This window comes from Platalea leucorodia (genome assembly GCF_965183815.1).
Source record: "Platalea leucorodia genome assembly, chromosome: 3".
Classification (NCBI taxonomy): Eukaryota; Metazoa; Chordata; class Aves; order Pelecaniformes; family Threskiornithidae; genus Platalea; species Platalea leucorodia.
The window spans coordinates 67,955,594-68,530,052 of record NC_138825.1 but is presented as its reverse complement, the minus strand read 5'-3'; the positions used below and the strand labels follow the sequence as shown (position 1 = coordinate 68,530,052).

The following is a 574,459-nucleotide window of genomic DNA, read 5'->3' as shown; positions in this document are numbered from 1 at the left end:
GGCTGCTCCCGAGCCCGGCCCCACCGCCCGCCGGCGCCTGCGGGCAGAGCGGCGGCCGGGTGAAGCCGGCCGAGGCTGACGCCGCGCTGGACCCGGAGCGAGGGGCTCGCGGAAGGGGTCCGCACTGCGCGGCCGAGATCGCTTCCCACGCCGCCTGCACCTAGGGGCGTTTTCCCCCCTGCTGCCGAAGCCTTCCCCCTGCGGGCCGCCACACCACAGCGACATTTCCACCCCCGCACAACCTCCCCTCTCGCTCGTCCTCGCCGCCAAGCCGAGTACCGGTCTGGGTTGCCGCTGCACCTGCCTGCCTCCTCAGAGGCCTCTTCCAGGTGCCTGTCACAGCCGAGCGGCGAGAGGCTGCTGTACAAAGGGCTGCACACGTGGAAGGAACAACAGATTTCCCTTCAGCTTGGACAGGGGCTCTTCCAGGACAAGGTTAGGCCTCCGAAACTCGGGAATCGAGCGCCATAAAGGAAAAGGTCCCTTAAGTCGGCTTCTAAACCCAGATTTGTCCCAGTTTGTTTTCCAGAGGCATTGTCAGGGCTTAAGACTGATTCAGGTTTGTTACTGGTTATGCTGACATAGGACTGAGGCATAATGACTCCAGCAGGTTTTCCAAACAGAGGAAGCAAGGAATACACCCTCACCCAGCAGGAGATGTTATGTGGTATTCGCATACACATGGGTGCTCACATGGCAATTTTCCCCCACAGTGACAAAACTGGAGTTTTCATGGCCACAACAGATTATTAAAAAGGGCTGTTAAAAGCCATATCATGCTGCTAATGTTCCTTAGTATATTCTGAAAATAACGGCTACGATCCACAAACTGGTTCACATAGCCTTTATTCAACTGTCCTTAAAGGGAAAACGTGGGCAACAGCAGGAACAGCAGCATTTCTAATGCGGCCTACCGATTCCCTCCTAGAACACGGCTTAACCATTCCCTACTAGAACAGAGAATAAAGAAAGAAACACGACTGGGCAAAGTCAGTGCAGACATTATACCGTACCCTGACAATTGGTTTACTCCCTGGAACATACTAGACAATGAGACTGTGTTTGGTCTGCTCTCACTGGCAGGAGCACAGGGTTTCCTCTCAAATGCACTGTCATTATCGCCCTGATTTTAACCAATACACTGGAAATTAATGCTCAAAAGAACACAATTTGGCAGAAACTTCCCAGGCATTAATTAGTGAAAAGGGAGCATGGGAGTGTAAACCTATCAAAACTTACACTTGTATCACAGCACTGTATGAAAGATTTGCTTGGCATCTCTATCAGCCACCACTGACAGCATTCCCACACTACTGTTGTTCAGAGCTACACAGATACAAAATGTCACTCTTGACATCCAAACCTAAAGAAACCGCAAAAAGCCAGGACTCGGCTTAGATCCTGTATCTTACTCATCACTCTGCCTTCTACCTACTGTTCAAATTGAAATTAAAAATAAGAACCGGGAACCCTACACTATACCTGGATCTTTTCGGGAAGTTTCACTGCAGCGAAGTCACCAGGCTCGGCCGGGATCTGCCGGGACCACAGCCCGCACCCTGCGTGCCCCCAATTCCAGGACCGGCTACCGCCTACGGTCCAGCTGGCCGATATTCCCCCCCCCCTTTTAACTGGCACAACGAAAGCCCCGTTTGAGCCCAAGTCCGAAATCTCCGTCCTCACGAAACGCCGGGACACGGCCTCCTCCCCAGGGGCAAACCCACGTGGCGCCGGGACGCGGCGCTCCGCCGGTTTTCCTGCCGGGAGCCGCTGCCCCGGCGGAAAAACGCGTAAATAAACGGGAGCGACAAAAGGGGACGCTCCGGTGGCTCCGCCCGCCGGCCTGGGGATCGCCCCTGCCCGGGGGGCTCGGGCAGGGCTCCCCCCGGCACCGGCCCTCCTCCCCTCCGAGATCCTAATTCGCAACCGCCGCTTAAGGTTTGGGAGCGCTTCTGCCTTTTGTCCGGGTTTTAAAGGCGCCGGAGGATTTTCGCAGGTCCCCCTTTATAGCTGGCGGGTTTGTTGCATCTGAATCCCGAGTGACATTCCCTTTTTGGAGGAAAAAAAATAAAAATAAAAATAAAGGCTTGGATCTAAAGCAGCCGCATTACTCACCACCACTTTGTCTGCTGCCGGGCTGGCGAAATGCATGCACAGAGAGACGGGCACCCGCACACGAGGTACCCGGCGCTGCCAGAGCCTCTCAGGAAAATGAAGCAATATTCATGAGCTGACCTCACTGGGCCTGGGAGACGGAGGGGGGGAGGGAGGAAAGCAGCGGAGGGAAGAGAAAAGAAAAGATTAAACGTCAAGAACCCCGCCCAGGCCTGAAGGCTGAGTTGCGTCCCCTTATCTAACTGCACATGGTGGAAGAGGATTACAGCGCCAGTGCGGGAAGGAGCAGGCTGCATGCAAGGGATGCGCCCGGTTTCCCTTCCCAATGCATCCCAGCAATCGATTCTGATCAATTATTTAGTGTCCTCTCCAGGGGAGCCTGCTCTGACCAGGCAGGGATGCCGGGTGCCTTCTGCACCAGCAGCGGGACGACCCCAGGATTTTCCTTTGTTCGCTGGCTTCCTCGGCGCTGGGAGCTTGGCGGGCCCTGGCTGCATCCCACTGACAGCAGCCCCCTGCCACCGGGAAGGGCAGAAACAAAGGCAGCCTGCTCTGCTCTACCGAAGGTCATCCCCTGGTGTTATTTATTCGGGTGAATACAGGGACTAACGTGCCATTGGCCGTTCACTCGTATCGTGGGCAAACCTCAGAGATGGTCATCTGTTTCACCTGTTTATTTTATCATGAGGTGAATTTACCTTTGCTCTGAAGCACCTTAGATGGCTCTTAAGACTTTGCGCTTGAAGTCTTTCACAAATAGAGACAAAGAAAAGCAGAAAAAAGGGCTTCCTTTTCCTTTCCTTTCCTTTCCTTTCCTTTCCTTTCCTTTCCTTTCCTTTCCTTTCCTTTCCTTTCCTTTCCTTTCCTTTCCTTTCCTTTCCTTTCCTTTCCTTTCCTTTCCTTTCCTTTCCTTTCCTTTCCTTTCCTTTCCTTTCCTTTCCTTTCCTTCCCTTCCCTTCCCTTCCCTTCCCTTCCCTTCCCTTCCCTTCCCTTCCCTTCCCTTCCCTTCCCTTCCCTTCCCTTCCCTTCCCTTCCCTTCCCTTCCCTTCCCTTCCCTTCCCTTCCCTTCCCTTCCCTTCCCTTCCCTTCCCTTCCCTTCCCTTCCCTTCCCTTCCCTTCCCTTCCCTTCCCTTCCCTTCCCTTCCCTTCCCTTCCCTTCCCTTCCCTTCCCTTCCCCATGGCCCAGCACAGCACTTTGCCCCAGCCAGGGGGAGACTGGGTTACCAGGCTGGAAATTCCTCCCCAGGGATAATTAACTGAGGATTTCATGCCCATAGGTATACCAGCATATACATACATGCATACATCTATGTACAAAATATATATACACAAATACACTGTACATACATAGATATGTAAATGTGTGTGCATACACACATGTGAACACACATATAAAATATACATATGTATGCGTGGTTTTATATATTGTGTGTACATGTATCTACATATCTGTGAGGTCCTCGTGCAGCTCTTGGGGAGAGCAAGCTGCCCCCTTTCCAGCTGCCCCTGCCCCACAGTCCTCTCCACCTCTTCTGATATGACAAGCAGGACTCAACACATCTGAAGCAGCCTATCCTGGGATGTGGAAAGGTACTCCTTCCCAGTCCAGATGCATGTCCTCCAGCCTTGAGCCCAGGGACTGCATGAACTGGATATATATAGAAGTGATGAGTTAAGGACAATCAGAAAATAGGAAATGGAACATTTATGCTAAAGAACAAAAACACCGGGATGATGAAAAGCTGCTTTTTAAATGCATAATATTTAATGATTTGTTATGCCTTTGAAACTCATAAGCATTGACTGACTGTAGTCGTACCAACTAAGCAGAATAGTTGATTGAAAACATGAGGAATGAAAATACAAAATATTTCTGGCGCTGGAGCTGAGAAATCCTATGAAAGTGGTGGATAGATTTTGCTAGAACACCTAGGTTCCTTGTCTCAGTGAATATACAGAATAGCGGGCATGAGGTCACCACAATAACATAGCATTTTGTCTACACAATATCCTCCAGAAGGACAAGCACAGCAGTCCCTACCTTTAAGAGCTGGACAGCAAATAGCATCCTTTCTGCTTCCTCGGTGGATGAGATCCCTGGATGGACTTTCCACAGTAAAACAAAAATGGGATGTAATGACATCTCATACCACCTACAACAAGTTTTAATGTGCTTTTGGAAAAATACAGATCCTTATTTTCTCACAGTAGTGTCCAAATGAAAACCAGGTCATCAGATTATCTTCCTTCACATTGTCAGGCCGTACGTCTGATAGTAGAGACCAATCTTATGGTAGAAAAATTCATCCATCTCTCAGTGTTGTTTGGGATTGTTGACTTTATTCTCAAAATTCCTATTCTGGCTAAAACTTCAGTGCTGACACAGTTATAAAAATTGACATGGGCACAAAAATGCTTCTACTCATATCATTTACTCTTCTGGGGGAATGGGTATAATCAACACAAGCTAAAGCACTCTTTTGTTAATAAAAGCTGTATTTCCATTAGGAAATTTGCTGCTAGATCTCTATAGGCATTTTACATCACCAGCAGGTCATGATGTAATGGATACAGTAATCATATCTACCCTAGAATAAGTCCAGTATGAAGAGACCTAAACAGAAAAGTTAATACTGTAAAAGTCCCATTTATGATCAGGTTTTGTTGTACAGTCTCTAAAAACCTGTGGATGGAAATAATACACAGAAAGAAAGATCTTAACTTCACATAGCAAAACAGGGGTTCTCAGCTGACTATTACCATTCAGGAATGAAGCACTGACATGGTGCTGAACAGCTGTAGAAATACATTGGCTCCAATGTCCATGGCAGGCAAAACAATGGCAATCAAATATAAGAAATTATTTAGGGAGAAGTAGAGAACAAACCAGAAAACATCATTATTGCCCCAGTATAATTCGATGGTAGAGACAGATTTTAATTACCAAGAGCAGTTCTGGTCCCCCATTCAAACCAGGCATGGTGGAACGGGGTGAGGTACAGCCAGGGGTGGCCAGGGTCTGCAGTGGTTCTGCTCAAGGAATGACCAGCTATGGTAGGAGTCTTCAGGCTGCAAACGGGTGACTGAGAAGAAAAATGATGCAGGTCCCTACAGCCTTTAGTAAGGAAGGTAAACAAGGGTAAAAGATTCACTGTTACTTACAGTCTCTTCCCATACAAGTAGTGCAAAGATGCAAATGTGAATGAAAGAAACAAGCAGGTGATGGATTCCAAAAAAACATAAAAGAGTCCTTGTGGTTAAGCTATTCAACTCCCTGCCACAGGGTGTTGTGAATATAAGGGTCTACATGGATTTAAAAAGTGATTGAACAAAATCATGGAAGAAAAATCAGTTGAGGACAACAAAGGCAAAACATGAAGCTCAAAAAAAATCTCCACTGGCAATTTTTTTTTGATCTGGGAGTGTCTGGGAGAGATATCTGTATGTGTTTTTGTGTTCTCTTCTAGCATCCACTATTGACCACAGTCAGACACCTGTGAGTAAGCTAAAAGAGCTTTGATCTGGCTCCATATGAAAATTCTTAACCTGTTAGTATCACCCTCTAGCTTTGCCTCTCTCTCTTTCCCACCTTCTTTTATTTTCTTCATTTCTTTTTCATTCTTCCTCCTTAGATTTCTTGTCATGCAGAACATTGGTAACCTGCTGCAGCCTGGTAGAGCATACCTGTGACTTTTTCAGTACTTTTTTGCCTTCAATAGCTAGAAGTTTTTCAACTCGAATTACAACTGTGAATACCTTGTTTTCTAGTCACCATTATTGCTTGCTCACGTAGAGGCATATTTTTTTACTCAGCCTACGATTGCATTTAGATGTATGTAGTTGTGCAAGACATGAAAGGACACTAGACTGAAAGAGGAGGAGAAGAAGAGAAAGGAGAGGAAGAATTTCTCCTCCAAACAGAGTTTCAGTTTAAGTCATATAGATTTCTTTTCCTAAGTTAAGATGAGAATCCCTTTACATAACGCCCTGAAAGCATGACCCAAGCATGACCTCCTAGCTTTCAGTAGAGAATACGTTAATAACAGATTTCAGAAGCAGGTTGGAGAGGACGCTTTGCCAGGAGGATGCCTGGGTGGCACGCACTTGCTGTACTTCTACCACTTTGCTTACTCACCTCCTCTGCCCTCTTGGGAATATGCTGGGTTACGCTGGGGCAGAAAGAGGAGCTGCTGGATCGTACTGTGCTAGTTCATGGTACTGGCACTGCCCCAGCTGGCACAGGCTGCAGCTTATCTCCCTGCTCAAGGAGATGTGCCGGACACGACTAATTATACACCAGACCAGAGCCCTTTTTCTCTGTCCATGGAAAATTGAAAGTTTGAGACTTTAACTCACCATTTTCTAATGTGTTGACTAAATGGCCCTGATGTCTATTGTACCAAGCAGTAATTTAAGAATAAACAATGAATACTTTGTAACTGTTCTCCTTTCTTATTTACTTGGAAATGGAAGAGCTTTCCAGACATGCTGTGTAGAAGAATTGCACAGCACCAAATCATGATATTTCAAAAAGAAGAAAGCTTTATGTTAAAGAGTAATAACACTTGGGTGAAAAAGCAAAGCTAAGAAACAAATAACATTTTAAGTTCATATAACTCATCAGATGATAGAAACATGTTAACAGCACCAAATAGTTTGTTAAAACAGGCATATTTTGGCATATGTGTTTGACCAGATCATTATATAAAATCATGGTGGTCCTGGTTGTCATATCTCTCTCATTTTTCCTCCTCCTCCTCTCTAGTGGCTGCTTCTCAGCCAGAGACAGCTATAGCATGGCACATTGAGGCTGCACCTTCTGTTCATCTATGTCCTCATACCCACAGACTGCACCAAGGGGACCGGATGCCCCGCCAATGGGACAGCAATACCATCTGCATCCACCCTGACGATTCATCCCCATAGGAGAAGTAGGTTGTGCTACATTTCACTGCTATGTAAAGGAAAGAGCTTCACCCTTCATATTTGTAAGGGATCTCCTGTATCCCAGTTCAGGAAGTCTGGCTGTCGTGCACTCTGTCATACCTGACTTGGTTTAACCCTTGCGTTCCCTGGTTTCTTAGCCTCGCAGGGGGTGACAAGGCACAAAAAATGAAATAGTAATGAAAATTAGAGGAATCTTTAGCTCTGTCAGTGGAGAATAAAACTAGGTGAAATTTGATCTGTTGCTTATTAGAACTCAATCCTTATAGTTATAAAATAAAGGCTTGGTTCTATTTTTGCTGTCAGACATTTCATTCAGCCTTTCTGAAGGTTTCAGGAAGTTTTATACTCCAGCTTTTTATTCCTACAGCAATCAATTGTACCTATTGTTCAGAAATGATGACAAAACTGAGCGTGCCCTGAAATAGGCCAGTGTTGCTCAACCATTTCTAATGTAAAAATGACTTCTACCAGTCTCTTGTCTCTCTGGACTTGCTATAACTTCCGTTACTAGCATGATTTAAAAAAAAATACATTAATTTGGAACTTAAGACATTATTTACACTAAAAAAACAGATATCTGTATCACCGTGTTTCCTTCAACTCTGCTTTTTCATATTCAGAGGATAGGATTATACCAAACATGCATAAATCCTAACATGCAGGCATAGTCTATATGTCGCATTAGTATCTAAAGCTCATTGATTATTTAATGATGCTAATGGGAGAGGAATGGTGCAGAAAATTTTATAGCTAAGACTGTAGGAATGAAAGCCAAAGTACAGAATTTCTCTGGGTTAATCAGTCTTGTACCTTGTCTCATTGCATTTGATAAAACATGCTCACTGGTTCCTGAAGAAAAACAATATTCCTGTTTGGGCACTAACACAGTAGCGATATGTTCAAACAGCCATTTCCAGGGAGGGATTTCAAATATAAAGGACAATGATTGCAGGTAACCTCAGAGCTCTTCTGTAGCACTAAATGGATGATCTTAAAAGAAGTTACTCACGAACAGGCTGTACTCCGGGGTCTGTCTGCTTCCTCCCAAGAGGGAGGCTGTGCCACAACCTGTGCGTCGCACCGAGTGGTGGTCCACGGTCAGTGTGAGGGTTTTGTTGCTCATCTTATCTTTAAAGTCCTCATCATGACTTGCTCAAGCAGGTTGCAGAGATTCTTACCCCATCGTGCTCCACCATAGCTTAAAGTAAGTGACGACAGCGGTGCCTGCATCTGAGTGGGTTTACAGACCCTAAGTGTTCTCTGTGCCTAAAGAGAGTTTGGGAGAAGCAGGGTCACCCCAGTCTCATATACCTGGTGACTAATGAGGTAAAGTCCTTTCTAAAGGTCTCCACAGTAGGTGACTTTTCTTTGTTAATCCATTACAGCCCAGCAGTTGGCCATTGCATTAGTCAGGCAAGTGTAAAATGAAGCTGCACAACTTTAAAGGCCCTAAAGTGCCCAGTTCCTTTAATTGCTAGGAGACTTAGGCCCTTACCTTGAAAAAGCAGGGGTTGAAGTGAGGAAACAGGTGATGAAACAGTCTGCATTTTGTTAGTTGAGAGGCTTGAGAGTGGGTTTTTTTTATTTAATGCTAATTTAATTTTCATTTCCTCCTTGTTAATTTGGGATGCTTGTTTTGATAACTTATGGGTGTGTATAAATGTTTAGGCTGGAACTGTATCTTGCTACTTTGACTTCCAGGTAGCATCACATTACCATACACATACGCTTCCAGATGCAAAACTCAACACAGATTCTCCAAGAGCTGGTGTTACGCAATTGGTTGCCTTTCCACTTGTGGTGCCTCCTGAATTACCCTCTGCTTCATTGTCATCTTCTTAGTGATAATCTGTCTTTTTATTTTGTCTTTAGTGTCTCTGGTAATTATTCACTATAACTTGTATTTCAGGATCAGTGGATTTTTGTACATATCTCAGTCATTTTCGAGCTTAATGCCATTTTCAGAGATAACTCTTGGACTAGGAGCTTTTGAAAATGTTGGCAGATTTATCTCTGTTCTTTATTCTCCTAAACACCTGAAAGCTTAACATAAGTAATTTTAAAAATAAGTTTTTTCATTCCTATGTCTTAATGGATTTTGAATATGATGAGTTGACATTTTATTTGTTAATTTACACTTGCAAAGGCTAGGGAAAAATCACTGTACTTACGCAAGCTGAAAATTAATAAATCAATAGTGAATCAGATCCTTTGTTCACCAATTTGTTGGGTTTTCTGTCGTGCCTGTTATGCTGTTATCTACATCCTGGATCATATCCAAGCTTCTTACATAATGCCCTAGTGCTTTTGGAGAAATTAGAGGACTTCTGGCAGATATCAGAATAGTAAAATCAGGATATCGGGTTTTCTGCCTGGTACACGTGCATGGAAAAAGCTCTGCAGGTGTATCGAGAAGTACATATAACAGGTTCGTTGCATAGCTTTTGATTCAGGGGTCGCATATGAGAAGAGCAATTGAGAAAATGATTTGCCTATAAATATCCTTCCTTGTGTACACTGATAGTGCTTTACATGGTTTTGAACGACAGGCAGCGTCGATCAGCTGTGATTATACCTACAATAGCTTCTGTGCTCTCCCTGGGCTGCCAGGGAGCAGCTCGGTGTGCGAATGAGGCCAGAGTCCCCGTTTCTATGGTGACTTCACCCGTACGTCACCCCATCAAGCAGCCCCTCTTCAATGCCATCGTGCTGGCGGGGGGGAGGAGGGGAGAGGAGGTGGGGGTGAGGAAAGAGCATCTCCAAGGAGGAGCCTGGGAAATCAGAGTTGGCGCGTTACCTTTGTAGCCTTTATAGTAGTCTCAGAGGGTCGGAGAATGGAAATAGGAGAGATCTGGTTCCTGCAGGGCAAACTCCGGGGGGATGCTGTGCTCCTCCACCCTAACTCCCTCCTGCGTGCTTTGCATCTCGCAGAAGCACAGCAGAGACAAGGTGCTGATAGCCTGATCTTGTTTGGAGTCCCAGTGGAGTAGTGTTATTCAGCACAGCACATCTACTCTGGAGTAATTCTATTACAAGTGAAATAACAATCAGGCGGGGTGGAGTAAGGGCAGGGCAGGTGAGATCAGAGTCCAGCCGTGAGTCTCCGGTTCAGGTTGACATAGTAAAATGTAAACCCTGGACAGCTGATGCTGCTGCCCACAGAGAATCAGAACATTGCAGAACACATCTGAGATAATCCTTTATTGATCTGAGGTGCTAGAGACCATGATTAAAGGGTACCCTTAAGCTTAAGGTAATGCCTTTGGGTTGGAAAGAGTGCTGCTGATTGAACCTTTCTCTGTCCCTTTCCTCTGAGCCTGAGCTGTGGGGTTAACTTGCTATCTGTCCCAAAGTCATCAAATAAATCCAAGTGCTTCTGTTTGGTCTAACTAATCTGTTATTAATGAAATATATATACAGCAGAGGATGCCCCACAGGTTTCATTATTACTGGGGGAGAAAGTCCAAGGAAGGCACATAAACTCACCCTGCTGTAAACTCGTACTTGCTCAAAAGAGCTGTCATCCTCTCTTTCCAAACTCACCCTCTTTTCCCATACTCCAAGTTGTTTTGTAATTGTGGAATAGGCATGTGTAGAAAGCAACAAAACCTCATATTACAGGGATATCCCTTAAAATCTTCTGGGACTAAGTTTTGGCTCCACTCAGGTCAATAGCAAATCTCAGAATGTCATTAAAATGGCCAGCCCTGAACATTAGGATTCCTTGGCCATTTTATACTCAATGTCTCTTCTAAGCCGGCACAGGATTGTTCGCAGTGATTTGAGTACTGACAGATTTAATTTAGAAGCTTTACTAAATAAACTGCTGTAAAGCAAATACATCTTTTCAAATCACTGATTATTTCTGCCACGATTAGAAAAAAACAATATCTTGTTCACTTGAAATACTTCATATAACCTGAGAAATTCTCTGAATTGTAATAACAAATTGTACTACAAAGAGATTTTAGGAATGGACTTTATTAAAACAGCAGTTGTCTTTGCTGTCTTTGTGTTTAACAAATTTTTGTATGACAGAAAAAAAAGTAAGCAAAATAAGACTTACTTAATGCATTAAAGTAGATGTTCCCAGTTTTATAATGAAGCTTTTCTTTTGAGAGGAAGTACTGTGGTTACTGGAAACGAAGGGTCTCTGTGCCCAGCTGGGACTGCCAAGGCTCAGGCCCAGAGCGGAGCAGTGCAGTCCGGTCTCCTGTCTGATGACGGCCATGGGTACAGTGTCACAGTCTCCTAAAGTCATGATAATATTCGCTGCCATCTCTTCCCCTCCTACCCTTCAGATCTAATCCTGGAATGAGCTATGAAAACCAGATTAACTCAGGGAAGTTAAGCCCCTTCTCTCACAGAGGATTGAGTTCAGTTTTTTGAGGGGAAAAAAAAAAGGCATTTTTACCCACTTTTTGTTTGCATGCACCTTACATTAATCCATAATAATTTTTAAAAATGCCTAACGGAGTTGAAGCACGATTCCAACTTTCTTTTTGTTTACCATACTTTTAATAGCTTGAAATACTGAAAACTCCAGTGCTGAAGGCTTCACTACCATTAAAGCCCACAGAATGACATACGTGGAAACTTTTTTTGAGCCCAGAATATCCCTCTTTCAGCAAGAATAAATGGCTTCTTCAGCGACTGCTGCAGTGATGTTCTCCCTTGTTGCAGGATGTTTTGTGAGCCATTGGGAGTCTGAGCACTGAAGTATGAACCTGACTTGATTATGTTTATTTTTATAGCCTGTCAGCCCCATTTTCGAGGCCGTGAGAATTTCATAACTATAATAAAGCAGTTAGATTGGATTGCACGTTGGGTACTGTCTGTATAATGCAACAGAGACTTGTACCCCAAAAAAATGTTGTGCTCCTGCAAAGATGAGAAATTGAGAAGCTGTGAAACAGTCTCATTTTACCACTTCTCAGAGTAAGGAATGTTCCTGCTAGCATCCTTGTCGGCATACCAGAAAGATCGAATAGTTTCCCCACATGCACAAAGGAGGATGTTGATCTGTCCATAAAGCACTTGGAGACATATAGAGGAAACTGTAAGATAGGTGTTTGATGTATACTGCTGTTGAAGTAATACTGATGAAAGAGAAAACGATGGGCCCAAGTTCAGGGAAACCTTCTTTCCTATCCTAGGAAGCTGAAGGTGCATACGGGGAGTAAGTACAAAAATTCAGTTGTATATTAAAATATTCTTGATGAGGGCATGAGCTTAATATACCACAGGTAGAAAAGTCTTGCTGAGAATGAAAGCGACGTCAGAACTTCTCTAGCTTGTAAGAAAGGGGTAGCAGCTTCTGTTCCCCAGTTACACTCTTATTGTCATGCTTGCAATCATACTCACTTGGCAGGGACTAGAGTTGCTCTCAGGCTCAAGCAGAGCATTACAAAACCCTGTGCTCTAGTTCTGATAATGCTAAAATTCAAGTATGCTAAACTCTTATGACTATAGATCTCTTTTTCTTCTCTTCTACAACACCAGCAACAGCCTTCACAGCTGCTCTGCTGTGTCTTATCTGAGAACATACAGTGCTACAGTGGTAATTGCCTTGGACGGGATTTCTCAGTGATGGTTTGCTGGGTCCACTCAATGATTTCCCTGAAACCCACTCATTTTTGCAGAAGCCTGCTGGGTAAATTTAACCTCCTTTTATCTGCACGCTACTGAGTCATCTTGCCACAGTCTGCTCTGTGCCTGTTGGGACACTGAGAAGCCAGACACCTTCACACGCAGAAGCGCGACACTTCGGAGGCCCTGCAGGCAAGGGCCAGGCAAAGTGTCCCACAACGGAAATTGGAATTGGATTCTGTCATATGAGCAACCGTGACACTGAGAATCCAACAGTGGAGGATTACTAAATCCAGTGCTGTGTCTTATGTTTTTCATATGCATTTTCATGTCTTTTCTTCTTCAACATAGACAGTAAATGAAAAGGAACTGCAAGAAGAACAGGGTATAAATAGGGACAGAAATGACATCTTAGAAGAGATGGGTAAGTTGCATACAAGTGGAATTGCTGTACCTTTTTCTCCCCTGTATTCATTACAGGGAGTGTTCAATAATATATATATTTTCTCAGACACTACAAATACTCGCTGCATTTTGTTTCTTTCTTGATTTTAGATCAGAATTAAGTGAACACTATGATTACTAGGTCTCGAATTGGTGAAATGCCATAAGACTTTTATCATATGCAAAAGACAGGCACAATGGTTTTCCCACATATAAAGCAACAGAAAAATGCAGATAGATATTTCAATGTCTTAATGACTAGGCGGTGGAAACACCTTCTGTCATTTCACTGTAAAATATCAGTGGTGTTAATGAATGTTTTTATTAACATTATGTTGTAATTAATAGTATTACTACATGGGTGGGTTTTTCTTTTAATACAGCAACAGAAGAGTCAAGACATTTGTCAGATGACATTGTTATCTAGGAATGGAGGACACCTGGCTGTTATTTAGCACCATCCCTCTTTTCTTTGCCAAGTCAACAACTAAGCGCAGTCACCCGATTCCCCAATGTATCTTGGTGGGCAAACCTCACAAAGCAAAGCCGGAGCAGCGATGGTGAGCCAGAGCCTGCCAGAGCCAGGGGAAGAAATGCACGCCTTGCAGGGGCGAGGCAAAGCCCAGCACAGCTCTTCACTGTCCCGTGTGTGTCCCTCAGTTCTTGTGGGAATTTAGGATCTGAATTCTTCCTGAACCTCCCTCTGTTCCAGGCTGGGGAGTAAAGAGCATGAGAAGCAGGAGACACTAGAGAGGTGTTGTTTCTTGCCTCTGTCACATAGGGGCAACAATGAACAGTGGCAGGGGGGGCTGTCAGAAGCAGACTCCCCCCAGATCGCCTTTGAGGAAGGGGAGGAAGAGCAGGGGGACGGAGCAGGTCATTCTAGGAACGGCGTGTGACAGGCAGGATGTAGGGATGCCGCTAACCTTGACATGTTATCTGGTGTCACTTGAGATCATGATAAATGCAGGATAAATTATGCCAAGCAAAACAAATGTAATCCAAGTGCATTAGTACATTTCAACCTTAAGCAAATGAGCAGATTGACAATATATTTATGTATGAAGTAACAGGTAATTTTGTCCACTAAGACCTCTAACACTTAAGCAGTGGCTTACATGACTTGTTGGCTCAGTCACATTCCTGAAAATTAGGAATTTATTGTGCATCCATCTAGTGGATAGACTTTGTCTCTGAGTAATGGCTTGTAAATTCCAGAAGACTTGACAAAAGTATGAGACTGCTTTTCACCACTGCAACACCAAAAAAAAAAAAAAGACCAAAAAGAAGAAAAGCAATTAGATTTAGCCAGACAACTCACCTTTTGGAAGTGTTTTGCAGCTTTTGGTGAAGAACCTTTTAAAGCTACATCTTGTAATTGTTACCAAAGCTTTGGCAAAAGATCAAACTAATTCTTCAAGCAAGTTTAAAGCATAACTCAAGCCCATGTGCCCTCATCAATTACCCTTTCAATTAGTCTGATTCAGGCCATTGACATAATGGTGACCTGCACCAATGATATGAAATGGGCACATCTATGATGGCAGAGTTATTTCCATGACTGCCTGGTGAGCACATTAGTGCATAGGCAGTGTCCCCTGACCAGGGAATTCTGGAAACCACGTAGATTGCTAAGTCCCTGAGGCAAGAGCAACTGCTTGTCTGCTTCCCAGACAGCAAAATTTGGGCTTCTCCCCTTCAGTATTTCTGAAAATGATGAAAAACTCATGAATATGTGGACAGGGACCTGTCTGCATCTATAGCTATATCCATCCTGAGACTCAGATTCACTGATGGGTGAGTGGTTGAACGGTGACACAACGATGTGAAATATATAAAATATATATCGCACATACAAGGGTCATAGAGATCAGAGGAGCTATTTCTTATAGGAAAAATAGAAGTCAGAATGACTTCAAAGCCTTTTTCTGAGACACAGCTTTTTTCTGTACACTACCACATTACCTGGCAGCACAAGTTTCAACTGGATCAAACCCAAGCTGACTTAGTTCAAGCATGGCATGTGATGTTTTTGCCAGCTTAAGGCGTTATCCTGGCTGCAGGAAAAGAGCTAATACCTGATACAGCATACAAACTGATGGGCAAAGTTACTTTTTACCAGTTTTTGAAAGCACCTTTGCTGTCAAAGTTTTGTTTAACACCATTCTGTAGCACATTGCCACAATATTTTTGATCTAGCACAAGGAGCCCTAAAATCAGATGTACCCTCTCATTACATCCATCTGCCAACAGTTGCTGACTGAGAGAGGAATATGGATTTTTTACTTAAGTGCTGAGATTTGGCTTATCTGCATATTTGCCAGTGTATTAAACCCAAGTTCTAGTCCAATCTTCTGATTTTTTTTTTTTCAGTAACGTGAAGGTAATAGAAAGATTGAAAGGTTTTATAGCATCATCTAGTGGTCGTATACAACTTTACAGGAGCCTGCAGTTTCACCATCCTTACTCAGATTACCTGGCACCAGTTCTGACTCCAAAGGAAAATGTGTGTTATTTCCAGCTGTCAGCCTGTGGACTCTAAGGAAAAAAAAAAAAAAAGATCTTTGGGTTAGAAGCTGTGTTATGCCCACACTGTTAACATTCACAGTTGTGGAACAAGAATATCAAATATCTTATTGCATGTTTTTTTGCAGATGAGGTTGAGCCAAAGAATTTTGGTGTGGGATTTTAGTATAAGGATGGTAAAAGCCCAGGATCAGTGCCTATCTTTCATTCTGATGGACTCATTCAGAGTTGACAAAATAAACTATAATACTTTACTTTTTAATTACTTGTTCAAAGGCAGAGAATTGGAACAAGAACCCAAATCTTCTGGCTCCAAGGCTGAGCTTTTTTAATTAGATTAATTGGAAGAAAATGCAACGGAAATCCAGGAGGAAGTCACAGACTGCAGAAACCTGCCTTCTGTAAAGCTTGGCTGTTTACGTTCACTGTTCTGGAGGATTTTTGTCTTCTGCCTTCTTCTTGAAAGCTTAAGATTTCAAGGTTTCAAGATTTTAAGATTGGTTGTGCTTAACGGTATACTACATTAGTATGTATAAATTAGCCTGTAGCGAGGTCTATGCTAAGGCAAAAAAATTACCCCTGGTCTTTCATTTAAATATAGGCTATAATGTAAGGCTTTCTTATACCTGTGTCAATGACACTCCTAGTCATCTCTAACAGGTCTCAATGCTCTCCAGGAAAGGCAATCTTTATTCCTAGGGAGAACAACAGCTCCCTTCACCACCCGAATGGCAGAAAAAATTCAGATCATAGCTCCCCAGCCTCTTCTGCTGGGCGGTTTCCCATGGTCTGCCATCCACTGTGAGTAAGCACTGTGTTGTGGCTCCCTGTAAAAACCACAGAGCATGACCCAAGCACTGGTGCAGGCAGGGAGAGGATGAAGGCAGGTTATATTGGAAATCAAGGTGGCAACAGGACAGAGAGCGGGATGGGAGACTGAAGAAGACATACTTTTTTTCAACAAAGCCTATTCTCATCTTCCCAATGAGAATAAAATAAGACAAATATGACTCGAGCTGAGTAAGGTCATGTGCCACATTCATTTGAAGAAATGGGTCTTTGGAGAAGGCAGGAATACTTGGGGATCTGGACATTTTTTCCAGTGAAATCAGCGAGCCCTCAGAGGTTCTCATTTGGTAGGAATTTCTGGTGACTAAAATGAATTCCTTTCAAACACATTTAAACCAAAACGTCTGTTTCTCTTGCATCCCTTTGATAATCCAAGGCCTAATTTTTTGGCAACATGGGGCAATGGACTAGAAAGCCCTGTCCCACAACAGTTGCCTTGTTGTGCGCTGCAGGGTTTTCATTATGACCCCAAGCTCGGGAGCCTTTGTGGCACTTAGTCATGTTTATGTTTGCTGTGTAATATCAGCAGATAGCTGTCAGCTACAGGAAATATATTTCACATGAATCTTTATGCATTGGACACTTGTATTATGGAATTGATATTGGTGCGTATGAAATCTTGTCATGTGAGAAATCTGAGAAGCGGGGTCCTTGGGAGCATACAGGTATTGGAGTTTGGGGTGTGATCTAAAAAGAAATAAAAGTGAAGTGAAACAAAAGCGTGAAAAAATGGACAATGGAAATACTTATGGTGTGTTCCAGAAAAATATTCTGTTTTAAAAAACCATGTTTTCTCTCATGTCTCAATTTGGTGATGTGACATCTCTCCATATACTATCATTGAGCCTCATTTCAAAATAATGCTAGCTTTGTCATGCAAGTATCTGTCAATACCCAGTCACTCTTTTTTAATATCTGTCCATGCATATGTTTGTGCCTTACATACCTTTCCTAGGCCTATAGTACCATGATTATATTTCAGAAATGACATCTTAATTTAATCAAATAGGTTTGGAATTTGTTTCTAGCAAGTTATTCACACTTCTCTAAACATGACTGAAATCTATTTTTCTTGAAAATAACCCTTCTTTCCTCTGTCATTGCAAATGAAACAGCAGAACAAAATCACTGTGTTGTATACCAACACAGAATATCAATTAGAGACAACAAGAGTGTTATTCTTTCCCACGACAGAAGCAAAATTAGGCAATAAATGTAAGGATGATTTATACCTCCTGTCTTTTATTTTACTACATTTCTTTTGAGTTGCCTTGTACCAAAATTTATTTTTTCCTGCTTACACAATAAAGACTAATTTATTTCTTTGAGAAACACATTTGCTAGCTCTCCTTTCCTTTCTTGCAAGCAAGCTTCTCCCCTCCCCCTCCCTTTTATTTTTTCAGTTTAAGGAAAATGGCTGCAGCTGGAAGAAGATGGATCACAGTCCTCTGAAAATTTTCTCTGCAGTCTCTGAGTTTCAAGAGGTGAAAATAGCTCCTGATTTAAATTTCTGAATTAATTGTTTACTCCTTCCAAATGGCAAAAAAATCTGTTTTGGTCCAAGTTTCTAATTGATGCTGTCATTTTGCATACTTCACATCAGTTAATGTGGGCGCTAGCATCTAAATACAGATTTACTGCTTTGGATGTTTGTGCCTTTCTTTTAATGAATCTTTGCCATTATGCTGATTTTTTTCTAATTAGTTATTCCCACTTATTATCATTTTCAACTAATTAAAATGCCATGCTAAAAATATAAGTGAAGATTCAGTTAATTTGTCTTATAAATGGATGCATAATTAATGAAAGATTGAAAAAAAGCCAACTCACAATGTGGTTCTGGTACTTTTTTCTGCAGTTTGCTCTTTCCCTAGTGATATACAAACAAACAGCCAAAAGATTTCCTTGCATTTATTTGCAGACTTAGGGCTGTATTTGAGTAACTATCTCTGAGACAAAATAGACATATTATATTAAAAATGTACTGTCATCTTCCTACATTAGACAATTCTTTACAACCCTGATGCTCTCAGGAATATATCTATCTATTCTGGTTTCACTAAATTTTAAATATGTGTTTCAGTGAGCGGGGGTTTTGTGTGGTCTGCCTCAAAGGAATGATATCCATCACGTTATGAAAATAAGGCTGATGTCTTTTATGATAAGTGTTGTGGAAGAGGTGATGATGAAGACCATACATCTGTAGGTGCTAAGTGCTACAGATATCTAACTCCATGATCAGTTTAACCTTCACCTTCTGGGCTGAAGATAACAAAAAGACGTGAAGGTTATAGTACCATCTGAACTAACCTATAAGGTAAATACACCTCCATAATATCCATATGAAAATGAAAAACATAGGTTGATTCAAATTTTCCTGTTTCAGGTCTGATGCAGGGGGTTTTGTTAGGTTGTTTTTTTTTATGTAAACGCCTTAACGTTGGTCCTGCAAGCAGGCAAGCTCAGGAAATTTGAGTATTGCCTGTACTCCTCCTCTGGAGCACTCTGATCTGAAAGGGTGCATCTGGGACAGCATCAAGTACCCATTACACATCTTGTGTACAGGCTTGATCCTAAATCAATATTTTTACCTTGCCGGTAGTTCACCTTCTCTTAATATTAGGAATTGGAACTCTGGAAACATTGGATTTACACTTGTCTTTGTAGCCATTTATCCAGCCAGATGTTCACCCAGCCAGCCTCACAGAAAAATGACTGCTTCATCTGGGAAAGAAAAACTGCATGTGGTAAATATCCCACCACAGCTATGAATCTGGTATTTCCTAAAATAGGAGCAATTGGGTTTGATTTGGAACATTATTCATTATCAGTTTATTTAAATTTAATTTTTTTTTTGTGCTACTGTATATGCCCAATTCAGTAGATTGCTTCTGTTAAAAAAAAAAAAAAGACAAAGTGGATATTTGATTATTACCATCCTTCATCAACAGGATTTATCAGCACAATTTAAAGCCTGAATTGTCAGATCTGCAGCACAGGTCACTCTTTCTGGTGAGGCAAGATCAGCAGATAGCATGGGAAAGCTTTTGCAGAGGGGAGTACAGGATTAATAGATAACTAGAGAATGATGTTTTCCAAAGAAGGAGAAATTTTAGGTCTAAGGATGTATGGAGGAGCCAGGATATGAGGATACAGCACCTCTTGCTAGCTCCACCACACACACAATGTAACTTCCCCTCAGATGCCTGATGCTCTTACCATAACGTGTGTTGCTGCATTAGTGGTAGAGTCCACTCATGTGGCCAGGGGCTTTGGCTGATGACCTTTACTCACAACCACGCCTAAGACAAGTGAAGCAGCAATTTAAAATCCCTTTTATAGCCCTGTCATGGGGTTTTGCTGGAGGACACAGAAGCCAGAGAGATCCTCCCTGCCAAATAGCAAAGGCCTGTGACAAAAAGAAATAGCAAGTCTGTTCAAAGCAATAGCTGCAGACAATAGCAACAGAGATTGTTAAGCAACCTAAATATATTCACTGCTACAAGTTCATCCAGTGAAATACATGAAGAATACCTTTAGCTACAGTGTGGTCTTGTTTTCCCTGGAACGGCTTACAGTCAAGCAGCCCTCACAATCACTGGTGGAAGAGTCAGGGGATGAAAAAAGGGTGACAGGTGACAGGGAGGCTCATCCAGACCAATATCCCATCTAAATGAAAACTCATTCTTCTTCCCCTTAGGAAATTTACCCTAAAAGAAAGTGGGTGAACCCTTCCTTTCAGTGCTGTTTTATGTGACTGAAGGATAGTGACATCCCCAGGTTACCTGAAGGTTTTCTCACCTGCAAAGCTCTGCGTCAGTTCTGAGTTCATTCCAGTGATGGCACGGATGCCTCTTCCTCACTGGCTTGCCAGTTCCTTCCTCAGCGCGTCCCATCAGGACTAAGGAACTTTATGTTTTGATAGTTTTGGGACTTAAACATGGGCTGCCGTTTCTTCTTATAGTCACCTCAACTAATCTAATTGATGCTTATCAGCTTTTCTGCAGTTATCTTGAAGCAAACTTTGCAGCCCAGCTCAAAACTATAGTGTTCTCTCTTGAAACTTGACAACAATTACATATCAGACCCAAATGCACCATCTACCACTATCTACAGTCTTTTCCAGGACTTGCTTCTGTTGCAATGTCTGTAAGAGCACACCTGTACTGAGTAACTGGTAGAGTACTTATTAAGACAGTGGTGAATAGAATAGTGATGCTGATATTACTAATAGTCTTCCTTAATCTTCCACTTATTTAAAATGCTGACATCCCTGAAGGGAAGGTATGACTCAAGATCCGATACCAACACCACTCACATCCCTTTGGTGTCACATGAATACTCCCCTCTTCCCTCTCAGGGCAGCAAACCAACAGGACAGGATTCCAAGCTGGAAACAGCAATGCAGAGACTTCTCAAAGGAAAGCTGTTGTCCTTAAAGTCTTACAAAAATTTCAGCAACTTATTTGCCTACACAGATAAGTGGAAAAGGGTGTAAGAGCTATAAAATGAATTATAAAATTTTCCAGGAAGAATATTTTTATTATATTAATTTAAAAATTATTTTTGACACTTTAAAGATTAACTGGGTTGTTGAAGTCCTTTGTCACCATAATAAGGCAAAAGCCTCAAACTTCAAGAAATGAAGGAATTCAGCAAAGTCTGTCTAGTAGGTGTATTCTTGTTTTACATTATTTACCATTTAGTGTATAGCACAGACCTTTTTTATCAAATAGCTCAAAATTTGACATAAGGCAAGCATTATGTTATTAATTTATCTTAATTATTTATTATAAGTATTTTGAGAAAGTATGTTTTTGTATCCAGAGTAGTAATTCATATTTGTGTGCCAGTTTAGACTCCCAAACTGGACACTTTCAGTGGTGGTAAAAATAACTCCTCACTCCTTCATGTTTCCAACTAGAACTTCTGCCCTAGTGCTATTGTGACCTTTGTGCCTTTTATTTCATAGAATTACAGGTTTCCTCCATATATCTTGTGCCCTAGCTAATGCCTTTCAGGATCCTTGCTTTTCAGGTGAGTCTCACTGCCCATTACCTCAATTAGAGCCTTATATGTATATATATATATATATAAAAACAACACAGTTCTTGACATTTATCCTCAGCATTATTTTGTAGAATGTCATCTTTCAAGAAAAAACAAATACCTTTGAAAACATTTCTGAAACTATTATGTGAAAGTAGGTAAAAACAATATTGATTTTATTTAATCTAGAAGTCTTTTTCTATGTCTAAAGCTAAACCTGTAATTTCAACTACCTCTACAGTCAGTCAAGAGCAATACATCTCTCAGTGATGTATTTTAAACGAGCTACATTCTGGACATACCTGATCCTCTGCTTTGGGTATGGAGGGAATCTACATAGCTAGGTTAATGTTTAAATGTCCACAGTTAGGTTAGATAAATCCCATCCATAGAAACGTGATGAAAGAACAACTTGGTTATTTGAAACCTCTGTCAGGCAGCATGATTAGGAAAAGTGTTCTCAGATCTGTGCTAATCTCTATTGAACACTGATTGTTTTTCAAAAGCCTTTGGGTTTCTTTCTCAGTAGTGGAGCCAAAAATAAAAAGTGACCATTGAAAAATTATGCTATTTACTAAAAAGTCTCCTTAATAAATAGAGAAGATGGAAAATTTTTGAATTGAACTGATACATTTCTTTTAAATTTACTGTCAAAAGTTTGCAGCCAGTTTTGACTTGCTCTCATCCGGGGTTTAAGGTACTTAAACACATGAAGCCCAACCAAAACTCACAGAATTACTTCAAAGAAATTAGGCATTTGCAATTTTTCTCATGTGAAAGAAAGGCTACACAGATAAGAAATTATGTGTTTGTTTGCTGAGTGCTCTTTTGTAACCATTGCTTGTCTGAGAAAAAGCAGCTGGAGATTATAAAGTCCTAGAAGTAGGTGAGGTGAACGTAGCTGGACAGTTCCATTTTTGTTGGAGCATAACTTAGTCAGACACTGATTTTATCAGTGGAGGGGTGGCCTTTGTATTGCCTTTGGAGTCTACAAGATCATGGAGGTTTAGTAGGAGACTTTAGGTCTTCATAATAACTATTTCCACACAAGACAAACAAACACTAAACATACAGCTAGCCAGGTGCTGTGCGGCCTGCAACCAGGCTGATTTGGCTGCCTTCAATGCTTTTAGGATCTGAATGCTGCAGGCAGTTGTCCCAAGGCCAAAAGACTAAGGTGCCAACGGCAGCACCTGCCTTATGTCACTGCTACTCCTTGGTCGGCGCCTGGAGCCCTCCTCAGAGCACCTCAGCCCTAACCTAACCCTGCCTGTGCCTGTTTTGGGGTGAGCTCTGTGGCATTGCTGTCCCTTCTTTACCTGAAGGAATTAGGCAGGGAAAGAGAAGGTGACAGCTAGTAACAAACACAGGGACAAAAAGGTTGATAACGCAACCGTACAATCAGTACTGTAGCACCTCAGCCTTTTGGGAGGGTGGGTATATTCCACGGGCAGCACAGATTTGGACATTTTCTGGTCTTACTGAACCCTCTTAAACATCTGCTGCTGCTCCCCAGATGCCACAGGGAGGACAGAGCGTTACTCACAGCTTGCTAATCTGGCAACTCCATGTCAAGGTCACAGGAAAGAGGGAAGGGAGCTGGAAACCTCTGCATCTGAGTCACCCTTTTTTGTCCAACCCTCACCTTTCTTGATAAAAACCCTGCAGCTACAGACACCTGGGTCACAAACCTTCACAATGCAGCCTTACTTTGGCATACATGCTCTTCTTATAGTGACTGTTACCCTGAGTCCAGTGACTGCCACCGCACAAAGTGAAAAAGATACCACTGGAGAAGATGTCTATCCCCCTCTGTGGGACCTTGCCCCTGAAAACCTGCTGGATTTCCTAGTAAAGGATAACAAAATTGTCATCAATGCTTGGAACTATCAAGAACGACTGGGAGTGTACAAGAACTTGCTAAATTCTTCAGCCAAATATTTTACTGCCTTTGGATCCCAAAATTTTGGCAATATTCTCTGGGGATTACCGTTGCAGCATGGGTGGCAATTTCGTACAGGTATGAGTTATGTCCTTAAGCTACTGGAACAGCTAAGTGTTTACCAGACCCACTTTGGATCATCCTTTCCAAGGTTTCTGCATCACAAGCCCCGTATAGCCTCAGACAGTGTAAATTTTGACATACTGAGCTAAGCTGCCGTTTTGAAAGAGAAATACTGAATGACGGGAACACCCTTGCCTTGTTGAGCAATAGCTGTTAAACCTCCTAATAGAAAAAGGTATTGCTAAACACGGGACTGGTCAGAATCCAGAAGATCTGTGGTTTAGATGGGTAATATTTCAGTTAGCTGAAAATCTTTGAAAAGATATTCTCAGTTGTTCCAATTTACAGTAGGTATATTTTAAGTCCTGCACTCTGCAGTGCGGTTCTTAAATCATTAACTGATAGGGGTTTTTGGGTTGTTAATGTTATGATCCTTTATCAGTGATTTGAGTTTCATTTCTAATACAGATAATTGAAAGTCCACCTCTCCATCTGAGAATTTGTTACCATTTGCCATTTTTGATCAGTTTAGTAGTAGCCTCATTATTTTCTAAATATGTTCTTTACAAAATTAAGGTTTGTTCTGTTTGTTGGGTTTTTTTTGGTTGGTTGGTTAGTTGGTTTTGTTTTATTTTTTAAATTATGTCCAAATTCTAATAGCTCATCCCCCAAAAGCTGGTTGTTATCTGGGGCGGTCATTCTTGTTTGCTTATTGGCCATGCCAGGGAAGCAGACACAGAAACGTGTGTGAAAGGCCCTTTGAGGCTAAGGCTGCAGTATCTTATCGAGGGCTTTATCAGAGAACGTGTTCTCCCACACACTGCCTCACACACAGCTTGCAGTGAAGCTTTCTGTTCAAAGCTGGAGTTGACTTGCCTTGTTCTACCAACCAGGAGAGGTGGGAAGGAAGGAATAAAAGTCAATGACGTTTTCAGGAACTTGTGCCTGCTGGTAACCAGGTGTAAGCAAATGCTTCTGTCTGCCTGTTATTTTCTTTATTGGTTGCAATCTGTAGTTTTGTGAGGTGGTGGTTTGGCTGAAGTTGTATGTTTGGAAGAAGCAGAGGCGCTGCAGCTGGTGCTGAAGGAAGGCTGCCAGCATTTAGTCACACCTAATGGAAAATTAACTGCTAAGTGAAAATGAGGAAAAGGAGGAAAAGGAGGTAGAGTAAGCAAAATCCAAGCAGGCAACTAGCTGGCCAACAGACAGCAGCAAGAAGAATTTGGCTGGAGTTCAGGCAAGCTTTCTCCTCTTTCCCTTCTTTGGCCATCCCCATGTGCCAAAAGACAAGCCTGTGGGGAAGAAGACCGGCCTGGCTGAACAGAGAGCTTTGACTGGAACTCAGGAATAAAAGGAGAGTTTACGACCTTTGTAAGGAGGAGAAGGCAACTCAGGAGGACTACAAGGATGTTATGAGGTGGTGCAGGGAGAAAAATAGAAGGGCCAAAGCCCAGCTAGAACTTAATCTGGCTACTGCTGTAAAAGACAACAAAAAATGTTTCTATAAATACATTAGCAACAAAAGGAGGGCTAAGGAGAATCTCCATCCTTTATTGGATGGGGGGGGAAACATAGTGACAGAGGACAAGGAAAAAGGCTGAGGTACTTAATGCCGCCTTTGCCTCAGTCTGTAAGAGTCAGACCAGTTGTTCTCGGGGTGCCCAGCCCCCTGAGCTGGAATGCAGGAATGGGGAGCAGAATGAAGCCCCCATACTCCAAGGGAAATGGTTAGCGACCTGCTACATGACGTAGACACACACAAGCCTATGGGGCCAGATGGGATCCACCCAAGGGTACTGAGGGAGCTGGCAGAAGTGCTCACCAAGCCACTTTAAATCATCTAGCAGCAGTCCTGGCTAAATGGGGAGATCCCAGTCGACTACAGGTTAGCAAATGTGACGCCCATCTACAAGAAGGGCCGGAAGAAGGATCCGGGAAACTATAGGCCTGTCAGCCTGACCTCAGTGCTGGGAAAGGTTATGAAGCAGATCATCCTGAGTGCCATCACGCAGCACGTACAGGACAACCAGGTGATCAGGCCCAGTCAGCATGGGTTTATGAAAGGCAGGTCCTGCTTGACTAACCTGATCTCCTTCTATGACAAAGTGACTCGCTTAGTGGATGAGGGAAAGGCTGTGGATGTTGTCTACCGGGACTGTAGTAAAGCCTTTGACACTGTTTTCCACAGCATTCTCCGAGGGAAGCTGTCTGCTCATGGCTTGGACAAGTGTACGCTTCACTGGGTGAAAAACTGGCTGGATGGCCGGGCCCAAAGAGTTGTGGTGAATGGAGTTAAATCCAGGTGGCAGCTGGTCACAAGTGGTGTTTCTCAGGGCTCAGTACTGGGGCCAGTTCTGTTTAATATCTTTATCAATGATCTGGACAAGGGGATCGAGTGCACCCTCAGTAAGTTTGCAGACGACACCAAGTTGGGTGGGAGTGTTGATCTGCTGGAGGGCAGGAAGGCCCTGCAGAGGGACCTGGACAGGCTGGACTGATGGGCCAAGGCCAATTGTATGAGGTTCAACCAGGCCAAGTGCCAGGTCCTGCATTTGGGTCACAACAACCCCATGCAATGCTACAGGCTGGGGAAGCGTGGCGGGAATCATAGAATCATAGAATCCTTAAGGTTGAAAAAGACCCTTAAGATTATCGAGTCCAACCGTTAACCTGTCACTGTCAAAGCTGCCTAGTGGAGAAAGACCTGGGGGTGTTGGTTGACAGCTGGCTGAATATGAGCTGGAAGCGTGCCCAGGTGGCCAAGAAGGCCAATAACATCCTGGCTTGTATCAGGAACAGTGTGGCCAGCAGGACTAGGGAAGTGATCGTCCCCTGTACTCGGCACTGGTGAGGCCACAGCTCGAATGCTGTGTTCAGTTTTGGGTCCCTCACTACAAAAAAGACATCGAGGTGCTGGAGCGTGTCCAAAGAAGGGCAACAAAGCTGGTGAAGGATCTAGAGCACAAGTCTCATAAAAAGCAGCTGAAGGAACTGGGGTTGTTTAGCCTGGAGGAAAGGAGGCTGAGGGGAGACCTTATTGCTCCCTACAACTACCTGAAAGGAGGTTGTAACGAGGTGGGGGTCGGTCTCTTCTCCCAAGTAACAAGTGATAGGACAAGAGGAAACGGCCTCAAGTTGCACGAGGGGAGGTTTAGATTGGATATTATGAAAAATTTCTTCACCGAAAGGGTAGTCAGGACTGGAACTGGCTGTCCAGGGAAGTGGTGGAGTCTCCATCCCTGGAGGTATTTAAAAAACATGTAGATGTGGTGCTTAGGGACATGGTCTAGTGGTGGACTTGGCAGCGCTAGGTTAACAGTTGGACTTGATGATCTTAAAGGTCTTTTCTAACCTAAACGATTCTATGATTCCATGATTCTATGAAAGTTTTTAATGACATTTTACAAAATAGGAATGAAAAGGGGAATTTCAAATCTGGTAAGGGAACACCTAAAAGAGAGTTTAGTGACAAGTGTTGCTAAGGGAAGTTTACAGCTAAATGGAGGATATGCTCAGAGTTCTTCAATTATCATTCTTGAGAATAACTGCATTTAGCTTTTTCATTAACAGCCTTGCCACAAAAAATAGCAGAGAAACCTTGCTGATGAGGTTGCACATATTTGCTAAAGACAAAAATTGGGAGGCACTGTCAATACAGAGAAAGACTGAGATAGCTTGGGTAGACCTGAAGACTGACATAACAATCATGTTAAGCGCAGGGAACAGGAGGGAGCAAAGAGGACAAACCTGGAGTGTAGACCTGGAAGTAGGGTTACTGCTTCCAGCTCCAAGTAATTTATACATATCTTATAATTACCACCAATATTGTCCAGCACTCTTCATCTTCCCAAAACACCTCGGCTAACAATCTTTGGTAAATCTCATGTGCAATTCTTCTCCAGCATTTTGTCTTCTTTTTCTTCTTTTCCTTCATCCTTCACATTCATCCCCTTTGCACACCAGTGAACTACTCTTGCCTATTTCTGTTGCCCTGTGTCAAAACAGAATCTTGGAAAAAAAATTTTTTTCTGTATATTAAAAAGTATCATTTTTCTTTAAAAAAAAATCCTGTTGAACTGCATTCCTCACCACTGCAAGTTCATGCTCTCAGTGCTCTGCTACTGAAAGATACAGGCTTGAGCAGGCAGCATGCCCCAAAGCACAAGCTCTGTCCAGTCAGCTGGAGAGGATAATTAGGATAATCTGTATGTACATGGTTCATGATCATCTCTCCTTCTCAGGTAAAAAGTATCAGAAAATTTGGTTTGGTTTTTAAAGAATGTGATGAGGTTTAGTTCTAAACTGACAGAAATGACAATGTTGGCATTCAGCTGACTCGTCAGAGAGTAAGTGCTCTGCAGGGCAGAGTTTGGGAGCTTCTGGAATAGCTCAAGTCATTGGACCTGACCATGGTGATTTCACATCATACACTCAAAGCAGACTTCCTGACTCACTACATGACTAATTACCACATAATGTACATGTACATTATGCTGTCAGGAATTAGGCTATTTTTCCACATCACGTGCTTAAAGTAAAATATGCCTTACATGCTGTCACAAATAATTGTGAAATGTCTTGCACGTTTGCTACAGCACAGATGCTTGAAAACCCTGCTAATGAGGTACAACAATGTTTGCATGCTTAGCTCCACAGTAAGGCCATGTTTGCATGCATCATTAAACTGGAAGGGATTCTGTATCACACAACCCAATTAGGTGAGACAATTACTAGTGCATTTAATTTGTGCTATTCTGCTTGTTAAGCAGCTCTCCTACACTAGCAGCCCTGCATCTATTGAAAATGATGCATCAGCTATGCGTGTGTTTATGCCTGTATGTGCACGTGTATTTATATCTCCATAAAAATATCACTGCGATGTCCTACTTTCAGACAGTTCCATAAATTCTCAGAATACATTTACAGTGAGGAATAAATTGAACTGTAAAACACAATCAAATTACTATGCACAGCATGAAGTATTGACTGAGAAATTCAACTACTCAAGGAACACTAGTTTATGAAGCAAAACAACAGTAATTGTTCTGCTTCTCTGAGCAAAATTCTGCATGCTTTACTCCTATATATTTTTTTCATCTCAGTGGGATTTCATGTGTGAAAAAGACTGAGAAGTATTTGGTGTATTATCTCATTTGATTCAGGCAGATTAGCAGATCCTTCCAGTGTGACTTCCTGTGGCGATGAAGATGGAGACCTCCTGTGCATATCTGTAAGAAGCTGGTGGTCCTGTAAGTATACGCTATTACACTGTTCTTCTCCGAAATATGGTTAGTGTCCTAGAAGGCAATTTAGAATCTTTCTTGCCCTTAAACTTCTGTATTACAAAGTAATTCCAGTGCTATATGGTTCTCCATCGAAAACTTGCAGCAAGACACCTAAGTGTGAGTGAGTAAATGAAAGCTAATTGACTTTGATAACTTATTTGAGGAAGGAAAAAAATGCAAATTTGCAGCCTTAACAATGTTTAGACTGCAAAAATGCATGCAAGAACACGTGAGAAACACCATGATGGGTATCTATATTGGTGGACATTTGTAGAAATTACAGTTTTCAATTACTCCAGAGCAGATTTGTTCAGTTTAGATGCTAGCACTTCAAATTAAAACTTTGCGTGAGAATGTCAAGCAGGATCTTTGTGGTTCTTGCATCACTCTCAGTAATACAAATCTGACAGGACTTTTCTGCCTTCAGTTGCACCTCCACAACTTCACTGTGGTCAGTAGAATGAAATAAAGGGAGACTTTGTGCCCACAATATCCAAATAACTTCATTACCTTCATCGCACTGGCAACATTTATCCAGCAGGCTTTTAAGTACCCAGCTGAAACTCAGTTAATACTTTGACCTGGTATACATGAGCTATCAGACAATTTCTGTTCTCTTTAATATTGGCTTTGGAGTTCTAGTAGGCTGAAATTCTGTTTGGGTTTTTTTTGGTTTTTTGGGGTTTTTTTCCTCATTATTCCAATAAGTAGCAACAAACTGAAGACAGAGAGAAGTGTAAAGGTCTGAATTTCCAATGTCAATGCCACTGACATTTTCAGTGTTTTCCTCAATATCTCTAAAAATACACATCCAGATAATTCAGTCTTCCCAAAAATGGAAATGTCCAAAGTTCCTGGTTACTTTTAATAATTCAGGCCATTCATATGTTGCCCTGTTGAACTGGAGGGATCAAGTTAAAACGTGGTTTCTCTTAGCCTGAGAGAAACAAGAATTTCATTTGTAGAAATGTATATCATAGATGTAGCAGGAGAATGGGTCTATCCATTACACCTAAGCAAATATGCATTGCAGGAAGCAGTGTCATCTCAATGATGGTGGTATCAAATTTGGAACCCCCTTTGCACTAGGCAGTGCAGGGAAAAGGCAAAGTGACAAACTCTACTGAAGGACCACCTGTGAGCTAACTCAGCCATATGTGCTGTTGGCATCACTCCTGGTAGATGTGGCAGGGCACCTTATCTTCCTGTGGGACATAAGGGTAGGTCCACTGCCAGGATCATGGGAGAAATAATAGTGTGTGAGACAGGATACTATAACCAGATTTTTACATAGAAAGGAAAATAACGTTGTATCCATTTCTAGCTAAGAGCTTTGCAGAAGAGGAAAGGAAGTGATCTGGAATGCCACCTGCAACTCAAGGGTATCCGTTTATTGTTGCACAGGGCAGCCCAAGGAATAACACTTGTAGCATCAATAGAGAAAGCACCGATATTACAGTGCTCACTGTCTCAAGTGCAAGAGCATGTGTAGCCTGTTTCCCTCTGGTATTTTTACAATCAGTGTCTATATGGAAAAAGAATCCTCAAACAAAAATGCATACCTAGATTTCCAGAGTTCATCTTACAAGGCAAATTTTTTCTGACCCCATGAAAAAACATAAACAACAGTTAAATTTTTTTCATTTGATAAATCAAAAATATTTAATTAATTTGCCTACACCCAAACTGAGTAACATATTCCAACCAGTCCAATAGAATCCCCCAAAAGATGTTTTTGTTTCCATTATGCAAAAGCTGAATGAACATATTATTTTAAAAAACCTAAAATTTATTTTTTATCTGATCTAGGTCAAAGTCAATATTTTTAGACTCCCATTTTTCTTCAGAAACTGGAACTCTGACTCTTTTGGAAAGTTTATCTTCTATTTTTTCAGAAACAGAACTGACAGATAGGATGGGGGGTGGGAACAAGCCTGACCTATTGGTTACAATCACTACTTGTATCTAAAGGAAATAAAATGATTGAAATATTTTTTGTTTTTAAGGAGGTAAAAGGCCTTGTAAGTCCTCCAGTTTAAATATTCTTTCCCTTCCTAGGGAAGGGAAAGCCTCACGTTCTTTTTCCTGTAGCACATTTTCCCTCCATCACTTCTGTCCCTCACTCCCTCAGCTTCTCTGCTGTCCTGTCACAAGTCCCCTTTCCACCAAACCTGCTGGCGGACTGCAGTGAGCAGCTCTGTCTCTTCCCTGCCACATGAGCGCTTTCTTGTAGGGGCCCTTGGAACAAAGCTTCTGGCTGTAAGCCAGAAGTTAAATGCTTATATCTTCAAGTGATCAAAGACATAAGCATAGAGTAAATTTAAAATGTAAATTTAGACTAAAACCAAAGCTCACTGTGATACTCACTCCAGCTACTAAGTTCAGTTTCCCATCTCTGTGGGTGACTAGCACTAGGTGCTCTGTGGGAAGGTGTCCCATGCAGTGACAAGTAAGAAGGGCCATTGCATAGCTCTGTGCAAGCAGGGGACCTTCCTGAAACAGAAACCACTACCTTTACTTTCTCAGTGTTTGCGTTCCTGCTCTTCACTTCTAAACACTGCACATTTGCATCATACCAATTTTGTTGCCTCCAGAAAATGAATAAACTCAGCCTTGATTTACCCTGTTGCAGCAGGAACATGCAAAAAAGTCTTTCAGACTTCACAGAAACGTCTCTTACGTCTTACATCTGAGGATGTAAGTGGTTTGGCTGGCCTTCAGGGCAGCCCTCTCTGGCATGAGTAGTCATACAAAGCCAGCAATGAGCTTAAACTGGAAACTCCCATTTAATATGCCCCAAGATGTATGAGACGCTCCCTGCTCAAGAAGTTCAGTCCTTTTTGCCTAGAATAATATTCAGTATGGTCCTTTCCTGCATTGTCTTCTGCCCTCTGAGTCCCCCACGCAGGTATAAATATGTAATATATGCAAGCCCATTTAAAAGACTGTAAGTACTTTCTGATGTGAAATCCAGGTTTCAACAATTCTCATGAAAACAGTGAATAAGAAGCAAGGTCCAGCTCAACAATGACTCCCAGTGTGACACTGTCTTCTCACCACTTGGGACTTTTCCTTTGCTCTTCTGACTGGCTATACATTTCCTCCTGAATTCCCAGCCAGGCCCACATACAGGAGGTGGAACACCAGTTTCCCATGAGTAGGACAGGGATACATGGAAGGTGGTCAGGTTTTGACGATTTTGGTCCTCACTGCTGGGACTGTGTACAAAACACCTAGGCAGTCCGTGGCCCTGAGACCCAGCACGAGCAAATGACTTCTCAGCGCAACGGCTCAGGACTACCCACCCAAGAGGGACAACAGCTGGTCTTCAGGCTCCTTCTTCACTGAAAGTTATTAAACTTTATTTCTACAAAAAGGACACAATTAAGAGGAGAATTTAAAATCCTCCTTTCAAATGAGGAATACCAAATAGCCCTATGGGCACTCTCACTGGAGATGGGGTCTGGCACAGGTGAGAACTGAACCTGGTTTTCCTATGTGCTGGGTCTGACTGCTCCAACTTATGGATCAGACCAAAGGAAACCATTATCCTAAAATAAGTCTAAAACAAACTGAGGTAATTTCCAAGAAGTTTTCAGTGAGCAAAATCTTTTTTAAAAGCAAAATTAGTATTTTCCAGTAAAATATCACTAGTATTTGCCTTTTCCTTTCTTATACCTAGCATGCATAGAAGAGATTTTTAATGAAAACAATATTCATGGAGTACCACTTAGTCTTTCTCTACTTAGTTTCCAACTAATATTTGAGAGACTTTTGATGACCTGTCCATGACAACCTATAAAGATTAAACTTTTTTCAGTTGTTTGTCCTTTCCTGCGAAGTATAGCACACTAAGCTCATACAAGGCTATTAAAGGACAATATATAAATGAATATTACAAATCATATCTAAATCAATACAGATATCATCATCAGTGCATTTCGGTATATACGTCCCACTGCTGAACACAGTTGTATCAGTGGCAATTTGAAATGGTTGCATTTGGTATGGGAGAGTTTTCATTTTTCTATGCAGGAATATTTCATTTGCATGTAGTTAACACATCCACCTTTTAAATGATTGTTACAGGTATGAACTACTACCTGGCTGTGATACCCTTTCTGGGGGCAGTGGAGGCTGGCCTCTTTGGGCAGCTGCAGTACGAGATAGAAATATTGCCACCAGAGGAGCGAAGAGCTGATTTCTGTTACAGTGTTGCCGACTGCCGGTCTCGCATTCCCAAGCTCATGGATAAGTGGAAGGCCTATTTTGAAGTAAATAATTTTACTTTTTTAAATATTTTGTAGGAAATGATATCAGGATATTACTTTTTAAAAATATTATTACTGTTATTTGTAAGACTCAGAGAGCTTGGTTTGCTTTCAATAACAGCTTGATATAAAAGTAACAAGCAAAAAAAATGAAAAACATGACATAACGTGAGTCAGAGTTAAGAAGGGCAGGATTTTTACGGGTTATGGATTTTTTCCCTTACTTTAAGATAATTCTGTATTTTGGAGTCTGTCCCAAGAGACTGTTTTGTTAATAGCTATATTTGTATTCTTGCTATTCTGCTTATGTTAGCAATGCAAAATAAGCACGCAAGATAGAATGTTACCCTTGAGAAATGGCCTTGTGTTGGTTTTATAGGGTTCATTTATTCCTTTGAACATCTGAAAAACTGAAAATGCTGAAAATTCATTCAGAAGGACACTTACTTGTGCAAGTAGATATTCTCTTCCCTCCTAATTCAGCTGTTCCCTAATCCCAAAGATGACAATATTTCTTACTTCATAGATTCAATAACTATTTTTATAGATAGACTTCTATATTCAACATTTTTGTTAGTAGTCAAATAATTGATAATGATCAGAAAATTCAAACCGTAAGTCCCTCTTGGCAACTGTGAGTGAAGGTAGAGGTTTTAGGAGCAAGACCAGATTTGTTTTCTTAAGATTATTTTTCCTAAGCAGTGTGTTTCAGAAGTTATTATAAAAGATCTGATCCTCAAATAGCCATAATGATAACCATTAAGATTTATTTTCTTCTTTTCTGAAAATCTCCAGAAAGTTGTGGCCAAAAGAGTATAAACAGGTTTTCAAGGAATCCAATATTTCAGCACAGAAACTTCCATGGCACTCAGATACAAAAATCCACTGAATTATTGTGATAGAATACCTAGATTATGTAGGTAAACCCCTCACTCTGTTGAAGCCAAAGAACTGGCGACTCCAGTTAGCTTCAGTGGGGATACGTATTCACTTTATGAATCTGTATTAATGATCTTTTTCTCCCTGTGTCAGACATCATAGTTACTTACAAAGCAGCATATTCTAACTACTCAAAAGCAATTTCCCTTAGCTTGCAAACTTACTATTTTGTGAGGTATGTGCGTAAGTCTGAAAAATTCAGCCGGCTTAAACCACCACCCCGTTTCTCTGCCTTTTTTCCTCCCTGTTACTGCAGTATCTGTTGTCTGCAGAACACAAAGCCATGAGCCCTGCAACCTTCTCCTCCTTCAAACTGGATGATGCCCTCCATCTCATGTGGAGGGCGCACGTCGCCTCCATTGCTTATGCGCTGCCCAGGTTCCAGGACAGGTACGGGGACGAGAGAGGTGGCCAAGGGGGATCTTCCCACCTGCATGCTTCTTTGGAAGGACAGTATCTGAACAAAGTCCACATGAGCTTTCCTACTTTAGGCCTCTACTCTTTAGGCTCTGCTCTTACTTCTGCTCTCTGGGAGCATGTGATGACCAGCAAGAGATGGCTGCCCAGGTTGCAATGGGTGGGCAGGCCGTGGGCTTAACATGAGATGCTGAATCCTCTCTGGGAGCCAGGGCCTGAGTCAGGAGCTGTGTCATCTGGCCAGAGGCAGTGATGTCAGGAGAAATTATGGGTAAAGTGCTGAAGGTGGCTTTAAGTCACTGTGGCACTGAGACTGCTCAGGATTTTACACTGAACAAAACATCTTTGGGATAAATGATAGACTGATGTGTTCTACAGTGGATTTCAATTATCTATTATATTTTTATTTTAATGTCTTTCAGCTTAAAATATCTCTCTGATCCAGAAGCAAATTTCGGTGAAGACTGGGCTAATGCTGTAGATTTCATTGCAGCCACACACTTCTCTACAGATTTACAGACCACAAACAACTTCCAGGCTTTCCTGCCCCCGAGGATGCTGGTGGAAGGGGATGTCCTCCCATCCATTAGTGACTTCAGTCCACAGCAAAATAGAGTCTTGCTTTCACTGAGAGTTCTTCACAAAGCAAATCAATTAACAGGTACGAGCCCAACATACAAATGTCCGTAATCCATGCATATTTAATATCTTGTTCCCTGCTTCTACACATTTCTCCACGTGAACACACTGATTTTTGATTTACGATAGTATAAACACTTCCTAGAGACTAACAATAAAACGGTACAGCTAAAAATACAACCAGAAGTAAACAACACACCAGAGAGCAAATGCAGCAATGGGATACTGATGACACGCAGTGAGGATTTCACATGAGACAAATGCATCGTTTGCTGGAGCAAACTGGATCTTACTTTTTTTTCTCCAGTTTTCACAGGAACTTCAGAAACACGGACACTAGTTTGTGTTTCGCCAGTTAAACCTGAAACTGTTCAAGCTGTAAATGAAGTTATTAGATCAGTTGAGGTCATTACAAAATAATGGGCAAATGATCAGGAACAACAGTTTGTGCATCCACAAGTGTTCTGGTTTGGGGTTTTTTTGGTTTTGTCTCAATCTTTGGTTTAACAGAGAATATAATCTGTCCCAGCAAAACTGTATCCTTAGACAATGCTGGCTTCATCACGTTCGCTAAAATCAGTTGTGCATCACCATCCAGCGGTGAGACACAGAATTACACCCTCTCGAGGTTTCAGTTCGTTCCTAGGTATTGCTGGGTTGGATATTTTTGCTTGCCCTTTGTGAAGAAAAGCTATTTTGAATCCTTAAATGAAAGCACAATATAAAAATACACTGGAAAACTAATATCCAGAGCTATGGCATTGTTTTGTGAGCTGGTTCTTCTGTCTATTCATTTCAGTGAAAATTCTCTCACTAGCTGTGTTTATAGCTGAAAAAGGCCGTTCATTAATGAAGCTATTCAGTGTTACAAAAGAGCATCCTCACATCACAGAGTGCTGCCTGCGCACCTTCCACATAGCACGAGGGGTGCTCGTAGTCTTAATAGGGACCTTAACCGCTCTGTCCCACGCCTGGTAGCCTGTGACACAGTTCAGGGTTTCCTGACCTACCTCCCGCAGGGCAGGGGGCCCAGCAAGGCAAAGCTGCGCCAGCAGGGCAGCAAGGAGGGAGCCGAGCACCAGGGCAGCAGAGCAGATGAGGGCAGCACTGGAGGGAGAGAGGAGAAGAGGCACGGATGCCGAACACGGTAGAGGGAAGGAAAGGGAGGGATGAAGAAGTTTCATGCAGGTGCAGCCATAATGAAATCTGCAGCTGAAATCCCTTGCTTTTGCAGGTGAGAGATTTCCCTGACTCCGCTTTGAAGGGATGGGCTTTGCATTCAGCTGAGATTTAAATGCCTGCTAACTCAACCTGGCGACTCCTTTGCAGACCAGAAAAGGAGCTTTAAACTAAATTTTACTTGGGTCTGGATCCACAGCCTCAGCAGGGACCTGAAACACTAGATCTTATTGCTACAAACTCAGATGACAAAATGTCAATACTGTTTTTGTAGAGTTAAATTCCTCAAACTTTTAAATACATCCTGTGAGATGTGGAGTCCTCTTCTGGTGCTGCAAACTTCAGCTGCAGATAGAGGGTCTCAGTACCTCTTAGAATGGGACCCTGTGCAACCCAGAGTGAGATTTGATTTCTTGATTCAGAGTTTGATTACTCTTTATTTTCCTCTAGCTGCCTCTGCCAGTCCCGCAGGAACCTGTATTGAGAGAGTGCTGTGCTACCTCTAAGGCTTCTTGACTCACAGACAGTCAGAAGCTTTACTTTTTACGCTCTGCCCCTCACTGATATCTGAAGGCAGAACAGCAGATGCCTTGTTATTTGAGACCTTTCCTGCTGTCCTCACCTTTCCTGCCGTCCTCCTATGCAAGAGGACCATTAGCTGCCTTCTCTTATTAACTCCTCATCTCCCTTGTACAATACTGTGCAAATTCAGTTCTTCGCTGTTGCCAGTTTTATACAAAAGCAGGTTTTGCAGGAGAATAAACTCGTCTTGGTTTTCTAGTAGACTTTTTTTACCTTTGGATTTCCTCTGTGAACCCTTTATTCACCATAAACCTTTGTGAACCTTTATTCACCATAAACCTCTGTGAACCTTTATTCACCATTCAGCACTGAGAGGACTGGGGAGCAGGCAATGACTATCCTGCAAACTGGTGCTAATGCTGGACTGTTCAGGCACGCTTCCTAGAGAGCTGCTGCTCATTGCCTGGATGAAAGTATTAGGATCATTTGCTTCTTTAACTTGAGGCCTTAGCTGGCAGAAGTGCGAATTCTTGGTTGATTTAGAGTATAAACAAAGACGTACATGATTATAACTACCAGGCTACTGCTTCATAAGCCATAAAGCTACGTGCAATTGCAGAACAAGACCTTAACAAGCATCTTCAATCATTTTGACTTGTAACACTGGTGACAAGGGAACAAGCCCAGTTGCCTATCAATACAAAGGATCCTGAGCTGAATGAATGGCCTGTGTGTCCCTACACAGTTGTAGGCAATTATTACCCCATCAGCACGCTCCAGCTTTGTCTACATTTCACTGTCCACAGGAGAGTGGTGGGTGTTTGTTGCCAGACGTGTGCTTCATCCCTTGCGTGCCGCAAGCTGCGTGTGCTCCATGTTAATTTGACAATGTCATGTTGTGTTTCTTTCCAAGGAGGATTGCTGCTGAAGCTCTGGCAAAAGGCTATGTCTACTGAAGCAGGAAGAAAAATAGGACGAAAACTGATTGAAGACTTGGCTTCGAGCCAGAAGTTTGACCCAGTGGGAATATATAATGATTTGAAAGGAGTGGATTTGACAGCACCTAGTTTCTTGACAAAAAGCAGTTCCAACATTGATTGATTTAATCTTTTAGCAGATATGTGTCTGGTAATCTGGCCTTGGTAATTTCTTACAGCAGGATTTCCTGAGTAGCCATGTGTGCATCTCTCTCATATTGAATCAACATTTTTATCCGTAATTTTTCTAATTAGCTCATTTGTTTAACTCATTTCCTTATAAATAAAACACCTCACAGAAAATCTTACTTTATTGGTTTTTTGGACTTTATAAATAATGTATCATTATTGGAGACAAAAATTAAATACAGGCAAATTATATTATGTTTCAGACTGTTCTTTTCCCTGTATACAGGGATCCCACCAGATATGTAATTACTCAGGTCCTTGATGGTCTAACAGATGATCATCCGAAACTTTTCTTTGAAGTTCTGATCCAAAACCAATGCCTCAACTGTTTCCCACCAAAGTCATTATTTTGCAGACCAGCTGCAATCAAATTTGAAGCTTTCAGGTTTATGGGATTAAATACTTGAGTACAGATGGATCCCCTCGGTATGCTGCCTTGCAACAAGTAAGTGTCTCGTGTGGTACTGTGGAGCCAGTCCTGAGAAGTCCTGAAGTAAATGAGCTTATTCTGTAGCAGCTCTTACATGACCAACAGAGATTTCTGGTATTTGATTAATTTCATTTACCTCAAGAAAACATTGATCTATCTATCGATTTATGTGATTATGTAGGCTGTACAGCCACAGGTTGTTTTTCCATTCCCCCATGTCTAACCCTTCTTATTGCAGCATGTCAGATGTTAGATTTGGTTACTGAGGGAGAGATGTGTTTGCACTGTGTGTCCTCCCAGCGCCTGGCACACTCAGACCCAAGTGCTGATCCCGGTCTTCTGGGTGATAACACATATTGGGAATTAATTATAACAGCTGGCATCAGAGGTTGTGGGCAAGAGGGACAAGGCACCCGCAGGCAGCCGGAGGTTGAAGTTTCTTAGGAAATCTCCTGACTTTGATCCTCCATCCTTATGAAAACTTCCCCCAGAGAATATGCACGGCTGGAGCTCCCTTTCCATGGTGGAGAGCAGAGGACAGCAATAGAGCCAGTGCCTGCTGCGTCCTATCAGATTATAGCTTGCACTACAGCATAGTTAAGAATAACACAAGCCTTTTAGACTCATAAGTAAAAATAAGGGAAAGCAGCTTTGCTTTGCCACCATTTTAGGTCTGCCGCACAGTTTCGGTTGTACCTAGCATCTCGGTTGGTAACTCTGTCCCATCCCCCTCACTTGGAAGGAGAGATGCATGCGCCACCCGCTCTTCTGCTGGAGCACACAGTTTCACTCTGATGCACTCACATACATTTCATTTGTAGCCATTGTAGCAACAGCCTTCCTGACACACGTACAACACTCACAGTTTTTCCATGGATGTTAGGGGTGAGATTTGGACTCCCAGCTTTTCCCCCAGGACCAGAGTGCCTGAAAGAAGCTCTCGCTGCCTCAGTAGCAGCTGAGCAAGGACCTTTCCAGAAGGCACCTTGCAAGGCTGCCCTGAACAGCCTGCCCTCCCACCCACGCAGGAGAGTGGTGCTGGGAAGCAGTGTCTCCACACCTGCAGGACCAGTGTGAGGGAGCCCATCCACAGCCTGAAAGGTGATGCTACACCCGGCAGCGCTTTCCATACGAAATGGCCAGCGACTGCGTGCCTGCTGGGCACAAGCCCTTGCATCTCTTTGTGCTGCTAGTCCAGCTCCAGGCAGCGGGAGAAATATCAGCTCCTCGGGAGTCTCCACACCTCCTGAATTATTAACCAGATACCAAGTAAATGAAGGAAAAGAAAATTATTTGTGTCTTTCCGTGCCACTTTCCCAGTTTGATTGGTCCTTTCTCCCCAAAACTTGCACGATATTCGCACTGCGAATTAAGAAATAACTATCAAGACATTGAGCAGTTAAACATTGTTCTGTCCTTTAATGTCCTGGGACAAAGTTTTTAATTATTCATTGTTGTTTCATGGATAAACATTAATGTACCGTCATTAGCTAACAATTTTCAAAGGAAATACATTAATGAGGTCTAACAAAATGTGGGAGTTTTTACCTTAATTACCTGGTTCATAGATCAGAGTAATTAGATTCCAACAGACTTTAGGTATAATCTAAAAGTAATTACCACAGCTGCCAGCTGTTAAAATATTAAGTTTATTGTGCTCCAGAAAAGTTTGGAAAAAAATCTGACCTTTTTTGTGGTTAACTTAGATTTAACCTAAGGTGTGCTTTGAGAAAACAAAAAGAGCCATTAATACAAACAAGGAAAACAAAGTTGCAAACTGCTGCACTTCAGGGGATATTTGTAAAACTCATTTTTAAAAAGCAAATATCTCCTTACCTGAATTTATGATAACATTAGGAAATACTTCGGTATTTTGAAAAAGAGCAACATTTCTTAATACAGCATTGGGCATTTATGTATTTATTTCAGGCATTTTTTCCTAATCCAGCGTGCCAACCAGTCAGGTAAAGGCCAGCAACTGCACTTTGGATGTTGAAGCACATGTAAGAGTTTAGACAAAACACGGGATGGTGGATTCTTACAAGTAAAGCAGAGCCAGGGATCTTGAAACAGAATAGGTGCATCCTAGTAAGAAAACATACGGGTGTCAGAAAATAAGCAGAGAGGAAAGTATCAAAAGAAGGCAGTACAGGTATGGTAGGATGTCTTTGGAGAAGGATGGGAGAGCACTGGAGGTGTCTGATTGCTAGTTAGGGCCAGCAAAAGCTGACAACTACCAAAGCAGGGGTTTGCCCAGCAAGGACGATTCGCAAAACAGATGGGGGTTTCTTATTCAGCATTAGTCTGGGGTTTGCAGCCCTGTTTTCATGCCTGTTACATGTATAATCTTTTTACTGAGGACTGCTTGGCATTTAGCAGGGCCAGTTTCTATTTCACAGAGGTGCTCTTAGAAGAAAGCATAAACACAAGTGGCTGCAGATCCGGACAGCCAGGAAGCTAAACTTCGGTACACGTTTGCCAATGATGAGCTTAAGGGGATTGAAACAAACAACGTTCAGGAGGGAAGGTTAGAAATGGATACATGATAAAGAAAGAACTTAGGAGAATAAAAATCCCCCAGGGAAGATCCTGACCATCCTCAAAGCTTAGGCAATAGTGGTGAACCCTGCAGCCCTCCCACAGCTCTGTGGGGCTGATGAGGAGCCCCCGCCTTCCTCTCCTGAGTCTACTTTATGCTCTGTGATCCCTAATCTGTGCAGAATTATTTGGGCTCTCTTCCTTTCCAGCCTGTGCTCTCTAATGCATAATTATGTGCTTTTTGCTGGTGGAAAAAAGCACTCTCCTCTACACCTACCAGGTATGGAGGGAGAGCAAAGACATTCTTGTCCAGGGCAGCCTTTAACTTGGCAGCTAGGAGGTTTTGCTGGGAAGCAGAAGATGTAGATTTGGACCCTTCCAGATATAGAAAACAAAACTGAACCTAGTATAAGTACTTTAACTGTTGGTACACAACATTAAAAAACCCCTGCGTTTCCCAAAACCAAACTGCTTAGTTACTTTTTCAGCCCAGGGCATGCTGCCTGCCCCCCTCGGCAGGGTGTTTTGAGCTGTGGACCTCCAGTTCCCACTATTGGTGGGAAGGCGGTGAGATTCAAGATGATACACTGTTTTTACAACATTTCCCTCACCCTAACCTTGGTGGCTCCAGGAGGAGCATATTGCCTTTTTCAGATCTCATGTTAAGCCTTCATATACAGAGTGCAAAGAGCTGGCACCTGTAAAAGGTCTGATATTTCCTTCAGTTTAATTTTTGAAGAAAAATCTCAGTTTGATACCACCTCTCCCACTGCTATTTCATTTTTGCGGTGATGCTGGACATCAGAGCACTTGCTGGGCTCTGTTCTATTTAAGTTTGAAGTGCTTACAGCCCATATCCACAGAGGTATTTGGGCTCCTAACACCCAGTAGGATGTGTTTGATACAATTTAAGAACTTGAATATGCTTGTAGATCTGAACCTAAACTCATTTTGTATCTAATCTTCTGTACTACAGATGAGACAAAATGGGCCATGAGGCATCTTAAGAACAACTTGCGTGGCATGAAGTGCAGAGCTGCCCCAGGCAGGGGCTGGTAGGGATCTCTAGGAGAGCCCAGGGGAGCCTGGGGCTGCAGACCTGCCAGACTGCATCGGCTGAAAAGGGCTGCTCCAGCTGGGAAGCACAGATAGTCACTCAAAATGGGGTTCAGAGGATGAGGAATGGAGGCAGAATCACATAAAGATTTGTTACAAGGCATCTATACCTACTTAAAAAATGACTCTATTTATGTAACATGTTTATCTAGGAAAAACATGATAATTTTTTAACGTTTTTTAACTGATTCATGCCTAACCAAACTCTCCAGGACAGAAAATGCAATGAAATAAAATCCTTAATGTCTCTCAATTCCTTCTGCAAACCATTTGTAGCTGTGGGGAAGAGCTGCACGAACTGATTGTGCATATGTTTGCAGGAAAGGACTGCAGCAGGTATGGCGGGACAGATAGAGGCAGTATAAACCAGCCTTGTGGACTAGAGAAAAGAGTCATTTTAGAAAGAAAGACTGTTTCTACCTCTCCTTTCATGCGATGTTAGGCCCCAAAATACTAACAGATGTAATCACTGAACCTAAGGAGAACAGGCAGCTGGAATAAGGTGGAAAAAGGAGAAGAGTCTTTTTGCTGACAATGTAGCTGCAGGACCTTGTGGGGCAACCCCCTGAGCCCCGCTTTGTCTGTGCTGTGGGGACCAGGGGGATTACGAAGGAGCCAGTGTATTTGCAAGAAAGAAAGATCATAACTCCTGAGGCCACCCTAGGAAGAGCTAAGCAAGCCCTGCGCTTTTCAAGGCTGGCCTGAGCCGCTGGCTGCTGGCACTGCTGCTCCCAGAGCCTCAGGGACAGTGTCACGGAGAGCGTGGGAATAAGACACTTGTACGTACAGGCATTTCTTAAATCCTGGTGGGATCAGGCCCTCGAGACACCGTGTAGCCATTTCCACATGCTCCCAAATCTTAACACACATGAGGAATTTAAAGTTACCTGAGAACATAAAAATGGCCGGACTGAGCTATCCATCCCGGTACCCCCTCTCTGGCGGTGGCCAGCAGCAGCGGGCTGGGGCAAGAGCAACAGCAGCAAGGCAAAGGCAGGGTAATCCCTCCTCCTGCGCAGCCTGCCAGCGGCTGACACTTAGTTCAGACCCATAGGATTTATCAGTCCCAGAGAAGGAGCTGTAAAAGGCTATCCTAGAAAATACAAAAACCCGAGAGAAGAGACAGGAAGCTCGTCAAAGAGATACATTATCGCAAAGCGCAAGAACACTCCCAGCACACAGGTGCATTAAAAAAAGGAGGGAGGAAAATTTAAAAAAAATAGCAGCAACAACCTGCCACTTATACATGAAGTATAAGCAAGAAAACTCTTTCTCTTCAGAGGCTATCAGTTTTAATATGGTGTCAAGGAGTTGAAAGGTAACACGGTACAGGCACATCAAAGTGAAACAATGTTGGGAAAACACTTGGGCAGTCTTAGGAGAGGTAGGAAAAGTATCAAACGTGTTAAGTGAAGAGATAGCAAGAATAAATAGTGGTTTCTTATTGGGAAAAGTGTGGTAGAAAAGCATTTGCTTGACACGTCGTATTTAAACAAAAGCGCTTTTGGCATTTAAAGAAGAATGCAGGGAGAAGATTCTTCTTATCTTCCCAGGCACAAAGGCTGGATATATAAAAAATGTGCATGTTGATCATCCAAACAGAAAATGCCATCTCACTAAGGGCTTATGCACACATGGAGTGCTGCGGAAGCAGCTGCTCCTGAGCAGGCCTTCAGTGAGAACACACTGGAAATACTTCTTAGCATTAAAAGAGATAAGCCTTTAAGCTAACAGGTCTGTGCAAAAGCTTATGACAATCTTTTGCAAAGCAAATATCTTATTATTTAAATACACTTGTATTCTCTTCAGGCATAGTGATCGTGGTCTGTGTTCAGCTGAAAATGGCTTTCCCCTCTCAAATGCAGTCTTCTTGAGCAGTAATGTCTGGGAATGATAACCAGGTCGGTCCCTCAAGGATCACGGTGACATTATAGCTTTGTCAAACATGTATTAGCAAACCGTATTAAATCACTGTGGTCATCTGTACAGCACAAGGAAATCACAATACTTATTAAGTCTTGAACATTGAACACAGGCCTTTTACTAGGATCTTACTTCACGCCTCCTCCCTACCCTCTGCTTTCCCCAGCAAGACTGAGTGTCCTTTCCCCGCAGCACAGCACCACAGCCTCTCTTCCATGCCAAGAATTGAACACAAATGCCACCGTCCCTCTGCATCATGTAAACTCAACAGCCAGGCTAGTTCTCATTTCTGTGATAGGATACGATGTTGGCTCATGTGCCTGAGGAAAAGATACTGGAGACATCTCTGCTACTAATATATTTGCAAGGTTCATAAAATCTGCCACCTTTACTCAGATGAATAAAACTCATTGAACTCAATGAGGCTGAATATACATGACAGGATTGTTGCATGTGACAAGGGTGGCAGAACCAGACTCCTTACATGACACGATCTATGCAAAGAAATGAAATTGCTTCTATGGAAGCATTTTAAAGGGAAGAAGTTGCAAAAAGGGCTGATAAGTCTCGGTTTTGTTCCCAGACTAGTTCCAAAATGCTTTTATAGAATGCCTGAAAGAAGCTTAGGTTTGTTGGGAAAGTTACTGCATACCATCCTGTTCACACTCATCCTAACACCCAGGGCAACTAGTGAGAGCCTTGTTTTTTCTAGGCTCTCTCAGCCTCTCCTTGCATGTCAGATGCTCCAAGTCCTCCATAATCTTCATAGCCTTTTGTTGGACTCGCTCCAGTATGTCCACGTCGTTCTTGTACTGGGAAGCCCAGAACTGGACACAGTGGTCCAGATGTAGCCTCACCAGTGCTGAGCAGAGGGGAAGGGTCACCTCCCTTGACCTGCTGGCACTGCTCTAATGCAGCCCAGGAGGCTGTTGGCTTTCCTCTCTTCCTTTCTAGATGCAGAAGTCAGGCTTCCAGTATTTTAGCGAAGGAAAATTGTGGTAGTAACATATATCTTTCAGATATCCAGCAGAGGACAACATCACATTCAGCAGAAAAAAGGAAAAAAAAGTCAGTAAAATACACAACAAATTCCTTTTATTTAAATACCAGGCTGCGTTTGCTGGCATAACAAACTGCGCTGTTTTGAGCTGCTACAAAGAGAAATACAGACTTTTGTGAAAAATGCTTGAAATGTATTTCAAATGTGGACAAGTGATGTGTCAGCCAGTTACAAGTTTTGTACACACCTGCAAGCCTCCATATTAAGTGGTGATATGCAAAACGCTGTATGCTACATATGCATGGAATCAAAGCACTCTGAGCGATATTCTTAATACTTGTAACTTAATAATTGTAACTGATTTTAATGAGGATGAACATTTATCTTGAATAAATTAATGTGAGACAATATTGAGAAATTCTAAATTAATTTGCATTAGTGAAAATTAATCATTCAGTAGAATTTTAATAGGCAAGTCTGAAGATACTATACTCTCTGCTTGAAAAGACTTTTTCTTTAAAGTATATTAAGGCATTTTTGTGAGCATTTGCTTTTTAACTCCTCAGTAGGACTAAAAATATGGTATGTCTAGGTTTTCTAAACATGTTCCCTTTCTCCACCCTGCTGTCTGGGATTTCTGGATATGCCACTCCGATCAAGCTGCTGTTGAGTCTGGAAACCCTTGGCACATCAACTGTGTATTTACACATCAGCTTTCAATAATTTTCCCTGAGAGTCAAAGCACTGCCAGAGGGATATGCACTTGCCCTAGATCTAGCACTTGTAGACACACAGCACTCGCTATGCATGTGCTGCCCAGTTCTTATTCTTATATGCCATAAATGATGGGTATCAGACTCACTCTGCCAGAACACAAGGACTAGGTCCAGTGCCGCCCAAAGACGTTAAGCACACTCTACCCGTGCAGCTCGTGTGATTGCACACAGTGATCCCAGCAGGAATGCGGCAGCTCTAATATCAGCACTGATGACGTGCTCACTGCCAAACCCACTGAGATGCTCGTCTCTGTAAGCAGAGGATCTCCCTGCCACTGCTCAGCACACACAGGGTAGGGGCAGGGCACAAAGGGAGGTCCCTCCTTCTGGGACAAGGAGGTCTTGTATCCTTTCAAATACCATGTAACCATTTGGCTCTTATTTTTCATTTTCAGAAGGATAAAGTAAAAGGAAATCCTTCAAAGCAAACACTTGTTTTGTTGAAAAAAGGAGAAGAGGTTGTGCTGCTCTTCCAGTGCGGCAGTGTTGGCCATTCACACATGAAGCAGAGAGGCACCTGGGGCTGCCTCTTCCCCCAGACACTTGTGTGGAAATACAAGGTACCACAAGGTGCAGGAGAAGCTCTTCAGCACTGCTTTTCCCAGGCCTCTTAAAGAGGGCAGCATGCGCCTTTTTCTCAGTAGGGAGGGCTGGCCTGAACACTACTCTTTCAGCTCCAGCTTCTGTCCTTCCTTCCTGGCTGTGTTTTCAGCAAATTGATGAACAAAATAGCAAAATCTACAGCTCTAGTGTGAATTCAGATAACTTAAGCTGTGCAAGGAGTTATGGAGATGGCAATGCTATCTAATTTAGGCACTCCCAGTCCTTCTCAGTAGCACTTCCCTCTAGGAGCGGTGGCATTGCTTTCCACAGTGAATTACTTGTGGTGCAACAGTACTACTTGTGCAATAAAGCATTGCTCATCGTCTGAAAGAGTGGCAGAATCTGGTCATTTGCAGTTTTGAGCCTTAACCTGAAACATACGCGACTGGTTTAAGAAATGGACCTTCACCTTAGACAACCCTTCATTCCCCTCTCTACCCTTCCCTCCTCCAAAAACCAAAAGAAAAAACCATGCAGCTGTTTCAATAAGGGATATTCCTTTTGCATATGCCCTACAGTAGTTCAGAAAATCAACTGATATTTCAGGTGCAATAAGAATGAAGGATTGGACTTGGCATCATTATCTGAATTCATGAATAAATATGTACAAAAGAACTTTGTCCCCTCAAAGGGTCATGAGACATTAGCTGGATTGACTTCTTATTTAGGACAAGTAAGCAGTTTAGTTTCTCAGGGGATTATTATAGTTAAATTACAGCCTCATATGCTCTTCATGAGACAAGGAGGACACTTTCATGAGCAGCTTTTTCTTACAGTTGCAGTCGATCTTAATGTGTGAAGGACACGGCTTCCTATTTTTTTCCAGTTAATTTCAGAATTATTTTGCTTCAGATGTCTCTGAAAACAAACAAAACAAAATGACAGGGTGAAATGGGAAACCTTTACATTTGGATTTAAAAATTACACAGAGAGTGCAGGTGAATGAGCTCTTGAGTCAAATTAATGGCTGCAAGTTAGGGCTCGTCTGTGCTGTAAAATGGTTTGTCAGTACAATTATACCAGCTATCCCAAGACTACAGCAAAAATAAAGCTAATATATGACTCAGACACAACTATGCCAGCAACTTTGCCTTAGTGTGTAAAACTCATACCAGTAAATTTTTCTTTTACTGGTACAGCTTATGCAGTTTAGGGAAATGTTTGACCTATACGGGGAGAAAGAGCTCACTTAGTGCAAGCTGTGACCCCAGCAGAAAGTTTTCCTGGTGTTTCTCCAGTGTGACTATACCCATGACACCTGTGTCATGTTGCTGGTCCGGCAGACATGGAAGAAGAGATACCCCCCTCTTGGAGAGAGGCTTCCAATGGGTGTGCCCTGGGGCTGGGGTAACAGAGATGCAGGCCTGGAGGGAAGTTAGCTTATAACTTAATTAATATTTAATGGAAATATGCCAGTGGGCTAAGACTTCACCAGTGGGCTCTGTTCCCAGCTCTGCCACACTACAAAAACGCATGTTTTAATCTGCCCTCTAGGGGAATGGCAAGATCTGTGCATGTAGGAAGAACATCTAAATAATCATGGTAGTCTGGCAGTCTTCCCTGCCTTTAGGGTCTCTGGTCCTACAACTGCTTTGAGACACGCTGCTTGAAGTCCTGCCTGTGTCAAAGCTAAGAACTGAGTTGCAGCTCTCGGACCAGCACATTATTTATTTGCTCCCTCTTGACTCTTCCTTCCTTCTGTAATCACCATTGATTGCACCCTGGAAAAAAAGCTTCAGTTTGCACATTAGGGAAAACTAAAAACACCAGGCAGTAGAAAAACTACCTAACAATGAAAAGAGCAAAGTAGGTGATGCCCCTAAATGTGCATTGAAAACTACTTAAGAGGAGGGACTTTCAAAAGTGCTGAGAACATATAACTCCAGTCACGGATTTGGGTTCCTCACTTCAATATCCCCGAGGCTGCAAAGTTTGCCTCAGCCTTTCAGCCAAAGGCAAGGGGAGCTATGAAAGAAACAGCTAGCTTAGAGGGTCAGTGGTAGTAAAGCTCCGGAGAAATGTCATAGAAAAACAGTACAAAAGGATTAATGAAGATGCGGTGGGGTCAGAAAAGTTGGGTTTCATTTATAGCACTGTCTGTAGCCTTCTGTTATGGAAGAGCCTCCATCTCAGCACAACCAAAGTAAAAAAAAAAAAAAGTTCCATCTCAGTCTGTTTCATACAATTACTTTTAAAAAAATCAGTACAAATTGAAAATACAGAAAAGTGCTTTGTTCAAACAAAACAGCCTCAACTGTTGAGTTCACAACAAGAGAAAAACACAGCTGCGTAGTTTTTTCATTCCCTATTGCATTTCTCTCTCTTTTCTACTTTTCCTTTTTTGGCTCCTATTTAATAAGCACCCAGGCTTAGGCAGCTGAGACTTTTCCAGTGCTTGTGTGCAGTTCAAGTCCAGAAAGCAATGTCCTGAAGCAGCCTGACACCAGTACTCGTTTTCAGCTCTCCAGGTGGCCAGACCATGCAGTTTCTGTCCTTTTCCAGCTATGAGGTTACAAGCAGCTATCAGCACTGGAGACAGAAGCTGCTTTCTCTGGTTTTGCTGTTGTTGTTTGGTGGTGTTGCTGCTCCTGCATGCCTCCATCTCATTTTAGTTTGCAGGCACATGGGATGAGACATTATAGCAGCACCAGAGCTATTCCAGTTCATTGCAATGAACTTTCTCTCCATTTTTCTCATACCCAAGAAAAAACACTATTGACAGTTCTAAAAGGCTGTGAAACTGAGGGCTCTCCTCATTAAAAAAAAAAAAAAAAATCCCCCAAAAAACAAGTCATGGCAGTAAAAGGAAAGAAACTTACATTGTTAAGAAGAAAGCCACACATTTTAAATGCTTTCAGGGTTTTTTTCCTACTTTCTCTTGAATCTTTAATGAAAGGTTAAAATACATTGATGATGGTTGTTGCTATAGCAAGCTCAGGCATGTGTGGTCAAGTCCCTTGTTTAATTGCTTATTGTTCTGGAGTGATGAGGTCATGTTAACATCATTGACCCTCTGGGCACATTTATTCTATCAAATTTAACATAGCAATGACCTGAGGCAAATCTCTGTTCTTTCTTTCTCCCTCCTACTTGGGGTGAGGACTAGCTCTTAATAATATCATCCTGGCATGCTTTGGCTCTGATTGTGGAAAGATTTTTTTGGACTGCTAATGAAACACTGCAAATAATAAATACTGATTTTCTCAAAGTACACCTGGCTGTTGAGGTTTACTTCTGTATTTCATTAAAACAATTTCCCCCCCACCAATGACTCCATTTAAAAGTAATCTGGGTCAATAGATTTAATCTTAATAGAATATATATACCAAATAATTAAAAGTGGATATTCATAAATAGTATAAATGTCCTGAGCAAAGGAGGGACCACGGGTGGGAAATGGGTGACTGATGAATTCTTGAAGTAGAGCTAACATGATCGAATGTTAGGCATTTGGCACAGGTGCAAGAGACAACTCATTTTTGTGCATTATTTGCCTGTAAGTGAGCCTAAAACAGCTAATTTGGTTATTTTTAATAGCCCCTTCAACCATCTGTGTAGCATACATGTTCAAAAGCTGATTTTCTAAGCTCCATCAATCATTTTACCTGGCTAGATACTTTATAGGGCTTTTGTCCACATTAAAGGTTAATTTCATATGCCCACATCAAATCCATATTTCTCAAAATGCTCACAAGTGCAAGTGTGGCAGCTTGATAGAAATTTTAAGTGCTAGATAAAAGCCATAATGGAGGATTTCTGATAGTCGGGGGGAGACCAGCAGGCTGGAGGAGCTACGTGCTCCTTGGCTAGCTAATGATTTCAGAGGGTGGATACTTCTGTCATCTACCAAGGATGATAATTTATGGGATTGCTTCATAATCCAAGACAGGTAGTGATCTCCCTCAAGGCGGCAAAGGTCCTTTCTTTCGTGTTCTGCTAGAGCCCTCAAAGAAGACAACCAGTAAAGTGAAACCTTGCCTCTGTTGATAGGGAGTTTAAAGGGCAGGTAGATAAAGTCTTAAAGGATCTGATGCCACGACAGTAAGTAGTATAATTAGAGGCTGATCCTCTAGGTTGGCATTGCTTCTTGAAACTGTGCTTTTTCCCTTAATGCCTATAGTCAAAAGGACTATTTTAGTCAAAAGAGAGTTTCATTCTCTCTTTCTCAACTTTTTTACATGATAAGGCGTGGACTGAGGAAGTAATGCATTATGTGAAACGTCCTACTTTGTTTCATTTTTCAGTCTTTCCTGTAACTTTGGAGTTTCCGTGGCTGCGAGCAGGGGAAGAGATGGCCACACAGATACCACACACTGCCCTGGATGTCATGTTTCTGAGGGGTTTGAGCATTTCAGAAAAAAATAAGATCTTATTTCAGATTCAGTACGCTGCTCAACTCAAATAGAATAGAAACATTGCATGCCATTTTAAAATAAATACAAAGTACATTTTGAAAGAAAAATACCACTTCATAATAAAATAATTTTTTAAATCTCAAACACAATGTTTCAAGTTTTGCCTGGTTTTCAGGGATTTCTCTTAACAAGAGAAGCAATTCGGCCAAATCAAGTGAAGTCCATAGAAGGTTCAGCTGTGAATGGAAAAAGCTGGGACCACACAGTTTCACTCAGATCTAGAAAAAAAGTCTAATCTGTGTTTAGTTGGAAATGATGCTTGGAGCTTTCCAGAAGCAAAGGCCCCCTTCACTAGCACTTCAAGTCTCTGCAGACTGCCAGAGCAGAACCTCAAGGATTTAATGAAAACACAGATAATTCCTGAAAGCTTTTTAAGAGGCAAACCTTAGTCATGCACAACAAGGCACCCACTTCTAAAAGGAGGAAAAGAATTGCAGTTAGAGTACTATAATTTGTTACAGCAAACTGGCACAAATCAGAAAAATTAGACAGGTTTTCAGATACAAAGGCTTTCTATGGGTTTCTGTGTGTTTTTGTAAGGGTAACTGTTGGTCTAATTAAGGTTTCGTCTCTATCTGTAAACCTGGTCTTGCCTGTGCACTTCTATCACCAGAATGACAAGAGGTACTGCATTGACAAAGGTGACATCGCTAAGAGTGACAGGGTGTCACAGGCAGCAGCTCAGAGGTGCCCTTCTTGCTTTACTCACAGAACACTGGGGGCAAGAGCAGCAGCTCCCAGGGGAAACCCTCCCTCATTTGGGGGAGTGAAGGTTATCAGCCAGCCTGAAAAATCACTCTGCCCGCACTTGTTTGCATCCATAAGTGATCATAGGTCACACTCACCTTCTTCCTTCAGGGAGTGCATGCTTATTTCTAACGGTGGTGTCTTGAAATACTTTTCTTATATTTTCAATTATATTTTCATCCACATAGTCGTAGTTGTGCTCTTCCTCCTCCTCCTTTTCTGCCTCACACTTTCCAAGTGCCTTATTTGTTAGACCTGAGCAATCAGCAAAAAAAAAACAGTAAGGAGACAGAAGACTCTGCCCTTGCCCTGAAAAAATGTGCAATTCATACAGACAACCACAAAAGCAAAAAACAAAGCAAGCAACATTTTCCTCACTTTTCTCATTTTCACAGAGATCTTAAATGACTTGTTCAAGTTCCTGAACAATACCTGTGGCAGATCAAGAATGAAAACCAGCTGAGACTTTTATAAGAGAGTCTTCACTCTTAAGAATTCCTATTTCAGTTTTTGCATAATACTTGTACCTCGAAGTCTGTAGGCAAACAGGATAATCTGTTGTCCACTCCCTGCTAGCTGTCCACAGATAACTCTAAGGTTTATTAAAATGGTTAAAAAGTGTGATCACTGACATCGCAAAAGCAGGCAGATAAAATTGCCTGACCATATCAAGAGAAGAGCAGTTCACTTGCCATGTGCAGCACGCAGCATCCCTATTGCAGATGTGCTCCCATGCTCTTGTGTTTCATTGCCTGAAGAGATGAGCCTCTGCAGCTGGGAAACTGTGGTGTTACTCTGGGATTTCCTAGAGCCAAAACCCTGAGTTCTTCTTATTCAGAAGGCAATATAACAAACAAAGATGCGGGCTTGAAAGCAGCTTGAGGTTAAAATGAAAAGTTGCAGTACATTTCTTTACATCCACCTAGACCAGCCTGGGGCAATATTGAGCACAAACCTTCCAAAAAAGCAGTGGCCTTTTCCCACAAGGGCAGAGACCCTCACAGGAAGCCTTTTTGCAGCTCCAGTGCTGGGGCCGGCTCTGCTCTGAATCTTGGCACAGCAACAGCTTCACATTGCAGCTCACACCAGTGAGCTACAGGCTGCTGCCAGAAGGCCCCAGGGTCTCCTCCCCTTCCCCAGGCACTCCTACTGCTTCCCTGGGGCTAAAGGTAGCTGTGCAAGACTCATGGGACCACTGGTCACATGGAGCAGGACCCCACAAGGATCAGTCACTAAGTGCCCCACTTCCCTCCCTCCAGAGCCACCACGTCCCTTGGCCCAGGGTGGTGGGCAAGAGTCAGGCGGCGGCAGCAGCAGCGGCGGCGGCGGTGGCAGCGGCAGTGGCAGCAGCAGCAGCGGCAGCAGCAGCAGGCCCAGCCAGGGGAGCAGCACAGGAGTTCCCCTGCCAGGAGCAGCTCACCCTTGGGGCTTGTTAGGAAGCCTCACATTTAAGAGAGCTGAGAGGATACTGTGTCTCTAAAGCAAAAAGTTTCACCTGAAATGGCAATGCAGTGTGAAACACGGCTTTTGGTACAGCTGTTCCTGTTTGGTTAGTTTGCTACGACATAACCTGAAACAACCTGCAAATGTGCACAAGGCCTCACAGCCTATCAGACCTTGCAGCAAGGCCATGCTTGTCAAACAGGTCCTTCTTTATGGGACTGAGCTGCTCAAACAAGAATCCTCCCAAGCTTATCCTTGCAAGCACTGTGTTCCCTCCCCTTCGTCAAGAAAACATTCTCTTGTTGGTCTCCAAACCCCACTTGTGTTCCTCCTGAGACTCTCCATGGCAGAGGTGTCTCTCCCTGGAAAACTGGGCAGGATTAATTTCTTTCTGAAGTTGTGATCCTCTCCTTTACAGAATTTTTAAGGCCAGAAATAACCATTAAGTTAATCAAGCAGCTGTCTGGCCACACCAGCACAGAGTTTATCATAGAACAATTTACTCACAAGTCCCCCTGCTACTTTTTAGGAATGAGTACATTGGCAAAGGATTTCCAGATCTAGGGATCAAAAGGAAAAAAAAAAACCAAAAACCTATGATGAGAAATTTAATTAAGATCTCACTCACACAGGTGGCCACTATCTTGTTAATAAGCATTTCCAGGTTTGTAGTTCATTTGCAAGTTGGCTGTGTTTGATATCAGTAAAAGTAAACTAATGAATAAAACAGGCACTGAAAGAATAAGCTAATCCCTGTGATTCAGCAAGGGAAATATTGTTTGTGCGCTTAGACTTGCTAATACGCATATAAAGTACAGATTGCTCACGGATGGCATAGCTAGATTTTCTTCTTTCGAAAATACACGCAAACAAAATGATACGTTTCTAAGCAAGACAGCTCAAGGAGAAAGCAAATTAATGTCATTAAGCCAGACTAAATGACAGCTGTCCCCAGTCCCAAACCTGTGTAGGATGCCTTCTGAAATGTATATATTTACACTTCTATAAAGCATTAAGCAATGAATGGGACAAGCTGAACTATCCCAAGGGAATTCTGAACAGTGAAATCAATGCAATTTGCTTCCTTGTTTGAAAAAAATCTATTAGCCTCAGCACTGAATTACTGAATCAGATATGCCATCTCAGCCTGCTAAGAAAACAGGGATTATGTCATCATGCTGTCTATCCATCTGTCAATCTCTTCAGTACTTTTAAAAGTTTTTTTGCCAATTTCAGTCAGATTTGAAAAGGGGGCAGAAGTCTCAACGTGGTTACAAAAGCAAGAGTTGAATTAGTTCCTCTATTGAAAGAAAAGCGTGCAGAACACAACCGTTATACAGTCCATTTGGCAGCAGACAGCAGGATAAATCAGCATGTGGATATTGGCTGGCCACTCAACACACACATAGCTCCAGACTTGCTCTTTTTCATTTGATAGGGGTGCCATCAGGAGAGTTTTGGTTATTATCAGGGAAGGGGGAGAGGAGCAGTAGGGGACAACAGACCTGACTACTTATTAAACCAAATTTCATTAATTCTGCTCTTCCTGGAACAATTTGTAGAATTACGTTTGCCTTTATAGTAGAAGGCTAGTGCTCTGCAGACTAAAAATTTCCATTTCTCTCACTTGTATCCTTGAGTGGGTAGGATTTGGTTTGTTTTTTGTTTTTTTTTTCCCTTGGAATATATTTGCTGTTTTTTCACAAATTCCTAGGTGACAAACAGTTGTCATAACTCTCCATTCTGCCCTCCTTCAAAACGTAGGCAACAGAAGTAACCCAACCCATCAGGACCCTTGTTTGAACGCAACCAGTGCTAGAAACCCCAACCCATGTACATGCAAGGCTGCACACCTAAACGCCCCTGGCCGTAACCATACACAGTTTTATAGCTGTGGTAAATATCTCAGTTCAGGATTTATGCTGCATAAATCAACGTTCAACCACATAATAACATTTAGTGCTTATTTATGCCTAACTTGAAAACAATAGTTGCGAATTATTATGTGCAATAATATTGTGAACTAAACATGGTAGAACCAAATCCTTATTTCTGCACATCACTTAAGTGAATATATACAGAACTGAAGGCATTTGCATAAGCCAAATCTATGAACAGTGGCATTTTATTTGCTGTGGGCCTGGTTCTGGTGCTCCTCAGTGCTAATGAGAACTAATTCCTTAGGGAGTGTGTCGCGAACAGATGATTTAGAACGCTTAAGGAATCACTGATAAAGGTATTAGCAAAAGTGGTTTTAATATGATGTACTACTGAAAGCTATTGAGTGATAGCAGAATCAGAGCCCATAAAACTAATGGACTGTTCCTTGAGCTGGTATCCATCAACCATTCCTTCATGTGATGATGTAGCATATCTTTAAAAACTGTTAAGTGCCACAATCAAAATATTTCATATGCACTGTAGGGTTGCAATTTGTATATGTTCATCTCCATCTGGACTCTACTAACCTGTTTGGGAAAGTTTAATCTTAAATTTAATTTCTTAAAAAATCTTAAATTTCCTGAAAGATACATCAGTTGACCTCTTTCACTGTCCTTTTATTTTTTAATTATCGTCTTTGTTACTATCTTACTGGTTTTACTGAATTCTTAGAGACATTAATTGCCACTGTTGCACTACTGCCTCTTTGTAAAACAAATCCTTAGTGTATCTACAGCTCTTGCAGAGGAGAAATGGTTGCCACAAGTTTTAAACAACTGCATATTTCAGGCCTCATCATACCTTCCTGCAAGAGGGTAAGAAGAAGGGCCAGGGCACCATCACGCACCCCACCAGGCTCCCAGGTGCGGCTCTGCACAAGGCTGGTGGAGCAGAGCCAGGCAGCACTGCCAGAGAGCAGGAGAGGTGACTCATGTGAAGTCCCCTTTAGTTACCCTACACGTAACACTGCGATACCTCTTCCTTGCAACCACTTCTACAAGCTCCTCTGCATATTACTGCAATTCAAATCAGTCATATCTAGTAAACGAGGGAAATATGTAAGGATTCAGAGCCTATGCTTGCTTTCCCCTGCTGTACAAGTTAGAGTTTAGTTAAGAAGAAAGCTGATTGAAAATGTTTAAATATATTTCATTAAAGTATACTCACCATCCTATGAAATGTTGTGATCACCTTATTGTAAGTCATTTTCTTACCTTTTTTTAAACTTATCTCAGAAGATGTGTCAGCCAAGAACAAGTTCTGTGTTTGCAGCCCAAAAATCAGGAAAAGGAGTCCAATTATTTTTTTTTAAGATAGTTACAGGACCATAGGAGCCAAAGGATCTAATAACAGTTTTGCCCTAATCAAAGACGGAGTTAAAGTGTGGAAGCTGGAGAGAGTTGTTATACATGCATTCAGTAAAGGTTTCCTAATTCATATTGCTTATCCCTATGTGCCTAATTCAGAATGCTAGTATGAAATCCCTGTGACAACACCAAAGAAAGAAAAGCTTTTTTCAAAATAATTCAGAATTCTATGTTTTGCTTTAAGTTTTTTGGAGATATTATGTTTAATTCACTTTAATATTTGGTTTAGAGCACAGCCCCATAACCAAATGTATTGTCCTAACTGATGGGACAGCAAGCCACAGCACTGGTGCAGAAATTTCTTAAACCATCTTTGTTGCCAAATTTAGTAGATGTTAGATGTGCATCCTAAACTGCAAATAGAAGGCCCCTTCCTTTTTTTCTTTCTCCAGCCTACTGGCCTCCTAAATCAAGTGCCTAAAGTCAGAATATATAAATATCTATCTTCCCTAAGATGTCCTGACACCAATAAACAAAATCAACATAAACACTTTTTTATTGCTGACTGTAACAATTCCAGAAACCTAAGCCATGAGCAAGAAGATTAGGTAATGTTTCAGAAACTCCACTTAGAATAAATTTCAAGGTTAAAGAAAAACTAATACAGCAGATTTCTGATGAGAGTTATTATCCTGCAGATATTGTTACTATTTCTAATGAATTCAAACTCAGTCAAATCTAAGAAAATAAGATAATATCTTTAGTGGCCAATTCAGGTTTAATTGAAACAGAGGAAAAGGTTCAATTTCTTAGAAACAAAGATAATAAATCCTATCTTTATTAACATGAACTCTGCAAGGAAAGACAATAGAGGCCTTAAAAATGAAAGAAAAACATGTTGCTTTTCTTTGCAGAACTATCTGGCCTTTGGTAAGAAATAGTAATTGTCTTTGTAACTGGGTTTTTTTGAGAGCACAGATTCAACATCCTTATTAGGAATTTGAAACAGGTTGGTGCTTTGGAGAGGGTGGCTTAACATTCACCAGTAGAAGTTTAAAGATTAGTCAGTGAATGGTGCATTTCCTCCCACTCAAAACCCACAGGAGTGTGTCTGTGTTATTAGTCTTGACATATTTTCTAATCCATTATCCTGTGAATTAGCAGAGCAGAGTACACTCTCTGGAACAGGCAAGCTTGCTGCACGCAACAGTGGACTCATGGGGATCCCTTGGCTGGCCAGGAAGAACTGCTATATCATCTAATCCAATCTCCTGTATAATTCTGCAGTTATCTTTGAATTAAGCCCAATAATTTTGGGCTATACTAACACACATCTTTCAGAAAAAACTTTAGCTTTGATTTGGGTATGTCGGCGTATAATCCATCACTGCTCTTTGGTCTAGGTTAAATCTGCCAAGCTCAAACTCACACTATACTCAAATTTAGACAAAGTTTGTACAGGGATATACTCCAAGACAATTAAACAAGAAGCAATTTCCTAGCCTTGCAAAAGAAGAAACATTATGATACTACCACTCAATTTTCTATGTGTGTACTAAACAGAGGTACTAAGAGTTTGTTTGAAAACCCTCAGTAACAAAGGCTATTCTTTATCTGATCTTCTGTGAATAGTCTAAGCTAATACAGTACATAGGATGAACTTAAAATGAACTAATTGCAGCTTTCATGAGGAATGAGGCAGCATACATACGATCGATGAGCTTTGAAATCAGAAACGCTGCTAAGAACTGGGCCAGCTGAGAAGAGTTAGTGCTGTGAATCTTGGCAGGACCAGAGGCAAGCAAGACTTCAGCAGCCCTAACACCATTTTTTCTCTAATACTCTTGGCCGTACACCTAGGGCTACTTGCAAAGCACAGGTCTCTAGCCATAAACTCAGGGAAATAGGTAGGAAAAAAATGAACCTGATTGATACCTGAAGTTTAAAAGAAATGCGTGTACTGGAAGCAGGAAGAAATAAGTCAGTAATCTACCGTTACGATTGATGCGTGGGTCACAACCAGCAGATAAGAAACCCCTGCTTTCATGGAAGGGATACCACAACAAAGGCTGGGATTTTAATGGAATGAAGGCCAAAGGAAATAGAGCAAGAACAGCTAAGAGAAGATCATTTCAAACTTGAAAAAGTCCCTAGAAAAAACTTTCTTCTCAATTAGAGTGTTCTGGAATTAAAAACAAATGAAGAATTAGCTAAGAAAAATAGACATGTGCTAGAACATGAAAAATAGTAAATAAAAAATCAAGTGCTCTTGGAGGTTCTGAAAAAGATTTATCAAGGAAATCATATAAATAAGGCTCAATGGGATGGACAAAAGACTAATGCTACTGCCCCAGAATGAATAGAGAGAAGGCAGGCAGACTCCAACCAGGGCAGATGAGACAGTCAGCAACATTGCCTTGTTTCACTGCAGTGCTGAAACATGTTCAGTAGAAGGTACAAATCAAGAACATTTGCAAAAAGTCCAAGTCTGTTTTCTAGTGTCCGACACCACAAACTGCGTGAACTAACAAGAAGAGTGAGCAGCATGAAGAAGGTGGCAGAAATTTTGCTGGTAGCATGGCTGACAGGCAGCACTCTGCCTAGGGACAGGTGAAGAGCCTGCTGAGAGCTTCTGGGTCAGGATTAGCAGACAGACCAACATGGGCAACGTTGCTATGGGTGTCTGCTACAGAACTGTGATTCATTAATGACGTGGATGATGGGAGAGAGTGTATCCTCATTAAGTTTGACGTTGATAGAAAACTGGGAGGAGTGGCCGAGATAGTTGTGCTGCTATTCAGAGGGACCTGAACAGACTGGAGGAGTGGACAGAGAGGAATCTCATGAAGTTCAGTGAAGGAAAATGGAAGGTCCTGCACTTGGGGAAGAATAATGCCATGCACCAGTACAGACTGGGGCTGACTGGCTGGAAAGCAGCTTTGCAGAGAAAAACATGGGGGTCCTGGTAGATAAACTGACCATGAGCCAGCAATGTGCCCTTGTGGCAAAGAAGTCCAACAACTTCCTAGGCTGCATTAGGCCAGGAGGTGCCAGCAGAGATCCTTACCCCTCTGCTCAGCACTGGTGAGAGCACACCTGGAGTTCTGGGTCCAGGTCTGGGCTCCCCAGTACAAGAGGGACATGGACATTCTGGAGAGAGTCCAGCAAAGGGCCATGAAGATGATTAAGGGACCTGAGCATCTGAAATAGAAGGGGAGGCTGAGAGGGTTGGGACTGTTCAGTCTGAGGAGAAGGCTCAGGGAGGATCTTATCACTGGGTATAAATGCCTGATGGGAAGATGTGAGGAAGGTGGAACCAGACTCTTCTCAGTGGTGCCCAGTGACAAAAGAAACACAAATGGTAACAAATACTCTCACAGTAGGAACATAGTTCCAATACAAAGTATGGAAAGACTTGTCCACCTCCCAGTCCTGTTATTGAGCTGAAGCCTTAGTAACAGTAGCTCCAAGCTTCTCTCAGCCAAGGGATCTGTTTCAAAACTACTGCAGAGTTCCTGTAAGAGGCACCGGAAGTGACTGTATGACACTGCTTCTCGCTGCATGAACTGCGTGGCTGCATTGAGAAAAATCTTTGAAAAATCTTGACTGTAAAACCATTACGTGACCTTAGCCTGTGTGGCTTTCCCTGTCTGTGAGGAGTCTAAACCCATCAAGTAAAGCACCTACATGAGCACTGAATCCTGTGCTTGTTAATAAGCCAGTCCTCAGCATAAACTTTAAGCCTGGCTTACTTCAGTAAGGATGCTTTGGTCATGTTTTCTTCAGGTATGTCCCCCCTGTTTCCCATGCCTGCCTCACCCCACAGAGACTAACCCATGCACATGATCCCACTGACCCCTGTAGCATGGACAGCGGTTTTCAAAGTCAAGCCGCAGTGATTTGCAGGTAATTCCCTTGGCACAAAAGAGTACAACATTAATCCATCTTGGTATTCATTTTTGGTTTGTTTTTGGTTTTTTTTTTTCTGGGGTTTAAACAGATGATACTGTCCTTTGTAGCTGCCAATAGGAAGCTTCACCATTTATTCCTACAAAATCTAATCAAATCATTAAGCAGTGACAAAATGGATCCTGCAGGGAGATGTTTGAAAGCCACAAAATAACAAATTTGGGATTATCTTTCAAAGCAGCCAGATACCAAAATACCTTTCAAAAAACAGTCCCCAAATAGTCAACTTGCACAGCAATAAGGATTAGTGAATAGTCAACATGCCACAGCAACTCTTCACTATAAAAGTTGTTTATGTTGCATTTGGAAGTTTCAACATGTGTAGTTCCAAATAGGCAGTCCTTTTTAGGAGTCTCACACGCTGAATGACAAAACAATAAAGAGAAACTTTATGGGAAGCTCTTACATTGATATCAATTATCAGGGAACAAATGCTGTGAAGATGGGTATTTATGCTTTAGTCTTCCAAATGTTCTAGTGTTGTCGTTAATGTGATGTGTTCATATTTCAGATATAACCTGTGACTGACAGATTAATGAAATCAATTGAATTTTTTATATTAAGTGCGAAGTCTTTTGGATTTTTCCTCTTAGCTTCTCAACTTCACTACATTTCCTTTCTGAAAAAGGAAAAACTTGAAAGATCAGTAGAAAAACTAACCAGCTATCAAAAATGCTTGGGAAATCCAAGCCAATGGTGACCTTAAAACCAATTATCAGTCAAGTAACTTGCTCAATATTGGTTTTTTCTTCAAAATACAAAAATGTGAGTTGAAGACATTTTCATATCTTTAATGTATATTGCTTGCTTGTCTTCAACACCTGTTGGAATCAGCGTTTTTTATAAGAGATGATGTGTAAGCATCATCCTAAAGCAAAAGGATAGTGCATCTTTTGCACACGCCTGTTCCTAAAAGCTATTGAATATTCATGCTGCAGTGTCAAACAGAGTTTAATACCATGAGGCTGTTGAGAGCTTGGATGAATTTGCCTTACGGCATTTACGGACGAAGAACAGAAATGTTCACTTTTCATCTCTTTTCACTAAGCCACAGATTCCAAGTGAAATCACGCAAGATAATCCTGTATGTAAATTATTTATGAGGGCTGGGGTTAAGCTTAGTTATATTAATAACTCAAACCATAAAGCTTAACTGACCTTTAATCACACTGGTTTCCACTAATGTAGCTTTCCCAGTCACGTCCTTCTTATTCTCACGATGCACCAAATCATTTTGGCAACTAACTTGTAATTCCAACACATCAGCAGCCTGATTTGAGCACAATTTCCTGGTGGTGTCTACACAGAAATTCTGAAATTACACAGAAAAACACATTGAATTTACATGTCAATTGTCACTCCAAACTGGATGCTTTCAGAGATGTGACACGTAAGAGCAACAGCCTTTAGGTTACTTCTGTGAATTTTAACCACAAATCTTCTGTTTGTCAAAGTAATATCAGTCACGTTTACCATAATGCTTGTCTGAGACACGTACATCACAAAATACCACGACCAGAAAACATGCTAGGTGAAGAAATTACCTTTAAAACATATGTCCAGTCTTTCTTTTCTTTTTTTTTGGGGTGTATGGAATCATGCAAACACAAGGAGGGAGATTTATGTATCCCTTTTGGTTGATACAGGTTTCCTTCTGATTAACTATTTTTATTGTATTGATTGTTCATTTAGTGAGTTCTGTTACATATTACATCACAAATTCATATAAAGTCTGACATTTCAATTACATTTATCCATTAGCATTCATAGCATAGTGAGTATAGTTAGATGATAGGAACAGGTAATTATCGAGTAATTAATTATAGTGTTATTACATTGCAGAAAGTAAAAGTTATATGGCTGCAATACTTGTACCCCTTGAAATTCAGGCTTGATACATACATTTCTATAATTCTGTTTGGTTTGGTTTTGTTTTTTAATTCTGAGGTATTTATGTCATAAATACTTTCAGTCAAATACATATTTTTCATCTGTGTAAATAAGAGTCAATTAAAAGTGTCAAAAAGTATATCTTCAGTGAAGCTCTACAGTAGCTGCTATGTAGGCACAGTACAATTGCAATCATTGTACCAGAGAATATATATTTTAAAAAATCAGTATAGATTTTCCATTCAAAATCAAAGTTAGATTTTCCTCAGCAATGAAAAAAACCATCCTATTCAGAGGGAGAAGGTCATGTTGGTAAAACTGACAGTAGTTACACAGTAATAGTGTCTGATCTTTTCAGAATGAACCCACAATTTGCAAAAGCACAACACGAGCCTACATTTTATGACAATCTGTCCCTTTTGAAAAAAGGTATCAGCTAGTGATAAGAAAGTCACTGGTAATTGAAACAGAAAATTTGAGAGATTGTATTAAGAATAGATGAGAATGAGATCTGTAAAACGTATGGACAATTTTCCTCAGTCAGTGGGTCACGATGTGACATAAGTGGAAGATCCTCATTTTTCAGTTAGAGGAATCTATGGTAGTTTTCTCAATTTTCTAAAATAAACAGTGCAAGCTCGATCTGCAGGGATTGACTGAGTTACAGTATTCAATGCAAGGTTGTGCAGTACAGACTGTACAATGCTAGCTCGTGCTCTCCTTGATTGCAAAAGAGCCTCTGAGGTCAAGCAAAGCTTTAAGCACTGGTGTAATTCACAAAAAACTCAGGGATTTGTACAAAAAGAAATACAGCTTTTGCAAAGAGGACGTAAATGTCAGAAGTTCTTCACAGCAGAGAATTAAAATAACCCAGTGGAAAAGACACCGTTCAAACTAGGACGATGCTCGGCTGGTGTATTGTGGAATAGCTTCACTGAGGTTACAGGACCTTTGTCTTTCTTTCACCAACAGAGCATGGCCTTTCTTTGATCTCTACTTCTTTTCTCAATATCATCTGCAGGTAGTTATTGAGAAATGCCCATCTTCTGCTCGCTTAAATAACAATTTTTCAAAGCTGTCCCTAAACTTGTCCTGTCCTCAGTATCAGTCATACCTGTTTATCACAAATGAAAGGTCTTGGGAAGGGCAGGGAAACATTATTATTCATAGGCAGATTCTTCCTCTGTTCAAGTTATTTGGCATACTTAGCATACAGAAATCTTTCACTTAAAAGTCAGCTTTCAGGTAACTCGGGAACCTTAATTTAAATAGTAGACATTGAAAGAAATATTTTTTTTAAATCATAAATTCTCTTATTTTCTAGTCAGCTCCTTATTTAACATATTAATTCTAGCAATCAATATAATGAATGAATATGTTCAGATTATTTATTTTTGCATTGCCTTAACTAGCTAAAAACAAGCCTTGGTATCAAAACAGAAAGATCCCCTCATTAAGAAGAATGTAATTGAAGTTTGTGCTAATCTTATCAGTCACCAGCAAAACCACACACTGTGATACAATGGTTACCTGGGGCACCCTGCAAATAAATTAAAATACGCAGAACTCAAACATTTAAAAACAAACAGGATTACACAAACTGGATTGTCACTTCACTATATGCTGAAATCTGATATCTCTTTAACATTCTTAATAGCACTATAGATAACAATTATACTAGAGACCAACAGAGATAAGATGCTTTTTTAAACTATGCAAGAGTGAAGTCTTACAGTTGTCTTTCAAATACTAAGCAGGCTTAACAGCACAGGGTTTCCATCTACGTGGAGTCATTGTTCCACTAATTTAAAGAAGTCTGGATATCAGCCATGGTTTTCAGTACTGTTACTGCCAGAAGGAACACTAATTCAGTTAAAAACTCATGATCTGAATCACAGTCATTTGCCAAATAACAGCCTACTCGTGAGGAAACCCTGAATCTCAGCATTTGGAAAATCCAACCAACAGCTACAGGTGCATGAACTAAAAACTTTACCCCAATAGCTAAGCATTGCCCATTACATCTCTAGGTTTGCTCATTGTCCAGAAATAACTCAGAAGCCAAAGCACAAAGCCATAAAGGTAAGGTAGCATAAGACTGCGCAGTCCATCTCAGGAAATAGGAGGTGGTGTATCAAACAGAATACAAAAAAGTGTGAGAGCTAAGGTGAGAACTAAAGGGTTGGAGATGCATCACTTTAGTAAGAACAGAAGTTTCAGCATTCAGCAGAAGTTGTAAGTGAGTGCAGAGTTTATCTGAGATGCACGAACTGAAAACACTGCAGTCGCAAACTGGGTTTCAGCGTGAATGGTTTGAATTAATTTCCCTTGCTTACCTGAAGAGCTTAAAGCACTGCATTGGTGTGCTTGTGTGCATGAGCTCACTTCGACAAGCAAGGCTTCCCTCTGCTTGCCGCACCAGAAGCAGTGAAATCTGACAGCAGTTCTTATTCTTACGAATGGCACTGCACAAATAGTAATGCTTTGCCTGTCTACAGCCCCAGTCACACAAAACCTGTTCCAAAAATGCCAATTTTCCCTGCAATTTAAGCATATGTTAGCATCCTCTTCTCACAGCTCCAAGGTGCATTCTACTCTGGCTTAAAAAATTTGGGCTGTTAACAGTTGTCTCCCTGTGAATATTTCTTTCATTACTGTGTCTAATTGCTTTTTGAACTAATTTACATTTTTTTATATCAACATCATGTGGCAATGAGTTCCAGAGTTTACTTCTGCATTGTGTAAAATTTCCTTTAGGTAGTTTTTTTTTACTTTTTTTTTTTTTTAATAATTTCATGCTGCTGCTGTAATCCCTCTTTGTTCATTTTCTCTCTGCATTCAGGTTTTTACTCTTTTTCCTGAGTCACCTCTTCTTCAGGCTGAAGAGTTTCTAGTCTATTTAATCTTTCCTCTTACAGGAGCCAAATTTCACCATGATGCACCAGCTCCTGAAATTCTTCCTTCTTTGCAAGATACAATCCAAAACTACTGAAGGCAGTCTATATACCACACATACTTCAGACAGCAGTATTTGATCACAACTACTCAGCAGAGAAAATAGCACAGGAGTTCTTACAATTAAAAAAAAAGAAAAAAACAAACAACTTTGGAGGGGCCCAGCAAAACTAGAGTAACCTCTGAGATAGAATAGCAGAAAGAGAAGTTCTTAAAGCAAGTAAGGGGAAAAAAAAAAGGCTATTAAATCTGTTTACACAAAAAGACAATAATACATGTGTTCATAAGACACATTATTGTTTTGGTTGCTTTTCTTCTTTTTTTTTTTTTTGTTTTTTTGTTTTTTTGAAGGAAAGAAAGCCTCAACAGCATTTAGAGCATTCAGAGTAAAGAAAGAGAAACAACATTTGTTTAAAGTACAGAAAAATGTGGGAGTAAATATGAAACAAACAGCTGTCATAGTCTCTGAAAATGCTGTAAGAGATGTAGTGGCATAAACCAATCTGACAAAACTATGCTTTTCCGGACAGAAAGTCAAGCTGTTATATGATTACAAATGACTCTAGTGAAGAGGAGTACTCATTTGTCGGAGCAATCACTGCTGGACATGGCACTACACCTTTGGAGTACATTTATTATGAGTCACCCATGCTAGTAGATACAGATCATAAACCTTTTACTGCAGTCTTTAAAGACAGCTTGGAGTGGCACTCTTTGCTGCCTTCAGAAACTCAAGCCAAAGCTCTAGAGATATATCTTTGCTTTGGCATATACTTCATGGGTATATTTATCTGTAAAATGCTTAATTGCTGCATGCACCTTTCCACCAGAAAAAAAGCTGTATACATAGAATGCAAGTGTGATGAATGATTTTGCAGCCTAAACACGTTTCACTCTTTCCAGACAAAAAAGACAATTTATCCCCACAAGCTACAAATGAAGATTCTGTAAGAGTCACACAGCACTGTATTCATGGAGAAGACCAAACCAGGCTGAACGAAGCTTTAGCTTTTAATATTTTGGAGAATATTTTAAGGAAGTTATGAGACAGGGGTAGAGAGAGACATATCAGTCTAAGTGAGACAGGGTATTCATAGTTGCTGATTTATAGAGAAGGCTTCATGAGTTTCAGAGCAACCTACAGAACGACAACCTACCTATATAATTTTGCTCCAACCTTCATTATATCTGCATAACTTTCTGCAAGGACAGTTTGGAACTGCAGTGAATCAGACAAGAATCACAGGTTTTGATTCCCGTATTGCATCAATACAGAAGCAGGGTAAGTGCTATCACAATCAGAGCCTTAGACCATCCTGAAACACAGATCTGAATTATTTTGTGGTTTGCAAGAGCATAAGCAGGAGTAACTACATTCTGGACATAATTACATCGTTCAGATTTAGACCAATGTTAGTCAAAATAAAATTTCACCCACTGCATGACTAGAAGTGGGAATGGATACTTCCACCTAACAGATGGGAAACACAAATTCAAATAATGGGAATACACACATGGAAACTGCTGACAACTGTCAGGAAATTTGCATTATTATGGCAGACAGTTAGGACTGATTTATTCCACTTGAAAGGAAACAATTACCTTTAGATTATAACTCATTCGTATCCCAAGGTAGCCTTCTTGCATGATCTATTGGCAAGCCAACTTATCTTGCACATAGAGGTAATTTTTGCAAGGGCACAGTGTACCCACAGTTAAGGGTACTGACAAGGGTCTATGATTTTTTACTAAAGAATTTTAACAGTCTTCCCCATTGCACTGATTCCAGTGCATGATATCAAACCTTCATTTTCCACAGTCCACTGGAGTGTGGAAAAGGAGAAGAGCTAGTTAGAAGATGCTTCAGAAAGGCCATAGGCAATAACGAGGATCCTCGTTTAGCCTCATTAACATACAGGACAGGAGCACTTTGGAGAATTATTATTTGCCTGCAGAACTCATAAGGTACTATAAACTACAGATGAACTATTTTTGCCAAAGAAGGGGTCAAGGTTATATCATTTCAAAGACAGGAACAAAATTACATTAGTGCGTGAGTTCTTCTCTGCCTAAAAGGGACAAGAAACATCTGATCAAATTAAGTTTTTTTGAGCAGGGTTCGAGCTCTTAACAGGTTTCTCCCTTACAAGGTACTTTCTGTACATGCCTACACTATCACAATTAATTTGACTTTCATTGTCAGCAGTCTGGGTTTTCCCAAGGGTTAAAAAGGGGGAGGCTATGTAATAGTCATGATAGATTGCAGGCAGGTGCCACTGTAGGCTCATTCTTAGGGTTCAAACAATGTATTTAAAGAGTGGTATTTTCCTAGCAGTAGGGACAGAATTAGTTAATCCTTGTTCAGAGCTTGAATAAGAACATTTGGATTTAAAAAACAAAACAGAGCAGAAAGTCACGTTCTACCTACGTCAATTTCTACAAAAATAAAAGCAAATAACATATCACACCGAAAGGTCTTAGAGAAACCAACGGTGCCTGGAGCATTCTGAGTTTTGCCCGCCACGCAGTTTATCTGTGAGCTTGAACAAACACGCCGACGGCATACCGACTAAAAAAACACTGACTTTAGCATGCTGACTGAAAAAAAAAAAGAACAAACGGGGAAGGAAACGACGCCTCCGTAAGCCCAGAGCAAGCTCTTCTGCTCCGGGGGGTCCTGCCGGGGCTGGTTTCTGGCAGGAGCGGGGCGCGGCGGCGGCGGGCGGGCCGCGGGCAGCGGTAGGTGGCCGCGTCCCCCGCCTCATCCCCGCTCCTCCCGAGCCCGCCCGCGGAGCGCTCGGTTGCGAGGGCTTGCAAGTCAAGGGTAAAACAATGGGTAAAAAGTTCGTCTGGCAAAGGTTTCTCCTGCGGGTCCACCCCTTTCGCCCCGTTTGAAACCGCAAGCACAACAAATTTCTCAGTGGTATCTGGGACTGGGCAGAAAGAAGCTATTCTTGATCAGACTCGATGATTTCTTGGGGCAATGATATGTGGTGAAATGTTAAAATCTGATAATTAAACAGGCTGAGGTTTAATAATCTGGGGGGAGTAGCAAACGAGGGGGGAGGCATCCAGCCAACAGGATGACCTTTGAAGGAGGGTTGTTGTACGTGCAAGGAACACGCTTTTCAAGGAAAATTCATGAGGGCTTTAAGGAGGTAATTAAATACTGCCACTCTTCACTGACAGTTCCCACAGTTCAGGTAAATATTCTACAGCTGACTGAGACAAAATAAGTTGCATTATGTTATCAATAAAAACCATGCAAGGGTGTACTGCTATTACATTCTGCTAAAATTCTTCTCTTGCTCCAGAATTTCAGACCCCCAAGCTTTTTGTTCTTAATCCAATGACTTTCATGTACTCATTCACTGCTCACAGTACTCATTTAATCATTTATTGTTGAATGAGATCTTTTTCTTTTCCAAAATGTGTCCCAGAATAGTACAGAGTACATCTCAAGAGACCTAAAATGAAGTTTTGCTACCAAAGGATCTTTTATGTCAATGGGTAACTAGAGCTGTCAGCCTCTTTTCCCAGATATTTTTCTCCTGCTGTCTGTGTATACAAGCAAAAGAGCACAGAAAATGGTGCTGGGCACCCGTCAGTGGCCTGGGACAAGACAATGCTGAATTAGCCAGCATAAAATCACCAGGCTTACACCTTCAGCTGTTAGTGTTACAAATCAAAAAGGGTATTTTAAAATCATTTTTAGCAATAGTCCAAATGCAAAATACAGACATGCATAATGCCCTCCCAGCTCCATCTCTTCCCTCTCCTTTCCCTGCTAAATACATAAAGGGGGAGCACTTGTTCCCCAGAGCCTTAGAGCAGAGAAGTTTTTTCATCTTTACTGTAACGTATATGATGTTAGCATTACATTGATTTTTGCAGATATGTCATTATCTTAAGGCCTGTTTTTTTCTGAGTACTTAGTCTTAAACAGCACTTTCTTTATTCAACACACTGTGCAGTGAAAGGTAAGTATTGTTTTCTGCATTTTACATGCTGGCAAATTGAAATGCGGTCTTTTCCAAGTAGCTTCAAAAAGTAGGTAGGAATCAGTGAGGTCCCCCCCAGCTGTCACCTTTCCATACACCCTGACTCCTCACCCTGCCTCCACTGCCAGCGATGCTGCCTGCCCGCCCAGCTCAGCGACTGCAGCCACTCTCCTGAGCACTCAGCTACAGAAATTAGGCCTGGGCTGTCTCAGATTGGGCAATGAAATGCAGTCAGTAGCCACCTGTGAAAATCCTGGTTTCCATGGCACTCATGGCGTGAGAAGGCAACCGTGAACTGAAGCAACAAGAGGACCCTGTTGTTCGATGCCTTAACCCCAAGGCAGGGTTTGCTCTTCTCCTGAGCTACTCACCTACTAAGCACTGAAGTTCTTGGGAGAAAAAAAAAAGTGTTCTAAAGATGTAAATTATTAAGATCTGCTTCTGTATTACAAATACATCTCACCTCGGCAAATGGAAGTGCTTGTTTGTTCAAAGACTATGAAATGTTGTACTCTGTGAAATCACCGCTTAAGCAGAAGATGCGAATTCTTCTCATTTATCTTAATGGGACATTAACTGGAAATTTAATTACCAGGGAGAGCTAATTATCTGCAGGTTTGCCAAACTGCAGATGGAATCTACTCAGCAGAATGAAATCTGGATGCTGAAGCCGATGTGAACATAAGTGCAGTTTAGCGTGGGGAAAATTTGAACTGAAACCAAATGAAAAGAAGAACGAAATTTCCTGTAACTCCTGACACAGAAGCTCAAACGAGGCACCCCTCGCTGCACTGTTCCGCCAGCTGTCTCTCCCCCAGTCCTCAGATCTTCTCTGCTCCTAAAAAATGAAATAACAGCCACCCTGGTTCAGGGCAAAATACGTCTCACTCAGTTTATTTGCCGTTGCTCTAAGCAGACACCAAGGAAGAGTAAGGACAGAGCAAGGCGATCTGCTACCTTCAAATACACTCTCAGCCTCTCACTATTTTCAGCTCAGGGAATTTCCTGAGTTTGACGTGGTTTGTCTGTTAGTAACCCTCAAAGGGTCTCTCTTCCAAATATTTGTCCGGTCTCCCCTTGAACTCCTGATCCACTTCCAGCCTTGTTCTGGCTCCCCTTGGTCCAAATGTATCCTGCCCCATTTCCTCTAATTGTGGCCCTGCAGAGAGTGGGGAGGGGGAGGAGAAGGGGAGGGCAAGATTTTTAAAATAAATTGTTTTCAGGTTCTTACTGCTGTGCTGCCCTTCCTAGCATGAGTCTGCAAGTCCAGCTGCAGAGCTCACACTGTGCTTCCTCTTACTGCATGACAGAAAAGGCTGTGCGTGGCAGACAGCAGCCTCAGGAAAGCAGCAGGACACCGCGTTGGTGGGAATTAAATACTTCAGACCAGATTCGGATCTCAGAAACCGGGTGTAAATCTGGAGTCACTCCCTGCAGTTCGGAAGCATTATTCTAGATTTACTCAGTCATGGCTGAATTCAGCATCAGGCTTCTTGTTTTTCAAAATCATCTGGTTTCCAGGCCACAGTGGGGAATGTAACAGCAGGAGCAAAAGGAAAAATGGGTTATTTTATTAGTAAAATGCATTCCTATTCTAACAGGTATTTCTGCCACGTTTTGAACCCTTCAAGAATTTTGCCTTCTCGCACGCGTATACACATATAAATGTACACAGAGGTATGAGTATATAAATATTTCAGCTTGCCCACTAGAAGTTAGTCTGTTTTGGCAGAAAGAAACTATTCTGCCCCATTTTTCACTTCCCTCTTTGTTCTTTATTCTCTGACATAATTTCGAAGCTCTGACACAGAATTAACTTGCAGCTGTGTTAAACGGCACACTGGTGGTTAGCAAACCTGGCCAAGTCACAGGGGGTTTTGGTTTGTTGTCAGTACTGAAAAATGCCCTGGGGAGGAGCTGGATTCTTCCTCATCAGAAAGGACATTCGCATCCTGGAACTTCTGGCAAATTGGGAAGTGCCTACCCCCCAGAAAAGATTCACATCTAATGACAAGTACTTATCAAAACTATTAAAAGGGGACTTCTAGGTCTGTTTCTATCTGTTGGCATTTTGGATTTTGAATTTCCTCAATTCAGTGCAGGGAACAAAAAGTAAGGGGAGGGAAGGCTTGCAAGGGCATTTGCACCCTGGTATCAAAATGAAACTGTGTCATACAATGTGCCCACTTCTGCCTCCTGTCCCACTCCCTGAACCACTCTCCCTCCTGGGCGCTGGAGCTGGCTGGAGCTATGGGAGGTCTGAGAGCTCTCCCCGGCTTATCTCCATGACAAATGGCGGGCCCTGGTCACCAGCCCACTTCAGAGCTGGGCTGTAGATTCAAACCCCAAGCTGCCTCAATACCAAGCTGTGAGGATGAGAATTAAATGTCCTCATCTGCTCTAACTGTTTACCAGCGCTTTCATTATATCCATTCCATTTCTAGGTTCTCTCCAGAGAGTTGGGTTTGTAGGACAGACTTGGCACTCCAGCGGTCTTCAGAACTATGCCTCTGTGGCATTTATAAGGCCTTTTAAGCCCATTCAAAATGAGAGAGATGAGAAGAGACGATCTGTGCAAATCCCAACCTGTTATTTCTTGGATCAGTGTTAAAAATTGGCTTGCAGAAAAAGAACTAGAAAGTCATCCTAGTAAGCAGCATAGAAAATAGTGATGGTGGTACCTCACTCATACACTAAGAAATGTTGAATAGCAGAGAAAGGTTCATATTCAGTCATTTTGCATTGTGTTGTGGAAGTCAAGGCCTGTAATGCACATGTTCATATTAATGCATAATGGGTTCGTTCATAGGACACAGATGGATGTGCCATACCAAAGGCTTCTTCCAACAAAACACCACTGTGCTTTGCCTCCTATATCTTCTTCCCAGTGGTTATGTGGCAATTATGTGTTTTCTTCCCTTGCGGTGACTGTGATGGTGTCCTTGACATTCATTTCTGTTGCTCCTAAAGGAACTATTCTGGAAACAGTAGTTACTCATATTCTGTTTATTTAGGATACTATTAAAAAGATGAGCATAAAAATGTACCCACAATCTGTACTGCAGAACTATGGCTTAAGTTATAGCTAAAGTAAAATACAGGTAAACTAAAATTCTCCCAATATTGCCTCTTAAAATTATACTGGCTTTCACACTGAAACTTGAGCTAAATCAGATGAGAAAGGATTAAGCACGATCTAAATCTAAAATTGTTTCACAATTACAGAACACACAAAACAACAGAAAAACTGTATATGGGAGAGAAGAAAGAGGAAGTCAGTTAGGAAAGAGAAGTTTTTTTCCTTTACACAATTCTTCAAAGTTATTTCAACTGGGAAATAAATCACATATTTTTGTGAACATGAATGCTCTTGTGTAAACCAAACACACATATATTCCATGTTTGGAATAGAACATTTCAGAAAGGGAGTGGAAAACAGACCTCCAAACTGTTCATCACCTCCTCCTCCTCCTCCCTCCATCCCTTGCAAATGCTACATATTTGTAGCACGCCTAACAAGGAAACAACATGGAGTCTTGTCAGATACACCACGCTCCCTCCCCCAGCTCATGGAGAAAAATGAAGGCTGTGTTCCCTGCGAGGGACTGCCAAGACGGGATCTCACAGCGAACAAGATGTCTTCAGCAGGTCTGTGAGGACACACGCCAGCAACTCAGGCGGACTGGCTAAAGCTGTTTATGTGTTGTCATTTTTTAGCCTGTTACTCCAAGCCATTGTATATTGTTCTTGAGGAGGATCAGGGACCTATGGTTTAAGCTCTTAGGGGAGCTATCAGAACCGGGCTGTGGAAGCATCCGATCTTGAATGTTGGGCAATGCTACCTTGGGCCTTCATGGCTACTGCTACTGCTGACCCTCAGCTCAAACTCCCTCTGCAGGAGTTTGGAGGGGATCGGTAACAGCACAGTCCTTTGCAAGAAGGTAACGAACCCTCTGAGGAGTTTTGAGCTGTAACCAGTCTTCAGCCTGGATCACTTGATTTTTCAAGACTGCCTGGCTCAAGATAGCAAGGCCAGGGGTGAGACATGAGGGGGTACACCTGACTGGTCAGTTGAAACAAGTCAGCTCCTACAGACCACCCAGGAAGTTAAGACAAACTTGAAAGTATAAGCAATTCGTCTTCATTTCTCTGATCTTTTGGATGTATCATACAGGGCAGACAAGTACTTCCAGTTGAAACAAAAGGCCTGGGTGAATCACATGGCAAATATAAGGTCTATATTTGATGATCTTGTTAATGTTCTCACACAGACCTTGGGGAATATCAGTCTTCAAGCTTACAAGAAGGACCAAAACATCTCTTTCATTCTCAGTCCCTGGGGCAATCTCTTGCTTGTGTCCTCAGTGCATGGCATTATCAGGATCCACGTTGTCTCCTGGTGAACTCCCCTGGCACTGATGATGAAGCTGACAAAACTGTGTTCAAATCAAACAGATTTCAGCAAACTGGTTGCCACTGCCTGTTTTACATGCACAGTCATGTTGCCAGTCACCTGTCTTGAGCAGGAGGTTTCTTTGTAGTCCACCTACCAGTGACAATGTTCTTACCACAGCTATGGTAAATTGGACGTGAACAGTACATTAAGTAAATATTGATGCTTTGCAAATATAATTAAGACAATTGTGCTTTTACAGGAGCCAACACCTGTGGTTTATTTTTGTCGGACACAGAAAGGTCTGTGATAAAATCTTTTAAGATATTTAAATACTTAGGTAATTTTTAGACCTTTAAGGAAGATTTTATTCTCAGTCAGAAAGCTTGACAAATAGGTCTCCTTTCACCGCTTGTCTCTTTCTAATATGGGACAATTTCTTCATTAGAGAATGATACTTCAGCTATAATAATGGTTGGCCTGCTTGGGTTAAAAATAGGAGAATTGGGATTTCATTAATCTCACTGAAGGTTTTTTCTCACATCTGTTCATTCAGTGTAGTAGCTCAAAAGGTGAGCATGAAATTTCAGCCATATTAAGTATGCATTTGTCTTAAAAACTAATGATACCCCAATAAAACCTCAGTTGTTAGTTCCGCCATTCTGCAGATGACACTAATGATTACGCAGCCCTGAAAGTGGGTGTTCCTTCTCCCCAGTTCACATTCATTTGTGTTCAGAATATGTCCAACTTCATGAAATATTGTCTGAACTTTGCATATAGTCTCAATGTACTAACCCAGGCCTTTTAAACCACTTGTTTAATATTTTTCTGGAAGACTCTATGTGCAGAAGACATTCTAAATGATAAGTACCCACATTTCATAGCCAAAATAATGAAGTAAATAATTCCCATATGTTGTGATTTAACCCAGCACTGTACCAGCTACTAGGAAGAAAATTAACTATCCCAGCTGAAACCAGGACACCATACTACATTTACAAAGCCCAAGAAGACATCCACATTGGTGGGTTTTTAAGCACCGTTGCAGCTGCCTGATGCATTAAAGAGCTGTTGGCATGGATAACCCTGCTGTGTCCCGTGTCTAGACACCAACACAGTTGTTAAATTCTCAGCTGTCAGGGCAACCACATACATCTTCAGAGGGCTTTGCCACAATGACCACAGATATACATGAGATGATAGAAGATTCTTTGAGCAAATAAACCATTGCTTGGTGGGCAATGCTTCAAGCTATTGACAAGAAAGCACTTTTAAGTTTGCTCTGAGGACAAGGAGCTGTGTAACTCGCATGAGTTTGATCACATAGGACTGCTTTGGTTTCCTCAGTCTGCTGAATTACCTTGGGAATTTAGAAAAGGTTTTATTTCTGCAGCCTAGAATTTGATCTCGTTCAGTCTTTGAACCAAGCTTAATCGTTTATTTGCTTTTCAGTTCAGCAACCAGCCTTTAAAAATATAATACTCTCTTCTCCTGAGGCTTCATGCTCAACATTCAGATGGTCAGCCAGGTCTTTTTTTCTGGTGTGAATACTTTCTTCTCAGGAGATGGAAATTGAGATGACCCCAAGCAAGCTCTCAGAAGGTTTTAAAAGAGGTTATTATGACATCAATCTTGTGCCAGTCTTGAGAGGTAATATTTGTAGTCCTATTACCTGCACAAGAAAGACAACTTTCTCACTCTTACCAATAGCAAATAGTTCGAACATGCAGGCTAGACCTCCCCTCAATGGTATGTGTCACATGTCAGATTTGCAGAGGAGCTTGTAAGCAGTGTTGCAGGCTGGTCTCCTAGTTCTACCAACTCAGCTCTTGTGCTTCGGCTCCAGGAGCAAAAAGCAGAGTGTGTCTGATCAAACTGGCAGCGTTGTCAGCAGCAGGACTTTTTTTCTCAGCTGAAATGACTGCTGATCTCCAGCCTCCCCTCATTTCCTTTGTCTGGTTTGCAAAATGGTGGCAGGCAGCAGAGGAGGAGGCTGAACTGGCAGGAGTTAGTTGGTGATGCCTCAGGAAACTTCCCGGCACAGCCAGCCAGAAACATGGGGCTTGGGGAAGAAAGACTCACCACAGCCAGCTGTGAGAAGACGTTTCTCTCTCCAGAGCTGTTCTCTTCTGTATCTTTCACCAAAAACACAGATTGTGGAAGTACAGTGCTGTAGAGGGCCACAGCATTGAGCAGATGCAAAAATGTTCCAGCGGTGGAGAGACTGGGCTGTCTCCCAGCCGTGCCTTCGGCCAGCTGCCATGAGCAGATCAGGACTGCTGTAGATCATGCAAACAAAGAGGCATGTGGCAGAAGTGAAGTCATCTGAGGTGAAACAAAATGGCAAACCTGAAATGACCCCGGCCAAGTCACAGAAAGATGAGGTGGCCGGTGCTTGTTTCAAGCTGGTTGAAAAACATCTTGCTGAGAGTTTAATGAAAGCAACACAAATTCTCAAAAGCATTTGGCTGGTTTTGGCTATTGTCGTCTTCTTGACCCAGTGAGAAACAGATTAATGCAAGAAAAACACCTAATCAGCTGGAGCAAATTAGTCTATTAAAATCAGTGTGCATCCTCGTATAAGTACAGCTATGCACATGCGTAAGTGTTTACAGGAGCAGAGCCTTAGAGGCTTTAACTCTGCCAACATGTTCACAGATACTTAAGTTTGCTATGGTGAACAATCCCATTTGGCAAATGGAAAATCTCACTGTGGTATTGTACAAGCCTAACAGTTGGCAAGATCAGGACCTTGGACTCAATGCTTTCTACAGCAAAGCATATTTTTGGCACTAATGAAATGATAGAATGTAGCCAAATAATCTATCAGATACACAAATCCTGTACATCTTAAACCAAAAAGTATTCAGGGAAGGAACTATATTTTTCCACACATGAGGTCAGTGTTTAACATACTGTGAGTGCTACTAAAATTCAAATAATAACTAGATAAAATAACTTGGCATCATTTATTTATTTGCTTCCTTGTGGATTTATGAGAAGGCTAACAAGAATAAAAGAAGAATGTACAGCTTGTTATAATTAATTCTGTGGTTTAATAGTCTTTTATTTACTTAGGTGTAGAAAACTTCAAAACTAACAAATCCATCTATGTGTTCTGGGTGCCTGGTGACATTTAAAAGCTTATATAAATAATGCAGATCTCAGGTTAGCCTCACCCTCCAACACTTATTTCAGCTTCTTGGATAACTAATAAGATCAACAGCAGGTGACACTGCATGTGACAATGGCTTTTGGGAGAAAATACTCTAGTCTACCTGGAGCTGGACTAAAATCTCTCATTAATTTCTCATGGATCATCAGAGAGCATCTGTGAGGTAGCAACAGTTTGTGGATGACACAACCCCGCCTGCCAGCAGAAGCCTTCCCTTAAGCACTACTCATTTCCTAAGACATACAGTCCCAAATTCTGCATTCTTGACTGAAATCATGGAAACAAAATGCTGTGAATTAAAAAGCTGTGTCATAGGCAACCTGAGGATACCCCCCATGCCTCCTTCTGAGCCAGAATTTATTGGACCAGCAACTTCTGACTCCTCCTAGCCCATTTGCCCACCTCTGTAGCCAGCATGTTAGCAACAGGGAAACATACTCCTCTGTGACAGTAACTGGCTCCCTTTTGAGGCCCCATTTTACATTGGCATAGCAAAAACAGGCTTCAATGCAAGCGAGAGCTAGACCCAGGGTGGAGTAAGGAGCCACATTTGCTGTGCAGAGCTCTTTGAAGCCAGTGAGTTTCATCATGCTCTGTTTTCTAGCCCAAAGTAGGATTTCACTGGAATTTTCCAGTAAAATTTCTCAGAGCTTGAGTTTTGATCCCTCGTACCTATGTTTGAAACTAAAAAAAGGCAGAAAAAAAAGACCTTGTATTTTAAACCAGTTTATTTCAATATTTTTAGTAGTTTACCATTTTTGCAGATTAATTTAGTAAATGTTGCATAAACTTTTTCTAATGTCTTAGAACTTAATATTAGTAAGACTGTAGTTACAAAGTTTCCCTTTTTTTTTTTTTTTTTCAGAAAAAAAATGGTTTGCAACATTCATATAGTGACAGGAAGAAAGCAGAGGCTATAAAATACTCTGCTGATAAAAGCAGTATTACTGATAGAAATTTCTAGGTTTAAGTAGTCCTCATCACATTTCTCTTACAAACTTAAGAATATTCTTTATAGCATTTTCATAATGTAGCTATCTATCCAGAACTTCTATATTAAGCCCTGGATTCAAGCAGGTATTCATTTTTTGTGACTTTACAGGTACAATTGGTACATTGCTCTTGGCAGACTGGCAAGATAGCACACAGGAATTATCTCATTTAACTGTAGATCAATGCCATGACTGCAACTGTAAAATTGTAGGCAAATTGTACAGTAACTACAAGGTTACTATCAATCACTTTTAGCTCTGCAGTGTCACAGAAGAGAGGACAGATACCATAATAGGCTCTCTGCTGAGTACATTTCATTAATATACTCTGTTTTCTTCCAGAGTCTTGCACATCTCTTGCTCCTGATGGCTACTTTTGTCTTGCTAGTGATAAAACTAGGGAAATCAACACAGGTTCAAGTAAATACATCAGGATCAGTGATGTTTTTCTTCTTAAGGATGAAAAGGTTGATTTAGTTATTTATTACTTGTTAGAAATGTATCACATGGACATTTAATAAAATCAATCAGTATCTTTCTCCTTTCCCTTGGTAATTATTAGGTCACAGCCATAAGTGGAAGACAAAGCAAAATCAAAGGTCCATAGCAGATTTCCAGTGTAGGCACGTGTTACTTTACTGAACATGGTAGCATTACAGAGGCATAAAATCAAGAGGCTGGTCAAGCCCCAGTACTGTTCTTCAACAACTGATCAGATTTTAACAGATAACGCATAGAGGCAGGAATGGAGCCACACGCTTTCTCACTGCTGCTCATTATCAATGGCTGCAAAGTCATTTAAGCATTTAAAGCAGTAGTACGGGACAGTAGACTTTACCCTTTGTTAAAATAACCTTTTTTGCCCATCTCAAATATTTCCTTCTAAAATTACCCTTTTAAAAGCATTTATTTCATTCCTGACCAAAATCCTCCATTTCAGGCCATCCTCTGACTTCAGCTTTTTCATGGCCATGGTGGAATTTAATGTTCTGGGCCAGGGAAACGGTTGTAGCACACATCATTGTCACAAAAGGATCTCCTGAGGATTTTACTCCACAGAAGAACTGCATACAGTAGTAACTTCCTCCAGGATTTCTTCTTACCTGCCTATATTTCATCTTTCCACCATAAAGAGAGGAAGAGGAGGGGCTTCCAGGAGAACAAGGTGGCAAATTTATTCCTGCTATCAGTACAAAAGTGAGCGTCATTCAAGAAAGAGCCATCTGGTGATGATCTCCAACTACTTCAGAATCATTTTGCAAATATAACACCTAATAGTATTTCACAAGGCTATTCTAACACACAATTCCTCACTTGGCTTTGATGTAGATGTATAGGGACAAATTACACCCTCGTGACAAGTGCATGCTTCCAAGGACAGCATTAATTCAACCTGAACAACAAACTGTTGACTTAAAAAATACAACAGTTTTTGTGAATGCATTTTGTAGGCTGATGGTCTGATAAACTTTTTATCTGGGATCTCAGTCTATTTTTCTCCCCAAAAACTGAAGAGAAAAATTCCTGTCCAGAGATTTAGTTCAGGACAAAACAGGTCTGCTAGCCAAGAAACCTAGCCACTAACCTGCTGAGTGACTGCAGGCAAGTCATCTGCTGTCTGTTCCCTCTGCCATCCGTTCTCCATCTCTTTAGAGCATAAGGATGTCTACTGGGACTGCCACTCACTGCGTGTTTCTGCAGGGCTCAGAGACCCCAAGACCCTCCCTCCACATGGGCCTGTAGGTGATACAATGACTGTAAATATCCATGCAAGGGATCTTTACCATTACACTATTTCCTAGTGGAATTCAATTTCATCCAGATATCCCACTCTTATTTTCCAGTGATTGGCCAAGGCAAGTCCCCAGGTGTGAGAAGCCCTCCAGCTGCCTAGTAACTGAAGCTACAGACAGCTGCAATAGTATTAAATACCTCCCCAGGATTCTTAGAGCTAGCAGTAGTCTTTTGTTCTCATCTCTTTTCATATTACCCTTATACAGTCCCCTTGTATAGCCAATACTAACATGAAAAATGTGAAAAAATAATCAAGCTTGCCTTAGTTCATTTGTCTTGACAAAATAGACACATGCACAAACAAATATTTATATATTTATAAACTATACATATTTTGAATACAGAATGCTGGAAACCTTCTAAATGAAGCAGAGGTCTGAGGTCAGAAAACTTCCACTAAGTTATGGTTGAGGGTGCAAAGATGAGTTGATTTAAATATAGTCTGCCAATAAAGAAAACTGTTTTCATCTCTGTACATACTATTGAAAGAATCCTGTCTCCAGCAACTGACTTGTCTATTATCAAAAAACCGTGTCCTTGCAGAAGTGTGTCTGAACCCCAATATATTAAAACCTCTGAGAAAACATAAAACTGATCCCTTAAGACAGAGTTGCCTTTTGTGAGGGTTCACTGTATATTCTGGTCACCATGACAATAATTACCAACCGGCTCACAGTGTTATCTGAGACACCGTGGGGACCTGACTTACACAAAATAAAAAGCAGAATGCAGTACACTGTATTCCACTGGGCTATAAGGCAGGTAAGCATTGATGAATATCGAGATTAAATGACAGGCACAGAATTAAATACTAGTAAGCAATAGGATCAGTTCATAGCTTCCCCCACTGCCCATAATGTCTTTACAGGCCACATACGCTTTCCATTTCAGTTGCATCAACTATAACACCAGCCTTAACCTTGATACAGTTTTTTTCTGCAGATTTTTTTTTTTTTCAGATGGCAAGCTCTTTCAGCAAGGATCATCTCTTCTTCACTGTTTGCAAACAAGGCAGCCCTCCCTCATGATTAGCAGCATTTACTTATGTACATGGCTGTCCTGTTGACTCCAAATTAATTTTGTCAGAAGGAAAGGTTAATGTGCAAGAATGGCAGCATCAGAGCTGGACCAGGGCTACATGGAAGCATGCCTCAGGTACCACGAAGGCAAATACTCCAGCAATTAATGCAGACAAGAAAACTGACCGCCAAAAACAGAACACAGCCTTTACGAAATTACTAACGTGAGACTTGACTTGAAAAGTAGAAGCACGTCAGCTGTCTTAATTGCATGGTTCCTCTGAAATTAAGTGCCCCGTTAATGGTTACATGTCCAGTGTGCAGGTGAGACTGTTGTCAAATTTGTTACTATTCAGCCAAAAACCCTAGGGCGAAATTCTGTGCTGTGCAACAAAAAATTTACAGCTGAGAAAGAGGGAGCTTTGATAGCTTAAAACAGTCTTCTTATCATCCAACTTTTAGCTGCCCCAGGAGCTATAGCTGACATCGACCACTTTTATGCCCTACTACCTCATTTTTTACCAAGGCCCTTCAGAACAGAGGGAACACTGCAATGAAGTACAAGAGCTACCATCCAAGGATGTATTTATTTCAGTCAGATGTAGTGAAGAAGGCATGCTTAGCAGAGGAGAGGTGGGAGATAGGAGAGAGAACAAAATTAGGGAAGCGAAGAGGAGCTGTTCAAATTAGCTCATTGCATCTGTCTTAAGTCATACAAAAAGATATAATTTCACCCAAGAGCAAGCCTTCTAAACGGCAATTTATTTTCTAGAAATAATTTAATGACACACCACTACTTGAGTGCCTGGTACTTTACATACAAATAAAAATGGCTAGTCCTTGCACTTCGGTGTTGTCATCTAAATTAGACTTTTGAGATCGAGTCCTCTGTGTGTATAAATTAACATAGCTCCACTAATGCTAGAGGAATTATTTATGCACCAGAAGGGTTTCCCCTTAGTATTAGTATGGGGAAAAGACATTTTTTGACTGTAAAACACCAACTCAGTCCTGATTGTTTTTATTTAAATTATTAATCCTCTGAGCATTTCCAGTGACTCCATGATTTTACAATATTAGTAGATCTGGAGAATCCATATATAGATTCATAAAGTGATAGGAACAGGCCTTTCAGCTCTCAAGAAGAGGAAAAACAGGGATGAGCCACGTAGAACAAGGGAATTCTATAATCAAGGCTTCTAGGCTGCTTACATAAAACTCCTGCAATTTTGGCTTTAAAGGCCACAAAAACCAGCAGGGAAAATGGTCATAAAAATTAGATATGTTCACATTTAAAGCAAAAAAATTCCTTGACTATTAATTATGGTCAGAGCCAGTGTATTCTCTGAGTTTTCAGGTCCCTTGGTAGAGAACTTAAATCTTTCTATAGAGGAATAACAAGCAGTAGAGTAGGCATGAGCACGCTCCTCACGCCACTGGTATGTGCTGTTAGTATCCACACATGGGGTGTAACCTCCTGCCTGAATGCATATCAGTCACAAAAGAGTGGTAAAAAATTAATTTTTGCTGTAATGGAATTTAAAGCCTTGTCCAAAAAAAAATTAAAGTGGTACAAATTATAGCCAGAAGGAATCGTGCCTCTAAACTCTTAGAGAAGAGAATCCGAGACACTATCCATCAACATCACTGGACTCAACGACATGGCTGCATTCAGCACTGCCTTGGAGCCAAAACATTTGTACTTTATTGCAACCGGTTATGATCCCTTCAAACAGAGGGACTACAACTGGGCTATTCATATTTCAGTGATACATTGATGGTCCTTCAAAGGTGATACAATATTGCTTTTTTTTTTTTCTTCTCGGGAGACATTAGGTAATGGTACTTTTACCTGCTGACGTGCATCAGGACAGTTCACTTGTGAAATGTTCCTTGGGAATGCCAGGAAGCCAACAACTATGCTCCTGTTTTCTCATGGTTAATTCCATTTATTTCGAAATCTGCTGATGCATTCTCCCTTCTCAAAGAATATATCCAAATGGGCCCACAAAAAGTAAATCAAAAAAGCAAGAAGTATATATATATATATATACACATTTAATTTGCTTTATATATATATATATATACACATTTAATTTGCTTTTAAATATACATTTAATTATATAATGAGAAAAAGGGTTGTGGTAATAGGACACTAGGTAGTGCTCTGAACAGAGGCATTAGCAAGTGCTTCATCGTCTGAACTTCTACTGAATACGCTTCACTAGGAACATTTTACTCATCATCAGTCATGTTCTGCAAGTTGAATGACAGTGGTGTTTTCCCAGACTGATCAATTTATTAAATGGGGATTTTATATCACCTCATTTATTGTAAAGTGTAGAGCACAGGCTAAGCAGCCAAAAAACTTTTTTACAGATGAATATTGCATTTATTATTAGACTAGGCAGAAGTGAATCAAATTCTAACATATAAAAGTGTGCTTTTTCTGGGTTTGATTTCTTTCTCCACAAGTGTTGTTTGAAACTGTAGAGATGGCACCTTTCCTTAACCGAACAAGCTTTTAAATGTAATGCAATGATAGGTGCACAAAAATGTTCTTAGTGGTTGTATATCAGCAGATAATCCACTCAGAACTTTAAAAAAGTTTTGTCCAAGGTTATCTCAGTCTGTAAGCTATAACCATTTCAGGTAAGTTAATAGAAAAGCCTAACTTACTAGGCTTTAGGTGAGGGTTCACAATATGGTGTGGTGTTTTGTAAATCATAATTCTGTATAAATTAAATCTATTCACATATGTCTTCCAGATGAAAAATAAATGTTAGTGAAATAGTCATCAGAAAGTAACATGAAAGAGAAATAAATTTACTTTATTACACCTATTAATGAAAATATGGACCCTGTGCTATTAGTAGCTGGGGACACATTTATTAAATACTGAAGAAAAAAAGAATTTCAGTACAAAATTGTTCTGTAGATGATTTCTTTTATCTGCCATTGAAAATTATCTAGGACAGAAGTTCAATACAGTGAGATGCTTGTGTAATAAGCATGAATGAAATGGATTGATAATATTCAAAAAGAAAAGGAAAGCTTAAAAATTTTTTACTTCTGTCATGCTACATTTGGCAATATCCAGTGAGGAAGGAGAGGGAGAGAGAGAGGGAGAGGGAAAAGGAGAGGGAGAGGACCTATCCATTTATACATCCCTATATGTGTTGAGCAGAATTTTAGCAAATTTTTATTGTTTATGTACCAATGAGGAATGGAAAACCGCGACAGATGGATACTCTTTTATACCTGAAATAGAAGCTGAACAGACACATTGAGATGCAATATTTCAGTATATAGGAATCAAAATTTATGGCAGGAGTACAAATGATACACATTTCTTCCAATGTAAATGAATTTTTCAAATGTAAATTCATGTAATCAAAGTTTTCTTTGCCACAACAAAGGTATTAAAAACTTACTGGAATTGTTTTTGTAATTCAAGCTGGTACTTTACATCTGCACCGGCAGTGAAGATAAAGTCTTCAGAAATCCCTATTATTCATATTGTTGTAAGAAAAGCATGGGGCATGCTATAGGCTTAGACTGTCAAAATAAACACTTTTCATCTTTTCTGACTTATTGTATGTGTGCATGTTTGCAGAGAGCTAAGGACACTCTTCAAGAATTTCAAAACTTCAAACAAAGATTTGACGACTAAGCAAACACAACATGTTTTAAATAAGATTTTGAAGGGAAAAAGCCACAACTGCCACTTCTGAGTGGTCAGTGTTTCTTATGCCTTTGAAACATGTGTGGATCTTCTCATTTCTGCCCTAGTTGCTGTTATAAAAATGCTACAAAAGCAAAGTGGTGGATGAAAACAAGGACCTGTTAGACATCCTACAATCCAGTGTGCCCTTCAATTACTGGCATTGCAAGAGCTGTGGAAACAGGAGGACTAGCTTACATTTGAATTCTTATTTTATCTCTTTGTCCAGAGAGAATTGGCATGACAATATTTAGTTTTATTTAAGGAAAACAAATCTGAGAAACACAATTTTTTTCCAGCCCTACTAAGTATTTCCATTAAATGCTTACTTCTACATTTTTCCTGAACACCTTCTCACTTCAGTAGGAATGAAATGTGTACAACAGGAAAGCATGGATCCTCAAACCTTTATTTTGAGGATCTACTTGTAAATTAAATTATGTTTATGCCTGTTTCTGTGCAGGAATGAACTTCATCCTCAATATGCATATGGCCAAACTTCCAGACCCCAGGAGACTCCTGAACAAAGCTGAGAGACTAAGACACATGCCACATAACTGGGAGAGCCAAAAGGGCAAGCCACTAGAGCAGCTCATAGGCTGGGGATGAAAACAGCCCTCTGAGAATGTGATTTTTCCTCTACAAATGGGTGTGTTGTAGGTTCCTGAGTGACACAGGGACACCTAAGCCTCATCCTTCTCTGCCGAAGCACTTCCTTCTGAACCAGGGTTGCACTTCATCCCTCAGACCTTGTACCCTCACAGCCCTGCAGTGTCCAAGTCAACACAGCCATGGCATCAGGGCTTTGCCTGAACTGCTGATGGGCCTCATGCATACCAGCAGCCATAATGTGGTGATCCTTTCCCTATGCAAATGCACTAATCATAGCTCTATTGTGAAAAAGAGATGCTTATCATTCAGTTTGGGTTAATTACTACGCCATGGCTGTATTTCAACTCCAAATCAAGGCACAAAAATGTACATAGCTACATGTACCTATCTACATGCTCCACATGTCCTTGCTCTGACTACAGTCAGGAAACCTCATCAATACAGTTAAAAAGTGATTCAGCTAACCGCAAAGTGTCTACTTGGCTTTCTAGGTGCCACTGACCATACAGGCCATAACGGGAGCTTAGAGACGTAGCACGCATATGGCCACCTAAGCAAAGGCACATTTCTCTGGAGCTGGGCTGTCCCAGCCCATCAGTCAGTGCAGCATGCTGGCACAGCTCTGAAGAAACACGTGTGCCATCTTCCTCTCCCAAAACAAAATCTTCCAAATTCGCACTTCTTGGAAGAAGTTTCAATTCCATTACAGCGAATAGAGCTGTATTTCCTTAAACCAAGTCTACATGTGTCCCGTAAGATCCATCTATCCAAGCACAGACAGCCTAAGACTGAACATAGGTGTCAAAATGCAGTCACAGCTGAGCAGCGAGACAAACAGTAGAGCAGTCGAAAGAGCACTCGTAGTATGGGTTTCAGAAAGGAAACCATTTGGCACTGCCTAATGAACAGCGTCAGCTAGAAAAACCAGATGCTCTGACAGGCATTTTCATACCGGAGGAGAGGTTTCTTTGTGGTTACATCTGAACGACACTACATGTTGAGAGAAACCCAAGCACGACATTTTTGTTAGGGGTGCATATAATGTATAACCACGTAAAACATTTCCAAAGGATTTTTTTAAATCAACAACTTAGTGTTGCGGACTGTCATGTTATTGCAACTCTGCTGTACTCGCAATCAGGGTGAAAAGTTGCATTTACATTTGAAAATTTTAAATACGAATTACATTTGTATATTTGAAAATGTATTTACATTTGAAAAATTTATGAAAAATATGATGGCAGTGCTTGGCAATGTGTCTTTTGAAATAAGCTGGAAGTTCCCATTAACTTGAAATTGTTAGCATAATGTTTTATGCTGTTAGGTATCAAATCTCTTTTTGTAATTACATAAGAGATCACAACCAACAATTAAAGAAAATGTGTTTAGGTGTTCAGGAAAAACAAATTAGTTTAATCTACAGTCTGTAGAAATTTGAGAGTCATATATTATTGTTGCTGTTGTTATTTTTGAAAGCTGCTATGATTTATTGCTCTAAACATATAGCCACAAATTGAAAACATGGATTAAAATGTCTCCTACTTGACCTTTTCACAGATATCCCATGAATATAAATATTAATTTTATGCATTCAACAGCTGTTGATAAAGTTCTATATTGTGAAAAGTACTGTTTGAAATGTTATTCCACCGTACAAATTACATAGTTCCATGGCAAATTTTATGGTTTTTTTATGCTAATAGGCACTTTGCAAACTGTTGCATAACCTCCACAAATTTACACTGCGTGAGTGGTTGTAGAGGCATATGATGATTTCTGGTCTATGACTGGATGATCTTCGCACTTTAACGATACAAGAAATCCCCTTTGATATCAACCCTTCATCTGAAACAAATCTTGACTTTTATTTATTCATTCAGAGATGAGAAATCAGTCAGCTACTCATGCATAAAACTTCAAAAATGAATGCACAACAACAAAAACAAAACAAGCACTTTTCACTTTGTCTTGGAATTTTATTCCTGTTCACATTTGCAGCACTTTCACTCTTAGCTTTGTCCTTATTTCTCTCAGGCACTGTAATCTCAGTGAAGACTAAGTTGTCTCTGCTTGGCACAAAGCAAACTAAAAGATAGTGCTGAGCTGCAATGATTGAAGACAAATAATAGAAGAAGGCGTATTGTCTCAGCAGGGCTACTAAATTCTGGTATGGGTTGCAGCCTGTTCTCCCTTCTGTGCTTCATCTGACTGAGCCACCGAGGGAGAAAAGATTGCTTACTCTCTTCTTCCCAGTGTGTATATCTGCCATAGGGTCAAGCACACAAACAGTAAGCCGTTACACGCATGCAAAGAATGCCATTAAATTAAACTTACACAAGCCTTACAAGAATAGATATCTCATCTATCACTGCACATGAAGCTCCAAGAATGGCATATTAATTCGCATAATACTAGAGATTTCTACATTTTGGCTAGGTTTTGGGTGAAAACTGAGAATTAAATGATTAAATTAATTTTATGATTTTCACACACAAAGCCTACTAGATGTTAACAGCATTATTGAATATTTAGTTTACCACAAAATCATTCTAATTCTGCATCAGAATATTACTTCTTCCTATAATTTCATTTCTTAGGAAGACCTTTCTCAAGAAATATATTGAGGAAGACTGGCTTTGTTGCAGTTAGGACTACTTGCCTTCTAGCCCCACTACATTTGTAGGTCATGTCATGAATAAAAAGCTCTTGGGACATAATAAGAAAGCATTCACTGCCATTACTACAAATACTCATGGCTCTGATATCCCAGCACGCTGGTGAGCCTAAGCTCTGTGTTTTGAAGGAGGGCTGGGGGCTGCTTGAAGTTGACATAAATTTGCTTGCCCATCAGCTAATCAATCAGGCACATGCATTCCCAAAATGAGAGCTGCAAAAGGACTTGCCATACTCTTTACACCACCTGCAACAGCTTCCCATCAGCTTCTTTGCCTCTCTTTATTTTCTGCCAGAGCAAATTGGTGATTTTTTCCAACTTCTGTGTTCCTCAAAACAAGTTGCATCAAAAATTACCTCTTCAGGCCCCTCTATGACTTATTGTAGGGAGTGCTTACTATTCATATCTATAAACGACAGGTTTCTTTCCTAGTTCACAACCATTTTCTGATCTGTACCTAGGCCTGATGTTGCCAGATTATTTGCTACTTGTCCTGCAAGGCAGTAAAAACAATTTGGTGTCTCTATGTTTGCTGGCATTCTACTACTCATTAGAAAGCTACTTTAAGTTCCCATTTATTGTAACCACATTGGTTTAGCAGTGAACAAGAACACTTTCTGGGAATTATCATTTCAGCTGCCCTAGAAAAGTGCTTTCTGTACAACCTTTTTTTTTAAGTTGAGTCTAAGTCATACTTACCCTGTGGCTTCTGTGTCCTTAACAAACTGTGGCCTTCATGGAAATGTACCACCTCCCTCTGTTACACCTATGGAATTGGGGCCTCCAATATGGAATTTATAGATTTTGGCCACAGAGTCCCTTCTAAATGACATTTATTTGAGATGCTTTTCCAACTGCTTTCAGTCTCAGCCTGAATATTCGTCTGCCTTTATAACCTTCTCAGTTGCTTGTCCTGTCACTGGCCTTGTTTATAAAGCTAGCATGCAGTAAGTTAGGGTATGAATTTATGGTTCCTTGCCACTAACTCTCTTTGTAAACACTCCTACAGCACACTAAATTGCCTTGGTTTGAAGCAACTTAATCCTCTCTCAACACCACGTGAAATAGCTAATACTTTCTGCATACTGAGTGACCACAAAAGAGGCCATGCGGAAAACCAAACTAGCTGTAAATTCACAGCCTACCACACTTCTCTATGTAGACAAGCCACCTATTTCAGTTAATTCTTTGCAACTAGGTCGTAGTGATGATATACCAGCATCCCCGAGAAGTTTCGTTTACTCTTCCCGCTTTCACTTTCACTGTCATGACTCTAGAGCTGGTGTCTAGTCAGTGAGAGAATCTTATTATAGCAACGTCCAAATGTGACACACAGCAAGGATTAAAGTGTTATCCAACTTGCACATGCATAAGCAGGCTCCCTGGAAACAGAATTCAGACTGATATTTTCATTTTCAAACCTGTATTTTCCTCCATCTGAGCAGTCAATGGAGCATCTTTCCTTCTAAGTAAGATCCAATTATAATGAGAGCTTGGATTGACAGGAAACATTATTATAACTGAATGAGCTGTCAAATCCATGATTAATAAGGTTTTTCATTTAGGTTCAACAATAGCAGCATCAGACCACTGGCATATTATTATTCAATAACTCATAACATTCATAAGAAGGTTTACTTTCCATTTTGGAGGGTAGAGGGAGATCTCTCACATTCAGATGTTCATATGGGGCAGAAATGGTTTCAATATTTAATGAGAAGATTTTATCTCTGTGTTTTCTGAAGATGCAAACTAATGAAAAGCCTTATGCAAAATCTAAGCCTGCTGTTTAAGGACTTAGTTTCTGTTTTCCTCCTAGCTTCCATATTTTTGCATCCACACTTTTATTTCTTGAACCATAAGAACAGAGAAGGAATATCAGTAGTGTAGGAGGTTTATAACCTGGGTGTCCACATCGTCAGAGGCTGATGATACGGAGTATAAGTAGGAGGCAAACCAAGACCTCTGCTGTCCATCTCTGTCCAGTGAGGTGCAAAGCAGCAGATAAACAGCAGATATTTCATGTTAACCACTATGTATGTACACATTTTAAAATCATTTTGTGTGTTTCAAGCAGAGCAGATTTCTTTTACAGTATGCTACTATTCATTTTCATGTGAGAGACAATGAGGGCAAGATAGTTATGAATTAGGATACTCATAAGGGGATAGGAACATATTTAGAAAGAAAAATCTTCCCCCTCAAAAAAGCCTATTTATAACAAAAATGCAATTCCCTCCATCCTACATAAACTCTGCTTTCCCTTCCCATTTCACAGTTTGATAGAACATAACCAGATATCCCATTTTTCTGTTTCACTAGTTCTCAATTTCAGTTTCCTAGCCTACCACCTTAATCTGCTCTTCCATCCAAATGGTGGTGCTGCTCCATCACTGCAAGTAGTATAAATGATTTGGCTGTAAAAGCTGTGTGCTGGGGTTGACTTCAAAAAATGGCTTTTCAGTCCAGCATTCATTTATACATCATCAGTTACATCCCACTGCTTTTTATCCAAATATGTTCTATCAATAAAAAAAATACATAACCCATACTGTAGCAGTTTCTTGTCTCATTTTTTCCCCTTGCTGACACTTTGCATGCTTGCACAAACTAACCTTTAACACTCAACTTTTAGTTTAATGTTGTCATCTGTCGAAGTCCCACAAACTGGGGAAATTTATGGAGGCATTCTGAGAAGTGTCTGAGTTTCCACCCATAACCTTTCATGTCTGGAAACTAACTGGTACCTTCTGTAAGCCGCCAGGTGAAGACAAGGCTTGAGACACTGGGTATACCACAGCAGACGCTGAAGGCAAGCACAAAGGCTGATGTCTAGTCTAAGAATAAACTATGAAGTTGTTAACAAAAGACCAAGCTTTCAAGGTGTTAGTGAGCCTCCAGGTTAACACCTTGCAATGTTAAATGGGGCAAGTTCACACTTCTTTCTTGTTTCTTCCTCTTTCAGATATCAGCACTTCAGAAACCAGCTGTCCTAGACAAGAGTAACTTGCTTTTTGCATCTCTTCTGTAAATTAACAGTAATTTGAAAATTTTTAAACAAAGTTAAAATGTACTACTGTCCAGGAATTTCATTGTTGTTCTTTTTATGTTGTTACTGTTGTTCCTATTGTGGTAGCCAATGCACAAAATGCTGCATACATGCAAAAATGATGCTTGTCTCTATAAATATCCAAGATGGGAAAATGAAGCATTGTGTCCCATTTCATAGACAGAAGAGACAGCTACATGAACAAGTTGCCACCAAGTAAATGAGCGTGGATTTACAGCTCATTAACTACTCCATGGCAACTGTCTGTGTGGTTATTGCTCCAGAGTAAATGTGAGGTAGCTCTGACCCTTACTGAAAGCAAGGTAATGTATCTTGCATTTACCTGAGATTTAAGCATCCATATAAAGTAACTAATGAGCTGTAAATCCACACGGTCTCTTCACACACGGCAACTTCTTCATATATCTTGAGGCAATGATATTTGTGTGATTTGTCTGGTGTCACTGAAGCAGCATGTGACAGAAGTGGGAATATAAACCAGACCTACTGAGCTCCTGCAAACCCCACTCCTCGCATGGCCAGAATTTTCTTGTAAAGCTGTTGTTCAGTTGCTTGGCACGTCTCCCTTCAAATGAGAGCAATTCACAAGCACACTCAGCCACTCTTTTCCTCATTAATACTGCAGAACATGCATATTCCACTTATGTAAAACAGATGGATTGGTAAAAGTAGCTTCCAGATAGTTTCTTCATTTCACACATAAAATATTATTTTCTTTTTCAAAGACTCCTAAATTTAAAGTTTTTTTAAAAAAGTGATACATTGGGAATAGACTTGTTCTGTTTTATTAATCAGATTTCAACTCTAGCTAATCTAGAGCCCAGTTTACTGCAGGGTCTGTGTGGTCTTTAGCCACAATGTTGTCCATCAGGGTGGTGCATGGCATGCCACAAACTAGCAAAGAGGCTTCTTTCTTTTCCTTTTTTTCTCCAGAGACTCCTACCAAGTGATACTCTACTAGACTCCATCACAGTCTTTCTGGTGGACCATCGATACAAGCCACTGCCTACAGTCATTGCAAGCCTGAGATTCTTGCTCTGCTTTTTCAGTGGCACCACGGAAATCACAACAGAATGAAATACCCCGTGCCTCCTCAAACCCCTTGTTACTTTCTATTAAAAAAAGAAAAGAGAAAAAGAAACCCATGGGAGGAAAATCTGAGCCACAGCATCACAACATAATGCTATTTAAAGTATTTACCAGTAAAATTTTTTCATGTCCTGAGGTAGAACAAGAACATAATGCTGTTAAATACCTTGACAAAGTAAGTTCAGTGTAAATTATACACCTCTATCCATAAAGGAGGGAAATTAATTTTCTCAGTACAGACATTAAATACATTGTTTTTCAGCCTTTAAAAGCTCCCTCATATAATAATTGATAAACCTCACTATTCATTTTATTATCACCATGCTATTTATGTCATGTCTATGAACTAATAAATTCAAAAAGCAGAGAGGGAAAGCCCAGGACTTGGACTGTCTTTACAAATTTTAATGGATTTGCTGAGTCTCTCTGCAGCACTCTGATCCCTGATAATCACTCAATTCCTCACTGCAAGGACTATCCGGAAAATGTGAGTCATGCCTACAGGTCCTTTGGGATCTGACTCTGCTGTCCCACTGAGAGCAACTGCCTCATTTCATTTCATGGAGCAACATATTTCAAAGCATAATCCCAACCTTCTGGGATGCTTTCAGTTCTGGGATGCCCAGCTCTGACAGTACTGCAAAAGTGTGAATTTCATGAAGGAAGGCATAATGTAAATGGGAAATGCAAGTGCTTTCTTTTACATTGACCACATATAACACTTTAGTGACCCTGATGATCATCCTTGTTTTCTTTTTTTTTCTTTTTTAGCAGAGGTTACGTCAACACTGGTTGATTAAACAGTGCCTGTAAACATCCCTGGGCTCAGTTTCAACCTGTGCCAACTAGCGCTTTCCCAAACAGTTCCTGGGTGTGATTTCAGGGCTAGAGCACTCCAAGGCCCACTCCCAGTATGCAGTTTGCAAACAGCCCCACAGATCTGAAGACTGAAGGAGTTACTAGCAGAGTCATCAGCCACCTCCTGTCGGTTAGCCTTCAGAGCCCAGAAAAGTCCCTCAAGGTGTTTAAGCAGGGATGGAGTCAGAGAGCCTGGCAACTGCCTGGAGTTCCAGCAGCTGGCTCTGCAGGAGCCTCGGGAGCTCCAGGCAGGTCGCGGCTGGTCCTGCAGGCTGGCATCGCAGGAGTACAGGAATTGTGGAAATTCACTGTGGTGTAGATTATCTCTGGCCAGTTTAAACCATAAAACTCTTTGGTGACTTCTGAACAGACCAAAATACAGGCCATAATAGGTAGCACTTTATTAACCAGCTATCCACGAATTTAATTTTCCAACCTTCTTGCTGTGAGAAGAAGGGCAAATGATAGAGTGCAGTCTGGAGAACAGAGTTGTGGGAAGTCAGGCTGCTTGGAACCCCAGTTGAAAAGAAAACCATTTCAGATCCCCCCTCAAATTATATTTTTGGAGAGCTATTCTGCCTCAGTACTTCCTAGAATTTTGGATATTTTTTTTTTAACTTTTTTGTCCTGCTTCATAATTATATGTAATTATGTGATTTTGTTATGTTATGCATTTTGTTATGTTATGTGCATTCTGCAAGAGAGAAAAAAATGTGCCAGCCAATTCTTCCCTAACTGACATCAATGGCTGTTGGCTCAAATACTCTGTGCAGGATTTTTCTTCTTCTTATCAAAGGTTCCATATTTTCATGTGGTCCAATTTTTTATTTCTTCTGGGCATCCATTTTATTTTTATATTTCTTTTCTCTTTGTTCTCCAAGTAATTCATTTTTACCTCCAAATTAAGCAATTTGCTTTTAACCAGTTGGCATTTTCATCAGTCAGCATATCCAAATGTTCATCTGTACCTTCCTTAATTTCATGTACTGTATCAGCATTTCCTGTAGCAGTAATGGCTTTCTGCAATGAGACTTACACCTCAGATTGCCCTGCTAGTTTTTCAGGCAATTATCCACTGCCTGTCCTTCTGGCAGGCACACTGCTATCTTCCCCATTGTATTTTGGTTTTGAGAGTAACATCAATCCAGAGTAAGTGCCTACTACAGACTTGATGATCCTCTGTGGAAATTTTAAGCTTTTAGCATTGCTTAAAAGAGAATGAGGTCTTAATGCCAGCTCTCCATACTGAGAATATCAGGAAAACTCCAGTTATATATTAGCTGGGGCTTTAGGGTTTCCTGCTCCTCTAACTCCTTCCTGTTGCTTCATACAGAGCCCATAGGGTACCTGGCAGTCCTGTCCCCTATCATCCAGATTAGACTGCTTCCCCAGGCAGCATTGCTTGGTTTCTTTTAAAGAAAAACCCAGGACATGAGGTGGGATGGTACACATGCAAGCTTCAGTCCAGCATGGTATCAGGATGCATATAGTGTTCCCAGAAAATGGTCACGGGGCACCAGGTATGGACATAGCTATAAGGATCTCTGCAACAGAGCACCAATACAAGGTCCTTCAGCTTCGACTGTCCAACCTACAAGAGAATTAAGTGGCTTGACACTTGTCAGCACCTACAGCCTGCTCCAAAAACATGGATGAAAACCCACGTGTAACTTGGGATGTCCCTGCAGCTCCTACCTGATGATGCCTGTGGTCTTGGTTTCAGCTCACTGCATGAGAGAAGAGCAAGCGGGAGGGATGTGTTGGGAAGAAACAAGGAAGAGGTAAAGACAAGCCTGTCTGAAAGTCATAGACAGGGCCGGGAAACCAAGGTCATATAAGCTGGGGGGGCTGAAGGGCACGTGACAAGTGCGGTGCTGGGGGACCTGAGACCTGTGGGTCTGGGTGAAATCAGGCGCATGTGGCAGAGGATGGGTGGGTGCTAGGAGAAAACAGACCCTGTGGCACAGTGTGAACATGGTGCTCGGAGGAGCGAGAAGCTGCAACGCGAGGAACTGGAGGGATTTGGGGCCTGACTCACCAGGCGAGGCTGCGGTAGGGATGAGATTTTGAGAGACTTCAAGAACTTGGCCACAGTGACAATGTGGGGTGGTCATTAAGCTGTAAGGGCTGCGCTTCCAGCCTTCCCATGCTATTTACTGGGGACTTACAAAGCTATTGGAAAGTGACGGGGAGAAACAGTACATTGGATGTGGAGGAGGGGAGAGAGGTGAGACTCCAGGGAGAGAGAAACCTCCTCTTCAGTGGGGACAGAGAAAAAGAGAGGAGGAGGAAGCACAGCTGCAGCCTCAGCAGCCACAATGCTGCACCTGTCAGAGAAACTCTCTTTCTTACATTTGCATATGCACATTTTTGCATCTGCTAATGAACCACACTTTCGTCCCTCGTTTCCAATGCCAAAGGATTATTAAATCCTGAAGTGTGTTCTTACCTGTTCCTTGCTGGCTGTCCTGCATGTACTTTCTAATACATATTTATTTAAGGAGGTTAGTTTCTTGCTACACAGCAGAAATATTTGTGTTAAATCTATTCTATAAAGGCCCTAAAAACATGAAAAATGCTCTGGAAGCAGAAAAGAAATAGTTAGGAGGAAGGAAAGGAGGCGCTGCAGGAAAACTCATTTGCTGAAAAATGCAGCTTATGTCTTATCAATTTAATTCCAGATAAGTCTTCATTTTGCTGTGAAGACAGATGCGATAAACATGTTAATGGCAGATTTCGATAGTTCAGTTTGTAGAACTGCAAAGCCAGATGGAAGTGATAATTTTTCTTTCATTTTAATTTTGAAATAAAAAGCAAGAAAGCAAGGAAGTTCGTGATATCGTAACACTGTAATGACTTTTTGAAGGATAATGGACCACAGCACAGAATGACGATTAACTATCATGCCCTGATACTTACTATTTTATTAAATTCCAGTTTCCTCAGCTGGAATTCTCTCAGCTTTCTTGCCAGAGGTGAGCAGATTACTGCCTGTGACTCACTTTTCCAGTTCCACATTCATAAAGGTATTTAGCAGCAATCCTAACTTGAAGCTGGTGAGTATTTTACTGATTCTACTGTTGCTCAGGCTAGGTACATGCCTAAGCAGACCACTGAAAATAGCATTGGATGGAGCTAACCTCTCTTAGTGTTTATTAGGAGCCAAATACTACCTTTTTTAATTCCTTAAGCACTTAGTGCCCTCAGGGTATTAGGATTATTGGAACTAGACTGTGGCCTTCCATGCCTTGATTACGGTCCCCCCAGTATTAACATGCACTTAACAATATTTGGTGTGGGCTCTTCTTCGATTGTTTCAATTTAAAACAAAGCCATTGAGGCACACATATTAACACCTTCTTAAATCTGTAGGATATTTACTGGCCGAACTGATAGGCAAAAAGAAAGCTAGAGAACTTTTGCTGCTTGAATCCCCTTGAAGGGGAGGAAACAGTAGGTAGCAGGTAAAAAGCCTAAGGAAATCTTAGGAAAAAATTTTCAAGCCTCTTTTGTTCAGAGCCCCACCTGAAACCTTACTCTGGAGTTACTAAGTGAAAACTTGGTTTGTTATATTCACCGTGGTGGTTGTAACTGTGGAAAGAACAGGCACATCTGGCTTGTTCTTTTTAAAAGAATTTTAATTTCAAGAAGGTGAGGTCCTGACTGGTTCCTCCCATGAGAACTTCTCTCCAGGAACAACTTGGCAAGAGAGTGAGGTGCTCCATTCTCAAATCAGCAACATTAACTTCTAGGGTTTTATTAGGTCATTCTCATTTTCTAGAGAAGCTCACAAATCAGAAACTGAGTGGCTTAAACTATTTAATTCAACATGGCAGTTAGAGCTCCCTGAGGACTTTATTCCAATGATTCCAGTGAGGAAAATGTGGATTTCTTGTGAATGACTGTTTGTACCCTACATTTTACTATCAGGCAAAGAGTACAACCATCATTTTGTCATCACTGTCCTCAGCTGGGGGTGTTTGTGGGTAGAGGTGATATTGGTTATTAGATAGATATCTGCTATTTGATATTGATATTAGATAGATATCTGATATCTGAAATATCAGATTAATTTCGTCATTCGATACATGCCATTTTGTTTCATTTGTTTAGTTTGCATGTATTTTCTTGGGGTTTGTCTTTGTTTATTCAATTAGCAAATAACACAAAATTGCAAACATATGTGGTCTCGATGTTTCTTACCCAAACAAAATGATCAGATGAGAGGGAAAGGGAAAGCCTGCACTGTAATGTGGAGGGGAGAGGAGAGATCCCTAGGCTCAGGAAGTGAAAGCTGTGTCAGCAGGAGCCAAGTCAACTTAATAAGCCCTGTGAAGAGACTGGGAAGACTGCTTGGTTAATGCAGCTATATTATGTTTGAGAATTCATCTGTTGCCTCTGGACTTTGCTGAACTGTGCAAACATCCATGTCTCTGCAGCAAGCAGAGGCAGTTCTTGCACTCATCTGAGGTTCCAGTCCATTCTGGCTGCTAATCTCGCACAATTCAGTGACTAACATGACCAAAATACAGTGGAACATACACTGTATAGTCCTGCTCCTGGCCCTAGCATTCCCTTACCAAGGTCAGGGAACAGCAGACAGAGACAGCTGGAGCCTTTCTGCCCTCACAGCCTTACTGTGAGCTAAGAGGCGATGAAAGCACAAGCCGTAGCTAGAGGTGACCCACCCTTGCAGAGCATCCTCAGGTATTGGCATAAAACAGCTGGATCTTACTTCTCTGTGGACTCATGCAGCAGCAGCATTTAATCCTGGAGCACCAAGCCAAGCAGAGCTTCTCAACTGGTGGGCAAGGAAGCCATTCACCACCCTCCAGCAAGCAGCCAGAGCTCCCTAAGCACCAAGCAGGGAGCTGCCTGCAGGAGGAGCATGGCAATTCATGCAGCAATAAAGCTTATTCCAGGCTGCCACCTTGTCAAGCTTAAGTTCAGCTCATTAGGATGTTCGTCTGTTACTTATGCAAATAAGTCTATGCATAGTCACAAAATATGCAAAGAGGGCCATTTATCAGTTTGGCACAATCTCCAGCTTTCTGAACCCTCAGACATCCCTGATACATGTAGAAGAAAATGCAGTCTCCCCTATTGCCATCGCTGGCAGAGAGGCCGAGGCAGAGCCCGTCCGCTACAATCCATGTCCTCTCAGAGGATTCGCAGTGCTCGGGATAGAAGAGATAATGCATTCTGTGCAACTTTAAGCCTATTATGTTACAGCTCAGGATGTTTAATCTTATGAATAAGGGATCTCTACTTGTTTCACCTTTCCAGGAAGGAGATTTACGCATCTGCATAATTCTAAGCATTCTGACTGCAGTTTGTTATTTATTTATAACAAGCATGTGACAAAAAATGTCCTCTGGAACAGTCTACTTAAATGTGGTTCTTTGTCTGGACAGCTGCAGTCTAAGGTCACTCTCAGTCATGAATGTGCAAAGGAAAAAAAAAGCTCATGCCTCTCCTGTGCTTATTGCTCTCTCCTCACTTCAGGAAAATATTATCTTCTGCACGAGTCTAGTCTAGAGTCAGCATCTACCTGTTGCTCTCCACACACAGCCATCAGTAACTGCAGGAGGTCTGAGTCCTCCTGACAAAGGTACGGGTCTACCAGAAACACAACTTCAGGGAATTCTTCCCCAGTTCTGTACCCCAGGCCAGTACCAGGCTGACAGCTTGCCTGTTAGCTCCAGGGACCAGTTTCTCAGGTATCCTCCCTAGCCTGGGAGGATGGCTTATTTAAGGTGCTGCAAGGGTCACTGTACAAACTAGCAGAGAAGAAGTTTTCGCAGTACAAGTAAAGACAGAAGAAAATGACACAGCTTTTTGCTCTGTTACCCTTATCTGAGGGACCCACCTTATCCATTCACTTCTCCTATTGTCTGTTGTAACCATCTTCCAGGACCTATGTGGAGCTGTGGACCTGTGTATGGTCTTGGAATTGGCACTGAGGGGAGGAACACCTCCAGCAGGCAAGGAGAGGTACTCACAATGGCTCCCCTTCCAGGGTGGCTACAACTGGCTACAACTGGCTACAAAAATTTGATAGCGACACAAAAAATAACTTTCCCTGAACCCCTCAAAATATAATTCCATGAGTTACATTTCATTTAAAGTGCAGCACAATCACAATGCAGAGGCCTGAAAGTATTTCCAAAGTTTTTTCCTTCTTCTCCTGTGGGGAATTCGTATTTGCACATAAGAGGAACTGCAACCTAAGCTAAATACCTCCTGGACAGTCTCTCTTGTTAAAGTCCATCAAGGCGCCTTTCTTTGATTCTTTCAATATATGCAAGAAAATTGTGGTGGGTTGACCCCAGCCAGCAACTAAGCACCCACCCAGCTGCTCGCTCACTCCACCCCTGACGTCAGCATGATGACCTCATCAGGAGAGAGGATAGTAAGAGCAAAAGTAAGAAGACTCATGGGTTGAGATAAAGACAGTTTAATAAGTGAAGGAAAGAGGAAAAAAAACCCAGTGATGCAAAGGCAGTCACTTACAACCTCCCACAAGCAGACTGATGTCCAAACAGTCTCTGAGCTATGGCTACCTTCCCAGACCGACCACCCCCTCAGTTTTTATTGCTGAGTATGGCATTGTGTGTCATGGAATATCCTGTTGGTCAGTTGGGGTTAGCTCTCCTGGCTGTGTCCCCTCCCAACTCCTTGCCCATCCCCAGCCTACTTGCTGGGGGGGCAGCCTGGGAAAAAGAGAAGGCCTTGACACTGTGGGTGCACTGCTCTGCAACAGCCAAAACACTGGGGTGTTATCAATCAACACTGTTCTAGTCACAAATCCAAAACAGAGTATCTTACGGGCTGCTGTGAAGAAAATTAACTCCAACTCAGCCAGACCCAACACAAAAATTAATGAACAAATGCATTGCCTTAGGTTAACCATGAAGAAAATTGTCCTGGAAGGAGCATGTTTTCTTAACATCAAGAGCTATTCTAAAATGACTGCCCTTTTTATTTCAAATCTATTTGCCACTTGGGTAAGTGCAAAATCATGCAGTCAAAAATATCTATACAACTTGACTTTCTGTGAATTTAATTCTGCTGTTTCCAGCTGAGCAAAATTATCTTTACATCATGAAAACATATGCTTGCCCTTAATAAAGATTTAAATACAGCCACTTCAAGTCTCTCCCTTCATTTTTTCAGTGGTGCAGTAAAGGATTATCCATGCAAAATTATACAGCCAAGCTTTCTGCTGTGAGTCGGCATGGTTCCGTTGTTTTTCATGGATCAATTAACACACACTGGAGATTTTAGCCATTGTTGTCTATAATGGCTAATTTGCCTGTTACAGGGAACTGAGAGCCATCTGTGTGCATGCCATAAGGATACACCAACGAAACGGAGACTGTAAACCAACAGAACACGGCCTATGATTGTAAGAGATTCAAAGACAAGATGTGATACCTTACCTTCGGAGCCTGTAGTACATCAGACACACCTTGCTTAGGTACTGCAAAACCAGGTTTTGGTGCAAGTATTGTTGGCTTTTTGGGAGGCCTGGGTGGTGGATGAAGGGTTTGGTTTTCATATCTTCGCACCATATAGTATTGCTCTTCGCTGATCTCTTCCACTGTTGTCTTAGTTGCAGGAGGTACAACTGTCTGGACATCTCTGCTGAGCAAATGGACCAACATGTTTAAGCGATATACAGGAATCTCCCAGCTCTCCACTGGACTGCTGGTGCTACTGATCAGCAAATAGGAGTCTGTGATTTCTTCTTCAAACTGCAGACCAGGCACGGCAGCCAAGACATCTTCCTCAACGGAAAGGTCCCTCACAGACACTTTGACATTAAAAGGCAAACGAAATTCTTTGCAAATCTCAGAAAGCTGGTATTGTTTCTTGTCATGAATCACTTCCACAAAGCTACCTTCCATGTACATAGGAAGGAGCACTTTCTTATATGTATCACTTAGTATTTGTTCACAAGCTAAAACGTCTATGACTTTCTTTCTTCCCTCATACAGAACTTCACTAGTCTGGCATTGCTGAACTAGAAACTGGTCTCCGACTGAAACAGTAAAAAGCTCTTTATGAGGGGAATCAAAGGCTTTAGTTGCTACAACGTGAAGCTGTTCCTTTTCACTTCTTGCTATCTCTAAGTCATAGGCAGTTGGAAACTCCCGAGGTCTTCTCTTGAATTTTCCTTTGTAGCTCATAGGGATTAAAAAATGTCTTTTGGGGGAATCACTTCTGATCTCAGAGGCTAGGACTCTTGTTGCCTGGTACTTTTTGTAGATGATGATCTCTTTCCCTGTATGCAATAAGTTATAAGGTTTTTGGCTTCCTGAAGGCCCTTCCATTATCTCAGCAACCATAGGAAATTCCTTGCTTGTTCTCTCAAATACATCTTCCAAAGACAGCGGCTGAAGGAAAGAGCTAATATCATAACAGTCTGTTACATCCTTGACCTCGACATCTAGATCTGAGAGGATATGAACTATGTCCTTTCGAACTGAAAAGAAAAAGAAATACATTGATTTTTGTTTTCAGACTGACATTGGAATAAAATATACATGTCCTGTTGGCCAGATACTAAAAGTACCTTCCCTGAAGTGTGCACCTGCATATGTTAACATGCACAATTAATGGGGCCAGTCAAAGTCTAACTGTTTTAACTTCAAGGTGTATGGCTATCAGATATGCAGGAGACCTCACAAAGGAAGAAAGAAACAAAAGGAGATGAGAATAAGGTACCCAAGTGAACACAAGTTTAGGAAGAAGGAAAGGGAAAAAAAAAAAAATATTGTTCACTATATTTCTCACAGCACCTCCAATTTTATTCAGCTACTTATCAAACTCTTTTTCTTGAGTACAAGATGTATTTCTATTCTTTTCTTTCATAGTAACTTATGGTTTCTCTGAAGAAATGGGTTGGGGAACATTTTTAATGAATAAACAGCATTTGAACCCATTAACACATGCTGTTGCTGTGGCCGGTCTGGGAGAAATAAGATATGATATTTATAAGCATAATGAAACCATCTATAATTATCAGAAAATAATACAACTTTAAAAAAAGGGCAAAAACCTTTGTATAACAAAGTCTAAGTTTATTGTTAATGAATGAATATCTACTACAGTGGTCCTCTGTGGAACTCTTGTGTCTTTTTCTGCAGCATCTGGTTTTATTCACTATCAGAACCGAGCCATTGCGTTTAACAGTCTGACAGGGAACAGCAACTCTTTTATCACAACTGAACTCACAAAATTTTGGATGCAAAACTTCCAAGCAGAAAGCTGACTGTGCAATTAAGGCTTGTTTAAGAAATTGGCTCCAGATCAGTGACACCACAGATCACTGACCAGGGCAGTAAAATTTAACAAGCAAATAATATTTAATAACTCTCTTCAATAAGACTTATTCTGCGTAAACCTGAACACAAGGATAGTGTACCCTGGATTCACACTTCCTTATACCAGGACATACCAATATTTTATACTTAAAAGTCAGTATCAGATGTATTTTATATGATAGAGTTTTATGACAGTGATTCAGGATCTGTTTACTCCAACTCTCCTTTTGTCACATTGATGCCTTCAAGAGACAAACATCCTAAGCACCACAAGGGAAAGTCAATGAAGGGGGAATGACTAATGAAATTGGCAGTTTTCTATGAGATTTCGGGGAGTTCCACACATATAATTTGTTCATTATTAAGAATGAGAAGTATAGAGGATTCCTGCCCACAGCCTGTGAAAATGTAATCTGCTATCCCTCTTATCAGGAATCTTTTTTTATTGAATTGCGGATAGTATTTCTCATACTTTATCTTGTGTCTATTTATAGTTCTTCTGAAAATAGTGAAAATCCATTTTTCATGGTCCACAAGAAAGTAGTTAATCATGTACCATGAAGCCTACTTTTCAAGTTTGTATTAAATAGTTATTTATGACATATTTAATGCTTCTTAAACGTTGAGCACACTATGAAACATAAATGGGCATGAAATAAAATCAACAAATACACTCTCACTGGAATATCTGATTGGAAGACAAGTGAATACCAAACATTTCTGAATCTTTTGAAAGCTTTTTAGAAGCATTAAATTCTTATTGATTCTGCACATATACCTAAGTGGGTATAGGTATACACCTAAGTGAATCCAGCTTCAGGAGATGGGCTAGATTCCTGAATCTAGCTTGAGTTGTAGAAAATGAAGTATTTTATCTCATGAAGATATACTTTCCAAACTCAGACATTGAATCACATAGCAAGCATAGTTGAATATCTCATGATAAGCATTTAACAACTGCAGTATATTATGCTAACAGTCTCTGCCCACTTCTATTTCTTTCTCTTTTAGCCATTTACTTACATCATTCATCAGAGAAATTTCAATTGTGAAAAGGTTTCCTGCTTAATATCCACATGAATGACGTATTTCTGTTAGGATTTCATTTCTATGAAGCCCACTGGTGTGCTTCTATTAAAGGCAACAGGCAGCAAAACCTTCCCAAAAGCTAAGCTCCTATCCTGCAAACTGTAACAGGATGGGTGCAGCAACAAGTAGAATTGCAGCGAGTTTCCATTTACTGCCTGGGCTGTCCTCAAGCAAGGTCAAACATTTTAGCTTAAGCTGGTTTTTTGCTTAGGTAGGTATCTCAGTTCTGAGAGGGTACGCTGTGCACGCACACATGGGTCATTACTGCAGCTCGGCTATTCAAGTCACCATAACTCAGGAGAATTTAACTGTGTGCTTATAACCTTGCACACCTTCTAATTTTATTCCCGTAACTAATTTCACTAACAAGTTTAAAGTAAGACATAGATATGGACACCGGTAAGAACAGAACCTAGCAGTTTCAATGTTTTGGTGGAATAACTACAGCAGCGATAATGTGCCATGGACAAAATATTCTTTTTTTTTAATAAAAACTCATAACACAAATTACAGCTTTTAAAGATATTGGTTTTCTAACATCTTCCTGTGTCCTCAAACCTCAAGGTTTCAGAAATTGTCTGTGAGTCTTTTCTATTTATATTTCATTGATATTTGTTTCTGCAATAGGGTAAAATAATATGGTTTTGCTTTCTGCAGCATCCTCATTCTGAAAAATAAATGGTAGCTAAGTGTGTTACAACATGTATGTCTATATTCCTTTTCTACCTCCTAGCCATAGCCATAAGTGATCAAGTGGCTTCTCCATGGTTAAAGTCTGAGACACAAAGAAAGAGAATCTGAGAACTGAACAGAATTGCTAAGCTCCGCTTTTTCACTATGCAATATATTTTCTTTTCAACAATGATTTAATTGTAGTGATCAATAAAATGGCAACAGAAAGAAATACAAGGTAACTATCTGAATTAACAGCTGATAAAGGAATAAAAAAAGCAATAGTATTTTTATCTTTCTTCATCTGAAAACTATCATCAGTGGCAAATATGAGTCAGGAATTCTTGACCAACCTGAATCCTTCCTGCCTATATTAAGCAAATTTTGTGTATTTAAGAGTACCTTGCTATACCAATATGAACAGAACATTGACTTTGATTCCTACTTACATTTCATTACTGCCTGCACTTCATAGACAGGCGTGAGAATCAAGCAGCCATCAAAATTCTCAGGAAGTGGATTAGAGGAGTCCCACATATGTAGAGTATTGGAAAGTTTGACGATCCGGTTTCTGCACTTAGGGATTTTCCATTCTGCAATCTCTTTTAGGGTATATATCTGGTCATCTTCACACTCATAGAATTTTCCTTCTTGTGAAAGGGGCAAAGTAAAGGAATGAGACTGGTTATTTCTGACCACGCCACAGTTCACAGCCATCGTTCCGTTGACCTCTTCCACTGAGTTGAAGGTGATCTGCTCACCATGTTTGACAGTGAGGTTTGCCAATTTTATATCCTCAGGGCTATAGAAACACGGATGGCCAAATCTTGTTGGTCCAATAGAGACTTTTCTTGTAATTTCTTCAATGCTGATGTATGGAGTTTTATCTGCCACAACCTTATAAAGACCTAAGAACAGAAAACTTGCATTATCAAAAGGGAAATATATAAAGAAATCCATGCCAAATTTTAGACTGTGAATGCAATAAAAATGGAGGGCAAAGCACATCAAACAATTCATAGCTGATAGTTTGGTTGCTAGAAACGTGACTCTATAAAGATAATATCAACTACATGATACAAATCATAGGTGGCTGGAATTAGCCCTTTCTACTCTGCAGGTAATTTTTGACATGCAACATTTTTACGTCCATGGTAAAAAGAGAAAAAAGTTGTTTTCTTTGCTACAGAAAAAAGAAAAATGATCTTAAATTCTTATCTGTCTTCTCAGGAAACAAACCATTAAGAAAAAAATGCAGACGTGGTATGAGGAAGAGCAACACTAATGCGATCAGTGAAATGCAGGATAAAGTTTCTGGCTAAACATTGTACTATGTATTCTTCCACACACAGACTGGGGATTCCTAGACCAAGTATGTTTAAAGACACGTCACAAATGAAAATGTAGCACCTACAGATAAGAATGAGCAAAGGAAATTGATTTTAACATATCTGATTGCCCAGACCACCAGATGGAGTAACTCAAAGTTTGGCCGTCGTAGCACTGCGGCCATCACAAGGCAATTAAACTGCTGAAGTACTGCAAGGCAGAAGATGCATCTGAGCTTCCCTATCCCCTAGGGACATTATTATTTCATGTTAATCCTGCCCCTTGGAGCTGTCTCATTAAGAGTCCACATCACAAGAAAAATATGTACGTTTCTATATTTGCGTGAGTGTTTTTATAGAGGAAGATGAAGTGGACAGTTTAGAGGACTAAACAGTAGAGTTTAGCTGAACTGTGTGATTCTTCCCGAGGCATGGCAGTGTGAATGCTGCCTTGTGGAATTACATTGCAGCTTCCTAGGACAGGCTCTCTTCCAAGTGAATACAACAGAATGTAGAGGTTATTTCCAGGCCAAGTTTGCAAGCCAGGGGACCTACACAAATTAACTGGTAGCTACAGGTACAGTGACAAATCAGCCAAGCTCCCTGGGAGATTCAGTGGTCTTTTTCCTTCCTTCCCCCAAAGCCAACTAGCAGAAACCCTATGGCCCCCACTGCTCCACGCTTTTGCCTCCTCTGGACCACGCAAAAGGCACTGTATCTTTGTGGTAAAGGAATACTCCCACCTTGACAGTTATGGAGCATGGGATGAGGACTCGAGGATTGCTGCTTGGCACCACTAGAGACTATTTCATGGCAGCTCCACATCTCATGAGTGGTTTCTGCCATGTCTACAAAGGTTTAAGTGTCCCATCCACCTGCCCTCAGTTGTCTAGTGTGGGAACTGGGTCCACACTGGCTATGACTCCCTTCTCATGGGAAACAGAGTGTGAGAAAAGGACAGGATGCCCCAGCAGATACCTGGGTCTCAGCAGGGTGGGATGCTGCCAGAACACAGTTCATGTTGGATGTTGGGAAGACGCTCACTCCCTTCTAGACATCCTCTGATAGTGGGATTGTTTAACAAATTAGGTTGGGGGATTGCTTCAGTTAAAAATAACCTCCAAACTGCTTATTTTCTCCCAGACATTTTCCCTTACTGAGTTTCACCCACTGACCACAATGAACATAACTAAGGGGCCTGCATGTCAGCAGGGGCTCCTTAAGACTGTATACTTTAAAAAGGATATGTCAAACCATACTCTCCACCACAACATTTTTTTTTTTTTTTTGCCACAGAATTGCTGTGATTCCTGTTTCAATGTAACAAAACCTGCTACTTTTGCTTCATAGCTTTAGCACCCTTCTTGTTAAAGGAGATGTTATTAAGATTCTCTCTGCTGAGTAGGATTTAACTGAATTTATCACCAGATTGGGCATGTTTGGTTCAGGTATCCCATGAGACTACTAGGATCTGTGGCAACTAACAGCTCTGAGGGCTTGTGAGCAGCCTAAACAGTAATAGCCTATTTGATCTACTGCAAAGATAGTCACTAGTTGTGCCTATGTAACTGCTTTCAGCAATTCTGTGCCTTCACAGATGTCTGTATGACAGCTAGCTTTTCCTGTGTGAAATTAGTAGCCTTGTGCAAATACATCTTCTACATATATGTCCTCACTGCAGCACTACGGGAAAGCCTTCAGGCCTTTTTCCGGGCTGCAAGGAAGCCACACCCGTGAATCTAGCTGCACAAGTACAAAGTACAGCTTCAATACATTTTTCTTTCTCACTAGTATTTTTGATGTTTCTCAAAGCCATTCTTAACGCAATTATTAACAAGCAAGTTAGCTACCCCAGTCCTAATCACTACTGGAGCTGTCAGTGCAGATCAAGACAAACTGGTTCATCAGTATTTAGAAAATATCACAGTGACAAGGCACCAACAACAAACCGAAATTGTGGAAAAGACATCATCCCCCAAACAGTGTTCCAGTGTCATGCTTTGCAAGCACAAGATGGGCATCATCTCCTGGCAGTGCTCGGAGAAGCAAATAGGAAAATTCTTCATTAAAAAATGTATTCAAAGTACATATGATGTATCCCCAAGGCAATAACTATGTTTACCCATCTGTGATACAGGAGCATGCGCATTGCCCCTAGAAAACCTCCAGAACTGCATTAAAAAGCGTGTATAAACTATGTTAAAAAAACATTCCCAGTTGAAAATATTTAGCAATGTACAGGTATGAGAAACAATCTTCTCCTCTATGAGTTTGCCAGTAGACTCAGGCTCTACTGATTTTGCTGGGACTACAGAGCTATTTGGAAGCCAGCTATTTCAGCAACAAACTGATGAGCATCCTGGGTTGGAAAACAGGTTTCATATGGAAGCATAATTACCAGATCTCATACAAAACTAGACAACTGATTATCCCCTCGGGCCCAGGCAGACTGACTTTGTCGGGGTTGGGAGCAGAAAAATCTTCACCTTCCGTTCTGTTGGTTTTCTTAATTTTGGTAACAGAATGCTTGCATAGGCAGCTAAAGAGCCATGTGGCCTTGCATACTTAGCTTCTGTATTGATGAGACCCAGAAGCGGAGGCACCTAATAGCCACCTGTTTATGCTTATGAGTATGTAAAGTTCCATATGTTTCTCTCTATATATAGAAGAGGTGAATATATAAAAAGTTATTTTGGTATGGTGGGTGAAAGCCACCGTGGTTCCTACCTAACTGCCATAATCTGCCATGGTATCTTCTCATAAATGCTTTCCTTGCTACGATATGTATTTAAAAAAAAAAAATAAAAAACCAAAAAACAAAAACCAAACCAACACAAAACACAAACAACGTTATCTGGAACCATTCAGAACCTTATTAAAATCATTATGAATCAAATTACAAAACCAAATGTTTTTCCAAACCTAAGACAACAAGGAAATCTCCAGAGTAGGAGACATATGGTATGTTTGAGATGCTAAAGTTTGGACATTTTGAGGTCAAACATAAATATTTTTGTACTTTTTAATAAATCATAAAATGGCTGAATCAAATTCACTTAGACTTTCCTAAGAGAGCTTGGTGGACTATTGGGGGGAATGACAGATGGAAATAACAAACCTGGAAAAAAGTCCAGCTGGTTTATCGAGAGCTGTCATTATTGCTCCTACAGATCTACTTTCTAAATGTGATCTGGTCTACAACCAAAGTGCACTGATGCCCAAGAGTTTTGGGGAAAATTACAGATAGAGACAAGAATAACTACACACAGATAATAACTACAGGAATGTATAACCATTGTCACACTCCATTAATCCTCTGCACCTAGTGGCATTTCACTAGGTGAAGTGCCTGCCTACCCATAATATGATCACTAGTAAGCCCCAAACCTAATCAGCCCATCATTTTCAAAAAAAGTTTTAGGTATTGCTGTACACTTCGGTAGAGAGACAGGGTTTGGGAATCTGAAAAAGTTATTTTCACTGGTATGGGAGAGAAAACATAGCCCAAGGATCACCCATTTAGTCCTGTTGGAAAGCATGTTTTGATAGAAGGATGTTTTTACCACCTTTTTACAGAACAGTATACGCAGCTCTCTTTCACTGGTTATAGAGTGATAAAGTGTACCTCCCCATAGCTTTATAGACTTTCCTTTTTCAGTCTTAATTAGAGTCCTGAAGGAAAGGAGTATGCTTTTTATTCTCTCTTTTTCTTCTTTTCCCCACAGAAAACTGAGAAAACCAGCAGTTAGGCTTACCTAGTAGAGCAGCAAGTAACATTCAAGGAAAAAAAAAAAAATAGCAGAAAGACCTTCTGTCCCAGACTAGCAGTTTTTTTTCCCCAAGGTAACGCAGAAGACCAAGAAGACCTCAGCTTCCAACTTCTCTGGAGCTGACTTGACTGCTCTTTCTTTTTTCCCTCACCTCCGCCACCCACTCTGCTACCTCCTCTGCTCCATCTGCAGCAGCATCCTCCCCTCCCCATCCTGCCCCAAAGGCCATCTCTCCTATCTCTCCATCAACTCCTATCAAGATGAGCCTTCTAGTGCCTAGCCTCTGTTCTTCCACGCATGTGCTGTGTGGGCACAGACAAGTCCGCTGTCTTGTGGCTCGCAGAGGCTGACAGCTCAAAAGGACAGTTGTGCTCAGCTGCGTGTCTGTCAGACCACGTAGGAATGAGCAGCAACTGTCAGGGACCTCCCGAGAACAGAGGCAGCCCAGCAATATTTTTGCAGAAGAAGGAATATAACAGAACAAAATGAAATCATTTGTGTTGGCACATAGTTCAGGTGGTGTGCAAATTACCTGTCTCTGCTAACTTGTTAGTAGTGAAAATTGTATTTCAAAATGCTGTTAGATGTAGCCATCGAAGTGTCTAGAGTAACAGCAGATTTTTTTTTTTACCCAGTGTATGAGCATAGAAAGAATAGCCTGGCCTTCTGAGGCATGAAAAAGAACAAATTAGAATGAGGATAAAATGACGTAACACAGATAGTGAACTTGCGGTTGCAGTGGTTTCTCTAATGCAAAGGGCAGATTACGCCTTTATCAAGGATCTGATTTGCCAGAGCAGAAAAAAGGAATTCTGTAGACTGTGAATACATTCAGAAAGACAAAGAGTAAGCCTCGTTCAAAGCCAATGAGCTCAGTTCTTCACTCACAGAGACGCTATCCCCAGAGTAACCTAAATAGAAGCGGCGCTTGTTTATGCCAGCATGCACCTGGTGAAAGGATACACGAGACCATCACATGCAAATGATAACTCACGACAGAGGAAATGGAAAATAACATCAAAGCAAAAGATTTCTTTGCATCAAGACTAGCAAGAGAGCGCTGTAAATACAGTGCCAGACTCCTAGAGACCTGAGGATATTTTTACTGAAGTAAGTCAATGGCAGTGTGAAAAAGATCATCTGCAGTTTGGTTCTGTGCTTTGTTCTGGGGACAGGGGCAAGCCAACAATGCTCTAATACAATGTTTCATTTGGAGCATAGCATGTGTATGTAATAAAGTGAAAAGGAAAAAGGTCAAGAAAAAGAAGAGACTGGGACATCTTGACTTTGTAAAGCTGAATCATTCTCCAGCTAAGAATTAAATTAGACAAATGACAAATGTACATCTTACCAAAAAGCTCTTGAATGCATAAGAGTACATATACAGAGAGAAACAAGAGAGCGGTGCTCCCTGTTGGGCTAACAAGAAGTGTCATTATGCCCCTCTTCAGTGCTGCTGTTCAGCAGTACCCACTACGTGGAGGACAATAATGATACATTTCAGAAAAATGAACTCTAAATTTATTTTTCTAGTGAAATAACCCAGTTTTCTAGAACACTGCTTGGGAGAGTTCATAAGTATGCATGTAAATTGTAGTGATTAGACCGAATTTGAAAATGTGCTCAATAGGGCAACAACATCCAAATGCCAAGCTGCAAAATTGATCACTTGAATGCAAACAAATCCCGATTCACTAGGTTCAAGCATTTGAAATTACAAGTCATTCTGTTCTAAAAATCAGGAGATTCAACATTAATAAATGTAGGATTACATTTATCACTCCATTGTGTTGGATATTTTAGGATTCGAATGTTCAAACCCATGTGCCAATCAAGATTTAGAATATGACTTCCTATATATATATATATTTTAGAGACAGAAGAAATTTTAATAATAGCAAAGAAGCCTGGATTTCAAGAAAAATACCAAGTATCTGGAGAGTTCACAGTACAGCAGTACTTCAATATCTTAGATAGCCACAGATAATTAAAATGTCTTTGATCACTACATTTGGGCCCTACCAGTGCTTGAAAATGGCATTCCATAAAAGTCTTTTAATGAGTGGTCATACAAATGGTTCTGATTCACTGAGTAAGAAAAACATGAAAGTAAATTGATGTTCTACTGGGGAAAAGAAAATGATACATAGGACTATTTCAGAGAAAAATCTGTATTTTAGAGATGGAAAATGAAGGCATGGCAGAAGATATTTTCTTGTGGAATTCAGATGAAACATTGCATTCCCATGCACTTTTACATTTTATTTGCTTCAAGAAGTGTGTCTTGTCTTCCTCTGCAGAAAAAGCACATACCAGTTTGGGTACTGGCATAACCTAAACCATATATATGCATGTGCACACATTCTCACATGCTCGGCAATACATTAGAAGAACATCAATGAGGTTACTAAGTCAAGCACTCAAACACTAGAAAACACCCATATTATGTTTCCTCGTGCAGCATCAATTTAACCTCCTATATGCTTGCAGTACAACAGAGTGTTAATTAAATATTTACAATATATTTTTTTTTCTATAAAACTGTAGTCTCATTCAGTGAGACTAGACTGCTGGCCAAAGTGAGTCCTGGACATGATCTCCGTCTCTCAAGGTCTGCTCTGTCCTTGTGTGTGCTCTATCCCAGTGTTTCCTACCTGCAGATGTCCTGTAACTTCTCTCCCAGACCTATACAGGCTCCCTCCCACATCCCACTGGCCTCCTCGTGCTGTTCTCCAGCCCGCTCATCTCCTCTCCCTGAGGGGCTCCCATTACCTTTGCTGCCTGCAAGACTCCCAGCATAGGAAATGCCCTATATATATATTTCTGTGTGGGTGCAGTCCTCCTCTGGTGCCGGTAACCACCTCCACTGCTGTCTCCAGTCCTTGATCTTTGCATATCAAGTCTTCATCCATCTGCCCTGCTCCAAGGTCCAACCTTTTTCTATCAGTTTCCTAATGATGTAGTTTGCCTCCTCCGCTTCCCACACACGGATACTCACAGTCCAGCACTTCTCCCTCTGCACTCCATATCACTTCCCTATTTACCACAGCTGGGCCCTAACAGTAGAGGAATTGAGATGAGAGCAGAATGGAAAAATTAATAAATATGACATGTGATGAACTAGGTACCCTGGGTACAGTACTTGGCCAGCTCTCCCTAACAAGGCCACATGAACAGAAGAAGATAGATATTTTTCAAATAACAGGTCAGTACCACACGCCAAATTTCAAGTCCATCCTCCAAAATACGGATATTTGGGGACTTCTCTATAGAACAGTTAAAGTGTTTTTTAAGCAGGAAAACACATCCGTTTTCCTCTAATCCTATTTCTAGGCATGGAGCAGCCACTTTGGCCACTGGAATTAAAATAAATCATTAAAATAAAACCAAAACATAACAAAGTATTCAAAATATTTTACATCCAAAATAATAAAATAAAAATATAGTAGTAGTAAATAAATTAGTCTGAGCACACAGCAAGGAAGATTTCAGCTCAAAGTTTAGCAAAGTCATAAATAACTGAAAAGAAGACTTTTGTAATAATTCTTACACTGAGTGACCTCAAGTATAGAAAGCATTACTACCACATAACATTAATAATTTCTATCCAAGCTTGAAAGAGAACTCATTTAAAAATGAGTTGATTGTATCTTGTGCCATCTGATAAAATTGTATCCTTGACAGCTGAGTTGTAACCTCAAACAAATATCAATCAAGACAGCGAATCAATAAAATGAACAAAGGTGATAACTCAGGGTTATAATTCCTCAAAAATGTGTATTCATGAAATACTGTACCAGGAAAATCTAGTGGTAATTCCACTTTGGCTGAAGATTGGCTGACTTCATTATTCTCACAGATACTTGCTATGAGCTTATTAATTTTGAAGCCAATAATTTTAATGACATCTCCTGTTGAAAGGCAGCATTCATTTCCAAACATTTCATAGATGGAGCCTGAAAAGAAATATAAAAGGAAAGAAAAGTGTTATTCAGCTTTTTCTCACTTTGTCAAGTGTCTTTACCTCTTTGAATGAAAGCAGAAATACTTAAAATAAGTTATAGGAAATAATACTTATCCTGCGATAACTAACCTAATTTTTATTTTCTTCCTTAGTGTAATGAGAAAATTCATCTTGCAACTTCAGTGATCTCTAGATCAGCTCTATGTGTACACTGTTTTTAGACCCATGTAAGGAGAATAAGGTCTGAAGAACTTGCATTTCTAAGTTATGAGACCAAAATGGAACGAGGTAAAACATAGGATCGCCTGGGTCATCAGGAATTGCCTCCCAAAATCAGCAGGCAGTGGAGCAACCAGCATTTGAGCTTTCTGTAGTAACAGAAAACCTGAAGAAAGTGCAAGAAATTGGAAAACTGGCAAATTAACAGCAGTAATCCCTGCCCCATGCTGAAATGAGCCTACTGATTCCTGGCAGGAAAAAATTCCTTTTTTGTCTGTGATGTTCAGAAGCTTGAGTGCAGGAAGAAGGCAATCCAACCAAGCATTTCAGAGCTTCCTCAGCAAAACCTGGAACTGCAGCTTGCCCTGCCAAAAAGACCCTTCCTTCTCCATTCTTGCTGTGGTCAATCTCTGCTGTTTCAGAAGCAGGCTCAACAGGGAAGAATAAAGCAAAGCCGAAACAAAAGCCAAATTATGCAGAAGAAGGAAAATTCTTCCTAGTCCCTGCAGGAGATTAGTAGAAGCCCCAAAGAGGCATGGGATTAATTAATTATATACAAAGGCAATGCAGCAAACACACGCAAATTGTCTTCTATCAGTTCCATTTGTAGACAGAATTACATTGAGCACAGAACATCAGAAATGTTGACTTGAATGCTAGCTTCTGTTCTTCTGATGCTGTGCAGTTCCTTCCAAGAGCTTACCAAGCTCTGTCCTGAAGTGATGTGGAAGTACCCTTTCTGGAATCCCATCTCAGAATTTCATTTCCCTTGTGGTGAGAAACCTTATTCTCATTTCCACTCCCAATGCATTGGTGAGTGTATTCATTTGCTCTGCTACCGACATTGCTCTGCTATTTAAAATACTTTTTTTTCTTCATTTCCATTTCTTCCTTCCCCGTAGGGTTTGCAAGGTTAGTTCTGCCCTTCTCTGGTCACATTTTTGACAAAAATCTAGAAGAAACGAATTGTCTTAATCTTCTCTGAGAAGACAGATTTTACTTCCCACAATCCCTGTAATAGCCCTTTCTTGCATCTTGTTCAGTTTAAAGTCTTGTCTTTTTTTTTCCCTTTTAACCTAGGTAACCAGAATGGTCTCAGGCAATGAGAGATATTTAAAACCTGACCTCTGGCTATATAGTAGCAATCAATAAATGATGGCCTGTACCGAAATATTGCCATTGCCTGCAGAACTCACTTCCCACATAAAGTAACATTCTTTACTCCACAGCTCTCCTTGTAGTTGGTGGGGAGAATAAAAAAAGCTGTTGTTGGTTTTTTTGGTTTTTTTTTTTTTTTTTGCCAGGTGTCATATCAGAAATGCGACTATTATCCAAGTGATTTTCCTAATGCTCATTCAAGATCGGTTCCAGTCATGACCATAGCCTGGGCTAATAAGCATCTCTTACTGAGTCTGGGATATATTTATCTACTCTGCTGCAGCACTTGCAGGTGACAAGCATTTGGTTACCACCTTGGCCTCACTGAAAGTCACTGGGAGATCAATCTGAACAAAAGTTGCTCTGGTTTTAGCCTAAACCCAAAGCCTCAGTAGAGCACCACAGAACAACAGGTTTGTGTCAGGACAGTACAATGAACGAGAGTAACACTGAGCAACGGGTTAAGTTTAGCCTGTTGTGAAGACATGTCCAAGCAAACCTGCTGTTGCTTGTGCAATGCTCTCACAACTGAGATGGACACCAGGAAATCCCCAGCTGCTCCCCTGAAGAAGACAGGTACTGATGTACATTTTTAACCCTATGTAGAAGAATCTATGTCAAAAAAAAAAAAAAAAAAAAAAAAATTCTGTGGCAGATGCTTTGGGCAGGCTGGATGTGACAACATTACCTGGTTTCCCTTGCTGAGAATCCTACACAGGATCAAGGGGACTGTTGTACTCTAGTCTCTAAGCTCCCCCAGCAGGCTACCGCCTTTCTGCTGCACACCAGGATGATCATTAGCACAGAGATATTCTGGATTATAGTGCCACACAAATATCGAGCACAGTCAGGTGAAAGAACATGCTGTTTATGCACCCTTTCAACCAATCTGGTACTAAGCAGAAGACCAAGAGAGCTGCTGCCCTTTAACTAAAAAAGAACAATTTGGTTTTCTTATTGTAAAGATAGTGCATCATTGTTTGCCCTCCATTTCATCCCCAAGCAATTCAACATTGACTAACTCAGATGTCTCCACTGGATATTGCTACAGCTCCCATCAGTAGGCTGGCTGCTGCTCTAATAATCACATGAGGAATTATCATAGCTCTCATTGCTTTATCTGAGCTCCATAGGATATTTTATGGCAGTCAGAAAAGTGTACATGCAATATTTATTTCATATTAGAGTGAGAGGGAGAGAAAGATTGAGCAGCCGTGAAGAGGGTAATATTCCTTTTGTGCTGAACCACCTCACTCCTCACATCAGACATAGCAGAGATCACAAGCAACCGTGATATTATTAGATACAGGGAATCCCAGAGGACCCAGCGTGATGAGCTCTGCATTATAGAAACATGGAAAGATGAGCAAAGAATTCCAATGATGTTCTCACCCTCGAACAAACATTTGTGAAAACCTGCTCAAAATGGGAGCTCATTGCTTCTAGAGACTTTTTTTCTTCAGCACAGATTTAGATCCAGCTTCTCCAGATTACCTGACTTGAAAATAGACCCCTAGAAACCATTTAACATATCAAAGTAACTACACTGACTAATTATGGGCTTTGGGCACATTTGCTTTCATCTCTGCTAGACAGCCTTTGCAAGCATGCCCCTCCATGCAGCCGGGCCCCGCCATGCACCCACACGCGGGCAGTGCTGCTCCATAGGAGCACAGGCACCGAGCCACGCAGGTTCGGTGGCCTCGCTGGCTGGGGCCGATTTCCAAATAACATGATAGCTGGAGTAGAGCAAACCAAGCAACGGCCCTGAGGGGAAGAATGGAGCAGTTAAGAGGCTGAAACTCTCAAAAAAATGGTGTGATTGAAGAAGATTTAACCACTCCTTCAGTCTATAGTCTATAGCCACAGCAGAGTGGTGCCACCAAGAAATAAAGAGGGGAGTCAGAGGAGGGCCCTGTTTCTGATCATGGCTGGTTCTGAAGGAATTACTACTTTTAACAGGTTTGCTTTTCCTCGGGCACAATAGCTTAACTACAAATTGTATGGCAGAGAGTTTGAGAAGTCCTGCCCTTCATCACAAAATAAAAAGTATAAACGGAGCTTGCACAAAAGTGAAAACACTGATCAGTTAGTGATGGGTCCATGGCTGAATATCCAATCTGGCAATAGCCACGAGAAGAGACTAACTCTGCCAAACACTCAAAAATAGATGAATGGATGACACAAAAAATTAGCCTTTGACAAAGCAATCAAAATTTGCAAAACATGAGAAATACAGATAACAACCTACGCAGGGTAAACAGTGGCCTGGCATTGTAGAGATGGCAGAGAATCTAAAACACTACAAGAAAAGGGTAAAATACACAAGAAAAGAAAATCTGTGCTTATAAAAAAGAGAAAGTACCTGAGGCAGACAAGCATATGGAGTTCAAGCTGGAGTCTACAAAAAGCATTACATGGAGCTGCAGGCTCTGTTTGAAACATCAAGGGCCAAGATAATGCATTCAGAAAAAAGATGGATTATAAATGCCAGACTGCAAGCCACAAAAGAGTGTGCAAAGAATAGACACACAGGGCTGTCACAGCACCTTAACTCTCAGGGTCTTTTATCAGAAGAAAACATAACATTGTTATGGAAAACAAATGGATCATTCATCTAAAAGCATCAGTTCTAGGACAAAGTGAGATGAAAATTAAAATTCAAAAAAAAAGTAATGTATTTAATTAAAATAATTAAAAAAAAAAAGAAAATCAGGGGAGCTGGTTGTCCTACCATCAAAGAAATAAACTATTACATGGGTACACAATCCTCTGGCAAAGATAACGCTTTGTAATATTACCAAGGAAAATTAACCCCTTCTTGAATTAAAAAGGAGGAAGAAAGAAAAGATGTATTTTTTGGCATCGTCAAGGAGGGAAAAGGTATTAAGCAGTTAGGAAGGATGCTTTAAGTCTTCTAGAAGAGAGGAAAGCTCTTAGCAAAGCAGAAGTGGAGAGTGCCCAAGTATCCCAGGACTCGCGGCCATAGGTCGATACCTTTCATCCCAGAAGAGGAGTTGGATAAATTGCTCATATAACCACTGAGTAACAGAGGTATGCGACCACATTTTCCACCCAATTAAGGAAGTCAGAGACCAGTCTTCAACAGCTTATCAGTAGCAAAACTTACATATATGAGTGGATAGACAGATAGATAGATATGTGTATATATATATGTAGATAGGTATCTACCTAAATGACCATTTTCATGGGCAACTTGTAGGACTTTAATTACCTCCTCCTTTATCAGATCCATTTGAAAGAGACCAAGAGGTTGAAAGATTATGAGGGTGAGAGGCTGGGAGGAGGATGGCTAACAGACTGAGACCGTGATTGCAGAAGCCTCATTTTTAACGATACCAGGATAAAAAAATCATTAAAAAATGAAACTGACAGCCATACAAGAACAGATTCGTTTTTGGGGGTTCAATTGCACATACAGTATTGATTGTAATTACATATTTGTCGGCAACTAGATTGCCTTAGCCCTGATTTTAGCCCTTGCTTGGCGGTTTGCCTGGAATAGTACAATGAAGATTACATTCAGACAAGAAAAATGTTACCTGTGTGATTTGTCATCTAGGCATTTGCAGCAAATATTTGTGCTGATAAAAGGGAGGGAGGGAAACTGCATGGTTTTCAAAAGGGACAATAAAAATTCTTTTTCCTTTAAAAGCCATGTTAATTAGTCTTAAAACATTGTGAAAATACCCGCTATGTGACCCTGAAAGATTTTACTTCAGCTGTGTGATGCGGACCCACACACAAAATATACTGAAAAATAAAATTAAAATTAAAATGGACCTTTTAGTACATTTATTTGTTGTTGCACAATAGCAACTGTGTTTTTCCCACTCAAGCCACAAAGAAAGTGTAAGATGTTGAAAATGTAAATCAAGTAACCTTAAGGACTGAATCTTTTTGATTTGAGAAAGGTGTATGCAATATAATGCAAAAAATATTTCAGCAGAACCCAGAAAAAAGCAGCTTATTTACAGTGATCAAACAATGCCCCTGAAGGCTGTAATTAAAGAGCTTGTTGCCTTTGAATCCACCTTTTCTGGATTGTTACTTTGTTCAATAAAAAACACATTTATATCCTTTCATAAGCTCATCTCTAGTTTGACAATCCATATTAGCAACTGCTGTGATCACATCAAAGGAACCATAACAATTGGTTCAATATCTTTTTCCTCCATCTTTCCTAAAATGCTAAGCAGCCACACCACCGTTCTCCCTAACATGAGCCCTTTATTTGATTTATTTCTCATTACAGGTACAAGAAGAGTCTTTTTGTATTAAAAACAACAATATAAAATATAAATACAGTGAATGCCTGAGATGGAGAATGTCATTCTTCATGTCAGACCATATGACAGTACCACTGAGAGAAATACTTTATAATACGAGGTAGAATAGCAAATATCTCAGTAATATTTCCTTTTTTCTTCCCAGCAGCTTAGAGCCCTGTTCAGTGACTGCTCTCGGAGTGAACGCTTCGCTGATGCTGATAGGAAGTACGGCTCAAAATCAGGTCCATGACTAAACAGCAGTAATACATCACTCATATGTAACTCCCTTTTGTCGCACGCTTCTGGGCAGTTTAGCAAGGAGAGCTAGGGAGAGCAATGTGAACACAACAAAAGGCTTGACTAAGGCGACACAGAGGACCATTCAGCAGGGCTGGAGCTCAAGCCCAGGCTGGCTGACTCCCAGTCTAACCGTCTGTCTGCTACAGGGTGCTGCTAAGCACTTTCAAATATCCCCCATTCTTTTTTTTTTTTTTTTAACAGAGACCAAGCTTTTCTCCTAACAAAACCAAATGACTTTGCAGGCCAAACACTAGGCATTGACTCCCTAGCCCCATGAGTTTGAATCCTTGAAGGAAAAAAATTCTCCCTTTCATCTCTCAGTAGCACCCACTGAATTCATTGCAGCTGGCAGGCTGAGCCGTCTTTGAAAGAAGATCCAAAGAACCGGGAACCTGGCTGCTTTGCAGGGAGATGAAAGATGTCCCAACGTGTCCTGAAAGAGTAGAACTTTGTCCCAACGTCCTTTTCCCAGTGCTTCTTTCTCCGCTATTATGTTGTCATCAGTTGCCCATATGGGTGCTGTCTTCCCAGATCAGAGGTGACTCTGTTTCAGGGGCTGGTGAAATGATTCTGCTTTCACATAAAGGCATGACCCCCTGGTGCATCCATTCAGCCAGAATTACAATAGCCTGCTTTCCCCTACGACATAGCTCAGCTGAAATCACAGGTTTATTAAGGCTGCTGCAGGCTCCCAAAGTAATATGAAGGGCATAATGTATCTATAATTAGTGTCAATAAAAAAGATATCATTCTTTATGGGCATTATTTGGGGGTTAGCCAATTGTTCAGAGTTTATGCTTTTTGGCAAGAAGAGAGATCTATTTTAAAACTGAGGGGAGGAGAGTTTTGCTTAATAACTTTAATCATATTATACTCTGATTAAGCAGTAAGAAAAAGAAACCAATTTCTGATGGTAAGAAGTTGCGTGTCTCTTTTTTTTTTTTTCAGTCAAATACCTCCTGAGCACTGAAGATGCTAATCAGCATGCTGTTTTTCACCGCTGAACTCAAATAAACTTAACATCTTGTGGGGAAGATACAAAGAGGCTGAAAATCATATGCACAATGGCAGGCAAAGAAGGAAATATGCCCCAGCTTCTCTCTCCAACCCCAGGCTGTGAGAGTGGCTGCAAATAGTATAAAGCACCTGTATGGCTTTTATTCACCCCTTGCTTCCTACCCCTAGAAGGTGCACCCACCAAGAGTGGGAAATCCCAGCTCCCCCGTGCCTACACGGTGCTCCAGAGGCCCAGAGGTAGCAATGATCATGAAGGCGTCATGAGTTTGTGTAGAAGATCCTCTATCAAGTGACAGGGCAACTTACTGGGCTTTGTAACAGCTCTTCTCTCTTTAGTATGTCCTAAGCAACAAAAGTCTGCAGGTTTGGTCAGTCTGGGACACAAACCCTCCAAGGAGTTCAGCTGCTGAATTGCCACGGAGGTAAACTCCTGTCAAAAGGCCCTGTGCAAAGAGGGCATCTTATCTTGATCACACCTAATTAGGCTGCAGAGGGTCTAACTTTTGCCAGCACAAAACCATCAAAAAACAAAAGCTGTAAGATTTATCTTTCGACGTATAAAGTCAAACTTTAAATGTCAAGTGCTTTAAGCCATTTCAATCATAATGGAATTTTTAAAAAAAATACTTCTGCAGTTTCTGATTTATTCCTTTCTTGATAGGTTTATAGCCTTTTTTTTTTTTAATACTTTCTTCTGATTCTCATCTATCCAGAGGGCTCACGCTCTGCATGTGGCAGCAGTGTGTGTGCAGCACCCACTATAGTGGAAAGAGCAAGTGAAACCACAGCTCCAAATGCAACATCTTTGACCTTTTGTTTGGGTTTACCCACATGAGTCGGAATTACTGCAGAAATGAAGAGAATGCCAAAATCTGCTTTTGAACAGCATAAGTCACTGTTTTAGCTGTTCATGATTTATTTAGTTTTATTCTTCTTCTTTGTAGTGTTAATTACTTTGACTTAAGGTATGTTTTATTGAAGTGTATGTTTAACAGTAAATCCGTGCTTTGTTGGACTGGGTTTAAGAAGGCTGTTTAAATTAAGTTGCAGGATCAGGCCAGAGTGTTGAGCACTTCACAGGCAAAGCCCAGAACTGGAAGCATGTTTAACCATCTTCCCCTACTGAGATCACAGCACGCTGCCCCTTGTGCCATTACTGTGTGTCCAATGGAGCTAACCAGAAAAAATGAACCTAGACTAATGCCATGTTTCCTCATGTATAGATCACCAGTTACTGGAAGAAAAAAATGCTCCACAAAAGCCTTGTAACTCAGCAATGAAGCATAGTCATGGGCTTGTGTATTATGAGAAATCTATCTCAGGATCTTCTTTCCCCTCTCGTTTGCTATTGTTGCCCTCATATCTCCCTAGAGCCAAAGTTTGTGAAAATTGTCTTGGTATTTTTATAGGATGGCAGGTTCATGTGTAGGGAAGCAGAGCTCCTCCTACTGCAGACCTCCTCCTCACATCCCTGCAGGCCCAAATGCAACAACAGCTGGGGACCCCTCTCCACTGCAGGAAACCAGCACGTCAAGGGCAGCTTCAGCAAGCCAAGGCAGGGGGTTGACCCTTGAGTTGAGACAAGCCAGGCAATTTGGGTATTCTGCCCACCTCCTATGCCATCCAGAGAGGCTTGGAGCTGAATGTCATGGAAAGAAAATCCCCACAAGGAGATCCTCGAAACAGCTTTGCCCTCAGCGCCAGCCACCCATTTTTCTCACTGTGTCTGGATGAGTCATCCCATCAAGGGCAGTGGCATGAATAAAATGAGCAATATTTGAACCATAAAAGTCAAGTTTTGTTCTCATATTGCATTCACTGAAGGGCACTTTCCTTCTTGTTCAGAATAAAACATGTTTTTGAAGCAGCCTGAATAAGTACAGGAGAGTTTCAGTGGTACATATTAATAGAGAAAATTTACTAACATGCTCTGACTACTGACCACAAAAGAGAATCCAAACTATCTGTTATTCCTGCTGTACCTAGGGCTCTTGCTCCTAACTGCTCAATCAAGAGGAAGGGAAACAGCTATGTTCAAGGGGAAAAACTCTTCCATTTTTACAGACAGATTTGGCTTCTATCACTGTAAAAAATGAGACAAATTAGCAAGTGCAAACCTGTACTACAAATTTCACCAGTTTCATGTGCAATGCCCCCTTTGGCATGCACTCAAATGAGACTCTAGCCAGTAAATGCACAGGTCATTTTTATTGATCTTCCACCTCTAAGAAATACAACCCTAATGGTTTTCATCAAAGCTGTTCAAAGCTGTCCATGCTTTACCCTCTGTTTAAATTGTCTTATTGCTTTTTATGAGAAAAAGTGCCTTTATTAATCCTGAAGAGGTAGCTTGCTTGTTTTATTCATACGTATTACAGACCACATATCCTAGCTTTTGTTGTCTCATTGGCTTTTCACACTCACAAGGAAGAAGAATTTGTTCCCTCTAGGTTGGCTTAAAACCAGTAAAAAATCATTCCATCCTACATGATCTTTTTCTAACTATTAGTGTCGATAGCGATTTCTTGTCTAAATTAGGACTTGGGGCAGCTGAGAAGATGTGCAAGGATTCCTCTTCTATTCAGTTTGCTTAGCTGCAGTTATGGGGTTAACAGGACTTTTTGTAAGTGGTTCCAGCGCTCTGCTGCTGCTCTGCCGAACCCATTGCTCCCCTGAAAGGCTCACAGAAGTGCACACTGAAAAGATGCTCTTTCCTAGTAACAGAAGCAGAAAGGGTGAAATTGAAGCAGATGCACAGCCAGCAAATGAGAGCCAAGAGGAACCGTGAGCCTAAGCACGTTCATGTTCTTTATGGTTCACCAAAGAGAGTTTTGCAATGGAGCTGTGCGCATTCACCAAAGAAGGAGCAAATCCCAAAGGGCTTTGTTTGGCATCACCCCTCAGGCATCTGTCAGAGAGCACCAAAAAGCCACCCAGAGAGGGCATTCCCGCCTGGCAATACTGACCATCTTTGACTCCCTCAGGTCTGGAAGGACATTAACCAGGGATGTATGTGTGACCCCACTGTTGCCTCTTCCCACCATTTTCTCCTTGCGTGGAGAGACCTGGCATTTTCCAGAGCCTTGGGAGAGGGAGCAGAGAGTGGAGCACTGCATTTACAGCGTGCTGCTTCGCTGCACTCCCAACTTGCCGAGGTGGAGGCTGCTGACTTACAGATCCCTTCTCCCCAGAGAAAGAGCACACAGCATAAATTTTCCCGATGAGTTTCACAGGTCCGTCATAAAAAGGAGATATCCTGGTGCTACGATTTGCACAACACACATGCTGCTTTCAAACAGCTGATCTGCAGAGAGGAGCTACCAACTCTCCCTGTAATCTGGCAAGTCCCAGTCCTTGGGGTCCTAATGCCACCGCTGATGTGTGCATTTAGCTTTAGGGGAATAAAAAAAAGGCAATGTGGGATTTCATTTTAGGCAGAGTAAAAATGGGAAGGCTGCGAGTAGGGAACATGGCTAAGTGGCGAGAAACACCAACAGAATAGGTGCCTTGAGCAGTTCTACATTTTTCGCAATTAAAGTTTGACACTTTTTACTGTCCTGCCACTGGTTAAATTAAGCCTGCAGAATATTAAATTCAATTACCCATAAAACAATTATATCAGTATTAAAACAGACATAATTTTTGCAACATAAAGATGAAAGCCCGTACTTGCATGCTATCTGTAAAAATCAGCGGTCATAGGGTACTTAGCTCACTAAGCATCAATATTTACTAAAATGTTCAAAGAAAAATATTCAATTCATCAAATCAGTTTCCAATGGAGTTTCAGCAGTTTAATTTTTTAATAACGTATTTTAATGAGCTATTAAATTGTCATGTACTTTAGTCTGCACTGTAGTTCCTTTCTAATCAGTGCTGATTACCAAGATATTTGTATCTGGCAAACTTGCTCTCATTTTATAATCAGCCTTCCTATTCCCTTCAGAGATTCAGCAGTCCAGTTTCTGTAGCAATGATATTATGACTGCAGAGTCCCAAACAACTGCCCTGAGTGGCGTCCCTGGGGTTTGCAGAACCACCCTCTCCTTTCAGCTGTGTTTCTATTTTTAGACCAGGGATAACAACAATTTCTCTACTTTTGTGTAGTCCTTTGAGTGTGATGAATGAAAAGCACTTTAGAAGAACTCGGGGCTATTACTGACCCCCCGTGTTCCTGACGTTGCATGGTGTCGGACAGTCATTGATGGTGACTGCAGGCTGGGGCTCTGACTATGCAGCCACACACTGCTGGAGGGAAAGGGGACTGGGAACATGGGAGTATGAACAAGCTTCTCAAACCTTAGCTCTCCTGCCTGAGGCAAACTGGATAAGGTTTCAATGAACCCCATAGTCCAGGTGTAGCATGCAAAACACTGATATGATCCCAGGGAAACCCTTCCCTCTGCTTCAGGCCAGGAACAGAGAGGTGAACAAGAGCATAGCTTCCTCAGAAAGGTGACTAGATCATAGTATTCACTCCCAACAGCAAAAGTTCAATTGCCCGTAGCTTCTCTAGCTGAAAGTATTCTTAATGGAAAGAGGGTCTATAAAGTCCTGCCCATTTACAGTTTGGGGAGCTACAGTTAAATACATCATAATTCCATTAATTGCAGCAGGAACATAATTTTTTATAGGCCAGTAGAGAGACTAATGGTGGAATGGGTGCACACAGCATATGTTTTCAACTTACTCTCTACCAGGAACTGCAGCAGGCAGGCTTGGGTCTGAAAACAGAAACCTAGATTGCATTTGGTGCTACATGGGTATGAAGGCAGAGTGGGATCTTTTAGAGCTTGTACCTCACCCAAGGGCAAGCAAATTCCCACTCTTTCCCTGGAGCTTTACTTTGCAGTTTTTAATAAAAATACCTTACCACATGGAAAAAAATACATCCATCCTTACAAAGACTTACAGCATTATGCTATCCTTATGCTTCCAGAGGTACTGAAATGCTGTCAAGAGCAGTGAGGCTAATTTGCAAGTCACATATTTACTTGTAAAATCATCTAGACCTAAGTGCAGTGTGCGCAAAATTTTGCTTCCAGATAGAGTGAATTAAGAGTTCCGTCCCGACAGCACGTAGTGCACCACAGAAGACCAGTAAATGAATTAGCTCCATCGTCTCCTTACCACCTAGATAGCTATAGCCTTCATGGGTTGGCTGCTGCAGCTTTGATGTGACAGCTCTAATGGATTTAATAGATCATTATTTACTCCAGTAGCCATTCTATGTACCTGATTAAGCTGACATTAAGAAACCTTGCACTTTTTTCCAGGGTTGTGGAGAAGGGAATATACATAGAATGTACATAAGTACAAATTCTCGCTATTTTATATTCTTACACCAGAAAATTAATCGTCCCTTGTGATTGACCGGTTTCAAACAATTCCATGTAATGCTTTAAAAATAAATGTTCTCCCTTACTATCTCCATGTTGTGCTGAGAATGGTTAAAGATTCCTATGAAATCCAACTCCATGAAACTGCTAGTCCAAGTAGGACTTGGCTGACCAGGCTGACTTTGTAGCTGGTTGGGAGCTACTACAATCAGTGCACGAATGCTCTGATTTGGTCCCTGCAACCAGAGCAATAAACCCATGTTCCCTGCCAATAGACCTGCCATTAGCCACAATGTGATTGCTGGTGTCCTGCATGTGGTAAGAGAAATCAAAAGGGTTTTTGGAGGGGCGGGGGGATCTGGCTGAGGAAGGACTAAAAAATGGTTGTCCTAATGGAAATTCGAAGTGCACAAAGTGGTCCACTTTCCTGTTTAGCAATATAACAAGAGTTACTTCAGACTCTCTCTGAAGCACTACTCTTGCTTCAGAAAATGCAACAGAAATCATAATGCAATCACAGAACAGCGTGTTCACCCCTGCTGCCAGGTACGAAGGGAAGCAAAATGTTCGGGAGAGATCTGACACAGCCAGAGAGTTCAGGGAGGGAGGGAGGCAGTGGAAGGGAAAGTCTGGTCCAAGAAGAGCTTTTGTAGCCCTAGATCCTGCAAACCTCTCAGGCACAGTGTCTTGAGTGTCTCTAGCCTCCTCTGAAGCAAGGAAGAAGAAGAGACAGTAACCAACACAAGCCTGCTAGTGGACATCAGTGTTTCTAGGTACCTGCAAGTAGACTGTGAGGAGAAGGAGCCAAGTAGCACATCTGTATCAGCCTTACTCATTGTATAAGCAAGAAACACCTGCATGCACGTTAGCGCTGCATCTAGCTTGCTGGTGGGAGCATGTATGAGTACAGTTGAGAGGAAGCCACCGGGAGCAGAGGACAGGAAGAGGTGGTGCTGCTGAAGACTGAAGAAGCATCAGAGCAGCACAAGAGCTCTCGCTTTTAGCGCAAACATTCCCAGGTCTCTACAGCACATACCACCCCCTCCCAAGGCTGTGCAGGCTCTTGTATTATAGACAGTCATCAGCTAATAGCTTTTTTCTCTCACGTGTGAGGACATTGCTGCAGAATGGTCTGTGGGTTAAGTCTTCATGGGTTTTTTCTCCTCGTGTGGAAGGGTTTATACAGTAAATGGAAGAACAAGCTGAAACACCCTGGCTCCAAAGATGTGCTGGTATGAGTTTTATCATCCACTAGCAGCAGGATGCAGACTGCAGGAACTCAGAAACCTGCTGACAGCTGGGCTACCATAATTTTATCATAGTATTTTGTATATACATATATCTCTTAGAGTACTTTGTGTACACAAATATATTACATATACATGTACATACATGTAAATATACATACAACTCGCATTAATATTGTCTCTGCTTCCTAGGTGTGTGGAAAGAGACAAATATGGTGGCTACTCCAACTTAGGGAGGTGATCTTCCCATTTTTAGTTTAAATTCCACTCTTGACTTAGGTAGTAGCCCCCTTATCAAGAACTTAATTCAGTTCAAGTTCTTGGGCCGTTTAAAATGTAAAACTTGAACAGGCCACATGTTAAAGGTCAGAAAAAAGCACATTTTCAAAATTTTCTGGTAATTTTGGCCAAGTTTGTTTCCCAGAATGCCTTTTTGTGTACCAGTACTATTCATGTGTCCTAGGCAGTTTCCAGAGCAGCTAGAATGGGCAATCAGGAGAACATGGACAGTACACCACCATCAGAGCTTAAGTATGCCCTTTCCCATTTTCTTTCCTCCTCAAGAGGCTGTTCTTGCGGAGGGAAGAATCACCCACTCCGGCCACAGTGCTGAGATCGCAGCTTAGACTTTCCACGGCCACAGCTAATGGCGGCTACCGCCTCTCTCCTCCGACTATGGAGCAGCATGGGGGTTTTCAGATTAATGTAAAGATAGATATTGTGGATTCTGAAGCAGGTATTAGGCTGAAGGTGAAGCAGGCTTCCACTCATTTCATAAAGCCCCTTCTGTTTTACCTAGTGTGACTCCTTTTTCGCTTGCAGTGGCAGGGAGATGAGATAACTTTCTTTTCCTAGACTAATACATGGGTCTGACATGGCGTTTTCACTGTCATTGAAGTCCATACCTTGTCAAGCACATAACTTTTCCCTCCAGTGCAAGTGCCTTTACTATCCTTCCGCTGTGTTTTGTGCACAAGCAGAGCCTAGCAGTAAAAACACCATAAAAAGATCTGCTGCAGGAAAACCCAGCAAAATATTGCCCCTGTGATGCTCCTGTCTGGCTCATACTCATCCCTTCGTGTTGCAGCACGCCTGAAGTACCCCCAAATGCAGGGCAGAACTTCAGGAAAACCTTATGGTCCCTCACAGTCACTTTCCAGATGCTCTGGTTCTTTATTTCTGAGACAGAGAGCACCTCGCCGTGCCAACCCCAGAAGAGCAGAGCTAGGTTTAATCAATTAACCTCTGTGAGTTGATTTGCAATTGCTGGATTGATGGTGCTGTGTGAGTGCAAAGCAAATTCATGACTCATTCCAGTACTCTTTCCAGGATACAACGAGTAACTACAGCTCCTTCCTCACTGCCTGTGAGAAGACCAGATACACACCATAACAAAGACATCTCTAAGGCCATTGATCATTACGCTGGTTCTTCAAAGCAAAAATTGCAGCTGGTGGGAAACTGCTGGGAGACAACTCTGTCAGCATCCTCCCTCTGCCTCCCCCACATCTCAGTCCCAAGGGGGACCCTATGCCAGAGAGGGACTTGCAAAGCCCTGCCAGAAAACACCCGATGCTCACCTTGGAAATAGATGCCTGACTGGATTTGGAGGACCCTGGGAAGGGCTCTGGGATCCAGAGAATGAATGAACTTCTCCAGGGTAGATGCCATGGTCCGCAGCAAGGCAGCATGTGGGTTTGGCACGTAAAGACCAGTGAAAAGCTTTCGAGGCAGCAACACCTGCAGCCTGGTGCATGCTGTGCCCAGAAGAGCCGTGGGGCTCTGCGGCGGAGGGGAGGAGCGGCACGGGGAGGTACTTCTGCTTCCTCCCCTCCGTGGCCGCTTCCTCCCATGGCTGCAGCTGGAGTGGGGTGAGGCAGGGGGATGCTGAGCCGGCAGTCCTGCCACTGGCCTGGGGTACCCGGGCCCACTGAGGGTCCGCACCAGACTGGGAGAAGTGCAAGGGTGCTGTGGGTACTGGGCTTCGGAGGTGCGGGAGGATCTGCCACAAAACTCCATCTCGTTGGTGATGGTTATTGACCCTGTGAAGAGAAGATGATAGATACTGAATATAAGCCCTGCCTAAAGTGGGCAAAAAACATCATGGCTGGGTGTCTTTTTTTTTTTTTTTTTTTTCTTGGAGCACAGCAAAATAGTTTGGTGTTTGTTCTCTTCAAAACCACTAACAGCCTTTGAAGAAAAGAAATGAAACCATTTTGTTCTGGTGCTTTTTGCTGCCTTAAATATTGTATCTGGATTTAAGACATACAAATAGAATACAAATGACGTCATCATGTAAATGGACATTAAAACACAATGTTGTTATGCAAAATGGCCAAGATTTTTTAACGTCACCAGTGACTTGTGGGGCTTTCAATTTGAGATGCTGCAACTGGAAATGAATTTTAAGAGGCTACTGCCCAGTACCATGTGAAAATTAGACTGCATTGAGGGCTAACCCGCTGTGCTGGTCCCAGGTCTGCTGTTCTGAGCCTGATCAAGCACTGTTATTGCAGCAGCACTCTTCTGAAGACCAAGATCATGTAGCAAATAAGCGGCAGACTCAGATCACCAGGAAAACTGTGTTTTTTCATGTTCCCTTACACCACTCTCCTGTCTCCCTGAGGTCTTAGGGAAAGTAGGAAGCATGATGTTGTGACAAAACAGTGAGCGAGTGAACCAAATGTTTATTTTCAAAAAGCTCTGTAGCTGCATTTCATCTATATATAATAATTTACAGGAGACAATATTACTTACATATTTAAAACCTCACATATTAAACCCCAAAATGCTTCTAGTGCTTGCCCAGGCCTTTGAGGTGCCAGGCTAACTATGGGGTTTGAAGAGTTCGTTAACTTGGTCTTAACAAATACTGTTCCAGAGAGTGTGAAATAGGTTTTATAAGCAGGGAGTCTGCAGGTGCAGAGCTCACTATTGCCAGTTGCTAACGCTGCAGGTGCTGCAGGCAAGATGAATAACAGGACTTTGGGTCTAGGAGTGACAGGTATTAGTAAAAGCCAAACTAGAGAACATGCACAGCCAACCACTCATCAACTATTTTAACACAAAAGATCCCTCATTTTCCCCTCCCAACAACACACACTTGAAATTAAGCAAATATAATTGATCTGGGAGAGAGCTGGGGAAATCACACTCATTCGGTGGTAAGCAAAAGACTCATATTGTAAAAATCTGATTCTTACAGGGTACAGAGCACTGAAATGTGTGAGTGGTTTCAGCTTTTTCAGTGGGACATCTTTATATGTTTAAAAATTATGTGTACAACTCTAGCAAATCAAAGCCAATTTTCTTGATGTACCAGCTCCCAAGGTTGTCAGGTATTGTGTCAGTGCCAGCAGCTGGGCTTTACCTGTCCACATTGTTTTGGTCTATGGATAAAGAGCCCCTGAGGCCATTGCTACTGTTTCTGAATTGGCTTGTATTTGGCTCTTCACTTTGATAAGATTGCCAGGAACACTACCACAAAAAACATTTAACACGGACTGCAAACACACATAAAAATTAATAACTGACTTCAAAATCACTTGAATCAAACAAAGCAAATGTACAAACAGGCATGGATTTTGTACAAGAAAAATCAGAACAAAACCTGTTCTATGTTACTGAATCGAGCAGCCCGACAGCAGGGAGGAGGAGGCTGCAGCTCTGTGCTCCCAGGGCCGACCAACATTATGTGCTCCCAATAGGCACGTACATGCACGTATGTATACAGCACCTATACCCATAAATACACTGCCAGCCACACAGATCAACTTAGACAGAAACCACAGCACACACACAAGCACCAATGGCCTCATCCTGTTCCCCTCTCTGGCTGATCCAGATAAAGGTCTGTTACTGGGAAATATATATGTATATATGCAGTGTGGATCCCTCTGGTAGCTGGGCTTAGGCACAGTCCACCCAGTAACTGGCCTCTGATCCTGCTGGCATATGGGCATGCAAGGAGCCCTTGAGATGCAGAGCCCCATGCCAGTGGCTGGTACATACCCCTCTAATGCACAGAAGCACAGGGACACACATACCTCCCACTGGCTCCCAAGCCACTTGACCTGCTGGCACCCACAGGGCCCTGTGACCTGTGGTCCCGCTCCAGCTGCTGGCACTTAGACCTCCATACACACACACACACATGCACAGACAGGAAAATAATCAGAAATGGAGCTGAATGAAGGGCTGCGCTGAAGCGGTGCAGGGCATGGCCAGACAAGCATACTGACCAGCAGCCTGCTTGTGTGTGACCAGCCTCTTTTATCCCCTGAAGCCCTGTATTTTCCCACCCTTGTTCCTTCCAAAAACCACCTTGATCTCACCCTTTCCCCACCTTTGGTTCCTTCCCTAAACATCACACAGTAAGTTTTGGACTTGGTTATTGCCCTGCACCCCATAGTGAGTCCCATACCTCTAAGTATAGCCCCCTTCGGTCTGTGCTCCGGAGACTGAGGTGCTCCAGAGACCCTCTCCCCTCCACTCATGTGGTGGGTGTCATGCCCAGCTCATGGGGCTGATCACCATCCTGTGATGCCCTGGGGGGCTCTGGGAAGGGCCCCATTCCTCTGATGCGTTACTGGGGTGCTCTGCTGGTACCGTGCCTCTGTGCTTCCTCAGAGGGGACATGAGCTGTTAATGGGCTGATGGCTCTCCTGTAATGTGCCTGGAAATACCCTGGGCAGGGTACCTCTGGCGTTCCCCCACCTGCTGTTGTTCCTCTGTGCTCCTCTGTGTGTGCAGAGACCAGCTTTTTATCACACAACCTAACAAAACGAGCCATCTTAGGTGTGATGAAGGAACTACATACACGCTCGTCTGGAATTGCAATCCAAATCAAGAATGCTGTCCACTGCTCACATGTTATCAGAGCAGTCCTCATCTCTGCTAGCACCTAGTCTGGTAAATGAGAACCACTGATCTGTTCTCCCAAATGCACTGCAGGAGCTTTTTCCAGTTTGATGTGCAATGCCAAGTGCAGAGAAAAATAATTTGCCATCTCCAAACCATCTTTGATCTCAGAGGGGAAGATTATCACACCATCATCATGGACTGCTGGCAATAAGGGACCATTTTGGGGGGTTATCCTATTGGAGATTAAATCCTCAGGAGGATATTGACTTGGAAAAATTCCTTTCGCTTGGTCCAAGTTTCAATATTGAAGATTAAGACAAGCTGCTGACAAATGCACGTATACTGTACCGAGAGGAGGCAAAATCCAAGCCCCTTCTTCCCATGCTGAAAGAACAGAGGTCACAAACCTCTCCTTACCACAGCTCCATTTCTGGTTTATTATGTTCTTCACAAAGAGCTTATCAGGACCTCCTATGGCCTGCGGCAGTCTGCAGGTAGCATTCGGTTTGGCCACTGTGTCCCCTCCTGCCAACAACGGGATGAAGGTCAAGCCAAGCATGGAAGTCTGTAAGATCCAAAGCAGCCACAAGTCCTCGTGCAGCCACGGTGTCGGCAGCTCTGGCTGCTCTGCAAGGCACGAATAAACAGGGACCCACCTGGGGGGAATGTGGAAAAGGCTCTGCTCATTCCCCCAGGGCAGTGGCCAGGAACCAGCTGTAGGGGAAATCACCTGAAAAGTAGCGGTTAGCTAATTAGACGAATGGGCAAATGGGCAAAACACAGAATTTTGGAAGCTATTTCCAAGAATATTTTTCTACCATGCTGATGAACACTCATTTGTTTTACTTGCTGGTTTTCAGGAAGCCAATAAAGTGTTTCAAGTTTCCAAATAGAACCAGTTCCGAGCCTGTGAAGGTTTGTGATACTTTTTTTTAAGCTCAGACCATTCTCCAGATAAATGCAGCCATAAGTTGAGCTGGTTGAAGGGAATCTTTAAAACGATCCCATAAATATGAAACCAGGCATTACGTCTACAGGAAGATATGCCCCATTTATTGAGCTTATAAACACAAGGGAAATGTATTTGATACTTGACCTGGCAGAACTGTAATTCCAAAGAAGAGGATGCTTTAGGGAAACGGGGAACCGCCAAGCCCCGTGAGGCAGGTGTGAGTGAGGTTTATATTGAATGGTTATGCTATCTTTTGAATCAAACTCGAGGTAGTGCAGGAAGTTAACTACACTTACGTATTTTTTCCAGTGTAAGGTGGAAACTCCACCTGTCATCATTAAAAATAGAGTCAGACTAAATTGTAGGGAATCCTACCTGACAGAGATGCATTGGGCTATGAAATAATCTCCTAAGGAAACAACCTGGGATGTTTAGGCCTTGAATAAATATAGAACCAGAGGACACCATGAAGAACAATTCTGATAAAGAAAGGGAGATAGGTCATCTATTCCTATAGGTGATCAGCTGTAATGCCACCCTTCATTTATGGGAGTCTACTGGCCCAATCAAGTCAGGTGAACAGCGTTATACTGAAACTGCTCCAGAGGTGAACACAGCATGAAAAGAAGCCACAGAGACTTCAGGAGCTGGGATCTTCCTCTCCCAGTCAGCACCAGTTCTGGTAGGATTACTCAGGTTTTGTACAGCCCACCCAAGAAGCACCTGACGCTCAACTGACAACTATGCCTTTTTAATGGCCGCTGTGATCTAAACTGATGGTATCAGCAGCTTAAACAAGCTGTCCCTACGATAAGCAAAAAATCCAACCCCTACAATGGTACCCCTGGATTTGTCCCAGAGAGGCAGGGACTGAATTGGCTAAAGACCTAATTTAGAAAACAACATGAGTTGTTGTAACATGAGTTACAATATGGTGGATGGATCTTTGTGTACAAGCTTTTTCTGCTGCTTCTGTATGCATAGGTGGATGGGATCAATTGCCCAGTAAAGCCAAAATGATCACCTCTTAAACACTGAAATCATTCCTTCCAAAGTAACCTAGCCTTGTTAGCCTAACATTTACATAACTTATCCTCCAGCACCTGCAACAATTGCTTCTAATTTCACCTTAAAATATAAAGCACTTATTGCACAGCATATTTCAGTGACCCCAAAAAGATGTGTTTTTTAAACATACCTACTTCCACAAGCAGCCTCTGCTCATACTTTCTCTAGGATGAGTCAATTTGGGTAGAGGACTTTTTAATCCTGCAGACAAAGGCATAGCAAGATCCTGTGGAAATTTAAAATAAGGAGCCATATTAAAAAGCAAGGATGATTACCCACAGAAATTTGTACTATTTCACCACCAACTGAAGCCCATAGATAAAGATAAAATCTGCCCTTCTAAAGATATTACCTTGATATTCTCCAAGTTTTTGGACTTGGTACAAAAATGATTGGATTTAAAATCCCAACACCTTCACAAAGCAGGCGGTCACCCCAATGAATTTGATAGCTCCTGGCTTTAAAATGCCCTGTGATTGTATTGTGAACTTTCCTTTATGTTTTCAGGAACTACGTTTTGGATTCTTTGACATTTCCTTACAGCTCAGCAGAGAGATCTTAGATGTGCTGTTCATATGAAATTTAAATGGCTTAGCAGGTGTGAACAAAAGGCTGTCAGTAAAAGCGCCTGAGCCCAGAGGGTTGTTTGCCAGTGTTTGACTCCAGTGAACAGTCTATTGAAGAACCAGGGTCCCCCAGCATTTTTAAAAGAACTGAAGCACATGTACACACATTACATTTTGAAAAATAGTAAGTTTTTGGCTGACTGGTTTTATGGACTGAACAATAATAACCTGTGGGTATTTTCTACATTTTATTGAGCAATTCTGTACCTACTGGAGTCAGAAAGGTCTTTCCATTGATTTTAATAGGGGTTGGAGTAGATTCTTAATAAGGAAGAGTTATGACTTTCAGTTGGTCATAGCTTCCCATAGAAACACCTTGCTGATAATGGCATTTTAAGTTAGAGTCTTGCAAAGAATAGTGACGTGCCTTTTTCCGAAGTTTCTTCAACAAAGAGTAATTGCTTTGCACACATCAGTAAACTATAGGAAATATATATCTCCAGAACTCTCTCTCCATCTGTTGGTAAGTGTGATTAGCATCGTGGTCTTAATAAATACATTTGAACTTTCACCACTGTGCATGAATTGGACACTCAAACCCCTGAAAAGTTCAAGTGCCCCATAGGCAGGCAGCTCTGCTAATGTTTTTTTCAACCATGGAGAGAAGGACATGATCCGAGGTTTCTAAGCTCTGCACTAGTACGGACTCAAAATCTCAAGCTAAACATTCCCCCATGTATTGACAGTTATTAATTAATGCTACCTGTTTTTGTAAATATATTAAGCTGATTGACTCTTAAGTGTTTATAAAGTATTTTGAAGATCAAGTAGAATGCAAATGTTTAATACAGTGGGAGTTTGGGGCCTTTCCAATACAAAAAGAAACCTGCCAAAATGGGTGTTTATACAAAATCGGCCACACAGGTGACCCCCAACTAGTGTTACCACTTTTTATTTAACATCACAAAACATGAACTCAGTATTCCCATGGGAATATTAATATCTCTGTATGTGGCGTCACACCCTAAAATCTGTCTGGGCACTTGACTGACCCTCACCATTCCAATAGCTAGGCAAATATTAAGCATTTTTGGTCTCTATCTTCCATACTCATTTTGAGGCATCATTTTGCAGAAGTAGAGCTAAAGCAGACAACTTTTACAACACAGGGCTACATGGAAAATCTATGGCAGAGCCATGGCTTGTGTCCAGATCTCCAAAGACCGATCTGAGCACTGTTACCACAGAACTAGTTTTCTACTCTCTCAAAAAAACCCCAAAACCCAAAGAAAAAGAAAAAAAGTCAAACCCAACCACCTCTGTGGATTTCATTAAATATCTGGTTTCTGTGGGTGGTTGTTTTTTGGGGAGAAAGAGAAAGGAAGGGAGGGATCTAAAAAAAAAAAAAAAACATCCCACAGTTTTAGGGAGACGTACAGGTCCATTAAAGATTTACTTTGGGAGGAAAAATTACTTGAGATACCTTCAAATTACAAAAAGTGTTTTGAAATATGTTTGGCATATCTTCAATGCATTTTTGACAGCTGGAGACATGTTGGAGAAATTTTTTGAATTAATTTTAAATATCAGTCTCTCCCTTTGTGATTTCTTGAGTGGGGTGTGCTGTAATTTATTTTTAAAGAGGCAATGTAGGTTTCCAGATGCTGTTAAAGGAATCCAAAATAATTTTTTTGCACCCTGCCACTGTTCAAAGAAAAGGACACTGAATTCATTTAAATATATTTGTGAAAGACTGATTCCCCCAATGGAATTTACACATCTACTTTCACTAATTATTCCTGAAGTTTCACCTATCAACTGACAATTTTCTACAGAAGGGAAGCAAAACAGTTTGACTTTCCCTGACAGCAAAGAGCTTTAACAGAACTAGAATGAAAATTGGCATCTCACACTCCTTACCTCTCTAATGTCTACATTACCAGAAGGAAGAGCACTAATAACCCCTTTTTATGAGAGTATTAGAATGCAGAGTTTAATTTAAGCAGCTGGGGAAAAAAAATCAACAAAACATTTATTTTAATAATGGTTACCTTGAATTTTTTTGTCATACTGTCCTGGTTTCATCTGGGATAGAGTTAATTTTCTTCCTAGTAGCTGGTATAGTGCTGTGTTTTGGATTTAGTATGAGACTAATGTTGATAAGACGCTGATGTTTTAGTTGTTGCTGAGCAGTGCTTACACTAAGTCAAGGCCTTTTCTGCTTCTCACACTGCCCTGCCAGCGAGCAGGCTGGAGGTCCACAAGAAGCTGGGAGGGGACACAGCCGGGACGGCTGACCTCAACTGGCCAAAGGCCTATTCCACACCATATGACATCGTGCTCAGCACATAAAGCTGGGGGAAGAAGAAGGAAGGGGGGGACGTTCGGAGTGATGGTGTTTGTCTTCCCAAGTAACCGTTATGCATGATGGAGCCCTGCTTTCTGCATGATGGCTGAACACCTGCCTGCCGATGGGAAGTAGTGAGTGAATTCCTTATTTTGCTTTGCTTGCATGCACGGCTTTTGCTTTACTTATTAAACTGTCTTTATCTCAACCCACGAGTTTTCTCACTTTTCCCCTTCTGATTCTCTCCCGCATCCCACTGTGGGGGAGTGAGTGAGTGGCTGTGTAGTGCTTAGGTGCTGGCTAGGGTTAAACCACAACACATCCTTAATATTTGTCTTAAATGACACACTTGTCTGACTTTCAAATTAATGATGAAGTAGTGGCACTGAATATGTTGCCCTGTTTTTATTGGAACTGAAATATCAGCTGTCATTTTAAAATACATACAAACCCAAGCATTTATCTTTTTCTTTTTTTTTTTTTTTTAACCATTAACGGTTAAAAAAAAGGTACACAGAAAGATACAGCCTGTCAAGCACACAATTTTGTTGGCCTGATTTTGGAAACAGCTTCAGAAAGTCGGAGAACAAACTTAATTGCAATTACTTCCACTCTGTGTATGAAGCTAAATCTAAAAGCAAATTGTTTCTGCAGCAAAATTGGTGGTTCATCAAAGAATAAAGGCTCCATATACAATGCAGTTAACACTTGCCAATATATCAGTTACATTGATTCTAATTTCCTACCTTTTCCAAGGCATTGATATTACCGTGCTGCAAGGCATTTTGGTTATCATTATTATATTACTGTATGAAAGCTTAGATGCATTTGCTGCTTAAGTGATCTGCATCTATGGCCTTGTTCCAGGTATCCCTTGCTCTTTCTGAAGGAGAAGCAGTATAAAGATTTCAGTAATTGGTGGACGTCTCTCTTGGAGGTTTGGTTTTTTTCTTTTTTTGAAATACACAGGAGAATTGAACATAGATGAAGGGATTTGAAAAAGCCTAAGCAAGCTGTGGGAAAACCAAGATCTGAAATAAAGAAAGGTTAAAGGGTCGCTTTATTGGAACAGGCAGCCAGACTCTTGGGCTGGCACCCGCCAGAGTTTCAGCCCATCGGAGAAGAGGACACCCAGGGAGGTCTCAGTCTGCCCTCGCGACTCCTTATCCCTAGGGATGGTGGGGTTGGAGGCCAGGACCTGTCTGCATTTTGTCACAGGCACAGATACAACTAGCGCTCTATTCCGTTGTTTGTGTCGAATGGGATTTTTACTTATCATCAACCATAAAGTTATTTGGTTTCAGGAAAGGGTCCCAATGTAATTAAATAGAGATTCGTTTTTAAATTAATGCAGAATCCACTACATTTGGCCATAGAAAAATCTGGGAGCAGCGTAAGCAATGTACATTTTCTTCATATCAAGCAAAGGTAAGCATCCCCTGCTTTTCCTCTTCCAGCACTATTTCTCCCTTTCTGAGAGCAGAGCGTTGCCTTTTCCTCCATGTCTGGTACCATCAACCTAATCAGGGTGGTCACCAAAATCCCTCTAATGTCCTCAGTGGAGGCACACATCCCATCCTCTACCTCACACAAGAGAGAAAAACATAGTATTTGCAATGGCTGCTGGCCAACATCTTTTTCCAATCCTATACAGCCTTCACCATCTTTGTGGCAGATTACAGCAAACAGGGAGATCACTAACAGCATGCAGCATACTTTCCACTGTGAGGAGATAAGCCTTTAGAGATTCATTTGCAAAAAGTGCTGGAAAACAAATGTATTTCCTTATCGAATTGGTCAATAAGCCTGTCTTCCCAGCTGCGGAGGAAGAAAGAGCACAGGGGTTTTTCTCCAGAACAACCTATAAAAAGACTGCAATTTTTTTTTTTTTTTCTTGAAGAATCCATAGGTAGCATTTATCCTAACTTTTCTAGTGTGTATTTTAGCCCTTGCCTATTAAAATACTCAAGTCAGAAGCTTCACCATGTGTTTTCTTACCTATTTTGTCTGCTTTTCCAAAGCTAAATAAATCTCATTATTTCTCACGTAGAGTGATAACTTACTGAGCAGCATACACTGCATCCATTTCCTCTCGTAGGCAGCCTTGCAATATGGAACATATGTTATGATCCAGCCAAGGCTCCTTCACCTTGTCCTTCTCCAAAAACTTCATTTAAATTATCTAAGATTTCAGTCTGTAAGGAAACATCCTGGGGCTCTCACTTTGGAGTTTAAGTCTTTCTGCCAGCCTTTCATCTTGTTTTCAGTTTGTTGCATCTGCATTTATTTGACATCCAAGAGCATTTGTGACCCTTGGGCATCTCCTTCAATGTGTTCCTAGCACATGTTCTTCTGGGTGAAACATACAGCGCAGCAGTTGGACCCTTCTTCTTCCTACTCCTCACCATACTGCTAGAGACCCCAAGCCAGGGGGTGCTCAGAGCCTGTGGGGCACTACAGCATCCTGGACCTTCTGGTGCTGAGCACGTTGCGAGATCTAATAAACAGCCGGCATGAAGAGATGGATACATTTTGAAAAATGAAAGGCTACAGCTCCCTTCACATCTCTCTGAGGAATGTATTTATAAGTGTTCTCGTAGAATTATGTCAACAAATTAATTCAAACAGACTTCCCATGGCTAGAGGATGAAATCTGAAATCTGCAAAGCCATCACTTACACCAAAGTCCATTTTACAAACAACGTCTTTCGCTCATTTCTTTTTCTGCATTCCGCTCACCTACAAAACCCACCAACACAGTATGGCTGAAGACAAGCTTGCCAAGGAAGATTTAATACATCACATAAGAGAAGGTACTTAAAAAAGGGGAAAAAAGCATCCGATCCAAACACTCAAGCTCTTCATAGAAGAGAGAATAAAATAAAATCAAAAGCAAGCAGAGTTACAGCAAAAACCAGCCCAAAGGTTGAACAAAAATGCTGAAGAAAATTTGCCAGTTCTTGTTTTAACATGCAGTCGAGGATGATGTACAGCTTCCTAAAACTAGCAGATAACCAGAGCCCCTTGCTCATCCAAGCCTGTCCTGTGACAGGCACTCCTCACTATGCTGCTCCCTGGAGTTGTCCTTTCTCCTTGCTTGGACAGTAGGGAAAAAGCAATTGACTCAAGAGATGTTTGCAATGTGGGGTGCCTCACCTCATTTTGGACAGTTATGGTCTTCCCAGAACATTGTATTTCTGTCCCTGGGCCGTGTGTTTTAACCCAGAACCAAGGCAAAGAGACAAGAGCATGCCTCCCCACTCCCACATGGACACTAGCTATGGTAACGGTATTGGAAACTGGGTGTGGGAACATTAATTTTTGCCACTGTCCCTTTACTAGTTAATGTTTAAGTCTTATTTCAGAATCACTTCACTCTAGCACATTTCAGGAACTGCCATGACAGAAAGTCAGTTACATCATACGCACCAGAGTACATACACCCAGATATTCCTATTCCCCTTCCCTTAACACCTAGGATCTTCTATTGAGTTAACCAGCCCCTCCCATACATTGTTGGGTTTATCTTTTTCAAATCAAACACACCTAAACACATCACTAACCAAACCTCTTCCTGTGCTGTTTCACACCGCTTTTAAAGCCCACAGACCTTTAAAGAACGGGAAAGGAGAGACTTTTAAAATATTGGAAGAGCAGTTGCAGTTTTTTCACTTTGTAATTAAGTGATTGTCATCCTGCTTACCATGCTCACGAGACTTTGAATGACAAACAGCAAGAAGCTTGCTTTCAGAGATGCTGGCTGATCCTGGCTTCAGATCAGAGGGTGGGATGTGTTGGTCCAGCCATTTAGTCTAAATTTGAAACTACTCCTTGAAATCTTTTCTGCTGAAAAGCTGAAATGTGTTATGGAGATAACACTATGTCCCATCCCTGCTTGCTTAGCTTCAACCTGTGCCAAGATGTAGAAGATAAAGAAAGTGTCAAGGAGGAAAAAAACATCAGTGAAAACAAGAATTAAAAAAATCCAAGCAAACAAAAAACAACAAAATTGAGCAACCTAAATTATATTTTGGAAAGAGCAGTATACAATGTCCATTTGTTGGATCTCAGTCATGTACAAAGACCACTTAAAGAAGAGGAAAAACAATCAGCTAGGATTACAGAGTCTAGCCTGAAAAACACACAGTCTTGAAAAGAGATGAGTATGTGTTCTCCTTAAATGTTTGTGTGGTCTTTGGTTAAGTTCAGAATAGACACCTCCCTGTCAAACTCAAAGTAATGAGCAAGACCAGGACATCACGATACTGTGATGAGCCTTTGCATGACCACTTGGTCAGGTGTGTTACTTAAAGTCTTAAAAGTGAAGATGTGGAAAATGCAGGCTTGTATGTGTGTATCATCAAAGTAATTGTCAGGTTTTATCCTCTTCTTTTCCCAGGGCCGTCTGCTTATTCAATTTTTATTTTGGCATGCTGGATTGTAAACACAGATAACAACTTGCAGGGCACGTGCCCCTCCCCACCCAAAATTTGCAGTTTTCACCAAAGGCTAAATGGCGCAGGACTCTGAAACTATTTCATTTTTCAAGCTGGCTTCTGTTTTTAAGACACTCAGAATTCTTCTCAGTCTTCGAAATCTTCCTTTACAGTGGCTCCCCTGAGGCCACAGTCAAGCAGCTGCCTCTCAGACTGCTCTCCCAAAATGCTTCCCCTCTCACTCCCTAGTCTCTAATTTTGCTTTTCTCAGTACAGATTTTCTTCTTCTAAGAAAGGAAAAACAGAACCAAACCATAATTACGTTAAAAAACAGGCATCGGAAACAAGCCTGCGAAGTAGCATTTGGCTCTTGACTAACAGCAGAGTAGGGGCTGAGATCATGCCTGTGAAATCATGCCTGAGCTATAAGTTACTATATCACATTTACTTTACTTCTCATTTGTTGCTTGTCCTCAAAACTAAGATAAGGGCTATCTGAATGATCATGTCCAGCATCGCACCAGTGTTGTTCTTTTCCTTTTCTTGATCAGCGATGACAAATACAGTATCACGAAAATTGTACCTTCTGGGCTTCAAGGCAGCTAACTGCCTGGGTCCAAAAATCAAGTGGAGATCATAGGTCATAAAATGAGGTATGTGAACTGATCCTCACTGCTGTTGCCTGTGCTAAGCCTGGTTTTGGGGGATTATTTTTTTCTCTTTCATGATACGTACTCAGATCTGTCCTCTCTCCTTTATTGAAGACATAAACTGCTCAGATAAACTGCCCATTTCTTCCCTTGACATTGTCCCTTGCTCAGCATCTTTCATCCTCAGTGGCCTAAACCTTGCTTGACCATAAGCACAACATACACTCAATATTTGAAACTTTTTCACTGACTGGGGCATTCAAGATTTCTTATCTTTCTCCCATATATTTCATGACTGCATGCTTTTTGGGAAGTCCCCACCTGGTCTAGGTTTTTTGTTACGCTCTCCATCCTGCCTATGCTTACATTGAAAGCCAGTACTTTCTATGTTGTCGCCCAAAAAAACGGAGAACAAGATTCCTATCTACATGCCGGTCCCAAGCAGTTCACTGGCTATTTTATTCTCTTTCTCTTGCACGGTTTATAAATCCCCCTGTGCAAAAGCAAAAGGCCCATTCCTTGGGCCTCTGCCCCTTGCAGTTCCCCCCTGAATGCACTATAGCATCCATCATACCTGTACCTGCTACCTTTAATCCACATACCAACAGTTTACTTGTATTTGAGGACGGAGACTGGTACAGGGTGTGACTCTGACTGCTTAAAGGACTATCATCTTAGAAAGGGTCTGTGTTAGGCAAGGCTATTATTTGAAGTAAACAAGCGCCTGAAAGGAAGGCACACTGAAGTAGAAACAAAGCCTACACTTCTTCCCTGGTATTTCAAAAAAAACTTTTAAAAGCCTTTGCCAGAGACAAAACCACACAGCTATTTTCTCACAGCTGTAATTACAGCTTACTGTCACACTAGCTGAACCAGCTCATCTCGCTGGAGGAGAAATATTAGAAGAACCTATACTATGCCTAGTGCTTTTATACTCCATTTTTATCCTCATCCCTGAGGTTGTCTGACCTGTGAGAACCACTGCTTAAACACTGCTGTATTTCTTAATGCAAGGTAAGCTGGAAGCCTTCATCATTTCAGAAGACGAAACTAAGCAGCACCCTATTTATACAGCTTAAACTGCATCAACCGAAGCTTCAATGATATGATTTTGTGCAACAGAAAATCTTGCAGATTTTTACCTAACCCAAAATGAATGCATACACCCCTTCAGCAGGTGGTTTCAAGCATTTTCAGTAAATAGTGGCAATTTTGAGTTGCTAATCTGTATCATCAGCAAGTTTCATAACAACTTCATTCTGAAACTGAGGAAAAAGGCGACAGCACCAGGTTCGGTGCTGAAGATAGTTAGGACTGTGGGTCCAGATGGGCTATTTATTGTGCCCACCCATGGATATGGCAAGTGGATCAGAAAGACTAATAAAACATGAGTAACGAGACTTAATGTCCTTGACCACAAATGAACTGGGATTTCACCTGCTGGGACTTAAGTGTGCCCCCCCCCCCCCCCCGCAATTTGTAGCAAAACAAATGTCTTTCAAAAAAAGGTTCTGAAACTTATCATAGTTTGGCTTTATGGCCTCTACAAAAACCAGCTCACTCTGGTTACCTCGAGAGAGAAACTCTAAAGATACTATAATGTCTGGTTTCACGTTTGCTATCGGAGTGCAAAAAAAGGGTACCTTTCTTCAAAATTTCAGGACTCGGCACAATACTGTGTTGTTTCAGTTACTATTCTGCAAAAGAGTAGATACACAAAAGAAAGACAAAAGTTTGCCACCGTGAAATGGAAAGAGCTCACACTGGTTTGCACCTGGCAGGAAAATACCCACAAATTATCACAATCTGGAGGTACTGTGTTTTGCCAGATGCCATTTTGTGCTCATTACCAAAAGGCTCCAGGGTATTCCAAGGCTTGCAGAAAGATCATGTTTTGGTTCCAGGTCCAGAAGAGGGGGTTTTGTTGCTGTTTTTTTAACATAGTCTTCATTTTTTTCTGCTTGCTTAGTGAGGATGTGAAAAATCTCTGAGCATATGGGGATTTCAAATTTATGTTGATATAATTTGTGAAGTCAGGACTATTTTCAGATCCAGATGGAAGCTAGAAGGGTTACAAAAGACTATTGAAATCAAGCTTTTGTATCTCAACAAGGCACAAAAACATCTGTTCTTTGTTGGCCAAGACACAGTTAATAAACATTATTATTAGGTAAGCATCCTGTTGTGCCTGTCATCATACATGTCAATCTCTGCATAAATTAGGAGTCTAAACCCAACAGCAGGGAAAATTAATTTCTGAGAAGCATGGGCCAAAATAACATTTATGCCTGTCAACCACCAACACCATCTCACATCATTCTTTTATTCAAGCTTAAAGAAAAGGCATCCAGCAAGCTTAAAATAATTTAGAAACATTTCTTCTATATTGTCAGCATCTCAAATTTTGTTCAAACAGTGCCTCTAGTTTAAAAAATAACAAAGACAAGGTTTTGCTGCATAAAGTTGAAGCAAAATTTATAGGACTAAACCTCTGCCTATTCTGTAAGTAAGTCTCATCCTTGGTACACATAATCTTGTTACTAGCAGGTTATTCAACCTCAGAATGTAAAGACATACGTGAATATTCACAGATACCCCTGACTATCCTGGATCTGCAGAGGTTACAAGACCTTTGACTGTTTAACAAAGGAAGAGCACTAGCAATAAACCGCCACAAAGGTTCTTTGTGAGATTAGGATCACTTAACTCAATTCAGACCTCTACGTGACACAGGAAAGTACAGCAGAAAATGAGTTACTTTTCTTTTCAGTACAGAGCAGGGCACTATAAAAGCAGCTTTTACATTTATTTCGAGATCTCAGGGTTTCTTCTGACACAGCAGCAGAATGAAGCTTAAAAGAGGCCATTTATACAGTCATTTGTCCGTCCAGGTGGCCTGGCCACGCAATGATTTTGCAACGTTTTTTCTCAGGCTGCCCCTTCCTTGTCCTTTAACATTTCAGTTCACGTTGGAGGCTCAATGACATAGCCCTTGCCTACCATTGCCTCCCCAGTCTGCCTTTTTAGACCTTCGATTTTGGAAATTAACCCATTTGAAATAGCACACTCCTGCAGTAGCATTTGCTTTCTTGTTTCTCTAAAGAATGTTGTTTCTTAATGTAGTACCTTGGGCAAGGCAAGGACGTACCATACACTACATAATTCTGTTATCTGAGCAACTTCTAGAATTAAATAAATCCCAGTAACTGCTTGCATATACTGACGATACTAAGCTTCAAGCTTCCAACTTAGGCCTGTGACCATTTTCCAGGAAGGCAAAGCCTATTTCAAAGCTGTGGTTTCTTGATGGCAGCATTTACCCAGGAAGCAGGAAATGTAAATTCTAGGATCTCATCAACCAGCTGGGGTCTGGTCTCTCAGGACTCGGATAAAAGTTCAAAAACTGGGTCTCTTCACACCCGCTTGCTGGAGCTGGGTCACTATGGACAGGGAAGGCAGATTCAGAGTGCTAAAAAGAAAAAAAAGAAAAAAAAGACAAGTCTCTCTCCATACAGTGTGCTGAGGTTTAGTAGCTCTTGTTTTAGCAAACTTCAATCTCCATGACACTGCTTTAGACACTTCCAAGGATTTAAGGTGCTCAGGGCCTGATACGGTCCTTCAGTGCTGGATCCTACGATCTGGTTATTTAGGGAAAATTCAGGTAGTTTGAACACATTCCTAAGTTACCTCTGGTTACTGTTCTATAGAAAATGAACCAAAGCCATCAAGGCAACACTCAGAACTCCTTCCATTAGCAACTACTGAGTCTAGGACGCTGGAGTCATCACTGCTCAGTTTTAGAGCAAAGAATACCTTCTTGCACAGAGCAATCCTGTTTTGGGGAACTTGTACACTCCTTTGGTTCCTTTTGTTATGTGACATTAGATCAGTTTCAACTTCGTTATTTCAAATTTGAATCATCTTACACTCCTCCATGGATGAAGTCTTTCGTGCCTCTTCTTTGTATTCTGACTTGATGCCCATTTGCTCTCTCCGTATTTACTGCTGGTGTTGGTCCTGCCTTCATTTCATGCTGCTGAGGAAAGCAGAGCCTGTGTACCTTGCAGGCCGTAGCCGCTTGTTGGAGTCTGTGCTAATATTTCAGCAAGGGCAGTAGCCAGCAGAAAAGATTTTGAGAAGGAGTCTTGAAACCTACAGACTTCTCCAGGGCAGGAGCTGCTGACACATTGCAATAGTGGTGCTGGTGGCTTTTCACTGCCTCAGGGAGTAAAATATTTCCCTCTTCAAGTGTCCAAGGTTGGGAATATTTCTCTCCCTCCACTGCACACTGCCTTTATAAGCAATACCTGTTCTCCCTCTGGGGCAGGTTCTCATAGTCCCCCCCCTTCTCTTTCTTCTGTCTTGCACAGGTGTAAGAAAAGGATACTGGAGCAAGCAGCGACCCGGGGGCACAGAGCTGCCACAACGAAAGCAAACTGTCTCTTCCTGATTTTATACTAAAAAGCCGATTCTGCTACTGTCTTTTGCCTAAGAGACCCCCAAGCTATACCATTACTGAAGAATGATATTTCTGAGCTGCTTCTCACACACCATATTCCCTCTGCATACTTTCCCCTGGCCTTGCAAGGAAGAACTTCCCACAAGTTTTTCAATCATGAGCTATTGCAAAAGTTCATTAGGTCACCACAGTCAGCTACAGTTACAGAAACTACGTGACTCTCAGAGTACTTGAACAACACAGGCAGAGCTCCCGTTTGCAGAATAACCACTGGCAGCTAGAATACCTTCTAGTTGAGGGGGATGCTCCCACGGAGGACTCCCATGCAGGCACAGTGCGCTGTGACGCCAGGATTCATACTGCCACTTGTACCAGCCATGCTTAATGTACAGGGGAAACCGGACACAAAGATTTTACCAAGGATTATGAAGTACTGGTGGGGATGCACCCCACTGTTGCCAACACAGCAGCTCTCCCTGAAAATAACTATTCATTCAGCCTAATGGCAATGCTATATTTTTGGTCAGGAAAGAAAAAAAAAAAAATCACTGGTCAGTACAGAACCTGGCTTTTGCATTCCACAACCCGAAGAGCTACTCATGTCATCTGTCAAAAACATTAATCTAGACTTCTAGACTAATCTAATCTTCTCAAGACCCTTTATGGAGAACAAAGGAAGGTTCTTCTAGAGTGCAATTCATTTAATCCCAGACACATGTCTAACAGGCAGGATGAATCAGTCGGTGGAGATGCTGCATTGTCTCCACAAAATGTGGTGACCAGACAGCTAGCTTTAGATGATACATCCAGCACTCTGACTGCCAAAGTTAGCTGAATGCCATGGCCTCACAGAGAAAGCTGGGAATGTTGCAATTCTACTGCATGCATCTTATAATCCCCTTTCCAATGTGGCAAAAGAAAAAAAGAGCAATTTTGAGTATTAAGAACCCAGACCCAGTGAACGTTTTCAAACCTGTTTACCTTGCTGTTCATAGGTAGGAACAAACAACGGATGACAAAAGACTTTTTTTTTCCATCTGGAAGAGGTGGAGCTATGCAATACAGATGAGGGCACTGAAAAAAATCTGAGAAGTAGAATTTCTCTAAACATTTCTCTGCCATTTATAGTGTTGGATGGGTAATTTCATGTGTCTGAAGTATAAGGAAGAAACTTAGGGCATACAGATGACAGGGAGTCTTCTCAAATACTCCCTGAAACACTGAGGTGAAAAATAATATAATTTTCCTTATCCAGATATATCGGTCTTCTGGACAAGAATGACTCCTTAACAAGGACAGTAAGTGAGAGGGTATCAAAATAGGAAATAATATAAAATAATCTTTAAATAAAAGTTTAATTCACTCTTACTTTACAGAATATTTAAAAGCACCTTATCATTTTACTGTCAGTTCTAAAAAAGACCAACACGAGACTGGAATGACTTTAGCTGGTAAAATATAGGAAACCTTGTGAACAAATGGATACAAGCTAAGCAAAAGCACAGTAATATTTTGTACACCACAACTATAATCAGAATCTGGCATTGGTTTATTCAAATTTTGCTTTCTTGGAAGCAAAGCTTACATGTTCGTAAACATCAAAATAAACATTGCTTAATTTTACAATTTGCTGAACAAATACTTTTTTACCCTCAAGGGCTTATGCAGAGCCATCTATTTGTCTGGCAGTTCTCCTGTTGACCTGTGCTTCAATATTTTTTTAAACAATTGGTTCCCTTACAATTTTAATGGTGCTTAAAAATTTCTTCCAATATTGTGCAAGCCATAGGCAAGGCCATTTTGATGTGTGCCCTTCCTTACATAGTTTTTTGATCAGTACTTAACTAACACAACTGTGAAAAACTATACATTTTCAGGAAAATGTTTTGATTTTGGTCCTGTAGTTAAAGACCTTCTATAGCCGAGTTGTTTACATGGATTTGAATCACAAGCATGTACACAACAAAACCACTATACCAATGTTTCTTGGTCTATGCATAAAAAGTATGTCTTCTACTTACACTAAAACATACAAAAAATAAACTACAAAAATTGTTTACACTTGATTTCAGCAAAAAAAGCTTTCTTCAAGAAAAATGATTCTTCTTTTTTCAGCCATCAAAAAAGGAATGCAAGTAAACAATAAATACATGTGCTTTCTCCATATAGACATATTTACACTTGAGTCTTTGGCTTATATTTAAGTTTCTTTATAAAGATCTTTACGTGATCCAGCCATCATTGCACATTAAAACAAAATAAGCCAGTTTTTTTTTTACTATATATAATATATATATGCAACACTTGAAACGTATAAAGAATGAACCTTACTATCAATCTGCACTGTTATTGTACTTTAACAATGTATCAAAAGAAAAAAAAGAAAAATTAATACCATATAGGAAATATTGATACATGCAACAGATGGTCGCTCTACTGGAATTGAGAGACGGCTGCATATACAAACACTGAAAAGTCCTAATTTGCGCTTCTGACTCTGGTTTTCATTAAATAGTATTTATGTGGCACTAAATGTTGATACTGTATACAAGCATAGAAACAGATTGAGTTCTTTTATTAAGATACACAACTTCATAAGAAAAATACTTTGCATTTAAAATTTAAAATCCCTCCCACCCCCCCTCTTCCCCTAAAATCTTTCTTCACAGGATCAAGAACTGTTGTCAAAACAGCTTATTGAGATTCATGTATTTGGTGACTTTGTCACATCCATTCCAACTAAGAGGATTCCAAGTACTCCAGCGCAACATCGTAGCAGAAGCGATATTGCTCCTTTAAAGGGAAAGAGGAAAAAAAAAAAAAGAAGAGAAGTTAAATTAAGATTCTAAAGTATTAGCAGCAATATCTACAAACAAGAATAGTCTTTGCTAACTATTATGCAATTTTAACTCCAAGCCTGACATGCTTGGGTCCGCCCCCGCCCCTACACAAGTATATTACCAGCTCTGATTTAAAAACTCACCCTAACCAACGAACTGGAAAAAAAAACTGACCACGAAATGCAATGATTTGCTTCCCTGATTTTTTCAGCTTCTGAACTGGTTTATCAAACATGAAAAGTTCTCCTATGAGTCACAGCATTCTTGCAGTGAAAGCACCTCGACTCTGATACACCATTTGTATTTAAGTGAGCTGATACTGAGCAGTTAACCAGCGCCTGCTGCGTGGGCTGCCAGGGAACGGCTAGGGAATACTGCGCTGTGACACAAAGCTGCTCTGCGCCCACAGCCCACGTGTAGTCGTGTCGATGTAACGTCCAAGAGATCAGATGCACATTTAAAAGAGAAGTTAAAGCTCAAAATTTCATCATGGTTAGTATTTCTCCTTAGCAAGGCTGCTGTTCAGAGCTGATACTGGGGGAGAGGGAGGAGGAAGGAGAGGGTGAGAAGGAGAAGAAAAACCAAGGAAATGAATTCAATCTCTATTGTCCTTGCGACCTAACAAAATGAATCTGCTTTTGTGATTTATTTTTGTTTGCAAAGGAAGCCAGTGTGATCCATTAGCAGGAAGTGGTGGGGATATCTTAAAGGCTTTATTGTGCTGCTCATTTTTGTTATCTGATCATGCCGCTGAATGTAGGGCACATGACAGTGTTAGATATTGGTTTTCCTGGTTTGTTTTCTAACTAACGACTCAACAGCTGCTGCTGTTCAAGAGTTCTGAATAAAAACCCCCACAACAGAAACACGTAACTATGGAAATTCAGTAACTGCAGATTAAAGCTACAATGGAATGCAGGACTATTTTAAAACGAAATAAAAGTTTTCAGACCATTTATCAGAAATACACGCAATCTACCTTGGCCTCCCTTTACAGTGATACAAGTAATTTTCCATGTGATCTGACCTGTTTTCTTCATAGCAATGAACTGAAATCCAGGCAGCAATTCAGTATGTTGTGTCTCAGATGTCTACGGCACAGTAGACTGCAAAGTATTTCTGACAAAACCAGCAATACCTAGCCCAATGTCACTGCTGCTACAAGATGCTCTACCTGTTAACATTTTAACCATCTTCTTAATTTATGTGGTGGCAAAGGATGGAAGTGATGCACAATAATTAAACAAATCATGCCACAGAAGCTACTTGATGCCAAGCAAGCAGTGACACCTGGAAAAAAGGGCAATATGGGGAGAGGCAGCTACAGCCATTTTGCTCAATATGCAAGTTCAGAAGGTCAGAAGCAATTTTCACTATGCATAAACTGCAAAACGGTTTTCATTTCAATTGGCATCCCTAATTTTTATGCTGTAGGCAGCCATCTGGCTGAAAAGTGACACTGGCTGCTGGTAGTGTGAGAGTCAAATGGCAGAAACTCCCAAACACTGTCTAACCTGCTTTCACATTCACCTACAGGAAGGAAAAAAAAACCCCACTTGGGAGAATTCTTTTCAGGACTTTCCACTATGTTCAGTTTTCATGACTGAGGTGATCACACAGATGGATATGTCCTCATACTGTACGCATAAAGATTGACCAAAAGAGTGAAGGTTATTTTGAGTTCTGGCAATGTACATGCAAATATTTAGTGTTGTGGTTTTGCTAATTCAGCTCATATTGTTTATATTAGTTAACCTAAATAATAAACACTATAAACAATAAACTGTTGGACTCAATGATCTTAAGGGTCTTTTCCAACCCAAATGATTCTGTGATTCTATATATTCATTTCCAACATATTAGATCCAAGTCTTTGATTTTAAAGTCCTGAGGTATCATTTTGACTGCTAGAAATCTGAGTAACAAACATTATCATTACTCTATTCAGCTTCCAAAGCAGCAGTTGTTATTAAGAGCAAAATATTCACATCTCCAGCTCCTAATCTGGACTTTAGAGCTTATTCCTACCAAGAAGAAATGCCGTGCTCTGTAAGATTTCAAGATGGTTTGTGTGAACACAACCCGCTGCAACTTCTCTTCAAATAGACCAGGTTATTTTGGGAGATAAAAGTGCATTCTGTTAACTCAGAATGTTTTCTGTGAAAAGCACAGTACCACTACAAGAAAAGTAGCATAAAATGCTTAGCCTGGCCTCTCATGGTGTTGGCTTGTGTGTACAATCAAGAAATTTCCAACACAGAATGTAACGTTTCCCAACCTTACGCTCCTACCAAGACTCAGAACAGCCTCTGCTCAGTCTATACTACAAGGGGAGCCCAAGACCCCAAAACCATGTCCCTTTCTTCTTGTGGACCAACATAAGTTTGCTCTGTTTTGTGGGCACAGGACTGAGAACGCAGCTCACACAACAAGAGCGCCTCTGGCTCCCAGGCTGTTTGCAATAACGCTGATGGGCTGCTGCTTACCGGAGTTTCTACCATGTTGGGCTTACTGTTCCGCAAAGTCTTCACTGCGTGGAAAACATCCACAACGTTCTGCCTTTTTACCATCTCAACCACAATGCCAATGGCACAGAACATCCCGCTCCGGCCACCGCCGTTTCTGTACACAAGGAAAAGAGCTGGTTAAATGTCACCGCGGCATAAGAGAGTATGCAAAACGCACGTCTGTTCTTTCACTCTGTAAGCATGAGTGATTCGTGATCCTCACAGGGAGACCAGGCTTTAGCAATCTCCTTGCAGCTCCAGTGGGTTTGGTCTGAGACATTTGCTGTTTCTGACCTTCCTTTCAATTACTTCTTTTGAATTCTACCCTTACAGCCCACCATGCTGCCCAGCTATGCTATAGCCTAATTTACATAGGCATTAGAAATAAAAAAGTAAGTTCAATGGCAAGTACGACATTAGAAATTAAAAACCAAGTTCAATGGCAAGTACAACATTTTCCATTTAGTTCCGGAAAGAGACTCACTTAAATTATCCTATGGCATGAGGATTATCTAGCCAGAGTAATGCCAAGGCATCACTGATTTGATATCTTGTTGACCTTTGGGGACCTTCTGAACTATTTTAATCTTAATTTCAAAGAAATTAAGGTAGGTACTTCTTAAGTTTAAATTAGCCAGAAGTTTCCACGGATAACGAGGAGAGGTGGGCAGAAAGGGGCCACAAGTTAATTCTGAACATTTAAACAGAAACCTTCTTGTAAAAGTAGGGAGAAATGCGTAATTCAATTTCTAAGTTTTAAACTTTATATTTAAATAAGGTAGGAGAGAGACTGGTCATTCTCTGCTTAGGGAGAAAAAGATGCTGCCTTTTCAAAACTCCCAAAACAGCTCTCATTCGATACTTAAAGGCTCAGATAAGCAGCCAGCTGTCATTTACCAACAACAGTTTTAGTACAACGTACTGTGTTATAGAACTTTTCTCTGGTTTCATATATCCATAGCTTTCAGTCTAAAACCCTCAAAATAAGTAGGCCTTCCGGAAAAAATGCAACACACGATATGCAAGAGAGACACAAAGAAATAACCATTTGGCATTCAGCATAAAAGACTTCCTTACTGAAACCGTATAGAAGAAATTGATCTGCACACGTTTTGTACCTGAAAAACACGCCATTACGTACAGAAGGAAACAATACACAGTATTACTGTAGCATCATGTCCAAAATACTCATTCCCATGGTACCTTGACCTGACACAAGAGAAATCTGAAAGTTCATGAAAAGCCAACCTACAGTACCAGTGTGTGATTTTGTTTTTTTTTTTTTTTTTTTTTTAATAAAGAAACAAGGGCATGTGCAAAAGAATGTAGCCATGAGAATACTGCTTGAACTTAAAACAAGAACTAATTTATAAGCATTTATTTGAAGAGCAGCAATTTGACTTTCTCCCAATTACTCACAGGCAATGGATGATGGTCCGGCCCTCCCCTTCTTCACATTCCTCTTGCCATTTTTCAACCTGGAGAATTAACTTCAAGAAGGATCTCTTGGAAGCTGGTACATCTCTGTGAGAAGCCCATCCCAAATACTGGAATTGCTGCACCATCAGATAGCCCTCTTGTGGCTGAGGGAAACCAAAGAGCTTTAGGTCAATATGGCACCTTTACATCTTGGTTTAGAAAACGAAAATACAAAACTAACATGAAACCTAAGTGTTTATATTATGGACAGATTCAAACATGTACATACATTACATGGTATTATGTAATGTATATACATTATATACATTAGGGTCTCCTTTAGGGGGTGTGTGTATATATATATACACACACAGTGGATATACATACACACACACACACACAGTAGGGTCGCCATTAATTCGTATCACTTGAGCTCAAGGAAGACGTCAAAAAAGGAAAAAAGGGAACTACTTTGAAGACAGCATCACAGTTTATCAATCCACAGTTTATCAATCACTAATGTAACCTATCCTGACTTTTTCTAATGAACAAATCCCCTAGATTCTACGTGTGCAGGATTTTTATCCTTAACATCAATAATCAATTAAAAACATCACTGTTAAATTCTTAGACCTACAGAAATGAAGAGACATACCTTTTGCTCCCATGCATGAACTGACCCCATTATAAATAAACAACAAGTAATATTGGTGCACAAATACAACTATTTTCCTTGAAGTCTTCCCTTTTTGCCAGACTATGATAATCATGACAGCCTTGCTGCCAGTCTCTTGAGCCTTCCATGTGCTAGATGCTACGCAGGGAGAGCTTTGAATAGAATTAGACTGTCACAAGAAAGGCCTCAATAATTGGAAGAATAAATAGTCTATTCAGTTTCTTGGAGCTGAAGACGACAAAAAGGGGTAGGAATGTGGATTTCAGAAAAGGAAAAACAGAGCAGAAGGATACTGAAAAGCAAGACGTAAAGGCAAAAAGGCATGGGAGACAAAGAGAAGTAGAGGAGTAGAAAATCAAAACATTGTAAAAAAGAAGAAATGGAAAAAGTGAAAATAAGAAATAAGCCAAAAAAAAAAGAGGAAGTCTCAAAATACAACAAAAAAAGCACTATGGCGTAATATTTGCCAGTGTGCCTACATCTTAGCTTCCTGTAGTTTCCAAACAAGGTATGAAGAGCTCAAAATGTTTTTCTTCGCTCTGAATATAAGCAAAATAAAGGTTTAGATAAAATACTGGCCACACACAAACCAATCTCTACACTTTGAAAAATGAAAATGTGACCAAAATCAAAAGAAAAAAAAAAAATCTTCGTATACACAGTAATCAGTTTTCCCCACAGCTATTCTCAACATGAATGAAAGCTAAACGTATACTCCAAGTGGCAGTTGGTGCTGTGTAAGTTCAGTATTGGATGAAAGGTACAAAGTAGTAATGGTAAATAAAATAGCGATTGCTGGTGAACTGTACATAATAACAGTGGCACAAGCATCTGTAACTCCTTACCTGTAGGCAACATAAATAAGTGATTTATAGCGGTGAGCTAAAGGAGGAGCCACTGTGTGGCAAACAGGGTTTAAGAAGATGCTGTGTAGTGCGAAACACTACGGGACAGCAAAAAGAAAAGATGGTGCAAGGTGTGAGAAAGCCGACAAGAATGCAAGACTGGCACTGCTACTGAAGTTGAGAAAAAGATGATAACTGTAGGTTGAGGCAGAGTGGTGCAGAACCCTTCACAGGCAGAGGAGCTTTCAGAGTTTTTTCACACCCCTTCTTTGCAGGGCGCCACAATCCTCCTTTTATGTTGTGGTTCTCATATTTTAGGCTGAGAAGGTGCTGGTTGCATAACCAGCCTCAGCACTCCTGTTCCTGATTCACCACAGAAGATGTCTTACGGAAGCTATGAATTAAATACCTGTCACTACATGTTCATCACAGGGATACTTCTTTCACTGCACACCGAACAAGCAGAATACTTCTCGTACATCTTCTACCCATCAGGGAGAATGCCACAGAACAACAGTCATTCACCTTACTGCTCTCTCTGCTTAGCATGCAGCTATAGAAAAGTACTAGAAATTAGTATTAGATATCGATGCTTGACTGACTCTTTTCAGGGTAATATCTTAAGAACGTTAGTATTTTACTATTTTTCAAAATTAAAACCCACAAGAGCCTAGAGAGTGTTAAAAATGTCATATTTTTATGTTACATATTGTTATGATAATGCTTACTCTTGTTAGATTGCATATCCTGAAAATTCGGTTTATGACATCGCAGTCCATTGAACACGACATGCATTCCACTTGGATGGGACCGTACCGCAGTATCCCTTCCTCGGGCCAGTATTGCGGGCAGCCCTGCGCCAGAGCAAAATGGGCATAATTAAATGGTAAAGTTACAACTTGTGCATTGCCTTATTCCACTGCAGACATCTCACCTAACCTTTACTGAGCAACTAGTGTTAATTAGTTGCTGTAAAGCAGAGAATAACTGTGAAGTCATTGCACTGCTCTACATTTTGATCATGTAGTGGATCCAGAGTGATTAAAGCATGCGACGGTACATGGAAAACTCGAGCCCCAAACTAACCTGTGCTAAGTCGACTTCATTTAACATAACAAGAGAAGTACAGCCGTAGTCATACACTAATCTCCAGAAATCTTTCACAGTGTTTGGTAAAGGATGTTGTGTGACAATAAAAGCTGCTGGCTGCCTGTAGCTCTGTAAAGGCAAACAATTTTATTAGCACCGGTAGAGGAAGTACTCGATAACTTCCACTCAAACACTGCAACAGAAAACACACATAAATAGAACAAAGCTGCGACATCAATTACACCAGATTTCACCAAAGCTGATGTTAAAAATACATTGTCGTCTCCGGTAAGAACAAAGAGGTTACTCTGCTCAGGTCTGCCTTCTGCTTTGTTACAGGCCAAGCCCTGTTTCAGTTCAGATATGCACAGGGCACTGAAGATTCTCTTCAGGGCTCTGCAGAGATGAGGCTCAGGCAACTCCACTCCAGGCACTGCGTCCAGGAGAGCAAGGAGGAAACCTCCCCGTGTTGCAGAGAGAGGTGCAGAGGTCTCAGAAGGTCACCCCATCTGCGGCAGGTTACACGTGAGCTCTGTGACTGAACTGGGGACTAAGCTCAATCCCAAATTCTGTTTCAGTGCCACAGCCACAGGGTCACCCACGGAACTGACCTTCAGGACTACAGGGGCCCATTTCCAGCAGAAAGTAGAAGTTAAACAGGAAAATACTGTTTCCTGTCATGACAGCAGATTCCGTTTTCTGTATACGGCGTTACATGCAACAGCAAATAGGGATTTCCAGTCTTGCATAGGTTAGCTGAGATGCAACTAATAGCAGAGGGCCTAAGTCCCTGCAGCACATGTATTACAAGCAGCAAGCAGAAGAGGAGAGATCAGAATTTTTCTTGCAGGCAATCTGCAACTATGCATGGGAAGAGTTCTGCAGTGAAGGAATACAGATATGAACTGGCAAGGAAGCACTGACGGGTTAATCTGAGAAACAGAGTAAGATGGTGAATATTCTTGTAGGCGGATGGGACTGTAAGTCACCAGTTTGAAGATGAAGTGCTGCAACTGCTGTATGCAATGCCGAGACCCCCATGTTTAGCACCTCTGCTGGTACCAAAAGCAGTTTGGCCGTTTTTTTACTGAATTAAGTAGAGTAAATTAACCTAGGAGAAAGATCTGGTAGGGTGGCTAAACCTCTTCCGGTATGGAAGCTCGCTTGTCTGAAGATTGATATGAGGGATCTTCACATGCAATATATCAACATACCCTCAAAGAGCATAGTGTGAGGCCCAGAAGGAAAAAATACAATTCTTTTCACCCTTCTGCTTGCTGTAAATTGTGAAGATAACAAATTAATGTCTTTGGCATCAGTACTTGTTTGACAACAGAATAAGGAGGGTGACGATTTTTTTGTCTATGTTTGCTATCCTTGTCTAATGCAGAAAGCATATTGGGGTAGTAGCACCTTGTGTTCCACTTCCTAGATCTGCCCAGGGAGCAAAGAGGAACAACCAATATCGAGTCTTCCTTTGTATTTTTAAGAAATAAAACACGTACTCGCTGATGTTTTCCTAGCCCTCTTCCCCATCATTTCTGGTCTTTCCTGAGATGAGAGAATGTACTGAGTCTGAGATGATCGGGTGTTCAAAAAGAACAGGCAGGAGATCTGCTGTCACACTGGGAAGCAGACACCTTCTTGTGGGAACACAGGGACAAGTACATTGCAGAAAGGGGAAAGTTTCCATTTCTGTTTTGCTATCAAAAGTCCCCTTTCCTTGCCCAGCAGTGGGGTCCCTCTCTCTGAATAAATCAGTCTTGAAAAAGAGAGAAGAGAAAGGGCAATAAAAAGCTTTTATTACCCAAAGTTTTAACCCTGTACTTATAGCCTTGTTATATGCCTTCATTGTAATATATTACTTTTTTTCTGCTCCTTTTATTACTACCATTTCTGTCTTTCCTTACTCGCCTCTGATTGCTTATCCATTACTACATTGCCTGGTTCCTGTCCCTGCCTGCCACACACTGTTACACACTGAGAGCCCTCCTGCCACCCAGCCGGTCGGCCTGCGTTGTCTTCCTTTCTCCCCAAACCACACTCCTCTATGCAGCTGTGTTGTTTGGTCCATAGCACATCAATTTTATCCAGGTGCTTAATGTAATTTTAACTGCAATCCTAAACAATTTTGGTTGCTACCAAAATTCTGCTCACTGCTCTAGCTCGTCCATTCAGCACCAGTGACTCCCTAATAGATTGGTCTCACACGTGCTACTCCTCTATTTTTCTGGCACAATAGCTAACTGTAAGATCAGGGACTGCATTTTGCTAGCAGTTCAAATGTTTCTTGCACTAGCTCAGGTAGAACTCCAGGATGAATACTATTCAGTCCTGATGATTTCTGCTGCTATTTGCCCTTTTATTCCCGCATCTCTTCTTGACACAGCAGTTTCTGACAGCACTTCATTTTTGAGGAAAGGGAGATGCTCCTGGAAATCAGGACACTTTTTAAAGTATGTATTGTAAAGGCGACTTTAGGGGCCTAACTTTGGAAATGCTAACGGCAGGCACAGGCAGGTATCTGACAACACATGTGATGAACTGTTTTATGCATCAGACATCTATAAGCAGGTTCACCTCCATTCTTCCCATTAATTCACCTTTCCCCCGATAATACTTCTGTTGCTCAGACTTCAAGGGTCTTTAAAGAGTCGCAACTCAAAATATGAACAAAACCAATCCTATCCCCAAACATGCTAAAGAAACGTTTGGTTTTGTTTTTTTTTTTCCTTCTCCCTCTGTCTCTCCTGCCTCAATATATGTAGCCTTTCTGCTAAAACAGTGATAGTAACCTCATGCTCAGGCAGCTAATATTTACTTCCCAAACAGCAAATTTTTGAGATCCTGCTGAGATTTGAGAATTGGAGTGCTGGAGACTAGAGCTTTATACAGTGCTGTGGAAAAGGGGAGATTGCCAGTGGGTCCCATGAGGATGTGTAAGACTGAAGATAAAAAACCTTATGAAGAAGCAACACAAGCTGGTGGAGTTTCTTACCCATTCCCCCCACCCTTCTTTGTTAGGATCGTTTCACGGGGTACTGGAGTAAGAAAGAATTACCCTTTTTTAAACCAGCAAGTGCTCTCTCTCATATTACACAGCTTTTCACGGCACACTACGCAGACAAAGAAGATAGTCTCTTACATCCATAAGAGCAGCATTGATGTAGTTGCTGCTCTCCCCATCAATAGTAATTAAGAAAGGCAGACATCTGTCAGGTGGCAGCATATCCATGAAGCGGTTCTTGTCGTGGTTCCTTGGCAAGCAGGCTATGCTGCAGTCCTCCGCTTGCAGGCGAGGGGTGACAGAATTCAGGGTCTAAGGGAGAGAGGACGCTCACTTTAGCACGCTGAACTAACAGACAACGGACTCAAGATTCCCCAAGTTTTAATTTAAAATATTGCAATATGGGAAAACGTGAGGCATTAGCAAGAAGACATTAGCAAATAAGAGCTCCTATCTGTTTGATGGACATGCTGGGACTTTTCAAGGGGGGTTAAGCTGCCCGTGTACACCTGTACACAGGTGCTCTGTGTGCCACTGAACAGATTCCTCCTGACACCATCCCCTCCAAAAGGAATAAAACAAAGAGGATCCTTTGGAGCCCTAAAGAGCTATGCCTTAGCTGTGCAAATGCAAGCCAAAACTCTCTGTCGTTCCTAGTCAGTGCTCTTTATTCCAGACAGATATTTACTGCAATTTTATTCACAGGAGGATATTCCATTTTTAAAACAGCTTTGCAAAGCACATAAACACGGGTGCTTTATATTGTGGACCCAAAGCAAGGCACCAAATGCTATAAACGTGATATGAAAACCCTTTCCCTTAAAATAAATGTATCTAGAGGCAAAAAAATTATTGTCACATGAAGAGTTAGTAGGAACTGCAAATACCTGAAACTCATCTTTGAGATGCGAAGAGTTTGTCTGAGAGTCTATTCTAATCATATCAAAATAAGCAGCTTTGAATTCGCAGACAGGAATGGCAGTTTCTCCACACAGGCAAGCTTCTAGAATGGCATCATGAATAAAGATGTACTGCTCCTACCAAATTAGGCAAAGAAACAGAAATTATAGCCATTTAAAAACAACAGATCTTTCTTTCTTTCAGGATAAACTGATCTTCTGCACACTGTAAAACTCATTCAAGGTAGTGTTCATCAATCCATTAAATAACACTTTAGTACAAACACAATCTTGTCCTAATTGGGATGCAGTTAACAAGGATGTTTTCTTCAGAACCAATTTAAATTCAGTAAAACTTAACAGAACAGGCATAGCAATTTATTTAATGGGAAGTTTTCAGTTTTCTTGCGATGCTTGTGGGTTTCTGCATATATGCCAGTGACTTATCGGCTTTACTCATTTTGTTTTTTTAAAAATAGCTTTCAGTCTTACAATACTAGCAGAAAGTGTAAATTGCTTCAAGCACTACTAGTGTGATTAGCAACTATTTGGCACGCTGCATTCTCCTTATATGTGTGCAAGCGAATTGTCCAATAGCTGGCTCTAGGCCAGTAATAAACTCAAGTGTGTCCCAACAGAAACAGCATTTCTTCTCGTTTTTTTTTTCTGACTTGCCTTGAGATATCCTGAGTCCGAGACAACTGCATTACTATTTTAATCGGACTTCCTGTCAATTTTTACACAACGCCTTTTATATTTACTTATCCCGAGAATAATATACGTAAATCACGTCTAGACTGCTGTGCCAGCCTCACCTAGGTATTGTGGATACTGATGAGGTTATTAACAGCACAAACTTTAACATGTGCCTGTAACAAGAGCCATGGTCATATTCTGGCTCTACAGCCAGATGGTTTTACTGTGGAGTTGCTGTAGGTACGACAAAAAACAAGAAGGGTAGAAAAGGAAAAAGGCTTGGCAATGAGGTTAAGAAAGCAAATAAAAACAGAGTTGAAAAGGGAGACTGAAATCACATAAAATTCCACAGGTAGGTCAAATCATGGATAAAGTGGTCGGAAATAGTCTAAAACCTAAAGTTTAAAAGTCTAACTTAAAAGTCTAAATAGTCAGCAACCTGCTGAAAGTCCAACTTTGGATTCCTGGAATTGCTGATACCAGAGCTGGGGAGAGACGTGCCAGACAGGCCTACTGTAGGGTATTCCCTAAAAAATCCTCCTTGCTCTCCTTTTGTTACAAAGTTAGGTGGCCACTTCTTTGTGTGAAGACTGAAAGAGCTGGCAGGTTTTTTTGCACCATCCTGGTTCTGGGTGCTGTTTGCATTGAGCAACGGTCCCCAATGGAGGTAACCCCACAACAGGGCCACTGGCTGCTCTTTGCAGAGGGACAGTGAAATTCTGACCTAGCACGTTTCAGAAAGCACCAGGTGCTTTGAAGGTAAACCGCCGTACCTCTGTCTGTACCATGTTGATGCGACGGGACCGTAAGGCTTTGACACAGTTGTAGATATCCACAACACCTTCTCTTTCTGCCATATCTAACATGATATCAATCACAATATAGCAACCTGTTCGTCCAGCACCAGCACTAAAAAAAAAATCAGTAAATATTGTTAGGAATAGCCCTGTGAAAACACCTACAAACTTTATAAACGCATTACTTACAGCATTTTTATAATGTCATTCAATTCTTTCATCACAACCACTATCTAATTTTTATCTTCCCTCCTTCTCTTCACAAGGTCCTTTAAATCTTTTGATGTGCCCAAAACAACGATTTTCTATCAGGTTTGATCCACTAAGTAACAGCAAAAAAACCCCTGTTTTCCTCCTTTTATCACCCAGATCAATACTTGAAGTAAAAAAGAAAGGATAGTTAAACTGAAATCTGGGGGATGACTAAGCTCATGCACTTCAAAATATGACAGATCTTATTTTTGTTTAATAAGACTAAGGATGATTTTTAAGTGATACATTACAATAGGAAACTCAAGTGTAGGTTTTACCAGCCAAGCTCTAAGCTGGTTCAGGCAGCACATTTAACAGTATCCAGAAGAATCTCTCTCGGTTTATTTTGGTTTTATATAAACCTATGGACAGTTTTTGCACAGTGAATTCTTAAAATCTGTAAAGGCTGAGTGACTCTATCTCCAGAATGTAATTAAACATTTAACGGTGCTGAAAGAAAATTCTGTTTGTCAAAAGACTGTGTCCCAACAACACAAACCTTGCAAAACTTGTACAGGAAAACCAACATTCTGTATTTGTTGCCATTAACCTCATTCTATCTTCCTTCGTCTACTTGCTTACTTCGATTTAAATTAATAATCTGTTCAGACATTGTATGCAACACTGAGCTATTAAAGCAGCTATATCTACACTTATTCTTGAATGCTGTCACAAAATTGTTGTAGGCTACATAAAATGATAGCCTGAAGTATCATATGATTTAGCTGGTGCAGCTCTTGCAGGAAAAAGACAATCTCTGGCTATTCTATTTAAGAAAAGTGTACTAGAATCCAGTTATTTCCAAATGTTGCTGTAGACAGCCAAATCCTACTGCCGCATGAATTAGTCAATTCAAAAAGGGAACAACAAAAACAAAACACTTCAAAATGATGGATACTTCACAAAAGACTACTGTAAATGCTCACATACACAGTTGTGGGGGAAAAAAATCAATCTACCTCTTCTGTACACACCTGCAATGGACAACAATAGGCCCTGCACTAGGAGGGTTAGATAATTTGACTCTCCGTATAAAGGAAAGCAGGCCTGTGGCGTTATAAGGAACTCCATGATCTGGCCAGCCAGTGAAATGAAACTGTTTAACTTCACGGATTTCATTGTAGCCCCTCTGTAAAAGGCAAAAAAAAAAAAGGGTTATGAAATTCAAAGTATTTCATAGACTAGATATTCTCTGACTCAAATAATGATAACACACACACTGATAGAAACTACATGCTGTTTTCATTGTTTCACCAATTATTTAAAGCAAAGACCATATGAAGCTTAAAGATGTCATTTGTTTTGTTGTTTTTTTTTTTTTTTTTTACATTTTGAAGTTCGCAATTTTTACTTTTGCCATTAAGTACACTAGTTTTGCTTCATTAGATTTTTTTTTTTTTAATAGACTTAGATGCAATTCACATCGATTTTCAGAAGTTTTGCTAATTAAGACAATGGCCTGCTACGTTTACAGGCAAGTATAAAGATTTACCAGAAGACCACAACTGTATCACACATCTCACATTCACAGTTTGTTTTTGATTAAGTGAGATTGACTCAGCGGCATTCGGGGCAGAGTGAATGGAGATGAATGACAGGCATGACTCATAACCCGGTACTTGCACTCAGCTCGGAAGTGTGACTACAGAGAAGAGGTGACTGTCAGAGAGGGAGGGTAGCAGTCAACATTTCTGGGGAAATTTGAAATCCCACAGTGAGACGCGTGTTTGAATAGCCCGATGCAAAGCCTTACTCCCACAGTGAGGTAAGGCTGCCTACGCTGTGGACCTGTTAAGCAAACAGAGGGATTTGGTATTGTACAGCAACACGCCCAAGCACAGCCTCCTCCATACTTCTTGCTACCAGGGAATGGTATTTTGCAAGCCTCTTCCAAATGTGCTCACCCTTCCCAGAGTGAAGGTCCTGACGACGTACTCCGCAAGGGGCTCCATCTCTATACAAGTCACTTTGAAGTCACCATAAACTTCTGTGTCGTCAGGCCAATACTTGTAGCACTTGACCTAAATACAAAACGGGTATGCATTTTACACCAAAGGAAAAGAAAAGCTTGAGGATACGTTACTGCATGTACTGCATTACACCGCATTTATTTCCAAAATGACCATGCACTCATGTGGCTTGTCACGGCTAATGGCTGTTCTGTCAGGTTAAGCACTAGCTACAAGGAGTTTCCACTGCTTTACACAGCTGTACTTAGATGCCAAATTCATTTCTAAATGAGCATTTATCTTTTTTTTTAGTGCTGAGCTATGGAATACATTTCCACTTATGTTAAACTGGGATGCATTTCATATCAGTAATCGAACTGTTGCAAATAACCCCAGATACTTTATATTACTCCTTGAGGGATGTGTTACTGTTAAACTGTAAATAATTTGCTGATTTCTAGCCACTGATATAGAAGCACATTTGCTCACTAGTCCACACATTCTGCTCATTTGAGTGACAATACACAAATCTCTTTTGCTGAAATATGAATTTTGGATTCAGACAATTTTTCACTACTTATGAAAGCGATACAGCATCAGCGTTCTTCAGAAGTTAGCTTTGATTTTACACACTACCGTAACTGCAACAATGTCTGGACTCTCCCCCTTCCCCTCCTCTCAGGATGCAGGGTTGTCCTTCACAAGACTCTTCTGCATTCTGCTGACAGGGTGTCTTGTCAGCAGGTTTTTCTTTAGGCTTGTAGCATTAAAAGAAAAACAAACAAAAAACTTACTCTCCCAACTTCCACCAAATTTGTGACCATCACAACGCAAGCTGATTGCTCCTGCCATATCATTCTCCAAAAGTCATACACAGTCTCATGAACCGGACCTGTAAGAAAAAATTCCAGGTAATACTCTGCAAAAAAATAACAGTCAAAGCAAATGCTAAAAATAAAATCAAGTGCTTTTCAGAGCTGATAAACATGAACACACTTGCTCAAAGATGAAAGCTTCATGAAACCGCATCATCATACCAGTTTCCAGACTACATTGTTATTTCTAACCCACGCTGAATCTTCTCAGTTTAACTGAATTACCACTTGAAAGAAATTAATAGCAGGTGTTTCACGTAGCGAAATGCCAGAAGTTGCTTGAAAACTACAAGGACACAGCAGTGTGTGACTACATCTATAGTCACACGTCTAGATTTGTTTTACATTTGTTAAATATAATGTGTTGAGCGTGAGTTTCTTCAGATGTTCACCGAGGAGATGCCCACACCGGAGCGCAGTATCAGTCAGGAGGGCTGGTGGTACAGATCCTGTGCACTTACCATCTAGCTCCCGGCAAAGGGCGCAAGCACGAGTAGGCACTGAGGCAGAAACTTCCCACTGAAGGGTGTTTAAACTAACTTAACTACTTTTCTGTGAAGCAAACAAGGAGCACTTGTTTAAGCTTTGCCTCCTGCTCTGCTGCAGAGACAAGACACGTTCAGTTGAGCTGAAAAAAAGTTGAAGCTTTTACCTTGTTACAATCATCTCAGAAACAGCTCCCTGACCACAGTCCAGCAGTAGTATAAATATTACTGTATATAACACACATCTGAAGACTCAACCACATTCCTTCATATGCTAGATCGAAGGCTGCATACTAAAGCAGCCATAATTTTTGTGTCCTTTACACACTATTATGTGCAATGATTTACATAGTAAAACAGAAATAAAATACAAATGTAGACTTAATTGCCATAGAGAGACCCGTTTAGACAGCACTTACACAAAAATAAAAAAAAACGGGGACAGAAATTCGAGCATCCTGCTTTAAAACAAACCTTTAGTTTGTCTTTCCTGCGTGCAGCTACAATCAACCGAGGGCACAAATAACAGGGTATTTCCAGCCAGCTATCTGATTATACTTACAGATCAAGTAATGACACATCTAAATCTAATTATTTTTACTTTAATTCATAGCCTCTGATATTTCAGTGCAATCTTAGACTAATCTATTTGGTTTTTCTCATTGTGAAGAGTTTTATCAGAAATAAAGAAATAATTTCCATAGAAATGCAATTTTTTTCCTCTAACTCCCCTTTTTATTAGCAGGGTGTTATACAATAAAAATTTCCCTCACCTCTTCCTACAAAGAGGCTTTATCCTTCTCTGGCCTTACTTTTCCCACATTTTCTGAGATAGCATTTAATTTATCATTACTATCTTCACCATCTCCATCCTGGACTAAATCCTAGACAGTAAAATAATACATCGTAATATGAAAAGAAGAATGCCTGAAGGCAGGTTGAAACTGTTGTCTTCTCTGTCCACATGCCTCTTTTCTCTAGTCATCTTCATAATTGGAAATCATGGTAGCAGCTTCTGACTTTATCAGCTGAATTTATCACTCAATATCTAATTAACGTGACAAATTAGTGCAATTTTTGCATTTATTCACATTCCACCTGAACATGCTATGTTAATTTACCATAACAAAAGATGGCATTTCAGAATATTGGATATACTTTAGTTTCATATACTTCAGTTTTACCAAAACGCTGCTGGACACACACTACAGAGAACACTTGTTTGGTTTGATTAATGCTGGCAGATTCTTACCTTGGGTTGCAATATAGTGACTTGGTCTCTGGTACCCCTAAAACAGCAATATAAGTTGGTTTGAGTACCATATGAGTAACAGAGAGGGGAAAATAAAAGCACAAGGTTACTACAGAATTCTTATCTCTAGACAACGTTTTCAGAACAAACCAATATTTAAGAGCAGCATGAGGCTCAAAACCTAAAAAAACAGTTAATACTGAAAAGGTTTGAATGACAACAGATAAAATGGAAATAAGAACATCTGACTTGAACAGACATTGTAGTGTACGGGAAGGAGTATTCTAGATGGGTCCCTTGGGCCTAAAAACTAGTCTTCTATTGACATTGTCTCCCCAGCCAAATACACTGGGGCGTTAATTTAAAATTTAGTAAAAATTGTCTTTGCCACCAGATTATCTCAATAGTTGATCTGTGTTCCCAGCTCATCCAGTATGAAAAAATACACAGCTTTTGTCTTCTTCCAAATAGAGAATTACTGTAAGACACAACAAGGTATGTACCCGAGCCATAACTAACGGGGACAGATCTGAACACTGTGGTGTGTGCACAGAATCAAGGTCCTACTGTAGTGGAAGCTTCTGCAAAATATTTTGTGCTACTGCACAAACCATGCATCAATTATACTGGACATGATGCGCACAAGTATATACACATACATATAGATAGATGACGCTACACGACTAAGCCTTTCCCATTAGCCGCGTCTATGCCAATGCTAGTGGTACTGTACAGCATTAATCGTCTGCATAAAAACTACAAGACAGATATTCTGCTCTTGAGGAAATCATTCAGAATATGTTTTGACCAGTGCCAGCAACATTAGCTACAAAGAGGAAGGAAACTTTAGTACTGCTGGAGAAGACACTACAGAATTTCACAACGTGCAAATGTTAAAGAAATAGCTCCAATTATTTTCTAGGTTACAGTTCTATCAGGCCACTTGATTCAAGTATTGCATTACAAGGGAGCACAAGTCCTTGTATTCCTGGTATTCACAAGATGCTACTAAAGTGAAGGACTTCAATGTACCCAAGGAGTTTATATCTTTTTCCACAGACTGCTTCATTATCCTGTCTAGAGTGAGAGCACCTTCTTCTGGGGCTTATGAAAAAGCTTCTGAGTATCTTACTCCTGGCTTTACAAGAGCCCAAGATTGCATCAAATGACTAAAAACTTTTTCCTGGAGTCCTTAATATCAAGCCCCAGCTTCAAACTATGAAAGTGGAACCTCTGCTACACTGTTTTACACTCAGTAATGCTTTCCAGAAGAGGGTAGAAGTGTCACTTTAAAATTGCAAAGTGCCAGTTTTAACTTGTAGCTTTCCTATGTGGTTATAATGAGATTCAATTTACTCCTAAATAAGAGAAACAACATCCTCAAGGAACTGGAATTATTGCAAATCTGGGAGAGTTTTGTTGTTTAAGGCCCCAGGCAAAATATCACAGGCCTAACACTTTACAGAGATTGCTGTATAAAAATATCAAAATACAGAGACAGTGATATACCTGGAGCTAAATCTTTATATCCTGGAGAGTCAAGAGGATCTTAAATAATTTATCAACTAACAGTGGACAGGAAAAAATTAGTAAGGTGCAATTATAAAGAATTATAAAGAAAATTAACCAAAGCCATGTATTTTAAAAACACTGGTACTAGCGATTCCAGTATCTTTCATATTACATTGGAATTACTTTGAACACAACAACTTGTTTATTCCTAAGGTTTTAACTGGATAAAAGTTATATTTTGTTAATCAAAACACCTGGCAGAATTTAAGTTTCCTGTTTTTATCAGGTTATTTTTTAAATTTATAATTTATTTTGTATTTTAACCAAAGCATGGAATTTCAAACTTTAGAAGTTTTCTGCAGAAGCAAGGAAATTTCTACTATGTTGAAGTATTTTTTTTTTATATATATATATATGTTTGTGTATATACTTTGTAATACCTGAATTAGCACTTTAAGACAAATGTCAGCTAAATATTGTTTGTCTAAATCATTGTTAAAAACACCTCCGCCCCCGCCAAAGGCCATCATCCCTCCCTTTTTGCCAAGCATATATTACAACTACTTCACAGGTATGTTTTCAGATGACTACAATACAGTATACTATCCAGTTTCTCACATATAAATGGGAAGGGGAAAAGAAAAGCTAGTGGCCAAAACCATATCATCAAAAAAAAAAAAAAGTGAACAGCAAATTCTCTTTAACAGACAGGTTCACCTGAGTTATCTAACAATATCTAACAATATTCAGAGCTATATTAAAAGGCTAAATTATCTTTTCAAAACAGGTACAAAAAATATTCACACAAAAGGAAATTTTTTAAAGGAACAATGAGACAAATTAGATGTGGCATGCATAGTTATCTAGTGATAAAAATAGAATAGGAAAGCAATTAATAACAATATCTATATTAAATATTTACAATAGGATGCCGTTATTCACATATAGTGGTACTTACATCCCTGTACAGCCAAATCTACAGCCCAAACCAAAGTCAGATGTGAAAGAAAGCACAACAATGTCAGTGAGTACTAGGACATAGAACAAGGAAAGTGTACATTTTGTTCTTAATAAAAGAAAGCTTTCAATAAATTTGTAGGCATAACATGCAATAGTTTCACATAGAGAAGCTGGCAAATTGAGAGGGAGAAAGCTGTACAATCCACTCACATCTATGTAGTTGGCATTAATGTAATCTGAAGATGGATCATCTTCAACAGGTTGCAAAATCACCCTGGAGTGGTCATCTGTAAAAACCAAGTGGTTATGGTGCCTTTTTGAAGTGTGATTTTTAAGTAAGATATTACGGTAAGTCATCTAGAAAACCAAAATCAGCTGGCAGAAGCGCCTCACAATTTACAACCCTTAAATAGTAAGTGTTTATACAGAATTACAAAGAGCCATTTTGTCTGAGGTCTCCAATTACTTCAAAAACATTCACTAAACTTCATTAAGTGTAGCTGAAAGGTATCACACCATTACATGTGGTTAAAAAGACACAAAGAAACCAGGTTACTTGCTCAAAGTCCCTTTCAAAATCAGCTCCACTGATGGTAATCTAGGAAACCAAAAATCCTGATTACTGTTTCCTTACTTCCGACCCCAACCTGCTTAAGTTCATATTGAGACATTAAAAAAGCAAGTTAGCAACGGTTAGCAATGCACTCTGGATTTGATGAAGAGGTAACGCTACCCATTCAGGGACTTCTCAGATAGCTTCATTCCTGCATGTTTGATCGCGTTTGTAAACGAGTAACAAATTGTGTTATCCCAGGGGATGAATCTAAACTATTGAAACTTTATGCCTAAAGACAAGAGACAGAACCCTCTGATTTTAGTCATGTCTTTTAATCATCAGTTTTACACAACTGCTATTCAGGTGTATCGGCTATAAATCACATAAAGCAGGAAAGTTTTGAAGCTGTCAGATTTACCTGAAATAAATTATAACTGTAGAAAACTGCCACAGAATTAACATCCAAATGCGCGCTAGCTTGTCGCTGTTATATGCTTACCCCAGCTTGCACAAGAGAGATGCAAACGCGAAATTCAGCCTGAGTTATAAAAGGAAGAAAGGTGAACTGTGACGAACAAAAAAAAGTGCTGGAAAAGGCACTGTCTTCCTTCTCCGCTTGGGGTATTAAGCAGCTATGCCGCTGGAGACTTGTAAAGAAAGAGAGAACAGGGCACCAGTAACACATGACTACGGCTACCGCTCAAACCAAGCACACCGATACTCACATGCTATAATGTTTCCATAGCGGTTCTTTGTTCTGTTTTGATCCTTCTTAGCGACATCCCAAGAAGCTGACTGCCCCTCAAAGAAACTCTATAAATAAAAATGTTCCGAAAGAAAACATTCTGACCATTAATTTATCTCCAAAAATAACAGTTTAAAAGAACTGTCCTACCATAAAGTAAGTTCAGCTTTGCTCATCCGCTCTGGTCACCTGGACGGCACCATGGTATAGAAATATATCTAGAGAAGAAGGGAGGCTCTCTCCCTCTGAGTGCTACGGGTCAACGGGTAAGTCACTGAGGGACTCCAGAGGGATTTCAAATCCTGGAATCGCTGGAAGGCTAAACTTGCTCAGACATCCTTGCTATGGAGGAACAACAGTAAGCTGAGAAAGCACAGGGAGGCCGATCACCCTTCTTACAAGACACTATAATATGCGGCCTGTTTACTACAGCATTACATTGCTTTTCTCTTATTGCTTAGTAAAATGGCTTTTCTTCCTACAGAGCCATCAGGAAGCCTCCGCTGCCAATGGTTATTGTTCATGTTGTTTTTCCTCATATTCCTCCCTCTAGCCATTAGCAGAATTATTCTCCATTTTTGAACTCTTCTTAAGAGTCTGATATCTCAGTAGTGATAGAAGCAGCTTTTATTGCTCCTTGGCTTTTTCTTCATTGCCCATAGATATTTTACAGCTGTTGCAGGCCTATGCTATTCTTTCCTTCCAGTTGTTCTCTTATCCTGACCTGGGTAAGTTACCTCCAGAAAGTACACAGAAGCCTCGGAAACAAAACTTTAATACACACTCAGAAGCCCAAGCCAGGGCAAAGATGTCATGTATGGTCATAGAAGTAGCAACAAGTAGGAAAACACCTGATGTGGCACCAGGGACCACCTTCCCCCTGCTCCCCCCCCCCCCCCCCCCCCCCAGCAGTGGTTGACACTTGGGTTTAGCCCTGAAGTTAGGCAGAGCATAACAAAGTGTATTTAAGTAAAAGAGAGGAAAAGAGAATAATGTTCTTTTAAAAACCACAGATTTATTTATTCCAGTTCTTATGTTACAGTAGAGACAGCTGCAGAAAGGAGAGAAGGTTGAAAACTGAGTCAGAAGAGATTACTTACTCAGAGAAAACTCATTTTAAACCTAGCTGTATTGCATGCAACCTTGGCAATACCATTCCCATCTTTACTGTGTGTCCTGCCTGATATTCTAATCCCAAAGAATCACAACAGATTCAGAGATCAGAAGTGAAATTAATCTGTACTCATCGTCTACCTCCAGTGCTGGGAATTTTTCGCTTGCATTTTAACATTAAAGTTGTAAGTAGACATGCTCAGGCAGGTCTAATTAGAACTTCAAGAAGTTACTATCCTCAGCACGTCTTTAGTGCTTCTCAGCTGGAGTTTAGTCCCAGTATTGCCCTACTGAGATGCTATAATAAACCATGAGAGTGCTTCCAGTCAGTGCTTCTCACAAAACTGGCGAGGTTAAATCTTCATTTTAACCTAATCCAGGAGATCTGCACTGAAGATGGCTTGGAAAACTCACATAACTAGTTAACAGCATTTCAACTAAGAAGCAGCGACAAAAGGGTGGCGCTTCTTACAATATGCCAAGAAGATTCAGCAGGGCATGTCTTCTTATGTCCTAGAGGATGCAGATAGTGTTTTTCCAGGCACTTTTAATGGCTCAAACCACGGGACTCCACTCACTATTTCACTTTTGGGTTACATATATAGGAATCTTATGCCTGCTTATCTTTATCTGTTTTTCACTTAAACCCATGACGTCTAGTTGCATCTGTTTGCAATGCAATGCAAACAAAAGGCTGCCCCTTTCCAAAGGGATTTTTCCTAGCAAAAACCCACCACTGAAGATCTCACCTCATACTCCTCTTTAAATCCATAGCTGTCAGAGGTCTTCATTAGGTTAATATGCTGCAGCAGATCAGCCACCCTGATGGCAGGGTGCAGCTGCCCAGTCTGGTAGGGGGATTCTGTGCCTTCGCAGAGGTAACGAGGGACATCCAGGAGCCGGCTGGACTCTGCTGTTGCACTGTGATTTTCATCTGTATTCACAAGAAATCAATGCGTTAGGTACCTGCGGGGCAGTAACACCTGCTGCTATACATATCAACATCTATTTTCAACCTCTTCCTTCAAAAACATGTCTAATTTCTGAGAATGCAAAGCACTTACTCTCCAGCACATAAATGCTGTGAAGTACATAAAGGAATTTAACTGCCAACACATACAAAAGTTTGCAATCCTTCATCCCGCAATAAAGATGTCTGAAGGGCATTTTATTTGAAGCTACAAAACTTTATAACGTTAATGTACTTGGAAACTCCAGCCTCTATCACCCAAAGTAACTTTTTTAATGGCTAATATGTATCAACTACACCTTAAACAATAAATTAGAATAACTCTGTGGTAGTATCAGCACATCATTTGTCTAAAGCAAACAAACAGTAAATTGAGATCCCAGTAAAAAAAGAGAAGCAATTATGCTACCGCTTCAGAACACTACCTCCATTTGGGAAGATGAATCGGCACTTCAGAGTGGTCATTTTAACTGAGATATTTTAGCAGAGAAACGAAACTGTTGAGTGTGCTGATTTCAGCCACACTTTTTGCTCTGTATAAACAAAGAAGTCTCCTCTGATGCCCTACGTTACACCAATTCTCTTATCAAAACCAAATGTCAAAGCTGTGTGAAGTGATCACATTTAGTGAATCCCTTCTGTGAAATATTTTTTTTAAATTAGCAATCAGCAGTTCAAATGAATTTGGAGAGGAACAAAAATTCTAATTGAAACCTTTTTGGAAAGTAGCTACTGAAATGAGAAGTGGGTAGCCAACCCCTCCTACACTTCTTTGAAATCACTTTACCATTTTCCTTGCAAAGGCTCCAGATTAGGAAGTAAAACACTCTACGAAAAAAATGAACACCCCAAGGGCTGGATTTGCTACAATTCCACCAAAAGCAAAGCCCATTAATGCCTTCTGAAATGAGATCTCCTAGTAAGAAACCAGATTCTTTGAACTGTCACAGAAGTTGCTAATTTCACTACGTTTATGCCTCACTAAACTGCCTAATAATGTGAGTGACATGCAGCAGTCACTTTTTATTGTAGTGTTACCCATATTAAATCATACACATTTCAAACCACCTCAGGATTTGCAGTTCTCCCCATTCCTCGCAGTATACTTACCAGTAATAGGCACTTTAACCCATTGAAGCAGCAAAAAACAATGAGTGAACAGAACATAAGAAATTTATTTCAGGACTATATTAGAAAATGACTAAAAGAAAATGACATTAAAAGTTGTTAAAGCTTCACAATAGGTAACAATGAAAGCCGTTTTAAAAATATAAGGGCTACATTATTATGCCATCAATGTAATGATAGGGACTTGAGAAAAGCAAAATTGTCATACTAACTTAGTGCTAATGTACACAGAATGGAGAGCAGCATTAATAACCTATACATGAAGAAAAAGAAACCTAGTACAGCTACAAAGTAATAACAGCTTCCTATAAAATAACGTGTTCTAGAATTTAGAGCCCATAAAACTTCGCTCATCTCTAAATAAAACAGAGGAAAACTGTTTTGTGATGCTGGGCCAAGCAAGGGCTACATGGAGATGGAGTAGGCCAAATGATCTAGTTCCAAAGGAACAAGCTCATGGGTACCCAACCCCTTCTACATAGTGTGCCCAAAAGCTTGTCTACTTCACTCCACTATTTCAGTCCACGCATGCAATGAAAAACATTACCTCTTCCAACTAGCATTGCTTTGCTTTTACCAGGAGAGTACCATGCCCAAAACAGCATTACCAGTAGATGGAAATGCAGACAGGAACTATTAAACTGTTCTTCAATTAATCCCTTGCCCTCGCTGTTTGCAGCTGTTCGTGTCTGTGTCTGCCACAATGTAGTGGCAACACATTGACCTTTCGAATATGCTTATAGCTTAAATGAGCTATTAGGAATAGCTTGACAAGTATCACCAGGCAGTATCTGGGTAGCTTGTAAGTGCCTGAAATAAAGCTAAAAGATACAAGAAGATCTTAGAAGAATTTCAGGAAAAGACTCATTTGCTGTAAGTCCATTGATCTAATTTTGGGAAGTATTCAGAATTACTAGGTCTACCCTTTTGCTCTTTCCAGCAACGGTGCTATTTTACCACCCCTCATAAACTTCTTAAACCACCTGGTTAGGTTTCCTTGGGCCCAAAGCAGAAGGCTCCAGCATCTAACTGCTCTGAGGGTTATAAACTTTCTAAGACAGTACTGTAGTCAAGAGAATGCCATTTGCAACATTATCAAAAAGAAACGGGCAGAATATGTCTTGATAAATCTTGATAAATGGTAAGTACACACCAGCTTGACAAAGACCAAAGACTGCTCACAAATAGTGATTTGCTGTCTGTCTCAAAGGACACTTTACAAGAAGATCTGGAAAGGCTCCCCCTGGGTATACCCTCTACTAACATTTTTACCCACAACTTGCATAATGGGATAGAAAATACCCTGACAGTATGGGCAGAGGGCACTGAGCAGTAAGGCACCACAAGCACTTCACAAGTACAGGATCAGATTTCAAAGTTATCTTGATTATTTGGGAGACAATGCAAAAATCAACAAAGTGAATTAAACAGTGAATGCAACATACTCTGTGTATGAAAGGGAAGTCAAATATATAACTACAAAATGGATTAATGGACTAGGTAATGGTAACTGGGATTTTAGCAGGTAACTCAATACAAGTCAGCAACATGAATGCAATAAAAAGGACAAAATACAGTTCAGGTAGCGGGAACACTACAAGTAGGGCATGGGGGTACCTATTCCACTCAGCTCAGCATTGAGACTTCTTCTAAGAAGTGCACCTGATTTGGGGCACTACAATTTAAAAATACGACCTATGAATTGGAAAGTGTTCAGAGGAAAACAATGAGAACAAGTTTAGAAAATATCAGGTACAAGATGAGTGAAAGAACTGGGTTTAACTCAACTAGAAGAGCGACAATTGAGGACACGTCAGCCTTTCAATGGGTAGAAGACTGTTTTAAAAGGACGGGAGTGTGTCAGTTCTCCATATTTTCTAGGAGTCTGTCAAAAGGAAATGGCTCAATTCACAGCAATGAGGATGTAGTGTAGATTAGTCTAGTTAGGAAAAATTAGGAGTGAGCAGTAATAATACTCAGTAGTAACACCCAGTTAGTAGTAACTAATACTCAGATAGAAAATTGAGCTTTGGGTCCCAAATAATGCCAATATGGATCTGAACTTTGTTTTTATTTAAGAGTAGCGAGGCACTGGAACATGCCACTGCAAAAGTGAAATTCTCTTCACTATGGATTTTTAAAATAGACACTAGACAATCAATTGCCAGAAACAGTCTATACTATAGGTATAATACCCCATCTCAAAACAGAGGAGGGATTAAATTGTCTCCAGGTTCCTTTAAGCTTTACCTCTAGAAATCTAATTTTCAACCTCAGTTTATATTTATGCCTACTTCCTGGTATTTGTCTTTTATCCTAAAATAACTGACTGAAACTCAATGCTGCACATCATGTTTATCAAACCAAGAACTTGGGTACAAATTATACTTTTATTTCTGTATTTTTAAAAAAAAAAACAAAAAACAAACAAACCCTAAAATGTGCATTCAGTGTCAGATGCAACACAGAAATAAGTAGCCTGGCCACTCCCAACATCTGTTCTTCTTTTTAAAGTAAGTACAAAGTTGAAAAACTTACTAGCTATGGTCAATTGAAAAATGTAATTAATATAGGTATACAGGAATATTTGTACAGAACCTACAAACAAAGTTGTTTGATCTTGGATATTTCGAAAGTTCTTCCCTTTTCTATTTTGCTTTTCATTCTTGTTACTTACTTAGAAAATCAAGCTTTGGGTACGAAATAAAACTAATATGGACCTGAATTTTATTTTTGTGTATCTCTTAAGAGAGATCTAGTTTCACATGTCAGTTCACAGGAACTCAGTTGGAATGCTCTGGGGAGAAAAGTTTTAGTATTTTCCATTTACCTATTTCCTCATTTACTTTTCAGTTGGCACTAATTAGGAATAACTTCTTAAGGAGAACATAAAATAATTTTTATTCTAAAAGCAGTGCCAGTTTAATTCTGAATTGATCAACTGAGCGTAGAGTTATTTTCTGATAACAGCATAGCTATCTTTTACACAAAACAAGCTGTTCCAACGTTCAACCACACAAGGAGACAAAACTCATGCAGGAATGGATAACGAAGGACTAGGGTCCTCACCTAACACAGCTGTCGGCACAAGTGGATCATTGGGCACTGTAGGAAAACAAAGCTCATGAAGAAATACATTACCCTCAATTTGTGTATTTTTAAAAATAAAAAAAATATACTTCAGAGTATAACCAAGTGATAACTAAACCCCATTAATTTTGTTACAACAGAAAAACAGAATGAATACACAGTTCCAGAAAGCATCCTGAATAAAAGAGGAATGAAAGGCAGTGATTTTGGATTTCAGAAATGTAATGATAAAGGCAAAGAGATTCTTACTGAAATGAAATAAAGAAGACATTACATGCAATTTAGTTTTTGAAAGGGCTCCTCCTTCACTATTGTTCTTTTGCTTCACAATAAAGGTTCACTTTCATAGCATCAACTCTATTCCTTTTAAGCCCATCCTCTCATGTAATACTTGAATAGCTTATCTCAAAATAAAATGGTATTTCTTTAAAGTCTTCCAGGTAATTTAAAAAATTATATACATATTTACAGTTAATAGCTTTTTTTATGTGCAGTGCAAAGATATTGCTCTTAATGAGTATAGGAAAAATCACAGATACACAGGTGCAGATGTTTGAATAAAATTCATAGAATTTTATCATTTGTTATCACAGCTAGAACCACGCAGAGACAAATGTGCTGTTTCGGACAGAAATGGCAGAATCCAGAATTTGGGTTTGCTCCAATCTGGAACAAAAGTTTAAAATATCAACAGCTCCGTGACAAAACTGAGCTCCAGTTCTCAAGTAATCTGCCTAAAAGTTTGTTGCACAGCAGAAAACCTCAGAAGCTTGGAACGTTCTTTGCCTCAGCACAGACGGTGGTCAGGAGAACTGAATCCTCCAACACCCAAAAAATCACATACCTAGGATGCTGGAAAACAGTGATGTCAACCTTCTTTGCCAACCAACCAGGACAGCTGTGGTGGCTGGGGCTCGCTCTTGGCATCACGTCAGTCCATCTGGAAGGCTGCCTGGCAGCCCCGGCCCACTAATAGCCATGTAGGTTCCTGATGGATACTTTCCCTGGGATCCACCATAACTTAGTCCAAATCAAACTGTCTTTGCAACCCTGCCTCCACAAATTTCAATGCCAATAAGACATCAAACTTTGGACAATTTTCAAACTGTTCCAGCCAAAATTGTGTAGAAAAGCTCACAGGCTGATACTAAACTCCCATTTATAATCGGTCATGAGACACTTAAAATGTTAGCACTCTGCAGTCTGGTAAGCTTCAATAAACTGAGCAATAAAACCTCCTCCAAAATCCATTTCCCTTACAACAATCAGGAAAGAACTTAAGAGCCTTAAGGGATGTATTTTGCTCAAGCATGGTAAGCAGTATGGGAGGCAGGAGATGAGAGATGGAGAGCCATTCCCAAAAGATGGCAATTCAGAAGCAGCTCACGCTGCTCAGATCCATTTAAAGCCAAGCCACAAGTCCATGGGGCTGTGAGAAGGTCAGGTTCCTGCCAGCTCCATGGCAGAATTGTATCCCTTCGGTAACTTTCACGCTAGTTTTGAGGTATTCAGAGTCTGCCAGTGGAGTATCTTGCTTTTGTGCAAGGCATAGCGCAGATGCTGGGAGGCAGGTGTGCTGGACAGGGGTAGCTATAACCCAGATACTTAACAGTCAGAAACCCAAACTGCCAAACTTTGTCAAAACCAGACAGTTGGCAAGTCTACAGAAAAGGAATACAAATATAGAGCAAATTTGCAGATATATTAACAAGCTTGTTCCTAAACTTCACAAACAGCAATGAAAATTGTCAATGTTTCCTTCTGTTATAACATCCTTACTGCCAAAAGGAAGAAATTAATTTGGACTTCATATTATTATTCATTACAGACATGGTGTTACGCAGTAATATTTAACTTGCTGGTATTAAATATCCTCATGAGGGAAAACTCAGTTTCAGATTTTAATTGAGATATTCTAGAAGTCTAATATTTTCCCTAGAACAAGTATCAACGCATATTGAAAGTACATGTAAATATTTAAATAATTGGACACATACCAAGAAGTATAATGTATGAACAGCCCTACTAAACCTCTGGGTTTACCAGTGTTCCTAGAAAACCTGGAGCTTACAACAATTTTCCTTAAAAAGTAGAATTGTTTTCTGTGTTTCTGTATTCACCTACACTCCAGAGTATCTATCACTCTCATACTTACATCTGGGGCTGAAGTTATGAGAGTCCATAAATGTGATTGAAAGGGGATCCTCTGCATGCAGGGTGCTCTGGTCAGCGTAACTCCTATCCATCGCATTCACCATGTGTGTCATCTCCTGGCGGGTGGTCCCCATGGCATCCTTGCGCTTCTTTGCAAGTTTGCTGCCCAGCCAAAAAAAAAAACCCAAACCACCTTAATATTTGATGAACATCAATGTCTACAGTAATCATTATCTATAATCCTGAGTGACGGAAAAGTTTGGCTGATTTTCGTGCGTACAACTTTTCCAGCATGAAATTGATAAAACTATGCACCCTGCTACGAAAGAGTCACGACCGTGTGTTTTCTGTACACACATAAATGCTGTAATGGAAGTGCTAACTTCTGTACCCTGGTAATATTTCTTTTTTTTTTCCTGTGGAGTAATTACACTAATATAAACAAATTAGAGAATATAATTACATTTTAACTGAAATGATAAATAAGAAGCATCTGTGCATGCAGTTTTATCAACCATCTCCATTTAAATCTGTGTTTTGATTTTATAAATGGATAATTCATTCCCCTTGCTTGCCTTATTAGGAAGAAATCATTTAACCTTCTAAATTACTTTGTTAGTCAAAAAACCTATGAAATAACAAAAGAAACGTAATTATTCAATATGGATTCATATTACCTTTTACGTTAAAAGTTGTTCTTCCCATTCAGTACACAAGATACAACATGATACCACACTTTGTTCCTGACACTGAACTTTGGTTCTTTAATAAACAAACAAATCCCCCCTCTCATCACTCTTCCCTTTCATGCAGTTTGAGAACATCTTAAATTTTGACATTAACAGTCTTACAGTCTGAATGTATCACAGTTAAACAGCAACCTAATCTGTACAACTAAACTCCCCAAATTAACAGCCAATGCCCTTGAAGTGCACACTTGCGAAATATCTCTCAATTCTTTCCTTTTGATGAAGAACTGGAAATGATTTTTACTGTCTCCAGAACTCAGATGGAGGCAGACAATATATTTTGATTATCACTGAAAGCCTACTAATCTTAAAGCATATATCTCAAGTAGTAGGAAGCATGCAGAGCAGCATGAAGTGCACCTCGGTTCTGCAGGAACCTGTGACATACATTAGGCTGTTCTGAAATCTCCGTTTTCATCTGAAGCTGTGACTGCAATACAATAGATAGCCAACCTGCTTATTTGGGTAAATCTGACACCACGTGGGAGAGAGACAATCATCACTGAAAATACTGGGTTCTTGAAAATGTATGTTTAAAACACAGCTTCGCTTCACAAGCTTTTTCTGCATAAAATATCATCCCAGATCCTGTTAACTGTTTAGACAGTGTTTACCTTACATTTCTTTGACTAAAAGGATTGCTTGCTCTTCCTCTGTTCTCCGATAACTTTTAATATTCTGTGGCACACTCTTAACAGTAGACAAACAGAACATTAGTATAAATGATCCATCAATTTACTTGTCAAGTCCTGGGAACATCCACCAGAAAGAAGCTACACCACTCCCTAGGGCAGGAGCACTTCTTGTTTTTGCATATTTAAGAAAATGCTAGAGGATTGTTTCTTAAATTGATAGCCTTGGTTGACAATAAGGGGCCATAAGGTAGGATACAGATGGACAAAGCACTCCTGAGAACGACAAAGATTCTTTCACCAGACTCTTCTCCTGATTTTGTCCGCCCCCTCCTTTCTTTTCCCCATTTACAGACAGATTAGTTGGAAAATTGCTACTCAATAACCTCCTTGCTACAAAAATCCCAAAGGTGGTCTCTAAACCATCATTTTTTCATCAAACCCTTGTGCTGTAGATGAGGGTTCTGCGTGTATCAGTTTTTCAATGAAAACTAAAAAGCCAGTGACAGCTGGATGCTCCCCTAAAATGCTTTATTATAATTTATACATTTACTCCACACATCCCTATTTACTTCAGAAAAGTTGGTTTAAATGATACTCTGGTCGAACAAGTAAAGACCATCAGAACTTCCAGAAGTGAAACTCCTTGAGCTTTATAACTGGTTCCCAATACTATCAAAGCTTACACAAAACTGGCATTTCTAGTTCAGGCTGGTTTTTTAAATTTCAAAGCCTTTCAGATAGTCTCTGTACACTGAAGCTTGTCTTTTTCTAACGCCACCTCAGAAATGAAGCAAAAGGACTATTACATCTCATCGCTCGACTATGTTAAGCCCTTCTTTGAAGCATCACTTTGTAACAAAACTTGCTAGCTACGCTAAATAAATCAGCAGCTATTAAGGCTTTCAAGTTATTAGCTTATTACAGTAGCTACTTTCTAATTCTTATGCTCTGCTTCAACTCCTAAAAAGGCCCATTGTGTTGCAGCACCGCAACCCAAAGCTGCTGGGAAATGGGAAGACAGCTTTATTGTTCAACAGCTCCTGGCTCCCGCGGGGTCTGACGACTTCTTTTTCCTTTCCTTTTTCCTCCCCTCCCTAGGCTAAAGGCACACGCAATCTATGCTTCAGGAAAGTTAAGCAAATCGGTAGGTTAAAGTACTTGAGGCTGACAGAAAGTGTAAATGATTCTTATTATCTGCTAAAGGATCCAGTTGGGTGAACCTGCGCAGGTGGGTGTTTCAGTGGGGGCTGGAGGGGAAAAGTGCTCCATCACAGGATGAAACTGTGCGGTTAATTATCTCGAGCTGAAGCAATTGTTATTTAACAAGGAAATTATAATTTGTCACAATAAACCGGAGAATGGCAGTTAGCTAAGCCAGCTTAGCTTTTTTTTTTTTAATTTTAAAGTTTGTTTAAAGAACTCGACTAATCTGCTTAAGAATGTGGAAGAGCATCATTATCAGACACCACTGGTTCATCAAAGCACTTGAGTGCGTTCTTAGATCCCCCCTGAAGTCAAGGCTTTATGCATTTATTTAAAATTAAGAATGTGTGTAACTGCTTTGTTCAATCACAGCCAAAACTGCTGCAGCCCTCACAAAAATTCATTTGGTCAACACGTATAAAAAAAGTCAATTTTGCTTCAATGAAGCAAAATTTTATGCAAACCAATGTCATGAAGTAAGACCCACACTTTAAAATGTGTATGCAAAGCACCTTACAAGCAACAGATGCAAACCACTTCACAAAACACTTTCTGTTAAAAAAAAAAAAAAAAAAAAAAAAAAAAAGGTTGGTACCACAGAAGCAGATGTGTTGCTCTGCCACTGGCAGGGCACAGACCTATTTATAAAGGTCTGGCATCTGCCTACGATCTGCATAGCCAAAGTGGTGCACAGGATCACGCCTGAACTGATACGCTAAGAAAGAACAATTTGTGATTTACAAGCAGAGTTCTCTAGCTAGGAAATGGGAAAAGAGTTTTTTTCCTTAGTGTGATGTGTCACTGTGTATCATAATGCAAATTAAATTATGATTACAATAAACCAAAATGATAGTTATGGGAAGAACTGTAGCAGAAAGCAGAAGTCTCAATATACAGTTAGAAATACAATATCCCTTTAAAAAAAACAGGGTAAGAATAACAGGAACAATGATACAAGCAATATTTCAAGCCTGAGAATAAAGAAAGGTAACTATCAATAAAACTTTAGGAGAATTACAGAGACTGTTTGTCTTTTTTAAAAAGGGATACTGCATCTTTAAAACATGTAAAATAGTAAGTCACCCGTATTCTACTTACAGATAGTAGGAGTAAGAATAGTAGCTCCTCCTGGCAAGCAAATCACAGACAGTGGAAAAAGAGAAGCAATGGTGAATGAAAAGCGTGACTCTGTCACATTCAATAAAGCAGAGAAATGTGCGTTTAAAAAAAAAAAATTGAAAAATTCATGTTTCTTTGGTTAGCATTTCAACTTGCTCATGCACAAACTAGCCTTACTTTGCCATGCAATTAAAAAAAAAAAATACACTAGCATATAAAAATGATTTGTTTTTTAGACAGATCACTTGAGAAAATTACATGCTGAGATTTCATTTATTGCCAAAAAATTTGAAAATTAAATGGATTGTGTATTTTCAACATGCAGTTTAGCATAATATAATGATTACCACCTAGATGTCATGACAAATGAACAGCTGTGTACAAATCTTGTGCAGTAAATATGCTTTTTACTTTTCAGTTACAAAAACTAAAGATTGCATTAATAAATACATTTAATCAGAAAACAAATTTCATGTCATTCATTTGAACAGCTTTATCAGTACACAGGTGTATACGTATATGTTTGTATGCATACTATATGTAGCTATATGAGTACACACATTTTAAAGAATACGCGTTTACAACAGATATGTGTGTACTGACATATATACCACACATTTCCTGAATGCAAACATATGTTTTCTATTTTAAAATCTTACAATTGGAAATGCTGATGTAGTCATGCTAAGCATTAAAAATATGGAAGGTAAACAAATGGAAGAAAATGAAGGACATTTGGAAATAGTCCAACAATGACTTAGAAAATAAAAATGGCATTGCTTGTTAAAGATGCAGTATCCCTTTTCTTAACTGGTTTGATTACTGCAGTAAAACTCTGTAAGAGCTGTTAAGAGCTTCATTCGGAGAAACTTCAAACCAATTTGTACAAAATGATCAGGCAAAGCCTAAAACATCTCAAGCTCGTGAAGAAAACTGCTTAGTACTCCATTTTTCAATAAAATGTAATGCTGCATTTAATCAGATCGAGATAGTGATGGCTGTGCATACGACTTAATAAACCAATGAAAATGCAGAAACCATTTTTAATTGACTTTTCCATGTAATCAGCTGCGGTCAATTCAGGTACCAAAAGGGATACTACATAATGGACCACTGAATATGTACACTACAGAAGGTGATTCAAACGGATCGGTTTTCAGTCCCACCACAACTAAGTGAAGTGTGTTCACATATGTGTGAATGTGTCAGGGTTTTTACAGCTGTTCCTGGCTTCATTATATGAATTGCCCTGATTCACTAGATGGACTGAATTAACTCAGGTATACAAAGGTTTTCTATGCTTTTTGTAAGAGACCTTGACTAAAGGTGGTATTAAAAAAAACCTGCCCACTTTCCCTAGGGAGGGGCGGGGGGACGACGGGAATGGCACACCTATAACATACGCGATAGACAACCAATTAAACTCTCATGATGAAAAATTGCCAACATTAAAGATTCATTAAACAGGTTAATTTCTCACCTATTTTGAATACAAAATAGTACAGGAGTTTAGAAATGTTATGTGCTTTAGAATGATGATCAAGTATCACTCCTAAGAGGGTACTGCCTTCACAGGTTCGGAGAAGGGAAGGGGGAAAAAGGGGAAATTTTAAAATATCATTTCACGGACATAGTTAACTTACTTTCAATAAACAATTCAACAGTGAAAGTACGAGTCTAAAAGGACTCTGAAGGCAAGAGGTAAAAAGGATAGGAAAAATGAACACATTGAATTTTAAGCCTTTTTTTTTTTTTTTTTGCTACCTGCAAAACTAGTCAATCCCATCTGGAAGTGACTGACATTATATAGTGGTAGACAGCCTCTCTCTCGCACACACGCACACACTTGCACACACACAGAGTCTTCTGTTAAATATAAGGGGACCACTGCAACACGCACTGAGAAGATGATACTCCCCAGCACATACCTTGCAATAAAGCTATAAAATAGATTTCTTCCCGAAAGCTGAAAAACAACTTTTTTTTTGTTTTTCAAAAGTTGGGTAAATAAAGAAAATTGGCTGACTGTATGTCTTTTTTGCATATGATGAGTTGGACCTTTTGCATATGTGTTAATTCTCAACCACAGAGGTAAACAACAGAGAAAAGTAAAAGCACTTTTGGGAAAATCACATATGTAGCTAACTAACACAGAACACTATAAGCATACCTAATGTTTCTAATGCAGACGTTTCTTCTCCAAGTTATATATCTCCAGGGATAATTGTAAAGAGGCAATAAATTAAAAAAATCTAATGCAAACCAGTAATTACAACATATAGAATGATCTTAGGTACAATTTTCAATTTTTTTTCTTAATCTTTAAAAATAATAGCAAGCTGTATTTCAGAGGAACATTCGCAACATTTACAAATATACTTTTCATTAAGACTTCTGCAAAAGGCAAGGGAATGCAATGCCCACACCGCTGGAAGACAAAGGTCTCGTTCTACCCAAGAGAAATGAGCTTGTGCCCTGGGAAGGGGACCCGCCGGGGAGGGGGTGCAGAGAAAAAGAGGAATTCGCTTCGATGCCATAACTATGAATTTATAGAGCCACATTATGAACTTTTAAGCCAGGTTAAAAGAGTTGTAACCACTGGGAAGCTGAGACTTTTAAAAAGCGACCGAGCAATAGGGTAGCACAATTTACTGTAGGTAGGAGCGTTTGGATGCAGAGTTAGCGTTGTACAATGCCAGAAGATGGCGATATTGCTTACTGTCTAAGAAAGCACTAACAAAATTAAAATTCATTCAAATTAATACACTTTTAAACAATTTCATGCACTAAGGACTCGCTAGATAATTTTACAGTGATGTGTTATGACTTTTAAGAAAAAAATCCAGGTTTACAAGAGCATAAATAGAGGTATGAAATTACATTATTTTGCAAGTTGGATAATGTACAGATACAAATAACTCATTAGAGCTGCATATAGAAAATCAAATTCATTAGGTGATTACAACATGAGAAGTGCAGTAAGTTATTATTTTTTTTGTTTTAAAAAAAAGGCTCCATGAATTTCAAATCCACCCATTTTAATATTCCGTACATTAACTGCAACTTAAAACTACTTGGAAATAAGTATGAGAAAATATATAGCTATTGGATCCCAAATATAAAGTAATCCTCTCTTTAAATCCATCATAAGAATCACAGCGAAAACAACAGGAAACACAAAACTCATCCAAAAGCTGATGTGAGCTACTGGTCCTGAAACATTTTTTTTTTAAAATGACCTGTAAAAAATACCCATTTAGTTATTGTTGTTTGAAACGAAAAAAAAAAAAGAGAGATCAGCACAGATCATTTTCTTACCTTTTTTTGACGATCAATATGACAACAAGGAGAAGCAGGATGAATACCAGAATTCCAGCACTTATTCCTGCTATTTTCACCACTCGATCTGTTTGTTTAGCTGGATCTGGAATCACCTCAGGTTCTTCTGTTGCTGCTGCTAAACAAATCAAAAAAGAAGTTGCTCAAATGTGTAAGCACTAGAGACATGAAAATCATCATTGGTGATCATTTCCAGATATGTGTGTGTGTTAATACAGTAGCCAAAAATAGAGATACGCGCATTGTGTTTATACACCCACACATATGTATATAGATACACTTAGATACACTGTAAGTTTCAATCTATATGCCATACACATTTGCAACACCAAGTATATGACTATATATGTGTGTATGCAGGTACATACATATTTGTAATTTCATGTGTACAGAAGCAGCGCATATGTATCTGGATTTTCAAACAACTTACTGCATTACAAAGCAGAAGTATGTTTTCAAAGAGACAATCTATCAACTAAATCACCGTTACTTCCTTTGCTGTTATTTTTTCAGATATTAAATAGGGAATATTCAAGATGGATTAGTGAGATTACATAACTCACAAACAGTAAATTAAACTCTCTTTTTCCAAGCCGCAGCCAGCACCCTAAACTCTAGTCCTTCTCTCCTTCCGCCAATTTCCATCCACCTTTGTATATTAATTCATCTTATAGCATCTGGCCTGAGGTCTGCGTTCTACTGGGAATTTTGATTCTCTAAATAAGGCCATCCACAAAGCCAAGCCTAAAGTCAGCAGTAGTTTTATTTCTGTTTATAGGCCCTGAATAACAAAAAAAAAAAATTGCTGTTCTACACAGAGATGAAACCACCCCGTAACACAGCTGAGTGGGCTGAGGCCACAGGTTACAGCAGAGAGGAAAACGAAATACACATGAAAGCGCACCGCCATTCAGCCTGCACCTCTTTGCATCACAGCTTGGCGTACAAAGGATCAGGAACATGGGGGTTTTCAGCCTGGCAAAAGTATCAAAAAATATAAATAGGTTTCAGCCAGGGGTAAAATCCCATGAGGTGTCTATGCGTAAAATAGGAAAAGGCTCTTCAGTGCTCTAGTTCTCACTTTCTGAGCCTGTGGCTTAGCATTGTGCCGTTCCCCTGCTCGCAGGCATGGGTGGGTATGCGTGCCTGCTTTCTCTCTCTCTGACCCTCCTTCTCTCACTCGCCACCCAGTATGCAGCAGGTGCCACTTAACCTCTCCCCCCTCACAGCAGCTGCACGCGGAGTCGTTACAAGCTGTTGGTATCATCATGCCTATATCGTTACACAGAAAATGTCCTTTGCTCTGAAACTAGGATGTTTCTCAACAGACCACCAAAACAAGCAGAACAAAAAATGAGGTGAAGCCACACCAGAGAAAGACTACTGCTCCCCTGAAAATCTGCTGCACAGGCCTTTCAGAAAGCCAGTGTAGTCAGTACCAGCGATAATTGGTATCTAATACTTTCTGGTTTTAACCATGTTGCTCAGACCATTTCTATTCAGGTTCCATGTGCAGGAATGCATATTATCTTTTGAAGGAAGGATCATGCTGTTTAAAATCACTCTTTATTACCTGTTTCTGTAACTTCCATCTCAGCAGTATCTGAACCACTTACTAACAACTTACCCTCAGAACAACCTTCTGAGTTAGGAACGTGCTCTCTTCCAGACACCCATGCAAGCACCAGGCAGACAGTGAGATCTGGCAGTGCTTTAATCATAAAACTTAATCATCATCATAAGACTTCATCATCATAATCATCTCTCTCCCCTACAGCTTGAACTCTCTCTGCTGAGAAATACTAAATGTGTCCTCCTTTGTGTAAATACATGCCTGCACGCACGCTTGCACACATAACCTGCGTGGACTCAATACTATATATTTTGTTTGTAATGTGTGTGTTGAGGTGTCTAGGGGTAAGAGTCAGGATCAGGTAAGTGGTGTGTGTATGTGTAGCTGCGTACACACAACACATACTCACACACAAGCTAGAAGTAATGCTGGATACACATATGATGCTGTCTAGCAGAGGAAACGAGGGGGATGACTTTTGAAGTGGAACTGGAAGAAGAAGGTGTTCAAGATTCTCAGTGCTTAAAACGAATCAACTCCCAAATACAAATGAACGTTTGATAAGCAGTAGAGACAAAAGGCCAATCAGTAGAGTCAAAAGACCAATCAAAGCTAAAACGTAAATGGCTTTATATGCCAATGGGAAAAAAATCTCATGTTTGCTGTATGGGGTACTGAGAAACAGCAAGGACATGGGAAGGGTAGAGAGGGGAGCAAGCAGGAATGGGATAGTTGCTGTGTCTGGAATTGCCACGAGCACAACATGAGTGCAGCTGGGTAGCTCTGACCTAGCAAAGGTAAGAACTACTCAAGCTGCAAAATAACTAAGGCTTGAGCAAGAGATTTAGTTGTGTGGATAGGGATTTAAGGCCAGGTCTGAGTGATTTCAAAATATGAATCACAAGGATTGGATGTGACCTGTGGATGCACCTCAGAAGTTGAAGGCTCAAAAACACATCCAAAAGTACAGGCTTTGAGCCTTGATCAGGATGGTGGTATTTTCACAGGAGTATTAGTGAGAGATGAGAGAGTAGAGGGGAAGGAATGAAAGACCTGTCTTACACTTCCCTGGAGAAAGACAGGACCCTTATTGCTTGATAGAGCAAGCTGCAATATAGGTGCTTCTCAGAGTCATGTTTAAAATTATTGCCTGGCCACTCACAATGTTATTTCATTCAGAAAAGTTACCTTAGAGAAACAACTATACACTTCTTAGAAAATCTGAAGGAAAGGTTACTGAGGGAGTTTACTTATTTGCTTAACTTAGGTGCTGGTGTTTTAGTATATATTCTGTAAGAAATGATTGCGTTTGGATCATCAGTAACTGTTCAAAATGCAGCTCTCTGTCCAAGTTTTTAGAACAACAGTGGAAAGCCAGGAGGATATCAACGGCTTGTCCATTTATTCTGGTTTCCTTACACTAAGGGGTTTGAAGTAAGAGACAGTAACTCATTCCATGAACTTTAATGCTGCTTATGAGATAAAGCTGATGCCCACTAGAAATGTACCGCAGAGTCCTAAATTAGTGGAGAAAATTTATATTGAATAGTCATAGACCAAGCAAGCGTATAACCAGTGGCTGAGCCTCCTATATCCAAAATGCTAAAATCTATGGGCAAAACGCTACCCCTCTCCCCAGTATCAACAGAAAAATTGCTTTTGACTTAAATGAAGCCAGGATTATTACATGTACGTTTCCAGCAACAGATAATATATGTATTCTCTAGACTAAATGTTACATTTGGGGACTATATGAAAGCAGTTATAGATATAAATCACACTGTAATCTATTATTTATGTGTATGTGCATTGTATGCAATAAAGTATATTATTTTGAGGAAGCCATTGAATGTAGCATAGAATCACTTAATGAAACTTATGAATTTGAAAGTATTTCGTATTACTTGTGTTCTAATTCTGATAGTTCAAAGTGTATTGTAATAAGCTTGTGTGAGCTTACACATACACAACCAAAGGACAAAAACATAGAAAACTTGTGCCTATGTGTTAAACTTAAGGGTACAAGTCAGTGTTTTCCGGTTGTTGATTGCACAAGGACGACAGCAGCAAGAGAAATTCTGCTTACTCTGAGAATTTGCTTTCTCTATCCTCTAGACAACAAGACTGGCAGGATTTTTCTTTTTCTGAAGTGGCTCTTCCATAGGCTGAACTGCTGGTTTTGCCAAACAAAGCAACTCAACTAACCAAGGCTTCACCAGGGGCAAATCTTGCCTAACCAACCCAGTGGCCTTCTATGATTAAGTGACTACATCAGTGGACAAGCAAAGAGCTATTGATGTCATCTGTCTGGACTTCTGTAAGCCTTTGACATGGTCCCCAACAACATCCTTCTCTCTAAATTGGAGAGATACAGTAGTTAAAAATTGAATTATTTTGATAATTGGGGTTAACTACTGTATATTTCTAAACAAGGTAAAAATGATCTAAAAGTTATAAAAACACCTGCTTTACTAATTCCTAACACTAGTAATCTAGTCCTGCAATCCTTTCTTATATCTTGAACGGCAGACTGTATTAAAAGGTAATTTATCGATTTCAAAAAGAACCTTGTGTGGTAACAGAATGATGATCATATGAAAATGGACTCTCTATTGGCTATTAATTCCTTTGGCCAGCCTCACTCTAATAGACCTTCAATTAAGTGTTAATTTTCACAATATCCTTGCATATTACTATATTTTTCACAACTTGACCCTGTAAGTCTAAGAGATAATCCTACAGTTTTCAACCAGTGCAAAGTCATCTTCAATAAAATTTGGAAGAAGTGTTTCTGATCTGAAACAGAGTTAACTACATTGTTGCCCCCCCCGCCAAGAATAGCTGCCTAGACAGAAGATTTATGAGCTAGATTGGGAGAACACTGGATTTAGCAACTTATCCACTTGCCTTTCTTCTGAACTAATGAACAGTAACAGCAATCATATTCCACAGTCCCATTCACAACGTTCATAAAATAACTCAATCCAGTGATTCTGGCTCTGCACATTGCCAATAATAGTCAACATATAAGAAGTAGCTTTCCTTGTTTTCATAGATACTTAAGGGCTATATTCAATCAGTTGACTTCCATGATCAACAGCATGAAGTTCAACTGTGAACAGCACTAAATTAGACTAGGATTGCGAATGCTCTCAGGGGCAGCAAAATTCTAAACAGTTGGTGAGGCAGAGTCCATCTTATTCTCACAATTTCCTGATGTATTTAATTCCTCTAAATTTTTCTTAGCTTGTTTTTAATCAAACACACCTAAAAATCCAACACCCACTTCTAAAATTGAGTGCATGCATAATATTCTTAAATCTTAAAGTATACCGTGGCATAAGGAATCCAGTCACGGCACATATTGCTTTCCAGTCTTCTTCCTTCTGTGGCTCAGAATTTACACACAGCCTTGCAAAATTGTCAGAGAATTTATGAGACTCAGCACAAAATCTATTCACCTACACCTTCCTAAGGAGATGGTGTTGGAATCAAGATAATGATATTCTCCTCACTCATCCAAACAAAATTATTCAAGCAGAAAATTCTGGTAGGATTTTGCAGGGCTGCTTGTATGGTACCACTCAGAGAACAGCCAGCCTCCTAAAAGACAGCCTTTAAATCAGAGGTTTTGAACAAGATTTTATATGTAACCTTCTCACCATACCATTTGACTCTCTTAACATTCACAGCATTTTATGCTGGGTTTCCTTTGTGTGAGCAAGGAAAGAAACTCTGTTTTATGCATGATTAAAGCTGCTATTTTATTACACTGCATTTTCTTTGAATGCTAATTTCTGTTTGTGGCAGATCTTTGAATTCTCACAAACTGGTGTTATTGCTACATAGCTTGATACTCAAAATAGCTCTGCTCGAGATAATCTGTTCTGCACCTTTGTTATATGGCATTCAAGAACTTTTAATTAAAACCAGGAATGACGTCTAAATGAGTTCAACAAGGTAACATCAGGATAACATCAAATGAAAATGGAGTTCCAGCCAGCTCTGGCAATATGTCAGTCTACCACCTGAGAAAAGGGCTCTTTGAGAAACTAAGCGAGATTCTCTGATGAATATTTTGTTTCAGATTGGTCTGCCCTGTGTTTTAATCATCTGCCCAGAAAGATCGTTCTGTATCCATCAGTTTTGTTTTGTTACTGCTTTGCTAGAATGATAATCATTGTGCAATTAAGGAAATTTTTAGAAGTCTGAAAGTTAATTAATAAATTCAAGTTCAGAGAGAGAAGATCCGTAACCCCTTTTAGCTTAATTACATTTAAAAAAAGTCTCAGATTATTCTATTTGATGAAAACACTTGAATGTGCTTTTGCAGGAATGGGGGAGATGGGATGTGCAACTTGTTCCAGCAAACTACGCACACGATACATGAGGTCTTACAGATTTCCTCATGCGAGTCAGTTTGGTACACTGTTGGCCTCTCTTTAAGATTTTTCTTTTTCAGGTTGAAAGCTGGAGATACGTTTACTGGGAAAGGAATCCCCACAATTCTCCCTTCTCTACATCTTCCAAAGAGCTTCTCTTCTGGAGTACAGCTTCTGGGGGATGAAGGCATGCCAGAAATTCACTAGAGTTTGGGTACATCTAAGCTGTTGCTTCCAGGACTCTAAATTACAGCTTTGTAGGACAGCATTATTAAAAAGAAAAATTCTATTTGATTATGAACCGAAAACGTGATTCCCTGAGCTGTGCTTTGAAGTGTCAGGTTCATCCCTGTCACCATGGTAACATGGTCCATGGCTGCCCCAAGGAAAAGAGCTTAACAGGCTCTGCCGGTGAAAAGGAGGATGCCCAGCACCGCCAGCCTCTTCTCCGTACCCATCCTGAAAGAGGAGGGTAGTGAGGTGATGCTTAGATAAAATCTGCTGCATCATTTTGCGTTGCAACATACTGCGCCCGTCTTTGTCCTTACCTGTGTCCCTGGCCAAGGGAAAGGGGAAGGCATTACAGAAGCTACCAGCTATGCCTAACAGAGGGGGTTCTCAAGGCCCCAAAGCTTTGTGATATTATAAATTAAGCCCTCGTGCGAAAAAAATTAGATACCGCTGTCCTCTACATAAAAGGTCACTGCTGCAAAAACGGAGACACTGTTTCACAGGCCCCTATAGCTCCTTCTGAAAGAGCTTTTTGATCCCTCTCAAAGGATGGCTTATGTGCAAAAATGAAATAAATACAGCTTCAGGCTAACCTCTAGTCAGATTTGGGATTGTATAAGATGCTGTAGAAGTTAAGCACAGAAAGTCCCACGGGTGGCTCTGCATACAAATATGGTGCCAGGTAAACAGGTGACCACCTGCTTACATATCCTGCTTCCAGATAATGCAGAAAAATATCCTGAGCTTATGTTATTGGATGCTTTTTAAATGACGAACATACAGCTTATAAATACTTATCTGCATTTTAATTAATTAAACAAACTAGCACAGCATATCTTGCCATACAATAATGAGAATGCTACCTGGAAATTCCAGTATATTATACACATTTGTATACAAAAGACTGGTTCCTGACTGGTATCGTTAAGCCCTCACAAGTGTAGATATATATTGTTTTGATAAGTCATATATAATAAAAAAATCAATCCCATCTTTACTACTCTCCAGGACTTTCAGATCAGTCCATTGACTGGTACTACTTTGGTAGGAAAGGAAAACAGAATCAGGTGAACCAAGTGACTGCTGCTACTAGGGACTGAAACTAAAATTAATGAGGACTTACTCTTGCAATGTTCCACTGAGAAGCAATTTAAATTCACAATGGCTACTCTGAAAACAGTAACGTCCATGAATTTATAACCAATTATGAAAGAGTTGACCTTAAAAGATTCAGAAGTATCAAGTGAAGAAAGTGCTGAATCCATTTGCCTCGCTAACTGTGAAACCTGGGACACGTGCAGATGAAGAGAGCCAAAGCAGGAACAACGCTGAGGAGACAATGTTCCAGCAGCGCTCTGCCCTGCTGTCCGCCGGTCACACTGGAAGAGCAGATTGGCGCCTTCAATGCATTTCTACTACATCTGCCACTAAGACATACTACTTGTGCATCTACTTCGTAAGCACTTTACTATCTTTCAAAATACTGCAAGGATAGGATTCGGTGACAGGGAAAGATGACGTTCAGTGCAGCTTGTAATCTATGGGTTGTACAGCTTTTGATTCGCAAGTTATTATCCTCATGCAAGAGACAGCTGTTTATGTAGAGATAACTAAGCTAGCTTTAAGCAATCTGGCTCAGTGACGCAACCGTGTCCCCAGGACACAAACAGCTCTGGGTGAACGCAGATGGCAACTGTGACAAGGTATTTTACACAGAGGTGTAAGTTGAAGTTACACTGTCAGCTTCTAGTTCAGTTGTTTTAACCGGGACAGGACACAAGACAAAAATGTGGGCTAAGGCTTTTGAAATGGCACCTCTCAAAGCAAAGGGCAAACTCCAGGGGCAGAGGAACAGGGCCCTTTCCTGTGTTGCAGCAGCATTGCCCAAGAGAGGGGAGACTCCTGGTTGCAGCACGTCACTAAGTCCAGGCAGAGCTGTGCTTGCCTCTGGAACCATCAGCTCCGAAACATACAGAACAAATGATGTTGTTGGGTTTACACAATGGAAATATATCCCATGGATAAATTAAGAGTGTATTCATTAGCCTGTTGGACACCTGAAAATCCACGAGACAACCTTTTTTCTCCCCTCCCCTTCTGGCCTGTCTTACCTTCAAACCAAATGAGAACAAATCTTTAAAAGCAACCAGAATACCATATTCTGGGGGTCTGGTACTGTGTTTTTTTGATTTTCCAAGTTCCCTCTCAGGTCATCATTTCAAAATTGTCACCAACCGCGCAAAGGCTAGAGCGTTACCATGAAAAAATCCTAATCTGTGCCAGAACTCAGGTTGTAGAAAGCTACAGGATCTCCTAATACACAAATTGTAGACAATACTAAGTGCTTGTTTCAAAATACCAGGCCTCATCCCGCAACAGCTGCCTGTTGGAAATGTGGGGAAATTAAGAGAAATACCTAATGCCATTTTCTTTTATTTTGAAATCTGGTTCATTTTCTCTGTCTTGGAAAATACCAGTTTTTAGAATGAGGCTTTCTTGAGCCACTTGATGACGTTCTTTCAGCAACCAATATGGAAGTAGAGGTCTAAAGACTCATACACGTTTTTTCACTGCATGAGTACTAACAGACCTTGAAAAGGACACATAAAAAAAAAGTTCTAGAAATACATAACATGCATGCTGTAAAGTATCAGACTGACACAATGAAATCTAAACCACTATTTCTCCCTGATTTTCTGGAAAGGGGTATTGGTCAAGAATGGTCCCCTAACACTCTGATCCACCTGACCACAATCATTTAGCAGCGACTCGTTGGATGGACTGTTACCATTTCTTAAGGTCACTGTGATTACTTCCTATGCACAACGGGTCTGTTGTTAGACCCCTTGTAGCATTTTTTTCTGAGAACATATAAAGGCAGCCCGCCTTTTGGTAATGGGGACATGTATTAACTATTTTCTGGGGAAAAAAAAAAAGTGTTAGTGTTTGGCCACATTACAAATTAAAAAACTTTCAAGTTTTAGTCTGAACAGCCTGCTTTCAAAAACATGTGTTTTTAAAAATAAATTATCACTTGATGTTAGTTATAAAATTTCAACTATCCAAAACACTGCATTAAGAAATTATCTGGTTTTGACAATGACTCCTATATGGCTTGTTAGCTCAGAATTAAACTGAAAAGAAAATTACTATAAAAGCAATGTTTGGTAACAAATATACAAAATACCTCATCTTTATGTGCCTTTCCACCAGGTAACATTTAAGAAGTTTAGTAGAGAAAGTACATTATAATGACCGTTATCATTTATATATGCAAACAACATGGTTTATGGGGAAAAATATTACTCTCAAATGTCTGAAGTTCCATTTTGCTATATTTATTGAAAATAACATTCTGTGAATAACTTCTGCTAATTTAAGCAACTATAAAATTGTAAGTGAGAATTTACTGATAGTGTAGGAGTTGCAGAGTTATTGCAGACCTGTGCAATTACACTGAAGGAAGCAAGGACAGCTTAACTCTCCTCCACCACAAAACTGCAAACTCTCAACCCAAACTATACTCACACTGGCTCAAAATACAGACATTCCCAAGATGAAAAATCATCTTAGATCAAATGCAGTGCTAATAACATTGAGGATGAAATCAAAAGACAAAGGCAATGAGGAGGAACAGAAATAGTGTTTCCTTCATCCTTGCAAAAAACCAAGCCCACACACATAAAGTTTGTACAGGGCTAAAACTAGTCTTTAATAGCACCCATCAGTTATTAGTATCCCAGATTCTTACTGTCATGACTGCCAGCTGTCAGTATTTTGTTTCCTGTAAAATTTGGTACTTTTTCAAATAAAGTGAAAGAGTAAATTTAAGTACCCTGAAAGAATCAAAGATGCTTTCTTTCACATGAATTCTATTCTTCCATCTAGAGAAATTTTTTGCAACTTCTTCAGTTATACAATACTTTCCTGACATGATTCAGTGTCTATAGGAGTCCACTGGGCTAGCTGGGAAACAACACAGGATGCACTGGTGTGCAACACCCATGGCAGAGAACTTTGCTTCTCTTTAAAATTTTCCCATCTGAAGAGCATCCACTCTCAGAATGTTACATGGGTCAAAACTCTTAAGGTTCTCCTGAACTCCTTAGCACTAACAGGTGTCCAGGCAGCTGGAGGTCTGGGACCACGAGGGAAAGGCAAATATCCTCTTCCAAACCATCTGCGTATCACCCAGCTGCACATCACAGTGGGCTGCAAGTACTGTCTCAGCCATTAGCCTAATTGTAAAGTTGCTCCCAAATCTGCTTATCCCAATATATCTGAAAAGTCTTATGCCAGCACTTTAAGCTAGGCCACCTGAATTTGCACTGAAACATCAAAGCAGTGGTGCTTACCCACACTAGTCTAACCAGCTGCAACATGAGGGCAACAGCCTTTAGCTGACTGAAAGCTTTGACATCTTCCGCTACACCAACCATTTGTAAACAAACATGTTACCTAAGCCTTAAACCCTGTGTAAGAAGTCACAAGCCTGTTTATAGGCTTGTTTACTGCATTTGACATCTAGAAACGCAGCCGTAATAGCACTGCAACAACACGCAGCTAATGCAATGACAACTGTATGAAAAAAACCCACGTTGACGTTCACAGCTCTGGGCCGATTGCCATTGACTAGTGAGTTCAGATTAGGACCTGTAATGAATTAAAAGCCTTTCGTATTGTGTCATTGCCTCTCTTTCCACGTATCCCTATATTACTAATATTTCAAAGAAACTTTCAAGCAGGAGGAAGAGGTGGCAGTCCTGCAGACTACAGGACAAAACACTCCTGCAGAAAGACGACTTTACGTGTATTGCCACTTTCTGAACTTTTCGCTTTACTTTTTCACATTTTTTCTTTTCATACAGAAGTCTTGATGCCTTCAGACCTCAAACTCTAACCAATTTTTCCCTTCTTAAAGAAATAAGACACTTTTTGTCATTTCCATTATTCAAGTAAATACTCACACAAAACTGCAATGGGGAAACCAGACACAATAAAGAGCCTCCATAATTAAAGTTTGATGAAATTTTCATAGCTGGTATTACACTAGTTCATAAAAAGTAAAGATGAATCAGTTTTTCACGGCACAGAGCTTACTCTGACAGAAGACAGCGAGGCCGTATGAAAAGCAGTACTGGGTTGTGCAGTATTTAGAACTAAAAGGTATCAGTTTGAAAGTGGATTTGTGGCCCCCTCGGCTGCATGTTTTGTGGGTAGTGGAGCATTAGTTGTTTTTATCCAGAGGATGAAATTAGCTGCTCTGTATTGGATATGCCTTGGGCTGTTGCTTTCCCAGCTAGATTCTCCAGGAAAATACAACTGTATCAAAGGAACAAAAGAATATATCTAACAAAAGCTTCAAATCCACCAGGACGTCAAAATAAATGAAGCCAACTATAACATGCAAATATTGTATTATGATTTATGTAATGGGTTGCTGGCAAAGAAGATTACTGTACTGGTATTTATGCTTTAAATCTGGTTTTAGGGTTTTCAGTCAGTTGTGATCTGATTAAAATGTGACTGATTTGGAGGAGAAAATCACCTTAAACTGTAGGAGTGCCAAAAACATTTGCAGATGAGGAGGCAAAAATATCTATACTGAGGCACTGAGCTTTGCCTAACAATGAGCAAAACCAAATTTACATTTTAAAATAGGAGCAAAAAGTTGAATTAAACAAGGACTGACATGAAGATAATGTGCTCTAGTTTTCAGAGACACAGGCTAAGATACACCTCTATGTAACTCATTTAAATTGTCCCTTGGGCAAAACGTGACTTGTGATTTGAAACACACAAGCCGCTCCACAGTGTAAGCTCCCATTTACAAGTGGGTATTCCTGACCATCCACAGCGAAAATGGCCTTTTTTCTCTTCAAGGAAGTGAAAAATGGCTTTACTCAGTGATGGACTTGATATGACTTTAATGAATGACTCACTTCAGCTTCTTATTTGTTGAAAAGCACGCAACATTATCTATCAGCTTTCTTAGAGACAGTTGGCCAGAATTTTCGAACTTGGGTAGAAGAAGTCACCCTGACATATTCAGACAGCACCAACACAGGAGACGACTTTCAGATGGCTCGAGCACCTCTCATAAATCAGATCTACTGTCATATCTTAAGTATCCGTGATTGAACAGAAACGTACACCTGGGGTAACATATTACCCAACCAATGCAATGACAATCTCCAGATAAGACCTCCTCTTGCCTGACTCTGGTGTAATAACAAGACTAGTAAGTATTACATGAAAACATAGTGCAATCCTATACAATCATGTCTGCTACTTACAGAATATCCCAAAAGTCAAATTAAATACAAAACTGTTTGCATACCTCAAGCATTCAAGAAATGGAAAGTGGAGAATAATAACGTATTTCTGAACCAAGCATTAAACAACTTGGTACTACATTAAACTTCGTAAGAAAACTATAAAAGCATTTTTTTGATTACTAGAACACTTCGAAGGTAAACGTTTATCAAACAGTTTTTTCAGCAGGACAAAATGCTGAAAAGGAAAAGCAAGAAATAAAAATGTAATTTGATCTAAAATCACATATAACACTAACTTGTTTTCACCATGCAATAAATACAAATCTTAGAAATATAGTATTAAAGGTCAACTGTCTTTGTTACCTCACTGATTATTTAGGGCTAAATACACCTATCATTACCCCACTGAGAAAGGAGAGGGGACCTAATAATCTTGGTGTAACTGGGAAAAATAAATGTTTGATTCTGTGCTCCCAAACTTGCACCAGGGCTGATATATTTCCACTCAGCTACACGCAATATTCTGCGTGGAAAATAATTCCACCTTCTTTCACCTACAAAGACAAATGCAAAGCCCTGTACTTGGGATGGTAACACCACACCATGGCACAGCCTGAGGTCAGAAAGCAGCTTTGCAGAAAATACGGAAGGAGAGAATTGATCTTGTTGCCATCTCCAGCTGCCTCGTGGGTGGATCGATGTAGAGAAGACGCAGCCAGACTCTGTTCTGAGACATGCACGGCAAAACGACTAGGGGCAACAGACATGACTTGCAACAAGGGAAATCCCAAAGTAGATAGCATGGGGGGAAAAAAATCACAATGAGGGTGGTAAAACACTGGGGCGAGTGCCCAACGAGGAATCTCCATCCTTGGAGACATTAAAAACTCAGCTTGACAAGGCCATCAGCAACCTAATTTAACTTCCAATTTAGATCCAATTAAGCTGAACCTGCTCTGAGCAAGGGTTTGACCAGATGACCTCCAGAGGCCCCTTCCAACCTGTATTATTCCAAGATTCCTACTTTATATTTGAAGACATCAACTGCCACTCTGTTCATCTCATTGCTCTAAGTAGTCATTATTGCATTGTTTTCAGAAATAAATAAATGAATGTGTGAAGCAGTATTCTCTGAAATGCAGGGAATCCAGTTTTAACTTTGTATTTCTTCCGGTTTCAGTATTTCACTTAGATTCATGTTTGAGGCTTTTTTTCTAAGGCTGTCGCAGTTTCAAAAGAAGTCCTCTAAGATTCAATCAGAGCTGGCTCCTGGGCACTTTTTAAAGTTGACTGTAGCTTTAAGCATCTGGCCCTGAATATTTAAGAAAAAAAACTTCATGCTTTGGTTTGCTAAAGGATTCTCAGTGGCCACTGATTGCCTATAAAGATGAAGACTGCTCTTCAGGTCCTGCCTCTCAAAGCAAAGAAGTGCAAAAAGCCAGGGGAGAAGGGACATTAGATGAGTTAGTCCTTGCATACCAGAAAGCATCTTGATCAGCTGAAGTTTCATTAACTGGGACAGGGGATAGAAAGCACCCTTTCAAGCTGCTATTAATATGGCTACATACTGGGTAAAAGAACTTACTGCCTACAGCATGTGATTGCTTTCCTCCCTGAAGCGCTCTCCTCATTTGCTTGTGGACCTCTCTCCAGGGCCCCCCACGGCTGGAGAAACCCTGCCGTAAGAAAGTGTGGAGATAAAAGAGGTATGATTCAGGGTTTAACAGCAGAAAGACAGCTTGTGGTTAAAGGAGCTGCCCTAGGTCTGACAGGAGAATGAAAATACAGAGACGTGGCAAGGGAAATCAGAAATGAAAAGAAGAAGAGTCTGGAAAACAGATATGCAGAACAAGGAAAACACAATGAAAAAAGAATTGGACTATTAGGAAAACAGAAAAAACCCAGCAAAAAGGAAAATAGCAAAAGAAAGAAAGCATAAAATAGAAAAAAGAATAAAGGGTAATAGTTGATATAGAAAATGTTTAAAATTCTTTAGTAACAAATATAAATTATTTTTTATGAAATCCATGATTTTTGGTTGTAAATGTCAATTTAAATTGGACTTGAATTGTATTTCCTTGCTACATGAATCTGAGCGATTTGTGCCAATGAAAAGAGAGGCAAACTCAAATGTGGATCTCTGTGACCAAAAGAAGTGGCTTCTTTCTTTCCTTCTTTCAGAAGGCACCATCCCAGACCTTCTGCAAACATTACTTTGTGCACTCTAGAAAGGCCATCCCATGTGCTGGTTAGCAATGGGAACTCCGGATGCTGCTACGCGTGCTGCCACAACACAAAACTACCATGTAACTCTGCATAAATTGTGTGCCTTTTTGTGAGACAGGCAGAACAAGAATGTAAATAGCATTACAAATCATGTCCGAAATGCACTGTCAGATTTGTGTGGAGTGATTTACAGATCAACCTCCCTGTGATATACATTACCTCAGGTCACTGATACTGTCTTCAGCTTTAGTTGTAGCAAATACGCTCCTTTCTCCTTCTTACCATGCAGTTAAAAACAAACCAACCAACCAAAGTCACTGAAATGAGGGAAGTGGTGTTAACTTCTACTTAACGGAAAAATATCAATGCAGACCTTGTCATTTAACTTCCCCCCCCCCCCCCCAGTCAAACAACTCCTGCCTCAAACTAGTGCACTGCTTTTACTTTTGATGCTTCTTATAAGGTTTTTAAGCCTGTATATTTTTTTCTAAGCATAAAGAAATTATTTCTCAAAGTAATGTTTACTGACCAAATGAATGAATCAAAACGAGATTAAGCCTAAATATAAGCAAAGCAAGGACCAAATTTCAGAGTTCATTTACTCTTTTAAAATTTTTTTGTATTTGTATTGTAAACACAGGCATTTTTTTAAAAAAAAAACAGTTCACACTTTTTAAACTCAAAATGTTCCAGTTTGCTTCAATTATTTTCTACATTCAGCTACTCTCTTGAGACCTGGGAAATCAAACAACTCCATATGCATCTGAGAGCGGACCTTCAGTTGAAATCAGCAGGGCTATGCCAGTAGGGACAAACAGAGGAGTGGTTCATCCACTCTTAATACATAACTACTAAAAGAAAAGCCTTATTTCAGGTCTCTCTGTCTTCTGCTTCATCAAATGTAGTGAATAAAGACGACAGTTTAAGGACTTTCGGTTTACATAAAAGCAATACCTACCGCAAGATTTTTCAATAATTTGTTAGATGTATTGGCTCTAAGCTCCCAGCAGAATCATACACAAAAAATCTTATTTTCATTCATTTACAGCAAAATGTATTTATGCCCACTAACCAAAAAGTACTTTATTAAACATTCATAGGTATTGCAGGTATTTATTAAATCAGTTTCATCACCAGAAGATGTTTTTTATATAATATCAATTTTCTATCTGTTTACTGAGCGCTTGTAAAGCCCTTTTCAAGAAACAGTAAAATACCTGAAATGTTTTACTGCATAGCAATACACTAACTAAATTTCATTCTCACTCAGCTCATTGACTTAACAATGTTTACGTAGTGAACCTGAATTGAAAACATGTTTCATTGCATTGAACCATCTTACACTGATCTTGATTTTTGGCAAGGGTAAAAAGTACCATTAATATTTAAGAAACTTTAATTACAATTGCTGATTGAAAACCCAGTGACAGCAACCGCCAAATTCAAACAATTTTTTTTGAAGAAGCCAAATATTCCTCATCCTGTAGCCCTAGAAGAATTAGCTTTTTATACTGGCAGGTAATCCCTCATTAAACCAAATATCCTTCTCCCGTAGCATTGCCACCATGCTTGCGCTACTGCAGGTGGGTAACAAGTATAAAAGACTCTGCTCGGGGTTTTGCAAAGACCTTTCTTGCATGTCTGGCCCATCAAATACTCTAGTAAAAACAGATTTCAGCTTGGATTTCATTCCTGTCTTTAACATTGGATGAAGGAAGATTACAGCTGAGATTAGGGCGAGGTAGGTTCGAAGCTGGGTTATCCCTTCCTTTTCAGACAGGGCTCCTTGTGCACAAGGATCTGTTCCAGCCATGACAAAATAAACAGGAATGGTTTGAAAATCACTTCTAAGGTTAAAACAAGTCTTTTCACCTTAGCTAATAGCTTAAAAATTTCAAGAGGGATGTGGGCAAAACAGTAAGAGAGTAGTGAACAGAGGCTTTCCAGGGAGGTTGAACTTAAGGAATTTGGGGGAAATGCAAATGTACAGTAGTAGATCTGGAAATTCTTTTTTTTCTCCTTCAAAGGCTCTGTTCATAAACTCCAGTTAGTTTCAGATACCTGACAGGGAAAAATAAACAGCTCATCCCCCTGGTATTTGGTATTTTTTTCCAAATTTAGAGCTCACGTAGGTTTTCACTAACATGAAACTTTCAGAATAACAAATTTGAATCATCCCTGTAGGCAGACATAGTGGAAGGAATTTTGCCCAAACTTTCCCCAACCTTCTCCTGGGAAAGACAGTATGCTGAAAAACACGACCATAAAATGTAAGCATTCTTAGAGAATGTACTGGCTCTGGCTGGGATGGAGTATAACTGTCCTCATCACAGTCTGTACAGTGCTGTGTTTTGGATTTGTAACCAAAACTGTTGATAACACAGGGATGTTTTAGCTATTGCTGAGCAGTGCTTGCACAGCATCAAAGCTTCCTCTGTTTTTCACGCTGCCTCCCAGCGAGCAGGCTGGGGGTGGGCAAGAGCTTGGGAGGGGGCACAACCAGGACAGCTGACCCCAACTGACCCAAGGGATATTCCCTACCATATGAGACCATGCTCAGCAATAAAAGCTGGAAGTTTCGATTCTCCAAAGTAACCGTAGCTCAGAGACTGGCTGGGCATTGGGCTGTCTGTGGGAGGTGGTGAGTGACTGCTTTGCATCACTTTTTAAAAAACAAATAAATCTTTCCTCACTTACTAAACCATCTTTATCTCAGCCCACAAGTTTTCTTACTTCTGCTCTTCTGATTCTCTTCCCCATTCTGCTGGTGGGCAGAGTGAGTGAGCAGCTGGGTGGGTGCTCAGTTGCTGGCCAGCCTCAACCACCCCACCCCTCTCCCCCTGAAAAGTATAGAGAGAGGGGAAAAAAGAGCAACAATGAAAATTGTTTGAAATCTTAGAAAACAAAACCAAAAACCAACTTATACCATTGGCCATTTATGTTCAGGTTGGTTGTCTAAAAACAAAAAGTTATTTCTTGTCCATTTAGCAAAACCTATTTATGCTGCTCCAGTCAGTTAATTACTACATTGTAATTCACATGCCACCTCTCCTTCTAGCTGAACCTTTAAAAGTCTTTTCAGGTATTAACTTGAGACAGAATACTTGATTTAACAGCTGAGAAAGCTGAAACAGAAAATAAACAAGCCTGGGGGTAACAAGGGTCTCACACTCAGGCTATAAATGTTTGCAGATAAAGGTAATATTTGGCATAACTCATACTTTCCTCAGTGTTCCCCCCTGCCCCCACTCTGCTGTTTTTACAACAAGATAAGATAAGGTCACACCAGGTTTAGTAACCTAAAAAAAGCTACCTACACTTGCTGCGCTTCTTCACACATTTCTTTTTGCTATACCTGTCCTTCCTCCTTTTTTTTTTTTTTTTTTTCCTCCTCGATTTTTTACACAATATTTCAGGCAGCTTCAGATTAAATGATTTGAATGACAGACTTGAAAGGTAAAGCACTCCAGTTTACCACTACTTTTTTTTTTTTTCTCTCTATAGCAACAGTGGATGAATGAAAAGGGAATAAATGACACAGTAGTCCTTTCATACCCCCTTCTTTTTCCAAAAGCGTTCTTTTTTTATTCCCCTCGCTTTCAATTCAACCCATTCACAAAGGATTAGCATAACACATCTTTTTATGCTTGTAAGGGTTACAGCTGTAATCGCTTCACCTCATCACTTTACTTAGAAATCCTGTCTCCAGAGGAGTAATTCGATTACTCACGACAATCCAACTTTTGCCTAACCAAATAGAAATTCATTATAATGCTGTGCTGGTGCATCAGTTTACTCTGAGTGGATGGGAAAATAAAACCCAGCAACGTGAATAGTTGGCGTGAAAGGAAGAAAGCAATTGTCACCTAACAAAAGGATACCAACAAAAGATAGGATGACTAGCAAAAATTTTTAGTCCCATGGGCAGGGTAGCCTCCAAACTAGTACTGATCCTTAGCTTCTAAAAGTCTTGGGTTTCAAATGGGCATGGAAAGTCTATAAATTGATGAGAGCATCCATTCGTGTCCATCAGACTAGTCTTTAGAGGGTACTGGGCAAGTGTATGTAAAAGCCTGAGAGAGAGCTTTTACACAAGCTCAGGAATCAACACCATCTTCTGTTGGTGGAAAATACCTCTATATGCACACATGCTAGTCCTTGTAATGGCTTCTCTTGGTCTCTGCTTCTGAAATTCAAAAATGTACATGAAGCAATCTGACTGCATACTGCTTTGGAGTAAAACTAGTACCATCCTTAGCAACTGACAGTGGATAAGGATAAAAGAAAAAAAATGAGGACAACTGACGTCTCCAAATGACTTCCAGTTGTCCATATGCCCACAAGCATAAATCTAAGAAAAGCTCATGCTGATTGTGGCACAGAAGGACAGCACTTGGGGCAGAAGCACAGATGCCAGGATCATGCCTTCTATTTAGAAGTAGAGCATTTTATTTTATTTTATATTATTTCTGTAGAGTGATTTAAGATGCCCAGATATAATGGGATAAGTTCTCAACGGCAACATTTGTTATGCCAAAGGTTTAGGAGCATTAGGATCCAGCTGACAAATCTTCAGCTGTTAGACTGGCTTAGGTCTGTTTTCAGCTTTTGGAGCCCATAACTATCTTCTTGATTTTTATTTTTACAGATTCCTAAGGATTTCAGCATAACATTTCAGCAGCATTAAGGGCATTAAGGATTTATAAATTCATATCATCATTATAAAAACATACAAAGTCTGAAATATATTTGGGGTTAAATGCAATACATATACTACTTGTGGTCAAATTAAATATTGATGTGTTCATGTCTGCATTAAGAAGAAAAACAGAAAACATCCTGTTTACAGTAGCCGTATGAAGAAAACATTCCAGACTTACCCGTAAAGAAAGCAGTTCACTGCATTTACTTTAGTCTGATTTCTTTTTAATCTGGAATTTCTTTTTACTTAAAGTAGCTGCTCTTTTACATTCTTCTAGGCACTTAACCTTTATTGTGATGTGTGTGTACTTTACAGTGACTGGAAATCAATAATAATTCCGATACCAAGTCCTTTTTGTCTTGAAAAACTTAAAGTATCCCTAAGACAGCATCTTTCTTCAATACTACTCATGGGAATTCACTAATAATCACATTGTTGGATGTGAGTGGAGAAATCGAGTATGTGGAATAAAAGCCAGACTTTAAAATGAAAGAAAGTCCTCAGAGCATAGAAAAAACAGTTGCTTATTGTTATTTTGCAAGTTACTGTTCAACATATACACAGAGCTGCAATAACTATGCTCACTCTATACGGGCCAAGTATCTTTATTTTTTCCCTTTACTCCACGGTTAAAAACCGGCAGAGAGCAATCCTCCAAGCAAAATCTCATGCTCTGATCCTAACGAGATGTCCAGTTCCAAGAGAGAAATCTACAGCTACACAGAGAAATGGGGTAAGATCCAGCATCCAGCCTTGAATCCATAACATATCTCAAGAAATGCAACAAATCATTCACATACAAGAACATATATTCTCTTTTGCCTCCTGACACTTGTTGATTTGCCATTGCTTGTTTGCTGAAAATGAAGTTACAAAATTCTTTTTTATACAAGTGTGCTGTTAAAGAAACAAGCTATTCTGTTTGCAGAAAAGCAGCTCTGATACACTGTGCAGAGAGCACAGGCACGGCTAGGAAAGGCAACGCTGTATATCACAATGGAAACAAGACCTTATCACCTCCGTGGGCTGGCGGGTGGCAGATGAGGCAGTACGCACTTGCTGTAGGCTCAGGCAAAACTGTACCCAGGTGGCTGCTCCTCTTCTCCAAGCTATAGGCATTAGTTCATACAAGTCTATCAGATTCAGGTCCAACAGCCGGGTCAGCCGTCAACCCTTAGATCTAGAAGTCCCACATCCTCAGACTATACTCGAAATACAATGCAGCTGTGCTATCTCTAAAGCACAAGGGCTCTGCTGAGCTTTTCTAATCACAAACACAAGACGACTCAGGAGGCCTGCCATGAACAACTGAACAGGCCCTCCCGCAGCTGAGCTTCTGCAAGTCAACCCACTGTCCTCCAAAGATGGCCGTCCTGCGTGCCTTCCATCTGTCAGGTTACATTATGATCTATCCAAGCACCACAGACCTCCTCCTCCAGCAAGCCAAATTGTTTTACATAAGTAATTGTTTGCATTCATCCAAAACAGTTCCTTGAATGGGTTACTCAAAAATAAAGTATGAGAGAGGTGTACTTCCCGAAATGATTTGGAAAAACACTTTCAGCTGGTTCTGTTCCATGGGTATAAAGTTTCACTGTCTAAATTTCACCAATATTACTCAAAAAAGGACATCCAGGAAGGCAGGATTTCTGCTGCTTGATTCTCTGCATGCACAAATTGATTTCACTTTCTGAGTCTGACAAAAGTCTTCAGTTCAGTTTGAATTCAATCTATATTAGTAAAGCTATTTGATTTGGCTAAATAACATCATGCTTCAGAGCTTATGCTAAGTAAGCAGTATCTTTTTATACAAAGGCAACCAGATTACCAGCTTTCATATTTGGACAAGCATATAATGAGATTCAGTTTGCCATCTCTCAGTCCCTAAACTGCCAACTACTTACGCAGAATGAGGCTTTCTAAATTCGGTTCAAAACCAAAATAAGAACTTGGTAGATTTACAAACAGGTAGTGACTGCTGCAAATAGCCACCATCCTTTTTCATCTTAGTATGTGGCATGATCTAGGCTGAAACATGTAAGTGGCTGGTAACAGCAATGGCACATTCCACAGTTCAAGTTACTGATCAAAAATCCAGTGTAACCCTGATGGTTAATATCTGACGGCTATCTATGGGGACTTGTGACACATATTCCTCAATAGACAGAGTAATCTGAAAAATCAGCCTTCCTATCTGATACGTATAACAGAATTTTCTGTAAATGTGTGAGAAGAAAATGAAATGTACATACAGCAACCGTCAAATTACATACAGCAATCGTCATCTTTGATCACATTTGAGATACAGAGGACAGAGGCTCCTTCTAGATGTTTCACTCAGCAGATGAAGCACCCAGTGCCCAGGTTTCACAGTCCAGTATCTTAAAAACCTTTATACCAGGGCAAGGAATGGTAACCCTTTCCATTAGGTGTACAAAAAGAAGTGCTATGAAAGATGAACACATAGATGTAAATCCCTATGATTTCAAACAGAATGGGAACTAGCTGACAACCTTTCCAAATTTTGGAATAATATCAGATACTAAATCCTTCAGGATTAAATCTTTATGAACAACCAAAAGTGAGAAACACTAAAGAACTATGAGAAAATCTGTTTATATGTGCAGAAAATAATGACAGTGTGTTGAATTACCAGTCCTTATAAAATTTGTCACAAAATTCTAGGGGTTGTGGCACCGTCATTTCAAAACAGGAATGATAATGTCAATTCAAAAAAATCTGAGAAATTAGAAACAGATCAAGGATTAATTTGAGATATGCTTGACTACATATTTTTCCACTGTAATAGGTCAACAAAACAGACAATTCAGATAATCTGGATGGTGTTAGTGTACATAAAAATTAAGGTTCACATTAAAAAAAGTCTGTACTTGTGCAAAGCAACTGCCTTTCCTATGTTGAGGCAATCTGAATGCCAGTTACAGCAATTGTAGAATCCTACCCTCTCCCTCTCTCATATGGAAAAAGTCATCCTTTCACTATTGTTAAAAACATGGGTATAACAGCAAAAACTCCTTCAACAGTTCCAGCAAACAGCCAACAATTTGGTTTTCCTTTCATTATCTAATGGTCCGAACAATAGGATTTACAGAAAATGTTTTAAAAATGTATCTTCATATCACAGAATCCTAGAACGGTTTGGGTTGGAAGGGACCTTTAAAGGTCATTTACTCCAACCCCCCTGCAATGAGCAGGGACATCTTCAGCTAGATCAGGTTGCTCAGAGCCCTGTCCAACCTCACCTTGAACGTTTCGAGGGATGGGGCACCCACCACCTCTCTGGGCAACCCGTTCCAGTGTTTACAAAAAATGTGATGTACATCTTCTATAAACAGCCTGTTGAAATGGCCAAGTCTGGCAATACAGTAGCACCAGGGATGGAAAGAAAGTGATTATGATGCCCGTTTTCCATCAGTACATAAGGACTTGCTTTTGTTGTCCCAGAAAGAGGCCCATTTTCATGATACTGTGAAGTCTACAGACATAATCTGTTTTGCTACCATATTCACTTATACCATAGAGCGCCATTCTGATTTTATTTGCATGTTATGATGGCGTAAGTACCTATTTTTTGCCAGAGCAGAAAATCTTCAGACGTAATTTCCCACACTGTGAAACTGATGACACATAACTGAGGACTTGCCTTAAACTTGGCATTAACCACCTCATTATGCAACCTCTGAGCTTTTCTCTGCATTTCAACTGCCCATAGAAACCAGCTTTGGGCAATCTGTTGTCCAATATGAGAACTAGGTCTGGCATAACTGGACGTCCTGTAATCTTGCTGCAGCGCTGACAATGCGACAGCAATTCAGGAGTGCAGCATTCAAGGTAACACCCTGCAGTTTTATGGCAGCAAGGGCAGGAAAGCAGTGCATTGGAAATGGTTTGGATGCTTGACGTGGAGACCACAAATGGTCCAAGTTTTGTAGCCATACAAAGTCTGGCAACAACTAATGCACAATAGATGTTTCCTTTTGAGGGAAGCCAGATGTCTCTTATTTCAGACATGCTGCTTTAATGTCCTAAATACTATATTGGCTTTTGCTATTCCCTGCATGACTTTGCTATTAACTGTGGTGTTTTGAAAGAAGTATGCTGCTGAAGTAGCATTGCTGTTCTCACAAATTTCACTAGTGTATTGTCAGCACAGACTACTGCCTCAGGATATTTTCCACCACAGCAAGGTTAGAGCAGGACCTCTTTTTCCCCTGTGCTAATGGTCTGGCCAAACCACTTGGCAGAGGGGCTGAAACAGTCAATAATATGTAGTCTGCTTACATATGTGTGAATAACTAATACTCAGTCATCAGCAAAGAGCAAGTAACACAAGTCAGCAGATATGGGACCTCTGATTTAATGTTCAGGTTAAATATTCTGGCATCTATATGGTATTGAATGTGGTTACCTTTCCTGTTGACTCAACAAAGCAAATGTTAATCAGAAGTGGCAAAGGATGCAATCTGTTTCGTGACCTCTCTGACAGTAAAGGGGTCTGGAAGTCCATCCTGATCGAGAACCTTTATCACCACGTCACCGTGAAGCACAGCGAATATTCACAGTCCTTTCCAGGCTGCTGAATTTGCACAAAAGCCTCCACATACTACCAAAGCCGACAGCACTGAAAACCACACACAGGGTTGTAATTCTGTTCCCTATGCTTTGAATTTACCTGGCTACAAAAATCGCTTTAACAGTGCCTGTAACGGCCTCCTGCTCTGATAGACAGATGTGCCATAACCACATGATTTCTAGAAAGATCATCCCTCCTGCGAGGTCCATCTGCATACGTTTCTGGTCAGGATCCTTCCAGAAGTTGTGCGGTTAGCACACAACTTCCCATCAGAGCAGAAAGCAGTTTGCACTCCTGAACTTCAGAACCATCGTCTCCTTACACAGCTGACAAAGCATCAATCTCTGTATTCGAGTAATTTGGCAGCAGTGCCAATCAACCATACTGACTTGCTCTGCAACACATTTGACAGTGTTTAGGAAGTGCTACTATGCTTGGCAATGCTGCTCCTTGTTTCTAGATGACTAGCTGTAGAACTTCACTTAGCACTCTGTCAGAGATGACAAGCAAATAGTTTAATAAACCCTTGTAACGTTCATGACAACGAGGTGGAACTTCTTTTCATTCAGTTAAAAGTGTTTGATTAGATACAGAGAAACACAGCGATGCTGATTTTAGGGCCATAAACAGTTTTCACAAAAATCACTAAGCATATTTCTGATTTAGACGTTGCTGAAGTTCTTCTGCGTTCTTTGGGCATCGTTCTTTTCTGAGACAAAGTCCTGCTGGCATTTCCTGACCAGCTGCACAGTAAGAAGCTTTACTGCTCAAAAATATTTTGTCTTCTATTCAAAATATCTGTGTTAGCTGTTAATACAAGGTAGCTGTTAATACAGGGATGGATAATTGCAAAGGTTATCACCTCTGCGCTAAGATGTCGCATATTGATATAACATTTTATGTTTTGGTTTTTTTTGGTGTTTTTTGTTGTTGTTGTTGTTTGTTTGTTTGTTTTTTGTAGCTGGACTGAAGCAGCTTTAACCTTGAGGTTCCATTTCTTCTAGCAGTCTTAAACATGACCTCAAGACCTTTTGGCTGCACCTGAAGATTGTGAAGACTACCTCCCCTTGACTTTCGCCACTGCTTCTCTCCAGCACGTACTGTCGTTTCTACCCTGCTTTCAGAACTGCTTGTGCAATTGTTCTAACCTAGGAAACATCTAAAATTATTTTGACTGACTATGTTAAGATTGTTAATTCTGGCTAATCTCAGTGAGATCAGTCATTTGTTACAGGGATAGCAATGAACTGCTGATGGGCACTTTTTCCACCAGATCTATGGCCACCAGCCATACATACTCTCTAAGAATTTGATTTTCTACCTGTGTTGGCTTAGGTGTGATCTATTGAAATCAGCTCCTCATTATTAATGATCATATCATCAATCTGCCACATACATGATTTTTACTTCACCAGTGCTAAGTTTTAGCATAGTAAGGAAGCTGCTACTCTTTCAACATTGAATGTTTCCATGATGTCTTCTGTAATGACAGCACATCAGAGCTACAGGACAGTGATGACCAGCTAGGGCTCAGAGCACACTATCACTGCTGGAGCGCCATTTGAGTTTTCGTTACCACTTCCGAAACAATCTAGGACTTTGCTACAAACTTCCAAATCCAATAAATGTGTGCATATTAAAAATTCCCAAACTAATGCACCATTTCCTGCAACCAGTTTCAAACACGACTGATTTTGACCTTATCCAGCTTAAACTGTGATTTCTGTACTGGCACTAACAATTAAACATTTCAAAATCAAGGAAAGCTAATATTTATTATATCTTTGAACTAAAAATTTCTTCATTCTAGTGGTTCATCTAGTGGTTCACTGAGATCTATCAGGAGTGTTTCCTCTTACAAGCTAACTTTCAAAACCAAAATAAATTTAATAAAATAACATTTGCATGTAATACACTTATCCACTTTGCAATGTATTTAAAAATAAAGTTCTCTAGTAAAGCAATTAGATTTATCAATTGTATTTACTAGACTTACTCATCCATGAAACTTTTCTGACCAACAGCAGACAACTACTCTTTCAAAACATAGTAATAAACCCATATTCCTGAAGGCTTAGGAAAGAGGCCAGAAACTGGAAAATACTTCCGATCATAATTATTCCAAATACAGTTAAAATAAATAGTTCAGCTCAGGCAATGTCATAAGCATAAAAAACATTGGGTAATTTAGAGGTTTTTTTGCTGTTACCCTCAGAAGGAACCCTTATTTCTTAGAGATGTCAAGCAACAAACAGAAAAGGGTACTTATCTTCAGTGCCTTATTACAAAGAACGAGAAACACATTCTCTGAAAATTGTTGTCCCATCCATATCAATCAGGTAGCTTCACCTAATAAATGCCGTTTTTACATTACATTCCTTTTTACTCAAATCAAATTTTGGTAATTGAATTCCATGATTTTGTTACTCTCTGCACATATATGAAAATACCCACATTATAGGTTTTGTGTCTGGAAATCTGGAGGTGTCCCTCAGTTAACTGCCTTTTTTTTAATAACCATCATCAAATACTCCAAAAGATCATTCAATTTTTTATTTACAACCAAAGGTATCACTTATCAGAACTGGCAGATATGGTTGCTCGGTGAGCTACTGCCATTTCACATACAAAAGAGGAAAATAAGCCATGCTAATATTCTGTTCCCATCTGTGGAAAGCTCAGCAAGTCAGTTAAAATCTCCTCTTTGTGAGATAAAAGATATTATGCAAAAGACCACTTAAGTTTAAACATATTAATAGCTTTTTCCTACAAATGACCAAAAAGAAAGATGTGACTTAGGCAACATCTGCATTCTTCTCTACATTTATATTGTCACTTAGGTCTCCAGTGCCTATTATGATGGTACAGCTGAACGTCATTGTAGAAGCATTGATCCAAACATAAAAACAACAGTGAGAGAAGCTCTGCTTCATATACATTTAGCATCTAACATCTTCTCACATTTGTGCATTAATCAGTAACAGACATATCTGAGCATCCTGCTACAGGAGGTGATTTGACTTTCACAAATTTCCCTAAGAGCAGAAACATCATCAGGAACAATTTCAAGGAAGTAATTACGGTCTAGACAGATTTATGACTTCTAAAGACCTAATCCAAAGCACATTAATGTCAGTGGAAGGACTCCCATTGACATCAAAGGCCCTTGGATCAATCCCCAACTGCTGTGGGAATGAATTCAGAGCAATAACGATGGTGGACTAAATGCACACTTGCAGTTGAAATGTTACCACCCAGACCTTTTTATTCCTCAAATCAGATTAAAAAGTCATTTTCTGCTATTTCACAATTACTTCCAGATGCGCATCATCTCAAATGGCATTTTCATCCATCTGTATGAACCAAACGTGCATAGAGATAGAGAAGTTCTACACTGCCTGAACTAATAATACAAATGAAAACCACAAGGGAAAATAATTTTGGAGGTGATGAAGTTCATGTTTTAAACATGGAGTGAGAAACCTTGGACTCCATTTATTCCTTCTAACTACTTTGGGACAGAGCTGCCAGGCCCACCACTTCTTTATTTACTGCCACAGTAGATTTCTTCTAATTAAATTTTCAATATTTTTCTCTAGTTCCCTAAACAAAACAAAAGAATACATGTAAATCAGTGTTAGCCTCAAACTTGGCAGCCAAAAAACTGTCAGAAATGTCAGCTTCATATACCCTCTGCTTAATAACAGCTCTGCTGTCCCTTCTGTCCTCTTAAATGTCTATTTACATGCTAAATAATTTGAAGCATCGCTCTTCTCTGACCATGTTAATCTAGTTTCATTCCCTTAGCAGTCGATAACATTTTAGATTGTAAAATGAAATGCCAATGTTATGTGTTAGTGGAAACTCATTCAAATTTTTACACAAACTCAACTCCAAGATGTGACTGATCAGTCATCAACATCGTGTGTTACTCTGAAGTGCATGCTATGGGAATCACGCATCTTTTATTCACTCCTCTAGCAATATTCTGGTTAGGCAGGTTCAGTTATCACATATTCATTGTGGTATGAGCACGTTATGGACTGGTTGAACTCTGCCTTACCAAATTAGTTTTAGTAAGTTTGAGAACTTTCCATAGGAAATTATATGTGACACTTTTTTATCAAATAACGCACATTTCCTAGCATAACTCCATCTTTCAGTTCCTAATGAATACCTGACCTATTACCTAAGTCTCTGTACCCTTCTCTGCACATCAGAAAACAATTTTCTTTTTCTCCTTCTTCAGTTACTATACATGTGGGAAACTAGATTATTAGTGACTGGGTAATGTTACTACCTCAATTCAAAAAATAATGAGGCAGAGAACATTTAACTGTTTAGGTTTTGTTTGTTTGTTTGTTTGTTTTTAAAAAACAAAAAAAAACCCCAAACCCAAAAAAAACAAATTGATGCTGATCACTGGTTACTAAGAGCATCTGAATGGGAAAGGAATTCAGGTCAACAGAGGAAGGCAGAATTGGCTTAAAGTATCCAAGGAATTAAAATGGTTCAGGTTGTACATTTTCTGGGCTATACTTGTAATGGAAATGGTGCTTTAGGTATGTCCTACCCACCACCAGTGTCACAAGGAGTTATTTTTAACCTTGTTTCCTCAAGAATCAAAGCTTATGTGAACAGACTATGTAGGCGTGCAACTTTCATACCCTCTCACCACATCTGATGACTTAGGACTCTCTTGGCCAATTCAGTCCAATCTGCAGAAGGGCAAAAGTCACAAAGTCATTAAATTCTTCCAAGCTTTGTGGAAATAGATGTCCAGATAAAGGGGGAATCCTGTTATTACCCTAAATCAGGGCCAACCAAGACTCACTCTGGCATTCATCCTTCAGCTGCAAGTACACAGGAACTGCTCAGAGTGCTGTTCCAATATTTTCTTCCATGAAAAACTAACTGTATTTTAATACACCAGACACTAGTAAGCCTCTCAGCTTACTCTAAAAACATTTTTTTCAAGACACACCAAAAGCAGCAACATACTTTAGTCATTATTTGGCACTATCTTTTAGATGAGTTCACACTTCAGTGCATTTTGTTATCAGAAGTGCATGAGAACACTGCACCTAGAATATACGGACTGAAAAAGTATGAGCACTTCAATTTAAATTTGCTGACTTTCATTAGTTTGACACCAATAAACAAACTAATCCATCAATTCTCAAAGGTAGAAGGCAACCCATGGGAATGATACATGCAAAACCCTTATGCATTAAAATACCTGTAAATTATGCTAATAGGGAACTGCCCAAGCGAAAAAAAATAGTCAGGGAAATAACACATTTAAGAGAGTTAAATTACCAAGATTATAATTTCAGGGACATGAACTTCTCCAGCATCAAACCATGACATTACTACCATATTTTTTTCCATCTTTACATCTTATTGGAGTGAATATACACAGTAGATAACACCAGATCCCTGAGCGAGGTAAAAATGAGAAAGTACCTTTGCTAGTAATACTGAACTTCACTACCAGGGAAATTTTGTCTTGCCTTTACATGCACCTTTAATGTCATTCCTCTCTGCCCCCTTCCACCCCAGCTCTCTCCGATTTTTAATGCCTGTTCAACACGTTGAAGGCAAAATTCAGTTTTGCCAGCTGCAGGCTGCTTCAAGTCGCAGGAGATGACACAGAACTACACACTACTTTTATAACTGAATATAGTTTAGACGATTTGCTGGATTTTAAAAGGGCACATTAGCTTTACCGGGGTGCATTAGGTAAGGTGAGGCAGTCCTCTTTTCCTTATGAATATGTTACAAACGTAACCAGACAACTCCTAGGTCAGTGATTCAAAGCAAACTTACACACTACAAAAAAATCAGCATAACCAGATGAACATATACATAAACCAATATATTAAGTGTACTTCTCTTCAAGGACAACAAATCGTGGCATTATTTTTATGATGAATACATGGGAAAAAAATTCAGTATCAGCTTTTTAAAAACAATTTAGAATAACTCCTTTAGAGTAACTCATTTGACAGGTATGAACGTACGTGACTTTGAAGCGGTGATTCCCTATTAAATGCATTCCTTCAGAGCAAGAGAACGCATTTGCTCCTAATGTTGCCTCCCCCCACATTTCACATATATCAATTAAAATAAAGTCAGAGAAAACATTTTGGTTTTTAGTTCCACACACAAGGAGTTTAGTACTGACATATCAGGCAATGCAGTTACTTCATGAAAACATGTCTTTAGCCAGAGTGGCAAAGCCAAGATTTATAGCACAATGGTAAGAAACATGTTACTCGTTTCCCCTTTCCTTCAGGCTACAGCCATTGGGGTGCAGGTGACTGTTACAGCAGAGGAAGCCATACAAGCAACTGCCAGGACTATTGCTCCTGTGAACATTGCTTTGACATCGCTGGACTGAATAGGGTTAAGTAAAAAATAATTTCCTCATAAGCCAGCTGAACTCCTTCCCCATTTTGTTATTACTATCCAGAAAATTTATGATGAGAGAGACCACTTCTCTCCTCTTCCTCATTCCATATTTCTGCACTATTTCAGGATATTTCTAAGCCTTTCAAGACTCTCCCTTGACTCAAATCCTAGCAATACATGCTTGTGGTACATAAATATTTGTTTATGCAAATACATTTTAATTCAAACATTTAATCTTGCCAGGTAAACATAAGAAAGATAACGCTGATGTACTTTTCACAGAAGACAGCTCATGGTTTTAATTTCCTGTTTTTATTAGCTTACCTCACTTAACGAAAATATTAACACATCTTGAGAAGTACATTTTATTTTCTGGTTTCTCAAGAAAACGCTTTGTTGCTACCACCTCATTAGAGGCATCAGCTTTTAATTGGAACAAGTTTTAAATTGAAAGAAGCGATTGAGAAAACGGTGCTGATGTGCCACCACAGTACTTTAAATGCTCGCTTGCTCCTATCTAAAGCTGTTTTTATGCTGAATATCAATATGCAATTAGAAAGAGACAATATAAGTAGTGCTGGGCCTCTGCAGAGTACTCTTTCAGCATTTGTAAGCTCCTTTCTTGTTTATGCTGCTGGAGTCTATCAAACAACTCTCATGTTGACACAATCAAGCAACCAAAATGAATGGCTATAAATACAGTCAAAGCAAGAGATAACAATAAGTAGAACAACTAAGTCCTCATTTGAAGATGAAACAGCATTTCTGAGTGAGCAGTATGTGATTAACCCGCCATATATGGGGTCAATATGATTTATTCTCACAGCTATGCAGCCAGTCTTAGCCCTGGGCCTCACTTGCTGCCTTCCTCAAATCAACCCTCCCCTATGCCTAGCTAACACTCCCAACTCTTACTTAGGAAAATTAACTATCATGTCCTTTGTTTAAACTGTTTCCATCCCTGCTTGGAAATAACTGTTAGCATAAGAGACAGTTTACCAAGAGTGCTTTCTAGTCTCCAGTTCATCTGTCTGCTGCCTGCAATGCTCCAGCAGCCTAAGAGCAGATCTTGAAAACCACAGGCAGGGAAAACAAGGGCGTACTTATTTTGTCTAAATTCTGAGTATTGCTAGAACAGTACTCTCTTGGCTCAATACCAAAGAATAAAAAGCAGTAGCCCATTACATTTTAAGACAATCAAGTGGTTCAAAATAGAGGGACAGTACTGACTTTGGTTCAAACATTTAACAGAAACTCCACATTTCATTAAAAAAAGCTACTTTGCTTGGAGGGACGAACCTCTTACCTTTTGTAGCTATTCGAACACACTGAGTTTTGGTTTCCTGTTGAGGAGGAAAAAGTAAAGAGTCAGATCAGGTTGTTTTTTCTTGCCCTCCCTGATCCATACATTCATCTGAGATCTGCTGATCAGCTGGGGTAACCAACAAGGTGACTCAGGGCTCTGGACTTAGAAGGAGAGAAGAGGGTGAGTGATTTTGCCTTTACAAAAGCTGGATGAAATCTAAGCATTGATCTGTACTATCCAGGACAACGATGGGGAGAAAAGGTACAGGACAGCCCAGATGTAGCCAGCTTTCAGATTATTCAAATCAAATGGAAATCATGCCATAAGAATACAGAGAGAGGGTGCAGTGGAAGAAAAGGGGAGGACTGGTGCTCCTGTTTATTTCATGGCACAGAAATCCCGAGCCAGTGTTGACCTCCAACAGCACCATGCAGCAAAGGAGGTACATTTGTTCGGCACTGTGTCCAAACTAACTTGTCTGGCTGCATCCTGATGGTCTTGAATAGAGTCACCTGAAGCATGTCAGCAACATGCTCGCTCATGCTTCTGAGTGTGGAATTAGCATAGAAGCAGCCCAGGTATCCCTTCACAGATGACACAGTTAATCTACAACCTATATAATCTGCCCAGAAAATACAGTGATTTGACAGTGATGTGCTTCAGAAGAAGTTCCGCATGCAAAGACCATTTTTATGTTTTTACATTTCCCCCCCCCTTCAGAAGTTTGGTCAGCAATTGAAACAAATGAACAGAGAAATTACTCAGTTATGCACAGTTTGGACAACTTGAACAGATGAGGGTCAGTCATAAATGGGTTTTCTGACCTTTTTGTACAATGTGCAGTCATTTTAAAGGCAAACAGACTGAAATAGCATAAAGTTGCATGAGAGGATGCAGCTGCTGCTGTATTAGATCACTCTAAACAATATTAGCATGCAATTAGAAAACATAATAACGACAGTTTCATTCTATAAAATATGCTCCCTCTAGTCCTGCACCCCCCAGCACTCCATCCCCGAATACATCCCCTGGGATCTCTCTCTTGAAGGTTCCCAAGCAACAGGTAAAATATGTTGATGCTGTTTTGTAAACACAGCTTGTAAAGAATGAGCAAAGCTGTGAGTTGAGGCTTCCCATAAGTGTTCCATAAAGACAATTTTTCAATCTAAATAAAAGCTCCACAAAGTTTATTGATACAATCTTACCTAATTAGCATTCTCCCCAATTACTGGATTTACTTGCCCGCTTTTGTTCAAAATGTCTGTGAGGGTCACAGAGTAACCCTCATCCCAACCCTACAGTGTATTTCAGAGCATACTTTACTTCCCTTTAACTATTTTGGTGAGCCCACTGCTTTACAGTAAAGCACCTGTTTAAATATTCTGCAGCTCAGAGGTTATCTTACAATCACTAGATCTCTGTCCTGGCAGAATGCAGTGCAGTCCCACCCAAAACCTCCCCTCAAATCCCTCTAGGAACAGAAATCTGATCCACAGTTTTAAATCATACCAGAGAAAACCATTTTAAGATTAAACTCTCTCACAAGCTGAAATCAAGTTAAAGTGAAAAATAATGTGTTCTTCCCTCATCTTCTACTTATCTGTCAAAATGTAAAAACCAAAATAAAGATTTATTTTTGTTTTCAATATTTTTGGTTTACTTTTCCCTCCCATTTATTTCTTGGGGAATGAAACAAATTTCCTTACAATTTAGTCAGCTGGAAGCCAACAAAAGCAAAGGGAATATATGTAGCAGGTGAGGGAAATAGGAATGAGTGACTAGCAGTTACCTTTTATTTTGCTTTGTTTGCTTCATACAGGTCTATAGATAAGAACTAGCAAGAGGGAATGGTCTCTTCATTAAGAAAAAGCCTCCAGTTCTCAAGCAGCTCCAGTACAGTTTCATTAGCTCCTGCTTTTTCCCCATTCTGACTTGATGTGTATGCAATTTTCATAACCATAGGTAGAAGGTGAGATTTTCTTAAAAGGCTCGAAGGCAAGGCCGCCTGTTAGCTGGGATTTGTTTAGTCACCGCAGAGACCCAAACACAAGGAAGAGTAAACACAGCTTGTGTTCTTTTCCGAAGGCTCTGGTGAGTCTCAGTGGCTACCAATCTGGCTGTTCTTTCTAGCTCCTTCCTGACCTGCCTGGACACTTCCTATGGAGACACTTACGGACATATTACTGCAATTTCCTTCAGATTTCTAAACTATAAATAAAAATTTTAAATTTTTAAATATCTGAAGTTTCTGTGCCTACCATCTTTTCCCTCCTCACTGATCATTTCTCCCTCCCCCATTTTTCTTTTATGAGAGGAAAAACCATTCAAGAGTAACACCAGGGGGCTTGCAGAGCCACAGTCGTTCTTCCCACCTGGAACCTCCCTCCCTGGCACTTTTCCCCCTTCCCATACACATTGAGAGCCAGCAGCAGCACTCAGTGACAGAGTTAAAAATGAAACGCCAAGGAGGTAATGAAGGTGAGCAACAGCCATACTCTTACTATGGCACAGCAGTGGAGCAAGCCTCCAGTAAACCTTGCCAGAAAGGCTCTTGAAAACACACTGTGGGCCTGGGGTTACTTTTGCTGAAGCAAATTTTTACTTTTTGCTTGCTGTTCAGTGCGAGAGTCTCAAGAAGTTTCTAATGTTTTTATTAGGCTGCTGAGCATCCCATGTTCTGTTTATCCTGCAGTATTTTAATTTTCTGAAGTGCACAAATACTGAGAATTGGGGAAAAGGCTGCAGATGTTATTTACTGAGGAGGCAGAGTAACAGCACTGAAATTACTTCGCTGAGACGATTACTACAAGATGTATTAAACTCTCATCTAGTAGCAGTTACTATGATAGAAGGGTGGTGTGAAATGTGAATGGCACACTGCCACGCTGTCACAGTATGGAAGGGATTACAGCCGTGCCACTGCCAACACCTAACTACGTTCAACTTCGACAGTCCTAATTGTCACCACGGGCATGTCTTTTGACTCGTCCAGGAGAAAGGTGTCGTTGGCACTTACCTTCTCAACACTGCTCATGGCCTGGAAATAGATGTTGTAGCCTTTCCGAGGAGCCAGTGGCGGGTTCCAGAAACCCTGGTAAGTCCTGTTGTCACCCACGGTAAAGGGGGCTGGCTCCGGCAGGTTTCCTGGGGGCAGCTCAGCAGCAAAGTAATACGGCGACCCTCCGCTAAGAGCGGTCTGATAGGTGACGGGGATTTGGTAGCACTCCATGGCACCCGTTTCTCGCTTGGTTCGGTGCGGGTGCAGCTCCTCAACAACGATCTGGTAGGCACTAGTGAAACAGAGGAAGACCAGCATACCTTTAAGGTCACCTGCTAGGGTCAACTCTCTAGTCTCATAAAAATATTAACCCAGTTGCTTTGTGTAAACTTAAAAACAAAAAAAAAAAAAAGAAAAAAGGAAAAGACAGCAGATGCATGGATGCAGAGAAGGAACAAAGGCTTGAAATGTAGCAAAGCTGTCTAATTTAGCCATTGGAAAGAAGAAGCATCCATTTTTTTCAGGAAAAACAAGAATACAAATCTATACACAACCTCCTAACAATTTTTTTTTTAGGCTTTTTTGTTTAGAAGAAACACAGGAATGAATCTGACTTGAAACTACAATAGATTAAACTCTTGGCTAATCGGCAGCATCTGAAGTTAGCATTTTCCTTTGAAATGATATTAGAGAAAGCTGAGCGTCAAGGCCCAACATAATGACTGCCTCCAGGCTGTGCTTGAAGCACCAATTTGCAGTTGTCATATCATTTGAGACAGAACGTGCTGACAGGCTTCTCCACCTCTTGACCTTGCTGTGGCTTCTATCTTGGCTCAGAGCTATGCAGATCTAAAGTACAAGTGACATGCTGTAATACAAGCACAGATGGACAGAAATCTGTCCATTCCACCAAAATAGACTGCCTCATTCCTCTACAGTTGTCAATGATAAAACGTTACAAATTGCTGAAGCAGATGGCATTCGGCCTATTAAAACGCCATCCCAAGCTCCCAATACCTCTCTTGAAATGGTCCATGGCTTGGTCACTTTTCAAAATCACCTGCTCAAAATAGGACAGGTAATTATCATTCTTCTTTCTCCTTTAGGGGAACTACCTAACTGCAGGATGTTACCAACTTACTATCAGCTTCCTCCGCTCTGCAGCAGTACAGAACTTACATACTGAGAGCAGGAGGCAATTCTTCAGTTTGTAAGAAAAAAAGAAAAGAAAAAAAGAGTTTTTTTGATTTGAAGAACTATATGTACGCATATGCACACATACACACACGTGTATACACGCACACAATTTCTCATTTATATGCAGATACATTTGAGGACCTTATGAAAGATTAGTAAGAAAATATGCCTAAGCATGTAGACGAGACCTGAAGCTATTCAATTAAACTGTCGGAATTGCCTGTCTTGGTTTTGTTTTACAGATTTCTGAAGTAAAAATTAAAGAAAACGTAAAATTGAAGAGAGTTCTGGAAGCGTCACTGCATTGCTGCAGGGACTCTGAAAGGCAAAGGCAAAGACAATCTTCCTCATTTCAGAGCTTATGGGGCAGCATTAAATTATTTTGTCAATTTTCTCTGCTACTACTGCCCAGAAACCCCAATAACTGTAGTGGCAGAGATGAAGTATGATACTGGGGAATGGAAGAAAGGAGAGAAGAAAAAATAAGAAATGAGTTTCACATCTTTCTTGAGCTGAAAGAAGTTAGCATCCCCTTTTCCTAGTACCTAAAAAATTAAGGAGGAAAGCCTCTTCCCTTTCAAAGTGACCAAGAGGAATATAAAAAGTCACCTAATTTTTGAAACTCTAGGTAGGAAGAAGAACATAAATGAAAAAATGATGAGTTAGTTCCAGGGATCTCTGTTTCTCATAAACTGTCTGTGAACTGAGCTTGGTTATAAATCATCTTCTGTGGTAAGCTCTCTGTATTAACCATGTCCAGTTAATGCAGCCTGCACCAACAAATCGCTTCCACAAGACCCCTGCGCACCCAGAATCTTTCTTTACGCTTCAAAATCAATGTACTAGCAAAAAAACCCTAAAAGTACTGATATTTTACAAACTTGACAGGATGTAAAATATTAAAAATAATTAATGACTACTGGTGTTCATCTCCTCCCTGGCCTGGCCCTGGACCCAGGCAGGGTTAAAACCACTGCTTCTGAACTGGGCAGCCAACCAACTGGAGAGTACTGGGAATGCAGACACCGTGTCTCTGCTCCCTCCATTCTGCAGTCTTTGTCTTGTGAGCTGCCAAAGGACTGGGATGGACACAAATTCTGCTCTCTGAAGTGCCAGGAGAGCGGGAAACTTGTCATCTGTGACAGCCTGCCAACTTAGGAGGAGAAAGCCAGCAGGGAGAGCGGAAGGACAGTGCAACGTTTGCACGTGACGGAGGCAACCGTCCCCTGAACAGCCTGGTTTGTCATGCAGCTCGGAAGCTGAGATCTACCAGTTTCCGAATTAAATCCTTTTTTTACCCCACTTTAAAGACTAAGGGGCAAATGAGGCACCTTTTTTTAAGATGCATATCCTTTTTAAAGGGCAAGTCTCTTTGGAGATGAAAACAAACCAAAAAAATCAAAGAGGAAGGGCATGAGAGTTAAATATTAGGTAATTCCCTTTTAATAGCATTCTTTAAAAATATGCAGTAATTTTTGAATCTGACATGAAAGGTATGGCAAAATTTTAAGCATGAGATCACAATAAAATGTGACTGTTCTGAAAAATTTTCAAATAATTTACATAAAATATGCTCTCATTTAAATAAAATATGTTTCCAAAAGTAATGCTTTTTGGGTCCCTACATCTGAAAAGCTACCAAATGTGGAAAATAAGAAATAGATATACACATTGTAGCCAGCTGCACCTACACAATTTTAGTTAAAGAAAGAATAGCAAATGACAGAAAAGTCTTTAATGTCTCCAACGAGGTGTTTTTTGGTTTGGTGGTTTTTATTTTTTGGTTTGTTGGGGTTTTTTTGTTTGTTTGTTTGTTTGTTTGTTTTTTTTAATTTCAGAAAGTATTTTTTAAATAAAAGATGTGCCTATCTTTTTTGGAAAGGGGATCTAGCAGTATTTTTCATGCAACAATATAGGCTAACAAGACATGGAGGAATACAGTCATTTACCTCTGGGCCCTTTGTGATACCATCTGTTTAAACCCATTTACTACCACTACGGTGTCTCCAAAGCAGCACTGTTACTCTATGTACACATAGCAGTGTTCGGAAAGGACACCCTGCTGTAAGATGTTAAGAAAGAAGACAAAGTTAAATTTGCAATTTGAAAAGCAGGGTGTTCACTGGCTGCAAATGTGGTCTGATATCAGGCTATAAAGTTTAAAGGCTATGTACTCTGCTTATCCTTGCATTTTTATGTATTACTAATCTTAGTTTTAATTATCTTACATTTTCTGCACATTTTTTGTGTAACGGTGGGAATTCAACTATTGAGAGAGCTTTCTTGTGACTGGAGCTGAGGGAATTCCTACAACTGCTATTTTTTTCCAGTCTTCCCATACAGCAAATGAGGAATAAAAGAGAGAAAGAAAGAGGGAGGGGTGGAAAACCTAGATGACAATACTCCTTCTCCCTGATGACTAAAATAAATTCTGAGCTATTCTGAAGAGTAATACAAGTTTCAGAGGCTTCTACATAAGTTGCTGGGATCATAAAGGCCAAAGAGCTGTCTGAAACAGCTAGGTAAGCGGAGAAAGTGTTGAAGATATAACAGGTGAAGAGCTCCTCTGCTGAGATTTTGCATGAGGAAATTATTTTTGATGTCAAAAAACTTTTTCGTTTACTTAAGAAAACCTGCACAGAACTTCCCTACTGACCAAAATGATTACAAACAGCCTAAGGAGGCCCCTGCCAACAGATCTTCCTTTTCACCCCTCCCTAAAAACTCAGGCTCTCAAACAGGTACTGCAGTGGTGAACACGTTGTTCATACTTCAGCCCTATTCTGACTGGGCTTTAATATCAGCTAGAGATTTCCTTCCACACATCTAGTGGAGACACAGCACCCTCTCCTTTGACAGGTGCCAGACTGACTGACAGCCCAAGTTGCAACCTGAGTTCTTGGGAGTCCGACGGACAACTAAGTTTTAGCTGCCACAGTCCACTTAACTAGTCTTTTTGCAAACTGAAAACAACCTGATTTTGCACATGGAGGTATAGGAAAAACACTTTACCAATCAAATAAAATAAAATAAGTATCATCGTTAAAATGTTGTCTGTGCTGATTCTGATATATGCACTTCGTAATCCTCATCTGCAGTAGGATTTGAAAACAAGATTGTTTTGCTGGTGCTCAGTTAGGAAAAACTACAGAAAAAGAACTTCAGAAAAACTACAGTGACAAATCACGTCTTCAAATGAATCACTGAAACACCATTGATGCTACTGACTGAGATCTCATCCACAAGATTGACGGTGAAATGGTACCCGCTTCACAGTGAGCCTGAGCCATCCAGCCCTGTCTCCCTTTGTATTTCTAGTTTGTAATTTGGTTTAAAACTTCAGGAGGCCATAAAGAATGCTAGAGATTACACAGCAACACTTGACAGGGAAGTTATGATTAGAGTCATGTTTAAACCGTGACGACTGTGGCATGTAGTATCTTAAAGAAATGACTGACAGCCACAAATAGATTACACTTGAGTTAAGGAACATCTGTTTCCTGGGGGGCTTTGCTGATGGAGAGGCTGAGGTACAACAAAATCTGATCATAGCATAATTCTGTTTGTAAAATCAAAAGAGTATCAGACTAAGCTTTTTTTTTTTCTTTTCTATTTTTTTTTTTTTAAACATGGACCTACTGCCATTAAATAAATTAAATAAAATGATCTTTTGACTACCTACAGCTCCAGGGATTAAAGGACTGGGTGCAAACAAACCTTTTCAAAAAGCCAACTGTATTCTTCAGTGTCAGGCTAAAGACCAGCATTTGAGTCCCTTCTACTCAATCACAGCTGCAGGCACAGCAATGCATTTTTTTTTCCACCTACCTAGTAACACTCATTATGGCAGCAAGCCAGCTTGTAGTGGAAACACAACCGCAGTATGGATGGAGTGAAGCTTCACTAAAACACATCATAAAGTATAGCAAAATGCATTGAATCAATTCAGAATTACAGTGTGCTACATTTATCTCCCCTATTAAGAAGCTGCTGAAAAATACCTGTTGGCAGTATGCACAACTTTGGGAAAGGGAATGGGACCATGTATTCTCCATTCCCCTGGAGAATGCTCCTCGTTCAGAGTAAGGAATAAAACAGCTGCTTTGTTTTAAAAATAAAGCCCAGCTCTCTGGTTATGGTGGAGGACTTACTTCCTTGGCCTCCTGATGTTAGAAATTTAGTGTACTTTCTTAGGTTTTAGAAATTACTTGAAGTAGAGACGGAAGATCGGAGACAGGAAGAAAGATGTATGCTTTTTTGAGAACATAACCAACCAACAGTTCTTAATAATCTATCAAACTATCGCTATCAAACTATCTATTAACGTTTAGTAGATAGATCCTTTTTGCCACCTTCATAGGCCACAGTGACAAGCTCATGCCATAGGACTGAGCAGGCTGTAAGGAAAAGCGAGAGACTAAATGTGATGTGGTGTGCTGCAGGTTTACTCTGCGGTGAGTTACTTGCCTGCCAGTAGAGTGCAGAGAAACCAGAGCTCCCCTGAGCCAGCTACGAGTAATCCCCTAGCCACATCCCATCATGCTACCAGTTTCCAAAAGAAAACCCCCAGAGAGAAAGCCGGGATGCAGGCCTGACCCCCCTCAGGGTGAGGGCGGGACGGAAGGCAGGAGCCCGCTGCTCTCTGCACAAATGTGCCACAGAGCAGCTGGTGTAGAGAAGATGAGCACCACCGCCAGGAGATCCCAGTGGTGTCTGGCAGGCATGCCCTTGGACGAGCCTACGCACCAGCCCCCTCGGGGGAGCAGGCGCAAGACTGAAAGGATTTGGCATGGATTTCATGAGAGAGAGATATCACATTTCTCAGACAGGGACAGCTTTGGATATGGCCAGCAGCAGGACACCTGGAAGGCTTTAAAAGCACTTACTAAGGCGTACAGTGAGTTTAAGCACCTGCGTAACTTGGGAGCATTTTCAGATCACAGGTCTGGTTTCTACTGTATCAATTCAACAAAACGCCTATTTTAGATATCCAAGTTCTGTGCTGAATGTAGTCCTGTACATTTTATCATTCTTCACACCCAAAAAAATCCTAGGTTTGCTCCAGGGCAATCTTTCCGAAACTAACGATGTATGGGGTTACAATTTTATTTATGAATATAACACATCAATATCTCCTATAAAGGGGATGAATATGGATTATCTTCTATGACAGAATATAAATAACTAACTTGATCATATCAATCATAAGGGTGACTATATGATAAGCATATAAAAATGCTTATAGTATGTAACGCATCCGCACAACATCCAAGTAAAACATACATTCCTCTTAATGGAAACAGACTTAAGAAACAGTTAATTTTCCTCTACTTTTAGGGCTCAGGCACATTACTCAACATCAGCTGAGCCACGGGAACCGACTTAATGTATCACAGAGTGAAACGCATTAGCCTGTATTTGTCTAAAATGTCACAAGGGTAAGAGCATGAAAAGGTTCTGATGCTCAGTAGCTAATTAACCCCCGATTAGTCAGCTCTGTCCCTGAATACTGCTGATGCAGCCACATCAGTAAAACACAAATGGAATCAAATAATATCACAAAATTTTTGCACTAACAAGTAGAAGTAAAGAGCGGGATGTGGACTAATCTTTGCAAACAGAATTAAATTATCTCTCAGTAGAGAGCAGAAAGGCAAAGACCCCTCAAAGTTAACATAAATGAAACATTTTAATATGATTATGGGACACGCCAAATAAAATTTAATAGCTTGCTACATGATTTCTAGTAAGAAGCACTCTGAGAGGAGTAAGGTCAAATAGTTTGTATTCATCACTATTATTCTCCCATTTCCTCTGAGCTTCCAATTTTCCAATCAAACATATATGCTATAGAACAGCTGATTTGAAGCACTGGAAAAGAAGTGTTATTTTCAAATCCACTTTCTGACAAACACCTTTCAACCTCATGTTTCAGAGAGACTGTGAGAAAGTAAAATGAAATGATAATGGATAGGAGGTGGTCCCAGGGACCCTAAATCAAACAGGACAGACAGCTGGATGATTCAGGTCATGACTACCTTTAAAAAAAAAAAAAAAAAAAAAAAAGAGAGAGAATTTTTTTCTTATTAATTACAGATCTATTGGTAAGCTCAGTCTAGCTAAGAAAAACAATAGCAATGTCAAATGAGTATCGCTTGGAAATTAACAGCTTTATGAGCTGCAAGACAGCATATACCCAACTGAAAAACCTCTTCCTGATTTTTTTTTAAATTTTATTTTATTTTTTAGATTTTTTTTTTTACCTGATAGGTGCGCCTTTGGCCTGCGCCGGTCTCAGGAGTACAGTTATTGTAGTAGCAGTTTCATTGAGAGATGCATCGACTCCTTCATAGTCCGGTAAAGTGGGAGCTGATTAATGTTGAGTGGGAAGGAAAAGAATGAGAAACAAATCAGTGAAAACATTTTGAATTTTCATGAGATTGTGGCTGTTCGCAATATTGTACAAAGCCACAACCTTCATCAGCTACGTGATGCGTATCCTTTTTAATAATTTTCCAATCAGGCACAATCTTTTACTAGAGCATAAACGGGACTTCACCAACAATTGATAATCCCATCCCTAACTGCTCACCATCAAATCATTATACCTATCTAGTTAAACAGGTTTATCCAAGAAAGACAGAAATAGAGGGAGGAGGTGACTGCCAAGAAACGCTACGACTACAAAACCCCATTTTGGCCTTGCTTTTTCTACCTTACAAACAACTATATTCACCATCTTGAAGACCCTCCTCTACCACCCCTCTTTTTCCTCCTCCAACAATTTAGGAGCCTTTCACATTTCCTCTTAAACATCATGGGAGACCACACCAATACCAACCAGGCTGCAGGAAAATTCAGCTTGGACAGACATGCATCTGTGGACTAGAACTGGATGGGGGAGTCTATTCCCATGCCCATTTCTCCTTCTAACAGTGGATGGCTAAGCTGTTCATGGATCAGTTTCTGAATCACTGCAGTTTTCAGCCCAGGGTATTAAGAAAAAACAAAGCCAAAACTAGAGGCAGTTCAGGAACTGATTCACTGACGGACAGGCTGCTAGGCCTTTGAGGCAGTAACATTTGTTGTGGGTTGGATGGCTGATGTTGATGATCACTTCAACCATCCAGCTTTAATCTTCTGCACAAACCTGTCACAGCCCCCACTGGTAATACTGTTGCTGACTTCAACTCTAGGGCAAGGAAAGAAACAGGATTTTCTGTGATTCAGAAAATAATAGATTTCTATTAATTACCGATCTTTAACAAGCTTGAAAACTATCTGCATGTTTTTTTCAAATATGTGGCTGTACCTTTATAAAATTGTTAATGATGCCTGTATAATGAACCTTCACAAAAAAGATGCTTCCTAGCAGGATGTCAATCATTTAAGTCATAATAATTTTACGATAATATATCAATAGACAGAAAAGCACCGAAAGATTAAAAGCCTTGCTTCATTAGTCCTAGATCCTAGATGAACACAAAAATTTATTTCATGAAATATTATTTTATAGAAATAATGTTCACTTAATGTTCATTTATAAATTACTATTTACATCATGTTCACTAGGATCACGGCAACCACTCGTAAACTCAGTTAAAAGGAATAATTTCACTCCTCATTAAAACAAAGCTAGCACTTCCGGAAACATATGCGTTGCTTCATAAAACTTATCAGCTATGCAGAGTGAAACTAGACAGCATTTCAGCATAAAGCAAGATGAAAAAAAACCAGACTGAAATTCAGATACAATGGGTGTCACAGCCTGCCTTTAAGCTTTCCTAGTATTAACCATGTTTTGCCGACTAACAGACCCATTACCGTGTCTCGAAAGCACGGTAGACTGGATTCTGAACAAAATTCCCAAAATTTTTGGGTGGAAAAAGAGTGCACATTTGAAGAAGCCTGAACACATTGTAGTCCTATATAATCCAAACACGTTGAGGTGCTTACTTCTCAAAATACTGAAACGTTTTGGGGACAGAAAGGGTAGCAAGGTATTACATAGTTACACCTTTTTTTTTTTTTTTTTTTGGTCCTACAAAGAGAAGACAAGTATGCAAGTACTACACCACCATTATCCCTGAAAATTTATGAACTAGAATTTATTGTGAAGAAACACAAGGACCTTAAAAGAACCTGAGTAAAATACTAGACTTCAAAACAACCTAATAGCTAGATAAACAGAAACGAACATGTTGCTTGGGTTTTTTTTGGTGGTTTGGTTGGTTGGGTTTTTTTGAAGGGGATGGGGTATGAGGAGTGCTAGTACTTACATGCTGGGACAGAATTTAACAAATTGTTGTAGTTAACTACGACTACAGCATTTCACTTGCTACATAATTCAAGGAGCTCTGCCTTGAATTTTCTCACATTTTGATTTATGTGCGTGTTTCTGGGAACTGGGTGAGGAGGCCATGTGAGCAGTATCCCACAGAAATGGTAGGTGCATTCCAATACGTTATTAACCTCCCTTTACAGGACAATATAAGTTTCATTATGGCAGATAATAAGGAAAATAGCCTGCTTTGTGCTGTTTACATTTCTAAATGACTGACTGACTTTGATCTCTGCCAAGCTCTGAAGTTGCCATGTCATAAAATCAACAGTCTCTCTACATACAGCACTGACTTATCTTCTGCTATCACCTGCATAAGCTACTATCTTATTTTTTGAGAATAATACTGAAATTTAAGAAAATAAAAATACTAAAGCATTCCATTTGGCGTTACTTTCTTCTGGAGTTCGCAGTGCGTTATTAAGATGAATAGCGTCAATCTTGGTGCACTGTGGTAAGTGAATGGAGGCACGAGGAAGCAGACCTGTATGAATCTGGCGAAAGAAATTCACACTTCCTCCCAACCACCCCGACTCTGTTATAGCTGTGTGCTGCTAAGTGGTGTCACCTTGAGTAAGTCAGTTAATTTTCTGCATCTGACTTTACTAATCTGCAAAACAAATATAGTACTTAGTGACCTATGGAGTGCTGAAAGGCTTAATTAGTTAAGGTTTATACAGCACTTCAAAATCTTTAGATGAAAGTACGAGATTACACAAAATCAAACGGTTGACAATTACAGGTGTGCAATTTCCACCTCATGCAAGGATTTATCCCTGAACTTGTACTACTGTTTGGCAAATGTGCTCAAAAACATTTTCAGTAAGAGAGTTTCACAATATGATAGCATTTTTGGGGGGTTTTCTTTCACATTTCCCGATTTTTCAAGTCTTACAAAAAACAATCCCCAAAGCCAAAAAAATCCCAAAAACCAGTGAACATTCACACACACACTTTTTTTTTTTTTTTTCACCTGAGATGTTGGTTGTTACATTGATTGTGGTTGCTGGTCCAAACCCTTTGACCGTGCTTGCACGTATAAAGAACTGGTAAGTAGTACCAGGATGCAAGTGTGAGAAGACATGATGTGTGCTGTTCCACAGCTTCGACACGGTTTGCGGAGGTCCTGCGACTGGAACTGCAGGATCAAACGACCGTATGCTGCTATAGCTGACCTGTGAAAACAATTATTTTTGTAACAATGGTTACAGTTTTTGGCACAAGGAGATTAGGTTAGCTTGGCTGGAAAGGAAACAAAAGACACGTGCTCATCTAGCTACCCAGCTATCTTGGGGATACCGCGAGGACTTGGTGTGTATTATTGTAAAGTCTGCTTCACTTGAAAGGCTATGCAGGTGCCCTTGATCTCTCTTTCTTTGTGATTTTAGTTCATGTATGGAAAATTTCACTGTTACATTTAAGTTAGGACACCCCCACCATCCTCCCCATCTCCACCAAAACCCTTTATTTTTCACTTCCTGTAATACATTTCCCTCTCCTATTCCAATAATCATATCTAAATGCTGTCCAAACCAAGCTAATATGTTTAAAGCCAGCAATGATATCTTAATGTACTGGTTTTGACTGGGATGGAGGTAATTTTCTTTATAGCAGCACATATGGTGCTGTGTTTTGGATTTGTCATTAGAACCCAAAAGCTCACACTTTTGCCCTCCGATTCTCCCCCCGTCCCACTGTGGAGGAGCGAACGAGCGGCTGAGTGGGGCTGAGCTGCCCACCAGGGTTAACCCACACTATTTAAAGAACTTTGTTAGCATTAAATAGATAAACAAACAGATTTAAGGGGTTTTGTTTGGTTAGTTGGATTGTCTTCCTCCTATAATTCACCAGTACACAAAATTACATCCTCTGTTCCTTTAAAAAAGGAGTGCTGGAGAGGATGGTGTTCCTCAAACCAGCTGCTTCCTGCCAACCTCCTGTGGAGGTTCCAGAAGGCTCATATATTAAATACACTTTAAACAGAATATATATGGAGGTTTCCTTGAAGAGTGATATCTAAAGATCTGAGAGAGCTAAAAAACATTGCTCGAAATTTAATAACCATCTTACTTTTTATGTAACCTTCTTTTCCAACAAAGATTTTGCACATCATGGCTGTCATGGCTTTGGAAGGATGCATAGTAATGATGCAAGATTTTTAAAACTAGCACCTCCCACATGGATTGTAATGTTTGTACACTCACATGCCAAAGCCACTTGACAGGGCCGGCCGGCCAACAACATATGCACTATAATTATGATTTTTGAATATCTAATCACTACACAAAATTCAGTATTCTGTAAATGAAAGCAGCATATAATTGAATAGCTGTCTACAGAGCATAAACACCTACCATCAGCCACCCCTCTTGCCGCACTTTCCTAGCCCCATCCTCTGCTTGTTAGCTGTTTAATGATTACCTCATACTGAGTAATGATGCCATTTGGATCCACAGGTTCCTTCCAGTTGAGGAAGATCTTATCTTCAAAAGGAGTTCCTTTCACCGACTTGGCAGGTATAGGGCCTGGCACTACAAACAAAACAAAACTTTTAAAAATAGAAGATTTAAGAGAAAGACAAATGAAAGAGATTACAGAACATCCTATTAAAACCAAAAGTGAGCGCAGGTCTATTTTTATTAATATTCATTCATGTGCAAAAGGCAGCAGTACAGAGCATGAAAAAGCACTTCAAAGTGTATTTTGTCATTCGCAGTGCAGAGAGAGCATGAAGTTGAAACGTTATCCCCACATATGGTTTTCAAAACTTCATGCAAAGTCAAATTGTCTCGTAGTATAGCCAGGGGAAACAGTTCAAGCTAGATTACGACTTCAGGGAACATCACTGAACTCTGTAATAAGCGTATCTTAGGACAAGGACTACATGGTTTTAAAATCCTTTTAAAAAGAAAGATCAAAGGCAAGGAAAAGCCTATGTTATACCCCATCTTCCAAACGAGAGAAATGCTTACAAAATAGTTTCCAGTCACCCCCTTCTTATGATTTGTTGTTTTAAAAGAAATCCTCGTTTAAAGAGGGGGCTGGGCACAGGCCAGCTCAGCTGCCACTTCTTTCAGCCACTGACGTGCTTGTGCTGCAGAAGGATCAAAACTGCTTACTTCAAATCTTTCCAATAAGAGACATTTTCAAAGCTTTGAACTGAACCACACTAGAGATGACCCTACTTTCTTATTTTAAATGGAACCAATATCCCTGGTGTAATAACAAGTCTGAAGTGTCACCTCAGGCCTCTTCGCCTGAGTGATGCACAGTACCTGTAATCCCATCAACACCAGGCAGGAGCACTTAGTTATCTTCCATTTCAGCTTACGAGATATTTTTGCCTACCTATACGGTTCCTTTTTAACCACAGCAACTCATCTAGACTTGAACACATACATGCTGAAAGAAGGGGATGAGGATAAGAGAGCGCCTGAAGAAACCCTGAACCCAAAGAAACACCCTCCCCCCTCAAAAAGCCAAAGTTGGCCAAATTTCCAGTCTTTCAAGCTGAAATGTTCCTTCTATTTGACATATTGACATATATTTCTCTCCCCTTCTTAACCAGCCTATTTTCTTCAATGCAACTTTCAGTGAGCCTCATGCATGACATTTCTCGAGTATTAATTATCAAAGCAGACTGAAGTTTTACAAAGAGTAAAAATAAATTAAAACCCGCTGGATCAAAGGAGGCACCGGGCACTGTGCTAGCAGCACCAAGGAGTGAGTGGTCCGTCTCAATCATAGGATTTATTTCAGTCTACACGGAAGCTATTAAATGATGATCTGACCCTTGGTACAAAAAACATAATTTGGCACGTTGATAATAAATTCATGGAGTCAAAAAAGCCCACAAGTAAACAGATGAGAGCTTCACAGAAACTGTTCATCCATCTGTCAAGCAAAGACTTAGGAGAAGTTAACTAAAATCATACGCTGCTGCTTCGCTTCAGTGTCCTGACACAGACTGGGCAGTGGGTGAAGGCTGGTACGCCATGACAGCCCCTGTCCGCTCTTTGTGGCATTCGGAGACTTGCTGTAGGCACTGCTTTGCTTTTCATGGGAATGCTCTACTGTTTTTCTTCTCTGCATGTCAAATGAGGTATGAATATACCCTGATGCACACAACATTACCACTGGAAGATGAGTGCACGTGTGTACGTGTGTGCACGTACATCTGTGGGAGAGAACATAGGAATGCACTGGGGCATGCACACAGAATATGAAATTTGACATTAAAGCATGTTAAAGCATGCAAGGTAAAAAGAAAACAGACACAATTGCTCAAAAATCTGAAAAATACTTTTTGCGTGGTACTTTTAAAAAACGTTTCATATTCAATTGAAACTGGGTGCAGGACGCTCAGTTGTAGGGCTGCATAAAGCCTTCTACATTTTCTGTTTAAACACCGAAGTGGGAGAAGCCTCCCGGCTCATCACATCGCACGCCTGTGTCTTCTTCTCCTGCAGTATAAAATTCGTTGCTCGTGGCAGCAGCAGGAATGTTAAACTGACTGGAACTACACGATCCCAGTTAGTTTCATGCTTCTCTTCCCACTGGCACGAGAAGGGCACAAGAACAGAAGCTAGCACGGTGATGAGCAGCTTGCTGGGAAACCCAGTAAAAATAAGGTCAGAACGTAGAAGAGAGCAAAAGTGTCTACAAAAAGAGAACAGTAATTCCCACAAACCTCACCCACCCCTGTAAATTCACCAAAAATGAAGCTTGGGATCAGCTCAAATTACTCGAGAGCTCAACTGGAATTAAAACAAAGAAACAAATAAAAGTTCAAATGCCTAGAAAAAGGAATATAAACTAATTTTAGTTTGAACGACATGTTTTGGTGGGTTTAAAGTTTTTTCTTCCCTTCCATTTTTTCAGCTCAACCACAGTAAAAACTTCTTTTATTTGCACAGCTTTACCAAAGGGGAAAAGTGAAGCGTGGAAAAAGAAAAGCAGGAGCAAGAATTTGCTTAAAGAACAGAATATCTGTGAGCAGGCCCACAGTTTCATTGGCCAGGTTAGTCAAAATAATGCCTAAATTTCCACATTTGTATTTTTATGTCTTCGTCCTCAGGTGAGTTATTAGTTAAAAACAAAAATTTCAAAAAGCCTGAAAGTAGTAAAAAAACCCAAACAAAGAAACAAAAAAACAACAACAGAAGAACAACAGCAAGGTAACCTGTTGATAACAGTATTTTGAAGACTCAAACTGCATCTTTTCATGTAGGCAGCCATTGCTGTCTATTGCCTACAACTCCCAGCAGGACCCTAAGGACTTAAGAAATACCTTAAACTTCACCTTTCCAAAGCAATGTTCCCTTTTATATAATATTTAGCAAGGACTCTGGTGAGAAACAGCCAGGTAAATATCAGCCTTGTGCTGATAACAGCTTTCGGAAGCCTCCTCACAAACAGCCCAAAAGGCTTTCTTCAGGCTTGCGTGTGCATCTCCAGAAGCCCCAGCGCTCACCACAGCGCCTCTTCGCTGCCTTCTCAACTCCCATTCTTCTTCCTACGTGAGCTCTTGCTCTTCCCCTTGGACTCAGGGATAGTCTATACTGAATCAAAACACTTAAGACTATTACGAGTGTACATTAAGGTGAAGCACATTACTTAAGATTCCCTATCAATGGCCAAGTATCTGAATAATTCAAAAAATGTAAGTAGCTGCTAGAGGAGTTGGATTCGGACCTTTTGGCCTCTGCACTCTCTCTTTAAAAAGATTCTGGTCCCATTGATTTTCTTTCCATCTGCTGACCTTGTGAAGTGTGACCCCACCATCTCTCAGTGACAACAACAGTAAACACTCTTTCTTTCACATGCATTATTCTTATGCTAAACTTCCAACAAGTCAAGATTTACACTTATCTGAAGAAGTGGAATCATTTAGGTGGGTTTAATTGTATGGGTTTCAGAAGAGATTTTGAACTTAAACAAAAAAAATCTCCTTTTTCCTACAGAAAGTATACAAACATAAAACACACATGTATATAAAAGTAACATAAAACAAATTCAAAGGGAATTTCACCAAGGTTTTATAGTGGAAACATCACAAGCTCTTCTTTCATGATTTACATGCATCTCCAGAGCCCTTTTAATGAAGCTATATATTCGTATAGTGAATAGCTGATAATCTTTTCTTCTATATACATGTGGGATGGTGGACTTTTATAAATACTATGCATAACAGAAGTACAAACCATCAATCTGACATCAGACCAATTCATTTTAGAGCAATATATTTGCATTAAATTATGCCACAGTCACAAATAAATTGTTATTCACAAATAGTGTCACTTAAGCCTTGTTCTACACTAACTTAACGGGAAATTTATATTACAATACATTACTCCTGGAAGAACAACGTATTAACTGACACCAACCACTATAAAAATGAATTTATATTGCTTCAGTTTTCCTGCTACAAAATAATGAAAGTGCATGTAAACAGAGTATTTTTAGTATTATTATTATACTCCGTGAAAGCCGTGCAGAGTATTATCATGTTATATAGAATCATAGAATCGTTAAGGTTGGAAAAGACCCTTAAGATCATCGAGTCCAACCGTTAACCCAACACTGCCAAGTCCACCACTAGACCATGTCCCTAAGCACCACGTCTACCCTTCTTTTAAATACCTCCAGGGATGGGGACTCAACCACTTCCCTGGGCAGCCTGTTCCAATGCTTGACCACCCTTTCGGTGAAGAAGTTTTTCCTAATATCCAACCTAAACCTCCCCTGGCGCAGCTTGAGGCCATTTCCTCTCATCCTACAGCTTGTTACTAGGGAGAAGAGGCCAACCCCCACCTCGCTACAACCTCCTTTCAGGTAGTTGTAGAAAGCAATAAGGTCTCCCCTCAGCCTCTAAAGGCTATGTGCAGATATATGCACGGTTATACTGGGAAAAAATCCTTTGTGGTACTGAAAAAGTAAAGTGTATCAGCAACAAACAGCCTTTCCCTGAAGGCAGATGCTAATTTTCAGGAGATGGTGACAGTCAATCTCTTGTACTGTTTAAGTGTTGCAAGCTATTAAAATGGCCCACCTTTCCATTTGCTTTTTCTGAGGGTTTTACCATTTTAACTTTATGCTTTGTTACAACTCAGGACTGAGGCTTAAACAGAAGCAAATTTTATATAATGAAAAGGAAAAAAAATCAGAATTGCTATTACTAGTCTTAAACATAAGAGTATTTACACCAAAGGTGGTGACAAAAATGACTTATTTGGAAATCGCTCAAGTTGCACCATTTGCAGTGAAGAAGAAAATGCTATTGAGTGCTATTGGGAAGAAAACTGATTGCATGTTAATAGTCTCCTTCGGTGCACATACTCTTTGGTTAATGATCTCTCCTCCTGGAGGAGCAGGGCTGGCGCGGGTGCCCTGGGAGGCGGCAGGGGTGCTGCCGTCCCCAGGCAGTGGGCAGTGGCGGGGGGGGGGGCACTGGGCCATGCTCCCCGGGACTTGGCAAAAGCCCACAGCCCTGCACGGGTCTGTGTCACCCACCCGGGGCCACTGCTGGGCTGCGTGGGCACTGACCCACTCACGCCAGCGACAACTCCCTGTACCTCCCAGCCCATATAAAATTACTGACGCAAAAAATGTAGATGCTTACAGTCAAGCTACTAAACAAGCTGACACAGGCTGATCTGTCTCAGCGGTGGTGGCACTCAAAGTAGATATTGGTGCAAATATCAAATGGGGTTAAAGCCACGAGTTGTGGATTTGCTGAATTCGGGGGCTCAGGCACCTAACACAGTATTTTGTTGAAAGCCTTTTTACACCAAATGCTGACTTCAGTACTCCTCACATCTGGGATTTGGAAACGTTTCTCCATGTCAGGGTGAAATAACCTCACATACTCACATATCTTACAACTTTCTAAAAAGTTGCAAATCGATATTCGGAGAGTGCTTTCAGCTAGCACATGGCTTGGCAATAACGGGAACTCGTGGGCCCAGGTGTATGCCCTCATTCCACTGCAAACCGCTGAAATAGCCGCTAATTCTGGCCTATTTGCAGACATCATTATATCAAACTCACCGTTTCAACAAAGAATCTCATATGCAATATCACTTTTTCAGCTATAAAGCTTCTAATATAGGTATCTAAAGGAAATGAAAGTAGGAAGTTGTTTCAGCCAGGGTAAATAATTCTGTGTTTCAGGGCCAATTTTTCCTGAGCTATTAATATAGAACCTAGCTTGTATTTCTAGTCTCTGCAATACCTTAAAACAGCTTACTTCATTTGTCATTTGTTCAGTGTGAGCTTAAAATAAATCTCTGCTAATAATTTCAATATTTTTCTTAGTTTCTCACAAATCAACTTTTCTGACGTCTTTAATAAAAAGTGCTCACATGTCTTTCTACAACCACTTTTTCTCTCTCTCGATGATATGCCAACAGCAAATCGTACCTACCATCTGAAAAAAAGAATTGGGGTTATTTTCACAAGCTGAAGGACAAATAGGTTATGCCAGGCTCCTTTTATCAATGGCAGTAGGTTGGTTACAATCAGTTTCAGTTCACTGCTGCTAAAGACATATGACTTCCTCCCTTATTTGACTATATTGACACTAAATTTTGCCACTGCTCACACATAGGTCACTAGTCTCCCTTTGGTCAAGGACTGAGGTCAATACCTTTAGCAGCGGCATTTACGGACAACTTCACATTTAAACTTTTATCTCTTAGTCATGGGTTTCTCTTTATTAACTGCAATCAATTGCCCATTTTTTCCCAATAGGATTAGTATACCGGGTTCACTTGACATCCATGCATGTGTCACTCGGCTAGATAAGTTACACATTTTTCGAGACAGTTTGCCATTTCAAGCAATCTTTGCAGCCCTGCTTTGCAGCATCGGACATACCGCCCGCTCATCTCGCTGCATTAACTCTTCTCCCAGGTGGGCTATTTTTGTTACTTTTACAATGCTACTGGTAGAGTTTTATATCTATGTTTTTCCAAAGCTCCTTGAAGCATCGTTTGTTTGTTTCCTTTGATCGAAGTGTATTTTCTACCTCCTCTTTTTTTTCCCCCAATAATTTCCTAGGGCGCCGGAACAACTTGAAAAGCACAAAGGAAAAGTGCTTCTCATATCAAATAGTGAATGAAGAAAAAAAAAAAAAAAATTTTTTTTTTTTTTTTAAAGGTAACTTACAGTCCTACTATCAAACACAAAAAATACTAAAGGTCAACTATTTCCATAGAACCCTCCCTCGAAGTTGGTGGAAGGTACTTCCTCTTTACACATTTAGGAAGTACACCAAATATTTAACTTTTTAAATTTTTTTGTCCTTTAATGATAACATTTGTCCCTTTCTCTGCTGTTTTCCAGAGTGGTGAGCCTGCTGGAGTTTTCCCAGGAGCATGAGTTGGACAATGAGTTGGACAGTTGGTGTCTTAACCCTGCATTGCAGCTCTAGATGTCTCTGCACAGAGCTGAATGAGCCACAGACTCTGAAAGATCAGGGGGCCTCTTTTGTGTCCCATGAGCATGTCCTTTGGCTCAGACCAAAGCTTTGGTATACTTTAAGCCCCAAAATGGGTACTTATCCTATTCCAAGTGATCTTTTTCAATTAGTTGTTTGCCTGCTGTTAGCTGACACACTCCCTTACTAGTTATAAAATCACCATTGAACGCTTTGAGCTTCAGGATTTGCTTTCTCCATAGCTGCTCTCTCAGAGCTAATGTCACTACTCCTGTTAATCCACTGCCTTTTGCATCTGTTTCCAATTAAAAATTAAGGAAGCATTTATCTGCTTTTCATCCCATTCACCATCCGCTGCTCTTAAAAGGGTCCGTCTGAGTTTGCAGCACCCTTGTGAACAGGCAGCTCCGAGAACGCGTGCACGCTGCCGATTCGTGCTAAGTGACAAATTCACTGCTGGTTCTTGCACTTTGTTCAAAATGCCAAACATCATCTCTGCCCAGCATGTATGCATCCCCAGACTGTGCAGGTCTTCCTCTTTTTCCTTTATCACATCCTTCAAACACTGTCCATCTCCTCTACAAGCCAGGTGAAGCAGTGAGTCCCTGCCATGGCACAGATAATGCCGAGCGCCTGGGTACTTAGAAGAGCTTTCTCCCAAATCTTAGTGATGGTGTGGTCTCTCCCCAAAGTGAAAGACGGTGTTTCACCCATAAAGCACTGACAAATCTCCTTGTTTTCATCTTCTTCTTGAAAAACTTGTTTAACAGTGTATTGCTCAAGGGCTTAATTTTTATGTGGAATACAGCTCTTTGCAAATTACTATAATATACTTTAAAGATTGATCCCATCTACCCGAGTTAAATAGAAATACTTAAAACCACCAAGTATTCAGATCTAGCTCTGGTCAGAAAGGAGGCTATTTTTGGACTGATATTCCTGGATTTGCTTTCTTGCAGATACTGAATTACAAGCTATTAAAACCTTCTTCATTTGTCAGTCACAGCTCCAAAGGTCTGAAGCCCAGCTTCTGAATCTTACCCTGTTCTTCTGCTAATTGTTTCCTGAGTTAATTCTGCTCCTGGTACCGTACACTGCTCAGTCATTACTCACCACTCCAGGAGGTCTGGCCCAGCTATGCAGCCTTATATAGATGTGAACCTTTGTGAAAGACAACCAGAGATCCTCACTGTCTCACACCAGAGCCCTGTAAAAGTCCGAGATCCTCCGCATTTAGGGAATCCCAGAAGTTCAAGTATGTGTAAAGCTCCTAGCAGAAGGGAGGACGTGAAATGATAGAAGAAGAGAGATGAAGGGCAAGATTAAAATGAAACAACAACAAGAGAAGAAAGGAACAGAGAGCTGGCAGCATGGGGAAGATGGACAAAGCAACGGGAGATGAGGGCAAAATGGTAAAGATGCAGAGACAAGAAAATGTGGGGTAGACACCTTGAAGTCCAACAGCCTACAAGGTTTTTACTTGATTAGCAGATCCTTATAAGAAAGAATGCAATTGGAAAGGATACTGCATAACAGAAAAGCTAACAAAAAGTTAATTATCTGTTGTTGTCATCTGGAGTTTTCGAAATTTCTATTTATGAAAAATACACAACGTAAGTGCACATTTTCAGATAACCATGTAATCAGTGGCTATTTCTAATTAATGTTATTTGCAAAAATGTACGAAAATACTCTGATCTCTCTATCTTCCTTCTCATAAATGAATCACTGATAACGCCCCCGCTATGTAATTAACATCATGCTCATTCTACAAAATGTGCAAAAATCATCATGACATTGAAGCTACTTCTGACCACATGTGAAATACGTTGTCGGTCTCTTCTCCCAAGTAACAAGCGATAGGACAAGAGGAAATGGGCTCAAGTTGTGCCAGGGGAGATTTAGAGTAGATATTAGGAAAAATTTCTTCATGGAGAGAGTGGTTAGGCATTGGAACAGACTGCCCAGGGAAGTGGTGCAATCACAGTCCCTGGCAGTATTCAAAAAATGTGTGGATGTGGTGCTTAGGGACATGGTTTAGAGGTGGACCAGGCAGTTAGGTTAACGGTTGGACTTGATCTCAGAGGTCCATTCCAACCTTAACGATTTTATGATTCTATGTGGGGCACAGACTCATGTATCTTCCTGTAGCACTCATCATCTTAGTCTGAGTCCTGCTTTAGGCTGCAAACTGTGTTTAAAAACAGTTTCAGACAGATACTTGATCACTTGGACATGGGACTAAACTAGCAGCATACACACAGACAGTCAACTACAGAACTCAGTTTACTATTGCTATGAGAGCTCAAGGAGACATGCAGTTGTGAATACAACTTTGATCCTCTGGGATGGTTGAAAGCCCTCCATACTGCACATTGCTTGCACACTCTGTACTTTGAAATACATGACAAAACGGACATCGACTTCCAAGTCAATCAGTAACCTGCAATTAAAAATCTGCATTTCATTTCCAATAGTATTACTGAGTAGACCTCACAAGAGGCAATTTTCAGGTTACAAGCATTATTACCAACAGTGCATCTAAATATAGGTACCTTTTAAAATGTATTAATTCCTCCTTGAAAACAACATCTGCTTGAAATAGTTTACCTTAGCAACTTCTGTTCACTGAGTGAGGCTTCTTCTACACTATGGTACCTCTGACACCAAAGCTGAGCCTAAAGAAGTTCACTGATAGCACACTGGCGTGCTAGCTTGAGACCAAAACCTACCTTGTGTGCATCATTTTCCAAGAATAATCCGCAACAAAACCAGAAGACAAAATGTATGTACTTAACTCTACTCTTGATAAGCACTGCTATAGTGACCAGCCACCATCTCCGCACATCTAACTAGATAAAGGCTATCAGAAACCCTAACCTTTCTTGAAAGCTCAGTTAAAAAGAAATCCGTTTTCCATATTACTACTACTTTTTTTTTTAACCTCCAGAAAAATAGTGACCACAAATATCTATAATGTAAGCACAGATACAGAAATAATTCATCATGGATTATATTTATAATTAACTTTAAAAAAAAAGTAATGCTAAATTCTGAATTGCATGAAATATTCTAATTCTGTACTTGGCAATACATCTTCCTGTGATGCATCTATGTCTCTACAGTTCTCTACAGCTCCTCATATTCTACCTATTTAATAAGCTGTTCTCTCTTCTTTATTGCAACAGTAAACATATTCCTCTTCTATTTCTTGTAAAATTGAAAATACATGGCAAAAAAGTGCTACCAGATTCTAACCTTGATTGCTATCCATATATAAAGCTATACTCTCTCCTCCATTTTATAGACAACACACTACCTTTTTCAATTTTATCTTCTTACGTGTCTACACTCTTATATTAGTTCAAGTATTCTTTTTTTTGTTACTGATGGCAGTATCTATTTTCATTTTTTTGTTGTCAATATTTTAATGAAATCTAAAGCTAAGAAAGGGAAACTAAAAGTGCTCTCTACTACCACATTTTAAATATTATTAAGGAAAAATATCTATTTTTATTTTAATCTCTTTCATACCAAGATTCATAGCCTAACCACTGACTGTCACCGTTAACATCTACACCTACTCTTTATTTCTTTCCAACTAAGGTAAGTTCAACTGTCTTGTCAATGAAACTTCATCAAGGGCATTTTAAAGAGGAATCACAGAATATCTCGAGTTGGAAGGGATCCAGAAGGATCATTGAGCCCAACTCCCAAGTTGTCAAAATAATACTTTAATCTGATGGGTGGCTTTCAAACAGTTAACAGATACTATATAACGTAACCTGCAACATAAATTATTGCTCAAATATATTTGCCGAAGAGGTTTTAAATCTTGAATAGGGTCTTTAAGCACTGAACTCGATAATTAAATATAAATTTAAATTAATTTTCAAATGCTACACCTAATACTGTGAAGAAGCCTTCACCTAACCCCACCACGTGTTTCTTGTCACCTGTGTTAGCACATTGTTGGAATGACTGGGAAGCTGCCCTCCTTTTTCCTGCAAGAGAGAGATTGAGTTTGACTTGTGCTATATGGACAGTTTGGGCTATATATGCAGGGTGACAGCTCTAATACTTTCAAAGCTACTGTTTTAGGGCTAATTAGTATACTAATAGAAGAGAATTTCCATCCTTCGGGACACATATTGTAACACACAAAGTCATTTCCTTCCACCTGTCTAGACTGGACTTGGATGTAATTTCCATAATAGCGTTTATGCATACCGTCTTCGTCTGTCTGGATAATGGTCTCCTCGCTCTCCTTCCTCCCTTCTGGGTTGGTTAAGATCATTTTGAGGCTGACATTCGTGTAGGGAGGCAGGTGATCCACAACGTGCTGGGGTGCTTTGGGGTCCATGTCCAAGCAGTCCGCCTTGCTCTCGTTGTGTCCGCAGAAGTAGTGGTAGCATATAGTGACATTGAAAGTGTGGCAACGAGTGATATTGTAACCCAGAGATTCCCAATCCACAGCAATGTGTCTGGCCTGGATCTCAGCAATCTTCAATGTTTTCGGCGTTCTCATAGGTTCTAGAAAATAGAATATAATAAAGAAAAACTTCATTAACGTTCATCCTTGCACTGAACTGTAACTGGTAGATGATGCCTCCAGAAATGTGAAAGCAAAGGAGATACCCAACAAACACAGACTTATTACTGGAAGAAGTATCATCCTTTGTACCAGTACCCTGAAGGGAAAAAACCTGCCAGTCTCTATTTTTTTGCTTCATTTTTTTCCATCCCTCTCTGCAGGTTTCAATCAGTGATTAAGACCTAGCAACAGTGAGAAAAAGAATTGTTAATTAACAGTGCAGCAATTTAAAGCAATTGAGAATACAGGCAGCAGATGCAAGAAGAGTGACCAAAAGGCCACCCAGCTGTCACTACTGGCTTTCCTTCTTGATTTCCCCCTTACCTTTTTTTTACCTGCGTAAATTAGATAATATATCATAGTGGTAAAGAGTCAACATTCACTACACTATGATTTATCATGCCACCAAGCAATGCTGTATACTAATTATACTAATTACCTTACTAAGCTAGCAGTTACAAAAATGATGTAGATATTAATTAATGTTTATTATTTTAGTAATGAAGCTATTCATTCAAGCAAAACCCCTCAGAAATATTAGCACAAATGCTTTTGGATATTCCCACTGTATCCCACTTCTTTCAGATCCCCAGAACTCTGCCTGGACATTGCTCTGAGCTGGTAATCTCTGACCTGCTACCCAAGCTCAGCTGCTCTCCACACATGCATTTCCACCAGCAGAGTACGTGATGCTCCCCAAGCTGTCATCAATCTTTCATTGTCTCTCTAGTGCATTCATTCCTCATGCAAGACTAACTTTTATCATTGAACTTAATTAAAATGATTACACAATGAAAATCATGACCATGACTATATATACACTAGAGTTTCACTGGAAATACACCAAGGCGATCTTTATACCCTGCTAATACATCTGTCTTCATCAGAGAAAATAAAGTCTGCTGTAGGTACAGCTTCAGCCTCATGTCCTCACTGGTCTAAGGTCAAAACAGGCAAGATTATTCGAGGAAGTGAAATACAGGATTCCTCTTTCTGGGCATAACAGTTCTTTGTACCTTGCATTTATGAAACCAGAGTTCCATCCAGGCTAACAATCAGCCAAAAGCACAGATGGTATATTGAAAGAAGGAAATGTGAATCAGTGTGATCTATTCAGCATGCAGTTTGCCAGACAAACTGCAAACATTTAGTTTCAGACACCAAAACAACCAAGTTCTAAATATAACATAAAGGTATTCCTAGTAACATGATGAGTGCTAAGGATTAAAAATTGTGCCTATTCGTTTCCATGATCTATCCTTCCCTTTCTGGATTTTGAACAAGCATGTTCCCTCTGCCCTTAAGTACCGATTTATCACACATGTGGTGAAGAATACAAATGAATAAGTAGACTTCCTGGGCAGTAGCTTTCTGAACATATTGTATACTGTAACAATAGAGATCTGAAGCTGAAAGATAGCACTGAAAAGGTCCTTGAGAGATAAGAGACTTGAAGAGAAGGAGGAAAAAAAGAGGTTTTATAGAGTAAACTATATATGGCTGGTGGTGCTTTAGCAAGTACAGACAGGTGCGAGGCATTCATTTAAAAAAAAAAAAAAAAAAGTAGCAACACAGTAGATCTACTGAAGGAGCTGGTAAGAGTCTTCAAAGAATCAGTATTTCCTTGGCTACTGCAACCACTTAGAAAAAACCCGAACACACTCAGGTGTCACAGAGGAAGAGAACCACTAGAAGAGGAAAAAAAAGACTTATCATCCCTTTTTCTTATATGAATCACAGGAAAAAAACTAGTTACACATACTCTGATTTAGAGTTTGAGGCCTAAAAGCGTAAACATATTCTTCACCAAGGAAGTTTTGTATTATAGGCTTATTTTTCCTTCTAAAATGGATTCATTCTTTTCATTTGAATAATTTCCTCTTCATTCTACTAATCCGGGTTGTGCCTTCAACCACGCACACCAGAGACAGAATTCAAACCTGAATTTAAAATTTATTGGAACCTCTAAAATAAACACAACATAATACATGTTGTCTGGCCATGAAAGTTGAAACTATTAATGTCTGAAGCCGACTAATCAGTAACAGAAAATGCACTCCATTTTCATCTTGCTTCTTTCATGACAAGACTTAAACTGCATTTACACTGTGCTGTATGGCACTTTCAAAAGAGAAGAAAAAAAAAAAAAGAAAAGCTTTGTTAATCTTAAAGAAAAATTATTTTACAATTCTATGCAAATTTTACAAATCTGTCACAGTATCAGAGGAGATATTGAAAAGCATCCTTTATTCACGTGTCAAAAAGGAAAGAATGAAAGACAGAGTGTGATCTCGCTTTCTCACAACTACTCCCTCCTTTGGCAGAAATTAAACAACTTCTGCAATATTGAGATGGTAATTAAAGTCTGCAGAGTCTCTCAACAGCTTTGGTAAACTCTGCCAACTGTCCCACTGCTCCTAAAATGATGCTTTAAAAACACAATTTTACTCTCGTTTCTGGGCAACATTCGTCTCAGGGATCTCTAGAGGTAAAGACCAATTGTTTTAAACTACCACACCACAAAGCCTCCATCTGTAACATCTCAGTAGAAAGCAATCTTTGAATAATTATTTTTCTCAGATAAAACACTATTGAATTTTTGAGTAGGCTTCCCAAAAATCTCAGCATCTCATTAAGAATAACTTTGTTCTCAATGGGGGCAAAAAGAAGTGCTCATCTGCCGGTTTTCCCTTTCCCCATCACACTTTAGGGTTTGCATTTTACTGAAACATTTTCTTAATCGTACTGGGATTTGATTTCAATTTATGCATTCTCTTCTGATCTCTGGATACTTTTTCAGTACTACTAATCCCAGTAAATCAATTTACATCTTGTCTTGCCAGTTGTTGTTTTCTTACCTTTCCTTTCAGTCACATCCAGAACTTTTATCCAAAATACATGGACATTCAAGCCCATGACTTCTCACTTCTTCGTTGAATTACTCATGTCAATCAGCACCCTATGCCAAAGAGGGAAGGAATAAGACACTCCCCAAGTCTCTGTTCATTTCTTAACCTATCAGCTGGAGTTTCAATAATAGTAGCAGAAAGCACTTAATATTTTCCAAACATTAATCTACCAATTACCCCTGTGAGACAGGTAAGTGGTGTTAATCCTTTCCAGCGAGGAGAAAGAGACACAAAAAGGTTAATAGCTTGTTCAAAGCTACAAGGTAATTTACTGCCAGGGCCATAAGAAAACTAAACGGTACCCAGCTCCCAGGTCACGGGTGCTCTGACCACTGGACAGCATCAGCTAGCAGCAGCAATTCAGAGAGCTCATTTACACCTTGTTTGCTAGTGCTTCCACTGAAATGCTAACTCCATTCTTCAACTCCAGTTCTTTGTTAAAAGAGGTTTTTTGCAGATTTTCTTAGAATAAATTTGAAAAAGCCTAACTGTGCCCAGACACTAAGTGAATATCTGAGCATAAGGACAAGTTATTTGAAAAACAATAGTTTGGCTTATTCGTTTTAAAAGATTTCTTGATTGAAAGCCTGGAATTTGAGTGAAACAACATCTTTTTTGCATTAAATCTTGTATTTAAAATTAAAATTTTGGGGAGAGGGTATTCGTAATTTATTTTTTCAAGCCTCTTTCTCCAGTAGAAAATATACTTAACACTGGAGGCAGTTCCTTATGGTGACAGCAGAAAGTACTTAGGGCTTCTGCAGTTGCAGGAAATTCAATATCCTGTGACTGTATCAAGCTCTTAAATATTAACAACCTGATAGAGTCACGTCTTCCAACAGAAATATGGCAAAAAGGCACATGGACGATTTGGTGGTTGTGGTGATGGGAGGGTTGACCTTTATATCCTCCCGAGTCCCTCTGCTGAGGGCAGGCTCCCTTCTGCCAGACCCCTCCTGCCCATGGGCTGCTGCCATGACCTCCACCCCATTCTCACCTCTGCTTACGGCCAGCTTCTCTCTCTGCCCTTTGCTCTCAATGCCTGGCAATACCCAACTCCATTATCTTCCTCCTCATCACCCTCGCTTTATCTCTTGGCAAACGAATACTACCAAGTTGACTCAGACCCATCATCTGTTTTGACTGTTTTCACTCTCACTGAACCAATTAAAACCAGAGGCACTAGAAGAACATCAAAAGAACAGAAAAAACAGAATAATAAGAGAGACCTCTACACTTATACAGATTACTAAATCCTCATTTCTTATCCAGAAACTGCATTAAGTAAAAGAATTACATGCACATGGCACTCACTCGCAACAATTTATGGATCAAGAAGATTTAACCTAACTTTATGGGATAAAATAACGAACAGCTTTAGTAATTCTCCAAAGGTTAATAATCCAGGGGTAGATGGCAAAAGAGACTCAACCTGTTGACCCCATACCACCTCTCAACTGCAGGATGATTTAATAAGACATTCCAGATAACAGAATGAAATTCAATTTCTTTAGTGCTTGATAAGCAACACGTGATACAACAGGTCAATATCAGAGCCTCTTTGTAGAGATTATCTTCATAGAGATGGCAGTGAAAACAAAAGCCTTCACAGTTGCAGAAGCAGAAAGGTGAGAGCATGCATTTCCTTAGAACCTATTTTTAATGATAATACATATTATCCTGCTGTTAGAGAAAAAAAGATGTCCCGAAGTTGTGACAAAAATCCCATAAAATGAGGCTAGTAAAGCATGACAAGTCCTTTGCTTTTCCTGCCTTTCCTCAGAAATCCTACATGTTGATTGCAAGACACAGTTTCATTTCCATTTCCAGGGGAGGGGGAATTAGATCTTCTGACCAGCAGACAGAACACACATTTGTTCGCATGAAATGGAAAACAATCAGACAAATTTTAAAGCACAAACACTTCAGATAAAGACGGTGCTTCTTTAACACCACCATATACTGTCTATATACTGTCTGTGTATACAATTCTTTAATTAGGGTTGGCTTTCAGATCTTCCCCCCTCCTTGAACGCTTTCTGGTATGGCATTACACTGAGGAACTGACTTCAAATTTCTGCTTTAATCACACTGACTGAAATTCATATCAAGTTTAAGAGTGACCCAGGTCTCCTTCATTGGTGACACGGGAGGCGAAAACTAACTGGACTTGGAGGGTGAGATAAGGCATAAATTTACATAAGGTTTGAGGGAACTGTGGAGAGATGTGGGGCTTATATTAAATAAAACCCCTGACATAGAAAAGCAAATGTATGACAATTATTAAAGAATTAGAGTACATTTGGCTTAAGATGGCAACCCTGTAATTTAAAACACAGTGCTTCTGACAGAGGCTCCTTTAATTATCTTGCCCTTACATTTTAAAACAAAAATGACATAGGAAAAAAAAAAAAAAGTCCTCGTTTTTGTTCTAATATTCTCCATCTGAACTGCCACTGGAATTCCCCAGACTTTTCTTTATGAAACCATGAGCCTCTCTGTCCTGTGGCTTCTCCTGACCTTTCCAGGATAGGTCTCTCCTTGGCATGTGGGAAATAAAAGAGGATTATTCTAAGATGTCACTCTGGCTCCTGCTGCTTCCTCGGTTCATGCAAGGTCCTACAAAAACAAAATGTTCCCAAAACTCAAAAGAAATATGTTACAGTCCTGCTGCTGTAAAGAATTCTTCTAAAAAGACCCCTGACAAGAGCACGGAAGAATGGTATGAGTGAAAACCACTGGAGGAAGTACAACCCAAACCAGAACAGCTGTCAAAAGTGCAGCAAGAAAACAATAAACAAAGGCTCCTCACTTGCTCATTTCAGTTGCATTACTGTCAATTATTACTTTAGTTATTAGCAAGCAATGAATCACGTAGAAAGGTTTTATATAGATACCACATTCCCTCACATCAGAAACTCGGTTAAGACTGCTGTATATAAAAGTGTATCACTCATTGAAAAGGACTGGACTAGAGTTACTCATTTCAACGGAGAACCAAACTCTGAGCAGGAAGGCACATCGACTATGATCGCTTCTGCATTTCCGTGGGTGATCTGCTGCCTCTCCTATAATTAAGTTATGAACAAAGCTAACAAAAATCCCTAGGTAAGGTGAGCTGTCCTAGAATATCTATAATGAACCCCCTGTGTTTCAAGGATTACTAACCTACAAATCCAAAAGAATTTAGTTCAGACTATCTCCCAATAACTCCATTATTTAACAATCTGATGATAATACAGGAAGATCCAATTTATTCAGACATCCCAAGAATGCCATGCATTTCAGTCTGATTTCCTTGAACCAACCTGTCTTTTATGACAGAATAATTCTTGTAAATCCTATTCAAGTTTCTTACCAGTAACTCTGGCAGATTTTTGACCATTTCTAAGTAGAGTTAAAGGCCAGCTTAGAGTTAAAGGCAAAAATCAATTAACAGTGCTGGCCTCAACCCTTTAACAACTACTTAATGATAGTTCATGAACTGCTTAACTTCAGCCAGGGGCTCTTTCCTACCTGTTTATGTGTATTCTAAGCCAAATCCACACAAAATCATATTACTAATTGGATCAATATAGACTTTTCATAACTTAATGAAATATGTTACTTTTCCAGATATTCCAGTGTTGGAGTATCTGCAGTCCCTCATACTTAGAACATAAAAAGCAAGGACACCTGCCGTGTATGTAAATACAGGTTGGAAAGTCTAACTGAGGTACTAATTTTATTTTTTTTTTCCAAATTTTGTTCCATGTCAGCAGTTTAGAGGCCTGACTAGGCAACCAAATTTGAAAACTCAGGCCTTCAATCTGTTTAAACTTAGAAGCATTAAGAAAGAGTGAACATCAAAGAAAGAGAATTCAAATGAAGTTGAAAAGTCACACAATTTGATGTAATTTCAGCTCAGACAGTAAATAACAAATTAACAGGTACGTATGCCCACAATAACAATCGAAGGGATTACTGGGCGTCTCCTTTCTCAGATGTGTAACACATAAGGGATACAAAACAAATATGGATACAAATGGAAAAAGAACCCACTTTGTGTACGTTAGTATGTCCATCTATTTGTCATGTGAACTGTGAGCCCAGAATAAATTAAACAATGGCATTTATACTGTACGAGGCCTACAGATTTATTTTGTTGCAAACGAAGGTTATAATGCAATTGCATGAAAATCTATGAGCTTTTTCTCTTTTCACTTCATCTAGCAACTGACTTATTAAGCCAGCTTACAAATTTCTTATTGACCACATACCTCAGGGAGCTGAAGAAAATATCTGAATTATTACATAGATAATCAGCTGTACTACACTCGTTTCAGTAGCAATGAGGGGATATTCAACGTATTTTAGGACGTATCTTTTTGGATGCAAAATATAGCTGTCCCTGCTTCAGAGGTATAGTAAAGAGATGAAATATAACTGCACCACTGACAATTATTTGCCCATTCCCTCTTGATAGTATGTTTATTCTATTGCCTCCATGCATGATTAACAGTTTGTGCATCCTTAGTATGTAATCAATAGCTGTGAAGTCTTCTATTAGCTTTAGAGATTAGACATCCCTTGATAATAAATTCCACTGATTCCTCCAGTTTAGCTTAGCTGCAGAAATCCCCCTTTTTTTTTTTTTTTTCATTTTTCTCCTCCAAGTTGAAATTAAAAGCAGATACATAGTCTAGGAGGAGAGAGGAAAAGCTGGCATGACCTCTTTAAGCTCATTCCTCCAGATGAACAAAACCTATCTGGTGGTGTAAAAAAGAATCAGCATGTCAACAAGCATCAGACTGCAAGAGTAAACACAGGGAAAGCCTGACATTACAAAATTCCTAGGAAATCTGTCCAAGACTGCCATGGTGAAGATTAATTGCGTAAAGTCAATTACAAAATTAATAGTGATGGGGAAAAAATGAACCTTTGACTTAAATATTAGTGTCATGGATATATTAAATCAGAATGGAAGACTCATCATCTAAGACAATAACAATTCTATTATAAAGAATATATAATATGTATTTACATACACGCACACACACTATTTACCCACCTTAACAGTGAACCTAACCATTCAACACTATGAAGAAAGCTTTTACAAACATTTATTTGAATATAAATCACCAGTTTGCTTAGATGATACATTTTTCATTTCTCTCCAATGCACATTCATAAACATCTTTTTATGGTTTTGTTTACAAACAATATATTTGGGAGCTTAGGGTGTTATGAGTATAATGCAAAATGCCTAAGTTGGAGTAGTGTGAATAAGCAAAACCAGAGCTTTCTATGGATATCATTAAAGCTTCAGTTCCTTTCTCCTGTATATAAAAATTTCAGTCCTTCAAGTCAGGAAGCATAAATATCACCGTATGAAATAAAGTGACCAAATGTGGAACACGGTCTATAATAAATAAACAGTAAGCACAGAAGAGAGACTCAGACTGTGAATAAAGTTAGTCACATTCACCTCTGATGACTAAAAATTGAAAACTGCAAGCAGTAATTACAATACCCACTTAAACCTTTTACATATATATGTGCATGTGCATGTACACACATAGATATTTGTGCACATGTGTGCATTTCCCCCCATGCAAATAAAACACCCATCAAAATGCATTCTCTCTGTCTGTACACTTACTGAAATGTCAGATTTGCCCCCATTCCCATTTCACCCCCTCTGGTTCCTGTAGCCCCTGGGGCCCTGGCTGAAACCACCTTATCCTCCAACCCCACTCCCTGCAACCAGCAAAGCCTTGAATGTCAGTCTGGGTTGCAGCCCACAAACTTGCCCTTCCAATGCTGTGTTTGTAGGGTCAAAAGGAGTAATAACTGTATGTTGCACCTTGCTCTGGCTCTGCATCTTTCACAAAATCAATATATACCATTATATATCATACAATGTATATCTCGTATAATGATATATATCAGTTATATAATGTATAGGATAAACCTTGGCTGAAACAAAAATTCATGAAGTGGCTTAAAAACAGAAATGACACTGTATCATACAAGGAATCTGCTGTATGTCTCTTGTCCTGCCGGTGAAACAATCTTGGTATTTAGTTGTTTTTTTTTTTTTTTTTTTTAAAACTCCAAATGACCAAACCTGTCACTTCTATTGTACAGAAAAGTTTTCCTTAAGTACTTGGGAAATTTTTTTTAGCAAATTGTCTTCATTTTCTTCATTGTTTCATGCAAAGTTAAGATCGCAAGTTGAAAATATAAGCAAGCTTGTTTACTTCATAAATGCAGACAAAAATTACACAGGTGGGCAAAGAAGAATTCCTCTGATATTAAAATCTTGAAAAAAATCAGAAACCATTTTCAAAGGTACTTAGAACTCTAAAAGTGCTGGTAAGGTGCCAACAGGCAAATTCTTTTTTAAGCTAGATACCTGATTACCATGCATTTTTACCACCTTGTAATTTTGATGAAATTTTGTTACTTAAGTCACTCAGCCACCTGCAAAAACCTGACTAAATATGACTAAAAGAACTTCTCAATCTATTGGTAAATGACCGATGTCAAGTAACTACCAAAATGTAATACTTGTCCCAGTATAAAGAATCCTTTTTCCTTATGCCCCCAGCACACCTTAAGGTGGTACTTCTTGACAGATATTTTATACAACAAAAAACTTTCTGTCCATTTTAAGCAACCCAATTTCAATTCAACTGTCCCTTGATGTAACTATGAGAAAAAAATGTATTCTTGAGTAAATAAGCAAAGCACTGTTTACGATTTGCTAGTGAAACAGTCGTGAAATTTTCATTGGAAAATACAGTCCAAAGTTATTAATTTCCAGAGAGGAGTTTTCTTCCAAAAAGTTCTTTAAAATGTCTGTTTTCAGAAAGGAAAAGGATGATAAAGAATATTGGCTTTTTATGTCGACTTGCTCTGTCTGGGCAGAATTCACATGGTATCACTTCTCTTTCCTACCATCATCTGGCTACAAAGGTTTGCAAAGCCATTTTGGGAACTGGGACCTAATCCTGCAAATCTTTTGTTCCTGGAGCTGCCTTTGCTCAAAAGGAGCCGGGCTCTGTGGAAGTGAGCTCACGAGCACCTCTTCTCTACCGTGAAACAGGGTCCTTGCGACAAAGAATGCAAAAGCAACAAAAAAGCCTTGCTTGCAAACAGAGGCACTGGCAAGCTGGGGAACTACTTTCTAAGATATACCATGAAATCTAAATAATGTATTCCCATTTAACATTTAGCTGCACAAAATACTCTAAAGGAATTGCCCTGCTGCTTTACTTTCAGCCAGCTCGTGTTTCTCAAAGCTACTGTTTCCTGCCTAAGCAGAAACTTGGAAAACATAAAATAACTCATCCTACAGTAAAACAAGGTAATTTATTTTAGAAATAATTTTCTCTTTGCAGACTTCCTCTGAACACTTCTGGTTTATTCCATGATCCCAAGACACAAAAATGCTCCTGAAAAATGATCCCAGAATATTTTCAGTCGACAGTAAAGCTGGATGAGTGATAACCCAGCAGCTTACTGGAAGCAGCAAAAGAAAAATAATTTTAGATGCTGTTGATAGTAACTTCTTCTCCTTTTAAAATGAGGTGTTTTTTCTAAAACGTGATTAATTAATGAGCAATTGATCTTGCTTTATACAGAACAGATGGTGCAAACCCAACAAACTTAGTTTTCATTCACATGCAAACGTAAAGGATTATTTCTTCACTTGCAGTAGGAGTCACCACTCTTACTATGTGTTTTCTTATTCTAGATACCCATCTAGAGATCTATCTAGTTCAAGCTGTCAACCATATTCAATAATTTTACCACATTTTGACTTTCAAGAAGATATTGTACTAGCACAGTTGTCTTGGCTTCACTGTTACTGCAAAGCAACTGCTGACGTGCTACTCTGACCAGCACTACTGTAAGTCACCCAAGAGAGTGTCAATCACGCCTGCTGAGTAAGTGGAGCATTAAATTATTTTTTTATGCCTATGTGGTACATGCTGAATCACTGTCATCATACAATCACAACAGAATACAAAAAGGAAAAAGCAGCCAATTAGTCAAGTCAAGGCCATACATGCGAAAGCAGTATTAATTTGGAAGTGCAGGCTAATTGCTGGACACCAGCATTATGTCACTTAAACCAGATTTATTGCTGAGTGTAATACATGCTTAAGAATAAAAAGAACAACAATCCCTTCCTCCCAACTTCTTACTGAAAAGCTTTAAAATTCTCCTGAGTGTCTGTTAGGCAAGAGCTAGCGTCTCTCTTCTATAATTTTTTTTTTTTTTTTTACATCTCATCTAACTGTTAACCTTTTGGAGACTGGCATAATGAGCACACATGCAAGCTACTACCATCCCCTCTTGTCACCACAATCAACCCACTAGCTCATAACCTTTATTGACAACCATGATAATTTGAAGGAATAAGAATCTGCTGTAGAATGTCTAGAAATATAAAATTCCTCAGAGTTGGCTTGAAGACTGCTATGACTGGTCATGAAATTATTTTTTTACTTGCATTCCAAATACAACTGATTCTTGACAGCTTTTGCATTCCCTTTTGTGGTCATTCTATTCATATTCATACCCATTCCTACCAGCTACTGATGCCAGCCTTAATCTCCCTCTGGCCATGTTCTCCATAATCATCTTCTCCCTTTCTCCTTGATTTGAACCTTAATGTTATGGCAGCTCTTGCCTTCCCAAGTTCACCTGCTACTTCAATATTTAGGCAAAATTATAATATTATTGTTAATTTGAGCTGTAACAAGGACATGTGCCAACAGGAAAAAAAACAACAACCAAAAAACCCAAGCATATGTTTGCCTTTCCCAGCAGCCCTTCACCTGTTGCTTTTGACCTGGATATCTGGAAGACAGACTGAATCACAGCATCATAGAACAATTCAGCTTGGAAGGAACCTCTGGAGGTCATGTAACCCAACCTCCTGCTCAAAGCGATTATATCAGGTTGCTCAGGAACTTGTCCAGGCTATTTCTGAATATCTCCAAGGAGGGAGATTCTACATCCTCTCAGGACAGCGGGCACAGAAGATATATGGGAGGTATAAATGCAACCTCAAGGCTTGAGCTGATTTGCTAACTATCTTTCTATTTGGTGTTTGCAACAAAACAGAAGAGCAGAGAATTCCACAATTCCCTAAAAAATCTCAGAATTTTTTGAATCTTGATTCACGGCGTCTGGCACTGACCTCTGTTAGATGGCAAGACTGCAAGAACTTCACTTAAAATTCACCTTGCTTCACCTTGTTTGACATAAAACTTCGCAGTTTTAGGAATACCAGAAGCATTGCTTCCTATAAAAAACATTATTTTTAACTGCAGTATTTAAGTTAAATGTGCAAAAAAAAAAGTTGAACAGAAGAATTCAGCTCTCCTCTTTGCAAACCACCTGGTGCTAGAGAACAGAACCGATCAATCTACTGTACTCTACTCTGCATATTTTCCACCGTTATTTAGAGATGCTTGGCAAGGGGCAGCTGTCTAAAACAAAATGGGTGGGGGTTATCTTGTTTAATAACCCTTAGTTACTGTACATATCTACTAGATATCTGTTGCTGGGTGTTTTGTTTGTTTTGTTTAGAAGGATTGGGTTGGATTTTATTTCTCCTGGACATTATAATAGAACCCAAGAACAGAACTCAATCATCTCAAGTATGCAGTGATGTATCTAAATACATTGCCTTTGCTTCTTAATGAAATTAAAAGAAAGATGAGAAAGGCCAACAGTTTAAATCTGAAGGTACTGGGCATGGAAGCCAGTGCTTTGACATCTAGACAAAATCATGCATATTGGAGTCTTGTAAGAAACTGGCTAATATCCTTACACTTTTCTCATCTGTACTGCCATTGTAATCACCAGTGTGATTAATGAAATGTATGCTTTCAGTCTCTATTCTAACTGCTATAGTATCATGGTAGTGCAGTGCTCTTTTCAGCATTACAACAAAATGAGTAATCTGTATTAACTGGTTTTGAGCGAAGGCTTTATACAGCAACTGAAGAGGCTGATAAAATACATGATTTTCACAGCTAAGCATTTAAATCAAGCCAGTTACTGAGAGGGTGAAGTAGTTTATTTAATAATGAGGTCTACCATCAGATATTTTTGCCAGGGCTGCAGCACTGGCTTATCTAAGTGACACACAGTCTGCAGGAAAGGAGGCATATACTCTGAAAAGAGAGAGCACAGGTTGTGTTTCAAGCATAACTCCTAAATGATTTCAGAGGAAAAGTCACCACAGCTACAGAAATTGCTAAGCAAATAACGTAATCCATGTTCTACTTGCAGTTTGGCTCCCAAGGAATGTGTCCCTCAAGAAACACGTCCAGTAGGCATTCATCCCAAAGAGACAACAGGCTGCTTGTCTTCTTGTGGATACAAATGCTACTGCCTAATTGAAGCAGGGTGTACAAAATGAAGTTTCCTTCATTTGCTGAGGAGTTTGGTGGGTTTTTTTTAAGCTACTCTCCATTTAAATTCAGATTTTTTTTTCCTAGACACAAAAATCCTTAAGGAAATCTATTTGAAATGTCTGGTTGGTTTCTTTGCTGTTGCTGGCTCTGAACTTTCATTCTCACCTAGCTATCGTGATCAGGCCATGACTGAGTACCGTGCTAGGAAAACTGCTATCTATCTTAGAAAGGATCCAAAATACTCTGAGTTGGTTTTAATTATTTTTATTGTGATTAGTAGATCCTACATCAATTCAAATTTATCTAAATATAAAATACTGGAAAAGGAAGTTATCCATAGACTTGTAAGAAGTTAATTTGAATTAAATAGCCCACAAATGAGACAGCTTTAACAGAACTGGTTGGAAACAGTGTTTTACACAGCCTGCTGTTTACACAGTGGTTTAAAAGCCCAATTATAAAAATCAGCATTTTGCATTTGAGAATCATAGAATCATAGAAACGTCAAGGTTGGAAAAGACCCTTAAGATCATCGAGTGCAACCATTAACCTAACACTGCCAAGTCCATCTATACCATGTCCTCGAGCACCACATCTATCCGTTCTTTAAATACCTCCAGGGATGGAGACTCAACCACTTCCCTGGGCAGCCTGTTCCAATGCTTGACCACCCTTTCGGTGAAGAAGTTTTTCCTAATGTCTAACCTAAACCTTCCCTAGCACAGCTTGAGGCCGAGAAGGACACGTAATAAAGCCAAAAGATACCACATTATATTGACAACAAAATGATACTGACTCCTTGCAAAGGTAAGTGAAGTTGTAAAATTTGTTTTACCCTCATCTCCATTTGAGTATGAAAATCCAACAACTTTCATTTCCTTAACATTCCTTGGAGAAAGACAAGAGGATGAGAAATCATTTTAATGATACCTTTATGAAGTAGAAACAAATGATGGAGCTGTAGCTACGATAACAATTATGACTATGCTTCGGTACTGCACAGCTGATAATATCCTACCGTTATGTGGCTTGTGCTACTGCTTGAGTTCAATTTCCTTCAGATAATGTATTTGGATTCTGTAATATGCCTCTTTGGTGAAACCAATAACTGAATCCAGTGGTAATTCCTCAGGGAGTTATAATTTATGGCAATTGCCTGTTCCCACCACTTTTCTCAGTAATTTGTTCCAATGATTAATAGCCTCACTGTTAAAGATAAATAAGTGTGCCTTACTTTTAATCTGAATGAGCCTGACCTCAGCACGTAGCCGTCTGAGGTTCTTATCTTTTTCTTCCTCTAGAGGAAAGAGGCCTTTTGTACCCAGTATTATTTTTCCTCTATATACAAACTGTATAATCACGTCCTATCTTCTCTCTGATAGACCTAAATGATTGAGATCTTAAAGTCATCTACTGTAAGACTACATCTTAAGCCATGACTCTTTTTGTGGCACTTTTCTCCATTCCTCCCAAATCTTCATCAGTGTGCTGAAAGCACGGACACCAGATGTGCATGCAGCGTATCAATATTGGTCATACCCACAAAAATCACATCTTTTCTCCTAGCTATGACCCTTTTTTTTTGTCATAGCACTACACAAAGAACTATTGCTGACTGCTGACCTACGTCCCCTGAAATTCATGTTTCTGTACTACTTCTTCCAAAAACATGCATTTATTTACATTTGTGTGTAGACAGTAAGCCATATTATCTACACTATCTCTACTTTAAACTATCAGAGGGAAAAAAGCAAAAATCAAACCCCAAATTTAGATCTCAAAGGAAGTACAAAATTCTAACAAGTGTAATGTCATAACTTACATAGTGAGCTATCTCACCTTTGCAGAGTCTCACTTCACAGCTCAAAATGCAATCAAAAGATGCAAAAGATAAAGGTAAATACAACAGGCTAAAGTGAAGGGCAGTAAACCTTATCTGCAAACATCTTTACTAATTTACTTTGCTTGTCGCCCAAAATGAAGACTATGTATACACACATTTGTCTGAATTAAAATATGACAATTATTTCATATTATCAACTGCAGGGAAAAATAAAACAAAACCAGGAAAGAATGCCAATGCAGCGGGAAAGGGGGTTACACCATCTCCCTATATAAACAACACAAAAAAAGAAGTCATGCTTGACTGCAAAAAACAATCATACAATTTTTTTCTTAAAGTCTAGTGTCTCACTGAAAGTCACTGAAGCTTCCCCAAGGACAACCTGAATTAGAGTCAGAGGCCAAACGTAAAGACACCTCTCTGAAACCTAATCCTCTTGCCCATTTAAAATGCTCCTGCAGCTTCTGGTCAGGAAAACACACCACTGAGATTGCACTGGCAGTTTTGCTTGTTTCTCTTCAGTGTTTTCAAAACCAAATAACTCAAATATCTGAACAAGTATCAACACAACTAAAATAAAAGCAGATGGGTTCAGCTAATCTTCTCCTTTTGCCACTTTATATCAGATTTTTTCCCTTCCAAAATACTGTCTTCTGGCATTATCAACATAACAGTGTTAAAAAGACAAAAATGCATTAGAAATTTAAGTGTTACTTCTGCAGGTTTATACCAAAGGGGATTTCCTAGTTGCTTGCTTTTCCACTATCCTTCTGAGATACTCCTGTCCAGGCTTGGATTTAGGTATAAGAATGAGCGCTGTGTCTTTTCAGACTTAGGCTGAGCATGAAAGCATAGCATACTTGTTGACACCAGTACCCCATAAGAAACAGCCAAATTTGTTCATAAATTAGCTCTACAGAAAAATTTAAGCAGTAAGTAATTAGAGCAAGGCAAGCATTTATATGTCATCAGGATAAAACCCAAAAAAGTCTTCATTTACAAAACCATTTTAGAATCATAGAATAGTTTGGGTTGGAAGGGGCCTTTAAAGGTCATCTAGTCCAACCCCCTTGCAGTTAGCAGGGACATCTTCAACTGGATCAGGTTGCTCAGAGCCCCCTCCAATCTCACCTTGAATGTCTCCACGGGTGGGGCATCTACCACCTCTCTGGGCAACCCGTTGCAGTGTTTCACCACCCCCACTGTAAAAAATTTCTTCCTTATATCTAGTCTCAATTTACCCTCTTTTAGTTTAAAACCATTAGCCCTTGTCTTATCGCTACTGGCCCTGCTAAGAAGTTTGTCCTCATCTTTCTTATAAGCCCCCTCTAAGTACTGGAAGGCTGCAATAAGGTCTCCCCGCAGCCTTCTCTTCTCCAGGCTGAACAACCCCAGCTCTTTCAGCCTTTCCTCATAGCAGAGGTGTTCCAGCCCTCTGATCATTTTTGTGGCCCTCCTCTGGACCCTCTCCAACAGGTCCATGTCCTTCTTATGTTGAGGGCTCCAGAGCTGGATGCAGTACTCCAGGTGGGGTCTCACCAGAGCAGAGCAGAGGGGCAGAATCACCTCCCTCGGCCTGCTGGCCCTGCTTCTTCTAATGCAGCCCAGGATACAGTCGGCCTTCTGGGCTGCGAGAGCACATTGTTGGCTCATGTCCAGCTTTTCATCCACCAGCACCCCCAAGTCCTTCTTGGCAGGGCTGGTCTCAATCCCTTCATCCCCCAGTCTGTATTGATACCAGGGGTTGCCCCGACCCAGGTGCAGGACGTTGCACTTGGCCTCGTTGAACCTCATGAGGTTCACGTTGGCCCACTTCTGGAGCTTGTCCAGGTCCCTCTGGATGGCATCCCATCCCTCAGGCATGTCAACTGCACCACTCAGCTTGGTGCCATATGGAAACTTGCCGAGGGTGCGCACAATCCCACTATGTCATTGATGAAGATATTAACCAGTACTAGTCCCAGTACGGACCCCCTAAGGGACACCACTCGTCACTGTTCTCCATCTGGACATCGAGCCATTGACCACTACCCTCTGGATGCGACCATCCAACCAATTCTTCATCCACTGAACAGTACACCCATCAAATCCATACCTCTCCAATTCAGAAAGAAGGATGTTGTCCTTCCATGTCAGAGGCCTTACAGAAGTCCAGATAGACAACATCCATAGCTCTTCCCTTATCCACTGACGTAGCCACTCCATCATAGAAAGCCACTAGGTTGGTCAGGCAGGACTTGCCCTTGGTGAAGCCATGCTGTCTGTCTCGAATCACCTCCCTGTCCTCCATGTGCCTTAGCACAGCTTCTAGAAAGATCTGTTCCATGATCTTCCCAGGCACAGAGGTGAGGATGACAGGTTGGTAGTTCTTAGGGTCCTCCTTTCTATGCTTTTTAAAAATGGCTGCAATGTTTCCCTTTTTCCAGTCACCAGGGACTTCATCTGACTGCCATGACTTTTCAAATATCACGGAGAATGGCTTGGCAACTACATTAGCCAGTTCCCTCAGGACTATGGGATGCATCTCGTCAGGTCCCATAGACTTATGTATGTATTTTACTGGAGTCTTTGTCTGTCACAGAACAAGAACGGCTCAGGGTCTTTTTGGATGTGTCCGATAGCTTGCTGGGGTCTCAATCAGACTCCACGCACCCACTGCCTCTTCGCTTTCTCCTTAAACACTCCCCCTCCCCCTGCCCCATCTGGCTCCCTTAATCCCTACGCTCCAAAAATGCTCCATCTTAAAGACTCAAGTGTGTTGGGTTCTCCTACCACAGCTGAAAAAGTATTTCCCTGCTCTTGATTTGATCTAACAATGTTGTCAGCAACTCCAAATACAGATACAGCAATTCCAGATACTTGTGTGCCACACCAAGGCAAAAATCTAAGGTACTTTGCATTTTATTACTTGCAAACAAGAGATACAGAACTGAGGCACTCACTGTGAGCATAAAAATGTCACAAAATGTGTTTATAGGCTTCACAACAATCAGAAAAGCATTTTAAAAAATAGGATTAATATACTTCAGACTCTCTACCTTCTCTCCACCAGTGCCAGGACCTCTTCTACCTTCTCTGTGTTTCCTGGGCTTCAACTTGAATGGGGCATCTCTGAAGAGCTCATGTCTTGTACGGACAAAAACAGACGGGACGCAACACCACCCAAAATTACAACTGGGACACCGGTCTCCCATTCCCCTCTGCCCACCTCCCTTCCACATCAAAATGAGACATGCTAACAGGGAGGAAACATCTCAGGTCCAGACAGTCTTAGGCCTATGCTGTGTGAAGTAGTGGATTGCCTCCTCATCCATTTTCCTTTAGTCTTGCAATCGAATACTATAAATCAATAAACAAGCTAATAAATTGATTTTTTTTCTCCAAGACATTAGACGCTGAATTAACTAAGCCTTAAATAAAACAGAATTCCAGCAGAGAAAATTTCACAGTCTGAACTGAATTAACACAGTCACAAAATTCCCCAAGTTTTCACCTTCTTCTACTTTACAATAGGAGCTGAAGTCCGGGTAAATCAAGACAAAATCTCTAATAACGGCACACTACAAACTTTCCAAACACCTCAAGGAAAATCCTATGAGTTAGGGTTACAGCTAATTCATAACACAGTATACAAGTACTTTAAATTATTCTTTGTACTTTGATTCTCCCTGACCTTTGAACTTCATCTTTGATATACTGATAAACAACTAACCTTTCAAAAGCAGCTTTTGTAATTCATCTGTAGATAATCAGTATATTGAACACTTATTATCACATTTATTAATTATCACATTTCAGAATCAACTTCTTGCCATATGAAGGTGAGGTATGTATTTCCATCTGTATCTTTCAGCTGTTTAACAGATGTATCTCATGTCACAGTTATCAGATGTCCTGGAAAGCCTCCTTCAACACACTTCTGTATGTGTCACTGGCAATATCAACCCGCAGTTTTGTGTACAAATATTGAGCAGTTTGCTTCCTTCTCAGGTGTGCTATACACAGGGTAACTCAGTAAATAAGGAAAACATCAGAATTACTTCTCTTTTTCCCCCCAAACACACAGAACAAGATAATACTTTGTAAAAAGAATGTTTTGATAAGAAAAATCTAAAGATTTGTTCACAAATGCAAGCAGGTTAGAAGTTTCGTAATAGCAACAATGCACAGCATAGACATAGCAATCCATATTAAATAATCATTACAGAAAATTCATTAATTCCCTGTAATAGTGCCAGAATTAATAAATCACTGTTAAAGCCCTGATATTGTATTTCTAAAACTGGTTATGTTTTGCTAGCCAATTCTCTCTCTGAATACCAGCCCAATAAACTCAAACAAGTAAAAGGCTGAATGCTATTTTCTATTGCAAGGAATCTCTACCTAAACTATTTTTTTTTTTTCAAATAATTAGTGGAATTATAAGAGAAGTAAAAACTACAATCCATATAAGACAAATACTCCAGTTCAGGGTACACAGCACTCAAAATTAGTAAAGTGCTTCCTAGCCGTGAAAGTGGGTTCAGCAGGCCGACTCCATGCTAAAACAGGAGGAAACAATTGTCACTTAGCACTGAATTACACAGCGATCCAAGATGCTTAAACCAAGCTTTAATTGGTTAGTTCTACTATGTACCCACCGCATAATGAACCAGCTGCCCTCAACAGTTTATTATCACTTAAGATAATAAATGAATAAATTAAAAAATAAATCCAAATATTTAATGTGATACTCTATTGACAGAAAACAGAAAAAAAGGGGAAAAAGTTGTATACATATTTTTTTTTCCTGGACTTTGGAATGCACCTAGCTTATTTTGTTTTAAACAAATTTCTTCATTTTTTCCTTTTATTTCATATTGCCTTATAATTTCAGGCTTTGTAGTACATAACACAGAATTCTTTCCCTTCCCTCAACCATATGGGATCAAGTCCACAGCATTATTTTATTTTCACATATATGACACTTCTGTAAGAAAATAGCAAACTATCAACAATCCTGTTTGCCTCTTGCCTTTTAAGTCAAGCAGCATTTGTCAAAACTGTTCCAAGATGATCTAATTCTGTATGCTGAGGACAGCCTTTCAGTTTGGAAGTATGTCATGTTATAAAACCACGTCAGTATAGACTTTTTTGCTGAAATGGTACACTTCCATGTTCTTAAGTCAGAATAAAAATTGAAAAAAAAAATTTTTTGAAGGTTATAAAAGAAAGAAATTGAGATATAATCAGCTCACACGTTCAGAGATTTCGAAACTGTTAAAAATACATAATCAGAGATGGAAGAGATGAAACATCTGCTGTGGCGATAGAGGGACTCAAAATGATTGAGCGAGCAAGAGCAACAAACCCACAAAGTGAAAAAAATAAACTTTTTACATTCCTTTTGCATAGCATTTGTTTTGCATTTGATATTTACTTCCCAGCTACTCCACGTGAACTATTATTAAATAAAAGCCTTCACATTTGATATGCCATGAAGCTGCTACAATTACTCTCTGATAATCTTGACAGCTACTGTTGACCTTTTGCCATTTGCTGCGATGTTGCATAACAAGAATAATGCATGTGACATTTTTACTACAGGAAAACTTATGAAAGAGATAAACATTTTAATGATTAGGAAGGTTTCTTTACGCTCCAGGTCTTGAGATTCGAGCACCCATCGAGACAGACATGACTATGGCTGTGCAACCCATGCTGTGCCCAGCGCAGACGGCGAGCCCGTAGCTTGAGTGCTGCACAGCACCCAGGCCCTCCCAGTTCTTACTAGCATCGTAGCAGGCTTTTATACTGCACAAATGTATGTAACCTGTGCTACAGTATTCAGCTGGTAGTGCCTACAAACATTAAGATTTCCCACTCTATCTCAGTTTATATCAGAGATAAAAGTTCCCAGACTTGGTTCCTTCCTCCCGTTCAATACCATTTCTGCTCCCTCTCCTCTAACGTGCATCTTCTGGCACCTTGAAGAGAACCACTGCTGTGTCCCCTGACAAACAAAGCTGAAAACCATGACCAGCGTCAACACAAGATGTAACACTGTGTATAAATATATTACTTTCAATTTGGACATATTAAGTGGAATCTTGTAAGCTAGTGTTTAAGCTGCCTAAATTGTTTAAAAAATAGCAATCTTTAATGCCAAACAGAAATAAACTAGGCTACAAACCTAATTGTCTGAATAAAAATCATGCAATGCTGAAATGATAATATTGAAATACATCTTGGGTTTTGATAGTTCTAGGTGCCAAATATCAAGAAAGGTGAAAATTAACGATCAACCCTTGCTCTTCATTGTATATCCTATCTCCTCCGTCTGTGGAAATGGTAAAATTGTATTAACTTCCTATTTATCTGCCAATGAAAAGTATTTCATTTCCCATGGACTCTTTTAGTTCTTTTTGTTTGATGCAAATGTTAAATGTAAGGCATGAAACAAAGAACCTTCAAAAAATACAATTTATCGCTTCTGTAATTGTTCTGTGTAAGCAACTTATCATCTTTGGCAAATTTTATTATTTAACGCTCACAGTGAATAAATACTTTTTAGTTCTATTAAAAAAATAAACCAGTTACAAAATGAGCATAAACTTACAACCTACTTATTCATTTTTGCTCTTCTGACCACAAGTCATAACAATCTGTACTAGAATCCAATCCAAATTACATGCAATTTACTCTTCTACATATGGAAAAAAAAAGTAATTTTGAAAAAAATCAAAGGAGTTCTTCCTACCAGCTGTCTCTTCCTCCCTGAATGCCTGCCTATTTGGACTTTGCATCTCTCAAACGTCAAAGTGAATTTTAAACCCATTGTAATGTTCGGTGGCTTTTTCCAGAAATCAGATTATACGAACACCTGCTCATCTCTTTCACTCCACTTTCTTAGATTTGGTATCAGACCGAGGAACTGAATTTAGCTTTCCAACATCACATGCAAAAGGAGAGCTGTTAACCTCCTTGTAAGTTTATAACCACAAGTCACTTTGCAGAGTACCTCTAGTGTTTAGAGACACCTTGTTTCACGATAAAGGGCAGTTAACACCTGTAAAGTAATTATATCTACCAAATGTTGTTGGCCTGAAATATGAATATATAATTGTTCCTGCCATCTGTTAATTATACTAGTTGAATCACTTATTTAATCATATACATTTACTTAACATCTACAAACTTTTTAATAGCTTTCACAAATGCTAGCCTGGTGCTCAGGCAGAACTAAGTCACCGTTTATGTGTCCCACAAGGAAACGACAGGAGGCCAGATTTTGCAGCAGCTCGACAAGATGGGAAGGCAGTTAGTGCCAGGCATCTCCCCAGCCTGTCCGTGCTGGCTAACAGCCACAGGGACCAACGGGGAGTTACCAGCAGAGGCGGGGGCATCGTTTGTCAGCAACAAGACCGGCTGGAGCAAAGACCCATGGCAAAAGGGGAAAGCTGGTGGGCTGGGATGTGGAGGGAGTGACAGGACAACCTGACTTACTATGAAAGCCACCCAAGTGTTCCTCGGGTCAATGGTTGCTGCTTCTGAGCATCTAAAGATAAGGAACCCATGCAAAACATGGAGCAGTATGTCCACAATTTACAAACCGCATCACAGCTTTGGCACTGAGCTCTTTGTCCTCTCTAGTCCATCTAAAGCACCTACCAGTGTTGTCCAGCTGAGACCGCTTTAAAACATTGCAGAACTGCAGGCAAAATTGAATTTTGCTGTTTTCCAAGGACAAGAGGAGATAAAACTTGCATGGCCCTTGCTGTAGTGGTGGAGGGGGGGTTTGGAGGGGATGAGAACACTTCCCTCACACCTCAGAGCTAGCTCCCTTACCCCTCCCAGGGCTTACTGACTCGACACATGCATCCCAGCCCAAACAAGATCCATTCTGCCTCCCTCTCACTCCCAGTGGTACTAAAAGCATGAGCAAGCTGGAAGAAAGGAAAAGTAGACCATGACCTGTCTCCCTCTGCTCTCAGTCTAGGAGGGAGAAAGGACAAGAGCTGGAGGCAAGTCAAGATTCCCCTTCATTGACACAACTCATGCTCTCAGCCTTGGATAGTAGCTGCAGCAGAAGTGGGAATGAAGACAGTAAATCCACAACTACACCAGGTTTTCAGACATTTTACACAGCTTCCTACTCCATTTGCATCTGCAGCCACCTTGTTGCTAGCAAACTGCGGCCAGCTACAGTGAATCTAGGAAAAATGAAATAAGGAATCTAAACCAACTTACTGGAACATGTAGCACGATTTCCCTGATATTGCTTTAATATCAGGGACAGGAGAAAATGGTGCTGTGCATGCATATTTTGGAGATCAGCAACCTAAAATACTCTGAAACTATTGACACAAATTTCAATGTCTCTAAGATTACCTCTCTGAGTTTCTGTTGCAAATGCAGAGCCTTTACAATGCAAACCAAAGCACTGCTGCTAACACAGCACTGCAGGAAAAGGTGTTCCCAGGTTTAAAAAAAAAAAAAATTAAAAAGATCAAAATTTAAGGCAGGTTCTTATAATTTGTGCATTTAATTAATTATTTTTACCAGCAGTATTTGCATGCATATGGACATATCCTCACTTCTCTCCATCTTGGAGAAAAAACCCTGAACTTTAATTAAGGGAAATGTAACATTAAAAAAAAAAAAAAAACCCTTTTGTATCAGTATATCATTAAAACTAACAGTAGGTAAGAAACACACATAAAAATTCATGCAAGTGTGAGGATAGCTGTCATCTCACAGAAATCAATTTATAACCTGGTAGCATAAAGTGAGCCCCATCTTATCTCTCCATCTTCACAGCTGGTTATATTCCACGCTGCTCAAAACTGCTGACCTTTCCTAAAGCTGCCTAAAAATTTCCTCTGCTGCTTGAACAGTAATCCAGAACTCGCAGTTGAACTCTGCTGGTAATCAAGTTCAAACAGCCAGAACAATGTTTCCAGCCCGGTGTGGTGGTGGTGGGATAGCAGCTGCACAGGCACAGGGAATGTAACCTGGTCGGCCCCAGAAGCCCGGGAAACACTAGGACAGATACAACTTGTGATCATTGCTACCCTACAAGACAGCAGCTCTGCCTATCAGGCAAATATTAGCATTTTTGATGTGACAAACGCAAGTAGAGCTTACAGAAAATCAGCAGCACCCTTATGCTGGACACAAGTTGAGATGTTCTTATAACACACAAGTAGCTTTTTCTAACAATTCAATTCAAAAGCCAAAGAAATGAATTCAGAGAAATATACTTACTCTAATTTGCAGCTACTTTGCATATCCCCTAGTTGATGAATAATATCAATTGAATCCTCTAGATAGAAACTGCAGTGAGTTATTTTCGAGTCCATAATACCCAGAAATGGGCTACAAAAACCAGAACCTTGCTTAGCTCAGGACTACAAATGCATTTTTTGCACGGAAAGGCAAAAGGCATGTGGTGTCTCCTTCATTTCTAGTGGAGATCCTGTATTTCTCAAGCTTCCCCACTTCTCCTGGGAAGCAGCTGCAATACACCATCGCACCTTCCAGGCAGAAAGGCAACGCATGGGGCTGGAGCCAAGGGTCGGTTGAAACGCAGATCCATCCTCCTTCTTCCAGGAAGAGGAAAGGGACTAGAAAAGGCAGGATGGGGGACGTTGTCTTTGAAAAAAGTCAATGAAAAGCTACCAGCAGTCACATCAGTGTGTTAGGGGATCTGGGGGCTCCCTGGGGCCTGGGAGCAGTGGGGAGGCCCTGGGGATGGCTGGGCAGGGCCTTGCAGCTTGGGGCCCTAAGTATGCTGATGCTATCTTTCTGAGCATACCATAGAGACCTCGGATACCTTCAAAAACTTCTTTTGATATGCAAATGATGTCTCCATAGAAATCAGGAGAAAATTAAGTACACTTTCTTTGGATCAATTATGATTGACTCAAATGTTGCAATTAATAAAGAGGCCAGGAAGTAACTTAAAATATATTAAAGGGGTGCCTGGGTATACCAACAAAGCCCTAGACCATAATTGTCTCTCTCCATTGCTCAGAGGTTTCCTACGTAAAGACAACTTGCTAAAACATCAAACTTTCTCTAGAGAAATGAGAAATAAATTGAAGTCCCACACTGTGTCTTTTTCAGCAAGGATTTAAAAAATTAAGAGGATTTCATCAGGTATCACAAATATATCACCAAGATCTAACATTCTAGCTATGCCTGTATTGATCTTACCACTTCTTTTGATAATAGTTTTCCCTTTTTCTCAAGCAAGTGTCACTTTAAAAGCATGCGAATGCTATTTGGTGAGGACAAGCACCGCCAGGCACTCTGCCAAGGACTATGAATGCTCAAAGGCAGCTGAGAAAGAGAAAAAGGCAATGGTCTCAACACCGATTCAGAAGGAGAAAAAAGAAAACTAGCCTGAAACTAGAGATTCAGGGAAGACATTGGCAAAAATCAGTGTGGCATGGATAGAGCCAAAGGATCCGTTTAAATACACTTACAGTTTATGCATCTAGCTCAAGTGAAAGCAGACAAGTTTTCATCACCAATCACCGCAAGAATTTTTTGTATTGTTAAAGACAATAAAACTGTAAATGAATTCAGGAAAAGTTATGGAGCTTAGAATTGAACTACATTCTCTACTGAGGCATCTTAGTAATTAATAGCTGAATTTGATGCTAAACTGCTTATTTCCTATTATTTCCTTCCATATGCCAAAGCAGATAACTATGCATTATTTTCACACTTGCAAGTCACGCATGCAAATAACTAAACATATCAATAGTGTATTAAACACACTGGAGCGAAATTCTTTGTTTTCTACATTGAGAACTCCTTTTTCCCCAGCACACACCTCCCTCACCCCTCGTGCAGGCTGCCCGGCCTGGCGAGCTGCACACAGTCCAAGAGCTGTTCTGCAGACAGAGCTGTTCATTCTCAGCACGGGCTTGTATGCCCTGAAGTTTGCTTGCTTTTTTTTTCAGGTGTACCATTGGGTCTAATAAATTATATCGTTTCCCCCATAAAGCTACCTCCCTATATCATTGGCCGTCACAAATACAGCAGTGCTACTATTCCTAAATATTTTGCAGGGTAAAATTCTCATTGACCGCAGTTGTAGCTGACAAAAATGAGCAGTTCTGTAGGTCACTCCCTGGGACCCCAGCGCGGGGGCCCAGATTAAATTCTATCAAAGGCCACTTGTGAAATATCTGGTTTAATAAGACCTACCTAGAATCACTCCCAAATTTCCAGAGAATCCAGGGTTTTGACAGTAGAGCTCAATTTCTTTCATCAGAAAGGGATTCTTTCTCTTTCCAAACTCTTTTGCCTTGTTTGCCAATGAGTCTCAACTTTCTACAAATTCAGTAAGGGTCTTACTGCCAAGAGACCCCTTTATTAAATAACTGATTCTTTACGAGACACCCCAGAGCACAATCATCCTCTTCACTGAATGAGCTAAAGATTACTGCTAATGACACAATTGCACATTATCTCAGCGCGTACCCTGAAGAGGAGCAAATAAGAGATTGCACTGGCAATCAAAACCTGGCTTTTCCTAACTAATGAAGGCTTGACTTTGACACCTGTGTACAACTTCTTTTCCTTCACAGAACAATTTGTGGTATTATGCAGATATCCACCAGAATCATCAACGACTTTTGAGCTTTCCAAGTCCCCAGCAGAGACAACTGCAGCTTTGAGGTAATGGGGCAACAGGGAGGGATTGACAACCTGGTGCAGATACCTGGAACATCACTTCGGAGGGATGACATACTTTGTTGTCAGTTTTGTGGTTTTATGCTGGCATTTAAAAAATAGTGACACGCAGTGATCCTGGACTACGTTTCAGGCTCACTTCTCAGCTTTGTCTAAATCTGATCCCTTCTTATCTATCCTCTAGGCTGTCCATGACCCACATTTAATTTCCCCCTGACTTCACTTCTCTTGCCAGTATTACTTCTCCCACATAGACTCTTTTGTTTTGACTCCAGGCTTCTCATCACAGTGCTCGCTTTCCAGTCTGTCCTACTTGCAGAATCACACAACGGCTGAGGTCAGAAGGCACCTCTGGAGATTGTTTAGACCAACCCCTCTAGCTAAAGTGGGGTCAACCGGAGCAGGCTGTTCAGGGCACTGTCCAGTCAGGTGTTGAGTATTTCCATGGATGGGGACTCCAGAGCCCCTCCAGGCAACCTTATCCAGTGTTCAACCACCGTCGCAGTAAAAAAGTTTCTTCTTATGTATTTCCTCTATTGCAGTTTGTGCCCACTACCTCTTGCACCTTCAATACATATCACTGAAAAGAGCCTGGCTCCATCTTCTTTATCTCCCCATCAAGTATTTGTACATATGGGTAAGATCCCCCTGAACCTTCTCTTTTCCAGTTTAAACGGTGCCAGTTCTCAGCCTCTCCTCTTATGGCAGACACTCCAGTCTTCGTGGCCCTAGTCATCTCACCAGCTTCCTCTTTCTAGTCCCATCTTTGCTGCCTGCCCCAGGTCTCTAACCATTTTTCTCTCAGCAGACCTTGCTCCCCTTGGCTCTTACCCAGCGATTTCCAGCCCCTACCCTCAGCTCCTCTGCATTGCTGCTTTGCAGATTCAACCAACACTCTGTTGAACTGACCTTCAGTCTCCATTCTCTCCCTCATACAGACTTTCTGCCAAGTTTTTTCCCATTTTGCAGGTTCATCTCTTTTTCCTTTTTTCAATCCCTTCCCATGATGCCAGGAAACTACCAGACTATGAAGAGCACTGGAGGACATACGTGTGCCCTACCCTGCTCCAGTGTCTAGACGGAAATTGGGTTTAACAGTCCAGAATGACAGCAATAAAGATCTGTTCAGTCTCTTCCAGTACTGGTTAGCAATAGACAGAATCTATGGGGAATCAGACTTCGAGTTCTTAACAAGTCCCTGCTGAGATGTGATATTTCAAAGGCTTACAACTCCAATGGGATTCTCATAGGGACAGAAAAAGCCACTCCCTTGACACAAATGCCTTGCAAAGAGTCAAGTCCTTGCTTGAAAGCTTAGGGACATCCTACTGTTTCTGTATTTTTGATGCAGACAAAACATATATCCCTTAGTTGTTGCTTTCAGAAATCTCTAAAATCTTTTGGCTGTTTTTTTCCCCATGTAAAAGACAATTAAAACGCTAAACACCTGGCACTGAAAATTTCAACCCAATGTTATACACTATTGAGAACAGGGCAAGCAATAAACATTTCTGTAGCTAATGAGAAGTGGCAGCCAGCTTTGTAAACACAGCCAATCCCACAGAATAATTCCTGCACACTTTTACTCTTAGTCTTGTTAGAGAAACGGTTTCCATTTATAAAACTGAGTTTTATCAAGTTCAGTCAAGACCTATAGACTTCTCAAGCACAGAGATTACCAAATACAATCCTAAATTAAATTTCATGATCTTCAGTAAAAGCCAAGAATGCTAGGAAAAGTCTCTATTTTTTTAGGATCTCTTACACCTCTTTTGCCCACACCTATCTTCCCTTTAGTCTTTGTATTTTCTGATGTAAGACAAGGTAGTTGAGTACATTAATCATGTTCACACTCTGAAAGAAGAAAAAATCCCACAATCCAAGGGAACCAATGAAGCATTTCTCTGTATCTTTTTATGTGTAATGGTTTACTGAGCGTCATCAGATAATGCCACATCCAGACAATTGTCTTGCCAATCCTGAATACACAGCTCGGCACCAACTGCACTGAAGGAGGTTATAACAATTCAGTACTTCTTTTTCAACACAGTGCCGTTTTTACCTTAACTTCACATAATAAGTTTCTCGAGTATATTTAGGAGAATAGGAATCTTTTTCGTCTGTCTTTCATCACCACAGAGGATCCATTTCTAACTAACTCACATCATAGCCCAGAACACTGCTTTTTGTGAGTATAATTTCATCAGTGGAAAGATACTTTCCAACATCACCATTAAAAAAAAGGTGCAGAATGGGTTATCCGACAAGTTACTTTCTTAATTTAGTGTTGGAATAAACTGCAAGAAGCAAGGGAAAGGAAGAAATTTAGAAGTATGAGAATATACACCTAAGAAATAACAAAGTGTTTATTAATATTTGCCCTCATATAATCTTACAGATTCATAAATCAGTGTTATTCATGGGACTGCAGGTGGAAGCAGTATTTAGGAACAGATGTTGCACTAACTTTCAGTTTTCAGCTTCCTTCAAACTTGCCTAAATAAATCCACTTATACTTTTCACTAAAATGGACCTCAGTAGAATCTTACTCACTCAAGCTACATTTTGGGAGATTCAGTCCTAAAATTAATGAAACAGCAGGGGTAATGCATCATAAAATATACTGTTCTCACTGGACAAATATAGCATAGCTTTAAATTCCTAAGACAGTTTGTAGCATATTCTGGAAGAGCCAGGAAATCTTGCAATAATGGCAACTTTCATGTCAGTCATCCACCGTTAAATCTTTGCTCAGAGGTAAGGACAGATTGCTAACTGCATGGATAAATTAGGCAATACAGTGATGAGTAAGACCTCCTCCTCTTTGGAGAAAGTCCATGCTGCTTTAAAGGAGAAATCTACAATGGATATGCTATGCAAAAGATCAAGTAATCACAGCAGCCTTTGTATAATTAAAAGCAGTTCTAATTCTGGCATTCTTTCAAGCACTAGAAGACAAGCGAGTGTCTGTAATTATGGCAGTTTTCCAAATCCAAGATGTGCCTGACAGGAATAACTCCTTGCCTTGGTAACTAAACATGAACTGCTAATGGTGAGGGTTTGAAAGGAAACCTGACCTAATGGGGATCAATAGGAAACTTTGGCAGATCAGGTCTGCATTGTGCTCTCTCTGTGTACAGGATGGAGAGCCATTTAGATGCACATAATCAATTAATTAGGCGTCACTGTTGAAATTCACTGGTTTTCTCTGAAAGCTTCTCTCAACACCGACCTCTGTAATAGATAACAGCACTCCTATCTCATCGAAGCTACAGCTGAAGAGCTTCCAGTTACTGAGGGATAAAAAAAAAAAAAAAAAAGAAAAGAAAAAAAGGAATTTGACAGGAAGCACAATGTCATCCCTTAAGTGCCACAGCACAATTTTCTGATAAGACCCCCCCCGTATAGTCTATACATAAGCAATATGCATGCAAGTAACTGAGTTTTGTAAAAAGGAGACAATTTCCTTCCTCTTCTCTTACAAAGTATATTTAACCATTTAAACACAAAGAATAGATCTCTACCACTTCTTAGTTATGTCAAATTAGCAGTAAACTAATGCTGCGATGCTTCACAATAGGATCCAGAAGTTGTAAGTGGTGTTATTAGCTGCTCTATTTTACTCTGATCTTTTCCCCAAAATAGACAATTACCCTGTGTAGTTCGTACACAAAACATTTAAATAAATTACACATTTATGCACATGCATCCTTTCTTTAAAGATAAAAATAGGGCTTTTCTTCATTCAAAAATGATAAAGCACTTCCGTTGTTATAATTTACTATGGTAATTTAAGACAATGCCAAAAAAACCCCACCAAAACCCCACAACAGAAACTGTGCACAGTTAAAGGACAATGCTACAGACGTTTAAAATCCTACAGTCTTAAAGTGTATTTTTCAGAGGTATATTTCCCCATAGAACTTGAAAAACTGAGGAAAAATAAATCATGACTGCATGATTTTGGACAGAGGTAAGGAAGGACAGAGGGGAATGCTGGTTAATATTTAAGTTCACCCACCGATTAAACATGTGGTTTTCCTGAAAGTTAATGTTTGACACTACACTGCTCTAAGTTCTAACATGGATTTATTTTCAAGTGTCATTGCATGACTAATGAAGAAGAAACAGGTCTATAACCAGATGCAGAGTCAACACGACAAGAGTGCAGACAGAAATAACTGAAAAACTCTTTGCTGACATTTACAGTGCAAGTATAATGAGTCTTGAGTTGATAGATATGTACAAATAATATTTGTAATTATTCTGACCAAAGCAGACTTTCTACTTCATTCCCTCAACGTTCTTGAGAAAAAAGGCAGGATTTTTTAAAAGGGCCATTTAATTTTTCACCTCAGAGTCCCACCAAGCAGCCAACAAACAGCCTTATTGCTAAAATAACAAAGAGCTACGAAACAGTGATACTAAACAAAGGTCCATAAGAAAGAAGATGATGATAAGATTTGACCCCTTCCCTTGGCCTGCTGTTTAAGAGGCAAGTGTAGCATGTGACATTTGAAGTGCCTGTGGAGTTTTCCCTGCTGACAGAAAACATCAATAAACTACATAGCTCTACCACATTTTGAACAAGTGAAATGCTGCCTTCAAAGGTCTTGTTACAAAATGATACAAATATAGCTCTTTTTAATGAAAATGTGACCTACAGAAAGACAGAAACAGTGTTTCCTTTATTAACTTTCTCCTCACTTTCTACTCACCAGGCAGGAAAAACTCTTCCAATACAAAACTGACTTATCACAAGGCCAACTACAAAATCTAGATAACTGCTAGGCTTCTAAAGAAGAAGCTAATGCCATGTAGTCCAAGAGATTCCCACAGTTGTTCATATCAGCACCTCCACCACAGCAGGCCCTAGTAGCTACCAAGAGAGACTGAGTCCTTTTTATTCAAATATTCCCCATGTAAGGACGTTTGCGTTCCTCATGCAAAATGTGTGCATCTCTTCAGGGGATAAACATGAGTGCACTGGTAGGAGCAGAAATCAGACTTATCCTTCTCTTCACCTTCAAAGAATATGCATGTGGTTGTACACATGCTTGTACAGCAGGCAGCAGGGTGGACAACCTATGATCAGGATTCCCAAAAGCCATGGCTGTGCAAATGATATATATCTGCTTGCAACTGCTATCTAGCATTGGCTAATCTAACCTAGTTTTACTGATCTTAAGTTCACTCTCTCAAAAGCTTTGTATTCCCCAAAAGGCTGCTCACGATTTCACTTGAAGGCCTCCAGTATTTTAGATTCCCTTTCAGTCTAGAAGAAAAAGTCTGAGACATCGTACTTGCAACCTGTGTCACACACTATTTCTTTTACCAATAGCTGTGGAATTATTTGTTCTTCAAGTTCTACAGATCTGCTATGAGAAGGTGCAAGTCACAGGGCTTGGAAATTAAGGGCATAAAAAGGGGAGTGACATTGGAAATGATCAAAAACTAACACATCATCTTCCTACTAATGAGCGGCACAGAAAGCAACTGGTAGCCAGCAGCCAAAAGGAAAGTAGAAGGGAAAGGAAGGTATCAATGAAAGCAGACCATGACTGTGGACAGCTGGGAAGGTCACAATGCTGCCCACTTGATGTATTTAAACTTTGGAGAGCGTTTTCTTTTAAAACCTTGTGTCAATGCGGAGTGCATAGCTATAAGCACATTCCTATAATCTCTCTGCTTTTCTTTCAGGCATGCTACAGTTCTGTCTAATCAGGATAAACAATTCGCTCTAATGAAACTTAAATATATTAGTGACAGTTGAACATGCTTTGCATTATATAGCCAGGAAAATTACATATCTCTCCCATATAGAAATTAACTTCAGTAACCCCATGAACAATAATTACAATCAACTAACATGAAAACACAACATGACAAAACGCACCCTGCAATTTATCTCCTCAACAAAATTACGCTGTACAGAAGGGAAGGTATTCCATCACTTAACTCGGTACCGGTGCACCGACAGGCTAATGAAGTTCCTTCACTTACTACAGATTCCTTCAAGTTATTAGACACTTAAGATGAAGCAGATGCCATACATAGGCTCTTTTAGGCATTAGCATGAACATAATGTAACTGATCTCTATGCTATGAGTTTGCATCTTTTTATTTTCTGTAATGTAAAAGAGCAACCCAGAACAAGATAGCTATTACTTGCAGCTCAAATAGAATGGTGTGGGTTTCAAATGTGAAGGAAAAAAAAAATATCCAACCCCACCTTCGATCACATTAATGGGATTAGTATTAAAACAATAAGAAATATAAAGAAACTTTCAAGAAGTGAAGTTTAAAAGGGCACCATCAAATGAGTTAACATTTCATTAATATTGCTTGCTTTCATCTTGACATGACAAAAAAAGGAAGAACATCACTGGTTATCATATGCAAGTGCATCTATGGCTGTAAACACAGTTAAATCACTGTAAGAGACATTGTTTGAGCACCAAGATGAAAAAGAAGGAAAACATATGAAATTAAGATGAAAAACCCAAAACTATTTCTATAGTAGATAAAATCTGGGGTAAGAACAAAAGCAGCATGTCTGTATAAGAAAGAATTGATAAAAATTGTCAAGAAATGTCTTCTTTCTTCCATCTCTTCTGCAAGTACAGGTAAGGAAATTAGTTGTATTAATTCCATTAATTCCAATGAAGACATAATTAAGTTACCCTTCATGATAAGCAGTTTAAATCATAGTCAGATCTGTATTTCACACAGCTTTAGATGTGTTAAAGAATAAATATGGAGAACATAAAATAAAAATATATTTCAAAATAACGGATATACTATTTGAGAAAACTGGAAATAGAAAGCCATGAGTTTTACAGTGTCAAAACATATTGGACAGAATATTTGAAGATAAAATCACTTCTAGTTAAACAAAAAAGCAATTATCTCTAACTGTATTTCATCAAGATATCATAATTTTCTGTGAAAAGAACTGGATGCTAATTATGGATGTTTCATTCTCATGGTCTCATCTTCTCCCTGTTTCTCTCTGCCCATCATTTTATAGTGTCCCCTAAGAGTTGATAAAAGTGTCTTTTTTGACCGGAGAAATCAAAATAAGGGACTAAAGAAAATTTTCTACTTCAACACCATCCTCCTTTACATTGCTTAAAATTTCTGTAGGAAGAAAGGCAACCTCTAGTCCACAGAAGGAGCAACAGTTTGCAAATACCTCTTTCAGTATTGAAAGGGTTGTGAGGCACTGGAACAGGTTGCCCAGAGAAGTTGTGGATGCCCCATCCTGGGAAGTGTTCAAGGTCGGGTTGGATGGGGCTTTGAGCAACCTGATGTCATGGAAGGTGTCCCTGCTCATGGGGGGGGGGGGGTTGGACTACGACGATCTTTAGAGCTCCTTTCCAACCCAAACCATTCTGTGACTCTATATTCACAGAAGAGGATGACTAAAGTAGATGGCACTATTTGACTGACAATCACTCAGTGAGGATCAGTGTTACAGAAAACCAGGCACTGAAGATAACGCTTGTGGTTTAGTTATTAGATTGTAGATGTTGAAGAATAGCAAAAATTGTTTTGTAGCAGACTTATCTCTCCCTTGCTTAGTACACATTGACTGGAGTGGGAAACCCCTTCCCAGGCACGAGGAAGCCCATCACAGTAGAAAAGGAAGTACCAGTATTTCAGTTCATCAAGGACACAAATCCAAGTTCTGGACAACTAGCTAGCAAGTTAGACACCCTTGGAACAGACAAAAAAAGCCACCCCAACGCCAAACCCCCAAAACCACCATCAAGACCTCAAGAACAAGCACCTGCCTTCTATTGCCGTCTTTGTAGCCTTAACTTAGGGAATGAAAGGTCAGGACAAATTAGTAGCGTTTTCTTAGGAAAAAAATATATATTAAAAAACCAACCCAACTCCTTAATAAGGACAGTGTAACATGGATATTATTGTCAGGACAAAGAACAAATGTCTTATGAGTCCAACTAAGTCTTATACTTTACATACAATAAGGTTAGGTAGAGAAAATCATCATACTAAGGAATTGTACATACTGGTTTGATTAATTATTTCTTTCTTGAAACAGCTAATTTATCAGGAAAGGTACTTCTCCACTATATGCTGTAGAATGCTAGAATATATACAATCCCTAAGATGTTTCAATCATGATTAGCTTGAGTGGATTACGGTACACTGATAAGTTAAAAAAAAATGTAATGCATTCATAAATTGAATTTGACTTGATTTTAATATCTGATGTTATCATGACTTCAGATGTGCCTCATAAAGAAGGTGCAGAAACTTAGGCTAGCAATAAGAAATTCCAATGATGTTCAGCAACTTCTTAAACACATACCTGACTTGGAAGCCAAGTGTGAGTTAACATTTGTCTTACAGGCTGATGAAGTGAATGACTTACATGAACGTTGTTTGTACACTTGGGCCTGGACTTTGATTCTGTCTAAAATTAAAAGTACCAACTGCTCTTGTTCTTCCTGATGTCTTTATCCTAGCCAACAAATCTCAGACTTTCTCGTAAGGGAAAAGAGGTGGGAGAGTGCAGAAAAAATAATAGTAGAAGTAGCTGCTGATCAGAATGAGATCATAAACCCTTCAGCCAAAATCAACAACAACCTGCAAGCTTGATATCCTCCAGTTATCACACCAATAGGAGGGTGCAAGAGTAGCTCTGTGCAGAAGCTCAAGAAGCAGCACAAATTCATTCATTTTCAGTTTTAAAATTCAAATTGAGCTGCCTGCAGAGAAGCTGATAAGCTCTCTAGTAGAGTATAAAGTGTACACAGACCTTAAGGTCTAGCACAGGTGGATTATGTGTAATGAAGTAAAAGGAATAAATATCATCTAGGGTGAACGAATCCATCACAACTCTTACCCATGCAAGCAAAACAAAGCACAAAATGCAGCCAGAGTTATGAATATAAATATCTCAAAGAGTATATAAATATTACATTTACAAGAATGTGCCTTAGAATTCTGAGTAAAAGGGAGTTCTATGGTATGCATTGTATTTTTAGGAGAACTTAAAGCAGAAGGTAAGGAGTTTTCTTCTTCAACTGTTGGGTTAACACAGAGTGACCAGAAGCAAGAAGGAAATTTTTAAAAGTATGTAAGTTGAGGAGCATAGATTTCACAATTGTCAATATTTTTTTAAGGAAGAAAACCAAAAACCCAAACATGGGAAAGAGGCGGTCATCCTGCCTTGTTCTACGAAAGGTGTGTTAGCCAATCAGCCATAACACTAAGCACTCCTATAACTTCTGCACAGCATTTATCTTCAGACCTGTCACCAAGATAATTCAGTCACACTTATTTATTTCAAAACAGTGGATTTCTTCATAATTAGTGTTTACATTCACACTTTATACATGACCTAGCTGAAAAACGAAATAAAAATGTGTTTGGGTTTTTTGGGTGTTTTGTTTGTTGTTTTTTTTTTCTTTTTTTTTTCTTTTTTAATTACAGCTAATAGGCTAGCCCACAGCAGTCAACAAAGAAGAAACATCAGTATTCATTCTATACAGTTGCCAGGTTGCACACACGATAACCTGACAATGTCCTAAACTTCTTTGCTCCATGAAAAAATGAATGTTGAACCAGAGCTTAGACCAGAAAAAGACCCAGCATCCCAGGCACATGTATCCTACTGCATATATATATATATATGAATATATATATGAAATTCTTTTATATATATATAAATATAAAAAAATATATATATGAAATTCTTTTAATCTGGACAATCTGCTTCAGCATTTGTATTTCCATGTATTTATTTTCAGTAATTGATTACAGTTTGACAATAGGAAAATATGTAATGTCCATGGTATAAGCTGCAAAAATGCTGGGGATATTCTGATTTATCCAGTAATGTCAAGAACATATTACAGGTTGTAACCAGCACTGTCAAAGCCAAATCCAAGAGTGTCTTGCATGACGTTTTTCAAGACAAAAATAGTAGTTTTAATGACAAATTTCTTACTTTAAATCAGCAAATATCATAATAAACACCATTTTTTGGTCATTTGTTGTAGCATGGCAAGAAAACTAAATGTTAACAAATCCAAGTTTTTCTAATATTAAAACAATGCTATATTTTGCAATATTTATTGATCTTGTTTTTCATCTATCAACACTGGAGTGAAATGTACTACAGCAAGCTGCTAAGACACCAAAGTGTAATGGAATCAAGGAATGAACACTCATACCCCCCTCCTCTTCCACAAAACTGGTGGGAATTCATAAAAAGCCCTCTGAAATTACGCCATGTAGCGGTGCTGCTTTGTCTGATGAACACTGATTATACTGCAAGAGCTTTGGGAGCCGGCAACAAAAGCACAGTAATTATAACTCTAAGGAGATGGTCCAGTCTAATCTGTCAGAAGGACTGGATTGGTGTTTTATGAAGGTGTATTTCCCTTCGCATCTTCCCTTCTCATCTCATCCTGCGCCCCTCCCAATGGCAGTTTGTCCTCTCCAATCCTTTAACCTTTAACCTCCAGTCCTTTAATCCTTTAGCCTACCCTCACCGCACACACACCAACCACAGCTACCCGCCCTAACCCAGCACCACTGCGCTTACTAAGGCCCAGGAGGTATAAAACAGGAGGGGAAGAGGCAGCTGAGGCTTATCCCAAACAGTGAAGTTGCTGTTGCTGCTGTTGAAGGTGGAAGGGGACCAGGAAGACTGCTGGGGCTAGAGGAGGCTGCCCTGATGGCCCCACTTTGGCTGCAGAAGCCCAGTCTTGGTGGTTGTTGGTCTGCACCTCTTCTCCTAAGACAACTCCTTCAAACTAACAAAAGATTCCATCCCACTCCGGCCTGCTTGAATAAATGCTTATGTATTGCAACTCACGTACACATTCAAGGTTGTCATGCACTATCTTTCATGTAACACCTCCATCCCTGACGGAGCCACAGTTGTGAAGCAGGTAATAGTGTTATCCAAGTTCCTGGGTGCTTTGTCCCATTAGCTTTAGTCCAGTTCCCCCTGAAGAAATATAAGGCTCTTCATTCCTTATCTAAAACCTTTCCTGATCCCACTGCCTCAAAAAGACTACCATTAAGCTAAGGTGGCTAAGCCAACAATGCCCCATGTTTCCTTGTATTTTGACCTCTACCTCTGTCAGTCCCTCCTTTTAATCTTAGCTTCTAAATTATTTACAGCAAGGACTGGCTTTTTCCGCCCCCCTCACACTTGCACTGGGTACAGCAGAGAGGAGTCCTGTGCTATTTCAGAGGAAAACTGATGATTTTCTGCAACACGGAGGAGATAATTTGTAAATCTCCTAAGACTGGAAGCAAATGAGTTAAAAAGGAAGAAAAAACATGTATAATTATTTGGAATAAACATTAGTGAATGTTGTTCACTGTGATAATTCAAAGCATATTAGCAAATATTCTAAAGTATTTTGATACTCTTAAACCATTTCAAAAATAGGAATACATTTCAGGAAAAAATTATATGGTAAGTGAGCCGGAGTGTAAATTAGCATTGGCTGTAATTCTGTTCCATTAAATTTGTTATTTTGGGCTCACTACATATGGGCAAATTCTCAGAAAGCTAGTGCTTCTTTACTGCTGCATTTGCAAATGTGTACTGGGGCAATGACAAGTTGTAGAATTAATACTTTAATATTCTTTCTTGAGTGGCGAAACTAGTTTCATATCTTGTTTGCAAAATCTACGCGCAATGTGCAATTGCTTCAAACGTGAACATTTTTCAATACAAATGAACAGCCTAAAAAACATCCACCGGAGGGGCAAAATGGAAACATTCTCCCTGTTTTGTTATAATTAGCAAATAATTTACTTTAGTTCAGTACCATTGTTATCTTTTGAGATATAGCTTCTATGTTCCTTCAATCTAAGCTGAATTTTAACTCTTGCATACAAATGAGCAAACACGCCAGAAGTTCACCGGAAGAGCAGATTTGGCTTCCAGATTCTCAGCTCTGAAGCAATGCTGTTTTAGCATATATTCACAATTTTCATTCCCCTCATCAATCACCCTTCCACTCCCCAAACGAGACATAATTTAGCAGCAAGGTATTGGAGATACTTAAAAACACCTGTTCTAACATTAAAGTCACTACATTAAGAACAGCTGATTTTAAAATCCAGAATGGCCAAATAGTAAATAGGTGCAAACCCCCTCCCCCCCCCAAAACCCCAAACAAAAAAACCAAAAAACCAACAAAACCCAAAAAACGAAAAGGAGTAGTAATCACCAAGACAGTTCTTGCGCTGGAAAGCAAAATGTTGCTGATTGAGATAGAAAAAACACTTCAGGATTTGAAGTTGTGGATGGAAGATTAAGATCGTGAAATTTCTTTTAGGGCCTCCAGTCATCTTACAAGTTTTCATATAAAGCATTAATAAAAGCTCATTTTTCATTTGAAAGCTCAGATGATATCCATGCCACAGTAAAACATGTGATGCTGCTCGGCTACATCGTATTTTTATGCTAGCAGCACAGGTACTTACATAGGACCAGAGGTGAGGCAGCACTATGCTCAGTGCAGCCAGGGACCCCCTGACATTGCCCAGGTACCTAGGTAGGTTTTTCAGCTTTTGCAGAGCTCTCTGCCTCTTTAGCAATACTCCTACCAGGTGGCTAGTTTAAAACCTGCCTAGGTTTACACAAGTTTCAACAAGATTACGTATGTCTGCCAGGCAGATATAACCTGAGGAGGAAGTTGGAGAGAAATCCCTGAAGGGATGGCAATCATACTTAAGTATGTATATTACTGAATCATACTTAAGTAAAACAGTCATTTTAGCGTGTTATAGTTTCCTTTAATATGAAGGTTAAGAACTTCTGTCTTCTTAACAGTCAATACTTCTAAGCATTCCCAAACCTCCTGACCTTCTTCAGTTATCCTGAAATATGGTGTGGTTGGTAGGGGCACATACCATCTTTATGCCTTGGATCCAGCCTTATCCTTTCTCTTCTGTCCCAGTGAGTTTGGTGTCATACTTTTTTTGCACAGCATTTTGGCTTAACTAACAGCTCTAATCATGCTGAATACAGCTCTGTAGCTCAATCAGCAAGTGCATCCATCCCCTTTGGCGAAGCAAATTACTTGCAGGTGCCTGTATTCTGCAGAGGGGCACAGGGGTCGTGACGACAACCTCACAGCATTTCCCCCCGATTTCCTGATTTTTGAGAACAGAGAACTATCATGACCTTTCCTTGCAGGACATCTCCGGAATCCTACCTCCACATCCTACATGGGGCCAGGATATCCAAAATACTACTCAAAGACATAAGCTCCACTTAGCGCCAGTTGCCCGCATATGTGCTATGGTACGAGAAAGCTCGTTCTCCCTGAAGTGGCCTCAGACTTTGTTTCTGCTTTCCCTTGATAATCCAGGTCAGAAGATATTGGTAAATTAACTTAAAATGTAAACTCGAGAAGTAGGTGACACAAAACTAGGGTAGTCACCAGCCCTGGCTGTGACGGTGAGGCAAGACATAGGTATTTCAGAGACTAACGAGATCAGAAAACCTGTGTTGGCCCACAGCAACAGACTGTGGGAGGTTTGGCCAAAGTTGGGCTGGGTGGTGGTCTGATCTGCCACACATAACTAGCTGAGGTTAGCTATGCACAACCATATAGAAAACTGTTACTTATAATATATGAAGGAAAAAGGAAGAATGCTAGACATAATGAAGCCATTTAGTGGCTCCTCAAATGTTATAAAATTAACAAAATAGAAGGACAAAGGCCACAGTGGAAAGGGTGTATTTTGCAAGGGATAATGAGGCAAAAAAGGAGACCCTACCCTGCCTCAGATCTTTTTGTAGCTGTAGTAATCATCGTGAAAACCATCAACATTTCTGAACAAAGACTATGCCCGATTCCTCCCTGTGGACCTGTTTGCAACTATACAGCCCAAAGCATGATCATAAACCATATTCCAAAATAACAAAAAGTGCAGGAGGGAAAATGGGCTCAAATTACAGATCTCTGATTAAGACGGAGAAAATTCTCAGCAGTCAACCAACAGAATAGGTTAAATAGCCTAAATATTCATTAAGTTCCATATTTCTTTCCCTATTTTCATTATTTTTGCTCTTTAAGCAGACAAATTGGGACACTCAATGTAAAACATAATGTTAAAATCCTTCGTATAATGTCTTCTTCTGTGCCCACTGGTATTTGAATTTACCCAAATGCCATACTCAGTAACAACTGTACAGATTAAGAAGGTTGTTCAGGTTTTATGTCTGGAAAAGTATAATTCTATCCTTTATGGATCATCCAACCTCTGTAACACAAAATTTCATTCCGTTTTCAAACTCTACTGGACCAGAAACTATGCAGCCTGCTGAACCTTAAGCCTGATCTACAGGACTGTTAAACTAAAACGTGTAATCCAAGTCAGGCATGCCTCCAGCGCAGGAAGCTTAGCCTTCCCTTGGGTCTCATTGCCTCCTCTCTTGCCACAGCAGAAGCAGCTTGCTCATTCTCCCGACTCTCACTTCGCACACTCATTAGCCTATTAACCAGCTGGATCTGATAAGCAGGCTCCAAAACCACAAAAAAGCCAAGGGCACTCTGAAGTGGTGAGGCATGTTTTGCCATGTCCCTGGCAGGAGCCCCACAGCACAGCTTTTCCCAATATCCAGTGGAAAGGACAAGGGGTGCTGTGTAAAGGATGCTGGGCAGGCAGGGCAGACCAGAGGGGAGTTTCCCTACCAACCCCACACTCCGTACAGCCCTGCCAAAGTCTGACATTGATGCTTCAAGTTTACCTGGGCTACTTCAACCGATTTAGGAATAACAGTTCAAAAGACATTTGAAATCAACAATGAGCTGTGCAATTTGGGGCAGAGGGGAAAGAAGTAGTAAGCATGTTCTAGATGTTCATTTCTGACAAGCTAGACATAATGTCATTTTACTTCTCATCTTTTATACTTTCATAACTGTATTTTATCCCTTTGAGGGTTGAAAGAAAATACTGAAATACCACAAAAATAAAATGACATGAAAACCATGAAAATATTGGCAAATCCAGAGAAGACCACCCACCTCCTCCTTTTCCCACGAAAACCTCAGTACAGATGTTCTGTTCTCTGGTAGTAGCAGCACGGGAGAAAAAGCAAGCAAAGAATCCCGTGGGCTTCTCCTGACCCCCTGGGGCAGGCTGCGCGTGCTCTTTCCTGTATTACAAATACCGCCCACTGTCTTCAAAAAGTAATGACCGTTAGGATATTTTAAGAAAGTAATGTTACAAAATACAGATCTCATGGAAGATGCTACTGATTAGTCACCATTTTAGGTAACTTTAGTCACCGTTTCATGCGCAAAGTAAAACTAACTGTAATAAAACTGGCAACAGTTTGGCATGTTAGGATGGCCAAGGACCAGAACAAAGTCAGTGCTGCAGCATGAAAGCCAGATTAGGAACTAGTATAGTATTAGTATCTACCTTTTCCTCTTTTGTTTTGTTAACTGTTCTGTTTTGCTTTGTTTTGTTAACCATGTTTTCTTCTTTATCCATGTTGTCATTCAGACAACCCTGCCAGGATCCTAAATGAAGGCTTACCCTTTCAGAATCCGTTTCTCAGTCCATAAAATACTGTCTTCAACATGGCTAACATCATCTTCGGTCTCTTTGGTCTTAACCTTGCATACAAACACAGCTCAGCTGAATTGCTGTAATTCTGCTGGGACTACTCAAATGAATAGTTACAGACATTTTTATTTGCAGGGCTGGGATGTACTGATAATGCCACCTGAATTTTTAGAATGGTCAGAGCCAATGCTAGAGAAATTCTGACAAACGTGAAAAAATATTTCAAAAGCAGTTCAGACACTTGGGGCTTCGGAGTCACTAAGGTGCTTTTTCAGCTATCCTACAGCTTTTGTATTAACTTCTACACTTTTGTTTTATACGACAAAGACCACATCAAAGTCGCCTGTGCCATGAAAATCAGGATCAGTTAGTGAAGGCTGAGATATTCAATAACAACTAACACAAAAGAGAAGTCATATCCCTGTAGTCCGTACCACATTCAAACAGGGGCTTTGGAATGACTTTTTTGCAATATTCTTCTGAAGGTTGTCAAAACTACAGCCCACTCCAGCTAACCGTTCATAATTAAGAAACATGAAGAAAATAGCCTGTGGAACATATCAGCTAGCCTAGTTATGTTTCTCTAGCATTAGCAAATACTCAAGCCACACTGTTGGTAGCCTTAGAAGTAGCCTACAAGAGCCAAATAAATGACTAAGAAGCTACTAAACCCTATTCAAAATCCTGCTAATGGCATTATGACTCTTGACACTCAAGTAAAAGTTTTTTTGGTTTTCTTTTTTTTTTTTTTTGGTTGGGTTCTGGGGTTTTTTGTTTGTTGGGTTTTTTTGTTTTGTTAGTTGGTTGGTTTGGGGTTTTTTTTGTTGTTGTTGTCGTTTTTTTAAACAGAAACTGTTTATGTATTCCGCCTTAACATCATAGTTTTTCAAAGTCTCCTCAAAAGATTCAGCAGAGAAGGGGTTACACATTTTTGCACCTCTAAGAGTCTGACTGCTCAGCCAGAGGGGGAGCAAGAAGCAAGGAACTACAGGGCAATCACCCTTAATAAAGTTACAGATGGAAAGATAACAGAAGCATGTTGGAAATGAACAGTCATAGAAAGATTTGTAACTAAATTTGTTCGGGGATTTTAAGGGTTTGAAATAGCTGACAACCTGACAGAGGAAGATCTACCATTAGAACCAGACTAAAAAAACCAAACAAACAAACAAAAAACAAACCAAAAAAACCCCAAACAAACCAAAACTTTTTAATTTTTACAAGGGCAAACTGAAGAGACTGAAAGCAGCCCATACGTACATTCTAACCAAATCCAAAGATTTAATAAGGATGAAGAACACATTATAATTTTGAAACACCATTGCCTTCCCGGATCAGGTTGTGTGTATTGTAAATTACCCAACAGGATATAATTAAGCAATAACACATGCCAGGCATTAGTTTCTAAGCAGTTAGAAAACACTATAGATTTCAGTAAAACAAAACAAAACAAAAAACCCCACAGTTTACTTGTTACTTATCACAGTTTGTACAGCTTTCCTACCGCTACACTCAGCAAGCACAATATATATTCACTCTGCTGTAGAGTTATATAAAACTATGTCCAATCGTATCCTATAAATCCTTAATTACTTCTTTTGCATAAATCAAGGCCAGTTCTGAAGACAATCCAAAAGGCAGAATCTTCTCTGTGGAGATCCCTGTAATCCTTATATTAAGTGTTCTGGGTGATAAAAGTAAACCTTAGCATTCGCTAAACATGTACTGACACATTTTTATGGTTGAGAAGTCCTTTGTCCCATCCTATAATCATTTTGTGATTCTCCTAACAGCAGACGGTCAGCTGACCACACCACGCACAGGAAAAAACACCACAGTATTTTCTCCACAGGTCCAATTGGAAGAATAAAAACAATGAAAAGACATTTTCTTTTTAAAATATACTTGGTGCTATGCCTTGGAGTTTAATTTGTTACAAGCAAGCAGCAATTGTTCATTAAAACTCAACCAATTTGTATTCTACTGCAAAGTTAATACCCTGTATGTTGCAATTTAAATTTAAGCTTCCATGGCTCTGGCATGTTCCTGAAGAACAGTAACTTCTAATCAGGTCAAGATCAAGCAGCAGCGATATTGCAATAACAACAGTTGAACATGTGCTCTTAAATAAGATCACACTCCTCTCAGAATAAGGGACCTCTGAACAAAATGACACAACCAAAAATACAGTTTTATATACTGTGGAAGACAGTTTCACCAGGCATTTTGGTGAATAAGGGACCTACTAATGGTTCATTCTTCAGCTCAACTCTGAAGTCTTCACTCACCTGAGAAAGGCACCAGGAGATACCCAGCTATGCAATAAGCACCGCTTCTGGAATACTATCTAAGTAGGGTTTTTAAAAAATTACTTGTGCTATGTAGAACAACTTGTAAAACCTGGTTGTGAAAACTGCAAGTAAACACCTATAACCATTTTCCCAATCTCCTTCCTTCAGCTCCCCCCTGCCCAGCAGCAAGGCTGTTTCACTTCCAAGAAGGGTTTTGTAGCAGTAACTGAGATTCTGTAACTCGGGTTGTTCCTAAAACAGAAAACTAATTGGGAATATTGAACATCTCCCACTTCTCTTTCCCATGGGCATTTGTAAAGGTCTGTTCTTGTGCCATCCCTGCACACTCGGAGTGAAAAGCTACTTGGGCCTCCAACCTGATACAAGTCTACAGAGATCTTGACTGCACACGTGGGCACCCACCATGGCTCCTGCATTTCAGAAATCATCCCCACAGAGGTGCTGATATAACTGTGTTTATGTTTGCTGCAAACCCAGTCAAGGAGCTCATCTGGCTTTCAAAAACCAGTAAGCAAAGACCTCCACTCCTATACCTTAAATAGTATTGACTCCATACTCTTTGCTATGAAACTCCACCACCAGCCTGCCTTCTGCATAGTTGTCCTTCAATTAACTTTTGCTCAGATGTGTGTGATTACTGAACACAGGGATAATTTTTATGCTTTCCAATTTATGAGCTTCCAAGATATGATTTTTGAAGCCAGCATATGCATGGGACATTCAAATCCCTCAACAATCCAGCACAGTTATCTACGCCACCTGGGAGATCTTTACTTTTATCTCTCTCTCCAAAAGCAGCAACGTGCAGAGATTGGATTTCATCACAGTTCAGACAAAAGCAGCAAAGTATTCTTTGCTCTATCGCTCCTGGAGTAGGTGATGGGCTCCTTAAAATACACCAGCCATCACAACCAGACAACCAACCTGTAGCTGAAAAACTGATTATTTGCTCATTAGAAAGACCCATCTATTGACTTACAGCTCCCCACTGACTTTGTCTATTCTATAGTAGAAATACAGGGCTTCATTTTGGTCTCAGGACAGAACATACAGCTACGATAATGGAGAAAGGGCTTCAGTTCTCCCAGGCAGAAATTTGCACAAATATCATAAAGATCTGAAGGCAACACTAGTTTTACCTTCTGCCTGGTTGTCCTATTCCTACTGCTTCAGCCTTCACCCCCTCACCACCACCCTCGACAGAATTTACCTACATTTGTAGATTGGCTTCCAGGCTTAAAAAATGCTTCACAACCATCATCTAATGGGAATAATGGCTTGCAATTATACAAGATTTCTCAAAAAAATTGCAAACTAGCATGCTTCATGGACTAGATATACAAGAATTACCGTGGCACTCAATTATGCTATAGCCAGCATAACTGATATTGCACAATACGGGCTGAAAAGTCTCTAGAAATAAACAATACTTTTATAATGTTGCCAGCCAAGATGGTATTTAAATCACTGGCTGGCCCCTAAATTCTGATCCTGAGAAATCCTTAAAAATAGACTGTGCTGACAACTTTAAAATGCTAATTCTTTAGCCATGCTATAATTGGTCCTGGTACAGGCTAAGAAACACAATGCAGTTTCATAAAACTTCATCTGTATGCCAAGAAACCCACCGAATCGGCGGTCCCCCCCGCTCCGTCGGAGGAGGGACGAGTCCTGGCAGACCTCAAGAGCGAGGCAGTTCCACTTGGGCGAGCGTGCGCAGCCCTGAGCAACTGACCTGCCTTTGATCCCGGCTTATGCACAGGCCAAGTTGCTCTTTTCCTCCTCCCTGCTGAAAGTCAGAGATTTCTGGAGCAACTACCGAGGGAGGGGACACCTAACAGAGCATTCAAATAATATCTCCATCTAAGAAATCTGTTGGAAAAAGATAAGCTAAAAACTTCAGAAAGATCAGTTAAGGGAACAGCATAAGCATATTTAGAAATTACAAAGCCACTTGAAAAAATCATGGCTGTGAGCCAGGAGCTCACCACAAGTTTTTCTTTGCTCAGCTCAACACCAGCAGCCTTCCAAATAATAAGACACGTACCCAGTACACTGCGCTACTTATGAATAAATGTCTCAGTTCCACAAGGGAACCTCAGAACCAAAAATGTAAAGCTAGACAAAAGCCCCCTCCCAAAAATGTGGGTTACAGTAACTGCTTCTTTGCAAACAATATAGGGTGCCTGCTAGCTATAAAGCAGTTTTAATAGTGGCATTCTGGTCTTAACTGATGTAAAAATGGCAGCTTGCTGCTGCTACATCAAATACATTGTTCATATGTATATAAAACATGCAGTGTGCCTAATGTTCATGGCAGGACTAGGAAAAGAAAGTGGTTTCTATGTCTGGCTGATACATGTGTTTTGCAGCAAGTGAAATTAATTCCCTTCCTTTTTTTTTTTTCCCCAAATCAAAGTAATGTAGTCACTAACCTTCGAGTGCCCTTTTTTTCCTCAAAAAAAGTAAAAGTTCTCACAAACGTACCCTTTGGTCAAAAGCAATCAAACCGATAAGGACTTTTTTTAAAAAGAGGAACGGCAGAGGAGAACCCCAAATCCCCCTGTCCGGCCAGGCACGGCTGCAATCCCCAAAGTACACATTGTAGATTGTGATCTCTGGATGAAAGATAACATCCACTTGCCAAGTTCTATTATAAATCTGTGTTTTTATGTTTGAAACTTGCTCTAAACTCAATTTCTGCTACATTTAGCCTTTATGTGTCTTCACTGAATAAGGAAAGAAGCAGGAAATACATAGTTGAGATTATTAAACAAAAGCAGCAGATTTCTACACTGTATTGTCTCTGACCTTGCAAGTTCCCCACATATTTCTTACTCCTCAGGGCAGACATACAGGGTAGGGCTCTGAAACACAATATATTCAATTTTGGATAGAAAAAGCAACAGCATAATCAAAATACCACTGTTCCAGGGCTTAATAATGACAGTTTACAAAAGGGTTATGTTTCAGTCCTCCTTACTTTTAGAACCAAACAAGAAAAAAAAATAGAATTAAAAAAAAAACCAACAACAACAACAACAACAAAAAAACCCCACCAAAACTAACTGAGGGAGCCTCAGTATTCTATATGGCATCCCTGCCTTCCTACACAAGGAAAAGAAGATTAGTCACTGTCACAAAATTCTCTCTCAAATACCGGTTGTGCCTCCACCCGTGAGTCATTCACATGAACTTTTCCGGGCAGAAGGTAGTTTTCCGTTATCTCTCTCTATTTACACAGAGCATCTCTTGTGGGCAGAGCAAATTAGGTTCTCTTCTCTTATGACCCTTTATTCACAGCAATTCCCTGGCTGGATAGCAAGAGAGATACACAATGACAAGAAGAACAGGGAGAGAAAGAGACTTCACAAACAGCACAAGACAGGCACTGCCTAGGAATGAAGTTGCTTACTGAACAAAGTCTGCTTGGGAATCCTATAGATTTTTTCCACACACTACTAATACCCCAGTGAAGGTAGCTGTGCAGTATTTACCTCTCTCTTTAGAAGTTAGTTCCACCATGCACTTTGTGAGGCCATCACCCCAAGAGCAGCTTCCCACAACCTACAGATTACCCCAGAAATCCCTAACTGTGGACATGGCACAAGGAAATAATCAGCAACTATTTGACGGAAATCACAGCTGCAGCTACCTCTTTCCACATTCATTCAGCCAGCTGTGCATCTTTGTGCTGTTTAGCTCCAGACTTATGCAAAGCAGGCTAACCTTTGGCTATTGCTGCTCTTCTCTAGTTTTGGGTTTTGTTTGCTAGCCCATGTACGAGACAGCACCTGTGTATATATGGTCGTTTCCCTCTTCTATTTTGCTGTTTATGTTTGGAGTGCTCTTGACAGTATGCCACAGCCCACCAGTGCTCCAAAGCTAAGTGGGACAGATGTTTCAGAATGGCTTCACAACCACGCTTCTAGCCTACCACTACATTTACAGGTAACATCTCGTGCGCACCACTGTCCTTGCTATTTCTGGGGATTCGACTTAAGACCCTACTTGCCTCTCTTTCTCAAGAATATAACCACTCTAGCACTCACCATCAGAGCTTTATTCTCCACAAGTTTTGGTCTGCTCACACTATCATATTTTATTTGACACATTTGCTGCTTTAGCTGGGGTTAATTGCAAGTCTCCTAATAATTTACCATAACTGGCCATGGCCCGCAGTGTCTAATCAAAGCCCTTTTCCATCCTGTGACATCCCCTTCCATCCCTGCCCAGGAAAAAAAAAAAAAAAAAAAAAAAGTAGACAGCCAAGTCCAGCCAAATTCATGCTTTTATCTTCCTCCTGAGCTCTTTTGGAGACACAGCATGTCTTATGAGTGCTGTGTACTTCACATTTCTGAAATGCATTTTTCTCCGTAATTGCCCAGCTTCTTTACGGCTGTTTTCTACTGTTTGCAACTCTCTACTGCAGTTAAAGAACAAAGTGCTTGAAACCTCTGTTAGTTGTCCCCATTTCTGTTAGCTTGCACCTGGGCTGGACTTTTAAGACCTGAATTCTTCTATTCCTGACGCTGACTTAGTTCATTCATGATTTCCCATTCTATTCAGAAACTGCTTGGAAACAAGGAATTTGAGAGAAATAGTCATCATTTAATGCTGAAGTTTAACTGAAGCCCTGCCTAACATAACATGTCATATAACATGACTAGTTTTAGCTAGCTATCTTAAAAGCCAAACATCATTACAAATCATTAATATTTTTGCTGACTCAAATGCTGACTAGCACTCAAATGCAAGAGCAAAGTAGTTAATCACGTATTAAAAGCCACAAATGAATGCACAATTAATGCTGAAATTCCACTATCAGCTCATGTTAAAAATATAATCAAAAACAGTTAGAATCAGTATTATACATATCACTAAAAATCACATGTGAAATTTAAATGCAATGAAGTTTTTAAGAATACAAAATAGTCACCCTAATATAATGCTTCCGACAACCTCTTCCCCCCTTCTTCATCAAAATGGGCTTTCTTCCCCCCCCCCCTTCTGAATCAGTCGACAAATGCAGAAAGCAAGAATTTCTGGAATACCCTTCATTTCCATGGCAATAGATTGAGAGATCAAACACAAGATTTTCAATTCCCAGCTAAATTTATACAGTAGAAGAGACCGGGGTAGTAAAAAAAAAAAACAACAACCAAACCCAACAAAAAACCCCAAATAATAATTAAAAAAAAAAAATCCGTAAGCCCCCTTATTCAGATCCAGCATTTTGGAATAACAGGACAAAAACCAAAGACTATGATGATCTAATCAGCTTATGATTTTCCTTTTCGGTGTGTGTGAGCAGTAGATCTTATGATAAAAGTCTTCTTTTGATGGCTGACAATTGGTATGATAGGTTTTAGAAATCCCCAGTTTGTATGCAAATGCAAGCAAAAAAATATTTTTCCCAGTTCTCACTCACCCTACTTCTCCACATATGCTTACTAGATAATTATGTGTTTTATGATTATAGCAGGAAGCAATTCAAAATACTACTATATTTTAATTTTTATTTAAAATGATATAGTGTCCTCATTGCCTACTGGGGTGTGTTATAATTATTTAGCTTAGTACCAGCCATTTAAAAAAAGTGGATCCATTACTTACTGAATGACATGAGACACATGGTTTGTTTGTTAAACATTTTTTCTTTTTATAACATCTTCCTTTTTTGTTTGTTTTTGTGTTCACTGCCATATTGTTCTTAGTGTTTGGCTAAGCGTGAAACAATACAGGCTCACAAGCCTGCCATTACAATTCACATTAATGCCTGTCTTCCTATATAATAAGCAGATCTTCCCAAATTTTCATAACTTCAGATAACAAATAATTTTAAAAGTAACATACTAGAAAGAACATAAAAAAAGGCCTTTAGAACCTCTCAAGAAGTGGTCAATAAAGTGGTACATGATGTTTAAAAATAGTGATTTCTTTTCAATATGATACAGTGACAATTTTTGAAAAAAATCAATGACTAGGCAAAAGTAGATTTGAGATTTATGACATAAATTTCCTTTCTGATGACTTCCATTTTGAAAATGGGCTTTCACTGTTCTTGGTTCACATGACTTTTAGCAGCTGTTAAAATACTTGCACTTAAAAATATGACTTCTTTCTAGCAAGTAGCACTCCTTCACAACAATTTAAAGTTCTAAGACTTCAAATAAAATGATTCAACCAAAGGGCTATAAATCATAATCATTGCCCAGATGGTCTTAAGATGTCTGCAGAGAAAAGCTGCAAATGTTAAGACCAAATTTCCTTCTGGTCAGAGTCCCTTATCTCACTTGCCAGGCTATCCATACTGGAGTAATAAAACATCCTCAGAGGTATGTTAGATGAAGCTACCCATTAATTACCAGTTGTAAAATGATACTAGACCTACATGGAAGCACCAGCTTTATACTACCAGTTAAATACTGGTTTGGTGGTCAGAGCATCTCCACTGAGCTAGCTTGTGTACAATCTCTGCAACTGCAATAAGATTTATAAACACAAAGCTATGAGGAAAATGAGCTAGCTGGCTAACACTTTAAATGCCTAGGCTGAATGCTTCAGTCCATATGCACCCTTCCCCCAGGTACATGACCTCTCTGGTGTTTAAAAACCTTTTAAGCTTTAGAATCCCCCAAATTCCCCCTCCTGCTGCCCCAGGGTCTTCCTTTTCCCACCACAAGCTTCAAAGTCCAGGTTCACGTAGGTACAAGCAGTCCCCTGAAGCTGTCCCCTGAAGCCGAAGGAAACACAGTGCGATTCTGCAGGCAAGCTTAAGAGTTCAATGCCAAATCGCAACTTCCCAACCACAAAACAGAGGTGTTGGAGAGGGACTGACTTACTGGGAGAGCTGTTCTGCACTGGCACGGTTTCCCAGGGAGAATAAAGCTCGCAGGACTCACGGCAAAATTATCCAGGCACAAGGGAAATGCTGAATTTGGGGCAGGGGGGGAAGCCATCAAACCTATGAATCATTTCTTTGGTATTTTTGCAAAACATGATAGGTGATTTCCCCCTTTTCTTTCAGAAAGCAAGCATTTCTTCACATAAATGTCCTCTTTGGATATACATAGGGCTTTTGATAGCAAGTGGCAGGTGCTTCAATCAGAGACACGGAAAGGCTTGGTCCTGAAGCAGAGGAGAAGGCTTCCCCCCAGACAAAAGCGCTTATTCTCCTCCTCTGTGTTTCCTGGTCCCCTGAAAATTACCAGTGGCACTGAACTATTCCCTGGCTGTGAAACACAGGGGAAGGAAACAAAGTACTGAGATGTAAAATGAAACAATTCTCTGGATGACCCCAAGGAACGCTCACACACAGAGCTGTGAGGTATTTTCAGTTCAAAAGCTGAAAAAATATAGACAAAAAAAAAAAAAGAAAAAAGGTGGGAAGGGAAAAAAAAAAAAAAAGGAAAAATTAGTTTCAGTAAAACTGAAGTAAAACTTTTTCTCTGGATGTCTCACAATATAATTGTTGCCAGGTAGTTTTTATCCTTTTAAAAATTTAGTTTAGCTCAATTTCAAAACAAAACATTATTTTAAAATCAAAGTGGAGCCATTTCATTTTGAAACCACTGAAATGAAATATTTAGGCTCCCAATATTTCTGCTCAGCTGAAACTACTGGATGAATTGCAACAAAACAAGAAAATAGCTTTGATCAATGCAGCACTGTGTCTTTCAGTTAATACACTATTTGCATAAACAATTTCATCAAGCATTACTATGAGCGCAACCGAGACCACAGAAATAAGTCAATCCGCCTACTGGGTAATTTGCTGTGGGATGCAAACTACACTGGTGCTTAACTTCAAGGACAAGAGATGGAGCAGCCAAAGAGAAAATGACATTTCCATTGGTCCCCCTCTGCCTCCCCCCACCTGGTGATGTGGCACTGCCACCGGTGTCTGCTTTAACTGGCTGAAACAACAGGATGGAGGGGTTTTATGCAGAAAATATTTGGGATGTATCTGCTTTCCCTTCCCAGAGGACAGACTCAGAGCCATCGCATATGGTTGGAAGGTCCTGCTACTGAAGACTGCCCAGACTAGCCCTGAGGATCAAGGCTAGGAAGGGTTGAAAAGGCACAAAGTCACAAAGGGTGCAATTCGCTGGAATTAACCCAACCTAAAACTGCATTGCCACATTCCTGCCCCGTGGCCAGTTTCGAATTCCTTCCCTCGGGTCAAGCATTAACCCCAAGCGACCAGGTGGATCCAGCTGAAACCCGGTGAGGCTGCCTGCATCGGCTGCCTGCATCGCCTGGGATGAGCTTCCGCAGGCAGCCAGCCACACCTTAATGGAAACAAAAGCCAGGACTGAACTACTTGACCATCTGCCAGGAGGAGCAGTTGCCTGTTTTGGATGGAGGGCAACTTCCCTTGGAAGCAACAAAACGAGCTCTCGCTCCCTGCGGACAAATAAGCCGAGCCTGTGCACCCACACCGGCGCCGTCGAGCGAGCGGCACGGCGCTTGGGTGCCCGAGTCCTGGAAACAAAGCGAAGGCGTTTTGAAGCAATTGGTTTCTGGCATGAAATTTCTGCAGAATAACAAATGGCGGCTGGCTTCATAATTAACAGTTTCGGGGGCTTTCTAGAATATGAATCAGAAGGAAACAAAATTTGAATAATGCATTAGTGAGAGTTCATGTTCTAGTAGCCCTATGTGGATTGTCAGTGTGCATTCCAGTAGCTCGTTATGATTTATCTTCATCAGCCATGGGCTGAAATTACCAGACTCCAATTACTTTGCTTCCCGTGTTCAAGAGAAAGAAAAAAAAAAAAAAAAAATGTCAGGCCTACCACAGGAGATGGTTTAAAATGCCCGAGGTAAAGAAAGTAATCTACTGTTCTCTGACATTCGCTGCCTGAAAGTCATTCACATTAACAACCATTCAAACTTGTTTAGTGCAAACCAATTGCTTCTATTTTCCTCTTGTCAGTAACATTAGCTTCAATTCAAATTTAACTCTTTGAAAATTTCAAAATGTAAAACGAAATTCAGTGAGGCTTGACAGGGGCATGTGAGGGTCTTGATAGTACATACTGCTACGGAATTTATCCTCCTTAATCTGTTAATTTTGAAATTTCTATTTTCAAGGGAAAAAAACTGATGGTCTGCAGTTCTTTCACTATCTCAGGGAAGGTAAGAGGTTGATGCTGACGTTTTCCAGACTCGCATTTTAATACTACTCCTAACACAACAAGGAGTACGGAGGCAGAAAAATAGATGCACTCAAATTAAACTAACAAATTAAGCGATTATTTACGAGCACAACTTGAGGTTTAGTTACACAGCAAAATAACATTTAACAACTTAATATCCCATCACCATGAATGCTTAGACTTGTATAAGAGGCCATTACCGACTAAAGACTTTGGGCTTATAAGGTTAATGTCTACAGTGAGAAGGGGAAGTAGGTTCGATGGTTAAACAACAGCAGCTGTCACAGACTGCTCGAATAGACACCGAGGGGACTGGCTTTCATCAATACTCTTTCTTCACATGACACCCACTAGTAAAACGCTTTTATCGTTTCTCTTATAGTTAAATAAAATAAACAAAAAACCCCACAAGACACCCACTCAGCTTCACTTTTTTGGTATAACGTATTCAAGAATAGAACACACAGAAAGTCATATTACTAATGTGAATTCAGAACATGCTCCGAAAGGTGACTTTTCATATGGGCTGGGGAGGGGGAAACTGCAAGAACAGAGGGGGAAAAGTAATTTTTATTTTCTTTTCTATTTGTGAAATCAGACAGGAAAGAAAACACATACAAGCCTGTGCTGGCCATGATAAATTCAACCACATTTCAAGCAAATTAGTACTGTTATAGTCCTTTATGGCAAGGCATAATTCAGCCCAAGAAAAAGCCAAATCATCTCCTACATGCTACAGAAATGAAAGTAAAGCTCAGTATTACACAGTTAATTGTTTCTAAGCACTGTACATTCATTATTGTTAAACTAGGAGTAAAAAAATTACAGACAGTAATTAACTTTGAACAGTTTGGGGGGCAACAGTTGGTTTACAGGCTAAATCAGATGGGTTGCTATGAGCCTGGTTCCTATAGACATCAGATCCTGTTAGACAAACATGACATTTCTTTACCCAGCCAAATAATTTTCTGGTTATTGCAGCGCACGTCAAGATGCCAGCTCCCTTGGGAAGACTCCACTGTTACTTTAAGACAGGAGGCTTAGCATCACCATAACACATCAAAAACCCAACACAGTAGTTAATGGTTATGACAGAATTTGACCTACTGCCTTATCTTAACATTAATATCACTACTTTTACTGGTGGATTCAGCATGAAGCTGGGAACTAGAAAGTTGACTTATAATTCCAGTTTTAGTGTTTGTGCCAACTGGCCTGTACCACTCTCTCTAGGTAGTTTCACCACAGGTAATTTTAAAATATTCACATTTCATGATCTAGGCAGAATACACTTTTGCAGATATATGTCCAAGGAAAGAAGAGACAGATAATCAAAACCTTGGTACTGCCCCGAAAGTATTAGCACTCCAGCAGTTAGTTAATTAATGCCTGTCAGCCAGCAATTCTCTCCCTCAAAATCTCCACCAGTACAATGAGCAGATCTCATTTTCTTCAGTGAAAAAGTCAAGCAGCTCCGATTAAATTGCCAACAAGGGGCATTCAAGTTAATGTGCACGCCTGGGTTTGCATGGCAGTAGGCAACGAGGCCTCGTGTGATATTTTCCACTCTCCCTGCCGAAGGGAAGGCTGGAGAAGGCAAGGGGGTACCAATCCAAGAGAGGTGCAACAGTAAGAAGATGATGAACAGTAACACCTCAGGGCATCTATATGTAAAGCAAAGTTTGCAGTCAAAATACAGCAACAAAATAAGGTAAAATTATTAGAAGCAAGTTAAGTAATGTAAAACCTTGTTTGGCTTTAAGGAAAGAACTCACCAGTACTTGGAAAAATATTCTGAGATAAAAACGTGTACAGGAACACAATGTGATTTTCAGAAGTCTTAAGACACGTAATTCTAATTATGTCCATACAACTGATGTACCTCCACACTTCTGAAAAATCACACTCTGGAGGCCCCTGGACTGATTTTATTTTCTTGCTCTTCTGAGTTAGGCTGTCTCAAGCACTCACGTGGCAAATCCCACTTTACTTCTTGCATTACAGAACTCAGGGACTATTTTATGTGGCATAGATCACATTGCTGTCATAAAGCTATGCAAGTACTCTAGCTCTCTGGGATTGGAAATGGAGAAAATGAAAAGACAATCTTTTTTGATTAAAAAGCTCAAACTATTAGAGTATTTAAATTCTCAGACATCGGATACATTGGTACAATAATATTGTACAGTATTTTATTGCTGATTTTCCACTTTCTAGGCATCAAATATTATTATTACTTGTTATTTGGTAGTGATAATAACTTGGAAGTTGATTATTCCAACTAATTAATTTTTATGACACTTGATAATTATTTTTTTTATTTAATTTTCGATAAAAGGGAATATGACTCAAAGGTGTTATTTAATTTTTGCTATTTTCACTTTTCAGTAGAATGAGCAAACTTTGTCTTTCAAAAGGTAGGCTTCTTACGCAGGAAATGACCGCACTCATTTATTACCTATATCGCACATTTGCAGTAATTCAATCTGTTCTTTCAATCAATCTGCATTGTTAGTTTCTTGAGATAACTGAACTTTAATGTTATTCTATACCCTTGTTTCAGCTCTTATTTTCTGTAGAAATTGCACTGCAGCAATAGGAACTTTAGGAAAAACAAACTAGCTATCTTTATGATTTTCTTTCAACTGCCTGAACAGAGTTATTTAGAAAGGCAACAAACGGCTTTTTTGAACTTATCAACTTGACGCGAAGACTTTACAATTATAAGTAGCAGAGCCAATGGATTTTCAGAAGCACACTGAAGCAAAGGTCTTCACTGGGTATGTATGGAAACAACACAGAAGTAAAATTCATACTGTAACAGAGTATCTTCTTTCCAACAAGAAACATAGGATAATACCTCTCAAGAATAATCCCGGATGTGCAGTCTCTATGTTTTCAGGGGAAAAAAAAAAAAGGTATGCAATTTCCTGAGCATTTCCTGACCCAAGGTTTGCATGCTGAAAGCTAAACTGCCGAACATTTCTGAATATTAGTAATAAATCTTAAGCATCATCTGAACATTCTACCCAAGGAATGCAATATTCTCCAAATACTGAGCCTTCTAGTGAGTCCAAATATAATGAGATGGTATTTCCAAATAAAATTTCAAAACAAATGGGTCATACCTGATAGCACTGTTATGCACTGAGGTCAACCCAATTAGCTAGAGCTTTGGTTACACCAAGAATTCCGTGGCCGTTTCAGAGCATAAAGTGTCTGACAGGTTTATATCAGATTTTAAGCCAAGCATGCAGTTTCATTCTATTCATGCTTAAAGCAAAGGATAAAAATCATAAAAATGATAAAAATCATGTTACCGAAAGCTCAGGAAGTTGTGCCTGAGGAAGCCCCTTCTCTTATTTTCAACAAGTACTGAACACATCCTTTAAAAATCAGGCACAACTTAGGATACTCCAACTGAATAATAAACTGAAACAGTCAATCATTGTTTGTTATTTTATTTTGAATATGGTCATTTCCTTGCTTCTTTTGCATCGGAAGTTTATTAACAAGAAAGGCTGGCCTCCCATCTTCTTCCAATAATTTTTCTTCTGCCTTGTCAGCAGAGGACAAAAAATATATAAAAACAAGAAAAACACAACTGTAAAATTATATATATTGCTAAGGCAGTTTGTGACAGGTGTTACAGAGAAGAGTGAATACAAGGGGAATAAAAGCAGACGCTGATGCTGGAAGGACAGAACTACAGCCTTCCTTTGATTCACAGTAGTCCACATCCATAGATGTATTTCAATTTCCAGGTTCTGTATCAGATACTTAACTGGAAATTGAAATCCTGATACAACAGAAAGGTGGAAAGTGAATACCCAAGGGTCCGACAGTTGATGAGAAAAACACGTGAAGTGGTAAAGCACATCCAATTCATTGCCATCAGCACTAGGAAAAATGGCAGAAAGGGAGAAAATTAAGTACAATAGCCTTGCATCCTCTGCCTTGTTTTATATTTTCAAAAGAAAAACAAACAAAACCACAACCTCCCCCAGAAAACCCACCAACTCACCCATCACAAAGCGCCTTAACTTTTATCTTCCAGAAGAAAGGGACAAAGGACTGGGAGTTTGGGATAAGACCTTTTCAAAGACATACTTCCGTAACTCACTTCTAAAACTGGAAGCTAAATTAATGAAGTGAATAAATCTGGTATTAAAAGAAAAACAAAAGTGTATGAAAGCAAGCAATGTTGCCTAAGAGGAAAAGGTTGTGTGGTAACATAAATGCTTGAGCAGAATATAGGGTGAAACAGAGTGCAGATGGTTTTATCTTACAGCCCTTCACTTTGGACCAGATAAAGTTGAGCAATGTTTCAAATGTGGGATATTCTCAATGTTGTAATTAAAATTACAGCAACAAGGAAACAAAATCTATACAGAATTACTTCTACTTAATAATAAAATATATAAAGCTAAATTACTTTAATGCCAATTATATTAGCATACTTGGTAGCAAACATTTTTAAATTAAATGTGCTTTTCAACTTAAACACTAACTGCAAGAGTGTAAAAAATACAGCCTTATAGGCTGCCATAAGAAATAGCTCGAAGTTAGCACTTTACTTAATTATATAAAAATGTAATATGAAATCGATTTCTTGTGTGCTGTATTAGTGCCTTGCTTATTACAAAATACTTCTGTATTGCCTTTGTCAACATAAACTAGACTTGCACAATTTTTTCTAAGAACACTGTTAAATTAAATTTAACGTAATGCAAAAATGGTATTGGGCTTATGTGCTTTGCAAGTATAATACTAAACTGATGAAGTAAGCTTCTAAATGCCATTAAACCATTGTATCTCCTTTTTATTTTATAATGAAACTTTAAAAATCAAAATAGTTCCTAAAATATGTCTTCAATAATCTGCACCAAGAGCAACTGAGCTATCAATTTGAAATAAAAAAATAAAAAAGAGCAAATTTGCATCCTGCCTAGAAAAACTTTAAAACATGCAGCAACTCTTTATTCATTAAAAATCAAACAGCAGAGAGAATGCTACCAGCAATTAATTTTTGGCACGGCTTGCATTATCATTTCAAGGTCAGGTTTCGCTGGCCATGCCTCAGTGGGAGCTTGGGTTTGAGGAGATCACTAAACAGCGCTCACAAGGGAAACATCATTAAACATGTACTTGGAAAACCGAAATTACTTGCAATAGCAACAACTGAAAAACTCTGCTAGTGTGCCTCCCCCCATTTACCCTCCAGACAGAAGCAGCAAGCGCTCACGAGCTACGAGATAGAAGGAATACTTGAGCCTACCCTTAATAGAAGTTTGACCTTCTGACCACAGATCCAAACACTGGTTCAGTCCCGATGATGCCAACGATGCCAGATGGGAACACAAAACCAACCAGTACTTCTGGGAACGATTAAAAGCAGAACACCTAAAAGGCAAGTTATGCACCAAGGGGGCTGGGGAGAGAAGAAGGGGCAGACACTCGGGGCCCCAGCAGAGATGAGCAGCAGTCTTGATGCACGGGATTACTACAACACTTGTATAATGCAAGGAAATCTGATGATCTCTTCGATATCAGCAACTGGGATACCTAAACACTCATGCCACAAGGTTAATTTTCCATCTCTACCAATTCCTTAAGATGAAGGAGTTATTTCTCTCACCACAACCTATCCTTAGGATGCAGGGGTTTCTATACAGTAAGGTGAATTCAGGTTGCTACAGGCATCCAGGTAGCCGGTGTAATTTATGTATCCCACTCCACGACTGTCTAAGACTAACACACGACTATGATGCAAAGACAACAATTTGGAAAAAATGTACTGAAAAATAAGTGGCCACTTCTTTGCAAATGCTGTCTGGCAGGAACATACAGTTTTGTCTATTGTTTCAAATTCATAAAATACTGCAAGTATGGATTTTTTTCCTTCATATCTATCGGAATACACTAGGGAGAGAAAATAGTTCTAACCGTCTGCCTAGTTATTAAAGATATTATAACAATGTACAGGAAAATGTTCCAGTAAGCTGAAACCAAGTTGCCTTTTTTTTTTTTTTTACAAAGCTATCAGAATATTTTTCTTGAAATTGAGACATATTTCAACACATCTATATGTTTGTGTGCATATACACTGTTTTAAACCTCAAAACAAAGGTTTCTATATCTCTTTCATATCTTTTTGCAGAAAACTTTGTCAGCAACACCAATGAATGGTTACGGACATTTGCAAGCAATTGCTGGAAGCAATCAGGGACCGCAAGATTTCAATTCAATACTGAAGGCCAAACAAAGCCAGATCTTTTCCTGTCCTTGAACACAGCAGAGAATATGGGTCTACCTGCTTTTATTTATTTATTTATTTAAAGCAGCTAAGCAAGAATGACTGATTTTGAAACATGTATTTCACCGTGGCTTCTTCAGAAACTGTTTGTGTTGGTTCTTCCCTCCATGCCTCAGACCATTTCCATACAAAATGCAGATGAGAAGACATGCTACCTCTCATTGCCACGTGCTGTTTCCTGACCCCAGCCTTCAAGCATGAGCTGCCCCTTGTCTACTCCTGCTACTCAGTTACAGCACTGCCTGCCAGACTTCCAACAGCACAAGAGCAGCAAAGACTTGCAAGGGACAGGTTGGTTCTCGCGTCCTGCAGTGCTTTGATCTCTTCCCCAGCTTTCCAGTAGAGTGGATCTTAGTTGCTGAATCTGGGTCTCACCACCTTAATCTCCTCTGGTCCCTTCCGCCCATACGAGTCTCTACACTGTGCATCTTCCCCTGAAGGACCTGGGAAGCCAGGAACTGCCTCCTCACATTAGTGGCCTCATGAAGGAAGAACCAGAGTCCACCACCTTGCCAGACAACATGAGCTGAACTACATGGCCTAGAAGCAGCTGGGAGAGGGGAACTTCAGTAGCTACGTGATGGTAAAGTCTATCAACTAGTTCATTCCTAAGATAGCAGTGAGCATTTCAAGACCTCTCTCGCTCTCCCCCCCTTTTTATTTTTAAATAGGAAATGCTGTCCTCTTGTATAAGGACTTCAGTTGATGCTGACATAGTACGAGGACGGGGAGGAAGGGTTTCAGTAAGCAAACGCTGGCCTCACCACTTCCGAGATTTGCTCTGTCAGTGTGTAACTGTCAAGGGAGCAGAAGGTTCCTTCAGACAAAGCAAAAGGCCCGAGGGCCAGCAGCTACAGAGGATGCAGTCTGTTAACTCTTAGCACACACACAGCAGTACCACCAATACAAATCCAGAGGTTACCGACTGCTATAGAGAAATTGATTTAAAGATGCTCCAAGAACACCACAAAAACAGCAACAAAAAATGTAAGGATCAACAAGGTGGACACTGACTATGCAAGTCCAAAAGATAAAAAGTCACAGAGAAACAGATTTGGTCATGTCTGGCTTTACATCCAAGATCTAAAGAGGAAGGAGAAAGACATGTCGATGACAAAAAATTTCTGTAGCCGCCTCAGAGTTGGAAGGCTGCTTCTTCTAATGCAATTTAGCTTACAAAACAAATAAAGGTGAAGCTCGCTACACAGAAACCTGCTACACATGCTTTAACTTAGCTAATAAACGTCATTCAGAGTAATGCTCTAAAATGTGCAAACTCAAGCAATTTTAAGTTTTTGCATGTTTTATGCATTTTAAGGCAAATAATTCTCTTTTAAATGTCAAAATGCATTTTTTATTAATTTTCTTTTTCTCCAACTGCCAGCAGAAACTTTCAAGTGAAAGAATTTGAAGGCTTTTCTTGTCTGTTGTTGTTATTTATAGCAAATAATATGCACAAAAGCTATATTACAGTAAGAGAGCAAAACCAAGTATTCAGAAATTAAGAAATGCCACCTTTGAGATATCAGTAACAAGCTTAATTCAATTTTCTTATGCATATGGATTATGATATTATGTTTAAACACATGATTTTCTTTAAGGCAACATGGAAAAACCTATACATAAAAATATGTCAACTAATGTAGGCAGCACAAACTGAAAAAAAGCAATAAATACAACTGTGTATGTATTTTTCCTGTATTCCTTGCATGTAGCTTTTAAATAATCAAACTAGATCACAAAAGGCGTATCAGAGAACAGACATTACTGACAGCTGTAGGAAGAAGTAAGTGCGGCAGCATCGGTGTCTTACACATGAGCCCTCACATGCGTTTTGTACGTAGAAGTACGTAGTCCGCTAAGCATTCATCAGAGAAAATCCTGAAAGGTTTGCCGGGCCTGTAAGCTACTTATCTTTGTCGTAATCTCAGCTTCACTACCTACCATTTGATTCAGCACACACTAGGGTAGTTTATCTATCGGTTTTCTGTACTGATGCAGTCACGCTACAGAAAAAGTGTCCTCAGTTCACTTCGTAAATGTAAAGAAAAAAAAAAGTTCTCCTAACCCTTTAACAAATTGATCTTGTAATTGCAACTAAGAAAAGCTGACACTACTGCTTTAAAATGAAAAGAACAAACACAGGCATACTAAATAGATACTAGGTTATTAGAAAAGTGATTCTGGTTATGCATAAGATACTGAGTTTTTTGTTATTTTCTTGTATCTGATTCAGATCAAGTATTTTGAATTTTCAAATCCTTCAAATAGGGAAATAGTAGGATATTCCACCACACCACAGGTTAAGAAAAAGCAGCAAGTTCCAGGATGGCACTGAATATTACTACTGGAGGTTTGTTTTGGTTTTTTTATAGCACGCAGAAAAACAATTCCTCATTTCTATAGATGATAATTTAATTTCTCCTTACATATACAGACATCTAACAGTTGCAACAGTAGTATCTGTTACTACAGAATTAAAGCAAGTTTACTATAAAATGTATTTCATCAATACACAGAATATCATGACAGTGAATATTGTCATTGCAGGATTTGACTGATACAGAAGATGTAGAGCCTCTCTGTCAGCTATTGCAAAAATAGGTTCCCACTGAGAAGTTAAAAAAAGCATGAAATGCTGTCATAAAACCCAGCACGCACACACACTGCTGGGAAAACAGCGGAAAAAGAACGATTGCTTCTCTCCAAGCTATTATGGGAATTAGTACACAGCTAACAGGCTACTCAGTTCACACCGGAGAACGGACTCCAAAAGAGGAGCCAGTCTGAAGAAGGGCTTGATGTTTCAGAGTTTTCCTAACCGACAATAACTTAAAGGCTACCGAAAACAAAGCCTCTCTCTTCTAGCATATTCTAAGCACCTCTGCGGCCAGCTTCAAAGGAAACTGGATAACTATTTCCCCATTTCAGTCAGTATACAAAGCCCATTCACTATATATTAGCCAAGCTCCAGCAGAGAAACAACTTGACAAGTCAGAGGCTGAAGCAATATGTGTCAAAGAGATTGAATTCCACTTTCATATTAGTACAGAAGACGACAGTGCATGATTATTGCTTGGAGCACGTGGTTGTTTAGGGGATAATGCTAGCACCTTAACACTGAGGAGTAATGGAAATTGCCTGTCTTGTTCTCATTCTTTCTGAGACAGTCACTTGTGATATGTCTTGTTACACTGCCAGGTCATTTCTCTCTTCAGGCTCCTTAAATATCACCTGTCCAAGTTGACAATACATCTCTCGAATGATGACATTACGCTTTGTCCCTTGCTAAATAGCTAGACACTCACTTTACCAAGGATGAAAAGTTACACTTTACTTGCAGAAATTAAAACATTACAGGCCAGCCGCTATGTTAGAGCTCTGCTTCCCAGAGCTGCCCACCTGCAAGGACGCTCAGCCCCCCAGCATCAAGGCAGCTTACTCTGCAGCAGCCCAGGCTCATGTCCTCCTTTATGTTCTAGTTCCTCCTAAAGACAACTACTCCTGACATGGCTAAATTCAAAGAGATGGATTCAATTATTAAAATTTCAAACAAAGAAAAAAAAGCATATACAACAACTTCCACATTCTTTTAAATGCCATCACATCCACTGAGAGGAACTTCTATTACAGAAGTTGCACTGCTTTGAGTACCCCATTTTCTCTCAGCAGCAATTATTCTGTGCAGAGAACAACTCAGCAAATCCCTGCTCCAAAAAGTAGACCTTCAGCACTGGAGACAAAAGAATTTCTTCATGAGCTGCCAGTGCTATGGGATACTTAACGCTTGCTTCAAGCCCACACCAGCTGGAATAAGGCACGGGATGAAACACAGGAAGACAGTTAACAGTAGGATATTTCCAAACAGATTTTTGCCATCCAAGATTAAAAAGCCTTATTATAAAGGCTACAGTTTTATTTGTAGTTGTTGTTCTTTATTGCAATTGTTGCATATTTGTTTCCAATCACGAGTAACTGTCTAGACAGGTGGAAGGAAGGATGCCCATGACCCAAGAGCCTTGCACAGAGCTACTGGTGCAGGATGGCTGCTCTTCAGAGGCTGGAAAAAACACACATGGGCCCATGTGTGTCCACTGAGAGAATATGTAAAGCCTGTAAGAGATTAATTTTAGGAGAAAAAAGTGTATAGCGGAAGCATCTGACATTTTCTAATTTAAGTCTGTCCACAAGGCAGACTTTCAGGGTGCACTGAAAGGAGAGCATGGCTTCCACAGAACCTGCTCCCCATGGGGCGCAGCAGCCCAGCTGAAGCCTCACTCCAGGGAACCCACAGCATATCCATTTTCAAGAGATCTTTAAATCACCTGGAGTCATCACAGAAATCATTGTACAGACTCAGAGTTCCCATCTTAAACTTGCAAATCCTTTCCTAAACACGGAGACGGTAAGCTGATTTGTGAAGGCAATATTGAAGAGTGGTAGCACTTTTGTTTCCACTGTGGGAATCAGATCGAACTAACACAGCGAAAAAAACCTAAGTTTGTGAACTGACTTTATTTAAAGCACACGACAACTAGCAAATTCAGGACTAAATAACTTACAGTAAGACAAAGATCATGGTTATATATGTTTATTGATTTCTATGCAATATTACTGTTGTATATATTTTTTTTTCCTCATTGTATAAGCTGTGGGTATATGCTCTGAACATGCCCATCAGTAAAGTGACAATGAAAAATGTCTACCATCTTAATTTGTCTTTCAAATATGCATTCACCAACTTTTCCAATTACTGCTAGGCAAGATAAGTCATATCTACAAAACTTTTTACTCGTTTCTTTTCTGTATAGGTTCTTATACTATGTTCATCACCATATCACCTGCGAACCTTCTACAAGCACATTACTCAACGTGAATAATTTCTACAACATATTATTCATTCCCTCATCCATTGTTTAGACAGAAGCATCTGTATTTTTGCTTCTAACTTTTAAAATGTGTTTCATGGTTGAAGGGAAGGAATAGCTAGGGTTGGAGGGGAGGTGGGGTTGTGTTCCAAAAGAACAAACAGCTGAGGAACAGAAAAAGAAAACCTAAGAAGTCTTAGAGGTGAAGTGGCACATACACATACGAAAGGAACATGCTCAACTAGCATGATACTTAATTATGGCCATTCAGAGAATAAGAGACAAGTGATAAGGCAGCCCCCCAAAAAATTAAGTTCAGGAATAAATTGACCTCCACTGATTTCTATACAGCATGATTGCTGCATTCTTCCCACACTCCCCACCCCATCCCTTACCGTATCAAGTGAACGCCAAGAGTAGACTCTGCATGGACAGATACAAAGAAATGTTGGTACACTAAGAGCTGAATGCAGAGCAGTTGTACTTGCTTATTTTCAAGGCAGGCCCCTCCACATGACCATAAAAATTACATCTGTAACAAAATTTGTCATCGAATGAATAAAAATTTATTCTCTAACATATGATCTTCATTGGACTAAATTCTAATTACAAACCATTTATCTGTGGGAAGCATTCAGACAGATAAAACCAAGATCTCATTGCAACCAGCACAATAAAAGTAAGAGAAGTGTTTGCTCTGAATAAATTACATGAGGTAAATGAAAATGAGAGAAATTGCTGCGGAAACATGCATATTAACCCTGCTTTCCAAATGGCACCGAGATGCAACGTGAACTGACTTGTCAAAGGTGACAAAACAACCACAAACAGAAAGCAAGTTTTCAGCGCTATCCTTGAAGGTCGTTACTTTATGGAAATATGGTGCAATTGAACTAGTTTACTTATTTGTAATCATCTAAGCTGCTACATGTTGTAAACTGTGAATGCTGCACATCGTATTCCCACTGAGTGCCTGTGCTCTGGCATTTCAGCCTAGTCGAGTTCATTTTGCAGAGAAAAGAAGGTACGTTGTTGAATATACTCTCACCAGTCCCTCACATTGAGCATAATTCTCTAAAATAAAGGTAATAAACTGCAAGATGTGTGCTTATGGTACTGTTAGTATCTGAAACGTTTAATTATCTGAATGATAATTAAGCATGTTGCCATTTCCAAGAGTAATGAAATCACTTTCAGCGATTAATAATGACCTGGAAAACAAACTTCATAAAATGAGATAGCTTTAAAATGTAGTATGAAATGAAAAATACTAGTATACATATTAAATGGTATGCTGTTTATGTAGTGGGGTTAGAGATGTGAAACAAGGAAAATAAACTTCAACCACATGAGAAATCATTGCCTAAAATCACATCTGCATCTCTAAAGCCAGTATTAATTCTGGTCACATTGCACCTCCTTAACAACAAGATTTTGTTTCCAGATTTTAAGTTTCTGTCAGAATTGTTTTATTTTGGTTTCCTAATCCTCCTGACAGTAACCTCTTGTACAACACCATACTTTTAATTCTGTAGAACAGAATGCTACACAGATTTGGGGAGGGGCTGGGGAGACGGGGATAAAGGGCTTGGGTCAGAAGGAAAGTAAGTTGGCAAACACTTTCAAATATGCACCTTCAAAAACTTTAAAGCATTCTCCAATACTAAGGAAAGGGTGAGAAATTTTGCTCTGGTGTATACAGCTAAGGACTACAGGAGCTCTTTTAGTTACAGTGCCCAAGTGACAGCCCTAATAGTGCACATCGTGTCAGCCCATGCCTAGTGCCTGAGCCCCGCTGTACGTACGGACTACTCCAGTGTTATTACACCGCAGCTGGCCTACCTGAAACACAGATTAGCAGCACTCGACTCAAACCACTGTAAATTAGTAACCCAATTCTTTTTTGGAGTGGGTTTTTCCTACCATTTTCATAATCTTTTGCAATTTGCCAGCTTTATTGTAGCTACGTTTTCTTTATAAATTACATGGAACTGTTCCTGATAGGGCCCAAATAGAAATGTTTATTCAATTAATCCTTAAAAACGGGTTTAGATATATCAGCCATTTCTTCTCCATTTGAGTTGATTTTATTCTGGTTTCTTAATCAGAATGTTTTATATCAAATTAAATGCATTAGAGAAGAACAATATAGCCTTTATTAACCAAATCTGTAATCTAATTTAAAAAAATCAAGTTATTCTGACAAGACCAGTATTCCATAAACCTGTTGACTCTCTCTAATTACATTACTTTCTTAATTCCTCATTAATCAACCCTTGTATTGGCTGTTCCATTATTCTGTTTAGAATTAAAGTCAAGATGACAAGCTTTTAATTAATTGGGTGATCCTGGTCCTTCATGTCAGTATTGTTAATGTTTGTTTTCAGGTCATCTGGAACTTTCCAGGATTGCTCCAGATTTTCATTTTTTTTTTTGAAATGGCAAACAAAACCAGGTAACATTAAGAGTTTTGACAAGCCGTTTTAGGATTCTGGATCTACTGATCACCTGAGGTGTAACTTGATGTCAGCTGCTGCTTAGTATGCTCCTCAACTTGTTATAATAGGAACTATTTCATTATCATGCTATACAAAAGCATCACCTGGTCCATTCCCGCTCTCAGCACCAGCAGGAAGATTTACTGAGAAAGAAAATGAAGAAAGTGAGATTCACTCAGTTCTGCCTCACACAGTCTAGGTTCAAATTAGGAGGAAGGACTTACGCTGCCCACTTTTAAAATGAAACAAAGTTGAAAAAAATAAAAAAAAGCAAACAAGAATTAAATGAAAAACAAAGATTCATCTGGCAGAATAAAGCCCAGAGAATCAACGTCGATAAGAACCAGGGCGTTTGGGAAGCCTGTCCTTGGGAGGATGTTAATCTGAACTTTATCCAGATCTCACACTAGCATGAATGATATGAAATTTCTCTGTAATGGCTTTGGAGGAGAAAGACATATGGGGGAGAGAGAAAGAATAATGAATGCATCTGGGAAATCTCATCAACATCCCTCTCCCCCAGCACACGCTGCTGGCACTGCTTTCCTCTTCCACCCTTCCACATCACCACCCCTGCCACTCACAGCCCTCCCTACCTACTCCACGCTACTCTGCCAGTAGTGCCAAAATAACAGTGAAAAATTAGTGTGCTTCCAAAACTGTGCATTTAAGTGCTGCAATGACCAGAGCAATTTTCAAAACCTTATTAAAATTTTCCCTGCTTAATTTTTAGTACAGTGATAAATGAAAGTACAATAAAAGCTAGTCCTATAAAAGTTTGTTTTATTTAGGTGCGTACCAATTCTCAAACACTATAAAAGTAATATTGCACTCCTAAACAGTTGAGAGACCTTAACTATGAAAGCAAACTAAATTAAAGTATCAAGCACACTAATGAATCATAGTAAAAAAACTATTTATTTCTGTTGAAATTAAAAATACAAGTCACAGTTCAAAAAAGAGCTCCAGTCTTCTGAAAGGGTAAGATTATCTCAACCTGCAGTCATGTTCTTCAGAAGCGAACACGGACCAAAAATCTGTGAATATCAGTCCCCAAACTCCGGAGAAGCTATAATCAGGCTCTGAGTTATCTGGCCCAGGTGCACCCATAGCATTTTCAAGTGCTGCAATATGAATTATTGCACACGTCCATTCTTTTACAACTGGAATGGGCGCCGTGGATTAATGTACTGCAATACATTTTCTTGCCACAGACAGTGCTCCTCTCGGAAGTGTGATCTATTGGCTAGATACACACACTTTGGATAAATCACGACGCTTTCAGTGCTGCGGCACGCTCTGCTCTGGGAAAAGCTGCCAAACAAGCCGAGGCGCGACAGGAGATGGAGGAATCACTTGTGAGGCAGGGGAGCTCTGGCTGGGGTTGGCAGCTGCTCCTTTTCCTCCTTCAGCCCCCATCACACAGCTGAAGTGGTACCCTGACCTAGTGTCCTTCGCCAGAGAGCAAGCCACTAACTTCAACTGAAGGACTTCCCTCAACTTGGTGGATTTTGCACTGAAGCCCAGACTGGCCAGCATGTTAGGTGCCAATGACCATAATCACATCTTGCTGTAGGTAACTTGTCCCGCCCCACCCACTGGTAGGGACCTCAGGAAGAAGGCAAAGGAAGAGGTCACTGCACACAACAGAGGCTTTAAAAAGCAGGTGGCCACACTAGAGGACCCACCTACCTAGGTCTGCTACCCTAACCCCAAGTGAAGAGCATCAGTGTGATTAAATAGCCACAGCACGATTTACTGCTGAATACGACCCTATACAATAAAGAACTAGCCATGAACAAAGCTTATCCCAAAAACAAAGCATGGAAGAATTTAGGAAACCCACGTCTCATTGGATAACATGGCACTTGCAATGTCGCAGGAAGAAAGTTTCTAGTTAGTGCAGAGGGAACTCGCAGCTGCAAATACCAAAAAAATGATACTAAGCAAGGCTGAATATAGCAAACAAAAAAAGTTGAAAACTAATTTAGGGGAGGTCAGTGTCTGAACTTGCAGTTTACTGCCAATTCAACTGAGTCATCAGCATTGTGCTCCTTTGAAAAAGAGGATACCATGCTTAATTTACACAATCTGACAAGAACTTGGCTAGGCAGTCTGCCTGGTCTCCTGCTAGGTAACTCAGCTGCGCTACGGTCCTTTCTTATGGATATAAGCATCATTAGGATTCTATATGTGGTATGGGTATCTGAACAGTGGCAAGCAGCACAATAAGCAGAGGATGGTCACATATGCCAGCCGATGGTCCAAATCGGAGAGCTCTTCTACAGGATGCTCTCTCAATAACAATTCTAGTATTCAGTCCTAAAGGGAATACGATTAAGTTCCTTAGTCCAGACTCCCTCCATTGTTTAAATACCGGGTTTTTTTCGTATCATAGCCAACTGGTAAACCTATATGGAACAAGAGACCAGTGCATTTGGTATCTGCTAGCGAGATCTTAAATGTTTCCAATTACTACCTGGCCCAAAGCCCAGAAACAGTCATGAGTGCCAAACACATTTGTAAAAACAACATCAACTTATAAATATTGGTGTAATGTGGGCCCTTCTGCAATGACAAATGCAAAATAATTTTTAAAAGTATCACATTCATTTAGTTTCAAGTTGTTCATCTTTAGTTTACTCTAACAAAGTGTTCAACTTGTAAACAACAAAAACATGAGTAATAAAAACATGTAATTTAAGCACTCAAAATGTATTTAAGCTCCTCTTTAAGCTATATTGTAAGTCTCTAATGATATCTACTTTGAGGGGAAAAAGGTAAAGATTCTGTTTGAAACATTAAGATAACCGCTTTGCTGTAAAGGTAAATATTTCCTCTCTGTCCACTTTTTTTAAAAATTTAAGTGATTGAAAATTACACATTTATCTGTACCTTTATTAGCTTTCAAAGATTTAAATAATAGTTTAAGTTGTACTACTGCAAGAGACACAAATGAAGAGCACAGCTTACCCATTCAGTGCTATATTTTCCAGAACCCTCCTGCGATGCTGACTATACCCAATTTTACAAGCCCACTGCCTCACATACCAACATCTTCAATTCTTACGTACAGCACACAGCAAAGCCTATAAATCAAGCTCCCCTCCTTGAACCCTCCACCTCCACTCTGCAAGTGTAAAAGGCAAACAACACCGACCGAAGTAGCACTGCATGCACTGCACATCAGCACAAGCAGATTCTCTACTGCACCGTCCCTTTCACTCCACTCATTTTAAAAATCAGATACAATTTTTATCTAACCAGAACAACATTTTATTTCTCCAGATGGCCATGCACAGCCACTTTCTCAATGGCAATGTCACCAGGGTATCTCTGTTAAAAATCCCAACAAAATGAACAAAAACCTAAGATTGCTCCCTCAAAATGTTTCCCAATGTTTTGCCTTTTTTTTTTCTTTCTTTTACTAGAGGGGAATTCAGCAGCATCCTGTATTCTGTGTACATTGTTTGCAAAATTAATAAATGTGCAAATTGTAAACAAACATTCTGCGCTTGAAAAAGGCAGGCAAAAAGCAGCCCAGCTCCCAAACCTTCAATTGCAGGCGATCATACGCCAGCGCTGCACCGCTGAACCAGCATCTCTGCTATTGTGCCTTGAGGCTGATTGTTACTGATAGCTAGGTCTCTGTGACGGATAATGATTTTGAACAGCATAATAATAATAATAAAAATAATAATAATATCATCAATACATATTGTTCCATTCTCAGCTCTGATAAAGCTATAAAGCTTCCCCTCTCCCTTACTCATTTTATTATCAAAAGCAAATAATACAGGCAACAGTTTACTAATATCAAGTCATTTGGGGGAAGGAAGGGAAAAAAAAAAAAAAAAGAAAAAAAGAAAACACCCAGGACTTTTTCCTCCAACTGCTCTACAATTCTTCATGTTTTATGGAAAATCACACTATTGCACTGAACTTCAGTAAAGTAGGAGCGAGCAATTCCACTGTGTACATATATTAAGCTTTGGACAGGTTGAACTATTGACCTCCTTTGCCACTAAAATATCAGTTAATCATAAAACTGAGCTGTGAGCTGTTACTCAGAAGCAGCAGCCAATGTGAGAAAATAACTTCTAACTTACAGTTGATAAAGCAGGCTAAGTGGACAATTTTAGATTACCACATATTTTCTACACCCCCCGAAAGCAAAGGCAATCACAACACAGAGGATACCCTCCAGAAGGACAATACGCCCCAAAGCCACAGAAAACAGCCTTAAGGATTACTTCTGATTAAAGTGCTATCCTCTGCCTTTGGTTTTGGTTTTAAAATGCTTGAGAAGTGAATAATTTGAGCAACGACATTGGGCAAGAGGCGTAGTTGTACTGAAATAAAGCCCAGGTGCCCTGCAAGGATCGATGGGGAGGAAGGAGCCTCTAGCATCAGCAGCTTGAAATGATTTGTGCCTAACCACACGCAGCCAGGAACACAACGCCGTGCTCAGCACCAACTTCAGCTGCGCTTAGAAATGGAAATACAAAGCATACATCTGGCTATTAAGGAGGATAGCGACAAAAAATAATATGTTTTGCTTCACGTGTTTTTGTCTTACTTCAGCCGTCTAAAAACACTCAGTGGCTTCATGTATTTGACTGCTCAGCACTATCTTTAGTTGCAGACTGATAACACAACATGCAAGTTTTCTAGCAAAATGCCGTCACTCAGCTTCAGCGAAGGACAGATTACCTGGGAAATGCCGAGTAGACGAACAGGCTGGTGGAGGACTTTTAAATAGCGGAAGAATTATCTCTTAATTAGAAAACAATTTTGTTTAGCATTAGCAGAAACATTTACTAAATGAGTCACCAGACACTGGTTTTGCTATGAGGAAGACGGAAAATGATCTAAATACCTAATAATAAAAGAACATGTCTGATACCAAGATAAGTACAACCATCGCTCAAACCGTTCAGAAGTAAGATACATCTCCAGCAAAGCGCAGGCTAACTGATCAATAGTATGTTATTAAGAAGTGTCATGAAATTATAAATACTGAATGAATTACGGAAAAAAATCATTTTCAATCTTCATTTGAAAATAATGCTAATATTTGCTTAGATGTTAAATAAACAGAAAGCAGAATACTAACCTATTCTTATTGATGTGTCAGTGAGTTTGCTATCGCTGCTACTTGGAATGTAAACGTTAAAAACTCATCAGATCAACATTTGCTAATGTGTGCTTTTTAATCCGTACAGAGAGCAGCCAAACTTCACGCTGAAAATTCATTTATTTCCCGCCACTCCATTTGATGCTGAGCAGATAATCAATTATAACTTGTTTCAGAATTTGAACTAATATGTACAAAATTTATGGAAAGACAAAACTGACAAAGAACATCGACAGAAAAGAGAGTATCTGTCTGAAAAATAAGTGATCTTGTCAGAAACAAGAATTAGGAATAATTGAAGAATCTCCAGAAAGAAGATATTGCTGCAGAGATGTCATCTAATATAGCACAGTAAATCACCTGCCAGTCACTCGTACAGTATCAACAACAGCAGAGACTGCAGGGTAAGCGATTCCATTATTAGCTTTACCTTTTCTTACAAATCCTCTCTTCGGAAGAGACTAATTTTTATGTTTATAGTTTGCCTTTTATGAGCAAAATATTAAAAAAAAAAAAATATATATATCCATATTGACTTGGGCTTGCAGTTATCTTACAGAAGCCTTGGGAGAACACTGTGGAAAAGGAAGGTCTGTCTGCATTTTCCAGACAGGCGAGGAGGCAGCAGGGTGCCTTGCCGCTCAACCCGGTGCCATCCCTGACTCATCCCTGATGCTGGGCACAATCCTTCAGTCTCTACAAACCCTTGCTGACTCACCCTTTTCTAATTGAAACTGCTTAACAGTAAGACTTACTCACCTTCGCTTTCATGGAATAAGAAGAATCAGTCTTATTGCAAGGTAAACAACTCGAAATTTCATTATTATTAAAATAGTATTGTCATGGAAGTTCAGATATTTTTTTTCAACTACCTTTTGATCTGCTTCATTTCATAGTGGATTGAGTTAAAAATTTGTCTCAAGACAGACTAGATTTTGGTGTCTCATATGTGAGTGTTAAGTTAAAAATAAATTAAAAATAAAATCACACTCACAAGAAAATCGTTTCCCCTAACTGGCTTCTAAAAATACGTCACATAAATCATGACTTCCCTTCTTTTCCTTTCCCATTAAAAAGCTTTAGTCTGTCACACACTGGTTAAATGAAATTATATTTTTTCAAGCGCTAGGAAAAAGAACCCGAACTGATGCGTTATGGCCTGGACAAGTGGTCCTGGACAAGTGCAGTCGGTGAGGAACTGGCTGATGGGCCGCACCCAAAGGGTGGTGGTAAATGGCTCTTTTCAAACTGGCAACCCATCACAAGTGGGGTCCCCCAGGGATCGATATTGGGCCCAACACTATTCAATATCTTCATAAGCGATCTGGATAACGGGATCAAGTGTGGCCTGATGAAGTTCGCAGATGACACCAACTTGAGTGGGGAAGTAGACACTCTGGAAGGGAGAGCCACCCTGCAGGAAGATCTGGATAGGCTGGAAGAGTGGGCTAACAAGAACCTTATGAAGTTTAACAAAGACAAGTGTAAGGTCTTGCACCTGGGAAAACATAATCCAGGAGTGCAGCTCAGACTGGGATCCACCTGGCTAGAGAGCAGCTCCATGGGAAGGGACCTGGGGGTCCTGGTGGACAGGAAGCTCAACACGGGTGACCAGTGTGCTGCTGCGGCCAAGAAGGCCAACAGGATCCTGGGTTGCATCAAAAAGGGCATCACCAGCAGAGGTAAAGAAGTCATTATCCCTCTCTACTCAGCGCTTGTCAGGCCACAGCTGGAATACTGTGTACAGTTCTGATCCCCGTTATACAAAAAAGATGTGGACAGGCTGGAGGGGGTCCAGAGAAGGGCCACCAAGATGATCAAGGGTCTGGGAAGCCTGCCGTATGAGGATAGGCTGAGAGAGCTGGGTTTGTTCAGCCCCGGGAAAAGGAGGTTAGAGGTGATCTCATCACCATGTACCAGTAGTTAGAGGGGAGCTACAAAGAAGATGGAGACTCCCTTTTTACAAGGAGTCGCATGGTGAGGACAAGGGGGAACGGGTACAAGTTACTCCCAGGGAGATTCCGATTGGACACGAGAGGTAAATTTTTCACAATGAGAACAGTCAATCATTGGAATAATCTCCCCAGGGAAGTGGTTGACTCTGCTACACTGAACACGTTTAAGACTCAGCTGGACATGGTGCTGGGCCATCTCATCTACATTGTGCTAGAAAGGTGGGACCAGATGATCCTCGAGGCCCCTTCGGTATTCTATGATTCTATGAACATTTGGGATTTGTTAGTCTTGGCTCAGTCTCTTTAAAATAGAAGCTCTTTTCAAATTCCTACTTTTTCAGAACAATGCCTAAACCAATTCAGTACAATAAATCAATGCTTTAACCTTACTTAGATCTCAACAACTGTCATCTCAACCGAGATGGACACACATATACTTTCACTTCACAGGAAAGACAGACTAAATTATAAATAAGATCACAAATTCCCCAAAATGCCTTCAGTTTAGTCTTGTTCCAGCTGTGTGCCTCAGCTTCTGACACTACTATGCCCAATTTCAAAAATACTCTCTGATTTTCTGGGATTCATACCTACTGACCTAGTCCATTTGAAGTTCTGGGTTGTGATCCGGACGCTGACCCTCTTCCTTAAGTAAATGAATGAGTGGGCATCCATGCTTAGATGAGAACTTGAATAGCTGTCCCACTGACGTTTGTCACCAACTTGTGAAAGAAGTATTTCATTTATATTTCCATTTTACATATGCATACATATACATGACACATGGAAATCTGCAAATGCAGCACTTCTTTCTTACTATTTTAGTGCAGCTTTGAATAGATGGTTATCAGCACTCTTTGCTAAATCTAATATAGTGCAAACTTTAAAACACTCTAAGTCAGGCCCTAAAAATCCTGAGACTAGGGAAAAAAAAAACACAATTTAATTTCCACTTATTTGCCTCCCAGTCTGATGTTCAAATCTATACTTTTTCTCCTCTGCAACTATGAGACGTAGGCATTATCTTTCTTCTTATGAAAGCAGAAATTAAAATAACTTTAAATAGCTGCAGAAGGAATAATATAACACAAGTTGGCAGTGCTTAATCTTCTTGGTGCTGGCCATGCAGGGGCACTCTAAAAAAAAGAAGAAAAAAAAAAAAAAAAACACCAAAAAAAAACCCCACAAGCAGACTGCAAGATTCGCAGCACATGGGTTTGGTGGTGGTAGGTCAAAAATGGAGAAAAGAAAACACTCTGTTAATATTTGCTATTGTATTTTAGGAGTTGTCAGAGATCCTGGAGCCATGCGTATCTGCTTGGAAAAAAATTACCCCAAAATACACTACATTTTTTGTAAAATTCTATTTCTTAAACAGATTCTTTTTCCATGCAAGTACCTTTATGCGCAAGTTTACTTAAAGTGCAAGTGAAAACACGAAGGTGAAAAAACAGGTGGTCTGTCCTTTCTAGAAATGATAATGTCTCCTTCTTTGCATGAGGAGAAGTGTTTTCTTAGCTTTCTAACATCCATTCTCCTAACCTACTCTCCCAGGGTTAGCAAACAGCAACCTAGACAGTGAGCGGGCAAAGCAGGGAACACAGCAAATCCTTACTGGCCTGGACACTTGGGGATCCTGTGGGTGCCAAGGGAACCCTTAAGTCCTGCTACAAGTTAATTAGAGCCAACAAGCCTGCCAACCAATTGAATCACTAAATAAATAGTTTTGTTTGGTTGTTCGTTTTTCCAAAGCAGCACTCACCTGCACATTTGGTCCTGGTGATGAGCGGTGGTCCTGGCTGTCCAGTCCCACCTTCGCCTGGTCTGGTGAGCAGGACCCGAATCTCATATTCGGTGTCGGGGTCCAAGTGCCAGAGCTTGTAAGTTGGTGCGTTGACAGCATGGGTTTCGGTCCAGGTCCCAGACGTCATTCGGTACTCCACTTCTTTCAGGATAATGGGTCCGTCCCCAATAATTGAGTTGGCATTCAGCTGAATGAGCAAGTACGTAGGCCCAACGCCCAGCAGCTGTGGGGGTGCTATCGGCCGAGGTGGCTCTGTAGGGGAGACAAAAAAAAAAAAAAACAGCGATAAAACAAAAGCTGGAAAACCCATTAAGGAGAGGGCTCTTTCCACAGAAAGTTATCAGGTTTTGGTCAGCAAAGATTTCAGAACTCGAAAGCAAAATCAAACCGACATCAATGAAGAAATGCTGAGAAGAATTTCAGCTGATGGAAGCAAGCAGTGAACCACTGGCATATGCCCAACGCTATTTTTTCCATTTAAAAATCTCAGCTAGGGACCACAAAATCCTATGTGATTTATAGATTGCTACTTCTTAACATTTTTTTCTGAAAAAAACCTGGGTTCATGGCCATTTATGTAATTTACTATGGCAATAACTTGAGATTTTCAGAGATATAACTGATTTTCTTTTATTGACCGAGGCCATATATGTGCTTTCCTTAAAGAAAGTTGCAATAGTTGATACACTAGCCGTGCACAGAATATTCTTAAAAATGAGTATCACTGCAGTTCCTTTGAAACCCACCAGATGCAGTTAGGGTAAAAGATATAGATGCCTATTACAGGCATTCAGAATAGTCTGAACTGAGCAAAGCTGCCAGAAGAATGACAAAATAAAGATGTATAGCAATAACATATAATGTAATTTTATTCTCCAGTAACTTACTACCGATTTAGAAACTCAGACAATAGGATGTACATTGCCTTTTGCCTTCCTCTGTTCTCATCAGCTCCCGCCTAAATGTTTCAACACAGCTGCAAAGTGAAAAGGTAACAACGGACCAAGCAGGGAGATGAGGTCCCCCCTTACCCTGAGAAATGTTTACATAGAGAAGTAGCACATTGCCTCGGCGTGATTTATTTTAAGAAACAAATCACAAGCAACATGTACTTTTCTAATGAAATGAATCCGCTGATAAACACGGAAGGTTCATTTTCATTCCAGATGGCTCATATTTCAACTAATTTGTTTCAGTTAATTAGGCAACAATGCTAAATTCAACGCACACAGGGGTTTCGCACAGCAGCGATGCAGAACTAACAACGTGGCAACTCCGAGCAGGTAGAGGGATCTCATGGCCAGTACATTAAAAAATGACATTAACCCCAGACCATAAGATTTCCCTAGAGGGGGGGCCTTCTCATCATCGCTCGCCCCACCGCTTTGCACAAGAGAAGCTAAGGCGCAGAAGCATTGCACATATTCTGCCTCCTGGGAAAGACCCGTGTCACTGACGGAGCCCGTGGAGGGGACTGGTGATGGAGGGGCTTGCAGAGGGCCTCCAGACCTGCTTTCACATCCTACCCTCCCTGCATGGTGAAGTTTGGCTAACAGCTCCCTGGTTTTTTACATCCAGTAGTAAAGTTTCCCCTCCAGATACCAGAGCTGGCTCCCAACAGCATATTTACCAGCTCTGTAAACAACCAAGTTTCTCATATTTTGGTACGAAAGGATTTCTTGCAGACTATTTCTAAATTAGCTGTGTCTCAAGCCACTCAGTCTGTAGACCAGGGAACCTGTGCAAGTGCACCAGTGGCTACAAGTGGAGGTCATTTTCTTCTCCCGGAGTGAAAAGGTGAACACTCCGAAGCGTTCCCCTTTCTGCTTTGGGATATACAAAGCTCTAGAAAGTATCTCAATTAATAATTAACATGTTTTACCCTATTTTGGCAAGAAATGTGCATATGAACTAATTTAGATCCCTACCTGAATCAAAGCTCAGAAATGCAGCTGGGCTTAATGAGGGCAGTTTATTTGCTGCAGAATTAACACATTAAATGTCAAACTAATGAATTCTAAGGTCAGTGTATATTACGGCAGAAAACATAAACGTTGATGAGCATGATACACTACCGAGTCCAAGTTACAAACCTCTAAAACATAAGGCTGTGTTTAGAAGTATACACTTTGATTAAGAGCATGATTATCACAAATAAAACCTCACATTAATGAGACTAATATACCATTGCATATTAAATTTTTATGTTAAGAGGTAAAGCGTATTCTTATATTAGCATATGCATTTTGTTTTTAAGCTCTTGAGGACTATTTTTTATTTATAAAGTCTCTCCCAGTTCCAATAAATTATGCATGAATTTTAATCAGTTAGCAAATGAACAAGTAATTGTTCTGCAGCATTATTAATATTCTTCATAATACAATATACTATCAGAACCAGAGGTGAGGTGCAACCAGAAATCCCAAAAGTACACTAAGTATCAACTGAAGCATGCAATCCCAATATACCAGGATAAACTTTTCTGATGTTGCCCAATTAACTTTCTATTAATTATTCTCATTCATAACCAGATCCATCAACTATTCCCCAATTATAATTTCAAATCACATAAGTTCCTTTTATACAGCAACCCGAAACTTTTACCGTTTAAAAATTGCCATTCATAACTAAAAGACAGGACAAAGCCGTTATTAATGTTCTGGTTGCCATTCCCGTAGCAAATATCACACATATCAACAATACTCCTCTTTCAGTGGGTTTTTAAAAACAATAAACAATTCACATCCTTCAAGGAAGTGATGTTGCTGGCTTTTCACTCGAGCAATCTGGGTCCACCTAGTAGTAAAGAACACTGCTTTGCAGTGTCCTGAGAAGTAAGTGTCTCAAAAATGAAGAATCTCTTCTAGGAGGTGCAGGGGGGGAAGGGGAAAAAAAAAGAAAGAAAAAGAAAAAAGGAAAACAGAGAAAAAAGAGGGGGGAAGAGAGAAAGGCGGGGGGGTGGGGGGATTCATGAGAGAGAACACCAAAGAAAATCACCCTCTCAGAAGTTTGGTCTGGTTTATAAACAATATAAAAACTCAGCTTCAGTCAATCCAAGTGACAGCTTCAGAGCTCAGAGGTTGGATCAGAGGCAGCGTTGCAGGAGGCTGATGCTCACCAGTTACCCATCACGGCAGCCTCTGTCCTGCCTGGCCCTGCCGGGGCACTCTGGCTGCAGATGGCCACTACGGCAAATGCACTTTGTGGCTTCCAGGCACCCACACCCGCAGCCAGGTCAGGCAGCACGGTGACCTCCCTCCGTTCCCCCGCTGCCCTGGTCACCACAACCAAACCAAGGAACTGTACCATTCATTTATGTCAAAAAAAACCCCACCCCCCTCAATTATTATGAGCAGATGTGGCTAAGGCACACAGTATTCCTAGCAAGCAATTTTCATTGAGCACGGTTCCCCTTTTCTCGGCCGTGAAGCCTCTGTGAATAGCCATAAATGTTCTAAACAATGTTTTATGAAAAAATATTTCAACTCATGGATGGTTTATTAACTCATCAGTAGAGCCACGGTTACAATAGGTATTGAAAACACACATGCTAAACAGTTTGAACAAAGACCCTGCATGGCGAGTTTAATTTCTTCCTTAGCTAAGCACAAACTTTAGAATTCCTTTTCCAGTGTGACTAGTTTAATTACTGGCTCATTTTCTGACTATATTTTTAGCCACTGCTTAAAGGTGTTAGATCTGATGAAATCCCTTCCAGTACACGTGGCCACTAACATCTCTGAACAACTCATACAAAAAGAGGACTTGCACATCTGCAAGACATTAAAGAAACGAAAGCATTTTCATGCATAGCATTTTGCAGTATTTGACCAGTTCTGGTTTTGACATAAAATGCCCATGGCTAAATTAATCAAAAATTAAGACTGACATTTCATCAGTACAAAGTTCCCATTCTGCTGAACTACTAGCAGTACATTATGCTCACATCAGTATGTATATGACATTATATATTAAATGTACTGTGATGTTTAGGCACCAATGACTAGAATAAGCATGCAGCATCAACCCCAGCTATAAGTCTTCCTACAGTTAAGCAGTTGTGTCATATTCTTAATATTAAATATTGTATGCAAATAATTATGTATTCATAGACAGAAAAAAACAACCAGAGAAGGTCACTAGTGTTATTACTACAGTAAGTAGTATGCATAAAATTTCCTATATTCCCAATTAACATATGCATACTATGTTGCTTAATACTATTTACCCAGCCTGGGTGACAATAGCCCTACCATGTTGCCCTCCAAGACTAAACAACTCCTGAATTTAAAATAAAGGAAGGGAGTTTCATTAGTATCTTAGTGGTAATCATATACTGTTAACGATCAGTTCAAAGCCAGGGCGGGGGAATCAAACCAAACCAGAATCCTACAAGTTGGTCCACTTTGGAGGAAAAGCTGATACTGGACACATGTATGATAAAATCTTATTTATTTACATGAAGTCATGTTTTGCTGAGCATCACATGTACCAGTCACAGGAGACTGTTGCCTTGCTCACAGCAGAAGGGTTTGGGGAGGTGGGGAGAAGAGGGCTGGTCACCACACAGCCTGACCATGGAAGATAGGTTCATGCCTTCATTCTTGCCACTCTCCATCCCATCCCTGCCTCGTACGGAGCCCTCCACACATCAATACCCTGCGAGCTCCCTCTGCTCACGCACACAGCGTGCCTTCCCTCTGGTGACGGCATGTTCAGTCTTCTCTGTCACATACCTTACACAAAGCTATACAGTTGGTATGCTAATGGGTATCAACAGTTTAACCATAAAAAGCTTAACTTTTACAAGTATAACAAATTATTCACTTATTAAAAGAAGCCCAACATCAGCCTCACCCCTCTAGAAATTTAGATCAGTTTGTCTTAATTATACCATAAACTGTCAAGAAAGCAGGTAAATCAAAAGAATACAAATTTCCTTTAACATTTTTCATAACTCAGAGAAATAAACAAACAAACAAATAAATCCACATAAATACAGCTAATACTGGATGTTCCAGGGAGTACAGTGGAGATGCTTCCACAAATGACTCCAGATTGACTCAGCTCCCACCTAGATCAAACTAATTTCGTCTTCTAAGGAAATTTCTTGCAAAGCTGTTTGAGAAATATCTGCACATTTCTTGCAAGTACTCTGGGTTTCTAGTTGAGGTTCAGTGCCTGACCCGCACCGGCTATGTACAGTTAGAGCTATAACCGCTAGGAACAGCGGCCCTAGGAAGTGCAGTCTGAGACACCCAAGGTTTCTCGAAGGAGCCAGGGCATACAGGCCAAGTGGAAAATCCCTGCTTGCCAGGAGCTGGCCCCGTGCAGAAGCGCTGGTGCCTCTGCACTGGGCTCCAGATTGCACACAGAGATGTCGCGGCAAAGCTGCATCAGAAGACCCACCGCACAGAGCCAGAAGAGCGTGGGGAAGCGGGCTGCCGATCCCATGCAACAGCTATACTGTTTCAGTACTCTTCATGTACTGGAAGATTACACATGGCTTTAGGGATTCACATGTTTCAAAAAGTACTGAAAAACTGAAGAACCAGGAACGTTTGTTTTAAAGTTCGAGGAAAATGTATGAGATTTATCAGGAAGAATCATGGCAGTCGAGTACTTGCAGGGAAACAAAATTCTCGGTCTTAAAAGCTGGTTAATCCAATGGAAAAGAAAGAATTAACAAGAAGCAGTGACTGAAAGCTTAAATTAAAAAAAGGTATTAAGCCACAAATTTAACAGTGACAATAGTAACTGAAGAACAATAACTGGTAATACTGTAGGAAATTCTGCATTCTCTGAGTGTTTTCAGTCAAGGCTGGATGTCTTCTTATAAATTATATGTTAGGGGGAAAAAATATAAAATGATAACAATACGTAAGGCTCCGAAGAAGTACAACTGAAAGAAATTATGCTGTTGTGAAGGTGGTCACAAAATGAGCTATGAAAAGTTTGAGGATAAAAACAAACCATGGAGACTTTCAGCACAAATACTGGGTTTCTTTTATTTTTTGAAAAATCATTCCACATGTGGCATATCTTTAATATTAACTAGAAATATTTTCATTCAGCTCTCCAAAATGGTTAGGAAGCACTGCTCTACTAGGAGAAAAAAAAAAAAGGAGGGGGAAAAAAAAAAAAATCAGAATTTAAGACAAAACAGTTTATTTTGGACTTGTGCCTGCCTGAAAGGACACCTGGCTGTCTTCTACACTGACAGCAGCCTGACAAGACCTGTTGCCCTCAGCGCCAACAAAAGCTGTATTAACACAAACAGGGGGCTGTGCCAAGCAAGGGGAGAAGCATTACAGAAAGCAGTACTTGCCTGATGAGAAATTCTTCTATGCAGTTAAAAAAGCAAGTTAACGCAGGGGATTGAGAGATCCCAGGCTGAAAGCACAGATCTGACTAACAGCAGAGGTATCATGAACCTTAGAGTCACAGAAAGCCTCTGCAGTTTACATTTAGATTTCCAACAAGATCTCAAGTTTTCACCTTCTCTGCATTACAGACTACACTCACAGCTCAGTCTGTCACCCTATACATGCCAACTCTAGTGAGTAGTTAGGTCCTTAATGGTTTTGTTGTATAACACACAGAAGACAAATAAAAAACCCAACAGCCTATGCATCAACGAGATTGCCGAACACAGTGAGGACAGTTCATTAATGGGAGTTGAGTACTCTACTGGGCTTCTGAAAAGGAAGAAGACAAAAAAAAAAAAAAAAAAAAAAACCACACAAACGAAAAAAGCTGTCACTCTTCTATTTTATTTTTCTGCATTATTAAGAACACACCTCTAGACATACATTGCTCTGAGAACTTCTAACCACCAGCCAAGACTTCACGTAGGAAGTCCAATAAACAAAAATTACATCAGGACAACCTTAACTAACCAATTCAAAGATGCAGACACATACACATCCTTAAGTAGAGAAACGTTGTTGTTACGGGCTCAGCTCACGGGATTCTTGCTTGCACACCATATAGTAGCACTTGATTTTCTCACCTGGGCAGCCCACCTTATTCTTGTGGCAAAGGAGGAGAGTAAGTGTAAGCTTATTCTCAGCCAGACATACAATGCATCAGCTACAGAGATTACTCCTGCCCAAAAGACATGATGCACCTGAAAAACATCAGAATAAAGGGGCAGGTGCACAAGCAAGTCTTCAACTGCTGTAGGGTTGCCCATGGAAAAGGGAGAGGTTGGAGTGAGAGCCAGCTGCCACAACAGCCTTTACTGTTCCCAGCTGGCTCCCAGCCTCTTTTTTCCTCAAGGGTTACACTTTTATCTACCACCTTTCTACCCCTGCCCCAGGTTGGGTAGGTTGTACTGGTTACACACCACCAGCTAGGCATGAGCCACCACTGCCCAACCCATGCTTGGTCCTGTGTCTCACCTCAACAGAGACCCAGGTACAGGGGCAGGATGAGCTCGACTGCAGGCAGCACACATTGCACAGGCTGGAGGAGGGTACACTTGCTTAAACCAGCAGTAACACTCAAGACACAGAGACCTCAGAGGAGTTTTAGAATCACCTCCTCTACTCCAAGACCAAACACTGGTTATATATGCATACAATAAAAACCCCACCAGCTGCAAGCCCTTTGGAGTTCTCACAAGCCTTGGTCATTCTTCAGGTTTACTTAATACTTCCCTAAGCCATTCCTTGGCTTCTCTATTTGGTCATAAATTCATTTATTGTTTTTACAAGAAATTTTTTAGTTTTTTTTCCCCAATGGTCAAAAACTTCTCTCTACTCATCAAGTTTATCTCATTTTAACAGCTGCTTTATTTTTCTACATTGTTGGTTTTTCTCTGATAGAAAAGTTTCTATTGCTCCCACCTTTGTCTTCTGCAGACAGCTTGGAGAAAGCATTTTTTCCTGCTGTCATACAAATTAACATCTCCCCCCAAAAGTATACTGAAGAGAAGGAAGCAAAAACCTTGTGAACACATAACTGACTTTAACATATTACACCATGTAAAGATTTCATGTAGAAAATCATGTAGAAAGCGGTAGGTTTTTTACAGTTAAGTGCTCCAAATAGCCACAAGCCTCCCTTTACATTTTTTCAAAAAACAATCAAAAGCTGATTCAGACTTATCTCAGCTGCTGTCCTGCGACCATAAGTAATGGTGGCTGCATGGAGAAACGTGAACAGCGTGTGATCCAGTACTCTACCACAAAGCTTTTTCTCCAGCTTTTTTTTTTTTTCCTTTTAATGATGCTTATGCAGACTTAATTCCTGTGACTCCAGAAACGTTCTCTCTGTGACTTTAAAATACAATTTATCACATCTGTTCAGTATCTGGCACTAGTTGCTAGTCCTGAGGTTGAGACATAATACCTACAAAATGTTACATTTTAATTAAGAGAGTTAGTTGTCTGGAACAAAAGAACTCATTCAAAGCAATAGCTTAGTGACCAGGTCGTATCAAGTGATTTATCTAACTCACTTCAGAGAGTTTGCAAGACCATTTTCCTTGTCTTTTATTACTTGGAATGGAAAAACTGAAAGAATCTATTTTAAACAAACATTCAAAATAAATATCTATAACACAGTGAGGTGCAGGTTATTACCTAGAGAATCAGTTACTGGAGAAAAAACAGCAACAAACAGAAATGGCAAATTAAACAGCAAGCTCACGGTGCTGGCTTAGGTAGGATACTGACATATTTCACCATAATATCATCTCTATTTTTGGGTCTGCAAACAGGGATGCTATGTCACCAGCTTACCTCAAATTACTAATTTAGCTTTGAGCACCTGCCTAATCTATCAAGTTTGTGTGGCAAGTACAACAAAGCCTGCACGCTCATGCAGCTAAAATGTATTTAATTTAAGTAATGTGGCAGTTACTGACCACCTGAAGTGCTGAAATAAGAATTATTTCAACAGTGAAAACTGCTAACTTCTGCATAGTGATTTTATATCCTATGCATCACTGTGGCATTTTATTCACCTTGATCTGAAACATCACTGCATTCATTGTATTATCTTCCTTTAAATAAAAGGAACAGTGTGCAGCTTTAGCATTGTCAGCAGAAACTGTAAACAAGGTTAAGGTCATGCCCAGCTTACATGTTAAAAAAAAAAAAAAAAAAAAAGTCTTTCTAAAAATTAGAGCATGTGATTCCTCTACACAATTTATGAACAGAACACATGCCAATTTACTGAATGACAGTAGGCCATGCTACTCTGGGAATCAATTAGAAGAGTATGACATATTTTGTCAAAAAGATTGCATTGTGTTAAAGACATTTATGCAGTACACTCCTACAGGAAAAATGAATACATGTAAGAAAAAGAGGCACCTATAATGAGAAGACATTCAAATAAAAAAAAAAAATTGCTCAGTATAAATGAGTCAGCTATAGAAATGTCTCAGGCAAAGACTTGATCACAATGACTTCATTATCCACATGTATCAGTAAATCCCTTGAGATCTCAACGTTGAGATTATTGTTGGAAAGAAATATTTCATCTGCTTCACTGTCACGAACCAGCAGGTTAAGAACAAAATTGAATGCCTTCTTCAAAAATTGGTACTTCCCAAGAAAGAATTACTCTCAACTCTACAAGTCTTTGCAATGGGATATTTGACGATACTGCATTCCTCATGCACATCCACACGCTGTCAATGATGAGAAGGAATAAAACTAGAGATTAGCGAAAGAGCGCGTGAAGAAGGACAAAGTATTATTTTAGGGACTGCAGGATTTTCTTTTATATAGTTATGTAATGAAAACATAATTTTCTTTTTCTTCCTGCTTCTCAAGTATTTGGATTTATTTTTTATTTCAATTCTGAGCTGGCCCAATAAACTGATATTGCAAAGATTTTTTGCATTATTCTTCTATCTGTTGATGCTATAGTCACGCTCACGTTCAGTTTACTGCCTAAACAAACTAAGAGCAGAAACTTTCTGTTGGACAAATGTTACAGTGACACACATAATCAAACTCAAATACTTCAAGCACCCTGCAACAAAACTAGAGCATTTCAGTAGAATTCAGCGACAAAAAAAAAAAAAAAAAAGACAGCTATCACAGATTTACACCCTGCTAGCTCTACTTCTCTATAAAACTTGAAAGCTAAAAAAACCTCATGCAGCCAGCGCTGCTGGAGTTCAGTGAAAGCCATCTACCTCACCTGCATGAGGCTATCAATAACAACTTGGAATTACCTATGCGCAGCACAGCTGTATTTCTTAGGTAAGGTGGAGCTTTCTCCAACTGATGACATGACTGTGCTACCTGGGAGATCTGCGCTTTCCTGCATACTGACTGACCCTCCTGCCGGGGTGTTTGCCTGTCCTGGAAGATTCCTGTATGTCTCACTTTGGAAGACACATTATATCCAGCCAGTGCTAATCCAAATTTATCACCAGCTTTCCTGCATGCCTTTTAAATGATAGAGAAAAATGTTTCACATGCTGCTGGGATGGTATCATGGCCAAACAGAATTCAAAACTGTATCATGCTCTTTAAGTGCAATGAGCTATACACATTGCTGTACCAGAAGGGAATTGAAATATAAAGTACCTGCAGCTGAGAGGAATATCTGGCATGGCTTTGGTTTCCAAGCATTTACCGTTTTCTTTAATAGTACTTACAGAAACTTCAAGCATGTAAGAGGTGAGTCATGGACATCTCACCTTCCCAGCCCTCCCCATCCTCTGTAATATACTTGCTCACCTGGCACCTGAGATACCATTAGTGTTCCCAGAACTGCTCGCTGACTTGTAGTACCTGTGCAGGTTAAGTATGACAGCTGTTTGCACACCTACAGGGTTACGTGCCAAATCACTTGCTTGAGGCTTCTCCTACCCCATCACCTTGCACTGTTCTCCCTCAACTTCACTCATCCAGCAGCACCCTGGACCCATCCAGGCAGCCCTAATTCCTCCTCCTGTGTCTCTGTGTCTTTCTATTTCTGGTTATTTGATCCATCAAATGAGGGAAGCTACGTACTTTAAAGACTAATTTTACTGTAAGCATTAACCTAAACTATGAACTTTGATCATAGAATCATAGAATCGTTAAGGTTGGAAAAGACCCTTAAGATCATCAAGTCCAACCGTTATCCTAACATTACCAAGTCCATCACTAAACCATATCCCTAAGCGCCACATCTACACATCTTTTAAATACCTCCAGGGATGGGGACTTCCCTGGGCAGCCTGTTCCAATGCCTGACTACCCTTTCAGTGAAGAAATTTTCCCTAATATCCAACCTAAACTTCCCCTGGTGCAGCTTGAGGCCGTTTCCTCTCGTCCTATCACTCCTTACTAGGGAGAAGAGACCGACCCCCACCTCGCTACAACCTCCTTTCAGGTAGTTGTAGAGAGCAATAAGGTCTCCCCTCAGCCTCCTCTTCTCCAGGCTAAACAACCCCAGCTCCCTCAGCCCCTCCTCATAAGACTTGTGCTCTAGGCCCTTCACCAACTTCGTTGCCCTCCTCTGGACACGCTCCAGCACCTCGATGTCCTTCTTGTAGTGAGGGGCCCAAAACTGAACACAGTACTCGAGGTGCAGCCTCACCAGTGCCGAATACAGGGGCACTATGACCTCCCTGGTCCTGCTGGCCACACTATTCCTGATACAAGCCAGGATGCCATTGGCCCGCTTGGCCACCTGAGCACACTGCTGGCTCATGTTCAGGCGGCTGTCAACCAACACCCCCAGGTCCTTTTCTGCCAGGCAGCTCTCCAGCCACTCCTCCCCAAGCCTGCAGCGTTGCATGGGGTTGTTGTGACCCAAGTGCAGGACCCAGCACTGAGCCTTGTTGAATCTCATGCAGTTGGCCCCGGCCCATTAATCCAGCCTGTCCAGATCCCTCTGTAGAGCCTTCCTACCCTCCAGCAGATCAACACTTCCACCCAACTTGGTGTCATCTGCAAACTTACTGCGGGTGCACTTGACCCCCTCATCCAGATCATCAATGAAGATACTGAACAGGACCATCCCCAACACTGAGTCCTGGGGAACACCACTCGTGACCGGCCGCCACCTGGATTTCACTCCATTCACCACCACTCTCTGGGCTTGGCCGTCCAGCCAGTTTTTAACCCAGCACAGAGTGCACTTATCCATGACCAGCCAGCTTCTCCAGGAGAATGCTGTAGGAGACAGTGTCAAAGGCCTTACTAAAGTCCAAGTAGACAACATCCACAGCCTTCCCGTCATCCACTAAGCGGGTCACCTTGTCACGGAAGGAGACCAGATTAGAGAAGCAGGACCTCCCTTTCATAAACTCATGCTGGCTGGGCCTGATTCCCCAGTTGTCCCGCATGTGCTGTGTAATGGCATTCAAGATGATCTGCTCCATGACCTTCCCCGGCACCGAGGTCAGGCTGACAGGCCTGTAGTTCCCCGGATCCTCCTTCCGACCCTTCTTGTAGAGAGGCACCATATTTGTTAACTTCCAGTCATCTGGGACCTCCCCGGTTGACCAGGACTGCTGATAAATGATGGAGAGTGGCTTGGCAAGCTCCTCTGCCAGCTCCCTCAGTATCCTCGGGTGGATCCCGTCTGGCCCCATGGACTTGTGAGCATCCAGGTGGAGGACCAGGTCGGTGACTGCCACCTTTTCGACAACTGGGGCTTCATTCTGCATCCTATGTCCATCTCCCAGCACAGGGGCCTAAAAACCCCGAGGATGACCAGTCTGACTATTAAAGACTGAGGCAAAGAAGGCATTAAGTACCTCAGCCTTCTCCTCATCCTTCGTGGCAATGTTTCCCTCCGAATCCAACAAAGGATGGAGATTCTCCCCGGCCCTTCTTTTGTTGCTGATATATTTGTAAAAACATTTTTTGTTATCTTTAATGGCGGTGGCCAGTTTAAGTTCTAGCTGGGCCTTCACCTTTCTAATCTTCTCCCTGCATAACCTCACAACATCCTTGTAGTCCTCCTGAGTCACCTCCCCCTTCTTCCAAAGGTGGTAGCTCTCCTTTTTTTCCTGAGTTCCAGCCAAAGCTCTCTGTTCAGCCAGGCCAGTCTTCTCCCCCGCCTGCTCAACTTATGGCACATGGGGACGGCCTGCTCCTGCGCCTTTAAGTCTTCCTTCTTGAATAACATCCAGCCTTCCTGGACTCCTTGGCCCTTCAGGACGGTCTCCTAAGGGACTCTCCTAACCAGACTCCTAAACAATCCAAAGTCTGTCCTTCTAAAGTTCAGGGTAGCCGTTTTGCTGACCCCCTTCCTTACTTCTCCAAGAATTGAAAACTCTATCATTTCACGGTCGCTGAGCCCAAGACAGCCTCCGACCACCACATCGCCCACCAGGCCCTCTCTGTTCGTGAACAGCAGGTTCAGTGGGGCACCTCCCCTGCTCGGCTCACTTACCAGCTGCGTCAGGAAATTATCTCCCACACACTCCAGGAACCTCCCAGACTGCTTCCCCTCTGCTGTGTTGTATTTCCAGCAGAGATCTGGTAAGTTGAAGTCTCCCATGAGAACAAGGGTAGAGATTGTGAGACTTCAGACAGCCGCTTGTAGAATACTTTGTCTGTTTCCTCGTCCTGGTTGGGTGGTCTGTAACAGACTCCCACCAGGATATCTGCCTTATTAGCTTTTCCTCTGATCTTTACCCACAAACACTCAACCTTATCATTACCTTCGTTGAGCTCTAGACAATCAAAACACTCTCTAAGGTACAAGGCTACCCCACCACCCCTCCTTCCTTACCTATCCCTTCTAACGACCCTGTAGCTTGATGCACGGAGGTGGGAGAAGGGAGGAAGGGAAGCAGCTCACACACCATATTATGGAGGCAAGACCCTTAGAAATGTGCAGGAGACAAGAGATAAACTTAAAACCTTCCCCTTCAGACCAGCAGGGCATCCAGGAATGCCTGTAGAACAGGATAAGTAATGTCTCCCTTCTCCAAAATTCTTCCTCAGGTATCCCATCTCATTGAAGTTAAAAGCTTTCTGTCAGCATTTCAATACTATCATCAATGGAAAAATGGACACAAATTAGTATATGGATTAAAGATTAATGATTATCTAGAGATTTTGTGTGTGCTCAGACTATTCAAGTCTATGGGGAAAAAATGACAGAATCCATCACTTCTGAGCAAACTTATTTTTGAAGGACTGTTTCCTTGCTCAAATCCCTCCGTTTCTATTCATAACCTTTTCCAAGACACATTTAGATGTTCCCACCAGTAATATCTTTACATTTCTTATTACAGCATGTCCAAATATTTCTTGCCAAAAATGCCAGAAGGCAGCCCACTGGAATAACAGAGAAGGGAACTAATTTTAGGAGCTACTGAGACACTTCCCTCAATCTCTGCAATGAACCAACAGAAACCAAAATGGAAACCCACTTGGTTAATTTTTACACCACAGTTTTACATCACAGATGTGAATTACACATCATCTAACGCCTACCTGAAAGGGCAACCTTGCTCCTCCACTTCCCACCATCAGTGTCGCTTGCAGTGCCACTCATCTACTCTACATCCAAGACAGTTTAGGTTTAAAACTGATCTGGGGGGGGGGGTGGTGGGGGTGGTGTGTGTACATGGAGGTTTCTTGCTTTCCTGGGTCCCTGAAGCAGTTCCCAGTGGCTTCAGACAAGAGCCAGTGTCAGCACAGAAGCAGGAGCACAAGTCCAGGTGCTTGAGAGAGATGAAAAGGGAGGGCAAGGATTGAGACTGCCTTTTCAGCAGGTTCTGGCCATAACACCTGCTTGGCTTTACCATGAAAGCCACCTTCAGAAAGGGACGGGGGGGATAGGGGTAGCCAAAAGGAATCAACATCCTTGCCACAGCACCTAGACAGATAGTAAGAAATACCTATGAAATGAAGTGAACAGGTAACAAAGCAGCTGCCCACCTTCTCGTTGCCAAATAGATTTTGACTGTTATGAAAAGCCTGGAAGAGCTTTCTAGAAAAACAAACCAGAATAAAAATCCTCACCACTTCCTCCTGCATGCTAATGAGAAACACATTATGATATATGTTTCTTTAAACGAATGAACAGAATATAATGATTTATTAAGAGTTTAGATAATGCAGTCTTGTGAAGTAGAAATGGAAGAGTGAAGCTGGTGATAAAATTCTTACATAGTCAATGGAGTTGACAATTTTAATTTATATCATGAGAACAGCTTCACTCCTGAGAGGCCAAGTTGGTTTAACGGCTTTTTTTTAGCTGGTGCAACAAAAATGAGGAATGAGAATATTTGCCTTTGAAAGAGAAAGCAGCACACTAGATTAACAGAAAATAGGGTAGCTTTTTGACCTAAAAAGTATTTGGACTGGTTTTATCATGATATTTTCATAATCTACTTTTCAGGTGGGGCTGTTCTGTCAAAGAGTTTGAAAACATGTATATTGTCAAGTACGATAGCGTTGCTATGAGTAGGGTGCCCTTGTAATTAAACTGACACCCAGAGCACTGAATCCCAAATTCACTACAGGACGTAAAAGCATAGCTTAAAAATGAGTATGTGCGTTAGATGATTTGGATTCTAAATATATGTTCTGAGGGACAGTTCGTAGAAGCTTTTTATGAGTTGATAATATCCTATTACTATCTCTTTTTTGTTGCAACAAAGATTTGAAGTATAAATATGACAAAAAACTACCAATCATTTACTCTGCAAGAGCAACTTCCTGAGTACAGTAATGGAGTCTAAATTTTGTGTCTTATTTCTACTGACACAAAAATTTGCTTTTCTATAGTAATATTTATGCGATTAGTATGATCGCTTACACCAGGAAAAATCTGACTAGAAAGTCACTGATTGTCCTTCTGGTCTCACGAGAAACAGACCCATTCAATCATAACCTAACTGGACAATCAATAAAAGCCAGCTCAAGTGTCTGTAGATCTACAGCACAACTAATCCACAGTGCTCGATGTTCACTCATTAGCAATTAAGAGTTAACATTACCTTGAGATATGGGTTGCATATCGTATCTATACCACTTATCTGAGAGGCAGAAGCTCTTGCACTCGAGATGTAGAAACGTTTCCTCAGAACAAACGGACAACATGATGGTAGCGCACTGGGGAAGCCTGACTTTGAAATCCAGTCTGCACTTCCACTGGGTGGGAGGATGGGGCAGCACTGTTGTTAAATACTGCGCTCATCACCTAAAGAGTATCATCCTGAACAACCCTCCAGATCTGCCTGTTTATGTCGAGGCATCTGCCTACTTATGACTGGGTTTCAGTAAAGGGCCACATTGGTGACTGAAATCACGGAACACCCCCAATATAAGAAACAGCTGAGTAGGGTAGGGATCTTCACATTGGACAAGAGATGATCTAGGGGTAATATTGTGACAGAGCTCTATAAAAATCACACATCAGAGAGATGTTAGGATTCAATTAATCTTCACCTTTTCCAATACAGCAAATATAGGTAATCAAGTGAAGCTAGCAGAAGGCAGGCTCAAAAATAAAGAGGAAATGAAGGGATCTGCATGCTGAAAAAGGTAGCAGTCTCATTGCCAAATGGCGCTGTGGACAAATGAAAGTTATCCCTTACAAATCAGACAACCACCAGGCGTGGCACCATTGGTAAAAGGAATCAGATGCTGAGAGGGTATCAGGGGAAATGTCATGCATGCTTATTAAGCTCCTTCTCCTCCCAAGAAGTCCTCCTCTGGCCACTGCTTAAGAACCCTGATTTAGTTGGATCCTTGGTTTGAACAGTTGTGATTGTCCCTTGTTAGGCTCCTGTATTCTGTTAACCTCGCTCTATTTAAATTAAGGAATTTTGACACTGAATGGCTAAACTGAAGACAGAGATATCAAATATGGGGCAAGATAAATGATAATTTTTATATACTGCCCTAATTCAGGCAACTGAGCTGATTCCCACCTCATTACAGCTTTAATATCTGAAATAAAATATGCTTCTATAATAGTCAAATTAAAAGAAAAATTTCATTTTTTTTCTACCTTATTTTAACCACTCTAAGTGATCTTATTAATTTTTTGATGAGCAAACCTGAGAACGTACAGCTTCTCACTCTACTACTGCATGTTTTAATTCTTGAATATGATGCTAATCAACATCTCTTCAGGCTGAGCTAGCACATTGAAAGTTCAGTAACTAGCCTTGTGTATTCACATAAGAAAGGCAAACAAAATCAACAACGCTACAGAAATAATGAGGAGAGAAGAAATTACTATGGCAGAAATTGGATGGTACAGCTTTCTTCTCCAAATACAAGATACACTGCTACTAATACAGTTTATAATAATATACACCATTATGCAGATTGCTACCTTCAAAGATAACACAAGTAAACTATGTTATTTATTAAACTCAGAATTCCTGTGCATACGGGCATTTTGTCTAAGACTGTGTTTGCTGGTTCTGCATGTTGAACCAAGCTGCTAAGGGCACATTACAATAGAACTTGGGGACAAAAATAAATCAGATGTCACCATATTAGCAGTTAAACAAATAGGAACAGTACCTTAATGAAGCCCTTACATTTTGCATAAGTATTGGTGACAAAAGCATGTAACCACGGGGAAAAAAAATGTTGCATAATTTTATCAGCAAGCTCTGTTGGCCCCAGTACAAAAAGCTAGTAGCACTTTTTCAGGAATTCTAAATACTGCTTTTCATGAAGACGAAGAAAGTCATGACTCTTCCTGCCAGATCGCAGAGTCTTGCCTGAAACTTTTGATGTGTGAGTGTTCTTTGAAGGATTTTGTTTGTTTGTTTGTTTTTAAATAACTGCAAGCACCAGGAAACTTCTCTCATGGGACTCACTACCCTTCTGATAAATGTGGTTTCAGGAAAAAAAAGCAGTTCTGTCAACTCAGTCAGAGGATTGGTGAAATTGCCCCACTGAACTCTATTTAGGCTTCTGCCTCTCATCCAAATAAGTATCTTGCCTGCTTTCAAGAAAGCCTCTGCCCGTTATTCACCCTGCTCCCCACCCTGTAATGGGAAAGGCAAGCTGGGTTTACAGAAACATTCAGAATAGGTGCACATAACTTTTTCCCAAGCATAACAAGCCACAACACAGCATTTTGACATTTGAAAAAATCCCCTAAACCTTCCCCTTCTTATTGAAAATAACTTTTAGTTCCAAAATTCACTTGAGTTTTACTTTAAGCAGTTAAATGGTTTGGCCACTGAACCAAGAAGGCAGCAGTCAGCTAGATGTGTATCTCTAAGCTCTCCCCACCGACACGCTGGCACAGCCTCTTTTCCCAACTTCTGAGGCACGTTCTCAGGACGCAAACCCTTCTGTTTAGTACCCACATCCAGCCAGTGAAAATTCAGGGGCTAGGCAACCCTGAGCACAAAGCCAGTCCTGGCTTTTTCTCCAGTCCTCAAAGAATTCCTTTCTCAGGGCCACACAAGTGCAGGAAACCTATTTTATAGTTAAAACTTTGGTTACAGCCAAGGTAAAGGTACCACAAACCAATCTCAGACACACATATTTTATACCTTCCTAAGTGCAAAGGCTTAGAAATTGAAAACAGAATAACTCCACATACAAAAATCTTCCTTCTCTTTGGGAATGAAATGGGATAGATAGGCTGAGGTTGGGGTTGGGTTTTTTGTGAGGGAGAGCGTGTGTGGAGCAAAACACTCAATAAAAGTTGAGGGGGTTAAGATAAAAAAACTCGAGTAATTCGTCCAAATTCAGCAAATAGCTGCAATAAAAAAACGTACATAGCATTTCCAAAACGACATGTTTTGACTTTTTGGCCTAGTTGCATGTAGGACACTAGATAATAACATGGGGCATTCAGAAGGTAGTTCAGGATTGTGTCTATAGACAAGTGGCTTATTCAATCTCTAAGCATAAGGACGTTCCAGATCCATTCCTCTTGTCTGACTGAACTGGAGCAAGGATTTCAGTAGAGACTTCCCATTTCCCAGGACAGTATCCTAACCTACAGGCTCAGGGATTCTCTGCATCCCGTTTTGAAGCCGAACCGTTTTCTGCAACATGTTCATTAAGTCATATGTCAACCTAGAAGGGTCAGGAAGAACACGTTTTTTTGTCATGGCTCCAATTAGTGCAGCAATATTTCTATCTGTGGTGGTAGTATTTTGTGAATGGATGCATCCAGCTTATCTCATTTTCCTTAAGATACTAAAGAATTAAGAAATAAAATGGCAAATGAAGTCAAAGCTGATAAATACAAAGCAGTGCGCATGAGGGGGCGAATCCTTTACGGACTCTAAATCAGTATACTCAGACAGGAATAATATCTCTGTGGGGAATTTCATGACCGTATCACCTCAACTCTGACAAAAAGCCAGATAAGGTATCAGTGATTATTAGGAACAGAACACAAAAGAAAGCATAATATCTTGTGTTACGGTGTAAACACATAATGTTATCACATCTGAAATAAAAGATAGAGATCTGGTCTTCCTATCTCCTGCTGGATGGGCTAGGAGACGAGACACAGAAAAGGCCAAAGAGAAGTTATCAAAGACATAGGATAACTGCCATATGTGGAGATATTAAATAAGTCTGGATTACTCAGCATGAAAGAATAGTTATTGAAGGAATACATGCTAGATGTTTATGAAATGACAAGTGGCATGAAAAGGATTAATATGGAATAACTTCTGCTATTTCTTGCAGTGGAAAAATGATGGTGCATAACAATTTTAAAAAAAGAGTAGCCTGCAGGTTCAGAGGGAGGTACTTTCTTCTCTAACTTGAGTTAACTGTGGGAACTCATTGCTATAGGATGATGGGCAAAAACACAAGTTCAAAAACAATCTGACAAATTCATAGAAGGGTCATCAAAGATACTGCACCCAAATATGTTGACATAGTCTCTGGCTTGATAAATCTTAAGCTGTAAAGTGCTAGACGCTACGATGAATTATGAAGGGAGTGTATCATTGTGTGCCTCTCCCATTCTTGCATCTTCCCCTAAGCTTATATACTAAATTAAGTAGACTTTTTGCCTAGTAGCAGTGTTTTCTTAAGTTGCTATCATGTTCTCCAGAGATAAAAATCAGCAGTGGTCAAGTTACCGATTGAATGTTGGACAAAGAGGCACGAACATGGGCTTCAATCCATTCTAGGTGAGTACCCTCTGCATAAAACTATAAATGCTCCAACTCACCTCTTCTTTCAGGGTGTGAATGGTGCACGGCCGCATGGACGCATTTCCCTTCCATTTTATTATAAATGATCAAGTTTCTTTTTTTCTGATGCATAAATGGAAAGCTCTTGGTTTTAAAAGAAAAGCTACCTTGCAGAGTTAAAGTCGTATAAGCTAACCAACTGAAAAAAGACATTAATTTTCTGTTGATTTACATCCCTGAATGGTTAACATAATACAGATGTAGTAAGAAGAGCATAATTATGTTGTACCTGCACCAAGTCATCCCATGTACATAATATCATATGAAAAATTTTCTCCCATCCCATCATCCCTTTAATGCGTGGGGAAAAATAAACAGCAAAGGTAAACAAAGTCAGCAAGTAAAATAGCTTGTTTGAACTCCTTTAACTCTTCCCCTCAGTGCAGGCCAATCCATGAGTGTTACCAGGGCTTACAATTGTTAAATACCTTAAAAGAAGATAAAATTACCACTTGTCTACACAGCCTCTCCTGCCAAGTCAAAATGTTTTGCCCTGCTGTCTGCCTTTGTTTCACAGTCAGCATAAACAGTTTCCCCACTGGTAAGTATTCTAACCCTGTGGTGTTTATACTTTGCTTGGCCTGAATTATTTATCATTTCTTTCTCTACAACACATAAAAGAAAAAATGTGTAATGGAAGGGGGCCAGTAACGTTGCTGAATTTCAAAGCACCCTTTGAAAACACTAAAGCGACCCAGATATTTTCCTCTTTGACACGTTGTCTAATTTTTCCCAAGTTATTTAATAAAGTGTTTCTGTTCATGCTCTATGCCATTTACACCATATATTAACTGACCGTAAAAACCAAAACACCTGTAATTCCACCTAAGTGTCTTTAGCCTGGCCCTTACCTCATCCAGGTTCATAATCCTTTGCTCTTCAATAAAATACTTTTGCCTATGTATTGCCTTCTTTCTTCCTCTCTGAATTATGAACACCTTAAGAGTGCTCTCTGATTGCCTCTCTCCTTTTAAATGTCTTTTTGAGCAACTAGAATTACTTCTAATATCACAACCCATCACTTATTCTTCAGCAGAGGAATATTTTTAATTTATACTCAAAATAATCATTTGAGAAGAATGCATTTTGCTTCTTTTTAAGGCTTTAGTGTGGATGCAAATTTCAAATACACTTTATAGCAGTGCAGTGATGTGTGCATAGCTGTCCATCTTGTTATTCATAGATTAATAGTGGTATAACAACTACACATATATGTTTGCTTTCCCACACTTTAATTGTGCCTATACAAATAACACTAGCTTACTTCATTGGGTTATTGTGAAAAAGCCACTCCAAGTGTTACTGTATTTATGTATTTAAATTTCCTGATTAGCTTTCTGAACTTGAATGGAATTGGACATTCAGTTTAAGAGAAACATTCTACTTTCTTTCCTCAACCTTTCACTTCTTTTTTTTTTTTTTTTTTTGGTAGATTCCCTCCTCTTCCATACCAAGTCCAAATGTTATTTTTTTAGCAATCCAAAGATGAGGTTTACTGTGGGTGTTTCTATTCAGGGCTATTACATTAAGGCCCATCATTCTGGTATCTGGTTATCTCCTCTACTATGACAAGATAATGTGGGCTTGAGGGAACATACTAGTATCTCCTGTCAGCCCCCTTCTGTTGTATCAACTCCTTTAAGGCATATTCATACAAGGTAGCTGCTACAGGGGGAAAAAAGAAAAAAAAAAAAAAAAAAAAAAAAAAGAGAGAGAGAGAGAGAGACAAGACAACAGTGTTTATCTCGGGAACCATTCCACACCACATTTCCCTGTGGGCACAAAGATTTTTGCAGTGTAGTGTAATGCACTCGCAAAGCAGACTGAGGATGCGGTTTCACATTATAGCTAAGCCAACCTAAAATGACCACATCGTCATGGGGAGTGAACTACCACGTCTTCCCTGGCCTTTCCATCTTTTCCAGACCAGTGGTTCTACTGTTAGAAAACCATCCTGACGCAAAAATACCCACTTCTTCCTTACAGCGTCTGCTTTTTATTACTTTAGGTCCCCAGTCAGCTCACTGCACAGGGAGACAAGTATGGTTCTGCTGGAAAAGAAGCAGGAATAGCACATCGCTGGGAGTGGGAGAGGGAAAAGAGAAGTAGGGCCATGCCTTTTGGTGCATCTGCTGTAACATCAGATGGTGATACACACACACAGCCCTTGCCCACGCCTACATATATATTTCAGGAAGGGTCCAACAAATAAACAAACGATCTGTGTATGAACCTGCTCATGAGGCACAGAATCAGTCAAAACCAGAACATGCAGAAAATTCCTTCATAGATTAGGAAGCTTCATTTATTATGGCAGTACGGAGATGCATCTTTCAGAAACCAGGCTGAAACGAGACCAAATGGTGACTGACAGGCTTCAGCTCTTTACTGAGTACAAGGTCCTCTGGAAGGCCTCCTCTGTACCCCAAAGCTGTGAGTCAAAACAGGATTCTTGCCATTACAGGATCGCTTCAATGATTCCCTCTAAATTGCTTAAAATTCCAGAATCCTGTGAAATTTTTAATCCCCCACAGGAATCCCATAAGCTGTGCTAAGCAGGTGATAAATCCCAGCAAATTTCAATAAGGAAACCTCAGGTGCCAAACCCCTGAAAGTTTGCAAAGATGGAAGTGCAGGAAGCGCAAGGACACCGAACTGACACCTGCAGGAAACAGACTGTAGGTACCTGGTCCATTAATTTCTGTTAATTGCCTGGAAGCTCAACTTAGTTTCATTTGCTTCCACTTGGCATCTGCTTAGTCAGTTGGCCAGAAGGCTGTCTTCTTGCTGAAATATAGTTCGTCTTAATTACCAAAAGTCCTACTGGTGCAAATGTCTTAGGGGACAGAGTCTCCTTAATAAGGTGATGGTTTGCACATACCATGTACTGTTTGGCACACACTTTCCCCCGCCCTTTTTAATATAAGCAATAGCAGCTGTACAAAACATTCAGCTTCAAAGCAAGAACATTCTCCTCCTTTCATTACACATTTTTAACAAATTCTTTGTTCCAGCCTGGCAGCGCTGACGTACCATTAAATTCCTATTTTGGGGTTCGTTTTGTTTTTACATAAAGGGCAACAAAATTTGGTCAAAACAAAATGTGAATTAAACCACTCTTATCTGTCTGCAACTCCAGAAAGTTACTTGGTGAACTCCTTGAAACAGCCAGGTGGGCTTGGCCTGAATAAAAAGCCAACCTGTGATCTCTCAATCAATTCTTTAACCTTTTATATTACTCAAAGAATGGGCTAAAGCTGCTCCTGGAACAACTGGAAGTAAAACAGAAGGATCACTTTGTTTCTAATTGTGAAAATGTCACTGATAACGAGGGTAATTGGGAGGGAAAAGAAGTGTCACTGGGGCACAATCCTTTCTGTTGCAAAGTCCACATACTTAAGAGGTCAACTATTGGAGGTGTTCCCAGGAAAAATAAAACTCATGAAATATTTCTTTAGGCAGCCATGGTGAATGAAAAATGCAAGAGGAAGGTCAAACAGATTCCTGAAATGGCATTAAGAAACAGCTGAAGTCAAAGAACTTAAGCAGTAAAAAGTAAAAATGAAAAGGTGGAGGCAGGTTCTCACAAAAACCGAAGACAAATCTCAGAAAAGAAGAGAAGTCTGTAAGCTTAAACTCAAAATACATCTTAAATATGTCTGCAGCCAGCCAGAAAGTTGGCACAGTCCAATCTTTTTCTTGAAGTGTCCAATTATATTGCTTTTACAAAACCTTTTGGAAAAGGAGTTACTCTTTCTAGTAAAATAGACTTTTTAACCACCTTTCAATTACTTCATTGTCATTTATTGGCGTATTCAACCTGACAGCATTTTCTCTGCTCCACTGATAAAAATAGCAACAAGCAGGTAGGGCACAAAAGACGGCTGAGTTAAATCACATTGTGGAAAGTCCAAGAGAGGGTCTATTGGTGCGAAACTGAAAAAATATAAAGAGAAGGCAGTGGCGAAAGTGAGGACTGCAGCATGCCATACTTGTGAGAACTAGGAGAGAAGGGTATTAACGGCAACCTACGAGTGTGCATCACATCACTTTGTTAACTTGCTGAAGGACAGTCAACGCAAGGAGTCAAGAGGTATGAGAAAACCGGTGGGACAAGTCCCGCCCCTGCAGAACCTGAGAGGAGAGGCACATACTCTTGATGCTGCATTAATGTGATGCCAACCAAAAATTAGTAGCAAAGCTGATTCAGTTGTACTTTCTTGGGTGGGAGCATAGGCCAGGCGGCCTGGTTTGGGAGGATGACAAGTGGGACTTTGCGGGCAGCAGTCAATGAGCTGACACAGTCATTACAGGAGTAAGGTCCCTTGCTTCAAATAACAGGCTAAAGCTGCTCCTGGAACAACTGGAAGAAAATTATCTTTGCAGAAATACTGATAGCAAGTTTGCAGCAAGATTTTTTCCCCAGAGTTGTCTACTTTACCTGCTTCTTGGAACATATGCCATGTTTCACTTAAGTAAAAGCAAACTGGAGAAAAACATCACAGACAAGAACTCTACCTTATCCACTATCAAAATGCTGAGTTCCACTGATTTCACCCAAGCTGCTTTAACTTGCTCAAGAGCTGAGCAGGAGTTGTTGCTTCAGTCGTTATTATACTTGGAAAAATTGTGCTGGCTTCCCTCACTCCTCTGTCTTCAGATATCGCAGAGATCAGAAGTTGGTTTGAGGGCATGGGAAGGTGATCTGCAGAGATGCTGCTTTTCTTCTCCCTATATTCTACACTCATGCCTTTCCCCTTGCCCTGGGGCAGGGGCGAACTGGACTAGAAAGGGGCAAACAGACACAGAAATACTAGAGGATGTTTCTGGCTGGCTTTCAAGAGGAAAACTCTATACTGTAAGATGACCCAAGCCTTCAACTACAGGAACACGAGAGATCTCTTCTCCTCTTCAGTCCACTAAGGTGACCAAGTGGTATGCCTCATACGTCCAAAGGAAGAACTGTACCACAACCCCACATATTAAAAAAAGCCAAACCAAACCAAAAAAAATCCACCCTACAACTGTACCCTGGAAGCATCTGGCTGCCAACATGAAGCAGTGCTTCATACACTGCCAGACAGCTGCTCTTTTCTATCCCCAATAAAGGGAAAATATTCCCATGGCTGGTGATGCAACCCATAGATCACAAGCCTGATCACACTGAGTGTATCTTGTTTTCTCTAGGACATGCAAGTCATCCAGTCCAAGAGAAGTGGAAAGTCAAAGAATAAATCATTAGTCAAGACATTTCCAACTGCTGTCACCACATTTCAAAGTCAGAGTGAAGTTCAAAGCAGGCATTAAAAATCATGAGACTACAATCTCAATTTTTAAGCCAAAGAAAAGCATTTGGTTTACTCATATCTCCCTTCAAAAGCAGTAGCCTTTACATCTCCAGTTGTTAAAAAACACGACTTATGTTACCATGAGGATGTCAATGTAAGAACAAAACTGAGATTTTCACATAAACTGTGAACTGCAACTTCAGGTTAAAAAAAAAAAAAAAACCAACACTTTTTTTTGTTTTTTTTAGATTTAATCCTTATTAGATAGTGAAATACATCAGATAATCAATATAATATGCTAATCTTGATTTTCTCAGGAAATGAGTAAGCTGGTCTACAGACAGCTTTACAAAAAATATGTATGGCATTGACACTTTGTAGTATTCTTCCTTGTGTCCACAAACAGGTACAGTTCCATACGGCTTATGGGATTTATCACAAAACAGACACAAGGAGCAAAAAGGAAATATAAATACCCCAAAATTTGAATAAAACATTCCATCACGTTACAGAATTATCTTATAAGATGCCTGGCAATTTCAAATAAAACTCAAATTCAGCTAAGTTACAATCCATTTATCTGGGGAAAAATCTAAACAAAAACTCTAAACTGAACAAAGTATTTTTACTGTTATTTATTTATTCAAATTAAGTAATTCACACAAAGTTAGGACTATCATTCTTAATAACACTGGAACTCCTCATTGGATGTCAACCCTACTTTATAAGCCTTGAACCAATACCATGCAATGTCTAAGCCTTTCAGATCACATTGGTTAAGAACATATTTTGTACTTAAATCCTCCTTTCTTGGAGGATAGAGGTAATGCATGCAAGGTGACTGTTGAGAGATTTTTCCCTACCACCCCTCCTAATCATTTTTGTTAGGCTCTAAGTTTTCTAACATAAGTCAATTCTAGGCAATTTTTGATTCCTAAGAAGGTACTCTCGCTTTTTTCTAACACTATTCACTGAGGTTTGTCTCTGTTTAGTTCACAAGCTCATGAGTGGAAATTTTCTCTTTCATTTAGTAGTAAAGAATCCAGAAAGTGAAAAATTGCGCTCATTACCATGTATAGACAACAACTGGGATGGTAAACTCAAAATGTCTGGCAGTACAAGAGATGCTACAAGTTTTAAAAGTTAAGTGGCTAAGAAAAAGGGACACAGTATAACCACATGAAATGTTACAGAGGGGGTCCTGGACACAAAGCAGGTTTGGGTTTGAGTTTTTTTTGGAGGGGCAGGGGGCAGAATCACACAGAGTTTAGGAAAGAGATGAAAATTCAAACTTCAGTCCCAACACAACAGTGTCATCCTTCCTCTTCGAGGAGGTACAGCACAAACTCCGCCATTAGCAACATGCACATACCTGGTGAACAGGAGAGAGACACACATTCGTTTTCCTTATAACGCTCCTTAAATCTTCTCCAGGACATGCCTATTTGCAGTTCCATATCAATCTCAGTGACAAGCTCTCTAGCAAACCAGCACATCCAAATTCAACACTGCATCTCAGCAGGAAGAAATCTTCCCTTCTGCATGCAGCTAAGCTTCCCTCTTCTTCAGGAGATGCAGATGTGTTTCTCACCATTTTCTATATAGTTCTGCAAATATACTGTCTTCCAGGAGTTAACACTGCAGGATAATCCTTTAGTATGAATTATTAAACACACAAATATTTAAAACTCCTTAGGAAAGAAAAAAATACTTCTATCCAAACTATTCTGAGTAAACTTTTTGTAATGTCTTTAAAATTATCCTCAAATAACTCCCCAACCAAGACAATTAAAGGTCACTAGTACATTGCAAAGCATATTTTTATGAGATAAATTCCATTATAATTGCAACAACTACTCCAGCCACAATTTAGACATAGAATCCAATTATCCATTTCATTTTCATTTACACCTCATGGGCTAGATCATTTATCATGTTTCATGATAATGATCAGAAGGCACATGGAAAGTGATTTCTGGAGGTAACAAATTACCTACCATATTAGCATAGCTTACAAGATCCTGTCAACAAGTACTATGCATAAATAAGAGGTAATTAAATTTACAATGTGCAGGAGCGTTTGATATGCTACTTGCTTTTCTAGCAGCTGCCAAAAAATCTGGGTTACTAAATTCAACATACCAGTCTAGTTGCTTAAGTACAGTAATTTAGCTCTTCATAACACATCAGGAATCATTACGCCACTAGCACACCAACAGGTAGACAGCATGCAGGGGGCTCAAGATCTGGAGATGAATCTCTCATCATCTGGCATTACTGCTTTTTGCCACCGAACCATCCATCATGTCTCCGAGACAGCTTGGAATGATAGTGCCAGACCCTCACATTACTGCTCCTTGAACCCTGTCTCATCCATCTTTTGCATCATTCACCATTTGCAGCTACGTATCATCTCCCTGCTGCAAAACTGAGTGTGAACCTGTAATGCCTTTAACCTGCAGTGCCACTCTAATAGTAATTGATTTCTTTTTATTGCAGAGACGGTGCTCAGTAAAGCTATGTATGGCTGCTGAAGCCGGGAGATGGTCAGGACAGCACTACAATGCAAGCGTCTTATGCTGTTAGGAATATGACCCATTTCTGAGGAAATACTGCTATATTTCCACAGCTAGCTATTTTATAACACATGTATATTTATCAATATATAAAATTGGTATAGGAATATATATGCAGTTTGTGTTCCTGCAGTTCATCTACAATTTAATAGCAAGATTCACTCAAATGCAGCTGAAAATTAATGTCAGAAGTGGCTTCACTTTGTATTTTTATTAAGTGATTCAGTATTAGAACAGTATTAGATTTTAAATACATACTAAAGCACACGGGTGACCTGCATTCAAAAAGGAACTTAGATTAACTCTACATTGATCATGGCAAGACTTCACTAGCATGATGACTTGTGTACCATAAACCACCCAAGACTAAGCGTTTTAATTGAGCTTCATCTGAATGCTGTTATAAAAGTTTAATAAATCAAAATGATCAAAATGCCCCCAGTGGCAGGTTGGGATTCAGTTTCCAATTCAAATTCCCTTTAATATATGGCTTCTCTGACATCCTGCATTTTCTGCCATCTATGTTGAATTCCAAATGCACTCCTTTTCATCATTACCATGCATCTACTCATCGGCACACTTTTTAACAACACTGCACAACACACAGAGATGTCAAACCTAGAGGGGTTTTCCCCTCTGCCAAACTGGAAAATGATGCCAGGTAAGGAAACTTTGTCTGCCTGTCCTGGTTTCAGCTGGGATAGAGTTAATTTTCTCTCTAGTGCTGCATAGTGCTGTATTTTGGATTTAGTATGAGAATAATGTTGGTAACACACTATTGTTTTAGTTGTTGCTAAGTCGTGTTTACATTAAATCAAGGACTTTTCAGCTTTTCATGGTCTATCAACTGAGAAGGCTGGAGATGCACAAGAAGCTGGGAGGGGGCACAGCCAGGACAGCTGACCCAAACTGGCCAAAGGGCTACTCCACACCATATGACATCACGCTCAGCACATAAACGACGGGAAAGCTGGCCTGGGGCCATTGCTCAGGGACTGGCTGGGCATCAGTCAGTGGGTGGTGAGCAATTGCATCGTGCATCACTTGCTTTGTGTATTCCATTATTATTATTGTTACTACTATTTGATTTTATTTCAATTATTATTATTCTTCCAATTCTCTCCCCCATCCCACCAAGGGGGGGGGAAGGGGAAGCAAGTGAGCTGCTGTGTGGTGCTGAGTTGCCGCTGGAGTTAAACCACGACACTACCCTTAAGTAAATATTTTCTTAACCTCCCCGCTGACATCAATGGCATTTAAACCGAGACAGACCATCCTGAGCTGCTGTATTCAAACGAAACATTCGATTTAAATAACTGTGGAGACAGACCAGATAGGCGAAGGGAAACTATCCAAGTGAAATACAGCACTGATGTGATGGGGCAGTCTGGAGACATATCTAATTAAGATGAGAAAAATCACGTTACTGCAAATGATCTTCATGGTTACTGCAAATGATCTTCATGTCATTGTGCTTGGATAAAACACAGATATAAGAAACAAAGAAACACCCTTATTTCCTCCCTGAAGTGACACCTGCCAAGAGCTTTTTCCTTGCCTCTTTCTTTCCTTTGCACTGCCTCCCACCAAGTCTAAAGGCAAGCAGGGATCCCACTATTCAGTGATTGCATTTTAATTTCCCAAATGCTTTATTTGCTGCTTGAATTCACCTATGTACTTTCCCAATAAGGAGGCACATGAGAAAATGACATAGGTATAGGACAACACCTAAACGGCAAGACCACTCACACGCAATCAATCATTAATGCCACATCTGTGGTATCACCGGCAATGCAATTTTGAACCACGCCAAGTGAAGCCGCATCATATCTAGGCTTTGCTGGATTAGGCAGAGCAGGTGATACCCAGCTTATGCTGCCTGTAAGGGGGTTGATAATATCTGGTCTGCCACAGAGGCAGAAGACCCCAGAGGAACGTTAACTAAAGCCGGCACTAAGCCTGCTGGCACAGAGCTAACTCCTCTGCAACTGTGAGCTGCCTGGCTAAGTTCATCCCAGGTCACTACTTCCCATTATAGGCTTCCACTGATTTTGATAGACCCTACAGCTGTTTTTATTTTACTGCCAAACCATGGCAAGGACTCTGCAAGACCCAACAAGAACAAGTGGCAGCCCATTCCCTGGCAAGTGGGGGGGGGCCCTTTTCCTGCCCTCCTCCCCGCTCCGGGCTCCTGGTCCTCGAGCCGGCTCTGGCAAGCTGACTGCACTCCCCAGTAAGGCAGAGGTGTCCCAGACAGGCTGAGAGGGAGCCCATTTCGTTTGTTGAACCAGCCTATGGAAGAGACACAGCCCTAGAGCCAAGAGAAGGAGAAGGATTGTGCGTGGCTGGGGGCGTGGGAGAGGAGCAAAGCCTAGTCCTCCCTGCCAACAGCTGCCCTTTCAACCAACACTTCACCCAAACACTAAACACAGCAATCCCTTAAAGCCCTGCCCAGGCCCAGCCCTCCCCATCTCTGCACTGCTCCCTCTTGGGCCAGGATGGGCATTTCTCTTCCACGTGGTGAGAGGGATGAGGATTACAAACCTAACTTCAAAAGGTCTTTTTCTGGGTTAATCTTTGTGGAGGGGAAAAAAACCAAAACAAAACAAAAAACAAACAAACAAAAAAACCCCACACAAACCACCAAACACTTTATCAACTGATGGGATTTCCCTAACACCTTACTCGCAAGTGGTGTGGGACAACAGGAGCAGACCCGCAAAGGGAAGCTGTTGGTGCTGAGGACACAGCGACCCCTCTATGCGCATTTCAGGTAGTTATGCCTGGGATGAGCTTTAGTCATTACTGAACATCTACTGGCAGCTGGAAAACATTATGTGCCTACCTTTTAGTTTACTTCCCTCTAAAAGAAGGGTAGTTCCCTTGTTCTGACGGGAACCCAGGGCCAGGAAGTAGGGATAATCCAGAGATTTGCTTTGAAAGCACATTCCTGTCTGAATGTTTACATACATGGTTGAAGACGACCTTCAGAAAACCAGTCAGGCCTGCCACATGTTTATTCCTGGACATAAAATAGCATCACATCTAATAGCACACAAAATAGCGTCACACTTAATAATTAGGAAAGATACAAGAAAAACTATTTGTAGTTCTGAAAGTGATCAGATGCCTAGACATGTACCAACTTCAAATATACAAAAGCAATGCTCAAAAAGAAAGAAAAATAGCCACAGCTGGTAAACATCAATCTGACTAATTACCAGCATCCCAGGCCTTCCTCCTCTTTTTTTCCTTTGTCCTGCTGGTTTCAACTCAGAGCCTGTGGGGAGAGAGTTCCCATCATGGCTTCCACTGAGAAGTGCGTGGAAGAGAGACAAGATAAGAGGACTTCCACAGGGTTTGCTATCTCATGTGCTCTCCATAGAGGTTGGATGAAGCCTTGCAGGAAATACAACAGGAACTGCTGGCTGCTTAGACTGACGAACCAAAGTGCCACACAGCATCAGCATCCACCACAAATGTGGGGAAAAAGTATACACCGGGCAATGAAAACCATAAATAGACAGTGTCCCTTGCACAAAATTAGTTCATTATTTAATTGTGAATCTGTTTTGGTTCCTGCATGGTCATTTTTTAATAGCTGATTTTTAAGTTAACTATGATTCTTATATAAAGATATTTAGCAGTTATGCAAAACTGTACAGAGCTTACAAATCTATGCTTTGGCACAAGAGGTTATATATTATTCACTCTTACTTGTGAGTGATAACAGGATTGAGTTTGATTGTTTAGGAGATGATCTAACAAAAATGAAGATTAAAAAAACCCACTTCATCAGCTCAATCACCTTGCATGGTCATTTTTCTTCTCTGATGTAGCTATTAATTTTGTGTTTTGTTACTATCTGATAAACTCTTTTGACAGGTTCTATGGCTTCAAATATAGAGCAAGCAGCATACTTTTAAGAAGAAACAAGTTAAGATGAGCAGTATTCTCTCTCTGCCTCTGTACTTTGCCCCTCTGCTCTACACTCACACATCTAATCCATGAATGAGAAATGAAGTCATGACACTTAAGTCCAAGTAAGGGTACCACCTCTCACTTAAAAGATGCCTGAACCACAGACCACTGGGAAGGTAAAATCCTATGCTAGCAAGGGACACCTCTACATCTGCTCTTCTCTGATACTCTGCGCCAAATACCAGCAACTAAGCCCAGCCAGGAACAGGACATGGGGCTACAGGACTTTGGCTTTTGCTCTGATCCAGATCAGTCACCTTAAAGTTCAGGGAATGCAGTAGGACGATGCATATCAGCACAGAAGAGGCTAGCTTTTCCCTAATGAGAATATTAATCTAGACTATATCAAGCAGTACAAAACTCATGTCTTTTGAGATAAAAGCAAAATGTGTGCTTTATCTTACATGTTTCAGATCTTCCTAAAGAACAAATCACAAAACTACAACAAAGCAACAGTTCACATTAAAAAGACTTCAAGAGGATTGTAAGTAGACAGAAACACTCTTCACCCAAATTAGGACAACACAGGGATGAAGCAATCAGATAGGCAATGTCCATCATACCAAACAGCAGACTAATCTTTGTCAAGAATACAAGGTTTTATTTTTACCACACAAACTTTAAAGATCATGCATACATGAAGAGACTTTGAAATAATAGCACTTTGCTCCTCCCTTGAAAAAAAAGTAAGCAAACTGCTACAAAGCATTGTGGCACTTCATGTTTAACACGTCCATTGATGATTTGATGATGCAGAGTGCACCCTCAGCAAGTTTGCAGGCAACACCAAACTGGGAGGAGTGGCTGGTAATGCCACAGGGTCATGCTGCCATCCAGAGGGACCTCAAAACAGGCTGGAGAAATGGGCTGATGGGAACCTCATGAAGTTCAACAAGGAGAAGTGCAAAATCCTGCACCTGGGAAGGAACAACCCCAGGCACCAGCATATGCTGGGAGCCACCCAGCTGGAAAGCAGCTTGGCAGAAAAGGACCTGGGGGTCCTGGCGGACACCATGTTGAATATGAGCTAGCAATGTGTCTGGGGAGGGGGGGCGACCAAAAGCAAAAAAAACCAACCAACCAACCAAACAAACAAAAAACACCCCCAAAAAAAACCAAACCAAACCAAACCAAAACAAAAAAAACCAAAAAACCTCACAGCTAATGGTATCCTGGGCTGCATTAGACAAAAGTATTGCCAGCAGGTCAAGGGAGGTGATCCTTCCCCTCTATTCAGCACTGGTGAGGCCACACCTGGAGTGCTGGATCTCCTGCTGGGCTCCTCAGTACAAGAGAGACATGGACATACTGGAGAGAGTCCAATAAAGGGCCATAAAGATGATGATGGGACTATGAGGCACGGCTGAGAGAACTGGGACTGCTCAGCCTGGAGAACAGAAGGCTCGGCGGAGATCTCATCAATGTGTATAAATACCTGAAGGGAGGGTGCAAAGAGGACAGAGCCAGGCTCTTTTCAGTGCTGCCCAGTGACAGGACAAGAGGCAATGGGCACCAACTGAAACACGGGACGTTCCCCCTGAACATCAGGAAACACTTTTTTACTGTGAGGGTGACTGAGCACTGGCACAGGTTGCCCAGGGAGGCTGTGGAGTCTCCATCCTTGGAGATATTCAGAAGTCATCCGAACACAGTCCTGGGCAACCAGCTCTATGTGGTTCTGCTTGAGAAGGGGGGGCTGGACCAGATGACCTCCAGAGGTCCACTCCAACCTCAACCATTCTCCAATTCTGTGATTTCAAATGTAGCCCTGCGCAGCCAAGATTGCTCAACACAGAACAATAGAATTGAGCCTGTTTCAAACACGCTGCATTTCTGCTGCCTCCTGCGAACCCAAGTGTCTTTGGCTTCTTTTAAAAATGCAGTCAAAACTATTTTCTCCTGCTTCTGCAGGAAATGCAGTTTTCCTGTGCTTTCTAAAAAAAATGAGCCACGCACCTATTAATTACGTAAACCAGAGACAAATGTTGCCTTAGCAAAGGAGATAAGCAGAGTTACTAGCACAGAAGAGTTGCCTGATGAGAAAGAAAGGCTGCTACTCTTTCTGGTATGGCAGATGTGCAAAGAACTCGGAACTCCTATCTGGCTCAGTTTATTAACTACAAACATAGAGACTTACTGAGGTATTTTCCTATATTCTTGTTTCATTCTTTTTATGTAAAGGAGGCAGGATTTGACTTCAGGGTGACAGCCCTTCTTTACCTGCTGCAAGAAACAGAGGATTGAAAATAGGCAAATTTCTGTGTTAAATCTGCTTAAAGACGATAAGATCTTAATATGGTAGAGAAACTAAAACCAGAGGATGTCACAAAAAGATCAAGTTAATTGGATTGTGGACTACTGGAAAGATGCTTACACCTAAATATACACCCAAAATATATCTTGTGTTTTATTAGCGAGGTTTAGAAAAACTTCACAGAATCATGCATTATTTTTCTGACTGCTGCAAAGTCATTAAAACATTGTCATCTGCTTTTCCTACAAGGATTATGCTTTGCTAGTGGGAAAACCTGGGCTATAAAGTAGTTCTGAAGGTGGGCTGAGAGTCCAAAAGAGTAACAGTATTAATATCTGTACTCCAGGAATGCACCTTATGAACCAGGCATAGCAGCCACATGGCTCTTCCAACTCACAACAACTAACATGTTTGCATACTCCTACAGAAGTCTGGCAATGGTTCAAAGGGGCACTTAGCCAAGATAACGAGGTAAAGCCCACAAATTTCAACAACTTGGACTGTGGAATCTCCCTCCCTAGTTTTCCCTCCGCTCTGAAATTCAGTGAATTCAGAGAAACACACACCCAAAGACCTTGCTCAAGGCTCTTCAAAGACACAATCCAAAGCCCTATTACATATCACCACTGTCTCCTGGAGACTGAATTTCTGAACACATTACAAAGTATCACTAATAATAACCTGATTTGTCTAGCATTTTAAGGAACTGATGGTGGGCGATAAGACCAGGGGGTGGGGGGAATCTACTATTCATCGGACAGAGAATTTGATACTGGAGGACAGAGATATGGGCCATTTTGCAAAACTGGTACATAGACAGTTAGCCTGTTTGCAAGCTGGGAGTATATATTCATACTACCTGACACATTTTCTTCTGTCTGCTACCTAGTGCTCTCCATGTCATTAGACAGGCATATTTTTAAGTCCACTAGTATACTGAACAAAAAAAATCGTGTAGAAAAATTGAGGACATAGAGTGGTACAAATCCAGAGACTTTTTTTCCAGACAAAACAAGTACTAGTGAAATTTGGAAAGTGAATTTCAAACCACAACTTTCTCAAAAGGAAAGACTTCAGTTTTCTTTTAAGAGAAAAAAAAATAATGCTCCTATGAGAATTATTTGCCAGGGCCAAACTCCATCTTCACAGTGTTCTGGCATCAACAGGGACCAGTCAAATTGATGGTTTTCCTATATAAAGTCCTTAAAGGGATTTCAGACAAGAAAGGCAGAAATATCAGTGCCAGACTTATTTCCATAACAGAAACCGCTCCTGCTGACAAACAAAGTCCAGTAAGGGAAACAAAGAAGAATATCACCACAAACCTCACCAAAACTTGAACCAAATGACTTAGAGGACAGACCACTTGCCAAGTCAAAGCATATACAAGAAACAAAATAACTTTTTTCGTATTAGTAAACCCATGCAAACAGGTCAGTTTGCCAGAACTTGTGATTTCTGGGTCAGAGGACAGTAGAGGAAAACATGTGGAAGAAAACTGCCTTTCTTTTATTTTCTGTTGCTAACTTGGATTTATCAGTACATTTCCATATTGGAACTATAATCAAGGTGTAGACCTCCCCTTGCTTTGACCCCACCATAGAAGAGCTGTTTGGGTTGGATGAAGAAATGTTATAAACTACTTTCACCTAGTGAAAACATCAAAATCTGCCATAATTTATGACTCCAATAAAACTTACAAACTTATCAGTAGAACCAGACATACAGTAGAGCTATTCACAGATTATTAACAAACATTACGGCTGATTCATACAGAGTCTTTTTCCTTATCTTTCTTCCCTGTCTTTAACACTAACGTACATTTTCTTCCAACTAATCTATGTAAGATCCACTACACAAAATAAAACGCACCGTATTTCCTGCTGATTTTGCAGTATTTAATAGTATAATATTAAGTTTTGCACAATTAGTCTTAACAACGTGTACCTACTTTAAAGGAAAACAAACTCAGGAAAGCATACAAACAGTTTACATAAAGTGTAATTCCTTATCATACCCTTTGAGAGAGTGGTTTCCTTGGGATTTTTTTGACAATCAGAGCAACAAACTGCTGTTTCACAAAAAATAAAAAAAATAAAAATTAAAAAAAAGACGACTTAGCACTCAAGTAGATCTTCCAGATCTGCTGCAGCCGAAGAAACTGTTGGTTTCATTCACAGTCCCTGCAGGACTGCCCGAGTGCAAGACATTCCAAACAGGGACAAACTAAACTGGGATTATTCTACAAAGTTTAGCTAACAAGCCACATAAGAACACAACATTAGTTTCATCTCCTCCTGATGGCCACTTTTAACATGCCAAGTCAACCAACAAGTTGATCACAATTGATGTGATGAAAACCAGCTCGTTTCTTCACGCACAAGGTCGCTTTTCTGACAACTATTGCCAACTTCAGACAAATATTCCAATAATTTTTAAGAGCTCTTAACAATGACACAGTACAAGAATTGGTTAAAGGGCAAAGATCTTTGATGACTGGAGAGTGCAATACTATTTGGTACTGTAGTTTTTAGTCCACACAACTGTATACAGCAAGTATATGCATGAGCCAGGGCACAGGCGATGTCTTTGGGCATGTAATTTCTACAATTCCATGTTAAGTAGTAAAAGGAGCAGGAAGACTTTGAGAGCACGATACACTTATTCTCAAAAGCAAGTAAGAAACAAGCAAAAAGAAACTGTCAGTGTCTTCTTGTTCACTCTCACTTACATTTCACAGCTACCGTTCCTCCCAGCATCTCGCTCAAGTTCCAGTGCAGACAACCCTGAAGACTTCAAGAAATTACCTTCCCAGAAATTGCCAATTTACTAGCCACCAAGGGAAAATATAAATAGACGATTAATCAGACGGACCTATTCAGGAGGATACGTCAACTAACAGTAATGACAGCACCAAGCTTCCTGTAAGAGGAAGGGGAAAGGGAGAGCTCCTTCTACATGTATCCAAGAATGACAGCAATGCCATAGAAACCATGTAGAAAAATCAATACAACGCAGCCACTGAGCTGGGAGCGGAAGACCAGCTCTAAGCAAAGGTGAGACATTAAATCATTGACTGGAACTACTTTTGGTAAAATGTCATAATTGAATTACAAATCCTACCCTAGTCTGGTTTTTCTTCAAAAAACTAATCAGAGTAATTGAGTTATCCCTTTCAGGGTCTTTAAATGTCTATCATCCCTCCCAGGTAACAACATTCGTAATAAAGTTTAGAATGCCACTGAAAGCAATTCTTCTGTTAAAGTTCAAAATGAAATAATGATGTTCCAATGTGATGTACATTATATAACTGGAAATTTTCATTACTGAGATTTACTTACGGACTGCCCATCAGAAAAGTATCAGATGCCTCTGAATCTGTATTATGGTACCACATGTCTGTACAGACATGGAACATGTAGGCATCTCGGCCATGTACCTGAACACCCAGGTTTTGAATTACTGGGCAACGCCTCCTGTTCCTCATCCCTCGCTCTCCCATAACCAGTGTTGTCAATAAAGTTTGGCTTCTACAAACCGAAGACCTTATCATTACTCAAAGTGATCTGGAAGCAATACTAAAGCCATGACAAAGTAAATTGTGTTTCATCGTTTTCCCCCCTCCTCTGGCTGTGAGAACACACAGATCAATACTCTTCAGCATGAGAATTCTGCAGCGAAATTTTCATTTGTTACAAACAGCAGCAAAAAGGCCCCAAGCATGCCCTGTCACTTCCAGTTTAGAAGGAAACGCACTAATAAACTCTTCCCCCTGGGTCATCTTTGACAATAGGCAATACTATGCCAGCTCTTATTAAAGGCAATTCGTATCAGTGGCCCAAAAATTTCCTTTAAAATTATCATCTTTTGTATCCATGTAGCAGGATGTCAGCTTTAAAGTGCCACTGAGATATAGGACCTGTCATTATGGTTAATTTTCAGTACAGTTTTAACACCAGGGTAGCTGATCCCTGAGGGTATGCTTTTTTGGCTAACAAGATTTATTTAGTGGTTATCCAAACAAGAAAATATATTACTGTATATTGCTTTTCAAATATAACAGCAAGCAACAAATCCCACTATAAAACATAAATCTTTGTTCTCTACCATGTTGTCAAATGGATGAAAATGTCTTTATAAGATTAATGTTTTTATTCTATTTTTTTTATTTTTATATATATATATAAACCCTTAAAATTCTTGGGCTTCCAATGCAAAAAGCATGCAAAAATTAAACTTAACCTTAAAATATGAACCCTATATAGCTGTTGTATATATAGCTAGATATCAAGTTTATGTTTCGAGCCATAAAGATGGTATTCTCTATCATATGACCCAAGCTTCTCAGTAGAACAATATGCTTCATTGAAAAAGAGAGTACTATGAAGTTTGATACTGTTATCTCAGTTTTTGAGAGAAATGGTCGTTTAAGCACCCTTTTATTGCTCTTTTATAATAGAAAAAAATAGAAAACTTCATTTACTGGATAAATACATCCATTTGCCCTGCTTTTCTAACAACAAAACAGAAAGTCTGTTTTCATGCTGTAATAGGACTAATTTCATTGTATTAGGATGAAGACCATCTTGCACTTTGCTAGACAAAAGGTACATCTACAGAATAAAAAAGCTGTTAACATATTGTCTAAATCCTCATATGGTCAGCAAAGCCCATTTTTATTGATGTTATATAGAAGGCATAAAACCTAGTTGACCTCAATCAACTGGTCTCCCACAGAAAAGACCTCTGCCAGTAAATGCCAGATACCAAATATCTTAAAGCATTTCCTATACTACTTTTATTTCTACAGGCTGAGGACGGGCTTGCTTTCCCTGTCCTGGCTCCAGACGCAGTGGCTGACTCCCAGATGCCGACTGACCAAAGAGCCGAGTGCCGGACCAACGAGTCAAGCAAGAGCCCATCATGCGCCCAACCCCTGCACTTAACTGGCCAAAACAGCCCCCACACCAGGCAGCAGCATCACAGGCAGATTTTGCACACCACTTCTTTTTCCTACTTGAAAAACATTAAGCCTCATTGCAACTAAGAGTGAAATGGGAAATTTTGCAGGTGACACAATTAGGCAAGGAGAGACTTCATAGGCCAAACATCAAGTGACTTTTGGAAGTGAAAACCAAACTCCTGTATTCAACCAGCAGGCTACTGAATTAATTGCAACAAAAAAGTATTTCAAGTAGAAAAAAAGCAAGTTTTTCCTTTTCTTTTTCCTAATTCAGAGGCTGGAAATCATCACAGAAAATCTCCATAACGTTCTCAGTCCTTGGGTAGGTGAAAGTTTACAACTATTTTCATATACCTGTCTTCCAGGTAACAGAGCAATGTATTATTATTTGCTGTACTACCAGTCTGCTCAAGGCAACAGGTTTTAAAAGGGAACATTAACTAACTACAACGGATTCTCTCATTCCTGTAAAAACAGTTATGAAAAGTTAAGTAGTTTTCACCTTAAGTTCAACAACCAGCATCCACAGAAAAGCATACAGGTATGCTACACACATTGCAAGACCAGGGTTTTTACACAAATGTATTCTATGGAAAGCAATTGTAAGTAGTTTTGCTAACCAGTCTTTCATTTTATGACAATTTCAGAAGCCTCATAGGGCTATCTTTGTATGATCATTTCAGATCAAGGTATCTGTAGGCTAAATAAAAGGTGTAAGTAGAAAGCACTGGTATTAGAAGCATTTAAATGGATAAAATGAAAGCAATTAAAACTTTACCTCGAACAATAAGTTGAGCAAAATTTGACACTCCCGAACCTCTCTCTGACTGAGTCACACAGCGGTATAAATCCTGGTCGGTTTTTGTCACCTCTTGCAACTTAAAGGTAGCAGCAAATCTTCTGTGATTGATATTTTTAGTCTGAGCAACTGGAATATCTTCCCCATTTCTTCTCTGAAAATAAGAGAAACCAAGGCAGAGTTATCTCATAAAAATATAAAAGACATTTATCACGATCATCATACAAAGAATACATAAAAACATCAAATGCATTCGCCCCATGCAGCATTTCCATGGTAGAAGAGCTCAGTGCTGAGGTTCCATCAAGAGACAAGCAGTACTCAAAAGCCTTTCAGAATCAAGTTTGGGGGTGAAAGGCACTATTAGGTTTCTGCACTGCCACAAAACATGACCATGACATACTCAACTGCCATTGCTTCATAGCTGGAACCACAGGAGAGCCCAGCAGTAGCAGTTGTAATCCTAAGAAAATTCATTCAACTTTAAATAAAATTATAACAGACACACTGAATGTATTGTAAGAAATTTTGAAACAAACCTGGCATTGAGAGATTTCATAGGTTTTCAACAGCTCTTTTGCAGCAACCACCAATGTTTCCTTTTTAATGCTCCCTTTTATCTGCCCAAATTCAATACCTTCTAAAACTGTACCTTTGTTATACTAAGCACCTCCTATCTACCTAAAGCTAGTTGAAATAAAAAGGGGAGGGAAGGAAGCTGCTAAAAGAGGAACGATGTATACCTCATTTAAAGGAAGGCGCTTAAAGAGTTCTGAAAAAAATCAGAGCTACCACAAATCACAAAAATTTCAGCTGTCTGGAGCTGCGGCGCAGGGTGAGAGGTCAGTACGGTAGAAACAGTTTGAGCTCTTTTGTGACCCTTTTTTCTTATACCCATTCATATTAAATGCTCAATTTTGATTTTAATTGAAGAACAGACCCTCCACCAGAAGTTAGCATAAAAAAAAAAAAAAAAGAACACCACCAAAAAAAACCAAACCACCAAAAACCAGAAACATGCACCAAGTGAACAAACGATGTTCCTGCTCTCTCCCATGGATCAAACAAATTTCAAACATTATTCCCTGACCAGGAGACAGTTTCTGAGCACTCAGCTTTGCTCAGTCACTAGAAAGACATCGTCATTTCCTTGTAACTGCATTGCCTGCTCTGCTCAATATGTAGCAAAACGTGACTCCCACGGACATTTTTAGCTCTAATCAACCCCTGGAATGAGAAACTTCATTGAGGTCTTAAACTCCGAGCTTTCTGTCTAACACAAGAAGCGGCACTGCTGAGCCACAAAAATTAATAACCCAAAAACCTGTGGCAAAAATAGCAAGGGGAGAAAAAGGAAGTGAGTTAATGCTGCATGTGTATTTTAGCCAGCCTCCTGTCACAGGCAGGAGTACTTCATAATACTCAAACACTCTATTTGACATCTGCCCTTCGTGATCTTAGCACAGGTTAGTCACTCTCTAAACAGTTCAGCAGTAGATTAGCCAGGGGTTCAGCACTGCTTCAAACTCACTGAAACAGGTATTCATTTTACCTATTAATATGTTTAAACAGATGAATTTTAGCTTCTGCCATCTTGTTTGAGCGTTCAAAGCACCCATCCCATTTTCCACTGCAAGCCTTGGGTGAAAGTGTTCATTTATACCAACCTGGCAGAATTCAGTCACTGGTATTCCACTACAAAGACCACGCCGTCACTTTTATCACCAGCAGGTTTACTGGTGTGACTCTTCCTCATTTCCTGAAGACCCCAGCCAGTTCCCCCCCGCCGCAGCCACCCTCTTTGCCGTTACACCAGAAACGGCAGGGAGCCACCACCCAGGGGTAAGCTCAGCCTGCAGGGCCGGGCCAGAAAGTACAGCGAGATGCAAAGAGTGAAACCAGATCGCCAAAAGAAGATGGCGCACGAGACACTTCCAAAAGGTACTCTCACTGCTTCTCCCTAAAACACTCACCATCCCGTAACCACCAAAAGCCTGCTTATCGCATGGATGCGATCTGACAGGGCGTTCCCAGGGCAAAAGCAATGGAGGTTGGGCACTTGGAAACCTGTATCCACCGCAGCGCAGCCGAGTCGCCCTCCGGCAGGCACCGGCTCCCTCCTCAGCTCTGCGAATATCTGCCTCCCAGTCAGAAGAATTAAGGAAGTTTTCCAATGCCTGCAGACTCCCATGAATGAAAGGCCTTACTGAACTTCAGAGATCAATGAAATTATTAAATTCCAATATCACACAAATGAGGGGTGATGTTAAAGGCTTTATTTCAGTGCTGCTGAAGCTACAGTAAAATTATCTTGTGGGAGGTGCACCTCCCCCTCCGGTTAGCTGGCTTCTCCTGATGGCAAAAGCTAAATCTGAAAGCAGGATTTTCAAGCTACTTTCCCCCCCTCTCCTCAGTTTCAACCCTCTGGAATGATAACTTAATATAAAACTTGGATCTAGTGCCTTGAAGTAACCAAAATAAACAAACCTCACGGTACTGTCTTCCTCTCGTGCTTGTCTGTGCCCTCCCACAGCGCGTGCTCTCATTGCCACACCACAGCCAGACAGCAAAGGCAAGTCAAGCTCCCCCACTAAACACAACCTTGCCATGTAATTGTTAAAATGATTGAGCAGCATACAATAAACAGAAGGCGTATTTTTAAAAACTATATGATAGCAGACTTGACAAGTAACCCATGTCTTGTAGTCTTTCTTGCTCTGACGGGAAAAATAAATATCAGAGAGTTTCCTAAAATGAAGGATTCCCTTCAGTAAGTCCAGTGCTTTAAATTTGATTGCCAAGCACTCAGTCTGCAGGACAGAAGCACGTCCAAGTTTGCTGTGTAAAATAATTTACCCTCCAAAGCTCAGAACTTGCTTACTTGAGCTGGTCTGCATGCTTCATCTTCAAGAAACAAAGTGAACTGGACTCCTACTTAAAATGAAATATTAATGCACTTTCAGAGCAATTAATCAAATTGAAATTTAACAAGCTTTACAGTTCTACTCCAACAACAAAACCTAGGATTTTCTTTTCTGTTTACATCAGTGATTTCCTACCACTTTATCTTACAAGGCTTAGAGTAGTTGCTCAAATTTCTGTGTATTAGGATTTGTTTCCTGGGAACCCAACTGCACAATTACATCTTCAAAGTCTATCTTCATGTACAGCTTAGCCATTAAAATATTTTCCCGTCATTAAAATGATGAAAAGTTCAACCAGAAGAGAGTTTTCACTTAAAAATGAATGTTAAGGAAAATACCCTGCATTCATTTCAGCATGTATGCCTTACACCAATAAGCCATTAGCCAGCCAGAGTTCAGATGCACTGCCACGATCTCTTAATTAAATTCTTCTTCTTAATGTCAGGGCATTACTACTGATTTTAAAGGAGAGGAAAGAAAGGCTGCAGTGCCCTCTGCTTATTAGAGGGTTCCTGGTACATACTGTTTCAATTTATGTCCTGCTCACACTGAACAGAGCTTGAAAATGCTGCTCAATTAGGTTTTAAAAATTCAATTTAAAATTAATGTGGAGTTATACTAATAGGTAATGGCTGTACCCTGTGCGATCCTTGGTCCTCCAGTCCCTTGCTGTCTGATTTGATAACCCTGAATTGCTCATTTAGGAGAGGTCACCACAAGGCAGTCCTTCTCCTTTTGTGAAGATAACTCTGGGCTTCACAAAGAACTACGCTCTATAAACACTTGATTAAAAGAAATATAAGCATGTGGAAAAACTCCTTAATTCTGGCATTTCGGGCATTTAAAATTATGACCTTAAATAAGTCTCTAGGACTTCAAGGTTATTTTTAATTTGAAAGGAACATGATTGCATTAGGGTTTTTTTTCAGGCAATGAAATGAGATCATCTATATTTTAAACAAAGTCAACAGTAAAGTCCATGCAGCTTAAAAAACAATCATAGGCAAATTAACAATTAGCCTTCGATTTCTCTTTTCTGTCTCATGAAAGAAATCAAGCATTCAGTAAACATGAAATGAAATTTTAGTGGATCTTCCAGAACCTGAACGGAGCCAGAAGCATCTAAACCCTAACATCTTATTTAATTGGTAGAATTTAGGTGCATTTCTAATTTTCTAATACAAATTTAAAACTTATCTGCATTTCTTGCTCACCTTTTCAGGTTGAAAAGTGGTGGTTTTTCTTTTTTTGTTTAAACAGAAATAAGATAGCATAATGTTCTGTGGTGATGTTCCCTCTAAATTTTCCTGAACTCTTTTTTTTCATACCAGTGATTTTTATCAGCCTGGACAGCTCAACCTTACACATCCCCATCCCTTCCTTAGTGTAAACACCTTAAAATAAGTCCGCTCCACTGCTAATAATTACAGTCAAATCTGGTTGCCTTCTCGGGCTCTCGGCTGGACGCCGGGATGCCTCCAGAGATCAGAAGATGTCAACACCTTGGCTGCAGCGACACACGCGTTACTCTGGCAGCAGCGCCCACTTCAGCTGCCCCTCAATCGCTCCCTCCTCACCTTCACTCCTGTGCTCATGGAGAAAACTGACCTGGAATAAAAAAGCAAGCCTTCCTGGAAAACGTATTCCCTCCCCATATGTTATCATCACCAAATGGATTAGCTCATGATAGGATTAACTGCGCGGCCACAGGGAGCAGAGGAGAGGGCAGGATCTGTGCGGGGAGCAGGGCGCAAGCCGAGAGTTTGTCTAAGCAACTGGGTCCCCAAAGGTGCAATCAAAACTTCACCGGACAGCAGAAGGGCTGGAAGGATGCACCCAGCAGCCCGGGGAATTACATCTCTGCTGTCCAGAGGAAAAGGGAATTTGTAAATAACATGCTCCAAAATGTTCCTGGTTTTAGTCATTGCGTGAAGGCAGAAATGTCATTTTTTTGCAAGAGGGAAAAGGGTTGAATGTGGATAGTCTGAATGCCAGCAATAACGTGCGATCTCTGCCAAAAGATGTTTTTGAAAAATAAAACAACGTGAGGGGAATGAACAACACAAATAACTATACTTTTTAAATGTTACTTACATGTAGCTGTCTGGCACTTTTCAGCACACACAGCATATGCTTTTACAGCATTTAGGACACAATTTCAAAAGGGGAAAAATCTATCTTTCTAAAAAAATTTCTTTATTATTATTATTTTTATTCTTTTACACAGATGTCTCAACATATTCTTGGGACTTTAAAACTTATTAAACATACTAGAAACATAATAAAGTATGACATCTATTTATTGTAAGAAATGATAAATAAAATTTACATTTTTTTCCCCACCCACAAAAGAGGAAATGACTGAAGAAGTGGGATTTTTTTTCCAGTCAATTTTATTTACAAATACATTATTTAAGCCTAAGAATCATTTTTTTCAAGCAGAATATGAATTGGAACCATAGCTTAAATAATATGCCTAGATAGTCTTATCTTCTTCTTAGTATACAAGAAGGTAAAGTAGCATTTTCTTCTCTGTGATCGATTTTTAAAAGAAAGCATGCAGTTAAACTTTTTTTTAGTAGGAAATTAATACAACTTGCTTTAACTTGCTGGTTTCCCTACATGCATGGCAAACCAGACTAAGATCCTATGTTCCAATGAACCACACATTCATTTATTAGCAGGAAAAGTAACACAGCTTTTCCCATGCAAACATATACTGAAGATCTTGAATAAATGTGACAAGCCAAGTTTTATCCTGCACACTGCACTGCGGTACAGAAAAATCCATGATTACTTTAAATGTCTTGGTTACATGCACTGCTGTGACTCAAACTTGTCCACTTTGAAGTAGCTCAACTTCTCTCTCGCTGCACTGAACTTCCTACTGAAGAAAGCAAGGATTCTCATGAAATAATCTAATTGAGAGACATCTGGCCCTTCAGAGGTGGCAATTCTAATTTATTTTATTAGAATAAAATCCACCGGAGGCAAAATAGCAAAATTCATACTCCAGTGTCCCTGGCCATTCCACTACAGAAATAAAAACGACACTCACTTTCTTTAGACATTCTAAAGCCTCTTATTTTGAACCTAATCTAACACATGACACACACACACACAAAAAAAAAAAATCTACATTTAAAAAAAATACTAAAGAAGCTTTTCAGAAAGCTATAGTTCTTGAACGCAGTGTTGTTGATTTAAAAAAAAAACAAACACCCCATAATTCACAGAAATACGAATTCTGCACACAGTGATTAAAGACCTGTATCACCTTGAGCACAGCATGCTGAACTACAGTATTCATCCTGCAGCTCTAAACTAAAAATCTGATTAGTTAGGAGAAGACAATGAAGGAAAACATTTGCAAAAAAATCCACTACTGAAGACCAACGTCACACAAGACAGTTCCTCAAACACTTCTCAGCAGACATTTTTACCCTTTTCTAAAAGCAGCCAAGTATACCAGCTGCTCTGATTCCTCTGTAATTCATTAAGCGCTGCAGCTATTTGAGGAAACTAGGGCCTGGGGTATTCGGCTACCTACCGCACATCACGCCGCTGAGGAGGAGACAACCTGAATGCACGCGTTAACAGACAAGACTCACAGGACTCAACAGTCAAAGAATTTATAACAATATATGTTTTTATAAACATTATCTTAATTTTAGATGTCTGATTTCTATGGGCTTAAAGCCACTGGCTGGCTGAGGAAGTACTACCGGGACTACACAGGTGACCAAACTTCCAGCACAGCTGGTCTGGCTGTAAACTACAAAACGGCAGAAGATGGCAGCGCCTGGCGTTACAAGTGATCAGCGAGCCGCCCCCGGCACTGCCACGGGCACAGGCCCCGGCAGCAGCACAGCCCCCCAGCGCACGATGCTCCAGCCACCACGGGAGCAGCAGCGTGCCTGCGGAAGACCTACAGGGATGACAACCCCAAAGGCTGCCCTGTAAACTAAATGACTGGTAGCTACACAGTCTGGAGGACTTAGTTAACTGGGGCAGAATTAAGTTAAAACCGGGAGGATTACAGTATTTCATGTTGCTGAAACCTAAGATGACCGGGCACCTAGGGAGAACTGCCATATTTATCCAAGAAGCCGATAAATTGGGGAAGAGGGTTAAATGACATAGATAGCATCAAAGGTGAATACTGAGTGAAAAGACAGGGGAAAAAAACCTTTGTGAAACCAACGAGTTAGAAGGAGAATATCGAAGTTATGAATACTGTATAATACTGTTAATATGGAAGTTATGAATAGTCTGTTTTTCATTGGTGAATATTCTTTATAACCATGTCAGAGTCAGCAGTGTGTGACACAGAATAAACTACAAGTCAAGTCATTTACAAGTAGCTTGATAGGTCACTTCATGGCAGCTTTTCATACACCTTTGAAAAAAATGTTTGGAAAACCAGAATGTCTATCACAGAACATAAATATGATGAGGTGAAAGTGCAGGTAAAATAGACAAGCCACCGCAAAAGATGAGGCCTGTTCTCTATGCCTCCCTATTCTGTTGCTCACTTTCAAGAACATCTTTTCTATAAGTAAAAGCAACCACTGGCGACAAAAATGAGGGAAGTTTCTGTGCAAGCCTTTAGCGCAACAGAAAGAGAAGTTATATGCTGCTTGGCTGCTGTCAGTAATCACGATACAGGTAAGATGATGTAGACTTGAGTGGCGTTTTACTGGCTGAGAAAAAAAGGTTTAATATCAACAGTAATATTTACCATTACAAATCAGCACTTGTTTTGGGCAGATGACGCTGATGACCCAAAAATCTGCTGGCTCCCCAGAGGCTCACCCACCTCTCCGGCCATCCAGGAATGAGAGCAAACCCAGAGTGATCGGTCCTCTCTCCTCCCACAGCCTCCACACAGCATCATGGCTTCGACTCCTTCTCAGGGCAAGCAGGCCTGACCGACTTATTTCCGTTCAATAGCAAAAAGCATCAAACTTGACAGTTAACTAGTAGCAAAACGGGGACCAAAAATCTCTATCACAGTTCCCCCCAGCTGAAACGCTGCAGGTGCTAACAAGGCACCTTCTCTGAACCTCCTTTAAGCCCCACAAAATAAAAAGCAAAAGAACAAAGGCCCTCTAACATTCAGAGTGTGCTCACTTCCCCTTTACTTTCAGGGTCGTAAAATTTGTGCAAACCAACAAAAGACATTCCTCAAATGTTATGCAAATGGGGAACAGGCAGGTGCAGTGTAACAGCAAATGTTTCATCATCAAACTAAAGAAACAGTACCTTAATCAGTTAGTTAACTGTATGAAAATGCAATGGTATCTCAAAATGCAGTTACATTAGAGAACCACGAAAAATTCAAAGAAGTAAACCCATGCAAACTACATGAAACAAAGTTAAATTGGACATGACCCTCCTATTATAGATACACTTTTTTTGAGACGGCAAGCAAGCCTCTCGGTACTTGACTGGAGCTAAACGGTTTACCGCAAAGGTCCATGGCCCATTTTCAAACCCTCCTGTTCAATACTGATCCATGCCTTCACCTTCCGGATACAGTGGGAAGAGAGGTATTACATGGCACAACCACTTTTCTCTGAAAGAAAATATTGTCCTTTCAAAAAACAAAACAGTCAATGTTGTGTGCCTCCACCCCCTGCTAGAAGCACAGGTTCTTGTATATATTCTCCGGTCTAAATTCCTGAAGTACTATATTGGTCCTGCACAAGGATGTGCCCAGTGTATCACCACAGGATACCATCTGTATGTGCCCAGTCCAAAGGGTTGTTAAAGAGCACGCATACGCAGTATCTAGCAAGAAAACTGAATGCTAAATATCAAATCACATTCTGTGGCAACCAGCAGCAAAACCCAAGATGCTGGTAAACAGGGCATTAAGGGTTATGGCAGTTTCCTCAAGAAAGGGAGCAGGATACGGCCAGTTGTTTGAGCCCAAACAGACAACCATGCAGGCGCTTGTTCATCCTCCAGTAACAGTTGGTACCGCTGCGAGGTCAGCCCATCTCCATTGTTTTTACAGCAATTTGCATTTTATTTTCCATAATGCTTTTTAATTTCACTTTTTCAATTATTACTCTCAGGCAATTGCTTTAATTATCTGTTATTCCACAAGGAACGACATTTTCCTCTGGCGGAGAGAGGGGCTGCATCAGACTGCATTAACGCTGATGAGCCTCTCCACGGGCGAGAGCGGGGCTGCCTTGCCAGCCTTGGCAGCCCAAGTGGAGCGGCGGTTAGCCAGCACCCACAGCTATTGCTGACAGATTGGCCCGCTCGCCACCGCTCTGACGGCAATCTGCACAGGATTACCAGGCGCGTGTTAAACTTTTAAACGCATGCAGTACCCCCTTTGAATTTCAGATTCGCCAAAGCAAATGGTATCACCGCAGACCGTGGCAAAACACATCCGACTGCAAAGCCAGAACAAGCCGCTTTCCCTAATCCAATGCTATGTTAATGCAAAGCTCAGCAATGATGGATGGACTCATTAGTGCCGCAGTTATCGCCATCTGAACCAGGTGCCAAGACATATGGTTTAACAGATGTTCTAGCAAAAAGCTCTATTCTCTGCACTGTGTGAGTGTCCAGTTAAACTGGACATCGATAAGACACTGAAAATCGTATTGGGCTTCTGGGAGCCACAATTGTTCCCAGCTCAGGAAGCCGTTAAACACAGCCCGATTATGCAAAAAACCCTATTGCTCTGATATCCCAATTAGACCCACAGAACAAATGCTGGACAATACGTACGCTGCTTTCCGGAGTCTTTGTGTACCCAAATGTTATTTATTCTATTCAGCCAGTTCTATTTCTCCACTGTCTTGGTAAAGAAACGAAGCTTAAAACCTTGGAAGCTTTCTCCGCAAAGAAGCCTCCAAATCAAGTGGGCAAACAGCCCCCCATCACACCCCACTCCTCCCCTGCACTTTCATTTTTAGAATGCCCTGTGTGTGCTATTCTTTCAAATATTTAATACTTAACACGTATCCATCCCGAGCACAGGATTAACGTGCAGAAGTGACTCTTGTTTGCAAGGTTATTTATTGACCTAACTCCACTGGAATGCATGGCATTTCACGGGAGGGTGTGAAATAGAATAAAAAGGTGGCCCTGCATATACTAATTCAGCAAATCAAGGTGAACAAAGCAGCAAGGTGCATCAAACGTTAATAAATGAAAGAATTCTTATTCTTCCAGTGTCTTTTCAAAGAAAGACAATTCATAGGCTTTAGAAAAAAGAAAATCAGTTGAAGTGGGCAACAACTGATCAGTTATGATGTCTATACATGTTGTATTCAATCTTTTAAGATTACACACACACACACAGTTATGTTCACCTCCTACAGGAAAGAATTTTTCAGCAAGAACTTATGTTAACTCCTCAAGCTTATAAGACAGAGCATACCAAAGCATATCAGGTGGAAAAGCTGGGTTACTGCCTTGGGTTTGGGACTCCTATCACACAACCCTACTGCCTCAGCGTGTAGGGGCACCAAACTACAGCTGTTGGTGTGCGACATATGACAGTGGAAATTTGGGGGAGGGAATACTGAGAAAAAACCCCACAGCATTACACTCAGAAGCAGATGGCAAGCAAAAAAGATAATACACACCAAGACTGAATGTATTTCAGGAACAAGATCAATGCTCACTTTAAACAAAAACGAAGGACTTTGAAACTCTTTCACAATTTCCTAACGATTGCAGGTCATAAAGAGAATCCTTCAGCTCACAACTGTAACAGATTTGATAGCAGATTACGTTGAAAAGGTGAAGAACAAAAAGATTTCAGAGCTGCATTTCTCTCCCACTCCCACACCTACTATTCACGCTGTCACAAAAGGTGTGTTTCAGATCATCTTGTTCAACCAGTTAAATCTCTTTATCTGTGCAAATATTTGTTTCATATTAATGCAGCTGCAACTTTTAAAGACTGCTGTTATCTTTACTGCTTATCTTTCAATGCCAGAGCTCTGACTGTCCCAGACCTTGGTCCAGTGGGGCTGCAAAACGCAGGGGTGGGAGGGAAGGCATATGAAAGGGGACAAGAGACCAGATACAATCTAAAAACAAACAAACAAGAGCAGAATCTGCAGCCATGGAAGTCAGGAGAAGTTCAGTTCAATGTTAATTCCTATTTGTCAAAAACATTTACAGACATGCATTTATAGAAAATGGAGTTGATTAAAAGACTGTCATTACAGCAGTAAACACAGAGGAAACAGTGCATTGAAATACTGTGCCTATTTTGATCCATTTTTATTTTCAGACACACAAAGGTATGTGCACTTAATTATATATAAACTGAGAAAAATATAAGCATGGAAACCTGCACGTACACAGATCATGTAGTATATGATCAGAGCTTTTTCCCCAATAACTAAAAAAAAAAAAAAAAATTAAAGTTTATATAGGACACTATGATGAGACACGCTACTGAGATCTACTTTTACTGCAGTTCAAGTTCAAGTTCTGGCTCAAAACCTTTTTCAGCCAGATCACTTTCCTGAACTGACTTACTGGCAAGCTCCAAGAGCTCCAGCATCAGTGCAGAAAGGGATGAGGGCGAAGCCGAGACTGTGGCAGCTCTGCCGGAGCCTGGCTGAAGCAGCTGTGGGCCTGTACCCGGGGACAGCACGACTCTGAGCACAGAGCAGGGTGGCTGCTTTTTTTTTTTTTTTCTCCTGCTGCTGAATTTACTTTTGCTTCTCTCCGAAACAGAGGGCTGGGAGAGCCAGAGAGCACTGGTGCTGCACATCTCTACTACTCCGATGCAAACAAATAAGATCTTAGACCATTTCAGATACAAAAAGCCTTAGTGTCCCAGATTGCACCTCAGATCTTTACTTATCAAAGAATGTGTTTTAACAGCAAATTGTTTGCTGCTTTTTCTTTTTTTTTTTTCCAGGGAAAACATCTTTTCTCTTTCAATAAGGACATAACCAAAAGCTATTTTCTCCAACACAGTGTACTTGGAAAGTTTTCTTCCCCACCACCCCCTCCTTCATTTTTCATTTTTGCACTTTTTTTTTTTTTTCCAATGGCCTTTCTTGTTATGAGAAAAATACGTTCCTGGAATGTTTCAGCTCAAGGCTCTCAAAAACAATTACTTAGGTATTTGATTTGATCTGCTGGTTCTTCCTTTCTGGGTATTCGGGCTTTATGAATCTCCAGTTTGGTCAAAGGTTAAAGCGAACCTTTTCCAAGTCACACTCCGGAGCCCCACGAGGCCCATACACATCCATCCCGGGTTTTAAGGAAAAGGAGTAAATTCACTATTAGCTGCGCACAACGGCAGTAACTTGATGTGTTATCTAAGGAAGAGAATTCAGAGAGGGAAAGTTGCTGATTCATGCTTATGTTGGGCAAGTAGGATGGAGGGGTGGAATGATGAGGGAGGAAGAAAAAAAATGAGTCACCTTTAAATTGGTGAAAATTTGGCACTGTTTAAGGGAAAACAAGAAGGAGAACAGAAGTTCAAATATACCATTTCAGTAGCAAGGTGTCTTCAATAATTTCGAAGCACTTCATAAGCACAAGCAAGCAGAGTTATAACCTCTAAGGCACCTCATCTTTTGAACCATGAGAAATTACCATATCTGTGATCCACACAAAAAACCAAAAAAACACCCCAAAACACAAACCACCCATGAAGTATATGGAGGGACAAAACATATGTTTTCTGAGTTGTTCTGGCTGCTAACTGGGCTTCTCAGGGGAGTGAAAGTTGGAAAGGCTAATCTGTCAGAGTTATCTGACTCCGAGGAGTGAGCGATAGGGAAGACTTCCAGCTGGCTGTCTCCATCGGGCCTTTCTGACCCATGATCAACTGAAGGCGGTGCTTCACGGGTTTGCCGCTATGCTCCTACTGCTCTAGTCCTGCCTTTGATATAGCAAAACCCAGCTCAATTTCATTTTGTGTGCTTCGTGTGCTCTACTTGGCAAGTCTCTGAAATCAAACTCATCTTCCTCAATGAATGCAGTATATGTTTGCTCAATTTAAACAAGTTACTAGTTAAAGACATGGAGTACAAATCATTCCTACTGCTATGATACCCTTTCACTAAATGCAATGCAGTAACTGCTAGATTTGTGTTCCTTTTTTAATGTTGCGGCATATTTGTCCAGTAATACATTTTGCATATCGAATTTTTTCTGATCTCATTCTATCTATTAAAAAAATCTCTTTAAAATTTTAAGTTTATCACATGCCTATATGCAACTGTTACTCAAGGTTTCTCAGCTGCACTCTCTATTAAAAGAAAAATCAAACAGATTGAAGTAACTGATTATAGTTCATTTCAAAGTATAACGCTTGCCAAAAAATAGATATTTCAAAGTTCTGATTATAGATCATTTCGAAGTACGTTTCCCAAAAGTATATACTTTACAGTTCTGAAAATATACAGAAATACACATTTTTAAAAAATAAAGTTTTAAAGGGCATATTTAGAAACCATTCTAAAGGAGTGTTAGTGCTTAACATTTATGTATAAACTAAAGTATACAAAGAAAGGTACACATACAACTAAGGTGATTTTTAAATTCTTATTAAGTGGCAAAATTTAGTTTTTTAAGGAGCAACTGTGAAACTTTGCCATCTTTCTACTTAACCGGTGGTCTTAACAATAAGTAACCCCATCCCCACACCACAAAGCAAAGCGGTTGTTATGGGGGGATGGTAGTATTCGTTTCTTCTTTTTTCTTGTTTTTTAGTGAGAAGGGCTATTTTCTGGTTTTAGTCATCTCTTAGATTCTAACATACGTACTACTCACAATTACACACAGATAAAAGTTGAAGTCCCTCCTGTTACGGAGACAGAGAAAAAGGAGACGTGACAGTCCTTTTATGTTGCCCCATTAAATATGCTGCTGAGTAAAACTGATGGGCACACAGAAGTACAGCCACAACCCTCCAGCCACTTGCTTGGACAAAGAATTAGTTGTAATTTATATGATAAAATAATCCTCAAAATTTATGACAGCTGTGTTACATCTGTGTTTTACTAGATCTCAACACCAATTATCTGCATTTAATGACAATAAATTTTGATACAGAGGAGATGATTTACAAGGAGAGAAGGCCCACAATGCCTTAAAGACCAACCTTCCTCCACTGTCCACACCAGTTGTTCTAATTTTTAATCCAAGCTTTTTAACATTACAAAATTGATTACAAGTTTCTCCATTTAACAGAGATAAAACTGTATTTAAACTAAATATTTTACATGCAGAAGAAAAAAAGGCTTAGGAATGTAAATATTTCACCTCCAGAAAGCAGCTCGTCCTCTAGCCAAACAGACTTGCATGAGTTGGCCTTACCTGGAGCCATAACTTGTTATTCACTGCATCTCTCCCCGTAGCAATGCATTGAAATGTAGCGTTCTGCCCCGCATTGACCTCTACATCCCCCAGCCTCAAGAAATGTGGAGATTTATCTGCAGAGGAGGAAAACAAAAATTACAAATAACGTTTATTGCTAAAAAAGGTGCCAGCAACGCTACTGTCTCCCTGAAGATGCATATTGTAACAACCTTTGGCTAAAAAACAGAAACAGAAGAGAGAAAATTATTTTTTTCATCTCTGTTCAAGAAGAAAGAGTGCTTTCAGTCCTCTCCCTTCTCCCCTGGTGATTCTACTAACTTCATGTTACACATGAGTTATAAGAATGTCTTTTAAAAATCAAAGCCAAGAGAAGGAGATCAAATGCCAAAGTGTCAGCAGCACTTTACAAAAATTATCCCAAAGACTTTCAATTGTATGAAACCCATCATACTGAGAAAAAAACAATTAGCAGGATACTGATCAGGCAAATAGAGATACTATTCAGATTATTTGCAGTGTAACTCAGAGCTCTGTTGTTTTATTAAATGAAATCATTTGTGCCACTGAACACAGTATTTCAGGAGCTGACAAATCTATTTCCCACACTGACAAAGCCCCTAGGAAAGCTCAGTGGCACAACCACCTGAAGGATTTATTAGACATAAGAAAGCCAACAGACACATTTGAGGAATGGGTACATTACACAGTGCTCACCCATCCCTTTCTCAAGAACTACTAACAAAAACAGTAGCTGAACTGTTATTTCTTTGTGCTTACTAAAAAAAACCAACACACCGGAAAAAACAGCAAATTGGAACAAACAGGCTTTAAACATCAGTAACAAAAAAGAGCTTATCTGAATACTGTATCATGCTGATAATCTGCCATCATGGCTGTAACCAAGTGCCTTTTGTTTTGGCACTTAAAAAAAAACACACACACAAAGGAAAAAAAAAAAAAAAAAAAAAAGCCAGAAGAAAAAAAATGAAAGTCAGATACTGAATCTGAGCAGAGCTTTGCTGAGTACAGACATCAGATAGCTGGGCTGGCTGAAATGTAAAGAGGTAACTCGCTCAAATATCCTGTAAGTTTGGTAGCCCCTGAGAGCTATGGTCTTACCAGGTTTGGGGTAGAACAAAACAAAATGTCAGGTTGCCATTGCAACTTTATTTGGCATTGTTTTGCAAATTTGGGGGAGGGGGTTGTTGTATCTTGATCATTTCAGAAAGCAATTAAATTATCAGCCATAAGGTACCTCACTATGAAATCACATTTTAGAAAGGGGATATCTAGGAGAAGATCAGAAGAATTAAACAGAACCAAATTACCAAAATAATGGGAGAACAAGTGACAGAAATGCACAGTAATAATTTCTTCGTCACAACTTTTTATTTGTAGAATATTCTCATTATTGCAACTTGTGTTTGCACATGTGTAATTCTTCCCCAGGATTAAGCAGGGAAAGGCAAACATAAAAGCCTGAAGTCTGTCCACAAAAACAAAATAACAAAATCCAATTCTTCAGTAGTTCAATGGCCAGAAGCCTTTTTTATTTAAAAAAAAAAAAAAAAAAAAAAAAATCTATTGTGTCCATTTGGGGGGAAAAAAAAAAGAAAAAAAAAGGAAAAGAACAAGGGCATGAAATCCGATAAACCTCCCACATGCATCTGCCAATTCAGTTTTCTTTAATCAGTGAGTATACACATTAACATCAAAACCCATTTCGATTATGCACACCAACTATGGTATGGCTAAAAAGACACTGAATAATTTCTCCTTTTGTATTCCTGTATACTTTACTTCTGGCAGACAAAAGATTATACCCAGGTAAATCACTACTGCAAGACTACATTTTCCCTTGGAACCTGCAACAAAAATACTGTTGAAAGAACGAAGCACATCAGTGATCAAGTGATGAAAACTCAGCAGTCTACAGCAATATCAAATATGTCCTGAAAAGACAGAGAAAAATGCAGCTCTTAATCATTACTTACCACAAGGGTAACTCAGAACCTGGATGTCATCAATGGCAATGTAGCCATTTCTCCCATCTGAGACTTCAGCTTCAAATATTACCTGTCAAAATGAAAGAAAAAATGTTTACAACACTCATTTCCACAGAATTCCCACAGTGGCAAGCGTGTAGATATAAGACACATTGCCTTTTTCATTTAGTTGAAGTTCCTACAAGGTTTGACGACTGAATGGAATATTTATTACTCAATGTATTGCAGTTCCATACCATTCATATACATGACTTCCTTTGGATTTGCTGCTTATGGCACACCAGAAAAGCATGTTTATTACCTCAATTAATGGCATACGGCTTTCACTCTGCTAAATGTATAAACATGATTCAATTCTGAAAAAATGCCATTACTTTCAGACAGGTTCGACATCACAGTGCACAACTGATCAACCAATTTTAACAAAATTTATATTCTTGTCGGGGGTCACAATATAGTCCACAGTCTCCCGTAACCTTCTGCAGTGTAACTGCACAGGAAAACAGGCAGCAGCACAGAAATAGTGCAGCACTCCCCAGTGGCAACGAAAAGAACAGCTGTAGCATGAGATTTATGCAGTAGTCGTTAACTTCATTCTTCATTCTTGCAAGGCAATGGGGAAATTGCTGTGCGCGAAAGAAAAGAGATTGTCTTCACATCCAACTTCTTGTCCCACCCCAAACGGCAGTAACAACAAAGAATTGCTCTTGGGCGGCCCCAGAGCACAAAGCTGTCTTTTACTTCAGATGCAGCAAAACAACGCCAACTGACCAGAACAAATTTATTGTCAAGATTCATGCCTCCTTGTATGGATGAATAAAAGAAAAAAAGTAGAATATGGTGAAAGTAAAAGGAAAATAATTAGATGGGAGGGAAAAAAAAAAAAAAAAAAAAACAACCAATGAAGCATGAATGTCTAAACTAAAAGGAAGATATGAGAGAGGGAAGCACACCACTAACGACTGAATGAAGTGATATGATATGAACTTGCAGTCGTGATTGCCCAAAATAAGTATCTGTCGGGGTGTTCTGCACAAGACAGGCTTAGAGCAAGCGAGTCAGCTGCTCTATGCATAATCTTTTCAAGCAGTTTACATCTCTCATTCTTGGGGACAACGTAAGGGAGCAGCAAACGCAATGGATTAACAACCCAACGTACCCTGCAGGTGAGCGGGAGAATGCTGTCCCCATCAAGCACCTTTCTCAGGTCTTCTTACTGGGGGATCAACATGGCACCTTGCTAGGAAGTAATGACTGCTGCACTCTTCAGCCTCAAGGGCGTCCTGCGAGCAAGCAGCTCCCATCTACCTCCAGAGCTCCTTTTGGACCTTTCATTCACAAAACCTACCTTCTTTGGCAACATACTTGGCATTTATGCAACTTGGCTCTGAACACTGCATCAGGAACACTTCTGTGTGCTTATGCTCCACTCGCTACATTTCCTCACCCTTACATCCTACCCAGACATGAAGTGCAATTTATCTTCCCACCAAAGGAGGCAGGGACCACAGGTGGCTTGTTTATACTCAGAACTAATTCCACAACCTTAAAAGGGCAAAAATAAGGAAAACTTCCAAGGAAAGGTGGATATGGGCACATTCATGATGTGGTTCACAGGATCCTCCAACTTGTGCTTTGACTGCAGAAAGACAAAACCTGTGGGGGACGTATACTTTGACAGCACCGGGCTACAATCCCTCTTCCAACTTCTCCAGAAGTTCTTGCTGAGGTTCTAGCTGCACTTCTCTCTGCTTTCTTTTTGGTTTTTTTTTTGTTTGTTTGGTTTTTTGTTTTGGTTTTGTTTTGTTTTGTTTTTTTCTTTTAATTTTATTTGCACCTCAATGCAATTAAGTTGCAGAAACCAGTTCATTCTCTGCCTCCTCCTCCTGCCTTGGCCAAGAAGAGCTTGATGGAATGGATTTTAGTATCTGGGGATCCTACTTTCACACCTTTGTCCAGTGACCTCTCTGACCAGTGCACTATTTGACAGTGTCCATCAGCTCCTCAGGCATCTTCAGAGAGCTGGCACTTGTTCCCAGTAAGGAACATCAACATGAATATGTTCAATTCTTTAATAACTTGGATTACTCCTTGGTTTTTTTCTTTTTTTAAATGGTTGTATGGTGCAGAAGACAAACAACTCAATAAGAAATAAACATCATATTTAAAGCCCTCCTGACAGACCAATTTCTTTACAACACAATACAGTTCCATCACATACACAAACTCCAAAAGCACTTTGTTTCTCAAAGTCCAGTTAAGAAATTTGAGCATCAGTGTTAAGAACTAGACTAAATTTGCACCTCACTCTGAACTGGGTTGTTATTAATTCATTTGGAAGTAACTTAGATCCAGTTCCCAGGGAAGCTTGGCCTCACGTAAGTGTGTCCTTCTCCTGTACGTTAATACCTTCCTACACTGGGGGCAGATGGAAGAAAGTTACCTTTCTTGGGACAGAGGTGGGAATGAATTTGTTTTTTCTACCTCTTCCAGATTAATTTAATATATCCCTACCCTCCAAGAGTAGGAAGGTATCAAAAAAAAAGAGAAGCTCACAGAAAAGAGTAAGATTAAAACATGGAGATCCATGAGAACAAAAAAGTAACCAACACAACAAAACAGAAAACATGAAGAAATAGAGAAATGCAAGAAGCCTACAAAATGTTATAGGGAGTAATGTTTATGAGGTAAGTAAAGGAAAAATAAAGTGATTAAAAAGACAGAGATATTAGAGAGCTGAGGTTTCATATATACAGTGCTACATTATTTTTTATTTACATTCATAATTGGTATAAATACAGCTATGAAACATTCATAACTATAGACACTGTATAGCAAAAGATGCAGCTCAGTTAAAAAAAAATTCTTATCAGGCTTTAATTTGATAACACCTGTTCACATTTAAAATGGGAAATGGAAAAAGGGAATTGCATATATAGACGAAAACAGCAATTTAAAATGCTGACAAGTCAGACCAGAACCTGAGGCAGTTCTTTTCCTCACATATGCACACACTACTTGAGAAAAAACAGACTATTCCTGTCACCAGAAAAGGTTTATCCTAATAAGACACCAGTGCTTTGGGAGCGAATCCTGCACTTAGTCTGCACTGCTGTTCAGTGTACAGTCCTAGAAAGAATGGCTTAAAGACTTTCATTTTAGCTGAAAAATAATTCAGATTATCACTCTAGCCAGAAAACATTAGTTGCCTGTGCAACTATGAATGTCTTTCCACTTACTACAATTTAATTGCATGCTCATCTAGCGCACTTCTGAGAGCTGCTCGCTTCCTTTAATGGAGAGGAGAGACTATTTTCGGGGGGATGAATCGGGCTTGCAGAGAGCAGGGCTGTGGAGAGAGCTATCCTGTCTCGCTTGTACCACCGTCACCGCAATGAATGAGAATGGGAAATGCTGAACAGCTCAGGTAATTCAAATGCTGCTCGAGGGAATTACATTTGATCCCTGAATTTTCTACACAGTTCCAAGGTGATACTCAAATAGTTACTTACTTCTCCAAATAAAATGGCATGTCCTTGTTTATGAAGTGCCTGCATTCAGATGCAAATGAAGATACAGTGTCAGAACTCCCTGAACTAGACACGCTCCTACATAGGTAGCCATCCCTAATGCATCTCTTCTCCATATATTGGTCCATTTTCCTCCTAAGACCATGCAAACTTTTAGCGAACACAGTATCATTTGGGAAAATCCATGGGTTTACTACTCACAGTATTAAAAGCCATTTCCATTTGTTTGTTTTGTACCTGGTTTCCTTTAATGACCCAAATCAGTGACAAACTGATCCCAATCATCCTGCTACATTATTCACAACTTTGTAGATCTCTATTATACGTCCCCAAGTAATTTTGTCTCAAATTTGAAGAGTCCCAGATTATTCAGTCAATCTCGTACAGAAATCATTGCCTTCTCTTTGATTATCCTCCTCATTCTTCTCTAAAGCTCTTTCTAACTGCGCTATATTCTTTGAAGATGACGAGAGCAGAGCTGGCACACAGTAATCAAGATGTGGGTGAGTCATAATTTATACAACAGTGTAATATCATTATCTAATTTATACTGAATTTCCTTAACCATTCTTAACACTTCATTTGCTTTTTTTGACCATCACTGGGCTCTAAGCTGACATTTTTATGAACCCCTACGATCTTGCTGCAGAGTGCCAATGGCAAGCTCTGAGTCCATCGTTCCGTATGTGAAATAAGGATTTTATGCAGTGTGCATTATTTTATATCTCTTTATCTACACTAAAATGTGCCTGCCATTTTATTGCCCAATCACTCACAGTTGGTGATAGTCTGATGGTCCTTTTACAGGTTCTCACAATCACAGTGTCCTTGCTATTCCACATATTGTCCTTGCTATTCCTTGCGTTCACCTACAAACTTTTGACTCCGCACTGTTCTCTGGCCCACACTCTGGTCCCTTATGAACTTGTTGAAAGGCACAAATCTCTACAGGATGCCTTGGTGACTACTTCTGGGCATATTGACAATTTATTCCTACCTTCTCTTTTTCCTCTTAAACAATTATCTATCTACGCAAGTATCTTTCTTCTCATAGAATGGCAGCTTAGCTTCACTACAAGCTTTTGTAGAAGGACGTGGTCAAAAACCTTTTGGAAACCTAACTAACCTGTATCAATCAGATCACCCTTATCTATACACTTGCTGACCCCTAGAAAGGGCTCCAAGGTTGAAAATTAAGTGTATGACGTGCAACATACAGCAAAAAAGAGAAAAAAAAATTCTACTTGTTTTGTGTCAGGCACTGCAAAATAGCACATACTTGTTTTTGCATCCAAGCTCTAAAATGCAGATGATGACAATCACTCTTCACCTAATATTATTCCAGAAATAAATGTTTGTGAACAACTTAAATACTCAACAGTATTTGAATGCAATGGAAAATGTAGTCATTATTACAGCAGAGACTCCTAAAGGGATTTAGTTGCTGAAGTGCAATGCTTAAGAAATACTCAAACCTTCCCGTTCCTACACAGCCGTAACATTGCATCCTGTAATCACCATGAAGACTAAGCCTGCACTTGCAGGAATATACAAAATATACATCTTAAGGACTGGCCTCACCGAATTTTTAACTCCTGTCAGGATCCAAAAATTTACGTATTGTCATTATTAGCTCATTTGAGGCACTGATCAAAATAAGCATTCCCAAAACATACCTAGTCAATTAAGTACAAAATGCAGTCAGGAAAGAGGGAGAACAACTTTGTAGCCCAAAGCTTAACCTTAGAACATAATTCTCCCTAGGTTTTGTAAAAGCTGTTTTCTTGTAAACTATACACCACCATCACCAAGCCGGGTTTTTTCAGTACAGTTTGAGACCTTCCTTGTCCTTCCTCCGCTTGACTGGTTCTGACTACTCGCAGTACTGAAGAAGGTGAGACTCTCCCACAGTTCTGACAGCAGTCCTGTCAGACCACCACATACATGAAGCAAACGTCCATACATCAATTAGATAAATGTGTGCATTAAAAGGTTTAGTCACAACAGAAATGTAGTGTTTCATTGACTATATTTTCCTGATAGTCTCTAATACGCATCATTAGAGAGAGCTGAAAAGGAATTTGAGATGGAACTGGGGGGCGGGGAGGAGAGAAATAGTTACATCTTGTAGTTTCCACAGAGCATTCAACTTGCAACACACTTTTGTTCAGCTATAGGAAGGCTTCTACTAGCTTAATTATCTGAAATCAAACTTGTAAATAGATCAATTCTAATGCTTGGTGGAAAGGTGTATTAGACAGCTGTAAGCAAACAGAAGGTATCAGATCTGTGATAAATCACAGTAAAAAAAAAAAAAAAAAACACAAACAAAAAAACCCCACAAAACCAACCCACACCCCAAAAAACAACAAAACAAACCCCCCCAAAAACCCACCAACAACAAAAAACCTTCAAGTACAGTCCAGAATTACTCGAAACTTTGTGCTCTTTCCTCGCTGCCTCCCTGTTCCCCTATGCATAATTCTGACGGTGTGCATTTTGATCTATTTTTGGCACCTCCCACATCATTTCTATTCAACTTGTGAATAAAACAAATGAAGAATAAATTACTTAGAACCAAAAGAGCATCACCAGATGAGTTATATTAACCTCACCAGATATACAGCCTTAAAGTCTTTCATAAGAATATAAAAAGAAAACATTTGAATATGATTTTTTTCTACTTCATACACATCTCCCTCACTGATTAATTTTAATTTTTGTAAAAGCACAGTAGAGTGACTCCAGATATATGTGAACCTAGTACTTATACTAGAGTTGGTTAAGATTAAACAGCACATAAGAGCAAGTTTGTTTTGTAGTAAAATAACTTTCTGCAGATGAAAAGCCATGAACAGCAAGACCAGTTATACATAAGATAAAATGCTAACGAATCCTATTCACTGACAAGCTTCTAGTTCCATCCAATGTTTTTGCAGTTAAAGGCATTTGAAAATACTAAAGCAAAGTTTAATTACCAAGAAGCTAAAAATTAATATAAACATGAAAACAGCACCATGTTACAAAAGAAATACTTAATGGAAGCTAGCTGAAAGAAAGGGACAACTAAACAAATTTTTACCTAACATATAACAATGTTGTTGACATAATAAAAAGCATTTCCCTTGTGAAAGTTATAGATAATTTTGCTGAAGTAATTTAGAAATCATGAAAACTAATTACTTCCATTTGAATGCTTAAGTAATGCTGTGAGGCTGCCTTTGCTGCTGACAGGGCCCAGGAGAATTTCCAGCACAGCAAATCAAACACTTGAGTGAAAACTTTGGGATCCCAATTCTGCCAAGTCAGCTAACACCCTATTACTTCTTTTTTCCTCAATAAAACACCTTCTGAAAACCAAAGGAGTTAAGGCTATCTTCTCATTAGCATTCTTAGCAGAACTGGTCAGCTCACAGATTATTCGACCATCTCAGAGTCACCCACAGGGAACCTTGACATACACACCTCCTCTCATCCCCAAATTTGTACTTAAGGTCGACTCAACATGGGGAAGTCTGTACTCCCAAGATTCATCTCACTTCACGCTCTCTGGTGAGGAACCACCCAGAAAACATGCCTATCGAGGGTCCCAAAGGGTGATCCTTCAGAGAATCTAGTAGTTGTAAATGAGCTAGCTCCACCACTCAATCCCAGAGGGGAAGGAAAGAAGGAGGGGAAAAAAAAAAAAAAAAAAAGCCCCAAGTCTAAAATTGTCTCTTTACATGTAAGCAAGAACTCTAGGTGAGCTTTAGGTGAGCTACACAATTTAAAAATGAGGAGAGTTAGTTTACCTCCACAAACAACATATATGCTGCAGGAAAACACATAATAACACGAATAAACCCTTGGAACACGAATAAACCCTTGGAAGGGCTTGTATGACACAGTTATCTGATGCAGGGGAAGCTAGAGACCAGACTCAGTGATCCTGGAGACCCCTGTGTTAGGAACACCAGGAAAAAACTCACATCCTTGCACTTATCTGTGCTTACTTCTTTTAAGTTGCTTATGCCAAATGTTTCTAGGCTCATGCCTAGAAAATGTCTGGATGAAGCATCAGACACAGAAGAGTTACAGCTGCTCTGGCTTTAGGGCAGCAGTAGTTTATCATCTGGGAATACTTACAGTCTTACAAAAACCCACCCTGCTCTTGACTGACTGAAGAAGTTGAAGAAAAAACATCCTTACATAGTCTGTAAACACAAGATCTTCAACAAACCAAAACATTTGTTTAAGGGTGAAAGTTCTAAAATGATTGAGATTTAAAAATAATAATAACACTGCATGCAAAAGCATGACTTTTAACCATGGGAAGCAAAAGCCTTGATAGCATTGTAAATCATGACATTTGAAGGGTGAAACTGGGACAGTAGCAGTAAGAGACAAGCTGAGAATCAATATGAAATACTTAATACTTTGCTTATTTTTTTGATAAATCAAAACTTTAAGAAAATACTTTCCAGGTGGACAGAAGCAGTCCTTTTGAACATGGGTAGCTAGAAATGTAGCAGTACAAGTCTGGCATGATGCCACCATGCTTTTCTAAACCTAGAGCAGAGGTCAGTCCTTTTTGACTGTCAGTGACCCTTGGGAATTCCCTACCATGTGGGGAATTTTTTTTCTTAAAATATGCTCCATCTCAAACCATATGTATTCCCAGTCAAATTACTGACACATTTGAACACACTCAGTAATCATAACCATTATCCCTTGAAGCAATATCTGCATGAATACTGTATAGATAAATAAAATTCTCAGTTTCCCAACCACAGGATCTTTTCCATATTCAATTAAAAAAAAAAAAAAAAAAAAAAAAAAAAAAAACCAAAAACACAACTTCATAGAATTAGTCTATGAAGAACTGCAAAAAACAGGCCAACCAGACAGACTGAAACCAGCCAACAAAATTCATAGATTCATGTTGCATCCTACACAATGCTTTCTAGAACAACTTTTTCCAGTCCATATCAGAGAAAAATTATCTAAAATTGCTTATTTTCAGAACAGCAACCAAAACAATTTAAAGCACCTATGCAAAAAGTCAAATCCAGATGCATGCATTTGCTTGCTCCAGACCAAGGTGCTATTCAAAACCACTTTTTAATTCTAGCAATCACCAGTCAAGGTGCTGACAGGTACCTTGCTTCCTTTCCTCTCCCTTTATCTTTTCAGCTCCTCCATAATAAAACTCACCTAACTGAAGCTATCACCCTCTGCCACTCCTTCCAAAGTGTTCATACTCAGCCTGCTTGAAGAACAGCAGAATTCAGTGGCCAAAGACATCCAGTTATCCTAAATTATGACAGTTGCTAGCATCAGGAAGGAAGCAAACACCAAAAAAAAGGCAAAAATGCGCTGTATCTCCTACTCTGTGTCACCATGAACCGAGTGCAGAATAACGCCAGCACATCTTAACTCAGGAAAGTTAGGACAAAATACGTTCTAATACAAGTGGAGAGCAGTTTAATAGATACAGTTTAACAGATATTTAATAAACACAGATCACATACTGCCAAGGGAAGAAAAAAATAATAAATGAAAAAGCAGCTCACTCAAAGCAATGGACAGGTTATGTCAAACAGTACTGCAGAGATATTCATTGCATCAGCACCTGCCTACATTAATACTGAAACTAGCATTGTTTGTGTAGGAAATTATTCTGACATGTTCTCTCCAAAATGTACTTCAAGATACAACAGCAATATTCTATCCGCAAATTCTGTATATCTTCTTATTTTATCCACTGTATTTTTGCATTCATCACAACATGTTGGTGCTGGACAAACACAGAAAATGACAGCCATCTGTACAAACAGCTTATGTCTAATGACACAGGAGGTACGACATCAAACATTTCCTTTCTTTCAGTCTTGTCTTGCACAACATCCACTAAGCTGAACTGAATCTGGCAGAGTTGAATCTGGCAAGGAATGCCAAGGGCAACAAGAAGGACTTCTGTAAGTATGTAAGTAGCAAAAGGAAGCCTAGGGAAAATGTTGGCCTGCTGCAGAATGGGACAAGGGCCCTGGTGACACAGGACACAGACAAGACTTAAGTACTGATTGCCTTCATCACCTCTTTGCTAGTAAGATCGACCTTCTGAAATCCAAGGACCCAGAGATCAAGAGGGAAGTCTGGAGCAAGGAAGAAGTGCCTGAGGACCAGTATATGCTGGGGGCCACCCATCTGGAAAGCAGCTTGGCAGAGAAGGACCTGGGGGTCCTGGTGAACACCAAGTTGAATATAAGCCAGCAACATGCCCCTGTGGCAAAGGTGACTAACGGTAATCTGGGCTGCATAAGACAAAGTGGTGCCAGTGGGTTGAGGGAGGTGATCCTTCCCCTCTACTCAGCACTGGTGAGGCCACACCTGGAGAGCTGGGTCCAGATCTGGGCTCCTATGTACAAAAGAGATGGACATACTGGAGAGAGTCCAGTGAAAAGCCAAAGTGATGAAGAGAATGGAACATCCCTTACATGAGGAAAGGCTGAGAGAGCTGGGACTGCTCAGCCTGGAGAACAGAAGGCTCGGCGGAGATCTCATCAATGTGTATAAATACCTGAAGGGAGGGTGCAAAGAGGACAGAGCCAGGCTCTTTTCAGTGCTGCCCAGTGACAGGACAAGAGGCAATGGGCACAAACTGAAACACGGGACATTCCCTCTGAACATCAGGAAACACTTTTTTACTGTGAGGGTGGCCAAGCACTGGCACAGGTTGCCCAGGGAGGTTGTGACATCTCCACCCTTGGAGACATTCAGAAGCTGTCTGGACTCAGCTGGGCAACTGGCTCTAGGTGGCCCTGCCTGAGCAAGGGGGTTGGACCAGACAACCCTCAGAGGTGCCTTCCAACCTCAACCATTCTGTGATTTTGTGAAACTGTTGACCCCAAAAATAATTTGATTTCACTGATATTAAATAGAAGGGCTAATGTTCAGTGTAGATGATATTTCTTGAGACATTCAATGTAGTTTGGACTGCATATAACCCCTTTCTCTTTAGAAAGTGTGAATTGAAAATATTCATGTATGCGTCTTACAAATATTAATACCTGCTAGACGTATTTTCCCAGAATGCCAGCCTCTGACTAACACCTGCTTGTTTAGCATAATTCCTGCCTATGAATCATTTGTGGGATGATGGGAGCACTATTTGTGTAAGTCACCTGGACTACCTAACCCAGAAAGGCTTGCTATCCCCTTCCGCTAGAACCTAGTAAAAACATAACATAATCAATCAACAAATAAAAGTTTTGAGCTATGAGAGATTCTCCAGCAACCATTTTTAGCCACAACAAGTGTTATCCATAACCTCTCAAATTTAACAGCTGAAGTCCATGGAGAAGGAGAGACTCATGGGACAGTGCAATATACCTCAGACAATCTTGCCCTACCTTCTGCACTTGTAGAATGAGACTTGGTTGCCAAATGCTGACATCTGAACAGCCATAATAAGGAAGATTTTTTTAAACTGAAAGCCCAAAACCTCTTGTGTTAATTCATGTGAGAATCCAGGCCTAAGGGATCCTGCTGCCCTGGGTTATGGAGCTAGCTGATATCTTCTATGCTCTTTTTGATACTTTCTTGCTTGTTTTTTGCACCCCAAAGCTTTTCTGCATTTTGGTTTCATGAACCAGCAGTTTAAGAGAGAGGTCGTTATTGCATTTTCTGTGATGACCGTTTGTTTATCATTAATGACTACAGACCCAAGAAACATATAAAACATATATATATATATATATGAAGGATAATCCTAAGACCATAAGTTACAGGTGGGACACTTGCATGGAGAAGGCAGCATAAGTAAGTTCTCTAGAAGCATATTACAGCAAAGAAATAAAGTACAAAATGGCTTTTGTCACAGTGAAGCAACAGAATGCAAGCTAAATTCTGTTAACCATGGCCACATTAATTCATTGCTCCATAGCAGTTTTACACAAATCAGTTTGACAGGCAACACCTTCACTTTAGCGTAAGTGGCATAATTCCCATATAGGGTTAGGATAGAAGAACAACCCCAAGCCGCACCTAATAACTGGTTCGATTCTGTTCCTACCACAATTGAAAGAAATAAATTGCTCATGGTTGGCAAAGTGACAATGAAGTCTATCAAATTCACATTTTCGAACAAAAAAGCAAAAGAACAAGGTGGTTCTCAAGAGCATAATGCATTGAAAATATGAGAACCTGAAGAAGAAAGAGCTTAAACCAACTTGTGCTTCTGTCTGCACAAAATAATATTCGTTTTAAAGAAATCAGAATACATCTCTGTAGATACACAATGGTATCCACAGCTTTTTTCTCTTTAAATTTAAGATATTTATGTAAAGTAAGAAAGAAAAAAAAAAACCAAAACACACCACCAAAGAAACAGAAAAATAGAATCACTAACTGAATCTTTCAAAGTACATTAACTGACATCCTCATACATGTTATGTCTAGGGTGTACACTTGGGACCAAATTTTGGTGCTTTTGCCTTCAGCGAGACTACTTAGTGAGGCTACAAAGAGAAACACCTTGAAAAGGTCTCTAGATATACCAGATATGCCAGACCTCCAGATACTCAGATTCTATTTCAACAAGTCTCTCTGAAAATTACCTTCCTACTTCTGAAAACATGAGACCAGTAACGTTGAAACAATTTAAACTGTCGCTATTACTTGGTTATGTATAATATCACATGCCTTGCTTAATGAAACCAGACAAGTCAGATTAATTTCTTAATTTCCCAGTTAAAGCAGAAACTTGCATTTGAGATAGTGACAGTGAAATATTTCTTTTTCGAAGTACTTCTACATCAGAAACGGGTAGTAAAGATGATGAAGCATCAAAAGTAATGGCTGTGAAATCCATCTGTGAAATCAATAAGATAAACATCAGTCAGGAATGATACAGGTCTAGTTTACCCCACCATTGGCCAAGGCCAATATGTTATATTAACTCAGAAGGGATTTTCCAAATATATTTTTCTGTGATATTTTTAGAGCTTTCAGGCATTATATCATTAATAATAATTAAATACAGAATCTTTGTAGTTTCTTCCATTTGTTTGGAGCAGAAAACTATAGCTATTCACTTCATATTCTCAGTTTGCAGGGAGAAGTATGAAAAAGCCAGATGCTATTAAGGAGCTGAACAAATGAAACTGGATCAGAGCGGATAAGACAAGTTACTGACAAGTCAAGTCAGGCACATCACAGGAAGATAAAAATCAGCAAGACAGAGACTTGGGGGCAAAGAACTTCCTCTGTCCCCCTTAAAAACCTTACCTTGAATATACCTATTAAAATCTTATTAGTCCTTTTCCCTTCTACCTTCCCTCTATTGATCAGTCTGCAAAGACATCTGCTACATCGACTGGCCTTTGAGCAAACAAACTAACATGAAAAGTCAAACAAAGGAATGATGAATCCTAAATTCAAGAGAAAAGGGTCTCTCCTTTCTGAAACAAATCCGGTTTCATTTTTGAAGCGTGGAAGATTAATACTGAGCAGACATTCTTTGTTTCTTCTATAGGTGTACCTCGTAAGCTGTTTCAGCGATTTTGGCTACCAAAATGAGTAATGCTTATGGTCTCTGGTACTGTACATAAATTTATCATTTTTCTCCACAGAAAGAGGAAGGCAAAAACTCTCACTACCAGAAGTAATATTGTCTCTTGAAAGACAGAAATAACCAAGAACCATTCATACTCGCATCCTTTGAACTTTTTCAGGATAAAGCACCAACTTTTCTTTAAATTGTTCAGAAAAATAGCTATGAAGCACCAAGCAGTTACTATTCTTGAAACAGCTTAGGTTTTATAGCTAGCAGAACAAATGTTTTACCATAGCTTCTTTTAATTTGAGACATGTATTTTTAACATTCCTATAAAACAATTTTATAACAGATGGATTATCAAATGGCAGAAAAAGCTTGCATAGATGAATACTAACCTTTCACCTCATAAAATTACAATTTTTATCTACAATAAGCAGATAAGAGAGAAGGACGTCCTTACTAGTAACCTTCTGAAGATAAACTTCAATCCCAAAACAAACACATTTTACAGTCTCTGCTCTCAAGGTTCATTGTTCATTATTGTAAGCCATTGTAAGTTATTAACGAATGTGCCACTGGCAATTACAGGAAAGTCAAAACCTGTATTTAAGCTGCCCTTCCTTACAACAGGGGGTCGGGGGCACTGTCCCACCAGTGGATCCAGTTATATCTGTATCACTGCATGCTGCATTGTGTTCAACATGGCGCTTTTCACTTACAGGGTATTTTATAAAAGATGACAAAAGCAATTCTTAAGTGGGAGTAAATTAGGGATTGTGATTGAACTGGTGATTCCCTCCTCACCTGATTCAGGCTTCTACACTCACAGGCAATTATCATCACATTCAGTTCACAAAGGTTTGCAGATCATCTGTTACACTCACCACAGGCCACAAGAAATTCCCAACATTAAACCACAACTTTAACAACCACAGACAAATCCCAGGCAAAGAAAGGCAAATTCTACTCTCACTTGATATGAATAGCCCGTGAAGATAAAACTTAACATAGCGGAGTAATCAGGGGAAAAAAAATTATAAACAAGATTTCACTTTGCTTCCAAGTACTTCAGCCATGCATTTCAGACCCTCTCTCCTTGCAGCTGCAGACCAGACATGCCAAGCCAAACCTCAGCCCAAGGTTTCGAGGCTTTCCGGTTACATCCCCCAGCTCTTTGGATTCCAGAGCTTCCAAATAGATCTTATCTCCCCGAGGTGTTTATACAGCACCAACAATTATATTCTCTCAGCAGAGTGTGTAAGCCACGTTCTTGCAATCACTGTCCTGTTGCAAACCAGGGCTTGAGACGTGCCAATTGCAGAAGGCTGATAAAAAGTCTCCATTATTGAAAACCAGATACCAGAACACAAACACTCGCATGCAAAATGTGTCATCTCCTGCCCTGCACTTTTTCCTCAACAGTCCTGACCGGAAATGCCAGCCATTAAATTTTGTATTTAATCACGCAGTCAGGTAAGTTATATTTTAGCTAAGGATACATAACAAATAATATTGTGAGTAACCAAATACTTATAAAATATTAAATAAGAAGCACTTGGGAGATTTAAGAAAACTGGCGTGATTAGATCTTCTGTCTCATGGTGGTGCAACGCTCTAGAGAGGTTCAGTCAGTCATGTGTCAGCTAAAGCAGCAAGACTTTATTACTTCTGAAAAGCAATCTGGAACTGTAAACCTGAACACTAGGATTTAGCTCGTTGCCCAGGTTTACTTTAGACCTCAACTCCTGACATTTGAGCACAGAAGCTCTACCCAGATTTAATTCTTTTAAAACAAACACCACACAAAACCGATCCCTTTTAATTTATTTCATAACATTTGCTAAAGTTACTTTTGCACACCTTGCTTAGAGAACCATAAATATGATTCAACAACTTTCACGGCCAGCTCCTTTACAGGCAGTAAAGAGAAAATGTTTCATTAACTAACACCCCAAAATATTACAAAATATTCACAGATCACCTTTACATTATCAGCATTTGCTGACAGCTATAACCCAGTGATATTCCAGAGGATAGTTTCTCCTCTATAATTTAAATGGGAAATAACCAGTGTACCTTGGCAAAAGCTGACTTTCATTTCGATCATAGCAAACAGCGATAGGACAGGGCTATTCAAAGCATTTCTATTCCCCTCCCTTACAGTGATTACTGTTTAATAATGGCAAACACGACATATTGAGTAATAGTCGTTTTGTCCTTTGGCACATCCAGCTATCCTTGGCTTACGTTTAGTCAATTCTGTGCATAAAAACAAAGTCAAACATCACAGTCATGACAAAAGTAAGTGATGAATAAGGACAATACAAACTAAAAGAAGAAAAAACTGTGTGATCCATCTCTGTGCTATAAACAGGTCTTTGGATGTGAAAAAATTCAAGGTATTTGTAGAACAATAAATTCAGTGGATGTCAGAATATCTAGGCAACTCAGGTACCATTCATCTTGTACCTGAAAGGTATGTAGAACAATTCCTTCCTAGCAGTCATGACTTCTTTTCCTCCTTCCTCTTTATCTTTTACTACCTTACTGTAAGTTGTTGAATGCCTCAATTCTTGAATCCAGGATGTGCTTCTGAGAAAAATGCTTTCATTGTAAGCTCAGCAATTTATCATGTACGTGTCCAGGTCTTAACACACACACGCCTGCATGCGCACAGATTTTTTTTCCCCTTACTGTCTTATTGCCACTATCTCTGGCAACATAAAAGATTTCAAGGCACTGTAAGAGACCTTAAAGAATGATTTCCATGTTTGTTCTAAAAACTTGATCCACACACTATACTAAGGGCTACAGGAGAAAAGAAAGTATACTGTTCTCACCACAATTAACTTTCTGAATATAAGGGAACATTACCAGGTAGTACATAAAATTCAAGTACAATTATTCATAGTGGGACATTTTAAAAAAAGTCTTAGTTCAACCCACAAACTGCTTTATAGCTTGTATCCAAACAAAACTTTTGATGAGCACCAGAAGGTAAGACTGAGGTACACAGTTAATGCCAATAAGTCATGAAGAAGTTCCAGGGCTTTAAAGCATACTTCTACAAACTGCAAAACCTAGAGATTTACCAGCATCTCTCTCTACACCTCAAGTATCACCCTGCCTCTATTATGAGTTAAAGAAATACAAAAATAGACAACCTGGACATATGTTGAAAGGTTACTTTTGATTCTTATGAAAGAAACTAACTAAACATGTATTTATCAGGTACCAAAACCAGACAACTGGTGATGTAGAATAGTACTTAACTGTAATGGAAATACATAAGAAATACAAAAAGAGCTGTTTTATAATTACCAAGCATTTTAATTTAAAAGGGGGAAAACCCAGAAGTATCATTAAATGGAATGCTCCTGACAGCTTTCCTTCCGCAGACCACTGTGCCTCTGCGTGATTAAGTTACTACAGCATCTCATGCTTTTACCAGTTCACAGAGCTCTAACGTAAACCGTTACGCTAACTAGCATGCAAAAACCAGCTCATTCATTCTGAAGACACTTTTTGAGGTGCCTCCTCCAGTGCATCCTCAAACATATGCTCTTAAACATCCATACATCAAAAACTGTAAATATTTACTATGTAGTCTCAGTTCTTCAATTTTTATTTAGTTTCAAACCTTTCTTCTACTCACTGAACACAGGAGGAGCTAATCAAAGGATAAACCAGAAAAAAATTCAGGGTTTGGGTTTTTGGAGGTTTTAGGGTGGTTTTTTTTTTTTTCCATTTTCCAGCAGTACTTTTACTGAAAAAAGATAATGAGCAGATTGGATAAAAATTGTCACTGCAGCAACAGTTCTTAAAATTGATGCAATGTGAAATCAAGCTCACAGCAGTCAGCTGAAATTAAGTTTCTTAGTGCACATGGTCTGAAGAAAGTGAAAATAAAGAAGAAATGGAATATTACACCTATAGAGATTTTCATGTCATCTCTAAAAACTAACCAATGAAGTGTATTCCAATACTTAGACGTGAGTGCAATTACTCACATGTCAGGTAAGAGTAGCTAGACAAGCACAGGCTATGCTTTATACAACATGTGAAAGTTGAGAAAACCACCATTTTAATAGCCCTACTTGTAACAAGGGCTACCACCACAGATTGATACAAATAATCTTACACCTAAACTAAACTACTTGAAAGTAATGACTACAATACTAATAGACAGGTTTACATTGTTCTTGTAAAATTTAAACAAGATCTAACACACTCAAAACCAAACATTTCTTATACTGAATTCACACAGTCCTTAATTTGTTGTCTCTTTTGACTGAGCTGCCTTTTTGACCAGTAAGACCAAAGTGGAAAAAAAAAAAAAAAAAACACCTAGGCCATTAATGAACAGTTTTGGCAATAAAATGAGGTCAGGTCACTCGACAATTTGTTATCACTGACAAACCAAAGGGTAGCATCCCTTTTCATAGGTTAATGACCAAACCAGTTGTAGTAAGTCACTTCATGAGAAAGACACTCCATAGAAAAAGAAAAGCAATCATTTTATTCAAGATGATGTCTTCGTCTCTAAGTTTGCTCAGTTCAAATCAAGTCAAAGTACACATAAAGAGAGATGTAGAATCATAGAATAATTTAGGTTGGAAAAGACCTTTAAGATCATCGAGGCCAATCATTAACCTAGCACTGCCAAGTCCACCACTAAACCATGTCCTCAAGCACCACGTCTACCCTTCTTTTAAATACCTCCAGGGATGGAGGCTCAACCACTTCCCTGGGCAGCCTGTTCCAATGCTTGACCACCCTTTCAGTGAAGAAGTTTTCCCTAATATCCAACCTAAACTTCCCCTGGCACAGCTTGAGGCTATCTCCTCTCGTCCTATCGCTTGTTACTAGGGAGAAGAGACCGACCCCCACCTCGCTACAACCTCCTTTCAGGTAGTTGTAGAGAGCAATAAGGTCTCCCCTCAGCCTCCTCTTCTCCAAGCTAAACAACCCCAGCTCCCTCAGCCGCTCCTCATAAGACTTGTGCTCCAGACCCTTCACCAACTTCGTTGCCCTTCTTTGGACACGCTCCAGCACCTCGATGTCCTTCTTGTAGTGAGGGGCCCCAAACTGAACACAATATTCAAGCTGTGGCCTCACCAGTGCCGAGTACAGGGGGACGATCACCTCCCTGGTCCTGCTGGCAACACTGTTTCTGATACAAGCCAGGATGCCATTGGCCCTCTTGGCCACCTGGGCACACTGCTGGCTCATGTTCAGCTGGCTGTCAACCAACACCCCCAGGTCCTTTTCTGCCAGGCAGCTTTTCAGCCACTCTTCCCCCAGCCTGTAGCATCGCATGGGGTTGTTGTGACCCAAGTGCAGGACCTGGCACTTGGCCTTGTTGAACCTCATACAGTTGGCCTCAGCCCATCAATCCAGCCTGTCCAGGTCCCTCTGTAGGGCCTTCCTGCCCTCCAGCAGATCGACACTCCCACCCAACTTGGTGTTGTCTGCAAAGTTACTCAGGGTGCACTCGATCCCCTCGTCCAGATCGTTGATAAAGATATTAAACAGAACTGGCACCAATACTCAGCCCTGGGGAGCACCACTTGTGACTGGCTGCCAACTGGATTTAACTCCGTTCACCACAAATCTTTGGGCCCAGCCATCCAGCCAGTTTTTTACCCAGCAAAGAGTACGTCCATCCAAGCCATGAGCAGCCGGTTTCTCCAGGAGAATGCTGTGGGAAATGGTGTCAAAGGCTTAACTAAAGTCTGGGTAGACAAATGTAGATTTTTTTTTTTTTTTTAAAAGAAAAGATTACTTCCCTAAACCATCTGCCCCCCTGCCCCCCCGCCTGCTTCCTTGACCATCTCCTCCCTCTCTCTCCCTCTCCCTCTCCCTCTCTCTCTCTTCCTCTTTCTGCAAAGGATGAAGTATCTTTTGCTATCCTCTGAAAAAATCTTCAAGGATAGTAATTTGATTCCTCCCATTTAAAGTGTTCCACTTCATTCATGAAAAGCCATGAGACTTCTATCCAAGGTTACTGATATATGATATGTGAAAGCTTCTTCCATAGACAATATCTTCATTTGCAAGACAACACAGTAAACATAAAGCCAGAAGCTGAAAGTGTCCCACAGCTGGCAGCAGACGTCTGGAATAGAAACTTAAATTACCTAAAGCCAAAATAAATATATATTCTTAAGTCACATGCTTATCTGAAAATACCTGTTTTAATGTCCCTTTAATTCACTAAGGCTGGAGCCTGCGTATAAAAGTTAAGCTGAAAAAGAGCATGAAATCCTGCTTCTTAACTGCTACGCCATATTTTCTCCTTGGGAGGTGGGGAAGTCTTGTAATACATCATTTGTGGTTGTTCTTGCCAGCAAAGCATATGCTTTGTCTGGTCTAACCGGTAAGACCAATTTACCTTAAAGTCACTTTTCAAAGACACATGTTGCTAAATACTCCACTGAAATAAGAAGTCTTCATTGTTTAGTGGGCAAATTTCTAAATGACTGAGCAACCAATTCACTAAGTGACTTCACTAAGTCTGAATGACTAAGTCTAAATGACTGAGCAACCAATTCACTAAGTGACTTCAGCAAATCCAGCAATTACATAGATCTTCAAGAACAAAGCCCTTAATCCACTTCTAAAAGACAAAATAAAACATGCAAAACAAAAAGCCACGTGCACACAGTGTGTCTGAACAGTGGGCAAGCGTTTCCTGGCAATCTCGTTGTGCTGTTAATAAAAGCATCTTGCTAGGCACAACAAACTTGTACAACTACGGCAAAGTCTCAAAGGATTTGAAGCAATTTTCTCGCTTCTCCTACACCACCTGTTGTGCATCACCCATTGACATGACACAAGGCTGACCACGTTCTCCATTTCTTTCTCAGTGTTACACAGTCATTTGTTCAAAAACTCCATTTACACTCAAATCATATGACCCTTTGCCCTTGTCCTGTATATATTTGCAACCACCACTGGTTTGTTTTCCAGTCCTACCTTCCTGAACCAGACATCTCTGCACATACAGGACCTTTCACTTATCTTTTCTACTTGTTCTCATTTTGCATTTATTTTCCATGCTCACATTCACCAAACACGATAATACTTCTTAAGACACGTCTGAACTCCGACTTTCTCAGCCAGATAGGGAGCAGTTTCCCAGGCTAAGGCTGGAAAACGCAGCCTGGTACACTGCTGCCAATAGATGGGGCAGGACTTGCTAAAGGAGCAGGTTTGCTGCTTTGCCCACGGACATGGAGAACATATGTGATTTGTACTTGGAAGCATGAGATTTGTTGTATTCTGCACCATGAAGCCTTCCTTGCTTCTTTACTAATCCGAATTCACTCTAGATCTGAATTACAAGTTACACAAAGACTGTTTCATCTCCTCAACTATTCCACCTGCAAGTCAGGGGAAAAAAAAGTGAGATTATTTAACGCACTTATTAACGAAACCTATTACCTCACGTATATATATTAATTGTTAGGAATGCACTTAAATCTTGTTATGACACATGAGCAGTTCTTGAAGACTTCAGTCTGTGTTTCAAAAATAAGCATTACACTACAGGCAAGGAAATACAGTTTCATAGCCTAGATCTAGCACATTTTGCCAACTTGAGATAAATGTACTGAACTTAGCTATGACACTAACTTAATACTGATTTTTTAAAAACTCTCTTATATACAGGTTGAAAAAAATAAAACAGGCATAAAGAGGAAGTGGTCAGACAGTGTTACTATAGCAGCAAAGAATCTAAGAAGTGCCAAATTTCTCCCATTTAAAATGAAAACTGAACTGCCAGAGTTATTGGGTTAGGGACTGCTATGAGGAAAATTGTATACTCTGAAAAGATTTACAGAACTTCACAATAATCACTACAAAGGTATTTAAAAAGGAGAAACAGCTAGAAAAGATGAAAAATGGAAAGATGGAGATGTAGAGCTTTTCAAAAGTAGAGCCCAAGTAAAAATCTTTAAAGAAATTCACGCTTGATGCACCAAATCACCTATGTTACCAGAAGTACGTAATTACCCTTGAAAATAAAGAGTATTTTTATCATAAAAGAATTCACAAGGCTTGTATCTAAGAGAGCAATTATTTTATCTGGTAACATTTACCTATAACTGATAGAGTTCTTACAGTGCTATAAATATACATATGCATATTAATGACCACATTATCAGTTAAGTGACTGAAGTCTGTTAAGTTGTTGGTTTTGCTCTTGGTTTTAAATCTCAGAATCATATTATTTAAAGAATAGTTCATAATCTGTCTGGAGTACCACCTACCCAGAATTATTCCTCCTTATCTGAGAAGGTCCAATGTGTGCGCTTCAGAACATACTACAAGCAAACAAATTAGTGTTTATTTTACTGGCATCGTTTTGTTTGTTTCAGTCTTTACTTCGCAATATCAGCCTGCTCACATTTCTGTAATGCTTCTTTTGATTCACTGTCATTTATGTTACATATTTTCACTTTGTAAATAAGCCGCTTGCTGCTATAACAGCATGCTGGCTATGAATCAATAAAATATAAATCTATTTTATACAAATCAAAGAGCCATCACATGTCAATGCCCACAAAGAGCACTGCCTAGCATTTCCATTTTCAGCCCACCCACGAAGATCACACACAGCTTAGACTCTGCAACCTCACACAGTGCTCAATTCAAACATATTTGTTGTAAACTACTACTTTTTAGGAGACAGCTAGTGCTTTACACCTCTTTTTCAATTTTTTGCATTCCATATATAAAGAAAGTTTTTTGCCGTCATTATGTTCCTCATGCCTGTCTATTTTCCAATCCATCATGCAAGTGAGGAACTCATTCATTCCTTTTGGCTTGAAAGCTCCGAGTCCTTCCCCTGCAGGTAAGAGCAGCTGGTTTTGTCCAGGTGTTGAGAGTCAGCTCTTGCTTTCACAGGACTAGCTGTGCTTGTGAAGTATGTCCCGGATTGATGTACTGAATCCATATGATCAGGACGGCGTGCAAAGTGCAGACTGGGAAACTAATAAAGTTAAACATACAAACACTGGCATGAATGTAACACAAGTCTAGAACTGAATCATTCTGATGCTAACACAGTCCCATAAAGAAATGAACTAGATTATTTCTGTATGTAATCATTTCACAAAGATTTGCTCCACTGCTTCCAACATAAAACCCTGGTATGAGCCTCCCTTTTCCAGTTCACCCAAAACTGAGCAGCCAAAATTTTCTGCAGCAAATAGTTGCCCCTGGGTGACTCCAGTAGCGGTGCATGAAGCTCCATACATGAAATGCTGGGACAATGTAAAGAATTATCATTCCACCTACAAACTCTGTCCATGAAAAGGCGTAAGAGTGAAAACATACCCTTCTAAAAGCTTCCAAATCCAAATCATAGTTGCTTTTGAATATCCAAGGCCTTCCTTAATTAAGAATGTTCTACAAGAACACAGTACTTCCAAGCATTACCATTTCATATTATCACTGCCTCCTCCCATCAAAAAAACAACTCAGGTAGATAAAGGTGCTGTAAGTAGACTTGTTCCTATAGATTCATAGAATAATTTAGGTTGGAAGGGACCTCTGGAGATCATCTAGTCCAACCACCCACTCAAAGCAAGCCAACTTCAAAGTTAAAGCCTCGAGCAACCTGATTATGCAATCAAGTTTTGGGACATATTCCACGTCTGCTCCAAGCTACTCACTCCAGCGCTTAACTACTCATTTTTCCTTACATCCAGTCAGAAACTTGTAACTGCTGCCTCTCATCCTTTTACTGATAAAGAAGAATACAGCTCCATCTTCTCAGAAGAATACAGCTCCATCTTCTCTTTAACATCCTTTAGGCAGTAGATTCAAGGTCAACACTAGGAACTTTAGATACTTCTATCTATTTGGCTTGCACCTTGCCTTTCCACATACTTTTGGAAAGCATGCTATATATCTATATGCTTATCCACATACACATATACTTTATGAAAGCCAGCCACAGAAAGAGGAGGAGAGAGTCAGAATCCAATTCTACCCACAAGAAAAAGGAAGCCTGTCATCCAGAGATTTCCGATTATTAGGAGGAGAGATCCCAAGCTCTATGAATTTTTAAACTTGCCCTTTTAAGCATCAGTTCAGTGGTTTCCACCTTCTAGCTAAGGAGATGTATGTTTCCTTAGCCAGAAAATGCTGTCAACAACATGACAATGAGAAAAGTTGATGATATCTATACATTTTTTTCCTTCTCAGTACAATTATTTATGGGACACTAAATGATGGGAAACACCATTTTATTGCTTTCCCTTTCAGGGTCAAAGATGGTTAAAACAGGAGACCAAAAACTACAGTCCTCAAGAAGACATCTTCTTTAATGTACTAAAGAAAAAAGTTAGGAAGCGAGGGTGACGCTCAGCAACATGGATAGCATTTGATATCTGAAAACTCCTTTAGGTTAGAACTTATTCTGAAGTATTTGAAAGTTGAATAGGTTGAGAGTAGACAACTTTGCCTTTCCTCTACATGGCTTAAAACCAAAAAAGTACACTAAACTATTCTCATTTGTACCACATGAATACCTATGGCATTGGTCTCTCTTGCCTCTGTAAGGATGTCAGAAGTTCATAAAAGATGGTATCCTATTATGTACTTTCCAAAGCAGAAGCTCCAAAATTCTTGTATTTTGACCCAAAATATCATTTTCATTGTCAATATGTGAGCTCCAAAATGACATACAATTCTAACATTGCTCTTCACACTTCGATGAACATTACATTTATCCATAAACCTATAAGTCAATCAATTGTTAAAGTATCATATATAAAACAGACAAAAAAACCCTCTTGAATTAAATTCTTCTGTATTTTATACTACTACACCAAACAAGTATTTATAGGTGAGTTTATCTGATGTACCATAAACGGCAAGAAAATACTCTTTTCTCCAATTGTTATGACATATACATTTCATGAAACCACATAGTCACCGTATTTCCTGCTCTTTAAGGATCTTTTCCTATCCTGAAAGTTTGGGGAGTTGTTTTTCTTTGTTCAGGTGCCTGTTTTGTTGGGTTTTTGTGGTTTTTTTGTTTGGTTGGTTGGTTGGGGTTTTTTTGGTTTGTTTTTTTTTTTTTTTAAACCACAGTTTACATAGCTTACATAGTTGTATGGCAGGCACCGTTTCAGAACAGTCAAAAACTGATGCTGTTAGAACTATTCCCATAATGCTTTTTCCTTCATTCTTTATGTATTATTCCCCTCTCAGCAATTCCTAACATTTTGGTTTTCTTTCTGATTACCTTTTTAAGCAATGAGATTTCACAGAACTATCCACAATGACTCCAGTATCTTTCCTCCTGGCAAGTTTCTTTGCCATCATCTGTGATCATCATGAGATACAAATTATTAGTTGGAATTCCCCCTCAAACGCATCATTTATTCTACAATATTTTTATTATTAAGTTTATCTGGCTCACTCTCATCCTGGAAGAGACTCTTTTGCATATCTTCGTAGACAATTTTAGTTTTGACTATCCAAAATAATTTTGAATGATCTGAATAAGATTACCACTTGCTTAACCATCTGTTTTCTAATTCATTTGTGAAGATGCTGAACTACATAGCTTCCAGAAGAGATCTTTTCAAAACTCCAGTATCAGCTTTTCTCTCACCTTCCCAACCTATGACCACAAATGTTACTCCTACCCATGATTTCCTATTTTATAGGCAACTGACCTGCAAGTTGTCTTTTTGACATATTTCACAAGCAGATTTAAGACTTGGCAAATAACCTTTAGTCAAAACTTTTCATGTCAAATCTCTGAAAATATCAACTGAATCATCCTTACACATTTCCTCACACAATTCTTTTCTAGGAACTCAAGGAGCTATGAGGAATAACTTATTTCCATGAAGTGGATGAAGACTTTGGTATATTCCATTTTTGTACACCTAATTCATGTCTTAGCTATTTGTACTGGCTTTGGTGAGGATGGAGTTAGTTTTCTTCACAGCAGCTCATATGGTGCTGCATTTTGGATTTGTAACCAAAACAGTGTTGATAACACAGGGATGTTTCACCTGTTGCTCAGCAGTGCTTGTACAGCATCAAGGCTGTTTCTCACGCTGCCCCACCAGCGAGTAGCTGCGGGGGGGGCAGGCCATGAGGTTTGGAGGGGCACGACCAGGACAGCCAACCAACTGACCAAAGGGATACCCATGTCATATGACATCGTGCTCAGCAACAAAAGCTGGGGGAAAGAAGGACGAAGGGAAAAAAAAAAAAAAGCAGAGGGAAGTGGTTTTATTTTTATTTCCATCATTAATGTTTTGGGCCTGGAGTGTTACTGTTTTACATCCTCACTCCCTTTTTTATTACTCTCATTAGGACATAACTTGCACTGCTTAAAAGATGTCCCCTTCCTTATAATAGTCACCTTCACTCTGGTCTTAGAAATCACAACAACTTTTGGTTTTAGCAGTGTTGGGATATTCTTGATCCTCTTACATTTATTCTTCCTGACCCTCTTACACATGAGGGTTGTTCCACGTTACCTTCAATGCTTCTTTCAACATACTTTTTTGTTTTGCTGTAGACAGGTCTCACTCCTATAAGACTGTTCCTATGGAATGCAACAGCATTACTCCTGTGGAACAGCTATAGAGAAAATCATAATCTGAATTTTCCTCTGCTAGACAGAGGTTTCTCTTTGGTAGGTTTCCCAACTAGTTACCTCAAGGAATAACCATTTATAGAAGTGAAACCTTACTCTGCACATTACACCTTAATATTTACCCCACCAACCAGTATTACTGGCTTAGTATATCCCGTTAACAGTAACCATTCTGGCCAGGTCGGGAGTACAGTCCTAGGATAATATTTCTCCTAATCAGGTTCACAATGTCTTTCACTTTTTGAGGGGGCTTCTCTGAAAAATCACAATTTTAATGCTTTTATGGGGCTGACTCAGTTTTTTAAGAGCCTGATGCTGACCTGTGAACAGAAACCCTTGCATCCAGTTACACTCCTTTGGTGAGTTATTCGCTTAGGAGCAAAAGATTCTTCCGACATGTCCATAAGGACAGACAAAATATTACTGGAATATTTCTTAAAGAGTTTAATTTTTTTCCTCTTCTGTGTATCTTACCTTTTATTAAAACTTTACTGAAGGAAATAAAAAGTAGAAATGATCCTACAGATTCAGCAGAATAGAAGATTCTGAGCTTGTCAGAAGACTCGGGGGAAAAAAAACCACTCTTATGTAAAGTCACACTAATTAAAAAAAAAAAAAAAATCCCCAATTAAGTGTACTTTGCCTTCATTTTAACAAAAAAAATATTCCCCAATTAAGTGTACTTTATCTTCATTTTAACAGAACCCTTAGCAACCAAACATTGTAAGACTTGGTTGCTGTGACAAAGATTATTGTAATTAATATGGTTGGAAGCAAAATAAAAAATAAAAAATGCTGTGCACTGGAGAAGGTATCATAACAGGCTACAATGATAAAAGGTCATTAGATATTGTAGCTAATAAAAATTAATTTCTCTGAAAGGTCCCAAGAGAAGCTGCTTTTCAGTTGTTCTATTCTCTAACATTCCTTGAATCACCAGTGAAGCTTAAACTAAACTATGGACTTGACATCTACCACAAGCAAGATGAAACAGCTGTCTAGTGCAAAACTCTGGTTTCCAGTCCTTCAAGTATTCTTCAAAGAACAGGAATGCAATTTCCTCATATTTAACAAATTGGCTTCATCATCGGGAGTTGTCTCTCTTTACATTCTAATACGAAAAAACATACTTAAAGCTGTCTTTTGAAAACTTACAGATGTTAACTATAGCTTATTCCATATCAGCTTTCCCATCTTTACTACATGGTAAGTGCTACTTCCAAATGCTTTTTAAAGTTTTCAGGTTTTTAAAAATAATTTAAGTAACAAGATTTTTTTTAAATAATGATCTTCAGATAATAGTGGTTACTATTAGGATAGTTACTAGAGGGTAATGGAAACTCTGAATAACAATTTGAGTGTCAAAGTGGAAAGTGAAGACTATATTTAGAAGCCATGGTATGACATACAGCAAAAATTATGTTTCCAGACCAATATATAAAATTTGGTATCAATTTGACCCAGATTTAAATGAATTTTGTTGAGAGTAACCAGTCAAGCTGCATTGGGAAGCCCATTTAAACAGTGAGCAAGGTTTTGAAAGTGAGCACTCCACGATAAACAGTGACTGACACTGATTGATTAAAGAGATCTCTGTGACACAGAAAACATAATAACTGACTTTTTTTTTTTTAAGCTAACACAGAATGCTCAGTTTTTAATATAAAAAGCTATGAAATAGCATTTTGTTTTCTTTCAGAACCCTAAGAACACATCCCTACTTGTTCCAAAAACACTGTAAAGAAGTACTAGACAATATAGATGCTATCCATAGGGTTATTTTCAGGTCTTTCATATATTTGTTTTTTAACAAGCATTAAGCATGGTCTGTATTGCAACTATTTGTAATTTTCAGCTTTTGATCATGTTAAGAAACACTCAGGATTCAGAGATAGGTAAAAGTAAATGTTTAAAATGGGCTAATAAATTATAACACACAAACTTCAAAGACGAAAAAAATATTACTTTCCTGAAATTTGGATAGCTTTGGCAACATTTTAACAAGCAGCTGACCCTATTTGCACCTTCCCATCAGCAAGGGCAGGTTTCCCTCTTAATCTCACTGTTCCTGCCTGCACAGTCCACATCCCGCCTTCTGCCACCATCAAAGCTCATCAGATCCTTCCAGAAGCCAAAGCAACTCTACTCTACTGACTTTTATTGCAGTGTTAGGTTTTTCTGCCAGACTAACGGTTTAAACCAGCTGGCTGGTCCAACAAGCCCCAAAGCACGCAGAGCACAAGCAGTGGCCCTGCACAGCCATGAAGAGGGGAGAGACCCTCCTAGGGCACCAGGGCTGGCAAAAGCACCCTTGCCTCTCCCTCCAGCCCTGCCTTCTTCCAATACTCAAGCAATACTGGTCTACACATGAAGGAAGCAGCTATGTTAGATAAATTAGAATTGTAACAAGTTCACCTTTTCAGGGCAATAACAAAACTGAAATCACAGACAAAGCAGCTTCATCCTTTCCTGTGACCCAGAAGTATTTCCCCTAGTAAACATGGAGAAGCTGTCTGGGGCCAAGGAGGTTCTGGCTGACCCGCACTAGGTGGGGAGGGGAACACGTTCATAAACTCGTGTGAAACTGCAGGCAGGCTTGACTGCCCCATTTTACAACCATGCCCCAAGGGTGTTCCTGCTCCTTCAGTAAGTGAAGTTATTTTATTGTCTCCAGTTCAAACTGCAGTTCCTAGAATTTCCAAACGTCAGTCTTCTGACAGTTTTAATCTGTCTGTACTGCTCTCCTGCAGATCCTACCCACAAGGCTCCCTGCTCTTTAGATGAGCGAAGTGGGTGAATGAAGTCTTCCAATGGAAAAAATAGAGTTACTTCTCTGAAGATGTGCTGTAATTCAGGCAAGAAGCTGAGCAGAGAAATCACTGAATGTTTCCTACCATTTTTATCCAGTATCATATACTAAACCCACTGTTAACCCTAACTTCAAATGAAAAAAGAGTCATCATGGGGAGAGAATAACAAGGCCATATATAACTGAAACACTTCAGAAAAAGCAAACAAAACCTCAGTGAAACAGAAAAATAAAAACTACATGGAAGCCACAGGGTTCCCAAACGTCACCTCTGACAGCTAACCCCATGCAAGTTGCTTAAGAGTAACTACAGCTCACACTAACTTAACAACATGGCAATAAACATCAGAAGTATTTGTCCCTTCAAATTACTGTCACACTCAATCCCTCCCAAACCTTTCTTATCAAAAAGAAGCACTTATACTTCCAAATGACCAATGGTCTTATATATACTTCGAAAACAACAACAAAAATTTCCCTAGTTCTTTGCTGGGGTGGATGTTTAAAAAAAAAAAAAAAAAAAACAAACAAACAAAAAAAAAGGCAAGAAAGCTTCCAAAATTGTAGAGGATTTCATTCAACTGCTGTAATGTACAGAAAAATGACCCGTCAGGCAGAGTAACTAAGGAGGAGGTGTATTGCTCAATACACTTCAAGGAAGGAAGGTTATCCCTCATCATCTTACAAAAATAATAAGGGGTTCAAGATTCCGTAACTCCCTCAAAATTGTTTAAAAATCACTGTTCTGCACAGTAAGTTAAGTAATTTAAGATCTTTATAACATCAGCAGAACTAAGTACTTCTCTATTCAAATGGACAAAAAAAAAAATCACTTCAAATCCTGATTGACATTCTGTCTTGCAAATATCTATGTTCTGCTCTAAATAGATGACAAGGAGTTGCTATGATGTTTTTCTCAGAACTGTTATTTAACATTTTCCAACTCTGCAAAGGCATGAGAACATTAAAACTCTTTTGTTGGAAGCAGAGTGTTTGAAAGCTCATTGGCAGAGCAGTTACATCCACTTTTCAAGAACACATGATAATTCTCTCTCTGGTTTCCCCAAATAGAGGAGGAGGGAAGAATGCAGAAAGAAGGAGCAGTGCACACAATATGTTTTAACTTCCATCTGCCATCTGCTAACAGCTTCAGCTACTTGGATAAATATGTATTTATACTCATCAGGAAAGATTACAGTCTTGTCTACATGCAGTTACTCAGTACAGCTGTTCACGAACAAGTCCAAGGTGAGGGCATTCTTACAGAGCCAGTAGTTAAGAGTGCACAGAAATACGATATTTTGAAATGAGAATACCCAAATAAAGAACTATTCAATAACAGGTGCTTATGAATGACTAAATATAAACCAATCCACACCATTCATCGTAAGAGGGTCTACTTATGTGCTCACCACTATCTACACAATACAGAATCTGCCAGCACGGCCTTGTCCTTCAGAAATAGGAGGAAGAAGAAGAAATTACATATCTAACAAGTGTAGCTACATGGAGAGACACAGAACCTTTTTACTCTTATGCTTCATATCAATTTAGGAAGTTGGATTAAACATTGAAAAAAGTCACATCTCTATGAAAAGGGTTCTTTTATCTTGAGAAAAGTAATTGCTTTTTCACTATAGTTCAGCTGCCTCTTTGGCAGACAAACTGTAAAACCTTCACAGCTTCGATGAGCTCAGTTTAGCACCACTGTCATCTCGGATCCTTCCTGCCTTGGTCTCTTGAATAAGTGAAAATAATCGGAACTAAGATGACATGATAGTACACTACCTCTAACTACACCCTGGGAGTAATGATCTTTTCTTTCTGGTGAAAGTGATTTTAAGATGAAAGATGGCAATTGCAGCCTTGTGAGAATTTTTCAGTTTTCTCCCGAAATTGCCATTCCGCAGGAACAACAACAAAACCCACAACACACAGGGCACTGCTGAGGTAGACTCGTCCCAAGTAGAAGCAAGTCAATACAGCCCTGACTCATAAAGCCAGCTGCTCCTGCAAGCAGCCCAAAAAGCCCCATCTGAACTAGAAGACTAACTATTTTTAACATGAGAGTGTTTAAAAGGCACATAGGAATACCAGACTACGTAGTGGTTTAAAGCATATACCCGTGAAGTGTGAATTAAATTTGCCTCCAATGTTTGTAATTGGGGAAATTACAGTAGTAGATTAATACAGACAAATATCATTGATTTTTTTTTAAATTCTTGTATTAGAAACAACCACTGAAGACACCTGAAAAAAGCTAAGCCTCAGAGCTGCTAACTGAAATTACATATGGCAGTATTAGCTTTGTTCCACAGACTCCAGTTCCATACAGCAGCTGAACATACAAAATGCAATCATCATGTTATCTTCAAGTAAAATATCTCATTAATTCTCATTGTTTACTGTATGAAAATGCATGCTAAGTTAACACCGAATCTATCAAAAATCTTCAGCATGCAGGTTGCCTTAGTATTATGAATAATCCCTTTATTCTCCAGCTGTGCATTGCGCTCACTGCATCTGTATTTGAGTCCTTCGATGGACTAAGATGCGTAGCACGGACTGTGTCTCTGTCTCCGCTGTGATGCTAAGCGAACTGGGCCTGCTGACTGTGTTACAAATTTGAATGTGAGAGGCCAAACAAGGTTACCACAGCGGAATTCGGGGACTTCTTGAACTTGCAGTCCCACTCTAAGACTGTAGCTGTCTGTTGGCGGTCATGTTGTACTCTATTCTGACTGCAATTTTTTCCTTACTTGGGTTTACATATGCCCAAGTTGTCAGGTTTGATTTCACTGGGATGGTACCTGTAGACCACTTAACACACCCCATGCAAATCATCTTTAACTTTAGAGTATCCTGCTCACTTAACAGACCTCATCCTCTTTTCTGACAACCTAGAGCTGCTGCAGTGATGCAGGTAGATATCAAATCTATGTTACCAAACACTCTTAAAGGGCTGATTTCAGTGACTGATAGACGCCTGCGAGACATGACAAAGATGCACAAAGTATCTAAATTGGCTATCAAGGACCAGTTCTTAAAAACAGTTTACATTTCACCTCAGGAAATGTATGTCCTGAGATGCTGCAGCTAACCAGAAGAGACGGACCAATTCATGTCCAAACTGAGCAGTTGTTACTTGTTTTCAGGACCACTGTTTTCCTTGGTCTGCACCAGCTGTAGCATATTGGCTCAATATCAATCATTCTTAGAAAAGACAGCTTACAACCAGCACAATATCAACAGCTCATTTACAGGAAAGGAAACGGGTCTGAAGAAACAAATTACTCCTTTGAGAAAACTAGCAAAGATTCATTGTAAAATTAAAATAATGAATGCTGTAATATAGGTGATGAATTTGCAAATCAGGTAAAGGATGACAAGGTAGAAGAAAGCTAACAGAAGTTTGAATCTTTGGTAATTCGGCAGAAGAGGTATCTCATGTTGCCCAAGAAGCTACCATCAAGAACGGTGGAAGAGAAGAGGACACAGCAACTCACGATCAGGGAATGGAGGGAGGGGGAAATTTTTCATTTTAATTGGCTTGGGAAAGAAAACCTGAAAGAGAAACTAGAACACCATCTTTAAAGTTGCCTTTAATTACTGCTACCTGCCATGGCAATTAAAGTAAACAGGAAATACTATTCCCACTGCTATGTGGGAACTTGCATTCAATGGCAGCCACTTGATATGTCTTCCTAATACTAAGAAAATCAAAGCTTAAGTACATTAGCTAGCAAAAGAAACAACAGTAAGTGAAAACATATTAAAGCCCACTAATAACCACATCTGGATTTACTAATAAAACCTGCAGATCCTAGCTTTATTTTAAACAGGGTGTGTGATAACTGTCCCTGGAGAATGTCAGAAGAATATCAGTCCCTTCCTGAAAACTTTTACACCAGAACAGCATCCTCTGGACTACTAACTCACTCAACACCCATTCTTCATGATTTATTTGAAAATATTGTAGACAAAAAATTCTACAAAATTTTCTTTCCTGAATACTTAGTGTATTTCTGCAGGCAATCTCTATCGGTTTTGCAACCGTATTTTATTCCTATTCTCTACACAGCCAACTTCATTTTGTAACTATATTAGAGCAGAGATAAAACGGCTCCTACAGCTCTAAATTGTAAACTTTAATTATCTCTTAAATATCATCACTGTGGAACTGAAGGAGGAAACACCTGTAAAAACCTCAACATTAAATAACAAGTAAAAATTACTTATCAACTAGAATCACAATATTTATAAGAAACCAAAGAATTTAGAAAAGCAATTAAGATCTGCTATAAGGCTCCTTTGTACACCATGAAAATTTACTACATATAAAATTACAGTAACTGAACTAATAAAAGTGAAGCAGTCAAATGAAGCCATATTTTAACTTAAACACAAACTGTATCATTTTCTTTAATAAACTAATCTGATTTTAAACTATACAAGTGACACGAATGGAAAATCAGGAGTCCAGCTTCAATGCTTGGTAAGTTTTCTTGGATCATTTTTCAGATGTTCAACTTTAGCTTCATCTAGCACTTTCAGAGAAGTGCTAGGAAAAAAAAAAAAATCATCTTAGGGCTTTTACACAGACAAGTTCCATTTGCAGCTGCACACCTCCCCTACATCATCTTTGGAGGCATGAAGTATCTGGCCCTATTCTTGCTCTAGAATAAATCGACTCTACCAAACAATATTCAAATTTTTAAACTTCCCAATTTCTATGGTTTGAAATTGATCTGTTTTTCCATTTTTACGAAAACTATACTTGATTTTTTTATTACAATTTAAAAAAAAAACCAAAACAAAACAAAAAAAAACATTAATCACAAATCGTATTTTAGGCAAATAACCACGCTAAACATATTGACTACACTGAAAGAAGCAGATCCTACTCTCATTTTGACATATATTTTCTGAAAGCAAATATCTAATCACTAACAATTTTTGCCAAAAATAAATTCTGCCTAGAAATACTCATGCATTCATTTCTTGTAGCCATCAGTGCTCCAGAAGCAATTTAACTGGCCGTTAAATAACGCCTCCAGAAACATTTGTTGCCTTTTACTGATGTCCCAGCTCTGGGAAGTTGCCGCTGAGGTGACAACTTTCCATCATCCTCTCTGCCTTTGCCTTCTGGTAGTGACTGCTCCAGCAGCTTGCGGTCTGCTGACGCTCGCATTTGGAGCCCTCCCTGCGATTTACCCCTTCCACGTCCTCCTACAGACTTCCGAGAAAAAGGTCCTAGAGCAGTTTGCATTTGTTACAGGTTCAGAAAATTCCCTGCCCGAACACAAAGGGTGGAGACCTGCCTAAAGTGAAATAAAACCTTGAAACAGCGCCGGCGCAAGCTTTTCTACCAACCACCCCTGAGAAAACCACCTCCCTAATCTTATATAGAAATAAAGCCTTTTGTTTCCCCAGAAATCAATAGTGCAGCGTCAAGTTACAAGTCCCAGGTAGTTTTGCCGCAGTCCTGGTTAAGCCAGCGCAGGTCACAGCATCAAAGGCAGCGCTGCGCTGACCTATGGGCTAAAAAGTGCCAGAGCCTCCTGGTCCCCAAACTGCTCCCTCGTTTCCCCGCTCCGCTGCCCACGGCTACGTGACCCTGCCCGCTCTCCCACACGCACGCAGGGAAGCATCACACTCTGCAGTGACCCTAGGCAACTCGCCAGCCTCGCATGCAAAGACTTTATTTTTGCTGTGTGGTTTGGCTTTGTTTTGGGGGGCTTGCAATTTTTTAGTTTTTAATTATTATTATTTTCTTGATTTTTTTTTTTTTTCACTGACATAGCAAGTACCTGCTCAGGGAGGAAGCCAAAGAGCACCAAGGGAAAGAAGCAGTGTTTGCAGAACACCACAATTAAATTATTTTTCATGTGTTGTGCTTTGCCCCCATCCTGCCTCAACTCAAAGTATTTCTTCCTCAAACTCATCAGAAAAGATTGTTGTGAAAGTATAAGGATTTGGAAAGCATTAGCCAAACCCTGCCTGTTAAGTGAAGCTACCAAGGTGGTTTCCGCAGAGTTTGCGTTGGAAGCGTTCTGTAGCAGGGAAACTGCTCTGCAGGCTCGGCCGTACACAGCACTTACAGAACCGGTTTTTATGCTACAGTAGACTTACTGTAGCAAAATTACTATGGATTTTAAAAAGTACAAGCTAGTTTTCCCAATTTAATTAACAATCTAATTAAACTGCAGAAGAAAATTACTTACCTTCATTATGACTTTACTTTTGAGTAAATTATAACCCTCTATGTGGTTATTAAGAATATCTGTAGCTGGATTACACTGACATTTTCAGATTCGCAGAAAAAGAAACTAAGCTTATTGCCTGTGCTACTGATCCTGCCACTCCTCTTTGAGAATGAGCAAGACATACATATGTTCAAAATAAAATGCTCTCTCACTTTAGAAGTAGAAACATGAAGACATCTGTATTTCAGCAGACTTTCCCGTTACAGATCTGACCACAGTCAACAAGGTCCTGAAGCACGTGCATTTTTCAGTACTATCTTACCACACATAATACCCTTGACAAGAGGGAAAAAAATAAAGGGAAGAAGAAAAAAGAAAGTAAATTTCTGGAAAATGAAAGCTCTACTGTTACTATTTTGAAAAAGAAAAAAAAAAACTTTCTAATTTGGGAAGCAGTTCTTCTATGAAATATATTGAACCTAACTGATGGTTCTGTAAAGCTGCAGCCAAAGAAAGTGTATGTGTCTAGTTTAACCGTTTTGTTGTGACAAAATACTCACTTAACACATTTTTCTGTTTCAACGTGCTATGCAATATTTATCTAACATATGTAAACAAATAATATATTAAAATGCATGTCATGTTCTATTTTACTAGGATTTCTAAATCAAAACAAACATAAAATTGAAACTACTTACATAGCTTTTTGAGAAATATGGGTTATACTACATGTTATACTTTGGACAAATTAGTAACAAATCAACACTCCAGCAATGTAATTCAGACTGAATTCCATGCTACCAAGGTAAGTATATCTCATGTTCTAGCTCTTTATGGAAAACCAGACAGCTGCTGTTAAACTGTATTCCCTTTCATTGTTCAAATATATATGGTGTTAAGATCTCATAATTACGTCCAGGACCAAAGATGCTGCTTTACTTTAGGGTTCATTTTTATTCTTATAAAAAGCAAAAGAAGAAAAAAAAACCACATTCCAGCTTTGTTCCATGATTTCTATGTTAAGTTGCAGAAAAAAAAAAATTGGTCTCCTGTCAAGATCTATGACAGAAAATATTCTTTTGTAGCCTGCAAATTTGACTATAATGCACTGCAAGCTGCTTGATATTTTAACCTGTATCAAAAAACCCACATCACCACATTGATAACTTATCACAGTTTTCAGTACATTACAAAATAGTTTAATAATTCAGTTCATATAGGAAACAAATTTGTTCAACATGGTAGGCTCACTCTTCTCTTATTAAGAGCGGTAGAAAACCGAACAACAGATTGTCACCCCACTTTTAAGATTTACATTAAAAAACACTGGAAATACAGTAACAGGAACTTGTTGTCCCCTTGGATTATCATTATGGAAAAAGGGAAGTGGGTTTGTTTTGTTGGTGGTATTATTATTCATTATTATTAATTATTGTTTTATTTATTTTTAAGAAAGATGATGTTCTTTGGGTTTGTGTGTTCTTCACAAGTACAAGCATAGCGTAAAGGGCAGCACATATTCACTCTGCCCAAAGAGACAACCAAATACCACACTGGAAGCCTGTGATTACACAGCAGGGAAGGGACCCGTGCCAGTGCAGAGGGAAGACCGACACCAGCCTCCCCAGGACCCTTTCCGAGGGCAGCAGCTGGGAAGACTGGAAAAGGAGCGGCAGCAGGGGGAGAACCCGTGTCGCAGTCCTCTTGCCTGCAACCATGGGTGCAGCAGAAGAGGGAAGCAAGAACCACAGTGCTGCCGCCCTCCCTGCCCTTCTGAAGGCAAGTCTGAGATTAAGGGAGGACCTCACCGCTCCTTGGCTTCCTTTCCAGACACAGGGCGCAGTGGCTGCACTGTAACGCACCAGAATTTGAGAAACACCAAAATTCGATTCATCGAAGTTCAACACGGCAATTCAAGCGCATCACTAGCTGAACTTGTTTCTTTTTTGAAGCTACAAAACCTCTGAAAGAAAGTGAACCAATCAGCAATGCAGACTCACAAGGGTGCACTTATATTTGATACAATACGTAGCACAACTCAAAAGAAAAAGGGGGGGTGGCAAGACACTTACACAGGTTGCAACTGTTTCTTAATTCATTTTGTCAAGGCTAGGAAGTTTACAGTAATCACCTAAGCATGGTAGAGAAGATGGGGTGAGAAAAAGCAGTTCACTCACATGTGAGAGGGTGAGCACGTGAGCATGTGTGTCTGCCTTTAAATTCACAAAAAGAAAGAAGAAAAAAAAAAAAAAAAAAACACCAGAGAAAAAGATTATCTGTCTTCATTCCTGCCTTAAAGTCCACAAAGTTAGGGGACTTCAGTTTTTGTGAGGTGTTTTTTTTTTTTTTCTTCCCCATTTTCAGATGAAATCCAATTCTGAGGTTAACCAGTCAACCACAAATTTTGAAATTAATCAGGTCGAACCAAGTCAACTAATGATCAAACCTACCAACATTACATGACACGAGCATAACACATGCCCAAAGGGCAGCAATCAGTTGCCACACACACACTAGATATAACGTATTTTGCTGCTGAAGTTTGGCAGCTGGAAGGTACGATATTCTCACTCATTCCTTTCTCTTTCATTCTATTACTTCTTTTCTTGTTCTGTCTTACAGCTCAAGACCACCACCACTTGAGCGACACCACAAAATCCCTAATACTTGATTCCTCTTCCAGAACTTCAAAAGTGCACTGGGAAGGCTGGCATTATAGGATTATTTTTTTTAAAGGCTTATCATAAAGTCATTCAAAGAGAACAAATATGCTTTCCTTGCTTGTAAATGATTTCATTCCATAAAAAGCGGCAAACCTCTACTACCTCAAGGTGACAGATATATGTCTCCTACATTTGAACAACTAAAAAACTGCAGCACTGAAATTTCAGTCACCGCATGCAGAACAATAATAAAATAAAAAATAATAATTATTTGATATGCTTAAAAAAAAAAAGAAAGAATTGACAAGTTATTTTCTTCCAACAGACAACACCTACTGAAGAATGCACAACCTGTGAGATAAATTCATCACCTGGCAAGCATAGCAAAGACTACATTTTGCCATAATTGTCAATTTTGTTCTCCAAGCCAAAAAGTTCATCACTCAAGACTAAATTAAATAAAAAACAAAAACAACAAAAAAAACCCACACACAACAACAACAACAACAAAAAGTTACAAAATTTCTAAAGGGAACAACTCACATAGGCACCAAACAGGCACACACCACTACCCCCAGTAAGGACAACGATCGTCCCACTGCAGCAGGACAGTAAAGTGGCACCGCCACGAATCCCCTCTACTCTGCATTAGCAGGGATGCCCACGCAATCTGCCCCCTCTACCAGACTGGAAAACGTTTCTTCGTTCAGCCTTGCAGTTGTTGAGCACTAAAGCAATGTCCCAGTTCAACACGGACGAAGACCCATGGGCTGGGTTTCCGTTTGCTGTCACTTGTTTGAGACACAGGCAGAGACGCAGAAATCCTGGCGTGTGCTCAATAAAACCTCAGCAAACAACTATAAACCCTGAAACCAAAAAGGTTTCCAGCTACAGAACCTATTCCAGCAAGTGAATGGTACACAAAAAGGTCTCGTGGACCACATGCACAAGACTCCAGAAGACCCTGAGGCCACAAAAAAACCAAAACAAAACCAAATCCACAAAACCAAACCCCACCAAAACTCAACAGAACACCAGGAAAAAAAAAAAACAGCCTGGCTCACAGGATTGCACAGGGTTTCTTCTAGGTAGTCAAAGTACTTTGCTGAAGCAATCCACTCCAACAAGTTTTATACCAATTCTTTAAACCTTCTGGGAGTTGCACATAAAGACATTTAAAGAAAATAGTGAAGGAGCTTCACAACTGACTAAGCATAAGAGAGAGCTCTCAAAGAAGAAAACAGTATGCCTGCGAAGATTACAACACAACAGTTCCTGACTTTCAGGCCAGAGCACTACCTGCCTGACTGCGCCATCGCCCTGCATCCCGTAGGGCAATTACCAGTCTGCAAACTTCCCATCGCTACCTTAGAGCCAGAAGATTATTCCACTTCAGATGGTGTTTCAGAATATCCAGAATAGGGGTATAATTTACTTCACTCCCGCAGGAGGGGGCAAGGAGAGTGAGGGTATCTTTCAAAGGCTTTGTAGTATCTTTTGAACAAAGGGGAAAACTCAACAACACTGGTTTGTTTAAGTAGATGGACCTGGCATAATTGATCAGAACGTGATCCTAGTGCAAAGAAATTGATACACTTCTTCCCTCGTCATTGCATTTTGAGTATTTTTTTTTCCTTCAGAGCAACCATCTCAGTTGGTTTTTCAATGTCACCTCAAACAAAGTCTAAACTAAAGAAAAGTAGTACACACAGGGTAGAGAGAATTATAAAGACAGAGGCATTTATTTCCCTATGAGAAGGTCATATCACCAGTCAACATGGGATTCATTTTATATACTACCCTGGATGAAAAAAACCTTTTGACTTTACTCCAAGCCTCAGGCTTGTTCATTATTTAGCATTAGAAAAAGAGAAAATATTCAAAAAATAAAAAACAGCAAAACAATCAACACATTGTAGCATGGTGTGTACAGACTCAAAAAAAAAAAAAAAATTCTAGAGCATTTCATCTTGCCCTAAATAATAAAATGCAGGAAAGGACAAAAAGAAAGATAAGTGGCTGCATAATTCTCAGTTGTTTTTTTTTTTTTTTTTTCCCCCAACACAGCCATAGGGAGTGGTGGGGGAAACACGGGGAAAATCCAGACATCTAGAAGCATACAACATTTCACAGCAAAAATTACCCAAGAATACATCTTGAGTGATGAATTGATGAGTTCAGACTTTGAATTCAAAGCCCATGACTCTTCAAAGCCCACAAATTTGGAGGCTGGTTTCCAATTTTTGAATTACAGAGGTTTTAGTGAACTTTTTGATAATGATTCAATACTGCACTATTATACTTTTTCTTTTATTTACTTTTACTTAGGGGTAGTCTGGAAACCCCTAGCAGAGCACGATTCATTACTCAATCTTTTCAGAACCTGTATAATGAAATAAAGTAATCTCAATTTCTACTTTCCTTTAACCATCTACTTCAAGCATATATCAGTGATTTCTGCCATAACCCTCTTCCATTCATTTCACTTTTCATGTGAATAAAGACGTATTTTAAGAAGAGCAGAGTCGAAGAGTATATCATTGCCAGCTCCTTGATAGTGTGATATTCACAATTTTTCTTAGAAAGGGACAGGATCTTGCAGAAGCTGATAAAAATATGACAAAATCTGAGCTTCTTACGTAAGAAGTAATTATGCTTTCCAACTACAGACAAAAATCCTAAAAAAGAAAAATCTTGACAAAAGGAACCATCCAGAACTTCTTTATTTACACATCATGATTTAAGTCAGTCTTGTATTTCTGAAAAATTAAATCAGGCACTCCAAGGTGGCTGACTAGCAATAGTGTGTTTTCCACTCCACTGCCTGACAGTGCCTGCTCTATGACGGGGAGGGGAATGATATAGGCTTTTCATAAATTTGGTAATCAAGGTTAATATAAAATTTGCATACCACCTTGCTGATGAGTGGAATGTTTCCTGGAAGAGCACTGAGGTTAAAGTCACATATATTTCATCAGAAATTAAGTACTGGCTAAAAATATTACATATTTACCTCAAAGTAAGTCTTCATGAGTTTACAGCCAGTCCACCCGAGACTTTTAGGTAATTAAAGATAATTTATAACGTGGGCTCATACAGCACATTAACCTCCAAATCTTTCATTGCCTTTGGAAATGCCAAGCATCTACTAAATTTTCATCATCTTGCCTTGAAGATATCCACTATCTTGCAGGGAATAGTGAAAAAAGTCAAAATGCTCATCAGTTTCATTGACACTATGCTATTCAATGGAAGGAGAATTGAATGTCTGGTATGTATAGCCATACACTTCTTTACAATACTCCAATGCTTCAAGTATGACCTTTCTACCCTAGTTTTAAGTTCAGATCATACACTTAGCAAAGGAAACCCAGAACATGGTAGAACAAAAGTACTCATAGACTGTAATATAACAGAATACAAAGCAGTGGAAAAGACAGTGTTGAGAAGTTTAAACAAAGGAAAAGGGAAGGAATAAACTTAGAAAAGCATGTTATTTGCTCAAGAGATACATTATTGCCAAAGTTTCCTTTTTAGACATACAAACACTTTAGCTTCAAAATTCTGCAAATTCATTTTTTCTTCAGCACAGGACTAAGGCTAGAGCAACATAAGTGATTGCTCAGACTCCCCAGTTCCTTAGCCTGTAAAAACCAAGGCATTCAAAGTAATTTCTTCTCCTCCCCTGCTGGAATGGAGGTCTCGGCATTTTGTGGAGGTCTCAGCATTTTGTGGAGTTCTCTCCATTGTGTGGAGGCAGAGCCCTCTCTGCTTGCAATGGAGAAGTACAGCTTGGGTCACTGACTTAGACAAGGCTGACAGATTTTACCTGATTAACAATAATCTATGCTATTTTTAATTGTAAAAATTCTTTGATAATAATTTATCATGTTTGCCCTTTTTAATGTAGCAGATCCCAAAACAAATGAAGTATCTTCAAAACAGGCCAACAAAAATTAAATCCACCAAGCTAGGAAAGCTATTATATACATCTCCATATGACAATTTAAAAGTTCTTCTGAAAAAAAGAAGGGGGGGGGGGGGGGGGCGGGGAGAGGAACACAACAGACGGGGGACAGGACAACAGCATATATCCCCAACATTTACTTGCTTTCCCACCACCATCATGCCCTTATCCCTCAGGAACTTTCAGTGCTCATAAATGAACTAACTCGGGATGGAAAGCAAGCACGTTGTGGCTAGCCTGCAGAACATACCCTACTGAAATGCTGACATGGACCAGCAGTGTCATTTCTAAGAAAAAAAGAAAGAGCTTCTGTCCTGATTTCAGCTGGGATAGAGTTAATTTTCTTCTTAGTAGCTGGTATAGTGCTGTGTTTTGGATTTAGGATGAGAATCATGTTGATAACACACTGATGTTTTGGTTCTTGCTGACTAGAGTTTACACTAGTCAAGGACTTTTTAGCTTCTCGTGTTCTGCCAGGTGCATAAGAAGCTGGGAGGGAGCATAGCTAGGACAGCTGACCCAGACTGGCCAAAGGGCTATTCCATACCATAAGACATCATGCTCAGTATTTAAGCTCGGGGAAGAAGAAGGAAGGGGGGGACGTTCGGAGTGATGGTGTTTGTCTTCCCAAGTAACCATTACGCGTGATGGAGCCCTGCTTTCCTGAGGATGGCTGAACACCTGCCTGCCGATGGGAAGTAGTGAATGAATTCCTTGCTTTGCTTTGCTTTGCTTGTGCGTGTGGCTTTTGCTTTACCTATTAAACTGTCTTTATCTCAACCCATGAGTTTTCTCACTTTTACTCTTCCGATTCTCTCCCCCATCCCACCACGGGGGAGTGAGCGAGCAGCTGCGTGGTGCTTAGTTGCTGGCTGGGGTTAAACCACGACAGCTTCCATGAAATCTCCAGTACCTATGGTGGGACTGAAAACCTGGAGGCTGGCACCTTAGCCATGACTGGGCTTGTTTGGGCAATGCTCACTTTCACTCTGTGCACTATGATTTTCCAGTTTGAAGACTGGAATGAGACAGTATTTGTAGAACTCCTTGGAGAGCTGTAAGTGCTTTGTGATCTACAGAACTAAATTATTAAAATGTTGCTGGTAATCACTCTGCTGGAACTTAATCTTTCTTTGTCCTCACCAAATTGATAAACATCTCGGAAGAAATGAGACATAAATGTGACAGATATGCTTGCACACTTTCATATTTATCCTAACAGTTAAAAAAGATGGTGTTTTGTTTGTACTAACAAGTCTTGGAGAAGCAATAAGAAAGTTCATTATAAAAAAGCATTTGTCTGAGTAACTCTTCAATAAACTGTATAAAGAAAGAAAGGCTTTTGATTAAGTGCTCTCTAGCAAGTAACAGTCAGGAGAACACTCAGGGGTTTACAAAGCATTTCTGACAAGAAAGCGACATTATTCCTATTTGGAGGTATTTCCAAGGGGGTCCAATTTTCAATCATTAGTGATAACAGTAAGCAGTGCAACAGTTAAAAGTGCTTTTAACTAATGAAAACTATGGGGGAAAGAGGAAGAGGAAAGAAAGAAACAGATGTATAAGCCATTTCATTGTGTATTAATGAACTAGGAACAAAATAGTTTATGGACAGTCACCTTAAATTCTTAAAAGCCACAAAGTAATCTCAAAGGAGTTATTCCACAAAAGGAGTGCTAAAGAATGATACACCTATATGAGGAGCATTTCAGTAACTTATACTACGTACCAAACACAAGCTGTTGCAAGTTTGGGGGGGGGGCGGGGGAAGCTATCTGTCTCAGTTTAATAATCATTAACTTATTTTCTTTAACTATAAAGCTACACAACCTTTTCCTAACATATTTTACCAAACAATTTTTATATTGGGGGGGGGGGGGGGGGGGGGGGAGCCTTTGCCCTTCGTATAAAACTTAACAATGGCTTAGCAGTTCAGGCTAAAGATCTACTTAACCCAACATATTTTCTTTAACAGTGGTCATAAGGAAAGGTAAGAACGGGGCAAGAATGTACCTCACTTCTCCGTGCCCCACAAAACATTCTCTGCTCCTCCAGCTACTTTCAGCTCATAAGACTTACCAGACTTATTTGCCTAATTACTGATTTCTAATAGCTCTCTTTGAAGAGCTTCCCCAGATGTCTCTTTAAGCCTACATACTCTTCTGCATCCAGAACGGCTGCTTCCAACCCAGACTTTCATGGGTCTACAGCCTGCTGTGTGACCCACCTCCATTTGCTTCTTTTCAGTCTGGTTCCCTCATCAGACCAAAAAGGCCCCCAGTTCTTGAACTGGAAGAAGATTCCTCTTCATGCCAGTGATGGTTTTGCAGACCTTTATCATGTTCCCCTGAATTGTGTCTTTCTCTAGGCCACAGAAACTTAGCCTATTGAAGCATTGCCTCTCGCGCATAGCTACAGACTGCTCCTCTGGCACTGAGCTCTTGCTCATGCTGCCATTTCCAGAAGACTTTCACTGTCTCACAACTCAACATCCAAGACTTACAGCAAGTTTTAACATTAGCTGGCTGGCTGCTTATCAGTTTCTCTTAAAATGTTCAAATATAACATTTTCTGTAGTCAATTCTTACCTATTTAGTCAACAAAATTAAACTATTTCCACATTTTATTCATCCAGTATGTCTTTGATATTATTTTAAGTAATTTTCTGTATTACAATATATTTTAAACAAAATCCGTTTAAAATAATATCTTAATAATAATAATAATCCAGTCCTTTGGAATGCTTTCTTTTTTTAAAGAGCCTCCTTGGGTTGTCTGGATGCTACATAGTGCTTCAAGGTTAGAGATGATATAGTATCAAGGACTTCTGTCTTATAAATACGAAGTGGGAATTTGGGAGGGTGGGTTTCTTCTTAAGTTGGCCTATGACTCACCTCTACGCAGTTCACACAGGCTGTATGTACTTTCTCACTTTCCACTAGCATTTCACTTGTTGCTTTCCTTTCTTAGCTGTACCAACTGACTAAAACAAATCAAATTCCCTGCTTCCCCAAACTTTTCTGTATGCAGCTGTTTACAGTCTCACATGCCTACAAGTTTAGAATCAGTATCTGATATCCAAAAAGGCAACAAATTCTCACATTTCACACGAAATCTGTTTTCTACCTTATCTGGCATGTGGCCCAACTGTATACACCATTAGTGAATCTTCAATCAATCTGCCATCCTCCTGTAATAATTCTATTAGTTTCAAGATAGTTTCAAGACCTTTTAAGATCATAAAGGAAAATAACTCCAAGATCTTTGAGCTATTTAAACTTTCATAAATCCTATAAATCATCAATATTAAAATAAAGAACAGATTCGTTATCCAAATCAGGATTCACAATTCAGCAAGAAAATGATTTGGTTTACTAGAGTTTTCCTGCACTTTTTTAAATGGTCACAGATCATTAGTCTTCCTGAACTGATAAAAGAACTTCTGCTTGGTGCAATTCTGTGTTTTTTGTTTGCTAGCTATACTTCCAAACGTAACCATCACTCCTATCAAGCAGGTATCCTAGCCAGCCTCTTTGTTACACTACAGACCCCTGTTGCTGTACAATGAAGTTTTAAAGAACAAGAAAGCAAGTAATTCATTTTTTACAAGTTTGAGATTTGTGGTTCCAACTCAAGAGTTTTTTTTATCAGTTTCTGATCAAAGGTTACAAAAAACACAGATATGTAACATCAAACTAAAACAAGAAAGTACATGGTTCACATTGCAAAGTGGACCTCACGTGATCAAGCAAGTATGTGACCCAGTGGGAGCAAAATTAATTTGCTGGGGGGACACACAAAAAATAGGAAACAAAGGACTTTTGGGGGACAGTGTGCAAAAACAAACAAACAAAAAAACAGAGACAAAAAAAAAATTCAAAAAGGATGACATAGTTGGCAAGGGAGGAGAAGTAGAAAAACGCCTGTGACAGAAGCAGAAAGGAAGAGTTGGATAATTCCTACTGTGCAAAGCAGGAGAGAACTTGGGGAAATGAACAGAAGCATTAGACAAAATAACACATCCACACAGGAATAAACATCTTAACTAAAATAAATTAATGAGTTACAATAGTAACCAACATAGACAATAGAGAGACAAAACTCCCAGACACTACAAAGTTTAAACAACAAAAATCCCAAAATATTTTTCCTTTGAAGCAAACTTTGGCCAGGTCAAAGGTGGCATATTTCCAACGGAGTGATAAAAAAAGATTCCAGAACTAACAAGGACCAAAATCAAGTCATATCCTTGATCCCAAGGGATTCTCTACCAAAGACTTTTCCTCGACAGTTCATCCACATGTTAAACAAACAGAATAGAAGATACAGATGCCTTGCTAGCAGGAGAGAGAAGACAGATTGTATCATTACAGGACTGCTGAAACTTCTCGAGTGCAAAATACAACAACTGAGGAATGACAAGCCCCATGCTTGGAGAAACCCACAGGAATGGTCCTAACATGTAATTAACATTAGAATTTCATGTCATACATACTGTAGACACTAGAACCTTAAACCAGTGCAAAAAGCCCCTGTGGACTAACAGAGGTATAGAAAGGCACTACTTTGGTTCTTAAGCCCAAAGTTCTTGAACCACAAACAGGCTCAAGTCTGGAAGTGTATTCTGGGGGAGGTATGACCATGAGTTTGCCCTGTTTGTGAACTCTTCTACAAGCTTCCACTGTTATCTACCATCAGAGACAGGATACGAAGCTAAGCAAAAATTCAGCTTGATCCAGTAAAGCTATTGTAATAAAGTGTACTATATTTTGCCAGAAAATAAAAAAGTAAAAAACCAAACCAAACAAACAAAAAACCCCACTCTACAGAATACAGTTAAAGAAAGGCAAGTAAATGCATTATTTAAAATATATGTATGTATCTATCTTATAAGTAAAAAGAAATGTGCAGGCCACCCAAAAATGCATAAGCTGTATCTATACTGTTGACCAGTGACATGCAAAAACACTGTGCTACTTTTGAACAGGAAGCAATGAAGCTTCAACCAGCACAGCAGAGCACCGAAATGCTGTTTAGGAGCTAATCAGCCTGGGTGCAGCACTTTATTAGTACTATTAACACAGCCACCTTGCTAGCTTCCAAGTCACCATACGAGACTTCCTTATAACATAACCTGCGCTATTCAGGCCCTGCTAATCTCGATTCTCTTCCCTCACTTAGAAGTGAAGGAAATGGCAATGAAGTTGACCTGATTAACAGAGTACATGCAAACAGTTGCGCTCCGCAGTGATCTTGAGCAGTGACCTTGCTTGTACAGGCAGAGATCCAATTCCCAGTTTAGTAAAGAACCTCTTCCGTCACGTTATAAAAACCGATGCATATTTCCCTTCAGTGCTAGCTAAACTCATGGACCATTGGGTAGGATCAAAGTGCCAAAATCATGAGCTAGAGCTCCACAGCAAAGAACTCCTATGAGAAAAATGAAGAGAGACTTACATGCCAAAGAATAACTCAACTCGAAACTAACCGGGGGGGGTTGTGGAAGAACAATGAAGAGCAATGTTGACTTTAAGACCTCAAAGAACCACTTAAAACCACAAAAATACCAACCTTGTTTGTACAAGCAAGCAGGTGTGCATGGACAGCATGCAGATATCCCCTCCTGTTCACAAAAGCAATTGTGCAAGTCGTACACAAATCACAGCAGGTTGCATTAACAGTTCTCCAGTCCTACTCTAGATCTATTTTTAATTTAAAAATAAACTGTGTTACACATTATTTCAATATTCTGCTGGATAACCGAGCAAGGGAAAGAATGAATTTAAGCGCAGTCCATAGAGAGATAATGTGAAGGCTATAACGTAAGTGAAAAATGGCCATGTTGCTAAGATAAGGCCCCAGCCACCAATCTCATTGTCAAGCCTGGCCATCTGTCAGAAGAAACCTGATTTACTGCATATAATACTGCTATACTTGATTACTACTATACTGCTATAAAAGGCTCCTGGTTTTTTAAGCACACCAAAAGCTACTTTGTAGCAACATAAAAGGGTTAATAAAACACCTCCTTAGAAGCCAAGCTTTATGAAACCAGGTTTCAGAACTTTAAATCAAATTTCACCCAGTTTCAATGTCACTGATAGATTAAATTCCTTTATAAATAAAAATATTAAAAACAGGGAAACAAAAACTGAAGAAAAACATAAAATTATAGTAAATTACAGTTTCAGCCTTTAGGTAAGGCTGCTTGCACCAATGCTTGTTTTTTATGGAGATTATTTTGATGATGGCCAATTGCAAAGAACTTTAGAAAAGGCACTTTAAGAAACATTCCTATAATATCACTATTCAAGAAAACCATTAATAAAGAGGCCACTTTCCTTCATTTGATAACTAGTCTGGACATGCAAACTGTTTGCAAGAGCACTAATGACCTGAAGCGTCCTTAGATGGGGGCCTGTAAGCTCTACATACAACGACGACATAACACCTCACGGTGTAACAACTCAGATGATTGCATCTAATCCAACTCTTCCCCTTCCTACACACCAGGACAAAAATGCCTGTGTATGAGATTCATCCTTCACATCAAATACCCACTGAGCAAAACAGCTGCAGGTACTTTCTCAGGTTAATCAAACAAATCAAATAACAGCATCTAGTAATAACAAGACCATTTTTCTCTCTAAACAACAGCCCTGCACTGCAGGTGCTTTTGTCCCATAGCGAGCAAAGAGGAGAAAAACACGTCCCGAGCAGCTGCTCATTAGGTGAGTACCATTCTGCCTGCACAGCAAATGAAGCAAATGTCACGTGGAAAACAAAACCCCACAGTTTACGGTCATGTAATTAGACACAGTAACACCGGCATATCCAAAAGAGGAGGGAAGACAGGTAGAAATTACAGTTGCGCAGGCAATTTACTTCTGGGAGTTTATAATTTTTGATGTTCCTGGACTTTAACCCTATCATTTCTTTTAATAAGGCTTGTTTCCAGCTTATTTTTTTCCTATTATAGAATAACAGGTAACTTTGAACAATCACCACCTCTAAAAAAAAACCCATCCCCAAATAATTATTTATTTTGAATGGAACACTTTATTTAAGGATACTGAGAAAATACTCTACCAGAACAGACCAAAACAAATGCAAAATGTATAGGACCTCACCGTAAACATTATAAAGCGGTGAGAATTTATTGCAAGCTTACCTGATACTCGTTGGGCCAGAAAGTGCTGACAGCCAACTCCGCTCGAAGCCAGTCTTTGCCAGTGGAGCTGGTGACGTTCCAGATGGGATTAGCCAGTGGCCCTTTGTTCACCCTAACCAGGATGTTCAAAGTGCCTGGGTTTGCTCCGTTCTTGCTGTACAGAAGGTAGCTGAAATCGATGCAGTGAGTATCGTTTTCTTTCATCGTTGGGAGCTGGAGTCGAGTCTTTTCTCCGGGGTCATGGTCTGAGGAAATCACTATCATATATGATCCTAAAGAAGGGGGGAGTGGGAAAGGAAACAAAACAAAACAGTAGTAAGGAAAAAGACAAATGCCAAGAAACTGATTGTTCAACTGTGAAAAAAGGATGGAATGCAAAGGTTTTCATATCCCAAAATCTCAAAATTCAAGTAGCAACAAATCCAGCAAGGTATAAAACGCCTAGAAACATCACTGAAGCAGTATCAATAGAAGACATCGCGTATCTCTGAGGACCTATCTAGATGCTTCCACCTACAAACTTTTCTCTCTCCTGTTTTAGGATCAGATAATTGGAAATAGGATCACAGACAGACTGAATAAAAATAATGAGAGGACCAAAGGATCATCATCATTCTGACTGAGGTCACTGAGGCCAAAATTCTCTCAGCTCACTCCACAGGTTTCCTGAAAATGAAAAATATGGAATAAAAACATCCACATTCCTCAATGCCCATTTATCACACCTTTCTCTACCCAGAAAAAGAGGCAAGACTTGAATTTTAGATACATTAGCAATAGAAATAGCTCACTTAGGACACCAAGCCACATTTGTCCTGAAAAGTTGGGTTTGCTGCTCCATTTGCCGATGGATTTGAGGGGGTAACAGACGTTTCTACAGCTGGAACAGAGCCCATCTTGTAAATTTATTTTACAAGTATACAGAAGACAACAAGCCAAGCCTGTCTAGCTACTAAGGCAGAAAGCTGAAATCGGATGTTTAAACAGGTTATACAGGACATAATGCTGGAACAGTTTGTCCTGGTGTTCTGCAGAACGGACAGTAAAGACAGGGCTACCATCTACCCTAGCCCTAGAGCACCCCCATTTCCTCAAGAACAGCAGCTCCATACTAGGTACTATCTAGCGAATGAAGCCCACAGAACAAAGCTTCTGAAACACAGCATGCCAGGCAAAACATTACAACCAGGTGAGAAAATCCAACTTGGTATACAACCGTAATCCTTGCTGCAGGAAAGTTTCCTAACCTGACCTTACCTACCCTCCTGCTTAATGACTCCACAAGCTTTACGTTGACAGATTTTCCTTCTACTTCTAGTCCTAAAGAGCACCACAATAAAGAGCCCTTCCTCCTGAGGAAGACTCAGATGAAATCCATCAAAAATACAGTTCAAAAATTAGCCTAAATTAAACAAACAAAAAAAAAAAAACAAAAACAAAAAAAAACCAAAAAAAACCCCAAAAAAACCAAAAAAAATCATAGATTTGTGAGCACTTGTCCAAACCAGTAGCCCCATAGAAGTTCTGAGAATATGTACTTATATGCACGTACATTGATGGAAAATGTTCTCTGAAGCATGTAGTTGTATAAACTATTACCATTCTGTACATTAAGTTTGTCCTTTGATTTTTATGCAACAAGGAATATTGTGTTCTAGTATGTCCTAAACCGTTGTATTAACCATTCTGAAAATTGTTAACAAGCTGTTGCTCAGGAGAAGATGAAAATTTATGTATATGGATTAAGTCATCTGTGTGACATGCTAATTTACAGGCCTGTAAAGATATTCTGTGCAAAAAAAAAAAAAAAAAATTGTAACAAAAGAGAAAGCAATACTACAGAATGAAAGCAGCTCTTAATAAAGTACAGTACCAGGATCTTGATTTTTAATACTCAAATTGGGGGGGGGGGGGGGGGGGGGGGGCTAAAGAAAACTACTACAGTGTAATATAAGCACCTAGCTAATATTTAGAATCATATGTAGATTCCGTTATTGGATTCCTTTTTTATTGGAGACTGTGGCAAAGTATCAGTTTCTGATCATCTCTTCATCATTAATACACATTTATAAAGACACAAAGGAATCGTATTACATTATTTAGGTGTGCTGTGATTAGAAGTCTTTAATGATTATGGTCTAGAATCAATTGGCATTTGCATGTGAGATGCTCAAAAATGTGCTTCTAAGGCCATGTTCACTGGTGTGCAGTTATTATGCCCCTTGACTCTAGAACAAACTTAATCAGTATAAGTATGTTTGTAATCTCTATCTTAATAATACATATGCTCTGATTATTCATGATTGCTACACTACAGAATAATATTTTCAAAATTTTTCACAATAAATACTATGCATGTGGCAGGGGGAGGCTGTACGTCAGCAATTTGGGTGTTCTTTTTCTACATGAAAGTTAGAAAACTGAACAGGATCAGTGAAAAATTAGAAAGACTGCTTTCCATTACAAAGACTGCTTTCCACACTGTTAGCCGAGATTCTCCATAGCCATTTACACTGCCTCTTAGCCATATCTGGCAAATATTTCTAAGCAATAGACAAAAAGCAACTGACTTTTTTTCCCCTACACAAAATAAACATTAACATTTCTAAAGCTAAGATCAGGAAGCAGATAAATCCTCTGACTTTTTCTGAAGGGAATCTATAGGGGGAAGGAAGGAGTAGAATAAAAGAACCGAGTTTTGCAGAATTTCTGAAACGTCATTTCTCTCAACTTATCTCAACAGAAAAACATTGAGGAGGTGGGGGAGAAAAATCACAATCAAATTACAAGAAATAAACTAGATGCATTTCAAGATCTTGTTCCTATACCAAGATAATCTGCTGTAGTCTTTGGAACCTTCAACATACATTTTTCTGCATATCAACACATTTTATAGTACTCTTATTTTTTCAACTTCATTTTTCATCATTTAAAAACACTTAGCAGTAAATTTGCATATATCTAGCTACATGTGTTAGTCCTACAGCATTTCATGAAATGCTCCAGACAAGATTCATAAACCATTTGTCACAATGCCAAAGCATCTGTTCAGCATCTTGCAAACTACTTCCCCCAGCCCCGCTTTTTAAACTTCTTAAGAGGCTATATCCCATGAATGTACACAACCTCACTCCTCCCTCAGTCGTCTATCTACTCCAAGAAAATCAGAAGCCAACGCCAAAGTCAACTATACATCAAATTTATATCTTTGAAAAACACAGAAAATATTTTCTTACACCTTTTATAAGAAAATCATTCTTTATTTGTAAAGAAATATTATGTACTAAAATAGGACTGAAAGATTAGGGGTTTTTTTTCCCCATTTATACATGCTTGTAATATTTTAATTCAAAATTTAAAAACCGCATGCAAAACTTTAGCCCTAGATTCTCTCTCTACAGTTTTTTTTCAAAACAAGCATTTCCTTTAACACTGAAAATTGTATTTTGTAGTACTATGTATGTGGCACAAGTTGCTGTGCAATCCATTAAAACAAATGAGGCCACATAAACATGACTAATAGAAATTACAGAAAGAATAGTGTTTGAAACAAAAGATTTATAATTAGATGTCCAGCTAAGTTTGAGGTAGCATAGCGTTGATGAGAACCAAGCTATAAAGTTTTCAAATTTGAAAAGGTATTGGCAAATACTAGACACTACTTTTATAAAGCAACGCCCACTGGAAGAAGGATCACAGTGGGGATGCATTCCCATGAAAATATGTGCTCGCAGAATTAGCACCAAATGCCCCCTTCACATACTAAAACAAACGTAGGTATTTCATAAATGTTATTAGACATGAAGTAAAAGGATTAAATAAAACCACTGCCAGAAGATTTTCCTTTAATTTTTAAATAATTAATTAGGTACAGCGAACAGGAACTGTGCTGATATGAGATAGTCATTTATAACACTACCCAAATGAATGTCAAAATGTATGTATTAAAAACAAGACCTTCAAAGGTAACGTATACTCCAGCAAACACTTAGCTATTAGCATCCAGAGATCCCAGGCAGTCAGTCAAACATCTGACCTGTTCTCACGTACAGGTACTGCAACACTCAGCTGACCATGTAAATGGGCAGACAGCATTTATATTTATGTACAAACGATGAAACATAGGCATAACTGCATATGAAAAAAAATCACACACAGAGGAAACAAATATGTAATACTGTATTATTACCAAGTCAAAAGTTTTCAATTAATAGATGTATTTAATATAGGGATGACAAAGCAGCCAAGTGGCCATTTTGCGGAGCTAACCAACACCTTGGATTATTTATTAGTGACAGTATCGCCACAGTACAAAAGCAAGAGGTGCTAAGCAAACCTCAGCAAACCACTTCAAGCAACAATTTACCCAGATATTTAATGTTAAAACAGAGAAATAACAATAGGACAGGTGATCACAAGGTAGATGGTAAGATATTTTCAGACTTGGCAGAAACATGAAGTATAAGCGAGAGAAATGCTCATAAACTTTTTAATCCCTAAGATTAACTATCTATTTGATATTTTCCCATGAGAATTTACAGCAACTGTTAGAGATAACTATTCACAACAGTGCTCCAGCCTGGAGCAGGGGAACAGGGTGAGGAGGAAGGAGCAGCAGAGACCAAGTGCTATGGACTGACCGCAGGCCCCTGGTCCCAATCCCCCTGTGCTGCTGGTAGTGGTGGGGAATTAAGTTAATTTTTCCCCAAGCCAAGTTTTGCCCGTTGACGGTCGATAATTGTGATTTGCTAGAGAAGCGATCTCCCTGTCTTTGTCACAACTCGTGAACTTTTTCATCTTATTTTCTCCCCTTGTGCTGTTGAGGAAGGGAGCAAAACAAGTGGCTGCATGTGGGTCTGGCCAAGGTCAACCCACCACAGTTGCCAAAAAAGGTACACAGTAGCAGTTAAATAGTTTTACCTAATCACAGTTAGATACTGCATATACGAGCTGTTTTATTAAATCCCAGTGGAGACAGGTTCTGTCACTTTTGACATTGTTATTGGCCTAACAGATCGAGCACAAGCAGATGCAAAACACTATATACACCTACTACCATTGCAGACAAGGAAGAAAAAAAAACAACTGATCTGTGCTCTGTTTCCTCTAAGATTTTATAATAAGGAAGTTGCAAGTGAGTTGCCTCATTAAAAAATCAAAATTATTTTAAAAAAAAAAAAATCCATATTTTGGGCAATGAAGAAGAAGAAACTTAACATGAAAGAGCAAAAGTTCATTTTTTCTTCTTACAAGACCGAAAACCCAAATTTTATCTTCAGATGATGCTGGAAGAAATTAGAGGTGAAAAGTATTCAAAGTCATAATTTACACCTGGACAAAGAACCATTGCTCTTAGCTATTCCTTTCACTGTCTATTTTTCACCGTGCCCAAGTGCAAAGTCTTCAGTTACTCTGGCAGTAGGGCTGTTACAAAATGCATCACAACTCATCAGTAACGCTTTTCTTGAAACATGTAGTTTGACATTTCTGTTGCTTCACCTTCCTTTCGGTAATTCCCATAAGAGTCTTCCCCATCTTTGCCAGTTTACAGTCTTTAAAACTCATGAGGAACATTCTCTTTCTCCCAACCACACTTAAGTGTTTGATTTCTCCAAAGCAAACTCCACCCTCCCATTTTTGCTTCTCTTAAGTTCTTTTTATTTATTTGCCAGTTAATAGTTCCTAATACCAGTCCTGATATAAAAGGTCAACCCAATTCTCTCCTGCACAGAATAGAAACATCAGAGCATGAAACAGCTAAGTAACACTGCCTCCTAAGCCTTTACTCAGTTCATGCCAAGAATTCAACTTCAGGACCTGACTTTCAGAAAGATTTTTATGCCTATTCAGCACTTATTCATGAACCCGCTAAAAGGCATCTACACAGGTATGGAATAAGAGACATCAGATTTTTCCTTAGCCATATTATTAAATATATCTGTATATTGCTCATAGCTTTCACTAGGTTTTGTTTATTTTGATAAGCATTGAACTTGATGTTCTAGCTCAGTAGCAAGGACAGATCATCTCAGAATAAATTAATTCTTTAACTAATTACTTGTGAAAAGCCTTAGTGTTTATCTCCTACTGAAAACCAAGCTTTCTTGTCATCTAGCAGTTAATTGCAGGTAAGAAGTCATGCTAAGATTAAAAAAAAAAAAATTCCTTAACTAAAATATGCCTGCTGTAACGTACCAATGTGGCAGATCAGGTTCCCGATCAAATTATTTTCTCTCACTTCCTTGCTCCCTGAAAAACAGGCTTCTATTTGAAGTGTGAAACTTGTAATTTTCAGCAGGCTGGTCTTCGACTCCTCCAAATCTTCTTTCCTTCAAACAAGTACTAACTATCAAACCACCTCTATTTCAAGGGCACACTGTGGTAACTTCTCTGCCTGCTACTGTGCTCCTTCAAGTCACTATGACACGACTGTGTCACCTTCATGTGAAAAAAAAAATTTGGAAAGTTATGCATTTCATATGCAACTAGATTTCTGGGTACAGAGGTGGATTCAACTTTGTGGTTTGGTGATGGGGAAAACCACACTGATTTACATCCCATTGTTGTAGGGAGTAATGTGAAGATGCTTAAGTAGATGCACAGAAAAAGATCAGGTAAAAAGAAGTCTTCCCCATAAAGTCAAAAGAAGGGGTTGTCTTCATTTCACAGCAATGTCAATGACATGAGGTGGACAGTCAAGGTACTTAAGTGCATTATCCTAAAGCTCAGGACTATGTGACCTTTTTATTTCATTTTTTAATAACTACTATATAACATTATAGGCCCCAATTAGGTTTCAGGCAACCTTTACGAGAGAGAGTAGGCAATGAACTCACACTGAAATACAGAAATAGGCTTGCAACTGGAAGTAGATTGCGAACACAGAAAGTTCAGAAACTTATATAATAAGTTTATATTATATTTATATAAAGTTTATATTAATTCACAGAAAACCTACATTTCCCAAACACGAGTATTTATGCTTATTTTGTTCTTCAGAGTAATATCCCTGTGATCATTTCACAGAGGGCCCTTTACATGAATTTCTGTAATTTGCAAGAAGGGAAAAAATAAAGGCTAATGATAAAACCTCAAAAGCTATTAACTTTTTCTTCTGCAGGAAGGATATTCTTTTCAAAAGAAAAAAACAAAGCCAATTAATAAATTAAATAGACTCCAGGTAAACCTCCATCTTCTTGGGTTTAAAAAACCTCAAACCATTATAGCCTCCTCTTCCTCCTTCGCCTTCCGTTACCCAACAGATAGTGACTATCTGCCACCCTAGCACAGAGAAAAAACAATATTAAAGACATTAAGAAGAAAAACTAGAGACAACATTAAGCTTTCTAATTTTAATGCCCTACCCCATCAGTTTAGTTTCATGTCTTAAGGAGTGTATCTAGAAATCACAGAATGATAGAATCATAGAATGCTTTGGGATGGAAGGGACATTTAAAGGCCATCTAGTCCATCCCCCCTGCAATGAGCAGGGACATCTTCAACTCGATCAGGTTGCTCAGAGCCCGATCCAGCCTGGCCTTGAATGTTTCCAAGCATGGGGCATCTACCACCTCTCTGGGCAACCCGTTCCAGTGTTTCACCACCCAATAAATAATAAATGAAAAGACACTATAATCCTACTTAAAATACATTACTTGATACACACACAAAATATGCAATATCATTATATCCTGATTTGCCTGTCAGTCAGATGCTTTCATTAAAAAAAAATCAATAATAATGTTATTGCTGTAAACAACACGAGTTCTCCAAAATTTCTTTGGATGGTTATGATTCAGAGGTATCTTTCCACACACCTCGCTTGCACACAAGACTCAAATTGTTGAAGGCTTGATTCAATTTCTTACAGATTGTCAAAAATGAAAGGGCAAAAATCAGGATCACCAATTTCAACTTCATTGCATGGCTCACTGCCAATGCACCACAACTCAAATTCAAGTCAAGACAAGACTCTGAATTTACCACAAAGATTAAAAGCAACAATAACCACAAAAACACACAACACGAAGACAGCGAAAATTTTTCTGGAGAATGCAATCCATTTATTTTTTTCTTCTACTTCCCATAGAGAATGAGAATTATTAAAATAACCAACCCGAAACAGGTCATTAAGCTACACCATGTAAATAAAGGCAGAGTACTCACTCATTCAAACAGAAACTCAGGCTAATTGACTGCAACAGCTCATCAATTTTGCACAGACACTGCAATTTCACATGATGAGAAAAGATGTCCTGCCCTCCAGCCTGTACCTGATGACGCCAAAAGCACTGCTCTACAGCAAAGTCATGCAACTGGGATTCCCCCATCTTCCACACCCACAGAGGTAAAGCAACAGGGAGACAGCGTGACAAGGCAGCACAGAATAAGGCCAATCCAGACAAGATAAATCAAAGCAGGACCAGGTCAGCCACAGAATTAGTATCATGAGCGCAACAACACTTTACCAGTATTAACACCTATGATACAACTGGCATGATACTACTATCGCTCATGACTTGTCTACTCCATAACAACAAGAAATGTTTGCCAATTAAAAGGAAAGGGGGGGGGGGGGAAACACCATGTTTCAAAGGTATGCCAGTATTTGGAGCAAAGTTTATGACGAAGTTTTGACTGAAAATCATTCCTCAGGCTATAAGCAGCTACAAAAGTTCTGTTCCCCTTATCAACATTTTCTATATGAATAAACATGAAAAATATACACTTCTGAAGTGTTTGAATTCCTAGTTTTCTCATACATAACACTAGCTTCCTGTGGATTTGTTTGTACTGATGCAGAGAAAGAAAACATGATGAGATGCCAGTTTCTAAGGTATGATAATTTAAGTCTTTTCACCCTGTTTTTTCTTGTGATGGATCTTTAGCAAATACATAGGCTTTAAGCACTCCAAAATCTGAGACAGAAAAATGTCAGCAACCAAAATTTGTAATGGAAGCCTGCAGTGTCTGTACAAAACAGCATTTATCTTATGATGTGCTCTTTTGAGCAGTTTCTTCCAACAAAGCATTCCGAAAATGACATTTGATATGGTACATCAGGCAAGCTTACGAAAGGGCAGTGTTACTGAACAGTAAGCTGCATTTAAGTAACTGAAAAGCACACGGAATAGTTTTGTATTTATTTGGGAATTAAGCGAGGCACTCGGTCATGAATTTGTGACATCAGCATCCATGAATGGATAGCTAAGCTGAAAGTAACAACAGCTCTGAGTTGTCTGAAATTCTGTTGTAAAGCCATAAATATCCCACAGATGGTGGCACGGTGACTGTAGGATGCTTCTCAGTCACCCGGTGGCTGATCTGGCTGCCCGTGAAGCAGCATACATCGGTCCAGCCATATGTCTGGAAGAAAATGCATTTTCTAAGTGTGAACATCAAGACACTTCCAACTTTAGAATAGTATCAACTCGGTGTGAAGTTATCCAATTGGGATATCAGATAACTGGGTACCATTCGGGCCTGCACAGCCTAAAGCCAATAAGATGTTCCAACGTGCAGATGCCCCCAGAGCAGCAGCTGACACTGCCAAACCTCGAGGCATCCTGCACCTCCTGGGGAAAATTCAGTCCCATGAAGACACAAGACACCTACAAACAGCTGCAACAACTTCACTGTATGAAATACAGGTGCAGAAAAGAGTTGAAAGCCATTTTGCTTCACCATTGCTGTAAACTGCTCTGATATTACTTGGTTGGATAAGATGAGCAGTAATGCACAAGCAGACATCTCCCTGCGTGTTAGTTTTGTTCCACCCATTCTTGTGGCAGACCTTCCAGAATGAAAGACCAATGGTGGCCATTCTGTGTCCACCTATAGGACTATGATGACACCGTATCATCACCACTACTGAACATAAACCGAACACCCAAACAGACTCTCAAGCCAAGGGGCATTTAGATTTTTAAATGCTTATTAAAGGGACACACTTTACTGAGAAGATTATGAGCAGACGGCGACCAAATTATCCACTTCCTCTGTAGGGTATTATTTATTCAGAAAGAAATTAAAATGAGATTTAAAAATATTAAAAGCATTCTAAGGCAGACAGTCTTATAGAAAATGTAAGTGCTGAGCATTTGCATAGGTCTTTAGCATACTGTGCATTTGGACTCGATGATCCTTGTGGGTCCCTTCCAACTCAGGCTATTCTATGATTCTACGAGTTCATGCAGAATTCACAAATGTCAGCCAAGGTGACCTGAAAGCTCGCTGCCTCTGAAACGCACAGGGCTTTTCCTCCCAGCACACAGATACACCCCACGTCCTCCTCCATCTCTGCTCAGACCCTTGCATGAGCCAAATCAACACTCAAATTCAGTAAAAAACAACCCAGGTCTCCTGTCCCCCTCTTGAGAGAGGCAAGGGGACAGCAAAGTTGGATTTCTTCCCAGGTGAGAGAAACAGACTGACTCCTGGAACGGCCCAACAAGCACCAGAGTCAGGTCAAGATATGAGAGGAAGCTGAAGCTGCAATACCTACATGGACAAGTTTTGGGTTTTTTTTTTTTTTTTTTCCCAGGGGAAAAAAAAAAAAAAAATTAGTTAAGAGTAACTTATTTCAAGTAGCTGGAAAGTCTTCAGAGAAAGACAGCTCAAAAAATAGCTTTAGGATTATTTTCTCTTCATTGCCAACTGAAAAAAAAAACCATCCTGCAAACTCTCTAGGTTTTTTTTCCCCTCCTAAGTACTAAGTGGCATTTAGATTTTAACTGAATGGGAAAATATAATTTTCGAAGCAGCATTCATATTCAGAGTGTCTTTAACATACTAATCATTCTTCCAAAAGCAACAGTATTTAAAGTGCATTGAGAAGATATTTATTCCTATCAGCATAAGACACTGAAATTGAGAACAGAAATTAAACTGGTCATTCCCAGGATGAGCGTGTGACAGCAGAAAATAAGAATTAACAATCTGCTGAGAATACGACTCCCAAGGCTCACCAACAGTCAAATAAAGGCTCAAAAGCCGTAATCATTACCATATGCAACAGCAGATTACAATTGTTATTACAGACCTTTCAGAAGAGGAAATTATATGCCCTGTACGTCTTGAAAGTAGTCTTAGAATTTATTTAAAGCATGGGAGGTTTATAAAATAGTTTCATTAGACGACTTTTTTTTTTTTTGGTAACTGGAAGAATATTCATTCCTTTATTTTGGACCACTTTTTTTCTTGGCACTAAATAATAGTTTTTCCTGCTATGAAAACCATTTTCCTCAGAACACTGCTTTGTGCAACAGTGACCTGAAGAATCATCTTTTACTTCGAGGTTTTATTCCTTTTACAGGTATAGGACCTGCACTTAAGGAGCTGTATATCCCTTTGATTAAATGCACAACACGAATTAAGAACCAACTACTGATAAGAGTTACCACTGATAAGAATTTTGAAAAACAATATAGAACGATATTTAAATCGTGGAAATAATACTTACCTATACATTCAGAAGATAGATCTAATAGCAAATTGTTACCTCTTCGTCAAAATATCACTCATCCTCCTCTCTGAAGTACATACCTTACTTTGTAGTGATTCACGCTCCAGTTGAGAATAACCAGGAGTTGTGTCTTTATCAATACAGCTGCAGTACTATTTAGTGAACTTAAGTACTTGCTTAAGGAAAAAAAAGCTGGAAACCTTGAAGTTTATTATTTTCAAGGAAGTCTTCATTCTGTCTTCAGACCATCAACTACACACGGTTATGCAGATTTGTAAAATAAAATCTTAAACAATTTAACAAGCGTGGTACATTAACACTGAATGCCCCGTAAAGCTCTGAGTTTTACACTGATGGAAAGGAAAAGGCTAAAAAAAGGAACATCTACAGACAGCTACTTCTGGAATGTCTTTTGATTTTCCTGTTACTGACCGTGATGTTGATCTTGCAAGTGCAAACAGCCCTATAATGCATCTCTATGATAATCATAATAAATAACTCAACACCACCTAAAGCGAACAGTCAAAATCCATGGATCCTATATATCCAAAAACTGCACTGCAGAATCCTATCCAAGAATATGAGGATACATAATCCGTCATATTAAATACCATGAAAACAAGATTAAAAACCCTAAATATCTGCTGTGCACCAGAAAGGATTTATACAGTCAATAAAAACAACAAAAATAGACAAAAAACCCACCCAAAACACAGTTGAAACATCTGTCCTGATACTCTAGGGAGGCTTAGAAAACACATTAAAAACTTAAGTTCAGAAATGAGAATTCCTCTCTCTCCTAGATGCTGGAGCTCACAGCTAAAGCAGCTCTCCTCATGCTTCACCTCTTGCTAACAGCCCTCCCGTTCCACAGACATCAACTACTCTTCTCTCCCAAATACTTAAACTGATTAGCATTAATACATTACATCCACAGTAATGGTTATAACCCGTACTTAGTTTGATGTTTGCTGCATCTCCATCAGGCACGATGGAGGCTAGGACGCCTGAGAGGTCATCATATTTTCCATCTGAATTAGCTGTTTTAAAATAAATGAATACATAAATAAATAAATAAGCTCTCCCTATAAACCCTTCCCTCTCAAATTATATTAGCAGCTCAATTGGTTTTACACTCTAGTACACACCATCCTTCTTCTACAGGGAAATACTTTCGAGATGGATGGAAACAACCCTATCTATTATAAAAATCACTCATGCTAACATACTAGCATTTTTTGATACTGTTTTGAAAAATATAATTGCGCTCAGCATTCAGCAATGGGAAGAACAGCAAGGAGAAAGACTGCATATAAACTAGGATTACTTCTCTTTCAAAAGAGAACTTGAAGTTCACAGCTATTAATGGGGTTTGGTGGTTTTTTGTTGTTCTTCGGAGGATTTTGTTTTGTTCTCAGAAAATATCTGTTTATGAAGATCAGCAACTTTTCTCTTGACACCACACTTTCCAATTAATTAAAATTTGAAAACAGTTTTTTTTCCTTCCAAATAGCTAGTCTATACATGCTAATGCTATTTAAATCCTCCTTTATTTTGAATATTAAAGTTCACAATGCCAACAAAATACACTAAGCGTATTCATCGAAGCCCATAAAACATTCCTCTACCTGCATGAGGTTACCAGCTAATGCTTGGCACCAACTAGTGTGATTAACCTAAAGTTCTAAAAAATACAAAACTGGTAAATCTACCAAAAGATGCGCCATATGACAGATGAGAACCTAGTCTCAGTTTCAGAAAACTTGTGAGCTTTTAACACTAATATTCATTAGTCAAACATTGTACTTAATTATTAGGACTAGGAACTGAACCCATGTTCCAAACGTAATTTCTTTTGCAATTGAGTTATTTCACATTTTGGTTTCTCCAATGACAGAGTACAGATACCAGAGTACCAAGCCATCCAAGGAGCTATTTCATTTTCTTTTCTTTTTTAAACTGCAATTAAGCTTTTAAATAAAGTTTTCGCACTTGTACTTCCTAAGGGAATGTATAATTTGTACTGAACTAAGAGGATGTAGCAATGAACAGAGTATAATTTCAGTCTCTAAAACTTTTCCTTTAAAATTAGAATTTGCCAAAACCACAAAGGAACTCTAAAGTTCTTGTCAACTATCAATCCTAATACTGCCTTTATATGTTCTGAATGTCCAAACAGGATACTCAGAGTCAAGTGTCAAAAAGCATCTCAGAAAATGAAGAGAGATTAATCATATAGTATTCTCTTCTAATACTAAACTTTTTAAAAACCACTTCTTTCTATGAAAGGAATATAAACAAAAATTAGGAAACAAGCACAACTGTTAATCATGACAAAGTAGTTTCTAAAAAAAGTTTAAAAGAAATATTGATTTCCTCTTATGCTTTACCTATCAATCCTCTTAAGACTGAAAAGGGCTAACCCATAGAATCTTCCCTATACAAAATGGAAATCCACAACAAATAGGGAAAGAAAAAGGAATTTAGACTCTTTCCAACAAAAATAGATAAAAATAGGCAATAAAGTCTGTGTATTTTCAGTTGACAGGTTCCTTTCTCACATATAAAAAACACACAGCTTTTCCTGGCATTTATGCACATCGAGATATTTCAGGGGGGAAAACTGTGACAGTAGAGAGCAGAACACTTATGGCTCTGGTAAGAGACAGCTATTAAGCACTCAATTACAGAATTCAATTAACGTTTTAGATAATTGCCAACCTGAATCTCTCTTATTGTACCGACCTTTCACTTTTTGAAAAATTCCATTTCCTTTTTCTATCCTGTAGAAAAGACAATCCTAATTTCTTCAGTCTTTCCAGAGAGGATATGCTGCTGTCTAGCCCTCTGTCATTTCTGCTGCTTTCCTCTGAGCTTTCCTAAAATGGGAATTCTCCTTCCATGCTCCGAACTGAATACAAGTACTTACTCTTCTAAGTGAACTAAGAAAAAAAACCCAAAAAGACTATTTTATATATTTTTACACAGAATATCCGATACAAAGCAACCACAACAGCTGCCTTTTTCACAACAGCATAACAATGTGGACTCACATTTAATTAGTAATTCACAACAACCACAAAATCCACTTGTGCAGACCTTGCACTCATGCTGCTGATCATTCCACCCAAGTGTAGTTGCAAGCCTGCCCAGTTTCACCAAATCATTTCTTTTTCATTGTTTTTCAGTTCTTCTTGATCAGGCATACCCCCATCCATCATAATAATTTTGAACCCCAGACTACCCTCTCATAGGCCTGCAGGCTCGGCAACCTGGATATCCTCAGCAAGTCCAAAGGACACTTGTTGTTCTGTCATCCAGGGCACTAATGAAAATGTTAAGAACAACTGGACGCTATCAGTGTTTTGCAAGCAGCTTTTCACCTACTGTAAAGCAGTTTCCATTTCATCAAGACGTTTCTTCCCTAAGCTTAATAGTTTTCCCTCAGCTTCACAGGTTATGTGGTATCTACTGCTTCACCCTCTTGTCCTTACATAGAGAAACAAATTTGCACTTCATTAAATATTATGGAACTTCCTTCTCCCTACTCCCCAGCATGTGTACCTTTGCTCACTACCACATAAAATACACTGTCGTGTTGAGTGGTGGTTATGGAGCTGAAGATCATCAGCTCTGCTGAACAGAAGACATTTCATTTCAATGCCTACCCCTAAGCTATCCTGGTCAGCAGCAGGGGCACCTACTCCCTGGCCCACAGGGATCATGGAGGACACTTGCCCCCAGGGCGCTCATGGGTGACTCCACCCAGGCCATCCAGACCGGCCAGGTGGCCTCCAGGCACCTGGCTCACTTGCCCCTCCTGAGCCCTGTGTGTCACCTCCACAGCTCCCAGACACAACCCTCCCCACACCCCTCCTAGTGCTTTCTCAGTTCAAAATGCTGGGGGTGGGAAAGGGGGGTGAAGGGGGCTGCGCTTCAGCGGCTTTTGTAGCACGATGCCAAGGTTATCGCTGCACGTCTCAGGCTAGCCTGTTGGGAGGAGAAGCCATGCTGAAATGCTGGCGGACAACGTAAGGCATGAACTGGAAGAGTGCAGCATCCACGCTGCCGGCCGAGCGGTGCCCAGAACTGCACCTGGAGGACTTGGAAGTCAAGTAACACCGGCCCAGCGCAGAGGGCTGCACAACCAGGAACCACGAGCGAATGAGACCAGCTGACAGCGTACACACACCAGGTTTTTAGGTGCATCTTACTGAACTGCACACTATGGTATGCAAGTGAAGAAACCCATGGCTCTAGGAAATGGTTGCCCCTATTAACGCAAAGTTTACTGCAACACAGCTATTTCCATTTTGAGTGTTAATTCATCAGGCTAACTAACAATAGAAATTGCTTACACATATACTCGTGACTTACCTTATATAATAATCAAGTGCTTGGGTTTGGGGTTTTTTGGTTAGCTGGTTTTGGGAAAGCTGCTAGTAACCAAGTGCATGACTGCAGACGGAGAGAGGTGAGGTGGAGAAGGATTTTAATGACTATACATGCAAAAAGCCATTCTGACTATACATCTGCAGTCTCAATTTCTTGCATTCGTTTCTCCAATGTTCTCATTATTACATGAAACATAAATAATTAATTAAATAAATAAATAAGCCCAGAGCTTTAGGGACTCACAGGAACAATCAGGCTGTAGAGCTTGGGCTGGTGTAACTGCTTTGTCTGAACAAAAAGCAAAACAAAAAAAACTTAAGTACCCTCAGAAGCTAAAAATAATTTTTAAAATTTATACAGCTAATAAAAACCATTCATTTATTTCAATGTCAGGTATTAATTACCATTTTAGTTGTAAATCTACTAAGAAACTTACCAGAATAAAAATAATGCATTGAGAGATGTAAGATATATTTTGAAAGGGAGTACTTTTTTTTCTTTAATATAATCAAGCATTTTTGTAACGTGCAACGTAGCAAGGGCGAGGCAAGGCTTGCAGAAACCTTATGGCTCAGTCGTTTGGCAAAACAGAAATTAAGACAGTGCAGGTGGCTATGGAAGTATTCAATGATATTTAATTTTAATGAACCAATTTGAACAATGTGTCATAAAATCAGCATATAAAATGATGCATATTGCTAGAATTATCAAGAGAAATGCCTCTCTCCTGCAAGGCTCAATAATTCTACACAAAAGGCACCTTCAGAGATTGTGGGTGTACAGGGATACGAAGCAACAGAAGCAAATGCAAGCATATATTGAATGCCCGTAATACCTACACCTATGTAATGTCAGACACCTATCTAAAACAATTACTCCAAACCCTGTCCTTAATTTTATGCTTCTCTTTTGCAAGAACCTATTCAGTTCTGTGTGTCTCATAGCAACTAATCAATTGTTGTAATTTATTTTTGTAGTTTATATTCAGATAATATATTTATTTTTGACAAATCAGCTTTTGCTTGAGAATGCTAACATGTTCACGTTACATGATATCCAATGAATCAATAGTTCCCATGAAAAACAGAATGATAATGTTATCTAAACCATGCTACTCAAGTTCAAAATCACAGATAGGCATAAATTTGGGGAAGGAAAACTACCAACAGACCATAATTTTTAATATCTGCCACAATTTCTCCTTTAATTCAAAGGTCAGCAAGCACATTTGTTACTCTGAGTGATCAGTGCCTTACTGTCTTTATAAGGTACAATTACTTGGACAGCTATTTTTCATCTCTAACAATTAAAAAAGTTGCTCCCGTCTTCAAAGAAGCAAAGGTTATAAAGTTTCACCTCCAGTCAAAGCCTTAAAAATTTGATTACTTACTCCAGACTGATAGGGGCATCACATTGGTATGATAAGAGGATTCTATACTGTCTATATATTCTATACTGTCTATATTATCAATCATAACACTATTGAAAGTGCTGTGCTGCCAGAGAGGCTCTCTTTAAGCAGCATACTGGAAAATTTCCATTCAATGTAATACTGAGTCATATAACAAGGCTCTTACTCTTACCCTTTCATTTCAAACTAAACACACACCAACCTGTGGTACCCAAAGTAAAGAAAAGATCTGGAGTAATCCTACATCACCTCCAAACGCGTAATTGTCCCATCAGATTAAAGAGAAACTATCTTCACCTTTCATGAATCATTTTGGGTGCTGTATAATTAAGCTGAGGAAGGAACCAGACAATAATATACATACCTACACACAATTACATGGGCATACACTTCAATATGGCTCTGAGTTATTTCTGAGAGTTAGCGAATTTAATAGACAAATTTAATACTACACAATTCTCTGCTAGGTTTATTAATTTCTACTCAGGACCACTCATCACTATGAGATGAATAAGCAAAAAGTTCTTCTTCACATCTAAGCCCTATTCTGCTAGCTAGTTCACACTCCTATGGCAAGAACCTTATTGCCCAGAACAAAATAAATGCGGGGGGGGGGTGTTAAAAAATAAATAAATAAAAAAATCAACAAAGAGCAAATTCAGTAGAAGCTAACATATAAATATGGCTTTCATCACCCTGAAACTCTTCATAAAAATCACACCAAATATGCTGGTGGAAAAAAAGTATCACAAAACCAGATGGAACAGCAGAGATGAAAATTAATATAAAAATGTGAAAGGAAAGCATAGCTAAATAAAAAAAAAAAACAAAACAAAACAAAAAACCCCACACTTTGTTAAAAGGACAACCATCAGGCTGCAGAGAGGTTAGCAACAGACTTCTACAGGACCAGCCCTAGAATACATAGTACAAAAAAGCAGTAATATTCTGCGAGACTGCTTGTGATACAATGCTGGGAGACATCTCAAAGTAATGGAGAACAAGAGCATTACAAACAAAGAAGGGGTATTAAAGGAAAGGAGCGTAGCAGGTGAAGTACAGTTGTAAAACACAAAATGTCAGGAATTAAAGATTTCAGATGTAAGACTGCAATACCTGAAAAGAGAGAGAAGCAGGCGGGGTTCAAGAGAGAGAAAGCCACAGTTCAAACAGTGCTAAGCAGTGCACAACTTCACCAAGTCCGGCTACATGTTATGGGTGGTTGAAAGATGATGCTACAATGATCCTAAAGTTCTCTCAAAATAGAGCTTTAACTAAATGATTTTGCATATTAAACCTGGGGAGGATCTTTTTCCCAAAACACCATGCCCCTGGAACATTATTTCAAGAGCTCCAGGATATGTTTTTCTTATACACAGATCTTGCACATGTTTAGAAAGCAAAACCTTCCACTTTTAGGCTACCAATTCAAGAACAGGATTGCTGTTGTAGCAAGTATCTGGCAATATAATCCTTCGGTAGATAGCATCAATTTAGTGACTTCAATACACTTAAGGCTAATATCTCCCTCACAAAAAACACTCTCTATTACTTTAATTTCAGTAGAGACATCATTAAGTGCATAAGCAATAAAACCAAAGTACTTAAGGGTTTTTGTTCCACGTAAGTAGGCACACAAGCAACGCACAGAAGACTAGACTGGGAACAACTCTTCCAGTCCTTGTCTGTGGATAGCTAGATAATTAAGCCTCCAGACTATGAAAAACTTCAGACATTTCAGGAGCAGTGAAAATAGCCTTAAAACAAACAAACAACAACAACAAAAAACACAACAACAAAAAAAACACAAAACCAAACAAAAAAACAACGAGTCCCATTTGGGGCTCTCCTCCACCTTCCCCGAGGAAGGACCAAATGGTCTGAAGCTCTCTGTCCCTCTCCAAGTCCTTGAGGAAAGGCTGTGGAAGTAACTTAAAAGGGCTGCCAAGCTTGCTTTGCAGCATCTCATTTGGAGATTAACATGACATTTGGAAATTTTCTTTCTTCTTATTTTCCTTCTCACTTAAAATTTCTAGTTCTTTTATGAATCTCTGATTTCCTTGTTCAGATATAGACAAGCAAAACCTGTAACATTCCTGTGGATTTAATTGAGGCACACATGCAAGTGAAAAATTTTATTATTTATTCTTCTGCTAGCTCGTTTTTAAGAAGAAAAAAAACCCAAACACTTTCCTATCTTTCAGATTAACTGATGTTGTTATGTATTTCTGTAAAGGGCTTAGCTGTAGAGAATACATAAATGGACAGTATGGATATCTTACAGAGGAGTAGGGGAGTTATAAAGTGCTTAAAATTGTTGAAACAATATCACAAGGATGCCCTGTTTGCCTCTCCAGTGTTTTACGCCTCTTATTAAGATTTGATGATCATACAAAGTAAAACCGTAAATCCAAAATATCCAAAATTTAGAGGGGCAGAGGAAAGAAAACAGTTGTCTAGTAAGCAGAGCAGGTTAGAACCATGGGCAGAGAACAGCAGATAACTAGATGGTTGAAGAGAAACTGTCACTTCATTCAGAAATAATTCTGAGTATTAGGGGTTTTAATAAGAATTTTGAGGTTTTAGAAAGACTGTTCACTCTTGTAAGTGCCAAGGGAAGAAAACAACACAAAAAAAGACCTTTCTCTCACACATTTGATGCAGTTGTAATGTGCAGTATTGAATGTTATGAAGCAAAACTGGCATGCTACTGTACGATGACTATTTTCCTTAAAAATGTGCAATTTTAAATTTTGATTTAAGATACTATAAGAGGTCAGATTTTGAGGAACTGCCTTTGTCTTCTGGGTTTAGGGGGGCAGGGGCATGAGGGGAATGAGAGGGGTTGTTTGTTGTAAGTTCTTCAAATGAAATATGCCTTATATCCAACCCACATTCATAAAGAAACTCCCATATCCGGGGGGTGGGGTGGGGGGGGTGTGTGTGATGTGAAAACTCATTTTTCATTCCCCCAACATCAACCAATCATACCAAAACACTACCAACCCATTAAAATATGTTATCATTCACCTTCTACCAAGAAAAAAAATCTCAGCAACTGTGAGACCAGCACTAAATATTGAAATACCAGAGAACAGCAGTTGGAGAAATGGACAGCACAGCCCAGCAAACACAGCCCTGGTCCCCTTAATTCTGTTCGTCAACAGACCTTTGACTATTAATGTGACCTTTCCCACTTATTCCCAGATTCCCTTTTTGTGAGATGGAGATAAAACCTCTTCCACCACTGACAAAGTATCAGTTCTATCTTCCATCTTCTTCCTGCTCTCCAGCATGTATATTGTGCTGCCATTTTTGCCAAGCAACATTTTGCCATGCTGATGAAGTGATTCAGCCTGCTGTGGCTCCTTTCTAATTCATACAAATTGCACCAGGTCTCTTACAAAAATATTTCATCCATGGACGCTGCTTCCCTAATACAGCCTGCTCAATATACAGTGCTTGTCTTGTGAAGGCAAATGCAACATGGCACTGAACTGGGCCCTACGTATTAACCTTAAATAAATCAAATTATTGATATGTCTGAAAAAATCCATTTCACTGGAAACTAGACAAATATTAGCCCATATTCACCCCAGTCATATAATGCATAAAAGACTACTCACTGAAAATTTAAGCTGTTTTGCTAAACCTGGACTCTCTGCTGAATTTCAACTCCTTCTGAAAAACACCTAAGAATTTGCACTTTCAAGAGTATCTAAGAATTTGCACCCCCCTGGAAAGTGGGGGCAGAACAACACCAACAAGGGCTGGCAACAATGCACTGAAAGCAACTTCAATGTGTATTTCATGACACTCCCCATTGATCAAGTCTATAAAAACTTTGAATCTAATAGAAGTAGTGAGTACAGCTTAATTTTATTACTGGATAAAGTCTTTTTGTAAAAATAGCGAAACTAAGAACCTGTGAAATTACCACTTGTAAAAAAAAAAAAAAAAAAAAAATTCTCTAGCATGAACACCCTCCAAACTACTACAAATGACAAGGAAGGATAATGCTCAAGTTTCTGAAGTACTCACTGAATGCAAAAAGCTATGTATTTTTTAATTTACATTTTCTTACAATTCAGTACTTCCAATTGACCGATCATTTTTTTCCAATAAGAAACAAGACAAATCCTTCGAAACACACACGCACATATCTAAAAGCAGTGAGCCACCTGAGCTTATATGTTACTGAGCAGACTTACTAGAGAATCACCTCCAGTGAGTTATCGTTCAGCTTGCTAGTTCTATGCTCAAGATGTTTGCTAACAGCTTCCCACATTTTAACCAGGCATCCTCTCCACTCCATGCAACTCTCAGCTTAAAAATATTTATTTAGAAAATTAATTATATGAGAATCTGAGTGGATGTGGCTCTTTCTGTACATATAAACTTGTTCCTTAACCTGAAGAAACTACAGTCTAAATTTAGGCAGAAACATGGCAATGGGAAAAACATGTACTGAAGCAAAGAGATAAAAATGTTCTTTAGGAAGACCGTGTAACTTACAAGGTAAAGACACTACTTCTTGTTTGTTTATTTTCTCAGTGCAAAAGAACAGGGAGTATATACACAAAAGACTTCACTATTTTTGAAAGCCTATAAAGGGAGATGCCTAAGATGTATAAATGAGCCAACTCTGCTGTGCATTGCTTCCTAGAAGCTGGCTACCAGACCCCTCTCCCTTGCTAGCACTCTACCAAGGCTGATTAGGAATGCTGGAGAGACGCATCTTCAGTTTCAGGACCTATCTGTTGCTGCCTAAGTTTTCAATGAGATGGAGAAGATACTCATAGGCAGAAGGACAGCATCCAGTTTTTTCCTCATAAACTCTTTATGAGACTATCAAAACAAATATTCCGTGTAGTAGAAAGGGATGCAAAAACATGGTTGTCTGTGTACAGCTAGACAGCTTGTCATCACTTTTGTTTCTAATTTTTTTATAGAATATTTTTGTCTGAATCAAAATTCACACCTATATGAATGAAAAACAAAGCTGGTTGTTGCTTTCCTGCTTTCTAGTGCACAAAGAGGAAGGAAAGGCGAAAAGAGATTTTAAATGCACTGTAAAAATTAATTATGTTTTGTTTCACTTACATCCTGTTACCATAAAAACATATTTTTAATCAGTTCAAGACAGAAAACAGTACTCGACTATATAAAGATGCTAATCAGTGATTCGTACCTTTCTGATTACTCAACAAGATTTCTACTAACTTGACACCCCAGAACTATGTAGCTTACCACTCAGAAAATGACATTGTTTCATAAAATGAATGCAGCCTGACAGTTCCCTTCTGACCATCTTCTGCTTCAAGAATCCCTAATCCAAGATGCTGAAGGTGTTATGCAAATTAATGACCACTAAACCCAAAAAGGCCCCACACCTTTCAGAAAGTGTAATGCTGCAATAATCCAGGTTTCCTCTAAAGAGCAGATTCCGAGTCAGTTCTCCTCGCTCAACTCTAACAGCCAGCCTTTTCAGCAACATCCATGACTACAAGCTAGTTCCCAGCACACCTCTTCCCACTGCCACTAAGCCATGAAGCATCAAACCGAGAATCTTCAGGTCCTGTTATTACCCACCACAGAAACAATCATATCTTACAGTCACTTCCATCCCTATTGCTTGGAAAACAGCAGAACTTGCCGGAAGCTACTTAGAGGGGCAGCTTCACAAGCCACTTTAAAACTATTTTTACTATCATTTGATGCATTTGTGGGATCTGGTAAAATCAAAAACTGAATGCTGATCTAGCATGCCAATGCCTCTGCTTCCCAAAGGTAGTTTAGAACCAGCCACTTTCTCTCCAAGTCATGCCTGGATACAGCTGGAGAAAGAAGTGGACAGGAGCTTCTGAAATCATCTCTTACATTATTTAATGAAACATTAAAAGAACATAATAATTGTGATAGTGGCCATTTGGGATGTTTAAGGAACAGCACAAGAAAAAGACTAATCTTTTTCTCATGTTCATTCTTCCAGCAAGCAGATTGGGAACTTCACGAGCCACACTTTGTAACTGAACTCTTGTACCAAAAGTCCTATCGTTCATTAGTTCATCAAGCACTTGTTTTAATTCAGCTATACTTCCGTCTGTCAAAACATTTCATTACATGCAAACATACGTATCTACCTTCATTATGATGTGCTGCTTGATTCCACTGCCTCACCCTACTTCTGGTATTCTAAGAATAGCTAGTCTGTATTCATATATACTGTTTCTTCCATGGTTTTATGTAGTGTGCAACATACATTCCCTCTCACTTCTCTTGTTCAAGTCACTCTAGACTACTTGGTGTTTTTCAAAATTCATCACCTTCAAGTAAATGTAGGAACAGTCTCATCACTCTTTATCCCTATTTCATTCTTCATTCTGCTTCTTTATCTTTTTAGGTCTGTCATATCCTTTTAGATAATACTTAATCCAGTTCCGATCACGTGAAGAGATGAAAGCATCACTGATTTATACAGCCACCTTGGTAAAGAAAACTCCATCAACCCAAGCCCACCACCACCACCTGACTACACTCTCAACCACGTAATACATCTCCTGCATGCTCACAATAACAGCAAAATGGCAAAACAAATGCTATGCAAGAAGGTTTACAAACTACTGCAAAGCTAAGGCTCTTTCAAAGACCAGTATTTTAACAGATCTGTAACAGCAGTATGCATGTAACTGCATGTCTGCAAAGGTAATTCTAGAAAAACTGAGTTGGGCTGGAAGACCATGCCACCTGAGCAAGCACCAACCAATCGACAGGCTGGCCATTCCCTGCAGTCTGGTGCATGGACATATTGATATGCATCTAAGTGCTACCTAAAATTGCCTAGGACAAGGGAACGCTAGCAATTGCAGGTTTTTCTGCCCCTATGTAGCAATAGTACTAATAAAACCAGTATTCCTCTACTGCCTCTGCTCTCCACTGAGCAAGGTCCACATACAGCACAAGGCTGCAATTTTATTGTGGCCTACAAATGCCTTCCATTTTCCCACCCAACGCTTTTCACACTAACACAATATTTGACTCACTATTTGCTAAGCACTTTCTACAGTGAATGATGACTTATTCCAGTATTTGGACAAATAAATTAGTGCATTGTGCTTTACACGCTTTAATACTCAGTTTGATATCATCTAACTGCTCAATGAAAGACTCCTGCAACTCTCTGGAATAAGCTACAGGTTTAATCATCCTAAATAACTTTTATTTTACATGGCAACTTTTTAGCCCCAGAATCCACCCCGCTTCACATAACATTTCCGACATGGCCCAGCAAAGGTCACAGGACATAGTTTGGAAATCCTGCTGATAACTTTTCCCGCTGTGAAGACTGGCTATTTTTCCTACTTCCTACTCTAGTCCTTTTTAAAGGCTAGTACCAGACGTGTTACCTTGCAGTGTCAGCAATGGCCAGGACACCACAATTTCACACTGGAATTTCTTTTGGATGTCTGGAACATTATTGCCACTGCCAGTGATTCCTTGCAATGGACAGTATTCGCTATGGGGACTTCCTATAAACACAGCCACAGATGATCTCATATGAACAAGTTCCTCTACTGTGTATACACAGTTTAAATAACACATTCAGTGTCCCTGTAATAAGGTGACCCGGAATGTTCTTTTCAATCTTTCAGTATCTGTTCTCCCCAACAGCCCCCTCCAAGCTCTTAGCTTCTGATGTCTCACAAAAAGTTGGTGTTTTAATTAAATTCTAAGCTTTTAGCAAGCTCCTACTAAAAATCTCTTGGACAGCCATATTGCAACATTGCATTTAATGTTCCAGGGTTTGTACTCTTTCCTGTTTTCCTCATTGGTACATAATTTGCATTCCTAATACATTTGATAAAATAAGACCTTGAGCATTACTGGTAACCCCCTTCTTCAATTATGGATAACAAAGCTTGAATTTGCAACTCAAGCCCTCTCTATCAGGCCATCAGTTTTCTTTCCAGCTTAACTCCCTACTTTTCAAATGATCAGAAGACCTGATGTCACCATTTTATGCACACATACCTATGATATATCAAACGCCACACTTACCAATACCAATTCTCTTCATCTTATTGTAAATACGCCCTTATTAGAAAGACGGGAGAGTACATACGTTTCACTACATTACACTAAGTAATGCTCACAAATCTGGACTCATGAGTATTAAACAATTGCTTGTCCTTGCCATGGCAGGAATATAAATCCAACAGTTCGGTGACATTAGTAATGACCTTCACAGATCACGGAAGAACATAATCCAGTCTTCTTCAACACTACAAGAATTTTATGCAAGACTCAATTTAAGGTCCACTGATTTTCCAAGCAACTTCTACAGCTCAGACCTTGCACACATGTGAAAAACTGAAGGGTTAATGAACTGAAGACACACCACCATGGAGTAATCTGAGCTGGAAGAAGAATTAAGTACGCTTGCATTGCTTGTTTCTTAGTCAAGAAAAACTTGTCAGCCAGTGAGCAAGGCAGTGCTCCAAGTGTCACGAAAGCATTTAATTAAGCTGGGATGACAATTTCACAATTTTTGCGATGGGCAGAATGACAGTTTTCTGTAAACATCCAGTGCCTTGCCACAGCTCCTTCTGGAAGAAATTTAGAGGACTGTTGCTAAGCATGTCTTTGGAGCAGTTTACTTTCCTTGGGTGGTCTTCAACATCTTCACACTCTCTTCAAATAACTGAAGTAGCATCTTGCTTCAGCCCAGTTGATTAAAAAAAAAAAAAAAAAAAAAAGAGAGAGGCAAGTTCTGGATTTACAGCAACTACCTTCCCTTATTTGTCTCATCCCTCTTGCACAGATGATGCAGGAAGTTCTCTGTATTACATCAGGCAAAAAAAAGGTAGATTTCTGCTTTCCTCAAACAAAAAATAAAGCCTAAAATGAGAACAACCTCAAGGTAGACTACACATAGAATGTCCTGAGTTGGAAAGGACATGTCATAATATGTCATATTATGACCACTCCAAGGTGGCTTCTAAATAGTAAATGCATATGTCACTCTTACTTTTATTATGATTTGATCAAACTTAGTAATGTTTATACCAAATCTTAAAACAGTGCCATGGCACAGTAAGTTCTTGAGAGACAAGAAATAGTTATAGAATCAGTTCAGTTGGAAAAGACCCTTAAGATCATCGTGTCCAACCGTTAACCCAACACTGCCAAGTCCACCACTAGACCATGTCCCTAAGCACCACGTCTACCCTTCTTTTCAATACCTCCAGGGATGGAGACTCAACCACTTCCCTGGGCAGCCAGTTCCAATGCCTGACTACTCTTTCAGTGAAGAATTTTTTTCCTAATATCCAACCTAAACCTCCCCCTGGCGCAGCTTGAGGCCGTTTCCTCTCGTCCTATCACTTGTTACTAGGGAGAAGAGACCGACCTCCACCTCGCTACGACCTCCTTTCAGGCAGTTGTAGAGAGCAATAAGGTCTCCCCTCAGCCTCCTTTTCTCCAGGCTAAACACCACCAGTTCCCTCAGCTGCTCCTCATGAGACTTGTGCTCTAGACTCTTCACCAGCTTTGTTGTTTTTCTTTGGACATGCAAATCCTGCTATGAAAAAAAACTTGTACTTAAAATTTTTCTGCACTCTTGGAAGAGCTATAATTATATTATATCTAATTTCTCATATCGTCTATTACATAGACTCTCTGAAAAACTTGGCTTCAAGAGGTGGCAGGAACAAAATATATTTATTCTCCCTTTTGGGACAATCAGGGCAAATAACTATACTACTCATTCTGGTTATTATTTCTATATGTTTTCAAAGGTTTTCCTATTAACTGTCCCAAGAGAGTAAACAGCATTATTAGCTTGATTTTAAGAAGTTAGAAAAATCCATTATTTAAGTCTAACCTAACAAATACTACTAGGATTTATATCTTTATATCAGTTTTGCAGGTTTAAGCAAAAAAAATTGCTTTAGTATCAAAATCACGCATACTTTTCCTCTATTTTAGTTTTTAGATTTATTCCATGAAGTTTTATTTTGCTTTTCAGTGTAGTTCTACAGAAATGAAACTATATGAACTTTATGTAATCATTGACGGATTATTTCAAATACTGAATATTTTAAAAAATATTTTAAGATTTTTAAAAAAATATTGAAGAAAAACACATAACAAAAATGCAATCTATTTAGGATTGGCAGCATTGTTATTATGTAATTATGGGTCTAAAATGTTAGTTGCCATAACAACTTGGAACAGTTTTACATCCATTATAAATCCTTTGCTCTCTCTTCATATGTATGCTTATTTTTAACCCTGACTTCCTCCTGATGCACTTTTTGCTAGGCAACCTCATTAGCTGAACTCCTACCATGTCAGATTGGCAGATACAATTGCAGGCATTCCCACAGCCAAACAAACATATTATCTTCACACAAGCTGCCAGATGTGCCATGTATCTTATAAATGTGGGTTTGCGCCTCCTTTAATTATGTTCGCTTCTCTTGGAGAGCAAAAAACCCCCGATTTCTCCATCCCTTAATAAAGTGCTTAGACTTGAAATTACTATATCGTAGTTAATGGCACAACACACTACAATTTATGCATACACTTAATATAATACGGCAAGTCATAAACTTCAAACTTCAAAACCACTAGAATGAAATTATACCTACCTTCTGTAATTTTAAAACTTGTACTAGTTCAGAGTAGATCAAATTTTTGAAAATTATTTATTTTACAGCTATATTTAAATTTAAAAAACTTAGACAAAGACTGAAGAAAATTTGAACAAATCTACTCTTCCCTCCTCTCTCTCTCTCTCTCATAAATCTCCAATATTGACATGCATGCTACTTATTTGTAGAATTTTCATTATAATGAAAAGCTGTAACAGTAATAAAACTGTCTGTGTTACCCCAGGAAACTGTGTATAAATTAACACTATCTATCAGAAAAATCATGCTAAAGTTGTGATTATTAAAAAAAAAAAAGTGGCATAAGATGAAGACATTTTGCTTGAGTTACACTTACTGTGAGCAACAGTGCCTGTATCAGATGGGAAAAGTAAGACAGGAATCATAACAGCTGTGCAACACTTAAGAAGGGAATGTTTTTTCCAATTATCTTCTAGTTTTGTTCCCAATAGAGGTCTAGAAAAAAAACAAATCTGCTTCCATGTATTCAGACCACAACAAGAAAAGAGCTGGACAATACTTTCAGACCTGGAAAGTTCCTTTGTCTTGCTGTTCAGAAGCAGTAAATCGTATTTTAAAAGTATTCCACAGTTACAGAAAATAAGAAAACCAAATTCAAAGATTTCACAGAATAAGAGAAGGTTGAGGTTGGAAGGGACCTCTGGAGGTAATCCGGTCCAAACCTCCTGCTCAAGTAGGGCCACCTAGGGCCAGTTGCCCAGCCAAGTCCAGACGGCTTCTGACTATCTCCAAGGATGGAGACTTCACAACCTCCCTGGGCAACCTGTACTGCTTGCTCAGTCACCCTCACAGTAAAAAAAGCGCTTCCTGATGTTCAGAGGGAACCTCCTGTGTTTCAGTTTGTGTCCACTGACTTGTCCTGTCACTGGGCACCACTGAAAACAGCCTGTCTCAGTCCTCTTTACACTCTCCTTGCAGGCATTTAGATATATTGATAGGATTTCCCAATTTCCTAGGTCACTGATGCACAAGACTATACATTTGGCCAGCTTCAGAGAAAAGTAACATAGTGCTAGTGTTAGGCATGGAGCCTACCAGACGAAAGAAAGCCCACGACTAAAACCAAAGCCTCATCTAAGAACTGTATGTTTAAGCAGGCTGTCAAGAGAAAACCCTTGGGTAGAACAACTCTTTTAAAAGCAAAAATATCTGCTTTCAGTAAAAACAACTAATTATTTTCATTGGTGATCTAGCTTTTTATTTCATTCAGAAGTAGATGATCGGCTGTGATCTTATGAAGCTCAAAGCATCAGGAGACTTGGCCTTCGTCGCACCATTTTTACCAGAACAAAACCTGAGCCAGAAAGCCATTCAGTGTCTCTTTTCTCCCTCATTATGATAGGACCACAAATTCCAAATCAAACACATTCAGCCTAAATTTTGCCATATACCATGGCAACATTAACTCTCTCTATGCTCTAGCCTGTAAAGCAATAGAAGCCATTCTTTATCATTATATGTTAAGTCAGTCTTCTGTAAATAAAAAGCAAACAAATCATCCTGCAAACTCTGGGTCATTTTACATACTCCTTATTTGCATTGTGGTCCAACATGCCCACCTACTCATGGAGAGTTTCATCTTCAGGACTTCTTTTCATTAGAATTAATTTGGTGAATAACTCCTTGATTTATATTTCAAAGGTCAATTAACAATTCTGTGAATGGCTGGCATCTCATCAAATTGAGAGAAGATTAAAACTTGAGTCATTAATTTTTTTTGATAAGCAGTGCAAATATGTATGAAAAATGCTTGCTTGTTCTTTTGCCTCAGGCTTCCTTAGTGCATCACTTAGTCTCATTTAGCACATAGGAAGGTACTTGGGGGAGGGAAAAGACATGAAGGGAATAGCAGAATCGTTAAGATCTTGTGCATATGTATTAATGTAAACAAACAAACTGATTGTAAAGCACGGAAGTCATGTAGCTGCAGCTTTGGATGTCCTTTTACTGTATGACCTTGTGCCTATAATCATAAGGGTAGGTTAAAGCATTTCAGGAGAGTGGGAGAGGGAGGGGGAAGAGTCAGCAAAAAGGGGAAGGGATGGCTAGGAAACGACAAAGTACAAAATCAAAGTTTTTCATCATTTAGGTGATGAAACAAAACTAGAGACAGTTACCATTTTAATTAACATGGAAGGTCAAAGACAAACATCATTATATGTAATTTTTCTTCCTATTATAAATTCCAATCAAGTACAGCGGCATTAGAGAAGCATGCAGATTACCGTAGGTTTTTTTTAAATATTAAAATTAACTTGCTTATATAATGCAAAAAATATTCACTATCCTATCAACTCCAAACATGGGAAGAATTAGTATACGTATTTCAAGTTTAGATCTTTGATCAAAGTTTTTTTTTTCCTAGATCCATAGGATTTTAGATCTTAAGAAAACTAATATGCTGATGACATTACAGAACGAAGACTTTGTTGTGGTAAATGATGAATTAAAAGCAACTTTTGGTTAATGTTTAGCATAAAACATTCCCTAATAGTCTTGGAAATTATCTGATGGCAGACTGGTATAGGAGCTGAATTTAGTAATGGAAAATACAAAAGTGTAGTGGTCCACATTAAAAAATATTTTTATTTTAGTTTAGATCATGCCTTTGTTTTACTTCTCAAACTTTATTTCAAAATATAAACTTTTAAACAAAATTATAAAATATTTATGAAACCTGCCAAATCAGTTAAACATTCAATCCATCAGCTTCAGATCTTATAATCTTGTCAAGAAAATTCCTTGACTACTACTTCCAGTTTTATATAAACTCTGGATTTTCTTTTTCTACATACCTGTCCAATCTCACTTAGAATTTTAAAGAGAAGTATATCTCCAGACAAAGAATTTTTAGTCCCACATTTACAGTTTAGATTTGGAGGAAGGGGTGGAAGCACATAACAGATCTTATTTTCAGCTGATGCTTAGTCTTCTGTTCATTTAAGTCAATTTTCTTCATTGTAACTCCCACATACCCCCAAAAGATTTCAGTACATTTCTAACACATCATGCTGAGTCTTCAAGTGAAGGAAGACAGACAGATCATGGAGATGTAACATCTCCCCACCCCCCAAACAAAGGTTTTATACCACTAACTTAGGGACAGTTGTTTTCATGTTTGTTCATCTTCAACAGAACTAATACAGTGACCGAAAGCAAAAAAAAAAAGAAAATTACATTTCAAAGGCTATATGATCTCTCCTGCAAACATGCTGCAGTATCCTGAGCAGTTATCTATAGGATTGTGGGTAGGTAAATTATAAAAATCCTTATGCAAATCTTTGAAGAAATTATCATTTTCTAGGCTATCTTGAAAGTATCATAGGTTTTAGTTCCACAAGATTCTGGCTTGCATAATTTTATTTTCTTTCCTTCCAAGAAACAAAGGGTTTTCATTATTATGTTTACAACTAATTTTTTTTTTTTCCTGTTTTACCTAACTTTCTAAGTAAAAACTCAATGGACCACACCTGACTAAAATATAAAACAACATAACCTACTCCACACTTGAAGAATATAAGATTTGTAATGACCAAACTTCATTCATCTGTTAAATTCAGTACCAATTCATTATAGCAAGTGTACATCATATTATGTCTCTCTCCAGTTCAGTAAAACACTGTTGAATAAAGGTGAATGTTGAATAAATACTTTGCTATTCCCCATTTACATTCTTAAACATTAAATTTGATTCCTTGTACAGATCAAATTTTAAAAAAGAAAAGTCAAGTAAAACTTCAACTTTTCAAATGTTGCTGTACTGACATTAGATCCTGTATGAGTGATACCACAGTTTACTTGGGGAACAATCATAAATGCTATCATAATTAGGATTTCAGTTAAGGATGAAAAAGATGGAGCAGATGGGATGCAAGAGACAAACATTTACATGCAAATATCTTTGTTAACAGGAAACTTGTTAAGAGGAGCTATCAAAGCACATAGAAGATAAGTGTTCATCTATTTAAGTCAGATATATTTGAAAGTTTCTCCCAGCAGGAAAGACAGCTAAAGTCTACAAGCAATCCAGTAACAGTCAGCATATGACTCAAAAGAGCAGCAAAGGTTTTTCCCAGTTGCCTTTTCAAAAGTCAATAGGAAACACTTAGCAAAGATCTGTAAGAGTACCACTTCCCTCTTCTTAATGGTATCGCTATTTGTTGCTCACATTAAGCAAAGACACTGAATGCTGTATTGCGACAACATGTTGTTCTCCCCCCAAAGCTACTATTTCTGATTTATTCACCGAAAAATTACAACTGTCACTAACCCCTAACTGCAATTTTCACTTTTCCTTGTAACCCATTAGCTGACACTGGGAAGCCTACCTGAGGGATCTGGTCAAACCTCTGGCTTAACGAAGGCCTGCTCACCAAAATACACACCTGCCACAGCTGTCATGATGGCAAAGAAAATACTGCTTTTGCTCCTCTATCTTAAAAAGCTTGAAATTGCAAAATAATACTATTTTTAGAACGGACTCTCTATTGTACATGAAGCTCCAGAACCAAGGAGCTAGCACTAGTGCTTCAGCAGCTTTGTATAGTTTAACAAGCAGTTTCAAATGATGTTTCTTTATTAAAACCTTACCAACGCGTACCTTAAATATATCGATATTATACAAATAATATATAACAACATACAAATATTGCAGGTCCCTCGAGGACGCAGGCATGTCTCTCTCCAGAACTGTTGTGACCCCCCACATCTGGGGATGGCACCTGTAATGGGTAGCTACACCAGCCACAATGGACCAAGGAGAAAGAGAGGCTGAAGCGCTATATGGTTTCAACCGTGAGCACAGCTGTAGCGTTAGGTCCTGACTCCACTCACAGGACATGATTGCTGGTGCACATGACTGAGCAGATGGGGTCATTCCCTGAGATCTCAAATCTGAATGAGGCTTGGAGCAAAGGGAACCTGTCTCAGTGAAGTGGGGAAGGAACATGGAGGGGGTGGTTGGTTTTAGGAGAAGGGACAGGTTGGCAGAGTGGAGGAGTACTGGGCTGGTGAGGGGTGATCCTGCCCTAGGGAGAAGGTGCTCAACTCTTGGCCACACCACAACTTCCCAACTTGAAAATATGAAAGTTTTGGACATCCCTGGTACAGACTTTCAAATGCTGTCACACTCTGAATAAATAAAATAAAAAAAGGGGGGGGGGGGGGGGGGGGGGGGGGGAGGGGCAGGATCTTTCCACCAAGCAACTTCCTGGAAACTGAATAAACTACATTCTTCCCAAGACAGACAAGGACAGGCCTAACTGCCTTCAGGGCTTTGCATTCCAGCTCATTACTCATTTTGCACCTTCATAGCACACATCCATGCAATCACTTCTCCTCTTCAGACCGAACAAATAGTTCTGGTTTTGGATTGCACATGTGGAAACTAATAAATACATAAACGAGCCACAAAAACACGATCTGAAGTAGGCCAATTAGAGTCACTGAAAACTAAGAGGTGACAAAACAAGCAACAAAAACAAAAAATCTAAACTAGCCAAAATTGTTTTAATCTTAACTTCCCTCACTAGGGAAAGAAGTGTTTAAAATAGGGCTGAGGAGAATTTATATCACTTCTGCTTACAATCACTAGATACTACGATGTCTTTGTTGGCTGGGTTAAATAGCTATCACCAATTAAACCTTTTCCTCATGCAGCCACTTTCTGGCCATCCTCACAAGAGCTGAAATTTCTTTCAGATCGACTGAAGAGACCGTCACTCTTTAGTCTCAGCGAGAGGCACTTTCTGAATCCTTAACCTTGCTCACTGCTCCATTCTCTGTTCTTTCCCATTTGTCAGCATCTGGTTTTGAAATGGGCAATAACGCAAGGTCAAACACTCACTGCAGATGCAATTGCATCGGCCCACCAATTTATACTCCAACTGTACTTACATCCGTATGTGGCTTTAAGGCTGCCTGTGACCTCAGAGATCTTTTGAGTCATTGCTTTTCAACCTGCAGCCCCACAAATACATTTAGTCATAAATGGCTGACTGAACGCAGGTACCAAAACAAAGAATATTCTGTGAATAAAACACTACCTTCATTAAAAAAAAAAAAAAAAAAAAAAAAATCTACTTACGCTACCACCTTTAAGCCTCTTTCATCCGATGATACTGGTCTACTGACAATATAATATCAACTGTCTCCCAAGAAGATTATTTTAAATGGCCCCAAACGTTTTGCTTCATTTCTAGTCTTCAAAAAAATCCTAGCTCATACAATGACAACATCATGTCAACAAGCTCACAATCAGATTTAAAAAAGAAAAGCACAAAAACTTGGAATAATCTATAGTCTTTTTAAAAAAAATCTAGCTCATCTTAAAAAAGTAGTATCAATGGTTTGGAAAAGTCTTGAATCAAGGGTTTGATTCAAAGGGTACTGCATGCAAATTATATAGTCCTACAGATTTAACATGTATTTATTTTTCAGCAACTGCCATCTGATATCCCAATTACCAGTGGGAGAAGAAAGTATATTATTACCTGAGTAAGTAGTGTTGCACCCTACCTGTTCCTGAGCAGAACTCTCAACTTGCTCAGAACTGTACTACCGCTGCCTAATACTGATTTGTGGCAGGCAAAAATCCACATCATTTTCCTTTTCTATTTTGTTCAAGTCGCTAGTCCATTTTTTCTGCTTAATTTTCATCATCTTCATTTTCTAATCATTGATTTATATTCATTCTCAATTAGCATCCTCACATACCTGCTTTCATGCAGTCACAGAGTGGTTCGGGTCAGAAGGAACCTTTGGAGGTCATTCTAGTCCAACCCACAGCTCAAATCCAGCTAAACTGCAGCCTGCCTATCAGGTCTAATACCTCCAAGGATGAAGATCCCACACCCTTTCTAGGCACCTGCTTCAGTATTTGACCACTCTGACGGTAAAAAATATTTCCTAATATCTAACCAGAATTTCCCATATTCCAACTTGTGCCCACTGCCCCTTATCCTATGACCATGAGAAAAGAGTATGGCTCCACCTTTTCCTTATCTTCTGATCAGGCAGTTCTAAACAACAAACAAGGTCTCCCCTGAGCCTTCTCTTCTCCAGGCTGAACAGGCCCAGCTCTCTCGGCCTCTCCTTGGATGTCCTGTGCTCCAGTCCCTGACCAGCTTGGTAGTCCTTTGCTGGACTCATTCCAGTATGCCCATGCCTCTCTCGTACTGGGAAGCCCAGAACCAGACACAGCACTCCAGATGTGTCTAACTAGCGCTGAGCAGGGGGGAAGGATCACCTGCTGCCTGCTGCAGCCCAAGAGGCTGCTAGCCACCTTTGCTGCAAAGATGCGTTGTTGGCTCATGGGCCAGCAGGACCTCCAGGTTCTGCAAAGCTGCTTTCCAGCTGGCCAGCCCCAGCATGAGGTTGCTGATCCTCCCCAGGGCCGGGACTTTGCATCTCCCTTTGTTAAATTGCATGAAGTTCCTGTCAGTCCATTTCTGCACCCTGTCCATGACCTTCTTGAGTACAGGCCTGCCCTCCAGCACACGGAAGACATTAAATGGATCACTAGCAGGACTTTGCACCCCTGATCACAACTTTGGGAGTCCAGCCAATTTTCCACTCATCATCATCTTGCAGAGCCCATATCTCACCAGTTCAGCGATAATTAAACTATGAGAGACTGTGTCAAAGGCCTAGCTAAAGCCAGGGCACATGACACGCACTGCCTTTCCCCTGTCCACAGCACCTCATATCACAGAAAGCAGTAAGGCTGATCAGGTATGATTTGCCCTTTTCAAACCCATGTTGGCTGCTCACACCAACCCCTTTCTTGGTCCTTCATGTGTTTGGAAACAGTTTCTGTAATGATCTGCTCCACTATCTTCCCAGGGGAAGGCTGCAGACCAGCCTGTAGTTCCCTGTATCCTTTTTCTCATCCATCTCAAGGATAGATGACATCAGCCAGCTCTTGGATGCATCCCAGCTGGTCCCACAGACTCGTGCATGTCCAGGTAGTTAAGTGATCCCTAACCCTGTCCTCATCTCCTGCAGATGCAGCCTCACTCCCACAGACTCTGCCAGGTATGGGGATAAGCCTTACCTGTGAAAACTGAGGCAAAGAAGACATCAAGTACATCCAACTTTTCCCTTGATCACTAGAGTCCCAATCTCACTGAGCAATGGGCCCACACTCTTCTTAGCCTCCCTCTTGCCACCAATGTACTTATGGAGGAAACCTTTCCTGTTGTCCTCCACCTGCCTTGCTAGCTCCAACTCCAGATGAGCTTTGTCTTTCCTGACTCCATCCCTACGTAAGCAGGCAATGTCTCTCTATCCTCCCAAGTAGCCTGCCCCTGCTTCTGTCTCTGTGCACTTTCTTTTTGGGCTCAGTCAGAATCACCATGTTCACCCAAGATGGCTTTCTGCCATGCTTGCTCAACTCTCTGCACAAGACAACAGTCTATCCCTGTGCTCTGAGAGGCTGTCCTTGATCAACCAGCTCTTCTGGGCCCCTTTGCCCTTCAGGGCACCTCTTGATGGGATCCTGCCAAACAAGTCCCTGAACAGGTCAAAAAGTCCAGAGTTGTAATTCTGCTGTTCATCTTGGTGAATCCTCTCAGGATCTTCAACTCAAGCGTCATGGTCATTTCAGCTGAGGCTGCCCTCAACCATACTCCAACAGTTCTTCCTTGTTTGTGAAGGTAGCACCTCTCTGAGTCTGTGATTGTGAGGCTTTCACCAGCTGCATAAAGAGGGCTTTCATCTATCTCCTGTTCTTGATAGGCTGAAGCAGACACTCACTGTAATATTACCTGTGCTGATTTATCCTCTGATCCTTACCCATAAGCTATCTACTGTTTTGTAGCTTTGCTTCTTTCACTCTCCTTAATCAAAATCTTTATATAAATTCCACATGAATATTACATGAATATAATTTTATATAAATATAAATTATATATGTAAATTAAATTGTATATATTATGAATAACATGAATTTTATATAACTGTGAGTAAATTTACATGGTAATTTTATGGAGGTTTTTTTTTCTTTTCATACTAGATCAGCTGATCGGATTGCAAAATTTATTTAATCTAAAGGGAATCATCTGATTTTTTTTGTCTAACAAGTTCCTTGTACATTATTGCCCATGATCGCTTTAAGATATGGTACACCAACCTTTTCATTGAGTAGGCTGCATTCGCTTGATGCAGCAGTTCTCTTTGTGCAGTCACCTGCTCCGAGGTAACCATCGCTTTTTAATTGGTGATAACCTCGTCTTCCTTATACACTTAATGAAGTCCAGTGGAGAATGTTTTGCAACAATGTGCTATCAATACACTCAAGAGGTCTGGACTACATACCTGACTGAAACCTCCAAAGAAGCTACTTAATTGGTTCTCCACATTTGGAGAGGGCACTTACACACAAATGCATATATCCATTGTCTGATTAACAAAATGAATGGACTCATCTCTTGGTTTCAGACAAGATTCAATACAAGGGCATTGGCAGGACCATGCAGTGAAAAACTTGGGGCTGACAGGGTGGAAATTAGATTATTTTTATCACGAACTTCAAAACGCAAGCTGCTGTTTACCACTTACAGGTGGCATGACCCAACAACTCCCTGCCTGCCTCTCCTCTCGTTTTTATGCCTCTCCTCCTTCCAGCTCCTTCATTCCCTTGTGCTGCTGGCTCTGACGTTTGTCAGACCTTTCCATGAGTCAACTCAACTCACTAAGCCAGCCGAATCCTGAAAAACAACAACAACATTTTCTTTGGGATAATGCGTTATATTAGCCCTCAGTAAGCTCTGATGAGTAAAGCTAGCTAGGGAAGCTAGCTGAAGCATGAAGGCAGGGGAGGAGAGGGAGTAAAGAGGAGCAGAATAATCCCTTTTCTGCAGTAAGGTATTAGGCTGGCTCACTGTGACCTGTGAAGCTGCAGCCTAATTGGAAACTTATATTGGCTTAATATCTACCTGCAACTGCAGTCTAATTAGAAAACAGAGCCGTTACTGCCAGTCAGGAGGAAAGTGGTAAGAGCCCACCTACAAAACCTGGAGCCAAAGCAACCTGCTCCCAAGTCACTGTAACCAATAGGCCCAAAGAGCACGAAGAAGCAGCCAGCTGTCCTGCCTGCGCAAGGGACACTCGCTACTGGCACTGCAGACATCACTCAGCTGCACTTTTTCTTTATTTCTTTTAAGAAAGTCCAGAGTTCGGAGATCTCAAAATGATGCATAAGCCTGTCACCAACACACACGTGGGAGAAGCCGATGAAAGGTAAAGGCTGGGATAGCAGACGTCAGCTACACCAAAGAGGAAAAGTTAATGACAACAGTTTCTTCTGTTTGAATGCCACATGCTTGCTGATCTTTCATTCATGGGAATTAGTTAAGAGAAACCAAGAGCGCAACAGAAATGCTTAGTTCATACTGTTTGTTGACTTTCTCTAAAATAGTACAGAATGTCTGATTCGTGTTTATACGTGGCTAGGTTTTCTTCCTCAAGGGAGTTAAAAATGGTTTGATCCAAAATAGAGTAAATAGCTGTTATATCCTGACAGCTGCTCTTTAGAAACACAAAAGAAGAGGAGGAAGCTTTTATTTGGTTTTGTTGTGGGTTCTTTTTTTAAGCACTGACAAAGTACTCGCAAACCCCTCGTTAATCACCATTTTGGTGCATACATGGTTCCACAATGTATTAAATGCGTGAACACAAGCACGTCTTCCCAGTGCTGTGCACTAGACGTGTCCCTGAACCAGTACAGCTGGCTCAGCGCAGCATACAAGCAAGCTAACTCAATAACAGGTGGAGAGCTGGACTACCTCTCCCACCTCATGAACATAAGGTTAGCTAGAGTATCTCTGGATAGTCCAGCATTGTACATTGTAAGTGTACCTGTAAGTTCTGCACTTTTATCCATTTTTTTCTGAAGCTGTGATTTTACACTGTAAAATAGACTGAGTGCTTTAAAAGCCATTTCCTCTGAAACAAAATAAGAGCTAAATGCATCTTCCCTTTATGAAATAAAGAGTAAAACCAAAAGTGCACCAAAAAAAAAGAAAATAGCAAAAAAAGGAAAGGAATCCCTCCCTTGTACTTTTATTAGTCCAGAGTATTGTTAATTATACCTCCTCAGACAAAGTAGGGTCCTGATACCAATCTTTTTTTTTTTTTTTTTTTTTTTTTCCCCACCCCAATCTGGTAGGACAGGTTTAAAAAGTTCAGTGAAAAAGCAGACTGGAGTTTTCATAGCTGTCTGGTAGGATTTTGGTCTTCTGTATACTTTTCCACTGATGCACACACTCTGCTACAAGCAGTTTATTTCAAGACCTGCCAGGAACCTCTCTTCTTTCTGCTTATACTTAGAGAACTTGACCTGGGTGGTGCGTCTCTGTGTCTATCCTGCCATTGTGGATGGCACAGGGACTGAACCTTCACCTCCGAGCTAACTGGTGACAGCTACCTTTGTTCATGTAGGCCAGTTTGATCACTCTCCAGAGAAGACAGGCTCATACCTGGCTCACATCTACACATCATCATACCTGGCCCAGCTCTCCTCTGGAGTCCTGCTGACATCCACTGTCCACACGATATCTATCGGAAATAATAAAAGGGATATTCTGCATCCACCTGAGAGATGTGTTTATAGCACAACACCTCAGGCATAACACATGTATTGTAAACTGCAGGATGTGAGGGGACACTTTGGGACACAAGCACAGCTGCAACAGCATTAGAAGACTGCCCCATTTGGGGACCAGTAAACTTGATGAAACATGGCCACTACCTAAACATCCAGAGAAAGCTCTGAGCACTTAGATCCAGGTTTCTTCTCGGAAGAAACTCGATGGCTTGCTCCAGCAACAGGCCCTGAAGAAATCAGTGCATGTGCTATGTCGGTAACAAAAAGGGCTCAAACTCTTGTACAGAAGTGGGAGTAAACCAAAGTGACACTGTGAGTATACGAACTAAAAAGAGAGGATGGGCAGAGGTGCATATCCCTTCCCAAATCACACACTGGCTGCCCTGTAAAACACCCATCATCTCTCTTTGGACAGATGCAAGTGCTGGCCCTCCCTACAACATGTACTCCCATTTGTACCCCCTTAGGAAAGGAGGAGTTTGGAGTTTCAAACACCTCCAAGAAAACTCAGCTTCTCACCAAGTATTACAGAACACAGGCATCACCCTCACCAGAGGGCCAGGTAACTTTTGATAGCTAGGCCATCTGAGTCTGTGACATGGCTGACAGCTCTGGGGAATGGCTTCTTGAAGGAGACAAGAGTCCTTTAAGAGCGAGGGTACAGGGGGGAAAAAAAAAATTACTTTTTTTTTTTCCTCCAAAATAGACACTATGTAAAATGCAAATTAATGTTAAAAATGTATGATCTAATTCAAGTTTTCTTGCTTGCTAATTTTAACTACAGTTTAAATCTGATTAAAATCCACCCACCTTTGGACAGGAGCAACACATTTTGGAATGAAAAAATGCACTGCATTTTAAAAGTAGTATTTTTTCTAGCAGGTCATGTTCTTCATGGATTTAATTTCTGAGAAATATTCTATAATCTACACTAAAACATATTTAAAGGAGGTTACACTTTCAAGTCCAGGAGGAGATGGGAAGAAAGGAAGACAGCTTTGGATGTCGCTGTATCAGTGGCAGCGACATGACCCATGCTAATCATTAAGCAAGATTCGGAAACAAACACAAACATCGCATATGAGGCAAAGCAGCACAACTGAATTTATTCCCATTCCAGACATAAACCTGCTCCTTCTCTAACATATCCACCTAAACAATTGCCTCGTCACAACCTACATACTTGCAAATGAGGAGGTTTGTGTGACCCCCAATATGAAGGATTTGCCTTTTCAAAGTATCTCTATATAGAAAGGTGGGAAACTGAACAAAATAATTCCAGCAAGGACAGGAGGGGGGTGAAACAAGCCCAACTGATCATAATCAGCTTGATAACAGCAATTTGAACAAGTCTCTGTACAAGTAATGATAGAAATGCCCGAATTAAAAATCTCACCGTTTCATGAATAAGATTTTTTCATTAGTTCACCATGACCTAAGAAAAAAAGTTTAAATCTCCTCAGTTGATTCAAAATCTGTTCTGTAAAATAATATAGTTTTATTATTACCACAGCTTTAGTCACTATTAACAGACATCAATGACTGCTGCATCAGCACAAACTTGCAGCAAAAGCACAACAAGGGAACATAAATTACATACTGAGCAGCAAAAGGATTAGAGCTCAGAAATCAATATTTAAGCAGACAGAAAAATTTCAGGCACTGTACATGAAAAAATGTGGAGGAAAGCATCACTTCCCTTTGTTTTATTGCTATTATGTGGCTTCCTGAATGTCACCTCATCTTATTTTAAGGGGTTTTTTTTGTGTTTACAGGCATTGCTTCTTCTGTTGTTGGAGTTGTCATTGCTGAGGTTATAGATATGTTGGTAATTCAGATACTAGTTTCCAGTTGCATAATAGGTCCTGTATTAGAAGTGGGATTGGGAATGCCCTTACTCTGCCATGAATTCAAAGCAGCTCACCGCTTCGCTTCCACTTCTAAGAGGCTTTGTCTCTGATGTGACGAAAGTGAGAAGTCAGCACGGGGAAGAGGAGAGAGTCTCTCAGATCATGAGGTACCCATGCACAAAGGGTTACTATAGCACCTTGACCGCTACCTGCACATAATAATCTGCATTAGCAACCAATGTACATTACTCATTCTGTTAAAGGCTTTTTTCCATCTTGTCTTAACAACATTCTTTTTCATACACCACGGTGTTATTCCTTCACTCCCTCCCCCAAATATTTCCCAGGCTTAGGTTTTATTTTCCCTTTTCCAAGTAGTAAAATTATTTTACTACTGTCCCCTACTTCTAACGTGGCTTCTTCTACATCTCCAACAGGACAGCCTGTAGTTATATTGAATCTGGCATTCATTGGACTGCTAAAAATTGCACACAGGTGAGTGGGAGTAGAAAGCAGAGCAATAGGGTTTCCAGTCAGGGCAACCTACAGAAATGTCAAAGCTAAAGAACAGGAGCAGCCAGAAACCTGCGCAAGAAAGGGAAAAGAAGGGAAGAGGCCACCTACACTTAGAGCAAATTGAAGTGTCCACATAAACACAAAATAAGTTCTTTTATCTTTGCTGTGAAAGGGTCCAGCCAAAGGGTGCCAAACAGAGGGTACAAAAATCACCAGATGTGCTGAGCCTATGCCATGATCTGTGGACAGGAGTGCGTGAGCTGTGCCCATTCTCTGAGCCAAGCGAAGCCACTTGAGAAGCAGTACATTAGCTCAGGTCTGCCCCTCCACTACGGTCCAAGATAGCCAGAAAATTTGAAGGCAAAGTAAACTACTGCTATCTTCAGGAGGAAAAAAAATGTAAAAAAGTATATATAAATATATATATACACACAAGTGGGCTGAGAGAGAAAAAAGGGTAGGACAATGGCACAACAGGCAGATACAGTACTCAGAAGCAGGACTGGCTTGCTCCTCTCCATGCAGAGAAGCAGTGAGAAATCAAAAAAGCGCTACTCCTCAGCCATGTTTCGGGCTTCCAGCCTTGCACACGCTGAACACTAAATGCTCAAATAATCTGGAACACTTTCCAAGCTACCAAGGTGCTATTCAAACCCTGTTTTCCCTGCAACTCTGAAAGGCTAGCACAGTACCATTTTGCTTTTTGTTCACCCTTCACAATGCTACCAAAATAGCAGCTTCAGGTAATGCATCTTACTTGACGTTCACAGTTCCCCAAGCAGCAGCTGACTTCGTGTAAGCAATGAAACACTTCCACTTACAGCCCAGGCTCCTGACTAACACTGGTAAGAGTTGACCAGAACTGGCTGTTTCTCCCTGCCCCGACAGTGCTGCAGTGATGGCCAATGCCATTTGAACTTCTCGTGATACAGACATCAGAAGGTAGAAAGCTGCATCATGCAGTAGAAGGCTGTGTCACAAGCAAGAATATTATCATGAATGCTATGATAGCACCGGCACATAGTAATCTTAGTAATTTTTGGTACCAGCATGGCAAAGGTAGATTTGCCCAAGATTAACCTACGACTGTGGAACTCTATCTGTAGCAAACATATTTCTCCCCTTGCTTCAATTTATTACTCCAGATTCAGATAAATAAACTAATATTCTTCAAATACCAAACTAGGGGGAAAAAAAAAGGAGAATCAAGAAAGAGAAAGAACATTTTCTCAGAAGGCAGCATTTTATATAGCTTTCACTGGAGTTTGGTTGCGCTATACTCAAAATAACAATCTGACAGATTTTCTAAAACTTTATTGATACCAGTAAAATACAGGCATTTGACACATACAAGCATGTAAAAAGATACACTATTCAAGAACAAAGGAGCTTTTTGGAATTCCATATTACATGGAAACGGTATGGCAGAACAAAATAGTGTTATAACTTGGGGGGGAGCACAACCAACTGAATATCACTCTACATAAACAGGTATAGCAGCTGGCCTTGAAGGTGAAGTATATTTTGTGCAAATACAGCAAGTAATCTTTTTTTTAAATGTTCTGTCTTTCACTACCCAAAGGACACAGAATAAGTCCATCTGTTAATGAATGAAAAACCAACACATAGATGTTACTCATATATGAAAGTCATTTCTATTACTACAAAAAACTTACTTTTTCTAATCTCGTGCCTAAACTTCCTGATTAAAAAAATGGCTTATCTAAATGTACAAAAGCACTGCTACACTGTGCATTATCTATAAAGCCTTCCCTGCACCCCTGCTCTCTTCATTTTATACCAAGTGAAGTGTACTTGAGAACAACAGGGAACCCTTGGAATTAGTCAATAAATTGATTAATGCACTGTACTGAGCAAGCCAAATAGGATCAGGATGTTTACAGGTGTTCTTTAGGTAGACATTAATTGCACTGCACTAACAAGGTCGGCTTCTTTCTGTTAAAGACGCTACTAACACACAATACAGACAAGAAACCAGCCACAAGGCTGAATAAGAAAAGCAGTAAAATACGTTTTTCTGATCAAGGAAGTACTTCAAATAAATTCAGCTCTGTAGTACATTGATAAGTTAAATAGGAAACAAGTACCAGTCAACTTTTAGAAGTGTATGAAGTGTGTGAAGACTGAAGTATGTAAGGAAGAAAAAAAATTCTCTCAATCACCTTAAATAAAACGTATCTATGCCATCACATATAGAAATGCAAAAGGAGGAGAGACAATCAGAATTTCTGAGCAGCCCCAAACACAGGTTCAAGCTTTTACATTTTATTTCACAATGTAATAACGTAGATAAGCTTTCAATGATCAAACTTTAAAACCACTACCTTCCTGAATTGCATTTGCCAATCCATGGACTAGTCAATAAATTCCCTCGCGCAGAGTTTCTCTGATCTATTACCTTTATTCTGGCATTGTGAGCCTTACAGCAGCAGCAAAACCTTGACAAGTCAGTTCTCAACTGCTCAGTGGACTGATAAACTTCGTTAGTCTCTCTATTAAAATAGAGAGACCCAGAAAGCATTCTGTTTGAACTTCACCCTTCTGTAGTGCAAAACAGCAAGTTGGTGCATCGTGTGTGGATCAGCGTCTCTGTGGAAGAGCTCAGTAACCCAGGATGTGGTGAGAGCTCTCCGGTTGCTCACCGAGCTCTCGTCTTTCCAACACCTCAAGAAACACCCAGCTCTCACCAGACACTGCTTCCTGGTTAACTTTTGTCTGACTGTACCCATACACATCCACATAATTTAAATTTATTCATGGGTTGGTAGTTTCATTTCTACAGGAGAAAAATTCAGGTTTAAGGCCAAAAGTCTCATCTATATGACCTCTACATTACAGCTTTCCTTCCTGAGCCACCTTCATATGAAATCTATATTAAAACACAAATTTCATGACCTTCTGGCTACCCTCTCTCATTTATACACTTCATAAACGCTTACGTTGGTCCTGTACTGAAATTCATTTTGGGTCACACAGGTGATACAAAAGCTATTTCCTTTCTGTACAAGGCAGAACTTAAATAGCGCACAACTGACCTTCCATATCACAACAAATACTCAACACTATTTGTACAGGAAAATTAAGTTGCACGCAAATCTAAGGGTGTAATTTTCATATTTCTTCAACATTAGGGGGTTGCTTCAACATTATCTCTGGTGCCCCAGAGGTTTATACAACCCTTGTACCCACCCACACCACCAGCTCCCATGGTCCTCATCAGCTGCACCAGTGTAACATCTCTTTTTACAGCTGCACAATGAACTGGGTTAACAAACTGACCCATGCTGCATACTTTTTTCCCCCCCCCCCTCGGTTATTATTTTCAGTCCACAGCAGTTCACAACCACATGCACATCAGAGCAAGTGGGAAGACACAGCAATGTGAGAATGCCTCTGGGAATGATGGGACATGGGAATGAGCAGCCAGAGACATTCTGCCTAAAACCCATATAAAAGAAATTACCATGAAAGTGTGGTCTAAGATTACTTGTCAACACACTTCCTCCCATCTCCATTGCCTTTCACCATGTATGTTCTCCATTCTGAAATAACTGTGTAGTCTTCCACCAGGGGCCAGAAAACATCAGCCTAAACCAGAATATGTAATCTTTTACTTTTCAGGAATGTTTGGTTTCTTTTCCTTTTTTTCAGAGTAACGAATTTTTTTTTTTTTTTATTCTTTGAAAAGGGGCAACATGTAAGGTCATATGTAATTTCTGCAAAGTAAAAAAAAACTGATTTCTGCGATACTCTTCACTGTAAAAAATAAAGTTTGCATTTGGGAAACACACTCTAATAATACCTAGGAACATCTTTAGATATTTAATCTGTTCTCCTTTAGTCATCCTAGATGACAAGTGCAACTAAGGACTTCCCCCACTACTGTTAATTTATTTTCCTCAGAGTTCTAGAGAACCAATTAAAAAAAATTAGCACATATCCAATCCGGGCACACTATCCATCTGAGAGATCAGAAACAAGATGTCCATCTCAGCACGTCACTATTGTCCACTATAATTTAGACATTCTTCAAATTGCATTTGTGTCCAGGAGGGTAACAGCCCTTACATTAAAAAAGCTCTTCATTAAGTGGCTCCCTGTCATGCAGTCCATTACAGGCTCTCATGCCCTGACCCTGCATAGCCTCAGAATAATGCTGCTTTTAACGACAAACCAAACAGGGTAAATAAACTATCTTTTCTATCTAAGGGTTGTTTAAAAAAAAAAAAAAAAAAAAAAAACAAAACAAAATCAGTAAATGTATTATTAATATGGATAAAACCACCCCTTTGCACATCCCCAGTGATATAAGAAAGCACTATTATTTACTTTAAGTTTTCTGGAAAGCAAAGTTACCCATACACAATGAACAGTCCTCTAAAATAACTGGAAAAAAAAAAATCCATAGCCAAAACTGGATTTCATCTTAATAGCCTTCTCTAATTTCTATCTTGTATAGTATAACATATAAAAATCATACACCTGAAAACATAATGCATGCTCTAAAGGTTTTGCTTCAACATATAGAAGACGTCTTTCTTCAGAGGTACAAAGACCATCAGGGAAATACTTTGACTTCATTTCTGTCACCATGTCTAGAACCTTGCTTCACATAAAATGCATATCCACAGTTGTGGACCATTTCTACATAAGGAACAACTCAAGAGCCTTGGACTGTTCAACCTAGAACGATGTCAGGAGAAAGGTGTGTATTTTATTTAAAAGGTGTTTCAAAAACTCAATGGGTTTGAGAAGGTGATTAGGAATTGGCTTTGCTCATGTACAAGAAGCCAACACGTATCAAACAGAAGTCATGTGCAAGTTCAAAACAAGTAAGAAGACCTGAATCTTCCCATGATTTGTAACAAGGGCTGGCACTCTGTTATAGGACATAGCAGATACTAGAAGGCTTCAAGGAGCCCACAGACAGTAACACAAAGCTGAGAGGGCAAAAACATAAATTCACTGAGAACATCACGAGTAAAGACTGTTTCTGGTTGAGGAAATTCCTAAACGCCAAACAGCTGGAATCTGGAAGAGCGCTCAGGGCATGGTCACCACTCATTTGTCCTACCTCTGCATTCTTCCCTAGGCAACTGCTAATGGCTGCTCTCAAAAACAGCAGACCTTTAGCTTGATCTAGCACAGTCACTTTTATATGCTCTTAGAAACCTAATGTTCAACATTAGGTGTTTTCCAAGGTTTTAATAAGTAATCCAAAGGTTTTATCGTGTAAGCTGCAGTTCAAACAATTTACAAGTTTGTATTTAAAGCTGTACGCAAGCACCTGCTCTAAATGTTCACTTTATTTCAAAATTAATCATTATGTACTGCATTTATTTTTCCCATAACAGAAGATAAGTGGCTTTTGCCTTTGCTCATAATTTGATAAATACAATGTAGGTCAGTATAAAAAAAAAATTCTGAAGTTGCATTAATTGCTCAGAGGTAATTACACTTGCCTTACCAATAGTGTTTACTATTGCTATACCTGCAAAGTGGTTTCCATTAGGACAAGTTTTCACATTTTCATAGCACACCAAAGCATGTGCCATTAGGTCTGAAATTTCCCAAGATTTATCCTCCTCCAAAGCACAACATTGAGTTAAACCCTGCCCTTGAATTAAAACTAAAACATGAACTCAATTGTCAAGTTTTCCTTTTTCCTATTTTTACATGTCCTTTTCTCTTTTTCTTTTTTTTTTTTTTTTAAATAAGACTTTCTGAAGCGACTATAGACTAAAAATTGACATTTGAAAATTGAGTATAATCCTTTATGACTACAATGGTTCTGGGTGAATCTGGTAAAGTTAGAGCCCTGAAAGCCACGTTCTCAGCATAAAGGTGTTATCTTTTTAACATACTGGTAAAACAGTGCTCCTTCTGAGACAAAGCTGTACTGCAATATGTATTTCCCTTACTAAGGCCAATGCCAGGACACTGTATTTGATTCCAGAGAGATGTAAGAGACAAGGTCTCCAACGAGGATGTCAACACATGCATTAAGGAGCCTTGCGCATAGCTGAAGGATTGTAGAGCCCGAGAAGAAGAGACAGAGATAAAACAGTCCCTACCACCTCAGTTTCTGCACTGCTCAGCTTTTCTGGGCACCTCTTCTCTCCTCTCATTCTCTGACTGAACAGGAAAAAGTGGGCTGACTCTGGTCCCTGTAGGAGGTCCCTGGCTTCTACAGGTTAGAAAACCCAGCATTTTTCAAAGTGAAAACACCAGTAGTTTAATTTTACCTATACCTTCATTACCACATCTTATTCTACTTGGATAACTTCTTCACAAGCAGTGGGCTGCTTTCTAACCTACAGTTTTAACAGTAATCAGTCAGGGTCAGCAATGTTAAAAAAACTGCACAGCAGATGATTGCACACAGTTATTTCCCTTCTGCTTTTGCTTGAACCTCTTGCTGCTCCGCTTCCTGCGGACGCACCGGAGGAATTCAGTGCTCATTTTAGAACTGTGTTACATTCTTAGACTTAATTTAAAATCATGCTATTTTAAACACAAAAGAGCTTAAGTATTTAGATACAGAATAGATCTTCAGAATCTGAAGACTGTGAACTTCTTAAGGGCAGCTCATCAGATGAGACTGCTCACTTTTAGTCTGGATCACAGTTACCAAACATCAAACTTTTAAACACTGGCCCAAGAAGTGTAGAATTCTAACCAGAGGAAGAAAAAAATAATACTCAGAGCTTCCTCTGTATCTGTTTTGGACTATCTCTGAACCATTCCTTTATTCTGCTAGATTTTATTAAGCAGCCACAGTTCCACATACAGATGTGAAAAAAGAACTTTCTCCAGAAGAGTCCACGTGCTACACTCAGAGGAAAAAGGTCTGTAGCAGAACTGAACAGAAATCAGGTAACAAAGTCAGAGAGCACTGTGTCAATTACCTCTGAAAACTGCCTAAGGATGACAGGTATGTTATATGGGAGAAGCAAGAAGATGCTATCTTGTCATTTAGATTCATTCAAAATACAATTCCTCAAATTTCTTTCTTCCTATACAAGGTGTGCCTGAAGTCTGAGAATACAAATTTTTTTACAGAATGGTGCTTCCCTCACAATTAAAATACCTCCACCATTTTAACAAACCACGTAGACTCTGAAAAACATAAACTGAAAAGTAACTTAATTTCTGCCTTCCTAGGAGAGATATTATTTTGAATTTGTTAATACAAGACCATCAGCATCATGAATGCTGATGCTTCAGGGCTTAAATTTACTCTTCCATATGTGAACTTGAAGGACCAAGCAGTCCATTAAATGAAGTGTTGCCTAATTAACCTATTTTGTAAGATATGGGGCATAGTAACAGCTGCTCATATCAGTGACTCCAAAGCAGGGGGAACCCAGTTAGTTAGCACTTAAGAAGTAAAATTACATACACTAACCACCATTAATAATTCCCAAAAATATATATAAAGCAGGGAAAGGAATGGTGCAGAGGTTAGGTTACTTCTGTGTGGCAACATTTCCCACTCCTTCTCCACACATACCTCACTTCACAAAACCTTTCAGATACAAATAAAATAGCCATGACCTTTTTTCCTCCTCTGCATGATTAATTACTTAATGTACTATTAATTGGAAAATGTAGCTGAATTTCAAATGCTTTCATTTTCTCAGCATATCATGCTGTCTGAGAAGCACCGATTAAGCTGTTCATCAAAGGTGAGCAGGCAAGGTCATGTAGGCTGTACCTCTTCAGTTATTCATTACCTGTCCTAAATAGTAATTAACAACGGCAATATTTCCATAAATCAAAGCTTTTCTGATTACCTTCAGATGATGAGTGGCTGGGGGGAGGGGAGGGAAGGAATCAGTGTACGGGTTTTTGCAAGTATCCTTTTTTTCCACCATTTGTTCTAATGCATACCTGAATAATTCAATCAATACATCAGCTGTCATTTAAGACACAGAATTTCACTGGGAGTCAATAAGAATTCCACGCAGAATAAAGAAGTTATGACTTCTTTTCTCCCTTCCCTATCCCCCCCAACTTTAAAGGGGGATTTGATCTAAGACAGTTTCTCAGTTACCAAGATTGTTATATTTGTTATTTTTGTTTCTTTTTATTACCTCCATTATCAATTTTAAAGTGGAGACCACAGAGTACAGCCTTGAGGCCATATTCAGTGAAGCTCCGAGTTTCTTAATACAGAAACTTATCCCTTTGGTATCAGGGGGTGCTGGTGGCAGTGGTTCTCACCTTGAGGCATCTCAGGCGGCAAATAGTGAGGCTCTTGAGCACTGACATGTACCCAGTCGAAGTCATCGTACAAGTCTTGGTGGTAGTCACAGGGTCCAGGACCATCATCGAATGTACATCCCCCTAGGGAAAAAACTTGTTATTAGTTTATTTAAAAGCAGAGATTTTCCAAGAGTCAAGCAGAGGTGTTCCTCCTGGGCACACCACAACTACGGAGCCCACGCAGCCTATGGCACCATTCACAGGCTTGCCTGCACAAAGCTAAAACCCGCAGGCAGCTCACCCATCAGTGTTCCTCTCTCTTTTTAAAATGTCTCTGCTTCACACAACCCATTTCCCCCAAGAGCACCTTCTGTAAGAGCAGGAGATCATAGGCTGAATCACTGAGCCGGAGCGAAACCTGGCCCAGTGTCTGCATGACAGAAAGCAACAGGCTATCCAAAACAAGGGGGAAACAGAAAATAACGGACTAGGCTCAAAAACTAAAAGGAGTAAATCACCAATTCCAATGCACTGAAAGCAGAAGTAGTCCAAACACTGACAACGAGGATAAATATTGTGCCCAAAACAAAAGCAGTCAGACAAGATAATTAAAATTAGTTAGAAATTAAATAATTGCTGAAGAATGAATTGGATAGTCTTGCTTTATTAAATCAATCTAGCATAACAGAACACAAATTAAAGGCGCATTTTCAGGGTCACACAAACAACAGATATGAAAACCTTACAACAAAAGTTGTGAGGAAAAGTGACAAGGAGAAAGAAGGGGAGAAATGTAAAAGATGGGGGGGACGGGACACGACACGACCCACAACAAAAAATTCCTGTGTAACACAAAAATGTCTGCCCTGTCTCATTCAGTAAGTTTTTTATTACATTCTTCACTCAAGTCAATTAAGTAGGCTGGGAAAAAGAGAGAAGAAAACATGATGATGATGGGAAGACATCAAGGTTTGAGACAGAAGAAGTGAAGGAATCAAAAGAGCCTGGTTGAAGAAAAAGTAGAGCGTAAACACAACAAAATACAGACGTCACACATAGAACTCTGCAGCATCAGTTCTCTCCATTCATGGTACAGTCCTTGAGCGTGCTCTCCCTGCTCAAAAACAAAAGGCATGACCAGAAGAGAGTGAAAGAGAAAACACAGTGTATTCATCTCTATTTAAGCAGTATTTTTTAATCCAGAAAAGAAGTTACATAAGAACTCAAGAATGAGATTATAAACCACAACTGGAAATCAGGGGGGATATTTCTTGCATCCTCTCCTCTGTGTCCTCAGCAGTTAGGGCATATCAATCCAATCAAAAACCGGCGTTCCAACAAAAACACCTCTTGTTAAGAAGACACCTCTAGAATAACAGGAGCATATGTGATGACTTCATTGTGAATACAAAATATGGGACAAGTACTGCGGTCCCCAAGAACAAACAAAAAAAATCCTTATTGGTAATATGGTAAATTCTAGTGTCACCGCACAATGAGTCACCACCACTCCATCAACAGTGAACACCCTCCCATGCCTGTCAGGCTCTCACCAGCCCATGCTACACCCCAGAGGAGAATGGGCTGGAGGGAGGAAAGGGGGAGAATAAGGACCATGAAGAACTACAGTCTGTGCTCGTTTCTGCCCTCTCTACAAGACATACATGGCCTGGAACTAGGACTGGCCAGAGAATAAGGGAAGGAGGAACGGGCATGTGTGTCACCAAATTGAAGATAAAAATATTTTTTGCCTACCCAAAATGGAGTATTCAAATGTCACGTAACAGGCAGAGAGTTTGCAAAAACAGTGCTCATATTTGGGGAAGGGAAGTCCGTTCTACCAAATTTCATTAGAAAATCTGTGTCCCAAACTGAGATTATGTTTCCTCTTCAGTAAGAGACAACTCAAATAATTTCCATAGTTCTGCACAGGCATTTGTCGTTTTGACTAAGTGACAGAACAACCGAAGTTTTAGCTAATTCTACCTCCCTAAAAACCACTGCCAGATACTCATTCCAAGGCACTCCTAGGAGCACTTGTTAACCAGTGCTTTGGCTGGCAAGGATAACACCAGGAGAGAAAGCAGCCATAAAACCTTAAAACTTCATGTTCAGCTCCATGTTAGCAAAAGCTTCTCAGATGTTACCCTGTGACAACATAAGCACAGCAACAACAAAAAAGCCCCCAACATTTCATACTCTGTACTAACTTGGTTACTATATCAGTGTTACTGTCAAAGACTGCAAGGCACGAGAAATATTTGTGCGTCAAAGAAACATTTACGCCATTAAAAGTCCCAACTCCAATGCCCTATTACCACCAAGAGACTTTTCTAATTAACATCTATCATGATAAAGCCAGAAAGGCTTAGAACATAAATCTTGGTCTTTGATTTAACTTATAATACACTGCTATGATCACTCTACAGCAAAAATGTACATTTCCTTCGACATTTAATTGATAAATGAATAGCAGTTTCCCTTAAAGGGAAGTTATCACTGTCTGCTGTCCCAGCACCAAAATGACATATGGCTTTGAAGCACATGCCTGCAGGGCACCCATTACCTTTTTTAATGGTTTAAGTGCCCTCAGTATATAAATTTAAACTACCAATGAATCTTGTAGACTCATTTGGAAGATGAATGTCCTTAATTGCTTGTCTTTGTGCCCACTATTAATTTTAGTTATCAGGGTTCTGATTAGCAATAACAACGTGCCTGTTAATACACAGCAAGCAATCCAAACCTCCTTGTGCATAGCACATCACTACTGTGTCCACAGAACAAGCAAATGTCCATTTATCGCACGCACATGAACAAAGTTTATCAGGACGGATTATCAACCCACTACAAAATCCACCGTATAACAACTGCCTAAACCAATGGCTTCCTCTCAAGGAGCACATCTCCTCCTCTTACCAACAGATCGTGACATTTCAAGGCAACTAAAGTAAAAGCCAATGCTGTAGTGATTTATCCAGTACAATGTGACAAGACAGACTAAGCATTTTAAACCCCATGTGGTCTACTCCTTATGACTTAAAAGCATGAGCAAATTTGGATCTCCCCTTCTCTGTTTTAACAGTCAACTGCCTGCGTGCTATTTCGGTAACTCTGGGTACTAACAGACAAACCTAATGTAGCATGCTGTGTGGAAAACACAAGGAGAAGAGACGATGGGTGGATGAAACCTACAGTAATTTATTTTGGTTCCAGTCATTTGTTCAAAACTATATACATTTGAAATCAATCTTTAAGCACTCAAACATAAAACCACATCTGACGGAAGTATACCATAGGTCAGGACTTGTTAGTACCCTAACTCAGCTACTGGGCCACTTTCCACAATAATGTGACAGCAGTGTTCAGGGAAGAAGGTGGATGGGCTTGATGAACGTTTAGTATCTTCCAGCGAGGTTCAGCAGCTGAACTCAAATACATACTCGTATTTGCTGTCCAACATTTTGCCAAGAATCTGCTAATGTCCTACAAATGACAAGTTAGAAATCTCCAATTCAGCCATCTGTAACCTCCCCCACAACTCAATAAAAAGGTACTTCAGTCTCAACCACTGTCCCCTTACCTATCACCACCACATTCCTTTGCCTACATGCTGATGTGTAACATGCAATGTATCTATCTTCAATACTACCCTGCCACTGGAACTTGTGCATACCTACCAACACACACGCCATGTCACAAACAGCGATTTGTGCACCTCCGCTCAGTCTGCCGGCTAGAAGCACACAGCACTGACATTCAAATGCCCTTGGACCTTGCAGTACCTAAATACACGTTTACCTTATATTTCTAATACTGTGCTTCAGAAAAAGGCAGCAGTAGGGATGAAAGCAATACACCAGACTGGTCCGACCTCAACGGCCTGATGTGGGCTTGGGGACTGGCATGCAAGGCAGCCAACATCTCCTCCCTTCAAACGATGCTGCCATCAGGATGTGGCCCAGAAGGGCCGGGCGGGGACAAGGAGCACGCTCTGCTGAGGGGCAGCACCAACCAGAGCCACGGCTTGCTACATCGCCACTGGTGGCAGCAGCCAACGAGAAAGCATCGACAACCAATTTAACAAAAAGAAAAATCAGGTAGGCCACCTGAAACAAACACCCTATTGACAACTGGAATTGTAAGCCAGGAAGACAGAGGGAATCTTAAGTCTGGATGGTTATTTTGCCAAACTGTTAACTGTATTTTGGGTCAATCCAGTTCGTTCAGTTGCTGAGGAAGTATTTGGGAAACATTTACATTCCACAGAAACCAAGCAAATAAACAATTCACTGTTTCTGTTATCTTTTCCCATAAGCTTCACTAACTTATTAACTTCAGCTTAAACACACCTAGAACTCTCACACAGTTCTCTTCAACATCCTTCCAAAAGACAAGTGATAAATCATGCTAGCCTCATAAAAATGTCCTGACTATATGTCCATTTTCATTTATAAAAGATAAGGAATCTTAAATGTTCATTATAAAAAGATATGAATATCCCACACTGAACTCTCAGAAAAGAAATTAAAGCTCCGCTAAATAACAAGGTCATTAGGATTAACCTAAATTTAATCTTAAAAATTAATCTTAAAATCCCAAAGATTAATCTAAATTGAATAAAGATCATATAGTCAAGGCTTGCACATCACCTATAAAAAATTCTATTTAAAGATGCTTGAATTTAAAGACAAATTACATTTTTTTAAAAGGTTACCATGATATTTCCTTAGCAGCAACAATCAGTACTGACACTGCTCTGTGATTTTGATTTATCCTACATCCCTTCCTACCAACCCAGGAAAGAAGAGCTGAACGGATTTTTCCCCACCAGGTTAAAATATAAATAAGCTTAAGACTAAGAGAAACATGTCTCAGTAACTCCCACTGATAAATGGATGTCCACTGCAACTTGAATGTGGCCTCCCAGCTCATCCGCTCAGGACAGAAAGGAAAACTGATTCAGATTTTGAACGAATGATCTTTATCTAACAATTCCAGTGTTCTCACTGCACTTCCTAGAGATCATGTCACTTTTACTATTTAGAATAAAAACAGCTGGTTGCACACCAATATTACATGAAATTTAAGATACCCATAACATTTATTATGAATGGCATTACAGGGATGCTATACTGGAGATCTACTGACTTCTAGGTAAAAGAAACTATTCGTCAATTTTCATATTTAATCAGACCTTAACAACTCCAGTGCCCTTTAAAATACACTCAGAAAAGCGATAGTAAAAAAAACAATTCAAAACGTTCAGAAAACTACTAAATTGCGACAAATTAAATACCTATTGATAAAAGTAGCTGATGAAGAATAACACACATTTACTGGCCATGCTTTATACCATCTTTACAAAAAAAGACTACCTTTAGCATCAGGGGTAGGGAGAAGGGAACAGCTGGCACTCACTCTCCTAAATCCAAGAAAGAATACATTTCTTTGCCTTATGTCACACTTTCTACAGAACTAAAAATAAAGAAAAAATAGTATAACAAATTAGACGTAACAACAGGAACAAGGCACTTATTTTTAAGTCTCCTATAATAACAATAGCTATCTGCTAGAAGTCCCAAGTACGTTCTCGCCAAAATCTGGCACTAAGTTTCAGAACCTAATAAGGGAAAGCAATGAAAGAAAACTTCATCTTCTGAATCTGGGGCAGGTGTAGAAAGAAGCGAAATTGTAGCACGTGATTAGGTTTCTGAAACAAATTGATTTTAGAAGTGTTCTTCATTACCTATTTCTATAACCTATCAGCATTGCAAAGGATTTTTTTCAGCCATAAAATGGCATGTATAGAAGGACAGTCAAAAGAATGCAACTTTACTCTTTATGTCCGAGATCTGTTCTTGCATCCAGCTATTTCTGGTGTTATACAAAATGCAAAATACACTAGTAACATCTTAAATTTCACACTCCTCAATTTTAAGGAGCCCAGAAATTCATCCACTAAGAACAAGCAGATCACTAATACAGGAGAAAAAAAATTCTAGCATAAGAGAAGAGTTGTACTACAGGCACGCAACAAACTTTCGTCATCAAAACTCTTCCCTTACACAGGGCTCAGTTATCAATGGTTTCTTTGGGGGTCATAGGCACGAAGGTGTCACACCAGGAATGAAATACTCTTTTCCCCATCCAGCTCAAATGACTAGTTGGAACAATCTGCTCCTTTTATTCAACATCGTGCTTTTATTTTTCTCCACCACCTGCTGTAAAAGCATAATGACTAGCTCTAAATCTATCAAAGTAGATAGCTCCACGGTAAGAACCCAGTACAAAATTATGTTTATCTGGGATGTCAGGTAAAAGTACTGTGAAAATTTAATTTTTCTCTTCACATTGATTGGTGAATTCAAAGCTGAAGAGTATAAAGGTGCAATAGCAGGTCTCTTGTCAGTCATATATCCAGGAACAGGTTCTGCTTTTAAAATCACCCACCTACCACATTAATTTACCTGTTTCTATCACAGCATGCCTCAAAGCACAGGATGTTTTCATCTTCTAAAGGCACTACATTATTTCTGTTACGCAAATTTTAAAACACATTGATTGCAGATCATTCAGACACCTATTAGGAATATACTATGAATTGCTGTTAATGCAGTTTGAGAATAAATTTTAATGACTGATGTTAAAAAGCTTATGTTCAATATTACCCACTGAAATGTAAGTCTGAAATAACCTTAATTAACCCATGGCATCTAAAAAGGCAGAAGGTCAGAGGCACTATTTAATGTTAAAAAGATAACTGTGAAAATAGCAGCACTTAAGGAAAATGACAGATTCTCCTTCAGTACAGGGAGAAGTCATACTAAATACTAAGAATATTTATCATCTTTGCAGTGCTATCTTATTTTGTAGTACTAGAATTCATTACATAAAACACGACCGATTGCAGTTAAGAGCAATAAAAGCCAAGTAAACTCAATTACCTACAAACGCCTTTTAAAAATTTTCTAGCCTTGTTCCCACTATCAGTATGTTTTAATCACCCTCTTAGCTTATTGCCTTGAACATGGAACTCCAAGTCTCATCCAAAAGCACCAATGGAGTATAAACACCAACAGCTTAATAGGAAATATGGCTGATTATTCCTAAGTTAGCGTTACTTTATTTTCGTTGTAGGGCTTTTGTTGGTGCTGTTAGAACAGCCAAATAATCTAAATATCCCATAAACGTAAACTTTTCAGAAAAGGAAGTGGACAAAAGCACTCCTAAATCACTACATGCCATAAATCACCTTGACATTAAAAACCAATCCCACCCCTCAATAGACATATAGTAGTACCACAACCAATATAAGAAAAAAAAAAAAAAAAGAAAAAAGAAAAAAAGGCTAAACAGCTCATAATCAAGTCTGATCTATGCATATTTTTTTTCATTTTGTATCTGTCTTTCATATTCCTCATTATTAAAAAGTAGTAGCTTATTTTAGAAAGGAAAGATGGGAACTTGAAAAATATTAGGTATAAGCTATCAAGAATGCAGGAAGCCTCACGTGGACACCTTTTCCTGTAATCTTCAGGGAAAGATCTCGCTATTAATTCCAGCATTTATCCTAACCCCAAATTTTGGGAGAGCATGAAGGTTCACAATTAGATGTGGTCTACCTGGCCATGCCGTTTACTAGATTTCTTCGATTAAATTGGGTTCCTTCCCTCTGTACCAGGCCTAGAAAAGGCTGCTTCATCTCCGATTTCAAAAAGCTTCATATTGACAGGCAACAGGAAACCTTTCCGTGCTTTACCAGCAGCAAATAGGATGGAAAAAGGAAAGAGAGGAAGCGGGTAGAAGATCAGTCTCCATTACACTATCTGTCCTTCAGTTTCCAAACTAAGTAAAATCTAATCTAAACAAAAGCATCTTTAAATTTCCTGCTGTTCTCCAGGGAAAGGGAGGTTTTCTGTTCTTAAGTGGAGAGGCAACAACAGGTAGCTGTGAAGAGTCACAGTTGCTTAATGTCTTTTTCATGTTTTCTTCATCCTTCCTTGGCATGGGAAAGCCAACAGAGAGCAAATAGCCCCAACATATGCAGATTACTTTATTTAACTGAAGCTACCAAGACAATTTCCATTTCAGTTCACAAGGTATTTCTGAAATCATGAAGAGATTCAACAGTTTCATGAAATTATGAACAGATCTTCATTAATACACAAGTGTCAACATCCACAGATCACCAAAACTATTTCATATTTCAGCTCATAGGCTGCAAGCTTTAGTATTCCTCTGGTGCACTGAGCAGACTTCTGACCAATTGCACTGGTGACAAGGAGTTATACCATTTCAATACAAATAACTGGGGGCTGAGGGATGGAATCATGTACTTGAGATTAATAAATATCTTCATTACTGTACCAATAGTAACTAAAAGATCAGCAAGCAAATTGTATAACTTCAAGGACATAATTGAGAGCTCCAAAATGAAATTAATCACTTTGATTATTTATGGATATGTGGTCTTACAATGCTGCTTCTGAAAATAACACCTTTTTCCAAGACACTGTTAGTGCTTATTTATAGAAAATCTTATGTAGATATCACAGTCTCTGGCATTTCTCCTAAATGTTCTCACAATATGCTGTTAAAAGTTAATGGATAAGAATGCGATTAAACTCGGTAGGAGTGCTGAATGAAGACAGCCCTACAACCATTACATTAAATCACAAAATTTTCTATAGATTCAGAGTGCTAGGTTATTTTATACTCTACTCTCCAAGAAGAAAAAAAAAAAAAAGCTGAAACAAGGACTTGGAAGAAAAAAGTTTACAGCTAAATTTTTATCTCTACTAATCACGTCAGCAATTCAACCACAAAAGCAGGCCTAACAACTACAGTAGCCACCCTATTACAACTTTGACAGTTTAACCATAAAACAAGGTGACAGGGGAAAAAACAGGTAATTTAAAGTTTGTTCTAAAAACCATCCCTTTTGATATCAGGTATCAAAATTTCGTTCAACCAATGACAGCGAGAGTTTCCAGCTGGACAGTAGGAGCAACCATTCAAAAATAAAAAGGAGTCTCATTTGAGGACAACAAATGATCACAAGTTACCACAGCATCAGTGCAGCCAGACAAACAAACGAGGAATCAAGGGAACAGTGCGTAAGTAAGACTAAACTATAAAAGGAGCTCAAGGAACAGGGGGGTATAGAGCTCAGAAGGAATATGGCCAACATGAAAGCTGAGGACGTCCTAGGGGGAGGTTAGCATAAGACTGTGCATAAAATTTTAAACGCTCATGCAAAAAGGAAGATCAAATTAAATCCAAAGAAATGGAAAAAGCTCTGATGTTGAAAGTGACAGAAGCTGTTACAAAAGGTCATTTCTGAAGCCACAGAAGGAGATAAGCCCAAGAAGGTGGAGAGATGATTGAAGAGTTAGGTCATGGTAGAAATCCAGAGTCACAGGAGGATGACAAGAACCTCTCAGAAGAGATCTTTCAAGAAACAACATCAAGGTACATGAAGAATTAAGCCAGCAGTGAATCACAGAACTCAAGCACATGAATGAGAGAGGTAACATGCAATATTGAGATTAAAAAAAAATATATCTTCACACACACAGGCACTGCTAAACTAAAAGCCAAATCCTTTTGTATCAGAAGTGCAGTTACTGCTCTAGTTTCCCATTTTATAGTAAGAAAATAGTCATAAGCATTTTAATATCTGGCATATCTTTTCATGCAATCCAGCAATATTCTCATGAAAGGAAAGGCTAGAAAGAAGAATAATGTAAATGTATTTTGAAAACACGGTGACAGTTTCTATATTCATAGGAAACAGCCAAGCTCCCCAATTTAGAGAAACACCTGCTGAGATACAGACCAAGAAATAACAGATTTCGGATATACTGGCCCCTAATCTACAGAATCAGAGAACGGTTAAGTTTGGAAGGGACCTCTGGAGGACATCTGGTCCAACTCCTCTGCTCAAGCAGGGCCATCTACAGACGGTTGTCCCGGACCGTGTCCAGGCAGTTTTTGACTATCTCCAAGGACGGAGACTCCACAACCTCCCTGGGCAACCTGTGCCAGTGCTCAGTCACCTGCACAGTAAAAAAAGAGTGTTTCCTGATGCTCAGAGGGACCCTCCCTGTGTGAGGGACAGCGTTGAAAGCCTTACTGATGTCTAGGCAGACAATGTTTGCTGCTGCCCTTCACGTGCCTGGAAACAGTTTCAAGGATGAGCTGTTCCATCTCCTTCCCGGGATCGAGGTCAGACTGACCGGCCTGTCCTTCCCTGGGTTCTCCTTCTTGCCCAATCTCCTATTAAAATATTGTCTCATCTTAAAACTTTTCTCAGTAATACTTCATGTTCTCTCTGGTATCAAAACAAAGCTCCACACATCCTTCCAAGTTTTAACACCTTTTATTCAATCACACAGACAAGTATAACATTGCCCTCTGCAATATCATGCTTAAACATGGACTATAAAGTATCAGAGAAAAGCTGAGATAAAAACCAGAATTATATGAAAACTTTTCATATTAAACAAGCTGAGAGCAGCAAACACTCAGAAATAGAGATTTATCTTTCTTTCTGATATATCTTTTACCTTTCCTCTTTAGCCATACAAATCTAAGTCTTTCGTTAAAGGTGCCCTATGGAATCTAATGAACAGCAAAAGGATGATTCATTTCACATGCTACTCTTTGTATTAGTTGTTACTTCATTCTTCAGCAAAGTAAGATTTATCAAAATATTTCATAGACTATCAGGAAAATATTTTAGGTAGATTTCATTAGGAAAACGACAGCAAAGCTATTTAACACACTCAGAGCACACATACAGAAAAAGAAGATGCTAACAATTCACTTTCTTCCTTTACATCTCATGGGTAAATCACTGCTTACTGTTGAACTGATTTAACATATAAATTGTGCATGTAAGCATATAATATGTCTCTTCTCTCATCACAATTAGTCCTCAGCAAGACCTCTGATGAACAAACAACAACACAAGTCATCACATCATTTTCGACAAAGCTTACTGGTATGCCAAATCTAGCTTTATTTGTGCAATAAAAAAAATACTCTCTCCAGACAAATTGCAATAGGCATGTAAAGCTCTAGCAAGAAATCACTATTTTAGGGTAGAAATATTTACAATCAGAATTGTATTTCTACTACAATTTCACAAACAAAGAAAATGTTATTTTGTGACTCCCCAGGGAATTGAACTTGAGGACTTGAAACTTGTATTTTTATCTGCAAATCTGCACTTAGTTTCAATAGAAGTAACTATTACAAGAATACTTAGCTGTATTATAGTATTTTTCAAGCAGATTCAAGTTGTATTTAATCCCTCCACTTCTTAAATGGAGAAATACTCTCACTGGGATGGCTTTGTGAAACAGTGTAATAGATAAGCCTGAAGGTTAGATGAATCCTACTGTAGACTGTGCAATGAAATTGTGGCATTTTGGAGCCAATCATCTGTCCATGTCCTGAAGGCATACTGCCCAAAGCACAGTAAGGAGAACAGAGAAACATGATTCCTACAATATTACAATTTCAGCACACAAGTGAAAATGTATCCCTTTATGTTATACATTGCACAGAAGTCAAGTACAAGAAAAACTATGGCTGAAAACTGTCCTGGTAGGCACTGACAGGGCACCAATAATAGTCTCTGAGCAAATATTTACCACTCAGTCTTAAGATTTTAAGGCTGAATTAGATATTTTCATGAAAACATCAGCTTGATGCTAAATAATAGTTAAAAGGTAATTCAAAAGTTAGAACTTATAAGGAAAGAAATTTAGAAAAGAATACTGAACATTCCTTTGCAACATTTTACGCCATATCCAGACATTATGTGTGGTTCCGGTTTTCCACCTCCTAAGGGTTATAGCAGAAATTAAAAAGGCTTAGAGAACATCCAATAATGATGATCACAGGATGCTTAAAGTACTCGACATAACTTAAAAGACTAGGAATTTTCAGCCAGAGATGACAGAGGAAATAGGACAGGTGCATCCTTAGTGACACGAAGCAGAGAATAGAGAACAACCACTTTTTTGTGTGTGTGTGAAAACATTACAGGGCTTCAAATGAAGCTATGGGGTGTCAGGATCAAATTAAACACCGCAGTGTTAAGCTGTGGGACTCCTTGCCACAGGATGCTACGGCTGCTACAGATATTCGGGGCAAGGGGGCGGTGGGCAGAATCACTGGTATCAGCTGAGAAACAGCAGCTGAGCACCTTTGGCTCAGAAGACCACATGCCACTAAGACAGTATTTTGGGAAGGCATACCTACAGACTTGCCAGTGACTAGAAGAGAGTATAAAATCAGGGCATTTGGAGAAAAGATACTGAGGTCTATCTGTCTTTGGACCAACACATTATATTGAATAAGAAGAAAACTTATAAGGTGTACGACAAAATAAAGCCATAACTGACTATTTGATGTAATTATGAGGCTAAACTATCTCAGGGGGCAAAAAATGGGAAACTAAGAATTACAGACGGACAGAGGGAGGGATATTATACCGAATGGAAGAGAACGAGATAGAAAGAGTAACAGGAGGACTACAACACAAATCAGCAGTGAAGAAGTCTGAAGAAATCACGTCCTGAATATGCATTGTTGTAAGTAGCCTAATAACTGAAGGTTTGCGCTGGTAACTCCCCATCACTGTACTCTCTCCTCCCATGTGCAATCACCGATGGGCTCCATTAGTCAGAGTATTGCCCAGTGCAGGGAAGCGTATCTATGGGTCTCTGCGAGGAAATGGCTACATACAACTCCGAGAATGAGTTAATGATGTGGATGTACTCCTGATGTGATAAAATAAAGTTAGGACATATACATGCAGTAGTTTTCTCAGCAATTGTCAACCACATATGTATAACCCCCCTTAGTAACTTTTTTCTTTAAACAGCACTTGAGAGCTTAAGTAACTGAGGCTGCAATTAAACTAGACTCTGGAAAAGATGCTGCATTTTATGACTCACTCTTCAGAGTACTGAAGTATGTTCTGTACTCCCTGTTCCTGGGGCAGGGGGGAAGCCTTACGCTTTGCTCTTACACTAACTTCTCTTTTTCAAGCTAGACAAGGCATTTACACATTCAACTACAACTTGTGCAAATATTACATGCCCATTTTTTCACAACATCTTTTCAGTCATCCTTTGCTAGTGTATTCACAAAAATGTGTATATGACAAAATATTCACTTTTTTGTACGCCATTACCTAAAAAGGGGCAGTTTGCTAGTGAAAGGAAAGAGAGGCAGCAGGAGGATAAGCTTCTAAAAGGTACCAATTAAGTTAAAATTCGTACTATATCTCATCTGACAATGAAAACCTCATGGAGGGAGGAAACATCTGAAGAGTTTCATGTTTGGGGTTTGGTTTGGTTTGTTTTTTAAAGCCAGGAGAAAAAATGTGAATTGTTTCAGTGGGTAATGTGTGTCCTGATACTTGCTTTACTTGTCAGTATATATACTAAAAAAAAAAAAAAACAAAAAAACACAACAACAACAAAAAAAACCACACACACAAAAAAAACAACCCCTCCACAAAAGAAACATTCTTCTGACTGTTTCTTATTTTTTCTGTACTGTAACTTAAAGAAAGCTAAAAATTGGCTCTGCACTACCAAGTTATCATTTTAAAGTTAAAATACAGAACATAATGCAGAGCAATACAATCAGAAGAAAATACTTCATAAAGATCAAAAGCCAAGAAAAACAAAAATGTTTAATACAATATAAAAATCAATATTTAATAACCAACACATAACCTGGATGCAATGAATAAAGCAACAAGCATAATAAAATTTTGCTGATTTTAAATTGAAACACTTTAGTACCAGAGGAATATATGTAATTTGTAATAAAATGACAGTGCCAAGGTGTGACCAAAAGCTCCTCCCCTCCATTTTTTGCCATATCACAGTCCACCCCACAGAAGTATGAGACAGTGGAAAAACAGAAATGTTTTGTTCATACCACCCATACCAGTAGGTCAATCACAATTTCATATGGAACAAGAAGTGACAGGTATAGACTATTGAGAATTGCTGGTTTAAGTTCAAGTACAAATTCATGTCACCCGCCAGCACGGTGAGGTTCTGTCCTCTTTTGATCCCTGTGATTGTGAATATTGGCATACACTTCCAAGGGACAAAGATGGACTCCAGGTGTCCTCATCTGCATCTCATCTCTGGGTATCCCCATCTACAAATATATTTGCAAACATTTTCTCTGCGGGGTAGACTCCATCATACCACCGATCTAAAGCGGTCTCCTTCTGCCTAACCGAACCTCAGCCTGCCTTTCTGAGAACAGCTGGCTATCATGAGCAGCGCAACGCAGTCACAACCACCCTTTTACTCTTTCATTCCAAACTTGATCTCAGGTCAGCACCTCTTTTCTCAAGTATTACAGACACCATCATCCATCATTCACACCTGCATTCAAGCCTCTTGTGTCCGTCACTCCAGCTATGCCTGATTTTTGAAGGGTAACTAAAAAGCTTCTCCAAGACACACTTTCTCTGTAACTCTCTTCCAGCTTTCACCTCCTCTTAACCCAATCTCTTTGGCATCTCCTCTCTGCCCTTGACAAATGCATCTTCTCCCACTCTTATCTATTCACAGTACTGCTGAAAAGACTCTCTTTACAGCCCATCGCTTTGGCAGCCTTCCACTTTCACTTCCTCTCTCTCCCCGTTTTCACAGAACAAACTTATTTTTGTAACCATTCACTGTTTATGCCCACTTACAGAAAGTCAGCCAATTCAACCCAACAGAACTAGTGGCAGCAACTGGCAGAAACTTATTCCTTTTTTATTGTTGTTGGATTTGTTTTCCTCTGGTTTAGCTGGTTAAAACAACCCAGAGGGTTACGGGAGAGGGGGATTGAGGGGTCAAACAAATGCCAGAAAAAGGAGATGACAGGTCCATTGCTAGAATAAGGAGTAAGGCAGATGTGTGTAGAGGGAGGCGAGAAAGCATGGAGTGCTGAGCATGGGCAAGCAAACCATTCGGCTGGTTTCCTGCTTTTGGCTGCCCATAGGTCTCCAATGCAAAAATCACATACCGTCCCACTCATCCAAGCTGCCAAGATCATCTACTTAAAGTCAGAACGGCCCACCTGGCAAAGGCACAAGTGTCATAGGTAGCTAACAAACTGCAACTGATCTTTAAAGAGACATTTTAAGTATAGCTGCCCTGATACAGTCTCTGGGGTTCGGCACAAAGAAGTGCTAGCATATCTCGAAACTCGCAGAGCCAAATCAAGAGGCCAATACCATTATTCAGCAGTCCTGCACTGCTTGCATCTCCTACCAGCTACAGAGAAATGGAACTGAAAAAGACCAACTTTGCCAGCACATGTTTTTCACTAGCTGAAGAGGAGAGAGACATTGTCAGCATCTTCTCGTACAAGACAACTCCTTGTAATGTTTACATGATTTAATGCCCACATATCAGATTTCGAAGAAGGTACAATTCAACAGTGATCAGTCTGTCCTTGGATGGCAAGTGGGGTCTTCTGTCTAGCAGTGACTGTGGCACCCATGCACTATTACGCCTTTGTCTTGTTCTTTATATAGTCCAGTTATATGGAAAACACTCATCTTCCAGTCCAAATTAGTTTCACCTAGAGTTAACTTGGCAGGCACAGCATTACATATGCAAGCCCTGAGAAACAGTCTTCATTTTACAACAGTTTTAGAACCTATTCACATAGCATAATAGTTGTTTAAAATGAATCTGCAAGTATACTGCCATCCAGGAAGAGATGCACATGCTGTGGTAAGGCATTCACCAGGGGGCAGGGGAAAGTTGAGCCATATCAACACCATTTTAATCCCATTAGCTCAACTTCTTGCTTGTCCACAGCCCTCTTGCTAAGGTGAACAATCACCTTCTGCTGACAGAAATAATCACCTTCAAATCAGTATAAAGATCAGTTATATTTTGTAGAACTAAATCACCGCTCAGAATTTGCTGCAAGGTATTCTAATAATCCATCTCATGGACTAGTCAACAAGACAGAGCTAGTTCTTAGCACTAGTTTTGTTCTGAAGGTCTCAATTTGAGACCCCATTTTGCAAACTTACAGTAGAAAATGCTGACAACTGACGTGATGTTGTTCTGTTTAGAAGGTATACTAAAGACAGTCTCCTAACAAACGTATCCAGAACAACCCCGAAGTGAACTGTTTCTACTGTGCAACGCCCTTGTAACCAGCCACCGTTTTCACTGTCTACAGGAACAGCTCAAATGAACAGACCTTAAAAGTCAGTATGAGTCCTAGTGCTCCATGTTTTCAAAGCTCTAATCAGTATTACCCTTCAATCCATACAGTACAGTTATCCATGCTGATGACATCTGCCCGGGTACCTAATCTCAATCGTTCCCTAATCCTGAGGGAACCAGGAATTGCAAACTGGCAGTTACAGCAGACTCTTACTGCAGTTGGCATATTTTCCATCTCTAGTAATGCTTTTGTGACTCGGTAGCAGAGCGTTTCCAAAAAAGAGCTCTACCAAAACAATCCACATCTGTTCTCTCTCAGCATCACTCTCAGTAGGTCTCTGACTTACCACGGCCATCTGATAAAATTGGATGCAACACCCTCCCCACAAGCCCAAAAATCACAATAATAGTCTACAAAGCAGCAATATTGGATCCACCCAGGGACCACTCATACTCTCTGGACATCTGCTCTTGAGTGCTGCTACTCCACAGCCTGAATATCACGTATCACCCTGGGCCCACCTACCTTGCATGTGGTTAGCTGTCATGCAACTCCGCACTACTCTGAGTGTCATTTCAGACTACAGATGGCATCTCTACCCCAGCTGCCACTGCTGAGTCATACTGCTCTGCCATTTGCTCGCTTTGAATATGCATTTGCTAAAATAGTCACCAAGACTGAAAGCTCATCTGACTTATTGTACCTAGATCTGTTTTGGTATCAAACCTCAATTTTTTTCTCACTGCCAGCTTTGTCACATTGCTGTTTGTCAGAGGCAACTCACTAGAAGAGGATAAGATAACACTCAGCAACCAGGTTTTCCTCTGCCTTGCTCCTTCAGGATGCTCCCGAATCATCTGTGTGGTAGCCAGAGAGGCCCTTGGTGCAGGGAGGCAGCATGGGACCCTGCTGGGTTGCAGCTGAGCAGAGGGGCCAGCACATCTGCGTGCAGATACGGCAAGTGGCAGCCTCCCAGAGGACAGGCTTCAACCCAGAGTGGTCATGGGCTAATGCAAGAAATTTCATTTCCAAAACTGCTGTGGCTTGGTTTCTGTACTTACATCAACAACAGTAGTAATGAAATTTGAAACTTGATTACCGTAAATATTTTGCTACCTCCCTCCTAATCCATCTACTTCAACCCACTCAATATGACGACATTCAATCCATAAACCAGAGAACTAGAAAATCCCAAAGAGGAAAAGTGCTAGAAATAAAAAGAATTAATTTGTTAGTTAACAGGGAACACAAAATGAAGGAGACTGACTGCCAGAAAATATTTTAATTCCCTCAGCATTCAGTTAGAAAAAGGCACACACACCCCAACCCACCATCATACTTTATAAAGAAAACATTAGGCAAGATAAGTGTTCTCAAATATTACTCAAGACAAGTGACTACCTACCACATTACAGTTATGCAATTAATAATACTAAGAACAGCAAAAGAGAGAATGAGTCTTCACTGACTCTGAATCAAACAGCAAATAGCAACCACTAAAAGTTAGGATCCCACCTAACCGTCAAAACTCCTTTGCCACAGCGGGTTTTATGAAAAGCAACTTTCACCAGGTTGATATGGCAAAGCAAGTCCCCTCACCTCACCCCGTCATCTGTGTATTTGTAGATAGGACAGAGGAAATGTAAAAGAATATACTAACTCTACCCCACCAAAACCTATCATACTTTTTAGAAATATTGAAAGACAATTAGAAACAGTTAAGATGGCAGGAGACAAAAAGAAAAACTAAGAACATTTTTCCTTAGGCCAGATAGGTTTTAGTATCAATGCTACTCTGGTGAGGATTCAAAATTTTGTGTTTTCTTGCCTTCGGGAACATGTGGACATCTTCATCCTTTGATACAGTTCGTTATTTCTTTGCTGCTTTTAGGTCTAGCAATCCAGAAATTCACAACTCCAATTTCAGAAAGTAAGCAGAAGAGGATCTAATTTGAGCTGATTTTAAATTACACAGCCATAAGTGAATTAACATTATGTTTATTCAATCAACATGTTCAGGTCACCTTTAAACCTCCTGCTACCGATTCATATGCTAGACTAATTGCTTCAGTTTCATCTTTCTTTCCTCTGAAGAGGAAACTCATATCTGTAGCTCTAGACCTTGAAGAGCAGAAGGAGGATGAACCTGCTTTTTTGGTTCTTTTAAAGTCTCAAAACAGTGTTCAGTTTGTACTGTTTCCAGAAAAAAAAGCTAGAACCTTAAGTTTCTAATTTTTCTATGCAACCTGCAAGTTGCAATTTAAAATCTTATGGTCAATTTACACTTTTAAGTACTTTTAAATATTAGATCAGACAAGATGAACATCAGAAATCTAATGGGAAGACAAAAATCTATTAAAGAACCTGTCATTCAGGAATTGCAAATGACATCGTCATCAAAGCCCACACAGTAAGCGGTGACAGACAAATCATTCCAGCTGGCCAGTGACTACGTAAGCCCCCCAAAACTGGCACCTCACTGACATCCAAAACTCATCAGTGAATTATGATGCAGCAGTCATACTCCGAGGTAACCACAGGAATACCTCTGTTTAGACCTTTTACCAGCTGACATTTCACAATGTTATTTCATCATGAAAATTAAATGCTCTTACATTTCTACAAGATGCAAACACTGGTGCTCTAATCTGTAAGCAACTAGCTGCCAGAAAGAAAGTAGTCAGAATTTTGGACAAATATACTACTTGGCCTATGGGAGGGAGCGTTGAAGATTGCTGCTGATGTAAAGAATTCAAGAAGGAGAAAGTGTCAGTTCAAGAAGAGTAAGGAGCTGAGGAGCAGCACTGGAGTGACACAGTTCTGCCCTAGGACAGAACCCTACTGCAGAGTCCTCTCGTCAGCTGTGCCTGAAATATGTAAAAGCAACATGAAGTAAGCTTTAGCTGTTACTCAGGATTAAATACAGCAGGAATACATAAGTGCAGATTGATGCTAAATTTACAAGAACTTTTTAACACAGTTTTTATTTTTTTTTTTTCTAGTAGAGATGTTATGCATACAGGGGCTATTTACACACATGTTAATGCTTCTAATGCAGCAGCCTTCTCAAACTCAGGCTGTTAAACATAGAAGGGAAAGGGTATGAGGGGAGATGCTCCTCTTCATCAGCAGCATCTTACTTCAAATGGATAGGATGAAAAGAAAAAAGGAAAATTAAGAATAAGTACTGGAATGTGAAAGAGAATGCTAGCAATGAATAAGCACTAGATGTCATACTATTTTTTTCCAAGAAAAAAAAAAGACTTGATATTGAATTCTTTTTATATAACCCATCAATACAAATCAAACAGAATGAATACTTGGGGGGAAAAAATCAATAAAGAATATTTCTAGTTAGAACCATTGTTGCTAATTACTTCATGACAAATTATCACAATAAAATATCAAAAATCCAATTTAGGGAGCAAGTCTTAAGTCATTCAGTGCCTAAAGATACCTATTACAAAAGTAATAAATAGCTTTAGTCAAGTTGAGGCCAACTCATTGATACAAAGAAGTCTTCAAGTACTGTTCTGCAGAAAAAAATACTTCATATATCTTCCCAATATAAACAGGGGATCAAATAGCTGTAAAATTTCTGTATTTCTTTTATTAATCAAATATATGTTAGAATTAATAAAAATATTCAAATACACAGTTACAACTAATATGCTCAATAAAACAGAATACACCCAGGGGCACTGGCAGTAAGACACTTTTTGTAGCCCTGACAAATGCCACTGCTCAACGTTTCATTCCCCCTTACTCTGTTACATAGAGGGCTGGTGATCAGACAGGAGCAGATACTGCTTTGGTGCAATACGGCAATACTGTCTTATTTGGGCTTTACTGTAAAAGTCTCAGAAATTTTCACCTACCCTACTTGAAGTACTCCGTTCCAATTCTTTCTACTCCATTTTATTTTCATTAGAACCAAGTACAGTAAAGGCTAGAACAGTTCCAGCTTTTATTAAGCACTGCCTATACCATAGTTGTCTTTCTTCAATAATATAGCATTGTGCTTAAAAAACAAAGTTATTCTTACAGATCTGTTTGTTTTCAAAATCTCTCTTGAGTGATTGGTAGGCAGTATCTGCTTTCTGAGGAAGCTATAATATAGGGTGGATTAACAATTCCTAAACAATCAGAGTTTTGCCTCACAGTTCATCTCTGAACCCATGATACATTGCAAGGTTTGCTGCTTTTAACTACTGCAACAGCTCCTTGCTGGGCCGCTGCTGTTACTAATCAGTTTTTCTGGAGTATCAGAACATTAATTTTCCAGTGATGATGGTTACTGCCATGCTTTCAGCTATGCGTTAGTCATTTATTATAGCTTCACAATTTGCTAGCTGAGAAAAGAGCAGCAGATGGTCAGCTTTAAATTGATAAATTTTTTTTTTATTTATATTTTTATGGAACTACATATATTCTAGATGCTTAGGATGCTTGGATATCGTATCACCGGTACAAAACCTTCCTGAAAGAAAGTGAGACCATGAAGCTTCCACTACATACAGGAGCATCAATATAATCACCTACTTCACCACCCACTCTTCTGGTTAGTAAGTCAAAGCAACTGACTGGTCATTAAAGGACTCAAACCCAACTTAGTCTACACTTAGCACTTCCTTCTTGCTTACTAAGCAGAGAGGAAAGCACAAAGTTGGAAGGGAAGCAAGCACCAGGAAGTAACCATTACTTTCCATCAAAGTTCCACAATCTCTCCTCCATAATACACGAGCTGACAGGAGACCAAAGTGCTCCGGTAGCTTACACGTTCCTCTTCCAGATTTCTTCAATTTGACTTTGTCTTCCAAATGTAGCATTTGTGATTGTCCTTCGTCTTATTTGTCTGTAGGCTAAGAGTTGTAATTTTCCTTCTATAATTTATTCTTTAAATAGCAGCAAATTAAATGCAAAAATACAAAATAGAGAATACCTGGGGTTTATTCTGTCCTACGAGCAAAACATGGGCATCCCAGAACAGTGACTTCTCATCCCAGAGGATATTAGCAGCTGGCATTAGCTTTTGATTATAAGGTTAGTATAGATTGAGCCTAGAAGTGAAGACACATTGACCTACCGCTGACAAACAGCTAACAAATAGCAACAAGCTTCGCGTGTACAACAAACAAATGAGATCTTATCTACACGTTTTTAAGACATTTTGTGAAGTCTAGAAGAAGTGTTTACTGATATTTATCTCTCCTCTCCAGAAGACATTTTTGTGCTTTGTCCTGTGATGAAAAGCAAATTCAATCTCAGCAACTCCACATTATTACTTTTCCAATTGTAAAAGTAAAGTTTAAAAACTTCAGAGTTTTAAGTAAATTAGGGTTTATTCTGGTGTTGCTTGGGGCATGGTGGTGGTGGTGTGGGTATTCTGAATATTTACCAGAAAAAAAAAAAAATTAGAATTCTAAATCTAAAAACTAAAAGCATCAAGAATAAAAGTGTCCAGTACAAGAACTGTAGCTATGAAGTGTTATATTTTTTCTCTTTGACAGTCAGTGTTTAAGGAATGAGACATTCTGAACAGCTTAGCCGTTTTGATTTCTGAGGCCACAGCTTGGCTAATGGAGTAAAGAACACTAAGCCTAATTATGTCCTTTATTAATTAAAATGCATATGCAGATAAAGGTTTGTCACCATTATCTGAAAACCATCTACTCTCACATCGATGTGCAAATCCCACTAATTACTGAAATCAACAATCTTTCTTTGAAGAAACAAAGCCAAGTCCAGGAAGAACAGTGAAATCTTTCTCTAACGAGCACAAACATAAAAGATTCCCTTTTCTAATAAGAAAAACTGTCTTCCCATCGCCAAGTAAATCTTACAGTTACTGCATCACACAAAACGAATCCCTGTTTCTCCAAAAGTAGGTGGGCTCCTTATTAATTACTTATTTAAGGGATGAAACTGCCGCTGTCACTTGAGCCATGTGCACAGCCCTAATGCCTCCCTGCAGGCTCTCCTCCAGCTTCTGCCATTTGGTGCAACCACAAAACATCAGGTGACGGGAAAGCAGCGATTTGTCAGGCTTGCTAAACCCAGCCAGCATGTCCACACCGGGCAGACAGGGACTCCCTCTGCCCCAGCGCCACAGCAGATGCGAGTTTGCCCTGCCAGCACTCTGAGCAACTGGAAAGCTTTATAACTGTGTTAACGCGGTGGCCAGCCTGAACTAAAAAGCCCTGCTTGGAAAGAAATCATATTAGCCTGGTCTGAGCAGTGCGCTGGGTCAGCACAGCTCCTGGATGAGAGCTAAAGTGATGCTCCTCAGGCAGCGGAGCACGCTCCGTTGTGTCTGCTGCAAAACACTCTCCGGACATACCCAGTATTAGTCATCTGTGTGGAAAAAAACTGCAGAGGAGAGCTGTCATCAATTCTGAAAAATAGCCATAGTGGCTTATACTAGAAATTAAAGCCAGAAAAAAAATGTTCAGTTGGGATGCAGTATGTTAAGCACTCCTATCAAAATAAGACATCATTTAAGTGCCCAAAATGAAACCGTAAGACCAGCAAACAACAATAGTTTTATATTAGAGCCTAGCCAAAAACACTTCCAGTTGCAGTGACTTTTTGGGTTTTGTTTTTCATACAGAAGGAATTGAGAAAAAGCCTCAAACAAAAGCCATGATGCTCCTCACCATGAAGACTTAATGGTAAGTATCCTTCCCTGTCAGCAGGAGATCCAAACTTAAAATGTTCTGCTCAAAGTCGTAAAACATTCTGACGCAGTTTGCCACACAGAAAAACGGCCAGATTTACATTAGCAATAACGACAGTGGAGAGAAATGAACCCTGACCTCCCCATACAGAGTACCGTGCTATCAGTTAAATACCAGATTTATGAACAAATCTTGTCAGAACAGTTTTGCAGGTCTGACCTAAATTTATACGCAATTCAAGGCAATTCAAACTAAATTTAGTACCAGATAAATGCATCAAATAGACATTTTCTACATTTGTTTCCCAAACTACCACTCTCAAATTTGTGCTCACACCTACAAATCATTTTGACCTTTAAGAAGGCAAGCTTGAAAACAACATACTGTACTGAAACAAGAATAAATAAATGCAAAGTGATTTTAAATCTAGAGTTGTATACAAACAACTTTAAGAAGAACAAGAAATTCCTAATGCATTTGAAGAGCAATAAGCAGTGCATTAACACTGCAGTTTGGGGGCATTTCACTGAGCTACTTCAACAGAAAACAGGTCAGACAAACCCGTGCTATTTGAAGAAAAGAGGGGTGATCTACACTACTGCTCCAACCAGTTTTAAAACTGGTTAGAAAATTCTCAATGTATACAGCCCCAAAGGCAAAATAATCCATCTTAAATGCCCTGGGAAGAAATGAAACAGTGAGATTTGAGCTGCTGCTTCTACTGGCACCAGCGAGGGATTCCCAAATCCAGCCCTGCTGGTACATGTCATGAAAATAAACAGACAAAAGATTCTAACAACCAACAACAACTAAAAATTGATGGTAAAAACCATCAGAAAAGTCACCATATAACAGATTACGCACACAAAAATAAAACTGTGCCTGAGCACCTTAAAAAGATATTTCAGTTTTAAAAAGTAAACGTAACTTCTATGCCTCAAAATAAGCATTTGTTCTTGAGGTGGGGTGGGAAGAGGAGGAGGCAGGGCAGGATATGTTTGACAGCTCTTTACATGGAAGAATTCAATTAAAAGATTAATAATGCCCTGTTGACAATAGAAAAATTTGAAGCATATAATATTAGGACTTCACCACGGTTCTAAAAAATTGCCTTTTCCATTCTTCCTCTGATGTTTCTTAAATAACATGTCTAGAACTGCAGCACCTCAGAAATAGTTATTGGAGTGGAGTCTGCAGAGCTGACAGCCTCTTGTCCAACGTACTGTCACTATACATCTCACAGCCGATTGTTTCAAAGCAAAGACCAGTTTTCAGCAGCTAATCAAATTTCAGAAAGTATTTCTGAATACTTTGCTTGAAGGACACGGGGGGGGGGGGGGAAAAACCAAACCACAGAAAAGATTTTTAGTTTATTTAAACTTTTGCTCTGTTAAAACACTCTTCAAATATTTAATTAGTACATTAGGCCCTAACCAAGGTCCGCACATCTTTATCTTCATAGTCATGCAACTAGAACTTTCCGAATATAATTACATTTCCTTCCACTAGGCTGTTCTGATCTTGGATGAAGAAGCCCTTCCTTACCATTTCCACCTCTGAGTAAACCAGACTTACTTCATGTAAGTGAAGGAATCAGATGCAAAAGATTCAGATTAAGCCATGGAAAAGATTATAAAAAGGTAGCCTACAGAGGTTAAATAACATTCTGAAACAATAATCACCTTAGCATGGCAAGTCTCTACAGTATAGCTGTGCACACTTTGGGTTTTTAACATCTGGTATATTGGTGTTGGTATATGAGACTACCTTATCTCACACAAACTACTTCCAAAAGCAGCTGGAGAAGACAGAGTTAAATGATCACACAGCAGCATCGCCTATAACACAAGTGTAAAATTTGAGGAGCATTCACTGCAGCAGAAGTCATCAGCCATGCAAAGAGGCTCACAAATGGAAATGCCCACCTGGAATCACAACAGATTTGTACTACAGCTCTGCCAAACTTTGCTTCATCCTGGCATCATTCTCTGTATTCACATCAAAAGTTAAACTCCTTCCACAAAATTCTTCTTGCATAAACCTGCTTACTTTACATATATGCGAATGTTTTTCAACTTCGTATCCATGTTTCACATTATGTGAATGTTATTTTTCACTTATATGAAGTCCAAAAGTTCGACTTACTAGTATTTTCTCCAATAGATTTTCAAATGACTAAGTAGCTTTTACAACAGTTTCAGCTCCTCAGGGCAGGTCTCCTTGTTTCCTATACACAAACTCTTGATTTTGGAACTACGAGATGACAGTGAACCAATAACTGATTCCTTACAGCAACACTGACATTTTTCTTTCACAGTTATTCAGGGTGTGTAGCTATATGCATCATCTTTTTAGTCTGTAACATTACATGCATTTTTTTTTTCAACTAGCCTATCAAAGCCACTGAAAGTGGTTATCACATTCATTTAAGAATACAGAGATGTAACTTAAATAATATTAAAAAAGAGCAATTACTGTCTCCAGTGCTATTGTTCTGTTCTAACTCCTGTTCTAAAAGGAAAACCTTAGAACATGCAAAAACACTGAAACATCTACCTTAATATCTTTAAAAAAAGGTGGGGGTTGTTGATAGATGCATCTAGTCTACCTATGGCTGGGCCATGGTAGGTATAATCATTTTAGAGGATAGACTCAACAAAGCATACAGAAGATCCAAACACTGGAAACACTTCATTTCTAAAACCAACAGAGTCTTTGAAGCCTGCTTGTGAAACACTAGCACGCTTACTACTTCTAAATTCAAAGGCTTGCCTAAAAAGTGAAACAAAAACATAACTTTAGTAACAAAAAAATTATTGAATTATGAAGGTCATTTTCTCCTTCCTAGTAGCAGGGGACAGCAGGGGTTCAAGAAGACAGGTTGCCTGGAGGGGTAAAAATGCTCTCCTATCTACCATTAACATTTTTGCAAAGCCTGCACTCTTATCAGTATCTCTTGATATTGGCTGTCTCCAAGGCCTCAAAATAATTGACTGGAAGCTATGTTGAAAGAGTCATGTTGTGTCAGCTCTGTGATAAACTGGCCAAAGGGAGAAAGAGGGTTACGGACACGGCACAGCCTGGGTTGCAACCTATGACTCATTAAGAAGCTATTCAGCACTTCCAGAGCAATTCACAGGAGAGGGGAAGAAAATGGATGTCTTTTGAAAGCTAGGATTATACTGCCTTACTGCACTATTGTCGATCCAGCCTTGCACTATAGCTAGCAATCTTCTTTCAAGTTTATTTGACCTGGAATTGTTGGGGGTTTTTTGGTAACTCTTAGCAACGATTCGTAACATTCTTAGCAACGATTCGTAACATTCTTAGCAATGACAAAAAAAGACAGAAAGCAAATGTTCAGTGACTTCACGCACAACCCCCTACGCAAACCCCACACGTCTCTAGCTACCTGTGCGGCCACAGGCTCAGCAGCGAAGACCCAGGTGAAAACACGGCTTTACCAGCTCCCAGTATTTTCACCAGCAAGTTTATTACATTCACAGTGTTCTATCCCTGAATGACTTCAACTTAAACGAGATTTTTTTTCCCTTTGATCCAGTTCAGCACTCTGGGATTTTCCACCCAGACACCTGACCCAGAAGACTAACGAGCCGAGTAAGCTCACTGCAGGCAGGGCACACACAACAACCTCCCACTGCCCAAATCTTGGGATGCGCCAAGAGCATTCAGAAAAGACAACAGCTTTGGTACGCAAAGTTGAAAGTGGCACAGGTTGCTTAAATAACACCTTTTTTTGTTGTTATTGCTGTTTACAAGCCACACCACTAAGCCCCATATTGAATTTCAAGTTCTTCAATGAGCTTCCACTTTTCTGGTTCCAGTTCCTGGAAGATGAGAGTTTTCAGACTGGTCTGTGGAATATATCCTAAGGATTTAAGAGAAGAGCACTCAAAACAATAGCCCTGATCATGTCTTATTGCTACCACTTCTAGCATGCACCTTTTGATCAGTTTCAATAAAATAGCCTAAACAACTATTCTGCAGCTTGAACCTTGATATAAATGCAACTCATTATTGCTAAGCTACATATCTTATTTGAGTTTAGAGTAAGGGTTTTACAGTAATGCAGCATAAGAACAATTAAGGCCAAGCCTTAAACATATATAAACATATGAGTGCCTTTATATGTATCTAATTGACAAACAGATATTGATACACACACACTCACACATTTCCAACTCACATTTCACCATTAATAATAGAATTTTAAGAGCAATGGGGCAGGACCTAGCAAGGCTCTACTCATTCAACAAAATCTCCACCTCCACTTAGCATCAAAAAGAACAGTTAATGGTAACAACTTAACAATAACATTGAGTTCATTGACAAAATGTTTACAACTGGTATCCTTATGTGTCATTGAGGTGTGACTAAAATTCATAAGACAGATTCACAGGATATCTCTGTTCTAAGCAGCTGAGCCAGTTCAGTGAAAAAGAAGAGAGTTCAAGATCCAACACACACATTCAATCATTGATTGACTACTGCATTTGCAAGGCACTCATTTTAGTAATTAGGGTGGGAAGTCCATTAATACGCTATCCATTAAATAACGATCTGGAAGCCTAATGGCTAATTGGGGAAAGAAAAAAAAAATTACTGCGGAAGGCATTCAAATTCAAGTGAGCACCAATAGGAAAAATACTGAACATCTTACATAGCCAAGGTATATTTATCACATACGGTTTAATATATAATCGTTTTGGCTTACTTTCTCTCTCAAACACATGCCTACTGAAAAACCACATTTCAAACCCAAGAGTTGCATTAACACCAGATAAAGCTATTTCGCAAAGCCCAAATTTGTCTTTAAATATTTAGGACAAGTTTTATAAAACATTGTAAGATCACAAGATTCCTTTGTGGGTATTTTAAATAGTCAGCCAGCATTTCAAACCCTCTTACCAAAAAAGTGCTCAAAAGCACTCTGTACAGATGTTCAGTATTCATTATGCATTTTTATGTCTTTAGGCATGCTGTATTATAGATGAGAATTGGCATGAACAAACCGAGTAAAGACAAAGCCAATAAACATTAACACTGTTTCCCGTGCTATGGGTGATTATACATCAATATCCCTGTACTAGTGTGATTCAGGACATAAAGGATAGCGAGGATTTGCAGTGCTGCACAGCTGCATGCAGCACTGCTCCCTCGAACCCCTGCCCCTCCGGCCCCGGGGTACAACTGTGCCTGTGCCCCTTCTCTTTCGGGCCCAAGAGAGGGTGCAGGCTGGGGGGTAAGGGATGCTCGCTGTCCACCTCTCTGGAAAGAGCACCGAGGCAAAGCACAGCCACCATACACGTGGTCACAGTGGTGATGTTTGCCGTGTGAGGGGCCTGAGGATTACACTGGGACAGAAAATAAAGAAGGGGGAGTGGGGAAAGAGCAGGAAACCAAGAGGGTTCCTTACAGCCCACTCGCAGAGCCCCCAGATTTACCCGTGGCACGCGCCTTCAACCCAATTCCTGCTGTCTCCTCACCCAGCAGGGCTGGCAGCACCTCAGTAGCGCGTTTGGTATTGGCACTGTGGAATACTCCAACTCGAAAGACACCATTGTGACCATGCACCACCACTTCACACACCCGTATCAGCCTGATAACGGCAACTCCACCTGGAAGCCAACTGACCATGTTGCCTTTTTCTGCGGTGAAGTAATCAGCATTCAACATTTAAATTTTACTGTTAAGAGTAATGCAGCAAAACAAAGGTGCATTTAAACCAGTCTATAGCCTCTAAGCAAATTAACTGTTCTTACCCCAATGGCCTAAGAGTTCATTCAAAGCCTACCTCACACCCCCTTAAAAGCATGGAAACCTTCCCAGCCATTTCTGTCCATACCCAGGTTTTCACAGACTAGGCTGTCTCTTTGCATCAGACTAGCAAAGAGAGCCCTGACAAAGAACTCCATCCAGTACAAATTTAACAAAGGCGTTGTTAAAAAAAAGAAAATAATAAAGGGGGAGAATGTATTATTGGGAAAAAAGACTTGATAACAATCACTGCCTTGCTTACTGAAGAAGTCTCCATGATCCTCAACTACATAAAAGAAGTTTTAACTAGGAAGGAAAGAAAAGCAAGTCCCATGACAGTTCCCTGCTACTAAAAGCAAAGAGGAACTACAAGCACACCTAAAAAACCATCATCCTTAATTCACTAGTAAAAGATACAAGACCAATTCATCTTTGACATGACAGACTACCTTTTCCCATTAAACAGCTGAGTCCACATGACTGTGAAACAGAGTCCTGTCTTCAAGACTCAGGATGAAACTAAGATAGATATTATTAACTCCAGATCAAACTTGGCCAGCTCTACGTATCTGCTTCCATATCGCAGTGAGTAGATCACAGAAGAGCAAACAAAGCGAACTAGTTAAAATCTGTTGTATTGACATTAGGCGTAATAGTGAGTAACAAATTTCTCAAGGGCCTATACAAGCTTTTCCTAAGCTGAAATATGAATTAAGGGCTCATATCATCATGTACATTTCTTTGTCTTTCATCTGTATAGGATTAACATTCACTAAACACCTACATATTCAAACCTGAGAATAAAGTCTGTTAAGTCAGAAGGGTCAAGTCATAAGCTGTATATGAGCACACACATGCAAGAAATGTGTCCCTCCTAATCCAAACAAGAGGAAGACTCCTTGGAGTGTTTTTTCTTCATATATATATAAAAAATAATAATTCATATTAAATGACAAACATAACTAAGTATTTAATATATAAACACAACGTGTTTGGTTTTTTAAATGACACAAAAGAGAGAATTATTAAAAGTTGCTACTCTGACAACAGTGTAGGAATAGACAAAAACAAAGGAAATTTGAGAAAGTAGTATCATTTGTTCTGTCCAGTACAAGTCTGGAGGCAATGGGAGGAAATGAAGGGAAAGAGCACAAAGTACTAAAAAGACTACCTTTGTCACAAGGGACAGACTAAAGCCACGAACTGCCAGTGTGGACAAAGGAAGGGAGAAAGGGGAAGATGACAGAACACAGAGGCTTCTAGTCTGCATAAAATCAGGACTGTTACTTAGTTCAAGTCTGCTTTAAAATGCTCTATTACACAAAAAACTTCCAAATTAATATGGATATTATAACTCACAAGCTAAGCCCAGATAAGGCATCCTTATTTTTGTATGGGGAATAAACAATACTGATAACAGTATTAATTCATACTGATACCAGTTTAAATTCATACCAATAGGGTACACATGAACTTTGGCATTTTTAAAGAAGATTACTAGCCACTCAAAATTATTTTAAAGCTCACCATAGCTTCAAGTCTATTAGAAAATACTGCAAGCTTACAACATATACCACAGAGGCAGCACAGGTATTTTTCACTATTCTAGCAAATTCAAATATTAAGCTAGCAGGGATCAGAATTATTTTCCATCCTGATTTTTAATATATCTGAACATATACTTTTTTAATCCAAAAATCAACTGGAAGGAATAGAAACTCGCAAAGTGTAATAGGCAAATGTTCTTGAGAGAACATTAAGTACAAGAAAAGAAAATTTTTTTTTTCTATACTAAGAAATTGAAAAGCATATTTCTTCATTTAGAGAATTGCCTTTCTTTCAAAAGTGCTCTCTATTTGTCTTTATACAGTAAGTGACTAAACTTAAGGGAGGATTTACCCTGAAACAAGAATAAACAGTACTTGAAATCTAAGCCCTCTTGGCTCTTAAGAAAACTGTTTTCCTGTGTGATGAGCCACACCTTCCCCCACAGCAGGTATTAAACTCCACCGCTTTCTTGTACTTAAACATCATCTAGGGCAGCGTTTTGCTTCACATTTCCTTACCAGTGAGCCTGAAGCTCTGCTGAGGGAGAGCACCAAGACACATTGGCCACTTGCAATTTTTAAGACGCCATTGTGGGGGAGACACCCTGGTCTACGCTAAGGCTGCAAGCGCCGGAGCTGCGCCAGCAAACACGTGTGCAGGAATGCTGGCACAGCTGCGGCCTCCAGAGTCTCACTGGGTGACCAGACCAGACGTGATCTGAAAAGGGGAATCCACACGCAATTCCCAATTACCCAGAAAAAAACACCACAAGGCTTCAACAGCCTCTTCTGCTGCTGGAGTACCAATTTGCAGCCTGGAGCTCCCGAAGGCCCTCTGAACCCTTCTGTGCCAGGAAGGCGGCTGTGGGTGCACCACATCCCCCTGCCCGCTCCTCGGCCATTCCCTCCAGCATCCATAGCCTGTACCCTCTGTTTCACAAAAAATTGCCACTCCGCACAAAGTGACAGAGAAAGAAAAACATGCACAGGCCTGAATTTTATCTATGACGATTAATCCTACAGAAGCCAAATTCCAAGTTACTGAACATGCATAGAATACTTTACATAGCTGCATCAAGAAGAAAGGCTTGTAACCAAGCAGCGTTGCGCTATGCCAGACACGTGCAAGCTGTCAAACTCAAGCACCAAGAAGGCTTTAATACAGACAACAAATAGCAGAAGGCTGGTATGTCTGGGATAGAAAATAAATTGGCAGCCCATCTATTTAAATGCAGTTAAGTTTCAATTTAAACTAAATTACAAGGTTTGAAATTAGCCACAATTCATGACCCTGAAGTTACTCCTTCCCTTCTCCCCATCAACTTTAATACCTGGCCCAACCTGTAAATAACCAAATGCAAACCAAGAGTAGTAAGTCCAGTAAGATCTTTAAAAGAGACTTTGCTTTACTTAACAAACAGGAATCTGTTCTACATTCAGATGGTGACAGAATCACACAAAACTGGTGGAAGATTTTCCAAGTGACCTCAAATAACTAAGATTACAAATCCCATCTTCCACAGTCATTATTACACAAAGTTTTATTTCAGGTGTAGTTATTCCACAAGAGGAAGTCTGTGAGATGTAAATGCTTTCTAAACAGAGTTTTGTAAAAGCTGTCTTAGGCCAGACAGAATGGATCCAACTACGTGAAGAACATCAACAGGACTGGCAGAGAGAGAGCAGGGGTTTCACAACCTTTGCCTTCACTGAACACTAATCTCTCACTCAGCTCGTTCACCCTGTTAAAAGGATGCTCTACGCAGAAAGTGCTACACTATACTGTAAATGAAGGGGTTGGCCACACGCTCACTTTTAATTATACTGTGCTAACCCAAAGTTTGTGAGAGCACACAGTCCTAAGCATAGATCCACTCTACTCCCACAACCTGTGTACTGTAATGCAAACTGTGACCTGACCTGAATGGGTCCTTCTCCATATCCTATACATTGCTACTCCATGAGCATCCACCCTGCTGGTCCTTTCTTTAGGCTTTGTATTTCAAAAATATGTAAGAAAGAAAAAGCATAAAACAAAATGGGGAGGGGGGCATGAAGGACTTGAACTACATCTTCATAATTTCATACAACTATCTTTCCAGTGTGAGAACACAAACTGTTTCAGTAGCTTCTGGCCAATCATCAAGGACTGAGCTGAACAGACAGTAATTCAGAATACACATGAAGACATCCAAAGTGAATTAGATAAAGGTCAAGGAATAATAAGAAAACTGGTAGTGCCATAACTTTGTCACAACAAAACTGACTGTGTTCTGGCAGGGCCTGAAGAGAGCCCCGTTAGGGCAGGGGTCATCCCGGTGCCAGAATGAATACCACTTGGAGCAGGAACATCTCGGGGGGGTACAGCCCCTTCACACTAGGCACTGACACACAGACAGGAGAACATGGAAGAAGTCCTCGCCTAGCAAGCAACTCTCCTCAGTCACGGAAGCTGCTCCCTGTTACCATAGGAAGGATGCAGGGTCTCAAACAAGAGCGGAGAGTCTTCCATCATGGCTATTAATGTGAAGAATTCTGCAAAACAGCTTCCAGAAAAGAGTTCTTGTAAACTTCTGTGACACAACCATCTGCCTCCCGTTTCCCTCTTCCCACTTACCTCCCAGCTGTGCTATTCAAAACTGGGGACAGGCAGAAAATATAATTAAAATTCACCTTCACATGTAAAGGTTTCATCACCGGTTTGGAGAGAGCAATGTAATTTTAAACTCAGTGTTTCTCAGAAATATTTTGACTAAGTGCAAATTGTTGGGGGGGGGGGGGGGTGAAGAACATGCCCAACGGCACACTCCCCAACACTTGCCACCTTCATATCAAGGTTCCCAGGCATTAGATAAAAGCAATAAGACACTATGACTTTTAAGCATCTCCTGGAATAGAATGTAATTTCCCAAATCCTGCCATTTACCAATATTTATTACCAGATGCATAACTATTTTGTCATCTTAATTTAAGGATTCCAGCTCATATATGCTGCTTGACTAGCAACATATATGCTATACATATAGCGGATATGCTCAACTAGCATTCAGTAACCAAAGATAAAAGGCCTGACTTGACCAAAGGTTGTTTAACCCAACGCAGTCCTTCCCCACCACCATGCACACACAGTCCTGCTCAGTCGTCATCCTACTTCTAAGTAATATCCCTTGTCTACAGCTTCACTAGTCCAAAAGCAGGCTATCCAATTCCTGCCAAGGAACCCAGCAGTAGAGAGGGAAAAGGCTAACCCACTGCCACCCACCATAGGAAAGATGAAGCTCTTGCTGCAAACCATCTTGCCTCAGTTGCTGTGAAGAAATCAACTTCCTGGGCCTCCCCTGTTTCCTTTGACTTCTCTGAAAATAAGCAAACATAATCGACTCACAAATACCCCAGGAAACACTGGTGACCAGAAAGCCCAGATGACTATTTCTTCCCTCAGGGAAGCAAAACCAGCACACTAGCATTAACGATAAAAGGCACTGTGATGGGGCACTGAGAAAACTACCATACATCAGCAAGCATGCAATCCCTTTTTCCATCATTAATTCAAATTAAAAACAAGGCTGAAACAGCCGAGTGTTGGACAACTCACTGAAATTACAGTCACTTAATGAAGTCCATCACTACACAGAATCAGTAAAAATGCAAATACTGCTTCCTCCTTGTATGCATATGCATATTGGCTTAAGATGCGGAGAAAGCAATATGAGCGAATTTTAGCTGGAAACGTTTAGTGACTCACTTTCCCCTGGTTCTCAACAGTATTTCGAAATTCTGCCAGAAAATACCTAGAGGCAAACTTTCAGCATGTTTTCTATTAATTCAACTTAAATTGTTGTGAAATGTTGTCTAAAAGGACTTTTTTTTTTAAGAAGAAAAATCCTGAAGAATTAGGAACAGTTTTGTTTCCATGTTCCCCACAGAGAAGAGGAGGAAGCATCACCAGTAGGGTAGTCTCACCTCTTATTTTAACAACCACTAATGTAAGTCAGAACTGCACTGACGTGCTTAGACAATTTTAGGCTCTTCAAAACAGAAGGAAGCTTTTGCTTAAGAGAATTTTGAATGAAGTAGCTACATACAGATAATTAAAAATTTTCTTATTTGTTGAGCTGAATTAAATACCAGCTTGCACTGCTGTATCTCTTTCCACCTCCCTCACTGTCTCTCTTCTCTGTTAATAAGAGAAACCAACAGATGGAAAAGAAGTTTTAAAAATAGTTTTTCTACGTACTCTGAAAAAGAGCGAAAGCATTTGGTTTTGCAAGATAGAAGATGATATAAAAAGAATATGAAAAATGCAAACAGCATTCAAAATGTGAACATGTGCAATGTTGTGCTTTTAAGCCACTCTTACAGAAATCTGCCTCCAGCCAAAAATAGCGAGAGCATCACTGTAAACTACAGCCATTCAAACCAAGATTACTATACTCTACTCACCCGTCAAGCTGCTCCGACCCAAGATGTTTGGAAAATGGAATGCATGATTCCAAACACACATCTTAAATTAAATCTCTACAGATGCTTCTACAGGTTTAAAGTGGTCTTAGTTCAAGCATTAAACACTTGTCTAAATTAAGTTCAAAAAAGCCTTTTAGCACCAAATGAGCACATGCAAGGTTAAAGCACTTTGTTTGTTCAGCCTGAAGCTAACACACATAAATTAAATGACAAACTTCCCTTTGTCAAGCCCTGAGAATGTTTTATAATTTCCATAAATCGGTATATCTACTTTCAAGACACTGTGACACCACTATTAAAGCTCCTAAGGAAATTCTGACATCCTGCCAGTGACTAAGGATGACTGGAAGCCCAGTGCACTATCTGCAAAGACAACAGGGGCATGGAGGGGACCAGGAGGAGGAGGTGGGGGAGAAATGCTTGCTTTTCTGTGTTAGAAAGGTAGGCAATACTTTACCTGAGTGCTCACAAGGCCAGATTGTTCTTTTATAGTTTCTGTGGGTAAAGCCAATGCTATATACCTGGTGCTCTTGTACTATTTCTCCTCCCTCCCAGCCCAAACTTCCTTTTAATACCCTTCACATTCATTCTAAAGCTGTGATCTCTGTAAACCTCATCACTTTTCTTTTTCCTGCTGATTCATCCTTTTCATTCTCCATTCCAGATACCCTCCCCTATCAATCATCCTTTTTTATTTCTGTCTCAAAAAATCTTGTTGCCCCAGTTGTCCACATTTCTGGGCTCTGCCCAAAATATAACATGTTATTCCCTTCCCTCAAGACACTCAAAAGTAAATGCACTCTCTCACGCACTTTCCCTGCCACCCATCAGTTGTTTTTAATTTATGCAATTGAGTGTATCAACACTTTAAAACCTAATTAGAATGAGGGATTGGGATATACAGGTGTCCTGAGGCACAATCATTCACTCCAACCCACTCCTTCAGCAGCGTTGCTCAACATGTCATCCACAAAGCAATGAGGGAAGACGGAAGAGTTCAACAGTCTCATGAAGAGCTCCCTCCCAACTGCTTTCAGTGCATGCAGAGATGAAAAACCACATTATTATCACCACCATTTTAATTGAAATGTTTATAAATTATGAATAATAATGAAGTTCTTTACCCCACAGCTGATCCATCACATATTTTTTAAACAGGCCAGATGTTGCATTGAAAGGCTATGTTACATTCGTATACCAAAAAAAGCGCCAATGTCAAGGATGAAAGATAGGCATCAACACACCTGGTCTGGTCTTCCGTTTTTTCTGAGGACTTCAACTGACTACAGGGGAGGGGGTGTTGGATGGGAGGAACATTTTATTTAGAAAACATGAATTAGTTCTAAAACAAAAAAACATTCTAAAATGTATCACGTTTTAAAACCAGGGCAATTCAAATGGCTCAGGCCATTTGGACCTGGGAGATTTTGTCAGACTTCCACCCAAGACCACAGTCAGCTGGCGTTTTCCAGATTTTTGCAAGAACTCTTTTACCCTTTCCCAGTCTTTTGGGAAATAGTGACAACGCACTGCTGCAGGTCCCCAGACATGAGAACAGCAAGGAGCAGTGACAGCCCAGTCAAAGTGAGAGCTACTGCATTGCTTCAGATAAAAGTTAAATGGAGTAGTCCTAGATTAACACACCATCATCCCTGTTATCCTCTTGAAATACGATAATCCCAGAAGTTTACAAGCACAATATATTGAATGAATCAAAGCTGACTACTCAAAACTCCTAAAATAATTTGTCAGGGGAGGATGAAAAGCAGAGTGTTCAGCCTATTTGATACATAACCATGGCAAAGCTTCACTGTTTTTCCTTTGAGATACACCTTTAAGAGTAAATGAGAAGGCAAGGTATATACCATGAAAGATCAGTATTCACTTTAATTTTGAACTAAAGTTTAAAGATGAGAGACTTGTCACCAACTGATCTTAAGTCCCTTAAAAGTACGTTAAATAAACTGTCCTACAGTTATGTCCCAGTCTACTGGGGAATTTCTGCCAAGGTAGGTAATTTCGGTGCATTTCTAGAGAGAGGACATTTGTAAATCAAAACCTCCTAAACATTTTCTGCTGTCCGTATGCTGATGTAAGGATGCTGTATAACACTGGTAAAAGCACATCCACACCGGCCAGCTGCAGCAGATGACCTCTTTCTGGAGCCACCCTGGCCTCCAAACACAGCTTCGCTAACTTGAGCAAAGCTGCACAGGGAAACAGTAATTTTTGTGAACTAAGCCAAGCGTTATATGACGGACATTTGTCACACTTATTTAAATCACTTCCTCTACAGGCAAAAATATTTAACTAGAAAGTTGCTATTGTGACTGTAATTTTGTTGTCATGTTAAGGGGGGTGGGAGGGACGACTCAATAAGTAGAGAAAGTAAGCAATGGTAAATATATCAAAACAGTAACTAAATGGAAACGTGTTTCAAACCAGCTTGTACACATACTTAAGAGCAAGCAATAGCTACTAAAAGGGAAATACATTGTCTTCAACTGTGGCCTAATATAGGGCTTCAGCGAGTGCTTCCAGTGCAGCACTACTGCAGACACTAGTCCTCCCCCCACACATACATTCTGCCCCGAATAATCTCTTCATTTAAAGATAAAAATACATCAAATAAAAGTCACTCTGGAATTGCCCTTCAGTATCTCTAAACTCATGTTACATTGTATTATTTGCGAAGTGACTTATTTGTCTTATGAAAATGACAGCCAGGGTATTTGTTCCCCAAAAGCTGACAGTTGGTTTCACATTTGTGCCACAGCAAAGAGCACGGCACGAAAATGCAGAACAGATCAACTTCAGGACGGTGCTTCAACCCTGAAAGTTTGTCTGAATTTTTTTCAGTCTGTCAAAGCAGACATCTGGCTCTTTCGCTGAATTAAAAAAAAAAAAAAAAAAAAAAAAAAAAAACCCAAAAAAAAAACCCAACAAAACAAAACAAAAACAACACCAAACAAACAAAAAAACCAGTTATACAATGTTAATATCAAGTGATTTTACTAAGTTCAGATATGTTTGAGAGATACATTTAATCAATAAATGATTAGCCAAGGATTAATTCTGATCCCTTGTCCTGGTTTCAGCTGGGATAGCATTGATTTTTCTTCCTAGTAGTTGGTATAGTGCTGTGTTTTGGATTTAGGATGAGAATAATGTTGATAACACACTGATGTTTTAGCTGTTGCTAAGTAGTGCTTACGCTAGTCAAGGACTTTTCAGCTTCCCATGCTCTGCCCGGTGCAGAAGAAGCTGGGAGGGAGCACAGCCAGGACAGCTGACCCAGACTGGCCAAAGGGCTCTGCCATACTGTATGGCGTCATGCTTAGTATATAAAGCTGGGGAGAGTTGGCCGGGGGGCAGCGATCGCTGCTCGGGGACATGCTGGGCATCAGTCGGCGGGTGGTGAGCCAATCGTATAATGTATCACTTGCTTTGTATATTATTATTGTATTATTATTATTATTATTATTACTACTACTACTACTACTATTCTATTTCATTTTACTTCAATTATTAAACTGTTCTTATCTCAATGCATGAGTTTTCTGACTTTCACCCTTCCAATTCTCTCCCCCATCCCACCGGGGTGCGAGCGGCTGTGTGGTGCTTAGTTGCTGGCTGGGGTTAATCCACAACATCCCTCCAGCCTACCTATTTTACATCACGATGAGCTCATTAACTCAACAGACACAACAATTTCCATAACCCTATTCAGCCTTGTTCAAAAATTGGTGGTGGAGAAAACAGCATAATTTTAATAACTGTACACCACTCTTACTTTTTTATTACAGAGGATCTACTCTGGTCCACAAAGTATTTGTTGTCTGCAACGAGATAAGAAGTCATATCCCAAGTTATGGCCCATGGGCTGGAAGTTAAAACCACATTTCAAAAGAATAGATTTATCTGATACGGAACCAAGCAGAAACGTAATCAAGTAAACATTGGAGTTACTTGAGAAAATAATAAACATTTAAATTAACTGTCATACAACTTCAGTTTTCTAGGAAAAAAAAGTCTTCATATTCCCTCATAAAATATGACTACCATTCACTTTCAGTAGCCCTTTTTGATAAGAAGATACCATATGCCTCATCAGCCGTAAGTTCTTCAGAATAGCTGTGTTACATACCAAAAAACAATATTTTTGTGCCCTCCTATTGCTTCCTATCTCTCATACCCCTCCAAGATTCAGCTTCAGATTTTGTAACTGCTGCTAAGAAACATTTCATGGAAGAGGAAAAAACGTGTCAAACTCAGGCTTGCTATCCCCCTCTGTTTCATGAGGAGTGGTGAAGTCTTATCTGGAGAGCGTTACAGAAAGGCAGTTTCTATTGAATTGAAGAATTTGTTCAGTTCCAGAGAAATGTAATAGAGACTACAGTTTTTGTTAGCACTTTCTAAAGACTTCCTCTTAGTAGAAAGATACTAATATACAAACATTGACTTCTCAGGCAAATAAATATAGAATTAGAGAGACTATTTGGGACCAAAAATATAAATTAATCAGACAATTCTATTCTTTATAGAGAATAGAGCTATACAAACAGATTCCTTTTTTACCGTATATCCATAAGACTCTAGTCCATACACCTTCAAGCAAGAAGAGTAATGCCACTGAGTATCTTCCTGTAGGTCTGGATAGTGGAGAATTCTAACTCAAAAATATTTGTTTTCCCAATGGCTTTTTTTTTTTCTTTTAAATCTATAATGGATTCAAGGCCAGACTTTTCAATTAAAGCATATTTTTATTCATAAAAATCTTCATTAGAAATAATTACACATATTAAGGCAGCAGAAAATAAAATTCAATAGCTGAAAATAGGGGCACAGAATTTTTTAACCTAATATATATCCAGTAAAAAAATATGCACTCTGAATTTGTCCTGTAGTTTGAGAACTGCAGGTTCAACAATAAGAACAGAGCATTTGCAATACTGAGATCAAGCAGGGGGGACGGAATCCCTCCCTGAAACTCACTGTAACGCACGTTATGGTAATACCTGCTGGGAAAACCCCTCCTAGAACATCAAGACTAGCAGGAAGACATTCGAACACCTCTGCTTTTCATCCTTCTCGATGCCAGATAAAGTTGCAATAAATATCTCTTTAAATCTTCCAATAAACTTTTTACAAATAAAAGTGAGCATAATCACAATTTCTCAAGCTTCTACCCTCTCAAAAGAAGAAAGCTAGAAAAAAGAAATGTACATCCTCCAACACCTGCTTTTTATTTATATATAATTGGTTTTATATATACACACTATATACATAGCATGTATGTATATATTTGTATGTATATTAAATATATATCTATATTTATACACACACACACTTTTTTAAACGGCAAGAGGAGCTGACTTGGAATGATATTTAACCTGAATCCAGCCTTCTCTCTCTTTTATTAAAACGATGTACCTAAACGTCAGCTACGGCGTTAATTCCTACTTTTGGAAAAGGCTTTAAATGAACTTTCAAAAATATCCATCACCTATTATTGCATTATATATAATTCGTTGAAAACAAACAGTGTTTGAGGGAAGAAAAACTGCATTCTTATTCTTTTTCCCCTCCTTGTTCTATTTAATCCTTAGTCCTTCCTGAAGGAGTAGTGGAGTCAGTATAGAAGAGTGGTAGATTTTAAAATCTACCATTACCCTCAAGTGCTCTAACCTGTCACGCTTGCCCAGGAGCAAGGTGTTCGGAGAATACAGCCAAGCCAAGGAAAGCAGGCAGCTGGCACTAGCTGTAGCGAGGGGCTGCAGTTCGACCTTAAGTCTGCTGTTGGGCTCCTTTTGTCCCTTTGCCTGTTCGGGAGCACTCAGAACTAGACGAAATTTGCTTAGTAAGCAGTGCCGAGAGGCTGCATCCACTCACGTGTCCACTTCCCAAGAAAAAACAGGATTATGAAAGCGGAAAGCTCTGTAACACTGGTAATCACCCGAAAGAAGCTATGGCGCACACTCGCACACTGGACACCCGACTGATGTTCATGATCTGGGGACAACAACCTACCGTGGCTTCATGAAAATCACTTTTAGTATCATGTTTCCTCAGCCACTTTTAATGGAAAGGCTACCTAATCTTTTTAGAAAAAGCTAGCCCCCCCAAAAAAACCTGTATAAACTGTTGTCCTAATGGTCTTCATTTACAGCTAAATATTGATTAGGATAAAAGCCTTTTACATTCCTTTATTATTTTTATTCCCTCCCCTTTTGATTGCTTCCATGCAAGGAAACATGCAGGTACATTCTTCAGAGTTTATAAATCTCCTTGTGGACTATCTGCTGGTGTCATTTAGACTACAAGCTGGGGGGGAAGAATCCAGTGGACATTCCTGAAGCACTATTTTAAGCTTTAATAGAGACCGCCACCAAAACACAGCCCTCTCACCTCCTCTCCCAGGAAAGAGAATGCAAAAAGGAGACTTGTGAAATAAGGCTGAAATTTAGACTGGAGGATTGTTTGGGTTTAGTTTTTTTTGGTGAAAAAGAGAAAAACCAACATATTGAGAGATATTTTATATACTTTCAAAGCAGATAAAGGAGGGCACAGATCCTGTGGGTAAACAGGAAAAACTAAATCCTCTGAAGACGGGCAGGAGCTAGCACTGCACAACAGAAAGCAGCCTCTAACAACAAAGGCAAATAAAACCAATGTACCAAACCTAACTCATTCCTGGGAAAAGGAATAGAAAAATATTGGGAAAAAAAATCTGCAAAGCAATTGCTTTTGCCACACTTCCTACCCACCAATACTGTGTCTTTTATATATTTGAGAAGTCATTTTTAACAAAACCATCCAAAAATCAGAATTACTAACTCACTCACTTGATAGACCAGATACTACTGATTTAGGGTCAAAACATGAACAGCTGGGCTTGAAAAGCAAGCATACCTGTTTAGTATCTTTTCACAAGGAAGCAAAAGTGATTCAAAGGACATGGAAACAAACAAGCAAAAACTGAACCTTGATCCAGTTGTAGATGTGTTCTCTCCCAATATAACCCTTCCCCCCCCCCTCGTTGCTATTCCTTCATTTTTCCACTGTCTTTATTTAGATTTTCTTTTTTAAACAGTGCAAGCCATATTTAATCTCATGTATTGCTTGTAACTTTTATTTATAATTGCTCCTGTCCTTTTTAAAATATCCCAACCAAAAAAAGTTAAGGGGGAGCCAGAAACAGAGATGAAAAGTGAATAAGTGCAAAACCCAGAACATGTGGGGTCAAGACCTCCTACAGACCCTCACCGTCCCCCAACAGCCTCCCAACATGTATGGTGGGAAGAAATGAAAGGAAGGCAGGGAGATTTCTTTCCCCATCACTCCAAAGCAATACAACCGCCGTTAGCCAAGAAAAGTGAATGCCTCTTTTTGATTCCTTCACTCTTCCAGATGAGCTTGGTAAAAGTGTTGAAAAATAATTCAACAAAATATTTTTCCCTTACGAGCTACTCAATAAACAAAAATATAAAGAAAAAAGGACTGCAATTGGAAAGGAACTATAATACCCATACACTTCATACATTTGTATAAACATGTTGTAAGCCCTGCCAATTTAAGAGACTTTTCCACCACCACCCACAACTACTTCCTTTTATCTTATCAGAAAAATAGCTCTTCACCGCTGTAGGCTAATTACACCATCTGTTTAGCCCCAGTACAGTAACACTAAGACATGGCACATTAATTCCTTAAACTTTCCCACATGGAACTGCCTTGTGTTGCCCTCATACTTGCAAAGACATGGGCTGGGCAAAAGGAAAGGGGAGGAAAAAAAAGAAAAAAAAAAAAAAAATCAGCCTCACATTATTTGTATTCCCTCTTCCTCTACCACAACTCTGCTGCCAGGCTTCACAGGGATTTAAGCAATCTGACAATTTCTCTCTACCTCACCTCAGTACAATAGTGCCAGTTGTCAGGATCAGCAATGAAAAACATCAATCACAGGCGCGCACACAAAGGAGGAGGCAGAGTCTATGCAAGTTAGCACCACTCGTCGTATGATGCGAGCTGCCTCTCTCCGCAGCGGTCAGAGATCGCTGAATCTCAAGTTAGAGCCTTCCTTGGGAAATGGGAGATACACAGCCTTGCATTAAAAAGCAGGATTTCTCCAGCTTTTGGAAAACAGGACACCCCTCGCATCCCTTCCGCCTCTCCAAAGCGAACACGTCCTAGCCCATGCACCGGGACCAGACACAGCACGCAAACTGCTGGCTGTCCCCAGGATGGGAGACGCTACCCAGTATGTACCACACGTGCTGGCATGCTGGGAGAGGTCTTCACAAGATCCCCCGACCCTTTTCTTCTTCTTTCTTCCCTCAACCTCTCCTCCTCCCCTCACAGCTCCTTTAAATAAGCCAGAACATTTAAGAACATTGCCACTTTGAATTTCTTATTTAAGTTAGTGCTAACTAAAACCAAAACAATAACTTTGGGGTGCAAACCGCTGCAGGCTCAGGCAGAGAGTGCAGGAGTTTGTCCAAGCCCTGCACTATCTTGCTCAATGTCAACAACCTGGGTTTAAGAGTTTGCACCCTTCCACTGGAGACATCACTCCCCACTCCTTCCCAGACCCACCAGGCAATAACGTTATTTAACCTCTCTCTATCTCTCAGATAAAATTGCATAGGAAACCATTTACCCAGCTGATTTGGACAAGTGGACTGAAGACTGAGCACATGAAGAGGGGAGGCAGAAGACATGAGGGGACAGTCATCTCTGCACAGCAGCAGTTACAGACAGCTACATGAAGCCGCCTCTTCAGCCAGCAAAGCTTCGGCAAGAAGGGAACACGTGTCTGCATCCTTGCAACTTGTAAGAACTTTCTTCTACAGCTCTAAAAGTTACAAAACTTGTACTAACTTTGAATGCATCTGGGAGTCTTCATATTTCCCTCCTCTCTCCCCTTAGAGGCATTCCTGCACTTGTAATGCGGTGATACAAAACCCTATTACAAAGACATGTTCCACTTTAGAAATTGTTTTCCTTAGAAAAAAATACTTGCTACTGATAACCATTAAGATTACACCAAAGGTGAAAGGAAAAATGCTTAGACATTTAACATCACTTTGCATTGCTCAACCAGATAGTTTTAAGTTACTTATAGATTCCTTTTTCTGCTCTATGTCACAGGCTTGAGTTTTGTTTTATTTGGTTGTTTAGTTTTGTTTTGTTTTGTTTTTTTTAAAATAAGGCATGATGGAGGCTGCAAAGGTGAGAGCCAGAAATAAGAGAATACTTCATCTTATAGAGATTGCTCAAGAGGATATTTACATTCATCTGTGGAACAGCAAGGGCACCAGTCACAGGGAATAAACTGGGACACAGAGGAGGGAAAAAAAGCAAAGGTGAATTGAGCCCAATTATGGTCAATATCTCTGCCCTCAGGTCCCATCAAAAGTGAACATCAGGAGGTGCGGATGGGATAGGGACAAAAATAAAACTATTATATGCTTTCTTTGCTAAAATATTACACTTGTATCTTTGCTTATCATTTCAAATTTAGAAACAAAGTACACAGCTATTCTTAATGTTGCACACGGAAGTTAGAAATGTTTTCATCACTGTATTTCTCCTGACCTTTTTAGTGACAAAACTACTCAAAAGGGAAGCAAGGAAAAAAAAAAAAAGGTGGTTAAGTTACTTCAATTATGTAATGGCAAGTAAAGAAATGGTAAAAGCTTGGCCAAAACCATCCAGATTTCATCCCACTATTCAGTAGTGCCTTACACAAACCTTGCCTATACAGAACAAGCCTTGATACAGCTACAGCTCAGTGAAACTACCCGAGGAGTGGGCTGGCTTGGCTTCAGGGACTCGCAGGCAGTAAGGTCAGGGATACACTGTGCAAGACACACTTCATGTAGCACTGTACTTGTTTCTATTCTCTGAGGCACTTTCCTATCATGGAGATAAAAGTGTAGAGCCAAGCATTCAGTGCTATGACAGCCGTATCTGCCCTTCCAGCTAATGGAAAAGTACCACACATCAAAACTAGCCCGGAGAGAGGAGGATCTCGCACAATGACTGCTGTCTTCCCTTCCCACTCACGGTCAACAGTAAGGCCAGGGTAAGTCACTAGGTAACTTTATTAACCAGGTAATCCATTAACTTAAATTGTAGGACAAAAAGTACATAATCTGTATTCATCAATTCTGAAGAGGTGTTCAGTAGACTTTTTTCCTTTTCAAAGTTGCTTTGGTACCATAAGCCTGAAAATTTTGCCAGACGATCCCCAATTGAATGACAATAAATGTTGCAAAAACAAGTGCATTCAAAACGTAAAAGCAATTCTACTAACCAGCCTATCATCTTCTCTCACCTTGATTTATAACATATCTTTATGCTTAACATGTGAACATAAACAAAATATTTATATTTTGCTAGAAAAATAACAGTTGTGTTTGCTTAAGAGGCAAGCCCCTGCAACAATGTGTCTTTCCCATATGTACCACTTATGTGCTCACAGAAACAGTCCACACACAACTCTAGTACCCCAACATATACTTGGTATAAACCAGGTATCCCAATACTGGTGATCCTAAAAAAAAAAAAAAAAAAAAAAAGAAAAAAGAAAAAAAACACCAAAACGAAACAATTCTTCCCCTCTCCCCTCCAAGAACACTGTCATTCAGATATAAGTGAACCAAGGCAGTTTTGTTGTCGCATAAACTGTAGCTCATTAAAGCACAAACAAAACTAGCTTTAGTTTTACATGAAGAAAGGGATTTATGGCTTGATGAGAAACAAATTGCCAAAAACCCCACTGCAAACTTGCAACCTAATTAAACGCCTTCTGTTACACATAGCATGAAAACTACCACCACTGCTTTTTATGCCTATAAAACCACTCTTCCTTCTAACTGTTATTTACCTCCTGTTGACCAAGTGTAGAAAAATGCTGGCATGCACCCTCCAGGATTTCCATAAGCTCCTACAGACAGTATAGCTCTGTGTACTGCCACTCTTGTGCTAGCTTGCAAAGAAACATATCTGTATCCCCAAACAGAGGCTGTTTGTTTCTGGATTGCACACATCTTTGACATTAAAAAAGCACTGTCAATAACTTAATCACCTTGTTATGTCAAGTGTAATATATACCATCAAAGGTTAACGACACAGACCATTTCCCTCACCCCAAAAGCTCACTAGAGAAGTCAAACTTCGGAAAGATGACTCCCTTGAAACATTTGGCAGTCATACAGTCAGATTAAGTAAGTATACATGGAATGCTAAGCACCTCTTTAGTATTTCATTACCTCTCCAGCACATCACGCCACTGTATCAGATACACTTAATCTTGCACTTTTTAATTTTGAAAGCAAGTATCCACTAACATTTGAAATTATTTAAAACAGAACTCCAAACTCTTAAAAAGAGACAAAATACTTCAATTGCACATGAACACTGTAAAGTATCAAAGTCTCTCAGTGAACCAGAAAATAGAAAATAAGAGGAATATACTCAGCAGTCAAAGCAGTACAAGTCTGGATGCTTTTCAAGATCCTGCACATAAAGTAAAATTCTTACCACTTCAACAGCAAATTTTCACTCAATATCTGTCTGCTAGCATATCACCGAATCCTTCAGGAAGACTCCTTTCACAAAAGGTACAATAATTAAACGTAGGGTTCAAGGCAAAATACAGGAGAGCGCTTCTCAAACTTCAAAAGTCCTTAGCAGAATTCAAACACCTATTATACAAATGCCTATCCAATTCTGTTTTCATATCTGGAAAACAGCAGTCAGCTTAGCTACTAGACAGAAGTTTTGGTGAAGAGTCAACTAAGACAAGGCAGGAGACACTGACTTATCACAGCCGTCATAAAATTGATTGGGGACCGCCAGGGGAAGGTAAGGACAATGTTGGTAACAAATGGCAATGAAAAAACATCCCATTTGTTGTTGTTCTCCAAGGTTAGGTTAAGTTTCTATGTAGAAAAAGAGTTTTCTAAACTTTTCCTACTGGCAGCAGTGCCATAACTCCTAAGTATTAAAAGATCTTCTGAAGAAAACAAACCTGACCTTTTTTTATGACAGTCAAAAGTATGCACCCTGACAAAACAGCTTTGGTAACCCGATGAGAGTCAATCTAAGCTAGTAACACCTCCTGGCTCAGAAAGGCCCCCAGAAAAGGTTGCCTTTAACTACTCTGAAAGTTTAAACTGTCAGGGAGGGGAACCAAACCGGAAAGAAAAAAAAAAAAAACCCACACACCAAACACACCACACGACAGCTAAGCACAGCGTAAACTCTTCCAAGAAGCAAACAGTCAAAATCATCTTCCAGAAATCTGGTGGAGAAATAACAAGACATGTGTGACAAAAACGTGAATTTACACTCTGAAAGCAAATCCGCACATGAAATACTGTCCAGATACAAGGCTGCTTTAAATTACCTTCTGAGAAGTCTGAATTTACATCACAGATGTAGCTACATGAAGACTTACTAACACCGAATTTTTCATACACATTACCGGTTGCTCATGAGACCGATTTTTTTTTTTTTTTTGAAGCCACACACCATCTCCTTCTGCTATCACCACTACACTTATTTCTTCACACCTCACATTTTCTTACATATGAGGAAGTAGAGCTCCTGTAGAGTTCATCCAAGCACAGCGATCAGATAAAGGAGAGATTACAGGCATCTAGAAAACACGTCTGTTAATGGCCGCTTGATTTTTTTTCACTGTTTTACAAAACAATCGTGTACTCTAAAAAACACCCCATGTCTGAACATTTTGGGTACAAGAGGACAGCCATAAGTCTTTCTATGGACACCATTTTATAATCCTACACCTAATCCAACCATCACAAACTCACACTATTTTTCTCCACCTATTTTAAATGCATCCCAAAGAACTTTAAAGATACTTTATCCAGGTTGGTTTCTGTCTTACAGACCTCCGTCGCAAACTATTCCCTTGGTAGACCACAAAGGCAATGCCACTTTGTATTTGATTATGGAAGTGTCCAACTGTTTTTAAACCCATGTTTTCAAATAACCTCCATTTCACCGTAGAAATAATCATGGGTACTGCTACTACCCCCTACGCAGAACCAGGCACAGCGAGTACGGTCCCAGGCCTTCCCCTCGTCTCTTGCTGCTGCTGCTCATCAGCTCCTCTTCAACTTTGTGCTACATTACATGAAGAAAACAGTTCCCAGTGCTTCTGTTCCTGCTTCCTTGACTGTCCATTAAATCCTGTTTCAACATAACTTAAGCACTAGGTTCTTTCCACACGTACTGCAGCATACGCCCAGTCCACAGTTGCTACAGTCATCGGCATGCTTGAAGTTCATGCCCTACCTTATCCTGTGACAACTTGTTCAAATACCTATTCCTTTAGCTACACAGGGAAGTTGGAAACGAAGTGCAGCTAAGAAGGAGGGAGATTAAAAAAAAAAAAAAAAAAAAAACCACACAATTTACTATTCATTTTCTTTTTAGCCGAGGAAAGTATAGCAGAATCCAAGTTGTTCCGATCCACAATAAGTGTTACCAAAAATATGCAGACCGCAGTGCTTGACAGATGCTGCCCTCTCCCACTACAGCGCCTCTCAGCCCTTCAGACGGCAAAAGATGGGTAGAAAGCCTTACACCTTTTTTTATTCAAGCCTACCCAGTGAGAAAAACACTGTTGACTTGCACTTCCCTGATGCCTAAATACTGAAAGCAAACCTAGTCAGGGCAATAAGAACTCCCTGAAACAGAAATCTCCAGGTACCTTAAAACAGATAGGACACAACCTCAACCGCTTGTATTCAGTAATTGCTAGAAGAAAAGTCAAACATCAAGTGCAGCATCTAGGCACAATTGTCTCATGTCACATTAACCTTTTAAATAAGCATGTAAACATTCAGAATTTCTATCTGAATTGGTTTTTTCCTCTTCCAAAATGACATAACAACGAAGAACCCCGTATTTAGTACTACCTTCACAGTTTATGAGGTCTAATCACCTGTAACAACGTTTTTTTTGGCTGAAGTATTGCTTCAGCTGTGACAGTCAGCCAGAATACTTTAAAATTTGAAGAACTGTGATTCTAAGAGCCTAAATTTATCCACAAAGTCTCAAACTGACATTTTGGCCCAATAATCTCTTCTGTATATTAAATCATCTCAATAAAAAAAGAATAAAATTGATGCTCTTAAAAATTGTTTTTAAATATTTAGAACTAGACTCTGATCTCAGTGATTTTGGTTCATCAGTGGTATCCCCTGGTACCAGTGCAGCTCCTAAACGTAAGATATTACTTTTTAATAGCTCCATTAAACATGTTTCAAGATAGAAAACAATTTTGCGAGGCCTAGGGGAATGAAAAAAGAAAAGGAAATTATGCTATGTGTGAGTCAATTATGCTATCTATGAGTCAACACTAGCTCCTCTTCGCTCTCTAAATATCTACACAGAAGACTGTTTCGTAACTGCATTCTGCCTTGGACTTTCTGACAGCACATGATCATTAATTGTTTCCTCCTCCTAGACTTGAAAGGAAAAAACTAGGGAAAACCATCAGTTTTTAATAGTTCATGGTAGGAGGTATATGAAAAACCTAATATGTATTCGAACAATACTGATTTAATCTATGATAAAAGTATATTATAAGGTTGGACATCGCATTATCCACCAGCATCCAAATGGTTTTGTTTATGCAAGCAGCATTTTTAATTATAATTTAATATTCCCAGTCATGAGAGTGACAGTGAGATTCATGCATTTATTCTTTAAGAACTAAAACAACATGGGAACTCTGAAACAAAAGCTCCATGTGTGATCGTGCTAATACAGCTTCTGGGAAGAGACTACTTCTAAAACCAAGAGGATGATTCAGCCTCTCTTTGTGTATTTGTTCTTTCATTCTTCTGCAACTGAACATAAATTTGGATTAACCATTCCAGCATTTTGCATAATCTCATTTTCCACACCATGTGTTAATGACTTTTGGACTACTGAACCAGGACCACATAAGCAGTTGTGATCTCAAAGTGAAAAGCCCAATATCCCATTACCTGTATTACAGAAATAAAGTTTTCATGAAAACTTAGTGTAAGCAAATTTCACAGAAATTCACAGTAGTTTTGTCTAGTTGCTTTTGTCTATTGAAAATAAGTCTCAAATGTATACAAAGTAGCTTTCTATACCCTGGTCTTACATCCAGGATTACCAAAAAACTAGTTTCTGAAGAGTTGACAACATCCAAAGCAAAGACAGCAAGTATCTTCTTATTCACCTGTATTTGTTACGAGAACTGAATGTCCCAAACCTCTTGTAACAGTTATTACAGAGAAACTGTAAAGTACAGGCAAGAATAAGTAGCCTCATTAACAATTAGTCAATTTTACTTAGCAATCCCACAACAGCAAGTAATTGGCTGTAAAGCTAAACATCACATATCAATCCTCCTTTGAAACTACATGGCAAAACTGACATAACTGCAGTCTACAAAAACAGGAGGTTCTGCCTCCAAAGGTGTTTTCCCCGACTGTCTTATTCCTCACGCAGTTCCCTGAAGTCACCAAACGGAAATGCAATCAGATAGATTTAGATAGTATTTTGTGTGCTCGCAGACCATGAATAAAGCCATTAAAATCCCTACATCTACCACTTCCGATTCCCAGTTTGTAATACCCACTCATCCTGAGCACAAAATGCCCTAATGGAAATAACACAGGTTAAACTTAACAATGACTACAGATCTGAATAATTAAATTGCCTGTTTTATCAGAAAAGTGCCAATATATTCTTTTTTTGTTTCTGTGTGAGATCGCTGCTTAAATGCTTATTAATCTGAGATGTGACGAAAATACAGCAGTATTTACAACTATCCTATACACCCTTACAACACGGCATTTAAATCACTGATAATGGCATCTCTCCCTCTAGGAGGTCTGCAACCAATCTGTCAAGCATATCCTATTTCAGCAAATTTTTCTAAGCAAGCAAATACAAAACTCTCAATTAGGTGATCTGCCAGCATATCTTCTAAATGCATTAGCTGCCAAATTTGAATAAAAGAAAAACAACACTGACAAGCATTCAAGCCTGTCGAGATCTATACTAAAGCTGCATTTCTCTATACAAGACCTACACTTTAGTTCTGGAAAAGCCAACGAGCATAAACAGGTACTGTCCCTGAAAAGGTGGCCCTGTCCTCAGACACTTATCCTTCCACTGGCATCAGAGAAACGATACAAATGAGCAGGACAGAATTTAAAACCCTCCTCTTCTGGCAGCAATACACAGTACGTGCAAACAACAAGTTTTTATTACACAGTAAGAACAGAAAACATCCTTCAGGCTCCTTCTCCACCAGTACCACCATGTCCCCAGTAAATTTCCTACTCCCATAAAACTTCCTATGCTGGGTTTGTTGTTATAAAGAGGTAAGATCCGCTTACAAACAACATAAATCTACCCTTTTGTAGCCCTGCAAGTTCTTTCATGCTCTTCATTAAGGGAAAAATACAAATCCCATACAGGCAAGGACAGAACAGTAAAATCATCCGGAAGATAATCACTGGGAGTAGACATCTCCAGGAAGAGATGGTGAGGAAGGTGGCCTGACTTCAGCATACCTGTCTCTACACACTCTAACATCTGGATTGTGCACTGCCCATCCTGTCTTCATCACTGGCCCTTGCCTGACTGTTAATAAGTCACTTAAATCTCATTTCCTAACCCATACCACAAGTACAACAACAACAACAAAGTGCAAGTGCTCCCCATGTCAGATTTTCTTTTTAAAAAAAGAACTTGTTTTGTTTTGTTTTTTAATCTGTATTTCACAATTTTAGTGCAAGAGCAGCCAGGTAAAACCAGAGGATTTGGGAGCTGGAAGGTGGAACTAACAGCTGGATATTGTATTCACTCAACTGTGATAAGTAGCAGCCAGACTAGTCTCCCTGACTCTTTCTTAATCCACCATGAGAAGGAGTGGACTTCAGCCTAGCTGAGGATTCCACCAGAAGCAAATATTAATTCCTTCCAGCAAATATTACATCTGTGTGGAAGAGTGCAACACTTCCTAATTCAGAAGAACCTTTAACCTTTCCCCAAAAGACTACCTTTAGTCACGGCTATTTCACAAATGGAATCGGACAACTTCCTTGCTCAGATAAGCCAAGTATCAAAAGGCTTAACGGCACCGGTGACAGAACGCGGGAAGTTTCCTAACTCTTGCTAAACAAACAGCTCAACTGCAGAGATGCTATATTAAAGATTCCACGAATTTTAAAAATGCATTTTTAAAGCATCCGTAGGAAGGACAAGCCCATTAATGGCATACTGAAAGATTATTTTTCAAGCTCCTAAGCTTTTCGCTTGAGCAGAAAAAGGGAATCTGATTCACTAACCAACAAGCTAACAAAAGACTAAGAAATACAAAGAGAAAACTCAGTATTCAAGAGGACAATCAACAACATTTCTCGGTTTATGCTTTCTCCATTTTATAACAGGCACATGAACCATGGACACAGTATATACAAGTACATCTTTGACCTATATCTAATCTTTTGTAGTTAGAGGGAGATACATCTATCTACACACTCAGGCAATCGTCATGGGTATTTCAATTCTGTTGGAAAATATTCTGCTCATTTTAAAGGGTTGAGTTATACAATGTTGAAGGAAGAAATCTGGTTCTAAGCTTATTTAAGATGTTCTAAGCACTATCTCTAAAAATAAAGGAAAGTTAAACATAGCTAGAAGCACATTGCATAAAACAAATACATTGCTACACCAGTGCTATGAATAAGTGGTAGGAAACGCTTTACTCTCTGTTAGCATCTTCAAATAGTCAGTGGGACTAGCCATATACAGTGCAAGAGAAGCAAGGGAAAAGAGACACAGTTTGGCGAGAAAAAAGAAAGAAAAAAATACATCAGTGAGCTAACTGCTATGTTAGCCTTTAGCTATTAATAGACTAGCCATTAGGACAGCTTAATAGTCAGCTATTCTTCAGCTATTCCTTGATTAACATAATAAAATAAAATTCAGAGCAAGCAATTAAAAACCTCAACCCAGTTTGAAGCTGACTTGAATATAAAACTTGAATCTGAAAGCGTGTTTCTTTCCAGGTGTCTTCCCCTGGTGAAGAATGTCCACTACTTAATCACAGGCAGAATCCTCTCTGCAGATCTGCATACAATGATTAATTTAACATATTATTATAACGGCTAGGAGATCAATTTGGGGGTGGGGTGAGTGTGGGGGGGAGTGTAATCATGAGGGGGAAAAAAAAGGCCTTTTTTCTAAATGGCCGTACCAAGAAAACGATCATTTTCCTAGCTTAGCGTCTACATACCTGAGGATGGTAAAGATGTACAGTCTACTAACGAGGCATTTCAATTCATATAAGGCTTGGGTTTGGGCTTTTTTGTTTTGTTTTAAAGAGAAAAAAAAAAAAAAATCTGTTCAGAGATGCAATTTAAATCAGCAATTTAAATCAACAATTTAAGGCTAAGCCTTAATAGGCTCTATACCTCTATAGGTAACAAATTGCTGCAGTCTGTTCCAATGCATTTACATGAATATATTTGACTGATGCATTCAGGGTACAAAAGGACATGACAAATTAAAAGAACTAGTATTCGAATACAGAACACAGCTGTTTCTCAAGACAAGATTTTTGAAGGTTGCATGAACTTTTAGTGAGTCTTCCAATATCACTCTAAAAATCCATATCTAAAGGTATATCAGACTTCAGCTTTTCAATAATGCATCTAATAAAAAAATTGTTCAGAGGAAGCGACTGAATAAGGACACAGTAGGTTTGTTCTTTTTTTTTTTTCCTTTTACTGGAATCAAAGTATGACACCAGTTACATCAAAACGAATTTTTTTTATTTTACTGATGAGCCCTCTCCCCTCTTTTTGTTTTACCTTGAAAGTACAGCATGACATAAGAGTTATATTTGTGATTTAATGACCTGTTTCAGCTCTCAAGTAACACAACAAGCATTCTCTGTATACCATGTTGCAGTACACAAATAATAAACTGATCACATAAGACTCCGTAACATCAGCACACTGTAATACTAAAAAGTATTATTTGATCATTCAAGTTTTCTACCCATTATTCCCATTTCACTTATTTTTTAAAAGATAGTTAAAAGCCATAATTGGAAGAGTCTGCTATCAAGTACAAAAGTAACTAGTATCTGGACTATCTAATAAGAGCCTTTCAATTGCAGGGTACATACAGCTTATTGGAGCACGCCTCTGTATTTCTATGTACTGAAGACTGACAAAAGCAATCATCTCCTGTAATTCACAACCAAATGTTTACTACTCTAGAGCACATTTTGCTGTACTCTGCAGTATATGACATTCTTATTTACTGAAAACAGAGTCACTCCAGTTTTCCACTAATTTGCAGACAGCAAACATTATATTGTCAACTACTCATGATTCCTGGTTCAAGTTCAAAAAATTTTAGGCTCACCATGTTTTAAAAATTAAGTAAATCACTTGCCCCTTTCTAAAAGACTTGTAACACAAATCTTTTTATATTTCCATGGTCTGAGGCATAACTGAACACAGAAAAGATATACCATTTTCAGCTGTTTCATTACATTGCTTCCTCTGTCAGGTGGCAAAAAGAAACACTGCTGACAATCCTTAAAGACTGTCTTTGGAACATGTATGGTCTCCCTGGGATTAAGTCTTAAAAAAGTTAACTTCACTTCCTATTACAATCAACTGGTTTATATACTAGATCAAAGTACAAATAACAGGATGTCAACTTTATGTTGCTTGGCTACTAAGCACTGTATTTTTTCATATTTTCACAGTGACTAGCAGAGGAATTTCAAGAATTTATTCTTATACTGAGGCGTGCTATCAGCCACTGCTGAAACAGGCCTGGTAATCCGGTCTGTTTACATGTTCTGCTACATGCAACAAGCATTTCAAAGAAATTCTTCTAAATGGACTATGGTAAACTTTATCTGAAGGTGGCTACCATTTCCCTCCTAATTCCATTATTTTCTTCTCCTTTTAAGAGAACCAACTAGACAGAACACTCCACCAACACAGACACTGTCCCAACCACAGAAGAACGCAACACAACCAACCACAGAATACAGTAATTCATCTGACTGCATCGTAAACTTAAATGTATAGTGTTTTGTATATACTGGGCAAATAAAACAGTAGGTAACCCAAAAATGAAAGCCAACTTCAGGTAGCCAAGGCTTAAACCTACAGAGTCACCCTGGTGACAATAAATTTGTAGATATGTTGAAAGTATTTTCTCAAAAATAGTGAACTACTTTTTTCCACTGAAAGAGTAGTCGAAGTGACAGATCTGCGTACACTCTGCCACCAAACGTACTAAGGGTAACTCCTTTAGGACTGCACTGCGCCATCCCACTCTGGGCCTTTCCCCTCAGAGGTGCCAAGTTATCGCTCCTCTGATCAGTATCACCAAACACCATCACAAATTGCTGTTTCTCGTTGTTTTCACACAGTTGAATTCCTACAGTTAAAAAGACCTGTAACCACATTTCACTTGTAAACGTAACACTGAACTATGACTCCTTTGGGGCTGACAAAGCCTTCTCCCTGCCCGGCTGTAGGCACCACAGGAAAACAGTGCTCTACAACTACTGTAAACTTCATTTACTAGGAGATAAGACACGGGTCTACAGGGCCTCGACAACTGATTCCAGGCATAACTTTGCCCCATTTAATTTATGGTCTCATCAAAATCTATGCACCACATTTTCAGCAGCCTCAAAGACAGCACTGATCACTACGAGTGGACTAGCACAAGCATGGCAAACGCTACAGTGAAGTCTTCCCCCAGGGACTGAAAGTTTTTCAGTGTTCCCCTCTAAGTCACTCGCTTTGCTTCTAGGCTTTGAAACATCTGGATCTGTGAATCCACTAACTATACACTTTCTCCAGGTTTACGGGAAACAAAACTTTCTTATATTCAGTTGTAAGACTGAGATGCTTCTCAGTAACAACAAGAGGCTACAGCAACTCAGTTTAAAGGAAGCAAAAGACATACCCTACCATAAAACCTTTAAAAAAAAAAAAAAAAAAACCACACAAAACCACCACACACCCCCCCCTCTCTGTTATTCATCTCATGCCAGAAAATGAAGTCATTGAATACACAAAGATAACTTCAGTTCTTGCTTTACTCCTCCCCCCATACTACCAAAACACTTCTGAGGATATTCCACATCAGAATAAACAAAGAACTGCTAAACATTTTGATCCTTGCACTTCATGGATCACATCTTCAGGCCAACGCTACCTAGATATCAGTCCGCAGCCAATATACATCAGTCTCCAAACTCCATGGCATGTGAATATGGTGGATATTGCTAAACTAGGCCATCTTTAACACTTTTTCTCCATTATCTTACCCCAGAAGGACTGCTAATACCATGTTAAAGAACCACATCTCCCAGCTTAAAGGGCAGTGCAGCATTACCCCTCATCAAGCAGTTCGATCTCTTCATTTGTCTTTGAAAGCATTCTGTATAAGCAGCTGCTCTTCATGGTAACTACCTCCTTTGATTAACTGCTATGAAAGCCTCTATCAATCGGATATCTTTTTATCTCCTATCTTCTGACAAACTGAAAATCCTTTTACAGTGGACTCTACCCTCAAGGTCTGAGTTTAAGCTGCACCCTCCTCGTTAACTATGTTATAATTGCTCTCAGCCAAAACCTGTTTTTCTCCTAGCACCAGAGCTCCACTAGACAATGCTGACGAGGCATTTGTGGACTGAAACACCCTGGCAGGCTCACTCCAACAGTGTAATGCTTTAGAGATATTATTGCACAGACCTGATTAGTTCAAAACACTGCATGAGTGTGTGTAGTGTCTCCCTACAGGCACATCAGAGGTCACAAAAACGGTCCTTCAAAGTCCAAGCTTGCCCTTATTAGCATGCAGCTCTGTGTCTCAGTATCACGCATTTGTTCTATTTATACCCTAGGACCTCTTACATGTGCTGGATGAAATCCACTCCCAACATAACCCTTGAAAATGCCAGTCACTACTACCATAAAAAAAAAAAAAAAGTTTCACAAATTGCTCATTTCAATTACAGAAACCAGCGCTGAAACCAAATGTCTATGGTACTTCCCCCCACTTCCACACTGGGAGTTCTCAGAAATTTTCCAGTCATGTCTCAAATACATACTCTTCCTTTTTGTTACCAGCCACTGATAATAGCCCTCAGCTCAAAACTTATTTTACTGGTAAAACTTCTCTATGGGCAGTTTTGCCTTCATGGTCTTTGCTTACACCCTCCAAGTTTCATCTGGCCTAGGAACACTCAGAAGACCATCTCTGACCCACAGAATTCTTTCCAGTGGCTTAAATGCATTTCTCCCATTTTTAGCCATTTCACTAAATTTCTTAAAGGAATTACAATCAGAGTCAGAGTTAGTATTCAGCTTTCCCCCCCCCCTTTTTTTTAAACTAATTTTAGTTTCCCCACTTGCAATTCTGCATACCTCCCTGTAAAGAAAGCTTGTTTTCTTCTTTATCAACATGTTGTGAATGTCCCTTATCAACTGCCAAATTAAATTCCAATTTAAATTAAACTAACATCTCTCACAATATTCTTCAAAGCTTTGCCACTAGGCATTTGTCCCTCCCAGTTACATACTCAACTAGTCCCAAGATACATGCCAACAGCTACAAGGTTTCCTTCTCCTGTTGTCTCCTAGCTTATCATTACTCCTTGTACGGTTTTCAAAAGTACTTCAAAGTAGTTGATGGTCATGAAATCATCAGCAAGATTCATATTTAGAAGCTGCTGAGAAAGAAGTTTGGAAATTACAATTAAAAAAAAAAAAAAAGCTGCTAGATGATTTTTCTACTTTCTAAAACAAGTTCAATAGGGAAAAAAAAAATCCCCCCCCCAAAACTTAGGAGATTTTTTTTGCCCAAATAGTGACTGCAGCTCAAGATAACCATGCAATATTCCCAATACCTCCCTGAGCTTCCTTTACTTCTTTTGACAAAGCAGACTCTACATGAGCAAGGTCCTGAAAATAGGTACTAGAGATAAGCAGCAAGTTCACAAAGAGGCCTGTCAGCCTTGCTGTACCATACAAAGTATAAAAGTATTAATTAGCAAGTTTTCAGGATAACACAGTCTTTCCCTACACTGTGAAAAACAAACAACAAAAAGAACAGTCAAGGAAATAAAATATAATTGCTTAAGTTTTACAATACCTAGCACACTTCAACTTCTATCCCTTCGTACCTCAGGTTTCCCCTGTAACACAGGAGGCAGGTAGCCATACAAATGCAGTAGCACTGCTGCTTTAAAACTGTTCTAAAATGGTTGCGAGTTTACTAAGTGGAATATAAAATTAATTATCAAAGTGCAACATAGGAAAAGTTGTACAAGATTGCATAAAACATTTGTGCACAAAACTATGGAAATGTTACTCTTGAAACGTTATTCTTTCAAAAAATTTAAATACAGAAAATGAACCTAAATCCCTTCCTCTCATAAGGAAGTTCTTCACTGCATTTAGCATGTCAGAAAACACACAAATTCAGCTGCAGCAGAGCATTCCACAGCTGCTGGTACAAAGGACACGCAGCGAGTGTTAAGCATTAAACCAACACAAACAGCAAATCGATTTTCCAGAAGAGCCTTTTAGAGCATTTCAGAACTTCAAAATGGAGGAAAGAGGCAAGAAAGGGGAACTATGAAAACTGAACTGCTTTGCTCTTCTGTAGATAAGTGATTCAACGCTAGGTACAGATGACAGAGAAAACGTAAGGCATTACAGTTATTAAATAATAATGAGTTATGCCAGTTATGACTTCGAATAAGAAATTATTTCCAAAGTCCCAGAAGTCAAAGAGACATACTGCTCAAAATACACATCTAGCAGTTCTATGCAAGTTAGCACTGAAGTTACTGTTCATACATACTGTTTTTTGAAGCGATTGTAAATGACAATCATATCGTTTGATACTCAAAACTTTTTAAAAATTAGCATATGTGGCTCTAGTACCTAAGAATTACAATAATTAACAAGTATCTGGACAGCTGGAGGGGATCCCCTTGCAATTCAGCCAGGAAAGGCAGAGTAGGTCAGCTCCAGCCTCCCCCAGGCTTTGGAGGTGCAGGCGCACCCCTAAGGCACAGGCCCTTGCAAAGGCTGTGGGTGTCTTGCCACACAGGCACCACCGGTCCTATGCCACGAACTTCTCCTTCCTCGTGCCCGTTCCCAGAGCAGCAGCAGAATTCGAAAATTCAAATTTAAGAGCAGGACAGTGTGATGCTTGCTCCTACCAGGCACATTTCGATAGGGAGCCCTGGCCACCAGCCAGACGCACCCCTGATTTACTGACAGAGGGATGTCCACCTTAGCTGGTAAAATTGTATCCAAGATCGCCCTCGCCAAGCATGCTGCGGGCTTGGGAAAGACGGGGTGCAAGAACTATTACTCATACAGCATGAATTAGTTGCATAGTCTTGTAAATTGGTCAAATAAAACTTATGTTTTCATGGCAACATGAAGATAGGAGTGTGAGGGGAGGAGGTATTTCACCGCTATGTTCCCACATTCAAATTCCCAACTGTTTCAGCTACATCAGCTTTTCAATAAAGCTAATAGGTTTTCCTTAATTTTCAACATTTCTCCAGCTTCACACCTCAAACTCATGAATTTCCATAAAGCTCTGGGGGAAAAAAAAGGATGGCTGGTAAAATGAAATCCAAGAGATTCCAATTTTGCAGGTGACATCTAAGGAATTTAGGAGCGAAAACTTCACACAACCTTAAATAAATCAGTCACTACCTGTCCACACCACACTCTAGTCTTAAAAGAATAGGCTTATTAAAATTTAGACACGTACGTTGCTAATGTAGTAGCTCTCTCCTGCCTAGTTTGGGCTAGTAAAATCTCAAAACAAATAAACAAAAAAATCACTTTCATATAGACACCATTTTAAATAGCAGTTCTTAGGGAGAGACGTCAGTGAATGAACACCCACTGTAAGAAAATGCTCCCTGACAACTTTTGCGGCGGGCGGCGGCCCCGGGGCCGCTGTGAGGCGGGCGGGGGACGGCGGCGCGCTCCCGCGCTTCCCGCCGCCTGCGCGTGTTCTCTACCGCCACCTGCCGGCCGCGGCCGGGCCCACGCCACCCGAAGCGGCTGGGAAAGCCCTTCCCGCGGGCGGCGGGGGACACACCGCGTTAACGGCGGTCTCGAAAGAAACTCAACAGCAGGGAAAACAAAAACAAACCAAACAAAAAAACAACAACAACAACAAAAATCCCACACCACACACCCATATCTGAGGAAGTTCGAACATCATTTTTTTAAAGCTTCTTTTTCTTCCCCCACAAAGGAGGGGATCAAGGCAGGAGGAGAAACTATGGTGCTGAGGATACACAGAGACCAGGAGTCTCAAGTCTGACAAGCTCAGGCCAGCTGACTCCCAACGGCGTGGTGAAGAGACAAAGCATAAGACCGCAAGAGTCTCCCCCAGACTGTACTGGTTTTTATTGAAATGGGAAACAATAAAGCAGCTTCATTTGTGTCAAAAAAGAAACCATCAAGTAGCTACAACATTTCTGCTCCACGGCAAGCCTAAGAGCCTAAGCTCTGCAAGCTGGGGAGAGCTTGCCTGGGTATCTACCCATCTGCTGCCTCTTCTTGCCACCCGCCTTCCTGAAGGCCCCAAAAAGGCCCCCAAACAGGGTCTTCATGGGTTGCGCTACCAGGAGGAGCCACCATACAGTGACAACCTCTACAGCTTTCGATCAGCTTCATGGCTACACGAGCTCATCTGGCAGAAAGTTTACACCTCGCTGTAGCAGGCAACATCTCCCCCATCCACCACTCAGATAGGTCCTACCTAGTTGCAATAAGACAACCTGGAAACACCAGAAATCCCTTCAGGCCCACACTCAAATGGGTAGAAAAGAAAAAGGTGCTTTTGTGCAAGGTGGGGAGAACCAAAGCATTCACCTCAAGTCTTTTCTTAAGGCTTCTTCTCCAGTGCGTTTTAATCATTTTACTTCCTTGCGCTTGGTCAGTGATTATTGACAAAAGGAATGTGCTTCTGCAAATAAGCCCGACACAGCTTTAAAGCAAATTACTGCATATATGAAGCTTGAAATTCCAAGAGCGACGAAAGCTGAGAGTCAGAAAATTAACACATGAAATTGTATGCACTATGTACAAAACCCAAGAATATAATTTTTCTGATACATTTCTTGTGGTTGTACCTAACTGTACTTAAGACTACCACCCAAGATTTTATGTCAACAGAGAGAAGACAGAATTCACATGTGTAACACCTGTGAAATCACACTATTTAAACATCTGGCAAAACATATTTATTTTGTGGTTACATTTCAAGTTAATGTTGCATTTATAATTAGTGCACATATAATTACACAGAAGAGCTTTTTTCCTAAAAAAAAAATTAACCACTACTCTCACAAAAGAAAAAAAACAACCAAAACACACACAACACTTTCGGAATTTATAAACATGGCTTACAAGCATCTGAAATTGTCTGATGTTTTTCTACTACCTCCAACATAGGCTGCTTATAGGAACAGATCTCATAACAACATCGCGTGTAAAATAAAATGTGACCAACTTTGTTAGAACAATTTACATGCACTTGTGTGACACCATGTTATGAGCAACTCAGCTCTACATTCCTGTCCAAACAAATCTAATCTCTTCCTTACAACAAACGCTCCAGAGCCTTCAAGTTGATTTTACCCAAGAGTATTTCTGGGCTATCTATGGAATGCTTGCGGGGCAGGGGCGGGGGGGGCACCAGAAGGGAGTGGAAGAAACACCAGCAAGTAATAAGCAAATATGGTTGGAAGTTAAACCTTACTTTGGGTGTTGACCAAAAAAATTACACCATTCCTTATAAATCACTGCTTGGCTAACACTGACCTTCACTAAGATGTTTACAAAGTTAATGCTGTCCTGCAGATTCAGCCTCTGTGAAAAATGGCACTTTTGCCTCCTCTACTCACTTATGTTATTCCATTCATATATGCTTGCACACTGGATCATAAATTATGGGCTCATAACCTGCTCTATATCCAGCTTTCCTATTTCCCATAAAAATTGCTACTTATAATGGGGCAGGTAGAGGCTTTCTACTAAGCTTCGACTAAAAAAAAAAAAAACCAAACCCTTTTAAAATCTGAAAATAAAATCAGGAATTTCATCTCAACTCAGATGCAGATTATACCCTTTTTCCTGCTCACACTCTTTTACCTCCTTGATTTGAGCTACTGCTCCACAGCTTGCCTTGTGTCTCAAATCATAAGCTTTTTAGAGAAGGGAAATTAGACCCATTTTTTGTATAGGAAAGAGCCATTCACATTTACAGTTCTATAGAAACAAACAGCATACATGCAAATCCCCTCTCAAGTTGCTTTGTTAGAAACATTCAAAAGTTTAAACAAGTTACAAGTTTAAATCTGTGCCAAAACTTAGTAGTAACGTAGTTTAGGTTTGCTCTTTGTCTTTGCTGTCACCACCACTCATAGGAGAAGTCCTCAGACTTTCTGTTACTGCTCTGAAGTTATGAAACTTGGTAACTTGGAAACTTTACTCCATTATCTGCAAGAACAGAAGTCAAATGGATAAGTCAAAAGATACAAAAATCAAGAGGAACATAAAGAGCATGTTCTCAAAGGGTTTCTTCTACAGATAAAGTGTAGCAGTCAGTGAAGAGGAAGATTACTTCTTCACTGGTCTCAGTTAGAGGTTTTTCCACTGCAGACCTGAAAAAGAGAATGGCTCTGCCTGCAATGAAGCACAGTACTGGCCCATTAATCAGAATTAGGTATTTTAAAGCAACTACTTTTCAAAAAAGATAAATTAACATTCCTCTAATTTCCAAAGTTTGTTTGTAACCATGGTTTGTAGGCACCTGCGATTTCATGTTTTCTATTACCTCCAACACAGACACTTCGCATTTGTAACGTGTGAGATTACAAAATGCATTTGTGTAATGTAAAGTGTGATCAACTATTTTTTTTTCTGATGTTCATTCTGCTACTCGTTTGCAGACATTCTCTGAGAGAAGATATTAAATCCCACAAACCTTATTTAAAAACAGAGACGTTATAACATCAAATTTCTTAGTTTTCATAAAGCATTCAGCTATTATATTGATGGCCATGGGAACATTATAAGCAATTTAAGTAAATCCTACTGGTCTCGTCCTCCTTACATGACTTGAACAAAGGGATCTACGTAGATTTAATGACCAACAAAAATTAATTAAATAGGAAGGGTGAGAAAACACAGGCATCTATTCTGAGATCTCCCACAAGCATTAAAGTAATGCCTTACTTAGTAGTAGCAGACAATACTGTAAAACCTGACTCTTGAAGGTCTAGAACCAACTTTGACCTTTCAACAGGATTCAAGATAAGGACAGTCTAGAATTTTACCTCTAGAAGTCATTTTGTAGCGAAATATTAGTGAAGAATTTCATATTTAAAATGCTTGCTGCTCTATCTACGCAGACACTGACCTCACCTTCTTCACAGCCCCTGTGCAACCACTGCTGAAGGTTATCAAATCTCAACAGAGATCCCATTTTCTTAGGAGTCTGACTGGTAGAAGAGCTAATGTTCCAATTAACACTGAGGTAATTAAGACTAACTCCAAGTTAGTCTTCAGTGCATATTGTAAGGGCTAAAGAGCAGCCAAGTGTTGTGTCTTTAGACAATTATGGGCAAAACCATATTTAACATCACATGAATATACTATCGCCAGTGGGAGACAGACTGTCAGAAACTCAACTAACACCTCTCAGACGCATTGCAGTGCCCCCTGTCCCTCCTATTAGGAGAGCCAAAATCCAGACTGTACTGACAAGCATAGCAACCTCTCTAAGCTACATTTATCTCTTCCCAGAGAACCCCTTTATTTTCCACAACTGCAAACTGGAGATGAATGATTCAGCCATGAGAATAAGTCAACACCAGAGATTCTAGTTTGCCTGCACAATACAGAACTGTAATATGAAATCTTTCTACTGTTTGTTCTAGATATAGCCAATACTACTTAAACAAAACAAAACAAAGTGAAAAGAGTTTCAAATCTGTATCTTCAACTCCACTTTCCCTGTTTGCAGTGAGATCATTGGGAAGTCTCTATACAAGGATTCTTTTTTAAATGCCCTTCAAGCGCAAAAATCTGATTCTGAGCTTAGGCATAAGAACATACAATGCTAATGTTTAGGTGATGAAGTCAGGGAAAAAAAAAAGAGATTAAAAAAATAATATTTTCTAGGAGCAGCCTGTCAAAATCAGATACTTGTGTATTTACATCCCCAAGGTCGGTACTGAATATGACAAGTTATTTTCTGACTCATTTTCTACAAAGTAAATTTTAAAGGCCACAGTGGCCACTGGCAAATGGCTTTTTTATTTTAAAAATAAATAAATAAAATAAACAACAACAAAAAACCCCACAGCTCTAGTAAATGCAAATGTGGTAGCATGTTAATAGGTAATACTGCTGCTGGTAACACAAAGAGGCTGTATACAGCATTCCCTAACCACATATTCCTGTTAATAGGACTATCAAGATTACTTTAATTAGTATCACTTGTCCGCTTCAAATCCCCTCAAAAAAACAGAATGTCACAGATAAAAATCCTACAGTTAGAGATGGTCATCCTTTTTGTACTGTGCAGTTAATAAGTTCTGGGGTTTTAATCGCATAACACTATATCTCCTCGATCACTCCAAGAAAAATATAGATCTGTTCAAAGCGTTATAGTAACAACCTGGTTTGCATCTACATCAAATGGTACATGGAACCCATAAAATTAAATCGTGATTAGAAAAGGCAGACTATACCTCCACACAACATTGTTCGGACGAACTATTCAGAAAACAGAGCCTTGAAAACACAATAAAAAGAATAAATCTGCAGACAATAAGTGTTGATCATTTGCATCTTTAATGCCACCTAATAATACTACACATGTAATTACAGTGGAAAGATATAATTAGGATGATTTATCTACAATGGGTAGCATTTTCAGTCTTTTATGAAAAAGAAGATACTAACCTACAATGGCAAACTATAGATCTGCTTTTACAAAAATATTCTGTGGTTTCAAATTCCTGAACAGAAACCACCGTGGAAACCTTCAGATGGGACTAATGCCATCCAGAGGGATCTCAAAGTTACCTTGAGTGAAAAAATGAAATTGTTTCACTTCAACTATTTCATTAGCCTATCCTTTTCAAGTCTTCCAGCATGAAATTAGTAACATCAGTACCAGACTGCCTCCGTATTTGCCTAACACTAAAGGAGAACTACTTAGAAAAAAAAAATTCCAATAGGAAAAATACATCCAACATGCTGGCATACTAACTATAGCGTGTTCACGTTTATATAAAGGTTTCCACACGCTACCCAAGAAAAGTTACAAACAGCCTGACTACTAAATCATTTATAACAGGGGAAGCATACATTTCAAGTTGAGTCCAGAAAGGGACATAGGTTTGATTACCAATTCTGACCTTTTACCACTTTAAATCCCAGGAGAAAAATAACATCACAACTACAAGCATGCAAAACCCTTTAAGGTAACATTATAGCCTTTTCGAGCAGTTGAAAACAAGTATTAATAAAGTGTCAAAGAGGCCACAGAAGACATAACACAGGAGCTAGGGGGTGTTCTCACAGCGGAGGCTTACGGAGGGTGCTGGCATGTGGGTTGGTCAAGCCAGCATACGGCTGAATATGGGAGCGCGCAATTTATTGGCGTGCATCTAGGACTGGTGGCAACGAGCGTTGCACAGCGTTTCAGGATGAAATAAACGGCATCCTTTCCCCAGAAGCCAATGGAGGATTCTGGAGGATTTCCAACCTTTTAGCTGCAGCTGTAACTGTGAGGAGCCCAGGGACAACGAGCAGGCACTTCACCCTTGCTAACCAACAGCAGGCAGTCAACCCAAGATAAAACAATACACACAGCCTTAACTCTGAAGCCCTAAAAAGCTACCCAGCCATGTTTGATGGGGAAAAAATTGACAGGGTTGTCAGTAAACAGAAGGACAGATGAAGGGAAACCCTAGGGGCACAATTTAACATTCATCACCCTTACCTAATGGCCACGCTGACTTTGGCTTCCACCCTTTGTGCCAGTACACACGCTCACCTGAGCCACAAAGCCAGGGATCCAGAGATCACCAAGACTGGAGCTTGACTCCATGCTCCCAGGATTACCGCTGACCCTGCTGCCTCCTGAGGCAGCCCAGCATCGCTCCTGGCCCTCCCTTCCACCTGCGTGGCACCTCAGGGAATAATTTCCTGCTGGATTATCAGGCTGGACTGGCAAACCAGGAACAGGCAGGTTCATGCCAAGGAAAGGAGGAGAGGCACCAGGCAAGTGTCAATTCAGGTCAGCTGGCGAGGAACTGACTCCTAACCTTACCTCACTGAAAACCAGAAAAAGAAAAACTGCTTGCCATCTTACCCCAAACATGTTACTAACATTTTTAAGTCATTTAGACAACAGTCAATATCTACTCAAGCATGAGGAGAAGTAAAAAATACCCTTACTTCCACATTCCATTCACAGAAACTAAGTAGACTTGGAGATGCAATTACCATAAGCACCTACTTTTCAGAGCACTAAACCTATATGTAAAGTTCAGCCCAAACACTACCCCATGACAGCCTAAAGCTACCATGAGTAACACTGTCTTCTGCAGCTCACAAGTCAGAAGCTTCAGCCAGTCTCTTCCCACTTTTTTCCAGAGTCTTCACAGGGAAGTTGGTTACCATCCTCTGAGCAGGTTGAGCAGGAAGGTCACAGAAATACTGAAGGAGACAGGCAAAAGCACAAGTCCCTGGTGCCAGGGCAGCCCCGTACCTGCTTGAGTTTCTGTTTCAGAGGAACCCCAAGACCCTCAAAGCACCTGCCTCCAGATGCTGGAAAGCTTCTGCCAGCTGGAAGCGACCCTCCACCCAGTCCCAAAACAAGCAGTGTAAGACCGGCTCCAAATTATACATTAGGCCAGACAAATCTATAACGACACGATAGAGTCCAACTTGCAGTTGATTACCCCAGAGAAACAGAAACATAGCCCCTGAAAAAAAAAAAAAAAACAATTTCAACTTGCCAGCATGAAAAGTAACCCTTTCCGTTTACTCACAGTTTCTCTCCTGGTTTCCCTTCTGTTTGGAGTAGTGAAAGCAATTGGAATGAGTGGTCAAGAATTAGAAAACAAAGTGGTGGGGTAATAATAACCAAATATGCAGAAAATAAGAAAAACATTATATAGGGATACATACAGGCACTTTACTGATGACATTTAAAATGGTCCTTGTCTCATGAAAAAAGAGGAGAGTGTGTCATGTTTAATTCACAAATTTGCTACAAAAAGAGGCAGGTATAGCTTCAGTGAAAACAGGTATCACAATCTTGCAGCATCGCTTCGGCAATGCTTGAAAGATTTCTTGTTTAATTAAGGTGTTCCTAGAAACACAAAGAGGGAAATAAAGTCCCAATCTTCCTGAACGTAAGCAGATTTTTTTTGAGTTTTTCATCTAACAGTGCCAAATGCTCTACAAAATTGCCTCTCTCTACATTAGAAGCCTACATCAACCTAGCCTGAAAACAAAAATATTCACACTTCTCATTTTTTCCCCTCCTCGTTCAAGCTAGAAGTATGTAATATCCATAACACATATGGCTCCGCAGTGAACTGTGACTTCAATGTACTTACTTGACAACGAAGAAAGCCCCAAGGCCCGTATTTGTAAGAATAAAGCAGATCATACTAATCTGGCTCTAGGAATTTAAAGACTGGTATCATATTGCAACTGGCTACCCACTTGAACATAATTTCTCCTCAGGTTTTTCTTTCTACTTGAACTGCCAGCAGTGTTAATCAACTCATTCAAGCAGCACATATTACCACTACAGAATCCAAGGAAAGCTCTAGATCCTACCCAGAACATTCTCCAATACACGAAACCACACAGAATTTAATTGGTTTTGACATCCTTCTAAACAAACCAGTTTCCACTAGCGAGTTGGAAGCCTACACACTATATTAGAAATTATTTTACAAATGCAGTCTTGAAGGTTTGAGAATTTTTGTTTCATTTAACATAGTAAGCCAAAAATGGGATACATTTTCTTGGGAATGAGACGAGAAGTTTTAACAGGAAACCACAAAGTTTATGCTAATTGCTTTGGGTAGTCCTGAAGTATTCTCTGAACAGGATTGCTTAACTTTTCTAAGCACAGTCAGTTTAAAAAGAATAAGCAAGAAACACCCTTTACAGTTGAAGCATTTTCCCAGAAATTTCAGGGAACTGTAAAAGTTTCCAACAAGGTGTAACACTGCCAGTATTTAAAAATGGGATTCAAAGGTCTAGGCCCACAAATACTGTCTTAGCTTTTTTTTTTTTTTAAATCCCTCTCTTACAGTACTATGTCATGTATCTGATCAGAATTTGACCCCAGTCTAACTTCATACTTCTTTTAAATCGGGGGGGGGGGGGGCAGCGACAGACAAAACAGAATGAAAAAAAAAAAATCAGCCATCTTTACTAAACACAATCTCCTTGCTTTGGTGCTTCCATTGTTTGTTGGCTTCTTATTCTTTCTTCATTTTCATTAATATTGTGGTTTTCCTATTTAAAAAGGATTTCAATTATCATTATTCCTGGATTTTTGAATGGCAGGAAGTCATCAGAAGTGATGTACTGCACAAAAAAAAGAAAAAAGCTAAAACATATCTGGGTCAACTGTACTATCACTTCAATGGGAGATGTTACCAGCAACCAGTGGGAGAGAGGGGTTTTTTTTCCACATCTGAAACAGCTAAAGGTCCTGATCTTTCTCAAGGCAGAACTTTAAAGCAAGCAGGTTGTGATTAGCTGCATATTTGCCTTCAGAGTATATTTTATGACGACAGGTTTCTAGTCCTGTGCAGTTTTCCAGAGGGTGCATCACATTCCTCATCAGACTGAAAATGCAGCATGCAAATGAGGAACAGAGAGTGAGAAAGCAAGACAACACACAACACATACAGGGGATACAAGAGTGGGAGCAAAACCCTACAATCACAGCCGTCTCAAAGATTAGCGTTATGTAACCCTGAACTGAATGCATTTTAAATGAGGGACTACTCCTTCAAATACGGTAAATATGATATTAATTGCAGTCTCAATGACATTAAGAGCGATCTTTACATGTAGTGAGCATCCCGTGACAGATGGCATCTTGTCCATAGAAATTCCTGAAGAATTCTGTGCCAGCAAAGCAAAAGAGAACTCTCAATCTGCTCTTTTAATCTTCTAGTTAAGCACCAAGCAATGCAATAACCCGTCAAAATTACTTACTCAGATATTAAAACTTTACACTGAATCTACACTAAATCGTCTATACGCTACAAAATTTTGTACTGATCTTCTAGAAAACAAAGATTGAAGCTTTGGTTGCTCCAGGAATAGCTCACAGTTTTGGTACAAGGATAGGATTTTAGTATCACAGAACAGTTAAAAGTTGAATGCTGCTAAAATAAAAAAAAAAAGTAGCATAAAATAATTAGCAGTCTTAGCCATCATACCATTTAGAAAGGGGTAATGATCGTCTATCTGAACTAGTGAATTAAGTCACTAGGCAGCTGGAGCCAGATGTCACCACCTTAAGACATACTCAGCGCATGATTAAAGTTAACATAATGAAAGGCGCTTCCTTTATTTATTTTTTTTTTAAATTATATAAAAAAAAACCCCAAACCCTACACTTCTGGAACAGAACTGCTTCTGTTTCAAATTCTAACTTCACAAAAAAGTCACTCAACTTCTCATACATTAAAACCAATATAAACAGGTAAACTACTTCTCCCAAATACCAAATATTCTGAATATATTAGCTCAAGAAGTTTTGACAATATGAATAAAGCTTGTTTCCCAAATGTTAGTATACATCACACACAAAGGTGCTATTCTGTGGGTTGTTTGGGTTTGAGGGTTTGGGAGCAGGGGCATGTTTTCCTTGGTGAGCAGCAGCTTGTTTCTTGGTTTTTAACCATGAGAAGGTTGCCTATAATAACTTCAGAGCACACAGCTTCAAGGAGACTTAAACTAATCCCTTTCAGAATCTGCCGACACAGAGCACTCACCGCTCCAACTCCCACTGCATTTGGTTAAAGCAGCTGAAGGAGTTAATTCCCCCCTTTGCTGAGCAAATGCCCACAGAAACTTCGAATGGGAGCTGGGAGGTCACAGCCCAGCAGGTCGTCTGTAACCATCACCCCACTCTGTCAACTGCGGCCACAAAGGAGTGGACACACTTCTCTCTCCATGATCTGCGTTTTGGTTTCAAGCTCTGATGGGGGTTACTGGAGCAGGCAGTCAAGGGTAACAACTCCTTAAATCGCTCCAAAACAGATCACCAGGTGCCTCAGGGACCTTACCTATTTGAACTATTTCTGAGGCTAAAGTCAACCAAGTCTCAATGAAAGCACTGCACAAACACATAATGCACTCTTGCTAATATACCTTAATGCCATACCTTTAGTTAAGTGACTGTTGTTTCGTTGGGGACACCCCTTCATACACATTTCCTTACTGACATCCAGAAAAGCAGCCTTGTCCTGAAAGCTACCCAGTCTACACAGCTCAACATGAACAAACAAAATATACCAACTGAGTTCATTCTCCTTCTGATGTAGCCTAGTTGGATAACAATTCACCAAGGAAGAAGGCTCAATGGGGCCTTCGGAGGCCTCTCAGGAGAGAAGGCTAAAACAGGGGCTAGACATTAAAAGAAGTTATTTGAGGTTTACTTCCAGCAAGGCAATGAAGGGCTGGATCATAAACACTCTTTCGCCAAGATTAAAATACGGAATATGTACCGTAGGATGATATATTGAAAATTAGTCTGAATTAACTCTAAAGTAATTTATTTCACTTTGAAAAACTTGTGTAGCCTCTTTTTCCAGAATTAGTCTACTTTAATCCAATTTACCCTAATCCATTCCTAAGGTGAATTATACTAAACTGAATTTTAATGTCATTTTAATACTGAATGAAAGCAACCCACACAGAAGTTTAACGCGATTTAACTAAACTGTTTTAAATTCATTTTTTATTTGAATGTGACCTTATTGTCATATATAGACAAGTCACCTTCACCCATGCTTTGAAAAAAGGCCACCTGAAATAGAGAAGTTAGGCCTGACAACATGGAACAACGTATCTACAGACGCTGCTGTGCCATGCAGAAAACTTCGCGTAAGGTGTCCTCCCTGTTGGAAAAGCAGCTTCTTACTTGGCCACCTCCTTAAAAAGCCAAGGGTTAAACAGGCATGAGGGTTTTCACCTCAACAAGTGTTGTTGAATGCAACTGTAAGACACCTTTTTTGTGGAACGGTGGAAATCATACGGAAGAATTTGCAGACATCCTCTTCCTAGTTGAGCTATGCTTACTAAAGAACAGAAGCAAGCAGTTCAATTCCAAACCCTAGCTGTCTTCATGCTTGACTTGCAGGGTAACTTAAGTTTGTGAATGAGTCTGCATTAAGAACCATAGATCTTTCTCAATTCAGAGCTTTAGAGAAGAAGAAAGGGGAGGGAAAAAAAAAAAAAAAAAAGGAAAGCAGTGCAGGTATTTCTGCAAACCCTTTCTTCATCTGCAACAAAAACTTTTGAAAGTTCTTTGATACTGGGCTAGCTGGGAATACATCACTTAAAAAAAAAAAATATCCCATCCAACTGTTCATAGAAGGAGCAAAGGTTATGAAGGTTGTGAAAAAGTCTCTCTGGTGCAGAGACCAACCAGCCATTCTGCCAGGCTGGAGCGCTTTCAACCTGCATCAACCTGTTCCCACACCCCATGAAATTGCAGATTGCAGTTCTCCTAGAATCAAAGAAGTGTTGCTTGTAAGGCACCTGTGGAGGCCATCTAGGCCAAATACCCCCTTCAAAGCAGAACTATCACCAACACTGTAACGTCAGCCATGGTTCTGTCTAGCTGAGGCTTGGAAGCCTCCATGGACAGAGATTCCCTGGGGCAGTCATTCTGTTCCACCACCCTCCTCCACATAAGCAATGTTTCATAGCACCCAGTCTGACCCTCCCAAGTTGCAATTTGTGGCCACTACCCTTTGCTGTATTGTTTGCTGCCATCAAAAAGAGATCAACTCTGTCATCTTCGCAACTGTCCTTCAAGTTCTTGCAAGCTCCTGTTAAGATTATCCCCTTACTCTTCATCTCGAGACCAAACAAGTCCAGCTCCATTCAGGTGCCACTTGTAGGTCACACCATCCAGGCCCTAACCATCTCAGCTTCTCAACCTCTTCAGCTTCTCAACACACTCCAGTTTCTCCACATCCTTCTAGACCTGGGAAGAGGGCAAGAGCCCCAATACCCGATTAAATACTCCAGATGTACCTCACCAGCACCGAGTAGAGGGGGACAACAGCTTCCCCCGATCTGCTGGCTACACTCCTCCAAGTGCAGCCCAGCATGCCATTTACTTTGCTCACAAAAATAAACAAACAAAAAAACAAACAAAGAACCCCACCAAAACACACACACACAGACTGGCTCATACTCAGCCAGGTATCAATCCCAGATCCCTTTTTGGCAGGACTGCCACCCAGCCACTATCCAGCTGCACCCAGGCACAGGTATTCCTCCTGCTGAGACTGGCCCAAGCACTGAAGTTCTGGGTGCAGATGCCCTTCATGACTCCATTAAAAATTAAATTGTTAACCCCAAACTATTCTGGCTTCCAATAACACACCATGTGTCATGACTACCATAGTAGAATAAAGAGACAGCACAACTCACTTTGTAAATCATGCCATTTTGACAACAGACAGTCCCCATCAGAAACAGTTAGGAGCACTGGTCATCCTCCATTAAAAAATTGGCATTGAAAATGAAAAGACAGCAAGAAGTGGTAGAGTTGGTATTGTAACTACAACAGCAACTACAATTATGCTCTTCTTCTGAGTGCCTAGTAAAACGCACACCTTTGATAGTTGACATCCACATGACTTCTAGCAAAAGCAAAGCTACACACCTGAAAGTTTTGCAGTTAGAAATTGCGGGGGTAGGGGAGGATTTGAAAATTTTTCCCCATCATCAGATTTCCCCAGTGTGCAACCAAATATATCCCATCTGGGATTGTACTTTGAGATCACTAGTTTGATATACTAATAATTCCCTGAGTTCTTCAGTGAAACACGAACTAGGAGAACTTGAAGAAAAAGAGGCAACTAATCTTTAGAGTTTGGAATTTTAAAAAGTGTCTTTTAACTGATCTGTATTTCTAACCTGGTTCACCCATAATATGAACCACAATAGTAATACTGTGAGTGAGAGCTGGCTCCAAGTCAATTTCTGCAGGCATTTAAGGAAAAATGTCAAAGGAACACATTCATCCTAATAAATCAGAATAAAGTTTAAGGAAAACTAAGCGTAAGCACACACCTACCTTTTTTCTAAAAAAAGGTTGTGTTTTAACATTGAAGTGTTAAATACAAAAATATATTACACAGTTTTCTAACAGATAAACATAGACTATGGAAAGTTTGCACTGCCCTCCTCCCCAAGGGAGATCCAACTTCTGAAACTCTGTGCTTTCAGGAGCTATCGAAATGACAGAGGTAGAAAGAACTGCTTGATATGTCAATAACAACATTGATCCTCCATTGCTTAAGCAGAAACCTGATCTGCTTATTATTTACTGTGTAAGGAAGAGGATTAAATACGAGAAGAGTGAACTTGCCACAATTTGCTTTGCAACATTAATAAAATGTTCAATAGCAGTTTTGTTGCTAAGTCTGCTAAAGTAAAATGTTCAAACGGCCTTGGAAGAATCTATTTGACAACAGAGCATCAGTCTCTGAAAGAAAGTCAAGGCTATTTACTATGCAAGTGCTATAAGATCATCCCCTTGGTATGGAGAACGCATGTTTATCTTCTTTCCCAATCAGATTTTCGTTATTCTGTGTGATATTAATCTCCATGGGGGTGGACACCTCTGTGAAGGTGCAATGGTTCATCTCCCCATTCTGGTCAATTCTTGTTTTAATCTCATTTCCAGATCAGAGTCTTCACACATAGTGAGATATTAATCTCCATAGGGGCAGACATCTCAGCTGGCCTCAGTGCACAGCTCCCCCTCTTCTGGTCAATTCTTATTTTAATTCTAATTTCCTGTGATTTATATTCCTCTTTCAAGTTTAATATATTCTCCTTCGCTCTTCTCAACAAGTCTCCTCTCTCCCTTCTCTGCATCTTTTCAGAGATTGTCACAGGAAAACTACTGGTTTCATCCCTTTCACCAACCACTTCCCTCAAAATCATCGTAGGTGTTACTGGTGTTATTGCCAGGTCAAGGTGTTACTGGTGTTATTGTTAATAGGTGTTACTGCCATCAACACTGCTTGCAAACATACTGATAATGCTTGCCTTATTAAGGACTAGTTTTCTCAGCGGGGTTTTTTGTGCAGCCTTGCTTCATATAAAATTTCACTTGCCTGTTTCAGGATGGGATAACCCCACAGCTAAGTAATGAACTAGGATATAAGTCAGAAAATAAGAAATTAAAGCATAATGCCTTATCATAGACTTTCTGATTGACAGTCAAGTCTCTGGGCATTCAGTCCTCCTGCAAAATGAGGGGTGTAGTACAAACAGACCTCACAGGAACATCATGAGGCTAAAGTATTCCAGGTCTCTCAAATATTAGTCTCATAAGGGGCAACAGAATCTCAGATGAACAAAACAGAACCAGAGATCTTTAGCCTCCATGGTATCTGGCCTCAAACATTTTGAGACCTATCTTTGCTCTTCCCACCGAATATAGAGCATTGTACAAATATGGTATTTAATTTCACTACCTAAACAAGCTTTCAATTTTCCCTGCAAGGTTTGCTTCTCAGCCTTGAAAACATAATCACTTTCTCATCACCAAATTAACATCTAATCATCATCTTCATCTCCCATTTGCTCACCACTTGAAAAACCTACTGGCCAAATGGGTAAATCCAAAAGAGAGATGCATGCTTGTAAAAAAGGCAAGAGACATTATTTCAAAAATATAACCACTCTTTCAGAGCATGTTTCTCTTCAATTTTTTTGTCCCACTGATTTCTATATACTGTCTTGCAGGGAACCTTTCTAATGTCCTCTAATTTTTTTTTTTTTTTTTTTTTTTAAATAAGCTGTACCTGTGTCAGGAATTTGGTTCAAAACAGCGGGAAAAAGCGAATGCCCTGATTGCCTCCATTTACCAAGCATTTGTTTGTTTTTCAGCTCAGTTCTCGCATGCATGAACTACACCAGCACATTCAGAGAAGAGCAAACCAGGGGCTCCAGGTCTGAAGCGCCCCAACACTTCACGGGGAAGCTTGGTTCAGAGTTAGTAGACTACATACCGTGAGATCCCTAGGAACGCAACACAGCAGAGACATTTGGCCTACAGGAATAGACCATCTAATCTGAGGTAACCCTGCCTGGCTACACCACATGCAATGGTTCCAAGCGCCTCACTTTTCGTAACACTTCAGTTCAGTGACCAGCCTCTATTGCACCAAATTGCTTCCCAATGTAGATACAGCCACAGTCTTCCTAAGACACGGCAAAACAGAATTGCCCTGACACTTACTAGTGTCACAGACAAAACTGCCAAGATCCTTCTAACTTCTCGCCATAGCAGCTCATAAAAGTTCAAGAGTAAAAAGGCAGTGCAGCTAAGTGCGCAGACAACCCTACCCAAGCATAACCTTACTTTGCCTTTGGAAATTTTTTTTAACATGTTTCTATTCACAGCCATTCAAATTAAAAGCTTAAATTAAAAAAGGAAGCCTTCCTACTTATCCACGTGAGCAGATTTTCCAAGTCTTCCATTCAAAACCTTTTGGAAAGCAAACTGAATTACACTTCAGAACACTTATCCAAGCTTCGACTTCATTTAATTTTACCGTGTATTTGCATTTTCATACATGGTCCTTATGGCTGTCTGTCTGCTAGGCTACTATCTTCTCTAATCCATTAGCCAGTTTTCAAACACTGATTACAGTCCCTCATTAAGAATAACTTCTTTTCCCATGCGCTTCATCTCCTGCTATTATAACATTTCATCATGCCATAATCTATAAACTGTGTCTGAGAACAAACTATGTCTTAGATAATCTGATCAATCATATATGAAAGAAACCAAAAATACTCCAGGGAACCTAGAAGTATTTATATATTTTACCACGTATAAACACATTCCTCAAGCAGCCACTGGCTCCATTTATGAGCTATACATCAATTACTGAATGTTTACATAGAAGATACAATCATTGGTAGTTTATCTTATATACTGCTAAAGGCAAATCCTCTTAATTATAACTTATTTAGACAGAAATTTTCAAAATGTGCAACTCTAATGTTCTTAATGTTGTTACACTTCCTCTACTTCTTCCCCTTACCCTAAGATGAGAGAAATTCTGAGGTCTGATCACCCTCTTTTATTTTTTTAAATTGGGTTCTGAACCTCAAAAGTGTAAGGAAATACCAACTTCTCTGGACCTAAACATAGCCACAGTAATCTTTTACATAAGAAGGCCCCATTTTGATTAAATACTGAGGCCACGTACTCCATTCTCTTTCTTAATTCTTACACAAAGAAATGTAAATTTAATCAGATGCTTGATTACTATAGTTGGGATACAGTAAACAAGCAGGTGAGAGAGAATGAAAAAGAAGGGCAGGAAGGATACTCTCACAAACAAGACACAGTCATCTCAGATGCAGAATTTCTCGGAAAAGGATTAGGAAGTAAACAGAAACCAGTTTTACCTGGATTCCTCCTTGACAAGGCCTTTTTAATATAGTAAATTGGAAGATAAAGATACCATCATCTGGGAATTTAAAAAAAACCCACACCAATAAAACAAAAGCTGAGCAGAAGCAAGGAAGAAACTGGAGAATTATCAAGAAAGTTATAAAACCCCCTGACTTGTGGCTGGGAGCCTGGAAAGTGAGGTCTTAAGCAAGAAGGTACTCATCCCTCAGGCGAGTACGCTGGTTTGTTTTTCTGTCCTGTTTAATCTGGCAATAAAGTCAACATACAGCATGAGTAGAGTGGTTTGAAATTTTACTTATTACTGCCCACACACCTACAATTGCCAGTGTAACAAGATGATGATAAAACATGAGTTATTCCTGAAGTACCAAAAGCTGAAGAGCAGCAACTGGCATGGGCTTAACTTCTTTTGAGTCTCAGTCCACATTTTGCATCTTAGAGAGAATAAAGCCATCCTCCTCATTGATGGCACACTACTGAATAAACTCACCAACTTCAAGACTTTTGCAACGGATTTGCAGACCCTCCTGCCAATTTTTAGTATTACACTTTCTTCTTCAAACCTTGTGTTTGAAGGTTGCCACCATCTCAGGACTCACTCCTTAAGCACAAGACAGTAACTGATGCAATGTGGAAGAACACAGAAAGATTTGGGATCTTTATGGCTTAAGGCATTTTTTATTATAAAATTGTGATCCCAGGACCTATTTTTTTTCCTCCAACAAACACAAGAACGGTTGCTTTTGCTTACTAAATAATCTATTAGGTAATCAACATCAGTGTACCTCAAAAGTAAATCAAATTGTTATTTTATTTGGGAGATTATACATATAAACATTTACCAACCTCATTCACTTGTTCCTGTGTCCTCTAGGGACTGCCTAATATATCAACTTATTAAATTTGAGCATTTTCTTCAGTTCCTGGTTGCTTAACATTTTTTTTAGGTTTAGGCTCACGATGCAAATGCTTCACATCCAAGTGCAGGGGTCTTTTTTGGTTGGTTGGTTTTTAATAACGCGTTCACTTCCATTAAACATTTTTTTTTTCTAATTCTCTTAACTTCAACATCACAGAATAAGACTGACCTATAAATTACTTAAGGTTGCTTTCAGGTGACAACTGAAGACTAGGTGTTTTAAGAGATGGATGGGCAAAATTCCTTCCCTGAAACACAAACTATCTAATACTTGTTTTCATTCCCATTTCCATGCTTAAGCAAACAGAGGGAGATGTTTATAGTTAGCATCTGGATACTATCACTATGCAAAGCCATCCAACAGATCATTTCGGTATTCTTAGGGTCTGCAAATGTCATTATTAATCACAAATGCTACTCTTTCAGGTTCACAGTCTCATTATGTAGCCCATAAAGCTCAGACCAAAGATTTTCAAATACATGGTTTCTGTCAAATTGAACGTAATGTACAGTCTCCCCTCTTCTGAACGCTCATAAAGAACATCTGTGCAGTCTCTCTAAACGAGAGCATAATCTTGCCCTTCCCAAATGCTGGTCACTTAACGCAACTCCTTGTTCAACAGTGGACAGAAACACCAATAAATCACCAGAAGAATTGCACATTTGGAGTATAAACTCAAAGAAATACGGATAAGTGAGCCAGAGGGAACAACCACCACCCCCAAAAAAGCTGTTTAGTATATCTACTTCAACATGTTTAAAACAACGTATAAACTGAGCCTGGTAGTTAACTGCTGCTGTGCAGACACAGGATACACAAACAGGCAAGGAACTTGCTCATCCCTGGAAAGGACTGCAGACCTGGAAGCACTTCATGCCTTCAACATGACTCAGAAGGAGCTGTTAACCTGCCCTGAAGTACTTAACCAAATCAGTATACAGGGATTTCAAAGGAAAGGAAAGGAAAAAAAAAAAAAAAGTGCTGAAAATAACATACCACCTAAGAATGCAACACCTTGCCACTTATGCAAGATGAATCAAAGCATTAAACTAACTTTATCAAAAAAAAAAAAAAAAAAGCTAATCAGCTTGGCTATTAACAGCATCCAAATGCAGTAACTACCAATAGAATTGTTTTAAAAATAATAGAAGTTAATATTAAGAAAAGAAAAAAAGTTATTTGAACAACAACAACTCACTGCCAGGTTTCAGCCACCTCAGAGAAATCACCATTACATTCTATGACATTGCACCCATGCATTTAGTCTGTTTACACCATGGAAATTATATTCCCTTTCATTACCAAGCTTTGTTTCAACTGGTTCAGAAATCTAAATCATTACACACTAAAGATTTTCCTTCCACCTGGAAATAGTCTATCCTGATTTTAAACTTACATAGGACGTACATTATAGCTTTATGTATGTATGTAGCAAGGAGATGAAGGGTTTTCTTGGAGGTGGGGGTTGTTAACAGTTTATCATGCTATCTGAAAGAAAAGGTAGCAAGGAAAAGGAAAGCCGACCCCGCAGAGATTTACAAATGCAAGAAACTTAATATAAGTAGACCTTTTGCACTAAACAAGACCACACACACAAACTATTCATATGCTGAAGAGCTGGCAAGCCTCTGGAATTAGTTTGCAATTTCTAGTATTTTCACACGTTGGGTCAGGACAGATTACAAGTAAAAACTAATTGCAAAAAGAATATGTTTGGCTTTTTTGAATTGAATAAGGAAAAGGCTGAAAAGACCATTTTATTACATCTCTGTTGTGAAAAAGAGGAAAGCCTCTTTCCCTGGAAATTTTCTAGCCTGAAAAACTGAACATTGAATGTACCAAACAACGCTGTCACATGAACAAAGACAGATACAGCTAAGTAGTTAAAAAAAGGAGCATATAAAAATTTCCTGAAAAGTCTAATGATGTTGATACTCACTAACCATTTTTGAAGTAAGGAATCTCATATATCTTGCCTTCCTTCAATTATGGCACTAAACCCTGTAACGTTGCCGTAAAACTCTTCCAGCAAAAACCAAGGAAAGCCAAGGAAATTGGGGGCGGGGGGGAGATAAAAAGGATAGTGGGAATATGACAATCCACTTCTATTTTCAGGGACGGGGGAAGGGATTATGGGATACTTGGGTGGGTCTGAGTTTGGTTTGGGTTTTTTTATTTATTTAATATTATTTTATACCAACACCATTATCTCCTCTGTAAAACATGTGATGAAAAGCACTGAAAAGTTAACACACCAATGTTTTGGTATACTGTCTACTTAAAACATATACAATACTCAGATTTCAGCATACTAATTTGAGAGATACCTTAAGAAATCTTCTAAAAATCTAAAAAAAAGCATTTATTAAATGAATCAGAAGTTGAACAAAATAAAAAAAACCTGCTTTTGGTATTTCAGATTAGTAGGTTTTAACAAATTGTCCCTTTAAAGCATTTTAAGTACGGTGACGGCAGTCAGCACTGAGACCTTATCTCTGCTGTATGAAGTCATGAACTCAGCCACATTTCTTCAGTGCTCTCACGGCTGATAAGCGCTTTCACATTTACAAAGAACAGGAAAACAGGATAACACTAGGAGAACCAAGACAACCGATACTCCCCATTTTGATCTTACTCCAGCCTAATACCACACCGAGATGATACAGATATAATAAAGTGATAAAATACCAAATCAGAGCATTTTTCTAATTAATAGCTATGGGGCAAGTCTCCACCAGATCTTATAATTTTAATTTTTCACTGTAGCAAAGAAGACAAAAGCAGCCTAAAATTTCAGAGCTTCAATACATTTTTTCTTTATTAGTTAAATCCTTAAATCATTTAAAAAGCAACAGGTATCCTAAATCACACTATAGGATTCACAAATAAACACAACTTCTATTTGGAAATAACAAAAAAAAAAAAAAAAAACCCAAAAACAAAAAAACCCACCACAGTAGTTCAAGAAGTCAGCTATCCAGTCAAAATTTTCATTCTGAGCTGTTTTGAATTCATTTGAACTACAGCCACAATTGTTCTTCATAACATTTTTCTCTTCTGGTTAATATTCATCAGTCATTTTTACTGTTACAGAACAAGTGTTTACACACAAAAGAAAGCATACAACTCCACCTCAGAATAAATTGAGTAACCAGTGTGTAATAATTAGAATGAGCATACCATAATTTAATTGCAGCAGAACTTGGTTTTAAAGTATACAACAGTGTCTCATAAGTCAGTAGAATTAAGTTCATGACATGGTAGTTGAGAAATGGCTTCTTGTGCTACTCAATTAATAAATATAATCACATGTTTTTAGTAAATGGTAGCAGAAGTAAATGACTTCCTGGCAAACTGAAGGGTCCAATCTTTCATACACTGGCTAACAAAAATAACCTCATATTACCCATAGTACTGAGCAAAGAACTTAATCTTTTCACAGCACCAATCTTCAAGAAATTAAGTCTCTCAAGTCTTTTACTGAGGCATATACTTGGTGCATTAACATAAATATCAGCCAATTCCACATACATACGATCTTAAAAAGAACAAATGCCTGACAAGCCCATACACAGCACCTTCTAGCTTAAAACAAGTTTTTACATGTTACAGTTAATTCATGCTTATGGAAAACATTGATTTTTTTTTTCCTCTGGACTATTAGACCGAAGAATCTCTTTTTAGACCTCATCCACACTCAAAAGGTTCTTTTCTTTTTTTGCACACCTACCATTGAGTAATTTGGGGAAAAAAAAAAAAAAAAAAAAAACACCAAACACACAAACCTATTAGCAAATACAGCTATGCCAGGAAAAGATCCTAACGCAGTCCCAAGTTTCAAACCTACAGGAAAATCAGTTTACAATTATGGGTTATTCTGCTTCAGAAAGCAATTCAAAGTTATCAGTACAAGGCTGCCCCATTGCTGTAACGTTCGCTGTGACTTTTGGGACACCACTCTTCTTTTTGGCAGTCACCAGAACCTCTCCCTCCTCTATAAGGGGACTCAGATGTTTTTAACCAAAGATTAGCATATCATTTCTATGTCATGTTATTACTCTATAGCGGGTCTTGCTACTATACACTTATGTTATGTTCTTACCCCAGAATGGCACATATTACAGCTGTTTCAACAAATACGTTGACTCAAATTCCTGACCATCCACCCAGTGCTTTAAGGACATGTTGCCCCTGTTGAGGCACAATTCAGCAGCCTCAATTCTACAACCACTTTATCTATCAACAGCAGAAATTATCTTGATTAACAACTTCACAGAACTTTCCATCTGGAGTCCTTCAAATAAACCAAAACGCAGCACTGTGCCATTAGTTCATTATTTTCATACTAGGTAATATATTAGATCCTGTTGAATATTTTTAGACTGTTTAAAATAAAACAGTGCAAAGGCTGTCAAAGCAAAGGTTCAGCCACGACAGCAATCACAAAATAGATTTGGTTAGATCAACAAATAAATGGTTCCTAACTGAAATACGTGTAGAGATTTGTTAATTAAAAACTTCAACTTTTATGGAAATTAAATTTCAGTAACAAAAGAGCAAACCTAAACACTTCTGTTGTTTCAAACTCACTGATCAATACTTCGCTTTTACCTTTCAACAGACAAATGTAGCTTATTTGCAGAGAAATGTATCAGACATTAAGTCAACTAAAAGGAGCTCCTTAAATGTGTAATTATTCTTTATAGTGGATAATTTTAAGCTTACATCCACAATTTTAATGGTGATTGAGCAGCTCAACATTCTGAAGGAAAAAACAGATTTAAAATAGTTTCACATGCCACCAACATTGGCTTTTCAAGTCTGAGGGTATGCGTGCATGTACTTGGAAAAAAACCCTACAACAGACAGCTATTCTTTTGTCATATTCAGTGTTTTGAGGGCTGGGGCGGCATGGGGCTTTTTTGCTTGTTTGTTTCTTTGTTTAAACACAGCACTGAGTTGACACAAATACTAATACCTCTTGTTCAGGAAGAGATTTCAGTATGTTTCTGTTAGCTTCTAATATTTATAAAACTTCTAGAAAATGCAAACATGACTTTCAACTCTATAGTTTCCTATTAAGAGTAGACTGGAAGGGCCTTTAAACTACATGGTAAGCATGCACTATAGGTGACTTCAAACCAGGTAGTTTGCATAGTTTTAAACCAGGTTGTTTAAAGTCACCTGTAGTCAAGGCTTACCAGGAAGCAGCATGAGGTAGTGGCCTTTCTGACCTACAAAATTAGGTCCAGCAGGACCTTATGTTCAGCCAGATGCTACAAAATTCTCACCGATGCTATTCACCACTCCTCAACGGGCTCACCCTGGCCTTTAGAAACCACGGCCATTTTTCCTCCTCTACCCACATGCACGTGCCTCATGGGCAATCCTATTTAAACACTCAACACAATGGGGAAACACAGATCACACAGGGAAAAAGGTGAAACCTCAGAACCCGGCTTTAAACCGGTTCCTGCTGCACCCCAAACTGGGTGTCACAACATCCTCTAATTCTAGCCTGGTTTCTAGGCGTCATCTCCTCCAAGCCCTCTACTGCTTGCCATCACGCGTGCTCGCTACTAAGTGCCATTAATAGGCCACTTCTTGCTTATACATTTATATAATAAATGCCTTAGCTATCTATTATAATGAAAGAACATATTTAAGCCCAGTTTACTCAAAGATGCATGTCAGGGAAAGAGACACTACTAGCACTGTGTCATCGGCTTGCAGGCAGCCATCCAGAACACAGCCTCAACCACCTTCAGCCAGTCTAACTCCTCCAGCTCCAGAGGGAGGGGAGGGCCAGGCCTCTCTTCCCACCCCTCTCCGTGCCCTCCTGCCTCCTCTTTGCATTTCCTCAGGGAACGAAGCACTGCACAGTGAGCAGAGCGTAGAGCCAACGTGGACTCAAAACAGCACAGGTTCACCTTACACAAGCTGTGCGGCTATTACAGCTTGTTGGCAAACCGAGCCCTCGTCCTCCCATACATCAAATTTATGTGGCCACACATCTGCAAGTCAGCTAAACTCACCGAGCAAAAGGAAACTAATCCCAAGCCGCATCTTTCCTCCAAGAAGATTCACACAAAGCAAAACCAACTCACCCACAGGCCACACGGTGGCCAGATCTAGCACAGGGAAAGACCTGGGAGACACTCAAGTGATGGAAATGCCCCTCTCTGCAGCACCTTAAATTAGCTTAATGGCATCGGCAGATTGTAACTGAAGCTCTAAATCTGAGTGCATACTTCTGGGAGCAGCGCTACAAAGGCATCTTTCCATAACAATAACAACTATGACAGATGGGATCCCATCAGCACATAAAAACATGAGGCGTGTCCTGACTGACTCAGTTATCAGGACTAAAGTAGTAGTTTTGGAAGCTTCCTATTACACATTCAACAGGATCTGCGTTGCAAAAGGAAGAGTAGGGATTTCACCGAAACAGATGCTAATGTAAAGCAAAGCTGACACTTAGTGAGGTATCCAAGTCCTGAGAGGTAAGATGACCTAAAGGTCTTCCAGCTAAAGAGGTCATATACAGACATCATAAAGACTCCAGAGCCAGAAGCAACTACACAGCAGTGTTGCAGATCTCTGCATGTTAATCCAGATACTGCAAATCTTTACATGTAAGAGGATAAACTCTTTTTAACTCACTTGTATTAACAGCATTTCAGAAAGAGGAGACAAACCACAACAGTAAACAGGTTAACTCTCCCAGACATCCAACACGAAGCCACAGGTCCTTCAAGAGCCTTGCTTAAAAGTTCTCCCTCCCCCAAAAGGGCTGGTTAAGGACTCTCCCCTTTCCAGGAGTCCTGCTGTCTACTGACACAGCCACCCCACAGACCATCATTTAACCACAAGATCTCAGCTCTTCAGTAAGGAAATTATAAAGTGTCAGCTCACAACCAGGACTGGGACAAACGGTCAAAAAAGCAAAGCAAATGCCAGGGGGAAAAAAAAAAAAAAAAAAAAAAATCACACTATGGATAGGGAACAGAACAGAAATCATTATTAAGCACTATATAAATCCATCAGGCAGCTGTCCCTTGGATACTCTGAGCAATGTAGAGCTGGAAAAGAAAGAGAAGGCTGATAAAGGATGAAAAGAAGATATGGAATGGTACCTTCATAGCAAGTGGCTACAACTGGATTTTCTGACTAGAAAAGGAATAGTTGTGAGAGGGTGGAAAAATCCTGTGTGGCATGAAACAGGTAAATTAGGAGAAATTATTACCCCCTCAATACAAGAGCTAGGAGATACTAAATACAACTAGCAATTTCAAAAAACAAAGGACCGTAGCTTTTTTTGCACACAACATATAGATTCCTTGTCACAAAGTGAGGCGAACGCTAAAAGCAATACAGGCTGAAGATGTTAATAGGCACAATCACAGTTACAAGAATCCACTTACAACATTAAATACCAACGCATGGTCTCTGTGGACAGACAGTACTCAGGGGAAGTCACTCACCGTGCTAAAATCCCTCTCCCTTGAGCGACCACCATCAGAGACTGGATACCAGGCTAGGCAGACCTCTGCCCTGATCCTGTGCAGATATCTTACCACCTCCTCCCCCCCCCTTTTTTTTTTATTTTTATTTTTAATGATCTTCAGTAGATCTTAAGTAAGGCAAGACATCTACCTGGTTTAAGATGCACTGTTTACATCCCTACCAAACTGACCAAGCCGTGCCATGATTTCTCAGACAAAAGGGACTAAAAAAAGACTTCTGGGGTCACTGTGTTCTGGGTGCTTTCAATCCCATCTGAACCGGTTAAGTTCCACTTCAAAAATGTATATACATTTTATAATTGTAATATTGCATCTGAAAATACAGATAGACAAGTGATCTCTGAACCAACAGTGCCATGGAACGAGCTGAATGTACAAAGGAAAGGAACACATTTGGGAAGGAGGGGGTGAAAGTGAGAAAATAACTTCACTTTTAGTTCCACTCGTCTTCCATATAATTTGTCAATACATTTTAACAGCTTGGTGGAAAAAAAAGCTACTGAGAAGTCTCTTATACATACACGCCTACCTGCACAAGTGTCTCTTGTATATCACATGCAAATTGTAGCACATTCAAGGATAAAATATGACTGAAGCAACTTTTGCTGTTCTGACAGCAAAGGGCTAATTTGAGTTTAATTACTTAAAACTATTTTAAAACATTTTCAAAAAGCCATTAATTTCTTCTACTACATGATTACAAATTAAAAAATGTAGACATGCTCATTACAATTTTCATATATTTCTCTGTAAATATATTTAATTACAACATCCTTATAAAACAAATAATATCTTCTACTTTATGATATCAAATTTCTAAGTTAGATTCTCTTCCAAAGACAGACTATAACTATTTTATCAGAGGGGGAAAAAAAGATTAATACAGAAATATTTACTCTTGTCTGTTCATCTGTGACTCCGTAACTACTTCGCATGAGGAAGTCTGAGGAATAACTACTCTAATAAAGGACTTGAACTTGTAAAACATACAGTCCTCTTTTTTTATGCTTAACTATGCCTATGGTCTGAAATACCACACTTAAATATTTAACTTCAGGTAAACTGATGCGTTTCTAGAATTTTTATCCTTGTATCTTTCATTTAGTATTAAAAAAACCACACACTTGCAAAGACACCATTGGAGGCAGTGCAATGCGCATTTCCATCACCTAGCTGACAAGCCAGCAGTGTTCTTCAAAAAAAAAAATTTGAAATATTTCCTTTGGTTTTTTTTCAAAATTTGAAAACATGCAAATTGCTAAAAATAATATTCAAAAAATATAAGTTTAAAGTGATCAAGTTGTGCAAACAAGCTGAACTTGTTCTTTATCGAACTGTAGGAGTTGCAGATGAAAGGAGGTGCTATATAAGGAATAGCTAGACTTCAACAGAGAACGCGCTGCCAAAACGTTTTGGCCTAGATTCTGACAGGCACGCACCCAAGTTGAAGGGTCATGGAAAGCAGCGGTGTAAAGAAACAATCTACAGAGACCAGAAACATTACACTGTGGATTATGGCTGGGGGGGGGGGGGGGGCGCAGAGAGAAGCTGCTTGGGTTTTTGGTTTTTGGGTTGGTTTTTTTTGTTGTTGTTTTTTTTTTTTTTATTTGAGATCTGTGGGGAAATACAAAATATACAGTGTTTCAACTATGTGCAAAGGGGCTGGAGATGATATACAAGCACAACTTTTAAGACGGCAACAAACTACAAGATGTATCTTGTTCCTTTTTCCTAACTTGCTGCTGCTCCTCCTCTTGCCTTCTCATTTGCTTTCATGGAATATGTTATGAGGAAGAACAGAGATAACAACCGTCGCACACACGCTCCTGAAGAAGGCCAACTTTCAAGAAATTCATACTCTGTCATTTGATTAGACCCTTAATAAACATATCAAAAATTTTTATGAAGAATTCTAGATCTGGCCAACGTTCACACTCAGGAGTAGTAGAAAGCATCATAAAAAGGAAATAAAAATCAAATTACAATGAGAGAGAGATTTGTGAAAGGTCCAGACTGAATTAATAGCTTCATTAATGGCAAAGAAAAATTAACAGTTTTAAATTCTTACAATTCAGACAATAAGAATACTAATAAAAAGGAAGCCAAAAATGAGTTAGATTCAGTTTAACATGGGAAAGCACAGGCCATTATGTTAAGGTGAGGAGGGGGGAAGGCAGTCAAAGGAAGATGCCTGAAAGACAGTACTCCTGTTAAACAGAGGAGGTGACTATGAAGAAAACAGATGCTCCTGTGTGCACCAAATGCAGACACATCTCATTGTAAGCTACAGAGAGGCCCTCCCTGGAACGGACATATGAACCCCAACCTTTGTGTCCTGCATCCACTGACACCAGGATGATGTCTCATCAACATACACACAAAACTGACACACACACACACTTCAGGGACTGGTTTAGAATAAGGAACAAAAACAAAGTTTGTGCTAGTTATTGAATTCAGAGCCTTCAAACCAAGACTAACCCTAAGTAAGTGTTCAGTAGGGCACAGCTCTATATGTGGATATCAAACATATTTAACAAGAGTCCAAGCACTATACCTTAAATTGAGTACACTGAAAGCACCAGCTACTAACAAATCTACTTCTCCAAACCTTCAAGAAAGTCTGAGCAAGCCTGCAATTAATAACCCTCTGACCAGCGCAACCTATCAGTATTTTTGATGCTTGGTAATAGAACTAAAGTCTCTAGCTGCTGACATGCTATACAAAAGAAAAAAAAATAATAATCTCATGTTTCCTAGATACAATTGTTCAACTCTTTGACAAGCTTCACCTACTCTGGTCAGAAGGATGTTGAACATCCTTCTCTGCTTACCTAACACATAACCCACGGTCCCAACCTGGCTTCTTGTACTTGCACTTCCAAAAAGGGCTGCGTGTCACATTCTCAGCATAAAATACCACGGAGCATATAAGTTATCAGAACTTCCTACTCTTCTTAAGCCAGTGAACAAGCTCATGAGAAGATCTTTACGTAAGAGTTACCTTTGGCGTTAACATTAGCTTGACAAGTTTACTTTACTGTAAAGCAAAAATCACTGGTCTGATTTCAGTATGGTTTTGACTGAAAAGATATTATGCTGGGACATATTTTACTTTTGTAGGTTATTCCTACAACATACCAGCTGCATATATGGTACACTTCCCTTCCCCTGGTAAAAGGCTTGTAGGCGCTTACGTAATCTTACAATTCTGATACGCAGACATTAAATTATACACACCAAAGGCAGCCACATAGGAGCAATGTAATCTGTTCAGACCAGCACAATTTCTCTTACTGCTTCAGCACATTTCTTAATTGATGACACGTCTCAAATGTCTCAATTAAAAATTAATTTATAGGAGGTCCAGGGAAGGAAAAAAAAAAAAAAAAGCCTCCTAACTACGCATCAGTCCTTATGACAACTGTGTTTCCAAGTCTCATGAGTGTAGATACTTTTATTAATGGCAGTTTTCAAATCAGTATCCTATGATAAAGGCTTCAGATGCTTGTCCAACTGATGCACCCGAGGCAATGGCAAGTACTATTTGAATAAAAAAAAAAAAAAAAAAAAAGAGAAAGAAAGAGCCTGAAGTCTACTTCAGCTAGTCCCTCGCGTAATACTTCGCACGGCAAACAATAAGAAGAACACGTTCACGCTTCAGCTTCACCAGAAGCAAACGAAGGACGCTTCACAAACTACAGCGGAGGGGGTCCGGGGTCCGGCGCACGGGTCTCCAGTGCCCGCACCGCCCCGCACCGCCCCGCACAGCACGGGAGGTGCTGCGCCCCCCCCCCCCCCCCGCCCGGCGCGGCCGCCCGCCCCCGCCCCGGGCTCTGCCCCGAGGCTCCCCGGGGCCACCAACTCACCGGGGCCACCAACGCACCGCCGCACCGGCCGCAGCTCCCACCGCCCGGCCCCGCGGGCTTTTATTCTGCAAAACCCCGTGGCTGTGGGGCGGGGGGAAAGAAAGGGCGAGAAATTCGCGGCTTTCAAACAAAACAGACGCCGTCCCCGTATGCTGCCTTCCCTCCCCCTTCTCGCCCACCACTCTTTTTTTTTTTTTTTTTTTTTTCGGGAGGGGGGGTAGAGGGGGAGATTGGATTCCGGTAGCCGGCGGCAGCCCGGGCCGTGCCTGCCCGCCCCACGCCCCGGGGCGAGGGGAGCTCGGGCGGGGAAGCGGCCGGGGCGCCCCGAGGGCTGCGCCCCCCGCGCCGGGCGGGGACACGCCGGGAAAGTTTGAGCGAGGGAAGGGGCGGCAGCAGCTCCGGCCCCGCCGCCGGCACCGACGCCACCTGGGAGGCTGGCCGCGGGGGGAGGAGGAGGAGGAGGAAGAGAAGAGGAGGAAGGGGAATTTGTGCGGCGCCCGGAGCCCGCGCCCTGCCCGCCCCTGCGAGCCCCGCGCCGGCAGCCTGCGGACACGCGTGGGTCGCACCTCCCCTCCCACAGAGCGGCGCAGGGGGGGGCGTGAGGGGGGAGTAGCCCCTCTGCAGCCCCACCGCCGCTCCTCGGGAGCGGGAGCCGGGTCCCGGTGTGGTGCCACCCGCCGCCGCAGCGACCCCCTCTCCCCCTTCCCTCCCCTTCCAGGGCGGGCACCCCGGGCGCGGCGCGACCCCGCCGCGCCGCCCGCCCTCACCTGGGCGCCGAGCGACAACTCACCTGCGGAGAGCTGGGCCCGGGCCGCCCCGAGCAGGGCGGGCGAGCAGCCGGCCAGCAGGGCGAGCGCCGCCAGCAGCGGCAGCGAGGCGGCGGCGCCGGCCCCCCTGCCCATGCCGACTTGCGGAGAAGTTTCCGAAAGAGGCCGGGGCTGCCCCGGCTGGCGGCGGCGGCGGCGGCGGCGGGCGGAGCTCGCCTCGCCCGCCCCTCCCGCCCCGGCGCCTCGCCAGGAGACCCCCCGCGCCGAGGGGCGCCCGCTGGCCCCGGGGCCGCCCGCTGGGGCAGCCGTCTGCGGCGCGACGGGCGCGGCGGCGGCGGCGGCGGCACCGGCTCCCCTCGTACTCCGGAGTTACTTTGCTGCTGGGCGAGCGGGGAGGGAGGGAGGAGCCGAGCGAGCGCGTCCAACCCCCGCTCCCCGGCACTTGGCAGGGGGAATGTGGGACTCCGGCCCGCAGCCCGGCGCGGGCGGAGCGGCGCCCGGCAGCGCCTCCTGCTGCAGGCGCGGGGGCCAGCACCGCCTCGCCTCGCCTCGCCTCGGCCCGGCTTTCCCTGCCGCGGCTCGGCGCGGCTTTCCTTGCCACGGCTCGGCGCGGCTTTCCTTGCCACGGCTCGGCGCGGCTTTCCCTGCCTCGGCGCGGCGCGGCTCGGCTCGCCTCGGCTTTCCCTGCCTCGGCGCGGCGCGGCTCGGCTCGCCTCGCCTTTCCCTGCCACGGCTCGCCGCTTCTCGGCTGCCTCCGGCGCGGCGCAGCCCGGCTCAGCGCGGCGCGGCCCGGGAGCCGCTACCGGCGGCTCTGCGAGACCCCCGCTCGCAACCCCCGCCCGGGGGGAACCTGCCGCCTCCGGAGGAGGAGGGGGAGGCGAAGAGGGGCGAAAGGGAGAAGGCGCCGGCTGAGCTGGCGGGACGGGGAGGTCGGGGCAGGGAGCAGGGCCGGGGGGCGGCGGGTCCCGGGCGCTGCGTGCAGGGGTCCGGCCGCCCCGGGTGGGATTTGCTGGCTGTGCCTGCTGTTAGAGACGCCTTAGCGATCGGGTGGCGAGCGTTGCGTTATCGCCGTGCATCAAGCTGCCTGGCTGTATCTTCGAGCCGGGGCTTGTGTTTTTCATTTGCTCCCCTCTCTTTGGCAACACTTGCCTGGCTCGTAATGCCAGTGAAGTCTCATTGATCGGAATTGCAATTGCAATAAACGCTTTTGCCGTTAATGCTATCATTTCCACATGTAATAAATAACTGACCTTTCAGACAGGTCTGTATGCAGCTGTACGATTCCAACACCCGTGGGTTGTGAAGCAGGATCTTCTCGCCAGATCCAGACTCCAGGTATGGCATGGAATAAAGGCCTCGGTCTCTGCCTCTGAAAGCACCGGAGGTCCGTACGCTTCCAGAGCTTAGGACCCTAAAAAGCATTCGGAATAACGGATAAAGGCACCAGTGCTGGAAATTCTGTTTAAATAAATTTCCTGCAAATTTTTTAACTTATTTTTTATTAGTTTTTATTTTTTGCATGGCAGCTTGTAATTAGAGATGTTGTATAATGATTGCAACAGAACCCGAAACCACTGGAAACTCACAGGTTTTGTTGCAAACTCGAAATTCAATCCAGGTTCATCAAAGGTTTGCTGTGATTCGAAATCCTTTCCAGCCAATGTGTGGCAATTGATAGGCTTGCCTCTAAACCCCACAAACCCTCGTGTTTTTGCAGAAAAAAAAGGTGAAACACAACTGTTTGCTTTGTTATGCAAAATAACATGTACTGTGCACCCCCCCAAAAAACCCCAACACTAAAAAAGCTGTACACCTGGAAACCCCTGTACTTCATTTGGGTGGAGTGGCTGAAAACCAACTTGCATGCTTACTGTGAACTATAAAATGATGTGCTTCAGTGAACACTGGCTCTTTGTTTGAACTTTGAGAAGGATGGGAGCTGGCTGAGGCAGATCTCATGACACCCGGTGTTTCAGGAAGGATGAGCCACGTACTGGGCCCAAGTAAACACGGGAAATTCTTCTGAGCAAGGTGAAGGAAAGTAGTGTGCCAGCCCGCCTTCTGATGCATTAGGCTACATCACAATTTCTGTTGTTATCTGGAAATTTTTGATGAAAAAGATGTACCAATTCATCTTGGTATAGGGGTGGGGGAGTACACGGGTATCTGATGCCGTCCTTTATGCTGGGAGCTATAGAGCCAATGCTGTAAAAATGACTTCAAGCCAGATAACTTGTGAACGGTTTGGGAGGGCAGGGGAGAGGAGGACTAACACCTGCTTCCCCTTAACCACTGTGGCAGTCTCGCAGGTATCTCTGGTGACCAGCACCGCAGATAGTCACGTCGGGACTGAGAGAGAGGTTGGTAGGTGATGGTGGATGTGCAGCACCAGGGTGCTGCTCCATTTCACTGCTGTGAGGTGGTGGGTCCCGCTGACATCCAGTCACCTGTGCTTTATCCAGATAGTTTCCGTATCTTCCAGTGCGAGTCTCCTGGGATTTCATCCTTTCCCATTACTCACGTTCCTATTAAAAAGTAACAAAGAGGATTTTGATTGCTATTCTTTCCTTGACTGGGGAGTTTGAGCTTGAGAGGTATGGGCGAGATGCACACATGACCCCACTTTTCCTCCAGGTATGTATCTGTTGAACGGTTATGTGTAGTTCACTCTATGTGTCCTTCTACTGTACTTGGCATCCTGACAAATACTTAAACTTACACATCAGGTTTGAGATCATTTTTATGTTATATGACATGAATGGATTTATTTTTGTTCCAGCTTTTACATTTTTAGACTTCTAAATGTTTTACAGTCTTTTGCATTTTCAATTAAGAGCAAAGCGTATTTATATTACCTCTTGCACATCTTCTAAAACATGTCTGAGCTAACAACTTGTATGGTAAATGTAAGCCATGTATAACAGCAGAAGGATGGAGAGACCCCACAGTAACGTCTTTCCCTCCAGCCCAAGGGGTATTTGGAACTTAAGGAAGGTACAGTCTTTATCCTGATAATTACAACCTCTAAATAAAGTGTCCAGTCAATCTCTGTCAGATGCAAGAAAGTTTGGTTCTGAAGCTCTACTGAATGCCTCTACCCAATTTGCATTCCCTGTTAAAACTTTCCCATTATACTTTTCAGTGTTGCTAAGCCCATCGTAACATTTTTTAACACAGGCTATCATTTAATTCTGTTCATAATGACTGACAGATGTCTAGCATAATATATCATCTCACAGATGTCTTAAATTAGCAATATTCCAGTGCTATATGATAGAATTCATATCTAACATGGTATTTTCCCATGGTATTTGAATAGTATGTAAAATATAGTTCTGTTATAGTAAAATACATATTTCTAACCAGCAAAAATATTTCCCTCATCCCTCTCTTTTTTTCAGGGACTTTTAACCATTCTTCTAGAGCAGGAGGGGATTTTGAGAGATTTAAATGAAATTTTTCTAGCCAAAAGATCAGATAGTCAAGGATTCTTGTTATCCTGCTGCTCCCACCCAACTTTCCACACCTTTGCTCTTTTGCTTCCTTTGTGAAAATCTGCTCACTTACTTTGTGAACCTTAGCAAAATCCAAAGCCTTGAAGATCTGGCTCTTCAAGGTTGGAGATCCTAGAGAAAAAATTGAGGATTGTATTGACTCAGGTTTTGTTGGTGTTATCCAATAATGCCCACGGCAGGGTCTTCTTTGTATTTTGACTTCTGAAAAAATATCTCAGTAAAATGTACTGCAAATTTGAATTAAATGTATTATTTTACTGCCTAGTGCTCAGAGAGGCTTTTTTAGAGCATATTAATTCCCCAGACAACCAGCGGCCAGTGCTCTTGTCATAACAAACCACGGACACGGGGACTGGAGAGACAGAGACACTGCTGAGAGTCTTACTGATGCCTTTGAACAGTCTCCCCTCATACAGGGGGGAGACTCCATGCATATCTGCTTTTCGGATGCAAATGTGGGGCAGGTAGAGGGTCTAAAAAGGCTGAGGATTCACTGCTGCTTATCATGTGTGCACAGGCGGTCTAGGATAATAGCTTCCAAATAGGAGCACCCCACGTTAACCCAGCTACTTGTCGTACATGGTGGGAATGGGGCATGCAACAGAGGAACTGCCCTGTGACTGCCGGTCCCCAGGGGCACCTCTGCAGCTCTTGCTCACGTTCTCCAGCCCCCCTGTCATCAGAGCTAGTGACAGGTTTGTGTGATTACAGAGAGCTGTGTGGCATTTCCCATCCTGAGCCTCCTGTTCTCACTTGACCACCATTCTCAGCAATGTCCACCTTTCAGGCTAGAACTTTCCATTCTTTACCCAGAGACAGCATATTGCTTTGGTCTGCTTGTCATTTCTGCAGTTTTGATAAAATACCCTGTGATTTTTAAAAAAGAGCACATTCCCTATTATTGACCAAATCCTGTCTTATTTTTCCTTTGAGCAGACAAAATAGTTGGCAACTGAAATATAGCATGGGAATAGCCTTCAAGAAAGAGTGAGGCATGGCCTTGTTCTGAAATAAATTGTTTTACTGAATGCCATCCCTTCAAAATTACATTGTACTCTGCATTCCTTATGTCAGGGTCCAGCCCAGAAAGAAACTGGTCTCTGAGTTTGTCTAAACATCAAAGAAACTGTTCTGTAAAAGTCTCTATTTTAATAGAGCCTTGTTCTGTAAGACAATGTCTGACTAAAGCAAGGGACATTGAGAGCTGGTCTTTGGGAGGCAGCTAGTAAGTGAAGCACAATATATCTATTGGTGATTATGAATGCATTAAACTCCTCAGAACTGTTTAGTTTTAAACAAGTTCTTGCAACACATTTTCTGTATGTATGGGTTTAAGCAAATACATCTTTCCACATTACCTGGAAGCCTTTTACTAGCCGTCTTCTACCCCCATGCTATTCGTCGCAGCTTCATGCTCATATTCCTCATTGGAAACATAGGAGGGAACATAATTTTGTGCCACTGGGGAAGATACTTCTTAAGTCTTGTTGGTATCTGAGGACTTGCAGAGGTACATGGCATTTCTGTACTGATTACCCAATTCTTTTTAGATCACTGTATCTGTACCTGCTGCTTGCAATGGTTTGAAAGCTTGTAGAGCTTTAAAATCAACAACACTAAAGCTGAGCTTGAACTCAGGTGAAGGTGTTCATTCAGGTTTTGGAACAGCTCCAAAATGGCACTCAATATGCCCTTCAAAGATCCATAAGAAATTGGGAGAAAAATGGACAGATGGCCTTAGGGCGTGTATTGCCACTGAAGTACAGCAGACAAAGAGATCCACCGGTAGAGAACGGTTGAGTTGGATGAGGTCTTGCAGGTATTAATCTGATGCAGTGAAAACTAGAAGCTGATACAAGAACGAATATAAAAGGATAATATATGGATAGACCATCTAGAGAGATCATTTTAGCAGTAGCTTTTTGAGCTAAATAGTTGGCTGTGATCAGTAGGATAAATCACACAGTATTGCTTCTGTTCCCGGATTAGGTAAACCTGCATGTATTTGTGGCTTAATTGGGTAAACATGCATATTTAAAATTCAGTGAGTTGAATGTTTGTAAAAAGTTAATAGATGAAAGAAAACTGAAAGTAAAATCAATGTGATCCAAAATCACATTGCACTCTTCATCCAGCTTTTACCCTATCTTAGCGTGTTGTGATTGGCACAGGCGATGTGGCGATATTTTGTACATAAAAAGAAATGCAGAGCTGGGTAATTTCCTCTTGAGAACCTTGAAAGAGCACACAGTTTGCGAACATTGTCAAGTGATAGGCCTGGAAACACTTAAATATCTCTTTCCTAGGCTTTTTTTTACAAGGTTTAAGTGATTCAGAGGTCGCAGAGGAGACATCTCATACAAAACAGACATCAGAAATGCATTTGTAAATGTCAAACCCTGGCCCCATTACCGACAAAACATTCGACAACTTCATTTGAATGATGTGATTCATCTAGAGAGAGTAACGACATGCAAGTTGTCCATAGCCTCAAGACCTTTCACAGTGCTGTTACGTCCAGTTGTGCTACATCCAGTGATCAGTTTATTAAGGGGCCTTGGAGGCAAATTAATTATTTAGAAGTACAATAAATTGAGAATTCAGTCTTCCATCCCTTAATGGAAGTAGCGCTCTTGGTATTACCATTAGATCCTCAACACCAGACATTGCTGAACTCCTACCTGAAAGACCTATTTGAGAAAACCTTGAAGTAAAATAAATAAAGCTTATAAATCAAAAGTTACTTTTAAGTAACACAGAGCTCTGTAGTGTTTAGCAGCTCTGCTGGGATTGGCAGTGACTTTGTTTGGCTTATCCAGGCATAAATGTCCAATATAGATTACTGCAAAACCTGTTACTGAAATTAAAGAAAGGTAGGCTTGGCTTGGAGGAGACCAATTACTCTCCCTGTAATAATTGTTGGTGTTACAGTGGTGTATTCAAAACTTACATGAGATCCAAATTCTTACATGTTTCCACCTCTTCTTGTTAATTGGAAATTGATACATATGAGGGTAGCTGAGGAGTGTGCCTGAATATAAAATGATCTAAAGAAAACAACCCTGAGCATAAACAAGCACAAGTAAGTGACAATATAAAAAACATTACCCATTCCTCTGGCATATTTATCCATTAAAAAGGAATATATTCAGGTTCTTGCTGTTAACCAAGAGATGGCTATAATTTGAATAAGAAAGAGGCTCAAGAAGCCCAGTATATGATTCAACCTTACCTTCACAAATTTTAATGATAGCCAGGAATGAAAATTGGAATCTGCAGTCAATCGCTCCGTACTCAAGGGAATAAGAATATGACAAAAGACATTTCAGGTCCAGCACTATACTCACATTTATTTTTGCAGTCTCACTGGCTACCAACTGAAAGCAAAACTGGGGCCCAGGTATGCGCACTTCATACCTGTGCCTACGCTGCTGATCAGTGACAGCCCACCTGAAAAAGAAAGGTCACATCTGGCAGAGGTTTTCCAGGATTACCTGCAACAGGACAGGGAAAGATGCTAAACAAAATATAGCCCTCTCTTCTTCAGCCTACCGTGTAAATTTGTCAGCTGGGGTAGGGATATACGACCTCCCAAACAAGGAGAACCAACAAGGAGAAATAGATATTGAATTATTTCTTCATCTCATATAAAACCAAGGAATTGTTAATGCTCTGAAGATACTTTTGCAGAAACAATTGCTGAAAATTCATGGGTGCCATCTTGGCTATAGTTTCAGGCAGATTTCATCCCCGAGGGAAATTAATCAAGCCACATTAATACATACTCAGCAGACTCACAAGTCATAACTGACGTCTGGTATAGTGATTGCTCATGTCATTCCGCAAAACTTTCTCTATTAGAACAGTCTTTCATAAGCTGCTACTAAACTTCTCTTCCAAAGTGGAAAGTCTCATCAGATAAATCTTACAAACTCATAAAGACTTTGTCTCTGGGGTCCGACAGCTATTTTCTGGTTGCTCTTAGAATATTACTGCCTCAGTTCTGTGTACTTTAACTCCAAGATTTCAGTGTGACTTTCAGATATCTACCATAAAGTCCTAAGTTTCCACTTTTATGTTCCTTCATTGCAGAGCTGAAGAATTCTCTTCAATTCCCAGTTTTTAAAATAAGCTACTAAAATGGAAAAGGCTACCTACTCCAAGAATACATGTGTATATATCTTATCCAAAGTAGGTTAACTTCTGCCCAAAGAGTTTATCAGCGGTTGAATTACCATACTTTGTCTTTGCTGGATGGCAAGTGACTCACTCTGAATGAGTATGTCAGGATATTGGAGCCATGTGTAAAGTTATTCTGTTCTTCTTTTTTTGCCTTTTTTAGTTCTAAACTTAAAACTTGCATTTCTTATATCCAGGTTAGGTTGTGTAATACCTGGAATGTTTCTTCTTTCTCTCAAATAAGTTTATAGGAGCAAATCAGAAAAGTTGGAGAAAATAGCATTGTGAAAGACAATGCTGTCTGAGACAGGATACTGTAATGTATTTAATAATAATTTTATTAGTCTGGAGAGTGTTGAAAAGTAAAAACTTTGTAGAGCAGAATTAGTGGAGTTTACCTGGAAACTTCTTCTAGAATTTGTTGAAAAGAAGGTTCATACAGCCATTTCTGTGAGAAAAATATTTTACCTGGCCCAATTGTTCATTTTATTTTTAAAAATATCTCTCCACTGGATTCTGAAATTCTTTTCATTTTAATGCAGGTCCAAGGAAAAAGTCTTTACATTTTATGTAGAATAATCTGGCAGGTTTTATAATGAACTTGGCTGCTTTTTTTTCTGTCTCTACTGGGGTGATTCTTTATCATCATGGCTATCGCTTACTCAGCTGAGCCGTATTACTGTCCATTTTATCTCAACGATGACAGACTAGGGGACAGAAGAACAGTTCAAGAATACTTACGGCAAATGCAATGCCAACCTTCATCAGCTGTGAAAAATATATTGTACTACATTACCATCCTTTTATGTGCTGTAAATAAGCCCTTCTCACATCCTTTGTTTTGCCTAACTCCTTCCAGATGCCACTTCCCTCAAACAAATCACAGTCCTCAGGTTCTCAGCAATATTTGCTTGCAAATTGAAATGTGTTTATGGATCTTCCTTTAGCCTACAAGAAGGTAGTTTCTGCAGGTTCAACAACTGGATCAATACGTCTTATTGTTGCACTCTGCATTATCCCATCCTGTTCTTAAGCTGCCATCTCTTCTGGGTAGGGGCATTTCAGATACAAACGGGAACCATATATCCTTAGAGTACTGATAGCAGTAGTAACGTTGATACAGTTTGCAAAGTGGTGTTCCTGTCTAAAGGACTGAACATTTTGCACCTCAAGCCTGAGTTTGAGTAGCTTATTATCTTCCTAAGTTGAAACTGCCCCAGGAGACCTTAGGCAATCTGTAGGATCTCAACCTGTTTTTCTCCACATTCCAGTCCATTCCTCTCCCCTCTTGGCTGCTCATCCTTCGGAGAAGGGCAGGGTTCTCTTCTAGGCTCAGACACCTCAAGGAAGTGTTTAAGAATGAATCTGACCCCAAAAAGTGTATCATAGTAACTTCTAGTGGATCTGATCTTGAGGCTTTGTAAGTCAGCAAGATTTTGGTCTCCAGGAAATTCCAAAATACTTTTTAGGTCCTACTCACAATAATTTGGCACAGTTTTCTGATTTTTAGTGTCCCAATGAGAGGCAGTGGCTAGTTGTTTACTCCTCTTACAGTGCCCACCTGAGTGCCAGCACTTAATGACTGCTGACTACGTGGCACCACTATAATGATAGCACCACTGATAGCACCACTAGAACAACAATATTATTAAATCATTTTCCCAGAGGAGATTATAGACAATGATGAAACAAAAGAAGAAAAGTATAAATATAAATGATGTTAGTCTTGGAGAAAATCACTAGTTTATTCAGCAGGAAGAAAAAGACAACAATTATCTGAAACCCTGCAGTACCTACAGATGAAGGGTTAAGATTCCCATGACCTCCATCTAACTACAGGTTTTATTTGGACAAAATATAGATTCAGAGAGAACCTGTCCTTGCACAGCTGAAATGCCCTTTCTCCTGTTTCCTTTCCCACTGGAGTAATTAGCTATGGTAGCAGTTCAAAAGTGGTTGCCTGGCATTTATGATTAGAATTGTTAATTCCAAATTGCTAAATATTTCATTTAATAAGGAGAACAGTCTGCTTAAAATCTCACTTCTGCCTTCATTTTTACATTTGAGGTTACAAGTAACATCTACAAATTATTGTACCTGAGAGATTAGAGAGTGTATGTTCCCCCTGTTTTTCAATGTGCTCACATGATGCATTTTATAGCATTTCAGGTCTAGTTATTTGGTTGTTTTCTGTATATAAGCAATGAGAGCCCTGTCCAGCAACACTGGCTCTCCACGTGGTACTGTGAATAGTCCCACTGAAATCAGGGCTTTATTCAGCATGCCTGATGATAATGGCTTGCTAGATTGGGCCAGATCTCCTAACTTCCCCCCAATTCTTTCTGAGGTTTTTTTTCAAACCATTTGGAAGAGAAAAATGTATATTAAAACACCCAAACCAGTAAAAATTACAAAGTACCCATAAGAATTGACGAGATTTTAAGATTTAGCTTTTAAGGCCACTAGTGGGATCATTTGTTGGCTTTTTGTGTAACACGGTCAGTAACTGTGTCATCCAACGATACTCTCTGTTAAGTGGCCACACTTACGCTCAACGAAATCAAAGGTCTGAAAAGGCATTCAGTCTTTATTTTTCAAGAGTCTAAGTCTTTGCTTCATAATGGATTTCAATGACTAATCAACTTAATTTTGAAAACGTGTCAAGCTTTAAGTTCCAAAAATTGTTCTTGACAATATCTCTCTAAATTAGTCTTTGCTTTTGCCTACACTAATTATTGTTTTATCTATATACTATAGATCTCAGAGGGGGTTGTCAGTAATAAAATGATTAAAAATATATTGTTAGCAAGCATTTAAGTAAAAATTATTTTTACTGTAATTTTTTAATCATCAACTGTCAGGGATTTGAGTCATGCCCAATTTACAATGAAATCTGCATTTCTAACACCTGGAGAAGATAACTTATTCTATTGGCTTATGCTAACAAAGAGTACTCCAACAAATCTTTGGGATCACAAAGTGGAAGCCTACCTATCCGGTCATAAATTATAAGCAGTCTCATTAATTTATTTCAGGTTAGCACAGGAAGGGTTTTTTATAACCACGGTTGCTATAAGGCAGGTAGAGTGCCTAGCAGCA

The 574,459-nt window shown here is 39.9% G+C and overlaps 3 protein-coding genes across 4 annotated transcripts; 1 reads left to right on the top strand and 2 right to left on the bottom strand.

Annotated features, from left to right (window-relative positions):
• Positions 1 to 23,217: 23,217 nt before the first annotated feature.
• Positions 23,218 to 37,818, top strand: LOC309588309 (protein LEG1 homolog; the record flags this gene model as incomplete). Its single annotated transcript, XM_082307390.1, is given in 7 exon segments — positions 23,218 to 23,539; positions 28,687 to 28,773; positions 32,899 to 33,083; positions 34,276 to 34,409; positions 34,859 to 35,097; positions 37,690 to 37,793; positions 37,795 to 37,818. Coding segments are annotated over 7 exon segments (1,095 nt in total).
• An 8,853-nt stretch (positions 37,819 to 46,671) lies between these two features.
• On the bottom strand, positions 46,672 to 127,794 carry THEMIS (thymocyte selection associated; the record flags this gene model as incomplete). Its single annotated transcript, XM_082307377.1, has 7 exons — positions 46,672 to 47,186; positions 51,589 to 51,745; positions 61,309 to 61,462; positions 99,842 to 100,887; positions 103,939 to 104,397; positions 112,385 to 112,543; positions 127,704 to 127,794. The coding sequence occupies 7 exons, from the start codon at positions 127,792 to 127,794 to the stop codon at positions 47,177 to 47,179; spliced, it is 2,076 nt and encodes a 691-aa protein (XP_082163503.1). The 3' UTR covers positions 46,672 to 47,176.
• A 20,409-nt stretch (positions 127,795 to 148,203) lies between these two features.
• PTPRK (protein tyrosine phosphatase receptor type K) lies at positions 148,204 to 563,801 on the bottom strand (the record flags this gene model as incomplete). 2 transcript variants are annotated; one of them, XM_082305949.1, is made up of 32 exons in its annotated part: positions 148,204 to 148,257; positions 150,791 to 150,926; positions 152,231 to 152,394; positions 154,480 to 154,605; positions 154,838 to 154,969; positions 157,986 to 158,159; positions 158,735 to 158,884; positions 160,216 to 160,351; positions 161,466 to 161,620; positions 162,396 to 162,512; positions 163,235 to 163,332; positions 165,053 to 165,089; positions 167,523 to 167,540; positions 167,735 to 167,811; positions 168,806 to 168,893; positions 170,688 to 170,872; positions 175,106 to 175,141; positions 177,282 to 177,442; positions 184,305 to 184,443; positions 216,032 to 216,068; positions 219,048 to 219,321; positions 226,490 to 226,595; positions 229,541 to 229,742; positions 230,989 to 231,098; positions 242,237 to 242,539; positions 319,059 to 319,352; positions 359,063 to 359,237; positions 373,333 to 373,448; positions 375,330 to 375,411; positions 423,863 to 424,134; positions 474,045 to 474,167; positions 563,690 to 563,801. In XM_082305949.1, the coding sequence occupies 32 exons, from the start codon at positions 563,799 to 563,801 to the stop codon at positions 148,204 to 148,206; spliced, it is 4,389 nt and encodes a 1,462-aa protein (XP_082162075.1). The 2 variants fall into 2 exon arrangements, with proteins under 2 accessions (XP_082162075.1, XP_082162076.1); XM_082305950.1 differs by lacking the exons at positions 167,523 to 167,540; positions 175,106 to 175,141.
• Between the last annotated feature and the right edge of the window lie 10,658 nt (positions 563,802 to 574,459).